At 40.9% G+C, this 518,499-nt stretch overlaps 9 protein-coding genes and 1 pseudogene across 23 annotated transcripts in view; 7 read left to right on the top strand and 3 right to left on the bottom strand.

Annotated features, from left to right (window-relative positions):
• Positions 1-16,989: 16,989 nt before the first annotated feature.
• PPP2CB (protein phosphatase 2 catalytic subunit beta) lies at positions 16,990-51,929 on the top strand. The gene is made up of 7 exons (XM_030312303.1): positions 16,990-17,168; positions 40,563-40,772; positions 42,636-42,809; positions 44,836-44,925; positions 45,036-45,197; positions 47,113-47,231; positions 51,146-51,929. Exons 1-7 carry the CDS (start codon positions 17,067-17,069, stop codon positions 51,216-51,218), a joined length of 930 nt encoding a protein of 309 aa, XP_030168163.1. The 5' UTR covers positions 16,990-17,066; the 3' UTR covers positions 51,219-51,929.
• Positions 51,930-74,235: 22,306 nt separating this feature from the next.
• On the bottom strand, positions 74,236-102,663 carry UBXN8 (UBX domain protein 8). 4 transcript variants are annotated; one of them, XM_030312298.2, is made up of 8 exons: positions 102,459-102,658; positions 94,443-94,565; positions 91,335-91,405; positions 86,216-86,338; positions 83,489-83,629; positions 81,651-81,692; positions 77,491-77,565; positions 74,236-74,911 (listed from the first exon to the last, which is right to left on the bottom strand). In XM_030312298.2, exons 1-8 carry the CDS (start codon positions 102,544-102,546, stop codon positions 74,744-74,746), a joined length of 831 nt encoding a protein of 276 aa, XP_030168158.1. In that variant the 5' UTR covers positions 102,547-102,658; the 3' UTR covers positions 74,236-74,743. The 4 variants fall into 4 exon arrangements, with proteins under 4 accessions (XP_030168158.1, XP_030168162.1, XP_030168160.1 ...); XM_030312302.2 differs by lacking the exon at positions 83,489-83,629 and having other exon boundaries at positions 102,459-102,663; XM_030312300.1 differs by lacking the exon at positions 86,216-86,338 and having other exon boundaries at positions 74,299-74,911; positions 102,459-102,663.
• An 11,008-nt stretch (positions 102,664-113,671) lies between these two features.
• On the top strand, positions 113,672-159,492 carry GSR (glutathione-disulfide reductase). 3 transcript variants are annotated; one of them, XM_030312295.2, is made up of 13 exons: positions 113,672-114,000; positions 128,696-128,722; positions 131,446-131,534; positions 132,696-132,765; positions 136,568-136,715; positions 139,816-139,870; positions 143,599-143,698; positions 147,233-147,319; positions 148,602-148,760; positions 152,490-152,601; positions 155,091-155,222; positions 156,901-157,034; positions 159,109-159,492. In XM_030312295.2, the coding sequence occupies exons 1-13, from the start codon at positions 113,701-113,703 to the stop codon at positions 159,256-159,258; spliced, it is 1,563 nt and encodes a 520-aa protein (XP_030168155.1). In that variant the 5' UTR covers positions 113,672-113,700; the 3' UTR covers positions 159,259-159,492. The 3 variants fall into 3 exon arrangements, with proteins under 3 accessions (XP_030168155.1, XP_030168156.1, XP_030168157.1); XM_030312296.2 differs by lacking the exon at positions 128,696-128,722; XM_030312297.1 differs by lacking the exons at positions 113,672-114,000; positions 128,696-128,722 and adding an exon at positions 129,735-129,854.
• An 11,579-nt stretch (positions 159,493-171,071) lies between these two features.
• GTF2E2 (general transcription factor IIE subunit 2) lies at positions 171,072-250,076 on the top strand. 3 transcript variants are annotated; one of them, XM_030312290.1, is made up of 8 exons: positions 171,072-171,280; positions 179,926-180,095; positions 201,923-202,014; positions 215,528-215,635; positions 217,219-217,401; positions 225,459-225,552; positions 231,253-231,334; positions 247,987-248,066. In XM_030312290.1, exons 2-7 carry the CDS (start codon positions 179,930-179,932, stop codon positions 231,318-231,320), a joined length of 711 nt encoding a protein of 236 aa, XP_030168150.1. In that variant the 5' UTR covers positions 171,072-171,280; positions 179,926-179,929; the 3' UTR covers positions 231,321-231,334; positions 247,987-248,066. The 3 variants fall into 3 exon arrangements, with proteins under 3 accessions (XP_030168150.1, XP_030168148.1, XP_030168149.1); XM_030312288.1 differs by lacking the exon at positions 231,253-231,334 and adding an exon at positions 249,360-250,076 and having other exon boundaries at positions 171,076-171,280; positions 247,987-248,102; XM_030312289.1 differs by lacking the exons at positions 171,072-171,280; positions 231,253-231,334 and adding exons at positions 171,705-171,784; positions 249,360-250,076 and having other exon boundaries at positions 247,987-248,102.
• SMIM18 (small integral membrane protein 18) lies at positions 188,799-197,044 on the bottom strand. Its single transcript, XM_030312292.1, has 2 exons — positions 196,914-197,044; positions 188,799-189,282 (listed from the first exon to the last, which is right to left on the bottom strand). The coding sequence occupies exon 2, from the start codon at positions 189,242-189,244 to the stop codon at positions 188,948-188,950; it is 297 nt and encodes a 98-aa protein (XP_030168152.1). The 5' UTR covers positions 189,245-189,282; positions 196,914-197,044; the 3' UTR covers positions 188,799-188,947.
• On the top strand, positions 239,136-240,962 carry LOC115511859 (annotated as a pseudogene).
• A 14,521-nt stretch (positions 250,077-264,597) lies between the features above and the next one.
• Positions 264,598-442,770, bottom strand: RBPMS (RNA binding protein, mRNA processing factor). 7 transcript variants are annotated; one of them, XM_030312286.1, is made up of 10 exons: positions 442,707-442,770; positions 441,232-441,568; positions 363,331-363,408; positions 360,314-360,352; positions 359,002-359,064; positions 331,794-331,944; positions 291,332-291,462; positions 280,364-280,497; positions 278,461-278,530; positions 270,979-271,066 (listed from the first exon to the last, which is right to left on the bottom strand). In XM_030312286.1, the coding sequence occupies exons 2-10, from the start codon at positions 441,295-441,297 to the stop codon at positions 271,052-271,054; spliced, it is 747 nt and encodes a 248-aa protein (XP_030168146.1). In that variant the 5' UTR covers positions 441,298-441,568; positions 442,707-442,770; the 3' UTR covers positions 270,979-271,051. The 7 variants fall into 7 exon arrangements, with proteins under 7 accessions (XP_030168144.1, XP_030168139.1, XP_030168142.1 ...); XM_030312285.1 differs by lacking the exon at positions 442,707-442,770 and adding an exon at positions 382,789-382,942 and having other exon boundaries at positions 441,232-441,306; XM_030312279.2 differs by lacking the exons at positions 270,979-271,066; positions 442,707-442,770 and adding an exon at positions 264,766-264,843 and having other exon boundaries at positions 441,232-441,899.
• Positions 265,513-274,274, top strand: LOC115511855. Of its 2 annotated transcripts, none has more exons than XR_003968210.1 (2): positions 265,513-267,392; positions 270,068-270,881. XR_003968210.1 is itself a non-coding variant. In XM_030312287.1 (2 exons), the coding sequence occupies exon 2, from the start codon at positions 270,751-270,753 to the stop codon at positions 271,612-271,614; it is 864 nt and encodes a 287-aa protein (XP_030168147.1). In that variant the 5' UTR covers positions 265,513-267,127; positions 270,068-270,750; the 3' UTR covers positions 271,615-274,274. The 2 variants fall into 2 exon arrangements, 1 of the variants encoding a protein (XP_030168147.1); XM_030312287.1 differs by having other exon boundaries at positions 265,513-267,127; positions 270,068-274,274.
• On the top strand, positions 385,212-386,232 carry LOC115511856 (hypoxanthine-guanine phosphoribosyltransferase-like). The gene is given in 3 exon segments (XM_032592828.1): positions 385,212-385,692; positions 385,694-385,768; positions 385,771-386,232. Coding segments are annotated over 3 exon segments (657 nt in total). The 5' UTR covers positions 385,212-385,254; the 3' UTR covers positions 385,915-386,232.
• A 75,570-nt stretch (positions 442,771-518,340) lies between the features above and the next one.
• Positions 518,341-518,499, top strand: part of LOC115511457 (60S ribosomal protein L31-like) — a 306-nt gene continuing 147 nt past the window's right edge. Inside the window, exon 1 of the mRNA XM_030311851.1 lies at positions 518,341-518,499. This exon is cut by the window's right edge and continues 147 nt beyond it. Coding sequence (XP_030167711.1) covers positions 518,341-518,499 — 159 coding nt within the window.

Here is a 518,499-nt window from a genome sequence, read left to right as displayed (position 1 = left end):
AAAAGATGCATGATACACATTTGCTATTTGTAACTTGGAGTATATTTATACTGAGTGGAATGGATTTTCATTTTGTCTTTAGGAAAGCAAGAAAATTTTTGTCATTCCCACCCTCAAATCTTGGGGTTGGTTTGGTTTTTTTTACTACGACTGACATCTAAAGGGAGCACCCATGGGGTGCCTGGCTGGCTCAATCAGTAGTGCATGAAACTCTTGATCTTGGGGTTATGGGTTCAAGCCCCACACTGGGAGTAGAGACTACTTAAAAAAAAAAATAAGGGCACCTGGCTGGGTTAGTCGATAGAGCATGCAACTCTTGATCCTCGGGGTTGTGAGTCCAAGCCCCACATTGGGTGTGGAGATTACTTAAAAAATAAAATCTTTTTTTTTATAGTTTAAAAATTTTTTTTCCATTTATTTTTGAGAGACAGAGAGAGCACAAGTGGGGAGGGGCTGAGAAAGAAGGAGACAGAATCCGAAGCAGGCTCCAGGCTCTGAGCTGTCAGCACAGAGCGTGTGACGTGGGGCTCGAACTCACAAACTGTGAGATCATGACCTGAGCTGAAGTCAGATGATTAACCGACTGAGCCACCCAGGTGCCCCAAGAAATAAAATCTTTAAAAAAATCTTTTAAAAAAAAAGTAACACCCAGGATATTCACTAACAGATTGTTTTTACTTTGCCATTTGATGAGTACTCACAGAAGGTTGTAGGAGAAAGATCAGGAACCCAAAAAGCAGGGTGCCAATGTTTTGCCCTGAAAAATTGGTGGAAGACCACACAAGTAACACAGCGGGCTCAGCAGGCTATATGTGTGCATTTGCAATAGATGACATACTTGAAACATTACTTTGATTGATTTTGTATAGTTGACCTGTGAGAAAGGTTTGAGGATGGGTATAGGTCCAGAAAACTATCACAGAAGTAAATAGTCTTGGGATAGCTTTGAAAAGGTGAGAGGGAAGGAAGGTAGAGAGCCAGCCTCCCATAGGGGGTATGGACCAGAAAAGGCTTCAGGACAGCATCTGAAGAGAAAAAGTGGGGACAAAGTCAGTTTTGAAGAAAGTGCCACCCATCTCCAGAACTTTCACATTTTGCAAACAAACCTTAAACCCATTCAACAACTCCCCCTTTCCCCTGTCTCTTCCAGTTCCTGGCAACCACCATTCTACTTTGTCTCTGTGATTTTGACTCCTCTAGATACCTCAGAAATGGGAGTCTTACAATGTTTGTCCTTTTTTTTTTTTTTTTTAATGTTTATTTATTTTTGAGACAGAGAGAGACAGAGCATGAACGGGGGAGGGGCAGAGAGAGAGGGAGACACAGAATCGGAAGCAGGCTCCAGGCTCTGAGCCATCAGCCCAGAGCCCGACGCGGGGCTCGAACTCGCGGACCGCGAGATCGTGACCTGAGCTGAAGTCGGACGCTTAACCGACTGAGCCACCCAGGCGCCCCCGTTTGTCCTTTTTTTGACTGACTTATTTCACTTAGCATAATGGCCTCAAAGTCCATCCATGTTGTAGCATGTGTCACAATTTATTTCCTTCTTAAGGCTGAACATACCATTGTATGTAATACATTTTCTTTGTCCATTCATCCCTTGAACATTTGGGTTGCCTCCATTTTTTGGCTATGATGAATAATGCTGCTATGGATATTAGTGCACAAATATCTCAAAACTGCTTTTAATTGTTTTGGATGTAGGGGCACCTGGGTGGCTCAGTTGGTTGAGAGTCCGACTTCAGCTCAGGTCATGATCTTGGGGTTCATAAGTTCGAGCCCTGGGGCTCTGTGCTGACGGCTCAGAGCCTGGAGCCAGCTTCAGATTCTGTGTCTCCCTCTCCCTCTCTGCCCCTCCCCTGCTCATGCTCAGTCTCTCTCTCTCTCTCTCTCTCTCTCTCTCTCTCTCTCAAGAATAAACATTAAAAAAACTTTTTTAATAGTTTTGGATGTATACCCAGAAGTGATACTGATGAATCACATTGTAATTCTATTTTTAATTTTCCAAGGACCTACCATAATGTTTTCTATAGTGGCTCCACTATTTTATACTCCCACTAGCAGTGCAAGAGGATTTCAATTTCTCCATATCCTCACCAACACTTGTTATTGCTGGATTGTTTGTTTATAGTAGCCATCCTAATGGATATATGATATATCATTGTGGTTTTGATTTCCATTTCCCCAGTACCGCTGCTGTGCTTTTAATGCCCCAAATTCACTATATACATATATATCTTGATATATTTTCAGCCAGTGGAATATTGGGAAAAAATATGTCCCCCACACTTGATTTATAAAAAATCTTATGACATTCCAAATGCATAGACAGAACATTATGGTGTCAAAAATAGGATAGGTGTGTTGATATCACAGCTAATACTCAATGTGAACCTTTTTCTCCACTATTGCATGTTTGTCCTAAAGGTTTTTTTTCCACATTCATCTTTCATGTGTAGCCCTTGGTTTTCCTGGAATGTCATGAGTGCCATGCCAGATGAGAGCATATTGAAGAAAATTGTAGATAGACAAGATAACTACTGTTGTAGACTCTAAGTCTAAAGTTCTCTTTTGGCCAGCAAAAGAGCAGACTCAGGATTAAAACGAGAGATGGCTAATGTCTAGGAAAAGACAAGAGCCTTGAATAAGGGTCCTTGCCCCATATTTATTCAGATCAGAAGGCTTGCAAATGTGATGGGCATATACAAAGGGCAAAGAAACTAGGAACATTAACTTGGGGATGTGAGGGGGGAAAGGGGATTTTGAAGATATACTGTGTTTGGGGTTTGGGTCAATATAAAACAAAATCCAGGCGCCGGGCAGATGGGTAGATGGTTGTTAACAGCAGACAGGAGGCGCCATGCCTGTTTATCTTTGCCAGCCTTGGGGATGAGACAGCTAGGGGGAATAACCTCAGGGTTAATAAGGCACCTTTTATTTTGTTAATCATCTCTGCTCCGGGATGCTTTGTCTGCAGCACAGTGGTCCATGGTCCACCAATTTACCTAACCTGGCCATATTCTATGAAAGTAGCTTTTCTCCTATAGTAGTAAATTTGGGGTGCTTTCACCCTGAATATCTAATCTTGTTATTCCTATATATTGGGCACCTTTGTGACATTTCTATTTCAGGCCTTTGCCTCTCGCTCTCTATTTTTGGGGGTCAACACCCACTCCTTATTTTGGGGTGCCCTTGCACCTCCCTATTCCTGGCACCTTTGTGCCTCCCTATTCTTGGGGTGTCTTTGCACCCCCCTATTCTTGGAGTGTCAATCTGGTTTACCCAAACTCAGGTGTGAGCATTTTATGGCTTTGTATTTCTTTCTTTTTTTAAAAAAAATTTTTTTAACGTTTATTCATTTTTTGATAGAGACAGAGCATGAGTGGGGGAGGGGCAGAGAGAGAGGGAGACACAGAATCCGAAGCAGGCTCCAAGCTCTGAACTGAGAGCACAGAGCCCGACATGGGGCTCTAACTCAAACCGCGAGATCATGACCTGAGCTGAAGTTGGACGCTTAAACGCACCCCATGGCTTTGTATTTCTTTATGCCTTGTTAACCCATTGGTGTAAGCCCGGGGGATTCCTAAGCTTATCCCCCACAAACTACTATGTACAAAACTACTGTTTATTGAAACCATTTTGTTTGGTGATCAGAAAGCCATGTTTTAAGCATTTTACATTCAAACATGATAGCTTCTTGTTTGTACATGGGTAATTAATCATATTTTGTTACATTTCTAGGAAATTGGAGATTTGGGGTTGGGATGTGCATTATAATTTTTCCTATTTAAAGAATTGGAAAATGGGCTCCTATGGTTGCAGAATGACCTTGTTTTCAGGTAAAGGTTACTGATTTTACCTCTATTTGGATCTGAAGAACAACAAAAAAAATTTTTGAAACAGTCACAAACTTATAGAAAAGTTGAAAAAACTTTTACTTTTGGGCTGTTTAAGGGTAAGTTACTGACTTGACGCCTCACCACTCCTTGAATACTTCAGTGTGTGTTTCCTATAAAGAAGGAAATTCTCCTACATAACAGTATGATCATTAAAATCAGGAAATTAACACCAATACCTTACTACCGTCGAATCCTTAGACCCCATGTAATTCTCACCATTTGTCCCAGTAGTGGGTCTTACAGCAAAAGGATCTAGGCTAGAACCACATATTGTATTTCATGGCCAGTTCTCTTTAGTCTGGAATGTTTCGTCGGGGTTTCCTTGATATTTATACCTTGACACATTGGAAATTTATAAATTAATTTATACATTGTCCCTCAGTTTGAATTTGTGTGGTGTTTCCCCATGATTACATCTTTGGCTAGACCCCAGTGTTTCACGTTGAACAAACATATACTAAGAACTAATAAGCTAAAATGTAGACATAGGAATAAGAAATGATTTAAGTCCCAAAAATCACAAAAAGGAAAACAAAATGGATTTGACAACAGTTTCTATTCAAAGAACTTCACAGAGAGATGACAGAATGAGGGAAATTACTTGACACAAATAAAACTAGGGATTAACATATACAACATACTCCCGGAAATAAAACAAAACAAGAATATTGAGCCTGCTGCGATTTGAACAGGCAAATCACAGAAGAGGAAGCCCAAATGGCCAACAAATGTATAATGAGATATTCAAACTAACTACTAGAGACAAAATGCAAATTATAATGAAATACCACTTCATTCTCATCAGAATTGCAAAAAAAAAACAAAACCCAAAAATCAGAAAGGGAGATAAGATCATTAGAGAGATAGGTCAACTATGGTGCATTCATACAGTGGAATACTATATATTAAAATTTAGGGGCACCTGGGTGGCTCAGTCAGTTGAGTGTCCAACTTTGGCTCAGGTCGTGATCTCATGGTTTGTGAGTTTGAGCCCCATATCGGACTCTGTGCTGACAGCTCGGAGCCTGGAGCCTGCTTCAGATTCTGTGTCTCTCTCTCTGCCCCTCCCCCACTCATGCTCTGTCTCTCTCTCAAAAATCAGTAAACATTTAAAAAATATTTTATAAAAAAAAAGTTAGAAGCGGGGCGTCCTGGTGGCTCAGTTGGTTAAGTGACCAACTCTTGATTTCGGCTCAGATCATGATCTTACGGTTGAGAGAGCCCCATGTCAGGCTTTGCACTGACAACACAGAGCCTACCTCAGATTCTCTCACTCCCTCTCTCTCTGCCCCTCCCCCACTCACGCTCTCTCTGGTCTCTCTTAAACTTTTAAAAATGTTGAAAAGAAAACTTAGAAGCTAAATACAGTAATGGTCATCATTTAGTGAAGTTGGAAATAAATGCATAGCACAATTCAAATATGCACGTAAGACATAATACTGTATCTTTTACATGGATAATTTAAGGATATATGTCAAATACATTAAAGAATATTGTTCAAAGGAGAGAAACGAGATCCTGTATCCAGGATGAAAGGGGAAAACAAGGATTTTGCACAGACATGTTGACAATGTACTGTAAAATAAAAGGATTAAGTATACCTATGCATCTGAGAATCAAAAGAAAGTGGGCAGCTAATTTCCACAGCAAACTATGAAAAGATATAAATTACATCCATGAATTTAAAAAATTATGTAACTATAGCAACTTTAACTACTTTTTAAAGTGTTAAGATGACAATAAGTTAAATATAGTTGTAACCAAGACAGTAAATGTCATAAGTTCACCTGTCAAAAGATGTATTAAGATAAAAACTTACTGTGTTGCACGGTTCCATAACTAATTCCATGACAGTAAATAGGTATATTGCAATTCATTTCAATTCTGACACTTAGCACAACCCCTACAAGTGAAGTGCAAAATCCTTCACAAGACTGTCCCCACTTCAGGCTGCAGCCACAAATTTCAAGTGTATCCCAAGCAGGCTACAAATTCAGGGGTTCCCAATGACCCTTTCAGTTTCAATAATTTGCTTGAACAACTCACAAAATTCACTGAAACATGACGGTTACAATTATAGTTTGATGATAAAGGATACAGATGAGGAACAACCAAACTAAGAAATGTGCAGAGAAGTTCCTTGCCCATGGATGGGTATCCAGAGCTTCTCTGCCCTCTCTCCATGTGGCACCCAGGCACCTCACCTCCCTGCACACTGATGTACTCACCAACTCGGAATGTCTACAGAGTTTCAATATCCAGAGTTTTTATTGGGGTTTTATTACATAGACATTTTAATCAAATAATTGATCACATGGTTGAGCTCAATCTGAAGCTCCAACCTCCTCTGAGGTCAGGCTGGCCCAAAGTTGGCTAACCTGTCATATGACATGTGTTTTGGGTGGCCAATTCCCATCCTGTAGCTATTTTGGGGCCAACCATGAGTCACCTCATTAGTATAACAAATATACTCCTATCATGCTCCTATGGGTCTGTTCAAATTTTCTGTTTCTTCTTGTTTCAATTTTGGTAGTTTATATGTTTCTAGTAATTTGTCCATTTCTTCCAGATTGACCATTTTATTGGCATATAATTGCTTGTAATGTTCTCTTATTATTTTTTGTATTTCTGCTGTGTTGTTTGTGATCTCTCCTCTTTCATTCTTGATTTTATTTGGGTTCTTTCCTTTTTCTTTTTGATCAAACCAGCTAGGGGTTTATCAATTTTGCTAATTCTTTCGAAGAACTATCTTCTGGTTTCATTGGTCTGTTCTACTGTTTTCTTGGTTTTGATAGCATTAATTTCTGCTCTAATCTTTATTGTTTCCTGTCTTCTGCTGGTTTTGGGTCTTATTTGCTGTTCTTTTTCCAGCTCTTTAAGGTATAAGTTTAGGTTGTGTATCTGAGACTTTTCTTCCTTTTCTAGGAGGGCCTGGATTGTTATATACTTCCCTCTTATGACCACCTTTGCTGCGTCCCAGAGGTTTTGGGCTTTGGTGTTACCATTTTCATTGGCTTCTATGTACTTTTTAATTTCCTCCTTAACTTCTTGGTTAGTCCATTCATATTATGCCACTGTTGCATAAAAAAGATGTTATAGGGGCGCCTGGGTGGCGCAGTCGGTTAAGCGTCCGACTTCAGCCAGGTCACGATCTCGCGGTCCGTGAGTTCGAGCCCCGCGTCGGGCTCTGGGCTGATGGCTCAGAGCCTGGAGCCTGTTTCCCATGCTGTGTCTCCCTCTCTCTCTGCCCCTCCCCCGTTCATGCTCTGTCTCTCTCTGTCCCAAAAATAAATAAACGTTGAAAAAAAAAAAAATTAAAAAAAAAAAAAAAAAAAAAAATGTTATAAGTGGAAAGATAAACTTCACAGTTTAATATTGGACAAAGATTTACCAATTGTCCTGTAGAAAAGAAAACTGGTGATAATATTAACAATCAAAATTACATTAAGATAAAATTTGAGAGTAATAAGTTATTATAAAGTTAATATTATGAAGTCATAACATATTAATGTACTATATACAACATTAATGTGTACTTTTTTCTTTTTTTTTTTTTGTTATGTTTTCTTTATTTTTGAGAGAGGGACAGAGTGCAAGCAGGGCAGTGGGGCAGAGCCAGAGGGAGAGAGAGAGGGAGACACAGAATCCAAAGCAGGCTCCAGGCTCTGAGCTGTCAGCACAGAGCCTGATGCAGGGCTCAAACTCACAAAACGCGAGATCATGACCTGGGCCGAAGTCAGACACTTAACGAACTAAGCCATCCAGGAGTCCCATTAATGTATACTTTAAATTAGAAAACCTTTTAGGAAAAGAATTTTAAAAACCCAGAAATAGACAAAAAAGGATTATTATGAGAGATTTTTCACTTTATTGGCCTGTGATAGATTTAGTAGATTTAAATAAGGCCATAGAAGAAATGAAAAGATGACAGATAGATAGATAGATAGATGATAGATAGTATTACCCAGAGTAACTTTTGCTTGTCTGGCTTTCTGTGTTATCAATGGCTTTTTGTGTAGAAACATGGAACATTTTCATATGATTTAATCCCTAAGTATTCATTGACTCATAGATTGTTCCTGAATACTCTCAAATGTTCTCCCATGTTTTTATTTTACATTTATCTCCAAAGGCAGCTCTCAAAATCAGCATCTCAAGCACTTTCAAGTGAAATCTTTTGCTTCTGTCAATATTTCATATATTTATTTATTGTATTTAATTCTTATCCACAGTATCTTGTTTTTCTATGCTCACTGTTGTAAGACATAATCCCCGCATTAATGTCTTCCCCTTCGATTACTACTTTGTTGTCATTTGTATCCATTACTTCCATTTTTGATTACTTGGGGCCACTCCAGTTTCCAGTTTCCAATCATTCATAGCATTTGAATATATTTAATGTTTATTTATTTATTTATTTATTTTATTTTTGAGAGAGAGAGAAAGACAGAGTACAAGCAGGGGAGGAGTAGACAGATAGGGAGACATAGAATCTGAAGCAGGCTCCAGGCTCTGAGCTGTCAGCACAGAGCCAGACACAGGGCTCGAACCCACAAACCACGAGATCATGACCTGAGCCCAAGTCAGACACTTAACTGACTGAGCTACCTAGGTTCCCCGAATCGCTCACAGTTTTTAGATCATGACTCAGAGTTTATCTCAACACCGCTTTTTAAATAATTTTATTATTTTTTAATTTATCCATTCTGAGAGAAACAGTGTGCACAAGCAGGTGAGGGCAGAGAGAGGGGGAGAGAGAGAGAATCCCAAGCAGGCTCTGCGCTATCAGCACAGAGCCCAATGTAGGGTTTGAACCCAAGAACCCTAAGATCATGATCTGAGCCAAAACCAAGAGTCAGGTGCTTAACTGACTGAACTACCCAAGGACCCCAATAATTTTATTATTTTTATTTGTTTTTTTAATTTTTTTTTTTTTTAGCGTTTATTTATTTTTGAGACAGAGAGAGACAGAGCATGAACGGGGGAGGGTCACAGAGAGAGGCAGACACAGAATCTGAAACAGGCTCCAGGCTCTGAGCTGTCAGCACAGAGCCCGACGCGGGGCTCGAACCCACCGACCGCGAGATCGTGACCTGAGCCGAAGTCGGATGCTTAACCGACCGAGCCACCCAGGCGCCCCAATTTTATTATTTTTAAAATGAAAAATAATCTATACAAATTTTGACATTTACTCCCTATCTTGCCAGTCAGCATCAGCATTAATAAATGTACCAGTGTGTTTCTTACTCACCGTATTTTTACATCTAAATTTGTTTCAAGGATCATGTGAGAGAACATGCATAAGTGAACTTAGGGTAGATCTACCCTCTGTGTTTCTGAACACACTCTGCTTTGCCTACTCAACAGTCATTATCTCTAGTTAGAAATGCATTTCTTTGATGTTGACCAAACTCCAATTTTGTTCAGATAACTGTATGGAGAGCCCTTGAAATAGGGGGAAAATACATCCCTATTACAGACCTAGGGAATTATTCATAATTAAGCCAGTCATAGTAACCTAGTTTGGGAGAAAAATGAAAAAAGCACAAATGTAAATTAAAAACTCATCGAGATACCATTTCTCACCTATCATAGTGGCACAATTTTAAAAGCTTGACCAGGTACTCTGTTGGAGAAGCTGCAGGGAACGAGCACTCTCATACACTGTGGGAATGTTATGTGGTACAATCTCTGTACAGCAGAAGTTGTCGTTATGTGAGGAAACTACATATGCCTTTGTAACCAGTAACCTTACTTTCAGGAATTTATCCGGATGATAAATCTCCAATAATATAAAAATGCAAATGTATTGTTTGTCATTGCAAAATTTGGGAAATTACCTAAATTCCCATTTAGGCATAGCTGAATAAACTATGTCGCATACACCAGTGGAGGAATATACAGTTGTAAACAATGAACACAATCTTTATGAACCAATGAAGAGTGTTTTCTGTGAAATATTAAATTGAAAAAAGCAGAGTACAAAAGAATACCTAACATATTACCTTTTGGATAAGAAAGAAGGGGATAAGAAAGAAAGAAAGAAAGAAAGAAAGAAAGAAAGAAATACACGCATATTTTTGTATAAAAGAACACTGGAAAAAGCAGAAAACAATGAACCTGGTTACTATAGAGAGAACAGGGTGAAAGGGGGAAGGGAAAGAAGGACATTTTCCCAAATTCACCTTTCTGGATAAATTTTACTTTTGGAAGCTTGTGTAACATTCTACATATCAAAAAGAAAATTAAATCAAGAAGCATGGGAGTAAAACTATAGGCAAGCAGATACAAAATTAATTGTTAAATGAATAATATACCCATACTGAAATAAAGAGTGGAGAGAGACCAAACTAAAGTAACTTGAACACAGCACTTTGGCTGTAAACAATTCTAAAAGGGATTTTATTGAAATCTAAGATGTCACTGACTGTAAGATGGGATTTGATTTCAAATGTGTTACAGTATGAAAAAAAAACAGTATCTTAGAATCAATGGATATGATATAATCTGGGAAAATGCATATTAGATGAATAATCCAGATAACTCAAGAGTATTAGAATAAGCACCAAAAACTTCCTTGGGCGTCAGGGTGAGGGCTCTTCTGAGGTTTATGATAAATAAAAGTAGAGTATATGTATATTAGGGGGATGACGATTATTGTTTGATTGGTACAGAGTTTCTTTTTAGGGGTGATGAAAAAGCTCCGGAGGTGAGAGTGGTGAGAGTTGCCTAATATTGTGAATGTACTTAATGCCATGGAATTGTATGCTTAAAGATGGTTAAAATGGGGGCACCTGACTGGCTCAGTCCATAGAGTATGCAGCTCTTGATCTCAAGGCCTTGAGTTCAAGACCCACAATGGGCAAAGAGCTTAATTTACTTTTTAATTTTTTTTAATAATTTATTGTCAAGTTAGCTAACATACAGTGTATACGATGTGCTCAAAGAGCTTATTTAAAAAAAAACAAAAAACAAAATCAGGGGCACCTGGGTGGCTCAGTCAGTTAAACATTGGACTCTTGATTTTGGCTCAGGTCATGATTTCACAGTTCATGGAATTGAGCCCTGCATTGGGCTCCCCGGGGATAGTGCAGAGCCTGCTGGGAATTCTCTCTCCCTCTTTCTCTGCTCCTCCCCCCACTCACGCACCTGCATACTCTCTTTCTCTCAAAAATAAACATTTTGAAAAACAAACAAACAAGAAACACTCTAAAAATGGTTTAAGTGGTAAATCGTATATTTTACCACAATAGCAAAAATCACAAAAAAAATTATATTGCAAGGAGATCTATAGAAATTATTTGGGTATATGAAATAAACAATAAAGTATTCTTGAAATCTTGGGGCAGACGAGACTCTTTCAACAGATTTAAGCAAATTACTGACAGGATAATGACAGAGTATGACACAGATATTGGAGGCGGTAGGCTCCGGCTACCTAGCTTCATTTCCCGGCTCCAACTGAGTGACCTGGGGCCAGTAACTGATTTTCTCTCCCTCAGGATCCTCATTTGGTTAATTAGAACAGTAATCATAGCACTTACTTCATAGGGTTGTAATGAAGGGAACAAATGAGGTAGTAATTTAAGTACTTAGAGTACTGCCTGAAATAAATACTCTTACCACAACCAAAAAAATGTTTAAATTTTTGTATCCAAGTAACACACTTTGTAAAATATTTGAAATATGTATATCAGACAGTCTATAAATCGGTAATAAGGAAATGAAAAACCCAATAAAATAACGAACACTCAAGGGGCACCTGGGTGGCTCGGTCAGTTAAACTTCTGGCTTTGGCTCTGGTCATGAACTCACAGTCCTTGCAGTTGAGCCTCTCAACGGTTCTGTGCTAACAGCTCACAGCCTGGAGCCTGATTCTGATTCTGCGTCTCCCTCTCTCTGACCCTCCCCTGCTCGTGCTCTGTCCTTCTCTCTCCAAAATAAACATTAAAAAAAAAAATAACAATGAACACCCAATTCACATACACAATCTAAATGTCAAAAAATATGAAAAATTGCTCAACTTCACTAATTGTCAGAAAAAATCAGATTATTTTCCACCTATCATTTAGTCAAAGCATAAAATGAGTAGTATCTGGATGTATCTGCCAGGTTTGTGTTTAGATGTAACAAAACCTCCAAGTGAAGCTTAAACAAATATGAAGCTTGTTTTTAGTTTTTTGTTTTCTCACTCATAATACGTTTGGAAATAGACAGTCCAGAGCTGCTCTTCTGGTTTCTCATTGTCATTAGGAACCCAAGTTCTTTTTATCTTTCTTCTTAGCTACCCCTAACATGTGGTCTTTCATCTCTTGCTTTTTTTCTACTGGCTTCAAAATGGCTGTTCCATCTCCTAAAATGAGTTCCAGGCAAGAGCACTTTGAGTTTACTCCCTTACAAGCTTTCCTGTGCAGCCCCTCTCAGCTACTTCTACTTATATCTCTTGCCAAAATTACACCACATACCCACTCCTAGGTATTTTTTTAAGCAGGGCATTTTTTTTACTCCAAACAGAATTGTACAGTGGATATTAGCTAGACTACAGCAATCTCTGCTATACCAGTGTTAGCTAGTATGAAAACTATGGTATCCAAATCATAATGACAAGAACTGTGATATTTTTATTAATAGTTTATTAATAGCAATGTGTAGTTTTTAAATTTAAATAAGGCATTTCCAATTTGACTTTATGTTTGTAATTTCATCATAATTGATGGAGATTCTGACACAGAATTCCCTGTGTCAATTTCAACAATATCATCTTCACATTCTGATCATCAGGTTTTTTTTAACTAGAAGTAAAGATACTTATTTAATCTTTTGAGAGAATTATGGTGGTTTATAAGAATATTTTTTAGAACAATACAGTGTATAATTTTAAATGTAGCATAAAACTTCCTACAATATTACAAAATATAAATATAAATGATTCATATTAAAACCATTTAAATCAAGAAAATTATCAATATTTATATATTTTAAAAGAACCTAGAGGTGCCTGGGTGGTTAAGCGTCCGACTTCAGCTCAGGCCATGATCTCGTGGTCCGTGAGTTCGAGCTCCGCGGCGGGGTCTGTGCTGACATCTCAGAGCCTGGAGCCTGTTTCAGATTCTGTGTCTCCCTCTCTCTCTGACCCTCCCCCACTCATGCTCTGTGTCTCTCTGTCTCAGAAATAATTAAACATTAAAAAAAAAATTTAAAAAAAAATTAAAAAAAATAAAAGAACCTAGTCAGTTGTGTAAGAACAAATATTACATGTAATATTATTTTTTCAAGTTTGTTTATTTTGAGAGAGAGAGAGGAAGAGACTGAGAATCCCAGGCAGCCTCCATGTTTGGCACAAAGTCAGACACAAGGCTCCGAACCCATGAACCACGAGATCATGACCTGAGCCAAATGCAAGAGTCAGACGCCCAACTGACTGAGCCACCCAGGTGCCCTATATCTAACATGTAATTTTTTTTAACGTTTATTTATTTTTGAGACAGAGTGTGAGAGGAGAAGGGGCAAAGAGAGAGGGAGACACAGAATCTGAAACAGGCTCCAGGCTCTGTGCTGAAGCCCAACTCAGGCCTTAACTCCAGAACTATGAGATCATGACCTAGGCCAAAGTCAGATGTTTAACGGACTGAGCCACCCAGGCACCCTAACATGTAATTTTAAGGCAAAGGATCTGCTGAAGTCAATGATTTTAAAATTCTTTGATCAAAAGGAAAAAGGTAGGAACGCCTGGGTGGCTTAGTTGGTTAACTGAATAACTCCAGCTCAGGTCATCTTCTTGGGGTTCATGAGCTGGAGCCCCACATCGGGCTCTGGGCTGACAGCTCAGAACCTGGAGCCTGCTTCAGATTCTGTGTCTTCCTCTCTCTCTGTTTCTCTCCCCCCTCCCCCAGCCCTCTCTCTCAAAAATGAATAAACATTAAAAAAACTTTTAGGGGCACCTGGGTGGCTCAGTCAGTTGAGCGTCTGACTTGAGCTCAGGTCACAATCTTACAGTTTGTGGATTTCAGCCCTGCATCAGGCTCTGGGCTAAAGGCTCAGAGCCTGGAGCCTGCTTTGGACTCTGTGTCTCCCTCTCTCTCTGTCCCTTGCCCACTCACACTTTGTCTCTCTCTGTCTCAAAAATAAACATTAAAAAATTTTAATAAAAATGAAAATATTAATTAATTAATTTAGGGGCACCTGCGTGGCTCAGTCAGTTAAGCCTCGGACTCCTGATTTCAGCTCGGGTCATGATCTCACAGTTGCTGAGTTTGAACCCTGCATTGCGCTCTGCCCTGTGAGTGCAGAGCCTGCTTGGGATTCTTTCTCTCTCCTCCTCTCTCTGCCCCTCCCCTGCTCTCTCTTTCAAAATAAATAAACTTAAAAATTTTTTTTTAATTTTTCTAAAGGAAAGAGGTTGGCAAATAAAAACAAGAACATTTCTGGTAAACAAATTTAGAACTGGCTTGCAAACTTAAGATTAAATGCAGTTTTACATGGCGAGTAATTAGCAAGGATTAAGCGGTTGATGGTTATTTTCTGCAGGATGAAACACACAACATATACATACATATATACATACATACATATGTGAAGAAGAAAAGTGCAAAGAAAGAAAGATGTTTAAGGATTATGGCTTTTATTTTTAATTAAGATGCCTTTACAACCAAAATACCAAAAACTGATATTGCACTCACCAAGTCTCCTGACTGGTCTGCCAATGTCCAGCCTTCCCAACTCCTGTCAGACTGCTGAGGTCATAGAACAGAAAGTACAGGAATGGCAGCAAGACAGACTTGGGTATTCATTCCTACTCCACCAGTTATTATCTCTGTGACTTGGACGTGTTTTTAAACCCCTACGTGTCTGTTTCTTTATGTGTAAAATGGAGGATAATAGGATTATTGGAGGATTAAATGAGAAGATACAAGTGAAATGCATGGTCTCTAGGAAGGACTCAAAAAAGCATTCGTTTTTCCTTGACAGCATAACTTGACTGAACTTTTCGGAAGCACTCTTTTCACAAACTCTCTTCCCTACCCCCAACTCTAAGAACATTCTCTCACATTAACTCCAAACACTTTTGCTTGCACTTCAAGTACTTGCCTCCCCAAACACTATCCATGGTTCCCATTTCTCCTCTGGGTATGTTTTTCTATGCTCAATCCATTTTCTCTAGGAACTTTGAAAATAACCACTCACATTTGCAATCTGAGCTTTCCAGGTTTGGCTGAAACTCAGCCTCCTTTAAGCCTTTATACATAATAGACTAACGTCCTCAGATACTGCAACATCTACTGCAATCATACACGTGTCCCTTCTCTTCAGTATTGTTTCATCACCTTTTCTTCTTTAATGGGTCTAGTACTATTTACAAGTCACTTGAGATCAAGATTTCCTCCAGCCTGATTTCCCATCATATGACCTATTTCTGTTGAAAGAAGTAGCTTTCCAGACCACATTTCACACATGTGTTCTCTACCAAAAATAATAATAACAATTATATATGTATGTATATATATGTATGTACATATATATGTATATATATGTATGTATATGTATATACATATGTGTGCATAATTATGTATGTGTATATATATATATATATATATATATATATATATATCTGTAATTTTTTTCCTCTTCTCCAGGCAACTTCAAGGTTTTGCTTGGGGAGAAGTTTCAAACTTCAGTTCATATACCACCTTCCCTTATTAAAAAAATTTTTTTTAAGTTTATTTATTTATTCTGAAGGAGAGAGAGAGCATGAGTAGGGGAGGGACAGGTAGGGAGAGAGAGAATCCTGAGCAGGCCCCATGCTGTCAGCGCAGAGCCCAACATAGGGCTCGAATTCACCAATCTGTGAGATCATGACCTGAGCCGAGATCACGAGTCAGACGTTTAACCGACTGAACCACCCAGGTGCCCCCAAATGCCACCTTCCAAAAGCTTTCTGTAACTGTTGCCCAGGAGGGAAAAGACAACTAACATGTTAACCCCTTACTGTACTATTGGATAGGCACTTGTAAATGTTTCTTCACAACCTGAAAAGGTAGACCTTACTGAGCCCTTTTAACAAATGAGGAATCTGAGGCTGGGGGAAACTGGATGCAAGAACACACCTATGAAGTTGGCAAAGCCAAGATAGGAAACTTGCCTTCTTCTTTTACTTGGGTTGAGTTGGCAGTAGTATGTGCCTTCTATATAGTCAGTATGGCTGTTTAGCACCTGCTGTACGAGGGATCTAGCAGTTAACAGTTGTTCAAAAAATATATGTTGAATGTACAAATCACTAGAACTCAGGAAACACTGCAGTAAATGCAGTAAAGAATGCTGGAGCTGGAAGGGACACAGATTGTTGTCATACAGAAAATTCATGAAAGGGAGGCTTCAAGATATTAGGGTCCACAGCTACTTAGTTGCAGAGATAAGACTAGAAAGAATTCATTTATACACCCAATAAATATTGAATGCTTGCTATGGGAGAGTGCTAGACTCTGGGGAGACTGCAGCTGAGGAAAGGCACAGGTTTCCCAATTCCTCTCCAGAGCGCTGAAACAGCCCTGCCGGAGACTAAGGTGGGTCTAAATTCCCAGAGAAAAGGATGTGAAGGGAGAACCGGAAGAGATTGGTCCGGACCCCAAGTGAGTAAGGAGAAGGGTAAAAGAGGAGCCACCCTTGACCCCCACGGGCCGTTTGTCCTCCAAGCCACAAGGGGGCGCTGCAACCCTCCGCGTCCCTAGCCCCACCGGCGCCGCCAGCTCGCCTGTTCCCGGCGGAAATGCCCAGGCGATGACGGAAACCCAGAGGGAGGGGAGAGAAAGAGCGAGAGAGGGGGCGAAAGAGCCGGGAGAAGCGGGCGGGCGGGTGAGGCGGCGGGTGGTTAGCCTCTGTAGGGTGTTGCGCCGAAGACCCGCGCCTCACTCCCCCCTAAACTTCCCTCGCCCTCCACCGACTCGCGGGGCGCGCAGCCGGGCGGGCGAGGGTCTCGAGGCCCTGCTCCCGGAGCCGCCCGCTGGCCTTGGGCGGGGCGAGGGGCCCGCAGCCACCCTCCCCGGCTCCCTCCTCTCCCGCTGGGAGCTGGCGGCGGCGTCGGCAGCGAGAGAGGGGAGCGGCGCCCGGGGTAGGGGTGGGTAGGGGCGGGGAGGGGGGAGGGAGGCGGCAGGGAAGGGGGATCGGGCCGCCATGGACGACAAGGCGTTCACCAAGGAGCTCGACCAGTGGGTCGAGCAGCTGAACGAATGTAAACAGCTTAACGAGAACCAAGTGCGGACGCTGTGCGAAAAGGTAAGAGAAAAAAGAAGAAATGTGGGAGCGTTTGTCTGGGTGGGGGCGGCCCCTCCCCTCCCGGGCCTGTCCGCCCTGTGCCCCGCGTAGCCGGTCCGGGTCCCCGTCGGGCTGCGTCTCCCGGCTGGGACGTCCACCCGGGCGGCGGGACGGGCCATTCCATGACCTAGCTTCAGGGGGCCTCCCCGGGCTCCACCTCTCCTCTGGGCCCACCCTAGGGCCCCATCCGGAAGCTCACTTCGCTGGCCTAAGGAGTCCGGTGGAGATGGGCGGGGAAACGTGGCATCAGGAATCCACGCCCTAGATTTTATTGGGGTCACCGCCGCTCTTCTGGGGATTACTGACCCTAACGTTTCACGTGGGGACTGGCGATCTCGGCGCTTTAGAATGCAGGCAAATTAATGCAATCTCATTTGAAAATGCACGGAAAGTTAACCTGGATGTTATTACTATTAATGAACTTTTTAGTAGACGTAGGAATTTTCTCAGGTGAATCAGGGCCTTCAAAAAAATCACTAACCTGGGATGTGTCACGCGTTTGTTTGTGGAGGGATGGCTGTAATGGCGGGCTGATGTTTTAAATAGAGGTTGACTGTGGTTGAAACAGATGGTGACTGGTCTTCGAACTGAGTGGCCTTGGAAGCAAAATGTTTATTGTCAAAAACAAGACAGCATGTCTTAAGTTTGGCAACGGTGATTACTTGAAATGATAAATGGGAACGTGTTTTGGTGCACAATAACCCTTTTCAAAAAGTTATTTCCGTTTCTATTCTATCTAAAGTATTTGGGTTTGTTTTTTGTTTTGTTTTCCCCCTATCCCAAAGAATAATAAAATATGCAGGTGGTTAACTGCTGACAGTTGTTCTTGATTGAGTGATCTTGGGCAACTTTCAGAATTCTGTATCCATTGTTTTCTTAACCACTGGGATCATTTCGCACTCTCCATTTTAAAGTCTGGGATTTTTCTTACTCAGTTTTTATAGTCGAGACTAAATTTTCACACGTTTTTATGTAGAAAAAGTCCTATAGGAAAGAGTAACAAAGTTATTTATTCTTAACTGCTGTGGGGTTTGTATTTTTAAGGCATAATCTGTAAGAGTTGTTTGATCATTTTGTTTGGAAATCAGGACGCCTCAGAAATGCATTGAAGAAGAAAATAATAGGGCACTCTTAAAATTATGCAACTTACGGATGGAGGAGTAATAGCTAATAATCTAGAACAGTGTTTTTAACAAGTAAGGTTGCCAAGGACTGTTATGTATTAAATAATTATAACTCTTAACACGGGAGAATTTCTGTAAATAGAACTGCCAACCCAGTGGTGTTTTTTTTTTTCTTTCTGAAACAAACATTACTTATAGCTTCAAGTCGACATTGTTTTCTTATTTGATAATCTATAATTTCATGAGTCTTAAAATTTCCATTTTAAATTGCTCTCTCAAGGCCTAGTGTCAACCTTCAATTTTGAAATACCTAGTTTTGAAATTAGTTGAGTCGGTTAACCCTGCTGTGAGTATTAGATTCAGACTTGAAGTTGTGAACAGAGTTGGTGTTGAATCAGTTTTTCCCTTTGACTAAAATAATTTTAAGATACGTTTATAGAGAAGAGTATTGTACCACTTCCCAAGCACACTTAAGTCACTTTATTTTATTTTATCATTTAAGTAATTTCTACATGCAACGTGGGGCTCCAACTCACCACCCCGAGATCAAGAGCCACAGGCTCCCCCTGAGCCAGCCAGGCACCCCTCAATCACGCTTCAGTCTTAATCATCTGAGGAAGTTTTCTGTATTTGTTAAGAGAGATTATTTGTACTTCAGCACTTAAATAAATTGGACTACAGATCTCTAGGACCTTATAGGTATATTTAAGCTTATAAATTCCTCACTCTTTTTAATTTTTTTTTATTTTGAGAGATAGCACATGGGCAAGAGGGGGAGGGCTGGGAGAGAGGGAGACAGAGAAACCCAAGCAGGCTCCATGCTGTCGTCACGAGCCCAGTGTGGGGCTCAATCCCATGAACCATGAGATCGTGATCTGACCCGAAATTAAAAGTCAGATGCTTAACTGACTGAGCCACCTAGCTACCCCACTACTTAAAAAAAAAAAAAAAAAAAAAAAAAAAAAAAAAGCTCATATCCACTAAACGTGAATTTTTAAGTGAAAATAACCCAGCCTTTTATCTGTGGCCTCTACCCCTTAGGTGGAATTGCCAATGGACTGGAGAAGTGTAATATAGTATTTCTTTCTCACCACCCTTTTGAGCAATGCTTAGTTTTACAACCCTCTCATGGCCACTGTGGTATTTCTTGGTGGCATATGTATTCTGTCTTCTAACCTTAGTCTTTGGTTTCCACTTTATATCTCTACCCCTAACATTCTTTTTCCTGACAGGTGTGCTATTTACTTACAATGAACTCTGGTAGTCAGCATATCTGAGTTTAAACCCAGTCTCATTGCACCTCTAATTCCTTTTTTGTAAGACAAGAGTAACATTAAAATACTACCCGGATAGGGGCGCCTTGGGTGGCTCAGTTGGTTGAGCGTCCGACTTCAGCTCAGGTCATGATCTCACGGTTTGTGGGTTTTAGCCCCGCGTTGGGCTCTGTGCTGACAGCTCAGAGCCTGGAGCCTGCTTCAGATTCATTCTCTCTCTCTCTCTCTTTGACCCTCCCCTGCTTGCGTGTGCTCTCTCTCTCTCTCTCTCTCTCTCTCTCTCAAAAATAAATAATAAACATTAAAAAAATTTTTCTAAAGATACCACAGATAAAGTACTGACAAGCAAGAAGCCCTCAGTGAGTGAATCTTAGAAAAAGCCAAGTAAAAATAGCCATTTTATCTTGTTTTATTTTTTATTTATTTTTTTAATGTTTATTTTTGAGAGAGCACACAGAGAGGGAGACAGAGAATCCGAAGCAGGCTCCCAACCAGGGCTTGAACTCACTAACTGTGAGATAGATGGTGACCTAAGTCGAAGTCAGAAGCTTAACTGACTGAGCCACCCAGGTGCCCCCGTTTTACCGCGTTTTAAATCTGTCATCTCATTTTCTTTTGGGAAAAGATGCAAATTAAATAGCTGTGTTGATGTGACTGTGTTGATGTGAGGTTTTATGTGTAGTGGTTGTATAACCCTGAAAAATATAGTTTCTGTATTTCATGTAGTCTCTGTTATCTGAAGCACAAAGTACTAGAATTAGTAACAATTTTGTGAAGTGACTTTAAACTCCTTGCCTGGTCTACTTAGTACTTCCTCTACCTGTCCAGGTCAAGAATGGCAGGCATAAAGAAGGAATATAAAAGAAAAATAAAATGTTAAACCTAGTTATACAGACCATCTTTTGGTTCAATTCTTTGTGACTACATGGTTTTTTGTTTTTTGTTTTTTAATAGGAATCTTTTGGAGTCTAATGAAAATACTCTATAGGACATTGCTTTATATAGTGGTGATTTTTTTCCCTCAAAATTAAATTCCTGTTCTAATGCAGGTTGCCTAAACACTGAAGGAGTCAGCTGAAATTGAAACCAAAGTGGGACTGGTAAAAGCCCTATTTTGAGAGAATGGCAAAAGTAAGATCCATCTATCCAAAAGTAAGGCCATCCAGTGCCAAATGGGGAAGAACTACAAAAAATGTGGTCTGGCCTTCCAGGTTCATTTTTGTATAGAAAGAAAATTATTTGCATAAAATAGTAAGGTACATCTTCTGAGAGGACTAGCTCTTAAATTAACAGTCCATCTTTTGAAGCTAATTGCAAATTTGACTAATGTGCATAGAGAATCAGTTTCTGTGATTCATTTCTGCAACAGCAGTGTGTACAGTAATTTTAAAAGATAGTATGCCTGGAGAGCCAGTCTGGCGCTGTTCAGGACATTGTGTGACTAGAACTATATTTAATTCTTGGTAGCATCTCAGGAAGAGAAACTTTTTAGGCTCTTTCACCCAGTAAGCTTTATTTTATACTGAAGAACCCGGGCAATGATACTGTAAGTAGGTAAGGAGATTTAGCTGTGTGCTAGCAGATCTTTATTCTGATGATTACAAAGTGCCTACTTAGAAAAATTTTGAGGCTTGGGGCACCTGGGTGGCTCAGTAGGTTAAATTTCGGACTCTTGGTTTTGGCTCAGGTCATGATCTCACCATTTGTGAAATCGAGCCCCACAGAGAACAGGCTCTGTACTGAGAGCAGGGAGCCTCCTTGAAATTCTCTCTCTCCCTCTCTGCCCCTCCCTCTCTCAAAATAAATAAGCTTTTTTTTTTTTTTTTGAGGTTTGTGTAGGAGTGTAAATATGTAAATCTTATGTTAAACTAATGGATATGTTTCTGGGTTGTGGCCTCAGCCTTGAAATAAACAGAAATATCATTAGGATATTACTTACCTCATTAATGTGAAATAGTGTGCTTAAATTCCTGAATGCTTAAAACCATCTTAATGAAGATTAGAGTCTCATAAAAATGAATGATTTTTGTGAGCAAGAAAAATTTCTTGGATTACTTTTTTCTTTGATAGGTTGTAGCTAAAAAATAGTGGTCTTAGTGGTCTTAATCAGAAAGCCTAACTGGTGCTTCATTTTAACTTCTCTTAAGCTCTGGTGGTCCATTTGATAGAGTCTAAAATACAGTGATGTAGAAAGTAGCTCCTTCCCTTCTAACTGTAACACAGAATGACCTCATTACAGTGGACTATGAGGTTAAAACCCAATTTTGCTGACCGAACCAGTCATTTTCCATGCTTATCTAAGCCAGCCTCTCATAGCAGGCAGGTAAAGAAACTAAACCAAACTAGACTAGCACGAAATGCTAATGATTAGAAAGCAGACTTTTTAAAATCAGTTCATTTCTCAACTCTATATGATGTGTAAAATCATCTCTGTAGGTAGATAAAATGAAGATGTCTACATTACATATTTTTTTCGCATGGAATAGTTTTCTTTGTAGTAGGTGCCTTTTATTCTAATGTGAAGAGCCTGTATGAATTTTTTCTTCACAGTCTTTTCTTCAGGATAAATACTATGAGGGACTTGCTGAATGAAGTCCTTCTTTGGTAAAAGGAAACCAAATACCAGAAGTTGAAGATAAAATTAATGCCAAAACAATTGCTGTGTTTTAAAGTGTATCTGTTTTCTGAACTTAGTTGTTCTAAGAATGGCATTAAAATCATAGATGTAATCTATTGCGTGTAAGAATTTGAGTCTACTTTAAATAGGAATTTTGTTTTGAAGTGATTCCTTTATACTGATTCTTCTTGATGTAAACATAGTTAAATGTGATGCTAATCTTGCTTCTTTAAAATAACTTATATAAAGAAATATTTTCTTCCAGACTATTCCTTTACTAATGATTAAATCTTGTCTATGCTTCTTGTATCTTTTCAAGTCTAAATTTCTTTAATGACCATATTAATCTAGGGAATGAGGTCAGTTTGTTACAGATTTGGTTTCTTTTCTAGGGAATGGTGGGGAGCTCAAGCCTAGACTTGGTTTGCTGTCTCTTATAGTCTGGGACAGTTGATTATGCCTTGCAAACTGCCCTTTTTTGAGCAAGAGTTAAATGATAATCTTGAGGTACAGTCTAAGATAAGTGACTTGCACTACAATGGCATTGTGATATAGCACAATGAAAGCATGCAAAGTTCCATTGAAGATCTGTTAAATAATATTTTATACAAAGGCGGTCATTTTATTTTGGGAATAGGATGGGAAGGTGAGATCGTACCCTCACCTCTTCCATCTTATATGAAATATTTTTTGAAGTGACTTTTTAGCATGTAATTTTTTTAATGTGCCAAAGTAATATGTAGCCTATTCTTTAATTTTTCTCTTTTCATTTCTAGAGAGGAAAATACTTACAAAGTGTCTTCTACTTTTGAAAGATTTCCCACACGACCCAGATAAGGAGCAGAGTTGGCTCTGCAGTCTTGCCTTTGCTTTAGTAGCAATAGAGACACTTCTTCGAGAAATGAGAAAGAAAAGAAAAGAATGGTCGAATAAATGCTGGCATTGTATTTTTTATACCATAGATTCAGCAAATTTTAGTTGCACTCCTGTGTGCCAGACGCTGTTCAAAGTGCTGGAGATTCAGCTGTGAACAGAAGAGGAGACTGATGATAAACAGATTTAATAGAATGCCAGACGGTGATTCTTGGTAGGAAGAAAAGCAGAGGATAGAAGAGAGTGATGGACTTGAGCTTAGGAGGCTCTTTGAACAGACTAGTCAGAGAAAGCCTAGCAAATTATTCATTAGATGATTTACTTTTGTGATCTGAAAGTGTGTTGCAGGAGTTAGAGGGCACATTCCCAAGACTACCCTCGTTTTTGACACCAGTTACACGTCCTGTGGGTTCCACAGCCACTCTCTCGGGTTCAGTAATTCACAGGAAGGCCTCGCAGAATGTACTCGTGATTGCAGGGAAAGAGTACAGATTAAAATCAGCCAAGGGAAGAGACACACAGGGCAGAGTTCAGGAGGGCCTGATGTCTTGTCTCCAGAGGCAGAACTGGCACCAGGTCACCCAAAGCCCTCATTGTGAATCACCTTGTTAGACCGTCCAGTGGTCACAGCCCCCAGGCAAAGACACTCTCATGAAGCAGGACATTCTGGGGCTTAACAGTCACTTCTCAGTAGTCAAGAGCAGATGCCAGGCCTCTCTTTGGGGAAGGTTCTTAACATATACAGATTTTTACTTCGTAACAAATTTTAGGTGACAAGAACTTGTAATAAATAATTAGGGGGAAAATAATGCCAAAATACATGAAGAAAACATGGGTAGATTTATCAGAATCTTAGAGTGTGTAGGATATGAGGTATTTTCCTACAAATTGAGTTGGTATGTTCTTTGTTGTAATTTCATAACATTTTCTTTTCTGGATTCTGTAAACTGAAAATGCAGAATGTTGACCATTTAATGTTTAAAATATTCTTTCCCTATTCTTGTAATTTTTACTGGACATTTTAGCGTTTTTGTGTAGTCAGATGGTTCAGCTTTTCCTTAAACTTTGTACATAAGAAACACTCGGAAAAGAAAAAAATTCAGATTCCTTAATTCCATCCCAGAAACTGATTATGTTTTGGCATGTCCAAAAATCTGCATTTAAAAAAAATATGTATTTTTTTAAATTTATTTATTTTGGGAGAAGGGGGTGAGGCTCAGAGGATCCAAAGCAGGCTCCAGACAGCAGACAGCCCCATGTGGGGCTCAAACCCACAAACCATGAGATCATGACCTGAGCCAAAGTGGGATGTTTAACTGACTGAACCACCCAGGTGTCCCTGCATTTTTTAAAAATGTTTATTTTTGAGAGATCGAGTGAGTGGGGGAAGGGCAGAGAGAGGGGGAGAGAGAATCCAAAGCAGCCTCCACACTGTCAGCACAGAGCCTGACGTGGGGCTCAGACTCACAGACTGAGATCATGACATGAGCTCAAATCAAGAGTCAGATGCTTAACCAGTTGAGCCACCCAAGCGCCTCTACCTTAAGTTTGGATCAGCTACCAACATTTTTTCCTTTGTGTTTTCCATGTTGCAAGATGTCTCTGAGAGCTTCTTTACTGAGATTTTTGCCAGCATCACTTCCTCTGGGATATATTCATTCTCATCACAACCACTTTCTTCATATATGTCAATAAGTTTCCTTATTTATTTATGTCACTATTTATTTTCTAGCTGCGTATTTAGAGCCTCTCCAGCAGCAGCAGTATCCATATCTCATAGACAGCCATTTCTTTGATATATTTTTTATTTGAATTTCATTTTGAGTTTTACCACTTTTCATTTCTTTGCTGCAGTTTCATCATTGTTGACCAAATCCCTCTTTTTGAGTATCCATTTTTGTAAAATGTCACATGAGTTTATTGCTAGACGATAAGGAGGCAACATAGCTGTACATTTTGCTCTCTGGGTGTAAACCTAATAACAAATGTGCTATGACCCATCCCTAAAAGTTTTGAAAGAAGTGATGTGATTGTTATTGATCGTGATGCTGCACCTCTTGCTTATATAGTAACTTGTATACCAGCAGCAAAAAATAATAAAGTTTATTTATTTTGAGAGAGAGGGAGAGAGCACATGAGCAGGGGAGGGTCAGAGAGAGAGAAAGTCCCAAGTCCCACACTGTCAGCAAAGAGCCCAAAACAGAGCTTGAACCCACATACCATGACATCATGACCGAAATCAACTTGGACGCTTAACTGACTGAGCCACCCAGGCACCCTGCAAAAAAAAATTTTTTTTTTTTAAGTAGGCTTCACACCCAGTGCAGAGCCCAGCATGAGGCTTGAACTCACGACCCTGAAATCAAGAGTTGGCTGCTTAACCGACTAAGCCACCCAGGTGCCCTAGCAGCAGAATTTTTAATTACAGTAAATATACTGTGGTAACTTAAATTTGAACCTTGTTATTGGGGGCCTAATTTAACTAAACCATGCTGACTGAAATTCATGCATATAGGAACTAATACAAAGTGAGAATTGCCTGTATTAAAGAGAAATTATTGGGGTAGGATTCATATCCACTAAATAATTTTTTTCTAACCCCATTGGGCTACAGCAGTATTTGATACATTTTCGTCACCCCAAAAAAGAAACTCTGTGCCCATTAGCAGTTACTCCCCATTTCACCCTTCCCCCATCCCTTGGCAGCCACTAATTTACTTTCTCTATAGGTTGTCTCTATAAAATGTCTCTATTCTAGATATTTTATATAAATGAAATCATGCAATATGTAGTCTTTTGTGTCTGGCTTTTTTCAGTTAGCATAAAATTTTCAAGATTCTTCCATGTTGTAGCACATATCAGTACTTCATTCCTTTTATTGGCTGAATAAATTTGTATCATATGGATATAGCTCCCTGGTTGTTTTTATAATTAAGTTCGTGCCATCTGGATTTTTTTTTTGAAGTTTAAAATTTTATTTTTCAGATTTAAAAAGGACTTTTTAAAAATTTTAACACAGAAATGTAGGGAAAAGAACACAAATGCTCTTCACTGTTGCACCCACCTTCCCCAACCACTGCCTTCCTACCTCAAAGACAAACATAGTTTTCCAGACCTTGTTCTTGAGAGGCAAAAAACATCTGTTGGGGAGGGGAGTGTTTTTGGTATAATGTTATTATTAAAATGGGATCATAGATATAACATCGTAAAACTTTTTTTACTGAACAATATATCATGACCTATACGCATATACATAACTCATTCTTTTTATTTCAACAGAGTATATGACTTATTTTTATATGTGTTTCCAGGCTTGAAATTGCTTGGCAAACAGACAGATTGACTGTTGCTGAGCTGAAAGGAAAAGTTCATTTCCTTGTATTTAAAAAAAAGTCAGCTGTCATTTATCATTTATGGAAGAAGCTTGTAACTATATGGCTAAAGTCAAAAACACAAGAAATAGCAAGTGTTGGTGAGGATGTGGAGAAAAAGGAACCCTTGTGCACTCTTGGTGAGAAGGTAAATTGATGCAACCACTGTGGAAAACAGTATGAAGTTTCCTCAAAAAATTAAAAATAGAATGATCATATGATCCAGTAATTCCACTATTGAATATTTATCCAACGAAAACAGAAACACTAATTCAAAAAGATATATGCACCCCTATATTTATTGCAGCATCATTTATAATAGCCAAAACATGGAAGCAGCTGAAGTATCCCATCAATAGATGAATGGATAAAGAAGATGTATGGTATATATGCAATGCAATATTACCCAGCCATAAAAAAGAATGAAATCTTGCCATTTGCAACAATATGAATGGACCTAGAGGGTATAATGCTAAGTGAAATAAGAGAAAAACAAATACCATATGATTTCACTCGTATGTGGAATTTAAGAAACAACAACCAAAAGAGACAAAAACAGACTCTTAAATACAGATAACAGATGGGTGCCTGGGTGACTCAGTTAAGTGTCCGACCGGCTTAAGGTCACGATCTCACAGTTTGTGGGTTTGAGCCCCACATCGGGCTCTGTGCTGACAGCTCAGAGCCTGGAGCCCGGTTCAGATTCTGTGTCCTCCTTTCTGTCTGCTCTTCCCCCACTTGTGCTCTGTCTCTCAAAAATAAACCATAAAAAAAGATTTTTTTTTTTTTTTTTAAAAAGTGATAATTACCAGAGGGATGGATGGGGTAAGGGCATGGGTGAAATAGATAAAGGGGACTAAGAGTACCTTGAACATTGAGAGATGTGTAGAATTGTTGAATCATTCTATTGTACCCCTGAAACTAATATAGTACTGTATGTACTAATATAGTACTATATGTTTGAATAAAAAATAGGTCAGATGTCATTTATGGAAGAATCTTGGAACTATAGGAGGACAGGCACCCTGCTTATATTAACTTAGGTCTGTAGGATTTTTAACTTCATTTAATCTCATCTCTTTCATAGATCAGTCTGTTCTGTAGCCTTAAGATGAATTTACCTATGTTTTAGAGCAAATTATTTATGTGTAAATAGAGGGGAAAGAAAATTTGCATACTGACTCTGCCAAAACCAAATACAGTAGCTTTTCATTAATATGGGTCTGGTGATGGGCACCAGCACAAAAACAGAAATAGAATTTCACCTGTTGGGCAGGGGAGATTTTAGTACATTTACATACTATGCATTCCTAAAACATGGGTAGGAGGGAAAATATTTTTTTCCTCCTATTTTATATAAACATCATTCCCAAATTTTTGTTTTCTCAGTTCTCTTCCTAAGATAGATTTGGTTCATAGCAGCAAGAAAGAACATGTCTTAAATGGGTGAGAAAGGAAACCAGTTTAAATGGATGGGTATACAGCATTCCATGCAGCAGTAACAGCTTCCTGCCAAGTGGCATTTACCATCCCCACAGTCCTTCACTTTACAGGTTTAAACTTGGTCTTATCTGTGTCCTAGAGATATTAAAGTTTGGGTGTTAAATCATATTAAAAATCACTCGTGGGGGGGGGGGGGTTGGCGCCTGGGTGGCTCATTTGGTTAAGCATCTTTATTAAGACTCTTTATTTTGGCTCAGGTCATGGTCTCACAGGTTCGTGGCTTCAAGCCCTGCATTGGGTTCTGCGCTCAGGCAGTGTGGAGCCTGCTGGAGATTCTGTCTGTCTGCCTGTCTCTCTCTGCCCCTCCCCTGCTTGCGCGTGCTCTTTCTTTCAAAATAAATAAACTTAAAAAAAAATCATGAGAATTACATATGCAATCACAGGTGTATAAAAAGAGTCGACATAGCAGTCCTGAGACCACTATCTGTAGAAAGGCCTCATTTCAGGGTTGCCCTTGTATGGAGTCTGGGAACTTGAATTTAGGAAGGGTTGCCACCATCCCATTACGAATGGCTCACCTGTGCCTAAACTTTGTATGCAAACAGTATGATTTATGCTGAGCACGTGCTTTCCTCACTTTGGTATATGCTTGGCAAGAGGGTGCCTGTGTGACCAACTCCCAATTACGGATCTTGAGCACGGAGTCTAATGAGCTTCTCTGGTAGACAGCATTTCACACTTCTTGTCACAGCTCATTGCTGCAGGCATTCAGTGTACTCTGAGACTCCCCTGGGAGAGGACTCTTGGAAGCTTGTGCCTGATTTACTCAGGACTTTGCCCCCATGTGCCTTTTCCCTTCCCTGAGTTCACTTCGTATCCTTATGTTGTAATAAAATCTAGCCATAAGTGTGACTATATAATTGAGTTCTGTTGGTCTTCTTTGTGAACCTGTGAACCACCAGGAAACCTGGGGATGGTTTGGGGGGGCCCTGACACACAAAGGTTTTTACATGGAGAATTTTAAATATCAGGTGAACTGTATACTTCTGCCAGTCCAGCACATGATTTCCCTGTAGGCAAGTCAAAGTGATCTTACAATAATATCACTTGGTGAGCCAGGAATCCTGAAAGAAAGGGTGTGAGTTAAAAATCAAGAGTGTTTAAAACATCAGGGGATCTATACAATGGAGATTAAAACTGAGAGGTGGGATGGATATCACACTGTCCTGAGAAGTACTTTCTTCACTACTATGTAGTGTAGACAGAGTATTGCTGTATTATTGTGAAACATAGATACATTCTATATCATATCTTAACTCACCAGGTAGTTTTGTGAAACCTGTGCTGGGTTAAGATAACCGTATATCCTTAAAAGAACAATTGACTTAGATAATACTTGTATTTTGGTGCTTTTTATTTCTATATTTAAAGTAAGACAGTAAGTGATAAGGGTTGCATATCAAGCAGAATTTTTCAGAGTTGGAACCATCAGTTGAGTGTTGTTTTTTTATTTTTTAAATAATAGTAATAAATAGAAGACATCAGCTCCGAATGAACCTTCTAATGATTTGTGCTGTTCAGTTTGATTTTTCTTTTCCTGAACATAATTGGGAAGCTGTCTTGTGGAGTAAAGTTGGTTAAAGTTTCTTTCATTTGTGATTTTAGACATTTTTGAGCTGTTTGTCAGACCCATGTAGGAGATGATTGATAATTTAAAATTTCCTTCAGTTGTAATTGGAATTACACCTTTTAGTGACTCTACCCTCATTCTGTTTGCATGCCAGTGATGGATTGGGGCTGCAGGGAACGTGTGTCTCAGCCAGTGAGCTGTAGCAGAGTGGCTGAGTGGGACTTCTGAGAAAGTTTTCTAAGATAGATAGACTAGGCCAGCATGTACTCTTTAGTCTTTTGTCCCTTTGCCTTCTTGCTGAAATAGGGCACCAGATACAGTGACTAGAGTTGCACCACCAGTTTGTGACCATGAGTTGACAGTTGTGTTCACTGCAGATCACAAGGTAGGTGGAAAGAGTCTGCTGTCCTGGTGACCCTTGAGAAGCTGCACCAGTCCAGGATGCCTACCTCCAGGCTTCTTCTTAATGTGACAAAAATAAACCCAGTTTGTATTCTCCCCCCCGCCCCCACTGCCAAAAGGGATAATTTCAGTATTATAATGATTATAAAATAATGTACTTACCACACAGCTAAAAATCAACCCCTAAAGAATATCAGTTTGCAAAAGGATAGCTATTTCCACATTATACATGTGGAAGGAAGACTGCATATTTTTTAAGTTAATCCCTGCACCCACCATGGGGATCGAACTCACAACCCCAAGATCACGAAAAGTATATAAGGTTACACAGATTTGAACCAGAAGGGGAGTCCCTATTTCCTGAAAGATTTCTATACATATAATCTCTAACTAACTATAGGCAAAGAGAAGAAAAAACATGGGCTACATTGTTCATAACTCTTGGGAAGGCCTACCAGGCTAATGTAAGCAGAAACAATATTTGGTAGCCTAGAATCAAAAGGAAACCTGGAGAGGGGCGCCTGAGTGTCTCAGTCGGTTAAGCATTTGATTCTTGATTTCAGCTCAGGTCATGTTCTCATGGTTCATGGGATCAGGCCCTGTGTCAGGCTCTGAGATGACAGTGAGGAGCCTTACTTGGGATTCTCTCTGTCTCTGTCTCTCTCTATCAAAAGTAAATAAACTTTAAAAAAAAAAAGGAAAGCTGGAGAACTTAGCTTGGAAATTTTGTAGAAATTAACAAAGAATGGCTCTTTTGGAATAGAACTTGCTATTGTCCCTACTGCTTAGAGTCACTTCAAATTAAAAGTCTGGGCTAAGTGCATCCAATTGGCATAGATGAATCTGGAGATAGACTTTGTGATTCCTACAATGTGTATGCAAACTTGCATTGCAATTTGTTTTACATATTCTAACATCAGTCCTTATGATTAGTTAATAGGACACTAATAGTCACTGAAAACAAGTTGAAGTGAATGGGAAACATGTCTTTGTAGAAATGTGAACCTGCTTACCCTTACATGATCTCTGTCTTTCATCTTACATGTGGGTCAACAACAGAAGCATTAACATAGAGATTTTGTTAAACTTTTTAGTTTCCTGACCCCTTTATACTCTTAAAATTTAAGTTCCAAAAAGAGCTTTTCTTTATGTGGGTTGTATGATTGATACTTTATTAGCAATTAACGCTGAAATATTAAAAGATAAAGTTTCTTCAACATAGTCGCAATATTAGTTTCTTCAACATAGTTTCAATATTACACGTCTTGGAACATTTTTTTTTGTTTTTGTTTAATTTGAGCGTGTGCGAGAAGGGGAGAGGGGTAGAGGGGGAAGAGAGAAAATCTTAAGCAGGCATTCAGGAAGGAGCCCAATACAGGGCTCGATACCATGACCCTGAGATCATGACCTGAGCTTGAAATCAAGAGTCGGACACTCATCCGACTGAGCCACCCAGACACCACACAAGTCTTAAAAGTATGAAAGCCATCAATATTCCCAAAATCTCTTTACCTAGACTTAAATAACTTTTTGATAAAATACAGAAAAGTATAAATTACATTTAAGTCCATTACTATAAAAATAGTTACAAGCCCTCTTCCATTTAACAGTTCAAACAAAGATGGCTAATTCAGAGACTTATATTCCCAGACACTGTTGTATAGTTTCTTAGGGTGTCTCAAAACTATGACCTCTTAATGTTGACTACCAGTTAGTGATTTTTTAAGACATAGTTTGTTCTCCAGATATCTTTAGATGATAGATGTCAGTATGTTTCTGTTATCTTGTGTGCTATAAATATTTTCCCAGGCTTCTCCTTTTATCTTTTTGTATGAGAAATTTTTATTTTGTTTGGTGCAGCCCATCTAAACCAGCCTGTTGATGCCAGAGGGTTTACCTGTTCCTCTTTTTATCTCTGGTGCCTGGCCTACAACACACACTTCACAAATGTGTGTTACATGTATACATGAACATTACTCTTCAGGAGTATTTTGATGTGTCAGGTGATTGCTGTGTATGGTATACATCAAAGTGAATGGATTATCATCTTAACAACTGTTGTCCTATGCAGTTACAAATGTTAAATAACTTTTCCTGTTTTTGGTAATGTTTCCTTTAGTAGATTTGTACTTGTGATTAGCTTGTTAAATTACTAATGTTATATGACTTGAGGATTTTCTTTAACTCTGCAAAATCTTGGTTACTTGCTCCTGTTTACTTGAAAAGCAAGTTTTTGCTTGCTGAGTAAATGACAATGATTTTCTCATTTTAAGCCTGTTGCCATTGACCTTTTTTTTTTTTTTTTCCAGTTGATAGTTACATTGCAGGAGGTTATGTTGCTTTTGAAGGTCTTCTGATTGTTTTCTCAATCTTCAGCTGTTTTATGGGATCCTGTTGACTTTGGGATTTGGCTTTTGTAAACTCAGTTCTTCTATTGAGGAATTTCCTTCTCTACACCCCTGCTTCCCTGATGCGTTAGTGGTTTGACAGGACTTGGCTGACTTTGCTATAAGTATTTTGCCCTTGTGATCTAAACCAGCTATTTGGAGAACCTAACACTTAAAAATTGGCCAAACAGCTTCTTGGAGTGGAGTTCCTAGACCGTTTTCCTTATTTTAATAGGTGATCATGAAGTAGGTTTAGGACTTATCTTTTTCGTTTATATATCAAATGCCCTTTATATCAATATTAGCATTAGGTTTCATATGTGTAACAAAAAACCCAAAAAAAGCGTTTAACCAAAGTAGCAGTTTATATTTTTCTTATATATAGGCATATCTGGAGGTGATACGGTAGCCCTACAAAGTTACTAGGAAACCATAGACACTTGCCGTATTATTTTTCTGTGGCTGCTGTAACAAAATATTACAAACTGGGTGGCTTAAAACAGCAGAAATATATTATCTCACAGCTCTGGAAGCCAGAGGTTCAAAATCAAGGTGTCAGCAGGGCCACACACCCTCTGGAAGCTCTGAGAGAATCTGTCCCTTGCCTCTTAACAGCTTCTGGTGGCTGGTGACATTCCTTGGCTGCATCACTTCATTCTGCCTCTATCTTCACATGAGGGTGTGTGTGCGTGCGCTTGTCTGTCCGTCCAAAACTCCCTCTGCCTCATTATGCCTGTTGTGATAATCTAGGATAAGCTCCTCCTGTCAGAATCCACAATCACATCTTTTTCATGCGAGGATAATATTCACAGGTTTTGGTGATTAGGAAGTGACTATATCTTTGTGGGTGTTTTTTCAGCTTTGCCACATCTTCCAGCACTCTCTTCTCCTGTTACCAGGGAGCAGCTCTTGTCCTTGTGGTCTGAGGTGGTTTTTGAAGTTCCAGCCATCCCATAAAGCATTCCAGGAAACAGGATGGAGAGTGATGAAGGACATGCCTTCATTTCCTTAAGGAAATTTTCTGGTTCCCACATAACACTTCTTACATCTCACTGACCAGAACTTAGTCTCGTTGCTATCTGTAGCTACATAGAGGCTGGTGCTATGGACTATTTGTGTCCCCCCCAAAATTTATAGATGAAGCCTAATTACCAATGTGATGGTTTTTGGAGAGGGGGCCTTTGAGAGGTAGTTAGGTCATGAAGGTAAAGCTCCCATGAATGGGATTAGAGCCCTTATTTAGAAGAGACTCTGGAGAGATGACTTCCCTCCTTCTCTCCCTCCCTCCCTCTCTCTCCCTCTCACTCTCTCACCACCATGTGAGAATACAGCAAGAAGGCATGCCTCTGCAAAACAGGATGAAGGTCCTCACCAGGAATTGAATCTGCTGGCACCTTGGTGTTGGGCTTTCCAACCTTCAGAATTGTGAGGAAGCAGTTTGTGTTGTTGAAGCCATCTAGTCTGTGGTATTTGCTGTAGGAGCCTGAACTAAGGCAGCTGAGAAGTAGAGTCTTTGAGCTGGGAGCATGGCTACCTTGACTATAATTAGTTTAATTATGGAGAAGGAAGGGGAGACTAGTTATTGAGGTTAAGCAGTCTTTGCCTTAGATCACATTACATTTTGTTAGCTACTGTCCATTGTTTTCCAAAGAAGATGTATAAATGTTCATTCCTACCAGTAGGGTATGAGAATAGGCTTGCTAACAGTAAGTGAATGTCTTTTTTGCCAATCTTACGGATGGAAAAGAAGCATTTTTAAAAAAATTTTTTATGTTTATTTATTTTTGAGAGAGGGGAGGGGGGAAGGGGCACAGAGAGGGAGACAGAATCTGAATCAGGCTCCAGGCTCTAAGCTGTCAGCACAGAGCCCGACACGGGGCTCGAACCCACAAACCGTGAGATCATGACCTGAGCCAAAGTTGGATGCTTAACCAATTGAGCCACCCAGGAGCCCCAAAGAAGCATATTTTTTTCAATGTTTTATTTATTTTTGAGACACACACACACACACACACACACACACACAGCATGAGCAGGGGAGGGGCAGAGAGAGAGGGAGACAGAATCCAAAGCAGCTCCAGGCCCTGAGCTGTCAGCACAGAGCCTGACCCCAGGCTCGAGCTCATGAAGCATGAGATCATGACCTGAGCCAAAGTTAAAGGACAGGAAATAATCAGTAACTAAAAAAAGAGGCACAGCCCAGGGCTATGATCACCAAGTGGCACAATGAAGTACCACTCCTTACTGTACCCTGCCACTCCAAGCCATATGAATAAACTAGCAAAACCCAGAGGGTTTTCATTGACATCCCTCGTCTCTGAAAAGAGACAGCTAAGTGGGATCTTGATCTGGTCCTCTCTTGTCTGAGAAATAGTGGAAATGGCTATTGGAAAGAAATGGGAAGCGAGTGGTGGGCCTGACAGCGACAGAACTGAATGTGTCATGGCTGCCCAAACTAAGACAAGACACTGGGAAGTATGTCCAAAGTCTGAGAGTGTACCCCTATGGGAGTGGAGTGAGCCCTAAAAAACCTCAGAAGCAAATGCAGTTTGTAGGCATTCTAGACCCCACACACCCTCTTGTGAGCCCTCTTACCTTCTCTCTTGGCTACATAAAGAAGAATTGAAATTAACTACCTCAACATTAAACCTGTGGTTCAGGGGCACCTGGCTGGCTCAGCTGGAAGAGCGTGCAACTCGATCTCACAGTCATGAGTTCGAGCCCCACGTTGGGTGTCAAGATTATTTAAATAATTTTTTTTAAAAAACTTTAAACCCTTGTTTCATTGGGGAAAACAAACCAGTCTCATGTGGTAGAGTGGGAGTTAATAAATCACCTACAATATATTGGCATAAATAGAAGGTTTAGACAACCACAAAGTGAGAACAGCATGGCAAGCAAATTACAGCAAAGCAAGAATGGAACATAGCTTGGGAAATACTGTACAAAAGACCCAAAGTAAAAATAAAAGCAAACCTTATCCCGAGGAACAGGAAGAAATTACCCAAATGTGCTCAAATTATAAAACAACTGACAGTGATGTGGATTAAATAAAAGAAGCTTGAAAAACGATAGCATAGGAGGAGATGAATAGAGATTTAGGAAGCATTGAGGTCAAAATCAGTAGTAATACAAAAGAAGCAGAATAGATGTAGCAGGAAAAAATCTACCTCCAGAAAGTTAAGGTAATCACAAGGAATGCAAGTGACAACAACAAAAAAACAAACATAATTAAAAATAATTCAGGTAATTAAAATTTTTTTTAATTTTAAATTCCAGTCTACAAGGAATGCAAGTGACAACAACAAAAAAACAAACATAATTAAAAATAATTCAGGTAATTAAAATTTTTTTTAATTTTAAATTCCAGTCTAACACAGTGTTATATTAATTTCAGGTGTACAATATAATGATTCACCAGTTCCATACATCACCTCGTGCTTCTCACAAGTGTACTCCTTAATCTCCCATTGCCTTATAACTTCTGAAATAGGAAATTCAAATAGAGCAGATTCCATGTCATGACAAGAGAATGTCCCCTAACTTAAGAAATGATGATATTTATAAGTCAAAGGAGTGTGATCTTACTAAGTTTTAGGAAATCTTACTCTTAGGCTTCCAGAACTGTGAGAAGTAAAATTCTGTTGTTTCTAAGCTACTCAGTCTATGGCATTTTTATTGTAGAATGCCAAACAGACTAAGACATTAGTAATTACAAGATTTATAAGGGGAAAAAAAATTGTCATTCTGGAGTGTATATGAAAAATCCAAGAGAATCTGTAAAATTTTAAGTGGCACAGTCGGGCAACTGACTTAAGCTCAGGTCATGACCTCAAATTGTTGAGTTTGAGCCCCACATTAGGCTCTGCTGTCAGTGCAGGGCCCTCTTCAGATCCTTTGTCTCCCTCTCCCTGCCCTTTTCCACTTGTGTTCTCCCTCTCTCTCAAAACTAAATTTTAAAAAAAATTTTTAAATAAAGTTTTAAGTATTCTAAGTTATGAGTATTATGTAAAAATCTGGCATAAGAGATATTTTTAAAATCCCAGTACAGTATCAAATATAGATTATCTTGGATTATGTATGACAGCTGCAATAACAAGTAGACATTATTAGACAATTAAAAGACACTTGACCAGGGGTGCCTGGGTGGTTCAGTTAGTTAAGCGTCCGACTTGCACTCAGGTCATGATCTCAACAGCTTGTGAGTTCAAGCCCCGCGTCAGGCTCTGTGCCCTCAGCTCAGAGCCTGGAGCCTGCTTCTGATTCTGTGTTTTGCTCTCGCTCTCTGCCCCTCCCTCGCTCACACTCTGTCTCTCTCTCAAAAATAAAAATAAAAAAATAAAAAACTTGACTGAAGAATAAAGGAGATCTGAAATAATTGTCAGTACTATATTTATCAGTGTAAAAACTTCATATTCTAAAGATGCCTACTCCAAATATATAAATTCAGAGCAATTTGAGTCAAAATCTCAACAAAATTTTAATAGGCCTTGACAAATTAGTTTTAAAATTCATATGGCAGGTTTAATGAAAGGACCAAAACCAAATAATTTTGAATAAAAGGAGTAAGTTCTCTGTTACCATCTCAGTTCTGTTACCATCATTTCTCATAGAATTAAATTAGTCTGTTACTGATGCAGGGGTAGTAGACCAGTGAGAAGGGAATCTGAGGCAAGGTTAAGATGCTGACACTTTATTCAGGGACTGTACAAGCCCAGGTAGCCCAAAAATCAGGTGAGAAAGCTGTGAAGCAATGTGATATATGATGCATTGCCTTGGGAGGTGAAGCTTCTGCCAAGTCCAGATAAATCATACCTCAGAGAAGCCCATGAAAGGAAAAACCAGGCTGGCAATTTATTTCCCTCTTCCCTTCTTTACTCTCTCTTCCCACTGGTCAAGGTGCACTCCAGATGACCCCCACCTGTTTCCGGATTGTGCATCCTGCCTTCAGCACTTGCTCAATAGACCAGATCCCACATCCCCACCATGTGTCATTCCATGCCTGGAAATAGAGGAGCAACTTGGCATAGTTAGGGCTCAGCATGAGGACCAACCAGGTCCACAACTTCACCTTAAATTCTAACCAGCTCAGGGTACCATCAGTGATGACAGCAGTACAGTTCAGAAGACAGGCAGCTCCTTTTTTTTTTTCTCTTTTTTTAAAATATTTTTTAATGTTTTATTTTATTTTTGAGAGAGAGAGCATGAGCAGGGGAGGGACAGAAAGAGAGGGAGACAGAATCTGAAGCAGGCTCCAGGCTCCAAGCTGTCAGCCCAGAGCCTGATGCGGGGCTCGAACTCATGGGCCATGACGAGATCATGACCTGAGCTGAAGTTGGATGCTCAACCGACTGAGCCACCCAGTCCCCCCGACAGGCAGCTTCCTAAGAAAAAGAATTATAAAGGAATCTGAGAAAGTGTACAGGGCAGTTTCCAGTACAAATAAGAAATCAGGAAACAGAATGTTGGTCTTTACAAAAGGCTGGCACTATATAAATAGTGCTGGACTAGCTGAGTAACCACTAAGAAAAATAAAAAGTTCCCAAAGGCGCCTAGCTGGTTCAGTCGGTAGAGCATGTGACTTTTGATCTTGGGGTTGTGTATTTGAACCCCACTTTGGGTGTAGAAATTACTTAAAAAGAAAATCTTTTTTAAAAAATGAATCCCTACGTTATAACAAATTCCAGCTGAGTTCAAGATCTGTTAAATGTGAAAAGGCAAACTGGGATAAAAACACAGGAGTGCTGTAGGACCTGGGTGGTTCAGACTCCATCTCAGCTCAGGTCTTGATCTCGTGAGTTCAAGCCCAGCGTTGGGCTCCGTGCTAGGTGGGGAGCCTACTTAAAAAAAAAATACAGGAGTGCCTTTTTGGACCTAGATGTGGAGAACAATTTCTAAAACAAGACCCAAGCACCAGAAACTGTAAAGGAGGAAAAGAAATAGATTTGGCTGTCTTCGAAACAATAAAAGAAACTTAACTAGTGACACTAGAAGCGAAATAAAAACACCAGCCCCAGATTGAGAGAAGATATTTAAAATGCATAAAACCAATAAAAGGTGAATATTCATAATTAAAAAAAAATTGGTACAACTCTATAGGGACAATATAAACAACCAAATAGAAAATTAAGCTAATTTTGTGAGTAGTATTTCACCAAAAAAAAAAAAAAAAAAAAAAAATTCAATGACCAGTAAACATAAAAAGCTACTTTAAAAAAAGTGTACCTGTTAGAGTTGCAAATTAAAAGATACTATTTCTGACCCATTGGCAAGAATGTTAAAGCGTTGACAGAGATGCAGAGCAGCAGAAACTTCTGTATAGACATTGAAAATTCATGTTTTTAAATGCTCTTCAGATGATCACATCTGCCAAGGCAGAGAAATGTCTGTCCCTAAAATTCTACTCTCCTACAGTCTTAAGCTCTCCTCTACCAGGTCCTACTGTAAGCTTCATCCTTAGTGTTTGACTTTTGTTGCCATGTCATTTTCTCTACCTTCGCCTTACTTTGTATGTCTTCGTTGGTCCAGTTCTTCCCTCTTATTCTTCATGGTTTTCTGTTCCTCATCTACCATAGATCTGGAAACTCTATAAATAGCTTATTAAAATTTTGCACATAATTAAGTAACTGGGCCCAAAAGAAGGCCTAAGAGACTCTTCTGGCAGGTTGGTAGGGAGGTACATAAACTTTTATCATATCTGTTTTATTACTTTAAGAGGCCTTTTTAATTTTCTCTGTTTCTGGGCTCTTTTTCTATTAGGCAGAGTTGCTGGCTAGATGAGACTTAATGAACTTTAATTTAGCCTGTTTATTTACGTATTTTGCCATGGTTTACATATAAATCCTGTCCTTCAAGGCCTTCTAATGCTGTGTTTTTGTTTTTTTTAATCTTTATTTATTTTTGAGAGAGAGAGACAGGAGTGCGAGAAGGGGAGAGGAACAGAAGGAGACACAGAATCCGAAGCAGTCTCCAGGCTCCGAGCTGTCAGTGTAGTGCCTGACACGGGGCTTGAACTCCTGAACCGTGAAATCATGACCTGAGCTGAAGGCAACCACTTAACCGACTGAGCCATCCAGGAGCCCTGACTAATGCTATGTTTTAATTTGACTCAAATGTAAAATAGTTGCAATAAGGAAGTTGAATGTTAGCCTATGAATTGGTGTAAGAAGTACAAAACATTTGAATGATTGGTAACTTTTCTGTATTGACCTTTTATTAAATTTTTTTTTTTCAACGTTTATTTATTTTTGGGACAGAGAGAGACAGAGCATGAACGGGGGAGGGGAAGAGAGAGAGGGAGACACAGAATCGGAAACAGGCTCCAGGCTCCGAGCCATCAGCCCAGAGCCTGACGCGGGGCTCGAACTCATGGACCGCGAGATCGTGACCTGGCTGAAGTCGGACGCTTAACCGACTGCGCCACCCAGGCGCCCCTGTATTGACCTTTTAAAAAATGCAAATAAGATTATTTTTTTAAATGAAAGATTTCTTGAGATGGAATTCCTATTGATATATTTCTAATAAATACAGTGCATTCAGAATTCAGTCAGCTCACTGACTTTTAGTGTATTGCAGATATACTAAATATTACCACAATATTAGAACAACATTAGTACATTTTCATTGCCCACAAAAGGAACACTGTACCTCTTAGCTTTTATCCCCTAATCCTTCAGCCTTAGGCAACCATTAATCTTTCTGTCTCTGTATATTTGCCTGTTCTGAATATTTCATGTAAATAGAGTCATACAACATATGCCCATTTGTGACTGACTTCTTGGACTTAACATGTTCAGAGTTACAGCCTGTATCAATACTTTTTATTGCTGAATGATACTCCATCAAATGAGCAATACCATATTTTATTTATCTCCTAATCATTTACTGGACATTTGGGTAGTTTCCACTTTTTGGCTATTATGAATAAAGCTGCTATGAACATGTGTAAACTTAAGTTTTCGTTTCTCTCAAGTATATGTCTAGGAACAGAATTGCTGGATCACATGGTAATTCTATGTTTAACATTTTGAGGAACTGCCAGACTTTTCCACGGCAGCTGTGCCATTTTACATTCCCACCAACAGTGTGCGAGAGTTCCAATTTCTCTGCATCCTCAGAGACAGTTGTTACCTTTGAAATTTAGCTATCCTAGTATATGTAGTGTGGTGTCTCATTGTGGTTTTAGTTTTATGATTTTCTAAGGTATCTTTTTTCTCCATATTTTCTTTTAACAGGCTAAGGAAATTTTAACAAAAGAATCAAATGTGCAAGAGGTTCGTTGTCCTGTTACCGTGTGTGGAGATGTGCATGGTCAATTCCATGATCTTATGGAACTCTTTAGAATTGGTGGAAAATCACCAGATACAAACTATCTATTCATGGGCGACTATGTAGACAGGGGCTATTACTCAGTGGAGACTGTGACTCTTCTTGTGGCATTAAAGGTATGATTAATGAAATTCAATTTTGTTTTCAAGCCTCAAACCAGCAAAAGACGAGCATGACAGTATTGCATATCATCTGTTCTATTTTACGATCCATTCAATTTATAGCCCCTTAAAATATAACCATTGGTTTTACATCTTGTAAAAAAGAGAAAAATGAAAATGTTAACATTTAACTTGTCCTGCCTACTCCTGGTAAATCATTTCCCTTTGGTAATTCGCAGCTGAAGTCTTAGGATCATTTTTTATTTAGTCAGGTATCCCTCATAGTCAGGTAGTATAAGTTTGTTTTAATTCTTGCCTTGAGAAGTCTGTTATTCCTGTGTCTGTTTTTTTCTGTCACACAATACGTATCTTCATCACTTCATAGCTTCAGCTAGTGTAAGTGTGGTATCTAATGTTTCTGACCTCTCCAAATGTGCCTTGCTTGCATATGCTTTGAGATTAAATGTTATTTAACACTTCGTCTTGTTACTTTTTTGTCCCCAAACTCTTCAGAGATTCCATGTTGCCTACAGAATCAAACCCTTTGGCTGGCCTTCTGTAGTCTAGCTTGAATTTGCTTGCTAGTAGTTGGTAGCATAAACTCCGTATTTCTTTTTTTTTTTTTTTTTTTTTTTTTTTAATTTTTTTAATGTTTATTTATTTTTGAGACAGAGAGAGACAGAGCATGAATGGGGGAGGGTCAGAGAGAGAGGGAGACACAGAATCCAAAGCAGGCTCCAGGCTCTGAGCCGTCAGCACAGAGCCCAACGCGGGGCTCGAACTCACGGACCGTGAGATCATGACCTGAGCTGAAGTCAGATGCTTAACCGACTGAGCCACCCAGGCGCCCCTAAACTCCGTATTTCAAATCAGAGAGTTTCAAAACACTCTGCCCGTCTTCATTATTTCCTTATTGGATTTTCCCACAAGATGACTCTGATTTCTTACCCCCTTCTGCCAAGAGTCAGCTTAAGTCCTACATTTTTCTTGAAGTCTCCAGCCATTTTTTTTAGCCTTGTTCCTTCTACTCTTAAGTACTAGGAAAATTACTCTTCCACTCCTAATTTATATTACCATAGTGGTTTATTGCCTTGTAGTATTTACGTCTCATAGCTCCTTAGTAAGATTAGTCCCTAAACAGTGTAAGTCACGTATTGCATTTATGTGGACCTGGCACCTACTTTTAAACACTGAGCTTAATGTTGGACACATAATGGTTAGTTAATAAATACGTATAAATTGAAGTATGCGTATGCAGCTTTTTGGTTAATTTGCTTTACAGAATCTGATGCTTTTTCATACTTCTTATCAGACACACTCCTAACTAAATAGTACGCTTATAAGGTATGTCTCTGTGTATTTTTATGAAGAGGAGACTAAATACATTTGAAATCTTGCCCAGATTTGGGAAGGGCCTATTTTTGTGTTTTTGTTAGCAATACAGTCTTTCCGTGGGAAATAAAAATTGAAAGGAGAGAGACAAGTTACTGTATAGAGTAGTTTGTCTTGGGTTCAAATCTTTGACCTTTGGTATCCATTTAGCAGTAAGATATCGTAGTGTATGGAAAGACCTAGAAGACTAGTAATTATTTGAGGATGAAGAAGACATTAAATACCAAGCATCATATATAATTTTATTAACAGTAATATCAGTTAATAAGATTCCAATGAAGGTGGTATAAATAGTAATGAAGAAGGACCATAAATATTTCAAAGGTCAGTCAAAGAATGAGAAGGTGTTTAACTCTGAAAAAGAATTAGCATTTAATGTAATAGCAAACAAAAGAGCCATTTAAAGAAATAGGTCAGAAATTTGCTTAAGATTAACACTAGTAACAATATGCTTTATTCCATGAATTTTTTTTGCTTTTCCTCCAGGTGCGTTATCCAGAGCGCATTACAATATTGAGAGGAAACCATGAAAGCCGACAAATTACCCAAGTATATGGCTTTTATGATGAATGTCTACGAAAGTATGGAAATGCCAATGTTTGGAAATATTTTACAGATCTATTTGATTATCTTCCACTTACAGCTTTAGTAGATGGACAGGTGTGTATGTGCTTATATGGTGGGGGGGGGGGGGAATAAAAGAAAAGCTGTGTTTTTGGTTTTTTGTTTTGTTTTTTTAAGATTTTCTAATAGTAATTTAGGGTTTAGATTTACATGACATGCTACCCACCTCTCCTTAGCTTTTTCTGCTTTTCCTTATAATTAAAATTTCAGAATATGGAATTGGGGGTAAGTTTTATGCACATTGTAACCAGAAGATTTCCCTGTTGTTCTCAGATGTATAAATATTTTGGCCAAAGTATTTGCCAGTATGCTTTTTTTGTTATAGATAAATACCATAAATAAATGCTTAAGACCCTGATGTGCAATACTAGTAAAGCAAAGCTGTTTTTTAAAACTAGCTCCACACATACACAGTTTGCTGACTACCATTAACTTTTTATTCCTGTTTTCATGGTAATTGCAAGAAGTAATATTGTGTATTAGACCTTCTCACTAAGAAGGGCATGCTTTCAGGCACTCGAGTAGCTCAGCTGGTTGAGCATCTGACTCTTAATTTAGGATCAGGCTCAGGTCATGATCCCAGGGTCGTGGGATTAAGCCTTTACTTGGGCTCCATGCTGACTGTGGAGTCTCCTTAAAATTCCCTCTCTCCCCCTCTGCCCCCTCCCCAGCTCATACATGCATTCTTGATTTTGGCTCAGGTCATATCTTATGGTTCGTGGGATCAATCCCCAAGTCAGTCTCTGTGCTGACAGCACGGAGCCTGCTTAGGATTCTCTCCCTCTCTCTCAAAATAAATAAACATTTAAGAAATAAAGATAAAAGCAGAAATGGGTACCAAAAAACCACTAGGAATGAGAAGGCATTACTATCAATGTGAATGTGCTTACTTACAATCACAATAACATAGGGTACAGATTTATTTTATTGAACTTGAAAAAATAGATGAAATTTATTTTGGCAAATTAGTTTTTAAGGAAATTAGGCCAGTGTAAATAGACTACCAAACTTAGAAGGAATTGGAAAAGTAACCAGGTCTAGATAGTTTTATAGGCAAATTCTGCCAAAGGTACATCTGTGTTCCAGAGGTTAGGCAAAGATGGAGAGCTTCAAAATTCATTCTTTGAGGCTAGTAGTATAACCTCAATACCAAGCCAGACATGGCAAGGACCAAAAAATAAAACTCAGTTAAGTAGTAAAATAAAATAATACTAATTGAATAAAGAAACTTACATTGACTATACTTAATCAGCAAAACATCAGAAATCTCATCAAAATCAGGAGAAAAATGCCCTCTTAAAGCTTCCCTAGAGGATGGGTCTGGGAATAGATATTTTACCCACCCACCCCCCAAATTTGTATTTCTCAGTTTTGTTTCGGAAGTTCTAACCAGTGCACTGATCAATAAAAAGAATTAAAAGGAATAAACACTGAGAAGAAATTAACAAATATTTTTGCTAACACGATTATGTACTCCAAGAACTCTTAAGAAAGCTGAAAAATGGAGCAGGAATTGATAGTCTTTGGTATATGAGAAAAAATTTTATATGTCAGAAAATGTAATGGTGAATCACAAGAATGGAACTCACATCCACTAGAGAAGGGAAAAAAAACCCTATACAAAATATTTAGGAATATAAGGGGAAAAATTTTTTTTTAAGTTTATTTGAGAGAGGTGGCGTGCACGTGAGTTGGGAGGAGCAGAGAGAGAGGAAGAGAAATAATCCTAAATAGGCTCTGTGCTGTCAGAATGTAGGCTGACTCAGGCTCAATTTCAAGAACCGTGAGATCATGACCTGAGCTGAAACCAGGTCAGATGCTTAACCAGCTGAGCCACCCAGGCGCCCCAAGAAGAAATATTTCAAAGTATCAACTGTCTCTGATGATGTGATTTTTTGTTTCCTTTTCCACTGTATTTTATAAACTTTCCAAGTATTATTAAACTTTTGAAAAGAAGAGCTCTTAGGATTGACATTTATAGTAACCATTATTGTCTCTCTGTTAACTTTCAGCATTTAACAAAACACTCTTTTTTCTTTTTTTTTTTTTAATTCATAAACAGATATTCTGCCTTCATGGTGGCCTCTCTCCATCCATAGATACACTGGATCATATAAGAGCCTTGGATCGTTTACAAGAAGTTCCACATGAGGTAATTTTAGTTTTAATTTTAAAAATAAATACAACCATACTGTAGTAAAGCTAAAGGAGTTAAACTTAACTGTCAATAATTTATGACATGTACTTAATTTTCTTGGCCAGGGCCCAATGTGTGATCTGTTGTGGTCAGATCCAGATGATCGTGGTGGGTGGGGTATTTCACCACGTGGTGCTGGCTACACATTTGGACAAGACATTTCTGAAACATTTAACCATGCCAACGGTCTCACACTGGTTTCTCGAGCTCACCAACTTGTAATGGAGGTATGTCCTTTTCTTGCACGATGATCTTTATTTCAAATAAATCTATATCTCTATAATAAGGCTTCATGAAATAGTCCTTCCTATTACCTAAATTAATGAAGAAAATATTTGGCTGGTTTTAGCAGGTAGTACTAGTTGGCCAGAGAAAAGTTGCAAAAATATTACCAAAAAATTTCCTTGTATCCTACACTCAGATTCTGCAAATACAAAAATTTTCACATATTTTCATCTTTGCTTTATCATTCCATCTCTACCCTCCAACTTCCCTTCCTCCATGCACACATTACTTTCTTTTAAACTTATTTGAATGCCAATTGAAGATATGGTACTCCTTTATCTCCAAATTTCCATGTAAATTTTGCAAAAATAAAGGTTTTTCTCTTATGACAGTATAGTTCTTGCGTCCAGAAATTTGCATTGATATATTACTATGATCTAATCTAAACACTTCATTTGAGTTTTTCAGTATACCACTAATGTTCTTGATAGGAAAATTTAATTATGTATGAGCATGTATAATCCAGGATCATGCTGTTTGGACTCCTTTAATGTAGAAATAATTCCTCAGATTCTCTGTTTTGCATAATCTTTACATTTTTGAAGACTACAAGCAATTTTATTTTGTAGACTGATGTTTCCTTATGATTCAGGATATGCATTTTTGGCAGGCATATTGCAGAATAATGTGATATGCTTCTCAGTGCATCATATTCAAGTCATGGAATCTATTTACCCTATAGTTTGTTGGTGTTATCTGCTTAAATCAGTTAAGGTAGTGGCCACCAGATTTTTCTACCATGATGTTACTGTTTTATAAATACTAAAGGAATAGAAATAGAGTTTTATCTTTTCAAACCAGTAGGGAGTAGCTTCAAGATGTTAGAGAAAGGGGCCTCTGGGTGGCTCAGTCGGTTGGGTGGCCGACTGTAGCTCAGGTCATGATCTCACAGTTTGTGGGTTCAAGCCCCGCATTGGGCTCTGTGCTGACAGCTCAGAACCTGGAGCCTGCTTCTGATTCTGTGTCTCCCTCTCTCTCTGCCCCTTCCCTGCTTGCTCTCTTTCTGTCTCAAAAATAATAAACATTACAAAAAATAATAAAAAAAAAAAAATAAAGATGTTAGAGAAAACTTCAACCCAGTTGAGGCAGGAGGAGTGAGAATATGGTTAATAAGGACTATAAATTCATACAGTAAAAGATAAACCTAATTCTATCAGTAATCATAAGAGAGAGATGTGAATGGATGAAAATTTTTATTTCCCTAAAATACTGAAAGTCTGAAGTAGATAATCAAAATTCAGCTGTTAACTGGGATGAATCTAAAACATAATGAAAAAATAAAGAGTAAAACTTAGAAGTAAAACATGACAGTGCAGCCTAGAAAGAGGGAAAATAGTATGTTGGCATATCAATTAGATAGTTATCCGAAGTCAACTAATAATGTGAATCAAATAGGCTCTAAGATAAAAGGTATATTTTGAAATAAAAAGAGGTCATTCCTGATAAAAACTGGCCTAGTGATCTAGGGAAGAAATAATTCTAGGTTTTTGTTTACCTAGTAATAAACAGATTCTAAACATAAAGCAAAAGTTGATACAATTTATAAGGAAAAGTTATGTGAAGTCTTCCATCATTGTGGGAGAAATTTTAATACACATCATAGCCAAGAGCTGAAGTATAGATCTAAGTAGAACAGCACCATTACTGAGCCTCCGTGTCACAGAACCCTGTGCCCAACAGTTGAGTATTCAGTGCAGGTGCACAGTGTTAAGGATGGATACCATATAAGGTAGCATAGAAGACTACGTTTCCACCAAGAATATTTTATAAGTTTTGAATTTAGTTTTCTAAACTTACCTGTGTCAATATTATAATTTTATAATGAAATATTTTGTGTTGTTTTTTTTAATGCTGCAGGGATACAATTGGTGTCATGATCGGAATGTGGTTACCATTTTCAGCGCACCCAATTACTGCTATCGTTGTGGGAACCAGGCTGCTATCATGGAATTAGATGACACTTTAAAATACTCCTTGTAAGTAACTTGATGTTAAATACAATTTTTAAATTGTATATAATTGCTTTTAGAAGGAAAACTTTAAATGTAGATAGATTTCTGGTGCTCCTGGGTGTCTCCCAGTCAAGCTTATAACTCTTGATTTGGCTTAGGTCATGATCTCACAGTTCTTTGGATTGAGCCTCGCGTCAGGCTCTGCACTGCCAGCTTGGGATTCTGTCTCTCTCCCTGCCACTCCTCTGCTTGCACATGCTTGCTTGCTCGCTCTCTCAAATAAACTCTTAAAAAAAAAAAAAAAAAGATTTCTGCTTCTCAAATAGTGGAGTAAGGAACTTGGCAAACCCTCTTCCCAGCAGAGACAATCATTTAACTAGAAAAAGTGATTTTAAACAATTATTACATGCTTTTGAATATTGTCCTAAATGCATGCAGCCCATAGAGAAACATTCTAAAAAATCTAAATCTCAGTAATAACAGCCACAATCTGTGGGATTTGAGCCATAGTGTGTTCCCTCCCTCTTTCCAGATCCCTTGTACAGAAACTACTCCACAGTCACTCCGCTCTGGACCCTGCTCATATTTTTTTCTGGTTTTAATCTTTTAGCCTCTGTTAAACTACACAACAAAGTTATTTCGAAGTCCCCTCTCTGTAGGCATGGGCTACTTATTGGTCAGAGGTTGTGCTGAAGCCTCCTTGGTCAGTGAAATGTTAGGGCCCACCCTAAACTAGTAAGATGGATGGAAATGTATGTGGCTTAGAAGTTGCTGTCACAGTCGAAAGAATTTACATTTTGGCTCACAGTTCAACAAAGCACCAGTATGTTGGGTGTGTGTGTGTGATTAGTCCTGAGAGGGCACAAGCTTAAGGATGACACAAAGTGTAGTTTTCCAGACTGTCAGAGATGTATGTGTTTGGGATTTTAAGCCTGGCTTCCTAGGAATTGCTTCTGGGTCAGAGGAACTTGTTTATTGGCCAGTAATTGATTAGAGATTGTGTTTAAGCCCCTAGTACCATTGAGGGTTATACCCATTTGTTGATTAGTTTCCTAGGGCTCCTGTAACAAATTACCACCAAGTGGGTTCCTGAACGGAATTTATTCTCACATATGTGGAGGCTAAAAGTTTGCAATCAGGGGGTTGGCATGGTGATGTTCCCTGTAAAGAATCCTTTCTTGCCTCTCCCTAGCTTCTCCTGGCTCCTGCAATCCTTGGTTTATAGATGCATCTCTCCAGTCTTTGTCTCTGTCTTCACGTGGCACTCTCCTCTGTGTGTTCCTTCTGAGGATACCATCAGATTGAATTTAGGGCTCAACCTAATCAAGTATAACCTCACCTTATCTGATAATATCTGCAAAGACCTTATTTCCAAATGGTGTCACGTTGTGAGGTTCTAAATGAGTATGAATTTTGGGGATAAACTGTTTGACCCAACACAGTCTGTGTGTGGCTTGAGAATGTTTTCAAGAATGCCCCAAGGGCAGCTAAGTGGTTCAGTTGGTTGATTGTCCAACTCTTGATTTCAGCTCAAGTCATGGTCTCATGTTTGTGGGATTGAGCCCTGCATCGGGCCCTGCGCCGACAGCACAGAGCCTACTTGGGATTTTCTCTCTCCTCTTTCTGCCCCCCCTTCCCAGCTCACACACATATGTGCTCGCTCTCAAATGTTTACTTTCTGCCCCCCCTTCCCAGCTCACACACATATGTGCTCGCTCTCAAATGTTTAAAAAAAAAAAAAAAAAAAGAATGCCCCCAAATGCTACACTAATTATTCCTGTTGTAGGTATAGTTAATATATATGCATAGTCTTCTTGTCTCCCAGTGTTGACTGTGATCCAAGGAAGCCAGGAAAGGCTCTTCTTTGCCCTTTGGTGTTTTACATTTCTTAAAAGTTCAACTGTACTACAAATACATCTGTATTTTTTGCACCCACATGCAGCTGGTTTTTAAATCAGTTATGAAGATGAAATTATACTGTCATTTGCAATTACTGTCATGTATGTTTCTTAATTGATGATAAGTTCAGTCTAAAGGAAGAGTATGAATAAAAAATGAGAAGGTTGGCTCCTGGGTGGCTCAGTCGGTTAAGCGTCTAACTTTGGTTCAGGTCATGATCTTGTGGTTCCTAAGTTCAAGCCCCACATCAGGTTCTGTGCTGTCAATGCAGAGCCTGCTTTGGATCCTCTCTACCCCTCTCTCTCTGCCACTCCCCACTCACACTCTCTTAAAAAATAAACTTTGGGAGCACTTGGGTGGCTCAGTCTCTGTTAAGCATCCAACTTCGGCTCAGGTCATGATCTCGCAGTTTCTGAGTTTGAGCCCCACATCGAACTCTGTGCTGACAGCTCGGAGCCTGCTTCAGATTTTCTGTCTCTCTCTGCTCTTCCCCTGCTCACACTCTGTGTCTCTCTCTCAAAAATAAATTAATATTTTAAAAAATGAGAAGGTTAACAATCTACACACTCTCCTCAGCTTCTTTAAGGGCATGAGATTATATGAAATAGTAATTATGATAATGCATTTTGGAGATTGTAACATAACATCAGTAGCAAAAAAAGGAAATGGAAAGGAGCTTACTATATAGTAGAAATGTCTCTTAAATCACTAGAATTTATGAATCTTAAGTAGAATTCCATAAGTTAAGTGATGTATGGTTAAGATCTAGAGCAACCAATAACAAAATAATTTAGGAAAAATAGCTAAAGTTATTAAGGGAATTTAAATGGCACACTAGAAAATATGCTTTTATTATTTTAATGTTCATTTATTTAGATAGCGCAGGGGAGGGGCACAGAGAGGGAGAACCCCAAGGAGCCTCTCCGCTGTCAGCCCAGAGCCTGACATGGGCCTTGTTCTCAGCAACCTTGAGATCATGACCCAAGCTGAAATCAAGAGTCCAGTGCTTAACTAACTGAACCACCCAAGCACCCCAAAATATGCTTTTAATAAAAAAGCAGTTAAAGTAGGAACCAAGAAACAAGACAAAAAGTGGCAGATACAAATCCAGTCATATCAGTATTAAATGTGAATGAGTGGTTTGAGTAATGCACTCAAAAGACAAAAATTATCAAGATTGTTTTTTTAAAGATCCAGCTTTATGATGTCTACAGGAAACATAGATTAAAAACAAATAGGTTGAAAATAGGTAAAAAAAGATATACCATTGCTAACAGCAACCACATGACTGCTGACCTGGTTATACTAGTATCAGACAAAAATAGATTTCAAAATAAAAATTGTTACACGAAGACATTTCACAATGATGAGAGTCAAACCATTAGGAACATATACCAGTTATAAACGTATGCATTTATTATGGAGCAAAACGAACAGAATTGAAAGAGGTAGTTCAACAGTAGTTGGAGACTTTAACATGTATGGAACATTTTACCCAAATGTGCCAAAACTCATGGGATTTGATGAAAGCAGTATTTGCAGGGAAATAAATAACTGTAAATGCCTATATTAAAAATCAGATTTTTAGAAAGATCTCAAGTCAGTAACCTAACTGTACTTTACAGACCCTAGAAAAAGAAGAGCAAACTAAATCCAGTGCAAGCATTTGGAAGGAAGTAAAATGAAATAGTAGACAAATAGAAAAAAGTCAAAACCAGAAGTTCTTTCCAACAAAATTAAAAAGCCTTGACAGGCCAACCAAAAATGAGTAAAGATTCACATTACCAAAAATCACTGCAAGACCCTACTGAAATAAAAAGAATTAGAATACAGTGAGTAACGGTATGGCAACAAATTAGGTAACTTGGGTGAAATGGACAAATTCCTAGAAAGACAAACTGCCAAAATTGACTCAGTTAGAAAATCGGAATAGTTGTAAACAACATAGTAAAAATGGGAAACAGCACTGCTCTACCGCAGTGTCTTCTTTATTAACTTCAAATCCTTTAACTATTTGCTTTCTTTTTTGCCACATCTAGCCTTCAGTTTGACCCAGCACCTCGTCGTGGAGAGCCTCATGTTACCCGGCGCACCCCAGACTACTTCCTGTAAATTCCTCCTGGGAAAAACCTGCCTTTGTATGTGGAAGTATACCTGGCTTTTTAAAATATATATATTTAAAAACAAAACAAAAAAAGCAACAGTAATCTATGTGTTTCTGTAACAAATTGGGATCTGTCTTGGCATTAAAACCATATTATGGACCAAAATGTGCCATACTAATGATGAGCATTTAGCACAATTTGAGACTGAAACTTAGTACAACACTATGTTCTAGATCGGTCAGTCTTAACAGTTTGCCTGCTGTATTTGTAGTAACCATTTTCCTCTGGACTGTTGAAGCAAAAAAGGTAACTAACTCCTTCATCTCCTTTTGCACTTACTTGGAAATTTTAGTTCTAGTGTTTAACTGGCATGGATTGATAGAGTTGGGTTTTATTTTTAAGAAAAATTCGCAAGCTAACTTCCACTTAATCCATTACCCTTTATTTTATTGAAATGTATAGTTAAATTAACTGAAGAAAAGATTCTTGGGAGTATGTTGTCATAACATTTAAAAAGGTTTCCCTTCATTTAAACTAAATTACTGTTTTATGTTGATCTGCATATTTCTGTATATTTGTCATGACAGTGCTTGCATCCTATTTGGTGTACTGAGCAAATAAACTTTCCATTTTAAACAGAAACAAATTGGTTTACTGTGGTACACTTTAAATGAAAGTTCTGCTTTTTTGACAATAAAACCTATTGACCTGTGATAAACAGTTGTGTTGGGGTAATTTAAGTATAATGTTCTTTGTATAAGGCTTATTTTCGGAAGAAAAATTGAACTAGTAGGCTGTATCTTTTAGACCATAGAAAAGCCATTTTTTCTTTCTAAACATGATTTCAGTAGGTAGTTCGTGTTAATGTATTGAAGTATGGATTGTATGCTAAAACTGTAGAATATTCTAGGGGCACCTGGGTGGCTCAGTTGACTTAAGTGTCCGACTTCAGCTCGGGTCATGATCTCGCGTTCCATGGGTATGAGCCCCACGTCAGCCTCTGTGCTGACAGCTCAGAGCCTGGAGCCTGCTTTGGGTTCTGAGTCTCCCTCTCTCTCTGCCCCTCCCCCAGTCTCTATCAAAATTGAATAAATGTTTAAAAAAATGTTTTAACTGTAGAATATTCTGTAGCTAAGAAGAATCTTTTAAAAACCAAAATACAGAGGCACCTGGGTGGTTCAGTCTGTTAAGCGTCCAGCTTTGGCTCAGGTCGTGATCTCACGGTTCATGGGTTCAAACCCCACATCAGGCTCTGTGCTGACACCTCAGAGGAGCCTGGAGTCTGCTTCAGATTCTGTGTCTCCCTCTCTGCCCCTGCCCAGCTCACACTCTGTCAAGAATAAACATTTTAAAAAGTAATAATTAAAAAAAAATATATAGGGGCACCTAGATGGCTCAAATCTGTTAAGCGTCTTGACTCTTGATTTTGGCTCAGGTCATGATCTCATAGTTCAGGAGTTCGAGCCCTGCGTTGGGCTCTGCACTGACAGCACGGAGCTTCTTGGGATTCTCTCTCTCTCCATCTCTCTGTCCCTCCCCCGCTCATGGTTGCTTTCTCTCGCTCTCTGTTTCTCAAGAATAAACAAACATTAAAATATATATGTTATCTTTATCCATTTCTCTAAATGAAAATAATCTCCAAAAGAGTTTAGTAGGGTATAGTGATAGCACTATTAATGTAGAATATAAACTCCAAGTAGAGGGGGGAAATATGGAGTCAGTGTTGAGAATGAGTGTGGGAGAATGGAAGACCCAGAAAACTAAATTTTTTGAGTTCTCTAGTTAAAAGAAAAAGGGTCAAACTTGATTTTTTGGAACCCAACTATATCCTGATTACAAGGCACATACCAAAAGCAAAGTCAGACAATGTTGGGGGGAAAAAAAGATGAAATAGATCAGGAAGATCCTAAACAAAGGAAATCTGGAATAGCTATATCAATATTAAAATAGACAAAATTTAAGAACAGATCAAATAATGTTAAGCCACAATTCTAAACCTGTATGTATATACCAAAATAGCCTCAAAATATAAAAGCAAAAATCCTTAGAAATCAAATTGACACACTTTCATTAAAACAGATTTCAACTCAAGTCAAAGATGTAGAGTATTGAATAACACCTTAATAAGATTGATACAATAAACATCTAGGTCTCTGCACCCTAACAATACACCTTTTTGTCAAGTTAATATGGAAAATTCATAAAAATTGGCAATAATTAGGCTCTAATATTTGCAAATGGCATATCGGACAAAGGGCTAGTATCCAAAATCTATAAAGAGCTCACCAAACTCCACACCCGAAAAACAACCCAGTGAAGAAATGGGCAGAAAACATGAATAGACACTTCTCTAAAGAAGACATCCAGGTGGCCAACAGGCACATGAAAAGATGCTCAACGTCGCTCCTCATCAGGGAAATACAAATCAAAACCACACTCAGAGATCACCTCACGCCAGAGTGGCCAAAATGAACAAATCAGGAGATTATAGATGCTGGAGAGGATGTGGAGAAACGGGAACCCTCTTGCACTGTTGGTGGGAATGCAAATTGGTGCAGCCACTCTGGAAAACAGTGTGGAGGTTCCTCAGAAAATTAAAAATAGACCTACCCTATGACCCAGCAATAGCACTGCTAGGAATTTACCCAAGGGATACAGGAGTACTGATGCATAGGGGCACTTGTACCCCAATGTTTATAGCAGCACTCTCAACAATAGCCAAATTATGGAAAGAGCCTAAATGTCCATCAACTGATGAATGGATAAAGAAATTGTGGTTTATATACACAATGGAGTACTACGTGGCAATGAGAAAGAATGAAATATGGCCCTTTGTAGCAACGTGGCTGGAACTGGAGAGTGTTATGCTAAGTGAATTAAGCCATACAGAGAAAGACAGATACCATATGTTTTCATTCTTATGTGGATCCTGAGAAACTTAACAGAAACCCATGGGGGAGGGGAAGGAAAAAAAAAAAAGAGTTTAGAGTGGGAGAGAGCCAAAGCATAAGAGACTCTTAAAAACTGAGAACTGAGGGTTGATGGGGGGTGGGAGGGATGGGAGGGTGGGTGATGGGTATTGAGGAGGGCACCTTTTGGGATGAGCACTGGGTGTTGTATGGAAACCAATTTGACAATAAATTTCATATATTGAAAAAATAATAATAAGGCTCTAAAGCAAGTGTTAAAATTTTTCAAAAAATTGATACAACACCAAATTCTGACTACAATGTAATTTAGAAAATAGCAAAATTAAGACATGATACTTATGTAGAAAACCTGAAAGACTCCACCAAAAATTTGCTAGAACTGATGCATGAATTCAGTAACATTGCAGGATACAAAATCAACGTACAAAAATCTGTTGCATTTCTATACACCAATAATGAAGCAGCAAAAAGAAATCAAGGAATCGATTCCATTTACAATTGCACCAAAAGAAGTCAAAGATCCGTACTCTAAAACCTATAGAACACTTATGAAAGAAAGATGGCATGAAGAAATAGAAAAACATTCCATATTCATGGATTGGAAGAAAAATAATAAAGTGTTTATACCACCCAAAGCAATCTACATATTTAATGCAATCCCTATCAAAATACCACCAACATTTTTCACAGAACTAGAACAAACAATCCTAGCATTTGTATGGAACCACAAAAGACCCCAGATAGTCAAAGCAATCTTGAAAAAGAAAAGAAAAGCTGATATCACGATTCTGGACTTCAAGTTCTATTACAAAACTGTGCTGATCAAGTCAATATGGTACTGGCACAAAAACAGACACAGATCAATGGTACAGAATAGGAAACCCAGAAATGGACCCACAACTATATGGCCAACTAATCTTAGACAAAGCGGGAAAGAATATCCAATGGAAAAAAGTCTCTTCAACGAATAGTGTTGGGAAACTGGACAGCAACATGCTGAAGAATGAAATCGGAATACTTTCTTACACCATACGCAGAAATAAATTCAAAATGGATGAAAGAACTAAATGTGAGACAGGAAACCGTCAAAATCCTAGAGGAGAACACAGACAACAACCTCTTTGACATTGACCATAGCCACTTCTTACTAGATAATGTCTCCGAAGGCAAGGGAAACAAAAGCAAAAATGAATTACTGGGACTTCATCAAGATGAAAGGCTTCTGAGCAACGGAGTAAACAACAAAACCAAAAGGCAACCTTCAGAATTGGAAAAAATATATGCAAATGACACTTCCCATAAAGGGTTAGTATCCAAAATGTATAAAGACCTTATACAACTAACACCCAAAATACAAATAATCCAGTTAAGAAATGGGCAGAAGACATCAATAGCCATTTTTCCAAAGACATGCAGATAGCTAAATAGACACACGAAAAGATGCTCAACATCACTCATCATCAGGGAAATACAAACCAAAACTACAATGAGGCCATCTCACACCTGTCAGAATGGGTAAGATCAACAACACAGGAAACAACAAATGTTGGTGAGGATGTGGAGAAAGGGGAACCCTCCCTTATACTATTGGTAGGAATGCCAACTGGTACAGGCACTCTGGAAAAAAGCATGGAGATTAGTTAAAAATAGAACTACCCAACAATCCAGTAATTGCACTACTAGGTATTTACCCAAAGGATACAAAAATACTGATTTGAACGGATACATACACCCCAATGTTTATAGAAGCATTTTCAACAATAGCCAAATTATGGAAGGAGCCCAAGTGTCCATCAACTCATGAATGAAGAAGAGGTATTATGTATGTGTATACACACACGTGCGCGCACACACACACACACACACACACACAATGGAATATTACTCAACCATAAAAAACAATGAAATCTTGCCATGTACAATGATCTGGATGGAGCTAGAGTGTATTATGCTAAGCAAAATAAGTCAGAGAAAGATATCATATTGATTTCACTCATATGTAGTATCTAAGAAATCAAACAGATGAACATAAGCAGGTGGGGGAGAAAGAGAAAGGCAAAGTGGGCAAGTTAAACTGGTGAGGAGTATTAAGGAGAACACTTGTGATGAGCACTGGTTGTTGTGTGTAAGTGATGAATCACTAAATTCTACTGAAACTAGCATTATGCTATATGTTAACTAAATGGAATTTAAACAGAAACTTGGGGTGCCTGAGTGGCTCAGTTGGTTCAGTGTCCACCTCTTGAATTTGTCTCAGGTCAGGTCATAATCTCAGGGTCATGGGATTGAGCTGTCCTTTGGGCTCCATGCTGAGTGTGGAGCCTGCTTAAGATTCTCTCTTCCTCTGCCCCATTCCCCCCCCCCCCACTGCTCTCTTTTAAAAAATTAAATAAATATGAAACTATTTTTTTTAAAAAAGCAAAAATATAATTTTTGGATGTATCCTTTTTACTTGAAATTTTAAAAATTAGGGTCAAAGATGAAATAAAGGAAATTTTTAACTCTATAAAATAGAATTTAGAAAAGTTAGTTATGGAAACACATTTTTAAGGGCACCTGGGTGACTCAGTAGGTTGATCATCTGATACTTGGTTTCAGCTCGGATCATGATATTGCAGTTTGCGGGATCAAGTACTGCGTTGGGCTCTGCACTGACCACCTGGAGCCTGCTTGGGAGTCTTTCTCTCCCTCTGTGCCCCTCCCCAGCTTGGATGTTCTCGCTCTCTCGCTCTCTCTCTCTCTCTCGTAAACGTTTTGAAAAATAAGTCAAGGGATTCAAAAACAAAAGGGTGGGGGTGCCTGGGTGGCTCAGTTGGTTGGGTATCAGACTTTGGCTCAGGTCATGATCTTGCAGTGTGTGGGTTTGATCCTGCATTGGGATCCACACTGATGACGTAGAGCCTGCTTGAGATTCTCTTTATCTCCCTCTCTCTGCCCGTTCCATGCTCTCTTTCTCAAATAAAATTTTTAGAAACTTAAAAAAAAAATAAAAGGGTAAAAATTATGACATATACATAAAACTTTGAGGGAGGATAAATATTAAGTCCACTTAAAATGGAGTCAGCAATCCCTATCAAAATAACACCAGCATTCCTTCACAGAGCTATAACAAACAATCCTAAAATTTGTATGGAACCAGAAAAGACCCCAAATAGCCCAAGTAATCTTGAAAAAGAAAACCAAAGCTGGAGGCATCACACTCCCGGACTTTAAGCTGTATTACAAAGCTGTAATCATCAAGACAGTATGGTACTGGCACAAAAACAGACACATGGATGAATGGAACAGAATAGAGAACCCAGAAATGGACCCACAAAAAATGGCCAACTAATCTTTGATAAAGCAGGAAAGAATATCCAATGGAATAAAGACAGTCTCTTCAGCAAATGGTGCTGGGAAAACTGGACAGTGACATGCAGAAGAATGAATCTGGGCCACTTTCTTACACCATACACAAAAGTCAACTCAAAACGGATGAAAGGGGGCGCCTGGGTGGCTCAGTCGGTTGAGCTTCCGACTTCGGCTCAGGTCACAATCTCGCGGTTCGTGAGTTTGAGCCCCGCGTCAGGCTCTGGGCTGATGGCTCAGAGCCTGGAGCCTGCTTCCGATTCTGTGTCTCCCTCTCTCTCTGCCCCTCCCCCGTTCATGCTCTGTCTCTCTCTGTCTCAAAAATAAATAAACGTTAAAAAAAAAAAAAAAAAAACGGATGAAAGACCTCAATGTGAGACAGGAAGCCATCAAAATCCTTGAGGAGAAAGCAGGCAAAAACCTCTGACCTCAGCTGCAGCAACTTCTTAACACATCTCCAGAGGCAAGGGAAACAAAAGCAAAAATGAACTATTGGGACCTCATCAAAATAAAAATCTTCTGCACAGCAAAGGAAACAATCAGCAAAACTAAAAGTCAACCGACAGAATGGGAGAAGATATTTGCAAATGAAGTATCAGATAAAGGGGTAGAATCCAAAATCTTTAAAGAAGTTATCAAACTCCACACCCAAAAAACAAATAATCCATTGAAGAAGTGGGCAAAAGACAGGAATAGACACTTCTCCAAAGAAGACATCCAGATGGCTAACGGACACATGAAAAAATGCTCAACATCCCTCATCATCAGGGAAATACAAATCAAAACCATAATGAGATACCACCTCACACCTGTCAGAATGGCTAAAATTAACAACTCAGGCAAGGACAGATGTTGGCGAGGATGCAGAGAAAGAGGGTATCTTTTCACTGCTGGTGGGAATGCAAACTGGTGCAGCCACTCTGGAAAACAGTATGGAGGTTCTCAAAAAATTAAAAATAGAACTACCCTACGACCCAGCAATTGCACTACTAGGCATTTATCCAAGGGATACAGGTGTGCTGTTTCAAAGGGACACATGCACCCCCAATGTTTATAGCAGCACTATCGACAAAAGCCAAAGTATGGAAAGAGCCCAAATGTATATCTACGGATGAATGGATAAAGAAGACACACACATACACACACACACTGGAGTATTACTTGGCAATCAAAAAGAATGAAATCTTGCTATTTGCAACTACGTGGATGGAACTGGAGGGTATTATGCTAAGCAAAATCAGTCAGAGAAAGACAAATATATGACTTCTCTCATGAGGAATTTAAGATACAAAAACAGATGAACATAAGGGAAGGGAAGCAAAAAGAATATAAAAACAGGGAGGGGGACAAAACATAAGAGACTCTTAAATATAGAGAATAAACAGAGTTGCTGGAAGGGTTGTGGGAGGGGGGATGGGCTAAGTGGATAAGGGGCATTAAGGAATCTACTCCTGAAATCATTGTTGCACCATATGCTAACTAACTTGGATGTAAATTTAAAAATAAAGTAATTAATTAAAAAAAATGGATTCAAACCGAAGTGACCATCAAGTTCACATAGACTGCTATATACATCGGATGTTAACATTTATTTATTTTTGAGAGACAGAGCGAGACAGAGCACAAGTGGGGGAGGAGCAGAGAGAGGGAGACACAGAATCCGAAACAGGCTCCAGGCTCTGAGCTGCCAGCACAGAGTCCGACGTGGGGCTCGAACTCACAGACTACGAGATCATGACCTGAGTAGAAGTCGGCTCCTTAACCAACTGAGCCACCCAGGTACCCCTGCATAGGATGTTATATATAAACCTATTAGGAACCACAAATAAAAAATCTGTAATAGATATGCAAAAAAAATAAAGAGGAATCCAAGAATATCATTAGTGAAAACCATCAATTCACAAGGCAAGAGAGCAAGAGAAGAAAGGAACAGAAAAGAATTACAAAAGAAGACCTTAAAATGAGAAACAAAATATCAATAAGCATGTATCTATCAATAGTTATTTTGAATGTAAATGTAAAAAGACATAGGGTGACTGAATGGATAAAAAAAACCCACCTCTATGCTGCCTACAAGAGACTCATTTCAGACTTAAAGACACCTGCAGATTGAAAGTGAAATGATGGAAAAATATGCAAGTGTAATCAAAAAGAAAGCAGGGATAGCAATATTTATATTGGACAAAACAGACTTTAAAACAAATACTGTGACAAGAGACAAAGAAGGACACCATATAATAATAAAGGGAGGGGCACCTGGCTGGCTCTGCTGGTGGAGCATGCAACTCGTGATCTCAGGGTTATGAGTTTGAGCCCATGATGGGGATAGAGATTACTTACAATCCTTAAAACAAACAAACAAACAAACAAACAAACAAAAACCTAGTAACAATTAAGGGAACAGTAAGAAGATATAACAACTGTAAATATTTATGTACCCGATGTGGTAGCACCCAAATACATAAAGCATCTGTTAACAGACACAAAGGAAGAAATCGATAGTAATACGATAATAGTAGCAGATTAAAAAAAATTTTTTTTAATGTTTTATTTTTAAGACAGAGCATGAGTGGGATAGGGGCAGAGAGAGAGAGAGAGGGAAACACAGAATCCGAGGCAGGCTCCAGGCTCTGAGCTGTCAGCACAGAGCCCGACATGGAGCCCAAACTCATGAACTGTGAGATCATGACCTGGCCAGAAGTTGGACACTTAACCGACTGAGTCACCCAGGCGCCCCAATAGTAGCAGACTTTAACACTGCCTAACATCGATGGATAGATCATCCAGAAGAAAATTAACAAGGAAACAGTGACTTTAAATGATACATTGGACTAGATGGATCTAACAGATATAGTCAGAGCATTCCATCCAAAACAGAATATACATTCTTTTCAAATGCACATGGAACATTCTCCAGAATAGATCATATTAGGCCACAAAACAGATTCAAAATTCTCAACGAATTAAAAAAATTAAAGTCCTATCATGCATCTTTTCTGACCACGATGGTATGGAACTGGAAATCAATCACAAGAAAAAGTCTTGGAGGGGCACCTGGGTGGCTCAGTCGATTAAGCAGTTAAGTATTTGACTTTTGGTTTTGGCTCAGGTCATGATCTTGCAGTTCCCGGATCAAGCCCAGCTTTGGGCTCTGTGCTAAGAGTAGAACATGATTGGGATTCTCTCTCTCCTCTCTCTTTGCCCCTTACCAGCTCACACACCCATGCATTCTTTCTCTCTCAAAATAAATAAATAAACATTAAAAACAAATCTGGAAAGAACACAAATACATGAGGGCTAAATAGTGTGCTACCAAATGGGTCAACCAAGAAATCAGAGAAGAAATTTAAAAATATTTGGAGACAAATGAAAATGAAAACACAATGGTCCAAATCTTTACAATGCAGCAAAAGCAATTTTTTTTAATGTTTTTATTTATTTTTGAGACAGAGAGAAAACACTAGCTGGGGAGGGGCAGAGAGAGAGGAGAGAGAGAACCCCAAGCAGGCTCTACTGTCAGCACAGAGCCTGACGTGGGACTTGATCTCAGAAACCGTGAGATCATGACCTGAGCCAAAATAGAGTCAGACCTTTAAGCAACTGACCCACCCAGGTGCCCCAAGCAAAAGCAATTCTAAGAGGGAACCTGATAGCACTATGGGCCTATCTCCTCAAAAAGCGAGAAACATCTGGGATGCCTGGGTGGCTCAGTTGGTTAAGCGTCCAACTTCAGCTCAGATCATGATCTTGCAGTTAGTGGGTTCGAGCCTGTGTCAGGCTCTGTGCTGACAGCTCAGATCCTGGAGCCTGCTTCAGATTTTATGTCTGGCTCGCTCTCTCTCTCTGCCCCTCCTCTGCTCGTGTTCTATCTCAAAAATAAACATTAAAAAAAAAAAAAGGCAAGAAACAACCTAACCTTACACCTAAAGCAACGAGAAAAAGAACAAAGCCCAAGACAGTAAAAGGAAAGAAAAAATAAAGATTAGAGCAGAAATAAATGAAATAGAGACTAAAAACACAATGAAACTGGGAGCTAGTTCTTTGAAAAGGTCAACAAAATTGATGAACCTTTAGTAAGACTCATTCAAAAAAAGAGAGAACTCAAATAAATAAAATCAGAATTGAAACAGGAAAAGTAACAATCGACACCACAGAAATATAAAGGATTGTAAGAGTAGTGTTACTAAAAATAATATGCCAACAAATTGGACAATCTAGAGAACATGGATAAATTCCTAGAAACATAAAATCTTCCAAAATTGAATCAGGAAGAAACGGAAAATTTGAACAGACTGATTGCTAGCAAAGAAATTGACTCAGTAATCAAAAATCTCCCAGCAAAAGTCCAGGACCAGATGGCTTCACAGGTGAATTCTACCAAACATTTAAAGAAGAGTTAATACCAGGGCACCTGGGTGGCTCAGTCTGTTGGGCGTTTGACCTCAGCTCAGGTTCCATCCCCATGTTGGGCTCTGCATGGACAGCTCAGAGCCCTCCCCTGCTCATTCTGTCTCTCAAAAAAAAAAAAAAAAAAAAAAAAAATAAAAAAAATACTCTCTCAAAAAAAAAAAAAATTTAAAAATAATGAATGAATGAATGAATGAATGAATAAAAATAAAGAAGAGTCGGTACCTACTGTCTCAAACTATTCCAAAAAATACAAGTGGAAGGAAAGCTTCCAAATTCTGAAGCCAGCATTATCCAAATACCAAAACCAGATAAAGACCTCACAAAAAAAGAAAACTAGAGGCCGATATCTCTGGTGAACATAGATGTAAAACTCCTCAACAGAATGTTAGCAAACTGAATCCAACAATACATTAAAAAGTCATTTACCACAATCAAGTGGGATTTATTCCGGGGATGCAAGGGTGGTTCAATGTTTACAAATTAATCAATGTGATACATTCTATCAACAAGAAGAAGAATAAAAACCATATGATCATTTCAATAAATGCAGAAAAACCACTCAATAAAGTACAGCATCCACATCCATTTATGATAAAAACTTTCAACAGAATAGATTTAAAGGAAATATGCCTCAAAATAATAAAGGCCATATGTGAAAATCTCACAGCTAACATACTCATTGGCGAAAAACAGATTTTCCTCTAAGATCAGGAAAAAGACAAGAATGTCCGTTCTCACCACTTTTATTCAACATTGTACTGAAAGTCCTAGCCGCAGCAATCAGACAAAAAATAAAAGGCATCCAAATTGGTAAAGAAGAAGTAAAACTTTCACTATATGCAGATGATAGGATACTACATAGAGAAAACCGTAAAGACTCCATCAAAAAACTACTAGAACTGATAAATGAATTCAGTAAGGTCACAGGATACAGTGTTAAATACGGAAATCCACTGCATTTCTATACACTAATAATGACGTAGCAGAAAGAGAAATTAAGAAGACACTCCCATTTAAAATTAAAAAATTTAAACTCCCATTTAAAATTTAAAAAAAGAGTAAAATACTTAAGAATAAACTTAACAAAAGATGTATTCCAAAACCTGTTAAAAACTGATGAAGAAATTGAAGATGACACAAACAAATGGAAAAATATCTATGCTCATGGATTGGGAGAACCAATACTGTTAAAATGTCCCACACTGCTCAAAACAATCTACAAATATAATGCAATCCCTATCAAACTACCAACGGCATTTCTCATAGAACTTGAACAAATAACCCTAAAATTTGTATGGAACCACAAAAAACCCCACATAGGCAAATCAGTCTTGAAAAAGCAGCACAAAACTGGAAGTATCATAATCCCAGATTTAAAAGCTATAGTAATCAGTAAGTTTATCATATAGTAAACAGTATGGTACTGGCACAAAAATAGACATATAGATCGACAGAATAGAGAACCCAGAAATAAATCCACAGTTTTATGGTCAATTAACTTACAATGGGAGAGGCAAGAATATACAATAGAAAAAAGGCAAACTCTTCACTAAATGGTACTGGGAAAACTGGACAGTACATGCAAAAGAAACTGGATCCTTTTTGTATACCATACATGCAAAGAAAATTCAAAATGGATTAAAGACCTAAATGTGATACCTGAAACCATAAAATCCCTAGAAGAAAACATAGGCAGCAATCACTTTGATATCAGCCATAGAAACACTTTTCTGGATAGGTCCCCTTTGGCAATGGAAACAAAACCAAAAATAAACTATGGGGACTACACCAAAATAAAAATCTTTTGTACAGTGAAGGAAACCATCAAAAAGACAAAAAGACAACCTACTGAATGGCAGAAGATATTTGCAAATGATATATCTGAAAAGGGGTTAATATCCAGAATATATAAAAAACTTATACAACTCAATACCAAAAAAACAAATAATCAAATTAAAAATGAGCAGAGGATATGAATAGACATTTTTCCATGGAAGATGTACGGATGGCCAATAGTATTAAAAGGTGTTCATCACCACTTACCATCAGAGAAATGCAAATCAAAACTACAATGAGATATCACCTCAGTCCTGTCAGAATGACTAATAAAAAACACAAATAACAAGTGTTCACAAGGATGTGAAGAAAAAGGAACTGATGGAAATGTAAGCCGGTACTACCAGCCATTATGGAAAACAGTATGGCAGTTCCTCAAAAAATTAAGAACAAAATTATCATATGATCCAATAATTCCACTACTGGGTATTTACCCAAAGAAAATAAAAACACGAATTTAAGGGGCGCCTGGGTGGCTCAGTCGGTTAAGCGTCCGACTTCAGCTCAGGTCACGATCTCGCGGTCCGTGAGTTTGAGCCCCGTGTCGGGCTCTGGGCTGATGGCTCAGAGCCTGGAGCCTGCTTCCGATTCTGTGTCTCCCTCTCTCTCTGCCCCTCCCCCGCTCATGCTCTGTCTCTCTCTGTCTCAAAAATAAATAAACGTTTAAAAAAATTTTAAAAAACACGAATTTAAGAAGATATGTGCACCCCTATGTTTATTGCAGCATTATTTAAAATAGCCAGGGTATGGTAGCAACCCAAGTGCCCATGGATGCACTTAGATGAATAGATGAAGATGTGGTGTATAATACAATGGAATATTACTTGGCCATAAAAAATAATGAAATCTTGCCATTTGAAACAATATGGATGGATCAGAGGGTATAATGCTAAGTGAAATAAGTGGGTCAGAGAAAGGAAATACCATATGATTTCACTCATATGTGAAATTTAAGAAATAAATGAATGAAAAAAGAAACAAAAAAACAGACTCTTAAATACAGTGAACAAACTAGTGGTTGCTAGAGGGGAGGCGGTGGGTGAAATAGGTGAAGGGGATTAAGAGTACACTTATCTTGATGAGCACCGAGTAGTATACGGAACTGTTGAATCACTATATCATACACCTGGAACTAATATAACACATCAATAACTGATGTTGGTGAGAACATAGAGAAATTGGAGCGCTCTTACACTGCTATCAAAAAATGTAAGACGGTATAGCCCCTTTGGGAAACTTGGCAGTTTCTTAAGCATAAAATTACCTTGTGCCTAGCAATTTTACTCGTACATATCTACCCAAGAGAAACTACAATACATGTTGACACAAAGATAAGTATGCAAATATTTATAGCAACATCAACTATAATAGCCAAAAACTGGAAACAATCTAAATGTCCATCAACTGCTGAATGGATAGACAGAAATGTTATATTCATACAACAGTAAAGTACTATTAATAAAAAGGAAAAAAAGGGGGGGCAACTGGGTGGCTCAGTCAATTAAGCCTTCGACTTCGGCTCAGGTCACGATCTTGTGGTTCCTGGGTTCGAGCCCCGCTTCAGATTCTGTGCTGACAGCTCGGAGCCTGGAGCTTGCTTGCGATTCTGTTTCCCTCTCTCTCTCTCTCTCTGCCCGTCCTCCCCCTCTCATACTCTGTCTCTGTCTCTCAAAAATAAATAAACATTGAAAAATAATGGGGCGCCTGGGTGGCTCAGTCGGGTGAGCGTCCGACTTCGGCTCAGGCCATGATATCGAGGTTTGTAAGTTTGAGCCCCACATGGGGCTCTGTGCTAACAGTTCAGAGCCTGGAGCCTGCTTCAGATTCTGTGTCTCCCTCTCTCTCTGACCCTCCCCTGTTCAAGCTCTGTCTCTGTCTCAAAAATAAAATAAAAACATTAAAAAAATTTTTTGTTTAAAAAATTAAATGCATAAAATAAATAAATAAAAAGGAATAAACTGAAATGCATTACAACATGAATTTCACAATGTGCTAGTGAAAGAATGAAACATGAGAAACTACATATATTCCACTTACATGAAAATTGCAGAAAAAGATACATTTATAGGGACAGAAGTAGATTAGTGTTTGCCTTGGGGTGGCCAGTAGAAATGGGAAGTAACTGTAAATAGGCATGAGGGATCTTACTGGAACAACGAAAATGTTCTAAGACTGATTTATTGTCATAACTGTTTCATTTTTTTTTTTTTAATTTTTTTTTTCAACGTTTATTTTTATTTTTGGGACAGAGAGAGACAGAGCATGAACGGGGGAGGGGCAGAGAGAGAGGGAGACACAGAATCGGAAACAGGCTCCAGGCTCTGAGCCGTCAGCACAGAGCCCGACGCGGGGCTCGAACTCACGGACCGCGAGATCGTGACCTGGCTGAAGTCGGACGCTTAACCGACTGCGCCACCCAGGCGCCCCATAACTGTTTCATTTGATAAATTTTCCCAAAAATCTCTTTTTAACGTTTATTTATTTTTGAGACAGAGAGAGACAGAGCATGAATGGGGGAGGGTCAGAGAGAGAAGGAGACACAGAATTTGAAACAGGCTCCAGGCTCTGAGCTGTCAGCACAGAGCCCGACGTGGAGCTCGAACTCACGGACCGCGAGATCATAACCTGAGCCAAAGTCGGATGCTCAACCGACTGAGCAGCCCAGGTGCCCCATCTTTTTTTTTTTTTTTTAACTTAAAAAAAATTTTTTTTAACGTTTATTCATTTTTGAGAGACAGAGAGAGACAGAGTATGAGCGGGGAAGGGGCAGAGAGAGAGGAAGACACAGAATCTGAAACAGGCTCCAGGCTTGGAGCTGTCAGCACAGAGCCCGACACAGGGCTCAAACTCATGAACTGTGAGATCATGACCTGAGCCGAAGTCGGACGCTCAACCAATGAGCCACCCAGGCACCCCATCTTTTTTTTTAAATATATTAATTTCCACACCCAACCTGTAGCTCGAACCTGCACCCCCAAAATCCAGAGTTGTATGCTCTACTGACTGAGCCAACCAGGCACTCCCAAAAGTCTTTTATTTGTACCCTTGAAATGGGAAAATGTTATATATAAACTATACCTTAGTGAAGCTGTTTACAGAACAAAATAAAACCTGTGCAATGTAGGGGCAGCTGGGTGGCTCTGTCAGTTGAGTGTTGGACTCTTGATTTCAGGTCATGGTCTCACGGTTCATGGTATGGAGCCCCACGTTGGACTCTGTGCTGACAACTTGGAGCCTGCATGGGTTCTCTCCCTTTTTCTCTCTCTGCTCCTCCCCAACTCATGCTTGCTCATTCTCATTCTCTCTCTCTCTCTCTCTCAAAATAAATAAGTATACATTTAAAAAAACAACAGGGGCACCTGGGTGGCTCAGTCAGTTAAGAGTCGACTTTGGCTCAGTTCATGATCTTGCAGTTCATGAGTTTGAGCCCCTCACTGGGTTCTGTGCTGATGGCTCAGAGCCTGGAGCCTGCTTCAGATTCTGTGTCTCCTCTCTCTGCCCCTCCCCCGCTCACACAATCACTCTCTCTCTCTCTCTCTCTCTCAAAAATAAACATTAAAAAAAAACAACACAACAAACTTGTGCAATGTAACCAAACCAGTCTTTAAAGGGAAATTTATAACTAAGTGCTTGTATTATAATAAAGGAAGAGTTTAATATTAATGAACTAAGTGTTTACTACTCCATAAAAGTTAAAAGATTACAGCAAATATTAAAAGAAATAAAATATTCCAAAGAAAAGATCAACAAAACCAAAGCTGATACTTGAAGACTAATAAAATATGAAGGAAAGGAAGACACAAATAAAAGCCTGAGTTTTGCAAAATAAAAGATTCAAAAGGGAAAAAAAAAATTAAAAGGGTACTATGAATACTATTTGCCAATAAATTGAAAACAAACAATGAGCAAATTACTGGAGTATCTTGACCTTATCAAAACTGACTAAAAAATAAATGGAGTCTAAATACTCATCTTACCAAGGGTGCCTGGCTGGCTCAATCAGTAGAGCATGCAACTCTTGATCTTGGGGTTTTGAGTATGAGCCCCACGTTGCGTGTAGAGATTAAAAATAAAATCTGGGGGCACCTGGGTGGCTCAGTTGGTTAAGGGTTCGACTCTTGATTTCAGCTCATTTCAGCTCAGAACATTTCATGAGCTCACGGTTCATGTGTTTGAGCCCTGAGTTGCATTGGGCTCTGTGCTGACAGCATGATGGAACTTGTTTGGGATTCTCTCTCTCTCCTTCTCTCTCTGCCCCTCCCTCACTCTCAAAGTAAATAACTTAAAAAAAATAAATTTATAGTCTACCTTCAAGTGATATCCCACCACTTCACGTACAGAACCTTTCACTAGTATACTTCCATTGATCCCCTCACACTTTCTGCTACCGTTGTCTTACATCTTTCTTTTACAAGTATTAAAAATCCCATAGAACATTATCACTTTGTTTAAACAGTAGACTATCATGTAAAGTGATTTATATAATAAGGAAAACCTTTTATGTATGTACTCAGGTCAATCTATACCATTTCCAATGCACTTAATTCCTTTATGTAAATTCATATTTCCATCTCGTATAATGTTTTTTTTCTTCTGAAAGGCTTACTTGAATATTTCTTGTAAGGCAAGTCTGCTGGTAATGCATTCCTTCAGCTTTTGTATATCTTAAAAAGTATTTGGGGGCGCCTGGGTGGCTCAGTTGGTTGAGCATCCGACTTCGTCTCAGGTCATGATCTCACAGTTCATGGGTTTGAGCCCTGAGTCGGGCTCTGTGCTGAATGCTTGCTTGGAGCCTGAAGCCTGCTTGGGATTCTGTGTCTCCTTCTCTCTCTGCCCCTCCCCCGCTCATGCTCTGTCTCTCAAAAATAAATAAATGTAAAAAAAATTTTTTTTTAAGTATTTGTTTCAGCGCACCTGGGTGGCTCAGTTGGTTAAGCAAATGACTTCGGTTCACATCATGATCTTGGGGTTCGTGAGTTCAAGCCCCTCATTGGGCTTGCTGCTGTCAGCATGGAGCCCGTTTTGGAGCCTCTGTCCCGTCCCACTCTCTGCCCCTACCCCACTCATGCTCTCTCTCACAAAAATAAATAAAACATTAAAAAATTTTTAATAAAATTTAAAAAATAAAATAAAATAAAGTATTTGTTTCATGTTCTATTTTGAAACATATTTTCTCCATTGTCCCTGCGTACCTGTATCGGAGAGAGGGTTTTCCTCCGTGCTCGGTCTGTGTGTTGTGGTTGCAGCCTGTTGGTGCCTGGGACCGGGTGCCAAGTTCATGGCAGGAGCAGGAGAGATGCCCTATTGTCCTAACTCTGCCTCCATCTCAGGCAGGCCCTTTGTGCTTTGACTTCCCAGGTGAGGTTTTCTCAGGGTTCCTGCTCTTCCTACCTGTGGCAACCAAACTCCGCCTTGTATCTGTGGTTGGTCTAGGGTGGCTGTTTGCTGCGCCGCCCCCAGCAATAGCCAGCATCTGTTTCGTATCTGTATCCAGCCCTCCCCCAGGAATGAGAATGTTTGCTTCTACTCTTCCCCTGGGAGCAATAAATCTTTACCTATGTCTTCGGAGAGGCAGATGGATCTTCCTTTTACTGCTTCTCCAGCCAACAGTAGATCTATGCCAGCGTCCTGAGGTCTTCGTACTTGGTGAACCGCCTATGGTTCCGCCTATGGTCCTCTACAAAGAGGCTTTGTAGAGGAGAAGGCTCCTAGAAAGCTAGTGGAGCTTTAAACTCATTCCTCCACAGCCAGCAATCACCTCCTCATTTGCAACCAGGTTGGCCTTTCCTGGTCTCCTGCACCTTTCTCCCCTCCACAAACACCTGGCGAATGAAGGCTGATAGTGAAGTGCTTTTAGGTGAGTGGAAACTCCCTTTCTGTCTCAGACCACCGGCCAGGACTGGCTTTGAGGCGGATGCCTTGTGCGGCCACATACAGCCCACACCTAGAAGGTCCTCACGCTTGATTTAATGCTCGCTGTCACCATCTGGAATTCTTCACTTTCCAGCGAGGTTTCCCACATTTTCATTTTGCACTAAGACTCACAAATTAAATAGCCAGTCCCATTCCAAAGTGATACAGCGGCCCACGCTTGGCCTTTAAAAATGTTAAAATCTTAGCTGGATTTGTCTTATGTTTGTATAGCACCGACAATTCTACCGAACCTCTTCCTGTCTCTCCTTGTAGTGGATTATCCCCCTTTGGAATTCTGGTTCCATGAATCCTTTGCAGCCTCAGCAATCTGAGGCTCAAAAATGTTATGGTTTTGTGCATCATCCAGCTGCTTCTTGTTAGAGAAAAACATTCTTTACAGCTTTATCCTAAGTAGAAGGATACGTACGGTTTAGAAGGATATGTATTGTTATTTTTAGGATCTGTTTCAGCTAGTAGAACAATTAACTGATTAAGACTCGTTCCCCCCCCCCCCCATCTCCTGCCACCTTTATTTATTTTTAATTTTTAAAAATATTTTAATGTTTATTTTTTTTGAGAGACAGAGCATCAGTGGGGGAGGGGCAGAGAGAGAGAGGAGAGAGAGAGAGAGAGAGAGAGAGAGAGAGAGAGAGACATAGAATCTGAAGCAGACTCCAGGCTCTGAGCTGTCAGCACAGAGCCCGACGATGTGGGACTCAAACTCACAAACCATGAGATCATGACCTGAGCTGAAGTCGGTCGCTCAACCGACTGTGCCCCTGCCCTTTTTTTTTTTTTTTAATCTTAAGCCTGTTGATATCATTAAACAGTTTATCATGGAAATTATACAGAATTAGAAAGAAGAGTATAAGGTACCCTAATGTACCTCTTATTAGGCTTTAATATTTATTCAGCTATATGCCCACCTACTGTCCTCTCCCCATTATTTTGAAGCAGATTTTTACCATAATTCCTATGATATTGCAACATATATCTTTAGAGATAAAGATTCTTTTCTTTCTCACCTAACCACAATGCCATCATCATACCTAAAAATAATTCCTTAATTATGTTTCTAATTTTTCCAACTCATTTCAAAGGGACTATAGTATAAAAAATAGTATTATTAACCAAGAATCTAAAGATTTAAGGTTTGTGTCCTTTCTCTCCATCCAGGGGAAGAAATTAGTTTTGTAACCAAGGAAACAACCATCTATCATTAGCGCTTTAGCGGTACAACTAATAGTGTTTTTTCTTTGCTTAAAGAAAAATATATTGCTATGCAAATAGCCCCAATGATGTTTGTGTTAGAAATTGGGGACACAGGAGGAAACTTTATGCCGCAAATTTTAAAGGCCATTTGCTAATTACTAAAATTTGGCTTTTTAAAAGAGAACAAAGATTGTTTTTTTTTTAATATGAAATTTATTGTCAAATTGGTTTCCATACAACACCCAGTGCTCATCCCGACACAAAGATTGTTTTTTAACGATAATATTTTCTGTAGTCTGTATCCTTGGAAATGGATGATGATGGACAACTGAAAATAGAGTCTATGAAAGTCTGTGATCAGAACAGGTAAATACGGAAGTGTTTGTTCATTTTCTATTGTATTTCTATCTGCACTTGAGTCTATTTCAAAGAATAGTGGAAGCTTACTGACTGTTTGAAAGGAGCCCTAAGACATATTGCCAGCTACAGAAGCCAAAGAATCTACCCAGAACAGCAAAAGGCATTCACCCTAAGGCCATTTCAACCTGTTAGGGAAAATATCCTGAATGTTTCTTGTACTAGTTCTCCCTTGCCACATAAAAATTTCCCCACCGCGGAGCTGGCTACCACAGTTCCTAAGTAGCACAGTTTCTTGTTAGCTTTCACAATATCAGTTTTTCAAGGGGTCTAAAAATGTGGGGTCCTTTTTTGCTTTTTTAATCAATTGTACATAAGCATAGAAAGTCCAACAGGACATACTTTTAGTATACAATTTTAGTCACACTTATTTCTGGGTATTGAGATTATGGGTTATTTTGTTTTCATAACTTTGTAAAGTTTTGAAACCCTTTGAGGACATCCGACTTCGGCTCAGGCCATGATCTCACGGTTCGTGGGTTGGTTGGAGCTCCGCATTGGGCTCTGGAGCCTGCTTTGGATCTGTCTCCTTCTCTCTCTGCCCCTCCCCGTTCATACTCTGTCTCTCTCAAAAAAAATGGGGGGGGGGGTCCCTGGGTGGCTCAGTCAGTTAAGCATCCATCTTAGATTCAGGTTATAATCTTGTGGTTCATAGGTTCAAGCCCCGTGTCGGGTTCTGTGCTGACAGCTCACAGCCTGGAGCCTGCTTTGGACTCTGTGTCTCCCTCTCTCTGCCACACCTCCCCTGTTTGTTGTCTCTCTCTCTCAAAAATAAACATTTTTTTTAAAAATTAAAAAAAAAATTGAAACCCTTTCACAACCAATTTGAGTCTTTTTTTTCATTAAAAAATTTTTTTTAATGTTTATTGTTTTTGAGAGAGAGAGAACAAGCAAGGGAACAGCAGAGAGAGAGGGAGGCACAGAATCTGAAGCAAGCTTCAGGCTCTGAGCTGTCAGCACAGAGCCCCACACAGGGCTCAAAGTAACAAGCTGTGAGATCATGACTTGAGCTGAAGTCGGATGCTCAACTGGCTGAGCCACCCAAGCGCACCCCCTTTTTTCATTTTGTTTTCAATATGGGATATTCCAGAGACCAAAAAAAAAAAAAAAAAATGTTAAAGGTGAGACGACTTATTTTTTTCAAACATATATTAAGCATATACTGTATACTAAGTACTTCTGGAGGGAGAAAAAGATACAATTCTTGCTTTTAAGGAACTGTTTGGGAAAACAAAAACATACCTATAGTACAGTGTAATAAATTCTACAGAAAAGGTAAAAGGAGCACTAAAGAGGGGCCAAAACACAAGAGGAGTCAATTAACTTTCTTAAAATGTTCATTTATTTGTTTTGAGAGAGAGAGTGGGGCTAAGGCAGAGAGAGAGGGAGAGAATCCCAAGCAGACTCTGCACCACCAGGGCAGAGCCCAACGCGGGCATCTGTGAGATCATGACCTGAGCTGAAATAAAGTTCCCCAGAACAAGGAGCTTCTTATACCACACTTGAGAGTGGAACTTGGTATTATCATACATGAATACACCATTGCAGGAAAATGACCAGATATGAAAACAAACAAACAAAAAAAACCCACCCAGGGGCGCCTGGGTGTCTCAGTTGGTTAAGTGTCTGACTCTTGGTCTTGGCAGGTCATGATCTTACAATTCATGGGTTTGAGTCCATCAGGCTCTACACTGGCCATGCAGAGCCTGCTTGGGATCTCTCTTCCTCTCTCACTGCTCCTCCCCTGCTCACTGTGTCTCTCAAAAGAAGTAAACTTAAAAAAAAAAGCTCACCTGTATTTTCATTGTTTTACTATTATTTTATTTTTAGAGAGAGAACATGAGTTGGGGAGAAGGACAGAGGGAGAGAAAGAATCATAAGCAAGCATGGAGTCTGACACAGGGCTCGATCCCACAACTCTGGGATCAAGACCTGAGCTGAAATCAGGAGTTGGACGCTCAACTGAGTCACCCAGGCACCTTCCCATTGTTTTATTTATAAAAATATTGATCCACCTGGAACTTCCAAATGTTCCAATTTAATGTAAGGTGAAATGAAATAAACCTTGACACTGATTAAGTAAACAAAACATACCTATCAAAAAGAACTTTATTTTTTTAAGCCTTTTTTTCACCTTTTTGTTTTTATTTTAATCACCCAGTGTTCATCACAAGTGCACTCCTTAATCCCTATCACCTATTTCACCCATCCTCCCACTCACCTCCCCTCTGGCAACTGTCAGTTTGTCCTCTATAGTTAAGAATCTGTTTCTTGGTTTGTCTTTTTCCCTTTGCTTATTTGTTTCATAAATTCTACATGAGTGAAATAATATGGTATCTTTCTCTGACTTACTTTGCTTAGCATTATACTCTCTAGCTCCATCCGTGTTGTTGCAAATGGCAAGATTTCATTCCTTTTTATGGCTGAATAATATTCCATCGTGTATGTATACCACATCTTCTTTATCCATTCATCAACTGATGGACACTTGGGCTGCTTCTGTATCTTCGCTATCGTCAATAATGCTGCTATAAACATACAGGGGCATGTATTGCTTTGAATTAGTACTCTTGTGTTCTTCGCCTACTTAGTAGTGTGATTACTGGATCATAAGAGTTCAATTTTTAACGTTATGAAGAACCTCCACACTGTTTTCCACAGTGGCTGCACCAGTTTGCATTCCCACCAACAGTGCAAGAGGGTTCCCCTCTCTTCACATCCTCACCAAAACCTGTTTCCTGTATTATTGATTTTAGCCATTCTGACAGGAGCGAGGTGATACCTCATTATAGTTTCGATTTGCATTTTCCCTGAGATGATGAGTAATGTTGAGCATCTTTTCATGTGTCTGTTGGCCGTCTGTATGTCTTCTTTGGAGAAATGTCTGTTCATATCTTCTGCCCATTTTTAATTGGATAATTTGTTTTTTGGGTGTTGAGTTTAAAAGTTCTTTATATATTTTGGGTACTAACCCTTTATTGGATATCAAAAAGAACTGTAAAGCATTAGAGACCTTTGAAATGTCTTTAAAGTTTCATTTCTAGAAATAAAGCAGAACAAACATTTCTATCTAATAGATTTTAAAGAGTTTGACTGAATTGTGAAATGTTCAGTATGGCAAGGTGGACTGAAGAGGCAGGAAACAAAGTCATATGATTTTGTTTTTCAACACAGTGATAAATGATGTCAGCTAGGAAAAATACAAATCATGGAGTGCCTTACTGTACACATTTTTATCTAGTTTTCAGATGGTACATTATGACGGCACATTCCAAAAACTATTATATGCAGAGAGCAATCCTTTTCTAATCCTTCGTGTCCATACATTCCCGAGGATATCAACATTAAAGTGTTTATTGCCTTGAGCTCAATCAAGGTATGGCATGATTTTAACGTGAAACCTTTATGTCCTGTAAGATCATGGCATAACTGATTTTATGTAAAACAGGTCATTCTCATTTCTTAATTAGTTGCTCTGGTCTTTTTCTTCCACATTGAGTACAGTATCCATAGTTATTCCAATGTCCTGCAGGGACCAGCCTTCCTCTACTTCCAGAGGCCTTCTGGGAAAGGAAGTAGAAAGGCTGTATAGAGATATGTGGTACCCGATTTTCATCATCCAGTGAAATAAGACCTAAAAGACAAAAAGTTTAGTTATCAAATACTGTGCACAGTTGTATCCCTCTAGATTACCATGATATTTTACAATTCCTTCATTGTTAAATCATGCCCTGAGGAGTAATAAAACAAAACCTTCTAGAATTTAAAGGAAAATAGCATACCATGAATTGTGAGATGCAAATAACCCTTAGTACCTTTTGGAAGTTTCAGAGAAGGCCTAGGGACTATAGGCATCTATAGAGAGCAGAGGCATTTAACAACTAGGAAAGTCCCAACCACAAGGAATGGGGTGGTTATTCAACATAGAAAAGTTGAGAACAGGGGCGCCTGGGTGGCGCAGTCGGTTAAGCGTCCGACTTCAGCCAGGTCACGATCTCGCGGTCTGGGAGTTCGAGCCCCGCGTCAGGCTCTGGGCTGATGGCTCAGAGCCTGGAGCCTGTTTCCGATTCTGTGTCTCCCTCTCTCTCTGCCCCTCCCCCGTTCATGCTCTGTCTCTCTCTGTCCCAAAAATAAATAAACGTTGAAAAAAAAAAAATTAAAAAAAAAAAAAGAAAAGTTGAGAACAAAAGTTTAGCACTTGGGAAAAAAATTATTTAGATCAAAACCTAAGCCAATAGTCCACATCAAAATCACTCAGGAACTTTGTCACCATAGACCTATCCAAGCCCTAGGGACTCTGCCTTAGGATAGTCCAATTGTCAATGGGCCACCCCTATAAATTGAAAACATTTCCTGTTATGAGGATTTCCATAGTAACCATCAAAATGTCCACTTACTATTGCCTAAAAATGTCTGCCAAAGGACAGTTTGCTGCTTTAGGAAGAAACCTAGATACTACAATGTTCTCGAAGGAAGCTGGACTATCAACTACAGATAATCTCTGACTTCTCCTGCTAACCACCATCCAAGAACCTACTGATATGCCATGTAACAAATGTACATCTAAGTCATAAAGCTTCCTAATTTTCCAATATTTGGATAGACCTTAATTCAACCAATTCCCACATTATACCTTTGATCATTTATCTTATTTCTATAGAATAAATTCTCATAAATGAAATTAATGAAACAAAAGATCTATTTTAAAGGTTACACGGGTAAATTATCTCATAGGAACAGTGTCCCAATTTATAAATTTATAGTCATAGGAACAGTTAATGAGAATCACCATTTTCTCCACACACTAGCCACAACTGGCTTACTCTTTTTCTTTTTTTAACATTTATTTACTTTTTGGGAAAGTGCAAGTGGGAGAGAGGCAGAGAGAAGGAGACAGGATCCAAAGCAGGCTCCATGCTGTCAGCACAGAGACTGATGTGGGGCTCAAACTCAAGAGGCGTGAGATCAAGAGTTGCCCCCTTAACCAACTGAGACACCCAGGTGCCTACGTTACTCTTCTTTTTAATCTTTGACAATCTGATAGGCAGAAAATTATGTCCCATTTACACTTCTTTGATTCTAAGTAAGGCCAAATATTTTTTCCCTATTTTTATTTGTCACTTTTATTTTTCTTTAGGAAATCCTAAGTGTTTTTTTTTTTTTCAACTGCCATCCTACTGAGGTGTTTACCTTTTACTTGATTTGTATATTAGCTCTTGATAAAGAAATTACTCTAGGGGTACCTGGGTGGCTTAGTCAGTTGAGCGTCCAACTTTGGCTCGGGTCATGATCTCATGGTTCATGGATTCGAGCCCCACGTCAGGCCCTGTCCTGACAGCGTGGAGCCTGGAACCTGCTTCAGATTCTGTGTCTCCGTCTCTCTCTGCCCCTCCCCTACATACACACACACACACTCTCTCTCTCTCTCTCTCTCAAAAATGAATGTTAAAAAATTTTTAAAAACAAGAAAGAAATGACTCTATCATACATAGATGTAAAATATTTTCTCCAAATATTTCTTTAACTTTACAATTTTTTCTTTATAGAATGTTACATTTCTATGCAGTTGAATCCATCAGTATTTTCCATTATGGTTCATAGCATGCTCATCGCAGAAGGTTAAATGCAATCAGGATAGAAAACTAGATATATTTCAATACAGTGCATAATTATATGTTTAAATGCACTTAAAAGTAGAAATACACCAAAATATTAGCAACTGACCTTGGCATTAGACTATAGATCAAGCCTTTTTTCCTCTCTACTCTTCTATGTTTTCCAAATTATTGCTAATGAACACAGCATTGTTTTTAAGAGAAAAAAAAAATCCATTGGAACAAAAGGAAATAAGCCCTAAAGAATGATCTGAAAATTACATCTAAGCAATAGGGCTTAAGTTAATAATCTATCAGGGATAATGGGAACAAAGTTAATACTGTCTGCTTCTGAAGGATATGAAAGCACATTATCTACCAAGCTGTGAAAATGTAATTAATTAAAAAACAACAAATAAAAAATAGGAAAAGAACTGGGAAAAAAAAAAAAACTGAAAAAAGATCCAGCATGCTTAATTATCCAAATTTCCACAACACAGAGTATGTGTAAATGCCCTTTACCCTTACCTGAAGGGAGACCAGACAAGGGAGTGGTTGCATGGGAGAAAACTATTGTCAAATTCAACAAAAACATTTCTCGAAATATGAATTTCCTCACCTGTGAACTGCAAGACTTAAAAAACCTTCTTTTCAGGACCCTCCCACTTGGACATCGGAGAGCAACAGCAACTACCTGAGGAATAAAAATGTTCAAATAAGAATTCCAATCCAGCGTGCTCTGCAATTCCAAAATACTACTCCTACGAAACATCCGTAATTCTAAAAAACTGTATGGGGTTTTATAGGCATTTAGCTCTGAGAGCAGATTAACGTGAAGGTCCAGATAAAATTCAACTGAAACATAAAAATGTCTTCTGAAATGGAAGAGAACATCTTCCTCTTGATTGAGATCAATGACACAGCCTTCTGGCAAGGACACCAGAGACTAGATGCATCTGTCTGTCCAGATAATATCAAGGTTGCACAGGGGCTTCAAAATTCATCTACCAAACCAAGAAGATCCAGTCCACCTTAGAGTCTACAGACAAGAAAAACACCGGGTTGCAAGGAAACAAGTGTCCCAAGTTACTCTATCATCATAAGCTGTGCGCCATGCCTGTGTCCTCCAAGCAAGTGACAGACAGGCGTGGAGTTGGTCCTGGATGCTGGAAACTCTAAGAGACCTCCTCTCCTGGAGGAGCTCCTGCTCCATCTGCTTTACGTATTGTTTCCCCGTCAGTTCCCCTTTGATAAAACAGTAAAATAGCTAAAAGGCCTTGCAAACTACCAGTTAATATTATAAGACATTAAAAAAAAAAGGATGAAGAATTAATAATTTATTCTGATGGGCATTATTTATCAGTCAGGAAACCCTTCCTTTTTTAAAATTTATTATTATTATTATTATTATTATTATTACTATGTTAATGTTTATTTTGGGAGAGATGTGGGGGAAGGTGCAGAGAGAGGAGGACAGATGATCTGAAACTGGCTCCAAGCTGACAACAGAGAGCCTGATGCAGGGCCCAAACTCACGAACTGCGAGATCATAACCCAAGCCAAAGTCGGATGCTTAACCGACTGAGCCACCCCAGGTGCTCCAGGAAACCCTTTCTTATGGCTAACATTATCATAACTGTCCTGGGAGTTATGTAGGCATCATAAGATATAGAAATGGCGGTTTTACAGCAGCACCTACCCCCTTCAGGAAAGCCATGTTAGAAAATATTTCCATTCAAGTAGATAAGGTATTTGATTCATATCCAAATCAGTGCAATGCTGAGCTCTGTTGTACTTCTACTAATGAATAGTTTTATAATAACACAGAAAAAAATCACAAAACAGCTGAATCACAGATTTAAAGTCAATTTTGCTTATTTTTAGAAATGACAAAATTTAACTTTTGCAGTGAGGTTTTGTTCAAAGGCTAATGATCTGAAAGCAGAATTAAAGCCAAATTCTTTATGAGAAACTAGGGTTTCAAATATACTGAATTAAAGGGGCACCTGGCTGGTTCAGTAGGTTAAGCATCTAACTTTTTTTTTTTGTTTCTTTTTAAGCATCTAACTTTTTTAGTTCAGGTCAGGGTCTCACAGCCACAAAGCAGGCTCCAGTTTGACAGTGCTTGCTTGGGATTCTCTTTTTCCTCTCTGTCCCTCTCTCTCAAAATAAAAATTATATATATATAATATATATGTTAATATTTTCCATTATGTTTAGATACTCAAGAGAAATTAACTATCATTGTTTGAAAATCTAGCAACTGTTTCGTTATTACAATTACTATGAAAATTGGTTGTGCTGTTTCTCCTAGGATTGACATATGAATGGGTAAAAGACATGGGACACAATCCAAATTGGAAAGTAAATCACAATGCCAAACACAGATTGTTAAATGAAAGCTAAATTAAAAGTGGCAGCAGGGGCACCTGGCTGGCTCAGTCAGTGGAGTGTGTGAATCTTAATCTCCGAGTGGTGAGTTCAAGCCCCAAGTTGGGTGTAGAGATTACTTTAAAAAAAAAAAAAATCTTAAAAAGAAAAAGTAGCAGCAATAAACAAAATTTAATTCCCAGGGACTCCTTAAAATGAAAGGTAGTTTACAATAATGAAAATAGCTGCAGACAGAAAGAAGATGGGAGTTTGTTTGGAAAGTTGACACTTTTTTTTTTTTTAACATTGGTTTATTTTTGAGAGGCAGAGCATGAGTGGGGGAGGGGCAGAGAGCAAGAGACACAGAATCCAAAACAGGCTCCAGGCTCTGAGCTGTCAGCACAGAGCCCAACGTGGGGCTCGTTCAACTCACGAACTGTAAGATCATGACCTGAGCCGAAGTCAGACATTCAACTGACTGAGCCACCCAGACACCCCTAGTGTCATGTGTTTTAAAACCAGAGTAAAAGGGGCGCCTGGGTGGCGCAGTCGGTTAAGCGTCCGACTTCAGCCAGGTCACGATCTCGCGGTCCGTGAGTTCGAGCCCCGCGTCAGGCTCTGGGCTGATGGCTCAGAGCCTGGAGCCTGTCTCAGATTCTGTGTCTCCCTCTCTCTCTGCCCCTCCCCCGTTCATGCTCTGTCTCTCTCTGTCCCAAAAATAAATAAACGTTGAAAAAAAAAATTAAAAAAAAAAAAAAAAATAAAATAAAACCAGAGTAAAAAAGGTGCTCCCAGTCAAACCTGAGCTATATCTAATTACGTTTGTATTATAAATGGGTGTGAGAATGTAGAAGGGTGTGTGTCAGGACAGACATATCACAGACATGAATTTTTTGGGTATAACAGAAAGAAATGAGAAGTTTTTTTTCTCTCTCTCTCTCTTTTTTTTTTTTTTTTAATTGTGTTTCTCCTCCAGGATCAGTATCTGGATTGCATGTTTCATTTTCTCTATTTTTGCATGACTTCTGGATTTTCCTCAGACAGCCAAAGTATTCCATTGAAATGTTGCAAGCGTGTTGATAAAATTAAGACCCTCCCAGTGGCAGACTCACGACTGGTTTTCAAGGAGTATAATAGTTGCCAAGCTCTAAGAAATAGAAAACCATCAGGGCTTTCCTTTGCCTAAAGGACTTCATGGCTTTAAAGACACATGCTCCCAGTACATTAGAGACCTGTCTGAAATTCTGCTGGGCAACCACAGGAAGGCAACACAGAATGCGGCACAGCAGCTGGGCAGATGGAAGCTCAGTGCAGTGTGGAGGTTCAATTGAACCCTGCCCCCCAAAACAGCAAACCATCCTTCAATTCAAACATCTACACAGCAGCTGCATGCTTCATTTTCTCTTTGTTAAGGGGAAAACTACAACTTGAAGTCATCTGCCTATCTTTGAGAGAGAGTGTGCTCGCGCAGAAGCAGGGGAGAGGTAGAGGGAGAAAGAGAATCTCAAGCAGGCTCCAGGCTCATCAGGGAACCTGCAAGGGGCTCAGTCCCACAATCCAACCCTGGGATTGTGACTAGAGTCAAAATCAAGAGTTGGTCCCTAAACTGACTGAGCCACCCAGGCGTCCCTGATTTTTTAGTAAAAAGTAACCCCTGGGCTCCTGGGTGGCTCAGTCAGTTAAGTGTCTGCATTTGGCTCAGGTCATGATCTCACAGTTCGTGGGTTTGAGCCCCACGTCAGGCTCGGTGTGGTCAGTACAGAGTCCTCTTCAGAACCTCTGACTCCATCTCTCTCTGTCCCTCTCCTGCTTGCTCTCCGTCTCTCTCAAAATAAATAAACAAACAAAAAATCTAGAAAAAAACAAGTAACTCCTTTGCTGACCTAAAGTTTTGGAAAAGCCCATGTATCATATCTCTGCCTGATGGGGTGGGGGGCCTCTAAAGACCCACTCGGTGGATGGCAGCCTCCAAAACTGGACACAGGCTGAGAGGTTTGCTATTACACCACGTTCAAAACAGACCTAATTACAGGGCTATCACATAAACATGCGTACTCTCTTCTTTTTCTTTTTTTTTTATTTTTTTATTTAAAAAAAATTTTTTTTTTCAACGTTTATTTATTTTTGGGACAGAGAGAGACAGAGCATGAATGGGGGAGGGGCAGAGAGAGAGGGACACACAGAATCGGAAGCAGGCTCCAGGCTCTGAGCCATCAGCCCAGAGCCCGACGCGGGGCTCGAACTCACGGACCGCGAGATCGTGACCTGGCTGAAGTCGGACGCTTAACCGACTGCGCCACCCAGGCGCCCCTCTCTTCTTTTTCTAAACCCAAACTGAGATAAGACATACTCACTTGATGTTAAAGAAAACAAAATATATTTAATTTCCAAAGAAAAAAATGAGCTTACTTCGTCAGCTGTTTCAGGAGGTTCTTCAGGTAGATCAAGAACCTAAAGAAAATTAAGTATTACTAAGAAGAGTGTAAACATTTTGAAGAAAAAAAAAAAATCTCAGTGAGAAGAGTTCCTTTTAATATAGAGTTTAGACACATCTAAGCCTAATGGAATCTTTTATTTATTTTTAAAATTTTCTTTAATTATTTATTTATTTTGAGAGAGACGGAGAGTGAGCGAGCACACACACAGGCGGGGCAAGAGCAGAGGAAGAGAGACAGAATCCCAAGCAGGCTCTACACCATAAGCACAGAGCCCTATGTGGGGATTGAACTCAAACTGTGAGATCATGACCTGAGCTGAGACAAGAGTCTGACGCTTAACAGACTCTGCCACCCAGGCACCCCAATGAAATCTTTTAATATACATTTATAAAAATGTACCATATGAAAGGGCTCAATTAAACATTTTTGGTAAGCCATTCTGTGCTAAATACATGATAATAACAGGATGTGGGATGATAGCTACCAATCTATGCATATTTAAGAATCTCATTTTTATGATATTCCAAGCCACTACATAAAAATACACTATTTAAAGACACAGAGGATAAATATTAAGTTCAACAGACCCCAAAGTTATTTAGGTTCATACGTATACACATTTTAAACGTGTATCTTTCTTCACTGGCACTTCTAGGGGACTGGATAAGAAACATTCACTTTGGTTGTCTTCATGATTTACTGATGTTTCCTTATTTCTGTTTATTACAAAACCAGGTGTTCAGACCATTTTCTCTCGTTCAACAGGGTTACCAACAATTTCACCTTCAGGGACGCTTTTTGTTTTTTAATACCACAGACTCAGTTTTCTAGCATTGTATCTAGCCAACATTAACTGCATTTTATCAAATAAACCATTTACTTTCCTTTGGTATCAAAAGCCTGACAGTCAACCAAAATTAACCAACAACATGAGACGATTCATGTTATTAACAAAAAGCTAAGACTCCTGAAGTTTTAATTAGTCCATAAGATCTTTTTGAAATGCTAGAAATAGTTCAATGACTTGACTGCCACCCTCAGGCCCCATTATGGGGTTAAGAAACCTCAGACCAAGAGGCAACATATTAGAAACTATGTTCAGGGAACATATGGCCTCCCAGCATCCCTTAAGAGTCAGGGCAAAGAGATTTATTTCCAACCTTTGCCAGATCCAAATGAGGGTCAACTTAAGGATTAAAAATTTGAAAGAACAGAAGTAATAATGAACCTCAGCACTGTTCCAAAATGAATGGTTGCTAACCCATTCCCTGGAAGGGCTACTGAGAAAAATATTACCCACGTTAATAATATTAGCCACTCGGGGGCTTGGGTGGCTCAATTGGTAGAGCATGCAACTCTTGATCTAGGGGTTATGGGTTCAAGCCCCATGCTGGGTGCAGAGATTGCTTAAAAATAAAATATTAAAAAAAATTTTTTTAATAAAAAAATAATAATATTAGCCTCTCACTAAATATGGGTTAATCATGTCTTAGTTACCTGTAGGAATATTTCCCTTAGTAAACATTTTTCATTTCTACATAATAAAATTACTTCCTCAAAAGAACGGAGTATTTTGTAAATCTGTCATTTATCTTCATAGCTTCCTTCTAAGTGTGGTTCAGAACATTAATATTAGTATCAAATAGCAAAGTGGTTTTTAATGAAGCTGATCCCTTTATAAGGTAGTGGGAAGACACCATCTGGATTAAAAGCCAGTCCTAATCTTCACTCAGTATACCACCTCGCCCAGAGAACCATATTCCTACTGCACACTGATACAATTACATGAGTAGGCATTCAGTAATGAACCTCCTTCTGCGTGGGCTGTTCAGCAGATGGTGAAATTTTGGTTAGAGGCTTAGGCAAGTTCCGTCTCTTTGCTGCTTCTCTGCTGTTTGATGTTTCAAAAGATGTCTGACTCCCATTTTCAAGCACCAACTCTTCATCACCCTGGTCAAAAACAACAGACAATTTCTAAATAGTCTCTAGTATAAACTTCATTCAATTCACAGTGGCTCTTTCTTTTACCCTGACGGCATTTCAGTAAAAAATGACATTTCAGTTAAAAAAAACAAAACAAAACAAAACTCAACTCAGGGGTGCCTGGGTGGCTCAGTCGGTTGGGTGTCCCTTCGGCTCAGGTCACAATCTCGCAGTCTGTGAGTTCGAGCCCCATGTCAGGCTCTGCGCTGACAGCTCAGAGCCTGGAGCCTGTTTTGGATTCTGTGTCTCCCTCTCTCTGCCCCTCCCCAACTCACACTCTGTCACTCTCTCTCAAAAATAAAATAAAAACATAAAAATAATTTTTTTTAATTAAAAAAAATTTAGTAAAAAATACTGGCTGGTTCTATTGGCAGAGCATGCAACTCTTAATCTCAGAGTCGTGAGTTCAAGCCTCTCGTTGGGTGTGGAGTCTACTTAAAAAAAAAAAAAAAAAAAAAAAGAACTTAGTCAATATTAGGTCCAGAAATTTAAAGCATTATTTCCTTGGAGAAGAAAACATAGAGCTTAACATCCTGTAGAAACTACTCTTACCCAGCCCTAGGGCTCTCTCTGATAGACACAAGGCTGAGAGGCATCTTTCCATTTTAATTGATCCCCACAGTTTTTAGTAGGGTGGAAGAAATAAGAAAACCTGAATGATATCCTTTTCTCCTTTCATTAAAGGATGCAAGACAGTGCAAGGGATTATGCTTTAAAAAGCTGTGAAAAGAGAATAGGTATGTAAAAACATGTCTGTGTATGTAACCATGAAATACTTCCATAGTTGAACATGGCCGAAGTATCCTGTTACATATATTTTAGTTCTCAGATTCAAACTCTGATCTTCCTTTTGAATTAATCACTTTAGAAAGCAAAGGAATTTATTCCAGAAACCATATTACTTTTTATTAATATTATCCATTAAAACTTTTTCCTCAGCAAGATAATTAACTTAAATGTCAAATTCTCAGATACATACTTACTAGTTCAAAAATACCCTTTTCTACATCCACTGACTTGTAAAAGTTCTCTTTATCAGACTAAAATGGCCACCATTTTGGTGGGCTGTTTTATTCCTTTATCCTAAGAAAACCTGGTGGAAGGGGAGGGGCAATGGGAGCCAAGAGATCTAGATGCTCAATAGTTAACTGGCCAAACAGGCTGACTGCAAAGTACCAGGCTCCATCAGCTGCCGCCTACGCTTTCTCTCAGCAATTAACATTCTGATTCTCACATTTTTTTTTTAAGTTTATTTATTATTGAGAGAGAGAGAGAGAAAACCAGTGGGGAAGGGGCAGAGAGAGGGGAACAAAGGCCCAGAGAGCCAGATGCGGGGCTCAAACTCACAAACTGTGAGATCATGACTTGAGCCGAAGTCGGCTTAACTGACTGAACCACCCAGGTGCCCCCTGATTCTCACATTCTTGATAGTCCTAAGAGCCTTAAGTCATAACAATGCCAGTGGTCTGCTTGGTCCCTGACTTCTTGTTGTCCCCACTAATTAGGTTAAAATATATGCTACTAGTGTCATGAAGACATAGCCTGAAAGCAAGGGGCAGAATGACTAATTCACTTTGTGACCATTTGAGAAAAAGGTGTGGCCAGCTAAAGTCAGGCTTCTGAACAGAAGACAAACTCATCTCCGAAGTGACATCACTCCACAGAGCAGGCACATTTCATGCTGCACATCTTTCGCATTAATTTCATTACCCACCCTTGATGCATATTTACCATTATGAAATGGATAACAACGGAGTCTAGCTTCACAGTAAGAATCCTGTTAACCTTTACTGGATCATTTTATTTATAGGATAGTAAAAGATGCAATATAAATAGAAAGCAAAAAAACCCAAAAAGTCTTTGGGACAGAAATGATCTTACACATAAAATCTCTGACTAGTTACTCTCAAACTTAATTTTTTTTTTTTTTTAGGTAGGCTCCAGGTCCAACATGGGGGAGCTTGAACTTGTGGCCCTGAGATTAAGAGTTGCATGGTCTACCAACTGAGCCAGGCAGCCACCCCTAAAACTTAATTCCTTTATGAATATCGTTTTCCCTCTGTAAAAAAACTTTGAGCTGAAAACTACCATTAGCAAATGACAAAAGTTCATACTCAATGCCAAAGGAAAAAAGAGTCAAAGGTTAATTTGGCTTTATAGAAACAGAGCGAAACATAATGAGTATAATGTGAGCTTGTCATACCTTGGAGATCTTAAGGAAAGATCTGAATTTCCTCATATAAAATATGGTGATTGGTCAACAGTTTTCTCAAAGACAACTTTATGTTAGAGCTTCTCAAACATCTAGGTTATATGCTCTTTGGGCACCAAAAGCACTTAAGCCTTCAACACACAAATATGCTCTATGTACAATCATTAGCAATAAAGATTCCTAAAAACCAGACCAGTTTAACATCATTCGAAATTTTAAAAACCCAAATATGTAATATGCTTGTACATTATATGTACTTATACATTATATGTCATATACATATATTGCATGTATGTATGTAGTAGCAGAATTCAAAATATAAAGTGAGACTATTTTCTAACCCCAAGTTTATGACCATTGCTTAATTTCCAAGTTTCACCCGTCATCTGATAAAAGCGCTCTTCCAGTTTTCTCAATTTCATCTCCTGGTGAGGTTTTAGAACATTCTCTATGTATCTGCTGACCTATTAAAAAAAATAATAAATGAGGTGTTATTACCATAACATTCCAAAGATCTTCCATGGTCTATAGAGTTGGAAATAAGAAACAGGTTAACAAATTGTGTTTTCTGTCACACTAAATTTTGTCAAAAAAGCAGCATCCTCCTTTTACATCACTCTCTAAAAATCTGCATATATACCTAAAGCAGATAAAAACAAATGTTCTATGCTTATGCTTATTTGGCAGTTGGCCTCTAGATATTCTAATGTGTTCTCAATCCAACAAAAACTTACTACGAGCTAGGGATACAAAGATGCATAGGATGTGATGCTTGGCTTCTAGGAGCTTAAAGTCAAAGCCATTTGTTCAAGGCACAATGCCCAAAGCAAGAAGTCACTTGGAAAAGTGTTAATGAACAGCTTAATCATAGTAAAGTAGAAAATATTTTTGGGCTTAAAAGAAATGGAGATTCTGGTGGGGTTTTTTTGTTTTTATTTTTATAAGTTTATTTATTTACTTTTTGGGAGGGAGGGGCAGATAGAGAGGGAGACAGAATCCCAAGCAGGCTTGCACTGTCAGCGCAGAGACCAACGTGGGGCTTGAACTCACAAACTTCAAAATCATGACCTGAGCTGAAGTCAAGAGTTGGACGCTCAACCAAGTGAGCCACCCAGGCACGCCAGAAAAAGAATATTGTGAACAACTGTAAACCAACAATTCAGAAAACCAAGATGAAGTTGACAAACTCCTAGAAACATACAAATTGCCTAAACTGACTCAAGAATTAGGAAATCTCAACATACCTAACAAGATATTGAATCAGTAATTAAAAGCCTCCCAGTAAAGTAAAGTAGATTCACAGGTGAATTCTATCAAATCTTTAAACATTTTTTAATGTTTATCTATTTTTGAGAGAGAGAGAACGTGCGCATGTGTGTGTACACAAGTGGAGGAGGGGCAGAGAGAGGGAGAGACACAGAATCTGAAGCAGGTGCCAGGCTCTGAGCTGTCAGCTCACTCAAGGCCCGAACCCACGAACTTCAAGATCATAGCCTGAGCAGAAGTGGGATGCTCAACCAACCGGGCTACCCAGGTGCTCTTCTATCAAACCTTTAAAGAAGAGTTAACACTGTCTTGTTGACACTCCAAAAAATAAAAGTAAGAACAGTTCCTAATTAATTACATGAGGTCAACATCATCCTGATACCAAAGCCAGGCAAAGACACTACAAGACTAGTACAAACCAGTATCTCTTATGTAGATGCAAAAATCCTCAACGAAATTCTAGCAAACTGAATCCAAAAACATACTGAAAGGATTATATACCGGCTATGTGTGATTCATCCCAAGAATGCAAGACGTTTCAACATAAGAAAATCAATCAGTGTAATACATATCAATAAACAAAGGGGAAAAAAATACATGATCATCTCAATTGATAAGGAAAAAACATTTGACAAAACTCAACACTCTTTATGATAAAAATACTCAGAAACTAGGAATAGGAAGGAACTTGCTCAACATAACGAGTAGCTAGAAAAAACCCGTAGCTAACATCACATTCAGTGGTGAAAGACTAAAAGCTTTCTAAGACCAGGAACAACACAAGGATACTGGCTTTCACCACTACTATTCAACACCATTCAGAAGTTTTAGCTAGAGCAATAGGCAAGAAAAATAAACAAACACCATTTTGGAAAGGAGGAAGTAAAACTATCCCTATTGTCAGATGACATGATCTTATATAGGCATATATTAGAGATATTGAAGGTCAGTTTGCAATAAAGTAAATATCACAATAAAGCAAGTCAAATTAATTTTCTGGTTTCCCAGTGCATATAAAAGTTATGTTTAGGGATGCCTGGGTGGCTCAGTCAGTTAAGTGTCCAACTCTTGGTTTCGGCTCAGGTCATGATCTCATGGTTTGTGGGTTCGAGCCCCAAATCAGGCTCTGTGCTGACAGTGTAGAGCCTGCTTGGGATTCTCTCTCTTCCCCTCTCTCTCTGCCCCTCCCCTGCTGTTTCTCTCTCTTTCCTTGTCTCTGCTCCTCCCCCACTTGTGCTTTCTCTCTCAAAATAAATAAACTTAAAAAAAGTTATGTTTGTACTATACTGTAGTCTACTAAGTGTGCAATAGCATTAGGTCTACAAAAAAGTACACGACTTAATTAAAAAATACTTTCTTGTTAAAAAATGCTAACCATTATCTGAACTTTCATTGAGTTGCAATCACTGATCACAGATTACCATAAAAAATATAATAATAAAACATTTGAAATATTGCGACAATTACCAAAATATAACACAGAGACACGAAGTGAGCAAATGCTGTTAGAAAAAAATGGCACCAATAGACTTGCTCAATGTAGGGTTGCCATAGACATTCAATATGTAAAAAAACAAACAAACAAACAAAAAAAAACCTGTATCTGCAAAGCACAATAAAATGAAGTACAATAAAATAAGGTTTGCCTTAATAGAAAATCCAAAGAATCCATGCACAGCAATCACTAGAGCTAATAAATAATAAACAAAGTGCAGGGTACAAGATCAACACAGAAAAACCATTTGTATTTCTATAATTTGTATAATTTGTATAATTTCTATACACTAGCAATGAAAAGTCAAAAAAGGAAATTAAAACCACAATTACATTTAAAACAGCATCCAAAATAAAATACGTAGAAATAAATTTAGCCAAAAGGGTAACTATGTACACTGAAACCTATAAAATATTGTTGGAAGAAATTAAAGATATAAATAAGTGGAAAGACATTACAGGCTTATGGTTGAAAGTTTTAATATCATTAAGATGTCAACACGAAGCAAAGCAAGGAAGACTTAATATAAAATGTCAAAACTCCCCAAAGCAATCTATGGATTTTGATGTAATCCTTCTCAAAAATCACAAAGGCCTTTTTTACAGAAATGGAAAAGCCAACTCAAATTTATTTGAAAGTGTAAAGAGCCCCAAATAGCCAAAACAATATTAAAAAAGAAACTGAATCCCCACCTCACACTATATACAAAAATATATACACACTATATACTCAAAGTGGATTAGTAACCTAAATATAAAAGCTACAACTATACAACTCTTTTTTTTTTCTTTTTACAACTATATAACTCTTGAAAGAAAATATATAGTGGTAAATCATCATGGCTTTCAATTTGGCAATGGATTCTTAGAGGGACAATGGATTTGGCAATGGACACCAAAAGCATGAGCAACAAAAGAAATAACTGGATTTCATCAAAACTTTTGTGCATCAATGGACAATATCAAAATAATGAAGAGAACCCACACAATTGGAGAAAATACTTGGAAATTATGTATCTGATAAGAGTCTAGTATCCAGAATACATAAAGAACTCTCATTAAAAAAAAAAAAAAAAAGACAACACAACCCAAAAATGGGCAAAGAACTTGAACAGACATTTCTGCAGAGAAGACATAAGAATAGACATTCTCCAGCAAGCATATGAAAAGACATTCAACATTATTAGTCATTAGGGAAATGCAAATCAAAACCACAATGTGATACCACTTCATGCTCATCACAATGAGAATTTATTGTTTTGAGAGAGAGAGTACATGGGAGGGGCAGAGAAAGAGGCAGAGAGAGAAAATCCCAGGCAGGGACACAGGGCTTGAACTCACGAACCTCAAGATCTGAGCCAAAATCAAGAGTCAGACACCTAACCAACTGAGCCACCCAGGCGCCACTACAATGAATATTTAAAAGGAGGTGGGGGTGGGAAAATATATGTCCGTGAGGAAATGGAGAAATTGGGACCCTCAGAAATTGGTGAGAATATAAAATGGAATAGCTGGTGTAGAGAACAGTTTGGTGGTTCCTCAAAAAGGTAAACACAGAATTACCAGATGACCCAGCAATTCCACTCCTATATATATATATGCCCAAAAGAACTGAAAACAGGTACTCAAAGAATTGTGTCCAAATATTCATAGCAGCACTATTCACAACAGCCCAAAGGTGGAGACAACCTAAATGTGCATCAGCAAATGAACTGATAAACAAGTTTTTTTCTTTTAATTTTTTTTTTAACATTTATTTATTTTTGAGACAGAGAGAGACAGAGCATGAACGGGGGAGGGTCAGAGAGAGGGAGACACAGAATCGGAAACAGGCTCCAGGCTCTGAGCTGTCAGCACAGAGCCCAACGCGGGGCTCGAACTCAAGGACCGCGAGATCACGACCTGAGCCGAAGTCGGCCGCTTAACCGACTGAGCCACCCAGGCGCCCCTGATAAACAAGTTTTGATACATCCATACAATGAAATATTATTTACCTGCAAAAAAGGAATGAGGTACTGATACATGTATATGGATGAACCCCAGAAAACATTATTCTAAGTGAAAGAAGGCAAACACAAAAGGTCACATATTATGTGATTCCACTCAAATGAAATATCCAGAATACATAAATCCATATGAACAGAAAGCAGACCTAGTTGCCAAAGGACAGGAGTGGGAATGGAGAAGTGACTATTTAATAGGTACGGGGTCTTGTTTTGGGGTAAAGAAAATGTTTTGGAACTAGAGAGAGGTAGTGATTGCATAACACTGCAAATGTTCTAAATGCCACTGAATTGTACATTTTAAATTGGTTAATTTTTTTTAATTGGTTAATTTTAAGTCATGTGAATTTGACCTCAATAATTAAAAAATCTGAGCACATGGGGCACCTGGGTGGCTTAGTCAGTTAAGCATCTGATTCTTGATTTCAGCTGAAGTCATGATCTTACAGTTCGTGAGTTTGACCCCCAGTCAGGCTCTGCACTGAGAACACAGAGCCTGTTTGGGATTACCTCTCTCCTCTCTCTCTGCACCCTGCCCCCCACTCTCACATGTGAGCATGTTCTCTCTCTCTTTCAAAATAAATAAACTTAAAAAAAAAGTCCAAGCACAAATGCAGAAAGCAACAGACCTCGATTTTAAATGCCCCAAGATGTTCTGTATTCTCTTTATATATACTCTCTAAAAATTATGCTTTACCTTTTCACCCTGTGCCTCTTGTTGTTTTTTCCTGACAAGTTTTTGCCTTTTTTCATTCTTCTCTTCTTCTTCTAAGACATCAAAACATAAAAATGCTTTTTAATTCCCAAATATTGTAAGTTGAATGCTGTTTTCTCTGAAAGTAGTCTGTAGATAACATTTTGGGAGAGACAAGCCTTCAAAAAACAGACTGTGTTTTTCAAACGATGAAAATGAGGTACATGCAGACAGTTCAAACAAAGAAATCCACAAGTAAAATCTGTAAGAAACGGTCTGTTCTGAAACAAAAATTCTCTAACATTCAATAATATCATATGTCATAGTTTTGGTGAGGAGGCTTCAAGAATGATTATATTGGATTTTTCATGCTAGGGCTTCAGCAGCTCCAAGACATGGCATGAAAGCCCATTTCTGCACATGAAGTGGAGAATGCTGCCCTGTAGGCATGTGTGCCATTTGGTCACCCTTGACATGACAGTAAAAGCATCATACCTGGGCGCCTGGTTAACTCAGTCAGTGGAGTGTGCAACTCTTTTTTTTTTTTTTTTAATGTTTAGTTATTTTTGAATGAAAGAGAGACAAGAGTGTGAGCAGGGGAGGGGCAGAGAGAGAGGGGGACACAGAATCTGAAGCAGGCTCCAGGCTCTGAGCTCTCAGCAGAGCCCGATGTGGGGCTCGAACTCACAAACTGCGAGATCATGACCTGAGCTGAAGTTGGATGCTAAACCAACTGAGCCACCCAGGCGCCCCATGTGTGACTCTTGATCTCGGGGTTGTGAGTTTGAACCCCACATTAGGTATACAGATTACTTAAAAATAAAGTCTTTTAAAAATAAATAAAGGGGCACCTGGCTGGCTCAGTGGGTAGAGCATCTGACTTCATCCCAGGGTCATGAGTTCAAGCCCCATATTGGGCATGGAGCCTACTTTAAAAAAAAAAAAAAAACACACGGGGCACTTGGGTGGCTCAGTGGGTTGAGCCTCTGACTCTTGGTTTCGGCTCAGGTGATCCCACAGTTCGTGGATTTGAGCCCCAAGTCAGGCTTTGCACTGATGGTGTGGAGCCTACTTGTGATTCCTTCTCTCCCTCTCTCTCTACGTCTCCCCCACTCTCTCTCTCTCAAAAAAAAAAAAAAAAAAGCTTTAAAAAAAATTCATACACACATAAGCAACATGCCTTGCTTCCTTGCTTGGAAACTCCCATGACTGAACCAATATTAGGTTATTAGCCACTGAATGGCAAGAGAAAGAATATTTGCTGTTGTATAACCTTTTTTATTCTAGGTACACTAAGTTTCATTTGAATTAATTTCATTTAACTGTATTCCCTTGAGGAATTAGACATCTTTTTGGAAAATACATCCTTTAACCTGCCTGGCTCCTTAAATAGGAGTGTTCCTTTCTGTCAACAACTTTCTCTCCTGGCAATAAATATATCCTCAAGTTTATTAAGGAAAGATTAGGGCAGCAAAGCACATAGGAAAGCAGAAGGTCTAGTCTGGCCACTAACTTGCTATGTGATGAGTTAGACTTAGTGATCTTAAGACTCCCCTTCTGACTCTGAATCAAAGAATATAGTTTCTAAATAAGTCAATAGCAGGTGATTAAGGGGCTTTAATCCCTTTTTTCTTTTTAAGTAGGCTCCACACCCAGCATGGGACTTGAACTCATGACCCTGAGATCAAGAGTCACATGCTCTACTGACTGAGCCAAATAGGTTCCCCAAAGGTCTTTAATCCTTAAAGCCACTGAGAACTGACTGCTTCTGAACTTGTGATACACTTCATCATGCAAATCTTTACAAAACATGGAGGATTAAAGTTTTGGATGAATCTGAAGTCTGGTATCTCAATATCTGATGACACTAGGGAAGATACAAAGCGTATAAATATGCGGATTTTTTACTCATTTAAAGGAAATCTGACAATAATTAAGCACTTTACATAGTCTTAATTACTTCTTAAATAGTTTTAGCCTTCAGTGATGACTATGTCTCAAAATCATTAATCCGTAAATGTACCAGAATGATGTACACTCCAACGATAAAAAGGTACAATTTAAACTACAAAAACTATGTCAAATACACGTTTCCCTTATTTATAAAATATAGAATATTTGACCATTTAATGCCTGCAGCAAATATCCTCCTGATGTTAAATGCACTTAACACGAAATTTCCAAGAGAAGTTACAATGCTCTTATTTAATTTTCCAATGGATAATTTGAAGTATAAGACATCAAATAATTACCAAAAGAAGAAAAGAATTTCAAAAATCTATGATTGAGAGACCCTAAAACATCTAGATTGCCTTTTATGTTTGGGTTGAACAGTATAACCTTTTAGGATTATGGTTATATTCATGGTTAATTTGGAAAGGCTATAAATTAAGCACTGCTTATTTTCCTGTCATTTATTTACATTTAAATAAGTAGCAAAATGAAACACAATGTACCAAAATCACTATTGGCAAGCTTCTTTGTAAAAGGATGTAAAAATTTAGGCTTTAGTTTTAGGATTCATCTTTTCTGAAGTGAACTACAATATTGTTTTAAAAGGCTTCTAACACTTTTAACATTGTCAAAGGCTTTGACAAATTTTTACTTACCAAAATTACAGTAAAATTTTTTGCTTATCAAACATAAAATAAGAACAAGCATGGTTTCCTAAAATTAAGAGTAAGCACTTAACTCTATAGGTAAGTATGTAAACAAAAACTGCCAAAGTGAAAGGAAAAATAAATTAGGTTGAAAAGCCTCTACAGATTAACGGTAGAAAACATGACCATTTGTTGAATAGTTTATAAACTGAAAACATAAACCTCAAAGAACAATGAAACTGCACAACTTAAAATCAGAGAATTTGCAATGTATCAATATAGAAATGCTATCATTTCAAATGTGTATACAAGGATAATGTACAATTTCCCATAAAAATGTTGGGATTTATAGTCCATTAAAAATCAAGACTAAAGTAATGATCAGCTGAAATTATATGTCACAAATTAACAGTAAATGGTTCTAATTATGCAAAATCCTAGAATAAATAAATAAATAAAATACTCTAAAGAGTAGAAAATTATAAAAGGGTAGCATAAACAATAAACTTACCTTTCAGATACACTTGGGAAGATTTAAATGAATTAAGCCATGAGGTAGTCACAGAAATAATTAAAGTAAGAAGAGCAAGTAGTAAGAAAATCCGGCCACACAGCAAAATTAGATCTTTAACTCCTTAAAAAAGTAAGAAAAAAAAAGAATAATAATTAAAGTTCAAAATATTTTCCTTTTTAAAAATTTTAATTTATATTTATATTAAAATTAAAATTTTAAATTGAATTTATATTATTTTTTAAAATTTATATCCAAGTTAGTTAGCATACAGTGCAATTGTGATTTCAGGAGTAGAATCCCAGTGATTCATCCCCTACATATAACACCCAGTGCTCATCCCAACAAGTGTCCTCCTTAATGACCCTTGCCCATTTAGCCCATCACCCCACCCAAAACCCCTCCAGCAACCCTCAGTTTGTTCTCTGTATTTAAGAGTCTCTTATGTTTTGGGGCACCTGGGTGGCTCAGTCAGTTAAGTGTCCAACTATTGGTTTCAGCTCAGGTCATGATCTCACGGTTCATGAGTTTAAGACCTGCATTGGGCTCTGTGCCCTCCTTTGGATTCTCTCCCTCTCGCTCTCTCTCTCCTCCTCCCGTTTGCATTCTCTCTCTCTCAAAATAAATAAACTTAAAAAAAAAAGTCTGTTTTGTCCCTCTCCCTGTTTTCATATTATTTTTGCTTCCCTTATGTTCATCTATTTTGTATCTTAAATCCCATGAGTGAAGTCATATGATATTTGTCTTTCTCTAATTTCACTTAGCATAATATACTCTAGTTCCATCCACATTGTTGCAAAAGCAAGACTTCATTATTTTTGACTGCCGAGTAATATTTCATTGTATACCACATCCTCTTTATCCATTCATCAGTCAATGAACTTTGGCTACTCTCAATAACACTGCTATAAACTTTGGGGTGCATGTGCCCCTTTGAAACAGGACATCTGTATCCTTTAGATAAATACCTAGCAGTGCAATTGCTGGGTCATAGGGTAGTTCTAGTTTTGATTTTTTGAGGAACCTCCATACAGTTTTCCAGAGTGGCTGCACCAGTTTGTATTCCCACCAGCAACGCAAAAGGGTTCCTCTTTCTCCGCATCCTTGTCAACATCTGTCATTGCCTGAGTTGTTAACGTTAGCCATTCTTAAAGGTGTGAGTTGGTATCTCATTGTGGTTTTCATTTGTGTTTCCCTGATGATGAGTGATGCTGAGCATTTTTTCATGTGTCTGTTAGCCATCTGGATATCTTCTTTGCAAAAGTGTCTATTCATGCAAAAGTGTCTTTTGACCATTTCTTCACTGGATCATGTTTTTTGGGTGTTGAGTTTGATAAGTTCTTCGTAGATTTTTAGATACTAACCCTTTATCTGATATGTCATTTGCAAATACCTTCTCCCATTCTGTCAGTTGCCTTTTAGTTTTGCTGACTGTTTCCTTCACTGCGCAGAAAGTTTTTATTTTGATGAGGTCCCAATAGTTCATTTTTGCTTTTGTTTCCCTTGCCTCCGGAGACATGTTAAGTAAGAAATTGCTGTGGCCAAGATAAAAGAGGTTTTTGCCTGCTTTCTCCTCTAAGACTTTGATGACTTCCTGTCTTACATTTAGGTCTTTCATCCATTTTGAGTTTATTTTAGTGTATGGTATAAGAATGTGGTCCAGGTTCATTCATTTACATGTTGCTGTCCAGTTTTTCCAACACCATTTGCTAAAAAGACTATCTTTATTCCATTGGATATTCTTTCCTGCTTTGTCAAACATCAGTTGGCCATATGTTTGTGGGTCCATTTCTGGATTCTCTATTCTGTTCCATTGATCCATGTGTCTGTTTTGTGCCAGTACCATACTGTCTTGATAATTACAACTTTGTAATACATCTTGAAGTCTGGAATTGTGATGCCTCCAGCCTTGGTTTTCTTTTTTAGGATTGCTTTGGCTATTTGGGGTCTTTTCTACTTCCATACAAATGTTAGGATTGTTTGTACTACCTCTGTGAAGAATGTTGGTGTTATTTTGATAGGGATTGCATTGAATATGTAGATTGCTTTGGGTAGTATCGACATTTTAACAATATTCTTCCAAGCCATGAGCATGGAATGTTTTTCCATTTTTTTTGTGTCTTCTTCAATTTCTTTCATAAGCTTTCTAATAGTTTTCAGTGTACAGATTTTTCACTTCTTTGGTTAGGTTTATTCCTAGGTATTTCATGATTTTTGATGTAACTGAAAATGGGATCAATACCTTGATTTCTCTTTCTGCTGCTTCATTATTGGTGTAGAGAAATGCAACTGATTTCTGTGTATTGATTTTATATCCTGAGACTTTGCTGAATTCATGGATCAGTTTTAGCAGTTTTTTAGTGGAATCTTTTGGGTTTTCCACATAGAATATCGTCATCTGTGAAGAGTGAAAGTTTGACTTCCTTCTTGTCTATTTGGATGCCTTTTATTTCTTTGTGTTGTCTGATTGCTGACGCTAGGACTTTCAACACTATTTTGAATAACAGTGGTGAGAATGGACATTCTTGTGTTCCTGACTTTAGGGGGAAAGATCTGTTTTTTCCCCATTGAGGATGATGTTAGCGGTGGGTCTTTCATATATGGCTTTATGATCTTGAGGTATGATCCTTTTATCCCTACTTTCTTGAGGGTTTTTATCAAGAAAGGATGCTGTATTTTGTCAAATACTTTCCCTGCATCTATTGAGAGGATCATGTGGTTCTTACTCTTTCTTTTATTAATGTGATGTATCAGGATGCTTGGGTGGCTCAGTCAGTAAGCGTCCGGCTTCAGCTCAGGTCATGATCTCATGGTTTGTGAGTTCGAACCCCGCATTGGGCTCTGTGCTGACAGGTCAGAGCCTGGAGCCTGCTTCAGATTCTGTGTCTCCCTCTCTCTCTGCTCCTCCCCCACTCACACTCTGTCTCTCTCCCAAAAATAAATAAACATTAAAAAAAATTATTAATGTGATGTATCACATTGATTTGTGAATATTGAACCAGCCCTGCATCCCAGGTATAAATCCCACTTGATCGTGGTGAATAATTCTTTCAATATATTGTTGGATCTGGTCGGCTAGTATCTTGTTGAGAATTTTTGCATCCATGTTCATCAAGGAAATTGGTCTATAGTTCTCCTTTTTAGTGAGGTCTTTGTCTGGTTTTGGAATCAAGCTAGTGTTGGCCTCATAGAATGAGTTTGGAAGCTTTCCTTCCATTTCTGCTTTTTGGAACAGCTTCAAAAGAATAGGTGTTAACTCTTCTTTAAATGTTTGACAGAATCCCCCTTACTTTCCTTGATACTAATAACAAATAGTAAGGCATTAAGAAGATTATTTGTAGTAATAAAGAATAGTAAAAGTTAAGCAACTGTCTTATGATTTTTTTCACATACTCTCCTTTGTGAGATAAAATTCATCATGGTTGATTATTACCAGAATAAGTTTTCAAAAAAACAATTTTAGAACATCTTCGGTCTTATGAATATAGGTAGAATTCATATGACTGACTACACTTATAAACATTATGATTATCAATAATGCATAAATTCTGGTTTCCCTCTGTCCAGAGAGGTAGGTAAAATTATCCCATTGGGAATTAAATTGTGACATTAGCATCTTGTCAAATTCTAGTTTGTTCATTCATTCACTTAAAGATTTATTTTTATTTTTTTAAGTAGTTTCTATACCCAACATGGGACTTGAACTCACAATCCTGAGATCAAGAGTCACACGATCTACCAACTGAGCCAGCCAGGCACCTCTCAAATTGTAGTTCTGTTTAAAAACAGTCATTCAAAAACACCAAATTCATATTTCTCACAGTTCAATTATGCAACTGTGTACCTCTCTATTCCTCAATATTTACTCGGTTATTTGAAAATAAAATCATTCTATAAACACCTAGAAAAAAGTCAAACTTTAGTATTTGGTCTTCTTTTAAAAACAAAGATGAAAATTAAATGAGAAAAAATGTAATCAGTACTTACTTATGGTAAATACTTATGGTGTAATACACCATTGCTAAATGGTTAAGGAGCAGGTATAAAGTTGGGTTAGAAATGGTTTCTACCCTCCAGGAGTTTTTAGTTTTGTAGTTCTCAAAAGTCACCAGGCAGAGGTACAGAAGAACCATCTTGCCTATGTGATCAGGGCTGGTAGTCAATTAAAGATTAAAAAATGATTTATATATACACACTTAAATATTTATTTTTATTCAAGTATAGTTTTCTACACTTGTGATAAATATTTTCTTTTAACTGAAAACCAATATATAGAGGTGACTGGGTGGCTCAGTCAGTTAAGTGTCTAACTCTTGGTTTCAGCTCAGGTCATGATCTCATGGTTCGTGAGCCTGCATCAGGCTCTAAACAACAGTGGGGAGCCTTCTTGAGATCCTCGTTCCTTCTGTCTCTGCCCCTACCCGCTGGTGTGCCCTCTCTCTCAAAATAAAAAAATAACCTTAAAAAAAAAAACCTCAATATATATTTTATCCTTTAAAAATAAAGCAACTTAAAGCTGTTTAAATACTTCTTTTGTTTTGCCTCACAGTCCTCCAACTTTTTGCCAGCATTAGCTGTTGATTCAAGAGTTGTTCAAGACAACATCTAATTAAATCTAGGGTATTTCTGGCTATTACAAAAGTAATGTAATACCTAGAGTATTGGTATTTAGAGAAACCACTGAGTTACGGGATTTATGTTCCATGATACTGCTTTTTGTTCTAACAAGCAAGCAATTTGCAAACATCATATGGGAATATAAAAGAACTAGACTTATGTTTGTTTACGTCTTTCAAGTAAAACTTTTTTTTTTTTTAACGTTTATTTATTTTTGAGACAGAGAGAGACAGCATGAACGGGAGAGGGTCAGAGAGAGGGAGACACAGAATCTGAAACAGGCTCCAGGCTCTGAGCTGTCAGCACAGAGCCCGACGCGGGGCTCGAACTCACGGACTGCAAGATCATGACCTGAGCCGAAGTCGGCCGCTTAACCAACTGAGCCACCCAGGCGCCCCTCAAGTAAAACTTTTTTTATTAAATTGGCTTTTTGGGGTTTTTTTTGGTCCATATTCTCAAGAGCCCATGTGCAAGACACTTCAAAGAATAACAAATGTGAGGAAGCAGCATTAAAATACTTAGCTTGATGTGCCTGGCTGGCTCAGTTGGTTAAGCAGCCGACTTCAGCTCCAGTCAGGATCTCGTGGTCTGGGAGTTAGAGCCCCGAGACGGGCTCTGTGCTGATAGCTCAGAGCCTGGAGCTTGCTTTGGATTCTGTATCTCCCTCTCTCTCTGCCCCTCCCCTGCTCCTATTCTGTCTGTCTCTCTCTCTGTTTCTCAAAAATAAATAAACATTAAAAAAATTTTTTTAGGGGCACCTGGGTGGCGCAGTCGGTTAAGTGTCCGACTTCAGCCAGGTCACGATCTCGCAGTCCGTTAGTTCGAGCCCCGTGTCGGGCTCTGGGCTGATGGCTCAGAGCCTGGAGCCTGTTTCCGATTCTGTGTCTCCCTCTCTCTCTGCCCCTCCCCTGTTCATGCTCTGTCTCTCTCTGTCCCAAAAATAAATAAACATTGAAAAAAAAATTTTTAAAAAAATTTTTATTAAAATATTTAGCTTTAAGTACAAGTAAAAATGTACTGACAATGAAGGCTTTTACACAGTAGAAAAAAGATAGGAACCATTTTTCAATGTTTGTCCAAAAATACAGCCCAGTTGAATGAATGGGTCTAGGAATTCTAGTTTTCCAATTAGCAGCCCCAGCTAAAAGTATCTATAAGTATATACTGTTACTGGATATCTGGAAAACAAATATCAAGAAAGCAAAGCAGGGGTACCTGGCTGGTTCAGCTGATAGAGCATGAGACTCTTAATCTCAGGGTTCTAAGTTTGAGCCCCACATTGGGTGTAGAGATTTCTTAAAAAATAATAGTAATAGTGGTGCCTAGGTGGTTGAGTCAGTGGTCCAACTCAATCTGGGCACAGGTCATGATCTCTTGGTTCGTGGGATCAGGCCCTTTGTCAGGCCCTGCGTTGACAGCACAGAGCCTGTTTGGGATTCCCTCTCTCCCGTTCTCTCTGCCCCTCATCCACTCACACTCTCTCCCTCCCTCCCAAAATATATAAAATGAACTTAAAAAAAGATAATAATAATAAAATCTTAAAAAAAAAAAAGAAAGAAACCAAAGTAAACAACCATCAGTTCACAACTGAGAGGTTTCTAGGAGAAAGGAATTAAGTAAAAAAAAAATCAGGAACTAGATGGAGATGCTACCAGGAATCCAGTTGCATTTTCTAGAATTTTAGGCCTGCTTTATTAAATTAGACATTGTCGGGGCACCTGGCTGGCTCAATCGGTAGAGCATGTGACTCTTGATCTTGGGATCATGACTTTAAGCCCCCAATTGGGCATGGAGCCTATTTTAAAAAAGAAAAAAATTAAAAAATAAATAGGCATTGTGATATTTGATGGGAACACAAAAACAGATTAGATGTGGGCTCTGCCTTCAAAAAGCATATTCTCCTGTTGTCAGAGCTGATTATGTGAGATTTCCTTCTGCAACCTTCCGTAACTATCTTCTCATTGATCAGTGACTTAAACGTTAGTGCAAAGTAGAAGAGATTCTAAATTAACAGAACAGAGGTGGATGCTGAAAAGACAAGGGGGGGAGCATGTAAATTCTGGACTAGATAAGCGTGAATTTAACATTTCTGTATATCATTTGGATAAAGGTCTTGTTAGATTCCTATATAGACTGAGTGAGTAGGAGGTTTCTAAAAGGACTTTGAAGATTTTTTAAAAAAGCATTTTAAGTTATTTCAAGCAACATTTCCAAGTACCTGAGTAGGGAGAGAGGAAATATACAAAGCTAAGTTTCATCAGGATCTCAAACTTTAGAAATGAGTATAAGGGAGACATGCATGTAAACCCATGACTAATATATCCAAAAAAGGACTGATTCTCCACAGGCCCACCATTTTCCTCAGTTTCCCTTTTATCCCGGGCACTACCAAGTACTTAGGGTTGTTCAAATTCACTTGAAGGAGTTATCCTTGAATCCCTCCTTTCCCTCACCCAAACATTAATCCATCCACAAATCCTGTGGATTCTACTTTGTAAATATCCCAAATCTGTGCACACTCCATCGCTGTTATCATCCTAGTCCAGGCCATCATCACTACTTGTCTACTTCTAGAGCCTCACTTGCTCCACTGCTTCCACTACAGCCTCCCTCCAAAACATCCTCCACAGAATCCAGCGACTATCTATCTATATCTGCATCCATCATCCATCCATCTATCCAGTAATCCCTAGGGCCAAAGTGGGGCTTGAACTCACCATCCCAAGATCATGAGTCACATGCTCTACTGACTGAGCCAGCCAGGCACCCCTCCAATAACCCTCCCTAAATCTCAGTTTCCTCAAGTGTAAAATGGGGATTATACCCCACCCACACCATGGTTATAATACAGACTGGAAGAAATAATGAATAAACAGCACTTAGAGTTAGGTTTATAAGAGGTGGTCAGTGAATGTTATTAACTCGATCCACTCTCCCCTTTAGTCTTCTTGATCCATTCACAGTGGTCTTCATCCTTTTTCTCCAATTTGTCAATTCCTTTGGTCTAGAATGTTTTTGGCCCAGGCTTCGTATAATTTAAATCTCTGCTTAAATTCCTCAGAAGGCCTACATCACATCACCTGTTCCCTTGTGAGCATTCAAAACAATATGAAAGTAGTGTCTACATATGTTCCTGTGCTTTCTGCCAGCTTCTGTCTCCTTGCACACAAAACTGGAAAGACACTTTCTCCGCGAAGAGAAGTCAGCCTCCTCAAAGCCCTGAGAGTCTTGCTCCCTGGAGTGGGGCCCCGGCGCCGGAAGAGAGGAAGGCGCTATGCAGCCTGGGAGTCGTAGTCTAAGCCGCCCGGAGGCGACGTGGCCATGAGACTGGAACCTTACGCAACACTCATGGGATAGTTACGCGGATGCGAGCGTCAGAAGGAAAAAGTCAACAGTTACCTAGATCCGGGATCCCACGCCGGAGCTCTAGACACAAGAGGGGGAGAGCAGAGAAGAGGAAAATGCCAACGACCCCACGAGAAGCCATGATAGCGGGAGCCCCGCGTCCGGGCGGGAGGCCCTCCCCTTCCGGTTGCGCCTTCTGTTGGAAGGTGATGTGGAGCCCTTGCTATGGGAGGGGTTTTCGGGGAGAGCTAGACCCTGAAGCCCGGCGTTTGGTTCGACTGAGATAAGCCCCTGTTTTGAACTCCTAGTCTGTAGCCTTATGTTATTAGAAATGCAAGTCATTCCCCCCACGTCACATGGTGTCCCGGAGAGATAGGCAGTCTGGCAGCCCGCCTAGCCCAATCTTGTGAAAGCAAAGCTTGGGCGCTAGCGCGGCAGCTCCCCAGAGTCAAGGCCCGCAGCGCTCGCCCTTTTGGACTCTGTGGAAGCTGTGAAAAAGAACTCTCAAGAGTAAAATGTACCGGAAGAGGAAAGTGTACGGGCTGTTGACGCTGTGAGAAGGCAGCCCCCGTGCCTCGGCCTTGTGTCCTAGGAGGCGACTGCGGGCTTTTGGGTCGGAGCTACTAAGCACTCCTCTGCTGAAGCACCTTCCTTATCATCCTAACGGTTCCCGGCCTCATCTGCGGCCTCTTATTACTGTGGGAAGATGCTTGTAAAGTGGGGCCTGGCACCTAATTCAAGATCCTGGAGACCCTTGGAGTCCCGCTACCCCTTGCTCTGCGTCTCAGTTTTGCCAATAGGTGTTAATGACTAAATTTGGCCTCACAGTTCTATGACCTCATTGCCATCCCATGACTTACCTCCGTGGCGCTTCTGCCAAACTACAACTCAGTTAAGCTGTGGTGGTCCTCACAATTTACACAATTTAATGCTTGAAATTTCGTTTTCTGACCCATCCGTCAATCCTGCTACCTCACCCTTCCACTGAGTCCAACTGACGTTTATTGAATCCCACGGTTCCCCTGGTGCTGTAGAACTCTGGGAGATTCAAATATATGTAAATTACCGAATTTGTCCTCAAGAAACTCAGTTAACTAGGGGCGCCTGGGTGGCTCAGTCGGTTGAGCGTCCGACTTTGGCTCAGGTCATGATCTCGCGGTTGGCAAGTTCGAGCCTCGTGTCGGGCTCTGTGCTGTTGGCTCCGAGCCCGGAGCCTGCTTCGGATTCTGTGTCTCCCTCTCTCGCTCATGCTCTGTCTCTCTCTGTCTCAAAAATAAAAAAACAAAACAAAACTCAGTTAACTAGTCTTGTAAACAGATAAATGCAATACAGCACCTGAGCCCTATGATAGGGATACACACACACACACACACACACACACACACACACACGCTCCTGCGAACACACACACACACACACACACACACACACACACACACACACACTCCTGCGAACCCTACCCCGAGGGCCTGGAGGGAAGGGCTTTAAACTTGAGAGGGGAATGAGGACCACAGGGAGAGTGGGATTTCAAGTTTAGGAAACTGAATGTAGGGAACTACAGTTTGAATATTTAATAGTTTAAATATGAAGAAGTATTTAGGAGTTTACAATATTGCAGTTTAAAGCTCGAATAAAGGTGTGTAGGTATGTTGGAGCTAGGCCCACAGGGGACTTTGCTTTGTGTATAGGCTAAGAATTTTGTCCTGAAAGTGAAGGTGAAAACTAGGAGGGCACAATCTCAAAATCAATCGGGGTGAAGTAATATAAATCATAACACGTAATACCAATTAAATAATTAAATGTATCAACTCATTCAGAAATTCTCATTTGTTGTCTGCGGGAAGACAGGAAAAAAAGTTGTACAGCTCTTACCATCTTCATTTTGGTATGATTTCCTCCTTTATTATTTTTTTTCATTCTCTGGCTTTCTATATTCTTAATTTCATCTATTGATGGCTCCAGACATCTGTCAAGACAATAAAGTGGAGGCTTGCAAGTACTCCAGATTTGCTTGGGGTCATACACATTTCCCAAACCTTGTTGATTATGAACAAGGTTCACTGTGATTGTCTACTGCTAGCTACCTCCTCGAAAAAGGCGACCAGTATAACCTGTTTGAGTAAAACCAAATTTCTTACTGCATTAAGTGAGAATACTATTTTGACAAAATCTTAGTAGTGTCTCAGAGAGGAGGTCAAGAGTGAATTTTATGAGGTTTTGGAGTTTTGGTTGGAGTGGTTTAAGGTGGGCCTGTTTGACTCATCTGTTTTGATTCACTTGGGATTGGATATAGTGCATGGTATAATAGTTTAGGACTGGTGGACTGAGCAAGATGAGGGACTTGATAGATTAGGTCCCTTTTTTAATAAGGAAGGGGATTTGCCAATTGAGTGATCAGTTCAACTTGTCAGTGCCTTTAAAGGAAGCTTTTTGCCCAGATGAGCAACCTATTGTTCAGGTAAATGGATTTTCAGGAAAATGTAAAGCTAACAATTAAGTTATATACTGATTGACAGCCTACTTGTGGGCAAGAATTTCCTGGAATAGTAAAGTCAGTATGTTGATTTATGTAGTTCTAAGTGATGAAAATTACTGTAGATGTTTCATTTCCCACCAAAAAATCTTAAGAACATCATTGAGTATAAGAGGAAATGATTTTAAAATCTAAATAGTTTGTATTAAACGATTATTAACATTCTTAAGACACAAATTTCACATTTTTCATAACAAGCGATACAACTCATTTATGTATTTAAAAAAAGTAGAATTGTTATTTAACACGTTTAAAAATGATAATATAATCATATTTGGTTAGGGAGACAAATGTGTATTATAATGTAGCCTGAATTATATATATTAAGTATCCAGACTGCTTTTGTGACCTAAATTGGAATTTTTGCATTAAAAAAAAAAACAACTAGTGGGGTACGCGGGTGGCTCAGTTAGTTAAGCATCGAGCTCACTCGATTTCAGCTCAGGTCATGATCTCATGGTTTGTGGGGTCGAGCCCTGCGTTGTGCTCTACAGAGCATGCTTCAGATTCTTTCTCTCCTCTCTATGTCTCCCAAAATAAATAAATAAGCTTTAAAAAAATCAACTAGTTAATTTTTTCAGTATTTTTATTAAGAATTTTTTCAGCCCGGGGCACCTGGCTGGCTCAGTTGGAAGAGTATGTGACTTTTTTTTTCTTTTTATATAAATATATATATTTAATTTATGAAAGCACATGAGAGAAAGCAAGCAGGGGAGGGGCAGAGAAAGAGGGAGAGAGAGAATCCTAAGCAGGCTCTGTCCTCTCAATGCAGAGCCCAATGCAGGGCTCAAACTCATGAACTGTGAGATCATGACTTGAGCCAAAATTAAGAGTTGTAGGCTTAACTGACTGAGCCACCCACGCACCCCATGGAAGAGTATGTTACTGGCTCTTGATCTCAGGTCATAAGTTCAAGTCCCACCTGGGGTGGAGAGATTACTCAATAAAACTTAAAAAAATGTTTTCAGACAAAAATGTTGAAAAGAATTTATAGTGAGTATCCATATACCCACTCTACCACATAATAAAATAAATAATAATAATAAAACTGATTTTATCAAATATCTATCAACTTTCTTTCTTTCTTTCTTTTTCTTTCTTTCAGCACAAGCTGTGGAGAAGGGATAGCGGGGGAGAGAGAGAGGGAGGGGGAGAGAGAGAGAGAGAGAGAGAGAGAGAGAGAGAGAATCCCAAACAGGCTCCATGCTCAACACAAAGCCCCATGTGGGGCTTGATCCCATGAACCTGGGATCATGACCTGAGCCAAAATCAAGAGTTGGGCGCTCAACTGACCAAGCCACCCAGGCACCCCACAACCTGTCTCTTTTGATGCATTACAAAGATATGCATGATGCAGACATTAGTACACTTCCCCAAAAATACTTCAGTGTGCATATTATTAACTATAATACATGAATATGTATACGCAACTTCAGCATGCTGTTCATTAACTACAAAGACATAAACAACTGTACCATTCCTTGAGTTCCAATATAAACATTGTTAAAAGATAAACTGTGGCATATAAAATATTTTAAGTGTTTATTTGAGCAAAAATCTATTTGAATTGGGCAGCATCCAATCCAGTAGATACAAAGGAGCTCTGAGTTGCTATACGAAAATGAAAGACTTTTATAGCCAGAGGGAGAGTGAACAAGGAAGTTATTTTAGGCAAAAAAAAAAAAGGGGGGGGGGAGTTGGTTATTGCAAGCTTACTTTCCTTTAGGGGTGTTTCAGGCAGATTACTGAAGTAGTGCTGAACAGGCAATTCCATTTCTGGGAGAGCCAAAACTGTAATTAAGCCTCAGTTTGGTGATGTGGGGCTTAGCACAAGATTTGACAAATCTTGTCAAATATGGGGCTTGTTGTCTTCTTTTTAATAGCATACACCCATATCCCTCTCAAGACAAAACTTTGCCCAGAAAATAACCATTGCTCTGTCATTTTTTTTTTTTCTATCATGGATTAGTTTTGCCTCTTCTAGGACTTCTATAAATGGAATTGGTGTTTGGATTAGGCTTTGTTTATACAGCAAAATTGTTTTTAACTTTTTATTTTAAAATAATTATAGGTTCACATAGAGTTATGGGAAATAGATCACATACATTTCTCTTTACCCAGTTTCTCCCAATGATAAATTCATGCATAAACCATAGCACAGTATCATAAACAGGAAATCACTATTGGCACAATCTACCAATCTTATTCAGAGTTTACAAGTTTTACATACAATCATGTGTGTGTATATGCATGTGTATTCGGTTCTATGCAATATTATCACTTGTATTGATTCATGTGACCACCACCAGTCAAGATACAGAACAGTTCCATCACAGGAATCTCTTGTGCTACCCTTTTATAGTCATAATCACCTCACTCTCTATCCCTTAACACCACCAAATCCTAGGTAATCATTAAATGTATCTCTAGCTTTTTAATGTTGTCATTTCAAGAGTATTATGGGGATGCCTGGGTGGTCCAGTTGGTTGAGCATCTGACTCTTGATTTCCCCTCAGGTCATGATTCCAGGGTTGTGGGATCAAGCCCTGTGTCGGGCTCTGCACTGAGCATGGAGCCTGCTTAAGATTCTCTCTTCTTCTGCCCCTCTCTCCCACTTGCAGTCCCCGACTTTTAACAACAACAACAACAACAAAAAAGAGCATTACGTAAGTGGAATCCTACAGTGTATAACATTTAGAGATTGGCTGTTTTCACTCAGTATAATCTTGAGATCCATACAAATTGTTATGTGTATAGATACTCATTCCTTTTTTAAAAAAATGTTTATTTATTTAGGGGCGCCTGGGTGGCTCAGGCGGCTGAATGTCCAACTTTGGCTCAGGTCATGATCTCCCGGTTCATGGGTTCGGCCCACATAGGGCTCTGTGGTGGCAGCTAGGAGCCTGGAGCCTGCTTCAGGTTCTGTCTCTCTCTGCCTGTCCCTCCCTCCTTCTCTTTCTCTCTCTCTCCCTCTCTCTCAAATAATGTGTATTTACTTTTGAGAGAGCACAAGCAGGGAAGGGACAGAGAGAGAGAGAGAGAGAGAGAGAGAGAGAGAGAGAGAGAGAGGAAGCACCAGGCTCTGAGCTGTCACACAGAGCCTGACATGAGGCTTGAACTCACAAACTGTAAGATCATGATCTGAGCCTAAGTTGATGCTTAACCAACGGAGCCACCCAGGTGCCCCTCATTCCTTTATTATTATTATTAAATACTTTTTAAAACTTATTTTGAGAGAGCGAGTGAGCATGTGAGCAGGGGAGGGGCAGAAAGAGAGGGAGAGAGAAAGAATCCTAAGCAGGTGCTGTCAGCACAGAGCATGACTCTGGGGCTCAATTCCATGAACCACAGTCTCATGACCTGAGCCAAAATCAAGAGTTGGGTGCTTAACCCAACTGAACCACTCAGGTGCCCCAATATTCATTTCTTTTTATTGCTGGATACTATTCCTTTTTTTTTTTCCTCTTTAAGTAAACTCTGCACCAAACGTGGGGCTTGAACTCATGATCAAGAGTCACAGAAGGGAGAGGGGGAGAATGATGTGACTAGAATAGTTATATAGAGCTATTACTATGGTAGTACTTCATTTGTTTAGCTGAGAGGTGTGGATGTTCGCTGCATTATTCTTTATATTTTGTTTACCTTTAATATTGCAAATACATTTTGAAAGTAATGTTATAGAAATAATTACATATTTAGATTCATAATAGGAACATTAGTGTTATTTCTAAAGATTTTTATGCTATCCCCCATTTTCTTTCAAAATACATTGGTAACACAAATGGAGATCAAAAGGTGAAAGAACTATTGAGTGCATGTGTGATTTTCCCCTAGATGTGTCTTCTCAGGTAGTGTCCAATTTCCCAATAGCAAGCAGACTTGTTATTTTTGGAAAGATTCCTTCTACTTATCGTAAAATTTTCTTTTTGTTAATCTCACATTCAGTTACACCTATTGTTCTCTGTCTCTTCAGTGTTTATCCTTTGCCTCAATATTAAACACTACTGAGTAATGTTTGTTGTGTTCATTTCCTCATATTTTTATCCTCATAAAAGACTGCAATTATCTTTATACATGCATCATGAGAAATACATTTCATTGAGCAACTTGTATGTGCAAGCTTCCTTCTATACCACTATTTCCTGTACAGACTTCTCAGATTGTTTATAGAAATACTATTACCACCTTCCTTCTAGTATAATACATCTTGATCTGTAATCTCAACACAAAAGCTGTGATGTAAATTAGTCACTGATGAGTCATGAATACATTTCCTACAAATTACACCATAGAAAGAATGCAGAGGGAGAAAGAGGCTACGTTTATTTTTTTAATTTATTTTATTTTTTATAGAGAGTGCAAGTCGGGGAGTGGGACAGATGGAGAGAGATAGAAAAAGAATCCCAAGCAGAATCCATGCTCAGCACAGAGCCTGATGCAGATCCCAAGACCCTGGAATCATGACCTGAGCCAAAATCAAGAGTTGGACACTCAACTGACTGAGCCACCCAGGTGCCCTAAGAGACTACATTTAAAAAGGAGAGTATAGTGCTAAGTGAAATAAATCAGAGAAAGACAAATACCATATGATTTCAGTCATATGTGGAGTTTAAGAAGCAAAACAAAGGAAAAAAGAGACAAAAAAACAGACTCTTAACTATAGAGAAGAAACTTATGGTTACCAGAGGGGAGGTGGGCAGGGGAATGGGTGAAATAGGTGATGAGTTTTAAAAGTACACTGATCATGGGGCACCTGGGTGGTTCAGTTGGTTGAGCATCCAACTCTTGATTTTGGCTCAGTTCATTATTTCAGGGTAGTGGGATCAAATCACTTGCTGGGCTCAGCACTGATAGCGGGGAGCCTGCTTGGGATTCTCTCTCCCTCTCTCTCTGAGCCGCCCAAAATAAATAAATAAACTAAAAAAAAAAAAAAAAAAGAGTACCTTTATCATGACGAACACTGAGTAATGTATAGAATTATTTTTTTGGTGTTTTTTTTTTTTTTTTAGAGGCTCCACACCCAACATGGGGCTCACACGATCCTGAGATCAAGACTCAGATGCTCTACCAACTGAGCCAACTACATGCCCCAATGTATAGAATTGTTGAATTACTATATTGTACACCCGAAACTAATATAACACTGTGTTAATCATACCGGAGTTAACATTTTAAAAATTCAATTATACACTTACAGTAGGTAAATTTTATGTATGTAATACTCAATAGTTTAAAAAATGAATGAAGAAGGGATAAAAAATGATATTTGACATTTTCTCCTACACAAAATGTCATTTAAAAACATCTTGGATCTTGTATTTTTACCACAGGACACTATCTATAATGGTTTCTTTCCAGTAATGGTTAAGACCACAGACTTCAAAGTTAGGACTTTAGGATTTGAATTCCTGCTCTGCCATTCACCAGCTGATCTTGTACAAGTTATTTATCCTCTTGGAACCTCAGTCTTTTCATCTATAAAATGGAGATAATAATAGTATTTATTTCTTGGGATGAGGAGGGGACAACATAGAGTTCTTAGCACTGTGCTTATTAAAGCTGTTAAGTACAGTGCTTAGCTTAGTACATATTAATTATTGGTTTATTATTTTGACAAATATTTCACAGTGTCTTTGTAGAAATCACCTGTGTCTAGTGTTCAAAAAAAATTCAATGATGCAATTATTATTATTATTATTATTTTTAATGTTTCTATTTATTTTTGAGACAGAGAGAGACAGAGCAAGAGCATGAGCAGGGGAGGGGCAGAGAGAGAGGGAGACACAGAATCTGAAGCAGACTCCAGGCTCTGAGCTGTCAGCACAGAGCCTGATGCGGGGCTCAAACTCACGGGCTGTGAGATCATGACCTGAGCTGAAGTCGGACGCTTAACCAACTGAGCCACCCAGGTGCCCCCAATGATGCAATTATTAACAGATGAAATAATTGCTTGGGGCTCTGCTATTTCTCACCAATCATGCTAGTTTATAATGATGTCATAAGATTGTCACACTTGAATAACTTAGTTGATTTTCATTCTCAGCATTTTTTAAAAAGTTGTTTTGTTTGTTTAATCTTTACACCAAACATGGGACTCGAACTTATGACCTCAAGATCAAAAGTTACATGCTCTTCTGACTGAGCCAGCCAGGCACGCCGATTTTCAGCATTTATTATCATCCTGAAACTACCTTTTATTAACTACATTAACTAAATTTTTACTTTAGTTGAGATATATATATATTTATATATATATTTATATAAATATATATACATATATTTGTTTGAAGAGAAAACTTAGAAACAGTCTAAAGTCTTCAAGTGCTCGGGATATGGCTACCTGTTCCCCTTCCCAAGGACGTCAGAAGCAAAAGGTAAAAACACTTAAATGAAAATATTTTAGTCCCAAACAATACCTTATAAATCTTTAGTTTCAACATACTGCATGGAATTATGTAATTAGGTGGCCAAAAATTCTTTCCTCCTTTAAAACTAGCAGGGACATAAAACTGTACCTCCTTTCATCATCTTTATGTTGTTTTATGGCATCCTTTTCCTCCCATATTTCCTGGTTCAAGACTTGTCATCATTGAGTATTGTACTCTCCCCCCCAATCTGTCAACTTCACTTCCTTATGCCTGTCCAGTCTGTTCTTCCTATCTGTTCTCAATACTGCCACCTTTGCCTCCTGATACAATTTCACCATCTCCAATTCATTTCATATATTTCCAGGGAAAGATGCTTCTGAGAAATCTTCAGCGACTCCTTATCGCCTCTGGCGTGAAGTCTATACACCAAGCAAGGCTTTCCAGGACTCCACCCATCTTCCATTACCCACTTCAAAATGCTTATAGTCCGGCCAACCTGTGCTCCTCTACTTCTGTATCTACAATTCTTACCAACTCATTTCCTCCACTTTTTATTTGACATGCCTATCTCCTTTTTGTCAGCTTTCCCATTTCACAGATGAAGAAACTGACATCTAGAGAGGTGAAGGGACTATGACAATGTCTGTGGTGGAAAATGAATCCAAGTTTCTCAGATTCAGATTCTTTACTCCTATCGTTTTTTGGCCTTTTGGCTAAGATCAAGGGCGGACCCTTTATTCCTAAACACTTCAGTGTGTATCTCTTAAGAACAAGGATATTCTCTTATATGAGCACAGTACAACGATTAAACTCAGGAAATTTTGCATTGATGTAGTGCCATCATATATTATACAGGCCACAGTTCAAATTTTACCAACTATCCTTCATAGTGAATTTTCCCCAGTCCAGAATCCCATCCCGAATCAAACCTTGTCTTCGTTTCTCATATTTCTTCAATATTCCTTAACCTGGAATAGTTCCTTTGCCTTGCTTTATTTTCAAGACATTGATAGTTTTTAAAGAGTACAGGCTAGTTGTTGTAAAATTCCCCTCAGTGTGGGTTATTCTGAGTGTTACCTCATGATTAGATTCAGATTATGGATTTCCAGCAGGGATACTACATAAATGAAGTTGTGTACTTCTTACTGCATCACATCACAGGGCACACCACAACTGTCTCATTACTGGCAATATTCAACTTTGATCACTTGGGTATGGTGGTGTCTGGGTCCCTGTAACGTTACTTTTTTTCCCCTTTGTGATCAATAGGAATCTGTGGGGACATATTCTAAGACTGTGTAAATAAGCTCCTCCCTGTCCCCCCAATCAAGTTTTCACCCAGGTGGTTTTAACATTCACTTATGTTTAATCACACAATTATCATTATGAATAGTTGCAAAATGTTGATTTTTCTAACTCTGTTGCTCCTTCTACATTACGTGGCATTGTACTGAAGAATTTTCCTTTCTTCCCCTATATTTTTAATCAGGGGGAAAAAAGCTTAAAAAAAAAAAGAACTGGATACCATTTTAACTGGAATGTAGTTAGCTCCCATTCGCCTTCGGTGTGCTGGGCTCACTTCTCTGTGACATGGACCTTCACTCCTGGACCTACAGCGAGCTCTCTCAGCCTTGTGGGTGGTGGTCTGGGCCACAGCCTTGCAGACGGTGGACTACCACCACACAAATTTAAAGCCCACTTACTCCTCTGTGGTGTTGCTGGTGGTTCAAGCTATTCTAAAATGACACTCCAGTCTCTATTGCTAGGGAGTGAAGTGCTACCTTTATGCTTAACCTGTGACTCACAAAAATATTTATTCCAATGTTTCCCAAACTAAATGTGCTTTAGAATCACCTGAAAGCTTAAAGTGTAGATTGCTGGGGTCTGGCCCCCAGAGACTCGGATTTAGTAGATCTGGATTAAGGCCCGGGAATCAACACTCGAACTTTGAGAACACAATCTCCAAAATAATGAAGGGCAAACCTCCCTTCCTTGAAAAGTTGCCGCCACTGGCAACTTCTAAGGTGCCCTCTCAGGAAAAGCCGAGTGAAACAAGGCGTTCATCCTTCCTCGCCCCACCGGCCTTCAGAAACCTACATTCGGTTGATGCCCTTCGGGTGCGGGGATCCCAGGTGCTGCGGTGAAGGCGGAGATCTCCCTAACCCGCTCTCTGTGGGCAGGGCCTGCCGGCTGGCGCGCAAGAGGGCGGGAGGGGGCGGGTCCCCCTCTGTGCCCGCCGGGCCGGGGCCAGGGAGCCCCACCCCTCCCCTTAACCCCCGCCCCCCAGCGCTCGGACCGGGTGCTTAGTCACCGTGAGGCTGCGCTTGCCCGGGGCGCGGCAACCCCCTAACCCGGGACCGCCCGCGGGGCACCCCCGTCGTGCACTTCCGCGTGCATGGCCCTGCTGCCCCGGTCCCTGAGCGCGAGCGCGGGGCCGAGCTGGCGGCGGGCGGCGCGCGCCTTTCTCCCCCGCTTTCCGCTGCCTCAGCCGCGGCCCGCCCGCGCCCTCTCCCGCGCCATGGCGTGCAGGCAGGAGCCGCAGCCGCAGCGCCCGCCGCCCGCCGCAGACGTCGTGGCCTCGTACGACTACCTGGTGATCGGGGGCGGCTCGGGCGGGCTGGCCAGCGCGCGCAGGGCGGCCGAGCTGGGCGCCAGGGCCGCCGTGGTGGAGAGCCACAAGCTGGGCGGCACTTGCGTGAGTACGGGGTCCCTACCCGCGCGTCTCCTGGCGCCTCTGCGTCCGCAGCGCCGCGTCCCGCAGCCCGGCTTTCTCGTCGCTGTGCTGGGGCAGCCTGTCCTCTTTCCTGGTGCTGTCCGTCCGTCCGGAGATGGGTCCCCAGCGCCGCGCTCCCCGCTTTCCCACCCGCATCTGAGGTCAGGGTCCCAGCAGGTTTAAAGGAGAAAAGTGTAATAGGGCTCCCTTGCACCTCCCACAGCTGAGCCTAGGTCTGTTCCTGCCCAGGTGCAGTGTTAACCGTAGGTGGTTACCCCTCAAGGTGGAAGAGTATTGTATTCTTGCAGCTGGCTGGGGACTGGGACTGGGGATATACCCTTGAGGAATGCAGATCCTGATCCTCTCCTTTCAGCTTCAGGGGCAAAATGATTTACCGCACTTTCGAATCACCTAAGGAGTTGGAAGAATTCTGCCTAGGTTCCACGCCCATGGCTTCTCATTTCACTGGTCTGAAGTGCAGCCTGGGCTTTGGGATTTTTAGAAGTTCCACAGGTGATTCTGGTTGCAGCCAAGGTTGACAACCACTGCCTACAGGTTACCTTAATGTAGGATTTACAAAAATTCTCAGAATTTTGTCTTGTTGGGTCAGGGAGGGATTTTAAAACTGCTCCCCAAAAAGAAGGTTGTAAATCTTGTGATTGAGAAGCTTTATCATTAAAAACAGTTGTTGTTTTTTCCCCCCATGCTATTGGTGTGGCTTTTTCTATTACAAAACTTGGGGGAGGAACTTGCTGTTAATATTTAAAATTCTGCATCCAAGAGTAACCTGGGGTTGGGGATGGGTTCTCCACATTCTTTTGGAGACTGATGTTTAAATTATACCAAACTGGGAACTCCTTAAGGGCAGGGATGGGTTCACGTGTTTGTGTACCTCATATCACCTTAACGAAATATCTTGCTCAATAATCATATGTGTAATAAATGAAACTAAAATTGACAGTTTGTGAAAGGGCTGACTCCATTGTCCTGTAAGCAGTTTTCAAGTTCAAGGGGCGCATGGGTGGCTCAGTAGGTTAAGCATCCGACTCTAGATTTTGGCTCAGGTCATGATGTCATGGTTGTGAGATGGAGCCCAGCATCCAGCTCTCCCCTGAGCATGGAGCCAGCTTAAGATTCTCTCTCTCTTGGGGCACCAGGGTGTCTTAGTCCGTTAAGCTTCCGACTTTGGCTCAGGTCCTGATCTTGCGGTTTGTGAGTTGGAGCCCTGGGTCTGTGCTGACAGCTCAGAGCCTTGGAACCTGCTTCAAATTCTGTGTCTCCCTCTTTCTCTGCCCCTCCTCTGCTCACACTGTCTCTCTCTGTCTCTCAAAAATAAATAAATGTTAAAAAAAAAAAAAAGAGATTCTCTCACTGTTTCCCCCTCCCTCACTTGTGTGCACATATGTGTGCTCCCTCTCTCATTCTCTCCCAAACTAAAAAAATAAACATTCATGTTCAAAATGCAAGTGGGAATGGAGGAAAGGATTGTCAACTTGGACCTTGACATCTTAGTCCAGACTCCCTTAGAAGTCTGTCTCTGCAGAAAGATTGAGGGGTGCCACTGTGAGACCCCCTGGACAGGTGGTGCGAGCACTTGACAACTTCTCATCTTCGTACCTCTTTACTTTTCTAAGTTTTCCTTCTGTATTATGTCATGATCAGCTTGTGGCATCCATCATCATTGCCTGGTTCCAGTGGTATTAGTCAAAAAGGGGCTCGCCCCATTTCTAGGTTCTGGTTAGGAATATGAATACAGTAAAAGGTGAACTACTTCCAAGAGCAAGGCGAAGGACAGCTCTGGACAATGGGCCATTTACTTCTTCCTTATAGTGTGTCTGGCCTTGCTTCTGTCATTCAGCTGCAGCAAGTTTTATTTTCCTGTAAGCATTGGTATCTTGGGGGCAATCTCATTTCACATTTTCATGACATTCCATTTGGGTTCTTCTCAAACTGGCTTTCGGTTTTGAATTACAAGGAAGGGTGTAGGTATGTGATGAATATCAGAGAAGATATAACGACAAGACGTGAGTTTAGATTTAAGAATTCCAGTTATCTGGGCTATCCATAGTTGCAATAATAAACTTCTGATGTCCAGTGATTTCCAAGTGGGCGTAGGGGAAATGGAGGCCCTCTGAAGCACATCATTTCATTTGTTCATGTCTTCATTTCCTGTATTCTGAGTTCTAAGTACTTGGATTGAGGCTGGCAAGAGAATAGGGTAGATACAAACATTTGTTTGTTTTAATGTTTATTTATTTTTGAAAGAGAGAGCGTGAGCAGGGGAGGAGCAGGGAGAGACGGAGACTCAGAATCCGAAGCAGGCTCCAGGCTCTGAGCTGTCAGCACAGAGCCCGATGTGGGGCTCGAGCTCATGAGCTATGAGATCATGACCTGAGCCAAAGTTGGACACTTAACCGACTGAGCCACCCAGGCACCCCTAGATACAAACATTTGTATGATAAAGGTCCCCTCCCACAGGAAATTTGCAAAATGGTGGGGGAGCAAAATGTAGACAGTCAACTCCAAAGTGAGGTAGTCTGTGTTAATTGCTCCTGATGGTAAAAAGTTACAGTAGTTGAGAGAAGAATTGGAATCATCACTTCGGCCTGGGCACCATGGGATGAGTGATTTTGTGAAGGAGAGAGTGTCTTTCTGAACTTGAACGGATAAATACCATTGTTTGACAGGGTAGGGTCAGAGGCAAAGGCAGAGAGGCAGGATATATTGTGTAATTGAATTTGATTGGCACACAGGGTATCTAATAGAAGTAAGACATAGGAAGCTGATGAGTACATTGTAGTGAAAAAAGAAGTTTCTGGGATGGCTTGGCTGGCTCAGTTGGTAGAACATGTGACTTTTTTTTTTTTTTTTTTTTTACACGTTTATTTTTGAGAGAGAGGGAGAAGGAGAGGATCTGAAGTGGGCTCTGCACTGTCAGCACAGAGCCCGGTTTGGGGCTCAGACTCACAAACTATGAGATCATGACCCGAGCTGAAGTTGGACACAACTGACTGAGCCACCTGGGTGCCTCTAGAGCATGTAACTTTTGATCTTGGGGTGGTGAGTTCAATCCCCACGTTGGGTATAGAGCTTACTTCTAAAAAATGAAGTTTCTGGAAGCACAGTGAACTGTGTGGAGGGGTTTTTGAGCATGAGAGTGACTCAATAAAAGTGGGTTTATGGTAGTGGTACTGTTGAGAGATGTCCCTTGGAGAAGTCAAGTAGAAGTGTCTTTAATACTGACTCCTTAACCATTTTTTTTCCTAAATAAAATATTTTGATTCTGGAGCTTGGTGAATTTTTTAAGTTGCGGTTGATGAGTTCACACTGAAGTTTCAAATTAGTCTTCCTGTAGATAGTGGGATTGTGTTTTGTTTTTAATTGTTTTATTTTTGTTTGTTCATTTATTAATTCATATTCCAGGTATACAGGTACCTTTTTAAATGCTGGGGTCACAGCAGCAAACAAAGCAGTTAAAAATCCCTGTCCTCATGGAGCTTACATTGTAGTTCCATGCAATATTTTTGTAATAATTTTTAAAAAAAACAAGTTTTTGTTTTTAGGGCTTTTTTGTTGTTTTGTTTTGTTTTGGTCTGTTTGAAACCTTCCTGCACTGAAGTTTAGACTTGGTGTGATAAAGCTAGAAGTGATTTTGGAGATCCACTAATCCAGTCAGACTGTAGTTTAGTTTAGTTTTTTAAATGTATGTTTGTTTTTGAGAAAGAGCACGAGCCAGGGGGGAGGGGCAGAGAGAGGATGAGAGGGAGGATCCAAAGCAGGCTCTGCACTGTCAGTGGAGAGCCTGATGTCGATGTTGAGGCTCAAACTCACAAACTGTGAGGTCGTGACCTGAGCTGAAGTCAGGACACTTAACCGACTGAGCCACCCAGGCTCCCCAGACTATCGTTGTTTTAAAAAAAATAGCACTAACATAAGCTTGCTGACTTAATTTTTTTAGGGTAATGGCCTTTAAAAAAATTCTATCACTATCTTTTTTTTTTTTTTTTTTTTAATCAGGAATGATGTTTTCAAAACAAGTAGGAAGCTTATAATTTCAAGTAAAGGACAGTGCTTTAAATTGAATACTTTTAGCTTTATGAAACCCTACATGGACCCTATTATTTTCATTTTTTTTAAGGATTAGACTCATACGGGTACCTGGTGGCTGAGCTGGGTAAGCATCCAACTTTGACTCAGGTCATGATATCATGGTTTGTGAGTTCAAGCCCCACGTCGGGCTCCACACTGAGTGTGGCGCCTGCTTGGGATTCTTTCTCTCTCCCTCTCTGCCCCTTCCCAACTTGCACACACACACTCTCTCTCTCTCTCAAAATAAAAAATAAACTAAAAAGAAAAAAAAAAGGATTAGACTTACACAGATCCTTGTAGGAATTTGGGAAGCATTGTTCTGGTTCAGCAACCTCACTTAGAAGCTGAGTGCCAGCTAAAATGTGGTTGAAAACAAACCAAGCATAGTATAACCTCTGGAATTGGTGGCCTAGCCATCAGAAACTATAGCTTTGGTGTATTTATGTGGAGTAAACTGTGACTTGTTGAACCTGTTTAGGCATTGTTCTTTACTACAGGGGAGGAAACTTATGATCCTTCCTGCTTAGGAACCAAACATCATTTACTCCAAAAACACTTAGTTAAATAGAGTCTACCACATAGGTCTTCACTTCATAGCTCCTGATTTAGTAGATGTAGGGTGAAGCCTCAAAGATGTATTTTTAAAGAACTCTAGGGGCGCCTGGGTGGCTCAGTCGGTTGGGCGTCCAACTTCAGCTCAGGTCACGATCTCGCGATCTCGTGGTCCGTGAGTTTGAGCCCCGAGTCGGGCTCTGGGCTGATGGCTCAGAGCCTGGAGCCTGCTTCCGATTCTGTGTCTCCCTCTCTCTGCTCCTCCCCCGTTCATGCTCTGTCTCTCTCTCTCTGTCTCAAAAATAAATAAACGTTAAAAAAAAAAAAATTAAAAAAAAAACTCTATTTTTTGTTTGTTTGAGAGAGAGAGAGAGAGAACACAAGCAGGGAGAGGGGCAGAGGGAGAGAGAGACTCTCAAGCAGGCTCCATGCTCAGAGTGGAGCCCAATGCAGGCTGGATCCCATGACCCTGGGATCATGACCTGAGCTAAAATCAAGAGTGAGACACTAACCAACTGAGCCACCCAGGCGCCCCTAAAGAGCTACATTCTGATTTTGTGATTTTGGTGTAACATGAGCCAGACACAATGGTAAGGCCTTCATACAAAGAAGGGACTGTATGAAGCATTAGTATGAATCTGGTGAATCCTGTTAATTGTGTGGGTTAGATGACAATTAATTTGGTCCTGGAGTCATTTCCTGGTTTCATAATTTTATGCCTCCAAGGTTGTCTATACAGTATGACTATTTATCTTGATTTTCTGACTCTTCTTCAGTCTTCCTTTTCTATTATAAATCTTTTCTATGTTTATTTTAGAGAGAGAGAGAGAGCATGGGAGGGCAGAGAGAGGGAGAGAGAGAGAATCTCAAGCAGGCTCCCTGCTGTCAGAGCAGATTCCGACATGGGGCTCGATCCCACGAACCGTGAGATCATGACCTGAGCCGAAGTCAGACAGCCAACCGACTGAGCCACCCAGGTGCCCAGTCTTTCTTTCTTTTCTAGGAGGCTTTTTTTCCCCCTTTTTAATTCTGTGATCTGATAGAGTAGGCCCCTTCCAAGGAGACTTCTGTTTTCAAGATGAGTGATGTGTGTTCATGTACTTAAGAATTCATCTTTTCTTTGACAGAATTTTTTAAGCTGTTAAGTTCAGGTATGAGATGACTTTGTCCCATATTGTGTTGTCTAGGGGAGGAAAAACTTTTCTTCTATCCTCTGAGGTTCAATAGCTGGAATCTGCAAATCAGACCAACAAGAAGCAGATTAATAGGGGTTTATTTCTCATGCACGTGGGACTGTCACAGAGAAGTAGTGGGGGAAAAGGAGCACTTAGGCCTGGGAGCTTGATATCAATATAAGAAAGCGTGATAAATTGTGGAGAAGTGACTAGACAAAGGAAAGGGGGTTTGGGCTTCTAGGAACAGTAAACTGTGGGAAGGTAAATATGTGAGGGAAACTAATAGAAGATAAAGGTTACTTTAATAAGGTTTTTTTGGTGCAGATTCTGCTTTGCTGCCTTTCCATTTTTAGTGATAAGGGTTCTCCTCCTGGTACAGGAGAGGGGTCGGGGACACCTTCACAAAGGGAGATTTCTGCCTTGCTTTTAAGCAGAAAGGGAGGTGGCAGAGAGGTCCTCCTTTGCTCTTTCTTAATTATCTTCAGCTCAAAATCTGTATGCCAAAATAGCATATTTTGGGGTGGCATGTTCTGATCTCCTTTAGTTCAAAGTGAAAGAAGCAAGAGGGACCAGGGTTGCTGCTAAACTTCTAATGGCTAAACCAGGTCAAGAGGCATGCGTAGCTCTAATAATATGATTCCATCTTTAAATTCATCTTTATTTTTCTCCATCAGACAAAAAAAAAAAAAACAAAAAACAAAACTGTAGTACTAAGGTATTAGATGCTAAAAGTGGGAAACTGAAAGAAATCCTCTATTTTTTTCCTAGAATTCAATTAAAGATAGTAATCTCTTGTTGCCTACTGCAATTAAGTCATTTCTCAGGGCAGAAAAGTAGATGGTCTTTGAATTCAGTTTTTGGCATCTCCGGAAAGTTAAAATGTAGTACTTCTCTCATGATCAAATGTAGACCAAGGAGAAATGCAAAGATTGACGAAAGCCAAGGTGATAGAGAACCTTCTGGGAGCTTTGTATCTGCGGTTCAGTTCTCTGCCTACGCAGACGTGGGAAGAGTTCACTTGAGGAAAAATTCTTTCTAGCTTACTATTCCCTTTGCCCCAGGGCCTGTGGGAGCACATGTTCCAGTGTTCTTGCTGAGTGTATGGATTCTGTGATAAAGTAACTGGGTTCTTGTGGTATAGGCATGTGGTTCTCACCAATCAGAGTTGGGTAGGTAGTAAGGGTTGATTACCAGGACAAACCCCTTCTTTTCTTTTTTATTTAAATTGAGGTATAGTTGACATAGAACATTGCATTAGTTTAGGTGTACAGCATAATGATTCCGTATTTGTGTAACTGAAATGATCACCACCAGAAGCCTAGTTAACCTTGTCACCATACATAGTAGCAAATCTTTTTTTTCTTGTGATAAGAACTTTTTAAAAAATGTTTATTTTGAGAGAGAGAGAGAGAGCACGTGCACATGAGCGGTAGAGGGGCAAAGAGAGGGGGAGAGAGAGAATCCCAAGCAGGCTCTGTGCTGTCTGTGAAGAGCCCGATGTGGGGCTTGAAGTCATGAACTGTGAGATCATGACCTGAGCTGAAATCAAGAGTCAGACACTTAACCAACTGAGAGCCACCTAGGTGCCCCAGTGATAAGAACTTCTAAGATCAACTCTCTTAGCAACTTCCAAAAATGCAATATAGTAATATCAACTATAGGTAACATGCTATATATTACATCTCCATGACTTATTATTTTATTACTGGAAGATTGTACCTAGTAAAGTTCTTGATTATTAATGTCACTGTGAACTGTGCTGTATGGTGCCAATTGGAGATACCAGCAGAAGTGGAGGTTTTAAGATGCCTGAGAAACAGGCTGCTCAGAAGACTATCTAGGCTGAAAACCATTACTTAGCAACATGTAAGTCAACCTAACTTGAAGGTGATAGTGTGCACTTTGATATTATGATGTCTGTATCTCCATGAGGCTAAAACATGCTTTTTAAAAGCTTTCACTTAACTCGAAATCTCTCCTAACAGGTTTTTAAGCATACAGTACGGTATTATTGACTATAGGTACAATGTGGTACATCGGGATCTCTAGAACTTACTCATCCTGCTTGACTGAAAATTTGTGCCTGTTGATTAGTAACTTCCCATTCCCCTCCCACCCCTGCCTAGATCCTAGCAACCACCATTCCATTCTTTGGTTCTATGAATGTGACTATTTTAGATATCTCAGGGGCACCTGGCTACCTTAGTTGGTGGAGCATGTGACTCTTGATCTTGGGGTTGTAAGTTCAAGCCTCATGTTGGATTAGACATTACTTAAAATAGATATCATATAAGTGGAATCATGCAGTATTTGGCTTATTTCCCTTATTTTAGTATAATGTCCCAAGGTTGAGCATGCATTTTTATTTTTCTTAGTGTTTATTTATTTTGAGAGAAAAAGCATGAGCAGGGGAGGGGCAGAGAGAGAGAGAGAGAGAGAGAGAGAGAGAGAGAGAGAATCCCAAGCAAGCTGTGTGCTGTTAGCACAGAGCCCGATGCAGGGTTCATTCTCATAAACCACGAGCCAAAATCAAGAGTTGGATGCTTAACTAACTGAGCCACTCAGGGGCCCCTGAGCATGCATTTTTAAATGGATATTTACAAAAAGGAGATCATACCTTCAGTACTGACAGTCCTCAAAAACAGAAAATTACCCTAGTTTGTTTTGTGGGTTTAGAGTTTCATGAAGTGTGGCACACCTATGTTCATAAGTGCTAAATAAAGGAGTGATCAGAAAGGGTGGGGTTAGTTGAAGTAGGCAAATCCTAATGTTGAAATTGGTCTTTTGATTTACCCTGTCGATTGTTTAATTTTTTTGTACAAGGTTTAGTATAATACTATTTAGCTGTCTGCCTAAATCTGCCTGAATCTGCCAGTCCAGAAAAGAAAGCCTGGCTCTGAATCCCTCATAGGGTTTCACCCTTCATAAAAGGTACTTTGAACAAGTTATAACAGAGAGTGTTTCTTGTAGAGTGGGATTAAAGGAATTTTATATAAAGACCTTGGGCATTTGTAAGTGGATTCCATTCAGTCATAATTGATAACCATTTATTATTCACTGGGTGTTGCAACATTTGATATTAAATTAGGCTGTAGGATCATAGATCAATTTCTTTTGGTGGGGGGGCAGGAGATAATGGTGTTAATGAGGTGACTTTTGGAAAGAACTAAGGATGAGGGCTGGTTGTCTGGAGAACCAACCTTGTGATTTGAGGCTTCGGATTTCATGCCCATCCCCCTGGCCCCTTGGGAGGGGAGAAGGAAGAGGACCTGGAGGTTGAATCAATCACTAGTGGTCAATGACTTAATCAATCATTCCTGTGTAAGAGAAGCTTCCTCAGGGGTGGCTCATTCAGTTGAGCATCTGACTCTCGGTTTTGGCTCAGGCCATGATCTCCCGGTTCATGAGTTCCAGCCTCACCTCGGGCTCTGTGGGGAGCCTGGTTAGGATTCTCTCTCTCCCTCACTCTGCCCCTCCTCTGCTCATGTGTGCTCTCTCTCTCTCTCTAAACATTAAAAAAAAAAAAAAAAGGAGCTTCAGTAAAAACCGAAAGGATGGGGTTCAGAAAGCTTCTGGGTTGGCAAACACATGGAGACTAGGGGAGGTGGTATATCCGTGGGAGCTCCACGCCTTCCCACATACCTTGCCCTATGCATCTCTTCCACCTGCCTGTTCCAAGGTTATATCCTTTTATAATAAGCTGGTAATCTAGTAAATAAAATGTTCCTCTGATTTCCATGAGCCACTCTTGCAATTAATCCAGCCCAAGAAGAGGGTTGTCAGAACCTCCAAGAGCTTGTCGAAAGCACAGGTGACTGCTGGACTTGAGATTGGCCTCTGAAGTAGGGGCAGGAGGCAGGAAGACTGAGCCCTCAACCTGTGGGAGCTGATGCTGTCTCCAGGTAGATAGTGTCAGAATTGAGTTAATTGCCTGATGGTGTGGAAAAGCACACACTTCAGAATTGGTGTCAGAGTTGTATAGGCACAGGGCCAAGTGGTCTTATTTAGTCACTGCAGGTGTAAAGCTGATGAAACTCAACAAAGACAGAGATCTTTGTTCTGGTCGCCTACATATTCCAACCCCTAGAACAGTCAGTCATGCACTAAGTAGGTATTCAGTATGGAGTTGCTGAAAGAATGAGTTGATGAAGTGGTAGGGTTTTGCTTAGTGGATGATGATTTGTCCGTCATATTCTACATGCTCCTTCCTCAGACCAGTCTTGAACTAGACTGTGGGATGCAAAAAAGGAAAACAGGAAACTTTAGGCAACTCTGGGGTAAAAGACAGAAGCGGGGAACCAGAAGAAGGAAATTTACTATCGAGTGCAGGTGACATTTTTTGACAGGTGCAACTGTTAATGGATTGAATCCATCGACATGGGCAATGTGATTTTTTTACCTATCTAAGCAGAATTGAAGGTGAGAGGGGCTGGCCTAGAAAAATAGTTGAAGCTCCTGAGTTTTTCCACTTGTATCATCAGATTCTTCACATGTTCTGTCCCTGTCAGGAGATGCCCCTGTCTTCACTGTGAGCCAGTGCTGGCCGACCAACTGAATGGGCTTCTGAACACGAGGTGGGGATAGGGAGTTCTTAGAGATGGATTGTAAGACTGCGAAGGAGGCAAGGCTACTGGAGTGTCTCTGGCGTTGAGTGTAGTCAGGAGTGCACGAGATTTCTCTGAGGCTTATCATTGGTTAATGCCCCCCTGGGGAATGAGGGCTCTGCAGGGGAATTTGCCAGGTGAAAAGTATTGTATGTTTCAGGTCTTATCAGCTGTGGGTACCCCTGGGCAGTCAAAGCCCTGAGAACCCATCACCCTGGTGTCTCAGTCTGGGAGGCAAGCTTTCTGCCACCAGTTTATTCCTGAAAGGGAGCAAGCCACCTGGGGAATTTATCTCCTCTCTTTCCAGTAAGCCTTTTGTGAAATTGGGGATCCAGCAGTCTGCAGAAATAATTCAGAAGCATCAGTGTCATCATCAGATCTATCATAAATTAGAAAAGAGGTGCTTTTTTTTAATGCATTATCTCTCGAATCTTCTCAAAACCTCTATCATGTATTACCATTCCCATTTTATTGAATAAGAAACTGAGCTCAAGAGATTTAGAAACCTACCCACCAACAGCAGTAAGTGGGAGGGAAGGTTGGGATTCAAACTCATGTCTGTCTGCCTCTAGACTTGTGTTCTTTCTGCCAACCGAATGTACTCATGTACTCATCAGCTAGAGAATAAGAAGCATGACTATATATAGCTCTCCACCCCTGGCTTCCACAGCTCTGTTGGTAACTAATTGCTGTTTTCTTCTAAGTCAAAGAGGCATCTAGTTGTTGTAGTGTTGTGCTGAAGTGTAACTAGGTTTCCAAAACCATTGGAAAGTCCTGGAGGCATATTACTAGGAGCTGCCAAAATAGGGCAAGTGGTATTTCAAGGGCACGGGCTCTTCAGTCATAGCCCTGGGCTGCCTGGGTGGTTCAGTAGGTTAAGCATCGACCCTTGATTTCAGCTCGGGTCATGATCTCACAGTTAGGTTCATGAGATCCAGCCCCACCTCAGGCTCAGGCTGACAGTGTGGAACCTGCTTGGGTTTCTCTCTCTCCCTCTTTCTTTCTTTACTTCTCTCCTGGTTGCATGTGTGAGGGCTCTCTCTCTAAAAAAAAAAAAAAATCATAGCCCCAACCACAGATCCAAAGTGTACTGTGCTAGAATATAAACTCTTTGACCCAAAAAGGTCACCATTTTCCACCTTTTTCTTCCTCTGATTTCTAGCCCAAGGCTTTGAAAATTTTAGGGAATGTTGTGATTCTGCTGCTGCCCCTTGAGCCAGCAGCTCTGATAGGCTGAGAGACTGTGGTTGGAGTAGTAGGCTCCATGAGAGCAGGGACTAACTATATCCATTTAGTGCTTTCTTTTTTGCATAATGCCTGGCACGAGTGAATGCTTAATCAATACTTCAAATGAATGAATAGTTGCAAGTTAAAACATTTTAGAAGTCAAAAAGGCAGAAACTTCTAAAAGTAAATCAAATTCATAACACTTGAAACCAGTGAGTCGGGCCATCTTGGGCCTTAGAAGAAACATGTTCCAAACTTTTTAAATAGTGTCAAATGTACATGAGTAAATTGATGATGTGTGAGAGTGGTTCAGAACATTTAATGCTTTATGACGATTTAAATTGCTTTTAAAGGTTCCTGGGAAGTTGGAGAGAGTTGACTATAGGACAAATGGAGTGTATTTATTTAGTATATTGAGATCATCTCTACTTTTAGAGACATTGATTTTGTAGTCTGTCCTTGTTGAAGCCTCTTAGTGAACTGCAGGGTACAGAGTTGTGGATAAAGGGACTGGGAGGGGGTGCCTGGGTGGCTCAGTTGGTTAACTGACTCTTGATTTCGGCTCAGGTCATGATCTTACAGTTCGTGGGATCAAGTCCCCACATCAGGATCTGTTTAGTACAGAGCCTGCTTGGGATTCTCTCTTTCTCCCCCTCTCTCTCTGCCCCTCCCCTGCTCGTGAGCTTTGTCTCTCCCATAAATAAATAAACATTAAAAAAATAAATAGGTTAAGCACTCAACTCTTGATTTCAGCTCAGGGCATGATCTCACAGTTAGTGAATTTGAGCCCCGAGTCAGGCTTTACTCTCCCTTTCTCTCTGCCCCTCCCCTACTCTCTGTCTCAAAAATAAATACACTTCAATTAAAAATAAAAAAAATACATAAACAGGCCTTAAAAAAAAAAAAAAGACTGGGAAGCACCTCGCCTGCCAAATGAGCTGGAAAAGGCAGGTCTGATGCTAAAATCATTGCCACCATGGAGCTGGGATTCAGCTATCTTGCTTTCCTCTACCACATAGGAAACAGTGAGGGAGAAAGTCATACATTATTCTGATTGCTAGTAGAAAGTGCTTCCTGAATATTCTGCTTGTAATGCTGCTGTAGGTGTGAGTCCTTCGTTTTGCTGGGCTTGAATTCTGCACCCTTCTCTCAATCCTGTGAGTTCCTACTTCTGTTGCCTTCTGACTCCTTATTGTAGCATAATCTCATAAAAAAATCCAAGTCCACCACTAGATAGTATATGACTTGTCTCTTTCTAGGAAAAAACCCTCCAAATGACTGATAACTTGAAACTGCATAGAAACAAAACATAACTCACTCTTTTATAATTCCTGAGTGCAGAATAATAGGAAATAAGAGTGTTAAAATGAAAATGCAGGAGGTATGCTGCTAGCAAGTAGCACAGCTAGAGGAATAGAAGGTGACTGTTCTTAAGACCTTCTTTTTCAAGTATTCCACGTCTCAGTGAGATTTGGACGGGCTTCTTTTACTCTAGCATTTCAAATAAAGTCCCTTGGCAAGTGCATATGTAGTTCAGATTTCACCCCAGGGTGCCCAGAAAATGTTCTGTAAGATGTAGGCTTATATTCTTTGGGCTTACAGGGAACGAGTCTAGTTCCTTATGGTCATGATCAGTAGAGCTGTAAGCACCTGATGTAAATTATGTCTGGAAGGCACCAGTATTTAAATATTCAGTCTTTACTCTGTCAATAGACATGAGTGAACATGCTGATTTTTTTTTTAAAGGATCTGCAGTTGAGACCTCACTTAAATCTCTTAACTTTGTTGTAGTGGCCAACACGTCACCAACACTTCCCAGTCAGTATTTATAAGGTTAAAGGGTATCTAGAATATACATTACATGGCAGATTTCCAGAGCTGAGGGGTCTCTAATTACGGTCTCTATTCTAATTAGTCTGACTCTTAACCTAGCTTTTCCCCCCATATTATAAATTTTAGCATGTGATCAAAGGAAATAAACAGATCTAAACAAAAATTTATGTGTAAACATATATCACAGCTTGTTTACATGGACTGCTGGGAAGAATTTCTCTATAAAGGGTACGAATAGTTGTTTTCTGAAAACAGCTGCTTAGTTTTTATGTGAAATCTTAGAACTATTTGTGTTTTCCTTTGTGTTTTGGCTGTTAGAAGACTAAGAATCAAATGTGTGGGGGTGCCTGGATGGCTCAGTTGGTTAAGCATCCTACTCTTGATTTCGGCGCAGGTCATAATCTCTCAGTTCATGAGATTTGAGCCCTGTGTCTGGCTCCACGCTATGATCGCAGAGCCTGCTTAGGACTCTCTCTCTCCCTTTCTTTCTGCCCCTTCCCTGTTCTCTCTCTCAAAAATAAATAAATGTTAAAAAAATAATTTCTTTAAAAAAAAAAAGAATCAAATTTGTGGTCTGTCTCTGCAAGCATATAAACATGGACACACACACACACACACACACACACACACACATACATACAATAGCATGGATGAACCTTATTGTTTGATTCTTCATTATCCTTTGGTCCTGAAAAGTTATGTAGATTTCAGCTAGAGATTTTTTTCAGAGGGGCATTCTGAATGTTTTACCCAGCATATGCCATGATAAGTCTCCCAGAAATCCCCTAGAATAGCTGCTCAGATGTTTCAGTTGCCCTTATTCAGCTGGTGGGTTTTCTTACCTCCTCTGCTGTTTCTCTTCTGCTTTCTCCTTCTGGGTTCTGTGCAAGCTTAGGCTTTGGCCGCCTCCCTACTGATACGGTCCCTGCACTGCATAGCCCCTGGACATGGAATTATTTCCCCCTCTTTTTCAGTGACTGCTTTTCTTGAAAAAATGTTAATGACTAAAATTCTCTGCCTTATCAAGATATGAAAAAGAATATTCATATCTTTTCTAACTCCATAGTAAAGGAAGTACTGTAAATTTGACTTAGAACTTAAGGAAGCCTCCTGGGTTGATGCTTGGGGTTCATTTCTTTCAGGTTTGTTTGATGGTTTGAGTTTAATATTCTTAAAATTTGTCCTTTTTTTTTTTAGGTGAATGTTGGATGTGTACCCAAAAAGGTAGAATTTTTATTTCTTCTTCCACACTCCTTTCACATATTTGATAAAGCAATGCATTGATTTATTTCTTTTGAGTGAGTGAATGAGATTATATCTAGGTCTAGTAGTTAGGACTGGTCATCTGCACAGAATTGTTTTTTCTCAATCTAAATTACTGAATGGAATCTTCTAAAGTATTCTTATTCAATTCTGTAGCCTCATGGATTCGCTTAACTGTGGTGATATTTGCTCCTAGTATCTGTGGTACAGATTACATTGAATGAACTTGTCCTTTACCTGTGACGAAGAGGAAGAAATGGCAATTCTTATTTCCAAAGCTGCATCTTGCTTATACTTGCAAATAATTTTACTCCATATTTGAATGTACTTTCAAAACATGTTATAATCCCAGATGACAACCTTTTGTTACTGAGATTACATTCTAAATTGGTGTTTTTTTGGTAACAGGTAAGCAAATATTCCTAATCTCATCAGTGACACATAACAGAGAGTAATTCCAGGAGGGTTTTTTGTAATCTGTTCCCTAGTGTGGGTAGGTGTTTTTTAATCATAGGAAAGTTTCCTTTTTGCTGTGGGACAGTTCCTCAGTTATTTTTTTTTTCTTAGTCTTAGATTTTGGAATCTGTTCTAATTGAAGTCATGCAGTTATGAGATATGAATTATGTATATCAGTTATAAGGTGGTTTTATGTAGTTTAAACCAGTTATGGTAGTTAATCCATTAATAGGCACTACCTCATTATTTTAAAATATTACCTGGGCATAGTGGCCTGAATTTGTAATATTTTGTTCCCATATATTAAAAACATTTATTTAAGTATTTATTTATTTTTGAGAGAAAGAGAGAGAGAGACAGGGGAGAAGCAGAGAGGGAGACACAGAATCCGAAGCAGGCTCCAGGCTCCGAGCTGTCAGCACAGAGCCCAATGCAGGGATTGAACTCACAAACCATGAGGTCATGACATGAGCTGAAGTTGGACGCATAACTGACGGAGTCACCCAGGCGCCCCTGTTGCCATATATTATGTTTCATTTATTCCTTCTATTATGATCACATGTGCAGGACATTTACCTTATATTTTCATAGGGCTCTACTGACTTCAGAGTGCTTTTGCATTCTTAAAGATCAGTTGGTAATTGCCTCTTGTTTTCTAGAACAGGTTGAAGCCTAGAGTAACTTCCCTCCAGGAGGGTAGAGTGGGGTAGCAGCACAGAAGGAATCAGATGGGTAGGCCTGCTACTACCCTCATTAGGATGAGCCTAGAAGCCCAATGTGGTTCATATACAGCACCTTCTCCAGAGAGTGTTTGAGGCTATAGCATCATACATAATACAAGTTGGAAGTAAATAAATATTGCCCCTCATGAGGAGATGAGGTATAGTGATGTTTCTTTTCTTTTAAAAATTTTTTGTTTAATGTTTGTTTGTTTATTTATTTATTTATTTAGAGAGAGCGAGAGCAGGGAAGGGGCAGAGAATGAAGGAGACAAAGGATCCAAAGCAGGCTCCGAGCTTACAGCAGAGAGCCTGATGCAGAGCTTGAACTCACGAACTGTGAGATCATGACATGAGCTGAAGTTGTATGCCCAACTGACTGAGCCACCCAGGCGCCCCTATAGTAATGTTTCTTAAAATAACCTATTTTATTTTGTAGTACTAAGAAACCTTTCATGTGCATTAAGATAGACCATCTAGCAGATAAAATGGTTAATGCTATATTAAATGAGTTTCACCTCAATTAAAAAATAAACAGGGTGCCTGGGTGGTTTGGTGGGTTAAGCATCTAATTCTTTCTTCGGCTCAGTCCATGATCTCACAGTTCGTGAGTTTGAGCTCTGCATTGGGCTCTGGGCTGACAGCCGGAGTCTGCTTGGGATTTTGTCTCCATCTCTCTCTGCCACTCCCCCATTTGCTCTTTATCTCTCTCTCTCAGGATAAATAAAAATAAACTTAAAAAAAAAAAAAAACAACAGAATCCAGCAGGGCCATCAGTTCTTCATTTTTAGGCATAAAGAGAGAACGGTACAAAGAAGGAATCAAAGACTTGTCAAAAATGGAGTCTCAGGCTTGTCTGACAAAGAAAACTGATAGTTTGTCATATAGAGTTCTGGATGCTATCTTGTATTCTGTTACCTTGATGATGAGTCGGCATAAAAGGCCTTTACAGATTTCAGGCTGCATTCCACAGAAATGTGCAACAAATCTTTGAGTTCCAGATGTCTAATTACACACATCGTTACAAGGACATGTTCATAGGTACTGAGTATGTGATAGGGATTTATTCTCTTAAGGTTTTCAGTCCTCATCTTTATCTCAGAGCGTCTTCTAAATTACTTTAAAGCTACAGATGCAATTCAGTTTCCTAGCACCAATCACAAAAGACAGGGCTTCAGGAAGTCTGAAAGTTAAAAAGAGGGTGTAAGCAGTAATAAATTTTACTGGAAGGACTATGAGTCTTAAAACATCCTGCTTTTATAGAGTTTATAAAATAGGGAGTTAATAGAAGTAATATCCCCCAACATTTCAGTAGCCTCCCTATAAAACCTGTCTGGTCATATTTGTGAACTTTCTCTTTTACTTTTGTTTTTATTTTAAAATTCAGTATTTTTATCTGCTTTTATGTGGTTACCTTTTGTGCATGATTTCTTTTTTTCCTCAGGATTCATGCACTACTGTTGTTGCGGGATTTTTTTTTTTTTTTTTTTTTTTTTTTTTTTTTTACAGGTAATGTGGAACACGGCTGTCCATTCTGAATTCATGCACGATCATGTTGATTATGGCTTTCAAAGTTGTGAGAGTAAATTCAATTGGCGGTAAGTGTTAATGCTTAGAGGTTCTGTTTACCAATATTAATATTTTTCTTTCATAATTAAATGAGCCATAAACTTTTTTGGGAGGATGTTCCTGTGGTAAAGTATATATAACATAAGCTTTTGGAGGTGATGGCTATATTTGTGGCCTTAATTGTGATGATGGTTTTAGAGATATATACTTATCTCTAAACTCACCAAGTTATATACAGGAAATATGTACTGTTTTTTGTATGTCAGTCGTACCTCAATAAAATGGTTTTCAAATACACAAAGTCCATTTTAGCTATTTTTAAGTTGTCAGTACAGGGCCATTAAGTTATATTCATAGTGTTGTACAGCTATCACCACCATCCATTTTGAGAACTTTTCCACCATCCAGAACAGAAACAATGTGTTCATTGAACAATACCTCCTCAGCTCCTCCCCCCAGCCCCTGGGATCACTTGTGTACTTTCTGTCTCTATGAATTTGCCTGTTTTAGGTACTTTGTATGATATTTGTTCTTTTACCCCCGGCTTATTTCACTTAGCATAATGTTTTCAGAATTCATGCATGTTGTGACATGTTTCAGAGTTTCATTCCTTTTTAAGGCTGCATACTAGTCCCTTGTGTGCATACCACATTTTGTCTATTCATTCATCCTTCAGGGGACTTCTAGGTTGTTTTCACCTTTTATCTACTGTGAATAATGCTTGACCTACAAATCCCTGGTTTCATTTCTTTTAGGTCTGTACCTAGAAATGAAATTGCTGGGTCAAATGGCAATTCTGTGTTTAACTTTTTAAGGAATTGCCATAAACATGTAGAAGCCATCCAATTTTCAGAATTTTAGCAAAATCATTCATTCAACAAATATTTATTGAGTGGCCACCAAGTACTTAGGCACTGTGCCAAAGCAGCTGTCCTTATCTTCTTTGCAGAAAAACATTTACATATTGTGGGTGCCTACCGAACATTCTCCTTGGAGTAGAATGAGGGTTCTCTGCGTTTGGCAGGGGAAAGGGGTGACTGCCTTCAGAGATACTCACTCATGGGGTGCTTATTGACTCTTCTGTGTGTGTGTCATTCTCTGCTGATAGGGGCGTTCAGGGACAGGTGCCCTACTCACTAACTGAAAGAAGAGAATTTTGTTTCTCAGTACTGACTTAAGTTTCATTACAGTGTTATAAAGGAAAAGCGTGATGCCTATGTGAGCCGCCTGAATACCATCTATCAAAATAACCTAACCAAGGTGAGTGTGCTGGGAACTCTGAAGAAGGAGCTATTCTTTGTTGGAGTATGCTACTAATCTGACCAGACAAAAACACAACCTTCGCACATATCTCTTGTTTCTTTTATTTCTTTTGCAATTAATGATTTTAGGTTGACCTGCCAGAACAGAAGTGTATGTCTCAGTAAGCCAGTCTTTTTTCTTTTTTCTTTTTTTTTAAAATTTATTTATTTTGAGAGAGACTGAGTGCAAGTGGGGAAGGAGCAGAGAAAGAGACAGAGACAGAGAATCCTAGGCAGGCTCCGTGTAGTCAACATGTCAAGCAATGCGGGGCTTGAACCCACAAAACTGTGAAATCATGACCTGAACTGAAATCAAGAGTTGGACACTTAACCGACTGAGCCACCCAGGCACCCCTGGCCAGTCTTTTTTCTACAGAGCGGGCAGTGCATGCTATGATTGGTGGACCAGGTGTCACAGCATGGCTGTACCTTGAGTAGGTCTGGCCCTCCAGTTAGTTCCAGAAACCAAAAACACAAGAGACTGATGTACACAACAATATGCTAGTTAATTCATTAAAATCAGAAGTACCGTCTGGCTGGAAAGCTGTCGTTCATTTGTTCACAGCAACCTCGTCCTTGGTGGCTAGATCTGCTCAAGAGACCAAATTATGGTTCAGACAGTTGCTTCTGTGAATGAAGTCTGATTACTTTGCCTAAGAACACCGGGCAAGGGTGTGTTTGCCTTTAGCAAATCTATATGGTCCTTTGTTAGTCTGAGGCTTTTTCTGCTTTAGTGCTTAGGTGTCGTACTTCTTCAACTCGGGACTGCTGGTGGCATTGATAAATGGTGCACCTTCCAGCTGTGCTTTTTCTTTTTTTTTTTTTTTTAGCTAGTTAGTGTTTTTATTTTTTTTATTTATTTATTTTTTTTATATATATACACGAAATTTATTGACAAATTGGTTTCCATACAACACCCAGTGCTCATCCCAAAAGGTGCCCTCCTCAATACCCATCACCCACCCTCCCCTCCCTCCCACCCCCCATCAACCCTCAGTTTGTTCTCAGTTTTTAACAGTCTCTTATGCTTTGGCTCTCTCCCACTCTAACCTCTTTTTTTTTTTTTTCCTTCCCCTCCCCCATGGGTTCCTGTTAAGTTTCTCAGGATCCACATAAGAGTGAAACCATATGGTATCTGTCTTTCTCTGTATGGCTTATTTCACTTAGCATAACACTCTCCAGTTCCATCCACGTTGCTACAAAAGGCCATATTTCATTTTTTCTCATTGCCACGTAGTATTCCATTGTGTATATAAACCACAATTTCTTTATCCATTCATCAGTTGATGGACATTTAGGCTCTTTCCATAATTTGGCTATTGTTGAGAGTGCTGCTATGAACATTAGGGTACAAGTGCCCCTATGCATCAGTACTCCTGTATCCCTTGGATAAATTCCTAGCAGTGCTATTGCTGGGTCATAGGGTAGGTCTATTTTTAATTTTCTGAGGAACCTCCACACTGCTTTCCAGAGCGGCTGCACCAATTTGCATTCCCACCAACAGTGCAAGAGGGTTCCCGTTTCTCCACATCCTCGCCAGCATGTATAGTCTCCTGATTTGTTCATTTTGGCCACTCTGACTGGCGTGAGGTGATACCTGAGTGTGGTTTTGATTTGTATTTCCCTGATAAGGAGCGACGCTGAACATCTTTTCATGTGCCTGTTGGCCATCTGGATGTCTTCTTTAGAGAAGTGTCTATTCATGTTTTCTGCCCATTTCTTCACTGGGTTATTTGTTTTTCGGGTGTGGAGTTTGGTGAGCTCTTTATAGATTTTGGATACTAGCCCTTTGTCCGATATGTCATTTGCAAATATCTTTTCCCATTCCGTTGGTTGCCTTTTAGTTTTGTTGGTTGTTTCCTTTGCTGTGCAGAAGCTTTTTATCTTCATAAGGTCCCAGTAATTCACTTTTGCTTTTAATTCCCTTGCCTTTGGGGATGTGTCGAGTAAGAGATTGCTACGGCTGAGGTCAGAGAGGTCTTTTCCTGCTTTCTCCTCTAAGGTTTTGATGGTTTCCTGTCTCACATTTAGGTCCTTTATCCATTTTGAGTTTATTTTTGTAAATGGTGTGAGAAAGTGGTCTAGTTTCAACCTTCTGCATGTTGCTGTCCAGTTCTCCCAGCACCATTTGTTAAAGAGGCTGTCTTTTTTCCATTGGATGTTCTTTCCTGCTTTGTCAAAGATGAGTTGGCCATACGTTTGTGGGTCTAGTTCTGGGGTTTCTATTCTATTCCATTGGTCTGTGTGTCTGTTTTTGTGCCACCAGCTGTGCTTTTTCTTGACCGCATATTTCCCACCACCCTTCATTTGCCTTTGCAGTTTCACTTTGCAGTTTCTAAGATTTCTACACAGCTTGGATTATATTTAAATCTGTAGATTCTTAGTGATACTTGGGCCACCATAGTCCCATGGCAGCATGTTTATAAATCAATTTTTAGGATGAGTTACTTCTATAGATAGCTAAACTCCGTATATTTTTATGTCAATTCTTATTTGGTTTATTTTTTGGAGGGTGATATTTTCTGACCTTACTCCCCAATTCAAGGGAGAAATATTTGGGGCCTTCAGTGCCCTCTACACTGGTGACAAGAGATTTTAAGGCTGTTAGACATGAGCGTAGAGGTACCACTCACTATACTAAAACATCCACATCAATTTTTTTTTTTTTTAAATGGAGCAAGCGAAAATACTTTTGCAGATGAGACAGGAAAATCACTCAGAAAACAGCAAAAAACAAAACAAAACAAATCTTGGTGTTGTAGAACTTAACTATGTGTGACCTTATGGGAAAGGAATTACTTACAGTTGATGCAGAAATTCTGAAGAGGAAAGGAAACCTTCTGTCAAATATCTTAGGAAATGAAAATAAACATTGTATCAGTTCCTCCCCCAGATGATTGTTATTGCGGGTTGACCCATACCCTTTTTGTCTTCTGAAGGAAGGTTTCTCTTGTGGCTTCTGGCATTGATCTCAAGTCAGCTTGGCTAAAGCAGGGCATCTATAAAACAGGCCTGAAGCGCTGTTTGGAAAGGAGGAAATAACTTAATTCAGAACCAAGCATGTTCCAAAATGTTAAAACATGCTATTTTGTGATCAGGCTTCCACGATTCCATTATCCTGGTAAGTTGCCCACATTTGCTTGCCAGTGCACGTATCATGGCTTCAGAAGCTTGCCAGCAGTCCCTAGATGGAGGCCCTGGCTCAGAGGATGCCAGAGTCTGCATTCTCAACATCTCTAGCGTCAAACTTCATTGTCATGTTTCTGGTATTCTTCCATTTTGTTTAGGAAAACAGAAGCACTGCATTTTCCTCCCTTGGCCAAAATACCCCTCTTTTGCCTCTACTCCCTTCACCTTTATCCTTTGTCTTTCTCGGCCTTCTGTCCCTCCTCCAGACACGCCATTCTTCAGTGTGATTTCATTGCAAGTGAGGAAGACCTTCTCCCTCAATTCCCGGGGACAAGGATGTAGCGTTTTTCCTTGTGGAGGTGATTTGCACATGTTTTTATTTTTCAGTCTCTGGATTTTGGCCCAAGATAGCATCTTCTTAAGGTACACTTCCAGCAATCAACTGGCAACCCCCTTACCTAAGTATCAATTAACAGAAGTTCTGCAGAAACTTAAAACATTAGAGAGCTGTCTTGGTATTGGTAAATGTAAAATCCAAATCCTCTGTAGAGAAATGGAAAGAGCTGATAAGTTGCCACAGGTCTTTTTATGTTGAGAACAGGCTAATGTCGATGTCACGGTTCCTTTTCCAGTCCCATATAGAAATCATCCATGGCCATGCAGCATTCACAAGTGATCCCAAGCCCACAGTAGAAGTCAGTGGGAACAAATACACTGCTCCTCACATCCTGATTGCCACTGGTGGCGTGCCCTCTCGTCCTCAGGAGAGCGAGATCCCTGGTGAGTCTTCTGAAGGCAAATGCTTGTTGGTAAGAGTCAAGAGGAGTTTACTGTTGTCTTCAACCTTACAAGCCATGCCAGGGGATCTGCCTATACCAGTTCTTTCTCTTGGACAAGGCCACACAGCCATGAGAGAAAGTCTCTGCAGAACCTAGATGTAATTGGGGTAAGTGGTAGCTCGTGATGGGGTGAAGAAAGATATTTCTTCCAGCTCCAAACGCATACATACTGCAAGTAACACAGGAAGAAAAATCAGCAAAGAGTCTCTTCCTTTCCTTCTCAGCATGGCAGAGATTGTCATCTGCCTGAATTTGTCACGTGGATTGTTATTTACAAGACAGGTCTTGAGTTACTCTCTTGTTCAAGGGAGTGAAATCTTGTAGGGATGAAACTTAATTACCTATTAAGCCTCTGTGTGCAGTTTTCTTACATAGAGAATTCTAGAATTAAAGTAGTATTTTCAGGTAGTCATATTTGCTCTTGCATTTTGTGCACACAGGGATGAGCCATGAACATACTGCCTTATTCTGACATAAGAAACATTGTTCATGTCTTTCTCCCCAACTAGATTATAAGGTCTTTCTGGGTGGTGATCATAGCTTATACATATTCTGTATTCTCCCTAGATTGGCTTCAGAAGACTCGTGACCAATCTGAATTTATATGGGAAATTTTGAGCGTATGTGCATTTATGTGTTTTATTCTCTCTGGGGAGAGGATCCAAAACTTGCCACCGGTTTTTAAAGGGGGTTCATGACTCCCAAAAGGTCAAGAACAACTACCATAAAAGATAGTAAGATGATGTTCTCAAGTACCTTAAAATTTAGTTGGGAAGATTGGACATAAGCATCCTAATATGAAACAGTCTCCAGGATTGATAAGTCAAAAAAGCAAGGTGTGGAACAGCATGTGTAGTATGCTCCAATTTGTGTCTTTCTGAAATTTCTGAAAAGGCAGGGAGACTATACACACACTGGAATATCTGTGGAAGGATACTCTAAGCCCTGTCATGCTGACTCTCTGAGGGTCCTAGAGGTTGAGGGTGGGAAGGACTTCTGCTTTTCACTAGATGCTCTGTTGTGCTTTTTGGATTTTTAAGATACATACATTTATTAATTTAAAGCCTGTAATAAAAACAAATGCAAAGAAATAAAAGGTAAATGTTCCAAGTTTTGTTCTCTTTCTTTTCTTTTCTTTCTTTCTTTCTAAGTTTTATTTTTGAGAGAGAGAGAGCAGGGGAGGGGCCGAAAGAGAGGGAGACACAGAATCTGAAGCAAGGTCCACATTCCAAGCTGTTAGCACAGAGCCTGATGCAGGGGCTCGAACTCATGAACCATGAGATCATGACCTGGCTCAAGTTGGACACTTAACTGACTGAGCCCCCCAGATGCTCCCCTAGATGGTGTTTTCTAGACAGTGAGCCTTGGGTTGTTCACAGGTGGGACAGATTACTAAGGGATGGCATAAAGCAAAACAACTTACCAGGAAAGGGGCTCACACACTGAGCGGTATATGCTGAGGAAGAGGAAGACGGAAAGAACCAGTGGGTAATAAAGATGTCTTCGAAGGAACCAGTTTTTCCAGCACTGAAGTTCTGGGGGCAAATTCATTGAGCTGAGACTAGAAGAGGGTCAGGGCCAAATTGTGGAGACTTACAGAGTTAAGTGAAGGAATCTATAATTCATGACAACTGGGTCAAATAATGGTTAGCTTATAAATAGGGTAGTGACAAGATCTAAGTGATAATTTTAGAAAACTAATCTGACAGTGACTTACAGCAGAGGGAGATCAGTTTAGGAAGCTGTCACAGTAGAATGTACAGGGGGTGAAGACATGGTTACGAAGCCCAGCATTAACATCTGACCTATATGGGAAAAGCTCAGTTCTGCAGACAGTTAACTGAGCCACTGTTCCATGCCAGCATCAGAGAAGAGAACGGGCATAACAGACTCTGAGAAGGGAGAGTCAGGTACTGTATTTCAGGACACATTACAAAAAGCATATTCATCACACCTGAAATCAGGATGTGTCCTTTCATCATGGTGCCTTGAATTTAGCAAAGTGCAATTTTTTTTTTTAATTTTTTTTTTTAATTTTTTTCAATGTTTATTTATTTTTGGGACAGAGAGAGACAGAGCATGAACGGGGGAGGGGCAGAGAGAGAGGGAGACACAGAATCGGAAACAGGCTCCAGGCTCCGAGCCATCAGCCCGGAGCCTGACGCGGGGCTCGAACTCACAGACCGCGAGATCATGACCTGGCTGAAGTCGGACGCTTAACCGACTGCGCCACCCAGGCGCCCCTTAAATATTTATTTTTGAGAGAGAGAAAGCTCAGGGGAGGGGCAGAGAGACAGAGAGAGACAGAGGATCTGAAGCAGGCTCTTGTGCTGACAGCAGCAAGCCTGACGTGGGGCTCAAACCCACGAACCGTGAGATCGTGACCTGAGCCAAAATTGGACACTTAACCAACTGAGCTACCCAGGCTGATTAGATATTGTGGCGGACCCTTGAGAGAAGGAATCACAGATTGACAACTTAGGACTTCATCTGGATTATTGGTGGAAGGTGGTCCATTTAACTGAACTGGTGAACTTGAGAGAGGGATACGGTTGGAACATAAGATTTAGTTCTAAACGTACTGAGTTTGAGGCAAAGTAGAATTATATGGCAGGGCAGTTAGAAATATGGGACTGGAACTTAGGGAGAAGGTCACAACTAGGATATTTGGAAGTCATCTGCGGTGAGGGAAGAGTTGGTTGAAACTTTTGAAGAAAAATGGAGAAGAGGGTTGAGGCTGAGCCAAGGGGCAGGAGAGCGAAGCAGAGCTGACAGAGTCTATTCATGACAGCCAAGAAGATCCTAGTTCCTCAGAGAAATGTTAAAGGTGGTTGTTACTGCTCTTTTTTTATTCCTAGACAGAACAAAAATGTGCACTCAGGGAAGACTGGGTTGGGAGGTTCCCAAGTGGAAACTTGGATAAAACTTGTTGAAACAGAATGTGATGGCTGAGAAAATGTCCGGGTCCTGTACAAAACGTTGATGTCGTTTTACAAGAGGAAGCTCAGTCTATGTGATCTGTATTGCATTTTCCTATATAGGTGCCAGCCTAGGAATTACCAGTGATGGATTTTTCCAACTGGAAGAATTGCCTGGGTAAGTTGGTTTCCTTCCCAACCTCAGTGTTCCTTCTTCCTCAGTCTCTCTAGCTAACATTTCTTCTTCCTCCCCTTCCCAACCATTAAATGCAGGCATTCCTTGAATTGTTTTCTCCTACTTCTCTTTTTACAACTTTGGGTATCTCATCCACTAATACCCCAGTGAACGACTTGGATCTTTCATTGCACTTTTTTGGACCAGAATCAAATATAGGGTGGTTTTGGAGAATAAATAGTAAAGTCCTAAAACGATCTTCTTTCTTCACCTGGATACAGCATCAACTGATAATGTGTCTCAAGTAACTGATTCTGGTTTCCAAAGCAGCTAGTGCAAAGGGAATCTCCATGAATGAAGGCTTTGTCACTGTCACAAAAAAATAGGTTTTCTGAATTTGTCCTCTATGTGTGTTTGTCCAAAACCTTAGTATACATTTGTCATGGATTTAGATACATAGAGAAAAAAATATACTGAGGACGATTGTTTCTCTAATTTGAAGAAGCTGCCAGTTGCAGGTTTTCTAGATGGAGGGAGCTTCCTTTCACTCCTGATAAGCAAGGACACGTAGGGGCTGGAGGAGGGACCCTTTTGGCCCAGGGACTGGCCTTTGTCCCCTTCTGAGTAGCACTCACGCTGGAATCAGTATTGCTCAATTCTGCTGCTCCCTCAGTGGTGCTGCCAGTCCAGTTGAGGTCTTAATCCTGTGTTTTTCTAAAGGCCTTCGTGGAGGGTGACTAATGATCCATGTCTATGCCTTTACCTTTAATGATCTGGAGCCACAGTTAATAAGGGGCAGGAGGGCTTCTCTGCAGTTCCATAGCTGCAGTGAAAACCTCCCATTGAGATATTTGGATCAGGCCATCTTCTGGCTTTGAGAAAAGCACAGTCTTTTTAGATTTGCTGTCTGCAGGGCATACAACTATGTTAGAGAACAGCTTTTCTTCCCTCACGATCCACCCTGTACTGTTTGGTTTTAGGATTGAATGATGACACATGTGAGAATGTTCCCATAAATGTGGTCATGACTTGTCATGTTTGGATGATGTAAGTCAATCTAGACTCACCCTCAGAGAAGCTTCTTTATAGATACGTGTCCATTAAAAATTTTTAAATAAAGGATTTAGGGGTGCCTGGGTGGCTCAGTTGGTTAAGCGTTGGACTCTTGATTTCAGCTCAGGTCATAATCTCATGGTACACGAGATCGAGTCCCATGCTGGGTGCTGCCCTGACAGTGTGGAGCCTGCTTGGGATTCTTTCTCTGTCCCTCCTCTGCTCATGTTCTCCCTCTCAAAAATAAATAAACATTTAAAAAAATGCTAGCGGGGTGCCTGGGTGGTTCAGTCAGTTGAGCGTACGACTTTGGCTCAGGTCACGATCTTGTGGTTCATGAGTTCAAGCCCTGTGTTGGGCTTTGCACTGACAGCTCAGGCCTGGAGGCTGTTTCAAATTCTGTGTCTCCCTCTCTCTCTGCCCCTCCCCTCCTCATACTCTGTCTCTCTCTCAAAAATAAACATTAAAAAAAATTTTTTAATGCTACAATACAAATTTAAAAAATGAATTTATGCATTTTAGAAACAAAAGACTCGGGGAACATAGGAACTGAATGAACAATTTTTTTTTCTTCTTTTTGTAAGAGTCCTTTATCATTGTTAATTTGGTAAGTAAGTAATTGAAGAAAGAACAGATTCTGTAGGTAAGGTACCCTGTGTTATGGGCTGTATGATTCAGTTTTTGCCCTCATTGGGCTTTTTTTTTTAAGTTTATTTATTCTGACAGAGGGAGAGAAGGAGAATCTCAAGCAGGCTCTGCGCTGTCAGCACAGAACCCGACACGTGGCTTGAACCCATGAACTGTGAGATCATAATCTGAGCTGAAATCAAGAGCCAGATGCTTAACCAACTGAACCACCCAGGCACTCCCTCATTGCACTTATGGTTGGATGGAGGCCGGGGCATCGACCTGTGGAATGTTGTGGTCCAAGTCATTCCAAGGGCCATAAATGATGAGACATGCTCTGGGAACTTGGAGGATATAAGATCATTTCTGGGGGATACTAAAGTGGTAAGAGGTAGAAGAGAGGTGCCTCTGGGAGCTGAGAGCAAAACACTGAGGTCACAGTTCTCTGAAGAAGCCAGCTTGTTTATACCTGTTTCTTATATGTCCCCTCTGCTTAGAAATATCCTCACTCCTGTAGGAGCTGCTCATCTTTCAGGAATCCAGAGTGTTTTGTGAGTCCTCGACCCTGCACACACTAACTGGTGACTCTGTGCTTTGGCACATGCCGGCACGTGTCTCCCCTCAGGAATTCCTCCAGGGTGGGAGCTGCTACCCACCCCGCCTAGTGCAGTGCTTAACCAAAGTAGTAATAATAAGTGTTTGGGGAAGAAAAATGGGTAAGGGAAAGAACAAGGGGAGGGAAGACCCAAAGAAAGGAGAAGAGATCAAGTAGAGTAGAAAAGAGGGAGGTAGCACTGAAGAAGAACTGTTCATTGGTTTCCAGGCTATGTAAACATTTCTCTTGTCAAATCCTGGGTTGTGAGATAAGCTGACTTGCAACCATTTGGGTTCACACTTCATCCTCTATCTAGATCAGAGCCTTCTGATGGCACAGACTCACCACATGGATACCTTACCATTAGAAGGTGGTAAAGAAGAGTTTCCTTTGTTCTTCCCAGATGGCCTATGTCTTTAAAATTTTTTTTTAATGTTTATTTTTTAGAGAGAGAGAGAGAGAGAGTGGGTGGGTGTGTGTGTGTGTGAGCAGGAAAGGGGCAGAGAGAGAAGGAGACACAGAATCCAAGGCAGGCTCCAGGCTCTGAGCTGTCAGCCCAGAGCCCAACACTGGGCTTGAACTCACCAACCATGAGATCATGACTTGAGCCAAAGTCGGACGCTTAACCGACTGAGCCACCCAGGTACCCCCAGATGGTTTACTTCTTATCCAAGCGTTATAATGATGTTCGAGGACTGTGCTTAAAGTGTTCAAGAACTCCAGCCTTGAATGGGATGACTCCGCACTTACCTTGTAGGCTGCAGCTTGGAAGTACCCTTCGTTGCTCTAGGCCCAGGATCACCTTCTCCACCACTGATTCTGACCTCTGTCAGCATTTATCTAGTGTTTAAGATGCCTTCTTAGACCAAAATTTATGCAGGGAGTCTAGTTTTAATTCAGACCTGACAACTTAAATGGCTTGTTTTAACTGGCCTTTAACCTATTGCAAAGATTGGTGGAATTGAATAATGATCAAGGAGAAGTTCTGAGCAGGGAAGAATTGTGGTGAGCATGTTGCCAGTTTTAGTTTTAGGTGCAAAGGTCCCTCATAAGGTATCATCTCTAGTGTCAAAGGTTTTTTTTTGTTTTCTCTCTGAAGAAATGAGGCTAAAGAACTTTTAACAACTAATAATCTATTTCCCTTCTACAAAGGGATATTTTCCATGTAAAATTGCCATGTAGTATCCAGGATTGAATCTTGGAGCAGCAAAAGGAAATGAATGGAAACACTGGTGAAGTCTGAATAAAGCCTGGAGTTTAGTCAATAGCAGTGTACCAATGCCAATTTCTTAGTTTGGGTGATTGATACATGGTTATGCAAGATGTTAACTTGTAGAAAAACTGGGCGGAGTGTATACAGGACATCTCTGTGCTATCTTTTCAAGTTTTCTGTAAATCTAAAACTATTCCAAAATAAGTTTATTTACAAAAATATTAACCCTCTATCTCATTTTAGTCGCAGTGTCATTGTCGGTGCGGGTTACATTGCTGTAGAGATAGCTGGGATTCTTTCTGCTCTGGGTTCAAAGACATCGCTGATGATACGCCATGATAAGGTAAATTCTGTCCTTTTCCCTTCCCTTTGCTTGATGTTAATCTTTTAAAAGTCCACACTTAAAATATTCTCTTATGTTGTCATTAAATATTAGGGTCCAAAGCATGTGGAGGTTGGTTGGTTTGTTCTGTGTGAAACCACAAAGGAGCTGTTGAACTGGGCCTCATGTCCTTACCGGCTGCCAGTAGATGATAATGATTTTCATTTCATCAAACTGGTTGTTATTTTTTTCATGAAGTGCTAGATAATATCAGGTGCCTTAGTAAGGAAACATGCAGGCTTAAATATAAATATTAGTTAAATTGAACAGACTGTCGGGTTAATTTCTTATCCTGGAAATCAGTTTCACATGGTCAGGAGGTAGTGTTAGATTATTAACACTCAGTCAAAAAAATTTGCTAACTTCTTTGTATTAAAAGAAAACCTACCAAACCTACATGCACAATTGTGTTCATGGCAGCATTATTCACAATAGCCCAGAGGTAGAAGCAACCCAAGTGTCCATTGACAGACAGATATACCCAAAATGTGTATATCTGTGCAATGAAATATTTTTCAGCCTTAAAAGGACATTCTGACACATGCTATAGCATGGATGAACTTTGAGGACATCATGCCAAGTAAAATAAACCAGTCACAAAAAGATGTATCTGATGTGATTTCCACTTACATGAGGTATCTAGAGTAGTCAAGCTCAGAAAAACAAAAAGTAGAATGGTGGTTGCCAGGGGTTAGGTGCAGAAAGAAATGGGGAATTGTCTAAGGACAGGAGAAAAGTTTGGGAGACGGGTGGTACAACAAAGTGAAAATACATAACACTACGGAACTGTATCTGTAGAAATGGTTGAGTTGGTAAATTTAATGTCATGTATTTTTTACCACAATATAAAGACAATAATGATAGAGGCAGCTTATAGATCATCTAATTGAAATGTCATTGATAGATGAAATTAAGACCAAGCAAGGTTTTGTGACTATTAATTAGCATAACTGAGAGTCAGCTAAGATCTTAGAAAGCCCAGGCCAGTACAGTTGACCCTTGGACAACTTGGGGGTTAGGGGTGCAGACACTTTGTGCAGTGGAAAATCTGAGTGTAACTTTTGACTCCCTAAAAACTAATAGCTTCCTGTTAACCTTGACATGAAGCCTTACCAATAACATAAATAGTCAATTACCATATTTCATAAATGTGTTATGTATATGTTTTTTTAATGTTTTATTTTTGAGAGACAGTGCAAGCAGGGGAGGGACAGAGAGGGGGGGGTGAACAGAGGATCCAAAGCAGGCTCTGTGCTGACAGCAGCAAGCCCAATGTGGGACTTGAACTCACGGACAGTGAGATCATGACCTGAGCCAAAGTCAGATGCTCAACTGACTGAATCACCTGGGCGCTTCTTGTATGTGTATTATATATCAAATCCTTAGAATAAAGTATGCTGGAGAAAAGAAAGTGTTACTAACAAAATCCTAAGAGAAGGTCACCTGGCTGGCTCAGTGGGTAGAGTACATGTGACTCATGATCTTGTGGTTATGAGTTCAAGCCCCACATTGGGCATAGAGCTTACTTGAAAAGAAAAAGAAAATCCTAAGAGAAAATACATTTACAGTAATTGTACTGTAAAAAATCTGCATATAAGTGAACCTATGTAGTCCAAACATGTGCTCAAGGGTCAACAGTTTTTTTCTGCTAAAATGCAGCCTCTGTGTCTTACCTGGTGAAGTGTTACTTTATATTTTTAAATTAATCATGGAAACTGGATTTTGGTACAGTACTAGAGCTTTCAGAGACCTGGTTTGAGGCAATAGCAAGAGTGTTGGCCTAAGAATCTAGCTGACCTTAACAAGCGTGTGACTTGGGTAAGTCATTTAATGCTTCGAGGACAGGATTTATCAGATCCCTAACCACTCAGATGCTATGGTTCTAATTCTTGATTATTTGAGCAAATAGAAGGAGACAAGGGAAACTGATAACCCAGGTCAACATATACTCGAAGGAACTTTCTCTTTGGCTTTGAGACTTGTCATATAATTAACCCCCAGGAGAATAAGGAAACAAGCTGCAGCAGTTTGCCAATAGAGTGCATAATTCCTGCACTTGGAAAATAGGCTCATTTGCATCTGTACTTGGCCTTCCTGCCCTCCCTAAACCTCAATGCATCAGGCTCATTCTCCCTCTTTTCCCTGTCCTGGCATAACTCCGTTTTAGAACTATCCTATGAATAACTCAAGACCTCCCACTTTTTTTTTTAAGTTTATTTATTTTGAGAGAGACAGACAGTGCATGTGCATGTGCACGAGTGAGAGGAAGATAGAGAGAGAGAGAGAGAGAGAGAGAGAGAATCTTAAGCAGGCTCTGCACTGTCAGCACAGAGCCCAACACGGGGCTCGAACTCAAGAGCCGTGAGATCAGGACCTGAGCCAAAGTCAGATGCTTAATCGACTGAGCCACCCAGGTGCCCCAAAACCTCCCATTTTTACCCTGCCTGGGGTTTGTTGCATGTTGATTATCACAAAGAAATCTCCAAGGCCATGTTCTTGACTCTTTTGCTTAGATAGGAGATTTTGCTAGAGAGATCCTCCCTTAAATCATATCAGAGTGGAAGCTGCCCTGGAATACTGAAACAGGAAGGAGAATTTTTGGTCCCGAGATATAATTATGGAAAAGAGGAGCAAGTTTGTGAGGAGAAGGACATGGCAAAGATAGTAGAAGCCTGAAGGTTGCCTGTTTAACTGTAAAACTGGAGTTGGTGAAGTCAGACATAATACAGGCATTGGTGGTGACGTAGGAAAATAGATTAAAACTCTACTTACAATACGGCTGTGAATGAAGAAAGAGATAGGGAGGATACTGATACTTGGCTCCCAAGTTTGTAACATATCTTTTTTTTTAAATTTAAAGCCAAGTTAGTTAATATACAGTGTAATAATGATTTCAGGAATAGAATTTAGTGATTCATCACTTATATATAAGACCCTAGTGCTCATCCCAACAAGTGTCCTCCTTAATGCCCATCACTCCTTTAGCCCATCCTCCCACCCACCTCCACTCCAGCAACCCTCAGTTTGTTCTCTGTATTTAAGAGTCTCTTAATGGTTTGTCTCCTTCTCTGTTTTTGTGTTATTTTTGCTTCCCTTCCCTTATGTTCATCTGTTTTTTTTTCTTAAATTCCACATAGGAGTGAGATCATATGATATTTGTCTTTCTTTGCCTGACTTATTTTGCTTAGCATAATATATTCTGCTTCCATCCATGTTGCTGCAAATGGCAAGATTGCATTCTTTTTGATCGCCAAGCACTACTCCATTGCGCGTGTGTGTGTGTGTGTGTGTGTGTGTGTGTGTATACACACCACATCTTCTTTATCCATTCATCTGTTGATGGACATTTGGGCTCTTTCCATACTTTGGCTATTATCTATAGTGCTGCTATAAACATTGGAGTGCAGGTGCCCCTTTGAATCATGTAACGTATCTTTAATCAAATTTTATTCCTTTCCCACCACCCATCCCTCTGGTGGCTCTGTTTGTATACAGGTACTTAGAAATTTTGATTCAATTATCAGTTCAAACTGCACTGAAGAGCTGGAGAATTCTGGCATAGAGGTCCTGAAGTACTCACAGGTATGCCCAAGCCCAGGTCACGCTGATAGCCCTTGGTCATCTGTATGTTGTGAATCACACGTTCTGCTTTCGGCTTCACCTGAGTGTTTTATAAACACAAACTCTGTGTCTACCCCCATCAGTGGTTCCCTTTCTAGAGTACTACCAATTCTTTTCTTTATCTTACACAGCTGTATTTCTCAATATATTAGTGAAGCCAAGGTATAAAAGATTAAAAATCTGATAGTTGAATTTAGTTAGAACTAAAACTTCATTTTTTTGTGTGCTCAAATGCCTTATTGAACATCCTTAATTTCCGAGTTTATATTTTGAGGAAATAATATTATGGAATCTATTTTTAAAGCATACCCTTTTGAATTTTGCAGATGGATCAAATTATAAAGTACTTTACTTCTTAGGGAATCACTAAATTTCAGAATTTTCCTGGAGCATTAGGCTTATAAAAGCATTTTTTCCCATGGCTGCCCCCTCTCGGCGATGGTCCTATCAAGTAAAATAATAAATGTGACTTGCTTTATGAATTTGTAAAAGTAGTAAACTGGTAGTGGGGTCAGCACCCTTTAGGATCTTTACTAAACCACATGCACCAGCTTCTCTGACTCAACTATCACCTTCTCCTCATTCTGATTAAGAACATCTAGGAGAATATCACTTGTGGGGTGTGAGGAAGTGTCTTAGTGATGCTACTACAGCCCATTTCCTCTCCACGCTGTAGTTGCGAATCACTGTGCTTATATTTGTGTCTTAAATTTTTATCACCATTTTTAAGAGGCACAGTTTAAAATACCTTGTTTTTAAATTTTTTTAAGGATTTATTTTTGAGAGAGAGAGAGAGAGTGAGCACGTGAACAGGGGAGGGGCAGAGAGCACAGGGGACAGAGGATTCCAAGCAAGCTCTGTACTGACAGTAAGAGCTGGATGTGGGGTTTGAACTCATGACCTATGAGATCATGACCTGGGCTGATGTTGGATACTTAACCGACTCAGCCACCTAGGCACTCCTAAAATACCTTGTTTTTAGGCTGAAGCATTAGGGTGTTGACACGAGCTTCCAGCTGACATTTCTGGCCGTTGGCTGGGTGATTTGGGCCAACTTAGGAAATCGTCTTGGCTCCTGGGAGTTGCCATGTTGGTGGCCTTTGGGCAAAAGTGAATGTGTCAGCATGGAGGATCCACATGTAGGATTCAGTGGGGATCTTTTAAATGTTAAGGATTCTAGTTTCCTCTTTGCTTTCCTTCTTCTCTCCCTATCCTCAGTTAACACAATTTTATTTGCCAATAGGTCAAGGAAGTTAAAAAGACTTCCTCAGGCTTGGAACTCTGCATGGTTACTTCAATTCCTGGTAGGAATCCCACCTTGACCACGATTCCAGATGTTGACTGCCTGCTTTGGGCCATTGGGCGGGACCCAAATTCCAGTGGCCTGAATTTGAACAAAGTGGTAAGTTGACTTAGTCTAGCCAAAGCATTCTTTTTTTTTTTTTTTAATGTTTATTTTTGAGAGAGAGAGAATGGGAGCAGGAGAGGAGCAGAGGAGAGAGGGAGACACAGAATCTGAAGCAGGCCCCAGGTTCTGAGCTATCAGCACAGAGCCCAATGTGGGGTTTGAACCCACGAACCATCTGAGCCAAAACCGGACGCTTAACTGACTGAGCCACCCAGGCATCTCTAACCAAAGCATTCTTGAATCTGTTGGCAGTTCTGTGTTCTCCAAAACATGGCTGCCTAAACTTTTGTGGGTTCTATTAGGTTTGTTTCTCTTTATTTCATGCATCCAGTTTGTCATCAAATCCCATTGCTTCGCATAATTGAAAAAAAAATTTTTTCCCTTTTTAGTATTGTCACCCTACATCAGGTCTCTGCCACCTCAAATTTAGATTGTCCAGCAGTGCCCTGACTAGCCTCTTCCTTACAGATTTCCTTTTTACTATGATACTTGTCTCTTTAAAGCCCTGTAATTATTCCTTATTATCTGCGGCTCTAATCTCAATGCTGAGTATGTCAGTCATCCTGGACATTGTAGGTGTTTGGGGACGGATGTGGATGTGAAGCCGATCTAACAGGGTTATACTTAACATTCTTACTTTTTTTTTTTTTTTAAGCTTATTTATTTGTTTGAGAGAGACAGACACAGTGTGAATGGGGGAGGGGGTGGAGAGAGAGAATACCAAGCAGACTCTGCACTGCCAGCTTAGAGCTTGACTCGGGGTTCAGATCGCAAACCGTGAGATCATAACCTGACCTGAAACCAAGAGTTGGTCACTTAACCAACTCAGCCACCCAGGTGCCCCTTTCTTAGTTGTTGTTTTAAATTTTTTTTTAATGTTTGCTTGTTTGTTTTGAGAAAGAAAGAGCCAGGGAGGCGCAGAGAGAGGGAGAGAGAGAGAGAGAATATACCAAGCAGGCACAGCACTGTCAGCACAGAACCTAATGTGGGGCTTGATCCCACAAACTGGGAGACCATGACCTGAGCCGAAATCAAGAGTCAGACGCTTAACTAACTGAGCCACCCAGGCGTCCCTGTTCTTTTAAATTCTCAAGGGAAGCTTACTGTAGTTGCTTGGGGTCTAGGTCCCAGAGTTCGACCCAATTTTGAATCTTAGTTCTTTTTTTTCTTTTTTTAAATTTTTTTTTTTTTTATAATTTTTTTTTTTCAACGTTTATTTATTTTTGGGACAGAGAGAGACAGAGCATGAACGGGGGAGGGGCAGAGAGAGAGGGAGACACAGAATCGGAAACAGGCTCCAGGCTCTGAGCCATCAGCCCAGAGCCTGACGCGGGGCTCGAACTCCCGGACCGCGAGATCGTGACCTGGCTGAAGTCGGACGCTTAACCGACTGCGCCACCCAGGCGCCCCTAAATTTTTTTTTTTTTAACGTTTATTTATTTTTGAGACTGAGAGAGACAGAGCATGAACGGGGGAGGGTCAGAGAGAGGGAGACACAGAATCTGAAACAGGCTCCAGGCTCTGAGCTGTCAGCACAGAGCCCGACGCGGGGCTCGAACTCATGGACCGCGAGATCATGACCTGAGCCGAAGTCGGCCGCTTAACCGACTGAGCCACCCAGGCGCCCCATTGAATCTTAGTTCTGCTACTCACCAGTTACATGTTCTTAAGCAAGCAGCTTAATTGCTCTTAAGTTTCAATTGCTTCATATAAGAATAGGAATAAAAATAGTACTTGTCTTACTGGTTTATAGAGAAGGGTAGATGATGAGAAAGTGCATGCAGAGTAAATAGTTTAGATGCTGGTATACAGTATGAACTCAGTCCATGTTAATCAGCTGCTTTTGTTATTGATGACGATTCTCCAGATACGCTGTGCCACTCTACAAGTAATAATAGGATTGCTTTATGTTTGAGGTTTATGTATTTGATGGAACCTCTTGAATGGTGTGTAACATTTTGATTTGTGTTCTAATATTAATATCCTGTATTGCGTAGATCCCTTTTTCATTTCCTATAAGGTGCTTTTTAGCATTTTCTTTTTTTTTTTAATGTTTATTATTTTTGGGAAAGAAAGAGAGGGGGAGAGAGACAGAGAGCAAGCAGGGAAGGGGAAGACAGAGAGGGAGACACAGAATCAGAAGCAGGCTCCAGGCTCTGAGCTGTTAGCACAGAGCCAGACGTGGGACTCAAACTCACAGACTTCGAGATCATGACCTGAGCTGAAGTCGGCCACCCAACCGACTGAGCCACCCAGGCACCCCTTAGCATTTTCAAAAGTAAACTATCCAGAAAGATGTTTTCCTTCTTTTTAATCTTACTATTTGATGAAATTTAGTAAAACTGGTTTTATTAATACGAAAACAGACAACTAGTCTTCCAGGTTTTTACCTTTCAAGAGATATTTTGTCATTGTACAGATACAGGCAGTGGTAGGTACAGTTTTCAACTATTTGCTGAATCTTTAAAAAATGAGATAAAAGTTTTCAGCCTCACTCAATGTTAAGATATAGTTGTATAATGCAAATGGAATTATTACTATGTGTAGGTCTTTTCAACTTGTTACTAACCTACTTTAATCTTGCCAACTCTTTGAGAGGTAAGGACGAGGCAACCAGGAATAACACAGAGATAATAATCAGTCCACCAGGCTGTAAACTCCACGGGGCAGAGAGCATATCTGTACTACTTATTACTATTCACAGTGACTAGGTTAATGCCTTATTTGTACCAGAAACTCAAGTATTTGTTGCTAAATAGGTGGTTATACAAGGTCCCATAGCTAGTAAGTGGCAGAACTGGGATTTGAATCCAGGTCTCTCTCCTTCTAATGTTTATACTCTTAATTACTGTGCTACCTACGTCCACTGTCTCTTTTCCCACCTGGGAGTTTATACACCTGGGATCTGCAAAGCCATCTTCTTGGAGCAAAAGTTTAACTCAAGATGCAGGGGAAAAAAATTTGGTAAAGAAAATGTCAGTATGTTTTAGAGAGAATGCCAAACTTACTCGGATTTTTAAAATTAAAATGGTAAGCCACAGGGTGCCTGGGGTAAGCATCTGACTCTTAATTTCAGCTCAGGTCATGATCTCATGGTTTAGGAGTTGGAGCCATGCTGACAGAGCCTGCTCTCTGTTTCTGTCTCTGTCTCTCTCTTTCTCTGCCCCTCCCCCGCTCATGCTGTGTGTGTCTGTCTGTCTGTGTGTGTGTCTCTCTCTCTCTCTCAAAACGAATAAGCTTAAAAAGGAATTTGTTTAAAAAATAAGTTAATTAAATTAAGTTAAAATGGTAAGCCTCCAGGAAACCTGCTTTTGATGACTGCTTCAGTCTGTCCCCTCTAAGTTATGAGTTAGTATGCTTCAAGAGGAGCACTTCAGTGGAAAGAGTTTTAAAAGCAGTCTTCGATGGACTTAGCAGCTATAGGAGGTAGCGCATCTGTTAGCTGAGTGTTTCCTTTTCACGCTTACCTGGCTAGTTGAATTGTATTGCAAAGGCAGGTTCTGTTAAACACCCCCAAATTGGATAAAGTATTTACATTTTTAAATTAAGCAAAAGATCTGACCTTGCCTACTTGTTGAGATGTTTTTCATCTTGTGGTCGAGTGTTGTGGGTTTTAGAGATTCGGGCTGAAGAGGTGTTTGAGATGAAGTAGATCCAGAGGTTTGATCTTCCATTTTTTGTGGAGAGGCCAAATATTTACATGATATCCTTTCAATGTTTTAGGGGATTCAAACTGATGATAAAGGTCACATCATAGTAGATGAATTCCAGAATACCAGCGTAAAAGGTGTCTATGCAGTTGGAGATGTGTGTGGAAAAGCTCTTCTCACTCCAGGTATTGTTTCCTCTTTTCTTGGGTAAGAGAGTCTCTGTGTGTCAATATAAAACTGTTTATATAACAGTCAAATCAGCTTAAGCAAAGTGTCTTTTTAAAAAAAAAATTTTTTTTTAACGTTTTATTTATTTTTGAGAGAGACAGAGACAGAGTGCAAGCAGGGGAGGAGCAGAGAGAGAGGGAGACACAGAATCCAAAGCAGGCTGCAGGCTCCAAGCTGTGAGCACAGAGCCCAATGCAGGACTCGCACTCACGAACAGTGAGATCATGACCTGAACCAAAGTCGGATGCTCAACCAACTGAGCCACCTAGGCGCCCCAAAGTGTCTTTTTTTTAAGTTTGTTTTTTATTTTTGAGAGAGAGTGAGTGAACAGGGGAAGGGCAGAAAGAGAAGCCCAAGCAGGCTCCACACTCTCAGCACAAGCCCGACATGGGGCTCAAACTCACAAACTGTGAGATCGTGACCTGAGCTGAAAGCCAGAGTCAGATGATTCACCGACTGAGCCACCCAGGCACCCCAGGATGGTGAGTGTCTTAATGTTGTCAAAATAATAAGAATGTACTGAAATAGTTTGGTACCTTATGTTTTCTGAATAATATTCATTTTTCCTTAAAAGACTTTAAAAGTGCTTAGTGAAGACTGAAATTGTTACAGAGATGATGTGACCACCCTCTGAAGAGTGCTTAAGTTAGGATCTGAGTTACATGTGGCGACAGTGGAAGGAAGTGGCTTTGGGAATAAGTAATTTAGAGTGACATTCTTATATGATTACTTAGTCTTTCTTTTTAAAGGTTTTTATTTATTTTTTAAGTAGCTTCCATGCCCAACATGGGGCTTGAATTCTTGACCCTGAGATTGAGTGAGAGTCATGTGCTCTACTGACTGAGCCAGCCAGGCACCCGAATTGTTTAGTCTTGAAGTGACCAAGATTGACTCACCTCCCCCAATCCCATACCTCAGTTTACTTTCTGAGTTAACTGGCACCATTTCAAGCTCTTGGTCCCACCTTTATGAGCACCTGCTTTCACTCTGTACCCCTTGTGCCCCTGTGGTACCTTACCAGCCTTTCCAAAATGGCCTGGGCTCTTTCCTCAGAATAGAGATTTATCCCAATCTAATACCCAAAGCCTTTTAGCCCTTTTAGGAAGTTCTCTTAACAAAAGCAAAATAACAAGCAAAGTTTCAAAAACTTGATAACATAATCTAATAGTCAAAAATTATATCAAAGTGAAGAGAATTTCATATGTATCCTACTGATATCTTATTTTGGAAAAAAAACTGTCAATTTGAAATCAGCAATATTAATAACTGATGCTTTTACTGAATGCAGGCATTTTTTTTTCTAAATATAGAGATAAAAACAGGCTAAGGGGAATAAACTTAAGTCAGAGGCAAAAATAATTTTTAAAAAATTTTTTTAGAGAGAGAGCATGAGAGGGGTAGAGGGAAAAAGAGAGAGACTATTAAGCAGGTTCCATGCTCAGTGTGGGGCTTGATCCCATGACCCTGGGATCATGATCTGAGCCAAAACAGAGAGTTGGGACGCTCAACTGACCAAGCCACCCAGGCACCCTAGAAGTAAAAATAATTTTTAAAATAAACTTAAGGGGTACCTGGGTGGCTCAGTCGGTTGAGCGTCTGACTTCGACTCAGATCATGATCTAACGGTTTGTGAGGTCGAGCCCCACGTTGGGCTCTGTGCTGACAGCTCGGAGCCTGGAACCTGCTTCAGATTCTGTCTTCCTCTCTCTCTGCCCCTCGCCTGCTCACACTCTGTCTCCTCTCTCAAAATTAAATAAACATTAACAAAAATTTTTTTAATTAAAAAACATGTTACTGTGTCAAGTCGGTAATAGTACGACTGAGCATGTAACGGGTGATTGTCTGAGACCATGAACATCAGATTCACATGGGCCTAGGACTCCCCTTGGACAGCAAGGGAGAGTGGGAAAGAGGGGGGGTCGTTCACCATCCAGAAATGTGGTCTTTATCCTTGCAAACCAGAGCTCACCCCTAATGCATCAGGACCAGCCAGGGATGAGGAGCCACAGTGTTCCTGATAGAGAGGCTGAGGTTGCGGGGCCTTCTAGAGAATTAAAAAAACGAAAACAAAAACACCTTACTGTGAAATGAATATGATTATAAAGTAAAACTGCAGTTGCTCAAAACTGATGTAGTTTGCTTCATATTGTATTAAAAAGCTAATATACTAATAAAGTAGGTGACTGCCAGATTGGGAACTAGTGTGTCCCCCCCCCTTTTTTTTTTTTGCCTTAGTAGAGTGTACAGAATTCATATAAGCTGGTAGTTTTAAATTGTTAACTAAGGCATTGATAGGCCTTCATATTGAGCTAGATATTATCATGAACACTGGCAGAAAACTTTGTCAGAAGTAGTATGTTAAGCCAGATGAATAAATGGTTAGAACAATTCTGCTGTTTAAAAATGAACAATAAACTGAAACACGGTTTTAAAAATATCTTTACAGTTGCCATAGCTGCTGGCCGAAAACTTGCCCATAGACTTTTTGAATGCAAAAAAGATTCCAAACTAGACTATGACAACATCCCCACCGTTGTCTTCAGCCACCCCCCTATTGGAACAGTGGGACTCACGGAAGGTAGGTATTTAAAAATGAAGGTGATTTATAGTTTCTTTCCTTCCCCCCAACTTCAGGGGGAAGTTTCTGGCTAAATCTGTCTTCACCCCCTAAGTTACATTCCTTTTTGGTTGCCTCTTACCACAATTCCAATATCCTCCTTAACTACTAACACTTGGAAAATATAATTCCTTTTCTACAACTCACCCTGTGGATCTCTTTGCCTTTTTTTTACCTTTTTTGTTTCAAACTACCTTCAGATTTAAAGAAAAGTTGCAAAAATATCGTAGTTCCCCTTATCCGTGGCTTCAGTTTCTGTGGTTTCAGTTACCCATGCCAACTACAGTCTGGAAGGAGATGATCCTCCTGACTTCTTGTCAGGTCAGTAGTCGTCTAACTCTAGGTCTCAACGCCTACATCATTCACTTCACTCATCTCCTTACGGAGGCGTTTTATCATCTCACATCTTCACAGGAGGGGTGAGTGCAGTGTGATAAGGTATTTTGAGAGAGAGCGCATTCATATAACTTTTATTACAGTGTGATGTAGTTCTATTTTTATTATCAGTTATTAGTCTGTGCATAATGTATAAGTTAAACTTTATCATAGGTATGTACGAATAGGAAAAAATTCTGTACATAGGCTTTAGTATTATCCACGGTTTCAGGCATCCACTGGGGATCTTGGAACATTTTCTCTGTAATAGGACACACTGTAGTACAAAGGACTCCTGTATACCCATAACATTTTTGCTTTACCATATTTTCTCTCTCTACACATACACACAGACACACATGGTCTGTCTCACACACACACACACACACACACACACACACACACACACACACACACGCTTCAGTATCTATTTCCTAAGAACAAGGTCTTTCCTTTACATAAGCACAGTACAGTTTTCAAATAATAACATTTAAATTGAGACAATATTGGGTAGAGGGATAGGCAAAATAGGTAAAGAGGATTAAGAGGTACAGACCTCCAGTTATAAAATAAATAAGTCATGGAAATGAAAAGCACAGCATAGGGAATATAGTTATTAATATTATAATAACCTCGTATGGTGACAGATGGTGACTACACTTAATCACGGTGAGCATTTCCTAATGTTTGTAATTGTTGAATTAGTATGTCTCACACCTGAAACTAACATAATGTTATATACCTCAACTATACTTAAGTTTACAAAAAAGGTATTAAAAAAGAAATAAATTGATGCAATATTAGATCTTACATTTTGCCAGTTATCTCAAATAATGTCATTTTTTTTTCTTTTTTAGATTTTTTTTTTTTAAAGTAATCTCTACACCTACGGTGGGGCTCAAACACACAACCCTGAGGTCAAAAGTCCCATACTTCACCAACTGAGCCAGCCAGGTGCCCCTCAAATAATGTCATTTTTAACGTTTTTTTCCCCCCAAGGCCAGGATTCAGACCAGGATGATGCATTGCATTCAGTTTTCATACCTCTTTGGCCTCCTTTAATCAAGAGACAAAATTCCTTTGCCTTTCTTTTGTCTTTCATGACATCAACATTTATATTGTAGAGTATCCCTTGATGTAGTTTTGTTCAGTATCTCCTCGTAATTTGATTCAGGTTATATATTTCTGGCCATCTCTCTCTTCAGTAACTCGGTGGAATTGCTTAAGTTTTTGACAGATGCTTTTTTCCCCCTGTGCATTATAGATGAGGCCATTCATAAATACGGAAAAGAAAATGTGAAGACCTATTCAACCACCTTTACCCCAATGTATCATGCAGTTACCAAAAGGAAAACAAAATGTGTGATGAAAATGGTTTGTGCCACCAAAGAGGAGAAGGTATGGGAAAAATGCAGTAAGTTTAAGAATGTCTTCAGGCCTGGCAGGGATGGGGGTATTCTGCTGTGGTGGGAAGTGGGGAGACCAAGTAAGGAGTTAAGCCTTCTCTGATTCAACTGGTCAGTCCCACTTTTATCTGAGAGAGAGAGAGTGGGGGCTGGGGAGGGGAGAGAGAAGGAGGGAGACAGAGAATGCAAAGCAGGCTCTATGCTATCAGCGCAAAGCCCGACATGGGGCTTAAACCCATGAACTGCAAGATCATGACCTGAGCTGAAGTCAGGCACTCAACTGACTGAGCCACCCAGGTGCCCCAGGATCCACTGCTTTTAAAACATAAGAGGGAAAGGTTGAACACCACAGATAGCCCACTGTCATTGACCCATAGGCTAGAATAGATAGGTACCTCAGAAATACTGGTAAGTGTAAGATAAATTTATTTTTTCACAGTTTATTTTTATTTATTTTGAGAAAGATACAGAGAGCAAGCCAGGGGAGGGGCAGAGAGAGAAGGACACAGAATTCCAAGCAGGCTCCAGCTGTCAGCACAGAGCCAGATATTGGGCTCAAACCCACAAACCATGAGATCATGACCTGAGCCGAAATCAAGTGTCGGACACTGAACTGACTGAGCCTCCCAGGTGCCCCTATTCTTGATTTACTTTTTTTTTTTAATTTTTTTTTCAACGTTTATTTATTTTTGGGACAGAGAGAGACAGAGCATGAACGGGGGAGGGGCAGAGAGAGAGGGAGACACAGAATCGGAAACAGGCTCCAGGCTCTGAGCCATCAGCCCAGAGCCTGACGCGGGGCTCGAACTCACGAACCGCGAGATCATGACCTGGCTGAAGTCGGACGCTTAACCGACTGTGCCACCCAGGTGCCCCGATTTACTTTTAAACAAAATATTTTTGTGCCTAAATTTTATACATTCTAACTTTGCTAAGAATATTTGCTGGAGGTGAACATTAACCTAGGTTTAAAATTATTGAGAAACCAAACTGGGAAATGTGATGTGAAACAAATGTCTCTTAATGGTCCTTCATGCAGTCATCCAGTAGGTATGGATTGAGTGCCTCCTGGGGGCCATCTTCGTGCTTGTTCATATAGAAAGAGTGGGAAGCAAATGTAGGCAGGTCCCCTCTGTCTAGAGATTAAAATCTGCAGGGAAGATGGACTGTAATTTTTCTAGTCCCCAAATACATAGAGCATTGTAGTTGTGATAGAGTCATGATGGACATATATGGAGAGATCACGTGAAAGTAATTTTACTTGGTTGGGGAGGCAAGTGTAGGTATCTGAAGAATGAATGGGCTTTCACTCTTAAAGAAGGGGAGGAAAAATCGTCCAGACAGAAGGAACAACTTGTGCAATGGAGAGGGCATGGTGAATACTCAGAACAGAAGGAAAGTTGGTGGGGCCAGAGCGCGGACAGTTTGAGGGAGGGCTGTGTGGGGTGGATAAGGGAGGGATGTTGAGGCAGGACTGCATAGCACCAGGCAGGCTTTCTTATGCCATACCCAGATAGGAGATACAAGTTTTTTAGAGGTTTTAAAATGTCACTTATCTCTCATGACTAGTAAAAAATTGATTGGTATACCTAATAAAAACTTACGTTAAGAATTTTTCTTTTTTGGGGGCGCCTGGGCAGCTCAGTTGGTTAAGTGTCTGTCTTTGGTTCAGGTCATGATCCCATGGTTTGTGGGTTCAAGCCCCATGTCAGGTTTCTGTGCTGACAGTGCAGAGCCTGGAGCCTGCTTCAGATTCTGTGTCTCCTCTCTCTGGCCACCTGCCCCCCAAAGATAAATAAACATTAAAAAAGTAAAAAAAAAATTTTTTTAACATTTATTTTTTCAAGAGACAGAGGGCACAAGTGGGGGAGGGTCAGGGAGAGAAGGAGACACAGAAACCAAAGCAGGCTCCAGGCTCTGAGCTGTCAGCACAGAGCCCAATGTGGGGCTTAAACCCATGAACCGTGAGATCATGATCTGAGCCAAAGTTGGATGCTTAACCAACTGAGCCACCCAGGCGCCCCTCCCTCCATTTTTTTTTTTTAAAGAAAATTTTTTTTCCCCAGGTGGTTGGGATCCATATGCAAGGAATCGGGTGTGATGAAATGCTGCAGGGTTTTGCTGTTGCAGTGAAAATGGGAGCAACAAAAGCTGACTTTGACAACACGGTTGCCATTCACCCTACCTCGTCAGAAGAACTGGTGACACTTCGTTGAGAACCCAGGGACTCCAATGGCTGGCAGCTGGACCAGCAGACCTTCTGAAATGAACCAAATAATCATGTTTACTCACTGTTCCCCTTTTATGTGTTTCTTTATTGTTATCAGAATATTCCAATAGTGGAAATTTGCAGTGAATAGTAAGAACTTATTTATGTAATTAGAAATTTGTTTTGTTATCCTGGCTTTCCATTTGATTTGCATCTCACAATAATCAATTATTTTAAAGTTGTTTTTTTTTTTTTTTTAACAGCTCTGGCTAGCTGGGTTTTTTGTTTTGTTTTGTTTTTGTCTCAGCCTCATCCCAGGTATAAAATTATATGAAGTACAGTTAATTAAGGTACTTGAATGAACATAGCTTGCTAATTTTTATAGATGAAGCTGACAGCAGCTCTTCACATTTAGATAATGCAAGTGCACAGGTCATTTTAACTTCTTTTTTTTTGTAAGTAGGCTTCACGCCCAGCATGGAGCCCAAAGTGGGGCTTGAACTCATGACCCTGAGATCAAGATCTGAGCTGAGATCAGCGGACCCTTAACTGACTGAAGCAGCCAGGTGCCCCTTGAACTTTTTTTTTTTTTTTGAAGCCACTACTGTGCTCTGCATATCGCAAAGCTGCTTCAAAATTGTGACCTTTCTGTCAAAGCATGTAACACGAGAGACCTGCCTCCTCTGTTTTGTTTCTTTTGTTTTAAAAGATTAAAAATTGTGTTCCTTTTATGAGGTGAAGTACATCAAACTTGGGAAAGATTTATATAAGGGACGGACATTTTAGAAGTAATTTCTTCTTTCAGAAGGAGAGGAATTCAGATACTTCAGAGTCCCTTCTTCTGCTAAGAGTTCATAGTTAATGAATGACTTCAAGTTTTTTATGTGTCCTTGTAATTTGTTTTCTCAAAACCATTTCCAAAAATCTGAAAATAAAACCACAGCCTTTTCTTCTTATGAAATCTGTTACTATAGAGTTTATAGGTAACCATTCATTTTCTGAGAATATTTCACATTGGAGAATTACATGCTAACAGTGAGTTACCTTAAGTAGGTTTAAGGCCTTATGGGGGAAAAAGATTTTTATAGATTAAGAGCAGAGGTATAAAAGAAACATTTAGCAAAGGTAATAGTTGAGTTGGAAGAACAGTCTAGAAATCAGTTAGGTTTTTAGCATTTTATTTCCATTAGCTTTTACCAGCTAGGTAAGTTAGTTAAATTTTTCCATGGCTTTCATTAGTGACATAGTGCTAGTGACTTCTTTCATTAAGCTTTTACTGAATGTCTTTCCGGTTAGCCATGGCCAGGTTGCTGCCTTGAATTAGTAAGTAGGTCTAATGTCAATAGAAGAAAAATACTACATTAGTAACTAGGTTATGTAACTGTTGAGGTAAGAAAATGAGGTCTAAAGACCTGGACATGGACTGACATAACCACTCCCCATCTCTTTTCCAACAGAGAAAAAACCTTGGGTAGTGGGCCAAGGTTCTGGGCTCTCCTGACCTGGTTTGTTTCTTATTCTGCATAGGGCCCAGACTTTGGGGGTTTCTTTGTAAGAAACAGGAGAGACCCTAGTAGTTACATCCACTCTGACACCATGTATTTTTTTTTTTTTTTTTTAATTTTAGAAAGAGAGAGAGAGAATCTTAAGCTCCATGCTAAGCATGGAGACTGATGTGGGACTTGATCCCTTGACCCTGGGATCATGACCTAAGCCTGAGCCGAAATCAAGAGTCAGACACTGAATCGACTGAGCCACCCAGGTGCCCCTAAATACATGTATTTTTAAAATTGTTTTCTTTTTTTTAAATAAATATTTATTTCAAAGAGAGAACACGTGCACATAAGCTAGAGACGGGCAGAGAGAGAGGGAGAAAGAGGATCCCAAGCAGGCTCCATGCTGTCAACACGGAGCTCTATGCAGGGCTTGAACTCATGAACCATGAGATCGTGATCTGAGCTGAAACCACGAGTCAGATACTTAACCAACTGAGCCATCCAGGCATCCCAATCCTATCATGTATTTTTTATCTTAGGGGTTCTTCACACTGTTTTTTCCCCCCTGGGTCTATAGCAGGTTTGGAGGTAACCTTTTCCAAGTTGCAGTCTTCATTCTCATCAGTTCCCAAGTGGGTCCAGCCTGTGAGTGATCTGGCACAACAGTGTCCATTACACACAGCACAGGGGAATGTGGAAGATACACAAGAGCACGTTGTATAGTATCTGGCACGTTGTAGGCAGTCAGTAGATACTTACAATGACAGGGTACAATTGACCCTTGGAACAACACAGGTTTGAATTGTGTGGGTCCACTTATATGTGGGTTTTTTACAGTTACAGTACTGTAAATGCATTTTCCTTTAGATTTTCTTAGTAACCTTTTCTCTAGCTTATTTTTTTAGTGAGCTCTATGCCCAGTGTGGGGCTTGAACTCACGACCCCAAGATCAAGAGTTGCAGAGTCACACGCTCTACCGACGGAGCCAGTCAGGTGCCCCTCTAGCTTATTTTTTTATAATGCATATAACATACAGAATATTGTGTTAGTTGAATATTTATGTTATCAGTAAGGCTTCTGGCCAACCACAGGCTATTAGTGACATTTTGGGGGAGTCAAAAAGTTATACAGGTTTATTTTTTTTACTGCATGGGGCGTTGGTGCCCCTAACTCCACATTGTTCAAGCATCAACTCTACTTGCTTTCAAGTAATCATGTAGTTTGGAATAAGAGATAAAAGTCTATAAAATAATTCAAAGCAGTGTGTTAACCACAGGGTAACCATATAACCTATTGACTAGAATGGGGCACTTTTGTGAGTGAAAGGGGGCACAGTTAATTGGGACAATTGGCACTAAGTAAGCATTTTTGGAGAGGTGGCAGTATACAAGTTCATAAGAGACAGAAAGTGCCCTTTTTCTGGGAAAACTGAAGTCTATAAAAAAGCAGTTATTTGGGTTTGGAATTTGGGATTGTGGAGGAGATCAGAACATGTGGAAGGTAACAGCGAGGCAGACGGGCAAAGTACATATGAGAAATGATAGAGTTCAATTTGGAGCATAAGAGTGGATGTTGGTTTTGTGTAGAATAATTTTTGTAGAATATTCTTACCGACTTATATCTTACATACCTGAAGACCTGGTTCTGTATTGTTGCATGACAAACTTCCTGAAAGCTTAGTGGGTTAAAATAGCAACTTTCTTTTTTTTTTTTTTTTCTAATGTATCACAATTTTGTGGGTCCAGAATTGGAGCAAGACTGAGCTCGCAAGGATGGCTGTTGGTGTTGACAAAGATCATTTGTTGGTACTCAAGTGGTAGATGCGCTGGTCTAGAGAGTCTAAACCCATCATTCATTCATGTCTGGCACTTAGACAAGGATGACCAATTGGAATGCTGGCCTTAGCTGGGACTGTAAACCTGAGTGCCGACATGTAGTCTTTCCAGCTTAGCAGTCTAAGCGTTAATGGACTTGCATGGACGCTCAGGACTCTCAGAGATTGTTCCAAGATTCCCAGGCAGATGCTGCAAGCCTTATGATCTAATCATTGGGGTTCTAGAACACCACCTGCCATGTGCTGTTTGTTAAGCAAATCATTAAGGCCAGCCCAGATTTATGAGGAAGCGAATTGGACTTCACCTCTCAGTGGGAGGAGTGGTAAAGAATTTGTCAACCTACTCAGTTTACGAGGCTTGACTTAAACCACCTTTGTGAAGACTTCTTTAATAGTTTTGTATTACATGTTCCCATAACACCTTGTCTCATAATAGGTTTATAGTCACATAGTAGGTTTCTACTACATATTCACCTGGTATGTGTCATTTTACACTTAACATCAAGCAGTTTTATATTCTCAGTGTCGAGTTTCACAGCACCATTCCTGATCTATCATGTAGCTACTTTGGTTGCAAGAAGGCAAAGGTGTCTTACTGTGTGATTTTTGACACTAAAGTAGTAGAAAACACCAACATTTTAATCCTTTATTTTTTTGAAAATTAGTAGGCAGTTCAGGTGTTCAAGAAACTTTTCCCTTTCCATGAATCTGACCTGGATATAGATGAAGAGCTATTAGAGGTGCATATGGAAGATGGTTTCCATTGTGCCTGACTCCGAAATACTCTTATTGCCATTACCTTTGGTACAATATTTTAGCATGTTGATTCTTAAATGAAGATCAGAGTCCATGTTTTTTAAAGGTAAGAATGACTGGGGCACTTGGGTGGCTCAGTCGGTTGGGTGTCCTACTCCTGATTTAATCTCAGGTCATGATCCCACAGTCATGGGATCAAGCCCTATGTTGGGCTCTGAGCTGAGCATGGAGCCTGCTTGGGATTCTCTTTCCCTCTGCTCCTTTCCCTCCTTATGTGCTGTATTCTCTAAAAGTAAAAAATAAGGAGCGCCTGGGTGACTCAGTTAAGCATCCGACTCTTGATTTCCGCTCAAGTCGTGATCTCATGGTTGGTGAATTCAAGCCCTTCATCGGGCTCCATGCTAACAGTGCAGAGCCTGCTGGGGATTCTCTCTCTCCCCCTCTCTTAACCCTCCCTGCTCCTTCTCCCTTCTTCCTTCCCTTTCTCTCTCTCTCTCCCAAACTTAAAAAATAAAAATTTAAAAAATTTTAAAAAGTAAGAATGATTATATACAGTCATTTCTGTATTCTGTGTAATATATTTTACATGCTATTTAATTTGTTGGGGCAGTGTCAAAAGGTAATGTGTTGGGTGCTAGGGCTGGCCTGTTCCTAGACTTTAAAGGTTTTTGTTTGTTTTGTAATATTTATTTTGAGAGAGAGTGTGTGCATGCAGGTGGGAGAGAGACAGAGAGAGGGAATCCCAAGCTGACTCCGTGCTGTTAGTACAAAGCCCAACCTGGGGCTCAAACTTACAAACCATGAGATCATGACCTGAGCTGAAGTCCAATGCTTAACGGATGGAGCCACCCAGGTGCCTCTAGACTTTGTAAAGTTTTACAGAAACAATTACCCTTTTAAATTCTTCATCTGTAAGTTGTAGTAGCAGACATTTGTCCCTTTTGGCTGTTCAGCATCTAGATTCCTTAAGTTTGGGGAATCCCAACTTTAATGAGCCTTGGAGACAAAGCCCATTTCCCCCATATAAACCTGAAAATGCCAGATGCATGTTTTCCCAGGCTCCCTTGCAGCTGGGGAGACGGCACATGATATAGGCTTGACCAATCAGATGCACCTACCCCTGACTACTCAAATCAGTGATGCAAAGAAATAGGGATAGGAGAATCCATTCCAGTAGTAGGTGATGGCAGCTGTGGCAACAATATCAAGGGGCAGCCTGGCAGCAGTACCAGTCCTTCCCATGTCAGTTTCTAGCTATGGTGGCTAGAACCCCATGGCAGCAATGGTGGACTCACTGGACCATTTCTGAATCATTCTGGCCACCATGGTTGTAGCTGCTTAGCCTCAGCCTGGATCATCAGCCCTTCTGTGAGCCACCCTATATAGGATACATTTCGTTCTACTTAAATTACCCTATGTGAATTTCCAATGTTTAAGAACTGTGACTAGTAACTTTATTTCCTAAAACAATCTTTTTTTTTATTTTAAAATTTTTTTTTTTCAACGTTTATTTATTTTTGGGACAGAGAGAGACAGAGCATGAACGGGGGAGGGGCAGAGAGAGAGGGAGACACAGAATCGGAAACAGGCTCCAGGCTCCGAGCCATCAGCCCAGAGCCCGACGCGGGGCTCGAACTCACGGACCGCGAGATCGTGACCTGGCTGAAGTCGGACGCTTAACCGACTGCGCCACCCAGGCGCCCCCATAATTTATATATTTATATATACAAATACACATTTTATATGTCTACATATAGATACAGGTATATAGATATATTTGTGAGTGTGTATGTATGTCCATCTTCCCCACTAAAATAGCTCCACTAGGGTAGGAACTTTGTTTTGTTCATCTGTGTGTCCAAATAGCACTAGGGTAGAACCTAGACCATGGCATTTGTTGAGTGGGGAGAATATGGCATGAGGTGATGGGCATGATGATTGGAGCACTACATCAAAGGGACTGGAGATGATATTGGAAAGCAGTTGAGGTTGGGATGTAGGTCCTTCAGAGATGATAGGACTTTATAATAGAGATATATGTCTGGGCAAAGTATTATTTTTAAGAAAGTTACCTAGAGAGAGTGGTGGTTCAACACCCAGCTTTGTGGATGTGTTTAAAGGAGACTAGCCTGAATCTCAGATGAAGAGGAAGGGACTGGATGGAAAGGGGGCTATAGATTTCTGTGGATGGGATGGGACTTTTGGGTAGAGTTGAGCACCCTGGTAGGTAAGAAGCTCCTTCCAAAGGCAGAGGTGAAAGGGGTTAGTCAGGACTCAGAGATCAGGTTAAAGTACTCAAAAGGGATTAGATCCAACAAATTGCTCCTAACGAAGGAGTGAATTCAAAGGATGAGAATGAGTCCAGGAGTCCACCTTGTCAAAAGCATAAGGTAAAGGGTGGCATTAGATAGATCTGATGGATATACTATCTGTATATCTCCTTATCAGGAAGACAGTGAGGACACTGCCAGGCAAGGGGTTATTGGGATAGCTAACTACGTCAGAAAAGGATGGTGTTGAAAGTAGAGACTAACTATAGATGTGGTGTCAGAATACCAGTTGACCACTTACGAAGAGTCTTGAAGTCAATAGGACACAGGGTGGTACTCAGCTTCATAGCTTTATAGGAGCAAAAGCTAAAAAGTGTCAGTGAACTCACACTGTATCAGGTTGGGGAGGAATTCAGTGGCTTTCAACCATCAAGTTTATTCCTCACTCATGCTACGTGTTTATTACGGATGGGCCACACTTATGCTTCATATCATCTTCATTCCAGGATCAGGTTGACAAAGTGCCCCAATCTGGAATATGGTAGTGTCTTGTGGCAAAGGGAAAGCAAGACAGTGTTTTTTTAAAGCTAGCTCTTAATTAAATCTCCTTGGATGTCACATATGTCATTCTGTTTGTTGCTTCCACACGACTCCTGAAACAGAATGCTACGGGCACCAGTGACAGTCACAACAAAGTTTATTGCAATAAGATGCAAGGCCAACCGATCAGGACAGACACTCTTGACCAGAGTGCGGTCTCGAACAGCTGGGGTACAGAGTTTTTATAGCTGACCACATCGTCTTATCATCACCTGGGAACAGAACAAAGAAATAGTTCCCAGATGGGGGTGGAAACAGTTCAGACATGCCCTTGCCCCAATCCAAACACTAATCCAGTTGATTTTCCTTGAACTTTTGTTCCCTTGATTGATAGGACAAGGCTATTATCTCTTAATCTACAGTGTTAAAACAAAGCTGTTATTTCTTAAGGCTACAGGTTAGCCCTACAATACAATTTAACCCTTACGCTGTTCACATTCCATTAGCCAAAGCAAGTCACATGCCACTCTTGTGTTCAGGAAGAGGAGGTGAATAATTATGAACAATTACACAATCTACCACAGATGCCATTGGGTTTGGCAATTGGGAACGCCAGATCGGTGACCTTTGAAAAGAGTTTAATTGGAGAATTGGGTTCTAATAAGTAATAATAATAATAATAGCTATAATTTACTGATTACTTGCTATAGTTCACATACTGTGGCGAGGTCTTTATATTTATTATCTCATTTTAACTCTCCTTATGGGCTCCTCCTCAATTTGTATGTTGAAACCTAACCCCCAATGGGCTGGTATTAGGAGGTGGGGCCTTTGGGAGATAATTAGGTTGAGAGGGTGGAGCGCTCATGATAGGATTAGTGCTTTATAACAAGAGACAGGAGAGAGCTTGTTTGTGTCCTTCCTTTCTTTCTCTCTCTCACACATCCACCCTCCACCCCCAACCTTGTGAGGACACAGCAAAAAGGCAGCCATCAGCAAACCAGGAAGCAGGTTCTCACCAGATACCACACCTGCTGGTAACTTGAGCTTGCACTTTCCTCCAGAACTTGGAGAAATAAATGTTTGTTGTTTAAGCCAGTCACCCAGTCTGTGGTAATTTGTTATAGCCACCCAAACTGACTAAGACAATCCTTCCATCACAAATGAGGATTCGAGAGATCAAGTGCTGGCTCAAGGTCATAGGACTAGTAAATGATGGAGCAGAGATTCAGGCCAGTTCTATCTGGCTCCAAGGCCAGTATTTTAACCCCTGCAGAGTAAAAGTTACTAGATGGAGGCAATAGCATATGTTTTCTTTTTGGAGAAATTTTGTGAGCATGAGGAATGTAGGGTAGCAGAATATACTCCACAAAATATGCCCCTTAGACATAAAGATTATTTTGAACTTAAGATAATTGAGAAGCAGATATTAGAAAGCTTTATACCCTCCCTATTAGCCTAAAAGTAGAAAATAAATTATAAAGGTGTTCTCCAAAAAAAAAAAAAAAATATTCTCCCTACTCTCTCTACCAAGAAGGACAAATTTAGTCACTGGAGACAACTTTATTTTTTTAAGGACTTTATTTCTTAAATATCTCTTTATTTTTGAGAGAGATGGGGGGGGTGGGGGGAGGGCAGGGGGCGGGGACAGAGAATCCGAAATGGGCTCTATGCTGCCAGCAGAGCCTGATGTGGGGCTTGAACTCACGAACTGTGAGACTGCAACCTGAGCTGAAGTTGGAACACTTAACCGAGCCACCCAGGTGCCCCAAGGATTTCATTTTTAAGTAATCTCTATACCCAATATGGGGCCTGAAGCTACAACCCTGAGATCAAGAGATACATGCTCTACTGACTGAGCTAGTCAGTTCTTTTGTTATTGTTCTTTTGTTAAAATGCTAAATAAGCTCAAGTTCTATCCACCCCTTTGAGTTACTCATCTCCAGGTACTCCCATGTGTATGTGTGATGCTCATTAATAAACTTGTTTGTCTTTCTTTTGTTAATTTATCTTTTATTAGTCTAATTACAGGGCCCCTGCTGGAAAACTTACAATGAGGTAGGGGAAAAAAGACTATTCCTCCTTTATGGGATGAATGTTTGAGAAGGAAGCAGGGACCTGGGAAGATACTTACAGGGTTGGGTAGGCTAAGAAGGCTGGGGGAAAAGACTCTAATGGAGCAGAAACAGTTAATGGTAGGGAAATCCAGGACAGGTGATAAGCAAAACACTTACTTTAGCTTTTGATTGTGTGGATGTGAATTAATTTGCTTTTCTAAGCTAAATTTGCTAATTTGGCTATTTGAGAATTTAGGTATCTATTTCATGTGTTGAGATAGAGTAACAGGTGAGGGGAGTTGAAAGGCAATTATTATTTGATGGTAGAATGAAGGAAACTTATTTGTCTTCAGTTTTCCTCTCCCAAGCAATTACATAATGTGAAAAATTAAGTTGTAAAATTAAACTGCTACATAAAAAAGAATAAAGTTCTGATACATGCTACAACATGGATGTTCCTTGAAAACATTATATTAAGTGAAATAAGCCAGACAGTAAGAGACAAATATTGTATTATTCTACTTGTATAAAATATGTAGAATTAGGGCAAATTCATAGAGATGGAATGTAGATTAGGAATTACTGGGAGCTGGAGGGAGGAAGGAATGGCAGGTTATTGCTTCATGAGTACAAAGTTTCTGTTTGGGGTGATGAAAAATTTTTGAAACCGTAATGATGGTTGTACTAGATTACGAATGTAGTTAATGCCACCAAATTATATACTTTAAAATGGTTGAGGAGCGCCTGGGTGGTTCAGTCAGTTGAGTGCTCAACTCTTGATTTCAGCTCAGGTCATGATCCCAGGGTCATGGGATTGAGCCCTGCATTGGGCTCCACACTCAGTTTAAGATTCTCTCTTTCTCTCCCTCTGCCCCCTCCCCCAATTGCACACTCTCTAAAAGAAAATAATAATTAAAAGCAAATAAAATGGTTGAAATGGCAAATTTTGTTATATATCACAATTTAAATAAAATAGTAAAAACATTAATTCACTATATTAGAATCCTGTGATTATACTGAGTTGGGGTAGTAGGTTAGGACAGAACAGTGTTTCATAAAATATGCAAATTACATTTCTCTGATGGGGTGCCTGGATGGCTCTGTTGTTTGAGTGTCTGACTTTGGCTCAGGTCATGACCTCAGGGTTCGTGAGTTCAGGCCCCATTTTGGGCTTTGCGCTGACAGCACAGAGTCTGCTTGTGATTCTCTCTCTACCTCTTCTCTGCCCCTACCCCACTTGCACTCTCTCCCTCAAAAGTAAACATTTGAAAAATTAAAAAAAAACAAAACAAAAAGAAGTCACCATACTTCCCACCAAAGAGTATGCAGGGTATTATATTCATTCATGAGGTAAGACATGAATTGCTATTATATTAGTAGCTTGGATTATTCTTCATAAAATTTGACACTAACCTGGAAGTACTGAGGCTGCCAATATGTAGGTGGTCTGAATTATTATAAATATTTATTTAAACACCAGTGGTGGTGGGGCACCTGGATGGCTCAGTTGGTTGAGCGTCCCACTTTGGCTGAGGTCATGGGTTTGTGGGTTTGAGCCCCCTGTTGGGCTCTGTGCTGATAGCTCAGAGCCTGGAGCCTGCTTCGGATTCTGTATCTCCCTCTCTCTCTGCCCCTCCCCCACTTGTGTTCTGTCCCTCTCTCTCTCAAAAATAAACAAACATTAAAAAAAAAGTTTAAACATCAATGGTGGAGGCTTCAAGTATATTACAAATAGCCATGTCTCTATTTTTCACTTGGTGCCTGCTCCTTCTCCCTATTACTCATTAGTTGTTGTCGTGTGTTTTTTTTTAAACCTATCTCTGACTTTACTGGGTTGTACTATTCCAGCAAAGTTACATTTCCTGAGGGCCTCAGATGAACATCAAGTGGGTTTATTAGAAAATCCTCTAGGATGAAACTAATTTCAAAAAGCCACAAACAAATCACCTTTTGGCTTTATTTCCAAATTTTGAATAAAAATTTATGTATTATCTCATTTAATCTTCACAACAGTCCAATGCAAGTACCCCATTATGGTAGTACAATTATTATTCCCATTTCTCAGGTGAGAAAACTGAGGCACAGGTGAAGTATTTGACTAACCAGTACTAAGTAATTAAACACTAGATACAGAATAGTTGAGCACTGGCTTTGATGCCGCTTTAGGTTATAAGAGTGGAATGACAGCCACAGGAACTTCGACACACTCTAATACATAATAAGAGTGAAAGGCCACAGAAATTTGACACACTCTAATACAATTATGGCTGTGGGTAACGTCAATTATCTTTTTCGTGGCTTTATTCCTACCTCTTTAAGTTGCTTCCGAATTCGAAATCCTTTTCTAGGGGTTTTCATAGGCGTGAATTTTAGAAGCCAGGCTCCACGTTCGTATTTGCCTTTGCTAGCTGTGCTGTGTTGAGCAAGTCATTTAGCTTCACTGGGCCTGTAGTTTCCTCACTTGTAAGACAGCTGGAACTGGTGACTTAGGTGCTGGTGACTAGCATTCGATAAAAAGTACAAAACACCTGGTAGATACTCAATAACTTGAAAGATCGCATTGCCACTTGGGTTAAACAGATTCCAGAGCACGCTGGAGGAGGATCTGGTAGCTTTAAACTTCTGCAAAGGAAAGATTCTTCTTTTAGCAATGGCTACTCTCAAGCCACTTGTCTCATTCTCCGCCCCGCCCCCCTAACCCCTAGTTGTTTTAGAAATCCAGGACGCCCCAGACGGCTGATTGCCTGCCCGCGGTACCCCGGTCGGCGCACGTGATGACGCATGCGCGTTCTCGGCGGCGGGGGCGCCGCGGTGCCTGCCGGGACTGAGCTCCTAGTAGCCTGATCAGGAAGTGGCGGGCGGAGTCCGGGGCCGAGTCGCGCTGCCTTAGCTGCAGCTGCCGCTGCCGCCAGTGCCGAGACCCCGGCCTGGCGGGGCTGCGCTGGGAGTGCGTACGGGCAGGCGGGGGCGCTGACGAGAAGCAGGAAGCGGTGGCCACGCGGGCGTGGGCGGCTGGTCGAGGTGGAGGCGCTGGGAGGCGGCGGCCGGTCGCGTGGGGGTGGCCCTCCTCGCTCAGGTAGGGGCTGCAGCCGCCGGGTGAGGGGAGCGGAGCCCCGGCCTGTTGTTCCTCAGGACCGCCTCCTCCCGAGCGGCGAGCTAGTCTTCCATCTCTCCGGAGGCTGGGGGCCGCGGTTCTCTGCGCGAAACACTAAACACAGTAACAACTTCTTGGGGGCATTGTCTTTTAGGCCGGAGGTCCATTGAGCAAACTTTTGGGTTGTAAAGAGAGGATACTGGCAGTCGAAGAGCTGATTGTGTCTCTTCTTAGCCTCCGACTTTACATTAACAGTAGCCGAGCGAAACGTGTGTGGAGTTTGGGGAACCACGGTGTCCAGCTAAAGGCTGTGATTTAGATGCATCTTCACGATTTTTTTTTTTAAGCTGCCTGTTGGAGACTTGGTTTGTAATGATTCCTAAACTTCAGTTATTACAGTTGTTGTCTGCAAAGTCTAAAGACCTGTTCCAAATCAAAACGCTACGGTACCTTTTCGTCCGACCCTACATTCCTGTCATTTAAGAGGTAGGCAGTCTCATTTCATACCTTGCTGACTGTTCTTAGCAGTATTCTTAGGTGCCAGGGGCCGCTCTGGGGCTTACACAGGGAAAGAAGGAAAAGTAGAAAGGTTGAAGAAAAATCGAACGATACCGTGGAAAGAACGTGTGATTTCGAGCCAGAAGGTTCTGATTTAAGTTTTGGCTTCTCAGTGACCATCCATGGAGGAACACTTGATCCCCGAGTTGTGCTGATGATTTTTGTTGTTGTTGTTACGGAAAATGGGCATGGTGATGTATCCTGTCTACTACCCGAGTCAGTGTATGTAAAACAGGACAAATTGTTTGAGTAGTCTGAAAAAAAGGAGGAAAAGTTAGGTGGAGCATGCGATGGTGAGAAAGAGGACATTAAGTCTTTTGCTCTAGGTGCCATTGAATGGTCCCCGTGTCACACAGGTCGCCTTTGTTTTAGAGGCCTTTACCAGCATTTCAGGTCTGGAGTAGGACGCATTTGATTTAGTAGGCAGGGTATTCATGTCCTGGCCTAGGTACTTACAGCTGTGTGACCTTAACTGTACCTCTTCACTTCAGATTTCACAGATTAAAATAAGGAGTAAAACTAACAGGTTTCGTCTGAAAGAGTTGTGAGGCTCAAATGCTGTAAAGATTTAGGGTTTTTGTGAACTGTAAGGCTCTTATTTAAGTGTGTTGAAATCATGATTAAAAGCTTGGTTTAATTACCTGTCTTTACAAGGTGAAATAAACATCTACACATATTTTCTGTTTTAGGCTTGTTGCCCCCACTTTATCACTTGCGATTTCTCCTTTTTTCTCTCACACTTTCCCTCCCCTCCTCAGGACTGTCGCCCACCTTCCTCACCCTGGTATAATCATTTTTTTTCAGATCCAACCCAGAATAGTAACACTGAAATAACACATACTTGTATTGCTTTATTAAAAAAAAAATGCTTTGGGGCGCCTGGGTGGCGCAGTCGGTTAAGCGTCCGACTTCAGCCAGGTCACGATCTCGCGGTCCGTGAGTTCGAGCCCCGCGTCGGGCTCTGGGCTGATGGCTCAGAGCCTGGAGCCTGTTTCTGATTCTGTGTCTCCCTCTCTCTCTGCCCCTCCCCCGTTCATGCTCTGTCTCTCTCTGTCCCAAAAATAAATGTTGAAAAAAAAAAAAATTTAAAAAAAAAATGCTTTTCATGTCTCATTTTAAAGTTGGGCTAGATGTAGACAGTATTGGTAAGTGTCTTCATTTTGCCTATGATAAAATTGGATTTAGGTCTAGTGGATTGCCTAGGGTCATGTTGCAGTTTAGAGAGGAGTACTGAGAGAAGTCAGGTCCTTGGATTCCAGTGCCTGTGACTCTCACTCAAATAAAGTTTACTCTGATTGTTTCTTATCAGTGCTTATTACATTTTTAACTTTTACCACTCTGAGTCACATTTTATCCATTGTTTTTTAAGTGAGGTGCTCAATCCTTTCATGTTCTTCAGCTTAAGCTGCGTGAAGGCAAGGGTTTATCTTCCAGAACCCTTCAAAGCTTGGGAGTTATGCAAACACAAGACAAGTACACAAAGATTGAGGCCACAAACACAAGACATTTAATAAAGGCCTGTGAAACCTGTAACGAGGCTAGAGCAATTTAAAGGTGTTTTTGTGTTCGTTATTCATTTAACAAATATTTATTGAGCTACTCTGTGCATGAAGGCTTTCAAAATTAAGATACAATCTTTTTCCTCCCAGACCTTCCTTCCCTACTTGTGAAGAATGCAGAAATCATTTACGTGGTCAGTTTGTGTGCTTCCTAGACTCCATGGTGTTCTAGGAGAGTTCAAACAAGAGAGGAACTTTTTTTCTTTATAGAGGTATAATTGACACACAATGTTACATTAGCTTCGAATATACAGCATAGTGATGAATAGTGATTTGTACAACTCTGTGCCTTATGCTGTGCTCGCCAGAAGTGTAGCTACCATCTGTCACCATACAGTGCTGTTATAGTACCATTGACTCTATTCCCTGTGCTAAACTTTTCATCCTGGTGATTTATTCTTTCCTTAACTGGAGGCCTCGATAGCCTACTCCCTATCACCCATTTTGCCCATTTTCATATCCCCCATCAATCCCTCCTTTGGCAACCATCAGTTTATCCTGTGCTTATGGGTCTGAAGAGAGGAACTTTTTAAAATTTCAATTCCAGTGTAGTTAACGTACAATGTTACATTAGTTTCAGGTGTACAATATAATGATTCACCAGTTCCATATATTACTCCATGCTCATCAACATAAGTGTACCTTTGGGGCACCTGGGTGGCTCAGGTGGTTGAGCATACGGCTCTTGATTTTGGCTCAGGTCATGATCTCACGGTTTGGGGGTTTTGAGCCTCTCATGGAGCTCCGTGCTGACAGCACGCAAAGCCTGCTTGGGATTCTCTCCCTCTCTGCCCCTCCCCTGCTCTCGCTTGCACGGTCTCTCAAAATAAAGAAACAAACAAACAAACAAAAAGATAAGTATACTGTTAATTCCCTTCTCTATTTTCCCCATCCCCTGCCCACCTCCCCTCTGGTAACCATCAATTTGTTCTCTATAGTTAAGACTCTTTTTTGGGTTGTCTTTTTTTTTTTTTTTTCCCTTTGTTTTGTTTCTTAAATTCCACACATGAGTGAAATCATATGGTATTTGTCTTTCTTTGGCTGGCTTGTTTTACTTAGCGTTACACTCTCTAGATCCATCTGTGTTGTTGCAAATGGCAAGATTTCATTATTTTTTATGGCTGAATAATACTCCATTGTGTACATACGTGTGTGTATATGTATGTATATATATATTATGTGTACCTCATCTTCTTTATCCATTCATCTACTAATGGACACTTGGGCTGGTTCCATAATTTGACTATTGTAAATAATGCTGCAATAAACATAGGGATGATATATCTTTTCAAATTAGAGTTTTCCTATTCTTTGGGTAAGTACCGAGTAGTGCAGTTACTGGATTGTAAAATAAGAGAAGAACATTTTATTTTTTATTTATTTAGAAAAAATTTTTTTGACAGATTGAGATTTTTATTTTTTAATTCCTTTTTTTATTATTTTTTTAATATTTATTTTTGAGAGAGGGCGAGCACGAGCTGGGGAGGGGCAGAGAGAGTGGGTGACAGAGGATCTGAAGAGGGCTTTGCAGTGATAGCAGAGAGCCCCATGCTGGGCTCGAACTTAGGAGCCATGAGATCATGATCTGAGCCAGAGTTGGCCACTTAGCCGACTGAGCCACCCAGGTGCCCCTAAAAATTTTTTTTTTTAAGTTTATTTATTTATTTTGAGAGACAGACCAAGAGTAGGGGAAGGGCAGGGAGAGAGGGACTCCCAAACAGGCTCCACAGAGCCCGACTTGAGGCTCAAACCCATGAATGGTGAGATCGTGACCTGAGCTGAAACCCAAGAGTGGGCTGCTTAGCTGACTGAGCCACCCAGGTGCCTGAAGAGAGGAACATTTTAAAATACTTGTGGGGCACCTGGGTGGTTCAGTTAGTTAAGCGGCCCACTCTTGGTTTCAGCTCAGTCATGATCTCAAGGTTTGTGGGTTTGAGTCCTGTGTCGGGCTCTGTGCTGACAGCTGGAGCCTGCTTCCAGTTCTGTGTCTCCCTCTCTCTCCCCTGCTCATGCTGTCTCTTAAAAATAAACATTAAAAAAAACCAAAAAAACCCAAAACTTGTTGAATGATCTGTGGCTTCCCTGGCTGTACTAAAGTTGCTTAGGACTCTGAAGTTTTAGAACTGGGGAAAAAAACAAAAGAAGAGATCTAGTGCCACCTCCCTCTAAATCAGGAATTTTCTGTAGATATTTCTAACAAATTGTAATCAAGCCTTCTTATCACGCAATGACATAGAGTTCACCAGGTCTTTTTTAATTTAATTTTTTAAATTTATTTTTTATTAGTATTATTTTTTTAATGTTTATATGAGAGCTAGTGTGGGGTGTGGAAAAGAGAGAGGGAGACAGAGAATCCCAAGCAGGCTCTGTGCTATCACCACAGAGCCTGATGTGGGGATTGAACTCATGAACTGTGAGATCATGATTTTAGCTGAAATCAAGTCAGATGCTTAATCGACTGAGCCACTCAGTGCCCCTTTTTTTAATTAAAAAAACAAATTTTTGGTTTGTTTTGTTTTTTGAGAGAGTGAGAGGGAGCAGAGGAGTGGGGCAGAGGGGGCGGGGAGGGGGAGAGAGAAAGAGAGAGAGAAAGAATTTTAAGCAGGTTCCACGGTCAGCACGGGGCCTGACTCAGGTTGATCCCACAACTCTGGGATCATGACCTAAGCTGAAATCAGGAGTCCGATGTTCAACCCATTGAGCCACCCAGGCGCCCCAAGAATTCACCAGTTTTAAAAGACATCTTTTCATTTATAAGTAATTCTGATGATTTTTCCCCCAGTGAACCTATATCTGCTTCCTAACTTCTGCCGAGTAGTCTGATGTTTCTAGAGCAGTGTTGTCCAATAGAAATACAATGAGAGCTGCAAACATGAGCCACACATGTAGTTTAAAAATTTGTTTTTAAAACATGTTTATTTCGTTAGAGAGGGAGAGAGTGTGCCTATGTGTGCAGGGGAGGGGCAGAGAGAGAGGGAGAGAATCCCAAGCAGACTCCACGTGGTCAGTGCAAAGCTGGATGCAAGCTTGAACTCACCAACATCACAACTTGAGCCGAAACCAAGTGTTGGACACTTAACCAACTGAGCCACCCAGGTGGCCTGTAAAATGTTTTAATTAAAAAAAAAATCAGTTTTAATTTGTCTTTATTGAAGTATAATTGACATACAATGTTATATTAGTTTTAGGTATACAGGATTTTTTTTTAAGTTTTTATTTTGTTTTATTATTTGAGAGAGAACACAAGTGGGAAAGGGGAAGACAGAGATTCTCTGTCCCAAGCAGGCTCCGTGTTGCCAGCACAGAGCCTGATGTGGGGGGCTCAAACCCGTGAAAACCGTGAGATCATGACCTGAGGCGAAATCAAGAGTCGGACGATTGACTGAACCACCTGGGCACCCCTAGGTGTACAACATGTTGATTCAACAGTTACATACATTACTAAATGCTCTCTGTGATAGGTACAGCCACCGTTTGTCACCATGCAACATTATTGCATTATTATTGAGTATATTCCCTAATGCTGTACTTTTCATCTCCGCAACATATTTATTTTATAACTGGAAGTTTGAAAAAAAAAAACAACGAAGTTTATACTTTTTATTTATTTTTAAGTTTATACTTTTTAATACCCTTTACCTATTTTGCCCATCCCCCCACCAACCTCTCCTCTGGCAACCACCAGCTTGTTCTCAGTATTTAAGAGTCTGTCTGTTCATTTGTTTTTTAGATGACATGTGTAAATGAAATCATATAGTATTTACCTCTCTGCTTATTTTGCTTAGTATAATACCCTCTAGGTCCACCCTTGTCTCAGAGGGCAAGATCTCATTCTTTTTGTGGCTCCTAGTCCATTGTGTATGTGTGTGCACACACACATATGTGTATGTATACATATATGTATACATATATGTGTATACATACATACACACGTATGTATACATATATATGTGTCTACACATTACACATGCCACATTTATTTTCTTTGTCCATTTATCTGTTAATACAGTTGGGTTGCTTCCATATCTTGGCGATTGTAAAGAATGCTGCCATAAACAGGGCTGCATTTATCTCTTTGATAGTGCTTTTGTTTTCTTTGGGTAAATACCAGGGAAATTATTGGATCATATAGTATATCTATTTTTAATTTTTTGGAACCTCTATACTGTTTTCCACTGTGGCTGTACCAGTTTGCATTCCCATTGGTAGTGCATGAGGGTTGCTTTTTCTCCACATCCTTGTCTGCACATGTTATTTCTTTTTTATAACAGCCATTCTGACTGGTGTGAGGAGATATCTTATTGTGGTTTTGATTTGCATTTCCTTGATGATTAGTAATATTAAGTATCTCTTCATGTGTCTGTTGGCCATTTGTATGTCATCTTTGAAAAATGTCTATTCAGGTCCTCTACGCATTTTTAATTGAATTGTTTGTGGGGTTTTTTTTTGGTGTGTGTGTGTGTGTGTGTGTGTGTGTGTGTGTGTGTGTGTGATATAACTTCTTTATTTTGGATATTAACCCCTTATCAGATAAATCATTTGCAATTATCTTCTCCCATTCAGCAGGTTATCTTTTTGTTTTGTTGATGGTTTCCTTTGCTGTGCACAAGCTTTTTGTTTTGATGAAGTCCCAATAGTTTATTTTGGCTTTTGTTTCCCTTGCCTGAGGCGACACATCTAGAAAAGTGTTGCTAAGGCCAGTGTCCAGCAGATTACTGTCTGTATTTTTCTTTTAGGAGTTTTAAGGTTTCAGGTCTCACATTTGGTCTTTAATCCATTTTAGTTTATTTTTGTGTATGGTGTAAGAAAGTGGTTCAGTTTCTTTTTTGCCTGTAGGTGTCTAGTTTTCCCAGCACCATTTGTTGAAGATTCTTTTTCCCATTGTATGTTCTTGCTTCCTTTGTCATGAATTCATTGACCAGTAAGGGTCGGTTTATTTTTGGCCTCTCTCTTCTGTTCTGTTGATCTATGTATCTCTTTTTGGGTCAGCACCATACTGTTTGATTACTGTAGCTTTGTAGTATATCCTGATACCTGGGATCATGATACCTCCAGTTTTTTGTGCTTCTTTTTCAAGATTCTTTTGGCTATTCAGGGTTTTTTGTGGTTTCATACAAATTTTAGGATTATCTTATTCTAGTTTTGTGAAAAATGCTATTGGTATTTTGATTGGGATTGCATTGAATCTGAAAATTGCTTTGGGTAGTAAGGACATTTTAATGATGTTCTTCTAATCCATGAGCATGGAATATCTATTTGTTTCACCTTTAGTTTCTTTCATCAGTGTCCTTTAGTTTTCAGAGTGTATGTAGGTCTTTGATCTCCTTGGTTAAATTTATTCCTGAGTATTTAATTCTTTTTGGTGCAATTGTAAATGGGATTGTTTTCTTAATTTCTCTTTCTCCTACTTTGTTATTAGTGTATAGGAACAGAACAGAACAGATTTCCGTACATTAATTTTGTATCCTACAACTATACTGAATTCACTTACTAATTTTTTGGTGGAGTCTTTAGGGTTTTCTGTATATAGTATCATGTCTTCTGGAAATAATGACAGTTTCACATTTTCATTACAAGTTTGGATGCTTTTTATTTTTCTTGTCTGTTTGCTGTATCTAGAACTTCCACTGCTATATTGAATAAAACTGGTGAGAGTGGACATCCTTGTCTTATTCCTGATCTTGGAGAAAAAGCTCTCACTTTTTTTACCATGGAGTATGATGTGAGCTTTGAGTTTTTCATTTTAATCTTTATTATGTTATGTTGAGATATGTTCCCTCTAAACCCACTTTGTTGAGAGTTTTTATCCTGAACAGATTTTGTATTTTGTCAAATGCTTTTTCTGCATTTATTGAGATGATCATATAGTTGGGGGAAATTAGTTTTAATATTTTTTTTAACCTAGGATATCCAAAATATTATCACATCAACATGTGATAAAATATCTCCTCATGAGGTGTCTCGGCTTAGTAGGCTAAGTGTCCAACTCTTGATATCAGCTCAGGTCCTGATCTCACGGTTCATGAGATGGAGCCCTGTGTCAGGCTCTGTGCTGTCAGCGCAGATTCTCTCTCTCCCTATCTCTATGCCCTTCCCCTGCGTGCTCTCTCTCTCTCTCTCTCTCTCTCAAAAAAATGAACTTAAAAAATCTCATCAGTAGTTTTAAAAGTTCTTTTGTGCTAAATCTTTTAGATCTAGTGTGTACGTTTCAACTCTAGCCCCATTTCATGTGTTCCATAGGCACATGTGACTAGTGGGTATCATATGGGACAGTGCAGTTCCTAGAGCTTTAGAGACTAATTCTATTTCTCTTTATTAGTGCCTAGCACAGTGCCTGGCACTAACTGAAGATTGTTAAGTGAATCACTAAGTGAATTAAAACAAGTACTGGAGAACTTATAATAAAAGATAATTTTGTTTGGAAGTAATTCTTCTTGGGACCTATGGATTTGGCCTATAGGTTTGAGTGATTAGAATCTGTATTGAAGATATTTACTTTTATCTTTGCAGAAATATGGATCCAAGCCTGTTGAGAGAACGAGAGCTGTTCAAAAAACGAGCTCTTTCCACTCCTGTAGTAGAAAAACGTTCAGTATCTTCTGAGTCATCATCATCATCATCAAAGAAGAAGAAAGCAAAGCTAGAACATGGAGGATCATCAGGCTCTAAACAAAATTCTGGTCAGTAAAAAATTGACTGTTTAGGACTGTTTTTATTTTTCAGGAAACCATTTATTTAATCATGGCAAGTTCATTTTTTATAAAGTTTTTGTTTTGTTTTGTTTTTGAGGGAGTGTGTGCATGCACTTGCTTGCTGGGAACAATGGGGGGGGGGGAGAGAGAGAGAGAGAGAGAGAGAGAGAGAGAGAGAGAGAAAGAAAGAATGAGAATGAGAATGAGAATGAGAGAGAATCCCAAGCATGAACCATGAGATCATGACCTGGGTCGAAATCAAGAGTTGGACACTTAACTGACTGAGCCACTCAGGCACCCCAACAAGTTCATTTTTTAGTTCAACATTATACAGTGATAAGAGAGTATATTGCTTTTAAGATATTAATCATCTTGTGTTGTAGTTAGAATTTAGGTTATTATCTTTTCAGAGAATAACTTTGTTGAAGTTTATATATCATATAGTTCACTCATTTTAAATGTACAATTCAAATATTTTTAGTGAATTTAGAGAATTGTGCAACTATTGATATAATTCAATTTTAGAACATTTCCATCACCCCGAAAAGATGCTTTGTGCCCATTCTCTTCTTGTTCCCACCCTAGCCCCAGATAACCAATAGCTTTCTTTCTCTATATATTTGCTTTTTCTGGATGTTTCACATAAATGGAATTGTACAATAAGTGGCCTGTAGTGGGTGGCTTCTTCTACTTAGCATTTATTGAGATGATCATGTTCTTTTTGTTTATGCTATTAACATGGCATATTATATTTATTGATTTTTCAGATAAAATCAGCCTTGCATTCTTGGAATAAATCCTTCTTGGTTGGTGTATAATCTTTTTTATTTGTTGTGGCATTCAATTTGCTGATATTTTGTCCAGGATTCATCTATCTGTAGCATGTATCAGTACTTCATTCTGTTTTATTGCTGAAGAGTAATCCACTGTATGGGTATACTACAGTTTGTTTATCCATTCATGAATTAATGGACATTTGGATTATTTCCATTTATTGGCTATTATGAATAGTTCTGCTATGAACGTTGATGTACAAGCTTTTGTGTGGACTTGTTTTTGGTTTCGTTTTTTTCTCTTGGATAGAGGACCTAAGAACAGAATTTCTGAGTCATGTGGTAATTTTATGCTTTAACTTTTTAAGAAGGTACTAAAATGGCTGTACCATTTTCCATTCTTAACCATCAATGCATGAGGGTTCTATTTTTTTTATTCTTGTTAAGACTTATTTCTTGTCTTTTTTATTATAGCCATTCTAGTGGTTGTAAAATGGTATAATTGTGGTTTTAATATGCAGTTCCCTAATGACTAATGATGTTGAGCGTCATTTCATTTGCTTTTTGGCCTCTTCATGGGTCATACTTGGGACAAATGTCTATTCATATTTTTTTGCCCATTTTTCATTGTTTTCTTCCTATTGATTTGTAAGAGTTCCTTATAGATTCTGAGTACAGTTTCTTGATCCAGTATCACTTGTTCTTGGTGTCATATGTAGGAAATCTTTGCCTAACTCAAGGTCGTGAAAATTTACTCTTATGTTTTCTTGTAAGAGTTTTATAGTTTTAGCCCTTATATTTAGGTCTGTGATATGTTTGAGTTGATTTTTTTGTGTATGGTTTAACATAAGGGTCTAACTTCATCTTTTTGTGTGTGGTTATTCAGTTGTCCCCACGCCATTTCTTGAAAAGACTGTTTTTTCCCACTGATTTGCATTGGCCTGCTTGTTGATTATCAGTTGACTATGAATGAATTTATTTCTAGAATCTCAGTTTGGTTCCATTGATTCTATGTCTATCCTTAATTCCATACTCTCTTGATTGCTGTAGCATCAGAATAGGGAAAGTGGAAGTCTTCACTTTTGTTCTTCTTTTTCCAAGATTGTTTTGTTTTTTTCCTGGATTCTTTGCATTCAAATAAAATTTAAGAACACCTTGTCCATTCCTATGTGTAAAAGAGCCAGTTGTGATTTTTATAGGGATTGTATTGAATCTGTAAGTCAATTTGGGGAGAATTGGTATCTTAACAATATTGTCTTCCAGTCAATGAACATGGATATCTTTTCATCAATATAGGTTTTTTATGTCTTCTGGCTATGTTTTGTAGGTTTTTTTTTTTTTTTTCATGTTTATTTTTGAGAGAGAGACAGAGTGCAAGTGGGGGAGGGGCAGAGAGAGAGAGAGAGAGAGAGAGTGGGGGAGACACAGAATCCTAAGCAGGCTCCAGCCTCTGGACTGTCAGCACAGATCCTAATGCGGGCCTCAAACTCACGAACCGTGAGATCATGACCTAAGCCGAAGTCAGATACTTAACCGACTGAGCCACCCAGGCGCCCTTGTAGCTTTTAATGTATAAGTCTTACATGTATTTTGTTAAATTTATTCCTAAGTATTTTATTCTTTTTGATATTACTGTGAGTGAAATTGTTAATTTGATTTTTTAGATTGTTCATTCCTAGTAAATAGAAGTACAGTAGATTTTTGCACTTTGATCTTCTGCAACCTTGCTGAACTTGTTCATTATTTATAGTTTTTTTGTGTGAATTCCATAGGTTTTTTTACTTGAAAGATTATGTCATCTGTAAATAAGGACAGATTTATTTGTCCTTTCCAATGTGAATGCCTTTTCTTCCTTCTTTCCTCTTTTTCTCTTTCCGCCCCTCCGTCGTTTCTCTCCCCCTCCCTCCTTTCCTCTCACCCCCTCTGAGCTGGCTAATAGGATGTTGAATACAGGTAGTGAGAGTGAACAGCTTTGCCTTGTTCCTGATCTTAGGGGAAATGCATTCAATCTTCCATCATTATGTATGATCTTAGCTGCCTGGATTTTGTAGATGCCCATTATCAGGTTGAAGTTTCCCTCTACTTCTAGCTTGTTGAGTTTTTTTTTTAATTTTATTATTATTATTTTTTAAGTTTGTTTATTTGAGAGACAGAGATAGCATGAATGGGGGAGGGGCAGAGAGAGAATCCCAGACAGACTGCACACTGTCAGCCCAGAGCCTGATGCAGGGCTCGATCTCATGAACCGTGAGATCATGACCTGATCTGAAACCAAGAGTTGGACGCTCAACTGACTGAGCCACCCAGGTGCCCCAGTTTGTTGAGAGTTTTTGATCTTAAATGAGTTTTGGATGTTATCAAGTGCTTTTTCTACATCTGCTAAGAAGATCATGCTTTTCTTTATTAATATTACATTAATTGATTTTCAGATGTTAAACCAACCTGGCATTCTTAGAAAAAATCCTACTGTTGGTAGGAATGCAAACTGGTACAGCCACTCTGGAAAGCAGTGTGGGGGTTCCTCAAAAAATTAAAAATAGAGTTACCCTACAACCCAGCAATAGTACTACTAGGAATTGTCCAGAGGATACAGGAGTGCTGATTCATAGGGACTCGTGTACCCCAATATTATAGCAGTGCTGCCAACAATAGCCAAATTATGGAAAGAGCACAAATGTCTGTCAACTGATGAACGGATAAAGAAGATGTGGCATATATACACAACAGAATACTGCTTGGCAAAGAAAAAGAATAAAATCTTGCCATTTGCAACAATGTGGATAGAACTGGAGGGTATTATGCTAAGTGAAGTAAGTCAGTCAGAGAAGACAGATAATCATGTTTTCACTCATGTGGAATTTGAGAAACTTAAAACCATGGGGGAAGGGAAGGGGGAAAATAGTTACAAACAGAAGGAGGCAAACCATAAGAGTCTTTTAAATACAGAGAACAAGTTGAAGGCTGATGGGGGACGGGGGAGGGGAAAATGGGTGGAGGGCATTGAGGAGGGCACTTGTTGGGATGAGCACTGGGTATTGTATGTAAGCAGTGAGTCATGGGAATCTACTCCCAAAGCCAAGAGTACCCTGTATACACTGTATGTTAGTTAACTTGACTATATATATGTATATATGTATATATATGTATATATATAAATCCTATTGGTCATGATGTATATAATCTTTTTTATTTGTTGTGGAATTCAGATAGCTAATATTTTGTACTGGAGTTTTATGTTTATATTCATGAGGGTATAGTCTGTAGTTTTCTTGGATGCCTGTGAGGGTATTTGTGGCCTCATAAAATGATTGGTGAAGTGTTCTCTTTTCCACTGTTTCTGGAAGAGTTTGTGAAGGTTTGATATAATTTTCCCTTTAAATGTTGGATAGAATTCACTAGCAAAGGCATTTGGGCCTGAGCTTTCCTTTGTGAGAAGCTCTCATAGAAATTCTTCTTACAGATCTATTCAGATTATCTGTTACCTTCTTGAGTTAATTTTGGTGCCTTGCATCTTTTTAGGAGTTTGTCCATTTCATTATCTACATTGTCTAAAATTTTTCAAAAGTATTTCCTTGCAAGCCTTTGACTTTTGTAAGGTCATTAGTGATATCCCTCCTCTCTTTCATTGTTTTTTTTTTTTTTATTTTTCTTAGAGTGTGAGAGTGGGGTAGGGAGGATGGGGGGGGCGGGGGGGGTGGGGAGCGGGGGGAGAGAGGGAGAGAGTGAGAGTCAGTCCCCAGCAGCTCCACACTGAGCGAGGAGCCCAAAGCAGGGCTTGATCCCAGGACCCTGGGATCATGACCCCAGCTGGAATCAAGAGTTAGCTGCTCAACCAACCGAGCTACCCAGGCAGCCTTTCCCTCTTTCATTTCTGATTTTAGGAATTTATGTTTTATTTTGTTGATCTTTTCAAAAAAAATCAACTTTTGATTTAATTGATTTTTCTCTTGTGTTTTTCTGTTTTTTATTTTATTTCTATTTCACCATTTTTTTTTTCTGCTTATTTTGGGTTTAGTTTAGTCTTAGACTGTTACCTTTTAAACAAGGTCAGTCCAGGGGCGCCTGGGTGGCGCAGTCGGTTGAGCGTCTGACTTCAGCCAGGTCACGATCTCGCGGTCCGTGAGTTCGAGCCCCGCGTCGGGCTCTGGGCTGATGGCTCAGAGCCTGGAGCCTGTTTCCAATTCTGTGTCTCCCTCTCTGTCTGCCCCTCCCCCGTTCATGCTCTGTCTCTCTCTGTCCCCAAAATAAATAAACGTTAAAAAAAAAAAAAATTATAAACAAGGTCAGTCCAGCTTAATTCACAGCTAATTATTTACCTACTTATAAAATGTAGTAAGTAATCTTTATGGATGTCATTTTGTTAGATGTTTTTCAAGCTGTTTTACTAATTGATGTTAAAGCAGAGGTAATCTTTTTATCGAGCAGGGCTGTTATTAGAACATACATGAAGTTTATGTCTCATTCCAATGAAATGTACATTGAATTAATTCACAGTACACTGTTTTATTAAACATTAGCATGGGCGCCTGGGTACCTCAGTCGACACTCTTGATTTTGGCGCAGGTCATGATTTCACGGTTCATGGAATTGAGCGCTGAACCTACTTGGAATTCTCTCCCTCCCCCTCCCCCTCCCCCCGCCTCTCTGCCTCTCTCCTTCTCTGCCCCTCCCCTGATTGCATTCATGTGCTCTCTGTCAAATAAACTTAAAAATAAACATTAGCACAGACCCACTCATAGACCTAGTCTCTTTGATCTGCTTAAGAATGACTTTGCTCTTGCTAAATAACAAAAATTAATGTAAATTTGAAGATCTAATTGGCTTTATTACATGATTTATGATTCAGGTAGCATCCTGTTGAGCAAGGCATTCCGAGGAGTTGTAGCAAATGGACAGTCCTTATAGAAGGAAGGTGGAGGCAAGAAAGTTATTAGCAAAAGAAAAGGATTGTTTTAGGCCAGGCTGCTTTCTAGGGAGGAAAAGCTAGGAGTCTTATGCAGATAACCTCATATTCCTTTGGTGGAGAGGGTCCATGTTGGCATACTTGTTGGTGTTAATGAAAAAATTCCTGACTGATGATTTAAGACTACATTTCTGAGGGAGTTTGAAACTGCAGTTAGATTATGTATTAAGCACAAGGTTTGGAACTTGGTCACAGTGACATAATTTTGGGCTTTTGGGTTTTTGTTGTTGTTTTCTTTTTCTTTCTTTTTTTTTTTTTTTTTTTTTTTTTTATCCAAAATCTCAGTGGCTTAAAAACAACAAAGGTTTGTTTCTCTTTCATACCACGTGTTTAACATGTGTTGGCAGGGGTCTTACCTCCTTACAGTCACTCAAGAACCCAGGCTGGTAGAGTAGCTGATATTTCCAGTGTTACTGATTTCAGTGCCAGAGGGAGAAAGAACTCTGGAAGGTCTTGCTTGGCAGTTAAAATCCTCTGGCCTGGAGGTGAGACATCACTTTCTCTCACAGCTCATTGTCTAGAGCTAGTCACAGGGCTGTACCAGCCATAGGGTGTTCCAAGTGCTCAGAGGAGAGCAGGAAGTACTGAGTGTACACAGTGAAGACTGTCATACCACCCTAGTTGGGGTCACTATGAGTGGATTGCTTGATTAGGTGCTTACAAGGTTTCCTGGCTTAACTTCTTTATTGTCCACTCTCTGTACAGAAGTCAGTGATTTTTCTAATCGTCTGATAACATCAGTCTCTGTTTAAGGCTGATCATCATTGCTTTTCAGGTGAAGGTTATCTTTTCCTGCCATCTTCATGCCTTACCTGATCTAGTCTCCCGTTACCTTTCATACCCATAATCATTGTTTTCCTTGTACTCTCTCTTAGTGATATTGGCCTGTATGTAGCTCTTTTAACATGCTTTACTCTCTTGCCTCTTGACCTTTACCCATATTGTATCCTCTTTGTGGAATATTCTTTCTTAGCTCCTTCCCTCTTCTGAGTAAATCCTATTCCTCTTTTAGGTTGCAGGTTAAAAGTCCTATTATCTCTACTTTCCTATTTGAATTTGGTGCTTAGCCTTTGATTCCCATAGCACTCACTATTTCTGACAAAGCTATTGTGTGTCATTGCAATTACATGATTGTTTGCCATTGTAACCTAATCTTTCACACAGAGAAACACTCAATACATGTTTGTCAAATACATGTTTGTTGAATGGCTAAATAAATTACAGCATATGGTAGGGAAAAGTTAAGTGTCTGTTATCAAGAAATTTAGTAATTAAAGGATTTTTATGCTTTCCATCCATGTTAAGGACTCCAGAGTTTACTATTTATGAAAATGTGATTTTAACAGTGCTCAGAATAGCTCCTACTTACCTAAGTATTGAGTGTACCAGGTTTCACAAGTCCTTTGAAAGTTGGTTACATTATTTGTGTGTATTTCTAATGTTAGAAAAAAAAATTTTGTATAAAAGGGATTTCAAACCAAGAGGGCTCTCTAAATGAGAAGATATATATTTTTTCACTTCATATATCAGACATTTTCTATTTTGCCTTAATTTTCAGTAGCTTTTTAATCTAGGTTGATGTGTCATATGTAAAGGCTATTATTTCCATTTTGTTGGTGGTGGTGTTACGTTGAGTAATGCTATTACAAATATCTTTGTATCTTGAGCTTGTTTCTTTTGAACTAATTTCTCAGGGTAGATTTCTAGGAGTGATATTTCTGGTTAAGGGCAGTTGTAGTGGTTAAGAGCATGCTTAGGTTTGCTCATGGGTGGTAGCAAAGGATTAGGGTTATAAAATATAATATCTTTACAGCCCTTGTAATTCCAAGAAATAAAACTGAAGTATTTCCTTTTTTTTTTTTTTTTTTTTAATATTTATTGAGAGAGTGTGAGCGAGGGAGAGGCAGAGAGAGAGGGAGACACAGAATCTGAAGCAGGCTCCAGGCTCTGAGCTGTCAGCACAGAGCCTGACGTTGGGGCTCGAACTCACGAACCGTGAGATCATGACCTGAGCTGAAGTCGGACACTTAACCGAGTGAGGCACCCAGACACCCAGAAACTGAAGTATTTCTTAATAGGTGTTACATGGTCCTACCTTTTGTCTTTTTTTTTTTTTTTTTGGCAGTCTTTTCCTACATCAGGTATCTTTAGACCTTGAGAATAATAAATATGAGCAACAAAAGAAAAAGCTCAAGAAATACAATTTAAGGGTGTACTAGAAAGTTTTAGTTTGAAAACAGCCTGATCCTTCTTATACCATGTATTTATTATTAAACAGTAAGTCAGTTTTATGAAAATTTTATGCATGTATACTTGTGACCTTTCTATTTTCAGACTTTTTTCCTCTCTAATCTTTACATAAAACTGGTCTTTAAAAAGTGTATTAGTTGTCTTCTGTAAACTAGCAAATACTGCTTTTTAATAAGTAGAGACTTTATGTGTAAGTGGAATCATTTTACTTTGGATTTAGGTAAGCATTTTAAAATAGCATTTTTATTACCAAAACACACAGAGGGTAGTTATTGTTTTGGTCTACATGGTTTGTGTAGGTCAAAGTTATTTGATCTTTCTCGTGTTTTCTAGCTTACATTTTGCTGCTTAATATTGAAATCTAGGAATCTTTTATCCAGTTTTTGAAGTGTCATTTTAAGTACATTGGTAACTTATTCACATTCGTGAAGATTTTGTGTATATTTAATGAAAGGGATACACAAACAAAAAGTGCGTATTTAACTTGTTTTTCCCTTCAATTAGAAATCTTTTAATTATTCAGAATCGGAGTCAGTTAAAAAAATTTTTTTTAATGTTTATTTATTTTTGTGAGAGAGAGAAAGAGTGTGAGCGGGGGGGGGGGGGGGGGGGGGACAGAGAGAAGAGGAGACACAGAATCCGAAGCTGTGCTGTCAGCACAAAGCCCAACGCAGGGCTCAAACTCACGAATCATGAGATCATGACCTGAGCTGAAGTCAGACCCTTAGCTGACTGAGCCATCAGGTGCCCCTCAAGAGTCAGTTTTATAATAACAGTTGGCCTCAGAAAATTTTCCTTTTTTCTTCAGTAGTTGAAGGCTATTTGCAGAGATTTTGTTCATCTTAGGTAGAGTGCTAGACGACTTCAATTTCACGTTTTCTGATGTTGTCCATCATACTTCTAAGAGGGTTTGGTTCACTTTTCAAGTCTTTCACAGTCTTGTTTTTTACACAGCAGCAACAGTCAAGCACTTCATAAAGAAAAGCCAACACCACTAAAGATACCACTGTAAATATGAATAAAAGCAGAATGACAAAGCAGGCAGTGTTCCAGTTATCATGAAAAGGGTAAATTTTTTGAACTTGAAAACCAAGATACTGATAAACAGATGTAGTGGTTTCATTCCAGAGGCTGGAGCTCAGAGAGGCCATTCTTAGGGATTATACTTCTTGTATTGGTTCTTTTGAATCTGTAAAAAGGTAGAAAATGAATACATGTAATCAAATTCTATGGATCTGTCAATTGAAGTCTCAGTACTAAGACTTGTTAGTAAATCTATGTAGGTAACGTGAGTTCTTTTATTTTCTGCCAGAATTAATGCCCAAATGGTATTTTTGAATTTTTTCTTTATCCTATGGCAGTGTACTCTGTAAACCGTACTATATATGTATGTATATTTTTTAAATGCTTATTTATTTATTTTTTAAAGGGGTGGGGAGGGGCAAAGAGAGAGGGAGACACAGAATCTGAAGCAGGCTCCGTGCTGTCAGTGCAGAGCCTGATGCGGGGCTCGAACTCAGGAACTGTGAAATCATGAGCTGAGGCAAAATCAAGAGTTGGATACTTAACTGAGCCACCCAGGTGCCCCCATACCATGTATTTTTTTCATGTGTGTCATTTGCTAGACAAATACATATGCTTAAGGTTTATATACAGAAACTAACTGCTAATAGAAGGGGGAAAAAGCTGAATTGTTTTAAAATTTAACTAAAGCAGTGGTCAATGATCTGTTAAATACAAAAAAAATCTTAGTGTTTTAAGGTGGTGTTCTTCATACTGCCCCCAGAAAAGCTTTTCTCATTAACTTTGAGGATCCTTCTTACCTTGTGGGCTCAGTGTATTTCTGTCTCCTATTTCCTCTCCTTTAAACTTTGAAGACAGGTGACCTGAATCAAGATATAGTGGCTGAGTGAAAATACTAGAGAAAGGAAAGCTAAAGAATGACGGTTTTCAGAATAAGGATGATAAAATTTTAGGTTCATGTTGCCTATGAAGAGACCTTAATCTTAGGATTTTTTTTTTGTTGTTGTTGTTAAGTATATGATAGTATTAACTGTTCATATACCTGAATGATCTATGGATATGAATATTTTACTTTTATTTTTATTTTGAGAGAGTGAGCATGCATGTGCATGGGGGAGGGGCAGAGGGGAGGGAGGGAGAGAGAGCGAGAGCGAGAGCGCACGACAAGCAGGCTCTGCACTGTCAGTATGGAGCCCAGCAAGGGGCTCTGATGTACAAACTGTGAGATCATGACCTGAACCGAAACCAAGAACCAGATGCTTAGCCGACTGTGTCACCAGGCACCTCTTCTTGAAACTTAATTTTAAAAAATTATAAAATGCTTATATACTGAGAAAATTTTGGAAATAAGGGGAAAAAATAGTTCCACTTTATTAATTCAATGACTGCTGTCAGTTTGAAAGCTTTATTTTATTAAAGAAATGACTTATTTTGTGTGATTTTTCTTTCCTACATAGTTGTAAATAGACTTTCATTCATTGTTATAAACAGATATTTACCTACTGTGTCCCAGATAGTATTCTGAATGCTGAAGATACTTGTGTGTGAGAGTATATTTCAATTAGACAAAACTTTAAGATAGTTGAAGAGTAAGAGTATAATGAACCCCTGTATTCTCATAATGCAGCTTCAGTTACCAATTTGTCTTTACCCATTTGTTTCTACCTCATAGATTATATTTTTCAAGTTTGTTTAAGTAATCTCTATACCCAGTGTGGGGCTTGAACTCACAACCCTGAGATCAAGAGTTGCATGCTCTTCTGACTATGCCACCTAGGCGCCCCATGCCCTTAGATTATTTTGAAGCAAATCCCAGACATCATCACTTCTCCTAGACATCTTCAGTATATATCTCTTAAAAGGTGAGGGTTCTGTTTGTAAGCATAGGCACCATAGCATTGTCACACCAACAAAGATGAAAAAGTGACTTAAAGCCCAAATCCGTAACAGTATAATTCCTTAAATTTTTGTTTTCTTTATACATGTAATCTTAAAACTTTAATAAAGTAATACTTTCCAAGGTTTTTGTTTTCTTTTTATAATTTATCACTTTTAAGTAAACTCTGTGCCCAACATGGGGCTTGAACTTACAACCCGAGGTCATGAGTCACATGCTCTACTGACTGAGCCAGCCAGGCACACGAAAGGTTTTTTCTTTTAAATCATATTTGCTTGGCAAGTAACTGCATCTCTCTGGATGGACTTGGTTCTTCCTTTGTGTATTTTGAAGGTGAAATTGATGATCTGAGGGGTACCTTGGTGGTTCAGTTGGTTAAGTGGCCGACTCTTGATTTCATCTCAGGTCATGATCTCACCAGTCCTTGGATGAAGCCCTGACTCTGGCTCTTTGCTGGGTGTGGACCCTGTTTAAGATTCTCTGCATTCCTGGGGCACCTGGGTGGCTCAGTCAGTTAAGCGTCTGACTTCAACTTAGGTCATGATCTCACGGTCTGTGAGTTCGAGTCCTACATCAGGCTGTGCTGACAGCTCAGAGCCTGGAGCCTGCTTCAGATTCTGTGTCTCCCTCTTTCTCTGCCCCTCTCCCACTCGCACTCTGTCTCTCCCTCTCAAAAATAAAATAAAAACATAGAAAAAGTTTTTTTTAAAGATTCTCTCCATTCCTCTCCCTCTGTTCTATCCCACTTGCTCATGCATACGCTCTTGTTCTCTCTCTGTGCTCTCTCTTTCAAAAAACAAAACAAAACAAAAAAACCCTGAGGCCAGAAGTCAAGGCTTAAATTCATTTTTTTTTTTTTTTTGGATTTAAGAATCCTTCAGTTTCATGGTTTGTGGTGATCCTTCATCTTGAAACAAGGGACAGCAGACTAATGGACAGTAACTGAATCAGTTGCTTTTATTAGTTCTGGGACATACAAAAATACATTGTCTGGAACACAGGTATGTGATGAACTTCCCAGTACATTACAATATTTTCAAACTTTGGAGACCCAGCCTTTTAGAGTTACCCTCTTTTATCCCTTAAATTTTTCTCTTCTTAGCATATTCCTTTTTTTTTTGTCTTTTTTTTTTTTTTTTATGTTTATTTATTTTGAGACAGAGAATGTGAGCAGGGTCAGGGCAGAGAGAGAAGGAGGGAGAGAATCCCAAGATTCTGTCTGTGCTGTCAGCATGGAGCCTGACTCAAGGCTCAATGTCATGAACCGTGAGAACATGACCTGAGCCGAAACCAAGAGTTGGATGCTTAATTGACTAAGCTACTCAGATGCTCCACTTCTTAGCACATTCTTACAGAAACTGGGGCTGCTACATTGCAGACCTCCAGGGGGCACCATTCATATTGTGTTGTGAGTGCCATTCATGTAGAATACATGGTAAGTGGTGCCCCTGGGAATCTAATGTGGATGTCCTGATAGGCCAGTCCTCCATCTTCTGCATTGGTGCTGCCTCTGATTCTAATCACCATGCACCCAAGTAAAGTAACGCATAGAAACGGACTCAACTGGAGACAAATAATAGTCCTTTTTGACCCAGCCTTCCTAACAGAGTAGTGACATGTGTGTGCAGACACACAAATGCCTAGAAGATGTTCAGCTTTGGAAGTCCTTTAAAATTTTTAGTACTACTAAAATGCAGATCCTTTTGGGAGGGATAGTACACATTGTTATATTTACTTCACTGTGAATGAGTTTCGGATCCTTTTTGAAAAGTAGAGCAAATATAAGAGAAGGAGAAGAAGAATAGGACCTTGAGGAAATAGAGAACAGGGCCATTTATTATATGGATAGATAAAAAGCAGGAAGAAACACAGGAGGGTCTGTCTAATAATTTTACCTGGGTAAACCTAGGACCTCTCCTGCATTGATGAGAATATTCCTTAGATTTTCTGTCAAGGCCTTTTAGGTTGATTCCTTTTTTATTTTTATTTCTTAAGATTTACATTTTTAAGTAAGCTCTAAATCCATTGTGGGACTCAAACAATCCCAAGATCAAGAGCTGCATGCTCTACCAACTGAGCCAGCCAGGTACCCCAGATTGATATCTTTTTAAAATCTGGGAATTTTTTCCCACATTATGTCCCTTAAATTTGTCTAATGTACCTTATTAACTTAAATACTATTTAATTATTGATTTCAGAAGTGTTATAGTAATTTTTTTAATTTTTACATTATACTAATTTAAAAAAAAATTAAAAACTTCGCTAATAATCCTGTCTTGCTAACATATCAAACTTTTAATTTGTTCCTTCTAGAAATTGGCAATATAAATCTATAACTCCTACCTGGTTGAAATTGTACTGAAATTATTACTTTGTATTTTAACTTTTTATGAATAGGGGTTTCTCATTTGTATTGACTTTAAAACTGAGGAGAAGTTGTAAAGACTAGTGTATGTTTCTATTTCAAAATGAAATAGAAATTTTAGAATTATTGGAGGGTTGCTCAATCGGTTAAGCGGCTGCCATCAGCTCAGGTCTTGATCTTGTAGATCATGAGTTCGAGCCCCATGTTGGGCTCTTTGCTGACAGCGGGGAGTCTGCTTGGGATTCTCTCTCTCCTCTCTTTCTCCTCTCTCTGCCCCTACCCTGCTTGTGCTCGCTCTCTCTCAAATAAACTTAAAAAAAAAAAGTTAGAATTCTGGGGTGCCTGGGTGGTTCAGTCGGTTAAGCATCCAACTTCGGCTCAGGTCATGATCTCACGGTTTGTGAATTCAAGCCCCGCGTCAGGCTCTGTGCTGACAGCTCAGAGCCTGGAACCTGCTTCAGATTCTGTGTCTCCTTCTCTCTCTGCCCCTCCCCAACTTGTGCTCTATCTCTCTATGTCTCTCAAAAAATAAATAAATGTAAAAAAAAAATAAGAATGATTTGAAAGTTGGTTTAAGGAACTTTATATTCTATTTTGTTTTTGAGGTACAAGTGAACAGTTTAAAATTTTTCAAGCCCTCTTGACCCCTCCCCCCCAAAAAAAACGGAGGGAGGGAAGAGAATGGAGAAGGCAGGGGCAGGCAGGCAGACACAAACTAAATTCAATTATTTGAAGTTAGCTTGTACCCATCAATGAACTATTCTGGTTAAAATTAATATATCCATACAATTCAATATTATGTGTGAATGAGGTAACTGTAGTGATAAGGAAAGATTTTTAAGTGAAATCACTGTTAAGTGAAAAGAGCAAGATGCAGGACAGTATGCGGTAGGAAAGGGGGAAATAGTATATATTTTTATTTGCTTGAATCTCTGCAAACATTTGGAAAGATATAGACCAGAAATAACAGTGATTACTTGGTGGGTTTGTTGGAGGGTAGAGCTGAGAAACAGGGATGTGTGTGAGATTTCTCAAGGTATATCTTGTTATATTTTGGTTTTTGAACCATTTGAATATAGTACTTATCCAAACCCAAACTAATATATTTTAAAAGTATTCCTTTCCTTTGGTTTTAAAAGTCTGTTGTGTTATCTATCTGCTTAATATATTTATTGAGTTTTCTGGATTACTTCTAAAAAATTAAAACTAGAATCAGTAAACAGTATTTTGATTAGAAGTGTCTAAGCAGTTTAAGGAAGAGTATACACATGTTGTAAATGATGACAGTTTATGTTGTAATGGATGACAGTTTGCCTCTCCTGTGAGTGTATTGATAACTGATGAGCAACTCAAAACATTCACTCTTTAGTTAGCTTTTGGGCATATCTGAAAAGTACACTGTGAAATATGGGGTCATTTTCTACCTTAAATTTAATGTCGTTTATTTTTATGTACAGTAGAGCTCTAGCAATATTTTGTGCTAAATTTAGGGTAAAATCTGAAACTACTTTGATGGAGGAGACATAATTAGACATGCAGAAAAGTATTATTATTAGGATTTTCTTGTACTCTGAGACTGTACTTTTGAAATTAAAATGTAAGTTTATATCAAGTACCTGCTATAAACATGCTGTATGAAAAAGAAGAGTAAATGGTAAAAAAAAAAAATTGTGTACTTTTTTGAATCTTCCTCCCCTTTAAAATTTCATTACAGGAATGGGGAGTATTAAGTAGTGTTTTGTTGTTTTTGTTTTAGTTAATTTTTGATCTATTCTCTTCACCTTTCTTTCCCTCCCATTTCAGAAGGCCCTAGTGAAATATTTATGGGGCTAAGACTTGGAAGTGTTCTGGAACCTTGAATTGTCAGATAAGAATAAAATTATGCTTTTGCTCTAATTATGTTAAAACCCTTGAGTTGAATTCTCTAGTGCCTTTAAGCATATCACTTTGAGATATGATCAATTAATCATATTGGCCTTTAGATATAGAGCAGTGCACCCAGCTCTGGACCTGTCTGAGGCAGGCCACACGTCTGGTCAGTTTGGTGAAAGAGCAGTGAACCTACATCTGTGCTAACTATAGTTAGATCACCAGGAAGATGTAGGCTGATTATAGTGCTAATAATAGGGGAGAGTATTTGTAACTGAAATTCCATGTAAATTGTAAACTGTTTTATTTGACAAGGTTTTTTATTTGAGACTTTTTTTGGGTCCCATACTTTGTACAGCCAGCAGGAATATTTTCTAGGTAATTAACCCCATTGTGCTGAACCTAGGGAGATATAATATCTTCTTACAGCAACCTTTGGGCTTTGTAAGGGATGCTTTGCTCATGCTTCTGAATGCTGAGTAAGAAATGGAATGAATAAAAATTAGGAAAATAGTCTTAAAATTGAAATAAATTTATCAGCAAAGGGCAGAAGTTGAATCTCTAGATCAGTATGTGTAGGTAATATCCTGGAACTCCAGCCCTACTGAGTAACAATATTTTCATGCTTGACTATTATAAAATTAGAAATTTAGCTAGTAGTTGATACTGATTTTTTAGTAGACATGAATAGTTACTCTCAGCCATGAAAATAATGTTAATACCTACCTCGAAAGGTACCATATATTCCTCCCTTAACCAGTTCTTCTTAAAACATCTTTTTATTTTAAAATGTAGTTTATTAAAAAGACTTGCTATGTGTTTGAGGATCAGTTTAAGAATAATGTTAACATTATATTGAAATATGGTTATAAATAGATATTTTTGTGCCATATAAAAAATGAAAGGCTATTTAAGAAGGTTGTTTAATAATAGAATGACTTTATTACAGTAATACAGATTTTAAAATTTAACTGGAAGGAATAATTTTAATTAAAATGTTAGGAAAGTCTGAAGCTCCACAAATTGATCTTTTTGGTTACAGTATAATGCAGCCTATGTGATGATAACCTTTATGGTCCTTTTATTTTTATGTAAAAATCACAATCATGACAATTTCTCAGCATTTTCGGCATCTGCACTCAAAGTCAAATAAACAGTTTTGAACTATTTTCTCATATTTGTTAAAATATAACAAATATAACAAACTTTCTTGTAAGTGACTGCTTTTTACCAGCAATATAATTTGTACATATAATCAGAAAGCTTTAGTCCAGGATTTGCTTTTAGTCTAGATTTTTCTTTAAGAAAAATCCTTTGTTAAGGCAGACCAAATTGCTAAAATGAAATAGCTCAGAGAAAATAAATTAGCAAGTAACCACTTAACATTAAATGCTTACGGTTTACTCTAAGGTCTGGATATAGATCAGGTTCATAGAAAATCTCATGAATTTTCCATAAGGCACAGATGGTGAGGGTGCTTATCAAATAGCACAAGGCAGTCTTCACATTTTCATAATAAAATCCTACCAAGCAGCGAAATGAATACAGTGCCTTTTTTGGTCTTTAGTCGGAACAAAGCTTTCTGCTTGGTTTTTATGGTAAAAGATTTTTTAAATTACATCATAAGGACATGTATTACTAAATGCAAAAGATCGCATAAACCTACCTCTTGTCTGAAGGCTGCTGTTGAAGCGATGGTATCGTCTGTTTGTAATGCAGTCCAGTGCACATCCAAGATGGAGCTGTGCTTCTATTGGTTGAACCACAATGCAGCTGACAGTTTCCTCCTCGTTCATTTGCATTAAGTCCTGCCACCCTTAAGTGTAAATCATTCATAAACTTGAATAGAGCTGTCTGGGATATCAACTGTCCCCTCTTTTTCTTGCCTCATTTTTTGTCCTTAAGGTAAATTTCTGCAAAGGAATTTGAGTTAGTAATAAACTGGTGATTCCTTAGTGTTTAACCATAAAATTTCGGATCCTTCAGTGAGTATTTCACGGCTAGGGCTAGAAGGTACTATTGAGAGAGGTAGTAACCTAGGAAACAAACAGTCCAGGTTTACCAGCTTAATATTTCCTCCCGGAAGTGGGCATAAAAGTCTCATAAATGATATTTTCTTTCACTACTTGTGTTCTCTATAAATCTTGCCCTCTGGAAATGATTATTTCCATGTGGTGGTTTGATTTCGGAGAAATTCTAAGGGAAAAGAAATAAGGTTTTCAGCTCTGCTCGTTGGGATAGGGTTAGTTTTGGTAGGTACACCACCTACATTAAAAAGCAGTCTGTGAGGGGCGCCTGGGTGGCGCAGTCGGTTAAGCGTCCGACTTCAGCCAGGTCACGATCTCACGGTCCGGGAGTTCGAGCCCCGCGTCGGGCTCTGGGCTGATGGCTCAGAGCCTGGAGCCTGTTTCCGATTCTGTGTCTCCCTCTCTCTCTGCCCCTCCCCCGTTCATGCTCTGTCTCTCTCTGTCCCAAAAATAAATAAACGTTGAAAAAAAAATTAAAAAAAAAAAAAAAAAAAGCAGTCTGTGAAATGGGGCGCCTGGGTGGCCAAGTCAGTTAAGCATCTGACTCTTGATTTTGGCCCAGGTCAGGTAATGATCTCACGGTTCACGAGTTCGAGCCCTGCATTGGGCTCTGCACTGACAACATAGAGCCTGCTTGGGATTCCCTCTCCTTTCTGCCTTCCCCTGCTCACGTGCTCGCTCGCTCTCTCTCTCTCTCTCTCTCTCTCTTTCAGAATAAAGACATAAAACATTAAAAAGAATCAGTCTGTGAAATTTAAATGGTAAGAAAGGAATAAAAGGTACAGCATATAGTGAGTGATACTATAATAGTGTTATGTGCTGATAGATGGTAGCTATACTTGTGAGCATAGTATGACCTGTAGAGAAGTTGAATCACTGTGTTGTACATCTGAAACTGACATTGTGTGTCAACTATACTCAAAACTTTTTTAAAAACTGGCAAAACAATCCACAACTTCAGTGCTTTGAAGCTAGAATATTTGTATTTATGACCTATTATTTAGAGTTGTGTGGGGTCCAAACATAACAGTATCAAGGTTATACATTATGGAGAGGCTATTATAGCAATAGCAGACAAATGCTTGCTATGCAGGCTTTATTTTATAGGTCACATTATTTTTTAAAAATAAGAGATAGGAGCACCTGGGTGGCTCAGTTGGTTAAGTGTCCGACTTTGGCTCAGGTCATAATCTCACGGTTCATGAGTTCTAGCCCTGCATTGGGCTCATTGCTGTCAGCACAGAGCCTGCTTCAGATCCTGTCTCCCTCTCTCTCTGCCCCTCCTTCCACCATCTCAAAAACAAACATTTAAAAATAAATAAAATAATAGATAAATTAGTGAATTATTTTCTTGGACTATAAAGGAGTACATAGAAATACTCTTACTACCTTCATTCATTCAGCTAATATTTACTGAGTGTTTACTCTGCCTGGCACTTAGCTAAATGTTTAAGACTCCATGATAAACAAAACTGCATGTAGTTCATGATTGAACATTTGTGTAATGCATATCCTTAACATAGTGTCATCTGCTTTTCATAGCTTTCCCACTTAGTTGTTTACAGAGGAGTATAGGATAAACTTTTCTTTTTCTTTTTTAAATTTAAGTCCAAGTTAATATATACTGTAATAATGATTTCAGGAGTAGAATGTAATGATTCATCACTAGGATAAACTTAATATTTTACTAAAGGTAAAACGTTAAATCTGCACTTATGAATTTTTATACTCTGAATAATAGCCCATCTCGGATGAAATAGTCTGTGTTAAGGGCTAGTTAATGATCCCTTTTCTAAATTTAAGCTTACTTATTTATTTTGAGAGAGACAGAGACCATGTGAGCAGGGGAGGGGCATTGAGGCAAGGAGTAGGATAGAGAATCCCAAGCAGGCTCTGCACTCTGCACTATCCATGCAAAGTCCAACACGGGGCTCAAACTCATGAAACTGTGAGATCATGACCCGAGTCAAAACCTGAGTCAGATGCTTAGCCAACTGAGCCACCCAGGTGCCCCATTAATGATTCTTATACAAGGCAGTATCACAGTGTTTACAACTGCATTTGAATCTGTATTCTTCTACTTCTCTGTTTTCTTATGTTTAAAGGGAGACAGGTTATTTGGGAGGGATTAAATGAGAAAATAAATATTTAGCATGCATTTGGCAAATAGTAGTGTTCAGTAAATGTTATTGCTGTTGTTGTTAAAGTGTCCCGAACACCTTGGTGAAATGAACCACGTAGGTAGTATTTCGTAATTGAAATAATGTGAAAGCATGCCTGTAAGGCATTCATAATATTATTTTTGGAAACATAGTAGACTTTAATGTGCCAGTTAAGTTGTTAAAATTATAACAGTGATTTTTAAAGGAAAACTGTATATCGTCTTGTTTTAGTCTCAAAAAAAGCATGTTCAGTAAAGTAGTCTTGTGAACTAATCTCAAAGAAGTATTATGTTGCCATCTAAAAACTATTCTCTGGAAAAAAAAAAGCTATTCTTTTTGGATCTTTGACACTCGTTACATTTGACTTGCACTGTTCTAATGCATTCATTTGTTTAAATTGTTACAAAACTGGTGCCAGAGATTACACCCCCCACCTCTGCTTTTTATTTAACCTCTTCCTTTGTGGATCAGCCACATGAGAACTTTATATCTGAGTTTATGGTTTGCTAATAGAATGTGTACTTCTGAAATGTTTTTCTGGTGTTGTTGTTGTTGTTGTTTTGCTTTTTTTGTTTTCCTTCCTTCCTTCCTTCCTTCCTTCCCTTTTCTTTTCCTTTTCTTTCTTTCTTTCTTTCTTTTCTTTCTTTTCTTTCTTTTCTTTCTTTTCTTTCTTTTCTTTCTTTTCTTTCTTTTCTTTCTTTCTTTTCTTTCTTTCAAGTGCCAGCCCGGGAGAGGGAGCAGAGGAAGGGGGAGAGAGAGAGGGAGTGAGTCTCAAGTAGGCTCCATGCTCAGTGTGCAGCCTGTTGTGGGGCTTGAACCCACAACCCTGGCATCATGATCTGAGCAAGAGTTGGATGCTCAACCGACTGGTGTCCCTGAAATGTTTTTCTAGTATTTATGATGAGTTTACTTTTTGAACTATTCCTCCTTATGACTAATGGAATGCATTTGTGATTCATGGTAGGATTAGGTTTTCTGCCTATAAAATGTAACAAAATGATAAGTTCTGAAACAAATTATCTTCTATAGGATTTGCTCCTTGTTTCCTGCTGTCATCCCCCCCCCCCTTTTTTTAATGTTTATTTTTGAGAGAGAGAGCGCATGAGGAGGGAAGGGGCAGATAGCTGAAATCTGGTGCTTCACCAACTGAGCCACCCAGGTGCCCCTCATGCTGCCATCCCTTTTTAAGCATCCATGTTTTTGCAGTGGCAGTGCCTATAATTTATTTTTCCTTAGTTTATCTCTCAAGTTTAGTTATTGTATCATTTCTTTTATTCCCATTTGCTTTACATTGATAGAAATTGATGTAATAGGTGATAAATGGAACTTTTTATACCTCAGAATAATTTACTCATTTCTCATGGTTTTAAGTTTATTAGAAAAGCTCTGTGTGTCAGATTGAGATTTGTATTATCCTCTTGTTTAAAAAGCTATGCCTCTAGGGGTGCTGAAGCGTCCAGCTTTGGCTCAGGTCATCATCTCACAGTTGGTGGGTTCAAGCCCCATTTTGGGCTCTGCACTGACAGTGTGGAGCCTGCTTGGGATTCTCTCTCCCTCTCTCTCTGACCCTCTCCCACTTGCACCTTCTCTCTCTGTCAAAATAAATAAATAGGGTTGCCTGGGTGGCTTAGTTGGCTAAACGTCTGACTTCGGCTCAGGTCATGATCTCACAGTTTGCGAGTTTGAGCCCCACATTGGGCCCTATGCTGATAGCTCGGGGCCTGGAGCCTGCTTCGGATTCTGTGTCTCCCTCTCTTTTCCCCTCCCCCGCTTGTGCACATGCACGTGTGCGCGCGCTCTCTCTCAAAAGTAAATATTAAAAAAATTTAAAACTAAATACACTTAAAAAAAAAAAAAAGCCATGCCTCTAGAGTGCCTGGGTGGTACTCTCTCTCTCTCTTTCAAAAAAAACAAGGGGCGCCTGGGTGGCGCAGTCGGTTAAGCGTCCGACTTCAGCCAGGTCACGATCTCGCGGTCCGTGAGTTCGAGCCCCGCGTCAGGCTCTGGGCTGATGGCTCAGAGCCTGGAGCCTGTTTCCGATTCTGTGTCTCCCTCTCTCTCTGCCCCTCCCCTGTTCATGCTCTGTTTCTCTCTGTCCCAGAAATAAATAAACGTTGAAAAAAAAAATTAAAAAAAAAAAAAAAGAAACAAAAATAAAAACAAACAAAAACACCATGCCTCTAATCTTGGGAGAAAATCTAATCAGAATTAAGGAAAGAGTGAGGCAGAGGTACTTACAGAAGAAACGTATTTTAATGCTTTTGAATTATTTATACTTTGTTCCTATTCTTAGTGCGAAAATTGATAAATTTATTATACAGTCGAGGATTTGAATTGTTTGCCAAAATTTTACAGGGTAGAATACACTGGGTGGAAAAACTTGAAACAAGAAATGTTTTACTAGAGTTAAAAATCTTAGCTGCTTAAATGTCATAATCAAATCTAATAGGAACATGTTATAATTGTTTTTTGAACTTCATTTCCAGATCATAGCAATGGATCATTTAACTTGAAAGCTCTGTCAGGAAGCTCTGGGTATAAGTTTGGCGTTCTTGCTAAGATTGTGAATTACATGAAGGTAAGTACTTTTCTCAAATGACACAAATCCTATTTAACTTTTTGGCAGGGGAAGAGGATTGGGATTTTCAGAAGTAAATTTGTATATACATGTCAAAATTTATCAAATTGCATGTTTCAATATGTGCAGTCTTTTGTATCCTTACTACACCTCAGTAAAACTAAAAAATATTTAATATTTTAAGCCTTTTCAATCAAAAAGAATGAAATCTTGCCATTTGCAACTACGTGGATGGAACTGGAGGGTATTATGCTAAGTGAAATTAGAGAAAGACAGAAATCATGACTTCACTCATATGAGGACTTTAAGAGACAAAACATGAACAGAAGGGAAGGGAAACAAAAATAATATAAAAACAGGGAGGGGGACAAAACATAAGAGACTCATAAATATGGAGAACAAATGGAGGGTTACTGGAGGGGTTGTGGGAGGGGGATGGGCTAAATGGATAAGAGACACTAAGGAATCTACTCCTGAAATCTCGTTGCACTCTATGATGACTAATTTGGATGTAAATTAAAAAAATAAAATAAGGGGCGCCTGGGTGGCGCAGTCGGTTAAGCGTCCGGCATCAGCCAGGTCACGATCTCGCAGTCCGTGAGTTCGAGCCCCGCGTCAGGCTCTGGGCTGATGGCTCGGAGCCTGGAGCCTGTTTCCGATTCTGTGTCTCCCTCTCTCTCTGCCCCTCCCCCGTTCATGCTCTGTCTCTCTCTGTCCCAAAAATAAATTAAAAAAAAAAAAGTTGAATAAAATAAAATGAAGTCCAATTAAAAAATATTTTAAGCCTTTTACATTATATCAGATTAGTACTGCTACAAGTTACTTAAGTATATTTAAAAAAATTTTTTTAAACGTTTATTTTTGAGAGACAGCATGAGCAGGGTAGGGGCAGAGAGAGAGGGAAACACAGAGTCAGAAGCAGGCTCCAGGCTCTGAGCTGTCAGCACAGAGCCTGATGCTGGGCTACAACTCATGAAACTATGAGATCATGACCTGAGCTGAAGTCGGATTCTTAACCAACTGGGCCACCCAGGCGCCCCATATTTAATTTACGTTAATTCAACTATAAAATTTAAGCCCACCATTTCACTTATAAATTAGCCCAGGCAGTAGATACAGTCACCTTCCAATTACTCAATACTTGCTGGCAAAACCAGTGGAAAGATGTGAATGATTTGCATACTCTTATTTCCACCGATGTGAAAAGTAAAAACTACGTAGTTCAGGCATATGGTGATGATGGCATTTCTGCATCTTTGGAGGAGGAAACTAGAAAATTACTGAAGGTCTTAGAAAAACATTGTCTCACAAAAGACTTAGAATTTAAGATTTGATGGAGGATATACTGTTTTTTGTTTTTTTTTTGTTTTTTTTTTTGAGGTAAGTTTTGAACTTCTGATGATACAACATTTTGGCTTTACCAAAGACTTTGAGTCCTAACTTCACTTATTAAAATGAAATTTCATTTATGGCTAAATGATTTCAAATTTGCCCCCTTCTGCCAAACTCATTCCTTTTTAGTTACTATTTGTATCTCTTCAAAAAAGTCAAAATGCTGTTTTTGTTATTTCAAATTTCAGCTATGTATTGCTTAAAATAGAAATCAAAATTTTTTTTTGTTAGGCCTTTTCTTGTGTAATTTAAGAGACTTAATGTCAGTGTCTGACTCTGACTGAAATTTGTAGTTTATATTTGACTTGTAGTAGAAATCAGTTAGTTTGTAATTTCCCATTATCAAATAATACACTTTGATACATATTCACTATTCATTCATTCCATCCACTTATTCCCCTATGTGGTAAACAAGTTATTAAAACCTGTATGCTATTTATAGCATTAATGGTGGGACTACCTAGAAAAATATGCCCTCATGGCTGTTAGTTTATTGAGGGAGATTGACATTCAAATGTCATATTTTTGTTACTCTGTTGATAACAGTCTTCACTTAATCTGTATGACCCTTACTTCTCACTTTCTTTAGGACTGTTATCTTCAAATTTGTGCTCAATTATTTCCTGAAACAGTTTCCAGAGATTGTGTGTCCCTTTGCACATATTGAAATTGACAATAACAGTTTTTCAGCAAAAGGATGGAATTTCTGACATATTGTCTCATTTCAACAAAATACCTCTAAGGGGTTCTAAGTCCCATTATTTATTAAAAATATAAACACAAACATATGTTTGGAAATTTTAATTATTTTCCTTTTGAACTTGTATGTTCTGTTACTTCCAGTACATTTTATCCTAATGTTCTCTATTTTTATTCTTGAAAATATTTTAATCATCATCTGTCAAACTTATTTGCTACAATACTATATATAAATTGGAATTGGAAATGTTTTTCTTGAGGTGCCTGGGTGGCTCGGTCAGTTAAGCATCCAACTTCAGCTCAGGTCATGATCTCATGGTTCATGAGCTTGGGCCCCACATCAGGCTCTCTGCTGTCAGCACAGAGCCCACTCCGGACCCTCTGTCTCCTTCTTTCTTTGCCCCTTCCCGGCTTGTGCACACACTCTCTCTCAAAAATAAACATTAAAAAAACAAAACAAAACAACAACAACAAAAAACTTGTAACCATAAGGTTCTAACTACTGTCAAAATTATTAGCACACAGTTGATTAGAATAACTTACATATATTAAAATTTTGATAAAATTTGCTTTGTGTGTAATAGTTATTCAGCAGGGGTTCATTTTCTCAAAAAATTTTTCTTAATGTTCATTTACTTTCGAGAGAGAGAGAGAGAGAGAGAGAGAGAGGCAGGCAGGCATGAGTAGGGTAGGGGCAGAGAGAGAGAGACACACACACACACACACAGAATCTGAAGCAGGCTCCAGGCTCTGAGCTGTCAGCCCAGAGCCTGACGTGGGGCTCGAACTCATGACTTGAGCTGAAGTTGAACACTTACCCAGCTGAGTCACCCAGGCTCACTTGGCATTATTTATTTATTTTTAACGTTTTTATTTATTTTTGAGAGAGAGACATCAACTGTGAGATCATTGACTTGAGCCAAAGTCGGACACCCAACTGACTGAGCCACCCAGGCAGCCCTCGGGGTTCATTTTTTAATGAAGTGAATGGAATTGTCTCCTCTCTTCTTCCAGAAGTTTTTGTATCTGGAGATATGTAATATGTATTGATAGAATGAAATCAGATTTGGCACCAATTTCTGTTCTTTTTAGATTTTGTAGGTTGTTTATTTATTAAAAAATAAGTGTTCATTTAAATAAGCTCATTCTGCTGGAAGTTTTGTGATAGTAAAACCTTCCAAGTTATATCAGAAATTACTTAAAGATTTATCATCAAGCATCCATTAGTTGAATGTTTTATTAGGTTCTCCTCCTTCAGTTTTGTTGAAAGCAAAAGAATGAGAATCACCTAATTTGTCAAAGGATTTATTACCTGGTCCTAATTTTTTATGAAGTATATCATAAAGACTTCACCAAGACTTAGCAAATGTCTAATTATATCAGTTCCTCCTTCTTCCCCTTGTAGGCATTTTCTTTAATCTGATATAATCATAAGTCATTGAGAAAATAAAAATATTATTTTTTTAAGTTTATTTATTTTGAGAGCTGGAGAGACAGCATAAGTTGAGGAGGGGTGGAGAGGGAGACAGAGAATCCCAAGCAGGCTCCGTACCATAAGTACGGAGCCCAATGCAGGGCTTGAACTCCCGAAACCACAAGATCGTGACCCAAGCTGAAACTGAGAGTTGGACCTTCATTCGACTGAGCCACCCAAACACCCCTCCCAAAAACATTATTAATTTCAATGCATCTTTGCCAATGGAGTTTTTTCATAAGATGCTTTTATCTTATTATGCATATAAATATATTTTAGTCAAAACCTGTAGGTTGAAAGTTTAGCTTGTTATATTTATAGAAAGTATCTTCCAGTTAACAAAGCTCGTCTCCATTGTCAGACCAACCGGATATATCAAACTTGTTTTTAATCATAAAATATCTTTTCCTTTTAAGTTAAAATAAATAGGTTAAGCATATTTTAAGTAATATAAAAACCACTGAGAAGTTATAGAATTGCATACTGAAAGATACTATTAAGGTAGTTGAGGTTAAAATTATATGATGAGTCTAATAGAATTAATTTATCCTTTTTATAATTTTAAAAACAAATAGGCTGTTTACCTATTTGTATCATTATAAATTAATAATATGAAGAAGGGATATGAAAAGTGTGTTACTGCTTTTCTAAATGTGTGGACTTACATCTTCTGATCTCTGGCATTCAGCTTTTAGATATAAATAAAAGGGAATGATTCAGAAATAATGCCATAAATTTTATTTTGGGGTAATTAATGATAAAGTAGAAGAATACCTATTGCTAAAAATGATTCATTCTTACAGTGAGCTATGACTGATTTTTTTTTACTAGAGGTAGAATATTAAAGTGTTCAAAAGATATGAGAATTTACTTAGAATAAAAGTTTCATGATATGATTTACAAAATAGGTTTTAACTACTATGTCGAATAATGCACACTTAATCTAAAATAGTTTGTATATAGTTTTGTGGGTTTTATGGAGCATAATTTGAATAATTTGGTGTTCCTGGAAAGTACTTGTTATACAGTCAGCCTCTTAATTGATATTGCTTAATTGATATTTAAAGCTTTTTAAATGTGCTTTTCATTTAAGCTAATAGATATTCATGGAATGAGGTTTGAGAATTGCTGAAGAGAATTACTTATATTTAAGTACTCAAAAAATTTAGTTTTCTTGTTAGATATTTCTTACCAATATTCCCTTTATTTACTTTGCTGTTATTAGCCTCTCCCAAAAGAGCAATGCATTTTTGGACAGTGCAGCATGGAAGTGTGGGGTATGTGGGGTTGGAAGAGATAAAGTTGTTTAAAGGAAACTGCTCTGAATTGCTCACAGACAATATCACATCAGAATATCCTAGCAGGAGCTAAAATATCCTATTTTTAACTCTTAGAAAAATATATAAGACTAGAAAAGATAAGAAGCCCTATAGTGGATAGTTTATGACACTTCATTGTTTATAAGTTGTTCTTCCAAACAATATTTTTTGACTTGTCCTTTTTTGGTGGTCCCCAGAGTTTATTACATCTCCAGGCAATGTATCATAAATTCTAGGTGGAAGTGAGAGTGTTACCTTTTTTGTTGCTGTAAACAGGAGAGGGCCTATTTATGAAAAGGGAAAAGAATACGTATGGGAGGTGATCTGTAGATTGATTCTTGGAAGGTTTTCAGCTGTCCCATTTTTGAAGATCTGATAAAACCAAGAGCTTAGGAAGCAAAAAAGTTAATAACAGAAAGCTCCTTACAACTTATTCATTTATTTAAAGAGGAACTTTTTAATTGCTTAGTGAAAATTACGTAGAAATTATATGGAGAAAGTTCAAGGGGCACCGTAAGAGAACTGTTTAAGATAGGCACAGTGGGATTTGCTAATTGGGTTTAGGGGTACTAAACAGGAAAAAAAATTGAAGGCAGATACAAGAACTTCAAAATCATAATACTGAGAACATTTGGCACACGGACAAACTGCCCAACACATCTCACTAGCTCCTGAGATGTTTAAATGTTTAGTGAACTTGTTTGAAAAGATAGAAGAATTTCATGGTCCATTTTAGAAGGACTTAATTAATTAATTGCTTTAGAGAGATGGCGCCAGGGTTGGGGGGGGAGGCGGGCAGGGGAGAGAGAGAAAGAGAAAGAAAGAGAAAGGAAGAATCTCAATAGAGCTCCATGCTCAGTGCAGAGCTCGACATGGCTTGATCCCACGACGCTGGGATCATGACCTGAGCTGAATTGAAGAGTTAGATGCCCAACTGAGTCACCCTGGTGCCCCAGAAGGGTTTTAATAGAAAAAGTTAATGTAAAACAAATATCATTGCTTCAAAGTGTTGTCTAAAAAAAGCAAATTATCTTGAAAATTCCCTTATGAAGGATGCCACTTTCTCCTAATGTGACACTAGTCCTGAGACAACATATCCCTGTAGTGCACTTTGTTTTTATTAGAATGATTTTCTCTCAGTTCTCACCATTACCCTTTATTGTGGTTTTATGTGGCTATATCTTGGTTATTTAAAACATCATGTTGAGGGGTGCCTGAGTGGCTCATTCGGTTAAGTGTTTGACTCTTGGTTTTGGCTCAGGTCTTGGCTCAGGTCATGATCTCATGGTTCTGTGAGATCGAGCTCCGTGTTGGGCTCTGTGCTGGCAGTGTGGAGCCTCCTTGGGATTCTTTCTCCCTGTCTCCTTGCCCCTTCCCAGCTCTTGCTCTCTCTCTTTCAAAGTAAATAAACATGAAAAGAAACCCATCATGTTGAAAAATTTGATTATTTTGGTTTACAAGCCCAGTGGTTCTCAAAGTGTCATTCTCCAACCAATGGCATCATCATCATCACCTAGGTAGTTTTTTTGTTTTTTTTTTTTAACTTGGGAATTTACCAGGAGTGAAAATTTGGGGGCCACTTCCTAAATCTGTTTAGTCTGAAACTCTGGGAAAGCAGTTCAACAGTCTGTGGTTTAATAAGCCCTTCAGGTGATTGATACAGGCTGAAGTTTGAGAAACACTGGCTCAGCTCCTGTCTGAATTCTAACAATTATATTTGAATTTAAAAACTCTGAAGTCCAGGGAAATTAAATGGCTAGCTTATTATAGGGACAGTTCTGGTTGATAGCAGGGTTGGGTCAAGAACGCAAATTTATTTACAGTTTTAAATAAAGTATTTAAATTATACACCATTATCTCATAAATACAGATGTAAAAATCCTTCAAAAGATACAAATGGAATCTACTCATATATATAAGAAGGATAATATGTTATGATGAAGTTTATTTTAGGAATATGGTAGTTAATATTTAAAAAACAGTTGAAGTCATATTAACAGGTCATCTCATACAAAACAAAGCCTCTGACAAAATTTAACACTGATTCATGATGAAAACTTATAACAAATTAGTAGTAGAAGCAAACTGCCTTAAACCAGTAGAAGAGCATTTTGTCAGTCATTGTACCCTGAAAGAACCCTTGAAATATTTTATCATTTTTAGGTCTTAGAGAATCTTGTAAAAATTGTTATATCTATAGTTCATGTTTATTATTTAATCAGTAAATTGTGGATATGATAAGTCAATAATAATTGTCAGTTTTCTGTTGAGTAGAGAATGTCAGTTTTCTGTCTTTGTATTTTGTCCTATTTTTTTAGCCTACTCTTTTCCTTTGTGTGGTTCCTCCTTCCCAGATAGGGTATCAGCTTTAATGTGAGTCAGTAGTATAGGTAAAATTCAGTTTTTTCTGTGATATTTTTTAAAGATTTTATTTTATTTTATTTTTAGAGAGAGTGAGCAAGCAGGGAGAGAGGGTGAGGCACAGAGTGGGGGAGAGAGAATCTTAAGCAGGCTCCAGTCCTGACGTAGGGCTCAGTCCCATGACCCTGGGATCATGACCTGAGCTGAAATGAAGAGTCAGACACTCAACCAACTGAACCACCCATGTTCCCCTAAAGATTTTAGTTTTAAGTAATCTTTGCACCCAATGAGGGGCTTGAAGTCACAACCCTGAGATCAAGATTTGCATGCTCCACAGATTGAGCCAGCCAGGGGCCCCATCTACGATTTTTTTTTTTTTTAAACCTTATCTAAGTAGGCAACTTACTTGTTCTCAGATGAACAGAAGAGTCAGAGAAAGGGTCCTTCTTCCAGGTGTAGATTTGTGTTGAAAGATAGGAAAAACATTGTTTAATTTTGTTTTCTTCTTCTGGGTGTTTTTCAGTAATGCTTGAGACTTGCTAATATCCTTCCTCACTCTCCAGACCAAACAGCATTACAGAATTTTCTTTTGTCACATGACTTTTCCAGAGATTCTGTTTTCCTTTGAAGTCTTATCACTTAAAGCATTGTTTTTGAGGCTTGCAGAAACTTGTTCAGCTATTTCATAGGTTTAAAAAAATGTCTGCTATGAAAACTAGCTTCTGCAGTCATTCTTCATTTTCAAAGCATTCAGTAAAGTACGACCTTTCAGCTGAAATTCACCTTTCAGCTTAAATATTCTTTCAAGGACTCCTCTGCTAAGCCACTGAATTTCTGTACATAGATTTATGTCTTGAAGTGCACTAGTCTCTGCTTAATAAAGCAGATCATTTTTAAAGCATCATTTGGGACATTTTTCATTTCAAGGGTTTTTGATTCCAGTACCTCTCTGAAGAAATAGTGTCTTGTGATGACATCAGAATATTTGTTTTTTCACGAGAGTTAAAACCTTGTATTGAGCCAACCATTGATGGGGCACATCAGTGAAGATAACAGAGCAGTTACTCTAAGAGAGACCTTTGTTTCCAGATGTGAAGGCACTACGTCAAGTATATCCTGCTCTTTGCTTTGTCGTGGCAATTCTTTGTGGCAGAGGAGTTTTTCTTGAAATTTGTCATTTAAAGATTCTGCACAAACTACATTTATTAGTGAATAATGATGAATAGTGAATAGTGAATAAATTACTACATTTATTAGTGAAACCTGTTGATTTGTCAACTTGGATAGACAAGCTGTTGTTAGTTTTAAATTTGTGCAGCATTATGTGATGTGTCCTCAGTTTGTCGACTTACCTTATACTTTTTGGTACTTTTCAATTTCTCATGCTGTGCATTTTACTATCATTTGACATGTTGTCATTATTAGGTTCCTACCAACTGTGATTTCCTTCCTCTAAGTCCCCTCTGTTCTGGGCAGTAAGTTCTATTACCAATAACTTGTTTCCTGAGCTTTTTCACTGAATGTGACTTATTTATTTATTTATTTTTTAACAACAGCTTAACTCTGTTTCGTTTTGAGATTCCAGTAGCCATTTAAAATATTAAGTACATCGACTGTGTCCAGTGTCTGTGACTTATAGTTAAGAATCTTTTCAGTTTTGCCGGAGCCATTACATATTGTTTGCTACAGACAGTGTACAATGAAATAAGACACCTTGGGTTACCAGCCCATCTAAAATTGGCGAGTAGCTTTTCAGTAGAATGGTAGGCCTCTTTTTTTTTTTTTTTTTTTTAGATTTTATTTTTAAGCACTCTGTACCTAATATGGGGTCCTAACAACCCCGAGATCCAGTCGCATGCTGACTGAGTCAGCTGGGTGACCCTAGTTATTTTTAAGTTTTTATTTTAATCCTAGTGTAGTTAACATACAATGTTATATTTGTTTCAGGTGTACAATAAAGTGATTCAACAGGGGATTATAGTTTTTGATTACTAACCTTATTAGAATTGTTTGTGGGCCTGGGCTTTGAATCCTCTCTGTCACTTAATCTCATCTTAAAAAATCATTGCACTGGACTGTCAGACATGTTTATAAAACAAATGCTAACAAATTATCAAACCACAGGGATTTATTAAATGAGAATATTTCAAAAAACAAACACTTCACAATGTATTTTACTTCTTTTTACTATGTGATCTGTGTTTTACAACATTTACAACAGCAAAGCAGCCTGGGGCAGGTGAGTCCTGGTATGTACAAATTCCTTGTTCAGAATGAATATTTCCCTCAGATTTCCTTTTTGCCAGCAGAGCTTGTGAACTCCCGTGAGTGAGTTGACGCTGTATAGTGGGAGGTTAGGGGAGGTAATTTGGAAGGGAATTGCTGACATTGTCAGCCTACTGTGCTCCTGTTTGTGCAATATAGAGCTTACCAATTATCAGTGGCTTCTCTCTATTTCATTGGAAACTGGTAACGGGCTTGTTCAAGTGAACATAGCCCTACTTGCCACATGGTGCTAAAAGACCTGATGAAAACGTTGGCATGGCTGCTCAGTAGTTTGCCTGTTGCTGTGAGCCCTCAGGTTGCATGGTATGTGTGGTTGCAGAATTGATGTTTATTTTTTAGAATCACAGTTTCTCATGCTCCCCCTAGTGACATCTTATGGAACCCTAGGATTCTGTGGAATACTGGTCAAGCACCCTGTGATGAGATGGTATCTGTGAAAACCCAAATACTTAGGGTAAAACAGTGAATGGTTTTCTCCTGAGGTCAGAAAAAGATAAAAGGTACTGATTGTCACAACATCTGTTGGGTATTACACTGGAAGTCCCCCCTAGTGCAGTGAAGCAGGAAAAAAGAAGTAACAGATGTAAAAACTGTAAAGGAAGAAGTAGAACTGTAGATGACATGATTAAATACATAGGAAAGCCAAGAGAATATGCAAGCTATTAGAATTAAGGTTGATAAAAATAAGGCCACTATAAAAAAAGCCAATTTCTACGAAGTTGCGAGAAAAAAAAAATAGCGAAATAAAATACAAAATGCAATACACCAAAAATCATCTAGTGATCAGGAAGGAATTTAACAAAGGTGTGTAATTGTTCTTCACTGAAAACTAGCTTTAGAGTGTTACGTAGTCTATGCATCCTTCATTTTTTTTTTCATTTTTCTTAACTCCTGATCGAAGAGCAAGAAATAAGGAAGTAATCTTGAGTTTCTCAGGTTTATCTCTCTTGCTCTTTTTTTTTCCCCCCTCATTTTGTTATAACAGGTTTTCACTTGATAATTTGACAGCTGTGTTTGGCTTCTCTGTTTACATAGTTCAGTGAAAATGGTTAGGCTTTAATACAATGAATATTACTTTCGTTTTTGAGCTTGTTCTGATTGTAAAAATCCCATATTTAAATTTAAATATAATAATAAAGATAGGGCTAGTGCTTTTTTATTTTTCTTGAGATGTATTCATTCTTTTCTGCTTAGATTTTAAGATTAACTTGGCCTTTGATAATTTTATATTTAACTTAATGGGGGGAAGTTTTTAATGTGAAGAAAACTAAGGCAAATATGTTAGATTTAATCAGTGTTAATGGAGGATACAGAATAACTATTTTATTTATTTTTTACTTTTCCCCCCTAAAGTTTATTTATATATATATATATACACGTGTGTGTGTGTATATATAGAGAGAGAGAGCATCTTCTCTCACACGCGCGAGCATCTTCTTGTGTGAGCAGGGAGGGGCAGAGAAAGAGGGAGAGAGAGATTCCCAAGCAGCCTTTGTGCTGTCAGCACAGAGCCTGATGGCTGGACTCAATCCTGCAAACTGTGACATCATGACCTGAGCTGAAATTAAGAGCAGGATGCTCAACCGACTGAGCCATCCAGGCGCCCCTGGATTCTTGGTTTTAATTGATGTATAGCTATAAATACTTCAAGATTTATAGATTTAAAGGGAAGAAAGTACAGGTATTAGTTTTCTATTGCTGCTGTAACAAATTACCACAAACTTGGTGGCTTAAAAAAGCACAAATTTATTATTTTACAGTTTTAGAAGTCAGAAGTCCAAAATCCATCTCACTGGGCTGAAGTCTGGGTGTAGGCAGGGCTGGTTCTTTCAGGGGGCTCTCTGAGGGAACTTCCTGTTTTTTCTTTAAAAAAAAAATTTTTTTTTAACATGTATTTATTTTTTGAGAGGGTGTGAGCAGGGCAGGGACAGAGAGAGAGGGAGACACACAGAATATGAAGCAGGCTCCAGGCTCTGGGCTCAGACTCGTGAACTGTGAGATCATGACCTGAGCCGAAGTCGGATGCTCAACCCACTGAGCCATCCAAGTACCCCTGTTTTCTTTTTTGGCTTCTAGAGCCTGTCTGCATTTTGTCTGCATTTCATGATACCTGTCCTTTCTTGCATCACTCCGACCTCTTCCACTGTCCCATCACTGACTCTGAGGTCTCCCTTTTCCTCTTAGAAACACTTGTGATTATATTGGGCCCACCTGAAAAATTCACAATAATCTCTCCATTTCAGGATCCTTAATTTAGTCACACCAGTGAAGTCCCTTGGGCCACATAAGGTAACATAGTCACAGGTTTTAGGGTTTGGGCATGGAAGTCTTTGGAGAGGTTGTAGTATTTGGGAGAGGGGTTGCAAAATGTACTGACAACAGTACATAATTACAAAATTATGGTTTTAATTTTTTTAATCCATCACACCAGTTGTGAGTTTGGTTAGTAAATTTCCATCTGTCCTTATGCCAGTCAGTTCATGCAAACATCAACAGGGTTTTTAATTTTTGCAATGAATTGATTTTTTGGGTGGGGGGAGAGAGAGTGTGTGAGCAGGGGAGAGGGGCTGAGGGGGGAGAGAAAGAGAATCTTAAGCAGGCTCTACACTTAGCACAGAGCTTGATAATGGAGCTGGATGTCACAACTGCGAAGATCATGACCTGAGCCACAATCAAGAGTCAGATGCTTAACTGAGACTCTCAGGCGCCCCTGTAATGAACTGATTTTAAACTCACAGGAGGGTTTTGTTTGGAGGACTTTAAAAAAGTTTTTTTTATTTTTTAATGTTGATACATTTTTTTGAGCATGCGCGAGCAGAGGAGGGGCAGAGAGGGAGACACAGAATCTGAAGCAGGTTCCAGGCTGTGAGCTGTCAGCACAAACTGACACAGGGCTCAAACTCATGAACTGTGAGATAATGGCCTGAGCCGAAGTTGGACGCTTAATTGACTGAGCCACCCAGGTGACCCTGCATGTTTTTATTCAATAATTTGTTCTGGACGGCTTTCCAAATTAGCACATAGAGAACATCTGCATTTTCTTTTTAAACATCTGTATAGTAGCATAGATGTTCTATAGTTTAATCAGTCTGGGTGATTTAATCAATTGCTGGCCACATATTGTTTATAATATTTTCCTTTTGCAACCAGAGCTGCAGTGACTGTGTCACTTATTTTAAGTTGTGCTGTAAGGTAAATTCCTAGAAATGGATTGCTGTGTCAAAGCGTTTAAATGCATTTATATTGCCAAATTGTGTTCCCTAGGAGTTGTATCAGTGTGCATTTTTACCAGCAGTGTGTGGGAAGGCCTGTTTCTTTACACCCTCATTGATAAAGTCATCAAATACGGATTTTTGATGAGGCACCTGGGTGACTCAGTTGGTTAAGCATCCGACTTCGGCTCAGGTCATGATGTCGTGGTTTGTGAGTTCGAGCCTCACATCAGGCTCTGTGCTGACAGCTCAGAGCCTGGACCCTGTTTCAGATTCTCTGTCTCCCTCTCTTTCTGCCCCTCCCCTGCTCACGCTCTGTCTCTCTTTCAAAAATAAATAAACATTAAAAAAAAAACATAAAAAATATGGATTTTTGCCAGTGTAATGGTTATGAAATATTTTGGTGTAAGTTGAGTATCTTTTCATATATTTAAGGTTTTTTACATTTCCTTTTCTGTGATTTATATGCTCCTGACTTTGGGTCATTTTCCCATTAGGTTTTTGGAGCTGTTAAAATATTAGGAAGATTAGCTCTTTGTGATAATGAGCTGAAAATATTTTTTCTCAGTTTATCATTTGATTTTTTAAAGCTGCAAATTTGAACTCAGTTCTGTCTGATTTTTATAGTCCATTCTGTTCATCACTATAATTGTGTTGCCTCAAATGATACATGTTCTACATTCCTGAAAGATTCCCTTACTTGTATCTATTACTTAATACATGTAGCATTTTAAAACTGTCTCCTAATAACAATTTTTTTCCCTCAATAGACACGGCATCAGCGAGGAGATACACATCCTCTCACTTTAGAAGAAATTTTGGATGAAACACAACATTTAGATATAGGACTCAAGCAGAAACAATGGCTAATGACTGAGGTAAGACTAGGCTTAAAATAGCATTAAGAAAGTTGGTTACCATGAAATATTTGCTGTAACTAAGATTTTTAATATACTGAAATCTGATAATAATTTTTACTTAAAAGAATTGGCATAGGGTCTTTGTTTTTGTTTTTTAAACATACACATTTTAAGGTGGTTTGATTTATTGGTTTTCTTAAGATCTTATGTATCTATTTCAAAATGTCAAAGACTTTAGCATAAAAATTATAAAGAAGTCTGTCATTGTACCACTTCATTTAAGTTTTTCCAGAATAATTGCTTTTTTTTAATTGCTAAATTTAGAATGTATTTTGTCAAATTGTATTGTTTTTATGTATGTTTTAGACATTTATACCATGAGGTAGTATAGGGATAATGAGATATTTGTTATGCTGTTACTACTTTATGACGTGATGGTGATATTATTGCCTCTAACAGATTACTTCGAAAACTAATCCTTAACATTGTGTATGTACACACATCATTGGAAGAAAAGAAACCCCACAATAATCAGTGACCATGCTAATTTAGAAATTAATAGCTTTTTAAAAATTCACACATTTCCCTCATTTCTACTTAAGTATGAAATGACAATTAGGAAGAATACTTTGTGTGACCAGTGCTGTATTCTAAAAATCAAATGTAAAGTTCCTAAAATATAACTTAATAATTTATTTTACTAAGCAAGATACTGTACTTGATTTTTATAAAATGAAGTTAATCAGTAACATTATAGCTCATTGTATCAGTGATGCACAAATGGTTGTAATCCACATTTAAATTCTGTTGCTTTACCCAATCTTGAAATTTCATGGACTACCAACATTAGTTTAAAATTATTACTACTTTTCTGTTCCCCCTCCTTTCTTCTTTGTTTCTTCTCTTTCTCCTTTCCAGGGTCAGGCTGGCAGCTGCAGAAGAAAATAAATAGGATAGCTCTTCTTTGAGGAGCTTTCCTTCTGATAGTAGCTATATAGCAGAACTGACTAGGAATATAATTCATATTCAGTAATTCCTGCATTCCTACTCAGTTTCATTCTCAAGCTGCCATTATCGGTATATTTCTTATATGCACAAGTCTGGTACTTTTCAGTTCCTTCCACACCTTTAAGTACCATTTGATACCAGGTGGGGCAGACTATTGATAAAGTCCTCCCAGTGTTATGTTTCTTACATAGTGCCAGTATGCGATAAACTGTACTTTGAGGGTGGGATGGGCAATACCCAGTTCACTTTGTCTATTAATGTTAACTGGTGTTTATTCTTTTTTTTTTTTTTATCTTCCAAGAGAATCTGGGTATAGTTTCTTCAAATCTGTTGTGATAAAATGGTTTTTCTCATTTAGATAATTGATGTAGATAATAAGTTTCTTTTATAAAAAGTGAGCAACATGCTGATCTCTACCTGTTGTTTTTGGATCCTGGATGTCCAGTATTTTAGATATGCTAGTTGATATTCACAAGATACTTTTAACATACAACTATATTGGGTTTGATGTTTTTAAAATAATTAATAGAATTTAAGAATGTATATATGAGGTTTCCTTTTGTTAATATATCCAAATTCTGTCATCGTTACAGGCATTAGTCAATAATCCGAAAATTGAAGTGATAGATGGGAAGTATGCCTTCAAGCCCAAATACAACTTGAAAGATAAGAAAGCCCTACTTAGGCTGTTAGATAAGCATGACCAGCGAGGCTTAGGAGGAATTCTTTTAGAAGACATAGAGGAAGGACTACCCAATTCCCAGAAAGCTATCAAGGTAACATTTCTTTTTGTGCCTTAGTATAATTTGAATTAATAATATCTTGTTTTAAAAAACAGCAACTGTTTTAAAATTTTTATTTTTAAATGTTTATTTTTGAGAGAGGGTGAGAGAGTGCACGTGTGTGCATGAGCCGGGGAGGGGCAGAGAGAGAGGAAGAGGGAGAGAGAATCCCAAGCAGGGTCTGCACTGTCAGTGTAGAGTCCGATGCAGGGCTTGAACTCACGAACCATGAGATCATGACTTGAGCCAAGGTTAAGAGTCAGATGTTTAATGGACTGAGCCACCCAGGTGCCCTGGTGATGAGAACTTGTAAGATTTACTCTCTTAGTAGCTTTTAAATAAACAATACGGTTTTATTAACTGTACTTAGTGTGCTATATATTACATCCCCATGACTTATTTACTTATTTATTTTATAACTGATAGTGTATACTTTTTGACTCCTTCATGCATTTTTCCCCATCTCCCATCTGCTGTGCCTGACAATCACTAATCTGTTTTCTATTGATGAGCCTTTTTTTTTTTTTTTTTTTAGATTCCACATAAAGGTGAGATCATACATTTGTCTTTTTCTGACTTATTTCACTTAGCATAATGGCCTCAAGGTCCATCTATTTTATTGCATATGGCAAGATTTCACTCTTTTATGGCTAGATAATATTTCAGGTGTGTGTGTGTGTATGTGTGTGTGTGTGTGTGTGTGTGTGTATCAGATTTTCTTTATCCACGTGTCCATCAATGGATACTTAGGTTGTTTCTGTATCTTGGCTATTGTGAACAATGGTGCTGTGTGCAAGGGAGTGCATATATCCTTTTCAGTTAGCGTTTTTGGTTTCATTGGATAAGTACCAGAACTGGATTACTGAAGTATAGGGTTGTTCTATTTTCAATTGCACCAATTTACATTCACACCAACAGTGCATGAGAGTTCCCTTTTCTCCACATCTTCTCCAACAGTGATACCTTGTCTTTTTAATAATGGCTATTATTAACAGGTGTGAGATGATACCTCATTGTGGTTTAGCATTTCCCTGATGATGATGTTGATTGTGTTGGTGGTCATTTGTAGATCTTCTTTGGAAACATGTATTTGTGATCCTCTTCCAATTTTTAAATTAGACTGTTTTTTTGGTGTCAGGTTCCATGAGTTCTTTACATATTTGTGATTTTTTTTTTTAATGTTTATTTCTGAGACAGAGCATGAGTGGGGAGGGACAGAGAGAGAGGGAGACACAGAATCCGAAGCAGGCTCCAGGCTCTAGGCTCTCAGCTGTCATCACAGAGCCCAACACGGGGCTCGAACTCACAGACCATGAGATCATGACCTGAACAGAAGTCAGTCGCTCGACCGACTGAGCCACCCAGGTGCCCCTACATATTTTTGTGATCTTAACCCCTAATCAGATACATGATTTGCAAATATTTTCTCCCATTCAGTAAGTTGCCTTTCCATTTTATTGGTTTCATTTGCTGTGCAGAGCTTTTTAGTTTGATGCAGTGCCACTTTTTTGCTTTTGTTGTCTTTGCTTTTGATGTCAAGTCTGACAAATCAGATTTGATTGATGTCAAGTCTGACAAATCATCTCCAAAGCTGATATCAGGAAACTTATCCACCTGTGTTTTCTTCTTGGTCTTTTATGGTTTCAGGTCTTATATTCAGGTTGTTAATTCATTTTAAGTTAATTTTTGTTAATGGTGTAAGATAGTGGTCCAATTTCATTCTTTTGCTTGTAGCTGCCCAGTTTTTCCAGCACCACTTATTAAAGAGACTGCCCTTTGTGCATTGTTATTCTTGGCTCATTTGTCATAAATTTGTCATATATGCATATATGAGCTCTCTATTCTGTTTCATTGATCTGTGTAACACTTTTTTTTGTCAGTACTGTACTCTTTTGATTACTGTCGCTTTGTAATATAGTGTGAAATCAAGAAGTGTGATACCTCTAGCTTTGTTCTTTCTCAAGATTACTTTGGCTATTCAGGATCTTTTGTGGTTCCATGTAAGTTTTAGGATTAGTTTGTTCTTTTTGTGTGAAAAATGCCATTGGAATTTTGACAGGGATTGCATTGAATCCATAGTTTGCTTTGGATAGTATGGCCATTTTAACAATGGTCCTCTTCCAATCCATGAGCATGGTGTATCTTTCCATTTATTTGTGTTGTCTTCAGTTTCTCTCATGAATGTCTCACACTTCGCAGTGTAGAGGTTTCTTACGTCCTTGGTTAACTTTATTCCTAGATATTTTATTCTTTTTGATGCACTTGCAAATGGGGTCATTTTCTTAATTTCAGATAGTTTGTTATTAGTGTAGAGAAATGTAACTTATTTCTGTATATAGGTTTTGTATCCTGCAACTGTACTGTATTTGTTTATTCTAAAAGTTTGGTGGAGTCTTTAGGGTTTTCTATATAGGTCGTATTATCTGAAATTACTGACACTTTTTGTTCTTCTTTCCAATTTGGATGCCCTTAATTTCTTTTTCTTATTTAATTGCTCTGGCTAGCACCTCCAGTAATGTGTTGAATAAAAGTGACAGGAACAGGCATTCTTGTCTTGTTTCTGATTTTAGAGGAAAAGTTTTTGGTTTTTCACCAGTGAGTGTGATATTAACTGTGGAATTGTCATAAGTGGACTTTATTATGGTAAGGTGTATTCCCTGTATACCCAGTTTGTTGATGGTGGTTTTTTTTTTTTTTTTTTTTTTTTTTGTGAGTGGATGTTGAATTTTGTCAAATGCTTTTTCTGCGTTTATTGAGAGGTCATATGATTTTTCCAAGTTTCATGTTGTTAATGTGGTATATCACATTGTTTGATTTGTGCATTTGAACCTTGCGTCCCTGGAATAAATCCCATTTGATCATGGTATATAATCCTTTTAGTGTATTGTTGAATTCTGTGTGCTAATACTGTGTTAGGATTTTTGTATCTGTATTCATCAGAGATGTTGGCCTATCAATTTTTTTCTTGTGGCATCTGTGTCTGGTTTTGATATCAGGTTAATGCTAGCCTCATAAAACGTGTTTGGAAGTATTCCCTTCCCCTATTTTGGAAGAGTTTAAGAGGGATCGATATTAATTCTTTTTTGAATGTTTGGTAGAATTCATCAGTTAAGTTGCCTGGTCTTGGACTTTTTTTGTTGGGAGATTTTTTTTTTTTTTTTTTTGGATTACTGATTTTTTTTTCAATGTTTATTTTGAGAGAGAGAGAGAGAGAGAGTGTGTGAGCAGGAGAAGGAGACACAGAATCCAAAGCAGGCTCCAGGCTCCGAGCTGTCAGCACAGAGCCCAATGCAGGGCTCGAATTCACAAACCGCGAGATCACGGCCTGAGCTGAAGTCGGGTGCTCAGCCCACTGAGCCACCCAGGGGGCCCCGAGATTTTTCTTATTTTTGGTGTAGGCATTTATAGCTTTGAATTTCCATCTTAGAACTGCTTTTGCTTTATCTCATAAGTTTTGGTGTGCTGTTATTTCTATTTTCTTTTGTCTCAAGGTATTTTTAATTTCTCCTTTCGTTTCTTTGTTGACCCATTAGTTGTATAGTAGTATATTGTTTAGCCTCCACATGTTTAATGTGTTTTTGCATTTTTCTTCTTATAACTGATTTCTGTTTCTATACTATTGTGGTCAGAAAAGATACTTGAGGGGCACCTGGGTGGTTCAGTAGGTTAAGTGTCCAGCTTCAGCTCAGGTCATAATCTCGTGGTTTGTGAGTTTGAGCCCCATGTTGGGCTCTGTACTGACAGCACAGAGCCTGGAGCCTGCTTCGGATTCTGTGTCTTCCTCTCTCTCTGCCCCTCCCCTGCTCGCACTCTGTTTCTGTCTTTCTCAAAAGTAAACATTAAAAAAAAAGATGATATGCTTTAGGTATTCTTAAATTTATTGAGATTTGTTTTCTGTCTAACGTGCTATCTATTCTGGAGAATGTTCCATGTGCACTTGAAAAGAATGTGTATTTTGGGGGTGCCTGGGTGGCTCAGTCGGTTAAGTGTCCGACTTTGGCCCAGGTCATGATCTCGCGGTTTGTGAGTTCGAGCCCCGCGTCGGGCTCTGTGAGCCTGGAGCCTGCTTCAGATTCTGTGTCTCCTCCCCCTCTCTCTGCCCCTCCCATGCTCATACTCTGTCTCTCTCTGTCTCTCAATAATAAATGTTAAAAAAATTTTTTTTAAAAATAAAATAATGTGTATTTTGCTGTGTTTGGATGATATGTTTGGTATGTATCTGTTAATTCTGCTGTCCTGATGTATTAAGGCCAGTATTTCCTTACTGATTTTCTGTCTGGATGATCTATTCATTGATATAACTGGGGTATAAACTCTACTGTTACTTTATCACTGTCAACTTATTACTTTGTTAATATTTGTTTTATGTATTTTGGTGGCCCTGTGTTGGGTACAAAGATATCCTGTTTTTGGATTGATCCCTTTATCATGATGTAATGCTGTCTTTGACTCTGTTACAGACTTTTGTAGTCTGTTTTGTCTGATATAAGTATTGCCAAGTCAGCTTCCTTTTGGTTTTCATTTGCAGAGAATGTCTTTTTCATCTCACTTTGAGTCTCTGTGTGTCTTTAGATCTTAAGTGAGTCTCTTGTAGACAGCATATACCTGGGTCTTGTTTTCATCTTGTTTTGTTTTATCCTTTCAGCCACCCTATGTCTTTTGATTGGAGCATTCAGTCCATTTATATTTGAAGTAGTAATTGGTAGGTATGTACTCATTGCCATTTAATTTGTTGTTTTCTTTTTTGTTTTTGTTCTGTTTTTTTCTTCTTTTTTGGCTTTGTTCCCTTGCGATCATGCTTTTCCTTAGTGTTTTGTTTTCCTTTCTCTTTAGTTTTTAGTGTATCTCTTACAGGTATTTGGCTTGTGTTTATCATGAGGTTCATACATAGCATCCTATGTATATAGTGATCTGTCGATGTTGATGGTCGTGTAAATTCAGATATGTTCTAAAAGCCCTACATTTTTACTGCCCCACCCCCGTTTTGTTTTTCATGTCATATTTTATATCTTATTTTTTTTGTGTTCTTCGACCAATTATTGTAGGTGTAGATGATTTTATTACTTTTGTCTTTTAACCATCACACTATATAGGTGGTTGATCTACTACCTTCACTATATATTTACCTTTACCACTAAAATGCCTTCTTTCATAATTTTCTTCTAGTTACGTCTTTTCATTTATAGAAGTCCCTTTAACATTTCTTATAAGGTTGGTTGGTTGTTGAACTCCTTTAACTTTTGCTTGTACGGGAAACTCTTCTCTTTCCTTCACGTCTGAGTGATAATCTTGCTGGGTAGAGTAAGTTCTTGGTTTTAGGTTTTTTACTGTCATTGCTTTGAATATGTCGTACCATTCTCTTCTGGCCTTTGAATTTTTGTCTGAAAAATCAACTTCTAGTCTTAGAGGGGTTCTGTAGGTTGTAAATAGTTGTTTTTGATTTTAAGAATCACTCTTCCTCTTGGGGTGCCTGGGTGGCTTAGTTGGTTAAGCATCTGACTCTTGATTTCAGCTCAGGTCATGATCTCATGGTTTGTGAGATCGAGCCCCGCTTTGGGTTTTATGCTGACAGTGCAGAGCCTGCTTGGGATTCTCTCTCTCTGCCCCTCCCCTGCTTATGCTCTCTCTCTCTCTCTCTCTCAAAATAAATAAACCTAAAAAAAAAAAAATCAACTTTTTAAATTGTTGATAATTGTATTCTAGTGTATCTTGGCATAGATCTTTTTTGGTATAGGTCTCTTTTGTTCATCTTACTGGGGACTTTCTGTATTTCCTGGACTTGGATGTCTGTTTCCTTTGCCAAGTCAGAGGAGTTTCCAGCCATTATTTTTTTAAGTAGGTTTCTTTCCTTTTTCTCTTCTCCTTCTGGGATCCCTATAATTTGAATATTAGTATGCTTGATGTTGTCCCAGAGGTCCCTTAAACTATCCTCATTTTTAAAAACTGTCTTGGGGCGCCTGGGTGGCGCAGTCGGTTAAGCGTCCGACTTCAGCCAGGTCACGATCTCGCGGTCCGTGAGTTCGAGCCCCGCGTCAGGCTCTGGGCTGATGGCTCGGAGCCTGGAGCCTGTTTCCGATTCTGTGTCTCCCTCTCACTCTGCCCCTCCCCCGTTCATGCTCTGTCTCTCTCTGTCCCAAAAATAAATAAACATTGAAAAAAAAATTAAAAAAAAAAAACAAAAAACTGTCTTTTTTCTTTTTGCTGTTCTGATTGGGTGATTTCCACTATCCTGTCTTACAAATCACTGATCCATTTTTTCCGTGTCATTTGATCTGCAGTTGATTCCCTGTACTGTATTTTTCATTTCAGTTATTGTATTCTTCAGCTCTGATTTTTCAGCTCTCTTTTTAAATTTTCTCTTTGTTGAAGTTCTCACCGTGTTCACCTGTTTTTCTCCTGAGTTTGGTGAGCATTTTTATGACCATTACTTTGAACATTTTATCTGAACTATTTTTCAAAGTATTTTATGTCATGAATAATTTATATAAATAAGAATGAAGGGATGGTAAAAAACAACTTTATTGGAAATTTTTATAAGATTTTAACATAGCAAACTTCTGTATCAAGTGTATTTTGGCAAACACATCAGAAAGGTGAAAGAATACTATTATACATCTTTTTAGCAAAGTGAAATGGCAAAGGTTCCTATCACATAGTATTGTACAGTGAATTCCTTCTTGTTGAAAAACTAACTGAAGGAAAATATCTTATATATTTAAGTCCTTAGCAATGTCATTCAATCATTGATTCTTAAGCTTGAGGTGATTCATCTGTGGTATTGTCATCCAAAGACTCACAGGTTTAGATTTTAGTTCTATAATGAATTTCACCATCATCAGAGTCTAGAGTGAGTGCTACTATCAGGCTTTCTGTATTCTTGTTCTCATTCATTAATAATGGTGAAGTATCTTCCGTCAGTTTTCTTGTCATTGCTCTAAGGAGCAGAAAATTAAAAATTCTGAACTGTCAAATATTTAATGAAAGCTAAAAGACAACAAAGACCACTCTGTAGTCTTTTATATCTTCTGAAAGATAATGCAATAGTTTGGGCAGTACAATAACACAAATTGAATCACACTTCTAAGTGATAGAATTTCACTGTTTCACTATTATATCACACTTGTAGGTGATATAACCTTTCTTTCCTTTTTTTAAAAAAAAACTTAACTATTTATTTATAATGTTTATTTATTTATTTATTGAGAGGGGGGCGAGAAAGCTGGGGAGGGCGGGGGGGGGGGGGGGGGGGAAGAGAGAAACCCAAGCAGGTTCCATGCTGTCAGCAAAGAGCCCAATGTGGGGCTCAAAACCATGAACCATGAGATGATGAGCTGAAATCAAGAGTCAGACACTTAAACTGACTGAGCCAGCCAGGTGCCCCACTATTTTAGCTTTTTAAAGCATAATTGGAAATAATTGCTAATGGTAAATAAGTGGCAAAATATTTTAAAGTAGAGGGAAAGTAAGAACACTAAGATCACACAATTTTTCTTTGATTAATAAAAGGCTCCAATGGACCTATATTAAATTGCAACATAGGTTGGATTTTTTCAAAAATAAGTAAGGTTTCTTTTTGTACTTTGGAAATCTCTAAGAATAAAACTCTTGGAATATCAATACATAAAAGTAGTGAGAATTGCTCATTGAAAGAAATTTGAGAATTAAAATTGGGTGTAGTAGACCTTAATGGTATACTGAAGGTTAAAAGAAATAGGAGTCCTGGGGCACCTGGGTGGCTCAGTTAAGTGTCCAACTCTTGGTTTTGGCTCAGGTCATGATCTCACGGTCATGGTTTCAAGCATTGCATTGGGGTGCATGCTGACAGCGCTGAGCCTGCTTAGGGTTCTCTCTCCTCTCTCTTTGCCCCTCCCTGGTGCACACGCGCTCGTGTTCTCTTTCTCTCTCTCTCTCTCTCTCTCTCTCTCTCTCTCTCTCTCTGTCAAATAGACTTAAAAGGACTACTACTTTTTTTTTTTATTAAAAAAAATATTTTGTTGGGGGGAGGTAATTTGGAAGTTAACTGAAAAAAATTTGTTTTTTTGTCTTTTAAGGCTTTGGGGGACCAGATACTATTTGTAAATCGTCCTGATAAAAAGAAAATTCTTTTCTTCAATGATAAGAGCTGTCAGTTTTCTGTGGATGAAGGTGAGCCTTTCTGTTTAGTTTTCAAATATTACAAATATAGGGTGACAAATTTATATTTATAATCCTATTATAGGTGTGCCTGGGTGGCTCAGTCAGTTAAGCGTCCTACTTCTGCTCAGGTCATGATCTCATTGTTCATGAGTTCGAGCCCCATGTCCGTCTCTGTGGTGAGAGCTCAGAGCCTGGAGCCTGTGATTCTGTGTCTCCTTCTCTCTCTGCCCTTCCCCCGCTCCTTGCTCTGTCTCTTTCTCAAAAGTAACATTATAATTCTATGTTAACAAATTTTGTAGTAGTGCTTTTTTAGCCTTATCTTTTAGAACACAACTAATCTTCTAACATATTGTTTCTGAGAATGCAATTTGAAATATGGAATTTGAAAGATTTTAGGTTATTTGTACTTGTAATCATATAGTAGGTTAGATATTTTATGCTTATATGTCAGCGGTACCAGTTTATTTCTTTATTTCTATTATTTTACAAATACTACATATCTTGATATGAAAGCTTGATGCAGGATGGGAAAAAGAACAAAATTCTGTTGGTGACTAATATTAAGTAATTTATAAGTTGATTATCAGATTGGATAGGGAAGATGATTTTTTTTCTCTGACTCTTGTAGAGTCAGATGCTAATAAGCTTATGGTGAATCTTATACTAAATGTGTGATGCCTGTGTTTGGATTTTAATTAAAAATACTTCATTAATACTTGTCAGGTAAAATAGTTAAACAAGGGTTTAGTCATGGGAAATCTATACCTATACAAGTAGAAATTCTCACTTAGGGACACTGGGTGTCTCAGTTAAGCGACTGACTTCAGCTCAGGTCATAATCTCGCAGTTTGTGATTTGGAGCCCCACGTTGGGCTCTGTGCTGACAGCTCAGAACCCGGAGCCTGCTTTGGATTCTGTGTCTCCTGTCTCTCTTTGACCCTCCCCTGCTTGTGCTCTGTTCTCTCTCAAAAATAAATAAATAAATAAAAATTCTCATTTAAACAAGTGTGAGACTGTACTGTAAATTTGTATTAATTTTGAACTAAAAAGGCAAGAAAAGAATTAAACACCATTTTAATTATAAAATTTGAAAAGTAATACAAACTTACACCAGAATATCTTAACATTATAGAATTACATAAAATAAAAAAGTAATATTAAATTCCAAATAGTGAAACTATTGTTATGCATGCCTGGTAGTCCTAGTGACTTTTGTTTATTGTATTAAATAAAAGAGTTTCTATTGAAGGAATAATTTTGTATAAAAATGCACATGTAATTCTTGTCCCTTTAGTAGCCCATACATGTCTTATGATTTTGCAATTTTTGCAATAGCTCTTAAGTTTTTCTTTTATTTGTTATCTGGCTGCAGATATTAGGCTTGTGGTGCTTGTAGATAGGAGTTTAGTCAACCTGAAGTTACGCAGATGACCATGATTTGTTTTAGGAAATAGAATGTTGTGTTTTGTTGGAAAATCATGATTGAGAGTACCTTGTATATAGTTGGTTCTCAATAAATGTTTTTTACTGTAAATAAAAAATTTCAAAGCATTCCAGTTATTCTGTATTGCACTTTCTAATAAAGTAAGCTTTCTGTATGTCAATAAGGTAGTAGTGACCTTCTATACACTGTAGTGATACTCATTTAAGAAAGTTTGGCTTAGCAGTTTTCGTATTGCTTGAGTTGCTTTTTGAAAACTTTTATACTTGTCATACTGATTTGACACTTTGAAAAAACATAGCGGTGGACTTGATCCTTAAGATATTTACAAGTTTAAAAAAAATAGCTGATTCCTTTATTCTTTGGCATAGCTAATCCATTTGAAAACAATTTGCAGTATTAAAAAAAAATCACAAGTATCACGTGTTCCAATAGGAAGATCTTACAATGAAAAGCAGATACATTTTTCCTTTCACTAATTGGAGGCCCTTTCATTTGTGGCCATACTTAACTGGATTTACTTAAAATTTTTTTGTTTTTAGTGTTTGTTTATTTTTGAGAGAGAGACAGAGTGTGAGTCGGGGAGGAGCAGAGAGAGAGAGAGGGAGATACAGAATCTGAAGCAGGCTTCAGGCTCTGAGCTATCAGCACAGAGCCCAGTGAGGGGCTCGAACTCACAAACCGTGAGATTGTGACCTGAGCTGAAGTCGGACGCTTACCAACTGAGCCACCCAGGCGCCCCTAACTGGATTTATTTTAATTCTTTGAGTGGTTTTCCCCTTATAATATGCTTATATTTTTATTTCTTGATTTTTCAGCTTGAAGTATTATAATGACTTTTTCTTACCATGTTGCTGATTCCACCTGCTGTCTCTCTTCTTCACTTTCTAATATAGTATAGCACTAGTTTTAGTTCCCCCTACCATTTTTCTTGATACCTTTATCAATCAAAATAATTGAACATTCTCTGGGAATTTTTAGTATTAAGTCTGCTCTGCAGATGGCAGCATGGTGTAGCATATCTGTTGTGTTATGTAGATGTGTAATTTGAGGCAAATGTTGAGGTTGCAGTAGCTCGCTAAGAATAGCATGGACCTCTAGGTTTTCTTGGTAAAATTTCATTGGAGAAATTTTAGGAGTATACTTAATTTCCACTGTAATCCTCACACTAAACATTATACCAAGCCATTATTTTCTGTCCCCTGTTGCGATTTTTCTGTGGATATCACTGTTTTAACTTTGCTCAGCCTTTTCCTGTTTGCGTTATCTTTTTCTAAAGTTCTGTTCTTTAATATTATCCCTATTTTCATTTGCTGTTTTATATGGCCTTTGTTGGCTTAAACTCTTCCCATCTCCTTATTACTTGGTTTATAAGGACAAGATGAGGATTTTCACTTTTTTTACCCAGATTATAAAAGTAACCATATATGCTTGTTCGTAAAATCCTACACATTTAGAAGTAAGTTGTGTAAATTGTTTGATGTTTATTTTTCTAATTTTCTAATTTGCTTTTTCTCTGTTGGAGATATTCTATAATGCCATATGGCTATTTAGTGTTCCATTATATAAGTGTACCTGATAAATGGATTTTTAAGTATTTAATAATGCTGCAGCAAATATTCTTACACACCTTACATGCTGGATATGTGTATGTATTTTTTATGTTTTGAAATAGCTGTATATATCTGGAGATATTGGGAAGGTAAATTGACAGATTATGCATCTATTAAGATCTTTGTTGTTTCTGACTTAATATATGTTGAAATATATTACTAGATTTCCTAATAGTGAACTGTCCTTACACTCCTAAAATAACCCTTTTTTTATGTTCTATATTTCTGGATTCTTTTCCTGTATATTAAGGATTTTTGCTTCAGTATTCAGTGTTCTCTTTTTTGTTTACTTTCTCAGGATTTGTTTTGGGTGTGATGCTGGATACATCCAAACAGAAGTACTGTTTTTCCTTCCTTCCATCATTCCTGTCCTTTTCCTTCCCTTTCCCATTCTTTCCTTGTGAGAATATTCAATTCCTTGAGGATTTGAACATGAAAACTCATGGATGCATGTGTCTGGCTGTGGCTGCTTTGACAGCATTCTTCATATCTTCTTTGGTTATGTCCTTCATAAAGTTTCCTACCTTGTGAATTTTTGGCAATCTGTTCTTTCCTAAAATCACTTTTAATTTTCAAATTTAATAGCATATGCTTTTGCATAGTGTGGCCCTAGAACGTGTTTAATTTTTTTGTGTAATTTTCCCTTTTTATTGTTAACTTTTTGTATTTGGGCATTCTCCCTTATTTCTGTATTATGCTGTTGGTTTATCTATTTTACTTTTGTTGTTGTGTTTTTGTTTTAAGGGAAAATACAATCAGATCACCTTTTACATACTAAATTTTGATTGACTACTTCATATGAGCAGTGACTGAGCAACCATTAAAATCTGCCATTGCCTTTTGGTTGTTAATTTTGCCAGTACTTCCTGTATGTTTTCCTGCAGAGTTTTTAGCTTATAAACATTCTTGACAATCCTAGTTTAAGGACTGTATCCATAAACATTATAAAGCATCCCCTCTTGGTTGTAGTTCATATTTTTTTTACTTTAAAGTCTGACTTTATCTCATTATTCTTTTAATCCCTTGCCCTTTTTTTTTGACTGATATATTTTTGCCCATTTTTTTGTACCCTGTCTTTTGTGTATATATTTCCTTTGTAGTTGACATACAGTCGGTTTTAACCTTCTGAAATGTCATTTTATATTTATTATCTTTAATACGTGATATATTTGCCCCATTATTTGTTTGGAAATTATATAATTTGGGGGGGGGCTCTTTTGTGTACATAAAGTGATTCTCTTTATATCTCTAAGTAATTTGCTTAAACTTATTGGTATCATTTTATCAACTTCGTTCTTTTGTTTTTATTTTCTAATTGACACTTTTTGAAATTTTGGCAATGGTCTATTATAGTGTATTCATGAATTCATTTATTCAACAAATATTTACTGATGTACTATTATATGCCCCAGTCATTTTGTTAAATATAGGGATACAGTAGTGAACAAGGTAGACCATTCTCTGCCTTTGTGGAGTTTATATTCTAAAGGATAAAGTAGACAATACAAAAAATAAAAATGATTACAGATTGTATCAAATTCTAGGAGAGAGACAAATGTAGTATGTGCAAGCCAGTAAAGGCATGGGGGATAGAGCTCAGAGAAGACCGCCATGGATGGAGGAGCCATGGAATGAGGTGGAGCCAGCCTTGCAAAGTACTGGAATGGTGCCCATGTGTGTGCTGTTGTGGGGGAAGTGGGGTTCAAGCAGAGAATAGTGAAGGCAAAGGTTGTAGTAAAGACTTTGGTTTTTTTCACAGACTAGTGGTTTTTAATCCTTTATGCATCAGATTCAGTAGGCCTTGAGTAACAAATACTTTGTAACATCTTCTTTGCTCTTATAAAATGAAATTTCAAGATGATACAACCTACTTTTAGACATAATTTCTTAGAAGTCAGTATAATACTGGGACGCCTGGCTGGCTCAGTCGGTAGAGCATGTGACTCTTAACCTCAGGGTTGTGAGCCCCACATTGGGCATAGAGCTTCTTTAAAACAAAACAAAACAAAACAAAAAACTATAATACCCTAACTGTAACAGAAAGGAGAAATAAAAGGAATTGATTTATATTTTATAAAAAATTTATTTCAATATTTTTAATATTTAATCTGTTCAAGCACATATTGGAATATAAAAAGAATATAAATAATATAGTTGTTGACCTTTATGTGTAGAGTCACTATGGGATGCGATGGCTACAGATGGACCAGTACTAATGTCATGATGCAGTAGCAACCTATATACCATGATCAGTGTTTTCCTTAAGCGGTAAAGAACTCTTGGCAAAGGTCTGCAAAATACAAAGTGAAGTTTTTCTGTGACTTGCAAAGGTTAATCATCCTATATTCTCTGTATAATATATCTTGTATGTTGCTAGGAAATCATGTGTATATTAAACCACTATAAAAAGTACTTTATATATGTATATAGAATTTGGTTGTAGGCTCAGTTATCATAAACTGATGTTTTTCATTAATCTTTATACTTTCAAAGAAGGATGGCTGGAGGAAGAAAGGTTTTTCATCAAGGGCGGTATTGATATTTGGAGCTGGGTGATCTTTTTTTTTTTTTGGTGTTAGAATTGTTATTCTGTATTGTAGATGTTTTGTAGAATCCCTGCTGCTTTAGATGTCACTGCCATACCTTTCCTTACAGCGCGACGACTAAAAATGTACCCAGATATTACCAAATGTTCCCCCAGGAGGCAAAACTACTTGTGTTGAGAATTCTGTTGAAGGTACGATTTATGTTTATAAAATAGACAACAGTTAATTAAGATACGTTGTCTTCAAGCTTCTTTTCATGAATTTTTTGATTCAGCACATTCACTGATACAACGGATGTCCAAGTGAATAAGGTTTCTGTTCGTGAGCTCACCTAAGACAGAGGGAAGATTGACATAGGAACTCATATAGTAGCTCTTGCATACTGTCATTGTGATGTTCATACAGTGGTGTAGAGACCCTGGGGGAATGTCATCCACAGGAACTTCAGAGGTGGGACAGTGTTCTTTTAGTTGAAATTGTCAGTATGGCATAAATCACTAATTAAAAAAAAAACTGAGTCTTTGTTAATGGTATAAACAGAGAATGCCCCCTGAAAGTTGATGCATATCGTAATATTTATCTTCCTTACTCTTTTTTCATATTTTACTCAAAATGGTTTGTCCTGATTGTATTGATGAAGATTTTTGTTTTAGCCCAGTAGGTGGCAGTCATGGGTAGAGATGAAATCTTGAATGATGACGCTTTCAGTCATGCTTAAGATTACCCTTCATTTTATCTGTAAATAGAAGCAAATGTCCTAAAATGAGATGTAGCAAACAAGTAAGGAGAGAGTTTATTTGTAGTAATTTAAAAAAATCAAATAGGTAAGTGAACACAGCGTAGCTGAACTTAGGTATATGTCTTATTTCACAAAAGTGTTTCCTTATATCAGGATCGTATTCATTTAGAGGCAGTATAAATGCAGTGGTTAAGAGGATGGTTTGAGTAGTTAACTGTTGGTTTATATCTTAGCTTTGCTCCTTGTTTGCTTAGACAAGATACTTCTGAGATTCCTTATCTATAAAGTAGGAGTAATGGTATCTGTCTTGTCCTTATGAGAATTAAATGAGTTAATATGAAAGTTCTTAGAGCTTGGAACAGAGCCTGGCGCCTAGTAAGAATAGTAGTAACAGTAATATTAGCTATTATTAGTAGAATTAGAAATACCAAATAGTACCAAAATATTAGGTGTTTAAATCTTACCTGATTATTTATTCACATTTCCTTAGCTCTCTGGCTGATTGACTAAGTGGATCTGTAGTTTTGTGTTTTGTTACATAGCAGAGAGCCAGAGCCGGTTTAGCAGTCTGAAGCCACATTTGAGCTGATCTTTTGCGGAAACATAACGTTAATTGGTGTTCCTGGTGACAAGTCCAGTGACAACGCTCATTTTTCTTTCATTGCTGCTATTTTCTTTTCTGCCTGGAAGCTTAAACAATTTAAACTTTATCCTTCCAATATAGGACTTCTCTCAGAAACTCTTCCTAGAGCTCTGGTGCTGTTTTATTTAGTTCATTATTTTTTTAATGGCTAGATGATATTCCATTTTATGGATGTGCTTTAAAACAGTTTTTCCGATGCTCCACAGATGGAAATTTAATTTTTGTTTTCCTATATGCTATTATAAATAATGCTTAATACTTACACATAAATATATGTGCACTTGCCTCATTATTTCCATATTGTAGTTTTCTTGAAACAGAATTGTGAGATCAGAAGGTAAGAGATATTTAAAAAATTTTCTTTTCCTTAAAAAAATTTTTTTTAATGTTATTTATTTTTGAGAGAGAGAGAGAGAGAGAGAGAGAGAGAGAGAGGGAGAGGGAGAGGGAGAGGGAGAGACATGCAGAATCCAAAGCAGGCGCTAGGCTCCAGGCTGACAGCACAGAGCCTGATGCAGAACTCTAACCCACCAACTGTGAGATCATGACCTGAGCCAAAGTCAGACACTCAACTGACTGAGCCACCCAGGCACCCCTAAAAAATTTTCAATACTTTGCCTAATGCCTTTTGTAAAGTTCGCACCAATATTTTGGGACCAAATTACCCCTTCACAGCAGTATATGGAAAAGTATCCATTTCTTTACCCTCACCAGTACCAGATGTTTTTAGTTGTCTTTGCCAGGCTCATAGAAAATAAAGATGATCTTGAATGTATTTTTCTTGCAATGACTTTATAAAATTAAGAAAAACAAGATTATTTCTCTTTGTACCTCTGTCAACTATACATTTTCTGTCCCCCCCATACATTAAAATGTAATTAAATTTCGGATCCTGTGGAATCCTGCCTCTAAAATTTGGCCCTGCTTTCCAGTGTTCATCTTAAGTATTTGTGCAGCTGTGATACATTTATATAGTATATGTAATACTTAAATACTGCAACAGCAGTAAGTTAAGGAAAGGCAGGGATTAATGTAGAAATGTTTTATTGAAAAATAACAAAGATATTGAAGAGTTTTTTTATTCAGGGATTTTCCTCTGAAAATAGCTCAAGCATCACTTTTCTAGCAAAAGAAAGTAGTTAAATTTTGTTTTAATGTACTTTGAATTCCATTGTGCCATTAAAATTTATATTGTATATTCTTTTTGGTGGTACATTAATGTATATATTAGTTTTCTAGACCATTGCTGTTCCTTGTAATAGGTATTATTACCTGTGTAATTGTGTCTGAAGAGGCCTGAAGTATATGAGCTCTGTACAAATCAAGGTAGAACATCACAGTAGTTTGTCTTTCAAAGAACTGAACCTTTACAATGCTGGTAACATAGATGCTTGGTAAAAAGTGAATTGACTGAAATTTACCATTGAGTAAAAGAGGTTTTTCTCATCTACACTTTTATTCTCTTTATCCTTTTTCTTCTACAAGAGAAAAGTATACAGTTTAATTGTTATGCATTTATATTCTGTAATACTTACTCTAAATAAATGAATACAATTTTTACACATTGGTAGCTAGAATTTAACAAGTTATGGGTTAAAACGCCTGAACTACTTTGTGGGTGGCATACTTCCTTCAGCAGTTGTGGTAAATTAGACATATAAAATTCTGGCTTGGTATAGATTTTAAAACAGTATTGTGTGCTTTCTTGGAATTAAAGTGATGTTTTTATTGCTGACTTGGAAGTCTGACCTGAAGCTGTTTTCTTTCACATAATCCTGTAGCGAGCACAGCTAGTTGCATTAATCACATTGTTCATTGCAGAAAAAGTGGATAGTTGGGGACTTCTGGCTTCCACTTAAAATGGAGAAAGCTGGTCAAAGCACTGTTCCACCCCTATAGCAATAATAATAAGCCCTAGACAACTGCAGATTTATACCTGAATCCATCAGAGAGCTTAGGTTCCAGGGCAACCACTTAACCTGAAATCTAAGGAAAGATGGGCACCTCCAAGAAAAGAAGGGATGCAAACACTTGTTTACCTGAGACAGATACAGAATGAACACCAATCAGAAGAATTCAGTTAAACATTTTAATGAATTGCTGCTGGCTTAAATTGGACTGGTGGGAAGATGTAGAATCCTTGGGGGCCGTGAACGCATGGGAATTCACAGCTACTTGCAGGCTCTTTTCCACAGACTTCACTGGATGCTAACAGAAATGATCGAGCCTGGGCGGGGAGGGGACCGTAGATGCTTCAGGAAAGACATGAAGCCCTGTCTTAGTCCTTCCTGCCTCTCTACTGTGTGACCAAAGCCTTAAACTGTGGTTTGAATAGAGCAGAAAGAAAACCTTCCACCCCTAAGGAAGGGGCAGGAATATGTCCTGGGCCCAGAACTTTAGCAGAGAGGGATGGGCAGGAACATTGAGAAAGGCCACAGGCCAGCTACCTAGAACATAGTACTTGGCTACGACCAAGGCTTAATCAGAATTTCAGAGAGCTACCACCCCGTACCAGGCTAAGAGATGTAGAGTAATGGATAACAGTGGAATTCTGTGAGAGTTGCAAGACCTTGGAGGCAGACAGACCATAATGAGATACAGCCTAAACAGAAGACCTAGAACTGCAGATTGAGTAGACGCTGAGAAAAACTTTGGCAAACAAGCTTCTACCCTAAACACAAGGTGTGACTAGAGCAATTTGAAGCCTGTGGTGCGTTATGGGTATCCAGTACACAAGTACTGGAAATTGTTAGACATGGAATTTAAGATAACTATGATTTATATGTTAAGGCTTCTGGTTTTGAAAAGGCAGGCAATGTGTACGGTCAGGTAGGATATTGGGGTGCCTGGGTCGGTTATGTGTCCGACTTTGGCTCAGGTCATGATCTTGCAGTCCATGGGTTTGAGCCCCGTGTCAGGCTCTGTGCTGACAGCTGAGAGCCTGGAGCCTGCTTCGGATTCTGTGTCTCCCCCTTTCTGTGCCCCTTCCCCACTCATGCTGTCTCTCTCCATCTCTCAAAAATGAATAAACGTTAAAAAAAAAAAAAAAGATGAAGTAGGATATTTCAAAGAGGCATGATAAGAAAATCAAATGAAAAGTTTAGAAGTGAAAAACACAGTAACAGACAAAAGAACTCATCAGTAAATTTGGCATAACCAAAGGAAGAATCTGTAAACTTGAACATAGACCCATATGAATTATCTAAACTAAAATACAAACAGAAAACTGAAAAAATAGAACACCCATTAGCTATGAGATAATATCAAGTGGTCTGAATATGTAATTTAAATCTCAGAAGGAAAATAGGACAAAAGAAATAATGGCCAAGGATTTTGAAAAACTAATGATAGACACCAAAGATTGAAGAAGCTCAGAGAATTTAAGGCAAGATAATCCCCCAAAACACATGACAGAAAAACAGCCAGACATTTATATTCAAACTGCTAAAAGTTGAAGATGATGACAAAATACTGATGGGAGTTAGAGGAGGAAGCTCTTTACAGAGGAAAGAATTGTCATTTGAATCTATGGAAACCCGAAGACAATGCAATCACATCTCTAAAGAATCAAAAGGGAAAAAAATTTCAACCTAGAATTCTGTACCCAGCAGGAAGTCTGTCCATGTATTTATTTGTTTGTTTGTTTAAAAGTGTTTTATTTTTGAGAGAGAATGTGTCAAGAGTGCGAGCAGGAGTGGGGGAGGGGGGAGCAGAGAGAGAAGGAGACACAGAGTCTGAAGCTAGCTCCAGGCTCTCAGCTGTCAGCACAGAGCCTGACACAGGGCTTGAACTCACAAGCTGTGATATCATGACCTGACCCAAAGTCTGACGCTTAACCGACTGAGCCCCCCAGGCGCCCCAAAAATGGTCTTTGAAAAATGAAGGAGAACTGGTCTTTCAGAGTAATATTCTGTCAGTATCACAGAAACTGAGATAAGTCATTGTCATTAGACCTGCATTAACATATAATGATTTCTGGTAAGGAAATTACTTTTAAATTACTTTTAAAAATGTCTAATAAAAATTCATTCTTGGGGTGCCTGGGTGGCTCAGTCAGTTAAGCATTCAACTGCACCTCAGGTCACAATCTCACAGTTCATGAGTTCAAGCCCTGTGTTAGGCTCTGTGTGGACAGCTCAGAGCCTGGAGCCTACTCTGGATTCTGTGTCTCCCTCTCTCTCTGCCCCTCCCCTGCTTGTGCTCTGTCTCTTTCTCTCAAAAATAAACAAAAAAAAATTAAAAACATTTTAGTAATTGCTTTGAAAGATAGCTGACTATAAAGCAAAAGTAATAGAAATCCATTTTATGTTTACAGCAAATATAAAAGTAAAGGTTATGACAGCTCAAAGGTCAGAGGGAAGACTATTATAACATCTTTACATTACATGTGAACTGGTATAATTTACTTGCAGCTACACTGGGATTAATTAGACATGTATTATAAATCTTAGGACAACCACTAAAACCATTGTTTTCAAAAAATAAGTAACCACAGTTAAAAATTCTGTATTGTACATTTGAAAGTTAAGAGAGTAGATCTTAAAAGTTGTCATCACAAGGGAAAAAATTGTGTGGTGATGGGTGTTTAATTACTGTGGCAGTCATTTTGCACATATCAAATCATTGTGTTCTATACCTAAACTTAATACAGTTTTAAGTGTCAGTTAAGTACTCAATAAAAAAATGCATAAATAAGGTGCTAATAGCAGATATAAAATGTAATCAGAAAAAATACATTCAGTTTATCTACATGAACACAGAAACAGAAGGAAAAAACAAGGAGTACACGGACAAATAGAAACAGTAAGGTGATAGATTTTATTCCAACCATATTAATAATTATGTTAAATGTAAATCATGTAAATACACGAATTAAGACAGATTTTCATCTGTTTAAATGTCCAAAATCATCTAACATACTTTTCACTGTTAAACTGTTCAAACATAATAATTAAGGCAGATGTAAATTGTCTACAGATGATAATTAAGACAGATTTTGAGATTAGATACAAAAGCAAGACCCTGGTATATGCTGTCTATAAGAAACTCACTTTAAATATGAAGACATGGGTTAAAAGTAAAAAGATGTACTGGTGCAGCCACTGTGGAAAACAGTATGGATGTTCCTCAGAAAGTTAAAAATAGAAATCAGAAAAGACCCCAAATAGCCAAAGCAATCTTGAAAAAGAAAACCAAAGCAGGAGGCATCACAATCCCAGACTTCGAGCTATACTACAAAGCTGTAATCATCAAGACAGTGGTACTAGCACAAGAACAGACACTCAGATCAATGGAATAGAATAGAGAACCCAGAAATGGACCCACAAATATATGGCCAACTCATCTTTGACAAAGCAGGAAAGAGTATCCAATGGAATAAAGACAGTCTCTTCAGTAAGTGGTGCTGGGAAAACTGGACAGCGACATGCAGAAGAATGAACCTGGGCCACTTTCTTACACCATACACAAAAATAAACTCAAAACAGATGAAAGACCTAAATGTGAGACAGGAAGCCATCAAAATCCTTGAGGAGAAAGCAGGCAAAAACCTCTTTGATCTTGGCCGCAGCAACTTCCTACTCAACACGTCTCCTGAGGCAAGGGAAGCAAAAGCAAAAATAAACTACTGGGACCTCATCAAAATAAAAAGCTTCTGCACAGTGAAGGAAACAATCATCAAAACTAAAAGGCAACCAACAGAATGGGAGAAGATTTGCAAATGACATATCAGATAAAGGATCAGATAAATCTATAAAGAACTTATCAAACTCAACACCCAAATAACAAATAACCCAGTGAAGAAGTGGGCAAAAGACACGAATAGATACTTCTCCAAAGAAGACATCCAGATGGCAAACAGACACATGAAAAAATGCTCAACATCACTCATCATCAGGGAAATACAAATCAGAACCACAATGAGATACCACCTCACACCTGTCAGAATGGCTAAAATTAACAACTCAGGCAAGGACACATGTTGGCGAGGATGCAGAGAAAGAGGGTATCTTTTCACTGCTGGTGGGAATGCAAGCTGGTGCAGCCACTCTGGAAAACAATATGGAGGTTCCTCAAAAAGCTAAAAATAGAACTACCCTACGACCCAGCAATTGCACGACTAGGTATTTATCCAAGGGATACAGGTGTGCTCTTTCAAAGGGACACCAGCACCCCCATGTTTACAGCAGCACTACCAACAATAGCCAAAGTATGGAAAGAGCCCAAATGTCCATCGGTGGATGAATGGACAAAGAAGAAGTGGTGTATATATACAATGGAGTGTTACTTGGCAATCAAACAGAGTGAAATCTTGCCATTTGCAACTATGTGGATGGAACTGGAGGGTATTCTGCTCAGTGAAATTAGAGAAAGAAATCATATGACTTCACTCATATGAGGACTTTAAGAGACAAAACAGATGAACAGAAGGGAAGGGAAACAAAAATAATATAAAAAACAGGGAGGGGGACAAAACAGAAGAGATGCATAAATATGGAGAACAAACTGAGGGTTACTGAAGGGGTTGTGGGAGGGGGAATGAGCTAAATGGGTAAGGGGCACTAAGGAATCTACTCCTGAAATCATTGTTGCACTATATGCTAATTTGGATGTAAATTTTAAAAAATAAAAGTAAAAGAAAGAAAGTTAGAACTGTCCTACCATTCAGTTGCACTAGTGGGTGTTTACCCAAAGAGTACAAGAACAGTAACTCAAAGGGAAACCTGCACCCCTATGTTTATAGTAGCATTATTTACAACAGCCAAGATATGGAAGCATCCCAAGTGTCTGTTGATTGATGAATGGATAAAGAAGATGTGGTATAACCCAGGCTGCTCTAGCCCAGGGTGGCCTGTGGACGGCTAGCCTGGCCACAGCTCCAGTTTCTGGGCCAGCTGACCATGCTGGGCAAGCACCAGCACTTCCAGGAACCCAAAGTTGATTACTGCAGAAAATATTTCCTATTTGGCTTCAACATTGTCTTTTGGGCGCTGGGATCTCTGTTCCTGGCCATTGGCTTATGGGCCTGGGTGAGAAGGGAGTTCTTTCCACGGTCTCCATGCTGACAGACCTGGGAGTCCTCCACCCCATGTGGCTGTTTGTAGTGGTTGGAGGTGTCGTGTTGGCACTGGACTTTGCTGGCTGCATTGGGGCTCTCTGGGAGAACACTTAACCCCTCAAGGTTTTCTCCTTGTTTCTCAGCCTTGTCTTCTTCCTGGAGCTGCAAAAAGGATCCGAGCCTTCATACTCAATGACTGGATTTAAGACCAGTTCAATTTCTTCCATCAGCAATACTGTCAAGGATTGTCAGGATGACATTGACCTCCAGAACCTCATTGACTTTGTTCAGGAATATTGGTTTTGCTGCAAAGCCTGAGGGCCTAATGGTTGGAACCTCAGTATCTATTTCAACTGCCCCAACTTGAACCTGTGCCGGGAGCACTGTGGGGTACCCTTCTGCTTTGTCAGGGACCCAGTAGATGTCCTCAACACCCAGTGTGACTATGATTGCTGGCTCAAACTAGGGCTGGAGCAGCAGGACTCCATCCACACCAAAGGCTGCATGGGCCAGTTTGAGAAGTGGCTGCAGGACAACCTGATCATTGTTGCTAGGGTCTTTGTGGGCATTGCCCTCCTCCAGATCTCTGGTATCTTCCTGGCCCAGAACCTTGTGAATGACATCAAGGAGTCAAAGGCCAACTGGTGAGGCTGTGACACTGGGTATGGCCACCCTACTTGCCTACCCAGGGATCACCCCCTGCCACTGTGCCTGTGATGGGCAAGGCTGCAGGTGCTTCTGCTTGGACCTGAGCTTCATATGGAGCTTGAGTGTGGGTGTATTGTGTGCCCATGAGGGAAGCTGTGTGCCTCTGCCTGGGCTGCCTGTCCTGGAGCTGTACGCATGGAGGGTAGGTGTGTTTGTGTGAATGTGTACAGGGAGCCACCATCTCGACTGCTGTTGGGTGGTGGGCTCTCAAGGAACTGGGAAAGGCATAGCTTAAGAGGGTGCAGGCCAGGTGGGGTGGGAGGGGTCTGCCGTGTCCCCACCCAGGCCGGTATACATTTCTGTGCATATGACTCTCTAGGGCAGGCTTTTGGCTTGCTGTTGCCTGGGACACAGCCTCACACAGCTTCAGAGCTGTCTTCTCTACTGGCTGTGACCATGACCCTGCCAGGAGCCCACTTTGGCCTTAGTGTCTCAGACTCCAAAATGTGTCCAAAAATTTTCTCTCCCTGCTTTCAGGATCAAACATGATGATGGCTACGATGGCTACAGACTACTCAAATAAACAAAACCTTGAACTGTCCCCCTCCCCCCCCCCCCCCGCCCAAAGATGTAATATACTTATGTGTGTGTCACACACGCAATATGCAATATTATTCAACCATAAAAAAGAATGAAATCTTTTTAACAACATGGATGGAGCTGGAGAGTATAATGCTAAGCTAAATAAGTAAAAGGAAGACAAGTACCGTATGATTTCACTTGTGGAATTTAAGAAACAAGACAAATGAGCAAAGGGCGGTGGGGTGGGGGAGACAAATTAAGAAACACAGCTATTTACAACAAACTGATGTTTACCAGAGGGGAGGTAGGGTGGTGGGATGGCTTAAATAGGTGATGAGGCTTAAGGGGTGCACTTGTCATGATGACTACCAGGTGATGTATGGAATTGTTGAATCACTGTATTGTACACCTGAAACTAATATACCACTGCATGTTAAGAAAAATAAACTTGTGGAGCACCTGAGTGGCTCACTTGTTAAGTATCTCTTGATTTTGGCGCAGGTCATAATCTTGCAGTTGTGAGATTGAGCCTTCCATTGGGCTCCATGCTGTGTGGAGCCTGCTTGGGATTCTCTCTCTGCCTCTCCCCCAATTGCACATGTGCGCACTCTCAAAAATAAACTAAAAAAACTCAAAAAATTTGTACACATAAAATTCTCTCTCCCTTGAAAAAAGTAAAAGGGTATAAAATGATAGGCCATACAAATACTAATCAAAGGAAAGCTAGAATCAAAGTAGACTTGAGAGCAAATTACCAAGGATAAAGAGGAATATTATGTAACGATTAAGGATTTAATTCTCCAAGAATAAGTCCTAAATATATACCTAACAACAGAGCTTCCAAAGTTACAAATAGATAAAACTGAAAGGAGAAAGACAAATTCACAGTTAAGATTGAAGTCCACAACACTTCTCAGTAATTAAACAAGCAAATGGCAAATTAGTATGGATATGAAAGTCTTAACACTATCAACCAACTTGACCTAATTGACATTTATGAACAGACTATCCAATAAACAGTAGAATACATACACTTTCCAGTGCACTTGAGATAGTCACCAAAACAGATGGTATTCTGAGCCACAAAACCTTAATGAACTTAAAAGAACTGAAAGCATACAGAGGAGGTGCTTGGACCATTATGGAATTATACTGGAAATTAGGGATATATTTGGAAATTCTCCAAACTATTTGGACATTAACACGTTGAAATAATTCATGGTTCAAGGAGGAAATCACAAGGAAAGTGGAAAAAAATGTTGAAATAAATGAAAGAATATAAAAATTCTGGGCTGCAGCTACCGCAGTGGTTAAAGGGAAATATAAAGCATTAAATGCTTATGCTAAAAAAGAATATTACTTTGGGGCACCTGGATAGCTCAGCCGGTCGAGCATCCAACTCTTGGTTTTGGCTCAAGTCATGATCTTGTGTTTCATGGGTTTGAGCCCCATGTCTGTCTTCACAGCTGGCAGTGCAGAGGCTGCTTGGGATTCTCTCCTCCCCCTCCCCCACTTGCGCTCTGTCTCTTTAAAAGTAAACTAAAAAAAAAAAAAAAATTACTTTGTATGGATATACCACATTCATTTATCCTTTCCTCTGCTGATGGACAGTTGAATTGTTTCTACTTTTTGGCTTTTATGAATAATGCTACTATGAACATTTGTGTCCAAGTTTTTGTGTGGACTTGTTTTCATTTCTCTTAAATCTATACCTAGGAGTGGGATGTGGTAATTCTTTAACTTTTTGAAGAATTGCCAGGCTGCTTTTGCAGAGTTGGCCACATCACTTTATATTCACACCACCAATGTTTGGGGGTTCCAGCTTCCCCACATCCATGCCAACACTTTGATTTTAGCTATCTTTCTGGTGTGAAATGAGTGGTATCTTATTGTGGTTTTGATTTACGTTTCCCTAGTGACTAATGGTGTTGAGCATCTTTTCATGTGCTTAGTGGTCATTTATCTATTTCCTTTTGAGAAATGTTTATTCAAATTCTTTGTCCATTTTAAAGGTTAGGTGGTTTTTAAAAATTTTTTTCTTTATAGAGCTCTTTATTCTGGATACAAGTCTCATAAGATACATGCTTTCTGAATATTTTCTTCCATTCTGTGGGTTGTCTTTTCACTTCCTTGATAGTGTCCTTTGAGGTATAAAAGTTTTTAATTTGGATGAAGTATAGTTTATCTGTTTGTCTTTTGTTGCTTGTGCTTTTGGCGTCCTAAGAATACACTGCCTAATCACAAAGATGTATGCTCCTGTTTTTATTTCTAAGGGTTACAGCTTTAACTCTTACATTTAGGTCTTGGATGATTTGAATTAATTTTTGCATAATGTGTAGTGTGGTTCCAAAGATATTCTTTGGAAAGTTAAATGTTTATTACTACATTGTAATATATATTATGGTGGGACTCAGCCATCCTACTCTTAGATTTTTACCCACATTCACTCAAAATCCATATGCATTTATAAATATCAACTCTATTCTTAAGTGCCCAAACCTGGAAATAACTCAGATGGCCTTCAACTGTCCCTTAATTGCCTCCAAGTGTGGTACATGCTTGCAGTGGAATATAGCTCAGCAACAAAAAGGAACAAAGGTATTGACATGCCCAGTAGTGTGGATAAATCTCAGTGTCATGCTTAGGGAAGGAAGTCAGAATTCAAAAGGCTACATATTGTCTTATTGTAGTTATATGACACGTTTATGATATTCTTGGGAAATAAAACTATAGGAACAGATAATCGTGGTTGCCAGGAGCTTAGGGTGGGTAGAGGGGTTGACTTTGGAGCACAGGGATGTTTTTTGCACTCATGGAATTAATTGTTCTATATTGTTTCTGTGATGGTGTTCACATGACTTGTATGTTTGCTAAAACTTCAGGAACTGTACACCAAAACGTGTAAATTTGGTTCTATATAAATTATACCTTAATAAAAGGAAGATTAAAAAGTAGTTACTCAAAAGTATGTTTCCCTTTGAGGGTGGTGTTTCTCCCATTGCAAAGCAGTTTTCAGAGTTACCTCAAGGCTTCTTTTCTTTGCTGTTTGCGCTGGTGTCACTTTACCCTGAGTAAAAAGTGCCGTTGTTCAGGGTTGTATTTGTGTAGGATCACTAAGAACATGAAATACTGCCAAGTTTTTTTCATCCTTCCCAACCACAGTCTGCCTTTTCTGCCCGGTCGCACTGCCACACAAACCGTGTGTATTCTTTACAGATGTCCAGCATGTAACACCATGTTAGTGACAGTTCTCAACAAGTATTTGTTGGAGTGCTGAGAAGGAAATATTAATTGTTTGTATAACCTCATCTGCTTAAATTATACTTTAAAAAATGCTTATTTTGAGAGAGATAGCGTGCACGCATGCACACGTGTGAGAGCAGGAGGAAGGGCAGAGAGAAAGAAAGAGGGTCCCAAGCAGGCTGTGCGCTGTCAGTGCAGCATCCAATTCGGGTCTCCATCTCACGAACCCTGAAATCATGACCAGAGCCGAGATCAAGAGTTGGACTCTTTGACTGACTGAGCCACCCATGCGCCCTTTAAATCATACTTTTTAAAGAAGAAGAATCTAAAGCCATGTATATTAGTTTTCTATTGCTGCTGTGACAAATTACCATGAATTTGGTGGCTTAAAACAACACAAAGTTATTCATTTACTTTCTGTTCTGGAAGTTTGATGTCTAAACTGGGTCAGCAAAGGCTGTCTTCCTTCTGGAGATTCTCAGGGAGAATTTGTTTCATCCCCTTTTCCAACTTGTAGAGGAGCCTGGATTTCTTGGCTCACGGCCCTTAGTCCTTCTGGTGTCTCCTACTGTCACATCTCCACTGACTCTCCTACTTCTCTCTTTCCCTGATACGGATCCTTTGATTACATTGGGCCCACCAAGATAATACCGGGTAATCTCCCCATGTCCAGATTTTTAATCCTATCTTCAAAGTCCCTTTTGCTATATAAGGTAATACATTCACAGGTTCTGGGGTTTGAGATGTAGACATTTTGAGGGGAAGCATTTTTCTGTCACACACAAGAGAAATCATTTAATAATGTCAAAAATTTAGGATTAGTACTTTAGAGGGTGAGGTGAATTGAGAAATGTCCTTGTATTTAGAGGTGCAAAATGGATAATAATACTTGTGAGGAAAAAGGAAGCACCTTAATATACAAGGAAAATGCAGGAAGATGTAGTATATTGCTATATGAGAATCTGTTCCTTTTAAAATTTTTTTTAATTTTTATTTTTTTTAATGTGTATTTATTTTTGAGAGAGAGAGAGGGAGACAGAATGCGAGCAGGGGAGGGGCAGAGAGAGAGAGGAGGAGACACAGAATCTGAAGCAGGATCCAGGCTCTAGGCTGTCAGCACAGAGCCTGATGTGGGGCTTGAACTCACAGACCACGAGATCATGACCTGAGCCGAAGTCGGACACTCAACCAACTGAGTTACTCAGGTACCCCTCTGCTCCATTTTTTAATGGCAACGGTACACCTTAACTCAAGTACTCTTAGAGCCCGAGGTCTAATCTGGATGTAAGAAAAAGCAATGTGTTTTAATTATAGTAAGCATAATCCTCCTTATTCTTAGGTTGTGATGTATTTAAGAAAATTTACTAGTAATATGTAAGTACCTCAGCATATTAAAATTTTTTTTCAACAATAGTATAGCACAAAAGTGGAAATCCACCAAGCAAACTATTTGTTCCTGCCTGGGGATATCCATTGGTGTGTGTTTTTCCAGACCTTTATGATTCATTTCATATGTGTGTACTTTCTGTCTTTAAATAAATTTTTAGAATTTTAGTTTTTTCTATTTTATGTAAATGAGATCATCCCATATCTGTTATCCCGTCCTTTTCTTAGGTATTTTATACCACTTTCATTTAGTGGTGTTAGCACCTAGAAATAAGAGATGATAGATGTTGGATGATGATAACTGTAACAGGTATAGATAGTGCTTTTTTCTTTGCAGGCAATACATACATTAGCTCATTTAATATGCACAACTCTGTGAGACAGGTATTATTATCATCCCTGTTTGCAGATCAGGAAACTGAGGCAGAGAGGTTAAGTGACTTGCCCCGTGTTACGTAGTAAATGGAATGACTGGATTCACATTCAGGCTGTCTGGCTCCCAGGCTGTGTGCTGTACAGTTCTGCTGAGTTTGCATTTCACCGGGAAGGTCTGGGTATAGCCCAAATGTGAATGCATTATTTGGTAAAACCTCTTTAATGAGTTTGCTTATTTCCTTTCCTTCCCTGGCGTACTTTCTGTTACACAGTTTTCATTCTTAGTTCGAATGGGACAGGGATTTCTTCAGTTCAGAAGCTCCAATCTGAGTTTATAAATTCTAGCCTGTTTTTTTCCTTGTTACAAGATTTCTAAATCTGTTCCTGTTTTATTTACCTTTATAGTAGAGCATGCCTGACTTTCATGACACTTGGAGGTCCTCTGCTGAAACCCATCATCTGCCTTTAAATTCAGAATCCCCTAATCATTTGCTATTATTGAGGGAAAAAAGAGAAGAAAATCCTGACCGAAAAAGAAAACAGTGCCCAGATTTTGGTTTCTTTTTTTTTTTTTTTTTTATTAAGGATTTAAAAAAAAATGTTTATTTTGAGAGAGAGTGCATATGTGCACGTGAGTGGGGGAGTGGCAGAGAGAGAGAGGAAGAGAGAGAATCCCAAGCAGGCTCTGCACTTTGAGTACAGAGCGTGATATGGGGCTTGATCCCATGGACCGTGAGAGCATGACCTGAACCAAAATCAAGAGTCAGATACCTAACCAACTGAGCCACCTAGGCCCGCCTCCAGATTTTGGTTTCTAAACAGCATTTTCCAATAAAGGCAGTCAGGACTCCTTGATGAATTTTTTGATTTCAAGTTTGGGGAAATACAAGATGAGCTTGGAACATCTTTTGGTACCTGAAAATAAGTGCTCAACAAAACAAACAAAAATACCAAAGAATAAAAAGTGAAGTAAAAAAGATACAGGAACAATTTGAAGGGGATCTCAATGACCAAAGCCAGCATGTTTGAACAACAAAATAATGATAGTAATCAATTGTAATCCATGAAATAAGTATCCATGAGTCCATACTACATCAAATAAACAACTGGACAAATGGAGGAAAAATAGTCCTTCCTTATAGTAGAATCCTAATTTACACATCTGGAAGGAATGATGGAAATAATTTGCCATTAGGCAAACCCACAAGTAATAATTGTAGGCAGGAGCTGTCCGTGGATGCTAAAGTTAGCAAAAACTATGATGAGAAACAGAGTATTTACTTAGTCTCAGTAGATTTCCCCATAAGGTCCTTATTAATTACAAAAGGAAAAATAATAGCTTCATGGTGGAGAACTCTGACAATACCAGCTTAACCAGCGATCAGTTTCAGCCTCAGTAATAGACACTGACATCATGGACGCTTTGCACTGAGAAGGGCACAGCATCATTTCTGTGATATTCTTGCCAAAAATGCACTACCTCAATTTAATCGTGAAGAAAGATCAGACAATCCCCAATTGAGGGCCATTCTATAAAATAACTGCCCCAAACTCTGTTAAGTCTTTATGACCTCTTAGTCACCCATCTCTAGGTATTTAGTTTCAAAAATTTCTTCTGTTAATAAACTTTTATAACTCCTTATTCCCATATAAAACTTTGGTTCCCTATCTCCCTTCTTGTTTGTTTTTACTGAGAGGGAAAGGAAATGGAGTATACGGAGCTCAGAGAATGATCAGGAATTTTGAATTATTTCACTGGAGAGAACTGATTTTTGGACTAAGTGTCAACTGCTCTTCCTCAGGAAAGCAGGGAATTCTCAATGACATGGCCCTTCATTTACTAGACTAAGAATAGAACACTACTATTCTGGCCAGTCTGTGTTCCCAGTCTGCTACTCACTGTCCAGCACTTGAGTGTTTTTGTCTTACTTCCTTTGTTGTTGTTTTAAGTAGGCTCCACACCCCGACTTGGGGGCTCAAACTCAGGACCCTGAGATTAAGTCCTTAACCGGACTGAGCCACCCAGGCCCCCTCACTTCCTTTGTTTTTATAATGAAATCTTAGATGTGCTAATTTAGACCAGAGGAGATCCTATCTAGGCCTGGCTTTCTATCACAGATGCTATAGCTTGTAAATATCTGCTGTAAAATAACTACTATCTTGTTGGCAGAGTTTCAGAAACTTTGGAGGAGTGTCACCGTAGATTCAATGGATGAGGAGAAAATTGAAGAATATCTGAAGCGACAGGGTATTTCTTCCATGCAGGAATCTGGACCAAAGAAAGTGGTAAGTAGTCTCCTGGGAAAAAAAAAAAACAAAAACCCGAAAACATAATCCTCTGTTCTTTGAACTGTGAGCCTGCTTTCTGTTCTCTCCGAAGAACTCCGAGAATCAGTTCTCCCTTCCAGTTTTTTCTCAGCGTCCTAATCAGTGATCTTAGATGCAAGCCCGATTATGTCTGGTGTATTGAGGGCCACAGGTGCTCTCTGCCCTCTGGTGCCCCCACATCTGCCCCCTGGTGCTGCTACCCAGCCATGTGAGAGCTTTCCTCATTACACCTCCAGCCCTTGTGCTAGCAGTGACTGCTCGTGAGTCAAGTCATACTGAATGTTTTCTAGTGCCCACGTGTTGCCCTCTCAGTTTCTAAAAGGAGCTTGCTTCATCATCTTGGCCTTTAAGACCTTAATTGTGCTCCCCTCCCCTTGCTCCATGAGCCCTGTGGTCTTGGCACCTGGCTCTGCCTTAGCCCTGATCACATTGAATTGTCCTTGCTGACTTTCAGATTCCTTAGGAACCAGATACTATCTCTTAGTCTCAAAGCTTGATCAGAGGAGGGATTTGTAATTGAAAGATGACTTGTGATCTAATTGCCTTGTACCAGCTAACCAGTTGTCTGTAGTCCAAGGACAAACCCAGTCGGGGGAATAATTCACCAACACCCTAGACTGTAGCTGCTCTGCTCCTCCTCTTTCCCAGGTGTACCGTCAGTCTTTGTAGCTCGCCTTCTTTGTGATTGTGTGTGTGTATGTTTTATGCAGTGAGTTTTTAAGACTCCTTAAAAGGCAGGATTTACTGCCCAGTGATCTCCGTGAATTAGTGTGGTTGCAGCACTTTATGAGGTATTTTTTCCTATCATTGCTTTGTGGGGTTTTTTTAATCGTGTGATTTTAAATTTCAAATGTACAGAAAAGAATGGAGAATAATATTTAACAATTCTTTGTGTGCCCGTCCACTCCCCAATTTTGCCATATTTCAGATCCTTTTTTTATTGGATATACTTAAACCTAATGATAGAGATGAAAAACAAAGAGCTTTACTGTCTCTTTTTTAATCCACTTAGTGTGGAGAATAGTTGTGGTAAGGTAGTCTCAATGGGGGTGTGCACGGCACCATAACACGTGCTCTGTTGTGCTGGGGATTGGTATGGGATGCTGGGCCACTGAGCAGGAAAAAGGTTTCTTTGCTGCTGGTTTGAGTGTCGTTAGTAAATCCTCACCATTCTGCCGCTCTGAATATCTGTATCTGTTTTTACTTTTCTTGTAGGCCCCTATTCAGAGAAGGAAAAAACCTGCTTCACAGAAAAAGCGACGGTTTAAGACCCACAATGAACATCTGGCTGGAGTGCTGAAGGACTACTCGGACATTGCTCCTAGCAAATAGCCAACAGTTTTATTTGTGAGCAAAGAGTTCAGTACCATGTCAAGGTCTTTCTTGTTGATGCTGGGCTCTGAAGACTGTCTTCCCATTCTATTTCTTAGGACTGAGGAGAGGAGCAGTTCAGTTTACAGAACAAGAGCAAATTACCAAACTCCAAGCGTATTTTAATTGAATGGGCTAATGTGATATTCCCTGTTAACCTTCTGTTACTTCCGGGGAAAGGCGCTTAGCATGGCATGCAAGTGTCTTTGCTACTTATCTCTCTTTCTAAGTGGTTCCTGGTTCCATTTTTCTTCCTTTCTTCCTTTAGAACAAGTTTGCAGATAGTCTTGAATGCAATTTTGTTTGTTCCGAAAGGACATATTTATAATAAAATCACTGTAGAAGGAACTCGAAGATGTTCGTGCATTCAGTTTGTATTCTTTCTGTTCTTGGCAGTGGCAGACGGCAGCTCCGGCCTTTCACTCCCACAGGATGCCTGTTTGGGACCTTGTCGGACGCTGTCATCTGTGCTGTGGTGCTGAACACACGGATTTCACAATTGGAACACACCGTGTCCCCTTTGTTAGCAAATGTGACAATAAAGATACACACTGCATGTGATTTTTAATGTTTTATGAGCATAAGTCAATATTATTTGCTTTTTTTAAAGTTTATTTTGAGAGAGAACACTCATGCGTGTGTAAGAGTGGGGGAGGGGCAGAGGGAGAAGGACAGAGAATCGCAAGCAGGCCCTGCACTGTCATTGCGGAGCCGGCATAAGTCAGTATTTAGCTTCTTGGATTTTGCAAGTCATGGGCTGATGCCATCTCCATCGAAGGTGGATCGAGTCTTCTGGTCAACCTAAACATCACCTTTACCCTGTCCCGCTCCTCCTCATCGGATCTGACCGTGATGTTTTTCGGGGGGAGGCTCCCTCTATCTCCTCTCCCTGTCACTGGCCGAGCTCATGAGAGCCGTTATCTAATCCGTGGGTTCGTAACAGTTATGGTAATTTATAGGAAGTCTGCGTGGTTGTTCCAGCCTTCAGTGGCGGACTACCTGTTTCCTTCCCTCTGCTTGTTATATGGTGTGGGAGTCCTTAGGGTTGATCCATACAGTCCGCATATCATAAATTGAAATTGCAGTAGATTATAAAAATCAGGTTCAGTGCTCTCAAAAAAGGTGTGATGGCAAACCCAGAGTGGCAAGTACTCTGTGCAGATGATGAGGGGTTTTTTTCTGTTTTAGTTTTTATCCTTTCTATTTATTTCTCATCCATTTACATAGTCCTCTTACTGCTTACGTCTTTCTTACGTGCCAGCCCCAAAACATGGCCCCAGAAGATGTAAAACTAAGGCTCCCCATGGTAATTTACTTGTTTATTTAAAAGCTTATTTTTTTATTTTTGAGAGAGAAAGAGCACGCAGGAGAAGGTGGGTGAGAGAGAGAGAGAGAGAGAGAGAGAGAACCCCAAGCAGGCTTTGCACTGTCAATGCAGAGCCTGACACTGAGATCATGACCTGAGCTGAAATCAAGAGTTGGACGCTTACCCAACTGAACCACCCAGGTGCCCCTCCCCACGGTAATTTAGAACATGGGAAACTCAACATGCCTTTGTTTCAGTTCTTTTTTTGGGGGGCGGGGGGGGGGGGGCATGGGTGGTTTTGCCAGTAAGGAGAAACTTTTCAAACATTAAATGTCTTATGACACAAAACTAGTTTTCTTGTGAAAATTCTGGTGCAAGCTTATCTCCAAGTATACCTACTTTTTTGTGGTCTATATGCATCAGCCGGTTTTATTTTCCAGTCTTATTGAGATGTAACTGACATAAAGCATGAGTTTAAGGTGTACAGTATAATGATTTGACTTACATATATTATAAAATAACCACAAGAGATAATATCCACCATCTCATATAGATACAAAAAAATAGAAACAAATTATTTTTCCTTGTGGTGAGAACTCTTAGATTTAATATATATCAGATACCTTTCATATATACCATACAGCAGTGTTAACTGTAGTATATTACATCCCAATACTTACTTATCTTGAAACTGGAAGTTTGTACCTTTTCACCACCTCCATCCAATTTCCTCTGCCTGACTCCTGCCTGTGATAACCACAAGACTGATCTCTTTGCCTTTGAGATTTTATTCGTTTGGTTTCACATATAAGTGAGATCACATAGAATTTGCCTTTGTTTATCTGTCATACTTCACTTAGCATAATGCTGTCAAGGTTCATCGATGTTTCAAATGACAGATTTCATCCTTATTACGGCTGAATAGTATTCCGTTAATATTATTTCATTCCATCCACAATTTTTATTCACTTCTCTGTTGATAGAAACTTAGGTTGTTTCCATGGAGATGCAGACAGCTCTTCCATATAGTTTTTTGTTTGTTTTACTTTGGATGTACTCCCAGAAGTGGGATTGCTAGATTACATGGTAATTCTATTTTTTACTTTTTTTGAGGAACCTCAATATTTTCTCTAGTGGCTGTATCAGTTTATAGTCTCACCAGTAGTGCACAAGGGTTCCTTGTTCTCTACATGTCAGCATTTGTTATTTCTTGTCTTTTTGATGGTAGCCATTTTAATAGTATTAAAATGCCTCACTGTGGTTTTAATTTCCATTCCCCTAATTATTAGTGATGTTGAACACCTGTTCATGTGCCTGTTGGTCATTTGTATATTTTCTTTAAAAGAAAGTCTATGTGGTCTGTTGCCCACTTTTTAGTTGGATTTTCTTTTTCTTGTATGAGTTTTTTTGTATTTTTGAATATTAACCTCTTATCAGATACATGGTTTACAAATATTTTTTTCCCAATTTGTAGGTTTTTTTTCAATTTGTAGATTGTTTCTTTGCTGTGTAAAAGCTTTTTGGTTTTATATATATATATATTTTAAAATATATATATATATATAGTCCCATTTGTTTATTTCTAATTTTGTTGCTTGTGTGTAGTATTCAAAAGATCTTCATCTACCCATGTCAAGGAGCTTTTTTCCTATCTTTTCTTCTAGGAGTTTTATGATTTCCACTTTTTTAAAAAAATTTTTTTTTTCAACGTTTATTTATTTTTGGGACAGAGAGAGACAGAGCATGAACGGGGGAGGGGCAGAGAGAGAGGGAGACACAGAATCGGAAACAGGCTCCAGGCTCTGAGCCATCAGCCCAGAGCCTGACGCGGGGCTCAAACTCACGGACCGCGAGATCGTAACCTGGCTGAAGTCGGACGCTTAACCGACTGTGCCACCCGGGCGCCCCTATGGTTTCCACTCTTATATATAAGTCTTTAATCCATTTTGAGTTAATTTCTGGGAGTGGTATAATATTGAGGTCTAGTTTCATTCTTATATGTATGAATGTCCAATTTTTCCAGCACCATTTTCTGAAGAGACTCTTCTTTATTGACTGTTCTTGGCTCCCTTGTCAAATACTAGTTGATACTATTTGATACTGTTTTAATTACTATAGCATTATAGTGTAGCTTGAAATCAGGAAGTGTGATGCTTCTGACTTTGTTGTTTTTTCTCAGGATTGTTCTAGCTATTTGGGGTCTTTTGTGGCTCCATATAAATTTTAGGAGTGTTTTTTCTGCCTTAGTAGAAAATGCCATTGGAATCTTGATAAGGATTGCATCGAATCTGTTAGTGTATAGGAAAGCTGCTGATTTTCGCATGTTAATTTTGTATCCTGCAACTTTACTGAATTTGTTGATTAGATCCAGCAATTTTTTGGTGGAGTCTTTAGGATTTTCTCTATTTAAAATCATGTCATCTGCAAATAGAGACAGTTTTATTTCCTTTCCAGTTCTGATGCCTTTTATTTTTCTTGCCTGATTGCTCTGGCTAGCACTGCCAGTACTATGTTGAGTAGGAGTGGTGAGATTGGGCACCCTTGTCTTGTTCCTGGTCTTCAAGGAAAAGCTTTTAACCTTTCACTATTAAATATGATGTTAGCTGTAGGCTTGTCGTATATGGCCTTTATCATGTTGGTATGTTCCTTCTGTATCTGATTTGTTGAGTTTTTATCATAAATGGATGTTGAATTTTGTTAAATGCTTTTTCTGTATCGATATTTTTTATATCATTCTGTTGATATGGTATATCACATTGATTGATTTGCATACGTTAAAGTGTTGTGGCATCCTAAGGATAAATCCCACTTGATCGTTATGAAAGGTCTATTTAATGTGTTGTCAAATTTGGTTTGCCAGTATTTTATTGAGATTTTTTTGCATCTGTGTTCATCAGGGATATTGGCCTGCAGTTATTTCTAGTAGTGTTCTTTTTGGCTTTGGTACCATTGAAATGCTAGCCTTGTAAAATGATTTGGGGATGTTCTCTTTGAGTTTTTGGAAGTTTGAGAAGCATTGGCATTAATTCTTTAAATGTTTGGTGAAATTCAACTTGAAGCCATCCTGGGTCCTGGGTTTTCTTTGTTGGGGGATTTTTGATTGCTTATTCAGTTTCCTACTAGTAATTGGTCTGTTTAGATTTTCTGCTTATTCCAGATTTAGACTTGGTAGGTTGTATTCTGTTGGTAGGTTGTATTCCTGGGGCACCTGGGTGGCTCAGTCTATTGAGCGTCCGACTTTGGCTCAGGTCATGATCTCACAGTTCATGAGTTCAAGCCCTGCGTTGGGCTCTGTACTGACAGCTCTGAGCCTGGAGCCTGCTTCTGATTTTGTGTCTCCCTCTCTTTCTGCCCCTCTCCCACTTGTGCTCACTCTCAAAAATAAATAATAAAAACATTTTAATAAAAAAATTTTTTTTTAAGTTTTCCATTTTGGGGTACCTGGCTGGCTCAGTGGAACATGTGACTCTTGATCTTGAGGTAGTGAGTTCAAGCCCCATGTTGAGCATAGAGCTTACTTAAACAAAAACTTATTTTCCATTTCTTCTAGGTTGTCTAGTTTGTTGGTATACAGTTCATAAGAGCCTCTTATCCTCTGTATTTCTGTGGTATTTGTTGTAATGTTTCCTTTCTCATTTATAATTGTGTTGATTTGGATCCTCTCTTTTTCTTGGTTAGTCTAGCAAAATGTCAATTTTATCTTTTCAAAGAACCATCTCTTTGACTCCTCTTTTCTATTGTTTATCTGTTCTGTATCATATTTCTTTTTGCTCTAATCTTTATTATATCTTTCCTCCTGTTCACTTTTGGCTGAGTTCTTCTAGTTCCTTAATGCTTGGAGTTATTTGCAGTCTTACGTTTTGTCTAAAGGTGTTTATTGCTGTGAACTTCGTTTAAGAACTGCTTTTGCTGCATCTCAAGTTTTGGTAGATTGTGTTTGCATTTTTGTCTCAAGATACTTTTTAATTTCCTGTTTAATTTCTTCTTTGATCCATTGGTGGTTCAGGAGAGTGTTTAATTTCTATATATTTGTGAATTTTCCAGTTTTCCTTCTTTTATTAATTTCTGGTTTCATACCATTGTGGTCAGAGAACATACTTGGCATGATTTTAACCTTGTTAAATGAAATGTCCTGAGACTTAATTTTTGGCTTACCATATGGGTTATCCTAGAAAATGTTCATACGTGCCTGAGAATGTTCTGTATGTGTTTGTTAGGCCAATTTGGTCTGTAAGTATTGTTCAGATCTGCTGTTTCCTGCTGGTTCTTTGGATGATCCATCCATGTTGAGTGGGGTATTAAAGCCCCCAGCTACTAATGTTTCACTGTTTATTTTTCCTTTTAGCTCTGTTAGTTTTTGCTCTATATATTTAGATATTCTGATATTGGTGCATAAGTATTTATAACTGTCAGATCTTCTTGAAGAATTGACCCTCTTATCAATATACGATGATCTTTGTATCTTTTTATCATTTAAGAAAATTTTATTTATTTGAGAGAGAGAGAATCTCAATCAGACTCCACACTGTCAGTGCAGAGCCTGACCCGGGGCTTGAACTTACAAACCATGAGATCATGACCTGAGCCAAAATCAAGAGTTGGACACTTAACCAACTGAGCCACCCAGACACTCCTTTACCAATTTTATAAGCCTATTTTGTCTGATAAATGTGCAGCTACTCTTGCTTTTTCGTTTTTTTTTTCATATCATTTCCTTGAAATATCTTTCACCATCCCTTCATTTTTAGTATATGTGATCTCTTTTTTTTTTTTTTTCTTCTTTTTTAAAGTAGGCTTCATGCTCAGCCTGGAGCCCAGTGTGGGGCTTGAACTCACAACCCTGAGATAAGACCTGGATGCTTAGCTGACTGAGCGACTGAGGAGCTCCATTCTGTGTGTGCCTTAAGGCTAAAGTCAATGTCTCGTAGACAGCACTTCATTGGATCTTGTTTTTTTAATAGGTGTTTTGTGTGTATCAGTTGCAGAATTCACTTAGGCTTAAAGGAATTATTGACGGGCAGACTTATAGTTGCTATTTTGTTAAGTTTTTTAGACTCATTTTTGTAATTTTATAGATCCATTATTCCTTGTGTCAAATTTTATTTTTGTGTCTTTTTTAAAGACACAAAATTTTTATTTTGTTAAATTTTTATTTATCTTGAGAGAGAGCATGGGAAGGGGACAGAGGGAGAGAGAGAATCCCAAGCATGCTCTGCACTAATAGCCACAACCAGCACGATGGGGCTTGATCTCACAGACTGGGAGATCATGACCTGAGCCAAAGTCAAGACTTGGCCACTTAACTGACTCAGGTGCTCCTGTTTGTGTTTTTTTTTTTTTTTTTTTTTTGATGTCTTTTGTATCAATATGCTTTGACTTGTTTATCATGCTCCTTTGTGTAATTACTATAGGTTTTTCCCTGTGGTTGCCATAAAGTTTATATAAAATATCTTAAAATTGTAACACCTTATTTTTTTTTTTAAATGTTTTTTGATGTTTATTTACCTTTGAGAGAGACAGAATGTGAGTGGGTTGGGGCAGAGAGACGGGGAGGCACAGAATCTGAAGCAGGCTGCAGGCTCCGAGCTGTCAGCACAGCCCGATGCGGGGCTCGAACTCACGAGCTGTGAGATCATGACCTGAGCTGAAGTCGGACGCTCAACCGACTGAGCCACCCAGGCGCCCCTGTAACACCTTATTTTAACCTGATAACTTCAATAGGATTTCTCAACCTCACCTTTTACTTTTCCTCCTGCTCACACTTTGTTACTGATATTAAAGTTTATGTATTTTTAATACTGTGTAACTAATAACAGATTATTGTTGTTCTTTTTCCTGTTTATTTTTTAACTTTTAAACTAGAGTTCTAAGTGAACTGTGCACTGTTATTATCATGTTACAGAATCTGACCTTGACTATATTACCATTACCGGTGAGTTTTACTTTCTGTGGTTTTTCAATGTTAATTAGTGTCTTTTTACTTCCAAGAACTCCCTTTAGCATTTCTTGTAAGGCAGGTCTAGTGGTGTTGACTTCCCTCAGCTTTTGTTTTTTGGGGAAAGTCTTTATTTCACCATTTCTAAAGGCCAGCTTTTCCAAGTATAGAATTCTTGGTTGACAGGTTTATTTTTCTTTTGACATTTTGAATAGGTCATCCTATTCTCCCCTGGCTTGAAATGTTTCTGCTTAGAAATCCTCCGGTGGTCTTATGTGGGTTCTTTGTAAATCATTTCCTTTTCTCTTGCTTTCAAAATTCTGTCTTTGACTTTTGACAATTTTTTTAACGTGTCTTGGTGTATCCCTATTCAGGTTCAACCTATTTGGGGTCCTCTGGGCCTTGGGATCTGGATGTATCTCTCTCCTAGGTTTGGGAAGTCTTTTGCCATTATTGCTTTACATACACTCTCTCTTCTCCTTCTGGAATTCCCATAATGTGAATATTGTTTCTTTTGATTGTGTCCAGTAAATCCTGTAGGTTTTCTAACTCCTTTTCATTCTTTTTTCTTTTTGCTCCTCGGACTGGATAATTTCTAGTGTCCTTTCCCCCAGTTTGCTGATTCTTCTACATGGGAGAGTCTGCTTTTCAAACTTAAGTTCTTCAGTGGGGTCACTTTATTTTCAGTTCTAGGATTTTTTTAACGCTTTCTATTTCACTATTGAACTTACAGTTTTGTTCTTTGATTGTTTTTTGACGTTGTCTGTGTGTTCTTGTAATCACTACATCTCAAAAGGAATATCTGGAATTCTTTGGCAGTTCACAGATCTCCATTTGTCTCAAGACTGTACATGTTTACTTTGGCACAGACAGTTTGGTTTTCTGGACGTGTCTGCTGGTAATGTCATTGGGCAGGTAGGGCTTGCTGTCAGGTCTATTTCTTGATGAAGTCACTGCCCGGGCTCTGAGCTCAGGGGTGCTGGGGGTGTTACTGGCTGAGATCAGTCGGGTAGGACTGCTGGCTTGGTTCCCTGGCAAAGTGGGTCTATAGGATGGGCTCCACGGTTGCCTGGGTTCTGTGGTCAGGCTTTCTAGATGGTCAGGACTGGGTACTGTACTCAGTAGGTGGGGCTATGAATTAGCTTCTCTGCACTGGGAGGGCAGCAGGACAGGCCCCAGGGCCTGCCTGCACGGCCCAGTTTGCGTCCCCAAATCAGGCATGGCTGAACATTGAATTCCCTGGCTAGTTGGGGCCCATGGTTCTGCTCTGCAGATGGGGATCACGCTCTGTGCTCTCTGTTCAAGTGCTACTGTAAGCACACTGTGTGCTCTGGTGAGGTTCCCTGGCTGGCTGGGCTAAATGCTGTATTCAGCAATGGCTGAGGCCATGACTTAGTTTCCCTGCGCAGGCTTAGCAGGAGAACTAGCTTAAAGGCTGGTAAGACTTTTTTTTAAGTGTATTTATTTACTTAGAGTGCATGTGAGTGGGGGAGAAAGAAGCAGGGAGAGAATCCCAAGCAGGCTCCGTGCTGTCAGCCCAGAGCCCAGCATGGGCCTTGAAGTCCTGAACAGTAAGATCATGACCTGAGCTGAAATAAAGAATTAGCCGCTTAACCCAGGTACCCCAAGACTTTGTTGTTTTGACTCAAGCCAACCCACATGCCATGTTCTCTGGCTGAACAGGGCTACTGGCTTTGCTCTGCAGACTGCTGAGGTCTGCCTGCCAGACTGAGCGCTGTGGGCTACGTGGCTTTCTAGCTATTCTGGCCAGGCTCTCTGGTCTGGCAGGGCCGAGAGCTACACTCACCATTGGCTAGGCTTATGACTCCACTCCCTCTAGGGCTGTAAAGTCTCTTCGTTTGAGGACCCAAATCAGGCAGATCTGCACCCCACTGACTTCCCTGGTCATACTGTGTCACTGACTTGCTTTTGCAGATGAACAACAAAGCCACCGCTAGAACTGCTCCTTGGGCGCTGCAAGTGGGAATGTGGGCTGCTGAGATCCAAGTGCTGGTTGTTGCAAGCCTTTCCTCCCTGCTCTGTCATCATCAGATTCTCCTGGTCAAGCTCCATAGATTCCCCTGAAATCTCTGTGTAGCCAGACCGGCGTCGGGGCTCCTAAGAAGTGACCCATGACTGGGGAGCTTGATGGCCACCCTGGGCTGTTTTTCCCCTGGAGGAACCACAGGTCTAGGGGAGGGCAGTGCAGTCTGTGGGTAGTCGCGCTTTTATTCTTCTGATATGGTCTGTCTTGGTCTCCGGGGTACAGGAGGGTGCTTCAGCCTTGCCTTTGTTGTGTTCCAGAATTCTCTGTGGTATTTTGTCCTTGTATAGTTGTTCTTGTGAGGGGAAGCAAAGTCAGGAACGACCTATGTCGCCATCTTGGTGATATGGCCTGGAAATGCATTTTGGACATCTCAAGCACTTCAGCTTGTTTGGCAAGGAGACAGACACGAAGGCCCTCATCCCGGATTCTCAAGGTAAGATATTTTATTGCCAGGTATGTATTGCTAGTACTTTCTAGCCAAGCCTGTGCTCACCAGTATTGTAAACCAGGTTGATAACTGATTTCTGTTCTCTTGTCTAAATTCATTTCAGAACTGAGGAAATTGAGGTCTAGAGAAATGCAGTGTTTTGCTAAATTGTCACACGTGCAAATTCAGTAGCTTTACCTCATTCACTTGCATTTTGTGTGTGTGAAGACTTGATTCGCTTTGCCTGCTGTGCAGCAGAGAATTTTCTCCATATACCACTTCTTGTGGTACGGGGATCGGGTCACAGCCTTTGTGGGAAATTGTGACAGGGTCCCAGTTGTGTCTCACTAAGAAGAAATATTTTACATGCGCTTCTGGGTGTCTAAAACCATATCCACCAGAAATTCAAGTTAGAGTTGAAGTCCCGTTCTTGCCTCTGCCCATTTCTGCGGCAGCTGCTGGGCGTTTAGAAGCAACTGGGAAGAGGAAAAAAAAAAAAAAGCAACTGGTAAGGAAAAAAAAAGCAACTGGGAAGGGGTGTGGCTGGGTGAGTGAAATGGTGAAGACCATATTGATCTCCAACAGATGACAGTCACCGGAGCTCTTAGGGGATAGCTGAGACAGATGCAGCCATGCCTGGACAAGACGTAAACCTTGAACCTGTGGCTGCCGCCATCACAGCCTGGAAGCATGGCCAGATGCTGGTGGGAGCTGGGACCCCTGGAGCAGGGTATCGACAAGAAGGTAGTGTGGGGCCTCCCACTGTTTCCAGTCAGTGTTCGTAGGGAGGGCGCAGCGAATGTGCAGTCCTTGACCCGTTTTGTGAGCCGTTTGAAATCACAAGCAGAGAAGACATGTTCTGGACATGGGATTATGGCATTTAGATTTATAAACTCCCCCTTTCCTACCAGCTAATGACTTTCCGAGGCAAAAGGGGTGAGGCTCCACCTCCCCTCTTCCCTGTAGCCACTGTTTTTATAGGTTTCATTTGTCAGGAAGATTTTGGGTTTCCTAAGGCTTCTTTGGATTGTTCTTAGCAAGCCGACCAGCACTGTCCCCGTGCGGCAAGGCTGGTGTATGGACAGCGGCAATGGCTGGTCATCAATGCATTGCTGTCCTTGGGTGGGACGTTCCGTTCTTTCCCAGTGTGTGTTTTGGGAGCTTGTCCTGAGCTTGTTCTGCTAGGTGTTCTGTGGGCAGAGGGGGGACAGGTTCAAGGGCCTCTAAGTCACTTCTTACACTAATGGGATCCCTGCCCTGTTGCGGTGGTGTCGTGGTGGGGGAGTGCACCCTACGTGGGGCTCAAACTCGTGACCCCGAGATCAAGAGTCACCTGCTCCACCGACTCAGCCAGCCAGGTGCCCTGAGTGAGTGCACTTTGGAAACACAGAGCCAGAATAGGCCTTGGCATTGCCTGTTGACCTTCCTTCTGACTATAGTGAAGAAGAAGAAAGAAGAGCATTTCACAGAAGGACTTCAATTAGAAATAAATGTGGCTGGCGCCTGACAAGAGTGAGCGGGCTGCTGCCACAGGCTCCGCGGGGAGGGGGCTGGGCCTGCGTGCTCCCTGGGACTCAGACCATGTGGTTTCAAGCAAGACCTTGTGAGAACCCAGTGACTTTCAACCACCTGGAACTGTGCAGTACTCATACTTCAAAAGATATCCAATGCAAAGACTTAAGTAGTTTTTAAAAGTAAAAATACAGGATGCCAAGGATAGCCTGAATTTGGCAAGACCAGCTCTGGAAACACCAACAGCAGGTTTACCTTGCACTTGACTTTTGTCAGGTTTGGCTTTCTTGCTGAGCCCCTCCCTCCCAAGGCCTGTGTTCTAGTTTTAGGGGAAAGTGGTCCTTGTTCAGGTAATTGTAATGTGAGCATTTCTCCAAGTTTGGATTGAGTTTAAGCACCTGCCCTGGTGCCGAGTCTGCTGGGGATTCCATCTCCTCTCCCTGCCACTCCCCTCCCCTCTCAGAAATAAACATTAAAAAAAAAAAATCTGCCCTAATTTTCTAATTTAGTGCTACTTAGCCTGGTCAGAGCTTCAGGTGGATTTTAAGCAAGAGAGATGTGTGAGCAATGGAGGATGGAAAGCTCACTGTCATGTTTATGGGCAAAGTAAATTCTCATTTGCGGGGACGGGGCCACTTTCCTTCCTTACAGAGCGAGAGGCAGTGTGGTTTTGACTCTGGAAGTAGCGGGAAAATAGCACCTGTGCGTGGTGCTGTGGAAAAGGACAAAGGAAGAGGAGGAATTCTTGTGGCATTGCCGGTATCTTTGGGGACTTGGGGCAGTTACAGATCCTGGCCAGTTTAGGGAGGCATGACTGCCACTTCAGTACTTCTAGAAGGTTCCACAGCAGAGCTTAATTGTGGCAGTGTTCAATTTTTCCTAATTTGGGGCCTTAAGCAGTTAGCTACCTGCATATGGTTTTTCAACATCACAGCATTTTAGTGTAGGTGTCTTGACTACAGTTTCAGGTAACACTTCACCAGTGGCCAGTATTCTTGTGCCTTCTAAGAATGTTGGAGTGTGTGATGTCAAGAGAAGGTGTGGGACTTAGAGTTGAAGGTTAAGAGGAAACTGGGTAGGAAAGCTCCTTTTACCCAAAATCTGCATGTCCCTGGTGGTGTGGAACACAGGGAATCCGAACGTGTTCCTCCCGCTACAGGCACCCAGCCCAGAACCCTCAGAGATAGCTAGTGGATTCCTGTTGCCCTGATACTGGCTGTGAAGAGAGACAGAATTCAAAGATGTCAGACATGCCTGCCTCATTCTCCAGAAGGTTCCATATGCCACACGACTCAGGACCCAAAGATGCCCAGATTTGTGGGGAACTCACAGATGACCGTGGTGATTGCCAGCTGGTCCAACATCTATGCGAGCACTGGGTCCGGTGACTATGAAGCCCAGAGATGATTACCTGGAAAATATGACTGTCATTTTGTAAGTTTTAAGGTTCTTGTCCAAATTTCTTTGAATTTGCAGTTTTACCACAGAGGCAGAGGCCTAGTATTTAATTTCAGGTGTCAGTTTGATAGCTAGTCTTGTGCTCACAAGTGGTACAAGTGAACACTGGGAGCACTTGTTTGTTTGGGGAACAAAACAGATGGCTGGCCGAGTTCTAGGAGCCTGCAGCCTGGGACGCTATGCACACGCACCAGAGGGAACAGACGTTTTTCTTCTCCCAAGTTCCCAACTCCAAAAGAATGATGGGATTCCTGCTCACTAGGTGACAGAAAAGGCAGTTTTTCAGACTGTCATGAAGCTGGTGTTTAACTGGTCAGTGGGTATGTATCTGGCGCTCACGTTAGATCGGGAAATACCCTCCATTCTTGTTGCTTGCACGTCACCTGCGGCCATCAGCACGGTGCTGACTGGGGCGCTGGTCCACCCATCCTAAGGCCCCTTGTGAAAAAGCGGCGGACGTGGTGGTGACGTCCAGGGCAGGGTGGCCCGAGGCAGGCTGCAGAGGGACTCTCCTTCGGGGCGAGCCGCCCTCTGTTCCTACGCTGCCTGGCTGGTGTGGTGGTCGAGGGGGGCTCAGGGGGGCTGTGTATTGGTTTCCTATGGTCCTGCCGGGGCTCTGGGACATTGGGGGGGCGTGCCTGGCCCCTGCTTCTGGTGGACAGTCCCTCTGCAAAAGGGAGGCAGTCAGCGCCCACCGAGACTACCGAATAGTTATTGCTCGCTGTCGCCGTTACTCAGAATTGAGCACTGCGGATTTTCCCCTCCCTTTGGGGGGGGGGGGGTGGTGACGCAAATCACTTCATTGTCATCGCTGTCGATTCCTGGCTCATCACTTAGTATATTTAAGTTGGCAGAAAACCAACCAGACCCTTCCTTCATCGGCTTCAGATCCTCTTGAGCTAAAGCTTTGCAGGCTGAGGTGGATGCGGAGGCTGCTGGGTGCAGCAACAGGCACGGGAAGGGTGGGATCTACTGGGAGCCTTCCTGCCGGCTCGGGAGGGCAGCCGCAAGGGGCAGGGGTCTCGGGCGTCAGCGTGTCACCGCGTGCCCCCAGTCGTCGTCTCCGGCTGTCCCATCCCTAGACTCTTCCTCAGTCTGTTCTCAGCTTTGTCGGCGCCGAAAACGAGAAAGGAATCCGCTGGGCCGCAGCGGGGCGACGACGCGCTTGACAAGCTTGCAGAAAGGAATTTGCCAAGCAACGGTGCGACAGCTGGGAGAAGCACTTCATTTTTAAAAATGACAATGGTGAAGTACCTTTAAACAGCGTATGAAAGTATAGTGGACTGTGTTGAATTTGTCTTCCTTAGAAACAAGCGTATGTCCATCTCCCCCAAGGGCCAGGCGGTGCTGAAGGCCTAGCAGGGCTTGAACCACCTCAACCGTGGCTCTTCTTGTCCACTGGTTTTGTAATGACCTTTAAAAGCTTCTTGGTATCTTTATTTCTAATGGAAAAGAAACGACCCCACACATCCCAGAACCAACCACATAATCATTAAAACATTTAAGGCTTCACGTTGTGAGCGAGCAGGCTTGTGTGATGTTTAGCTGTATTAGCAGCAGAGGATTTATTTTTACACACGGCTCTTCGGCCACAAGGGGGAGAGACCGAGTGGTCACAGGCTGGTTTTGAGGCTGCGAAGCTAGCTCCACGGTGTTCACTGCAGACGCCCACCGGCCGCGCCCTCTCTCTGTGGGCACAGGGGCGGCTGGCGTCACAGTGAGCACACAGGCTTTGGGAGAACGTTCTAAGTGCTTCATCTGGCACGGTGCTGCCCAGACTCAGGAACGCCAGCTCAGTTCAACCAACGTTTTGCAAAATACTTGGGAGATCAGAGCCACCGCTGGTAGCCAGGCAAGGTTGGGCAAGGCCACCTCCCTTCCCCCATGCCCGCTGGGGGAGGCGCGTGCACCAGTGGGGGGTCACACCCGGGGGGAGCAGGATCAATGTAAGGAAACAGCAGAACCCAAATCTGGGCCCCCTGTTTGCGTGGGCTCCTCCGGAGCTGCTGGGGCTGATGGCCCGCTCTGATCAGGAGTGCGGACCAAAGCCAGGCCTCTTTGTCCAGCTGTCAGCATGCCATCATGTAGAAGCTCCTGGACGCTTCTGACCGTCCTGGGGAAGGGTCCTACTAGAACGGGGGAGATGCGCCTAGGGCTACAGGATGCAGCTCTGTCCCTCACACCACGGTCCTAACGTCCCCTGGACTCGAGCCAGGCAAGCAGATGGCTATACATTCACAATACGATTCCGGAAATTTTGTAACGTTTAAAAACATGCCTCAAACATGCGGCTTGGAAGAAAAAAATAGATATTTTTAATAACAAGCATTCAAAAGTCAAGCACAAAAAACTGATCCAACCCAGTGTAAGATCACCCGTCCTCTCATACTTAAAATGTTTAGTATAAAAATACTCACTCTCTTGGTTTTATTGACATCTTTTATGTTTCGTTTGAAAATATCTCCAAACTGTACAGAAAGGTCAGACCATGCGTTCACAAATAACACACCATTTCTTAAAATTATACAGTGTAAAAGAGTAAAACATTTTTATTATATTTTTTTTCTTCGAGAAAAACAGATGTGTGATAGAGGCTGTGGCAAAGTCTTGAAGGGATCAAAACTGGGCAAGGTTTGTTCAAGCCTGAAACAGAAAGAACACGTGTGAGGGGAGACCTCACCCTCCTCCAAGCTTGTGGGACCGCGCAGGGGAGAGTACTCAGGGCGGAGACCCCCGGGACATTCGTGGGGGCGTCTCTGCAGCAGCCTGTGTGCACAGAACAGATTTCCTGACCCTCCAAAGATCCCTCACGAGAGCAGCAACGTTCTCACCTTAGATACATGGGCAACGTATTTATCTCTTACCAGAAACCTTTCAAGACCTTCTTCCCCTGCACTTGCAAGGAAATGCTCACATGTGGTGGTGGGGAAGGGGCAGTCTCGGATCATCACTGAGACTTTGCTGAGTCCCATTGCGGTCCTGTGTTTGCTTCACCTAGGTGAAGACTGCAGAACCTCTAACTCTGTCCAGCTCCATTTTCTCGCCATTCTACCAACACATCAGACTCCTAAATTTATGGTTGTGGAAAAGGTACGTAAAGGGGCACCTGGGTGGTTCAGTCAGTTAAGCATCCAGCTTCAGCTCAGGTCATGATCTCAGTTTGTGAGTTCGAGCCCTGTGTCAGGCTCCATGCTGACACTGAGGAGCCTGCGTGGAATTTTCTCTCAAAAATAAATAAAAAGGCACACAAAGGTCTATGCAGAAGTAGCTCTGCATACACTAGAATTTTGAACAGGGAAATGCTTCTGTGTGTGGGGGGGAGGAAGCTATAAAGAAAATGGCATTATTAGTAACCACCCATCTAACTATCTGAAGTTAAACTGATTTAAGAGGATGTGTATTTAGCAGTAAATCCTGAAGTGAGAAGCATTCTGTGAACAAATATCACTAACCGGACGAGCTAATACTCCTATGCAGACCAGACCCGCCCAGTGCTGGCTGCACGTGCACTGCGACCCGGCAAACCCTGGCACGGCCTGGTTCGTAGATGATGGCAGAAGCAATGGGCCACAAGTCAGAAGATCCAGCATAATTACCACAGACCTATGGATCACGGTAAAATCCCCCCAGAGAGAAATCGGGGTGCAGCTTTCGAGGGCAGGGATCTGGACACTCGGAGCCTCAACTGTAATATGCGGGTGACACTCACCAGTCTCTCGAGCCCGCTGCCACTATTCAGTTGGTGCCAGTACATCAGTTAACTGTGCTTTTCACAGGCCCAGCCAGACAGCCCTGGGGTTGGAGATGCTCCCAGGTCAAGCTCTGCAAGGCTTGACCTCCATGACCCTCCACCCTTGCCTCATCTTCTCAGCAGAGCTCTCTGAAATGGCAGGAGCGCAGGAGATAGACTCCTTCTGGAAATCTCACTTTGACCGCTCTGCCTCCCCTGGGGGCCCAGCACAGGCGGCGGGATCACCGGTCACTCGGCAGATGGTTGGTGACGGAGAAAGCAGAGTGGGCCGGGACTATGCACACCCCATCTTAGGTACACGACACAAGACCTGTGACACTTAGCAGGGGCCGCTCTTGAGAGCTACATCCCATTGCCGCACCCTGACTTGAACCCGGCTGGGGCACCAGGGTCCCACACTCCAGGCATGTGCGGCACGGAGCAGCCCCGGGCGGGTGGCAGGGGCCATGGTGCCAAGCATGATCTCTGGGGCTGGAGCAGCTGACCTTCCCAATGACCCCGTGACCTCACAGTCCCTCAAATGCCTGACCTGCTGCCCTTGAACTACACTGAAGGAGCCTCCCCACCAGACTGGGAGGAGGCAGTGCCCCCTTGCGTCCCCGGGTCTGGGCGGCCACAGAAACAGAAACCTGCTTCGAGGAAGTGGACATGAGATGCTCTCTCCCCTGCCCTCCCGCGGCTTGTCAGGTCTGGGATGACAAGTTCCACGTCATCCCAAACTTGATCATGGGCCAGCAGTCCGAGCTGTGTGTTGATTCCAGGAAGCCGTTTCTTAGGAACAGCCGTCACCCTATGGCTGTTCCTACTTTGGAACAATTCACAGGGGACGGCGCTCGGCAGCCCCTGGATGCTGGGAACCTGCGGGGCCTGCATGTGGGGCTCGCAGAGCGCCATCTTGGGAAGGCAGCCCAGACCCCACGTGGGGACGCGGCAAAAAAAAACGGGGGGGGGGGGCAGTCTTGAATCATTACCGAGACTTTGCTGAAACCCAAGCTGCCACACTGCCTTCAGGGACAGAGAGGAAGGACTGAACGGACAGGCGGAGGAGCACAGGCCATGTTCCATGTGTGTGCACACCTGCCCGCGGGCTTAGGCTGGACCAGGTGCCCACGGTGTCCTCCAGCCCTGGGGAGGGGCCCGGCGGGTCTGCCTTCTCTGCTCAACAACCATCCTTGGGTAAGTGCACGTTGCTACTGCTGGCCTTTCTGGTTCCACAGCCAGTTCCCAGACAATTGTCCCCATCGCTGTCAGCTGTGCCCTGGACATTGGTGCCGTGACCTCAAAAGCACCACCTCTGAACCCAGACTCACCGCCTCACCATAACACGGCTCCAGCTCCCACCCCCGCCACTTGTGTCACTGTCCCTCCACCCGGCCCCTGGTGACACGGACGACTGCTAATTCCCGACACCACCATCACCGTCTTGGGTTTGCCTCTCCCGGTATGTGTTTCTAACTTGACTCTTCATTTTGCTGCGGGCAACGTGACAAAGCTTCTGAAAACCCCTCGCCTGCCTCCCCAAGACCCGAATCCCTACCACTTCCCTCGAGGCCCTCAAAGCTTGGTCAGAACCCACTTTTGACAAGAACCTGTGGGGCATATGCTTACATCCCCCTTCTTCTGTCCTCACAAACTCCTCTCAGAACTCGGAGGGAGTGCCACCTCTCCGGCCTTCCCTGGGCACTTCAGCCTTCAGGCCTTTCTCCTCGGCGTCCTCACGAGGAGTCCTCCCTGTCCAGGCCATTGGTTTGGCCTCCTGAAGGATAATTTTCCTCCCTAAGACTATGTCCTCGTTTCTCCACCCCAGACATCATTACCTGCGTGTAGCAAAACTTCTGACACTTGCACTCTGGGGCAGCAAAGGAGACAAGAACGATGGGTAATAAATGGCATGTGACCCTAAGACTTGATCACACCCCCCTCTGAGAAGCCCGTGGCTGGGGTGCCTGAGAAGCACCCTCAGCACCTGCATGGGGCAGCTCTGGCCCTGACAGGGGGCTGCCCCAGGAAGCAGTTTGGGAGGGGGTGGGAGGGTGCTTCTGGCTTCCCGGGACAATAAGCAGCCCACCCTGACCTCCCATCACTCTGTCCCCTTCCTCCTGAGCAGGAAGCAAGGTGTGTGGGGCTGGGTAATCTTGGCTGATTAGACAGGCTTTGAGGTGAAAACCCATGGAAGGGAGGAGGGAAGAGAGAAGAGAGGGGAGGAGAGCTGATAGTTTCCCGAGCTTTTCCATAACTGTGCCGTGTAGATGTAATTCTCACATGGGAAAAGAATGCGTCCACATTGCCATAGATGTTCCCAGACTGAACAGAAGGTCAGAATGTGGCTATTTCAGTCCCTGTAAACAAGGAAGGGGTTTAGCTAAGAACGGAGTTCAAACCTTGGAATGTATTAACAAGGACATTTTAAACAGAACACAGAGACATCCGGGAACACAGCGCACCACGGAGGGGTGGGGGCCAGGCTCCGTTTGCAGGGCGGCCTCTCCCCACAGAGCCTTTCCTGAAGGGGTGGGGGCTGAACCACACCGTGCACGTGACAGGACACACAGGGAGGAAAATGCACGTAGACAATCTAGTCTGGGGTCAGGCACAACAGTCTCCATTGAAGAGCACGGAGAATGCTGCTCTCTGAAAGAATATTCTACAATTCGGAAACCTTTCGTGTCAGTTGTCCTCAATCAAAAAGGTCGGCCTGTGGCCCTCGGTGCAGGGGTTGCTGCTGGGTTTGGGGCCAAGGCACTTGCCTGCGGCTCAGGAGCGACGCCAACCGTGGCCGTGGCTGCTCCTCCCGGACTCAATTGGAGCTCTTTCTCCCGACAGTGAGACTGTTTCCCCCATCCTTCTACATGCACTTGACCTATTTACTGGTGATTCTTCCCCAAGAGTCTCTCCAACATGTATTCATTTCTTCCCAAAGTCAGGTAAGGAATATCCCCCCCAACCCAACTCCCAATAAACATGGGACACGGTTTTCATTTTATACCTGTTGGCCTAAAAAAATCAAATACCAATATTAATTTGTAATAAAAAGCCTAGCTACTAGCATTTAAAAAGGCTCATAGTCTCGAGTCTCCAGAACAGTCTTCTGGAGTTGGAAACTCCTCCTCCACATTCTACACACACACCCCTGGCCACCTCTCCCCATGTGCGCCTGTCAGCCCCAGAAACCAGCACAAAGCATGGGCCAGTAAGCTGCTTCCCCGTGTGGGTTCCAGCTCCACACTTGGCCAGAGAAGGCTCAGCCTCCTCACGGTCCAGGCCCTCCGAGGGCTCATGAGGGCAGGCCGGAAGCAGTGCTAATGTCAGGCCTCCTCCAAACTCGATCTTCCACGGACGGCCCCAGAACTGGCAAGCCCCAAGGTGAACATGGCTAGTGCCGACGACACCTTGCACCCTGTCTAGCCCATGCTGGCCAGCGGCCCGCAACCCAACTCGGCTCCTCCCTGAGTCCCGGATCCACCCCCACCTCTTGTCTGCTCCAGGTCACCAGGCCCTTCCGCTGTCTAAATGAAGTCACCCTGTGCTCCAGCTGCCGCTTCCTGACGGGGCTGATCTGCATTTGCCCTGAATTGCTGATGTTTGGGTCAATTTATTGCATTAAAAAAAAAAATCATTCTAACTTGCTTCCAAAAAATTGTATGGGTCCTTAAAGTTTGCCAGAGCAGAGGGAGAAAAGACCCCAACAAAACTTGACTTTTAAGAAAGTTTTACCAGGTGATAATATCGGTAAGAACAGCATGGGCATTGCTATTAAAAGAACCATGGCAAAAGGAGAATCTGATGTGTTAGAAAGCTCTGGAATTAGTGGGATAAATATTAGCCACCCTACATGATGTGGAAAACGTTTACCTGTTGTAAGTTTGGTCAGTGGGAGAAACCCATCAGTGGGGGAAAAAGACCCCAAGTGCAGGTGGCTGGGTTCCTGTCCAGGCAGGAGGAGGTAGGATCCGAAACCTGGCACCCGAGGTGTGTCTGCCAATGGACGGGCGCTATTCTGAGCAAGAAATTACCTAAGTCCCAAAAATGTGCTAACGACCTCCTTGGCTAGATCTGCTTGGTTCTCTGTCCTTAGCAGGAATCTTGCCCTCTTTCTGACTCATCTTTTCTTGACAGGCCCCTTTTAGGGATGAAATTTGCTGCCTTATTTGGGCCGAGACGTACCGCCGTTGGCCTGCCCTTGGCATGGCTGTTGTTCAAGGCCAAGTTTTCCAGAGAGACTAGAAGCCCCTCGTGTCGCACCCGGCAGGCCGGTCACCTCTGGGAACGCTACGTTATTGTTTTAAGACAACACATGCTGCTAGAAGCTGATGAATTAAGGAGGAACAGCTGATAATCAACTGAAGAGATGAACAGATCACCAAATCACCAAAATCACCTTCATCACCCAGAAGGAAAGTCCAGAGTCGGGAGGAATTCAGTAAGAATCCTACCTCAGTTGTGCCCAAGGGCAACCACTTCTTTCCAAAGAGGGTCACAAGAATGTCTGAGTCATCGGGAAAGGGTTGCACTATGTTCAGTATAATTGGATTCATAAGTCAGAAGGAATATATACATACTACATCTAAAAAAGAGTCTCACCAAAATGGTTAATTTCCAAAAACGGTTTAAGGGCGCGAAGGGCAAAGTGTCGTTGATCTGTAAACCCCCTCAGGTGGAACAGCTCCTTCCACAAGCTGTGGGCCAAGGCGGTGTGGACAGCCTTGCCAGCCATCGGCCCCACCAGGGAAGGGTGAGGTGCTGCGAGAGCCTGCTCTCCTGGGGTCCCTTCCCTCCGCAGGCTGGGGCTGGAGGAGCTAATGGAGAGCAAAGCCCTGACCCCAGCGTTCCCCACAGCATGTCTCCGCCCAGAACACCCATCAGAACCATCTGGGGGTGGGAACACCCAGACCGCTGGGCCTCGTCACCCAGGGCCTGGGACTACCTCCCACCCTGGTCTGACACCACCGTGCCCTGCCCGGGACATGCCACTTCCCCGAGGGCCTGCTCGGCCTCTGACCGTGGAACTCACCGGCACGCTCCAGTTTCGTGGAACAGCTCGAGTTCGGTCGCCACCGCCGAAGATGGCATTAACACCCACAAGACAGATCGCAGCCACCATCACACACCTGGAACCTGCGATGGGGGAAGAGATCAGCCATTCACAGGGTGCAGTGACCTCCAGCCCGGGGCCGGCCCACTCTTCGGGTTCCCTGAGGCCTGACGCCAGCCTGTTCTGTAGGGCAAAGAGCAGAGAGCCAATGCCAAAGGGACCAAAGGCCTCCGATGCGGAGCTGGGGGACAGGTACCACGTGAGAACGGCCTTACGCCAGCGGCACGGAAGCTCTCGGCTCGAAGTCTCAGGACGTGGTCAGAGGGGAAGGACTCTGGCAGTTGAGTGTGGCGCCCAGGGGGAAGGGCACCTGGAGAGAAGCGTGCCATGGGAGATGCGGTCTTCACACGCTCACTCAAGGGCACGAGCGTATCCACCATGTGGCGGGGCAGAGCAAAGCTGCACACACAGTCCTGAGACCCGGGTCCCCGGGACCGCTCAGAAGCCCCATCGGGGAGAGGGCTCAGGACCTGAAGGCCCTCCCCCAGCCCCCAAAGAAAGGAAGCGCCCCAAACCCAAACAACTCCAGGAGCTGCCTCAGACCACAACTTTGATCAGCCCAAGGCCATAAAAGCAATTCTCCAGGAGGATCCTGTGCGGTCACATGCACCAATGAGCTCGATTTTGCTCTAAGCACCTTCTGGAAAACAGAAACTAAAACGAAACATTTGTGACTATATCCCATTCCCTAGGGTTTGAGAATTTTGAAATATGAAGGTGCTGAGATCCAGCAAATCATAAATTCTTAATATTCTTCTGCAGGCATGACTGCCTCTGAGCCAGCTGGTTTTCACGAGAATTCCAGGGCCGATGCAGGAAGCTGACTCCCGGCACGAGGACGCCAGAGGCCGTGTTCCCCGCAACAGGCCTGAATGTCCGGCCCCGGGCGGTGCTACTCTCCTTCCTGCAGAGGGGCCGATTCAGACACGCAGTGCTTCGTGAACGGGGGCGCACAGGGTGCTGCTGCAAACCTCAGGTTCCCCTTATGGTCTCGCTGGTTTGCCGGCACGGGATGCAGCTCCCCCACACCCCACCGGGGTTCGGATGGAGACTGGACCGGGGCTGAACTGTCCTCTGGGATCACAAGTGAGGCTGATGGAAAGCCTGCTTTCCCAGGACAGCTCTCTTCACAGAACTAAGGAAAAAAGAAACTTTTCCCCAGAATTTCACTTTAAAAACATTAAAAGAGAAGTAGATGAAATTCCAGTTTCCTAGGAAAGGCTGGGTCACTTGAGGACAGGAAAATAAATACGCGTCTTTGCAAACAAAACCCATCAGCGCCCTGCACGTCCTCCATCTGATCCGCACGTGCCAAGAACTTTCGAGGGAGGGCGCCTCGGGTGCCTCCCAGGAAGGCCAGACCAACACTGCACTTTCAGGACGTCCCACCGCCAGCCACATCCCCCCAGGGTCTGGTAGCACAGGGCAGCACCACAGCAGCACCTGTTGGCGCGCCAGCTCCCCCATCCGCCATGGGCAGGGACGGTGCACGCGCCTGTCTGTTCTACAGGGACCCCGTGAGAGGGCACCCCAAAGCATAAAACACCAGAGGCAAGTCCAAATTGTATTCATTTTCAACTTTACAGTGAACACGCAGGCCTTCTGAACTTCCCCTTCCAGCCGAGAAGGAGGGAAGGTTGGGTGGGGGGTGGGGCAAGGCCCTCGTAGGTGGGTGGCCCTGACCTTTTCTGTGAAGGCACCGGGACCCTATATCCTGGTCTTCAGACGCAGCTGCCCTCTTTTGACTTCTCCCAGGGACCGTCAGGCAATTCTCCCGAAGCACGTGCTCAGGGGTGTTGAAGCTCTCCCCGCCAAACTCACAGAAAACAGGTAACAGGCAAAAGCAGGGAGATCACAGCTTTGGCCACACTTCCTGACAGTGGTGGTTCGTAGATGAGATCAGTGGGTGCTTCTGTGGCTAGCAGATGTCTGTGGTGCCGTAGCTTAGGGCACTTGCGAATGCATGGCAGTGGCTGGAAGGAGTGCGCCGCACACAGTCCCGGCCCTGCCTTTACAACTCACCAGGAACCTACCAGACCCCGGGCTCAGGGAGTCAGAACCAGGGCACGTGGCTCCTCACTGGGAAAACGGAGACCCCGCTCAGAGAAAGCAAATCGGCACCCAGGGCTAAACTGCAAGCTGCCTGGGCACATTCTCTGCTCCAGTGTAAGCCAGCTGCAGCACAGGCCTGGGTGGCTTGGCAAAGGGGAAGGCAACAAGACTGGAGAAGTTAAATTCTTCTCTAAACTTGAGTTAAGTGAGTCTGTTCTGAAAAGGGCACCCACATAGCTCTGGGGAAGCTCTGGGTCTCCGCTTGAATGCTAAGTGCCAGGCTGACCCTGGCCCCTCTGCTCTCCTGTGACATACGGCGCCTGCCGGCCCATAACATTTACCTTCCTCCCTCGCTTGGCTTGTTTTCCCCTTAGCACTTCTTACCGCCTGACTACTTATGTTTAATTGTAGTGTATCAGCCATCTTGGCCCCGTTACAGAAAGCGAGCTCCACGCAGGCAAGGATTTTGTCTGCTTTCGTTGCTCCTGTAACCTCAGCAGCCAGAATACTACCTTGCTTGCTGCAGATGTTCACTGGATAAGTTACTGCATTAATGAATTTAAGTGAGACAGGAGACGCAGTTAACAGGAGGAAGGGGAGAGGCAACTCAGGCACAAGCACCGCCCTGGTTCCTGGGCACGTGTGCTGCGGCAGAAAGCATGGCGCCTGGGACTCTTCTAGGGAGAAGGCAGGGGGTCCCTGCAGGAGCCACAGTGCTGAGTTCCAAGCTCTGTCCTGACCTCCAGTGCCTGGGGCTCCCTGGACAATGGCAGCATCCCCAAGACCCTTGTGCTCATGGCCAGAGACAAACTAGCCCGTTCCTCCCAAAACAAAACATAAGGAATACATACACACAGCTTTACATTCCAGTCTTATCTCTTGCCATGTCCTTCGCTCCTTTGTTGGTGCTGTAACTACATGTGCTTATAATTTCTGTGCTATGGTCTTGGTCCATGACCAGGGAAATTATAGGAGTTCTTAAAGAACACCCTCCCATATCCACCCCAGCTCCTAATTTATTATTATTATTATTATTATTATTATTATTACTTAACTATATTTGGATACCCAACAAGAAAAGCTGTGTAATTTGCATTCTCTGTAAAAAGTTACTAAAAACTGCTCATGCTGGGGGTGCCTGGCTGGCTCAGTCAGAAGAGCATGCGACTCTTGATCTCAGGGTTGTGAGCTCGAGCCCCACGTTTTGTGTAGAGATTACTAAAAAAAAAAAAACAAAAACAAAAAAACAAAAAAAAAAAACAACCCCAATTTTAAAATAAACAGGGGCGCCTGGGTGGCTCAGTTGGTTGGGCGTCCGACTTCAGCTCAGGTCATGATCTCACTGTTCGTGGGTTCAAGCCCCGCATCGGGCTCTGTGCCCACAGCTCAGAGCCTAGAGCCTGCCTCGGATTCTGTGTCTCCCTTTCTCTCTGTCCCTCCCCCACTCTTTCTCTCTCAAAAATAAAAAAAATTTGCCCATGCTTTCCTGTTCTCAACATATCTGGAAAATGGATCATTTTCAATGATTAGCACATAATCTGGGGTTGTCCACCTCATGGCTGGACCATTAGCAGAACTCTAGTGCTGTGCAGACATAGCTTGTAGCCAGACTAAACACCATCAAGCAAGATGATGGACAAACCAAAACACCAATTACACTTACACCTCTGATGGCCTTATTTATGCCACCAATGACAGTAAACACACGCACACCCACACGTGCCTCTGGGACCTTCCTAACAGGTTCATCCTGGAGCAGCCTGAGTGCTAACTCTCTTTAAAACGTGTATCCATGACGCCCAGCCGTGAGAACTGGAGTTCCTTAGGGGCACAGGCCTTGTTTACGTTTTTATATTTAGTACATAGCAGACACATAATATATGTTTGTTTACAGAATAAAGAGCTTGCTTACTTTTCTCGTCTAGTCACTGATTTCCCTTTAGAAATAGGTCAAAGTGAGTAAATGAAAACTCCCTGGGGGGCCCCTACGAAACAGGCCCTGACTGTTGAGGATCTGGAAGTGCGGCATCCCAGTGCTCCACACATTGGACGTGACGGCCATCTGAGTCTGCTTACTGGTCGTCCTATCTGACACCAGACGTCACTCCTGCTCTAGTTTTCTATCCGGGTGCCATCTCTCCACAGAGGAAGGAAGTCTCCTCTGATGAACAGAGGAAGGCCACGTGGCCTAGTGGTGCCTCTGGTGGCGCCTATCCCACATTTGGCCTTTTTGAAAGATTCATTTTATACTAAAACGTTTATTATTTCATCAGAACCATGGTTTTCAATTCTAATTTACATTTCCCTAAAATTACATGGCCTGGATTATTAGCTGTCTTGGAAAGGACTTGATCCAAGAGACTAGAAGGAACCTGAGTGATGGATCCACCCTGAACTGGTCTAACTTCAGGCAGGATGGGAGATTGGAGTCCTGGTGGTAATGAGTACAATTATCCATCCTCTTTGCTACTACCTCTCCTCTGCTCCCTCTAGACCCCGAGGAAGGAGTCAGGCCTGTGGCCCAAGTTTAGCTCAGAACAAACGATGCATCCACAGGAGACGTCCCATCTGCACACAGACCTGACAGTTTCACCAGCCACACACCTGAAGGGGGAAACTGCTAGCTCGCCCTTCTTCAGCAGCCACTGCTGCCTCTAGATCTCTGGTAAGATAGGTCCGTGGGGAAGGATGATCTGGAACTTGGCGGGTGGGTATAAACAAAGTGCAGATCTTATTGGCTGGAACCACGCAACTGCTTAATGATCGTTCTTCCCTTGGCCTATATAAATGCTTAAAAAAATCCTTCCTCAGGCCAAATGCCACCACTATACTTTGCCAACTGAAACCGCCAAATTCAAGGGTATTCTCCTCTCTTACTCAACTTTCCTACACCATTCGATACTGCTCACCGAGCAGCTCCCCGCTGCCAAACTTCCGGGCTCCAGCCTTCCTCTGCAACTCTGGTCACTTCATTCTCGATGAGCTGCTCATCCTCTGCTGCCCTTCTACATCTTGGTGAGCCTCGAGGTTCCGTCCTGCCCACCTCTCTTCCAGTTTCCACAACTTCTTCAACCAGCCACTTACACTGAATGCCAGACCTATGTCAACCCATCAACTCTTTTGTGAGCTTCACAATCTCCAGTTACACCTAACCCACGCCGCCTCCAGGTGGACACCTACCAGCCTCTGAAAGCTGAGAGGAGCACAGTCGTGGGACACAGAGGTGCACACAAGCAGTGCCTTCTGGAGCCACATGACAGCGCTGTACCAGCATCATCCTGGGAATGGAGGGAAGGTCCCTCATGATGAAATGACTGAGGCTTTTCTAAGTGAAGAAGCAAGTGCTGGGGACACGCCATTTAAAAAATTAATTATGGGTATACAGATGTGGAACATGGAATCGGGAAGTCCTGGATGTAATGGACCCACCCTAGAATACACCTCAAAGCTTAAAAATGGTTTTTTCAGGAAGAAAAAGTCTTCCCTAAACGCTAAGTTTTTAGATTTCAAAAAACAGTAACACTTTTAAATTCTTTTTTAAATTTTTAAATGGACTGCTGACTTTTTTGTAAGAAACTACATTTAAAATAGAATTGCCATTCACTAACATTACCATTTCATATAAAACAGATAACGGACCATAATTTCAGAATAAGGGACAAATACAAGTAGTTTTAGAAAAGGAATCTAGGGGGGCGCCTGGGTGGCGCAGTCGGTTAAGCGTCCGACTTCAGCCAGGTCACGATCTCGCGGTCCGTGAGTTCGAGCCCCGCGTCGGGCTCTGGGCTGATGGCTCGGAGCCTGGAGCCTGTTTCCGATTCTGTGTCTCCCTCTCTCTCTCTGCCCCTCCCCCGTTCATGCTCTGTCTCTCTCTGTCCCAAAAATAAATAAAAAACATTGAAAAAAAAAAAATTAAAAAAAAAAAAAAAAAAAGGAATCTAGGGGTGGCTGGGTGGCTCAGTTAAGCATCTGACTCTTGATTTTGGCTCAGGTCATAATCTGACAGTTTCTTTTTTTTTTTTTTTTTTTAAGTTTATTTTGAGACACAGAATGTGAGTGGGGGAGGGGCAAAGAGAGAGGAAGACAGAATCCCAAGCAGGCTCCATACTGTCAGAGCAGAGCCCGATGCAGGGCTCAAACCCATAAAACTGTGAGATCATGACCTGAGCTGAAACCAAGAGTTGGATACTTAATCGACTGAGGCAGCCAGGCACCCTTCATCGTCTATTTCTTAGAGTTCAAGCCCCAGGTCGTGCTCTGTGCTGACCCTGCATTAGGTAGAGGTATGTACATAATTTTACAAGAACTCTTAAGCATTTCTAAATGGCTGAAGGTCTAGTTCATGAAAAGTTTCATGAAAGTTTTTCTTCTGTTTTGTGAAGATATGATATAAACTAAGAGAACTGTAGACCATAGAACTGTAACATTACATAGACTTTCCTCCATTTAAGGCAGACTCCCCAAATGTACACACCATATTAGAGCTCAGAATAATGGTGCTTTGTATTTAACCGAAATTCAGTCAAGATACTGAATTAAAGAAGGCATCTGGAATTTTATACAAATGATATGTTTACAGGAAAAGAATTTATCTGGGGGCGCCTGGCTGCCTCAGTCAGTGGAGCATGCAACTCTTGACCTAGGGGTTGTGAGCTTGAGCCCTACGTTGTGCATACGGTTTACTTAAAATCTTAAAAAAAAAAAAAAAAAAAAAAAAAAAAAAAAAAAAAAAAAACCCCTCATTTGGTGGTTCTCGGAAAAGGCCTAAAATAAAATGGCACGAAGATGCCATTTTAGCATAGTGCTTCCTTCAGGATAAGAAACTTTAAGGAAAGCCTACTGGAAACAGCACACTGTTGGCCTTCAGTCAAAAGATTAGGTATTACAGAAAGATTAGAACTTACTCAAAGTTCTACTGTGCATGCATGCAGGGAAAGGTAATTCTGATAAATCGCTAAGACTCCCACGACACAGTACTACGTGCACGGGGGGATGAGGCGCGCCTGTAACCGGACGAAGGTGGCTGTTCAATGCCAGCAGCAGGTGAACCGCTGTTTCCTAGCCAGACGTGCGGACACCTGACGGGAACACTAGCACTGGCTGCTGATTTATGAAGTGGAAGGCCAGGTCTCGGTGTCTTAAGCTAGAGTCCCATCTGTCCCTCTCCCTCGATCCCAGGAGAAATCTCCCAGAGAGACGCGGCACCACAGAGGAGCTCTGCCGCGAGTTTACGGATGGCGGGCGGATGGCGGGCAGACGGCGGGCGAGTGCAGGTAGCGAGGTGGCTGTGGGCACAGGGCAGCGTCTGCTTTGGACGGGGTGCATTTAGGCGCCTGACGGGCTGTTACTCAAGCCAAGTACTTACATAGTATTCAGCAGAACTGACGGGACTTCCAGCCCTGAGAAGTAGCCTCGGAGGGAGGGAGCCAGCGCATCTGGAAAGACACGTGGGGAGAAGGCAGTGAACCGGGGCTCCCAGTGGACATTCTCGTTCCTCACAGGGCATCCTGTCGGACGGCCACCCCTTCACTGTTCAAAGATGGTGCCCTTTTACATTTACCAGTGGGCAGGACCCCCCCGCCCCCCCCAGGGGCTGAAAAGTATCAGAACAGGGCCCTGAGAAACCTTCCACATCCCCTGATGAACACAGGGGCCGAGCTCTCAGCGAGGATCCAGCTCTGGAGCACGCCGGGTCCAGCAGCTCCCATGCTCCCACTGCTGGGCTAAAGTCTGGCCAGTGAGTCTGTTTCTGCACTCACTCAGCAAGGCCTGGGCTAGGAGGCAGGCTGCCTAATGGTTTTCTAGGCAGGGTGTGGAAACATCTACCTGCTTTGACAAGGAAGGGGTGGTTCACGACCCATCCATGCCAGTTGTCTGGCCAAGACATTTTCGAGATTCTGCTCCTGGTTCTTTTAGAAAAGGGGTTCTGGCCTCTCGGTACTGTGGGGTACCTGGTACCCCATGCCCTCTGCTCACTCTGCTGAGAAGGACCTGTAGCCCCTTCTCTTCCATTAGGTTTCTAAAATGGAAGGCCAGCAACAAATGGATCAAGTGATGCTCTGTCCACTTAGCAGAATGTTCCCGGTCTTATGCTGAGGAAAACGTGAAGAAACAAACAGAAGGGCAAGTGCACTTTGGCTTTAACAGATATCCATCTGTTGGCAACGTCCGTTTTGCACCTGAGCCTTTGGACAGAGGCAAAAAAAGCCCATTCACCACGGCTCCTCTGTCCTGGAGGAGAGAGAACAAATCACACCAAAGAGATACTCAGGAGGGCTGGGTGGCTCCCTCCCAGGGTGACAGGAGGCGAAAGATGGATCTATGACCTGGGTCTGGCCCATGTTTCTAGAGTAGAATGCAATGCTGGAAGGAACTTTGCCCTGACAAATCTACTTCAATGGTTTAATGAAACAGACTTTGCTGGAGAACCCTCTTTTCACATGGCATCTTACATCTCCAAAGCATAAACAATAAAGCAGCATTCTGGGGGAGGTGGAGAAATCAACTGATATCTGGGTATTCTGAAGGACATCCCCATGTGCACAGAACCCAGTGGGGTCAGGATCCGGGCTCAGGCTCCACTAGCTCTCATAACTTGATTCTAAAGGCTGGGCTGTGCAGGAGTGGGCCCCAGACAAAGCTGACACAGGATCCCTGGCCTTCTGTCCTGGCACACATGTGCAAGTCCTTAGCGTTTCCTTCTACCCCAGGACCTCTTCACAGGGTGGCTCTCTCCTGTCTGGTTCCCAGTCAGGGCGAGGGGCCATAGGGAGACTCCATCCCAACCTGGGCCAGCAGCATCTGGCCTCACTTATTCAGGAAATGGGAACCTAAAAGGACCACAGATGCATTTTGAGCTTCTGCCCACACCAGGAATCATTCTGGGGATCTCCTGAGGGACTGTATCAGACATTCCCAGAAATCAGGTTACCAGCTCCAGAGGGCCGCCCCCGCCCTCACTGTGAGGGGGCAAAGCTGTGTTCCTTGGGAGGCACCAGCAGGCACTAACGCTCATTAAGGCAGGGCCAGGGTCGTCCGACACTCAGTAACAATTAAGAGAAGGGACCAGAAACTCTTTGCACGCAGGTACGCTAAAAAAGAGGTCACTTTAGGAATTTAGGAGCACATGGAGGATAAAGGAGAGAGAAATAAAGGAGGGAAGTGCGGAAGGACGGGAAGGAAGGGGGAGGGAGGAGTATAGGGGTGCAGGGGAAAAGGCAGAAGGGAGGAAAGGAAGACAGAGGGATGAAGACAAATTTCATACCTACCCATGGCTTATGGCTTTGTGCATCTGAATCCACTTGCTCACTAAGCAAAGGGCAGAGTTGGAGCTGCCTTCCTGAGACAGGTGGTAAAGGACAGGACTGGGACACAGCCCCGGGGCAGGTGGGGGGCTGGGAACCTAAACACACAGCGGGAGGGGATGGGTCTGTGCACGCTGGAGCCGGAGGGAGCACAGTGGTGGCGACTGGTGCTGCCTGGGTGTGGGGCTGGGGCGCGGAGCCCCATGAGGCCAAGACATATTGGTGTTTCAGAGACACAGGAAGAGGGAGGTCTGACCAGGGGGTGGGGGCGCAGTGGATGGCATGACTGTTGGTGACAGTGACTGCAAGAAGGAAGCCCTTCATCTCCCACACACCCACCCAGCTTCAGCTAACCTGTCACGCATGCTGGGCCTTCTCCACCCACACAAGCCTCGCACGTGAGCACCGTAGTCAGCCTGGCCTAGAACCCCCAAGTACTCCAGGGTGATAAGCAGGCGGACTCTGGGCTGTGGGGTCCAGGATAGACGGTACTCAGCTCAGTCCATTGGCTGATTCTCAGGGAGGATGTGGTGGTGATGGAGTCAACAGAGGCCCTGAAATTCATGACTCTCGTGCACCATGGCTTGGACACCACTGCCCTTGCCAAAAGGGGGGCCCTTCTCACTGCACTACTTACTCCACAGACATCCAAGCCTGCCCCTCTTTCAGGTCCGAGGTGCAGTGGCACCCATTTGCCCGCAGAGGGCAGTGTCCCCCCACACCCCCACCCCCAACCCGGCAAGGATGAGTTTCTCCCCAACATTCCTGGGCAGCAGGGCAGGTAGGGAAGTTCAGGAGCAAACTGAGCAAATGGAGTTCCCAGCAGGCAGCTGGTCCAGGTGAATAAGCTGTTTTGTGCTAACCACTGCTGTCCTCCAGGGGGTGGGGAGGACACCCGCTCGAGCTCCTTGTTCTGCTGTGGCTTTTGGCCCCAGATCACTAGTAGCCACTCCTGCCCATCGCCTAGCGGCTGCTTTCGTACATCATAAACGCTGGGGAAACTCGTGGTTCCCTGGACTCCCTCTCCATGGGCAATTCAGCAGGAAGGAGTCTATGCAGTTGACCTTCCACGTAAGACAACGATCCTGTCGTGTGCGCACATGCGCGTACACACACGCACACACAGCCCACTCACAATCCTGCCTACAATCCCAGCAGCTTCTCAAGTCCCTGTAAGAACCTTTAATGATATATATGATCCAAACTAACACTGACTCTGTGCCAGAAACTGCTAAACACGCCATCAGATTATGACCTGCAAGTCAAGAAGCAACAAGACCCTGGGACGCTTCTCCACGAGAATTTAGCGATTACCACGAGTTCATTACCCAGTAAAGTTAAGGGATTACCACTAGAATTTACTATTGGGGGGGGGGCACTGTTTGGGGTTCTACCATCACTCTTCTTTAGGCAGGCTTTTCTGAAACACGGTGCCCCCGTAGGATAACACTGAAGTCTCTGACACCTCAGCACGGCACCAGCTCCTGTGACTACTGAGAGGTTGGACAGGGGAGGAGAGCACCAGAAACAGAAATAACTCAGAGCAAAAATAAAATGGAATGCTAGAAAAAGTAGTGAGTATCCATAAAAGTAATTTCTATCCTCTTCCATTTACAGATGAGGAAACTAAGGCCCAGACAATTAAAACAGATACAGAATTCCCATTTCCAATCATGTTGCCAAGGACAGGAGGACCTGGACTGGTCTCTACAGACCAGTCTTTCTGCAGTGATTTGCAAACAGCACAGTGTAATTATTTGCACTGTACTACCTCCTTCTGGTGACTGACTGCCATCCTCACACTTGCCTTTAGAAACAGTTGTGAGCAGTGCTTACCAAGGTGCCTGGCTCAATTAAGGGTAGTGACCATTAGTAAATACTCCTTGGTTTAGCTGTTTCCTTCTCCATGAAAGAAAGGGGTAAGTCTACGACCAGTGTTTCTGAGTGTGGTCCCTGGCCCACCAGCATCACCTGGGAACTTGTCAGAAATGCAGAAACCCTAGGAGAGAAACCAAAGCACCTGCATGTACCAAGCCCTCCAGGAGATGATGACGCGCACACCCAAGTTGAGACTCACACTGTTTCTGAGTGAGGTTTCCAAAGTGTGGCTGGAAGCAGGCCGCCTAGAGATGCTCTGTGGTCAAGTAAGTTTGAGAGAAATGCAGTCTCTGCCCCTTCGGCAGATTCGAGATACACATTAGGCACATTACAGACTCTGAGAAGTTCCACAATGAAGAAACTTATTAAACTTGATTTAACCCTGGGTTTCCCAAATTTATCTGACCACAGAATCTTTTTATTACGTAGCACCCGCGAGTGCTGAGAAGGCCCCTTCCAGTGGTGACTTTTGGTGGATCAAGGAGCTGAGGCATGCCAATATGGCATCCAAGTTTCTAGCTCTTAACACAGCTAATTACAGCGGGAAGACCACCAGCCCAGCTGGTGTTCTGGATGTCTAACCTAATCTGTAAGACACAGTGAAGACTTTCTCACCTTTCCTGATGGAGATGCTGTATGTGAATACAGGTTTCCCTAGCACCGTATATTCAGAGCCAGGCTCTCCTTCTGAAGGCACGGAAATTCACGTTTCTACGCTGTCTGCAAGATGGACCCTGTCTACCCTGCTGGGGTTTTCCCCACACTGAACCAACTGCAGCCAGACACTCACACATTCTTTAGTTCTAACCAACCCTGGCCCGCTCGCTCTAGGCCTAAGGATCCACTCTGAGCAGCATGACCAAATAAAGCAGGTCAGGTCCTATAGCACACTGTGCTGAAGGCTTCCAGGCTAAGGAGAGGCAGCCAAGCCAGAAGCACGCGTGGTCCAAGAAACTACAAATCCATCGAAGAGACTGGATTGATCTGCTATACAAAAAAACGATCATTTTTATGGAATTATAGGGTTCTTTAAAACTGTACTCCTGCCCCCTGCCATAAAGTGTCCACCAAAATTGGAAAAACACTTTTCAGGAATTTCTGCTTCATGAAATGAGGCCCACCCACTGAGGATCACTCTGAAGGAACATCCTTCCCCCATTCCACCCCCCCCCACCCCCCCACACACCAAACTGCCAGCCCATCCTCTTTCTCAGCAGACATAGAGGGCAAAAAACGCACTCACCATTCTTTACTACTTGTCTGGCATCTAATATTCCTTGCCTAGGGCCACTGAACAAGTTGCCATTATCTAGGCAAAATGTCAAGATCTACGGTGAATCGGTCCAGAGGTGAAGTCTGCCGTCTGACCTACCCTGACCTCCGGAAAGGAAGTGAGCAAATAAGCTCTGGCTGGAGAAGGTCACGATGCTCCAGCCCAGCCCAGAGCCCTGCAAGATCTCCCCATCTGAACTGGGGGGACATTGCTGGGGCTTGGACCCAGGCAGCGACAAGGTCTAGACCTCCTGCTAAGACCAGTCAAGGCTGGGCTTAATTAAACGTAAGGCTTCAGAGATAATTTTCCCTCCTGAGCTTTTAGACCCTTTCCCCGTCTGTCCTAAGCACAAGCCAGGTTCTTGCTTCCAAAGAGGCACGTGAAATGTGCTCAGACATCCCAGAAGTTCACTCAAGACGCCACTCGGGTCGAGGGCACCCAAGCATGTAACATCCTGTGTCAGATTAAGTCCACAGCGGCTGCTTGTCATCCATATTTAATTCTGTCAGTCTGTTAATTTTTAACTATGTTTGCTATCGAGGGCCATTAGAGGTCCCAGGAGCCGAGCCCGGTGAAGCGAGAAGTACTTCATGGCAGAGTGGATGAGGCTTGAAGTTGGGGTGTCCCACTTTCCCATCCTGTCACGGAGTTCTGGCCTTCCCCCACTGGCAGCACAAATCCTGAATAAAACATGATCCCATTTGGAGTAGATTTTCTTTTTTCCCCCCTGTCAGAATTGGTTTTCTTCAAGGAAAAGTTCACTTTCTTTTTACGAAGGCTACATTTTATATTTCCAAAGTTTCTTCGTAGCCCTGGTTTTGTTTCCAAAGCAGTTAGAATTCCCGTACTTCTGGATGGTACATGGGTGCCCGTTCCTAGGAAAGGAGGCCAAAAATCAGCGCCTGCCTCCCTCCGTGCCACAGCCACAGGCTGCCATTCTTGCTCTGGTAGCGAATAAAGCCCGGGCCCTTAGGGTTCTCTTGCTAGGGTGCTCGTCTTGAGTCCCGATATCCTAACTGCCTCTAATGCTACAAAGGGAGGGCTCAGGAGCCTCTGGGCCATGGCAGATCAAGTTCTGACAAAAAGAAGGAAATAGAAGAGCTATCTTAATAATTACAACTCCATGCCAAGCATTTTCCTCTTTCCCTCAAAATGACCCCATGAAGTAGGTACTTACTCATTCTTCCCACTTAAAGATGAGGAAGCTGAGGTTCAGTGAGGTTAAAATGAGCTCGCTTAAAATCCCAAAGTTAGCAGAGTGGGTGGAAATTATCATTAAAATCAGCCTGTCTGTCGGAGCCTCTGCACCATGGTACTGCGGTGGTCAGACCACATTATTTGTGAAGGGGCTCTCACTGCTGATGAGGTTGGGGAAGAAGACGCAGGCTCTAGAAAGTTGAGCCTTAACAAAGGACACAATGAAACATGCTTTGTAAGAAACCCGTAAAAAGGTGCACCAAATGAAGGTAACCCTGCTGCCCCCTAGACAAGAAGAGGCCCACTTTGAGCCACGCTCTCAACCATGGCCATGGTGAATTCGAGGACTCTTGTTGGGATCCACAACCATGGCCAGGGCCATAGAGCACTAGGGGACTGATTCAGGTTGGTGAGGTTTGGGTCTCAGTAGCAACAGCTCTGGCTAACGGAACATCTACCCCATTAACTCTGGTGAACTGACTTTGGCCTGCTTCTGAAGACGCTGGTGAGGACAGGCCAGATGTTTATGTCCCTCACTGCCTTAGTGAGGTGAGGGCTCCCGAGTTCTCCAGACACCAGACAGCAGAGGGGATGAGATGGACAGAAAAGGTAAGGAAGGAGAGGGAACCTGCGTGGTCAGGGTGGGATCCCCTGGGGGTTCAGCAACAGGCCATGGTTCAGCCAAGGCACGAGAGGTAACTAACTCTGCCACCGGGATATGAGGCTGGGTAGAATCCTACCGGATGGACTGTGGGAAGAATGAGCCAGAGAATCCGGGGAGGAATGGGCAGGATGAGCTGTGGGTCTTTCTCTTCTCCAGTTTCTCTGATAGGAAAGCAAGATAAGACAACAGCTGGAAAGTTCAGGGACAACGGGTCTGAGTAAAGCAACATACAGGAACCATTTGGTCTCTCTGGGAGTTCAGCTGTTTCCCACTCTTGATCTATTTCCTGTCAGGGAGAGGTTTTCTCCCAGCAGGCGTGTCCGGACCCAGCTTCGGGGGGAGACTTCCTATGGGGACAAGTCCTCCCGGTGCTGACACAAGCTCCAGGACTCCACTGCTGGATGGAGGGCAGGTGTGGTCACTCTGGTGGCTGTCCCTCGAGGTCTCGTTTATTCTTTCCGACCTCTGGCCTTCCGTTTGGCTGAAGCCATGAGGACTCTGCAGCATCAAGTGTGGTCAAGACGCGCTAGATGCCCTTCGTGCTTGAACTATCACAGCTTCACGAGTAGCCAGTCCTGGGATTCATTCTCCTTGTTGAAATTTCCTTGAAAGACTAACCTTTATGAAGCCCTTCCCATGTGCCAGGCACTCTTGTTCTACATGAGGGATTACTAGTCCTACTTTACTGAAGCCCAGAGAGGTTAAGGAACTTGTTCAGTCAAAGTCACGCAGCTCGTAAATGGCAGAGCCAGTGTCTGACCATGAAGCTCCATAGCCTTCACTTCCAACCCTTCCAAGGCCAGGCCCAGAAACAGTCCAGAAGCAGTGCTGGCCAAAGAAAGGGGGCTCTGTGCTCCTAAGTGGGAGACGCGTTCCCGGAGCTCACAGCGGGCCAGCCTGCCTGCCCTAGCCCGGCCTCCGGGGGGAGTTAAGCCAGGTGCTCCTAGACCAGAAAGCTAACCAAATCAAGAAGCAGACAAGGCTAGCACACTCAGGAGACAGAGCACCCGGGAGCAGTTTCTCCTCACAGTGTGGCCTTCGTGGAGCTGTAGGTTGAAAGGGAAATGTCAGAGGATTAATAGTTTCATCGATGTCTACAAACAATTTAAAGCCTTGGGCTGATGAGCCCCCAAAAGCAATCTCTGCAGTCCTTCAAAGCTGTGGTCTCCCAGACACACTCACAAGCCCTGGACTGCAGGGAGACAGGAGCCGTTGGAGAAAGCCAGGCCTCGAGGGACCAGGGTCTCAGGTGAGAAGTGCTGATGCCATCCGGGAGGCACAGAAGCAAATGCCCCGAATCTCCCGACTCTTCCCTTACCTTTGGGAGGTTGGCCAGCCGGGTACGGTGCTGCAGCCCCTCCCATGGGTTTTGCTCACCAGTCCCACTACAGGACCAACCACCGTTCCGGCACTGGCTACTGCCTTCTGAGCAGGAGGGCAGAGGCTGAAAAATAAAGTGCCCTTCCTGTGGGAGTCCCGCCACGTGCCGCCATGCTCTGGGGCCGTGTGCTCACCGGAGTGCACACTCACACCTGCCCCGCTTCCTAGCTCCCTCAAGATGCTCCCTCTCTCACGGGCCACGCATTTTAAATCATACCCCATGCCACAGCAGATGCCCTGGTGTCATCTCCACAGGGCACAGTGACAGAGGAGGTGCCTAACAAAATTTGTCTTCATTAAAAAAGTTTCAAGATTCAGTTCTCAGAAGCTGCCTGTTGCTGCGGAGTCAATGCCTGGATACGGCGGTGGGTGAGCAGCTCTGGAGTTAGTGCCCGCACACCATCCTTGGCTCCCGTCTCCGCCCGTGATCTTTCTTCCGTTTGCCTGGGTCACTTTCCCACGGTCCATTTTTACACTGATTTTGGGTCTAACCTTTAAAGTATTTCCAATGTGTCACAAGGCACCTCCCTAGGGGCGTGTCTTACCCTGGGAGGTCTGTGTTGGGAGGTTAAAACCTTTTGTTTACGTGCAGGTGATGGGTTCCAGTCGTAAGCCCTGTAAGATCTGCCGTTGGGGCGAATGAGGCCTCTGAAGGAGAAACAGGTAACCGGGACCTGCTCTCTCAGCCCTACTTACCTGTAGAAGTTTCTGGCCCAACAACGTGGCTCTGGTCAAGGGTAAATGGTATTGTTTCTAGAATGTAATGAGAACAGTGCACTTTATTGGCTTCCTCTCTGCCCTGTCAGCAACAAGACCCAATGATTGCTAACAAGCAAAACCGAACCCAGACTGATAAAGCGGAGATGTGTGAGTATGATGTGACAGGAACCACTCTGTTCTTTTGAGAGTCTAACTTTCCTAAAAGCCATGGATGAAACCTCCCCTCCTGTTCACAGTGACTTACATAATATATTTAATACATTTTAAATACCAAGGACAGGGTGATCATGTCTAAAAATGTTAATGATCTTAGAAATCACTTGTTGGCTGCATCACCTCTACAACTAATAAGGCAGTACTGCAGCTTACAGTCCCATTGCCTTATGCAATAATGCTTCAAAATTGGGATTTGGTGTCAAATAAGCATCTTCAATTTAGACCCGGAGGCACCAGACCACAGATGGAAGCTGGAGTAGAACTAGAAGACGCAACTCGTTTTCAATGACACTTTCTGTCCCCTGGGTCCTCCTTCCTCTGGATCAGGGCGGACAGACTGGAAAGCACATCTATTTGCTTCAAACAGGCTTCCGATAGCCAACACACCATCCCCGTTGAAGCAAGATCTCCAGGTAGAGGCGACCCACAGATGCTAGAAAGAGAATCTTCCAATGCGCAGCTCTTGATGGTTCGGGAACCCAAGAAGAGACTGGCTGCGGCAGCAAGCCCTCGACTCTGGGCCAAGTCTCCCTGGGTGCTCTGAGGCCCTCTCCCACGAAGTGTGTGATCAGTGCCACGGCGGCCCAATTCTCCCACCATCTCAGAGATAACATCTTAGCTCCAAACTCGCATCATCATGAAAACAAAACGCTGCAGTCTACGTGAGATAATTTTTGCTCGGATTAAAATTTTTATTGAAATCTCTCAAATGTTACCAAGAAATAGTTTTTGCAAAACGGGGAAAAGTAGCTAACAAGCAAATTCAACATGGGAGCTCCCTCTGCTGGTCTGCAGTAGGTTGGTATGTTACAAACACATTCCCAGAGACAAATCTAATTTGCTGGAGAAGTGGACAAAAGACAGGTGTGTTGGGCTTTGCCTCAGGAGAGAAACACTAGAAGAAAAAAAAAATCCAAGTCTCAAAACAGAGCACAACATTGCTAAGAAAAACAAAATAATATAAAAGCTTCTCCAAAGACATACAAGTAAGATCTCCAAACAAAACCAGAATCATCCACTAAGGGCATTGCTCCATTTGGTCTTCCCCACTGCTCTACCTCCAGTTAATAAAAATTCTCTCAGACCCTTTGGGTGAAGGTTAAGTTCTGATTCCCTTGTCTTTGCCTCCAAGTCTCTTCTTACAGGCTTCTCATCTACTGAGAGAAGAAAGATCCAAGGAGTCACTGGAGTGAGGCCTTTCCAAAATTGCATCAAAGAGTTAAGCTTTTGGTGAGCCAGCACTGAGGCGTGGAAAGAGCAAGGCCTGGGAGTCAGGTGACCTGGCTCCAGTCATGGCAGAGCCATTCGCAACTCTGGAGAACTCTCTCCATCTTCTCCAGTCTGTTTCCTCAACAGTAAAAGGGGCCAGACCCGCTCATCGGTAAAGCCCCTACCAGTTCATTCCATGATTCTCATATTGGACAAAGAAATTTAAATAACCACATCTGTTCACGAGCCTTTAGGATACAGAACCCAAGCGTCACTGGGAATGACTCCAAACAAGTTGTGGGGTTGAGCGCAAGGATCTCACTGGTATCAGATGAGAGTTCCACCAACTCTAGGACCGATGTGGCAGAGCCAAGTGGATTCCAGGTTGGGAAAATCTTGAGATCGAGGAAGAACTCACAGGGGAGGGTGCCACCATGGGCAACACATCCCGTTTAGTCAAATGGTCGAGTCACTGAATCTTAGCACTGTCTCTCCCTAACCTTTGTCACAACGGCATGGGCTTTCTAATCTCTTAAGACTCTTTAGTTCCTTCTCCCACAACCCCAGATATACTTTGGATTTCATCCGTTACATAAAGGGCAAGTTACCCAGATGTTAGGGCCCCAAAACTACCATTCCCAGTCCTTTCTGGCCAATGTCAATTCTTGCCTTTCCCAGATAACGGTGAAAGGCTTTGTTGCTGATTAACCAAAGCCATCAATATTCAGATGACTCCACAAACTTGGCACCATTTCATAGTATTAACATTTGCCTCAACTGTCCATCTGTATTTAAGCACTCTAGCAAGAGGAACGAAGACTTATCCGTGGATGATGGGGGCGGGCCCACAAACAGAGGGGCCTCTTTGAGTTGCTCCCAGTCATCGACAAAGTTATTCCTGAGGCCACTACGAACATTTCGAGGACTCAGCAGAAGATATGTCCACTGGCTTAAGTTTTATCCGTTCTCGCTCCCCTGCTACCTGCCAGGAGACCAAGCACTGACACAGACAAAGGTGGAAGCAATGGCAGGAAGGGAAGAGAAGGGAAGGGGAAGAAGCAGAGAGCACAGCTGATCTGGATGGAACCTGGGTCATCAGTCTTAGGACTGCTGCTACCAGAAGTGACGCTCTGTGCCCGGTGCTCTCACCACCACCATCTACTTTTCCCTCACTACTGGTACTGCTTTCTACCTCCCCTTCCCACACCGAGGGTCACCACACCGGGTGGTGCCTGGGTCCTCTCTCCGCCGTCTGCTTGTACGGGCCTGGGCAGCTGGGTCGTCAGCATGTGCACAAAGCACTGGTAACCCTGCTGGAAGAGAATGGGAGCATAGGCAGCCACCAACACTCCTGACCCCGTGGCCTGTGAGGATGTCAGCTGGGGGACCGCCCGTGCGTGTTTTATACAACACGGTGAATTCTGCACAACATGAAAGAGCTGTAAGTCAGAAGGAAGAGTATTCTGGGAAGCTGTGTATTTCATCCAGCCTTGTAAATAAACACAAAACAAAAAAACCCCACCTGTCTGTCTAGGCCAAAGCTTTTCAGAAACGAGGCTTTCCTGCTTTTAGAAAGAGTTCCACGTGCGCTAAGACAAATGAAATCTATATTCTCTCTTGCTGTTGATCGTCACTCTGAACCCGAACATTCATTACTATTACTTGCACTAGAAGCAAAACTAAGAGCAAGATTTTTTTTCCAGGGGAAGAGGAAGGTTGGTATGTAGATAGTAATCTTTGTGAAGAAACAAGCGAGTTTATAAAACTCAGGCTACTCTTCACTGAGAAGGAGTGGGTCAGATCAGAGACCTTCACCTTGACTTGTAATTACATTCTCAAAACTACACTGGTACCTCCTTTTATGCAGGGTTTCCTAAAAGTGGAAAGAGGAACCCTTAATCTTTCCTGTAAACGTGTAAACATGTAAGCACGCGGTCTTCCTGGAAGCTCCCAACTTTCCCCTTTGGTCACTAGACCTGAGGGAACACGACAGCAGAGATCTCTCAATACACAGGTTCACACACAGACACGTACGTCCTGCGACAAGTGGACACCTCCCTCTGCAGCCCTTCCGCACAACCAGGCACACACGACTACGGTCTGGTGACGCCCTCTAGCTGGCTGGGCCCAGTCTCTCGTGTGTGATAGGAGGGTGAGATCATTAAGGAAGAGAGAGGTGTCATTTGGGGCAAACATCAGGCAGTGGGTGATATCATTGCTGTCAGACGATCCCCAAGTCCTGGAGTGTCAGCTTGATTGAGAGGGAATCATTAATCTCCTGCAGGTGGGTCTGTTAGCTTGGATAGGTGTTAGTGGTACGGTGTGCTCTGGGGAACCGGGTTTGAAAGGACCAGTGGTGGAGTGAGTGAAGTCGTGGCCGATGGGTATAAATTACCTGGGCATGCAGTGAAGCGGGATAGGTGAAAGCAGGAGGAGGTAGAGCAGGCGCTAACTCCGCTGGGTACAGAGGGTACGGGGCCCACACTTCAGGGCTACTGGGGTAAAGTGCAGGCACTGTGAGCTCATCTGCAAGAAAAGAATAAGGGAAGAGTTAGTGGTTACCAAACAGCTGCTTTCAAATCAGAAACAAAACACCAAATAACCCCGAGCCCCAATCGATGTCAGGAGTCAAATTACTCTCATTCCTTTAATAACCTGCTGGTTTTGGTCCCCAAACTCTAAGCAAGGGAATGGTAAATACAAAGTGAAAAAAGGCAACAGGCATCTGCTGCCTGTCTGGCCTGCTGAGATGTCGGGCCTGGGCTCTGCCCCGGACACTCTGATGTCTTTCCAACTGGAGCTGGGGGAACACAAGAACAGTGGGGATTTCCTGCACAAAACCGCACACGTGGCCCTCCGAGGAAAAGAGGAAGAAAGACAACTGGTAGGAGATATCCCATGAAAACCCACTGCAGAGTCTCTGAGAGAATAATGGCTTACTGGCAGGACCCAAACAGACCTGAACTGTAGGACTTCTCTGCTTAGAAGTGTAATTACTACTAACTGGTAAGTCATGATCACCAAGCATTACCCATTTAACACTCAGAAGCACAGAGCCAGACGCTGTGCCTACAAGACATTTAAAATGTTAAAAATTCAGAGAATAGAAGTGAAAAAGGCTGGAGTATCCTGATTAAAGTTAAGCTCCACAAAGATGCAAATCAGAACATTCACAGTCACTGCTTACACAAACTATATTTTCTAGGAAAAAAAAGTGAGTCATGTTGCCAACTGACTGGTCTCAATCTGATTCCATTCAGGTCAAGCCGCAGTTTGCCAGATTGAAGGGCAAGTGCCCGGGGCTCAGAATGTATCAGGAAGCAATCCATTAAAGTAACAGCAAACACATGAGGGAGCGTCTCAGCAAAGGCAAAAATAACATCAGTCAATAGTTATGAATCTGGACTCTGTAAAGCAGCTATCTCAGTATGTGCTTTTATCACCTGTCAAAATCTGAAATCAAGTAGGCCAAGGATGCTACCCAGGACTGCTGAAGGAGTCAGGAAAAGGTGACTTATAAAGCCATTAGAGACTGCCATTCAGGACTTTCCAGAAGTCTAGAGTGCACGTGACCCAAGGTCAATCAAGTCATTTCACTCCTTCCCACATGGAAGAAGTCACCCTAGGCCTGCTTATTCCAGGTCTCACTCATTCTCACCATCTGCCAAAACTCTGGCTCTGGGCAGGGTTTTTAGTGTGGGAAGGGGGCTGGAAACAGAACTTCCCTGAATGTGATGTGGGAACTGCTGTACGGAGCAACCGGAAAGCAGCAGAGCCTGTAGGTGCATGTGAACCTGGGGAGTTTTTCCACAGCTGGCCAGCATGGCAAGAACTTCTGAAAAGATGGAGATTCCAGAGCTTACTAGGGACTATCCATTCAGAAGGCAGCCTGTGGATCTCGACAATGTGGAGTGCTGTAACCATGGCTGGCCGGACTCCCCGAATCCCTTTCTCAACAAGGCAGTTTAAAAAAGTCCTCCTCAGGACTTAGTGATGGGAATAGAGACTGTTTGAATATCCAGGCTGGAAAGCCTAGCTCAAAGAGTAGACTGATATTATTTGAAGGGGATAACAGTAGCATCATAAGCCTCTTTAAAATGATCAGGTCTACACCACCTATTTCCAATTCTAGGGTATGTAGGTGTCTGAAGCTTCTGTAAGAAAATTCCTAACAGAGGGATTGGGAGAATGCTTAACAGACCTCTGTGTTTCCGGTCATGATGAGACCATATGATTTCCATTAGAGCAACTCTTGTGGGAGCCCCGCTTGTGGAAACTGTTGCCAGAACCCATGCCTCGGATTTCAAACAAACAACCATTCTCAGGAATGGCAAGCTATTATTGTTGTTGTTGTTACTGTTATTTCAGCTACCATGCTATTTTAAGACATTCTGAGCCTTTAAAAAAAGAAAAAAAAAAAAAAAGTCAAGAAAGTCTCAGGACCCAGCACACTAATGTCTTAGCCCATGCTTGCTCAGTCCTACTGTGACAGCAGGAGACTCTAAATGCCAGCAGAGAGGACTACGCAGGGCCTGCAGCCTGATGGCAGCCCTTCCTCATCCTGTTGCCTAATAGGAACTGGCCAAGTTGGGGGTGAAAGTTTTAAAAATGAAATGTCTTTTATGATATCTGATCCTAGAAATGGGGCATAAATTCAAGCACTCCCACGAAATTAAATAAAACTTTTTTGGCAAAAGCTATCTGATCCTAGAGAGAGAGATAGTGGAGATAGGGGGAGTCAGGGTTTCAATCTCAGCCTTGACAGATGGGATTTATGATTTCCAGACATTTCTACATTTTTATCCTACAGCATTACTTCCCACTGGGTCTAGACTGATGCTCACCGACTATTCACTGACCTGCATCTGCACTAAACCTAGCCCAGAATGGGACATTTGGAAACAAAGTCCCCAACCCAAAGCTGCTGACAGTACAAGTCAGGTAGTGGAGTGAAGGCCTAAGAGAGACTGGAGAGAACTCACATTGGATAAATCCCGTCACACATCTCACCACCCTTCCCTTCTCCCCTTGCGACGCAATCTGGAGTTACCATAAATGTCAAGAGATGTGCAGCAGAGTGGGCTGGTCGGGAGGAAGATGAGCTCAAAATGTGCCAGTGGAAACGCTCTGAGCTGGAGGGCACTGGGGAGAGGAGGAGTCCTCAAAACCAAGTGCCCACCGGTTGGCCAGTGAGAGCTCAGGAAGGCAGGATCCGGCCTGCACCCCTGGCGCCAGCTCTGAGACTAGCACTTAGTGTGTAATAATGCTTGGTAGACTTAATGGGGCCTGGTGGAAAACTTTAAAAGCTGCTTAAAGATACACCACTGTTTTCTTTATTAAAGGAAAACTTAGGAAATATCCATAGGAACTAGATCTAAAATTTCCCAATCCTTCCAGTATTTGCCACACTAAAACAAAAACCATGAGCAAAAAGGAGGCTTGAACTGGAACACATGTTACAGAACAGTAATTTTCAAAGTTCAAAATAAAAGCAGTTGGAACCCTTTCTTCAAACTAACTTTCCCCAGAATCCCTTTTTAAATAAAGTGTAGTGAATTTTGGCTGCCTTGGTGGTGGGGTAGCTGGAGGACTTCAAACCCCCATGTCTGTCTCCCAGGTACACCAGGGTTCCAGAGAACACTGAAAACTGCTGTTATAGCTGTGCTCACCCATGGAACGGTTTTTAATATAAGTTCCTCTTGGGGCACCTGGGTCGCTTAGTCAGTTAATCATCCAACTTCGGCTCAGGGCATGATCTCTCGATTCGTGAGTTCGAGCCCCACATTGGGCTCTGTGTTGACAGCTCGGAGCCTGGAGCCTGGAGCCTGCTTTGGATTCTGTGTCTCCCTCTCTCTCTCTCTGCCCCCTTCCCTGCTCACACTCTGTCTCTTGCATCCTCTCAAAAATAAACATTTAAAAAAAAAGAAAAAGTAAGCTCCTCTTCCAAGTCTGAAGACTGAACTCATTCCTGCAGCTCCTGAAAAAAACCCACCGGAGGGAGGGAGGGCCATGAGCAGCCGGAGCAGGGGAAGAAACAAAGAACACTGGGATGACTTTGGGAATGACTGGGACAGAACCAAACAGGCTCTCCTAACACAGACTTCAGTGCCTGAAGTACTTTGGAATGCTGAGGGAGTCCTCAAGTGAGCGTTTAGGGCCTCACAAAGCGCAGAAAAATCTGACCCAGGAAGTACAGGTGAAATGAAAGGAAGAAAGGTGAATAAGCCAAGTCAAACTATTTACTCCTTCCTCCGCGCTCCCAAACTTTATCTTCATAGCTGCACTATGGCACCCACAGTGCACCCAGTCCTGTGAGTCAGTACTTCTCAAAGTATGGTGGGTGGCCACACCAGCGGCATCACCTGGGAGCTTGGCAGAAATGCAAATTCTTAGCTCCAGTACAGACCTACTGAATCAGAATTCTGCCCCCACAGGTGAATCTGATGGATGCCTAAATTTGAGAACCACTGATACAAGTTGCCTTCTTGCCTTTCTTAATGGATCAAGATGCTTGAGCCAAGTGTTATGCATGTTGCTCTCAAAGAGCTTAGCACAGTACCTGCTACACAGCAATTTGTTTAATGAATGGATGAAATACTTCGAGAGAGAAAATGCAAATGAGAGCAATGATTGCGGACTTGTTCTGTGAGAGAAACTGGAGGGTCAAAGCAGATCCAGCCTGACAGCACGTGCTTGGCTCAGAGCCACTAGTGACAGAGCAATATAGGCACGGTGGGGACAGCTGGACCAGGCTACGGTCATACCTGTGGCAAAGCAAGCCCTCACAGACACATACATTTCAACTAGGATGCTGAGGAATCTCTGAAAACCCGCATACTCTCTCTTGGCAGAAGAGGGTAGTAAGCTGAATTTGTATATTCTTTTTGGTTGCTAATGTGTGGTCTTGAGAAAATGAAAACAACTGAACAGACAGGTTTTCCATAGCACAAGCCCCTCACACACACAGATGAGCCAACAAAGGTGCGGGCAGCAGCAGGGGAGCAGATGGGCTGGCTCCAGTGGGTTTCACCTTCCTGAGTCACTGCTGATCCTGCTCAACTTAACAGGATGGGAAGGCTGAAAAAAAGAGAAAGTTTGCTGCCCTGAGCCCATTAGGATGACCACAGTTTGGCAGGGGTGGGGGGGGTGGGTAGAGAGACTCCCCTTGACTACACAGGCTCTTGACCCCCCAGTGAGGGGAGGGATCAGGCGGCCAGGGCTTTGTGTCTGGGCCTAATCCGACCCTCTGCTGAGAGGGTGATGGGTCAGTCCTCTCCCATTACTCCAGATCCAGCAACATCCTTTCCTCCTTTCGCACCTCTGAAGGATACAGTTGTTGAGGGCTCACAATATACATCTGAATAAGCCTTTTTTTTAGCATAAGAATATACAACCGGAAAAGCTCAAATTGTATTCTGGCAAACAAGGACTAGAAACTTCCCCAACTCCATCTTCCAATCCCTTTGAAAAGAAAAAAAGAGCAGTGTCTGACAGAGGTTTAAACAAAAACAGCTAATGAAGATCATCTTGTCTGCCTTTTCATTTTGGATGCGGAAACAAACATGCAGAAGGGCGAAGCTTCCGGTGTGAAGTCACACTGAAACAGATAAAGATGAACTGACTCTCAAAAACAACAGAGAGCAAGAGGGACGCGGATAATCTTTGATGGACTTAACCTGAATGCGGTTGAGAACACAAGGTCCAGGAACTTTAGGTCAGTATCTACTCTGCCTCTTGGATATTCTTACTTGGAAATATTCCACGGCAATCTCATACTCAACATGTCTGAAACTAAACACAGTCCCTCCCTCCCACTGCCTGTCCTCTTCGGTTCCAGATTTCAGTGAAAGATGCCAGGCCGATGCCCAAGCCATGGTGACCTGGTAGTCTTTCACCAAGGCCCCTCTGAACCCGTCCCATCAGCCACTCTCTTAACTACCACCACCGGGTTACCGAAAAGGCCTCCTCACAGTCCTCCTGGCAGTCACGCTGCAGCCAGGACAACTTTGAAAACACAATTCTGCAATGTCACTCTCCTGATTAAAACCTTTCTGTGATTTCTCCTTGCTCCCAGGACAGTGTCTGATCTCCAGATACCACGGCCTAGAAGACTGCATATGATCTTGCCCTCATCTGCCTTAGCAGACCCGGCTCTCACCTGCCTCCCCATCACGGTCCAGGATCATTCTCATTGCTGGGCCGTGCCCGCTCCTCCCCCACCTCCAGGCCTCGTACACACTAGCTCCCTCTGCCAGGGGCATTCTCTCCTTTCAACTGCCTTAACCTGTATTCTTTCTTCAAAGGACTCTACTAAGATGTCACTTCCTTGGGTGGCAGGGAAGGAGCACCTTTTCTGTGTTCTGCTGCATCCTCTGTCTCCCAGGCACAGCACTTACCTCCAGGACTGCATGTTCTCACTCTCTGCTCACCCAGAGCCTAGCACAGTGGATCACAAAGTATCAAGAAGTCAACCACTTGCTCTATACTCGATAAAAACAACAGAGAAAAGAGGATGCAACTTCTACCTTGCCCTTCAGAAGAGGAAACGATCAAACTGTAGGTTAATTCAATTCTATGTGGGAGACAAATATACACAGAAGAGAGACACGAGAGGATATAAATGTGACTTCTTAAGTAAGATTACATTTCAACCCTGTTTTAATAACATGTTGTATTTGCATACATTTTCATACACAGCTAAGAGGGTGTATATCCATTATCATTCTGGATACTCATCCAAAGCTCTGGAGAAAAGGGCAGGAACTCTATTCAAGGTCTCACAGCTAACTCATAGTGTCTGAACTGGGACCAGAATCCCAGTCTCTTTGTCTTATGGTTCAGGCTCCCTTCCATACAGCATCCTGCCCACGCCCCCCCACATACCACCAGTGGTGGTGGTGACAGGCCTTAGAGCAGGCGTGGTCCTCATCTCTAGTTTTTGGCATACTCTGTTTACTAGAATAAACCTAAGCAGAGTCCTTAAGGAGAGCTTGCCTGATAAATGAAGCCTTGACCAGAAAAAACCAAAGGCTAAATATAATGACAAATTCCATTTTTGATGAAAAAAAAAAAATCAAATTTGAAAGAAAAAATAAATCAAGGACTCCCATTCACACGTATCTCACAAGTAGTTGGTCCATGTCTGTTAGGTAAACCCCTCAAAAATCAGTCTTCCAAGGCTCTTTTGTAGACTATCCTAGCAGGACACACTCTTCCCGTGTCAGGGTTAAGAATGCAGCACATGCCAGCTTCGGTGGCCCGGCACACTAACTAGCTCTGGCAGTGGGTTGAACAGTGTCCTCCCAAAATTAACATTTACCTGGAAACTTTTTTGAAAACACGAATTTTGCAGGTGTAATTATTCAAGGACCTTGAGATGAAATCATACTGGATTTGGGGAGGGTGCTAAATCCAACGACTGATGTTCCTATTAGAGGAGAGGACACAGAGAAGATGGCAATGTGAAGCCGGAGACAGAGACTGGAATGATGTGTCTACAAGGCAAGGAATGCCGAGGACTGCCAGCAGCCACCACAGTTAGGAGAGGCATGAGAGGGTCTGAAGCTTAGAGCCCTCCAGGAGGAATCAGCACTGCTGACACCTTGATTTCAGACTTCTGTCCTCCTAAACTGCAAGAGAATTAATTTGTTTTCAGCCACCCACTGGCGGTAACTTACTGTGGTAGCCCTAGGAAACAGTTCCCAGAAAAGGTCACATACTTTCACTGGCTCCCTAAGAATTACAGAAGTGTAAAGGAGGAATCAAAAGATTTGGTGAGAAGCTGAAAGGATGTCTTCAGCACCACCCAGCACAAACCACAACTGTAATTTTTCTGTTCTGCACACGGAGCTAATTGTACTAAATGCTCGAGACGCCAAGAGTAATCAAGTGTGTGCTCAGGTCTCTTCTACTTCTATCTACTCTCTATCATGGCCCTTGGCAACTTCCATTGTTTCAATTGTGAGTTCTGTTTAGGATAACCCATTAATCGACAGCTTTGATGCCCACTCCAATGTAAACATTCCAAACTCATCCAGCTCAACTCATCCAAAAGTGAACTGTCACTCACAACCAATTTCTCTTCTCACCTCCCCACATTTTCCTTTATCCCACTTATTCAGCTTCAAGGTCTCCTTCATTTCCATGTCCAGACAACTGCTGAGTCCTAATAACAGTAAAGATGACAAAGATACTAACAACAGCGACAACAGTAGTAACAGAGCAGTAGCTAATGCTCACCAAGCACGTTTCGTGCCACACACCGTGCTCCTTGTGAAGGTAGGAATATTCGCCCGTTTTACATGGCAAGGAAGCAGAGGTACACAGAGGTTAAAGAACGGCCACGTGACTCATAGCAGGTGACAGACCCAGGATGTGAATCGTGAATCAGTCATCTTTGTCCAGAATCCAACCCTTCACTTCCCGCCTCTCTATGTTGATTGCATTTCCACTACGCCTTACTCTTTTTTTTTTTTTAAGTTTATTTTGAGAGAGCAAGCGAGCGTGAGCACGCGCAGAGAAGGGGCAGACAGAAAGGGAGAGAGAATCTCAAGTAGGCTCCAATTCTGAGGCTGAGCTCTGATGCGGGGCTAGATCTCAGGAACCATGAGATCATGACTTGAGCACAGATCAAGAGTCAGCCGCTTAACTGACCGAGACACCCTGGGGCCACTACCATCTCATCTCTTCCCTTCCACCCCTGCTTCTACGACCGAACTGCAGGTTCTCACCTAGACTGATTTAGTAGCCTTTTGACTTTTAAACTGGCTTCCTGCTAACTTCCAGTCTCCCCACTCCACTTTTTTCTCTCATAACACATACTCCTGCAGCAACTCTTCAAACCTGCAGGAAGGCCAACCTAGACCCACAAAATAAGGATGCCAAGGAAATTCCAAAATCAAGTTGGTCTTGATTCAGCTGGCCCAGCGGCCCTTCTCCTCTGCTTAATGATTTTCTGTCATACCTCTGAGCGGTCACTGCTCTCAACAGTCCTGTTCTTTTGTTACTGCCCAGCTGTTCTACGCCAAAAAACTATCCAATATAATCCGTGGTTTTAAAAAGATCTGATGCCTGATCTGAGAGGTGGAGGGAACCCAGAGCAGAAGCAGGAAGCAAACTTCCTCTGGGGACTTGCTTTAAGTCACTATCGTTATCTACTCCCGCTCACCACGGCTGGATACTTTCATTCGTCTTCCTTCTTGAGCGGTGCAACTGCAGGGATGAGGGTGCCCCAGCTCTTCCCCAGGCAATTCCCTTCCCAGACACGGGCAACTGAACTTGGAGGGTATTTTGCCAGCCTCTCTGAGACCATGGATTTCTTAACAACTGCAATCAAATCTAGAGTGTAACAGGAGCTGCACTTCCAGAAAGTGTTGGTTTTATATTAACAATACAAAAACATTTGCCCAGCTCCACTCTGCTAGAGACTTCGCTAAGCTCCACGAGGCTGGACCACTGCAGCTGTACTCGCTAGTGTACCCTTTCAGCGTCTGACACAAAGTAGCCATTCAATGAACACTTGCTGAATGAATATACTCTCCCTTTTGCATAACATACCCACTCCCCCTCTTTCTGTACTGTCAGTTGAAGTGAGTCTTCTCCCTCTTTTGTTGCTGAAACAAGAGCCTCTTCCATCTATGGCAGATAATTTAGATTATAAAGGGATTTCAGTATCGTACACATGAGTGGTAGTGTGGCTAGTCAATGGGGTTGTTTGCATATCAAACAGGAATAAGGATATTTATACAGCACGTACTTTGTGCAAAATAGTTCACAGACTTGAACCTACTTCTCCACAACATCCTTCTGAGGTAGGTACTGCTATTATTATCTCCATGTCACAAACGGAGGATGCTAAGTGAGTAAGTGACAGGCCCAAAGCCACGCAGCTGGGAGTGAAGCCATAATCTGAATACAGACCATGTGGCTCCAGAGCTCCTGCTCTTAACCACTGTGCTAAAATGGTATGGGGCCCCTGGGTGGCTCAGTCAGTTGAGCGCCAGACTTCGGCTCAGGTCACGATCTCACCTCACGGTTTGTGGGTTCGAGTCCCGCATCGGGCTCTGTGCTGACGGCTCGGAGCCTGGAGCCTGCTTCGGATTCTGTGTCTCCCTCTCTCTCTGCCTCTTCTCGGCTCACTCTCTTTCTCTCTCTCTCAAAAATAAGTAAATGTTAAAAAAGAAAAAAGAAAAAAAGAAAAAAAAAAGGATGGTGGTTTTGCCTAGCCAAACACCTTCCCCCAAAACCATAAAGCTTAAACTCTTAACCAAGTTAGAAAAGACAGGTCACTACCCTGAAAAACAAAAGAGAAAATATTACTTCAGGGTGGATGAATATATTAAGAGGTTAATTTTGAAAACATGGTAATTCTGATCTGCTTTTCTGGGCCATGACAATTATGTAATGAATACTTAAATTTATAAGAAAAGCATACCCTTGTGGTGATTTTCACTTGTTTTTACAAAAACTAGTTTAGAGACATGTGTATATGTCTATGTGTACATGAGTGCCGAGTAAAGGAGAAAGAAGCCAGGAGAAACTGCAGGTCTGGATCACAGAGAGGGTGTATGAGAACCATCGACAACCTGTGCTGTACGGAGGATCCTGGAGGGCATAGGAAGGAAGAAAAAGAAACTTCTTCCTTCATCTAAACAACAGCTAGCCTTTTACTAAAACTTCCAGTTGCTACTCACCATTTTTGGTAAGGGAAGAAAGTTGAAAAGGGAAAAGTATTTTCAAGAACACGGGGAGGGACAGGTGTCTTTTTAATGAAACAGCTACTTGGACAGAGGTCCACTTAGTCTGTGAAAACAGACCACCTACAAAACTATCTTACTAAACCATAAGCTCCTTGAGTGCAGGGCCTGGGTCTGTGATGCTCACCACTGTATCCCCAGTGCCTAGCACAGTACATGTTCTAGAGCAGACGCTCAGTTTTTAATTAGTGCTGTGAGGCGTAAATCTTTGAGATAAATTCTTAGAAAAACTAGGTCTAGGGGCACCTGGGTGGCTACGTGTCTGTGTGTCCATGTCTGCTCTCAGCACAGAGCCTGCTTCAGGTCCTCTGTCTCCCTTTCTCTCTGCCCCCCCTCCAGCTTACGCTTGCTCTCTCTAAAGAAAGAAAAAAAAAGCAAAAAACAACAAAAAAAGAACCTATGTCTAAGGTGATAAGCATTTTTAAGAACCTTGATAAATCTTACTGTGCTGGACTGTTTCAATATTACCTTCCCAATAAAAACAGATACATTTATACCAACTTTTAAATATGACAACATTGGGAACTATCATTAAATACAAAACTAAACAAAACCCAACAATTTTATAAGCAAAACATCTCTCCATTATTTTGATGTGTATTTCTTTGACAGTTAACAAAGCCGAACTGATTCTCAGCTGAAACAGGTACCGCCTAGAGAAGTCTTCATTAAGGCATGTTGCACTCTTGAAAACCCAGGATGGACCACATATCCTTCCGATAGCTCCCTTAATAGTACGTGTGTACCTTGATCACTGCCCTCTATCACTCACACTGAAAATGAACTTTCTGTACCTTTCTTATTCCCCAAATTGTAATCTCCTACCCCCAGCACCTAGGTTTAGCACACAAAAGATATTCAATGATGTTTCTTAAATTTAACTGATATTACCAAGTGGCTGCAACTTCTTACACTATTCAGGAGCATGTAAAATTGAGAAACGTATAATCAACCCAATGATTTCTAGTTTAGCGGCACTGACTTTTAAGAAAACGTCGGTTTATATCTGTACAGGTTCCAGTCTAGATAAAAAGGCAGAAACTTGAATAACTTGTCACAGCTATCGGGTCTTAAAGAGACTGAAATTGACTTAGGGAATGGAGTCAGAACTTCAAAACCTACCTTGGGGTACAAATAACACAAATCCAGACACACAGAAGCATTGTGGCCTATGGGCCGTGTGAGGGATTTCTCAATGGAATGTGTGTCTGAACTGAGCTCCTGCTCTATGAGCCAAGCAACTCTTTTGGTTCCCGCCATCTGTGTTCGCTGGCTGGCCTCAGCTATTTACCCTTGATTTATGCACGGCGAATGTCGACAATATTCACAAACCATTGGTAGAGCATGATGTACTGGGCTGCAGAGACTGCATAGAGATGGGTGGGCCACACTAGCAAACCTGTCATCCCTGCTTCCACCTTCTTGGTTTCCTCTCATGTCAGAGCAATCCTGCTCTACAGTCTGTTCTGAAAAGAACTGTGAGTTAAATAGTGGTGGCTATGTCAAAAAATTCCAAGCATAAATTTTACAACACATGAAAATGTACCCATCTTCATGGGAACAACAACAAGAAATAGGCACTAGCTTATGCTAACATTCTGTATTCCCAAGAGGCCTTTCCAATCACCAAAAAGAGCGAGCCCATAGACTAAAAGGTGTCAGTCCTACGTGGATGATAAAGACCCACTGAGGTAAAATGCCATCATCTCTAGATATGGATAGCTGAAAAGTTCTACTGCTCCTCCTAGCTTCTCATGTGGTACTAAAATTTTGACTCCTAGAAATTCAAACTGAAATTACAAGTATAAGATCAAACAAATCAATTAACATAGAGAAGTTATGTACATCATTTATCATCTTCCTGACTGTGGTGGTAACAGCACTCTACTATAATCACCACCAGCACGGCCACCCTACCCATCCCACTGTCCTGGCTGTCAGTGCACTGAGAATTACGCAGCCAGAGAATCCGACATGGCCACAAGCCAGGGCCATCGAAGCCAAGAGGAGTATCATAGCCAAACTGCATGTGTACTAAATGTAAAAAGTCCAAGGCATAAACATGTTTTCCCAAACTATTCCTGCCCCAGCCTCTAAATGGTATTTGGAGGAGGGGCGCCTGGGTGGCGCAGTCGGTTAAGCGTCCGACTTCAGCCAGGTCACGATCTCGCGGTCCGTGAGTTCGAGCCCCGCGTCGGGCTCTGGGCTGATGGCTCGGAGCCTGGAGCCTGTTTCCGATTCTGTGTCTCCCTCTCTCTCTGCCCCTCCCCTGTTCATGCTCTGTCTCTCTCTGTCCCAAAAATAAATAAACGTTGAAAAAAAAAATTTTTTTTTAAATGGTATTTGGAGGATATAAGGAAGACACAAAATAATGAGGACACCTATTGCTCATGGCATCATAGTGATTGCTATTTGAAATATTTTAAAAGTGACCTGAATGCCCAATCATCACCACCATTCTAAAGTAAGTCTTCCTTACTCAGTATCAGATGCCCAAGCACCACAATGCTGATGGCTATGGCGGAGGCTGCTAAGTGTTGCTGTGTGCCATGGTGTTTTAAACATCTCTTTCAGGGAGGCTAAAAATCCATCACTTAAATCTAGAAAGTCACATATTGCCAATTACTGTGAACTATGAAAAGCGTATAGGAACAAAGCCATCAGTAGACCCAGAACTTCCTGCCTACAGGTAACAACACTGCTAGCACACAGAAAACTCAGAAACGTGTCCTTTTCCATCTTCTCCAAAATCCTCCCTTCCTTTATTCTTGGTTTTATAATCTGGTGCGTCAGATCAAATCCTGAGTACAAAGCAAAACTTCACTTGTAGAAACATCTGTTGCTGTCTAAGAACTGCTTCTCTTCATCCCCTAGGCTTTCCGAGGTGACACGGGTTCCAGGGAGGACAATTCAACCTGACACTCTGTGACAGAAATGAACGATGTTTCCTGACAGTACTGAACCATGAGCCCATGGATGGATGAAGAAACTGGACAGTCATTACTTAAAAAATAACAAAGAGAGACTAAGCAGGGCGCCTGGGTAGCTCAGTGGGTTGAGCATTGGACTTTGGCTCAGGTCATGATCTCACAGTTGATGAGTTCGAGACCTGTGTTGGGCTCTGTGCTAACAGCTCAGAGCCTGGAGCCTGCTTTGGATTCTGTGTATGTCTCTCTCTCTGCACCCCCACCCCCGCTCATGCTCTGTCTCAAAAATATATAAACATTAAAAACAAAGACAGACTAAACTAGTTCTTAAACGCAGTTCAGGGCCAGCACGGATGAATAAAGTCCACTCTATCCAAAAATTTAGTCAGGGCTACTTTCTCTCAGATTATACCACCTCTTTGCAAAGAGTATTTTACTAATAAGTACCTACTGTGGGTCAGATGCTGGATGAATACCATCATCTTTTATTTCTCCAGCCCAAATTCGAGGCATTGATGCTGAGCCACAGAAGGACCTTATTCTCTACAAACCTGAAACGTAATTCTTACTTAATTGCATATATCCAGTGATCGCAGGGTAGGGTGGGGTGGGGAGCAGAAGTTATACTTGAGGAAAACTATGTAGAGATGGAACTCCTTATTAATTTCATAGTGCAGGCTATTAGGAAGATGTGATTTGTCATGCAGAAAGTGCTGGAAGAGCTGTAAACTTCAGGGAGTCAGCAGATGGTCACTGAAAAGAAAATTTGACAAGAGAAGAACAAATGACCTTTTTGTGTCAGAATGTGTCACATGAGGTAATTCCGGAAACGTGGTGAGTAGTGACTCAGTAAAGTCTCACCTGAAAGTCAAACCAGTGTTTCTCCTCTTTAAGGAAGTCTTTTAGTTGTAAATGTTGCTGGCTGCACAACTTTGAGCAATTTACCTAATTTCTCTGATAAAAATACAGACCATCACAAAGGTTCATCATAAAAAGTCACTGAGAACCTGAGAGGCACAGAGTAAGTGCACAGTATCATACAGTGTTTGTTAGCAAATAGCAGTGGCAGTAATCAACACGAACATAGGAAAGGAGGGGAGGACACATTCTGGGGGTGTAAATAATGTTATCTATGCAATAGGCAATCTATCCTTATTACAAGAAAATTCCTTGGTTCATCAAATTGTCTGGGGCCGTACCTGCGGGAGGAGGCAGCAGGGAGTGGTGCTTTGGAATGTGTGCCCTCAGCCACTTCTGTTTAACTCTGTTTTCTTCCTCATTCTTTTGTGCCTCGTATTTACTGTTCAGCTCATTTTACTAGGAATGAGTTGATGACCACTGGAACCTAAAGGTTTAGCTATAAGGCATTTCCTTTTTAATTTTTTAAATAACAAGTGCTCTTTTTTCAAGAGCAGAAGGTTTCTTTTAAAAAGGAGTCTCATTGTCCTTCAGCTTCTCTAAAGAAATCTCATCTGTTCAAAAGACCCACTTAACCTGGTAAGTAAAAGCAAAAGCAGCCAGGCCAAGTACCTTTGCAGACCGATCTAGACTTCCCTGACCACTCAATGCCACTGGCTGCCAGACTTCCAAGTTCCAACAGCAGCTCCAGGTGTTGATCCATCTGAGCCCTGACTGGCCAGATTTTCCCTTTTTCTCCCCATCTCTCTCTGCCTCATAAAAATCAGATTTAGCGACAATGTTTAAGAACAACATAACAAAAAGCCTACATCTTAATTGTGCAGGAGGTTAATAGTCACACTGTTGACTTTCCAGTAAGATAAACAGTGCAAACTTGGCCAGCACTAATGTATACAACCCACCCTCTCATTCCTGAAGACCGTACTCATTCTTGGGATGTGAATGACAGCAAGAGTTCACTGGGGAGAACGGAGCATCCTAACCTGTCAGAAGCACTGAAATACCAAAAGAAAACTGGAGGAGTTTAGGCTGAGCTTCTTTATTTCGGGGAGTAAGTAATTCTATGTCATGAGGATCTTGAGTCTGTGATAAACAAATTACCCTCAAACTCTAAAAGGCTGCCTGTCAGTGTTTTAAGTCTTTTTCCAGTTCTACTCTGCCATGAAACTCAGGGAGATCTGGTGTGAGGCTCAGTAGGAAGGCTGGCTGGCTCTGGCCTGACTTCTGAGCCTTGGTGGATGATCTGCATAGGAGCTAAGGGGTTCATGGGGGTGCTTCACCTCCCCAGAGCCAGAAACCAGAACATCTTAGAGTGGAAAAGACATGCCCAAGCCATCCTGGTGCCTGCAAGATCTCTGGCAAATCTAGAACTGGCAGCTGGCCAAGCATTAAGAGGATGGTCATACAAGGTTTTTAAAGAATCAAGGAGGAGAATCTTACAGTTCAAATCTAGAGGCTGGTTAAATAACTACAAAATGGCATGTATTACAGCCACCAAAAGGGATGATGTGAGAGACCTGTATTTACAAATATGGACACGTTAACAAAATACTCAGTGACAAAGTAAATAGGTTACTGAACATTATGTATAATACAATCCCATTAATAGGAAGACACACATAGAAAGAGAAAGGAAGAAAGAGAGGGAGAAAGAAAGAGACACACACACACACAGACACATAAATGCTTTGCATGAGGGATGGGCATAATGCTTTGGTATGTGGCCCTAGGTTTAAGCCAGTTATCAGCTTTGTGACCTGGGGTAAGTTAGCAACTTAAGGCCAAGTTTCTTCATCTGGGAACTATTAAAGAGGAAGAAGGGGAAGGGAGGGGGAGGAGGGAAGTACCTGTTCTCATAGGCTGTCATGAAAATTAAATGATATGTAAAAGATTTCAACAGCTCTTTGTGATAGAATACATTTAATAGTATCACTATGATTTATCTCTGGATGGTAGATTCTGTGGATAAATAGATGCTTGAGTTCTGTTTTGCTCATTATGCTTCCTGAGTTTCTACCATGACCACGTATTTTTACCACATAGTGTTTTGTTCTTGTTTCTTAAAGGCTTTGTAAAAATACAAAGAGACACAAGGACCATTTAGGGCGTGAAAAAAAGAGAACACTTATGGTTCCAATGTTACAAGAACACACTGGAAACGAAGTATGAAAACTGATTTCCTTCATGTGATAGTTGTTAAATGTCAGTAAAAGCACACAGAAGAAAAAATGTATAAACCCAGCACGAGCCATTAAAAAATCCTAACACGTTATACAACATGGGTCGATTCTGAAAATATAAAGAGAAAAAACCTAGACATTAAAGGACACATATATGGTTCTACTTAAATGAAATATCTAGAAGACACAAATTCACAGAGACAAAACCAATTAAAGACTATGGGGGAGCACAGCAGAGAGGGAACAGGGAGCCTAATGGTTAGTGTCTTCGAAGCAATGAAAAAGTTTTGGGAACAGATAGATAGTGGTAATGGCTGCAAAACATCATAGATATAATTAGTGCCACTGAACTGCACAACTCAAAATGGTTAAAATGTCAAGATTTATGTCACATACATTTTACAACAGACAAATAAGAGAGACTGATAATGTAATATAGCAAACCACACTGAACTGTGCACTTTAAATTGGTGAATTGTGGGGCGCCTGGGTGGCGCAGTTGGTTGAGCATCCGACTTGGGCTCAGGTCATGATCTCGCAGTTTGTGAGTTCGAGCCCTGCATCGGGCTCTGTGCTGACAGCTCAGAGCCTGGAGCCTGCTTTGGTTTCTATGTCTCCCCCTCTCTGTACCCCTCCCCCTGCTCACGCTCTGTGTCTGTCTCTCAACAATAAATAAATGTTAAAAAAAAATTAAATTGGTGAATTGTAAAAAATGTAAATTATTTTTTAAAATTATACTTTAATAAAGTTGTTAAAAACCCAAAACGACCTTAGGCTCTGGGACCAGAGAGACCGACCTGGCTTTTGAACCCCAGATAGGCAACTTACCAACTGTGACCCTGAACATATTTTTAAAACTCTCTGAGCCTGACCCCTCATTTGTAAAATGAGGATAATAACTGTACCTTCACAACAGACTGTTTTGAGGAGTAAGGAGATAATATAAAGAGTTTAGTCAAGTGCCCTGGGAGCACCTGGGTGGCTTATAAGTGTCTGACTTTGGCTCAGGTTTTGATCTCCTGATTTGTGAGTTCAAGTCCCGCATCAGGCTCTGCACTGACTGTGCAGATCTTCTGTCCTCCCCCCCTCTCTGCCCCTCCCGTGCTCACGTGCCTATTCTCTCTCTCAAAAATAAATACATATCAAAAAAACAGCCCTGAATGAATAGCTGCTAATTATCATAATTATTTTTTTTTATTTTTTTTTATTTTTTTGTTTTTTTCCAACGTTTTTATTTATTTTTGGGACAGAGAGAGACAGAGCATGAACGGGGGAGGGGCAGAGAGAGAGGGAGACACAGAATCGGAAACAGGCTCCAGGCTCCGAGCCGTCAGCCCAGAGCCCGACGCGGGGCTCGAACTCATGGACCGCGAGATCGTGACCTGGCTGAAGTCGGACGCTTAACCGACTGCGCCACCCAGGCGCCCCTATCATAATTATTTTTAAACTTCTCATACCCGAAGATTCCCAAGGGTCAAAGCTCTACTTATTGACTCCAGGTTTTACCAGCTCTCAGAACTACCACCATGGTAACAAGAAAGAATCCATACATACATCCTGGTTCCCCAATCGGGGACCATTAGGCAAACATACTTGCAGAAGCTCCACCATCCTCATCATACATGTCCCCATGCAATACCAGCTACCCCTCTTCACAATCAAAATCTCACAGCAAATCAGAGGAGGGTCAGAAAACACACAGAGCAATACCTTACTCCAGGGCCTGAGCACCTCAGACAACCTGTCCTAAGCACTGGAACATCTTGCACAAGGACAGTCCATCACTAGACAAGGATTAAAAAAATTACAAGTATCTTTAGGGGTGCCTGGGTGGCTCAGTCAGTTGAGCATCCGACTTTGGTTCAGGTCAGGATTTCATGGCTCATGAGTTCGAGCCCTGCCTTGGGCTCTGTGCTGACAGCTTGGAGCCTGGAGCCTACTTTGGATTCTGTGTCTCCCTCTCTCTCTCTGCCCTTAACCCCACTCATGCTGTCTGTCTGTCTCTCTCTCTCTCTCTCTCTCTCTCAAAAATAAACATTAAAAAAAATTTTTTTTTCAACATATCTTATTATCTCTCACTGTTCCCTCTCTTCCCAGAGCTAAACCTACCCTGTTCCTTTATCCTTTTCTCATAGCAACGCCTCTTTCTGATCTTTCAATCATTTGCCTCATGCTGGATCCCATCCAAGTTTTTCTTTTCTCACACAGTGCTGAGGCCCAGCATGGGACGCAGGGCTGGGAACAGTCTGGTAAGCGGGTCATAGAGCCCACAGTACATCCCGTGTGGGGCTTGGATGGTAAATTCTGAAAAGATCAGGCTGTGTGTGTAACCAGTGGCTGTAGACCAGTTGGTGGGTAATGTGACAGTAGTTTACAAACATCCCAGAGGGAAGAGAAACTGTTTGAAGAGCTGTCTCTGGGCCTTTCCTGAGAACTGATGAAAAAGACAAGCACGGAAGTTTGTTCGGAGACCTGGAGAGCTGGTGGTTGGGGTAAAGAAGAACAAATCTCATCCAGAAAGAGGCAGGAAGCCCCCCAAAAGGTGTCTCAGGCCAGCTGTGAGATCACGGCTGGGGCCAGGCTTCCGCGGTGTGGCGACTCCACACTGGCTCCCAGGGCTGTTCCTTATGTTAATTCCTCTGTCCCGGCTACAAGAACAGAATGAGAAGCCTGCCTGAGGGGCTTAAAGAAACTTATCTCAAGGTTTGTTGGAGAAGTTACTTTTCCCACACTCACTCACTCTTGAGAGGAGAATCAGGTTCAAAGGGGCAAATGGAGCTGGAAATAAATAAGAGAATAGAGGTGGGGGTAGTACTGGGCAAGTTTTTTGGGAGAATGTGTCAGAAAGACAGGCTAATGTGTCCTTTTTAGGGTGGAGCTGCACAGCACTATCTGAATCATCACCCTGGCACTTTGGGTGATGCATCTGTAATCAGTCATTTAATTTTTACAGGATGAGAAAATACCTAAAAGCCACATCTCCTTTAAAACCCACTGCTAAGTTCTTTCTGATAATTCCTCTTCTTATAAATCTCTAATAGTTCCCAATTCGTTCTGAATCAAGGACAGCATAACTGATGAGGGTTTCCATTTATACCTTCCTTCCTTCTTCTCATACCTACCACACACCATCATTTCTCTGCCACTTATCATTTCATGAACGAAGTTAATTCTTGCCACTAAATTTTAAGACTCATTCCTCCACTAGCCTGGAATGCAATTCGCCTAAATCGAGGGACAGCCATACAGCTCAGAACAGTTTCCCCAAGGCTGTGTGTGCTTAAGAGCCAACTTCGCAGTTTCCCCGCCTTCAAAGTCATTAACATAAAATCAAGCCCAAAACTCTGATCTCTGCAGAATGTCTTCACTTTAAGGACATCTTACACTCACCGACGCACCTGGGAAGCTCAGCTGGTTGAGTGTCCAACTCTGTATTTTGGCTCAGGTCATGATTCCAGGGTTGTGGGATCAAGCCTCATGTTGTGCTCATGTATAAGAACTCACTCATTCTGGAACAGTCTCATTCTTTCTGAGAACTATCCCCCAGAAATCTAGATTCTGAAGGGCTATCATATAAAAATGGGATTAGACTTGTTCCATGAGGTCCAGGGAGTAAAAATAGGTGAGTGGAAGTTTCAGGGTATACAGATTTGGGCCAGTTAGTAGCAGAACTGGAGCAGGAATTTAGCAAGTATTTATCAAACACTATGTACCTAACATTATGCAAAGCTCAGTCTTATTATTCAAGAAGCTGAGAGACTACAGAGGGAGACGGAGAGGTAACCGGAAATTTCTATACGGTGTGGCAAGGAAAAAAACACAGTTTTCTACAGCAGCTACCAGCCCAGAAGGGCAATTAATCCACCTCTGGAGAGTCAGACAAGCTTTCTAAAGGATGAGACAGCTAAGGTGACTTCTGAAGGACAAGCAGCTAATTTGCACAAAGACTGAATTTACAGCCAGGGAATGGGCACTAGGAGTGGGAAGGTCAGAGGCAGAGAGGACACAAGTGGCAGCATAGACTCCCGGCGGCGGAGTACTGCCAGAGCACAGCTGTGAGGGGACCAGTGTCTGGAGAAGAGGCTCGCGAAGGGCCTGTACAACATGCTAGGGAAAGGAGACTCTATCCAGAGGGCAGTGGAGCTCTTCTCATCACTACAGCCATCTGTGTCAATTAAAGACATCCTTTTGTCAAAAGGTCTGTTATCATAACTGATACTAATCTGGGATTTAAACCCATCAAATATTTTAGAATATCAGTACATTTTGCACAAGTGGTAAGGAACTCTTTCACAGAAGTGTATGATGGTATTCGGGAGAGGACTCAAGAGCCAGAGGCTGGGAAGCCCTAGGCAGGGTTGTGAGGACCAGCTGGAGGGGCTGTCCCCAGTGGCAGAGGTGGGAGCTCTCCGTGGGTTGGTCCTGAACTAGCAACCAAGCTGGCCTTAGGGTCTGTGCCCCATCAAACACCTTTTTCTCTATATGCCAGGATTTACCTCCACACAGTCCCCTCAAGGAGTTTCCATTCTCCTAAACTAAAATCTTGTTAACAGATCCACTTAAGGGAGTAACACAATTCTTTCTAGAAACTGGGGAAAAAAATGCTCTTCTGGTTCCACTTAATCATTTTAAGTCACTTAATGTTTCTCAAGTAGAAAGTCTCACACTTTATCTGATGGTTTGTATTATGGCTCCAGAATTTTAGATGACTTCAGAGAGGAAGCCAGTGAACTTTGAAAGGACATCATTTACATTTGTTTGCCATATCAGGTAGCACTTAAAATATATAAATGGGAAGATGTGGGCAAGAAAAACAAAAAGATTTCTAAAGTTTCCACAGGATTACTGTAGATCTTTTTATTTGTGGGGGGTGGGGGTGGGGTGGGTGGGAGGGCTAAATGGAAAAATGATTATAGGACTTACAACGTTTTAAAAAGAGTCACAGAGTTTCCTGTTTGCACATCTCTTTTGGCATTTGTTAATATCAGAGTCTAGGTCTTGGGAGAGGCCAATATATTTTAGACTTTTAAAAGTTCACTTGGACTTAAACTAGAAGTGGGAGAGGGCTAATAGCTAAATTTAGCTTCTATGCAAAGTTACTACATTCAAAACTTAGCTCAACCTTTGAGGGTAACTATTTGCCAGAAGTCAAATTAAACTGCTATTTTAGGAAAAGAACTTAAATGAAACAGGCTTGAGAAACATTTACTATACAATAAAATGGCTTTTGAAATACCTTTTAATGACAAGATTTATCAAACACATCTAGATTGAATTTCTTCATAAATATAGCTACTGATAAATGAAGAGAGAAGTGTTAGGAAAAAAAATGTTTAGGTGAATGATGGACTAAACTTGGAATGTTCCCACAGGATCCCAGCTTTGGTACTTTTTATAGTGTTAAATAAAAGGTCTTTAAAGGGCATGGATGAAGGTGCTACGAAAAAGTCTTTGTGGCAAAGTCTGAAATTAGGATTCTAAGGCCATTGATGTTTTTGGTCAGTGTATTTTGAAAAACACGTAAGATCGTGCAATGTCCTAAGTAATGATAATCAATGGTGGATCATTACAATGATCTCAGGGAATCAAAATGAGAGGAGAAACTGGGAAATATCCTGGAAGTCATTTTTGCATCTTTAAGTCTCTTAACTGAACTGTTCACTTTCTTTCTTTAATCTCTCACCTTGTCTTTATTTCTTCCCTTCTACCATTTATAAGTGGAGATGAGAAACTACCTAGGGCTGCGAAAGAGAAGGAAGCTGGTGTCCTGTACAAGATTGAGAAATGACTCCTATACTCAACTCTAACTACTCTATATGACCTTAGGGGAAACTAGGACTCTCAAGTCCCAGACACCATGTGTATAAAGTAAGAGAATTATTGTACTCCAGTACACGGCTGTTGGCTACATAAGTTGGTATAATCTTTACACGAGCTCTTTGGCAAATGTATGGGGGGTTTTTTTGTTTTTGTTTTTTTTTTAAATTTCATGAAGGGGCGCCTGAGTGGCTCAGTCAGTTAAGCGTCTGACTCTTGATTTCGGTTCAAGTCATGATCTCACGGTTCCTGAGTTGGGAGCCCTGCGTTGAGCCCTGCATCGAGGCCCCTCACTCTTGGCTTGGAGCCTGCTTGGGATTCTCTCTCTCCCTCACTTGTGGGCTCTCTCTCAAATAAATTAAAAAATAAATAAATTTCATGAAATACAATTAAAGGGAGTAAATAACTACACACAAAAAGGACTGGCAATTAACCAGCAGATGTAGGTAGAGATCTTCGACGGCTGTTACCATTACATAGGGGGAGACAACTAATCACTGTGTGCCTTCTGATGGAAGTGCATATTGCCCTCGACCCCCAATCCTAACCTGAATCTGATCAAGCCTCTGTAACTACTAACTTAAAGAAAATGCAGAAAATAGGACCATGCTAAACACCACAGAGATGCAGTGAGCATCATTCACACTGTAAGAAATTAAAGGATAAACAGTCTGGGTTCCTCAGCAAACATACTGTAAGGGGAAAAAAAAAAAAAAAGATTTTTTTTCTTTTATATGTCAATGTCAAAATGGTATAGATTTGGACCTTGATTCAATAAACTGTTAAAAACAACAAAACATCAGGCTAAGAATCTACTTTTGTATGTTTGAAATTTTCTGTAAAATTTAAAAATAAAAAATTAGGAGATTATTAAAAATGGTTAACACTGAAAGCAAGATAACAATCAACTTGTAAATGTGAACTCTCTCTTGTCTATCCTCTTGGTTATTGGTTATTCCTCCACTCACCAGAACGTAACGGACCAAGACACGGTTATGATACCACAATTTGTGTCTCTATTAAGTGTTAACACAATTTCTGGACTTTATAAGAGCCCAGGAACCAAGAAAAGAAAAAGGTATTTCTGGAGGAACCATATTCCAAATGACAATCCAAATGATGCTATGCGTAAGCCTTGAGCTTCATGCCCTCCTGGTATAGCAATGTGCCATTATGAAGCACTTAATATATTTCAAAGCACATTATCTCATTTTATTCCCACTATAGCTCAGTGAGGTCAAGCAGAACACAAATTCATCATTATTTTAAAGAGAAACCACCAGCTGTGAGGGATGCTCACGTTATTAATTTTGAGGGGGAGGGGAAAAGAGAAAACACAGAGCTACCTACCATCTTCTCCTTCAACCAAATGACAAAGAAAAAATTATCCACTGAAAATTAACTACAGTAGCCAAGGAAGGACTGCTCTTCTTACATAGACAACCAATAAAGAAAATTAGAAATAGACAAATGAGGGGCACCTAGCTGGCTCAATCGGTAGAGCATGAGACTCTTGATCTCAGGGTTGTAAGTTCGGTCCCCACTGTGGGTACAGAGGACACTTAAAAATAAAATCTTAGGGGCGCCTGGGTGGCGCAGTCGGTTAAGCATCCAACTTTAGCCAGGTCACAATCTCGCGGTCCGTGAGTTCGAGCCCCGCATCGGGCTCTGGGCTGATGGCTCAGAGCCTGGAGCCTGTTTCCGATTCTGTGTCTCCCTCTCTCTCTGCCCCTCCCCCGTTCATGCTCTGTCTCTCTCTGCCCCAAAAATAAATAAATGTTGAAAAAAAAATTAAAAAAAAAATAATAAAAAAATAAAATCTTAAAAAAAAAAAAGAGGAATAGACAAATGGAAAAATACCTCTCTCAAATTAAATGACCATTCAGTATCTGACAAGAAACTAATTTTATTAATAAACCATTAAAACGCCATGCCATTTTGCCTATCAGACAGAATGAACCCATTTATATATGATAATATCCCCAGCTGAGGGGGAGACAGGAAAATAGGCATTGTCATATAAAGTGCCTACTAAGTTTCCATCTCTGTGCTAGGCACCACACTTACTGATGCAAGCAGTCCACTCTTCACAAACATAAGATGAAAAACTCAAGTAAGTTCAGCCTCAGACTCAAGTGTGTAGCCCTTGTGGGGAAAAAGTCAGTGAAGCCAAATAGATCATAATGGAATCATAGATCCATACTGCCTTGATTCTAGAAAGGCACCCCATTTTCAGTGGTATTAAAGAGACTGCAAAGAAACAACTAAAGAGCTTATACAAAAAAAGAAAAAAATGTCAAACCCTCCCATATCACTGAGTATCTTCCCATCTATACATTTCATCCCAGGGACCAAGGTCAGGTGTTAAAACAAGCATAGGAGACATGTTCCAGGACTATTCCCATCAATGACACACAGCTACAAAACTAACATTTCACACTAATCTAAATATTTAACTTTCTGTCCCCTGAGCTTATTTTTAAGGCGTCTAGTCAAAAACACTGGTCAGTCTGTTTTATGTTTATATGCATAATTCAAAAACACTTCTTATGAAATAAATTTCTTTTTGATGAACATTCTATTATATGTCCCACCTTTCCATTTTTAGTTTAATTTAATGGGGGGAAATTATTGGGCATGTAGAACTTTTTTTCATTACTCTTCTGTTCACATATTTTTTAAAATTAAGAAGGAAATTCCCAATCCTACCTAACTACTAATAATCTCAGTGTTCTACTGCAGTTCTTAATTAAGGAATCTGAATTTAAAACAAAACAAAACAACATCAATCCATTTTCTAAAAATCTTAACCTCAACAAAGTTGTAATAGTGGCCATTCTGTAGATAGAAAAGTTGCTTTGATCCAATAGCCAAAGAAACTCATTATAATCCAAGAATGATAGGTCCTACTCAAGCATTTGGAAAACACACAAAGGTGCAATGCACCAGTCCTGAATCACCAGCCAGAAAGACTTTATCATTCGTAACGATGATGGAGATTATAAAGCCCCGCCTGAGGCGGAATTTCCTTCCTTCAAAAAGATGCTGTGATTCCCTGCCCCCATGCAGAAGTAATGAATGCAATCCACTGAAACACCCTGAAAATACAGAAACCCAGGTTCGTTAAGATACTCAAAAACAGGGAAAGTGAAAGAAAAAGAAAAGTCATACACCCCCCCCTCCCAAAACAGATAAATGGGCACCAATCCCTCATGTTCAAAACTGGCAATAAAAGGAAAGAATTAAGCATTTATTTTGCTCCTCAACTTTTTTTCTGATGAACAAACTAACTTTATTTCAGGGAAAATGAACATAATTAGGAAAATCACTCTTTTCAACCCCTAATCAAGTAACACAGTAAAGATCAACGGATAAAGCCATGAAAATGAAGTTGACAGTGACTTTTACAATGAAGGCATCATCCAATTACTACTTGAACACAGGCCCATTTTGACATCACCACAGAATGACCCAAACACTGGTTACTTCATAATGTAGTATCACATGAATGAAAGCACACAGCACCACCTAGGACTCCTTAACCAAACCTTTCAAATCTAATCAAGACTTTCAATTTGCAGTAAATAAAGGGGACACAGACACCTAAAGGAAGCAAACAGAAAAACCCAGGACTTTTTTTCTCAATATGGCTGATACTTTTTTCAACAAAACAATGGCATAAGAAAGGGGGAGGTAGGGGAACTACTCTAGATGAAAAGACCTTTAAGAGACATAACTAAATGCAACATATGGATATACTTTGAACAATTCAACTAGAAAGACTGAGGAGGAGGAGAAAGAGAGAAGGGATATAAAAAGCAAGTTGTGGTGTAATCTTGATAAAGCTTAAATATGAATGTAGATGGGTTTCTGGGGTTGATTCTCTCTACATTTGGGTATGTTGAAAACAAGAGAAATAAACAGAAATAAAACAAATCTACAAGACCCCAATCTCCTCTGTATTGTGGCCCAAAAAACAAGTTTCTTCTGTAAAGTAGCCAAGGAGACACGAGAAGGGTCCTAAGAGAAGGGTCCTAAGCTGTAGGTGATTCAAGTCACCAGGGAATGTTTTCATCAGTTCTGTTATGCAAACACGCACACCCCTGTACTTAAGTCACAGGGTAATGAGACTTTTTAATAAAGGTTTTCCTTTCCAAGTAAATTCAGCCTCCTAGGTGAGGAACAATAGGCATGCAGAACCATCACAGAATCTTTCTCTGCCCATGAGGAAAGGAAAAAAACAAACCAAAACAGCATTCCACTTACTCTCTGCAGGCTTTTCTCCATCTGTCAAATAGAGACAATACTGCCTTACAGTTTTTATGAAGGATTAGCACTAATATGTGTATGTGCCTGTAATTGGCCCCTGGCAGTGGCTCAAGTAAACGACAGCTTATAAAAAATCACTTGTAGTCAGTTACCTACAACCTCAAGATCCTGAAATCTGCAACCATGTGGGCACAGAAGATGAAACTGCCCAGCCCAACACATTTATTTCAGCTTTGTGAGACTATGACCAGAGGACCCATCCAGTAAACCTGTGCCTGGAATTCTAACCTACAGAATCGGTGAGACAACAGATGTCATTTTAACCCTCACCCCCAATCCAGCCTCCTTTATCAGCTTGCTTAGTCCATAAATGCTTATCAGAGATGACTAAAGCACTGTGCTGGTGTGATGTGTTCTGTGAAGGAATAAAACGCCTGAAAGGGTCCCGTGCTGTTCTTCTGGTATCTACGGACGCCCTGGATTCGGCACCACCTTCCAATCCGGCGTGGTCACCCTCTATTTCCTTCTGCGCATCTCTCCAGCCTCACTAGACCACAAGCTCTTCTTTGATCCTTTCCTTCCTACACTTTCCCACAAGCCGCCCCCTCAAGTCTGTAGATCACTTCTGCATATTCTCTGCTTACTGAAATGTTTCTCACCTTCAGATACTAGGTCTAGAAACCTCCAGGAGATCTTTTCCCATTCTCCCTAATTACCAGCATTATCATCTGCACACAGCATTATCTACGATTTCACTTTAGCACCTGCTCTGCCTTCTACCGCAGTCATCTACAGGCTGGTTTCCCCTGCGAAAGTGTAAAACGCCTCAAGAACAGAGCTGTACCTCACTCAGCTTTTTATCTCTCACCTCCCCTCAAATGTTTGCTAAACTCAAGTGAGAAAACTTAACCGGGAACTCAGCATACTTTCCTGCACAGAGCTGTTAATGTTTGACCAGGTTGATCTCCTCGACCTCGAGACAGATATTTAATTAATTAACGTTCCTTCACCCTCAGCCACTAATTAGATTATTCCGTTCAAACCAAGATGGTGCTTCTGGCTCCAACTCCACCGTTTCTCTGGACAGCTAAAACCCTAGCAGCTAATGAAGAGGAGGATGATGAAGAACCCGTATTTGCACCAGCTACACGCATTACACCAGGAGCTTGAGATTTTCAGTTCACTTAACTCTCCAAGCAACCAGCACTTTTGCTAGGCTTTTCCCCAAGGAAAAGAGCCTTGATTACCTGATATTCTATTGTTACAAATCAGCTATATATTTACTGATATGTAAAATGAGGCCTAGAGCAGAGAATGAAAACAGGCATCAGAGCAGCATGTAATAATATATAATCCTACTCAAATATAAAGATGTGTATCTTTGTATGGTTATTCATCACAAACATTAAAACGGTTATCTCTGGATGGGGGTGGGGATAATTTTCTGCATTCAGTTATAAAATACAGATATTACATGACAAAGATGTTATACTATTAGAAAACCAGTGACTTTCAAGATGCCTCAAACCTCTGTATTTAAAAGTATAGCTCATTTGTAAAATTGTATGTTAAAAAATACAAAGTAAATACAACAGAATTTAATAGCATGTGTCTTTAGGTTTAGGAACTTAAAAACATTAATCCCCCCCCCCCCTTTAATCTTTTCCAAGGTTCTTCGGTGAACCTGTATTACATCAGGTAATGGGGGTGTGGTGGGGGTGATTAAATAGTTTGGAAAGGTACTCAGTCCAGATCCATTCCCCCAAGGAAGTTCTCCCAGAATGAATGGGAAACATATTATCCAGCTCTTAAAACCACCACATATGCAGCTATTCTTGGGAGGGTCTCTAGAGAGTAAGTGGCATAAATAGAAGCCCCTAGTCAAATGGGAGGCTGGCATGTGAGCCTGCAGACCTCCAGGCACTGGAGGGGCACTGTTTTCCTCCAGTCTAGCTCTGCAGGGCTTATGCTGCTGCAAACTTTTTTTTTTTTTTTTTTAATCAATCAACATTTAGCACTTGCTGTGGTTTTTTTTTTTTTTCCTTTAAAGTTTACTTATTTTGAGAGAGAGAAGGGGAGGGTAAGAGAGGGAGAAAGAGAGGGGTTGAACAGGGGAGGGAGAGAGAGGGAGAGAGAGTCACAGAGAGAATGAATTCTAAGCAGCCTCCACACACTGTCAGTGCAGAGCCTGATGTGGGGCTCAGTCTCATGAACCTCGAGACGTGAGATCATGACCTGTGTTGAAATCGAGGGTTGGAAACTTAACCAACTGAGTCACCCGGGTCCCCAGCTGCTGCAAACTTAATCACCTGCCCCGAATCTGTAATAGCTATCTGGTAAATGCAGGTTTCCATGCCCCCAAACTATGGTTCTATCATATTAAAAATTAAAACTTAAATTTTAAAAACATTTATCGACTCATTTAAAAAACCAAGCCCATTACATACTAAGATAATATGTTTTACTAAAAACAACTACATATACCAAAACAAGTAAGGATAAAACTTCAACATCTGGTGCGACAGAAGACAACTTATCATCTGCTTACTATTCTTATTATCTGCTTTTAATTCAATCTATTGCAATCTATTGCAATGTACTGATTGTAGTATATGAAAAAGAAAACATAGCCTCACCAGTGAAATCAGTGATTATTAATGAAATTCTTTTAATAAAACGAGTTGACATTTGGAAGATCAGTATAATTCAGTGACCCAGTATTTTCCAAAAGATCAATGTGTCATCATAAAATCATGCATGAAATGGAATTTAACAACATAAAAAGCTCATGGATAAAGTTTGATTCCACAATGCAACAAATCTTTTGGTGTAATATAAACAAGGAATATCCACAATTACCTGTAAAAGATATTGAAATACTTCTTCCTTCACAAGCTACCTATCTCTGGGAGGCCATATTTTTAAATGAATTAAAATTTTTTTTAATCTCAAATTTCTTTAAAAAATAATTTTAATGTTTTATTTATTTTTGAGAGAGACAGAGACAGAGTATGAGAGGGGGAGGGGCAGAGAGAAAGGGAGACAGAATCCAGAGCAGGCTCCAGGCTCTGAGCAAGCTGTCAGCACAGAGCATGATGCAGGGCTTGAACTCAGAAAACTCAAGATCATGACCTGAGCCAAAGTCAGGCGCTTAACTGACTAAGCCACTCAGGAGCCCCTAAAAAAATTTTTTTTGAGAGAGTAACCAGGCAGCAAGCAAGCACAAGTAGGGGAGAGGGTCAAAGGGAGGGAGTGGAGGGTAGGGGTGGGGGAGGGGGAGGGGGGAATCCCAAGCAGGCTCCACACTCAGTGCAGAACCAGACGAAGAGCCTGGAATCATGACCTGAGCTGAAATCAAGAGTCAGATGCTCAACCCACTGAGCCAGGCACCCATTTTAATTTTTAATATGTACCTCCCCATTTTGTCAAAAATACTGTCAAGAGACGTGTAATCAAGAATGGAGATGGAATAAAAATATTTTTTACTTCTTCATCAAGGACATTCTTAGATTAAACTGGTTTCTTTTTTTAAATAAAGCATGGGACAGTACAGAATACAATGATGACTAGTGCAGTTTGGTGCCACTGTCTTGACATGTACTAAGGTGCCAGTAATTACGCCCACTGCTACAACAGGGAGAAAAACAAACCACTCTCGTGAAAATAGTTTAGACTTCGGGGACTCCTTGAAAGGGTCTTGGAGACCAACCTGGGGTTGGCAGAAAAATACTTTGAGAACTGCTATACAAGAAAAGGCACCTCTTTCTTTAAGGATTTACAAGTGTGTGAAAAGGCAGAAGGGAAGAAAGAAACAGGGAGACTGAATCAAACTTTAACTGAGAAATGCTCTCTTTTTAATGAGTGAGGAGAGTACACGGCCTTAAAAGAATTAAGTCTATGTTAGCTGTTCCTTCTGGAATGTCCCACTAAATTAACTCCTTTATTCTTTCATTTCTCTGCAGATATAATGAATAATTTGAGTTTACAAAACATGAAAGTTGGGGCAGTTATTTGCATTATAAAAGAATCCTGTGATTTCCAAGGAGATTTGACTTCCTGAGTTCTTAAGGCCTTTGTTTATAGCTAATCAATGATTAAACAAGAAACAAAGCATAATGTTAACAGCCATTGCTAATCAAAGATAGGCTACTCATTAAATTGTATCATAAATAAATTGGATCAGATTTGCTGATCTACACAGTGCTGCAATAACTCACCTCCCACATAAAACAAGATATATATGGAAACCATTCTTATCACATCCATTATCTAATATTACTTTAATATTGTTAAACTTAGTTATTAAAATTTACACACATTAAGCAAAAACTAGGAATGTGTGCAGGTTTGAGATGACAGAGGCAGAGACGGGCTGTAAACACTGGTGTGGTGTTGTGAATTTGGTTTTTTTAACGCAAACAGTATTTTTGTTTTGTCAGAGTGGGACATAAGTGGAAATAAGCATTAATTAGGATATCTTGGTTTCTAAGAGTATTTTGCTGTCCTCACTGACTGCAGTTTTGTTTCATGTTTTTATTTTTCAGAATGTCCAGGGGCCTAAGCACCTGGTGCCCTCACACATATCCTGAGTGCCAAATCCATGTCCTGCCTGATTCTTGACAATGGGCCTTTCTCTGTGATGTGAGAATCGGGCCCACAAATACCTGGCGTTACTGGGGGTGAGAGGCTCAGCGGGTCAATCATTATAAAGTCTCAATACCCAGAATGGAAATCATTGGCATGTTTCTGTGAACATCACTTCTGGTAGCTTCAAACTGTTCAAGCTGTCAAACAACAAGGACAGAATCCCTAGACACTCCCACTGTGGAGTTGCTTTGTAGGGAACGGGGGGGGGGGGGGGGGGGCGGGGGGGGCACATGATCCAAGTAAGCACAATCCTGCAAGCTCACCTTCCATACTTTGATGTCCTGGTCTCCTTTCCACCGGGAAGCCAGCTGCCTCCTGTCTCCTCCTGGTGTCCATCTCCTTGCCCCTCTCCTATATCGCTTCCCAATGGCTCTGACTGCCCAAAGACTCCCCATTACTGCTCTTGTCCACAACTTCCGCATCACATCCGGGCTCCCCCTCCCATCAAAACCCTTATCAGCAAGGACAGAGGTAAGAAAAATGGGTGAAAGAATAATCTGTGGTCTCACCACCACCAATTTCTTTTCCCAAAACTTAGTGAAAGTGGGGTGGAGGTCTGGGGAGGAGGGAAGCTTCCTTCCTAGCAGCACCACCTCCCCAGCAGGGTATTTCCTAGTGGCATTTCAAGGCATATTAAGAAAGAATTCAGGCAAGGGCCCTCCTCACCACCACTGAATTTCTTCCTCTATGTTAAGACATTTTATGGTGTCCTTCCATTCCTGTCTCCCCAGTGCAGCTTCCAACAGCTTAAGGAAGGAAAGTGTCTTCCTTAAAACATGAGGCTGCCATGCTCAACAATCTCCATTCTCTCCCCACCAATTATTTAGAAAAAATTTCTCGCCAGGGGGCGCCTGGGTGGCTCAGTTGGTTAAACCGGTGACTTCAGCTCAGGTCATAATCTTGCAGTCTGTGGGTTCGAGCCCCGCATTGGGCTCTTTGCTAGCAGCTCAGAGCCTGGAGCCTGCTTCTGATTCTATGTCTCCCTCTCTCCCTGCCCCTCCCCTGCTTGCTCTCTGTCCCTCTCTCTCTCAAATGATAAACATTTTTTAAATGAAAGAAAAAATTTCTCGCCAGGCACTGAAGACCTTCACCACCACCTCCACACCTTCAACATGAAAAGCCCTTAAAAATAATGCTTTTGGTACACAGTCCTGGATGGAAAACTGGTCACAAGTAAGTAAGAAATGAGGACACTGGGATTATATGCTGTAACCAAACAAAACCAGAAAACCTGACACACCATTTTTTATACATATATGCATAAAATGTATGTAGAAACGTATACAACATAACGTTAACAGTGGTTATTCCTGGATGGTAGGGAAACATGTATTTTTAACCTTTTACATTTCATTTATGGTTTCCTTCTCTAACAATAAAATGAATCAGGCATGGTCATTTTACAAAATGAAACTTAACTATTATTTTATAAAGAGAAGAATTAAGAAAAAAAATATATTGGGGCTTATTTCTCAAATGCAGAAGAGCCCAGACTGTGATCATGTGGTTAACATACCTGTCCCCAACTCAAATCTTTTATCTCCCTAAATAACAGACCCAATATCCAGTTAAACAACTCCTCCTGTTTCTGTGTTATTTTTATTTTCAAACAATTGCAGGACTAGGTCTCTCAAACCCTTCCTTTATGTCAGGAGCAGGCAAGATTTTCAATCTCCTTGAAAAGTAATATTGAAGGGGTGCCTGGGTGGCTCAATTGGTCAAGCGTCTGATTCTCAATTCTGACCCAGGTTATGATTTCACAGTTCGTGAGTCTGAGCCCCACATCAGGCTCCATGCCGATGGTGCAGAGCCTGCTTACGATTTTCTCTGCCCCTTCAGCACTCACTGTCTCTCAAAATAAACTCAAAAAAGAAAAAGTAATAGTGAAAAATTTTCTGCAGATTGCTCATCAATCAGCCTTTTGGGACTTTACAAACAGGGATAACGTAGAGATCATGGAGTCTGCTTAACTAAATTGGTGAGTATTTATGCTGTTTTCATACTATCATGATTCCAAGAGCAGTGTACAGATGAAGTCTAAGGATCTGAAACTATCAATGTAAAACAGAGCTGTAGTATTGCCTCTTGCCATTCATGCTCATTTCCATTTCCATCTGAATGATGGGAAACACTTAAGTAAACTGCCTGCATATCCTCCAGTATAAATCAAAGAAGTCAAATACCCTCCTCTTTGCTGGTGATGCCATTATTCATTGAATTGAAATACTTAAACTGTTGAAAGGAGTCACTCTTATTCTGAAATAACTCAGAATGAAGTACACCAAAACTAAATAAAAACCCTACGGTTCAATTTGGTCAACTACGTCAGAAAACATTTTACAGTTAATGCATCCTGATCATCAAAATCTGATGCTTTATAGAATTATACAGAAGCCTGACTTTCACTGAGCAGTGACCTGCCCTGAAATTGAAATCTCCTTAGATGCAGGCATCTGGGGTCTCTAATAAGATCATATTTAGGAGCACCTGGGTGGCTTCGTTAGTTGAGCATCTGACTCTTGATTTTGGCTCAGGTCATGATCCCAGGGTCTTGGGATCAGACCCTGTGTTGGACACTGAGCTGAGTGTGGAGCCTGCTTAAGATTCATATTCTTTCTCTCTCCCCGCCCCCCACCTCCCTCACTCTAAATTTAAGAGATTAAAAAAAAAAAAAAATCATCTTTAAAGGCTTAAATGAGTTTAAAGCACCCCTAAGGAATACCTTAAAAACAACTCAAGCCAAAGCTCCTGGTGGGCTATAAGTTAGGAGTGTGACACAGTGAGGCCTAAAATGAGCTGTGAGACTCCGGGCCAGTTACTCGACTTCCTTAGGTGGAAAAGAGGTATTTTGGCCACACTGTTCTGAAGGATTAGAATAGTAGGTCAGTAAATGGCTGCTTGCTTTCTTCCCTATCCATTTAATAAGAGGCTGCAGATCATTCCGTCAACAACCTGAATTCCAGCAGCAGGCTGCGCTCACCTGGGACACCAGGCCTTCCGCCAAGGTCTCCCACCACTCCTCCTGCTCTAATTCTAGCGAGGGATCTGTGTCACTATGAACTAGTACCCTACAGCAACGGCAACACAGAGGCTGTGGCAAAGGATTGTGAGAGCCCAGATATTATTTTTGGCCCTACAGGCCATTTAATCTCCCTGGGCATCAGAATTTTACCTTAAAGGTAAAAGGGGAAGTTGAAGGATTCTGAAATTCAAAAACTGGATAGAGATACTATACACCAAAATGTTAATGGTAGTTATCTCCAGTGGACCTGGATGACTTTTATTTTCTTCTTTATATTTTCCTGGACTGCTGGAATTTCTTTTCCTCTGAGAAGCAGAGGAAACCAAAACTTTCCTCTTATCAGAGTAAACTGGAACTATTTGTTTGTTTTTATGAAATATAAAACACAAAAATCTAAGGAAGTTTTTTTTTTTTAATTAATTTATTTTGAGAGATGCAGAGACAGAGTAGGGGAGGGGCACAGACAGGGAGAGAATCTCAAGCAGGCTCCTCGGTGTCAGGGTGGAGTCCAATGCAGTGATTGAACCCATAAAACCGTGAGATCACGATCTGACCCCGAAACCAAGAGTCAGACGCTTAACAGACTGAGACACCCAATGCCCCTACGGAAGTTGCTTTTCATAGCAAAACAGTCTTGCCCTTATCCCCACAGAACACCTGCAACTTTGTCTTTGCCTTCCCTCTCTCTGAACGGCTTGATTAGGTCTTCCTCAGGCCTAGTCACTGGCTTTCTAAATGACCCCACTTGTGGAGAGCAGTGTGGGATACATAGCACCTTGTACTTGGAGGCACCTGCATATTTTCAGAGCAGAGCTGGGAACTGGACAGCACTTCTTTTTTTTAAAAACAATTTTATTTTTTAACGTTTTATTTATTTTTGAGACAGAGAGACAGAGCATGAACGCGGCAGGGGCAGAGAGAGAGGGAGACACAGAATCGGAAGCAGGCTCCAGGCTCTGTGAGCCATCAGCCCAGAGCCCGACGCGGGGCTCGAACTCACGGACCGCGAGATCGTGACCTGAGCCGAAGTCGGACGCCCAACCGACTGAGCCACCCAGCGCCCCTGTACAGCACTTTCAAACAGCACATGCTGTGTATGCTGCCTTGGAAAATGCAGGTACCCTGGCTCAGTTCCATGGGCACATGGAGCTTCAGATCAAGCCCCGGATGGCCCCATCCCACAGAGGCGAAAATTAACAGATTTTAGGCTTGTGGAGTGTTGTCCCCAGAAGCAGAAGGGCACTTGCTAGGCATTTTAGAAGTTTTCTGAACTTTCCTAGGATCTTTTCAGACATGAAACAGAAAATTCACTTCCACACAGCCAGGGTCAGTATTGGATAAGTGGGAAATTCCAGTGGTATGGCAGAAATCAAGGAAGTGGTCTGATTATTCACCAAGGGATTATGTGCTTACCAGGTATTTAACAAGAGTATCAGTTCAATAGAGCATTTTTCTTTTTTTTTGGTGGGGAGGGGGGGTGTGGAGGAGAGGGAAACAGAGGAGTGAGCGGTAGAATTTAACTTTACAATTCCTTGCTCTGCTGGGGATTCTCAAATCTGTGCATCAGAATCACCCAAAGAGTTTTTAAAAATGCAGAGCATAAGTCCTAGACCAGACCCAGAATCAGAATCAGAATCCCTGGGGCTGGACTATGGGAATCTGAATTATTGCAAAGTTCTAGAGCCTTTTGAAACTTACTCCCTAAAATTAAAGTTGAATGGGTAAAATCTGAGCAAATGCTCTGTACGTATTGGCTGCCTCCACCTTTAAAGCCACTATGATAATACGGTATGCCACAAGCAGTGCAAACAGACCAAGAGCATGGAGTCAACTATATTCCTATGTATTGTGACAAAACTTATCAAAATAGAATTTAAATATGTGCATTTTATTGTTTCCCTGTCATGCCTCAATAACACATTAATTTTTTAAAGTTCCAAATGAAAAAGCACAAAATAAAAAATCTGTAGCATCTTGATTTTACATGTATTCCTAGGTGCTAGATGCAGAGTATACAAATGCAGAAAAACTACAGTCTCAACTATGAGGAACAGAAGGCACAACATAGATGTTCTTACACGCACATATTAAACAGTCACGGAGTAGTCACTCTTGTGAATGGGGCCCTCTCATGTTAATTAATCCTCACAACCCTATGGGTAGGTATAACTATTACTGCCATTTTAGAGATGACACAACAGAGAGAGGTTAAGTAACTAGACCAAAGGTACAAAACTAAAAAGTAACAGGTCAGAATTTAAATCCAGGCTCTATCACTTGATGTGCTAGCCTGTTCGAGCTGCCATAACACAATACCACAGACTGGGTGGTATGGCTTTTCTCACAGTTCTAGAGACTACGAATTCTAAGACTAAGGTGGGGACACGTTTGGCTTCTCCTGAGGCCTCTGTAACTTGGCTTGCAGATGGCCTCTTACTATGCCCTCACCGGCCTTTCCTCTGTGTGGACACATCCCCAGCGTCTCTTTTTCTTCAAGGAACCCAGTCATATCGAATTAGGGCCCACCCTAATGGCCGCATTTAATCATGTCTTTAAAGACTTTATCTCCAAATACACTTGCATCTAGAGCCACTGAGGGTTGGAGTTTCAACATAGGAATTTTGGCAGAACGCAATTCAACCCATAATGCCTGATGACGGTGTAACCTCAAGATTACTGGATCTCCCTAAGGCCTGTTTCTTCAAGTGTCCAATAGTGCTAATGAGAATCCAAGGAGATAATTCATGTGAAATGCTTAGCAGTGTCTGGCACATCATTTTACAGATGAGAACAAAACTCAAGAGACGGTGATTTGCCCTGTTTTCGGCTCTAAAGTGGAGTTCTTACCCTATAGAACCCTACTTTCCTGTACAAGCAAATGCATAATCCAGCAGAATTTTATATAATTTATAAAATTTTTGTATCTCTTACTTCTTGCTTTCTCATGGTACTTTTCTTACTTTATTATAAACAAGGGAATAAGTTAAAACTTCATTAGGGAATTATTTCGTTAGTAAAGTATACTACACTTTCCTGGAACCGTATAGGACTTTCATTCATTGTCTCTCCTAATTTACAAAGACAGTTAGCTATAGTCACAGTGATGATACCTCAGAAGATCAATATTTACTTTTAACTATTAAGAAAGAAAAGCAACTCAATGCTTTTCTTAAAAAAATTAAGATTGTACTTTATGTTTGCCTGGTACTCTACATATTATATCCATTTAATCCTCAACACAATCTTAGGATCTTGTTTTATTGAGCTCTCCTAACAAGCACGTGAGGAAGGTATTATTCCCATTTTATAGCTGAGGGAACAGGAGGAGGTTTTTCTTTAAGGTCACAGAGCTTCACAATGACAGGCAGAACCAGAACTCTTACTGACATCTTTGAGTCTAAGACCAAGGTTCTCTATTTCAGGCCACTATCTGCCTTGGCAAGTGCAGTAGCTAGTTTTCTCATTTCCCATGCTCTACACAAACAGAGCAGGTGCTCAGCAAATAAGGCAGTCTGATTTGGGGCAATCTAGACTAAGCTGTAAAAAATCTTTGACGTCCTTTATATGGGCCAAGTTTCCTGACAACTTTGACCACCACCAATCCCTTGGACTAATAGCTCTTTTAAGGAACCAACCAGTCTCCTTCTTCCCCAATATTTAGCACACTGAGTGCTCATTAAAGTTCAACAGGTATCTGAGAGATGAGAGTTCAAGCAAACTGTTGTGTAATTGAATCTTGCACATTCTTCCTTTAGTGATGACAAAGGGCACTTTTCAGCCACAACTACATAAAAACATCAACAAAAAGAAACATTAAAAACCTCTCTGTTGGGGCACCTGGATGACTCGGTTAAGCGTCTGACTCTTGATTTCAGCTCAGGTCATGATCTCATGCTTCATGAGCTTGAGCCCCAGGTCGAGCTCCACGCTGACAGTGCAAAACCTTCTTGGGATTCTCTCTTGCGCCCGCCTGCCCACCCTCCCTCCCTCCCTCCCTCCCTCTCCCTCTCCCTCTCTCTCTCAAAATAAATAAACAAACAAACAAAAAAACCTCTCTCACAGTCTATAACAGAGAAGCCTCCAGGGTTTTTCCAGGCCCGCAATTCAAAGATTCCACTGCAGTCTACTCCTAACAGTGGTTGAACTGACCACCACACCGTGAACACCAATTACAGGCACAGTGCAATTGGAATCACCAGTGAAGAACCACACCATGGTGTTTTTAGTCTACAGCATGCTCTCAGGGAAAACAATTTGGCATATGTGACAGGGAAGTTCACGATTCCCAGAGGGAATTGCAATGGATGATAAGGTCAATCTGAGTCAGAGTGGAATTGCTGTTCATCAAGGCCCCTATGCTGTAAAAGGGAGCTATATTAAGAGGTATCATGACAACTTTTTTTTTCTCAAGAATATACTGGTGTGTGGATTTTTTTTTTTTTTTTTAGCTTCAAGTTTGTTTTGCCATGGCAGCCCAGGCAAGTTTTGCCTGTGCCATGGAAACTATCTGACCACTTCTGAGCTGTTCTGGATACAGGGAAGGGAGGTGGGCAGAGCTGGCCAGAGTGGTGTCCTAAACTCTGCTTCAAACTCTCTTTCAACTTCAGAGACTTGTGGATGTCCACTTTTTCACCTCTGTTGCTTCTGTGTACCCTGTCGTGAACTATCACTTCCCTGGCTACCAATTTCACAGAGCTTTTATAAGCAGATTAAAAAAAACCCTGAGGTCCCAGAACAAAAGCATTCAATGAAGGATTGAAAGGATAAGTATTGCCAGCATTACATTTGCTGTCTGAATTCATCTTTTCAAAGCACTCTTAGATCTGAGGCAGCAAATTTACTAGAAAACTAAAGAGATATTCCAGGTTTCCTCTTCTAAATCAAGGTATCTCACAAATACTTTTTCCTGACATCTAAAGAGAGAAGAAATCTCAGAGGGAAATGAAGAGGCATACAAATAGAAAACTCTATAAATGGCCAAACTAAAATACTAATCTATCCACTTATAACTGCAATTAACATTTATTAAATACATGCAATATACAAAAGGTACTGAACTAAATGCTGTAAGGACACAGAATCATTTAAGAAATGTCTGCTCATCTTCCTGTAGTGCATCTGTACCATAAGATGAAACTTGTTTAGAAAAGGTTTCAGGTTTCCCTAGGACATGGAAGAACAAAACTTTTTCTCTATTATGACTTCTGGCCTCACAGAAAAATTTTAGAACACACTAGGGGGAGAAAACTCTTACCTGTTAGTTTCCACTGACAAGCGGCAGCATTCTCAAGAGTTACATGGCTACAGAATGACTATAACTTCCATAATAACCTAATTAAATCTGACACACACATGACATGGGGGGGAGAAGGAAACTCACGTGCCCTTCAATTTCAGTAAGAAAATTTGAAAGGTACCGACAAGGAAAGCAGGAGGAAGATCAAGATCATGTGGTTTGGAAAGAAGATCAAGAACGATAGGGCAAAAATATTCCAAATAACAGCAAGTCACTTGGGATTGCTTGAATGCCCTGCCATATTAAATCACATACGGCTACAAAATGAAAGGAAAAGTTAAGGCCTATCTCACGCCTCACTTATGCTACTGATTGAGTTTGAGAAAGAAAATTAAGACAATCTTTTCAAGTTACTCAATCAAAGGCAAAACTGTAGGCTGGCCATTTAAGGGAATAAGCTCATTAGGTGGGGTAAAACACTTGTTTAGCAATTAGTGTCTTTACCCAATTAATTTACAACAGGAAGCCCTAAATTTCCTTAAATTTATCAGTATTGGTTTGCTAGAACTGATTGTTCCAATATATAAATTCTTTGTGTTTACTTTTCCCTCTGGATTTATGGGCTCAACTGTTCTCAAAACAGAACTTTTTAATATCTGCTTCTTTCACTTTTAATATTCTACTTTCCCAAGCCACAGAACTGATGTTCTTCAACAAATGAAGTAAAATGCCGAGAACCAACTCTCATATCCAGGGATGGGGGAATAAAGAAGGGTTTATACCCTCAGGCAAACAGAAACACCCTTACAATAAGGTCGAGATGACATTAAGGAAATATACAGCACATCAAATGAAATTTTGTAGTAGTTACAGTTCTAATCCAGCTGAACCACCTTTTAGGGCAGCCAATCATGAACAAGATTGCTGTATTTGGAATTAAGACAGCAAGAATAGACAGCCTCTCCACAGAATTAGAAAATGACACTCAGCCAGCTCTATGTCCTGTGGTGTAATTTCACATGCAGCACACCAACAATTCTTGGTTATTCTTTTTTTTTTTTTTTAATGAAAAGTAGATTGACTTACATGGCTCTCTGGCAATGAACTGAGGTACAGTGTTGGGCAGAGGAGTACTGGGGTTTGGAGTCCCTACTAGTTTGTTCTTGGCCATCTTCGTGTTTGCCTTAGCAAACTCTAGTCGTAGTGTTTGCGGAATTTCAGGATCGAAGCGGATGCCCTTTGGAAATAAAGAACAAATGGAAGATGTTTTCATTTCCTTAGAGTCAAACCGGAATGGTGACAAAATAAACACACCAGTAAACCCTGGCCTATCAGGGAAAAAAGGTCAGCAAGAACTCTCATTCTCACTACTTACACATAATATGTGAAAATCTGTAATACAACATGTCTAGAAAGTCAGGGGAGATTTTGTTTACTTAATTCAAAAATTTAGTTACATGTTTTTTCAACTATTTCTTCTTGAACAAAAACCTTCAGGATCAAGTTTTTGGTTTTTTTTTTCTTCTTCTTAAAGTTTGTTTATTTTTGAGAGAGAGAGAGAGAGAGAGAGAGAGAGAGAGAGAGAGAGAGAACGAACACAAGCGGGGGAGAACCAGAGAGAGGGAGACAGAGGATCCAAAGCAGGGTCTGCACTGCCAGCACAGCGCTCAACGCGAGGCTCGAACTCACGAACCATGAGATCATGACCTGAGCTGAAGTCAGATGCTTAACTGAGCCACCCAGGCGCCCCAGGTTCGAGTTCTAAATATGGACCAGCAAATTCCTAGTAGAGTTAAAAACCTCAGTTAATGGCTACCAATAAGAATAATTAACATAAAGCTCTGTACAATACTGGAAATCATGGAGACCCAGGCCTGGACAAGTGTTCTGATACTGATGTAAAACAGTATTATCCTTCAATGCCTTAGTTTAATCACCTATAAAGAAAATTCCCCTCCCTTTCTATCTAGAGGGCTTTCATAATGGTGATACATGTAGTACTGAATTATTAAAACAGAAACTGAGATTAAAGATTTCAATGTAACTAGTATCATTTAATTCCAGTTAGCTAATAAATTTATATAAAGCCTTACTGTCTTGAGGTCGTAACGTCCCAGTTTTGATTATAGCTGGCTTACTAGCTACATGGCTAGAGACAACAGATTATATGGGCCAAAGAGAGGGTAGTAATTTCAATTACCCTTGACCCTATTATTACAGTTAACCTAAAACAAAACATTCAATAAATCACAAACATTATAAAACACAAGATTTAGGGCAAGATAAATCTCTTTTGAAACCCTCCTACCATTCAAGAATGCCTCTGTTACTAATCATAACAAATATTCTCCTATCTATTTTCCAGTGCTATGCATTCTGGATCCCAACAACAGTAACAAAAAGATATCCCAGTATAGTATATAAATGTGCATCCAAAACAGGCTCAGGTCCCACATCTGTCTGCATGGTATGCCCTGGAAAGGGGGTGGATTTCTGAAAATGAGTATCCTAAGAACACAGGTTTTCCATTTAGTGTACATGTGAGCTTGTGGGTCCCAAAGGCCCCTTTTTACATAATTAGCTTGAAAAAAGAGCAACTTCCACAAGAAATTAGTAAGAATCTTTGACTGTAGACCAGGATGAACAACTCTGAGCTTTACAGGTTCAGCTCCAGAGATGAGACAAAGAGCCTGTGACTGGACAGTTAACTGCAGTAAGAGAAATAAGGGGGGAGGAAGAAAGAGAGCTCCTCAGGGAGATACAACAAAAGCCACAGAGCCCTGACCTACAGACATCCTGGAGTGGGTGGAATTTCTTTGTGAGCCTGATTTGTCCATTCTCTGAGAAGAAACCAACTGAAGGTACCAACAGGGGTGGGCGGGAAGAGAAGGAATCCACTCTGTACAGCCCTAACCAACAACAAAAAGCAAAAAGGGGGGTGCCAGTTGTAAGAAAGGTAAAAAGAAATTCTTTCCCTGTTCTGTTTTTATTTCATTTTAACTTAGGAAACCTCAATATTATCTTGCCAAACACATAAATGAGGAAAAAGAGTAAGGCCACATTCTGAAGCAGAGTTTGCTTTCATCCGCTTCCACGTAAGAGCATTTCACTCTATCAAAGCTAGTATCACAACAGAATAAATATTTCCAAATATGGACCCAAAGAGCCGTGGTCTTTGCTGAGAGACAAGTGCAGTCCCTGGCTAACGGTATGCTGTGCCTATTTACACAACACCCCATCAGCTACACATAGTAGCAATCTGCCAATCTGCCATCAATTTCAGGGTGTCCTCCCTGGCACTCCACTCCACCAACCTTCCCGTGAAGAAGGATTTTTTTTTTTAAGCCAATTTTTATTGTACTTGCCGCTTCCCAAAGAAGGAACTTTCCTAAACCTGAGCACTGTGGTCCAGGCCATTGTAGCACGAGAAGAGCATCCTGGGACCTCTCAGCGGTCCTCTGGAACTTCTAGCCTCAGATAATGAGGCTGCACATCTGAATTCCATGCCTCAGCTCTTCCACTGGTGCTCCAGAGTCAACAGAGGCTCTGCACAACATGCTTGCCTTTTACACCGCTTGGACTCATGGCTCGTGTCCTAAAACATGCTGAATTAAGCCTCCCCAACTCCCTCTTCATACCCCTCCTCTCTGTGAGCTAAAATAACACCACCATCATGTTCCAAATCAAAGTTCCAGCTCCTTATTTAAAAAAAAAAAAAAAAAAAAAAAAAAAGGCAAGCTCAGAAGTTAAAATGACCTAATTTGTTTGGCAGCTTATTCAGAGGCCGGAGGCTTAGAATACAAGCCACATTCCTCTAACATCTTTAGCAGCAATACCATATTTGGTAATCAATATCCTGCTCGGCTCAGTTTCTATCCAGAGGGATCAGCCAAGCCAAAAACATTTTAAATGTTAAAGGATGATGGGGAGTTGTGGGGGTGGGCAGGGGTAGGGAGAGCATGGAAATGGAAGGAAACAGGGGAGGAAGATAAAAAAAGAAGAAAGATAAGGAGACCTGAAAAAATAAAAACACCTTGTGCTTTTAATTAAAGCCTAATAAGATTATTCTCTGGCCAGAGTGATTTCACATTAAATGCTGTAGGTGAAGATTACTGCCAAGTCAAGAGGGACTCTGTGCCTTTCAAAATCAACTTTTTCCTTTCTTGCCTATAATCTGCCAAAACTCTTCTCATAACGAAATCTTCTTCTTACACCTGTAAATGGTATCTTATTTACATGGTCACCAGAAGGGAGAGTTTCTGGGTATCAATATGATATCAATTTGAGAATAAAGCTACTCAGAAGCCACCCAATCTGATGGACTACAGGGACAGCCAACAATCCCTTCAAGGACGGTGACCAAACCAACCCAGGTTCACCATGAACTACAAAGGTTGAAATCCCTACCTAGGAGGTACAAAGACAGTGCTGACAAATAACGTATCCTTAATAGTCTCGTATTCTTAAGAGTCTACCAGGGCAGTTTCAAATCCTATACTGTGGTGTCCCGGACTGAATGCTGAGGTCCTGCCAGGATTCATATATTGAGGCCCTAACCCCCAATGTGATGGTATTGGGAAGTAGGGTCTTGGGAGGTAATTAAGTTTAGAGAAGATCTTAAGAGTGGGCCCCTAAGATGGGGTCAGTAGTATACCCTTAGAAGAGGAGGAAGATACACCAGAGATCTGTCTCCAAAAGCACACACCAAATAAAGGCCACACAAGTACACAGTGAGGACTACAACCAAGGAAGAGGATTCTCACCAGATACAGAATCTGCTGGTTAACATGATCTTGGATGTTCTAGCCTCCAGAACTGAGAGAATTAAATGTTGTTTAAACCATCCCAGTGTATGGTATTTTGTTATGGCAGCCCCAGCTAGTCTTGCTAACATGCTAACAGTTTTCTTTCCTGTGCCATAGTTTCTAAAATATTTCACAGTATTCTTTCTGAACATTCTGTGGCCTCATATAGATAAATTTCCCCTTTCCCATCAGCCAATCTCCAATTCCACCTTTTCCATCACCACAGGTCACTCAACCCACAGGAACAGTCTTCTTCAACTGGTGTATGGCCTGGTATTTGATCACTAGAAGTCCTAAGAATTCAATCTCAAAAGCTACAGAGAGCAATTAGTAACTCCTAAAGAAAATTCAGATTCTGCATTTATACACTGTAATGCTTTAAATTCAAACTCAGTTATTGCATTCAGGAATTGAAGGAATTATTTTAAAATACCCTTTTTCTCTTTCTCTTAAATGTAAATAAAACTTAACTATTTGTAAACAAAAGTTAAAAGATTTTTCTGAATTGTGGGCTGAAACCTCCCAATGCAAATTTGTTTCCTATTTAAATTGGATTAAGATTATAAGCAAATCAGAGAGCTTAAAAATGCCATTTATTGCTCAAAAACTCTATCAAAGCTCATAATCCTAAAAGGATAAGGAAAAGGCTAGTATATAATACACAGAAGGAAATGGGCAAGGTGAAGTTACCAAATCCTGAAGACTCAAGCTTCTAGCGATAAAGAGAGTCACTGTTAAATGAATTTCTAGGTCTTCCAGTGACTTGAAGACAAAATGGAGAAAATACTAATTGAATATGCACAAAGCCCACATCCTAAGTAGCTCCCCTATTTCTCTAGCTATTGTGATACTAGCTTCTTGTGTATACTGCCTGGTACTGGAATGATTTACTGGCTGCAAATCATGGATTTGGGACCATATAGGTACAACATCTTCCAACTCCTTAGTACTGTCATTGGTCTTGGACTAACGTTATCCCACATGAGTGAGGATAAAGGTTAGGAGTTTAGGGGCGTGTGGGTGGCTCAGTCAGTTAAGTGTCTTACTCTTGGTTTCAGCTCAGGTCATGATCTCACAGTTCGTGAGTTCAAGCACTGCAGCGGGCTCTGTGCTAACAGTGCAGACAGAGCCTGCTTGGGATTCTCTCTCTCCTCTCTCAGCCCTCCACCTCTCAAACTAATAAACGTTAATTTAAAAAAGAAAAGGTTAGGATGTATTCACTGAATAATGGGAAGAAAGAGGAAAAGAGCTATTCTAGAATGATTAGGATATCCTTAGAGACCTTCCTTCATATGCAATGTGTGGTCCTTGATAGAACAAAACAGATGTAAAAGACCTTTTGTGGAAAAATGGAGAAAACCAAATACAGAATGGGCATAGGTGGTATTTAGGAATTGTCAATATGTGATATTATAGTAACTTAGGAAAATGTCTCTAGCTTTTAGTACTAAAATACAAAGACTATAATGACAAAATGTAATGATCCAACATGCATTTACTTAGAAACACTTAGGAAAAAAAGATGAAGCAAATGTGGCAAAATGGTAAGTTGGTAAATTCTGGTGATGGGTTGAGATGTTCATTACTGTATTCTTTACCTTTTGGTATGCTTAAAGTTTCATGATAAAGAGTAAAAAACAAAACAAAACAGAATTTGACCAAGCACATAAACCTTGTTATGTGTGAGACAAAAGAATAAATGAAATTAAGTTTCTACCTTGAGGGAGTTCAGAGGTCACACTCTGGTGGTGGAGCTGTATAGGTAAACTAATGGTTAAACAGATAAACACAATGTCTATGGCCTTGTGAGAAACACAGCCAAGGCAGAAAGTGACTGGGAAACAGGGGAGGCAAAGGCATCATAGAGGAAGTGATGGAAGAGCAGAAATTTACCAGGTGGCAGTCCAGGAAAGGGCTCAGCAAAGTTGTGTGTGACAGGATGTAGAGAAGGGTTGAGTATGTGCATGTACATGCATGCGGCCCGGGAGATAAATGACTGTACAAGCAGGCTAGGGTGAGACCACAGGACCTTTCGTGCCATGAGGAAGAACTCTGGAATAGGAGCATAGCTGAGATGCTGAAATTTTTTAAACTAACTAATACGATCAGATTTAGTAGATCCATGATTCTCAAACGTTAGCATGAATCAGAATCATCTAGTTGACTTCCTAACAACAGAGTCCCACATCTCCAGAGTTTGATTCAATAGGTTTAGGATGGAACCTGAGAATCTGCATTTCTAACAAGTTCCCAAGCTGATGCTAATGCTGCTTGTATAGGACTATTTGAGAATCACTGTAGTGGAGGGTAACTCCAGTAGTGAAAGGGCAGCTGAACTGAAAGCAGACACTGGAAGAGACCAGACATGAAGCAGTTAGAACAGACCTGGAAAGAGAGGGTCTCTGGGATGGCTGCTTGGCTTGCTGGTCCTTCTCTGGGAGGGCACCCAGAGGCCAATGTCTGCTGAGCCCTTACATCCTTAGCAACAGCTCTGACTATTCAAGGGACAGATGCTGTCCAAAGTGACCATATGTGTTTTTTTCTTCTGAGGATTTCAACCTTACATATTAGAAACATAGAAAATGGAGGTGGGCTGGCGTTAAGTCACCATAACAGTCTCTTCCTCCAGAAAAAGTCTCCAAATTCCCGTCACTGAGTGAGGTCTTCAGAGCCCTCCTGATGCCTGATGGAGTCTTATTTGGTACATCCTTCAAATCTGTAAGCTACCAACTATCCCAGTATCTTTACAAATAGTACTATTAAAGTAAGTCAGTTTGTCAGTTCTTGACGAAGAGTTTAAGGGACAATGAAAACACTCATTTAGAAAAAATACTGGTAAATAATGAGGCAAAGCTGTATGTACGTGTATACACACACACACACACACACACACACACACACACACACACACACAGATGTCCATAGCAAAAGAAGGTTAAAAAAAAAAAAAGATTGTCAACAATGTTTAATGGATCTGGGGGTGGGGAGAGGAGATTATATATTTGTATGTGAACACTTTACCTGTGTAAGCCCATGAATGTTCATGGTGAAAGCAACTAACCTGTTAATAGTGGTAACTCTGGTGGTGATAGTGGGAAGAAAACATCTGTTTTGTACTGTTTAAGTTTCTTACAAATACGTTTAAAGTTATACATCTGATAGATTAAAAAGAAGAAAGGGAGAGAGCTCACAGAAGTGATTTTCCAGGGAGTGCTACAAGAGGCAGAGCAGAACCAATACAAGACATCCTAGCACACAGCACTCAACCAGCTATATTAGTGTCTTATTTTTTTTAAATATTTTCAAATAACTTCAGATTTATAGAAAAGTTGCAGATGTAGTACAAAGAATTCCCATATGCCCTTTGCCTAGATTTCCTCCACATAATTTTGTTTCCTCCCTGAACTGTAGAAGAGTAAATTGAAGCACGATGCCCCTTTACCCTTTACAGTTAGATTTCCCAAAAGCAAAGATTATCTGTTTTCCTGATCCAGGATCTAGTCCAGAATCATACACAGCATTTAGCGGTCATCTCTTTAACTCTCCTGGAATATCTTCCTCTGTCCTTGTCTTCTGAGACCTTGACATTTTTTTTTTTTTTTTTTTTTTTTTTTTTTTTTTAGGAGTACAGGCTATTTTGTTGAATGTCCCTCAATTTGGGCTTATCTGATTTGTTTCTTGATTAGATTCAGGTTATGCATTTTTGGCAGGAATATCACAGAAGAGATGTGTCATTCTCAGTGCACCATATCAGGAGGTACATGATGTCATTTTTGTCCCATTACTAGTGATAACTCTGATCACTTGCCAAGTTTCTCCACTAGTAAGGTTACTTTTTTTTTTTTTTTAATAAAGATCTCATAGGGAGATACTTGAGACTATATAAATATCAGGTTTCTATTAAACTTTCACCTACTAGTTTTAACATCTATTGAAAACTCTTACCTGGGGCAATCATTATTACTATTGCAGTTGCCAAATGGTGATTTGCTAATTTCATCATTCCTTCAATATTTATTTTCTACTCTAAGGAAAAGCTCTTATGCTCCATTTATTATTCATTCATTTATTTGTTCACTCATATCAGTACTGATTCATAGCTTATTTGATTTTATAATTTATAATTACTATTTGTTTTGGTACTCAGATTGTCCCAGATTTGTATGTACGTACACACACTCACACACACAATTTTCACATCTGTATCTATTTCTCTACATCTATTCAGATATATTAAAAAGACAAGTTTGTACTGATAGCTCCAATCCCAACCTAACACCACTGGGTTAATTCTAGTCTTCCCTTTCCATATTTCTAACTCCTTCACTGCATCCTAGAGAGATTATCCACTATACATTTACTTATTTGCCCAATACAGGAAGGCACACTAAGTATTGTCAGAATTGCTATAATAGTATTAACATAAAAATAAACCTGTTATAACTAAAGTTCAATATTTACAGTTCTTTTTGACCTTTAGTCTACAAGTATATAGCCAGTATGTATATTCAAGAATTATTTGGGTAAGTTCTCTCCATTCCCTCCCACCTTCAGTGTGATTATATTACTCATCTGAAATACAGTCAGATTCACTTATTTTGGTATTTTATTTTATCTATGTATTCATAGCAGGTTAACTGTTTTTACCACTTAAGTTAAAGTTGATTCAACAACCCATTCATCAATTTTATATATGCAGGCCAAAAAGCAGAGGACCTAGCATTTTAACATCCCCCTGCCACCTGTTATGACTTCCTGATATACTGAACCTTTAAAAGAAAGCATTTAAATAACCAAACATTTCTAATCAAATTTATTGTAGTTAATTTTTAGTTTTCAACTTCTAACTGAAACATGTTGAATGTTTTTAAAAGGGGGCAAGAGAAAGGAAGGGTAAAGATAACTGGGGCTAAAATTGCTGTAATCAACACCGCTGCTTTTATAAAAGGTCGGTGAAGTTCATGGCCTGAAGCCGGCGGAGGGAACATTCTCAAGGCTGAACTGTGTTCAATGCCTGGTTTCTCCTGGTGAGTCGCAGCCTGAAAGCCTTTACAAAGTCCCAGTACAGACAAATTCAAATGTTTTAAGATTATTCCATTCAGTGAATGATCTGAAAACTACTGGCAAGTAACAGGCCCCCTCTACCACTCATTCCATGGTCAGTGGATGCTGCTCTCCTCTGGAGGACAGTCACAAGTAACCCAGTTATTTAAAAAAAAAAAAAAAAAAAAAAGGTCATTTCCTATCAGAATCTCCTAGGCATTTCACATATACCCCTTTCTGACCAAGTAATCCAGGGGATCGGATCGGATCTGTATTGGATGTATTAGATCAGATAAAACGTCTGCGTTTTTGGTTTTTTTTTGGTCAAAGACAAGTAATAAAGTAGCAGCAATTTAGTAAGATTCAACTTCATATGCTCAAAAGAGATTCCTGGTTGATTCTAGTAAGTTTTTTACTGCTCCTTTCTCCACACCCAACTCCAAATGAAGACCCACTTCTGCTCTAAAGGAATGTGGGGCATCAAGAAAACCCTGCCCAGCCAGGCATCTGTGCGGAAAAGGAGAAACAAATGCCTGTTAAGTTACAGGTTTTAACCAATTCATTCAGACTTGCTAATACAGAAGGAGAATAATCTGTCACCAGAAACTATACATACAATAAAACCTCAGTGCCTAAAAATCCATTTTCTTTTGTAACAATCTGCTCAGTTCTTCCTTAGCCTTGAGAAACTTCTGACCTTCACAAATGAAGTCAGTGAAACCCCCACCTTGTGTCCAGGAAATAAGAAACCAGAGGAAAGGAGCTCAAATTAAGGTCAAACTTAGTAGTTACCGCTCTCTGACCTCATAATCTAATCTCGGTACCTGGATCTTGTCGTCTTCTCCCCACTCCACACCTCCCTCCTTATCTTGGTTTCTGGTACCAAACCACAGATCTGAGAGCTGGAGTTCTGATGTTCCTCTTCAGGTTTACCCAAGCAGTGACCCCAATAAATCTTCAGAGCTACGTCATAACCTGCTGTAATAAACTCTGAGACTCAGAGCTCCACCAGGTGGTAGCTGCTCTACCTGGTGTCCACTGCTGGCCATCCTCACTGAGCCTCAGTTATACGTCTTTATGCTTTCATTTCTCTTCTTGAAGGTAGTGATTATTATAGCACAAGCCAGAGGAAATCAGTATGGTGGGACCAGGGCATGGGGTGGTGGGGATGGCGGGGGGCATGGGGAGGGGGAGGATTGAGTTCCTTCGAAATTTTCAAGATCAAACAGAGAAGCTGAAGATTGCTCATGTCTGTAAACAGCAGTACATTAAACAGTATCTATGGAGAAGAAGAACCAATTTAATTCTCAGGAGTAACTAGAGACTGGCATACACCATAATAGAGATGAGGTATAAGCTTTGTAAAGCATTCATATTCTAATTTATTGAGATCACAGATTTGGTAGAGTATTAGAATAACTATCCATTTTCTCAGCAATGTTTTGGCTTCTTCCAAAATTTAGTGCTCCAAAACCAGTTTCCACTGCTACAAGAACAAGCTGATAAAGAAGCTAATAATATTAAGTAGGACAAGCTGATAAATAAATGAGAGAATGATTCTTATTACCTAAACGTTGTACTCCAAAGATTTCCAGTCATCATGGTATGTGGGGAAAGATAGGGCCAAGAGATGGACAAGCTGGAAGTGGCTTAATTATACTACACTACATTAGAACGATTTTTCATCCCACCACAAAATGTATTCGAGTCCTTTCTTTCTAAATAACCCAACATTGGAATCTATTTTATTTATGACTTCGGTTTCTATTTAATGTTAATTTAACTAAAAATTAAATGCTATTCTGAAACTTATTAGAATATCATATGCTATTCTTAATAGCTTTATGAAATATAATTTACAACCCTAAATTCACCCTCTTGGGTACAATTCAATGGGTTTTCATATAGTCACAGACTTGGACAACCATCATCACTACAGAGCTTAGTACATTTTCATAGCCCCCAAAAGAAACTCTGTATCCATCATCAGTCACTCATTCCTCTCTCCCCTCAACCCTCCAACCAGGAATCTACTTTCCGTATCTGAATGTGCCTACATTCGGAGTTTTTCATATAAATGGAACCACACAATACATGGTCCTTTGGGACTGGCTTCTTTCACACAGAATAACGTTTTCCAAAGTTCATCCATATTATACCACATGAGGTATATTATACCACATGAAGGAGAACTTCATTTTTACTGTTTCATAATAATCTATTGTACGAATAAACTATTTTGTTTATCCTTTTATTGGTTGATGCATGCTGGGTTGTTTCCACTTTTTTGGCTGCTATAAACACTTGTGTATAAGTTTTTGTGTGGATACAATTCTTTAAGAGTAGAATTGCTGAATCATGTGGTAACTCTATGTTAACGTTTTTGAAGAACTGTGGACCTGTTTTTCGAAGTGGCTATACCATTTCAACCTCATGACCAATGATGGAGTGTCCCAACTTTCTCACACCTTCCTCTACACTGGTTATTGCCTTTTTATTTTAGGCATCCTAATAGATGTGAAGTGGTATCTCACTGCATTTATCCATGCTGTTACATTTTAAAACATTTTATAAAGAGGGCTAAGAATAAAAGCCTCCTATTTTCAAAGAGCATTTGGCTACAGGAAATAATCTGAGAACCACAAATCTTTCAACATAAAAAAAAAATGAAGTTGAAAGAATTAACTTTTACCTTTTAGAAGTTAAAAACAAAAGTTAGAAATACAAACTGTTTTCTAAAAATTGACAGGTCATTCCTGCCAAATAGGAGGAGGTAAATACATACTTTAAAGATATTCTGAAGTCTGAGGGGACCAAAATATATTTACAGTTTTCTGAGTATTGTCAGTTTTCTCTTCTACAAGCAGCATAAAATACTCAGATTAGAAACAGACTCGAGGCAAGGGACATGCAAAAGTTTCCCTAGGAGTCTGAAAACAATACATTCAGCTGGAGCCTTAAAATGACTTTAAGATAAGCCAAAAAGAAACATTCATCTATCTAGGTAATCTGTTCTGGGGACGAAGCTCAGAAAAAAAGTGTGGAGGGAAGTTCAAGAGTTGCATGTAATAAATATAAATAGAAAAGATGACTGGAAAAAAGGAAATAGGAGTGTGGGGGAAAAATGAATGTCACAATTTCAAAAATTTCTTCCAACGTATCATTTCTGAAAACTACGAATTTTTTTTTTTTTTTTTTTTTTTTTTTTTTTTTTTTTACCATTTATAAAATGTAATTACCATTTATAAAATGTAAAAAGACCACAACTGTCTGAGTAAAGATCACAGAAGCAGGTTGCTAGAAGAGGTCTGGGTCAGGTTCTCTGATGCTTAGTGGAGAGCTATCTACATAAAGCATGAAATTCATAGAATTTTATGACTAAATTTTTGGGACCACCTAATCTAGTAGTTTTCAATCATGGGTAATGCTCCTCACTGCCCCTGTCCCCCACCCACTCCCCAACTCTTTAGGGAGACTTGGTAACGTGTGAGAGTGTTTTGGGGCTGTTACGAGACTTAAGACCATACTGGAATTCAGTGGGAAGGAGGCAAGGATGTTAGAATTCTACAACAAGGGCAGTCTGATACAATATAAATACAGTGTCACCCAAAATGCCAGTATCTTCCCCAACACAGATGAAGAAATTAAGATCCAGAAAGGCCATGTAATCCACCTAAATTCATAGCTGACTGGGAGAATCCAGAATTCAATTTTCTGATTCCCATGATTGTGTACATGTGTACATTACAGTTCTGTGAAGTTCTTTATCTTACAAAGACTGCATTATTTTCTGAAAATAATGGAGGTTGTTGTTCAGTTTCCACTGTGTTGAAATTTAGGTAGATGTGGGATCCCACAAGGAATGAACAAGTGAGGAGAAGAATCTATCACATGTGAACCATATTTCATACTTTCCCTAAATAGGGCATTGCTTGCAGAAACATCAGGACTGTTAACACAACAGCCCATGCTGCTGGGTCACTGCCTATTGAGAAACAGAGCAATTATGCCTTGTTCTTTTTCTTAATCCAACTACCTCAAAATCCTTGCTGTGGATTTACCTTAGAATACACTGACTTATTACTCACTGTCCTCCTTGCCTAAACACTCATTTGAAAAGAGGGGGTCCCTCTCCATTGGCAATATATCTGGATCATACCTGAAGAAAGCGACCCCTCTCCCAGGGCTCTCTGTAGGTATATGTGGCCCTTGGGTTGAAGCTGAGCTATGCATCCAGGTACAGACAATTCCTTGCTCCATGCCTACTAGAACAGTCTTCCAAGTGAATATGAGGTTTTTAGAGGCCATTTATCCTTGTTTTTAATGGCGGGAAAAAAAAATTTTTTTTGTATAATTTTGTTTCTAAACCAGATGTTCCATAAAACACAATGACAGTAACCTGTTTTGAAAGTCTTAGTGACAAAGGAATACGTGTCCACACCCAGTCTGGAATGTCTCTAGAGGTTTATCCTTGATTTTTAGCCTATGTAATTTCTCCCCAGATAACATGTGACAAGCTCAGTTCTCGGTGTTCTAACAGAATCAGTCAGCCTGGCCACAGGAGAGAAACCCAGTATCATTCTTCAGTAGCCATCCTGGGTCTGGAATAAAAGGATTTTAATAGTATTTCCTAGTTGACTAGGCCACTTCTAGAATACAGGTTTTATTGTTGGCATCATTTTTATTCATTTCAATAAAGTGCAGCATGCAAACTCACACTCTCTCACTAAGCCAGACTCCTATGGCAAAATGCACAAAGTAAAGGATGGACATGCCCCAACAACAAAAGGAGGAAAACCTTGCTTCTATTCCCTCAAATCCAGGACTAGATAGGAACTAGGAGAAGATGGTCCTGGTGGGCCCCCTTCCCTTTACTGGTGAAGGAAGGCAAGAAAAAAAAAAAAAGGTTCCCAGAAATATCAGCTATAGTTATAGTGACAAATACAAAAGAGCACCCCAAATGAAGGTCATAACCAATTTTGGGTGGAATCTCCTCCCAAGTAAGAGGCTTAAATTGCTACAATTAGGAGTGTGCTTTGGAGTCGGCCTGCATTCAAATCTACCTCCATTGCTGATCTTGGTTATGTTGCTGAACCTTTCTGTACCTCAGTTTCCTCAGCTATCACAACTGGAAATGAAAACTGTCCTCATCTCATAGAGTTGCTTTTAAGAAAATAGTTGTGTTGGCGTGCCTGGGTGGGTCTGTCAGTTAAGCATCTGACTTTGGTTCAGGTCATGATCTCAGGTTTGTGAATTCAAGCCCTGCATTGGGCTCTGTGTTGACAGCCTGGAGCCTGCTTCAGATTCTGTCTCTGCTCGCTCGCTCTCAAAAATAAACATTTAAAAGAGAAAAAAAGAAAAAAGTTGTGTCAATGGTTAAGGTTTAGCATATGATAAACACTCCTGTGGCCCAGTGCTCACCAGCTAAGGAGCTACCACTATGGACTGATAAGGATTTCTTCTCCTTTGTTATTTCTGGAAAGGTACTTCCCCCACTCTTAAAAGAGGAGATTCATACGCAACTGTGGGATTCTCACAACTGGACAAAACGGGATTATCTGAGCTCTTGTCCAAGCTAGTACTATGTAATTTTGTATTATTCTTTTATTCCACCTGGTTTCATTTCCCCCAACCACCCTTCCCACCCCCCCCACCCCCCCACCCACCCCCCCCTGCCGGGAGCTGATGCCTGTCCTCTTCCTCTTGCCCATTTCTGTTAGTCCACATAATGTGAGTACCTTTTGGGGGACTGACTGCTAACTGCAGAGACTGGATCTACTTTCTGGGAGAAGCAGGTACAAGTACTTCAGAGGTATCTGGGACTCCATTCGGACCATCCACCCCAGCTAAATTTATTTTTCACTAATGCACACTTTTTGTTAGCCAGCCACCCCCTGTGTACATAACCATGCCCTAGGAGAATCTGCTTTGTATAGGATGACTGTAAAGTCATGACAGGGTCTTTGAAGAAGCTATAAACTCCATCTTAAATATGTCAACAGAATCAGAGTCAAACAGAGTTTATTTTCCAAAGGGTTGAGAGGGCATGATTGTTTGAACTTTTGCCACTATGTTCTCAAACTGTCCTAAAAAGGATGATCGAAAGACCTGGGCCCTGACAATGTTAGGAAGGGGAGGTCTCCACTTCAAGCACAGTTACCCACTAAAGCAGTATTTTACAGTGACGCTTTGAAATAGATAATGTTATGTGGAAAGAAACATAGGCCAGAGTGCAGAAGGTATCCTTTCCTCCAGGAATCCTGACATTAATATTTTCACTCTGAGGACTTTGAAGGTAAACAGAGGTCAACTGCTCTGGTAGAGAAAAAGGCACTTTTTAGAACCCTTCACACACAAACACCAGATGCGGCTGGTGCTGCTAGCCGTCCCCGTCACCGTATAGTCCCAATACCACCACCCCAAGTTCTCATCATCGGGATGACTACACCGGTAAACCATCCCCTCTCCTCCCTTTGCAGGGGGAAAGGCAGCAGCTACAGGACCACCTTTTACTCCCACTACCTGTGGAAAGAAGCCACTCAACAAATGACACTACCAGTGAAAGCTTGAAAGGAAGCAGATCCTAGGTAGTATCTTCATCTAGTTAAGGGTTTGACCCTGACAGTATCTTGAAAGAATATCAAAACAAACTTGTGATGGTCCACATCTGCTTCACGTTGGCCTGTTACAATCCAGTCTGATATTTGTTGCTCCACTCCTCAGATTTTTAATGGTTAACTTCACTCATTTGGGAAATAAAGACATTCTGCCTCAACCAAGTCCGTCCCACAAGCACTTCCCACAAGTACTTGTCCAGAGCCTTATGGCTATCATAACAAAAACTTCTGAGTCATAAAACATAATGTGCGTCAGTGTACAGGATTTCTAGGTAATATGGTTTCTGTAAAGTCCAGATCATAGGCTTCAATCAGTGAGTTTGGCATGGAGGAAAAAACCTAAACAATAAAGCCAATAAAAGAAATCATAACCCTATTCTTAGCCATAGTTTGTATTCCTAAACCAGGTCAGTTTAGGAAAAGGCAATCATACTAATTACAAACTAATCTTCTAATCATTGAAAAGAAGGAGACCACCCTGCTTCTCTAACACATATTAGGCACATGCCAGGCAAAATGAGACAATAGATGTGTGTGGGTTTGTATCAAAATACCTTATGAACTCTTAGATGATTAACCCTGTGCAATATAATGAATCTTAGAGTTCTAAAAACCAAGTATTCTTCGCCTATATACAAAAGCATATGAAGAATAAGTCCTACTTGTAAGGTAGGCAGACTAAGAAAATACATTTAACACACTCTTCTTTTAGGTTGACCTGAAGTGCTTGTTGGATCATTTGAAGAGCCAGCTTAACATTCTGTATCTTCTTTAAGGATCATTCTGCAAAGTTTACTTTGAACCTTTATTAGTGGCTGATGCAGAAGAAACAAAAGAGATGGAGGGAGGAGAGGAGAAACAAGTGCTGATATATAAACAAACTCTACAACTGAAAAGACCATTGCCTCAACTTTCCAAAACCATTTTGGAAAGACTTCCATTTAAAGATCAGACACAACAGCCCACAACAGGCCTCCAAGTATATTTTTATAGCCTTGTTCCTACTTTCCAGTTTTTCATCAATGAACACTCCTCCCGTCAACAAGATCCAGGGGCATCTCCTACATGATGTATGCATAACCTATGCACAACCAAGTTTAGGTCATCTTAAAACTAAATACCAATAGGAAGTAGAAAACGTGTACATAGGTGTTACTGATTTTTAAAGCTGCATAACAGGATAACGGCAATTCTTTAGGAAGGCTGTATTACATTTAAAAATAAGTATTTTTGGAAATCAACTTTACTGGGGGCAAAAATGAGTGCCATCTATACTAATAAATTATTTGGTTCTCAAAGTCACATATTAATACCACTACAGAGGCACCTGGGTGGCTCAGTTGGGGAAGCGTCCAACTTCGGCTCAGGTCATGATCTCACAGTCCGTGAGTTCGAGTCCCATGTCGGGCCTGGAGCCTGCTTCAGATTCGGTGTCTCCCTCTCTCTCTGCCCCTCCCCACTCTGTCTCTCTCAAAAATAAACATTAAAAAAAAGTTAAAAAAAAAAAAAAACCACTACAGATAAATCAATTCATGGGTGGGGAAAAAAATCTGTTCTCTGATGAATACAGTAAAAATATAGAAATAAGAAAAGAGAGGAGCATTTGCTCCTTAAACTGGTTTTTGAAAAAACTATCTAGCACAGACCTTGCAAGCTCTCTTTCCAACCAAGAGTTTGGGGCTTAGGCACAAGTTAGTAAGAAAGAATGTAAACAAGTCCAAACTTCAGAAGTTCATTGCAAAGTACTTCCTGCGCTGCACTGAGAACAGAACTAAAATAGGTCAAAACTGATCTCACCTCTGAGCAACTTAAATCAGTGCTCTGCCACTGTTCTAATGCACTACCTCAGGCCATTTACTGGTGATCTAACAAGGCTGAGGCTAAACCTCTCTGCAAAAGGCTTGTCTGACAATTAACCAAGGAATCTCACTGGCTGCTAAATAAAGAATTTATATGGAATGGATGTGGGGTCTTTGGTTTTAAACAGATTCAACTGGAACCTGAAATGGACAAAAGGAGGGGGGGCGTTTGTTGGGCTTGCAATATTTTGAAGGCTTGAGAATATTAAGGACCATATTGCAACTCTGTTTCCCAAAAAAGCTCCAAGAAAGGACTGATAATCAATTTACTGTTAATTATAATACAAATAAGTCTTCAGAACTACTCTGAACCTAGTGGAATTTGGGATTCTACAGACATTATTTTAAAATCAGACTGTAGCAAAGGGGGCTTAAGGAATAAAAACCAGTCCTTTGTGAAGATCATCATCCCCATTAATTACCAGAATTCTTACTATTATTGAGTGCGAGTGGCTTTAAAATTATCTATCGCATTTACTTTGATCCCTATGCCCTTTGAGATAAGTACTATCAACAGAATATTAATGGGAGGAAAACTGCGGTCTAGAGGAGGGTCTTGAATCAGTAAGTGGCAGAATCTGGATTTGAACCAGGTCAGCTTGACTGACACTTTTATTACACTGCCTTTGACTAGAAAGTCTCTCAGACATGATAACTGGTTACCAAGAAGCAACTTTCTGTTCTCCTCTCTCAGTCTCAATTTAGAGATTTAGGCACCTTTTCACAGGTACCAACACAGTAACACTTAATGTTCTGCAGAAATACACAGAACTACCCTACCAAATACACAGCAGGTTTTTAGTATTTTGGTGAACACCCCTACAGATAAACCAAGATGACATGGTGAAGTGCTGGAAAAGTCAACATCTTCCTACTAGTTAGGTAGGACCTTTCTAAACCTAAAAAGGTTTCCTCCATTAGTGTTTTCATTTATTTAGCATTCTAAGATGTGTAAACAGCCTGATTCTTTCATAACCTTGTTGTTTGCTTTTTTTCATTGAGGTGTAGCCAGGACCTGTAACCCTCAACAGTTTCTTCTGCCTTCTGTTCAATGTTCATTTGCACAATTACACTGGCCTTCTATATGAATATTAAAATTCTATGAAAAATTATACTGTAGTATTGTGTGAATTGATTTTTATTCATACTTTTGAAAGTACAGTAACACTTTATATTATACTCTGCCTGTTTTTGCTCCTTTATTATAAACTACCCTGCTTGAGAACATGAATTCCTTTCCATTTAAACTTATTTTCATTTCCCATAATATGTTTCCAAATTTATTCTTTAAGTCCTGTGTATTTATTCATCCATTTACTTTTGAGTGATGGTTTACGTAAGGCAAATAAAGGACAAAATGGATTAAAAATGATTCAAAATACAAGAGAACCAATGGTTACTAGTTTACACTAGAAATTTTCTACACAACTGCATTCTCTAGGGGAATTATTTAGATCTTTTAATTTTAAATTTTAAAACATTAATCTTTAAAATTAACTTGCCCCACAACGGCTAGAAAACAAAAACTTAGATCCTTCTATTCAATGTCCAGGTAACTCTAGGTACCACTTAATTTTTCAATAATTCTCTATTGAAATTTACTACATTTTTAGAAATTTTAGTCCTAAAAGTATCTTTCATGGTTTATTTTTGTATAAATATTAGCATTTTGAGACCGTATTATTAAGATTGTAGATTAGTCCGTATAATCATGTTCATTAGAACTATTTCTTATTGCTTCTAATCCCATATTTACAATGCAGGTTATATTAGCTATCTATCTTCATATTCTAGAAGCATTTACTCTATTTCTCCTCCCCTTTATTTTTATGTACATAAAAGTCCTTGACTATTATGGTTCTGTAATTTTAAAGTTTTTAATGTTCCTATGTAATAATTATTAAATACCCATTAAAATGGCATGAAAAGGTTACACTAATTATAAAGAAAGAAAATAACTCATAATGTATGTACTTGTGAGGAAATAAGAATATAGCCATTGACAAATGTCTTGTCAAAACACTCTATTCCACTTTAAGGTGGGGGGGGGGGTCAAGTCCCATCCCTACTCCCCAAGTCTTTAAAAAGTTCTGAAGCATTCCAGTTATACAGTAAGACAAAAACTTTGTGGGCCAAAAGTTAAAATCTGTGCAGAATTTCAGAAACATTAAGCCAGTGTGGAAGCTCTGTAACCCCTAGTCATTAGGATGGTATGATCATTCACTAAAAAATAAAAAGTGATTTTACAATAAAGAGTGATTTCAGGGGCCGAAATGTGCTGCACTGCAGAAAAATCAGCAATGTGAATGGCCTAGAGAGCTTTCACTCTAAAACTGGCCCAGCTTCTTAGCAAGAGTCCTAGCAAATAACTCATTCTTTGCACTTCGTGTTCCATAAACACTAACTTTATTTTCTACTTACATTTACAAAAGAGGCAAATAGATTCTCAACATTTCTGAATCACCTGAAGAACCATGGAGATAGGTCAATACGAAATAGCTATTTAAAAGGGAGTTTAAGTTTAAACAAGTTAGGTCCTCAAAAAAAGGCTGCAATGCAAAGTCTGAGGGCTGTTTCACATAGCCATGTGATAGCTGATGAACTTGAGATTTCCACACATACTTATCATTGGAATATAAATCAGTTTATGTGTGAGAATCAGTGGCTCTTCCTGCTTGTTTCCTTTGGGGATGATGTTAGCATTTCTTAAAAAACATTTTTTAGGGGCGCCTGGGTGGCGCAGTCGGTTAAGCGTCCGACTTCAGCCAGGTCACGATCTCGCGGTCCGGGAGTTCGAGCCCCGCGTCGGGCTCTGGGCTGATGACTCAGAGCCTGGAGCCTGTTTCCGACTCTGTGTCTCCCTCTCTCTCTGCCCCTCCCCCGTTCATGCTCTGTCTCTCTCTGTCTCAAAAATAAATAAACGTTGAAAAAAAAAATTAAAAAAAAAACAAAAAAAACAAAACAAAACATTTTTTAAAGAGCAGGGGAGGGGGCAGAGAGAAAGGGAGACACAGAATCTGAAGCAGGCTCCATGCTCCGAGCTGTGAGCCCGGAGCCCGGAGGTGGGGCTTGAACCCACGAACGTGAGATCATGACCTGAGCCAAAGTCGACTGCTTAACTGACTGAGCCACCCAGGTGGCCCTACATTTCTTAGGATTTCTTTTAGTAGCACTGTATTGTCCAGTTTCTTATGTGAATGCTTAATAGATTTAAATAACCTACTTTTCTTCAGGCAAAGACTCTAATTAGAAATTTAACAAATTCCTTGCATTCATCTTCATTAGTTGTTTTTCAGAACAATTTTTAAATTATGTGCTGTACCATCCTAAGGTTTTATAACAACCCAAAAATGCAGGACCACCGTTGAGAAAAGCACAGAAAAATAATCTGACAGATTCTATAACTTATTAAACAATCATTTACTATTTTTACTTTTTTACATTGTATTTGGGTTATGAGTCACTTTTGGTGATGTAACTTTTGTGGAGAACCTATCTCAAATTTTTTTGATGGGGCTAGCTGGATTGAGTGTTTGTCAAGTCCCAAAGTGCACGGGGTTGAGAAAAAAGACAAGAGTCCAATAACCCTGCATCAGAGCAACTCTATACTGACCGGCACAGACATAGTCCCGAACCCAGTGACGTCAAATGGCTGCCTTAGAACTTTGCAAGTCAAGAGTAAGCAGTTATAAACAGATTTAACAGATAAACATTAGATCGGACTCATGATCTCATCTGGCAGCCTTGCATATTTCCCATCCAAAAGTCCCAGCTGGGATCACACTAATTGGGCCTCTTCAACCATATTGAGCAATAGGCAAAGAGAAATTTAGGGAGAAAATTTTAAAACTGATAAGAAACATATTGACATAGTGCTTGGTGAGGGGGAGCTGAAATACACCATCTGGATGCTTGTGTTTGTGAAAACTTTTGTTTAGTGGAAATAATTCACCTAACTCACAAGCTGTACAAATATTAAGATCAAAAGTCCTAACTTGCACAACCTATCAGGAAAACCTGTGATACCAGAAACAGAGACTGTTGTCCAGACTTCTGTCAAACCAGAGCCAAAATATCTTTGTGTGACCAGTGCCTATCTTGACTGCCCTGGTGTCCCTCAGTACTCAGAGTCTGTACCAGCACTTTATGGCCACATCTTTTCACTAAGAAAGTATACTCCTAGTAGAGGTTCACATTTAGAACATCTGCAAGTGTTTTGGCTCGATTTCCTTTTAACACTTTTGGAAGTGAATAATATCCCTGTGTATGAGGAGGAGTCTGGTATAGAACTAATGGATTCATTAATGCCATACTGTTTGGTAATTCGATAGTTGGAGAGCTAAAGCTATTCAACAAAATTAAATTGTGTACAAGGCTGGAATCACTGTGATATAAATAACCATAGTGTTTACTTCAATGCCGGGAATTTATGTGGATGGAAAAGCAGAAGTTTCCCTGGATTAGATGGGCTGTTTTCTCAACATGTGACAGTATCAAGTACCTTTTCAACATGCTTTCTTAGAAATTAAAGATTTTCCTAAAAATTCTTTTTACCATACCTGCTCCTGAACTGATAAATTTCCTCAATCATTAAGAATTTAATACTACATACCCTCAATTTCTCTTCATTTTCTCTTTATTAAGGCTTCTTTGCACTGTAAGTCTGCATGACTGCACTTTTCCTCTTCAAAACCAAACTGCTTTTTAATTTCTATTCCAAACTCTTTTTAGACCTTGAGAAAATATCATTCCTTTTTGTCTTGCATACTGTACATAAAAGAGCACAAATCCTAAGTCTTAACTTATTAAGGTTGAATCATGTAAAGGTTGGGTTTTTTTCCTACCCTTCTTTTATTAACAGGTAAAAAGGTTGGGTTTTTTCCCTACCCTTCTTTTATTAACAGGTAAACTAAGCTATTTAATGGTAACACAGTTCTATTGATTAGAATTGACGTCACAGAAATGTTACTAATCCCTGTTAAAAGAAACATTTTCTGTCAGGTAGGATTCCAAAAGAACCCAAATCTATTGAAATCAGTCAAAAAGTATTTATCAATAACCCAATCACCACTTCATACCTACTAGGATGATCCTAATTTAAAAAACAAGTATTGGGGAAGATATGGAGAAATTGGAATCCCATATACGTTACTGGGGGGAATTTCAAATGGTGCAGCTACTATGGAAAGGTTTGGAAGTTCCTCAAAAAGTGGAAGATAAAATTACCATATGAGTCAGCAATTTTACTCCTAGGTATATAGCTAATATAACTGAAAAGAGAGACTCAAACAGATACTTGTACACCAATGTTCACTGAAGCGTTCATTATTCACAAGAGCAAAAGGGTGGAAATAACCTAAGCATACATCGACAGATGAATGGATAAATAAAAGATGGTAGACCCATATAACAATATATCAGCCAAAAAAGGAACGATGCTCTGACATAGGCTACAACATGGATGAATTTTGAAAACATTACACTAAGTGAAAGAAGCCAAACACAAAAAGGACAAATATCCAGAAAAGGCTAGAGACCGAAAATAAACTAGAGGTTAACCAGTGGCTAGAAGGAAAAATTGGGAAGTGCTGATTAACAGTTACACAGTTTGGGATGATGAAAAAGTTTTGCAAAGAGACATCGGTGATAGCTGCACAACACGGTGAATGTAATTATACGCCACTGAATTGTGCACTTAAAAAAATCACTAAGATGGCAAAATTTTAAGTATAATTTTAAGAATGACATCAAAACTCATTGACTTGCACAATTTTTAAGCGTGTTTTTAATAGTTAATTATTTTTGAGGAAGAGCGCAAACAGGGGAAGGGCAGAGAGACAGAGGATCCGAAACAGGCTCTGAGCTGACAGCAGAGAGCCCAATGCAGGGCTTCAACTCAGGAACTGCGAAATGATGGCCTGAGCCTAAATCAGATGCTTGACCCACTGAGCCACCCAGGTGCCTCGCTGAACTGCACACTTTAAATGGATTGTATGTTATGTGAGTTATATCTCAATAAACTTAAGAATCCAATAGACTTGGGGGGTACAATGATAATTAGAGATATTTTACATCAACTAGTATAATTGAGAGAATGCCAATTATCGTGTTTATCTAGGCAATGTTTAGTTGTGAAGGCAAATTGTAGTGATGTACAGTTTGACTGCATCAGACTTCTCTAATTCTGATATAATAATTTACAATAGAGTCTATAATAAAACCTAGCCCAGTAACAACTATATAAAATTAGGGGAAGAGGTATTTCAAACAAAATGGCACATATACTCCAGAGGTTCACACACAACCTGTCAAGGTACGGCTGACCCTTGAACAACATGGGTTTGAACTCTGTGGGCCTACTTACATGGAAAAAAAAATCTTTTTTTAATAAATACAGTACTGTAAATGTATTTTCCTAACATTTCTTTTCTCTAGTTTATTGTAAAAATACAATATACAATACATATAACATACAATATGTGTTAACTGACTATATTATCAATAAAGCTTCTGATCAACAGTAGAATATTAAGTTTTGAGGGAGTCAAAAGTTATTTATGTGTTTTTGTTTTTTACTGAAGGGGTGGTCAGCCCCTGATCCCTGTGATGTTCAAGGGTCAACTGTACTTTAGATGAGTGATTCCCAAACACCAGAGTAAGACAATGCCTGTTATGGAAACTTACACAAGCAAGGACCACAACAAGCCTGTCGATCTGAAGTGTTAACTACAAATCACTCTTATTTATTAAAACAAGATTTCAGCGAGGCAACAGTGGCAATATTGGAGTCTTCACAGTTGGTAGGAAGCCAGGATGGCTTATTCTCACCTGTGTTCAGGGTCCTTACCCTTATACCTGCTCTATTTCCTAGTTTCTTTTTAAAACTTGCACAAATTTTTACTAAACCAGGGTAACTCTCAACATTACTCACCATATTTGATTTACATTTCAAAATTATAAACAAATCCTAAAGATTACTAGACACTTTGGTTTATCAGCAACCCCTTCCATCAGCATGAAAAACAGTAAACTGCCAGTATGGAAATTACAAACGTGTATAAAGGGTGAAGGATAGGTCAGATATTTTGCTGTCAGGTTAAAGAATGGATGGGGTTTCTAATCATGTGGATTAATGGAACCATAGATAACCTGAAGGGAAGTCTGGGTTTGGGTTATTTTTAGCTTAAGTTGGGAGTTTTTGCTATAAAAACAAAATACACTGTATTTACTTTAGAAGATTTGAATAACCTCCTGATAAAAGTTCAATGTTACCACTTAATTCAATGTGAACATGTTTTTCCGTAAAATTATCAAAATGACTTAATCCAAAAATGGAAGAAAGCACATTTAAAAATCAGTCATTTGGGAAAAGACTGATTATTAATACTAATAACCAGACAGTAACCATGACTGAGAAAGACAACAAGAGAAGTGTGGAGAAGTGGTCCATAACACTGTGAACTATTCTATATGGAGAGACTTATTACTGGACTGAGGCTTTAGTTTTTCAATTGTAGAATAAGACAAAACATTACAACGTGGAACTTTTCCCCAAAGGAATGTGAGGAAAAGCTTGTGAGAGAAGCCTGGACAAATGACATGAGAGGAGAAAATTTTCTAATAGCTAGGAGTACCGTATGTTTTAAATTCACCTATTAGAAAAGATGACCCTGAAAACAGAATATGTGGGATCATAGACAGAATGTGTCAGCTTCAATGATTAAGTACATTGTCCTGAACGGGCCCATTTCCTCTGTAAAGAAATCCTGCTCCATTGTCACATAACACCAAACTTTATCATGACCATTTGTCCCAGACAATATGCATTAAATAGTCTGTCACCGCCACCAGGAAAAACACAGCAACATTCCATGGACGAAGCAAGCATCAAGATGTTGTACAAAGGAGACAGGATTAAGATGCAAAAGGCTTACTTCTAGTTGTAGTTTTAATATGCTTCCTGACTGAGCCATCCATCCTTTCCAGGTCTCCATTCCCAGAACTGTAACAACAGGATGGTTTCTAAGGTACAAAGACCTCTCATGCTTTATATATAAAAATTAAAATGTCAAGAAAGAAATCAACCAAGAGCTCAATAAATGCCCTGCACTCCTAAGTCAGCCTCTGAGCAGAAGCAAGCTCAGGTTCAATAATCCACAGGTAAATATTAAGAGTTACCCTTAGGTCCATAGAATAGAATAGAAGTTGAACTGTTTCACTTGGAGTGTTTCCCAAGTTACCGTGAGATAACTTTGTCAGATGAGAGAAGTCCACTTTATATAAAAGCCTAGTGTTCTTCAGACAGTAAAGCCATGGAAAACCCATTCTGTAAACAAGCTTCAACTGCTGTTAACTTCCTTTATAGGAACAACAACAAAGAACATGGTGGCAAGAATGAAAGAACACCACCATCTAAACAGAATCAGTTTTGATATGCTTAAAATTTGTTAATATTGAGAAAATTCTGGCTATATCTATGTAATGGTAAAATCAAAACAATTTTTACATTTTAGTGTGTACCACTGGTATGCAATAAATAACTGGTTTACATTTTGTTCTGTGGAAGACAAACAGGGTGTGGAACCAGTTTTTCTCACCAGAAGGTTACTTTATCCAAATCCAGGAAAATCCTGAGCTCCTGAGAGCTCCTGGATTCCAAAGATGTTCCAGAACAACAAGCAAACCATTTCATCTGAGAGTGTGTACATTTTTTCCAAAGGTTAAAAACCTTTCAAGATCATGTCACAATGACACCATTATGATGACTAAACAGACCCCCTGGAGGCCCTCTGCGTCTCCAGGACACCAGGTCTCCCCTCCAGCCTTCCTCGGTATGGTCCGCCTTAGCACCCAAGTGCTCAAAGGAGCAGCTGGGAGGGGCACCTGCAGGTTCCATAGCAACACAAAGGTCTATACCATCACACTCAGACTGCAACAGTCTAGGGGCCACTTGCCTTTTAAGAAGTACCCTAAATCCTTTTGGCCACTTTCATCAATCTTATTCACAGCCAGTTAGGCCAACTGCCTGAAGCAGAATGGATCCAGAATTCTCACTACAACTCTTAACCTCAGGATCAGCCCTCAGCATCTGGAACTCAAATGCTGCTTCCTTTCACCTTCTCTCAGCTTGGTTCCTCTTAAGTCGTTTTGTTTCCTGGCATACTAAAGGGGGAAAATATTTGCTAAAATAAAGCTGGCAAGTCTCAAAACATATGTAGACAAGAAGCCTACAAACCAAACACAGGTATCTCTACTCAGTTACAGCTGACAGCCATTTATTATAGCACAATGTCTTTGGGGAAAACCAGGATAATAAAGACTATAACCTTAAAATGAAAAGAAAAAAAAAAAAAAGCCACATACCTAAAATGTAAGTCTCATGAGATGAGGAAAGCCAAGATTTTGATCTACTCTTGGGTTAGCCTTAGCCTTTGAGAATATAACAATGGCCAAACTAAACTGCACATGACCATGGGGACTGATTGGGCCGAATTAAAATAAGGCATTGTCAGGTATTTTGAACATTACAGTAAAAGCTGGAGAAGAGCAGGGCATTGTTTAATAGTTTGCACATGTGACCACAATTCAAGGAAAAATCTTTTTTTTTTTTTTTAATTTTTTGATGTTTACTTTTGAGAGAGGAGAGAGAGACAGAGCGTGAGCAAGGGAGGGGCAGAGAAGGAGACACAGAATCCAAAGCAGTCTCCAGGCTCCGATCTGTCAGCACAGAGCCTGACGTGGGGCTCAAACCCATGAACTGTGAGATCATGACCTGAGCTGAAGTCCAATGCTCAACCGACTAAGCCACCCAGGCACCCCAGGAAAAATCTCTTTAGACAGCTAATTGATGAATCCCTCCCTATCAGATTGAGCAGTCATATTCCATCCATGTGATTTCCTGTCCAAAGAGGTTGTATTACCTCCCCCCACCTCACAAGGAAACACCAATGATTACATCATCACTACTTACATTCAAAGCATTCTTTGCAGCTTCTGCTTCTGAGCGACTGTCAAAACTGACAAAACCTACGGGCTGAGGAAAGAAAAAAATATGAAGAAAAAACAAATCAGGTGATATATATTTTTCTGGGTCAAAGGTGATGTCAAACTGAAGAGCTAAGATAAAGAAATGACCACAGGCAATGGGTAGAAGAAATAAGAAAGCCAGTTCAAAAGAATCATGACGCAGTGGCTTAGCCAAATTTCTAACATGAATCAAAAGGGATTGTGAGAGTGGTTCTTCAAGGGCACAGCTGGGGATTTAGAGAATCATAAAAAAAAAAAAAAAAAAATCTAGAAGGGGTTGGAAGGTGAGCAGCAGTGAACAAGAGAATAGAGGAAAACTTGGGTCAAGAGGCTCTACTTTCCTAAATCAAATTCACTGTACCTCAGTTTCTTCATCTTTTAAAATGGAAAGAGAACCGAATCACCTTTTGGTACACTGTAAGTGCAAGGAATACAATGACACAATGATAAAAGCCCTGTACTCTCACTGCATGATCAAATTTACAAAATGCATTTCCACGGCAAATCCCAAGGGATACCTTAAAAAAGTTTAACTAGCTGGGTAAACCAAATTGTTCCAACTGAATAGAGAGGAGTGATAATCCCTTTGGACTTCTAGTCCAGAAAGATGCTTGCAACACAGCTTACTTACAATGAATCAGAGAATATCTTATTGAGAGATGAAAAGTGACTCTGAGAGGTGAGCATGCTAAGGTATTCAGCATTTTGGGGGCGGGGGAAGCATATAGTTAAAAATCTTCAAGAAGCTTCTAGAAGCTATCAGGGTCATGGATTGCCACCCTCCATTCTGCACCTTTTGTGCTCCACTCTAGACTTGGGGACTATGCCTGATTTTAGCAGTTTGAAACACAAGAAAGACAGCATGAGTCCTCATCAACAGATATTTATACACTGCGAAATTTTGTCTGTTATATGTTTTTTTTTTTTTTTTAAAAGGAAGAATTGGGAATAAAAGTGGGTTTGGATAATTTGTTTTGAATATACAGACCAATCCCAATATAACCATGCTGGAGGCATTACGTTTGCTTTCCTCAGGGACAGCCTCAGACATCCTAGCTGGAGACAATGGAATTATGAATCATTTTCCTGTGCTAATTCCTAACCAATCTCACCCTTAATTTTAAGTCAACAACAAAACTCAAATCCTAATGAGAATTAAAAAAAGAGAATGCTCAGCCCCAGTAACATTCCTGAAGAAAGTCAATTCAAATTTATTATAGAATTGGATCATTTATATGCAAGTTTGAAATTCTTACCTGCTTAGATGTGAGCTTTATAAGAGAACCCTCGTAGCCCTGAAAATTAAGAAGAACCAAATTTAGACCAAAAAAGATAAGAAAAAAAAAACAATTTAAAAAAAAAAAAAAGTTTTTTTGAGTGAGCGAGCAAGGGAGGGGCAGTCAGAGGAGGAGAAAGAATCCTTCAAAGTAGGCTCCATGCTGTTGGCACAGAGCCCAAAGCAGGGCCCAAACTCCCAAACCATGAATGAGATCATGACCTGAGCAGAAATCAAGAGTTGGAGGCTTAACTGACTGACCCACACAGGCACCCCCCAAAAAACAATTTTAATAGCATCTTGCTCAAGTAAAAATGAGTCCTTTGACTCCTGACCATCTAACTCTTCTTACAAACGCCTCTCTGAGAAAGCAAATTTTACACACGCATGCACACACACATCTACCTATGCTTCCACATTTAAGGCCTAAAACAAATCAGATCCTGAAATTTATGCACGTATCTATGTTTCCTATCCTTTTTTTTTCAATGAAATTATATAATAGTAGGAAGATGGGTTCCTGTCAACAGGTCTTTTTCATTTTACAGAACTAAGAGAGTGAAGGGAGTAAATTCAGTAAGATAGGAAGTATGTGATGACTTGGTCATGTGTTTGCTATAAAATAACATGAAAACATTACGAATGTACTAGGTAGAACTACTTATGCAAAATTTCAAAACTGCCAGGAAAAGTTTAGCAGGTAGTGATGCTAAATTCTGTTGAGTTATTTTGCTTACTTATTGAAGCAGCCAGTTTTCATGCTGGTATTCCGACTGGAACATGCAAAAACTCCCTGTTGGCTTTTTACTGCAGCTCATCCTCAAGGAGGATAGAAACCCTCCCTTTTCACTCCCTCGCTTCGCCCCTCCTGGCTCCTCAGGATAAGGATAACAAAGTGTGTTTATTTCTGAAAATAATCAATGGCTGGTGGCTTGTACTGATGGATGACACAAGGGGGAAAAAAACACCACTTGACATGATTGACCACCACACATATCAGTGCCAAGACAGATTTGCAGACTAGGGTCAGCCTCCAGGGACTTTAATTAAAAGAGGGTTGTTGGGAATGTACCAGGGTCCTGACTCTAGCGTTGGGGTTTCTGGGCAGGATGTTGGGATTGATTCTTCCTCGTATCTTCCCAACAGAGAACTATGTTACCAATTAGCTACTGTAAACATTTTACCTCAAAGGCCTTGAGCTCTTCTGGCCAGAGAGGTCATGATTCACAGTCCTGCCTCTTCCTTTTTCAAGGTGCACTGTCTCTGAAAAACTTGGAGGCTTAAACACTCTGGAGGCCTCAGAGGCAAAGGACAAATGGATATTTCACTCAAGTACAACACCACGGGTAGCGATATATTGTGCTCCCAAGTCACAAACAGAAAAGCAGTATCACAGACTAGTTCAGAACATGGATGGCAGAGGCAAATTGCTTGCGTTTGAATCTTAGCCCTGCCATTTGTTATGTGTGAACTGGAGTAAAATTTATTCAGTTATACAAGTTTCACTTTCCTCATTTGAAAAACTGAGGCCAACCCACCTGAATTGAGTGTGGTGAGATTTCAATGGGGGTAATTCATGTAAGAAGCTTGCTGGCTAAATCTCTCTATACACACAAAAACCTAACAGTATTCTGTCCTTTTAGATGATCAAATCAATTAAAAAGTCCTCCTCCTACAAAAGGGACAGACAGTAGAAATGGCAACCCTGCAAAAGATGTTCAGGAAATCCTATGAAGTTGACACTCTCCTCACACCATCATCTTTTCTCCCCCACTTCCTCTCAGCTAAGCATGATTAACCCTTCTGTTTCCCTCTGTACTGTCATCATTGTTACAGTAAGGGGATGGCTATCAGAATTGAGGCAGGTCTATTAATACATGGTGCCTTCCTAGCACATAAGCTAGATTCTTACCTTTGTTGGTTTTTAGCTGGCTGCCCCTTCAACCTTCTTTCTTCCTTTCCTACCCAGATGTTTTCAGCCGTTACATCCTACTCTCTCCTCCCTGAGAAGCTGAATTCTGTCCCTTAATCTGTCTTGCCTCTGTGGCTGGGGTCATGCTTCAACAGGATGGATGTTTCATCATTAATCAAGATGGCCCACCACCTAATCCTAAATGTGCTCCTGGACAGGCACTGCTGCTAACATGTCCTCACTGACCAGCTCAGACACAACCCCTGAATTTATCACGACTTCTATCTACATGCTCTCCTTGAGGGCCTAGGCCTCCAGCCCACAACGTACCCGGCCCCATCTTTCTCTTATCCTCCACACAGGTTAGCCTTCAAGGTTTCTCCTTGGTGGTCCAATTACCTGTTACGTTCTCAATTCTATCAACGTTAAATAACTATCTCTAAAGTGATTTTATTGTGATAGTCCCAATGGACAGGCAACTGTGTTAAGCATTTCGTGATGTCCCAGCACACCAAGTAATTCTTTAAAATTCTGTTTTACTTTGTATGAGATTTAGGACATTCTTCTCACAGAAAAAGTAATGGTGGTTATGTTCTTTGTCTAAAAATACTTAGTTTAAAAGTACACTTAACTTACGTATCTAAAGAACAATATTAACAACAGTATTCCAACTAATAAACCTTGTAGGAATAGGGCTTGACTTATATTACTGCACTGGCAATATAAATAACAGTAATTGATGGTATTTTCAGTAGTCTGCACTCACAAGAATACTCCCAATTGGCAGACGATAAACAGGGAGGACACGAAGCCTGCTCTACATGCCAAAGAGTCAGATGCATGTCCACATTAGTAAAAGAGACTTTTCTAGATTAGCTGTTGGGGAGGACAAAAGGCAATTTCAGCCGTTCCTAAGACCATACACTGGAACTGAGTGATTAAATCTTCTTTACTGACCAACCCTGTAAGAAGGTCACTTTACAAGATGCTTTCTCAAACGTATCATTTCTTCCTGCAGAAACCCCCATGAAGCTTATACACATACTTTTTGTCGCTTTTTATAATTTCTCAAAGAGAAAAGGTACCTTAAATGGTCTGAAAAGCAGATAGAGCTCCCGAGGTTTGATATCCAGAGGGAGACCACTGACAAATAGGGTCCGGACCTGGAAAATAAACAGAAGTGATCAAGACAGTGAACAATCCAGAGAACAGCTATCACTTGTAATCTCAAAAATACATTCCTTCATATACTTCACGAGTCCTACCCAGTTCATATTTTTTCCATAACCCAACTAACATTCTAACATTAAGATGCCAATAAGCAACTCCTGAATATTTCTATGGAATTACTCAGAGTGAATTACCTCTGGCTGATTTAAGTTTACAAACTTATTTCTCCTTTCCCAATTAGCCACTACCTGGTTCTAACACTGTGAAGGGAAGAGAAGGTCTACAGAGTTAAAATATGAGCTTAAGAAAAACAGAAGTCATGAGAACAGCAAATCTACCACTTGTCTGCTCTATATCAAATGACTGCAAAACATGGTTCCAAAATAAAAATCGGAACAATTTTTGGTTTTTCCTGTTTGTCCTTGCCTCTCCCTCGTCGGCATTAACAATTAATTTTAATAAATGTAAAAAGTTTGTTGACTATTTAACACATCTAAATAGTAGCCAAAATGCATAACTCTCCATCTGCTCAGTTCCAAAACAGCAGGGAAGACTTCACTGACCTATACCCCATGAGGCCTAAGGCACAAATTATGTGATTAATTTCTACTACAATACAGAACACTGACGACACACTTTCATTTGGGAGGATCAGAAAAAACATGTTAGCATTTGACTGGGAACTTAATGAATAGGTAGAATATTATCACACAGGTACAAAGTGTAAGAGGAAACGGGCAAGACTCAGAGGCAGAGAAAATACTAATAACCAAGGCAATGAAGAGGGTGATGGCACAGTATATTCTGGGAGAAGGGTGAGCCAAAACTGAACAGGTATCTGAAGAGCAAACCACAGGGGGCATCAAAAGTCAATGCCTCAGGAATCTGGTGTTCACTGAATAAGCAAGGAGAAATCACTGAATTATCATCGCCATGTTTTCTTTCTACTTATTTTAGTGTTTTGTGTGCCTTCAGTCAAGTTTTCTACACCTTCCCACACACAATGAGATATAATGAACATGTAACATTGCAGAAGTTTAAGACGTACAACGTAATGGTTCAATATACTTATATACTGGTAATCACCACCACAGCGTTAACTACTGCGTCACATAAGCAACCATTTCTTTTTTTTGTGATGAAAACATTTAAGATCTATTCTGACTTTCCAGTATAAGGAATACAGTATTGTTAGCTATAATCACAGTGCTGAGCATTAGATACCCATAACTTCTACAACTTCTAGCTGGAAATTTGTAATCTCTGGCCAACATCTTGTCTCCCCCATCTTGATCCCCTGGTAACCACCATTCTACTCTATTTCTAGAAAATCTGACTCCACCCCCACATATTCTATTCTTCTCTACTCAGGCTGATACGATTTGATGAAGTTCGGCATTAGAAATCATGTTGCTACCTTAAGAAAAATTCAATGCCGTATTGTTAACCATCTATAAATCTAGATTTTTCCTCAGTGCAAAACTGGGAGATTTCCTAGAACCCTAACACTTTCTATTGATTCTGGTTGTGAAGAAGCACAAAGCAGGCAAGACCCTTTATTGACCCAGCAGACAGTAAAATGTCATGCCATTTGCAGGCAGGTGTGTAATCAACACTATGATGATGTAAACAGCCTCGGAATCATGAGGGCCTTATTTTTATTCATTCATATTTTAGATAACTTTATTGTGCTATAATGGATATACAGTTGGCCCACGAACACAGGTTTGAACTAACTGGTCTACTTACAGGCACATTTTTCCCCCCAATACAGTTTAGTACCGTAAATGTATTTTCTCTTCCCTATGATTTTCTTAATAACTTTTCTCAGCTTATTTTATTGTAAGAATACAGCATACAAAATACATAACATACAAACTATGTGTTTATGTTACTGGTAAAACTCCTAGTCAATAGTAGACTATTAGGAGAGTTAAGTAATAAGGGAGACAGAGGTTACATGTGGATTTTGACTGTGCAGACGATCGGTGCTCCTAATCCCCACAGGGATCAAGGGCCAACTACATAATAAACTGTACATTTTATTTACAATTTGATAAACATTAAAAAAAAAAAAAACTTAACTGAGAGAGCGTGCGTGCACATTCATGACCAGGGGAGGGGCAGAGGGGGAGAGAGAATCCCAAGCAGGCTCCATGCTGTCAGTGCAAAGCCCAAAGCAGGGCTCAGTCCCACCAGCCGTGAGATCATGACCTGAGCCAAGATCAAGAGTCAGATACTTGACCAACTGAGCCACCCAGGCACCCCTACAATTTGGTAAGTTTCCACATATTATAACCTATTAAACCAGCACAACAATCAAGATAATTAACATATCCATCACCTAAGTTTCCTGCTACCCTGTCCTACCATCCACATCCCCAGGCAATCACTGATCTGTGCCTTCTGTCACTAGGATTATGGATGGTGCAATGGTTTCTACAAATGGAGCCATAAAGTATGTATTCTTTTTGGCTGGATTTTTAACTTCAGCATAACTATTCTGAGATTCATCCACTGTTGATTAATAGTCTATTCCTTTTCATTATTGAGTAGTATTCGGTTGTATGGATACACCACAGTTCATTTATCCATTCAACTGATGGGACATTTGGGTTATTTCTAGTTTTTGCTTTTACAAATAAAATGGCTTTGGAGATGAACATGCATTGATTTGTACAAGTCTTTGTATGGATATATGTTTTCTTTCTTCTTGGTTAATTACCTAGGAGTGGAAGAGCTGAATGATATGGTAGGTATAAGGCTTAATTTTTAAAAAACTGCCCTTCAATTCCTTCTTTTATGGACCATAACATGATAAATGCTGTGTACTTAAAAACAAATGTGTATTCCATTGCTCTTGGATAGTACTGTTTTACAAATGCTGATCAGATTCAATTTACCTTTTGCCTTCTCCCGTCTCCCTCAACTTTGCCAGAGATAGACTCCTTTTTCCAGGAACTTTGTTTTACCAAAGCTAAGGCCAAATTACTGACAACTGCCAAAGACACAGATGATGAGGGAATCCTGTATCCAGTATGCCCTCCCTGCCATCAACAATGTTCTTCTCACAGTCCAAGTAAGTAAACACCATCTGTCCCTGGCTGCTCTAGCCAGGACACTCTGGAAGAGAGGGAATCCCAGCTCCCATTCACTCAAATTTTGCTCAGTACCCATTATGTCTGACATTATGCCAGGTACTGACTGGATTACAGATTTCCAAGGAAATAATGTAATAAGCAGATTCTATGGTTTAAACACTGGAGTGCCATTTGTCCATTTAGCTATGTGACAGATATTAATTAAAATTTAGGGAGTTAACTTAGAAAATAAACTACCATTTATAGTATTGTTCTAAAGAAAAATACTTTACAAACTTACAAGTCAAACAATTTACCAGCAAAATAGAAATCTGGGGGTTATCAAAATATTACTTGATATAAATCAAGGTTCAGGGGCACGTAGGTGGCCCAGTCGGGTATGTGTCTGACTTTGGCTCAGGTCATGATCTCACCGATTCCTGAGTTCGAGCCCTGTGACAGGCTCTGTGCTGACAGCTTGGAGCCTGGAGCCTGCTTCAGATTCTGTGTCTCCCTCTCTCTCTCTCTCTCTCTCTGCAACTCCCCGGCTCACACCCTGTCTCTCAAAAAATGAATAAAAACGTTAAAAAAAATTTTTTAAAATAAAGGTTCATTTACATCAAAATGCAATATTATGCAATAAAAATTATGTCCAAGAAAAAGAATGTTCAAGGGAAAAGTACAAATAGTTTGATTTTATTCTGTAAAACAGCCTACACACATGTATTGAGAGGTATAACATGCGTTTGTAGGACATATACACAAAAATGGGTATATTTATATGGTTTAGCCCTGAGTGGTGGAAGAAGTGATTTGAATGTTTATTAGCTTATTTATACTTTTTTTTTTATGATATGCATGTACTAGATAACTTTATTTTGTGAAGAATTGCCTAGATTTTTTTTTATTGTTTTCTTTAGGAAACTATAAACAATGTCAGTATTTACATCAATAAAAATTTTTAAGTTTACAGAGGAAGCTTTTAATGTAAACATTTCAGAATTAGAAGTGACGCTGATTTTAGTATCTCAAAGTGTTATACATGAAAAAAAATTGAACTCCCATTAGCCCTAAGCTTGCCACGCACTCACAGATGACAAGAGGCTCAAAGCAGTAATTCTGTTCAAACCGGAGGCAACTAAAATGTCTAGTATTTTACTTACACATGGACACAAGTTACATTTCCTATAATCTAGTGAATCTGTTTCAAGAAGCTGCCAAGATATCTCTTCTCTCACTGAAGAGAGATTCTCCCCTCTGACAAAACACATTGGCTAGGAGAAATAATTTTCAAATAGTTACATTATGTATTTATGAGTACAACTAAAGCTCACAAATAAAGTGCTTGGAATCTACATGCTTTGAATCCTTTTTAGATCTCCTCAGACTAGGAAATTTAAGTTAAAAAAAAAAAAAATCATGGATAATGAATGGAAAAAACTCTTCCTGAATATCTAACTCATGCTTTTTCCTTGTGACTGGGCTCTAGATCGTGGGGATAAACAAAAGGGGGGCGGGGGGTGCCTGGGTGGCTCAGTTGGTTAAGCATCCGACTTCGGCTCAGGTACGATCTCGCAGTTTGTGAGCTCAAGCCCCGCGTCGGACTCTGTGCTGACAGCTCAGAGCCTGGAGCCTGCTTTGGATTCTGTGTCTCCCTCTTTCTCTGCCCCTCCTACACTCGCGCTCTGTCTCTCCCCCCCTCGGAAAGAAAGTAAACATTAAAAAAAAGTTTTTTTAAAGAAAAGTTTAGTTCCCCCCCATTCTTCTCACCCCCATGCTTTTTTTTTTTTTTTAATCTTAACCATTATATAGCAAAACATTTGTCTTTACCATGTCTGTGGAAATCACAAAGGTAAAAAGCATGCTTCTTGCTTGCAGGGAGCTTAGGACCAGTGAAGGAGACAGAACATGCAAATAAATATGATAACAGAAAGCTTAATTCATTCACAAAGTAACCAAAAGTGAAAGAAAAGTTTGAGACACATAAATGATCAAACAGTCAGGAAAAAAAGGTCCCCCAAATAACAAATGAATGATACCAAATGAACTTTGTGGCAGGTCTATCACTGTCCAAGGCAGCCCTTAACATACCAGAAGTGCCTGTGGACACAGATGTGCCTGGCACTATGCCTCTAGCATCACAGATGTTTACTTTATCAGACACATGGGGAAACACATTTCTTAGTCAAGGACACAACATGCCTCATAGAAGTGCAAGACATGAAGCTGCTGACAGCTCTATCCCAAAGGGACTCTAATGGATTCTGTGGATGTACCTCCGATTTCATCTTTACCACAAAAGAACTGAAAGAAATGCCAGGGGAAATCTCCTGTACTGGACAGTAAGAGCAAGGAGACTTCTTTGCTCACTTATCTGGCATTCCCTCTAGAGGCCCTAGTTACATTTTGGATAAAACTAACCATGTGTTCTTCAGTGGCAGTGCCAGTTCCCACCAGAAAGACAAGCCACGTTTCAGTGACGGACTTCAATAAACTCTAATTCAGTAAGTAAAGTCATTGTGTCAGGTTTGTGTTTTCCTGGACAGAATGGTCAAAGTAGGCCTTGAAATGGGAAGATCCTATGTTTAACAAAGAACACAGATTATCCTGCAGGTAATCTAGACATTAAAATATAAACCAACAAATGCTTCATTTCAGTACACAGCAGGAATCACACTTTACAGCCAGCAGCCCTATCTGGTAAACACCATAGCGGCCAAAGACTCTAGGCCTACGGGCATTTTCTGTGCATGTTTTTTAGTTGTTTATAAGAAGATGTTAGGGATCACTTCTAGCTGCTCTGAGCTGACCTCTTGAGGTACATCTCAAATTCACAGGATTGGGAAAAGCTAGTTCTCATTTTCTAAATGATTCATGATTAACTACGGAAGTCACTAATTTGCATCATTCTAATGAGTGAAGCCCATAGGGTACTTCTATCTATGATAATCTATCCCCTGCAAGCTCTCTATCCACCTACCCAAATTCTTAAACCTATAAATGCAAACTCCAAAAGAGGCTTTTTTTTTTTTTTAATTTTTTTTTCAACGTTTATTTATTTTTGGGACAGAGAGAGACAGAGCATGAACGGGGGAGGGGCAGAGAGAGAGGGAGACACAGAATCGGAAACAGGCTCCAGGCTCTGAGCCATCAGCCCAGAGCCTGACGCGGGGCTCGAACTCACGGACCGCGAGATCGTGACCTGGCTGAAGTCGGACGCTTAACCGACTGCGCCACCCAGGCGCCCCGCAAAAGAGGCTTTCAAAGGTGCTATAGGTTTAAGTCTTTCTTTTGGGGTACCCATTCTTATCTGTAAATATACTTGTGTGTTTCAAAGGTCTTTCAAATTGTTTTAGAGTTTGCAGTCTCTTATTTGGTAGTAAGCATAATCCTAGGCACAGAGTGTATAGTCTATAAATCTCTCTTGGATTACTTTAGAAATCTACAAAAGAATACTGTATATTCACAGGAGACAATAAATGCTTGCATGTCGACACCTCTGGCTGACAACATGGTAAACAAGAGGAGGTAACCAAATTTCCCAGGCACAACCTAGATCAGTATGGTTACAACATCAAATGACAAATACTCATATGACAAAAAGGCAGAAAAGGTTAACATTATTAGAGACAAGTTTAAAAGAAAAGGAAAGGAGATAAAAAGAATCACAAGCAAGGGAGAAAAACGAAAAAGACTGAAAACGTAGACCAAAAGACAAACAGATCACAAAAATTCAGGACTGTACACACAATAACATAGAGAGATCAATATATGGTTACTAGTAAAATCACTCCCATTTCAACTTAATAATGATTTAAACATACTTATGTATAAATAAATCCCAAACCCACTATGAATGAACCATCCACAAGGTTTTTTGAAAAAATACTCAAAATTACTAGCTTGCACATTTAAAATGATGAGTAGATAACCATGTCTACTGACAAAGGCTCCTATTAAGTGAAAAGGCAAACACCAGAATTTGTCTATAACCCCAGTTTAATTCTTTCAAGTGTTGTTATTAGTAGATGCTTAAGGAAAAAAAAAAAGGTACTGAAATAATGTTTTCTAAATTACTGTTCTGTCAATAGCAGGGAAGGTGGAATTATTACAGAGAACTTTAATTTTACATATTTATACACGTAGGCATTTAAATATTCAGAAGCATAAACCATTTCTTAAAAAGAGAATACACACAGCCCACAGAGATCTCCTTCATTTGGAAATAGGAACCTTGGGTCCAACCTATCCTTCTGTCCTTAGCTGGTCTCACTTTTCTGCCTGTGGCTCCATAGGGACAAATTTGATCCAGCAGAAGTATATATATTCATTTAATTTGCTTCACATTCCAATTCTGACAAAAGTCAGTGTTTCTTTGTACCTTCACCAAAAATAAAATCTAACTAAAAACAGGCATCAATGACTCTAAATTAAGGCCCTAGGAGCAGGACCATCCTCGCTTCAGTCAAAAGGGTCTCTTGGTTTGTCAACACCCTACTTCCCACTAAAACAACAACACAGGGATCATGCACTCTCCAACTCCCAAGGAAGTGCCAGCTTTCTTCTGGGAGATCATGTAATATAAACTTGGTTTCAGGGACAGAAAAGTTAAAGAGCTCCACATATCTGTGCAGCATAAACCCCACAGCACTGGGTTGTTTTAACACACAAGGCAGGGAAGAGGTTCAGAGCCTGGTTTTTAAATTTTACATACAGATTATTTTACTCTCTTTAAATGAAGTATTGATGGATTTAGTTATTTGCTTCTTCTGTAAGCATCACCTGAAACAAGAAACTCCCAACAGTGAATCCTGCTGAGGATGGCTTTGTCATCTCATCTCCAAAGGCCGCTTTGTTGGCCTGCTATGATTTCGCATTCATGTATTGCCACTATGAAAATGGATTACCACAATCATTAAAATGGTCTGCCAGGAATTTTATTCTGGTTGCAGCTCAAGAGAAACTGACCGGCCTTTGGTCAAGCTCCAGTTTCTTATTGGCACGGATTTCAAGATGGGATAAGTGGTCAAGTTCCACTCTCCTGGCCCCCTACTGGACTTAAAGACACATTCCATTACCAGCCCTGGGAAGGTTATGCTTTGGTTCAGGAGGCCAGGTTGCTACAGACACCAAGGACCGATTAACCATGGGATAGAAGGGTTATTACCATGTTGTTGTTATAAACTCCCAGGTTTTAGTTTTAGATTAATCATCTAAAACGTAATTATCCATATTGCAAGTCTTCCTAGCTCTGAGGGATTCACTAGTGTTTGCCCTGAGTGATATTCAGTTGTAGAAGATCAGTATCCACAGAATAACCAAATTTATAGTCCTACTTTGGGCCCCTGGACACCAGGGTGCCTTTGCCAAAGTGATCAGAAAGTTTCCAGTAAGATCAGGGAAAGAAGGAAGAAGACTCATGGGAGCACATACAGAAGTGGAACCACCATGGTTCCATAAACTCATATGTGCAGGGCTCAGAATATGCAAAGGAAACAGAGACAGCAAGTTAGCATTGGGTACACCACACCACTGGGTTCACTGAGGAGATATCCTGGCCCAACCCAATGTCAATTTATAGTCAATCAGATGGTCTCATCATCTCCCAGGGTTATACAACTGCTTAAGACCAAAGTCCAACCTAGGCCATACCTCATGTCTGCTATATATCTAAAAGGATAAGAGATAAATCAAGAATTTCTAGGGTTTGAAACTACCCAAGAATAGGCAGATGTGTCTGTACATGTGGGCCCTTAACCTCATTATTAAGAAACTTCCTTAGGCCTGTCAGATACAAAGGGAGGGGAGTACCAGAAACAAGTCAGGAATTTAGAGTTTCCCAGGAAACTACATACATAAATGTGCGCATATAAGAACTTAACTTCATTAGGAAGTTCATGGAGTGCTGTCCAACATAGTATATGGTTGTCAGGTTCCTAGAGTTCAATAAGAAGTTCCTTATAAAATCAGGATGCTTTACCCCCTTACCTCTAGTCCTCTCCTTATCGATGCTGGCTTCCCTTAGTCCCTTTTAAGTCAACTTTCTGATGGCTAACTCTGTTTCAACCTTGGATAGCCCACATAATCCTACTCTTCATTCAATTATACTGCCTGCATTGCTAAAACATGAAGATTTTCAAACATATTCATTAATGCTGTGTATTGTAAACTGAAGTTTGCATTTTAATCCCCTAATGTGCACTTGCCCTTAGGATTTTAATCCTATAGAGTACGATGAAGTTGAATGTCCGAAAGATTATCTGGGCTATCCGCATACAGCCTTTTCCATGCACTGACAAAATGAAGTACAAGCAGAAGAAGAGATTACCCAAATCTCAAGCCCTTTCTTTCTCCTTCTGCATAGTTCAGGTGACTGAACAGATCTGCTTCACAAAATAAGAAAAAAGTCATTCCACCTCTCCCAACTATACAGAAAAAGCTATCCCAAGCAGTTTTTTGTAGTCACATAAAGTACCTGAAAAAAAATTCAGAATCAGGGGCTATGGTCCCAACACCGCCCAGGGCTGTAAAAGATTTGTTTTTTACCTTAAGTGGATAAAGTTCATTTGAGGAACTTGATCCCACTGTGAACTTCAGTTTGCAGCGCACTCTTAATAACCATCCATAATGCACCACAGTTCTAACGAACTAGAAAGCTGTGGGAAAAAGTTGGTTTCCCCATGTGTAGTTGTGAGAAATGACTCCATATATACTTCAAATTCTTCGATGCCAGGTCAGTTCACCTTCAAACTGAATGTTCTTCCCCATATGATAGTGGTGAGCATCCTAGTACTTAACAGTAGGTGCCAAGTATTTGTATAAGGAACTAAATGAGTAAATGTCAAACTGAGTCACAGTACTAGGAATGAGGCATAAGAGAGAGCCACATAATTTATGAACATCCAGATATGGAGGAATATGAGGAAATAAAGTTGTGATTTTTATACACATTCAACAGGATAAGTACTCAAGACAGTAAAGAGGATATGTACTAAAACAATAAATAATAAGCACTTATGTGGAACCACACTCCTGGGATTCAAATCCCAGTTCTGCAACTCACTAGCTATGAACCTTCATCTGTCCATTCAGAAGTTTCCTCATCTGGGAACGAGAGACAACAATGGTACCTACTTGTGGCAGTTTTTAAATATGTCCACAGCATTTTTTGTACTCTTCCATTCAAGAGGTGAAGCTGGATTCTCCTCCCCTTCAGTGTGGGCTTCACTGAGTGACTCACCTCTAATGAACAGAATACAGCAGAAGTGGTAGCATGTAGTTAGCATGTAGCATGTAGTCTGTTAACTTCAAACACTGGGTCAAACAAGGCATTGTGGCTTCTTCAACAGAAGCAGGCCCTCTTGGATCATTTGCTCTGGGGGAAGCCAGCTGCCATGTCATACTGATACTCAAGAGACAACATGGAGAAAAATTTAGAGTCTGAATTCGCCTAGACAGGAAACTAGATACATAAATGTGTGCATGTGATAGGAACTGAGAGGCCTCTGGTCAAAAGCCATGTGATGTGGCCATGTTGGAAGACTTTCCAGCCCCAGTCAATGCTTCTTATGACTGCAGTCCCCAGCTAACAATGTCCTGACTGTATCCTCAAGAGAACATGAGCTAGATCCACCTACCATAGCTTCTCCTAAATTCCTGACCCTTAGAAACTGTGAAATAACAAATGTTTAAACCATTAAATTCTGGGGTAATTTCTTAACAAACTTGCTGGAAGGATTAAATAAATTAATAGGAAGTGAAATGCCTCAAGTTCAGGTTCTCAGTAAGGACTCAGAAAATTTTATCTGTATTAAAGTAGCTTACACCACTCAAAAGAAGATGCATTTTTATGCTCCAAAGGCAAATCAATCCTAAGAGAGGCTGCAACTGATAATATTATCATGCAGCTGTTACACACAGGCTTAAAATGGGCGAAAGGTAAAAAGTTTGCACAGTAAAAGGAAGTAACATGCTTAAGTATTTTCCACAATATGAACCTCAAAAGTGTGACTTAGAGTCCCTTTTATTACTATCTCTCTACCTCTTTAGAAGGCCAGGAGCAAATTCCACTCTGGCCAGCACCCTACCCCCCCCCCCCCCCGGGCTGGTCATGCATCCTCAACTCCTACTTCCTCATGTGACAAGCGTTAAAGAAGGAAGGAGAAATCTCTTTTCGTTCTATTAAAGATTTTAAAAAGTATCAAGGTTAATGGTTTAAGTATTCCTATCAAGGAGAAAACAAATTTTGAAGTGATATTAGGCAAATTATCAATCTCTAAAATCTTTAATTTGGACATAACAACATCTACCTCTTCCTACCTACTTTTACGGGAAACTGAAAGTATGAATTAAGTAGCATCACTCAAGGTACATGAAAAGTATAGTTTACTCAATTTGAGAACATTTCTGATTTGTTTAATCACTACTTTTTATTGTATACAATATTTTAGCTACATTATACATTCGATTAGTATCCAAAATTCATTAAATCATCCACTTGCTTAACATTCATCCTGGATTGAATCCTCTCATCGGATACAAAAATAAAGAGAATACCAACGTTGGAAAGGATGTGAAGAAACCCTACGTCTTAGATACACTGCTGGCAGGAATATAAAAAGGTACAATCACAGTCTAGAAAACAGTTTGGCAGTTTCTTATCAAAAAATGCAATTATCGGTGTGTGCCTGGGTGGCCCAGTCAGTTAGCGTCTCTTATTTCAGCTAGGTCATGATCTCAGTTTTTGAGTTCAAGCCCCATGCTGGGCTCTATGCTGCTATGCTGTCAGCAGAGAGCCTCCTTGGGATTCTTTCTCTCTCTCTCTCTCTCTCTCTCTCTCTCTGCTCCTCCCCTGCAAGTGCACTTGCACACTCTCTCTCAGAAATAAACTTACAAAAAAAAAAAAGCAATAACTATACAACCTAGCAATTGCACTCTTGAGTCTTTTTATCCGAGAGAAATAAAGATTTATGTTCACACAAAAACCCGTACACAAATATTCGGAAACTTTTGATTCATAATTACCAAACAAGCCAGATCTCCTTTAAAGGGTGAATGGTTAAACAAACGGGTATACCTCTGCCATGGAATATCACTCAGCAATAAAAAGCAATCAACTATTAATACAAAAAAACATAGATAAATCTCAAGGGAATTATGCTGAGTAAAAAGTAAAACAATTCCTAAAGGTTACATACTGCCTGATTCTTTTTATAGGACATTCTTGAAATGATGAAATTACAGAGATGAAAAGCAAATGAGTTTGCAAGAGTTAAGGACAAAGGAGGATTAAGAGGTGGAGGGGGATACACAGTTTTATCAAGGCAATGACAAGGATTCCCTGTGGTAATGGGGCTAATCTATATAATCTTAAATACGGTGGTGGTGGATACACACACCTGCACATGTGATAAAATTACATAGGACACCACACACACAAAACTGGGGAAATCTTAAGAAAATGAGTGGATTCTATCAATGTGAATTTCCTGATTGTGATATTGTGCTACAAGATGTTTTACAAGATGTTATCATTAGGGAAAAGGCACACAGGATCTCTCTGTATTACTTCTTATAGTATATGAACTTTCAATCATCTAAAAGTTTACACTATACACTTAAAAAAACTAACACAGGGGCGCCTGGGTGGCGCAGTCGGTTAAGCGTCCGACTTCAGCCAGGTCACGATCTCGCGGTCCGGGAGTTCGAGCCCCGCGTCAGGCTCTGGGCGGATGGCTCGGAGCCTGGAGCCTGCTTCGGATTCTGTGTCTCCCTCTCTCTCTGCCCCTCCCTCGTTCATGCTCTGTCTCTCTCTGTCCCAAAAATAAATAAAAACGTTGAAAAAAAAAATAAAAATAAAAAAATAAAATAAAAAAAAAACAAAAAACTAACACAAACGGGGCACCTGGGTGGCTTAGTCTGTTGAGTGTCCGACTTTGGTTCAGGTCATGATCTCATAGTTCAGGAGTTTGAGCCCCATATCTGGCTCACTGTTCTCAGTGCTGAGCCTGCTTCGGATCCTCTGTCCCTCTCTCTCTGCCCCGTCCCCGTTTGCACTCGCTCTCAAAAATAAACATTAAAAAAAAAAAAAAAAGCCTGACAAACCTGACAAATAATTACATAAACATTAATCAAGACATTTATATCAGCTGGTAAAACTAGGATGTGAAACTATATAGTTATAAATTCCTTTGCATTTCCAAGCTCTATCAGAAGACTGGTCTTTTCTTCATTGATTTTTTAAGTGGCAAGATTTTATATATATTATATATATATATATATATATAATATATATAAAAAAATGCAACTCTTGAAGTGTGTTGTACTCAAATTACAATTTTCTTGATGTATTCAATCACTACCTTTTATTGTAGTACATGATATCTTAGCTATGTTCTACTTTGATTATATCTCATTCAAGATAGATCTCACATGATACAGGAAATTAAACTATTTTGAATTGATATATTTGCTATTTTAACTATCATCAGGGAAAAGATTAAGAGGGTCAAGCCCAGAAAGTTCAGAGAACACAGACATATATGCAGGCTACATTCCGTATGAACAGGGCTTTGGTAAGCTCTCTTAATAACCACCTACTTTTCTAAACCTGTTTCTGTGTGAAAATTTATTCAGCCAATACTTGTTTGCATTTAAAACACCACACGAATATTTGGAATACAACCTACTTTAAGTTGGCTACTTCCTGTAATTCATAAGCTAGTTACTTTCTTCAAACACTGCAAAGCACAGTGCTTATAATGTGTTCTTCCAGTAAGAGTAAGCTTCCACTTTTAGATTATCATAGCTTTTCCAATCACAGGAATTTCCAAATCCAGAATACCTTCAATGTATTTAGGCCACAACTAATAATTCCACAGCCTACTATAGGAACTACCTTTCCAGTGAGACGCTATTTGTTCAATTTGATAACCGCCTCTGTCTGTAAACCATTTATGTGGTCATTTGAATCAAGTCAGTATTAAGTTAATATATTACTTATGCGTATGTATAATTATGTATATAGACGCAGGCGTCTGAAAACTCGGCAGGATTTTTAAGTAGAACTGTATGTGTTGGTCAGGCACAACGAAAGACCTAACAAATGTCAGAAACAAAGAAATGATGAGTGAGGTTTGAGGAGCTGAGAAATAACCTATATTAACAAAAGTAATACATGCTTTACAGATGGATGTAAACTATTTAAAAATGTTAGATATGTAATCTGAACTCCCACAGCACAAACTTTTCAATTACTGTAATGGAAGGAAAATACCACTAAATTGAACTTGGTGGTTTAATTCCCATCTCTGCTTCAAAACTAGCTGTTGAGGGCTTGGACACTGACCTCTCTGAGCCTCCCTTTCCTTATTGAGAAAGTGAAGGTGTAGAACAGTCCGTCTCCAGGTTCCATTCTGACTCCATAGGTCCAGTGAAAGGATGGGTTTTTGGTAAAGGCATTACCAGAATCAAAGGACATCAGTCAAGAAGACCTAGTTCTTGCCACTGAGAACTTTTCAATCAAGCCATTGAAATGTACACATTTCACTAGATATTTATGTATATTTAAATTGTATTTTTTATTTATGATTCATGTAATAAAACATAGTGACATCGTAAACCACACGTTTCAAGAATTCAGCAGAGCTGTCAGCACAAAGCAAGATAAATGGGCTAAAGAGCTACTGATGTGCAGTCAGTTATCACAAACACTGACCTAATGGTCATGATTAAATCTATGTGCGCTAACAGAGCACAGTATTTTAAGCACACAAACTCCAGAGCCAGATTGCCTGGATTTGAATCCCAGCTCCAATGTCTATTATCTGAATAATCTTAGACAACTTACAAACTAAACAGAGCCTCAGTTTCCTCATCTATAAAATGGGAGATATAATAAAACTTACCTCATAAGGTTGCTAAGAGGTTTAAATAAGTGACTATTTATTTGTAAAGCATTTAGAAAAGTACCTGACAATTATACAAGTCTTTGTTAAATAAGTAAACAGAGTCCTTCCACTGCTATCTAGTTAACACTTCTTGCTGATGGGGTAGAATAAACACTAAAGAATGAAATTATTCAAATCCAAAAACTTAGAGGACTTCATTTAGCCAGCTGAAGAGACTCTGAAAAGTTACCCATAATAAACAGTATTCTAAAAGTAGCTATTAAATAAAAACCATGGGGCAGCTGGGTGGCTCAGTCGGTTAAGAATCCAACTTCAGTTCAGGTCATGATCTATCTCATAGCTCATGAGTTCGAGCCCCCCATCAGGCTCTGTGCTGACAGCTTGGAGTCTGGAGCCTGTTTCAGATTTTCTCTCTCTCTCTCTCTCTCTCCCTCCCTCCCTCCCTCCCTCCCTCCCTCTCTCTCTCTCCCTCTGCCCCTCCCCTGGTTGCATTCTATCTCTCTCAAAAATAAACATTAAATAAATAAGTAAATAAATAAATAACACGACCACTGCGCAAACTGCGTATCATCAAAGACAAATATTTCATTATTAATAGTGGATTTCCAGAGTGAAATTCTGTTATTCACACTACCTCTACCACTTTCACTCCCTTTCAGGAACCTGGAATTCCTTTCCAAGTTTAACATGGTATGCACCTGTGACATAAAGTACTTGTAAAGAGCACAAACCAGTGCATTTTACAGAAACCAGCTCATTATTTTCCATTTTGTGAATTTCAAACAGCTAAGGCAGTTTCCAAAACTGTTCCTTTCCAACTGAGGAAAAATTCTCAAGATTGTCAGAGAACCTGGGGCATGTGAAGGATTGTTCAGAGTGGACATGACTCAACCTGTCGGTGATCTCCCTCGAACCTGGTTGTGCCAGCCCAGCTCTAGCCAGAATACAGACTCAGATATGCACATCTAAAACAGTTATCACAGTTCCAGAGAGTCTGTGCTCTAATATGACCAAATAAAGATACAACCAACATCCCAGATATGCTGCTGTTTTGCCAAAACTTCTCAATTGTTCTTCCAAATGGCTATTCTCCTAAGCTATTTATCAAAGTGTAATTTATTTGGCGCCTCATGGAAGAATTTCCCTATGTTCTGAATACAACAGAATATAAAACCTCACCAGAAATCTAAGACAATGTATATATATACCAAACTACAATATACCCATGACTTAAAAAAAAAATCTTTTTAGTATGGTTAATGCCACATATGATACTTTTTTTTTTTTTTTTTTTTTTTTTTTGCTACCTGAAATTGTATCACAGGTACTATGAGCCCAGGCAAGAGGACTATGGAACCCTAACCTCATACCCTCCTCCCTCTGACACCATCCAGCTGTAAGCAGTGCTTAGACAACTGGCCCACAACCTTTAGATGACCCTCTAAGGCTAGCACAAGCATCATTTATTTTCTTCCACATGTCTTAATCTGCGGTGGAAAGTATACCGTTCATCAAAAATTTTAGGTTTTATCTGCAGTCACCTTATGGCTCAAAAATCTCTAAAAAACAGAATAAATGTATATACATACACACACACAAGATTTTAGAAAAGACTATAACAGAACTATTGTTTTTGACTTCACAATCAGCACTACTAACAAAATAGGTTTCCTCTCACCACATAAATATTCCATAAATATGATTCCCTTCTCTTCTGCCACTTTTCTTCCCTGGGCTCTAATGGGTCAATCTTAACACCACACCTTGCTTAATTCTAGGCTAAGAGCCTTTTCTTTCATACTTATTCTTCACTTGTGTAGAAAGCTTACTTCTGGACTTAGAAGCCCAAATCAAGTCTTCTTTTTTGCCAAGGAAGGAGGTTTCTTGCAAGTGCTCCAATTCTCTCCTTCCTTCTTTGAACTCCTGTTGCACTGCTGTACCACAGTCATGTGTCTCATTCTGTTCCCAAACTGCTTCACGGGCTTTAGTTAAGTCCTTCCCAATTAAACCATAAATTCCTTGAGAGCAGATACCATATCTTTTTTTTTAAATTTTTTTTTTTCAACGTTTATTTATTTTTGCGACAGAGAGAGAGACAGAGCATGAACGGGGGAGGGGCAGAGAGAGAGGGAGACACAGAATCAGAAACAGGCTCCAGGCTCTGAGCCATCAGCCCAGAGCCCGACGCGGGGCTCGAACTCACGGACCGCGAGATCGTGACCTGGCTGAAGTCGGACGCTTAACCGACTGCGCCACCCAGGCGCCCCCATATCTTATTCACCTATCACTATAATCTTGAATTAGGGATCTAAATCTCCTTAGATTAGGGATCTAAGTTTCCTCCTGCATCTGACATTTAAGAATGATACACTCATCCTGGAGAAAGTCATAATTGGGTAGTATTTAAATTATTGCATAGAAAGGTCAGGTTTTAATTCTAAGAGGAAAAGGCTCCCTTTTTATCTATCTATTAAAAACAATTAAGGGGTGCCTGGGTGGCTCAGTTGGTTAAGCGTGGGACTTTGGCTCAGGTAATGATCTGGGGTAGTGAGTTCGAGCCCCGCGTCAGGCTCTGTGCTGACAGCTCAGAGCCTGGAGCCTGTTTCAGATTCTGTGTCTCCCTCTCTCTCTCTGACCCTCCCCCATTCATGCTCTGTCTCTCTCTGTCTCAAAAATAAATAAACGTAAAAAAAAAAAAAAAAAAAAACAATTAAGAACTTAAAACCAGGGGCACCTGGGTGGCTCAGTTGGTTAAGCATCCAACTTCAGCTCAGGTCACGATCTCACAGTCTGTGAGTTGGAGCCCCGCGTCGGGCTCTGTGCTGACAGCTCAGAGTCTGGAGCCTGCTTCAGATTCTGTCTCCCTCTCTCTCTGTCCCTCCCCTGGCTCATGCTCTGTCTTTTTTTAATAAAAACATTTTATTTTTTTAATAAAAACATTAAAAAAAAAAAAAAAAGAGGGGCGCCTGGGTGGCTCAGTCAGTTGAGCGTCCAAATTAAGCTCAGGTCATTATCTTGCGGTCTGTGAGTTTGAGCCCCGCATCAGGCTCTGTGCTGAGAGCTCAGAGCCTAGAACCTGCTTTGGATTCTGTGTCTCCCTCTCTCTCTCTCTGCTCCTCCCCTGCTCATGCTCTTTCTGTCAAAAATAAATAAACATTAAAAAAATTAAAATACAAATTTTAAACCATAAAATGATTTATAAAATATAAGAATTTGAGATCCCAAACTAGGTAACATTACTTAATTTAATCATAGTTTTACACAAATAACAGATTCAGTGGTTTCTAAGACTGTTTCTTAAGTATTACCTTTCTGTCTTAATGTTCAAGATAAAAGGACTCTAATCCTAAATTAGAGGTCAATTTTGTTTCTTTCTAAAAACTAGGTTTCTGGGGCCCCTGGGTGGATCAGTCAGTTAAGCATCTGATTCTTGGTTTCAGCTCAGGTCATGATCTCACAGTTTCGTGAGTTCGATCCCTGCATCGAGCTCCATGCTGCTTGGGATTCTCGATCTCTCCCTTTCTCTCTGCCCCTCCCCCTACTCACGCTGTCTCTGTCACTCTCAAAACAAACAAACAAAAAAATTAAAAACCAGGTTTCTTCTGCGAAGTTCAGAAAAGATGGCCCATGAAGTGTTTAACTACAAGGAAAAGGGAGCACCATTTCTCTAAATAGTAAGTATTTAGAAGTTTCACCTGTGAGGTTAAAGCACATTCAAGTTTTAAACGTGAGGTTCTTCGATAAGAGATGGCAAATGCCAAGTTTAACCCCACCCCTTTCCCTCCACAGATGCTTGCCAAGCACACACTCCTCAAACACTCCTAGATGCTTGTTACTTCACACCTTAGTTAGATCTATCTCTCCTCTCTCCACAGGTAGAATGGACATACTACTGACCATCTTTAAGGCATTTTCAAAGGAATATAGAAAGCATGAAAGAACTAATCAAGTACTATTAAATCCCTGACAGACACTATTATACAGTACTTAGTTATCTCCATTTCCGATTTTCAGTAATATTAAACTCACAATCCTGAACTGCTTCTCTCATGCTCTCAGGGCACTATATGTTCAAGAAAACCAAAAGGGAGGCTATTAAGAGCTCCAAAAAATATAATCAGAAAGCTAATCTTGCGGAGAATAGGTCACATAATTCAGTGTTTCTTACATATGCCTGATCGCAAGAAAGCCCAGACTGTTGGTCAGAAAATAGATCTTACCTCCTGAAATTCTGATTCAGGCTTAGGAGCCTGAATTTTTAACAAGCAACAGATGATTTTCCTGATCGGACATATTTGGGAAACATAATATAACACATCACCAAATCCACAGGAAGGTTTTCTAGTTTTAAAAGAACATACAAACGACATTCAATTATACTTACTCCCAACTGAGATGAGGTTGTGGCCCCTGAAAGCTTCTCACTGCCAAATGCCATAGGGCCTGTTGCGAAGGCATTGCTTGATCTTGGAGCAGAGGTCTTTGAGCCAGACCCAGAGTGAATTTCACACAGGCAGAGAAGAATCAGACCCTTTTGTCTGAGAAACAGATTTGCAATTATATTTTATGAGGTACTCCTGCATTTATTTAGGAGGAAATCACTCAAGCTGTGCTTAAACTAGTGACACAATGAAGTTTTACTATGATCCTTTATTGAAAATATTGAGAGTAATTCTCCTGAGACACTCCCTAAATTTGAGATGTTAAAAGTTTGTGGGTGTTTTAAGTACCTATCTGAGAAGCAGATCAACGAGCCAATAGGCAAGGAGTGATTAATGAGAATTTACTACTTGTAAGAAGTGGTAAATCAGTATTCAAATTTGTCACACAGAAATTTGTTAAAATGTAGACTGATTCAGCAGATCTAGAGTGGGGCCTGAGATTCTACATTTCTAGCTAGCTGCCAGGTCCACAGACCACGCTAGAAAATTTCTACGGGAAGGATCACCCAAACTTAAATGTGCCTAAGGATGACAGGGACAACACGATTACTTAAAATGAAGATCCTTGGTCTTCATTCCTGGATATTCTGATTAAGAAAGAACAAGACCTTGGAGGCTGCAATCTTAGCAAGGGCTTTAGAGTATACTGCTATAGGCAGTGCATAGAACCCACACTGAGAAATACTACTAGAAAAGTCACAAAGATTAGAAGACAGTATCAGATACTTGTTAAGAACAGTACTCATAATTTTCCCTAAAAGTTGTAAGACACTGACATTTTGGAGAGGAAGAGATTTTAAAGTTTTAATTAACGAACAATAACTATTAAGTATGAAAAGGACAATTTCTATATAAAAAGCTAAGTATCCCTCATATGATACAAACAAATGCCAGGAGCCAACGTCATGCAGTCTGATATAACAAATGACTGTTTGATGCTAAAAGCTATTTGTCCTGGTGTATGTCCCACAGTAAATACTATAAACATCCTGTTGACTGGCAGAAATAGGAGGCACAAAAACCATTTGGCATCTTTACCCAGCATCATCACAGAAGTCAAAGATGACAGAATTACAGGAACTATACAGAAGGAAATGAAAAAACGTATCATTTCTATGCACTAACAGAAAATTCTTGTGAGTAGAGGTGGGGAGAGCTAATAAATTTAGATGCCAACAGTCCTGTTCATCTAGTATCTGGACAAAATGCCAGTGATGAATATGTACTCTAACCTAGCAACTCCCTATCTCTTCTCTGCATGATAGCGAGTATTTTGTTTACTATGGTTTGGATGCCTGTCAATGGTAACGCCCAGTTACAATCATGTCCGCACATCAAACATGAATTAGTCATTCTGTCCTGCTTTCCCATTGGCTGGACTTGACGGACCTTAGTTTCTTGGCCACCTCTGAATAGAGGTAACAGGCCTCTGTGGGACACTCATACTTTTCATAGCTAAGCACTGACGACTGTACAATACATTCTAATCATCACCTTCCTCTTAAGTTCAACCTATAGTGAGTTAGCAGAAATGTAACCTTGTTGAGGCAACTCACAAAAGGGGAAGGTAGAGCACTACAACGTACACCTAAAATTAATGTAACACTTTGGGGCACCTGGGTGGCTCAGTCGGTTGTGTCTGACCTCGGCTCAGATCTCACGGTTTTTGAGTTCAAGCCCCACATCAGGCTCTGTGCTGACAACTCGGAGCCTGAAGCCTGCTTCAGATTCTGTGTCTCCTCTCTCTACCCCTCCCATGCTCATGCTCTGCTCTCTCAATAATGAATAAACATTAAAATAAATAAGTAAATAAATAAAATTAATGTAACACTGTATGTTAACTATACTCGAATTAAAATTAAAAATAAAAGAGTAAGGTAGAGTGATATGAAGGAAAAAGCACTGAGAAGGAATTATAAGTTCTATATGCTAGTACTAATAACCTTTGACCACTGCTTCATTCCTGAAAGTTGCTGAGCAGAGATGTAACATCTGAGAAAGTTAGAAATACTATAACTAAAACAATGATGAAAAAGAAACACGGAACAACTCTATAGTGGTTCCAGATTAATGACCATTCCCAAATCAACACTGCACCCAGCAAACCATTCTGCAGTCCCCAGAAGACAGGAGAGATTTGTAGTATTAACTAATAATTTGACTTTTAAAAACAAAAGGGTGTGGGGCACCTGGGTGGCTTAGCTGGTTAACTGTCCAACTCTTGGTTTAGGCTCAGGTCATGGTCTCAGGTTTCACGAGTTTGAGCCCCGCATCAGTCTCCTTGCTGATAGTGTAAAGCCTGCAGAGCTCTCTCTTTGCCCCTCCCCCATGCACGAGTTCTCTCTCAAAAGATGAACTTTTTGCTCCTCCTCTGGCTGCCCTCAGCACGTGTGCCCATCGGCTCTGTTATGGCGACCCACAGCCCCAGCGTCGTGATTAGTGATGATGAACCAGGTTATGACCTAGATTTATTTTGTATACCTCATCATTACGCTGAGGGTTTGGGAAAGGTGTTTATTTCTCATGGACTAGTTATGGACAGGACTGAGCGTCTTGCCCGAGACATGGTGAAGGAGATGGGTGGCCATCACATCGTAGCCCTCTGTGTGCTCAAGGGGGGCTATAAATTCTTTGCTGACCTGCTGGATTATATCAAAGCACGGAACAGAAATAATGATGGATCCATTCCTATGACTGTAGATTTCATCAGACTGAAGAGCTACTATAATGACCGGTCAACAGGGGACATAAAAGTAATTGGTGGAGATGATCTCTCAATGTTAACTGGAAAGAATGTCTTGATTGTTGAGGATATAATTGATACTGGCAAAACAATGCAAACCTTCCTTGCTCTCCATGGTCAAGCAGCATAATCCAAAGATGGTCAAGGCTGCAAGCTTGCTGGTGAAGAGGACACCTCGAAAAGTGTTGGCTATAAACCAGACCTTGGATTTGAAATCCCAGACAAGTTTGTCGTAGGATATGCCCTTGACTACAATGAATACTTCAGTGACTCGAATCACATTTGTGTCATTAGTGAAACTGGAAAAGCAAAATACAAAGCCTAAGATGAGATTTCAAGTTGAGTTTGGAAGCACCTGGAGTCCCCTTGGAATCACCAGTCCCATGTTCTAGTTCTGTGGCCAGCTGCCCAGTAGAGCTTTTTGCATGTATCTCCTAAGGATTTTATCTGTTTTGTATTTTAGAAATGTCAGTTGCTGCATTCTGAAGTCTTTATTTGCACTATGAGCATATAGACTATCAGTTCCCTTTGAGTGGACTGTTTGACTTGTGAATGAAAAATCTCTTAAACCACACCACTATTGAATGAAAATAATGAAATTGTATCTGTAAGAAACATTTAAAGAGAAGATATATTAGTTTTTTAATTTTTATACATTCAGGAAAGAACAGAAGTGACTGAATATTGGTAATTATACTACTGTGTATTTAGAAGAGGAAGAAACAGTTTTCCTATCAGTGACAGCATCTAAGGTATTGTTGTGTTGGATAAGCCATACGTCCTGGAATTATTTTACTGTTTCAATAGTATCAACTGTATTTTCTCACTTGTTCAGATGATTTCTGGTGAATCTTTGTCAACAGTTCTTTTAAATACAAATCAGCAAATTCCAGAAAACTTTACCACATTTTGAATTGTTCAGTGTAAAACTCCTTACAATAAAGGCTGTCTCTTTTAAAAATAAATAAATAAATGAACTTTTAAAAATTAAAATAATAGGGGCACCTGGGTGGCTCAGTTGGTTAACTGACTCTTGATTTCAACTCAGGTCATGATTGAGCCCTGGGTCAGGCTCTATGCTGATGGCGCAGAGCTTGCTTGGGATTCATATTCATTCATTCATTCTCTCTCTCTCTCTCTCTCTCTCTCTCTCTCTCTCTCTCTCTCTCTCTCTCCCCCCCCCCCCTCAAAATAAAAATAAATATTAAACAATGTAAAAACAAGTGGGTTAAATATCTCCAGAAATAAAATTAGACCCCAAAAGCCACAGAAATCCCCAGTCTCTCACTTGTTCTTCATTCTCATCATATACATCCATCACCAACAGACTGTTTCTTGTTGGGACACTTTTGTAAAGTGGCAGTTTTCCCTGAGAAAAGACACTAGCCTCATTCACACCTCTAGAGAGCCTGAAATAATGGGAACTATTTCCAAAGAGAAAACTGTTTGGGGGAGGGGGAGATAATAATCTACATCTATCAGAATCTTAACTTAGTTCCTGCACAAGGCATTCTTGCTTTGCTTGACAGACAACCTTCACACAACCTATACCAAAAACACCCACTAAATAATGAAAGACATTTCCGTCTTGCCTAATCAATAAAACCCCAGGAGTACAGACCCTGTGTCAGTGGCAGAATACCTGATCTACATCATTTTATAAGTGAAGTTTATCAGACAGAAGGTTAGGAAAGTATGAAAAAGAAATCTCCTGAGGCTTAAGGCACTGGGACGGCAGGTGTAAATCTAAAGACTTCAGGAGCCCAAGCCAGTGAAACGTGTTGTGGCCTGCCTACTTCTGTTACAGAACAGGTTATGAAAAAAACCTGCTATGTTATAGGCACCCAGGGCCTGTTCAAGACCCCAACATTTCTTTTGGCATGCAAGTGATTATTCTACCTCCAGGGCTTTTAAAACACTCTACTTTTAAACAAATATTAAAATGCTGGCTAGTTACCATACTTATTGACGTTTTCTACTCATTTTAATATATGCAGTAGGGTTTTTGCTAAAGAAATACACCTGCCTTTCATCAGGGAGTATCATAAAAGGCTAAGGAAAAATAACTTCACTCCAAAGTTTTTCTATTTTTAAATGAAATGTTTTCCCTCAGTTTAAGAAAACATTTTTACTGCTTTCAGGCAATGAGAAACCAAATCAAACCATAAGTGACAGACCAATTAATAGCTACACTTACCCATGTTGTTACGGAAGGCCATGCCAGCCAGCATTTATAATTCCTGTTATTTTTTCATAGTACTGCAGTTCTGGAAATATTATGCAGAATTTTATGCGATGGCTTCTATAATCCAAGTACCACAAATCCCAAGGCAGGAACTGGGACTGAAGATCTCAGCTGGGTGGAAAGAAACTACCAAAAGCTACCATTCACTGGCCACCTGGGACTTCCCAGCCAACATCACAGGTATGGGCATGGGGTTCTGCTCACTCTCTGGCCCCTACCTGCAGTGGCCACCCAGTGTCTGTCCTACCTTCCTCCTCAAAGTCTAGTTCTGGGTGTTAGGGAATAAAAGCAAAAAGAGTTTGTAACCATCCAGAGTTGTAACCATCCAGAGTTGCCACCAGACTAAGACTAAGGATACCTGGAAGAGAATATTAATCCCAAAGTTGTCCATCTATAAATTCATTTCATGCTGAACTGTTTAATTATTATTTCTTAGGAACTACCATACAAGGGATTGAATATTCTACCTCCAGGGCTTTTAAAGCAGTGTATTTTTAAACAAATATTAAAACACTGACTAGTCCTCATACTTCCTGATTGTAAAGTGACTAGATAGAACAATCTAAATTTTGTAATTTTAACCCATTCTCCTACCCGTTGTTTTAAGAGGAAAGTTATTTGGGAGAAGGAAACCATGCCTTAATTTATTTTGATGTGGCAACCTGCTTTCCATCTGCGTCTCTTGTAATACCTCCATTTGTTTAAAAGCAAGATAAACTGTTCTTTAACAAGGTTTGGAGCCCTGCTTCTAAACAGGACATCCTAGTTGACTTAGAGTGTAACTAAATGTAAATTGTAATTTTTCATGATTTTCTGTTGAAACCAAATTCTGCCCATAAAACCGTATACTCTGGTCCTGAAGGAGTTCTTTCTAAAACAATGGAAAAGTACTAAAGAGACTATCAGAGAAGCATAAACTCCCTAGAATCTGGCCTCCTCGTCACATCTGAATAATTCTGCTCCTCCCTGAGGCCCAGTTTCTCCCTATGTGGGGTGGAGGCAACAATGCTCGCTTCTGTCTCCTGAGAGGAAGTGGTGTGTGAAGAGGACAGACTTGATGGCCTACTAAGAGCCACAGGGAGAAAGGGGACATTATTCAAGTTGCTTCAAGATATCAGAACATATTCTTAGCCCCACAGGAAGGACCAAGTCAGAAAATATCACATTAGAGGTTTCCTATTTTAACTAAAAACTCAAGTTTAAAAATGCAACAAAGTTTGTCTTTCGCATTTTCCTTTCTCTTTATTTCTTTTCTTTGATTCTTGATCAGGCTCAAAAAATTTAAGGAATAGATGCCAGAATGGTAAACTATTCAAAAGCCTAATAATGTGGAATTAGCACTGCTCTAGAAACCATTTTTCCCTGGCAAAAGTCACTTGTCATTCTTCTCCAGCATTACTAGCTGAATGAATATAAATACAATGTGCCATATCCCCAATTTCTGAGATTTTTAAAAAATGTTTGTGTGTGTGTACGTGCGTGTGTGTGCAAGAGAGAGAGAGAAACATGCACGCACAAGTGGAGGAGGGGCAGAGAGAGAGGGAGACAGAGGGTCCAAAGCAGGCGCCCCCTCTGTCACTGGAGAGCCGGATGCAAAGCTCCACCAATGAGAATGAAACTCACCAATGCTTAACTAAGCCACCAGGTGCCCCCCCACACCCCCCAGTTTCTAAGCCTAACTTCAACTCCAGAGAACACGCAGGAGGGATGATAGACAAGATAAACAATGGATAGAAAACCTATTCCTATGAGTATGGTCTCACAAAATTTTGATTAGACATGGAGAAGAAATGAAGAGTATATAGAGTTGTATACGATAGTTGCCAAACATTACAAGCATTTTATTACATGCATTTAATCTGAACTTCAACCAGATAAACTAGGTCTTCTCTCTGTCCCAGTTTTATACGTGAGGAAACTGAGGCTCAGAAAGCTTAAGTAACTTGTAACAAACTATAAAGTGACAGAGCCAAGACTCGAACCTTAAACTTTCAAAATCTGACTCCTGAAGTCAAGAATTACACCTATTTCTACCCACTGTTCTCTATACTTTTCCAAATTCTTACCAATTTCTACCAGCCACGCCCTCTTCTTCAGCACTGCTGCTTCCATTTCAAATTCTATACTTGATAAGGTGCCTTGATGCCTTGACTTGAACTTGAGAGGCAACGTAGTAAAGAGGTGGAAGGAATAGAAAGGGAGCTGATTTTAAGACTAGTACTGAAAAGAGTAAGAGAGTTGATCCTCATGGCAACGGTAGGAAGAGCACAGGGGCCAAACCCTGGAAAGACGTCACTTTGCAACCATCTTGTGGTGTTCCACCAAGAACGTTAGGCTGTACGTTATGCCGTGCAAAGCAGGACCTTCATACATGCTTAATACTACGGCATTAACACAGTATGCAAAAAACAGGTACAGGTTAACTAACTTCTGTTTCACTGACCTACACCACATTAGTTAAATCCTAGTGTTCTAATTAACAGAAAAGAATTACGCGAAAGTTATCTATAGCCAGAAGATAGATCCTTTTTTTAAAATGTTTCATTCTGAATTCAGCAGTGGGCACTGTCATCGTAAACCATTTCAGTTGTTTCCTTATCTTGGCAGAACCGACTTACTTCTAACAGCATGTGTATGTGTTCTCACACAAAATCTAGGAACACCAGAAGACTATGGCTTTCGGGCAAAAGGACAAAATGAACTAAGAGGCTTTTGAAATCTCCTGTTTATATCAGGGAGCGGTCTATAATTCATCATTTGGCAAAAAAATGTAATCACAAATGAAGTATGTGACACTTATATTAACAGCAATGTTTAAAATTTCCCTCAAATAAATGCTATATAACATTCTTTTTTAAATGAAATAGACCTATATTGCAGATACAGAGTTGTCCACGATACACTGCTAAGTTAAAAACACCATACAGGTAAAATTTTGTATACTGACTCAATGAAGTTCTAAAAGTATCTCAATGAAAGTCAGATGCAGGACTTTTATTTTTTAACCTTTAGGTTTTTTTTTTTGTTTTTTTCCACCATGTATTTCTTAAGAATTAGGAAATCTCTCCATGTGTGACCAATTGGAAGGAAATTCTTCTGGGCTATCCAAGAGTTGCACTTTATGGATCCCAATGGTTGTAGAGCGGGTGAATCTTTTCTTATTTTGGTAAATATTGGTAACGATGACTATCCACAGTTAACTAAACACTGCATATAATATACACTTTAGTAAGAACTGCCTGTTTTCTCCAATATCTATTCTTCCTATTTCAGATTTTAGCTGGGCACACAATTTCTCCAACTCCCTTACTAGGATTATATTGCCAAGGTCTGACCAGTGATGTGATGTGCTGCCTGCAAGTTCTAAGTTGTGCCTACATAATGGGAGCATTTCTTCCCTCTTTGCTGTTGTCGAGACAATATGATGGTGGGAACTGGAGCAGCTATCTTAGACCATATGATGAAAGCTACCTGTTAACGATGGCAGAACAACAATATAGAGTCCCTGTTGAATACAGACCCACATACCTACCATGAACCGCTCTTCTAGACTTTCAGGTGAGAGAAAAAGGTCTATTATGTTTAAGCCACATTTTGTTTTTTGTTGCTGCAGTCAATATCCTACTGCATGCATGTGTATATACATACCCCAGGAAGTTATTCTCAGGCGACAACTAAATATCATCCCTTTTTTAAACATAAGTTTATTAAGCTGAGGACTGAAAAATTAACCTAACTCTGCTAAATCTTTAAATAAAAAACAGAAAAAGCTGGGAAAACTGGGGAGCCTGGGTGGCTCAGTCAGTTGAGCATCTGACTTCGGCTCGGGTCATGATCTAGCAGTCCATGAGTTCAAGCCCTGAGTCGCATCGGGCTGTGCTGACAGCTCAGAGCCTGGCATGCTTCATTCACATTCTGTGTCTCCCTCTCTCTCTGACTCTCCCCTGCTTACATGTTCTCTATCTCTCAAAAATAAACATAAGAAAAAAAAGAAAACAGAAGAATCTAAAATATCTTATTTTTTTAGTTAACCTCCTTGGTTTCTGAGTAGCTAGTTTGAAACAAAAATGCCTCCCCCTTATCAATTGCTGGCCTTGTTTCTTACTTGTGAAAGGAGTAAAAGATTGAAAATATTGGGAGACTGCTAAAAATAAAATGTACTAACTGACCTAATCTACCTCATGAATTAACCACAATGAAAGTTAAAGTAAACTAGAAGTTACTAAACACAACATAAAATCACCTTAAAAATTAATATACCACATTACTGTAATATGAAACAGTAACACATTAGTTTATATTAAAAAAAACAACAACAAGGTTTACTTCAGGCAGGTGGTCTTTGGCAACTGTGAACTATCCAAATTATGTTTAGTGTGTCATATTGGTATGTTTCAACTGATTTCACTGCCTCTTTAACAAAATCCTCACACAAATACATTTATAGAGAAACTGAAGAGGCATGGGCAGCTCAGTCAGTTAAGCAGCCAACTTCGGCACAGGTCATGATCTCACAGTTTGTGGGTTCAAGCCCCACATCAGGCTCTGTGCTCACAGCTTAGAGCCTGGATACTGCTTCAGACTCTATCTCCCTCTCTCTGCCCCTCCCTGGCTCATGATCTGTTTTCTGTCTCTCATAAGTAAATAAAAATGTTGGGAGGGAGGGAGGGAGGGAGGAAGGAAGGAAGGAAGGAAGGAAGAGGAGGGACTGGGTGGCTCAGTCAGTTAAGCATCCAACTTCGGCCTCATGAGTTTGAGCCCCACGTCAGGCTCTGTGCAGACAGCTCAGAGCCTGGAGCCTGCTTTGGATTCTGTGTCTCCCTCTCTTTCTGCCCCTTCCCTGCTTGCTTGCGTGCTCTCTCTCAAAAATAAACATTAAAAAATTAAAAAAAAAAAAAATAAATCATAAATGTTAGGGAGAAAGAAAAACCTAAAAACCTCAATTATCTGCTTTCCTAGAGAAAATAATTCTTTTTAGGAACATATGGATTACTGATTTACAGGTAAAAACAGAATTTATAGTTCAGACAATAGGTCAACAAACTAATCTAGAAGAAGTTATTCTCTTGAAATATCTAAATACCTATGTCTTTACTTTTGTCAAGGTCTATTCCTTTCAGACATAAATATAACATTTCCGTTGAAATGTTAAATTTGTCCTTTTATAGAGTATACAGTTTCTGCTTCCAGTATCTGGTTATCTTGTTATTCTTTCAAACATTTCCACATTCTCCTTCTGGTCAAGCTTCAACCAGATAACACATGTATTAGGTAGACAAAGAAGAGGAAAATCTAAAGGTCAAATTATTTCCTACTATAAGAGCTTTAATAGATTCTCAAAAGGTTTTAATAGGATAAGATGTACCAGATTTTCAGGCCAATCATAACACAGCCATGAGTTCACACAAAATATCTAACCCCACAGACATAAACTCAGGAGCCTCCTCCCTTTGGACAAGAAAGCTAAAATCTTAGCAGTGCTTAAGTTCCTTTAAACTTAAGGTTTTCTACACCACTAGATGTCCCAGAAATGATCCATCAGCAGCAAAGCAGATCAAAAGATTAAGATCCACAGGGTGGCTTTCTCTGTGTGCGTAATTTAATGTGAAACTAAGAGAGGCAAGTCAAGGCAAAAGCCACAAGTGACAACAACAACAACAAAACATTTCAGAAGTTATTTAAAATCTTTGAAGATGTACTTAAAGATCTTCTATGAGGAAGTAGGAAAGGCAAAGTGGAGTTAAGAGGAACAGAGAACTTTTAGGTTCCACCTCATCCTCTTTCTTGTTCTTCTACAACTGGAAGATAAGAGTAGACTTGAAACCCAAATGCTATAGTAATATGTGAAAAATACGTATGGTTAAACGTGGCTTCCTACCTTGTCCACTTTAAACTACAAAGATTTAACGTCTATTTAACATTCTTATAAATAATGGCAAACCAAAAGTCATAAAGTATAGGAAGAAATCAGTTTTGCACCTAACATTCACATGGTGTTTACAAATGCTTTGTACATGTGAATCCACAAACCCTAATCCACAATTCCAAAATCTAAAAGCTCTCAAAGTCTAACTCGAGTTGAAAAGAGAGAGGTTGTATGTGCAAACTCAATGGGTGGCAAAGCAGAATCTGAAGTGTTTACTTATGGTCTTAATTTATCCCACTCAGTGTAACTATTTGCTTTACTACAGACATAATGTGCTTAATTATTAAAGTGCTACCTTAACCTCACTGTGCTTATTATCTTTGGGTTACGTACTGTGTCATCTTTCAAAATCTGAAAGATTCTGAGGCACCTGGGTGGCTCAGTTGGTTAAATGCCCAACTTCAGCTCAGGGCATGATCTCACAGTTCATGAGTTCAAGCCTCACGTCAGGCTCTGTGCTGACAGCTCAGAGCCTGGAGCCTGCTTCCAATTCTGTGTCTCCCCTTTTCTCTGCTCCTCCCCTGCTCACTCTGTCTCTCTCTCAAAAATAAATAAACATTAAAAAATTTTTTTTAATTTGAAAGATTCTGAAGCACATCTGGTCCTGAGGATTTCAGGTAAGGAAGTGTAGACCTGTACGAATTCAATTACCCCTACCACAAACCTGTGAGATAGAAGCTATTTTTCAAATGAGGAAACAGAGGGTTAAAGAACCCACCCAAGGTAAAAAAGATGATTAAGTATTACAGCAACTCCACCAGTTCAAAGCCTGCATTCTTAACCATTACCTATGCAGACTTTTCCTTCTACATTACATAGATGAGATTTTTGGTTTTCCAGCCATAATTAACAAAATTAATGCAGAAATCCTTTTTTTTTTTCAATCTTTTAAAAAACCATCGTTATGCTTCAGAAAAAAAGTAATATATTTTAAGGTAAAAAAAACAACTTTGGACACACTATAATATTTTTAAAACCACCAACATCCTCCAGCACATTCCTCCAGATGCAGGTCGTGAGTCAACAGAACATTAAGTGTCACAACTGTCCTCCCTACTGAGGAGTTGCTACTAGCATTATGAACAAAGGTGTCCAAAGACAATACCATGGTTAAAAAAAAAAAAAAAGGGTTATAGTGTACAAAAAATTAATGATTAAGAGTCATCTCACCAGCAAGGTGGGCTAATCGCCAAATCGTTCTATAGCCTTTCCCAAAAGTCCCGGTTCAGTCACCCATATCACTCAAAATGCCATCCTCTCACCTTTCCCTCCTCTGGTTTCACGAATCTTAAATACAACCCTTGCAAGTATTTGGGTTCTCTGCGCCCCACAACCTTCCCCCAACATGGCGCAGGCAGAGGCGAAGCTACCGGAAGTGGGGCTGCGCACCAGATCCAGATCGGGCTTCCACCTCTGCGGTTGGCTCCTCCCAGAAGGCAGTGTCGGTGGGAGGAAGACAAAAGCCGACAAAGAGATGAAGACCTGAGACCCGGCCTCACTGTTAACAAGACAGGAAGTGTTCGAGGAAGACGCAGGGTTGAGGGGGGAGGATGTGGGAAATGCAATTAAAACGGACAAGGATGTGGGGTGCCTGGGTGGCTCAGTGTGTTAAGCTTCCCAATCTTGGTTTTGGCTCAGGTCATGATCTCACGACTGAGGAGATGGAGTTCCCAGTTAGGCTCTGCGTTGACAGAATGGGATTCTCTCTCCCCTCTTTCTCTGCCCCGCCCATTCTCTTTCTTAAAATAAACAAAGTTAAAAACAAAACAAAACAAAACAAAAAAAGCACCAGGCTGTGACTCGCCAAGAAGGTTTACAGAAACAAGATAAAGCGCCACCAAATTGGCATTCTGCAGCTGCCAGTCAGAGGAGAGGGGGTGAGGGAGGAAAACCTTCCAGTGACATGGTGGTGTTACAAAATGAAGGGCAATGGTGAAAAGCCACTAAAGATCTGGCGAGGCAGAGAATAAGAAAAATGTAGTGTAAAGAATCTAAAATGTTTTGTATATTTTGGCTTATTTATGCCTATATCACCAGCGGGAACATTTGGCATATTAAAGGTCCAAGAAAGTATCCTCTAAAATTGTTAGTCCCTGCATGTTCTTTGGTCAGAACTTACCAGCGATCTTCTATACAAGTTTACTTGATTCTCTAATGATCTGTAGTCAGCATGAGGCAGATTATAAAGTTCTTTCTCATACAATATTAAGACAATACAGAAAATAAAAAAATAACACTGATGACAGATCAAACATAAAACACTGGATTTTTTTTTTCTCTTTTTGAAGGGTTCATCTCTCAGATTTAACAGCAAGGAAACACTTTGCTACTAAAGACTTTGAAACAAAGAAAGGATGGAAATTAGGCATTATGATGGAAGAAGTGAAATACTAGAGAGCTGAGTAGATCCACCACCTTATCCATCTTCCTGGACTGTACAGTATCTGGAACATTTCCATAAATGGGCAAGAAACACCCTGGTGCATCGACTATATAGGTATACCTGTTGTTTGTAAACTTGTAGGACATGAATGCATTCCCCACAATCCGTTCTACTGAACATTATTTTTTTTGTATCAGCATAATAGTTGTGCCAAGTTTGAGATGTGCAACTTTAGCTACCATAATGTTGCACTGCTTTCTTCTACATGGGTTAAAAAGTCCCATACTGGCTGTAATGAACATCAAGAAACAAACCTATTAAAAGTAAAAGAAAACAGGGACGTCTGGTGGCTCAGTCGGTTGAGTGGCCAGAGTCTTGATTTCCACTCAGGTCATGATCTTACATTTCGTGGGTTCAAGTCCCATGTTGGGCTCCGTGCTGTTAGTTAACAGTGCAGAGGTACTTGGGATTCTCTCTCTCCCTTTCTCTGCCCTTCCCCTGCTCATGCTCGCCTTCTCTCTCAAAATAAATAAATAAAACTTAGAAAAATGTTTTTTTTTTTAATTTTTTTTTTCAACGTTTATTTATTTTTGGGACAGAGAGAGACAGAGCATGAACGGAGGAGGGGCAGAGAGAGAGGGAGATACAGAATCGGAAACAGGCTCCAGGCTCTGAGCCATCAGCCCAGAGCCTGACGCGGGGCTCGAACTCACGGACCGCGAGATCGTGACCTGGCTGAAGTCGGACGCTTAACCGACTGCGCCACCCAGGTGCCCCTAGAAAAATGTTTTTTAAGTGAAAGCAAACAAATTTAAAACTCTAGTTTTGTTTTTTTTTTTTTTTTTTTTTTTAAGGGGCACCTGGGTGGCTCAGTCAGTTGAGCGTCCAACTTTGGCTCAGGTCATGATCTCGTGATCATGAGTTCGAGCCCCACATTGGGCTCTGTGCTGACAGCTCAGAGCCTGGAGCCTGCTTCAAATTCTGTGTCTCCCTCTCTCTCTGCCCCTCCCCCTGCTCATGCTCTCTCTCAAAAATAAACATTAAAAAAAAAAAACACTCTAGCTTTTTAGACAGCACACAAATCTCATACTTGTACACCCCGGGACACTAAAAACTTTGATGGTTATGGTTAGTGTTAAACACTGACAATTACTATATAATAATAATAAAACCATAAAACAAGTGTTGCTGAAGATGTAGAGAAACTGAACCCCTTCTGCACTGTTGTAGGAATGTAAAATGGTGCCCCCTCTATGGAAAACAGTACAGCAATTCTTCAAAAAATTGAACATAGAATTACCCCATGATCCAGAAATCTCACTTCTGGGTATACATCCAAAAGAACTGAAAGCAGGATCTCAAAGAGATGTTTCATGTTTACAGCAGCATAATTCACAATAGCCAGGGATGGAAGCGACCCAAAAATGCCCATCAACAAATGAATGGACAAAGAAAATGCGGTATATACATACAATGAAGTATTATTCAGCCTTAAAAAGGAAGGAAATTCTAACATATGCTACAACATGGATGAACCTGAGGACAGTATGTTAAGTTAGATAAAGCCAGTCACAAAAAGACCTACTGTATGACCCCACTTATGTAAGATATCTAAAGTAGACAAATTGATAGAAACAGAAAGTAGAGTGGTGGTTGCCGGGGGGGATGGGGAAATGGGGAGTTGTTTAATAGGTAAACAGTTTCGGTTTTGCAAGAAAAAGTTCTGGAGATGTTGTACAACATGAATACTCTGACTCTAACTGAACTGTACATTTAGAAAATTGTTAAGACGGCAAATTGTATCTTTTTTAAACCACAATTAAAATTTTTGTTATTTTTTAAAAAAAGAATCTGGCAATTAGCAAGACAGAAGTGAATGGGAGATTAACTGTAAGGAAGAACTTTTTACTTCTTTTAGAAAAACAGATCTTCAGTGGCACCTGAGAGACTCGGTAGGCTGATTGCCCAAATTTGGCTTAGGTCATGATCTTGCATCATGGGTTCGAGCCCCGCATTGGGCTCTGTGCTGACAGCTCAGAGCCTGGAGCCTGCTCAGGATTCTGTGTGTGTGTGTGTGTGTGTGTGTGTGTGTGTGTGTGTGTGTGTGTGTCTCTCTCTCTCTCTCTCTCACTCTCTGCCCCTCCCCCGCTCATGTTCCTGCTCTCTTGCTCTCTCTCTCTCTCAAAACATAAAAACTGTTAAAAGAAAAAAAAAATTAAAAACAGATCTTCAGAATGTCAAAAGATTTTCCCACCACATTCCTTTTTTTTTTTTTTTTTTTTTTTTTTGGAGACAATCACTAGAAGGTCAACCTACTTAAGGCTCTCTTTGTAAATAAAATCAGTGCCTCCACATCATTATACTACCCTGAGAAAGGACTCTCAAAGGAAAAGATTTTGCTTTATGATCAAAATTACTTCATTTCTTGGAATTTGCCAATTCACGATTCCTCCAACTCGGCTTTAAGATCCAACAGGAAACATGGAAAAAAAAGAACACATCCTTTCCTTTTGGCTTTGTGATTAAAGAGATTTGCTTTTAGATGATGCACACAAAATTTATCCTCCAAACATTATTTCCTTGAAGATGGTGACTGATTACAGTTCACGTTAGCTTCATCTAAAATAAGGAAGGCCAAAATAACCACAAGTACTATAGCATCAGACTATTTTTGATATTTCTAAGTAAATTCAGATATTTCTCCACAGGAAAAAAATTTTTTTTTAATAAGACCACATCTTCCTATCTCTAGCTCTGGATATAACACAACTTACCCTAAATTGTAGCATATCCACGCTAATACCACCACTAATGCAAAGGGAAACAGAAACATTAAAAGATAAAACAATATAGTATCTGTACTTGAAATGCCTCTCCCTTTACCCCCCCACCCCACGTGTTAGGATAAAGAACTAAGTAATACCAGTTGCAGAGGTAAATGGGAATTCTCCCTTTCCTCTGTAAAAAAAAAAAAAAAAAAGTGAAATCAAGTTATACTTTTGCTTCACCCCGTATTTACTCAACCCAAGTCACTTACTTAAAAGTTTCAGGTAAAATGGTGTTCATGTTTCAAAAATGGCATTTACCCGAAGGTCATTCACGTAAAATGGCAGCTCTTGTTTTTCTTAACCCTTGAAATAATGACTATCATCAACTTCTGATTCTATGGACTATCAGTCTACTCCACAACACAGGGAGGACAGAAGGGACAAATCTACTTATATTTTGCACCTAATGAAGGTTATAATAACCATCCTAAAACTTGGAAAGAAAAGTTGTAAGACAAGCAGTTGGCTTAGAGATTTTACAGACTAGGGCGCCTGGGTGGCTCAGTCAGTTAAGCATCCGACTTCGGCTCAGGTCATGATCTCACAGTTTGTGAGTTCAAGTTCCATGTCGGGCTCTGTGCCGACAGCTCCAAGCCTGAAGCCTGCTTTGGATTCTGTGTCTCCCTCTCTCTCTCTGCCCCTCCCCCCCCTCTCAAAAATAAGCATTAAAAAATTAAAAAAGAAAATTTACAGACTAGAGAACCCTGTTAATTAACTATTATTTTACCAAAATCCATCGGGCTATTTATCAACAAGGGAAGAGGAAGATGAGAATGAAAAATATCCAAATTGTGCTCTAAGACAAACTTGAGCGGATAAGTCATTTCCTAAGTGAAAACAACGTAATTTCTGTTTGTTTTAAAGAGCATTCAAGGGGTGCCTGGGTGGCACAGTCAGTTAAGCGTCCAACTTCAGCCAGGTCACGATCTCGCGGTCCGGGAGTTCGAGCCCCGCGTCAGGCTCTGGGCTGACGGCTCAGAGCCTGGAGCCTGTTTCCGATTCTGTGTCTCCCTCTCTCTCTGCCCCTCCCCCGTTCATGCTCTGTCTCTCTCTGTCCCAAAAATAAATAAACGTTGGAAAAAAAAAAAAAAAGAGCATTCAAAGTTTAATGAAAAATTCTTCTGAAGTAAACTTGTTTATCTAACTGGAGAAGATCAATTTTAATGTTTGACCTATAATCCTGGCAACTCTAGGTCAAACTGCTATACATATAACAAAGATTGTGAACATTCAAAGGTTCATTACTTATTCAATTACGTTCAGGAAACATTTATTAAGTGCCCAAGAGCAAGGATCTCTGGTAGTATAAAATCCAATCCTATCAATTCAACACAATGAATCCATCGCTTTCTTTTTCAGAACAAAAACACAAGCAAACCATAACTGCATGAAAGGAATGCAAGGGCACTCTAGGCAAAGCTGTGGCAAACCACACACACACCAGCCTTGGAGAAGCAAGGAGACAGGTAACTTGCTTAACAACAAGAACAACAATAAAAAAAACTAAAGTCTTAAGTAACAGTTATGTTAAAGAAACAGGATACTTGCCAACCTGTTCTGCAGCTCTTATCAAGCTGTGCTCAAGACCACAAAATCCTATCTGAAGACTGGCAGGGACAAACAAGCTGGAGACCCAGACATGAGCAATCAGGCCTGTTAAGAAACTGGAAACTACAGCATATATAAATGGTTGAAGAAAGTAAAGATGTGTAGCTTGAAGGGGAAAAAGGCTCAGAAAAATCTGACAGCACATTTAAAATATTTTTAGAGCTGCCCTGTATAAGGAGTAGGTTTATTATGTAGTTGGCCAACTGGGCAGAACTAGTACCAAGCATGGAAGTCATGAGAAGGTCTTAGGAGAGTAGAACCATTAGAACCGTCCATAGCAAAACAGGCTACCTTGGAGCACAGAAAAGCTCCTGGCACCAGCCAATGTGTGGAGGTACAGAAAAGTGAAAAGTCCTGACTTGAGAGACTGAAGTAATTACCTTTTCGAACCTCAACATTTGCTGGTGCCAGGACAATTGCTTTCTTTAAAAGAAAAATGGGGGGGGCGCCTGGGTGGCGCAGTCGGTTGGGCGTCCGACTTCTGCCAGGTCATGATCTCGCGGTCCGTGAGTTCGAGCCCCGCGTCAGGCTCTGGGCTGATGGCTCAGAGCCTGGAGCCTGTTTCCGATTCTGTGTCTCCCTCTCTCTCTGCCCCTCCGCCGTTCATGCTCTGTCTCTCTGTGTCCCAAAAAAATAAACGTTGAAAAAAAAAAAATAAAAAATAAAAAAAAAAGAAAAATGGGGATAATTACTAGAACTAAATTCCAAATAAAAATTCAAGGAAATGTCAGAAAAATTGTTGTTCCCTCCCTGTATTTACCCATATTCCAAAAACATTTTTGTGCCTTGTATCAATATATTGTTGATTCAAATAAGCTTGCCAAAGGTTCTTTTTCTCTCAATGACTTATCTATGAAACCTCAAGATCATTCTTGATGTAGTCTTCCCTAACTCATCATCACCCTACCCCCCACGTACATACAACCCTGTACATACATCCCCATTTGGCTGCTGTCTCCCCTAGCAACCAGTTATCTATGCAGATCACCGACACAGTACTCTTGCGTCATAAGGATTATTTTTTAAATGTTTGTTTATTTTGAGAGAGAGAGAGTGTGAGCGAGGGAGAGGCAGAGAGGGAGACAGAGAATCCAAAGCAGGCTCCGCACTATTGGCACAGAGCGCGATGTGGGGCTCAAACCCACAAACCATGAGATCAAGACAGAGCTGAAATCAAGAACATCTAACCAACTGAACCACCCAGGCACCCCAAGGATTATTGATTATGAACGGGATTCTAAATTATAGCAAAGGCATAGACCTTATAAAATCATGTATCATAAAATACTAGTAGTACTGGATTATAAAGGTCTATGATATTTATCAAAGAGAATTAACCAAATCAGAGAGCAACACACCTTAAAAGGCCTCCAGAGAGCATGTATTCTGAATTAGCACCTTCACAAGGAGTTAGCAACCACCTGGACCACATGGACATGTGTCTTTGGAAATATGGCCCTTAGAAACATGTTTTAGGACATTTTTCATTTTGTATCATTCAGCCTTGCTTACACTATAAATTCCTTGAGGATGGAGAGGTCTTCCTTTCCCAGTCCCATGAGAGCTCTTAGTTGCTGGTTAAATGGAATTTCATAAACAGCTTGCCAATGCAAAAAAAAACAAAAAAACAAAAAAACAAACCTATACTTGGAAAACGAAATTGTGTTTGTGAGGAAGGAGTTATTTTTGCAAATATGGTAGAATCAAACACCAACTTCTTTTTCTGTTTTTAGTGGGCACAAAAGACCACTCATGGTTACCCCCACTCTCATAATAATCCTTGATACAACTAACTTCCTAAGGGTTGTAAAAATTAAAATATCCCAGTTCTATTACTAGGCCTAATACCAATCACAGAATTTCAGAGTTACTTTAACTTGGAGACCGTCTAATGTAGCTCCCTGATTTTACTGCTTAGAAAGGTAAAGGGACTTATTGATTTAGGTCTCTAAAAAGGTAAAAAAAAAAAAAAAAAAAAAAATTGCTTAAACTACAAACAAATAAGCTCGATCACCTCATAGAAGTCCCTGCATTGGTCCAGGACCACCTGAGATGCCTGAATGCTCGTTTTATTCTTGAAGTCACTCATACTTGGAAGGTATCATTTAGAGAATATATAAATAGGACAAGAGTCATGTATATAATGACAAAAATCAGAACATGGGAGTTTAGGCCAACTCAATACTTACAATGAGCCAATTATAAAAACAACTACCGGGGCACCTGGCTGGCTCAAGCCAGTAGAGCGTCTGACTCTTGATCTCAGGGTCATGAGCTCAAGCTCCATGTTGGGCATGGAGCCTACTTAAAAACAACAACAAAACAAAAAACTACCATTTCATGAATTCCTGAGTACTAGACGGTTGATCTCATCCTATGCATATACTAGCTCACGTAATCATCCCCATGATTCTGCCACTGCAAATATAATTATCCCTGGTTTACAGATGAGACAAATGAGGCTCCTTTTACCCAAAGAAAAAGCCTCAAAACAGAGTGTGGGTTTAAACCCAGGCCTGTCTGACTTAAAGCCTGTGCAACACCATGTTGCACTACCTTAAGTACTATCTTGTGGTTCCTTAAAACTGTTTGTTCCCTAGGATCACATCTCCAAATGTTTGGAAAGGCATACACAAGATGGAAGGTGGTATTGTTCAGTGCAACAGGCGAGGGTCTAGAAGCCTGGCCCACCAGAGTCCTGACCCATCATTCAGTGGTTCTGAATAACCAGGACACGCAGAATAGACAGGTTTTAAGAAAAGCTTAACAGGGGCGCCTGGGTGGCTCAGTCGGTTAAGCGGCCGACTTCGGCTCGGGTCATGATCTCGCAGTCCGTGAGTTCGAGCCCCGCGTCGGGCTCTGTGCTGACAGCTCAGAGCCTGGAGCCTGTTTCGGATTCTGTGTCTCCCTCTCTCTGACCCTCCCCCGTTCATGCTCTGTCTCTCCCTGTCTCAAAAATAAATAAAACGTTAAAAAAAAAAAAAAAAAAAAGCTTAACAGGGTAAACTTTAAGAAATGAAATTATCAGTTATTCCTAAGTCATTGCCCTTAAAATTCATAGAACCTGATAAACTATTCCCAACTACATAGGACAACCCTAGAAAGAAAAAACCTCACCCTCCCCCCCCCCAAATATTTTAAAATCCAAACACAGAGAACTCTAGATTTTGCCTCCCTTGTAGGTGTTTATTTTGTTTCACAATTAAGTGGCCATTGGAAGAATAAGTTTTTTCAAAGTTCTGGAAAGTCATCTTAAATTAGGCCCCGGAAAGAAATGGAATCTCTTTTAGTCATGACTCTTGTTTTCTTTAAAAGTTCATGTTTGGGTCAGCCAAGTTTTAAACGGTAAAATTATATTGCTGTGTTGTTAGTCAAGTTTGGGAGTGGGGCTGGGGTGAAGCCGCTAGCTATTTGGATCACTGTAGGGCAGCTTATCTGGTTTCTATACTGAAAGAAGGGTCTGTCTATTCTTAGGCAAAAGACATCATCATTTTAGAGGAGCAGAAGCTTGCACTGGATTTCTATCGAATGATCCACATGAGAAGACTCCAGAGAAGTCTAGCTCTCTAAATAAAAGCTGTTTTCGGAGTGTGTGTGATTTTTCTTGGGTCAATGGAATGTCTAAGCTAAAGGGTTTTTCTTTTGTTGTTTTCCTGTGTTGCAATTTAGCCAAATAGAAAACAATTGTGTAATGATTTTTTCCATTTATTTATTCCTTGCCTTATCCTAACAACAATAAAGCGGTGAATAACAAATAATGAATTTAAACTATTGCTAAGTTACAAATGAGCCAGAAGCTGTACTTGCTTTTATTACAATAGATATTACCCTGATTTTAAGCTAGTCATACAAACCTGCACACCACACTCACACACTATTAATGAAACCCATCCGACTTTAACATTACCATCTTCTTTAACTACCTTCATGGACATAGTTGTCGCAGTCACAGGAAATAAGGAAGTTCCTCAGACTTCACAGTCTGGGCAGGAATTAAGTAGGCCTTGATATCAACATTTCCAGTGGACATTGAAAGAAGTTGTGAGCACCACTCTGGTCAGTACCAGATCGGAAGAGATCCAGGTAAGGCTCTCTTGCTTGAGTAAAACAAAACAAAACAAAACAAAACACAACACAACACACACAGTAAGGAGATGCAGGCTACTTTGCTGTTTTCCATCTAACCAAAGACTCTGAGCAGTTAACTCAGAGTTACTTCTAGTTGGAGTGTCAGTTTAAAGAACTATAGGATGTTCTGTCAAATTCCATTAACAAATCAGATTGGTACCCCCCTCCCCACCCCCCGACACATGTGCACACACACAAAAAAGTAGTCTTTGGGAAGTTAAACCAAAAAATGTTTAAGCTCTCACTTGATACAATAGAACTGTATGATCAGTAATAACTATACTGATAAACACCATTACTAAAAGAAGAGCTACAAGTTAATGGAAGCAGACCTTGGTTCCTTTTAAAACCACTTTTATGTATTTATAGACTACAGGTAAATCATACCCACAAATAATCACTTGCCCATGCACTGCAATTATCTGCTTCACTTTTCATTGCTCTCATTTAAGAAAAAAGCCTTGTTTTACTTGTCTTTAAATTCCAGCCATTTACACAACGCTAAGCACATGGCAAGTGCTTAATTTATCTTTTTGGACTAAAAGAACACATAGGAATTTTTAAAATTCATAGCACTTTTGGGGCACCTGGGTGGCTCAGTCGGTTAAGGGTCGACTCTTGATTTTGGCTCCGGTCATGATCTCACGGTTTGTGCGATCAAGCCCCACATCAGGCTCTGTGCTGATGGCATGAAGCTACTTGAGATTCTCTCTCTCCACGTCTCTGCCCCTACCCCACTCCCGTGCGCTCTCAAAATAAACTTTTATTTATTTTTTTAATGTTTATTTATTTTTGAGACAGAGACAGAGCATGAACAGGGGAGGGCCAGAGAGAGGGAGACACAGAATCCAAGGCAGACTGCAGGCTCTGAGCTGTCAGCGGAGCCTGATGCGGGGCTTGAACTCACGGATGCTGAGATCATGACCTGAGCTGAAGCCAGACGCCCAACCGACTGAGCCACCCAGACGCCCCATCAAAATAAACTTTTAAAATTCAGGGGGCGCCTGGGTGGCTCAGTCGGTTGAGCGTCGGACTTCAGCTCAGGTCACGATCTCACAGTCCGTGGGTTCGAGCTCTGCGTCGGGCTCTGGGCTGATGGCTCAGAGCCTGGAGCCTGCTTCCGATTCTGTGTCTCCCTCTCTCTCTGCCCCTCCCCCGTTCACACTCTGTCTCTCTCTGTCTCAAAAATAAAAAAATAAAAACGTTAAAATTCATAGCACTTTCATCCATATCTAAGTCAAGACAATAAAGATGAGACGAAGGCTACAAATTTGGCTTATTCAATATGATGTTAATCCACATATTGTTAAACACATGTAAAAGAATCCCTGCCACGATTACCCCACTCTATCCAGTTAGTAACGGAGCTACTCCAACTCAAACAGGAGTCTCTCCACACGGCCTTTTTAAAATGCTGTCACTATTGCATTTCTGTGGACCTATTTTGTGATGTACTTTAGGGGAATGGATCAAAAATTATTAAATAACTCATTAAAAGATTGGCTTTCTTTATAAGATCTGAAAAATGTGCCCCAAAAGTACATCCCAGGGATACACATAACGAAGCCTCTTCTTTGCTTTCACCTCTCAAGCACAGTACGCTGTTTCCACGTGACAGCAGAGAATCATGACATCGACTTGTTTCTTCCCTTCATAGATACTACAGGCACAGAGCAAGAAGTAGGATTCTGTCCTATGCTGCCAACAGTGGCAAAGGGACATATGTGATTTCACATTTTTTAAAATTCGCCAAGTTTATGCATAGATTCTATAACCATACAGTTAAACCTAAACTGCAGTTTTAGAAATCAAAGTTATTAGGGCTAGGGCACTTATTATAAATTACTATTAGTTTCTTCTAAAGCACTCTCCCTCTTTTGCTTTAAAAATATTTTAAAAAGCACAAATTGACCTACATCTTGAAGGAGACCACAGCAAATGTATATACCATTTCTTAAAACTATAGAAACCTGGAGAGAATAGTACAATTTATTGGTCTGCTGAGCTTAGAAACTATGTAGACACCAAGAAGCCAAAACATGAAAGGAAACGGCTGCAAGAAGTTGATAAAAGGGATCTTGCTGGGTGACTTGAGGACACAATTGCTTAAGAATGTATTGAGACTGGGGCGCCTGGGTGGCTCAGTCGACTTCAGCTCAGGTCACGATCTCCCGGTTTGTGAGTTCAAGCCCCGCGTCAGGCTCTGTACTGACAGCTCAGAGCCTGGAGCCTGCTTCAGATTCTGTGTCTCCCTCTGTCTCTGCCCCTCCCCCACTTGTGCTCTGTCTCTATCAAAAAATAAATAAAATTTTAAAAAAATGTATTGAGACCTACTATAACTGGTTAAACTTTGATTATAAAATAAGATTACAGACTGTTCTTCTATTTCACTACAAAAATTGGGGAACATGTATATCAATCATTGGATGGTATGGTTAAGGTTTCCAACGCTGTCATTAACTTAATGGTTTTGCTTTTTTTTTTTTTTTTTTAAAGAGGAAAACAACCTTTTCAGGAGGCCTGGATTTCACGGCTTTTAATTTAGGCAAAATTCAGTTTTGAAAGTACAAAGGAGATGCTGCCTAGGGAATCCAAGAAGGCTCTCTAGAAGCAAGCTTGTGCTTGAAGACAACCAGGCACTCCTGCACAGAAAGTGGCCGCCTAGGCACTCCAACGTGCTCCCCGCCCCCAGCCACACATGTGAATCCACGTGAGGACCAATGGCATAGTTCCACATCCATGACATAATGTCATATGGCAAATCACTCCATCTTTTGGGACCTCAGTTCCCTCATTTGTAACAGAAGAGGTTGGACTAGTCCCAGTTATAAAGTAGGACTATTACAGTCATGAATTTAGGAGGACGCCTCTATCCTGCCTACAAATCAAACACCCTAAGGAAAGAACTCCTTCAGTGATGTTTTTCTCACCACCTATGACTTGTCTTAAAAGCAAAAGCAAATGTATGCACTCTATTTCCAGTAAAACAAAACAAAAAACAAAAAAATAAGTTATATTCCCCTAGTACCTACTTCTAAGAGGCTGAAAGCCCTCAGATAAAGGGCAGTTAACACTGATACAAAGCAAAGAATCACAGACTGTAGGGAAGTGCACAACAGCACGCCTCTTTGGGGTGCCTTACAAATGTTAGATTCATTTATCTCATCTACGCTGGGATTTAAACCTGGAGAACACAGAATCTACTAAGCTTCTAGATCTCTAGTGTGATCTCCAATTATGTGGGTTTTTAAGAGCTTTCCCATACGCTCAATACTACTTAACACGAAGATTAAACGTCACAGTGATTAGCACTTGAATATTTTGCCATGCGTCAGGCACTACCTACATTGACTCCACCCTCCTCTACCCTTCCCTGTCTCACAAGCCTACAGCTAAGGAAACAAGAGGCACAAAAAAGACTAACTTCATCCCAAGGTCCCAAAGCCAGAGTCTGAATCCTGGCATTCTATCCCCATGACCCACCTGTTTAAATGCTGGATGGCAAACATATCTAGCACCTGACAATGCTGGATGATCAAAGATGATTAAGACAAGCACTCGGTTTACAGATGGCAGAGGCTGCCAAACATATAAAAAATAATTACAACATGATATGTGTGCTGTAACCCAGGCCTTTAAAAACTGCTGTGGCAACAGTGGAGAGAGAGACTGCCAGGGGAGTTCAGAAAGGCTTTCATTGAGCTCGGTATTGAAAGATGAGCAGACATTCCTGGGGTACAGGAAGAATGGAAAGGCATTCTGGGTACAGAACAGCATGTGCCAAGGTACATAAAGGTGAGAGAGCTCCAGTGTGCCAGGAGGGGAGGGAAGGCAGGGCAGGAATGGGGAGCTTTTACAGACTAGCGAACTAGACCCCTTTCAGCATTTGTTCCTATCTGGCTATGGCAGCTAGAAAGCAGGGTCCCCTTAACAGCTCTCTCCTACAGTGAAAATACCTGGTAGGGTCTGAGGGAATGTTTTTCTTCTCTTCCAAGACTCACTTCCCCCAGAGTCAATAAGACTCTAAAGTACAAATAGTCCTGGGATGCAAACAATAATATAATAAACCAACCAGTTAGCCGAATTTTAGAGCCAGGCTATCTAGGCAGTAGAGGGCACACAGAAGAAAGGGCAGTAAATCGGCCCCCATGATGAATTGCCATAAACTCTACAGCCTAGGTCCTTAAGGGGTCAGGAACAGCAGTGTGTGTGTGTTTTCTGAGGAGAATACCAGTACGTTTCACCAGATTTTCAAAGTGACCCATGGCCCGAAAAAACAATCAGCGCTCTCCATACAACTTCCAACACCTCTGGCAACCCCCTAAGACACGACACACCGCAAAGCCCTCCCTCCTTCTTGGGCCTTACTTAAAACTCTGACAAACAGTGTAACTTCAGACTCTGTTCAAAAGGCCTTTAAGATCTGAGGTTGTTATTGCTTGCCTAACGTGATTCAGGTCATAGCCTACCACCTGTTCAGAGCCCCAAATGTTCATGATTTACCGATAAGACATAAACCCTCCAATTTCTAATTTTCCTAAGGAAAACCTTCTCTCTAAAACGGTGAAAACAGTGACGAAATTCAAAAAGCTGGATCCCCAGGCCAGGTACTTAATTAACTTCTCAACTAATATTTAAAAGAAAACTTAAAAATAAACCACACTTCAGTGAAACACACTTTAATTTTCTACCACAAGATTAAAAGGATGACTGGCCCCTGAGGAATAATCATCACCCTGGAGTCTGAACACATGAAACCTTGTTCACAGGTTGGCGATTTGGGCCCTGGTGGAACATAAACAGTCAACCCAGCATCTGTCATCATCATCACATGACGACACACATCCCCAACCTTTCCACATACACATCTTCTGTTGTTAGACTTCACTCGATTGCTGTTCAGCCCATGCTGCCATCTCTAAAGCAGTGCACAGGTCAAGGCAATATAGGCAACAGGTCATGAAAAGGCAACAGGTCATGAAAGAGACAGAAGCCTTCAGGTACCTAGCATGCTAGGTGGCAAGGAGCAGATGGTGGGTAAGAATACCAGTGCTGGGAGTGGGGGAGGTGGTGCTGAGCGCCTCAGGCAGTTAAGCATCTGACTCTTGATTTCAGCTCAGGTCGTGATCTCATGGGTTCGAGCGCAGCGTAGGGTTCCCAGCTCACAGTGTGGAGTCTGCTTGGAATTCTCTCTCTCTCAAAATAAATAAATAAACTTAAAAAAAAAAAAAAATACCAGTGCTGAGGGGCACCTGGGTGCTTCAGTCAGTTCAGCGACTGACCTTGGTTTCCGCTCAGGTCATGATCTCATGGTTCATGAGTGCAAGCCCCACATAGGGGCTCTATGGTAACACCGAGGAGTCTGCTTGGGATTCTGTCTTGGCATTCTCTCTCTCTCTCCCCCTTCTCTGCCTCTCCCCTGCTTGCTCGCTTTCAAAATAAATATATAAAACTTAAAAAAAAAAAAAAAAAGTCAGTGCTGGAGTCAACAGTAGCCCAGGTTCAAATGCCAGCCTTATGATGAAGCTGTGTGACTTCAGGCAAGTTACTTACCCTCTCTTCTATTTCTTCAAGTATAAAATGAAGATCATAGCTGTGCCTCATTATAGGATTGTTATGAGAACTTAGACGTTAATGTTTAGAACAGTGTCTGGAACCTAGCTAGTATTTGAGAAGTATGCTAAATCATACCGTAATTCCTTGGTTAAGGAAACTAGCTATTCCAACAAAACTGAGAAAGAAGGCAAGTCCACTAACAGGCAAATATCCAGAGTTAATTTAACGTTCAACGTGAAATAAAATACCGAAAATAATCACCACACTGCAAATACTTTAACCGTCAATGGAATGAAAAATATTTTAAAAATCGGGAAAGCAAAATTAAACTCAAAAGACATTCAGTGATGTCCTACCACACGTTAATCACCATGCTGGATATTAGGGATAAACAAGTTAAAGTCATTGTACATACACATCCTAATTACACAGGAACAGAGAATACTGACAGAGTAAGACTCATGCTTACGTGCACTGAAATATTTTTTTAAATTTATTTAATTTTATTTTAATGTTTATTTTTGAGGGGGAAAGACAGCAAACGGGGGAGGAGCAGAGAGAGAGAGAGAGAGAGAGAGAGAATGAATCCGAAGCAGGCTCCAGGCTCTGAGCTGCCAGCACAGAGTCCAATGCAGGGCTCGAACCCACGAACCGTGAGATCGTACCTGAGCCGAAGTCGGATGCTCAACCGACTGAGCCACCCAGGCACCCCTACACTGAAATATTATTGAGGAATGCAGACTGAACTTTTGAAGGAGGATAGAAATTTCTAAAGTAATAATGGAGTAAAGCATTACTATTTAATAATGGGCTGATGCTTACTGTTGTGTTTTCTCTGGGAAAATAATGCAGGAGGCACAGAAATTTTGGAAGCTGAACAGTGCCAAGGAGAGCCAATGATGTAATTGTTATTACAGCATAAATTGCTCTTAAAGTTTAGTATGAAGTAAAAATAAGAGCTTCCTTTCTAGATCAGATTCACTGTGCCATGTGTTTTGTATACATTACCTTGTGATTCCATGAAGCTTTATCATCCTCATTCTCTTACAAAGAGATGAAGAAACGAAGGTTTAGAGAGGTTAAAAGTCACTAGCAAGCATAACAGACTATGAACCTAGTTACGAGTCCAACATAACCATGCACCTTCAGTAACTGGTTTATAATTAGGTGTCCAATGTCACAAAATCTCAGCTTACTGATTTTTAATAACCTGTCCTCATCCACTTTTCAAGGAGAACCCCTTTCCAGATAGCTCTGCATGTGCTGAACACATTAAATTCTAGTGAGACACACTTTCTCCCTAATTTTTGCTACCATCTGTATCCAACCCTACTTGTAGATCTCGTTATTCCCAATTTACACAGGAAGAACTAACCTCAGAGACATTCAGTAGCTTGCCCAAGATAATGAAGGACAGCCAGGAAACTCGCATGCAAAACCTACAATGGTGCACTCCCAAGCTCAAAGCAATGGAAAGCTCCTCTCAATTTTCTGAATGCAGATTCAATGGAAGCTCTTCACCATCATGCTGTTCTTCTCAACTGACCCGTGCGACTCTGTCCCTGAAAATCTAAACTAAGATATTCTCTTTCCAGGATGTCCCCTCCACCCAACCCTTGGCCAATTTACTCCACAGATTCTGTGGTCCTGACAGGCACCAGTGGGCCAGAGCTAGAAGCAGAAGAGGAAAGAAATGAGGAAAGGCTGTAGGGAAGAAATGGAAGAAGTGTCCATTCATCCCACAGTGGGTTTCCCCTCAGTTCCTGGAAGCCTCACCCATGCCAAAAACTCCCAGGTTTCCCCTTGCAGACCCGTGCTCACCAAGTTCCCTCACAGGTAGCTAGGCAACCAAAGGCAACATACACAAAGCACAGAGCTGCCAAGTGCTGCCCCGCAGGGTCTCAGACAAAAGCAGAACCGGGGGCCTATAAATATCCGCAAGGTGACAGAACACACAAACAGATAAGGGACAAATACTACAGATGTTTTAGAGTCTGGATCTCCAGCCACAGTAAGAATAAAGACAGGCCTGGTAAGGCACTGGTGGACAAACAACTGGATGGCTGGGAAACCAGATAGCAAAGCCCAGGGCGACTCAGTACCGGGGATAGAGAGACCGCAAGTGAGGCTGAACAACTCTTATTACCACCACACGGAGGGTCCAAGGCATGCACTTTGTAACATACATTGCAACTGATCACAGGCCTTTGAGGCAGGTCCTGGTTCTCAAGGCCACTTTGGATACATGAAATGAACAGATAAATTATCTCTACAAAATGAACTGTGAATTCCACAGGGGCTCACATAGGAGTCCCTGCTGTAAAGAGTTTCCTCTGGCACAAACAATAGACATAAACAAATATTCGTTGAAGATGCAACTTTGTTTCAGCCAAACACATCTATTCAATACCATGAAGAACTTGTGATCTTTCCATTTCTTTTTAAAGAAGGAGCTGTTTTCATTTTTCCTATGGCTGCTTGGGTGTGAGTTTAGTTTACAACTGAGAAGTGAAGACAATGAGCCCAAGTGGAAGGATTTCCAAAATCTACTCTCAGATAGGTCTAAATGTTCAGAAACCTACACTGGTGTTTCTCTTGCACGGCAAGTTCCCCCCAGAAGGAGGTGCCATGGGGTCCCATGCTTCAACAAAGCCTAGATTTGTGTATAAAACAACAGATTAAATCCTACACAACGCAGCCCAAACACTACTGCTTCTAAGAATTTTCCTTCAATTTCCAACCCAGGAATAACTCGTATTTTTATCTGGTATAGCAACTAGCCTTTTCTAACTCCATGTTTATTAATACCTTCCACTTCGCCCATGCGCTGTTTAGAGGGTACTGCACGTAGTAGGTACCCAGAAAATTTCTCAGAAGTCATCTATGTGATGTGCTTTCACATTTAAGAATACTAAATACTGTATTTGGATAGGACATCCGTACTTCAAGGAATCTTTAATGGTTAACACATATGCACACACAAAAACACTTTGGAGGATTCATGAAAACGTCACTTGGAAGAGAAAGCCAAATAATGCCTCCATTTTCTTTAAGAAACTTACTTTAAAAATGATTGCTGCGGAGGGGCCTGTCCAGAACTAAAGTTAAATTAGCCTGGTAGCTGCTGTCTGGTGATAACTTTCTTCATGCCAGGAAGTTGGTGAGTATGTGATTAAACATGTTTCCGCCCCTAGCTCCACCCTAGATGCTATCAGTTTGCTAACAGAAGGTTCTGCAGCTGACCAGCTCCTCAAACCACTCCAAAAAAAAAAAAAAAAAAACAAGAAAAACAAAACTGTGCCAATTTTTTTTACACAAGTTAATTATAAACTCTAAATCCCCTCCCATGTGTGTACTTTCTACTCCTCTTCACAACACGCACCAATGTAAAGGATGGGGAAAAATGGTCATTTTCATGACTCCAAACAAATATTTTAAACTTATAAGATCGCTAAAAATACTAACTACCCTGTCAATTGATGCCAAGTTTTTTTGTTGTTTTTTTTTTTTTTTTAGACAGCATGCATGCAAGCAGGAGAGAGAATCTTAAACACACTCCACGCTCAGTGTGGAACCTGATGTGGGGGGCTCAATCCCATGACCCTGGGATCAGGACCTGAGCCCAAATCAAGAGGTGGATGCTCAACCAACCGAGCCACCCAGGCGCGCCTGACTGAATATAAAACTCGCAAAGACTTGGCAGACTTGCATGAGCATTTTCCTTTTCTAAACCTCTATTCAAGCTTTGTTAAAGTCCTTAAGTTGATTCCTTGAGTGCTCAATTTTCCCAAAGTACAATTTTTTATTCATGTTTTTTTTTTTTAACGTTTGTTGACAGAGAGAGAGAGAAAGAGAGACAGACAGAGAGACTGTGAGCTGGGGAGGGGCAGAGAGAGAAGGAGACACAGAATCTGAAGCAGGCTGGAGGCTCTGAGCTGTCAGCACAGGGCCCGACGCAGGGCTTGAACTCATGGACTGCGACATCATGACCTGAGCCGAAGTCAGACACTTAATGGACTGAGCCACCCAGGCACCACCTCCCCCCCAAAGTACACTAACTTTTTCGTTGACATAACAAAAAAAATCCCCCAATGGAGTTTTGCTAAAAGTTGGACCCATGATCAGTTCAAAAACTGAGAAATACTTCTATACTTCATGAAAAAGTTCCCTATCTAGCTCTATGACCTTAAATCTGCCATTACATACCTTTCTGGTCTTCGATTTCAATTAGTGATTGATCTCTTTCAACTATGATACCATACTTCTTTAGTATTGTATGATTTTAGAACATTTTTAACACTTTGAATTGGGCTTTGCTATTTGGTGAGGAAGTCCCCCTTCACTGTACTTTTTCAAGACTTTCTTGGCTTTACACACATTTAGAAGTCCAGTAGAACTTTAGAAATAGTTTGTCAATTTCTTTTTTTTTGTCAATTTCTTTTTAAAATACTTTGAAAGTTTTATTGGAACTGTATTTAATTTGTAAACTTGGAAGAAATGGACAACTTTAGAATACCATCCAGGAATAGAGTCTTTATTTTCATTTATTCAAGTCTTTTATGTCCTTCAGAGTACAGTATTCTTCAGGTAGGTCCTGCAAATTTGTTTTTACTGCCCCTCCCCCCAAAACTGCCTTTTTCATTGTTTTCTAACTGATTATGCTGGTACACACTGCTTTCCTGGGATTTTGTGTTTATCTTGTCCAGCCACCTTACTAAAGTTTGTTATTAGTTCTATTTTTTCTTTTCGTCCGATTGATAAGCTTGGATTTTTAAGGACATAGTCACGCTGACAGTAACATTGACAGCTAGAGCCTATCTTTGAAAGACCTGAAAAAAAAAAACTAGGAAAAATATTTCCAAAATACCTGTATTAGACAATGTTTACAATAAAGACTGCCTAGAAATCAATGAAGACAACCCTAATAGAAAAATATCGATAACTAAATTGTTTAAAAAACTGAAAACTGGTAAATGTATTAAAATGGTAACTTCATTAATAAAAATACAAATTAAAATAAAATTTTTTTCAGCCAATGATTGAAAAAAAAGATAACATCTATGTTGGAAAGCATATGGAAAAATGAATGCTCCACATTATAAATTGGTAAGTCTTTAAGGCAATTCAGCATTATTAAAAAATTAAGGGCGGGGCACCTGGGTGGCTCTCAGTTGGCTGAGCGTACAACTTCGGCTCAGGTCATGATCTCATGGTTTATGGGTTCAAGCCCCGCATCGGGCTCTATGCTGACAGCTCGGAGCCTGGAGCCTGCTTTGGATTCTGTGTCTCCTTCTCTCTTTGCCCCTACCCTGCATGTGCTCTGTCTCTGTCTCTCAAAAATAAATAAATGTAAAAAAAAAATTAAAAAAAAATTAAGTGCACATAACTCATCCAGAAATTTCATTTCTAGGAATCTTTACATTATACTCAAGTTCTAGAGTTAAAGAGTAAATTATACAATGCCTTATAGTAAAAAAAAAAAAAAAAAAAAAAAAAAAAAAACTTAAGAATCCCATAAACTGTCCAAGTATATATAGTTCATTTATTGAAATATGCATAATATACACAAATATAAATTATATTTACTGATGTAGCATATGTCCTAAAGAACACATGGACAAAATTTCATTTTTGTTTAGGTTTATTTACTGAAAGAGAATGAGTGGCGGCGGGGGGGGGGGGGGGGGGGGGGGAGGATTCCAAGCAGGCTCTGCCCTAGCAGTGCAGAGCCCAATATAGGGCTCAATCTCATGAACCACAAGATCATGACCTGAGCCAAAAACAAGAGTTGGACGCTTAAGCAACTGAGCCACCCAGGCTCCCCAAATTTTCCTTTTTTAATTGTAAGAATATGTATGGTTAAATTCTAACAATGCATAAAATACAATTCTACTTTATTAGAAATACCTCACACCTGTATCTGTATATGAAGATGCTTCCTGCAAATATCATTAGTAACAACAAAAACACTAGAAAAGGCTCAATGTCAGTCAGCAGGAAATATATTATGGTACATCCAGTGAAATACCATACAGCTATTAAAAAGAACGAGCTACTGCTATACACTGATATGGAAGACCTAAGATTTACTGTCAAGTTAAAATAGAGGGAGCAAATCATGTATTGCATGTTAGAAAACATTTTTATCTGCAGCATCTAAATGAAGAGAAAGATGCATATTAAAATATGAACTCTGATTACACTTGTGCAACAGAATGAGGATGGGAGACTGAGAACATTAAGTTATTTTCTGCACGTACTTCTGTAGTTTTGTATCTTAAATAACAAGTACTTACTACTTTGTAATTTTTTTCACAGAAAAATGAGGAGCCATGGTATTTATGGTTCTTTGCAACTTTCTAAGTTTATGAGAAACAGGTGTTCTGAGGAGTCTCCATGTTGATTTCAGCTACTGATAATCAGTTATCTGGTACTGAGTAGTGAAGATTCTCACGGACAGTGAGAAAAAGAACAGAGATGGCATCCAACAATCCCAAACATTCTGGTAAAAGCTTAAATACCCAGTCAACGTGATCATTTTCGTTCTGTGTCTCTATGAAAGTAAAATACCTCAACATTTTAACAGACTTCTCAGTGATCACGAACGCAAGATTTTATTGTATTCTTAGATAAGGTCAAAAGATCTATGTGTTCCTATGAAGCACAAGCTTCCCCCACCAAAAGAAAAACAATAAATGGAAAACATCAAGAGGGCAGAAGGAGAGTAAAAGAGTGGATCTCTAAGACTGGAGAGCAAAGAACGTTCTATTTCCTAGGGATTAACATTTACACAAACACTGACTACACTAATGGAGGGCCTTATCCACACTTTATCATTTTGTTTAGTTTATCTGGACGATGATGCGAAACAAACCCAAAATGAAGGAAGGACAGGGCTACTATCTACGCAACTCTTCCAACTCATAAGTCACCGGTATATCCAGACACCAGACTAAGTCCTGGTTCACAGGGATTTCCCAACTCTGAAAATCCCACGTTGCGATAGAACAGGCCTTGAAATCTTACAAAAGGGCTTCATTGTGTTGAATTAAAACGTACCCCTACACACACAGTAATTTTAAGCAGAAAACGAACACAAAACCAAACTGACAAACCCCAGAAGCACTTATTTTAGATGAAGAAATCAGATGTTCTCCCCTCTGTACGATGTGCTTCACGCACAGTTCCAGCAAGGAGCCATCCCTCAAAGTCTGGCGGAAAAGCAACCTGAAACACGAAATACCGCAGGCCGTCCACATGCCGAACACCCAGCAAGCCACAGCGTGTACACGCACTGCCATCTAACACATCAAGCAGTTGACCTCATGGTCCTAGCCCGGGTTTTCTCAAAGACAAAGCCATCGCAGCCTCCCAACCAAGCCCACTCCGAGACTTGTCTTGATCCCTCCCCATCCCCCTAAAGCCCGTTCCCAGAACCTAGTGTCTGACCTGGTAAGTGATAAAAATGCTTACCGAATAAGTGAAAAAGATGGCATGTTATTAGGGCAGTGAATGAAATTCAGCGTGACAAAAACCCAGTCTGCAGGACAAAGTATTGCAGAGGAGACTACCTGGCAAGGGGGAGCCAAAGGTTTTAAGCAGAATGACAGGGCACATTTCCATTGTTTTGAAAGGTTACCCTGACTGTCCCGAAGAGCTAGGACCATAGGGAGGCACAGCTGGTAGGTATAGCAGTGCAGAAAGCCTTGCTGGTAGTCTGAATGGAATGGTAAGGGAGAAAGGCGGAGAGAAGTCAACAGATTTGAGACTGGGGGAGGCACAATTGTCATGTTTGGTGATAGACTGGTTAGGAAGGGAAACGGAAGAGGTGGGAAACTGGCTCAAGAGTGGCAGATGTGGAACACAGGAGGTTTGAAGAGGAGGACAACGACATCGCAGGTCCTGGACATGCTGAGTTTATCAAAATGCACAGGAGACAGCCAACTGGAGGTGGTACAGACACCTGGCTATTTGACTCTGAAGCTCAGGACAGAACCCTGGAACAAAGGACATCCTCCAAGGGCATGCAGGGTAATAAGAAATAAGACACAGGAGAGAGGTTCTGAGGAATGCTATCATTTATGGACCAAATCAATGAAAAAAGATGAAAAGGAGAAAGTAGAAGCAGGGGCACAGAGGCAGAGAAAGTCCATAGAATCATGGAAACCAAGGAAAGAATGTTAAGAACAGAAAAAAAAAAATCCAAAAGTCAAACCTGTCAGTAGTGGGATAACAAGCAATTTGTTTCTTATATTTTACTCTATTTTCCTAGGATGCTTAATAATATTTATTACGAGAGAGAGCATGAATGGGGGAGGGGCAGAGAGAGAGAGGGAGACACAGGATCCGAAGCAGACTCCAGGCTCTGAGCTGTCAGCACAGAGCCCGACACAGGGCTCAAACTCACAAATCATGAGATCATGACCTGAGCTGAAGTCGGCACTCAACCAACTGAGCCACCCACGCACTCCTGAAAGAAAAAAAAATTTTAAAGAAAAACTGCAAAATGTCTGCTATAATATCTCCATAAATTAAAAAGCTAGAGGCGCCTGGGTGGCTCAGTTGATTAAGCCTCTGACTATATAGCTCAGGTCATGATATCACGGTTTGTGAGTTCGAGCCCTATGTCGGGCTCTGTGCTGACAGCTCAGAGCCTGGAGCCTGCTTCAGATTCTGTGTCTCCCTCTCTCTGCCCCTCCCCTGCTCGTGCTCTGTCTCTCACTCAAAAAATAAACATTAAAAATAAATTAATTAATTAAAAAGCTATAGTTGGGGCCCCTGGGTGGCTCAGCTGGTTAAGCATCTGACTCTTGATTTAGGCTCAGGTCACAAGCTCACTGTTCCTGTGATCGAGCCCCACCCTGGCCTCTAGGTTGGCAGTGCGAGCCTGCTTAGGAGTCTACCTCTCTCTCCCTGCTCACACACTCTCTGTCCCTCTCTCTCTCTCTCTCTCTCTCTCAAAATAAATAAACTTAAAAAAAAAAAAAAAAGAGCTATAGTTTACAATCCACAGGACATGTGTTTTGAGTTCCTTTTCTGGGTCTGGTGATCTATCTGCTCCGGCTTCATGACCAGTGACACACATTGCCCAGCCTCCTGGCCAAGGTCTGGAATCCCAGCAGAGCAGAGCTGGCTGGCCTACACACCCATGGTCCAGTGACCTTGGGTTCATTAGCATATTGTTCTGATCAAATGAGCTAACCAGTCACAGACCCTGCCTACTTTGTCCCACTTCCCACAACTACTAATGCCGAACCAAAATTCCCCAACTCTGCACCATTTCCTATAAACAAGAGATTGCCTATAAACATTCACTCAGATACAGGAGGTCCAAGGCTCACAAAAAATGTTTGTTTATTGCCTCTAAAAAGGACTTACGTTTACTTACACGGTACCTGCCCCAGCAAGCAGAAGTGTATCATTAATGAGAACGAGGGTAGTCCACTGAGCCATCATAGATAGTAACCAATGACCTGTTGTTCTGACGACACTAAAAAAAAAGGGGTATGACCAAGATATTTCTAAAAGCTCACCAAGGATATAAGAAATAATAGTCTAACCTTCTACCCATCTTTCTTGACCAACAACACCATTTTGGCATATTTTACATTTTTTTAAGATTTTATTTTTGGGAGAGTGCGAGCATGTGAGTGGAAGAGAAGGGTGGGGGAGAGAGGGAGAGGGAAAGAGAGAGAGAGAGAGAGAGAGAGAGAATATGAATGAATCCCAAAGCAGACTCCACAGTGTGGAGCTGATGTGGGACTCGATCCAACGACCCCGGGATCATGACCTGAGATGAAACCAAGAGCTGGACATTCAACTAACTGAGCCAACTGGACGCATTTTTTTTTTTTTTTTTAATGAAGTAAACTCTACCCTCAACGCAGGACTCAGACTCCCCACCCAGAGATCAAGAGTCATGTGTGTACTCTGCTGACAGACACCCCTGTCATTTCTTTTTTAAGAGGGTAAAAAGAATGAATTTACTTCAAAATAATTCTTGGGATAAGTAGCTTACCTTTCCAGAAAACTTAGGAACTTTGGATTATTTTGTTCAAGTGGATTTTACTATACTTGGTTTTCAGAAAGAAAGAATCAGAGATGGGGTGCTAAAAATAGATGTAACAAAGTGGAAGGAAAGTACTTGTGAGAGCCTGACTAGCAATTAGCAAAAAGTGGTATCGCCAGTATTAAAATAGGAAATCTGAACCCATTCCGGGAACAAGGTCCTGGACTGCCACAGTCATGTAGCCTCACAGGCTGGCCCAACTCCCCAACAGAAGTCCCTGGGCCCAGTGGACAGCCTTATAAGGCAACCATGCTCAGGGAGAAGATAAGAACAACACTGAGCACTTAACATTTCCACAGGCCTCCACAAATATTAACTCGTTAGTTCTCACAGTATCCTGGGACAGCCCAGTTACTATCATTTCCAAGAGACAGGAGAAGATAGATACCTGACTGACTACAGTTAATTATGCCCAAATGGGTAAAGGAGCCAGCAGCTCTCCTTAGGTGCTGCGTTCAGGGCCAGGCACGCCTCAAGTTTTGTCAGGAACGGAGTAAACGCTTTCCTAGTAATGAACAGGAAGGAAGAGGAAGATTTTTCAACTTTGACAGTGAGGAACAGTCTCCACCCTCTCTCCTCTACCTCCCACAGGGTCTCCATAAGATTCCAATCCATAGAATAATTAAGACTCCTGGGACTCCTGGGGCACTTGGGTGGCTCAGTCTGTTAAGCATCTGATTGCTGGTTTCAGCTCAGGTCATGATCTCAAGGTTCTGGAGTTTGAGCCCTACATGGGACTATGAGCTGACAGTGCAGAGCCTGCTTGGGCTTTTCTGCCCCCCCCACCCCAAATAAATGAATAAATTTTTTAAAATACAGTAATTAAGACTCCTACTTGAACAGCCTAGGAGAAGATACAAGCAAGGAGTAAAGACATGGCATGTCAAGAGGATAGGAGACTTGCTTTCCCCAAGCTGGTTTCCATCCTCCAAAGGGGACACTTGACATCCATCTCTTTACTTTCATGAATAAATTTGGCAACTGTGATTATAGTGCCTGTAAGAAATAAGACCACTATCTATACAGGTTGGAGGGGATTAAGTGGCCTTCATAATTCTATTAAGAAAATTGCGATGTAATTGTTATCAAATAAGGTTTCCTGACAATCTACACCATATAACATCTTGTGATCAGGTGCTGGAAGTATACAAGAGTAGAATTTTATATATGTGTGTGTATACATTTTTAAAATCACCTACAATGTAATCTCTGCTAGAATCTCAAGTCTCCACAATAGCAAGACCCTTAGTTTTGTCCATTGATTATCCCCCACTGCCTACTGTGTGTCCAGCACAAAGCCGGTGCTCAATATGTATTTGCTGAATAGTCTTAAAAAAAAAAAAAAAAAAAAAAAAAGCTCAACATCCAAACACACATAGATACGCAGGAAAGGACATAAGTACATATACTAGGTAGCACATTCAGTAGCTAAGTCAGAGACTGACATAATCGTCCTATGGAAGGGAAAACCACAGGGTAAGCCTGGAAGGAAAAAAAAGTAAGTGCACGGAGAGGACAGAAGAGTGCATTCTAGCCACCAGAGGATCAGGGACTTGGAGGTAGAACACCTTTGTCAGAACACAGCACCCAAAAGGTGGCAACAACTTAAAAGTTCATCAACTGAATGAATGAATGAACAAAATGTGGTATAGATCCATGCAAAGGAAATGCTATTCAGCCATAAAAAGGAACAAAGTACTCGAGGCACCTGGCTTGCTCAGCCAGTAGAGCAGGTAACTCCTGATCTCTGGGACATGAGTTTAAGCCCATAGGGCACAGAGAGGTCTTTAAAAAAAAAAAAAAAAAAAAAAAAAAGGAACAAAGTGCCAATTCATGCTACAACATGGACGAACCCTAAAATATCATGCTAAATGAAATAAGTGAGACACAAAAGGCCACCCACTGTATTATTCTATCTGTATAAAATGTCCATAAATAGGCAAATCCATGGAGACAAAAAGCAGATTTGCAGCTGCCAGGGGCTGGGAGGCAGGGTTAATGAACACAGGTTTGGGTGTTTGGGTTTTTTTTTTTTTCCCTTGAGTGAGGGGAACAAAAATGTCCTAAGATTAGAGTCATGATGGTTATACAACTCTGAACACACCAAAAATTACTGAATTAAGGGTGCATTTTAAGCTGTGAATTGTACCTCAACAAAGTTATTAAAAGAAAAAACACTAGACTAGCTGCTGGGCTAGAGGCTGAGGAGACTGTGCACACGGACAGAGAGCAGACAAGTTTGGAAATGCAGAGAAGGGCCTGAGCATGGGGAGCTTTGAATATCAGCGAAAGAAATCTGGATCTTATCCGCTAAGGACAACAACAACAAAAAATAGTGGGGCCAGTGCTCTCCAGTCTTCAGAGCACTTTCATATACATTAGACCCTTTTGATCAAGGAATCTGCAAATGTTTTCAGATGCTGGCTGATTTACGGGAGTAACATTTGGAAGAATCATCTGCCATGAGTGTTGAATGGACTAGGGATGTGAGAAAGGCAACGGAGGCTAGGGGTGTAATTCGGAGTCCAGACCAGGGGATGGAAAAGATGGAAAAGAGCAGACTATGGCGTGAAGTCCACGGCAACCCAGATTTTCGGGAACTAGAGATGCTATGTATAACTTGGTGACTCACCTCCTGGAAAAGAAGTTGCCACATTACTGATCACTGAGGATTTGGGCAAGTCCTGTATCTCAAATTCCTCTGTGAAAGCAGAATCCTAAGAGGCACTAGGTTCAAGAGACCCCTTGATCTCTTTGGAATATACTTCTCTGAAGAATATTCCTTCCAGACTGGCAATGAAGTTCAGCATAAGAGGACAGATTTCTGAACTGCTATCAGTTCAAATTCAGGCTTTGGTATTTATTAGTGACCTAGACCAAGTTATTCACCTCTCTCTGAGCCTCAGGTCCTCACCTGTACATCAGAAATAATGGTGGTTGGTATCCACATGATAGAGTTAAGAACTAAATACAAGAAGCAATGTAAGCAAGGTCTAGAACAAAGAAACAAGATCTTGTCTAGAAACAAGATCCCCTGGTTACCCAATTTTCTCACATCGGCTATATTTTTTAATTTTTTTTTTTAACATTTATTTATTTTTGAGAGATAGAGACAGAGCATGAGCGGGGAAGGGGTGGAAAGAGAGGGAGACACAGAATCGGAAGCAGGCTCCAGGATCTGAGCTGTCAGCACAGAGCCCGATGTGGGGCTCAAACCCATGAACTGTGAGACCATGACCTGAGCTGAAGTCAGACACTTAACCGAGCCACCCAGGAGCCCGGAGCTATGCTTTACAGCACTTATCAATTTGTGAATCTATACTGACTTGTGCTTTTATTTGCACAATACACACTTCCCCACTACACAGAAAAGTTCCAGGAAGGTCAAGGACAAGGTCTGTCTGCTGCCCACTGTATCACCAGGGTTCAATACTGCAGGAGGTCAGTATCTTTGGAATGACTCACCTAGGAATTCTACATTTGGTTTCTAAAGCCAAGAGACACTGTGACGGATAAACAGCCATGCTATCCTATCCAGAACAGCAGCAGGAAGACACAAACAAGTATGGTCACGGAGTAAATAGCTGCATCAAGGAAGAGAAAGGGAGAATAGTCAAAGAGGAAAATGCTTTATTTTTCCAGATGCTAATCTGAACAGTCTATTGTAAGCCTAGTGGGGGGAAAAAAAAAAAAAGACTTACGATATTGGCATTGGGTTCTGCAGGTTGTAGATCTATCATCTATGGAACAGGCCCGGTTGGGGAAGCCAAGGACAACTGACAAATACAAGTTCTTTATAATATCCTGATCTTTATCATTTTCTTATTTATTCATCAAAAATTAACAGCCAATAAGGTTTCTCCTTGCCATATAAATACACCCACGTTCGTTCCCACCTCCATATACATATATGATAGTAATTCCTACCCCAGTGCCCATTTCTACCCATTTCAATCCTGCCAGGTCAACAAGGCTCAGCTCCTTCTTCCACAAAGCTTGTTTTACTCTAATCCACACTGATCTCTTTGAATTTCTAAGCCCGGTCTGTATTACGCAACTTGTCAATTTATATAGGAACTCGTATTATTTTCCCATTGTTTTCTGTGTTGACTAGGTCTTTCCAAGTAGGAAAGGAAGTCGGCAGGAAAACTGCTTTTCGGTAACCACCTCTACATCCCCACTGAACGGCCAACACAACGCTGGGTTCAAGGCCTGTCTTCAGCCAGGACTAATGACTGTACCCCAGGGGAGATGAACCTCTTCACTGAACAATGTTCCCTTCACCGACTCCTTCGCCAGCTGTCAACTGAAATCAAGGCCGCCAGGAAAAGAAGGCACGTTTTTATTTGCAAAAGACTTTCCAGCTCCTTTGAGAAAGGCATTGCATGCATATAAATTCAGTGTTTCATGACCTCCATGGGAATTTACCCTGAAAGACTGTTAGATTCAACGCTAAATGAGATGCAAATTCCATTCATATGTAAGAGTCAGGATGAGTCAAGATTGAGGTTTCCATTACATCTGCTCGTTTCCTAGAGTCACACTCTAAGAACATGTGTGTAGGCTTTGTGGAGGGTGTGTGCTCTGCAGGAATGTTCTGTTAACAATTAAAGAGGCCTTGTGGGCTGACGTTGCCCTGCCTGTACAGGGAGACCTTAGCTTCACTCTTCAGATAGTGTGGGGTTCTGGCTACACTGTGGGCACCCAAAGTGAAAACCACCCCCGTGGGGAACATGAGGTGCCCTGGTGGCCACTTGGACCGAGGAATACTTGGAGTAACTTCGACTGGAGCTTCAGACTCTCAAGTTAGAGAGGAGGAAAACATTCAAGCTAGTAGGTGCACTGCACATTCCATCCACACCTAATAAAAGGCACGGTTTTAACTTTATAAAAAAGCTCCTTCCACGGATGTCCTCAGTTAGCTGTCCTCCAAAACTTCTGTCAAACTGACCGGTGTGTCCAAGAGTATCTCTATCCTCAAGAGCACCCCTACAATGTGACCAGAAAAGCAGAGATAGGTCAAATCTACCAGTTCTGAGGCACAGGCTTTCCACGGCATAACATCTCTGAAAACGAGATGCATTTTACAATTCAGTTTTTAACTGGCAGTGTTAGTGGTTCACCTGAAAAACGTTGGGAGTGATTCAGTGAAATTCTATGTACATGCACACAGAACAACACCTGTAGTACTGGTCTCATCTCTAGCCATGAAGTTTATAGCCAGCAATACAGATCAACGACCTAATACACAAAGATCACAAAGTCAACACTTTTCAATGTGTTCAACTGAACTCAAGGACAGCTCCAGAAATGAAGCCTTTTAGTGCATACCGCTGTATGAGAAACAATTGGGAGAGGTCTCAAAATGGGGTGGGGTTTTTTGTTGCTGTTAAAATCAATATGTAATATCTAAGTACAGATCAGACTGGAATATTAATTACGAATCACACAACACAAACATGGAAAAACTCCACTGTAGAGAAGCAACCTTTGAAACATTTAAAAACTTCAGGGGCAGGGGATGCAGGAAAAAGGGGCCTGCTGATAGTCTTGGTGGGAGTATAAATTAGTACAAGCTTTCTGAGATTTGGCAATAAACATCAAGTGTCTTAAAAAGAATGCATGCCCTTTGACCCAGAAATTCCAGTTCTAAGAGTTTAAGCTTAGGAAATCACGAAGGGTGCACCCACAGACTTAGCTAGGAGGCTGTACAGCACTGTTTATATCACAAAGCTGGAAACAAGCTCCAGGCTCAATAAGGAGTAGGTAAAATATATTAAGGCACATCCTTATGGCATAGTACGAAAAATTAAAAATGAGGCAGCAGGAAAAAAAAAAAAAAAACGAGGCATAAGAAATGTACCCACTGGCACGCAAAGATGTTCATGACATAATGCAAAGTTTCAAAAAAAATTGAATGTAAACACTTTCATAGTATGATCTCATCTTTGTGAAAATAGAGGGGAGTGTGCTTGTACAGTGAAAAAAGGACATAAGAAAGATACATACTAAAATATTAACACTAGTTGTGGAGAAAGGAATTAGTTTGTTGTTGTTGTTTCTTTACCTGCGTTTGCTGAGGGTGGGGGAAGGAGAGGAGGGGATAATGTGGGTGAGATTTATTCTCTGGTAAGAAAAAAATGAAAAGAAACTTGGGACACAATGTGATCCGATTAGGTGAACAAATTGGCTTAGGAATCTTAGAAAGAAGCTCAATCCTAAAAACCAAATAAATTAAAAATCCAATGGATTCATTACCATTATTTTATTTTAATCTCTAAAATAGAAGCAATACATTACTACCCTTCCTTTGAGGAATGTTGGGGGAACCGACCGGGCGAATTAAGTGCGTAACAGGATTTAAAATATGCAAAAATATCCCAGGAGGAAATCTCTGTCGTACACTGAAGCTATGCTGTGGCCCAGTGCTGCAGAAGTGAGTACTACAAATCTCCAACACAGCGACAAAAAATTACATTAATATCCTAGTGCTCCCAACAAAGACAAACCACCTCAGGACTTTACAAGGAACAATATACTTACTCTTTATCCCATCCCTATAGGAAACATTTCCTCTGAAAATTAATCCATTAGCAATGGGTAGGAAGGGGACGTATTTATGGCAGTCTTTCCAAGGGAACAGGATTGCAATTTCAGTTTGGAAAATCTAATGCATATTAGTTTTATGGAGAGATTTCAGAGAGCACTGGAATGAGTGGAAGGTCACATTAATGGATTTTTTTCTTTAAGTTTATTTGTTTATTTGAGAGAGAGAAAGAGAGGAAAGAGCAAGCAGGACAGAGAGAGAATCCCAAGCAGGCTCTACATGGTCAGCACAGGGCCCAACATGGGGCTCGAACCCAAAAACTATGAGATTAGGACCTGAGCCGAAGTCAGTAACTCAACAGATTGAGCCACTCAGGCACCCCCACACTAATGGATTTCTATGCCTGGGTCTCCTGTACAGAGGACTATCCAAGCTTTGCCTGGGCTACCTTTATTAAGGAATAAGGAAAACAACACTTTTATTGTTGACTTCGGGATAAGCTCACACCAATAGATTTCTCTGCATAACCATGACCCATGATATACCACAAAAGATATAAAAAAGCAATTTTCATGTTGATTAAAGGCCTGTAGAGCTTTTGGAATGGAGAGGAAAGGGACAGTTGCTAGTTAAAACTTCCCAAATATGTATTTGCCCAAATCGGAAACTCACAATATTCCAAAGCCCATAAGCATTTCTGAGGCTGCTCCCTCCCCACTGACTTTTGTTTTTGTTTTTAAGATACAGAGTCAGCAGGCTGGGTGCACTATGACCAAATGGCAACAGATGCTGGTCTTGCAGAGGGCAAGACACTTCCCTTTGATCATCCAAGAACACGGAGAGAATGCACAAACATCCCTGGATCAGGCCATTTTCACTTTGCTTCAAGGTTTACCAAGTAGTTGCAGGAATGAGAAGAGTTACAGAAAAAGCTGTTCCTTCACCCAGTAAAATCAGATACACTCCACTCCTGAGGAATCCATCTAAACTAAGAACTAACCTATGTAAAGTATGCCAGCTTGGGAATGTTTAGTATCAGTCACCATGCTTGGAAGGCTGATGCAGAAACAGTTCTCAAGGCAAAGAATTCCAGTGCCCTGTGTTGCATAGTTATAAGCAGCTTAAAGGGAGAGGGGTAGATGATCACTGGTAGTTTTATCTTTTCTTTGTAGAAATACAAGTGATGGTACCATAGATAACTGGAAAATAGCAGATACTTTAAAAATGAAAAACATATGCCAAATGTATATTGTACTTAAGCCTCCAAAAGAATCTAAGTCAGTGCAGATCTCCACATCTGTAAATGAGTAACACTACAACAGTAACTTTTCTCAAAAGTTTACGTATTAAGAAAATGAGAAAACCTACCAACACCTCAGCCTGGAATTCTCCATGAGAATAATTCTTCCCTGTAAGCCCTGGAATTTACAACAATCAGGTCTGTTTTAAACGATACTACACCCCTTAATTCATAATTAAGATACAGTGTTCCAACACATTTACTACATGAACAAAGCCCTTTCACACAGGGATCAGAGGAGCAGCTTGAACCTTCTCTCTGCTGTTCCACTAAGTTATCTGGTGCTGTGAACCATCTCTCTACCCTTAGCACACCAGTACCCACCAAATACATCAGCAGGCCTTTCTAAAAATATAGTTAAAAATATAAAGCCCCAAAATAGTGATGTAACAAACAATGTTCTTTGAAAAGATGTGTCTGTCATTTTCAAGTGTTCTGAAAACTAAACCACAAAACCATTTTCAACAAAGTGTGTGTTTCTAATTATTAGTGGGAAGATTTATATTCCTGGAAAAAAAACAATGGTACGCCTGGAAAAGAAGTTCACTGCAACAAGTCAGCAAGAATTTGTAAAAGCAAAATAATTTTGATAAGACATAACTACTTCGTTAGCAATAAAAATCCAGGATCCTGCTGTACAAATCGTGATCTAATGAGCGGTCACTTTAAAGCTAGGTGAGGGAGCATTCCAAAACAGGGGCAAGGCCCCACATTTCTTCACATGGGCCCCGCTATCTAATGCGGCAATGATTACAAATCCCCTATTAGTCAAGAGGCAGAAGTCACTAGCTATTACTGGGTCATCCCTTCAGACTTAGAAAAATGCGAACAGCTAACACAGTAATTCAAATCTTTATTTATAAACCCGCTTTTACTTACGGAGACATAGATCATACAAAAATTGTTTCTCCCCCTTTCTTATTCTTTTTCTGCATTTTGCTGGTGGTGGTTTTTCAAGAGTCCAGATTAAAGGTGAATGTCACACTGCGTGTAATTCTGCCTAACCTGATCCCTTCTTGCCTCTTGGAGGTACGAAGCCACACTATCCCAAAGAGCCACACCAGGCCCTACTCTTAAACCGCTCTGGCACTCAGAGCAGGTACCGCCTGGCACCTGGGACACTTGGGAGGGCAAGCAGGCAAGGGATCTTCTCCTTCCGCCCCTCCCCCATGAGGATGGCTAAAGCAGAGATTCATTTCCTAGCTCAGGTTTTCTGCATAACCCCTCCTCAAAACACAAAGACTCAGGATGGGCCTTAAAAAGTCCTTTTGTTTAGAGAGGGTCATTTCCTGCCGTTAGCTCACACCCAGAAACTCCCACCCATTTCTCAAGGGGAAGCACTGACTTTCTTAGTAAAAAACAACAACAAAGCAAAACAAAATTTCAGGCTTAAAACCACCTCCCCCCCTCCCCAACCCCGATGGAACTGGGCTAGCAAGCCCCCAACAACAGCATTCTATACCAGGATTCAGAAACGGAAGGGGAACGAAGCAGAAACACTGGAGTTACGATTCTTCTCAGGCACGGCAGGCGTTATCTGTCCTATCCCCACAATTTAGCTGAGGAAAGGAGTTTAAATGTCTACGCAAGCAGCTTAAAGACTTGTCCTAGGTCCCTCAGCAAATAAAAAAATTTTTTTAATTAAAAAAAAAGTATCGATTTGGTCAAGAACTAATAAGAGTATTTATATACCATTGTCTCTAAGACCAATAGACCATAGATGATGGTTAAATTTAAGAAAGTTTTTCAAGGTCAAGCATTAGGACACAAATGCCATAAATGGGGATAAATCCAACGGCCTGCATTTTCATCAGTGCATCAGTATGCTCAATTAACAGGCGGTCTGATGACCAAAGTAATGATGGCTTACATTTTTTTCTTCCTGAAATGTCATCTGTTCTGCTTTACGGTGAATAAAGAACAGTTTTGAATCCGTAAGGCTGCCAAGTAGGTAGAAATTGTGTTTCCAAATTGCCTCCTCCATACAGGTTCACAAAGCCCAGATTAGGCTGTCCCTCATGGCAACCCATACAGGTGCTTAAAGGCTGGATTCGTCCAGCTAAAGCCTGTGTTATCCTGAGCTATGCCCTTTGTAGGCAAAAGGAGGAAAGCATATTGAGCTTGGGGCTAGACTAAATCAAAGGACCGAGTGCTAAGTCTATCTCCAGATCAATTCCACCTGGGTTATTAACAGTAACCCTTAACAACCCCACAGACAACTGCGGAACGGGAATCCAATTCATCCTGCCCTACTTTTACTTATCACCCCATGTGAGGCCCACATCTCACTCCTGGGTCTATGGAATTAGGTGCTAGGTTTCCATTCTAACTGGACAAAGGCAAGGATTCCTTTATGTGTGCAAAACTGCTACGTAGTACCCCCCACCAAGGACCTAATCACTTACCATCTAAAATTTCTGCCTTAGAAACTAATATAAGACTGTTAACTAGCTGGAATTAAAATAAAAACTTTATAAATTTCTGGCTTAAAAGCAGGTGTTGACTTTCTGATATAATTAAGTGGGGATAGGCATCGAGAAATGATCCTGAAGGTAGTAATAATTAAAATGTAATTCAAAACCGCTGGAAAACATTTAGGACTACGTGATACATTGCACAGGCCTCAAGTTTGACTGGTTCATTCGTATTCCAGTCATTTAACAAATTTATTGGGCAGTTCCAGGCATTGTCATAGACATTGAGAGTTACAGCCTTAACAAGACAGAGCTCCCTGCTGCCTAGGAGTAACATTCCAGGGGTAGAAGACAAGTACATAAGGTAGTAACAGTGAATAAAAACTAGCTGGAAAATAAAAGAGGGATAGGATAGTGATTGGGAATGTGGGTACTTTAAACTTAGAGATCAAAAGACTTCTCTGGGTAACATCTGAACTGAGATCTCCATGAATGACAAGGATGCTGCTGCCTCATAAATATCTGAGTGTAGGGGTTTTTCAGGCAGACAGGATAGCACGCACAAAGGCCCTGAGGCAGGAACAAGTTTGACAAGTAGGAGATACCTAAATAAGGCCCAAGCAGCTGAAGCATAATGAATGAGTCTGTGATTCCTGGTAGATGAGGTCAGAAACCAGCAGGGCCCAGATCACATGAACCTCGTGCACCACTGGAAAAATTTTAAGCTCTTACCCACTGGCAGTAAAACTTCAGACAAATTACTTAATCTCTCAAGAGCCTCAGTTTCTTATTCCTAAACCATGGGATGATAACACCTCATTTGGTTTGTTCAAGTACAGCATTTAAAAACAGTAGACACGACTCCATAAATGCTTAATGTGCAAAAAATCCATTCAGGCTTTTACAAGTTTGATTATCTTTGGATATGCACCTGATCAACTCCCCAATTTTCTTACACCTATTAAGACGGAAAAGGAAATTTTTGCAACAAAAATGATCTCCATGTTCGTTAGCTCTAACAGTTCCTTTGCTCATCACTGGGAAAGGGCTAGGAGGCTCTGGAAGAGAAAGAATGGGGCTTAGAGTGGAGGGGGGAAAGGCGGAATCAGACCAGTGACTTGGCCTGGTAAGCGGCCTACCGGACTCCAGTACTTCAGGTATTCCCTTCTGTTGATAAGCAAGGCCCTGAGGAGAAGTAATCACCAACGTTTTCAGTCTCCAGTCACCCAGCATCCCTGAGCAGGCACAGGACGGAAGTGTGCACGCGTGCGCGTCAAAGTGTGAGAGAGACAGAGACCCCTTATCCAGCCCCCAAACACATCCTGTTGGCTTAGAGGGATACAGTATTTAAAAACAGATGCCTCTTTGGAAACTCACACATTTTTAAGTCCTGTAAATCACACATGCTGGGTAAAGTAATTACACTTCTGTAGCACTTCCCCTCTGCGCACAATGGAAATTCTGGTACTTCTGTAATAAGGTAGCACTTTCTGTGCTGTGCCTTCTCCCAGGAGGCCTCCACTGCCCATCCTATAGGTGGGCAGGAGAGAAATTCTCACAAAACAGAATCCTGTGGATTCAAGCAAAGCCATTTTTTTTTTTTTTTTTTTAAATCTCTAGGCTTTCTCTTAGGATAATGTTGGCCACCTACCTGCAGACCTAAGGAGTCAGGAAGAGCAGGGGAACATCATTTAAAAATCGACTCAGGGGGCGCCTGGGTGGCGCAGTCGGTTAAGCGTCCGACTTCAGCCAGGTCACGATCTCGCGGTCCGTGAGTTCGAGCCCCGCGTCGGGCTCTGGGCTGATGGCTCAGAGCCTGGAGCCTGTTTCCGATTCTGTGTCTCCCTCTCTCTCTGCCCCTCCCCCGTTCATGCTCTGTCTCTCTCTGTCCCAAAAATAAATAAAATTTGAAAAAAAAAAAATTTAAAAAAAAATAAATAAATAAAAATCGACTCAGGAGAAACAAAGGAGTTGAGGGTACAAACTGGTCTCTTACTTGCATGGATGGGTGGGATGTACCTCAATTTTCAGACTCCCAGATTTCTCATACCTTTGCAAAATCGCAGGGGCCCACAGGACTGAGGTAGGCTGCTTCAGCATTCCTTCTGCATTTTAAATTTGTGTAACAATACTGTATTACACCCTGGAATTTGGAACTATCTTCCTGGTGTGACTGGCATTTATTACGGCTATTTCCTTGTTTCCTCCAGCATTCTACATTAACGTGCATCATAATGGGTGCAGCAGGGTTAAAACCTATGGGCAATACAAACGCAGGTGGTTGTTTTTCTTAAAATTCCTAGACCACCTTTCTTTCTTCAAGGGTGGACACTTTCTCCAAGTGAGCAGCAAGGGCAGCAGACTTTTAGGAAAGCACTAAATGAATCAGTAGAAAATATGACCCAGAGAAGAGGGGAGTTCAAGGATCTGCCAAAAGGCTCATCTTACTCCCTACCCAAATAAATTCCCCCACTCCGCCAAAAAAAAAAAACTTGAGGAAATTTTTTCTTACAAAAACACAAGCATCTTTATCAGTCCCAAACCCATCTACTAATCTTAGGGTAGCTTGATTTTCCCCTCTAGTCGAGGCACAGGGTTGGAAAAAGAAAAGTTGGAGGAGTCAAAGTCCCGGAATTAATGCAAACTGTAGAGGAAAACGATTTCCAGAGACAATTGATGAAAGCCAAAACAACAACAAAAAAGTGTATGGGAAATACTATATATGCCTAGGTTTTTCTAAGCTCCCTTCCCACACTCAGGTTTTCGAATGGATAAGCACACTGAACACTATTATGTTATAACCCAGGCAGATACAGAATGCACTTTTATGTCCCTAAAAGTGCTTTAAAATATTTTGCTTCAATTTTTCCTGCAAATTTCCAGCTCCCCTCCCTCCAATTTTTTTTGTTTTGTTTTTATATACCTTTGAGTGTTAAGTCAACTTTCTCTGTTGTTGCCCACCCTTACGAGGTTCCCCAGGAACCAGAGTCCCCCACTTCTCCAATTTTCCAGGCGCTCATTCTCATCACCCACCTTTTCAATTACCGGCCATGTACTCGAACTGTTCTGAAAATTGTCGAGAACAGACCTCTCCTCTGCATCTCAAACCCATGTTCACCTCCTCATGGCCTTTTCTTCCTTCTCCCCACCTGTCAACCCCTCAATCTGCTGTTTCAACAAATACAACCACCATTTGGCTGGGGGTCCAAGGTGGTCCAAAAGAGAAACTCAAGAGGCTTCCCGAATGAAACTCCCAGTCTTCCCTCTGCTGACAGTTAACTGAGGCCTGTGAACACCTCGGGCTGAAGCACCACTGTCAGCCACCAACTCGAGACTAGGACTCTTGCAGTACCAGCCTCTTCCCAAACCTGTTGCAGCTGCTTTGCCACTGTGAAGTCCCAGAATGCCAGGTCCCTGCTACGCCGCAGGGCAACTCCAATCACAGAGTGGATTCGATGTCCTGGCCTGGAAGGCCAGCTCCTCCACCTTCTCTCCCACCAAAGCCTCCCCTGCCTCCAGCTTCATCCTGCCATGCCTTGTTTGCTCCCCCCAAAAGTTCTTTTAAGCCTCTGTGTCTTCACACAGGCCAATCTCCCCCCCACAGTCTCAACCCCTTCCTCATGTGGCAAATTCTTGAGAATCTGAGCTCAAATGTCACCTCTCTGACACAACCCCTCCACCCTCTTTTCCTTGCAGTGTTCACTGTGTTCCCAACTCTCACTCCATGTGAACCCCATGCTTCGTTCTACCTGTTTACACAGGGTCACCATTTCCACCACACCCTGGACCAGCCGAGCAGCAGAAACCAGCTCTCCTAGCCCCTGGCACCCTCAGAACCTGCACTTAGAGTCCCCTCCCCATAAAAAGACCTTCACCACCATCATACCACCTCCCCCAGCTCACCAGGAGGGTAAAATAATGTAGTGTGTGTATAAAGTGGCCAGTACCTGGTAAATAATGCAGAAGTCAGCAATTATGATTTCCTGCGTGAATACATTAAAAAGATTTCTGAGAATTTCAAAAAATCAAATATTCCAGTATTTTTGTATCAGCAAAAAAAAAAAAAAAAAAAAAACAAAAAGGACAAACCAGGCAACTTCACTGTGATTAGCTCAAACCTGCAACCCTCCGCCAGGATGCAGTCTTGCCCTATCCCAATGCACTGATGGGATTTCAAGTTTTCTCCCAGTACTCTCTGAAGACAGGGATGTAAGTGCAAGGAGTCGGTATCCAAGTTATCCCCACATATCTGATCAACTCATCCCCATCAAGGGATGACATCCTCCTCTCAACAGCATCAATTTAAATACCTGCTCCTAGCTGGCCTCAAGCCCACTGAGCCATGCAGCCACTTTTGCTCTAGCTATTATTAAGGTTCATTCCCCTCATTCTTTCTTAAGTTTTTTCTTTGACCAAAGCAAGCACTGTTCAAGAGGAACATTTGCATTCCCTTTCCCCTTCCCCCAGGCAGACACTAAGGTGCCAAATGAAACTGAACACAAACATTCCAAAGTGGCTGTCACACAGAGCAGGCTTGTTTGGGAACACAGGGAGCTCCGTGCTCTTGCACCTAACCAAAGCTTCCAGAAGTCTGCGTCCAAAAGGTCAACTTGAGTTTCACCGCACAAACCAAATGCTAATGGTGAAAACCCAAACGCACCCCAGAATGAGCAGGCCCGCGGAGGCTGTCACATGTACCAGGCACGCTCACCTGTGCACTCCAGTGGAGGCTGTGGACGGCAGGTGGAGACAGGTAATTTGCCAGCTGCTCCATCCACAACTTCCCTAAATCCCCAGTAGGCAACGGACCTCAGTATTAAACGTGTGGCTGCTTATTAACAGCTCACCTATACACAGTTATCATCACCAACCCTACCAATGAGGATATTTCACGTTTGTAAACTATGTGTTTATAAAGAATCATATATGCATATACGTGTAAGTATTGTGTGTGGTATCTACTGGTACTGGGGTACGATCTTTTGGTAGGTGCTGAGTGCTGGGAATACTGTGATAAGATGGCATCGATCTTTTTAAAAAAATACATGAAAACAGGTAATGATCCAGGAGTTAAATGAAGAGAACAAAGTAACTCCTACTGGAATTCTGAGAAAACCATTTCTTTGGAATGGAACATTCAGGTGATGGTAGCCTGCACAATGTAGGCTGAAACTTGGCTCCTGCCTTGAAAGCAGCTCAGGCTAGATCAAGAGGGAAAAGATGGCTGAAGCAAATAGTTTATGGAGCACAGGGGTACATTAGGGCAATCCTGAATGTCAAGTTTGGACTCTGCTATATAGAGAACAGATCAGTGCCGAAGGACCCATCAGAGGACCGAGCAGTACAGAAGGACAGATTAAGACAGCATGTTAGAACAAGGAGAGCAGCTAAACATCACTAAAATGAGCCAGGATAAAAGGAATGAGGGAGATAAATACTACAAAGAAAGGCTACAAGGAAAAGAAGAGCCTGGGTTCCTGCAGCAAGACTTGTGAGCAAAACAAAACGGTTTTGTGACACCTACAGATATGGCAAAAAAAATTTAACAAAATAGTCAACAAAAAAGACATTTGTTTTTTGTTGTTTTGTTGCAATTTCATTCACATGTTCATTTTAGAAAGTCTAGAAAGCACAGAAAAGCACTGGCAAGTAAATAAAAATTATCTGCGATCCACCAGATAATTTTTATTGTATTCTGTTTTTTACCTATTCAGGGTTTTGGGGGGGTTTTATTTAAGAATTGGCATCACATAGGGTGCCCTGGGTAGCTCAGTTGGTTAAGCATCGGGATCTCAGGATTTCGAGTTCAAGCCTAGCATTGGGCTCCGCGTTGGGCATGAAGCCTACTTAAAACAAAAAAAAAAAATTAAAATGTAGTCAGAAGCTGGAAGAAAAAGACAGTTTCTCCCATACTGGCTTCAGAGGGAGTGTGGCAATGCGGACAAACTAATTCCACATTTCTGGCCACTAGAACTGTAAGAATGCACTTGTTGCTTTGAGCCACCAAATAAATAAATAAATAAATAAATAAATAAATCTGCATATACATATATATTCTTTAAAAACATTGCTTTTCATGGCTACCTAATATTCTCTTTCAGAAATTATACCGTGACTTACTTAGCAATCTCCTTGGATAAGACATAGAAGAATCTTTAAGAATGTTCCCTACCGTAAGTAACAAATTGATGAACATATTTTGACATGGAACACCAAAGTCCTCCAGAAAGCTGCATGGGTTTGTATCACTGCTGCAAATCCGCACGTGCCCACTTACTGCACCATCACCAACACTGAACACTGTCCTCGAAGCACAAATTACCCTGAGCCTATGAAAATCATCTCTCTACCCTATCAAATCTCTACCCTATCAAATCTCTACCCTATCAAATGATCCATCCAACAAACAAATGCCATGGAAACAAAGACTGCACAAGAGCACAAGGGTGTAGGAGGGAAATTTTAAGACCACTTCTGGAAAAATAGTAATTCAGAAGTGCATGCCATATTTGCGATGTTCACGGAACACTTTACTAGGAAATCTTCACGTTTTCATTTAAAACTCTATCACCAAACCCTATTCCAGGGCTGCATTAGATCTGATTTGAAGTAACAGACTCCAAATGTGGATAAACTGTATAAAACCATTCTGCACTTTGTCCAAGTCATAACGTAGACTAATCTTAACACCCGATTGAAAACCTGAGGTTGCCACACACTGATATGATACCCTTTCTGTGTGCCAATTAGAGGAACAAGTTTTCCTTCATGACCCCAATATTTGGGCAAGATTACTAAGCACTTTTTTTTTTTTTTTCAACGTTTATTTATTTTTGGGACAGAGAGAGACAGAGCATGAACGGGGGAGGGGCAGAGAGAGAGAGAGGGAGACACAGAATCGGAAACAGGCTCCAGGCTCTGAGCCATCAGCCCAGAGCCCGACGCGGGGCTCGAACTCCCGGACCGCGAGATCGTGACCTGGCTGAAGTCGGACGCTTAACCGACTGCGCCACCCAGGCGCCCCTAAGCACTTTCTTTTTAAGGTGTTTTTTTAAGTAATTTCTATACTCAACGTGGGGCTTGAACTCACGACCCCGTGATCAAGGGTTCCAAGCTCTTCTGACTGAGCCAGTCAGGCGCTCCACTAAGCACTTTAAAAGGAAAGAGGTAAAGATTTGTATTCGCTTGTAAAGAACCAACTTTACAGGATTCCTGCCCAACATCTGCCAAACATCTTTTCAGTCATTTATCCAACAACGCCAAGTTTTTTGCTTTTCTAGTTTTAAGTACAAGTTCAGATCAATTTAAGGAAAAATTGCTCTTTGACACTAGGGCCTCAACATAATAAAACACCTTTTAGAAAGGATTTGTGGTCAGTCTGAAAAATACTACATGACCTGGATAAAAGTAAAAATAAAACCAAATTACAGATTTATCTGATTTCAAAAACAAAAACAAAACCTATTTTGAAAGTTAAGTGATCAAAAATTTCTATTTACTACCAGATAAAGTCTTGATATATAAAAACTCAAGACAAATAATTGAGTCTATTATATATACATTAACTTTAATAAAGTCTAGTCCAGTATAAACTGCCAAAGGTGTTTAAAGACAATATTACCTAGTCCAAAATTACATGCAAATTCTAGAAATTATTTTACTAACTGAAAAATGATATAAGAAATTACCTAACGCCCTATACATAAGCCTTACAAATCTCAGATCCCAGTAAGATTTTGACAACTGGCTTTTCTTTAATGGGACATCTTGCAGAGAAATACACATGTATAGCACACTATAATCCAGAAAGCCAGATGTATTATCTCTGTCACAGCTAGCCAAAGCTGAAAAAGAATTTTTCCTCAAAGCTTTAAATACTATCCAAAGCAGAAGTCTATGTCCTGTCCAAGTTCTCAAACTTCCAACCCCAAAAAGCTGCAAAAATTCTCCTAAATCCTGGACCGTTCAGTCTACACAGTCGGAACCAAATAAGTGTTTCGGCGTCACTTATTTTAGAGTAAGCTTTAAAAGCTCTCAAACAGGGCTAACGTGTACTGGAAGAGAAGAGGAACGCATTTAAAAAAATAGAAAAAAAAACCCTTGGATTCTCTAAAGTGGTAGAGAAAGCCTAAATTACCCTTATGTTCTAGGAAATAAACTATTTTCTCTTAATGATGATTGGACTTGGCTTTTCCAAGCCATCTCAATGGCCACCAGAAACAACAAAACACATTTTTCCCCTCTCTTGTCATTATGTGTATATACATTTTATATGTGTGTGTTCTGTTTATGAGAGTCTTCAGCCAAGGCTTTTAAATGTGTTGGAGAACAAATTGCTGATCGCTGGGTGGGCAGGGAAAGGGTCCAGTGCGGTGGTTTTGTATAATGCTGAGCACATTAATGGGACTCACCAAATACCATATTTATTTTACTTGTGGTTTTCAGGGTTAGAAAGAAAGAAAGAAAAAAAAAAAAGGTTAGAGTTTATCAAAAACAAAACAAACTCAAAACAGGGAATTAGGGCAAAATTACCTGGATCATTCAAGGCCTATTTACTTTCTTTTCCTGAATTTTTAACATTATAAACCTTCTCTCTTCATGGCGTATCTGTCTACACTCCACCTCTTCTACGAGTTGGGTTCTGAAATCTTCCTAACTGTCCACTTAGTTTTAAAACAACTGTCCTGCCAAAACTTACACGTCATCAAGCCACATGCCATTCCCACCTGAAAAGGGACATTGTCAGGGCAACAGAACAGGTAAGAGGCAGTAACTGCACTAAGTTCACCTGTGGTTCTGTGCTTGCACACCTCACACATTAAGGCGCCCCAGGAACAGGGCCGACACCTCAGTCCTGGTGGCAGTGAGGCCGAGATGGGTTAAGTAAAAGAAATTTGACATTTCTCTTAATTTTATCAAGTATGTTATGGTTTTGGAACATATAAACCTTTTTTTTTGCTACCCACCAGAAGCCAAAAAGCCTTTGGTTTGCCTGGTTAACCTTTCCATTTGGCAAGTGTTCTCAATGGGGTGAACAGAGAAAGATGGTTCCACACAATACATCCGTACCCTTAGAAATAAACAGATTGCCCATCTAAGTGAAATAGAGAAAGGTTTCTGAAGTAATTGGTGTGTTAGGTGAATTAGATACAGCAACTCCTTAGAAGCACACTGGTCATTTTTTAAATTTTATTTCAGTGGTAGGGAAAATAAATGGCAAAGGAGCCCGAAAGATTCAAGAAAAAACTGGAACTCAATTCAAGTCTCCATCTCTTTGAAAAGGAAGAAGGTCAGTAGTTGTAAAGAACTAGCATGTAAATAACACTTGCCAAAATAATAGGTTAAAATAAAATGCAATTATCCTCAGGTGTGAAGGCAATTTTCAGCTTACTGCAATTCAGGTGGGTTGCCCCCGTACAACTGTGCTAAGAGTAAAATCTTGTGTTTTGCATTGATTTGCATGGTCTTCATTTTAAATGTTCCCTTTTCACAAGTGGACAATGAAGGCTTACCCTTACTAAATTAAATCCTCCCCAACATTCGGTTTCACTATCAGAATCTTAGTTGGCACGCAACACATTATCTCCATAATAATCTCAATCTCCTAATCAGTTTACCATTCTGTAGACTTCATATACTGGGACACAACACTTGTAAGAATGCTTTACAGTTCATGTCTACATACATACTTTCTTGCATCTACACACACACACAAGTTCTTTTTAGAACGTTTAAGAACTCAGCTATGTGGGATCTTCAAAAGTAGGCGAAAAAAATAGTTTCTTGGACTCCAGATAAATGGCTTTGTTCCTGCAGGTACGTTAATCGGATACCACAGATACCTAACTACAAAATTCTGAAACCCACAGTTACCGAATTTTGTTTCTACCAAAGGAACGCTCCGCAGCCGCAAGTTTTAATGTTGTTACGGACGCATCACATAAAATTTACGCTCAGAAGTCAAAGTGCTATTAAAACAGCCTCGATGATCGTTTGGTGAATTGTAAAGTTTTAAACTCTTTTATTCTGCTCCCCGCAGCCGCATCGCCCCTAAATTTACAAAACCTAATCATCCAGATTCGGGGTCTTTGACTCACCAGAGAAGAATGCAGCTGATGAGTTATCTATTAATTCGAAATGCCTCGGCTGGAAAGATATTTCACCGAGAACTTTTAACACTGAAGGGGGGGGGGGGGGGGCGGAGAAGGTAGGGAACAGAAGGTGTCTCTTGACGAGAACTCGCCCCGAGTTCCTTCCTTACACCACACAAACACACCCCACAACTTCCAGCCCGGGTCGCAGAATTAAGAACTGACCCTCCGGGTCCCAGTAAACGGAGGTTACCCAGGAGCCAGCTCTCGATTCCGCTTTTAAAATCCTACGCAAACAAAGCTGAGCATTATACTTACTAAAGTCTCCGAAAAGTCCTTAAAGTTACGCAATTTTTGGAACCCACAAAAACTCGCTCTCCGAAGAGAGCCCCTCTCGGGGCCACAATTTGGGGCTGTGCCTCGGGACAAGGGCAATTCCCAAACCCTCGGCTGCGGCGCCCCGGGGCCGGCCGGCCGCACTCTGGAGAAAGCCCGCGCGTCTGGCGCCCCAGGTCGTACCCCCCGCCGCACCGAGCCCCCTCAGTACCTCTTCCTCCTGAAGGTTGGCCTCGTTCGGGGTGTTCTCCTTCTCGGCTTTGCCGCCGTTGTTCATCTTCCCGGTCCTTCCTCGCCGGGCAGGGCTGGGGCGCGGGGCTGGGCGAGGGCGCGCTCGCCCACTTTTCCCTTCCCCGGGCGCCGGGGCTCCCTCGGGCGGGCGCCGCGGGCTGCGGGGGCTGGAGCCGGGGCACCGGCGGCTCGGACTCCCGCGGCGAGGCGAGACTGCGGCGGCGGGCGACCCAGGAAGTGCGAGGGAGAGACGGGGCAGGGCGAGGCGCGGGCCGACTGGGAAGGGGACGGAGACAATCGGGACCCGGGAGGGAGACCTGGAGAGGGAGGGCGGGCGCAAGGGAAGGAAGGAAGGAAGAAAGGATGGGGCGAGGGCGCGCGTCCCAGGAGGGAGCCCAGAGAGTCGGGGAGGTGGCCGAGTAGGGGCTGAGGGCGGCCGCTGCCCGAGCCTAGCGGGGGCCGGAGGGAGGGGGCGAGGGGTGCCCAGACCGAAGGAGGAGGAGGAGGTGCGGGGCGCGGGCCACGGCTGGGACGCTGGGACCCGGAGAGCCGCTGAGTGCGCGCTCCAGGCAGGCTCTGGGAAGTACGGGATCCAAGCAGCTCCCTTTCTCTCTCTTTCCTCCCTCCCCTCTCTCCTCCCTCTCCTCCTCCTCCTCCTCCCCCCTCCTCCCTCCCTAGACGAGGGCCGCCGGGTTTAGCCCAGAGGGACGGGACGCGGGACTGAGAAGCCCCCAGCGGGAGGAGGGGCTGCGCCGGGGGCGGCTGCCCCGCGGCCGGATGGCGCGCGCCGGGGAGGGGCCGCGGGCGGCAGGCGGAAGCGGCCGACCCCAGCCCCCAACTCCGCGGTAGGTCGGAGGGCGAGGGCCGAGGCGGGGGAGGGAAGGAGGCCGGGTCCTCCAGCTCCCTCGCTCCCCCGTGGGCCCCGGTGGCCGGGCCGGGCCGGAGTTGGCGAACTCGCGTGGCGGTGCGCGCCAGCTTGGAGAGGGGCTTCGGGGAGCCAGGCCGGGCCAGCGCGACGCCCGGGAAGTGTGATGGGCTACTGCCGTGGGCTTGCTTCCCGCGGGGATTCGCACCCCTATCCCTAAGCCTGCCCCTCCTTTTCAGTACCGGCTTACACCCATTTCCTGCCTTCCTAGTTGGCAGCTTGAGATGACAGGATGCGAGGGAACGAGCGACGTCCTGGGGCCCCCCGCTCCGGGCCAGCGTTTTCAGGACACAGCTTCAAACCCCCGCCAACGCCGGGTCCTCCCAAATCTTCCAGCCTCCCCGCACCGGCCGTCGCTCTCCGCGAGGCTTTACGGGCCCCTGCTCAGGCTCCTCTCACCGCCTTTATCTGGCCGTTCTGGAATTATTTGTTTACCTGGCTGCCTCCCTTACTCTTCTGGAGAGCCTCCCTGCTAGACTACACCGTGCCCTGTTTATCTTTATAATCCCACGGCCATTTAAGTACGCTACCTGGTATATAGGAAGCAATCAGTAAATATTTGTTGGCTAAGTGAATGTTCCTCAAGCCCGCCGAACTGGAGGCCAACACAGATGATCTTCAGAGAGGGTCAAAGCAGCTTGAAGAAGGAAGAGGGCTCAGCATTCCGGGAGGTCAGCACAGCACAGCCTGTTTATGCACCAACCTCGGAAGGACTGTGGGTTTCTGTTTCCTCACCTGTGAAATGGGAATAGTTCCAGTTACCTCCCAGGGGGTTGCAATCAGAGGACATTACAGGTTGGTACAGTACAGCACCCAGCATCCATTCCTGCCCAGTTTAAGTCGGCAGTACATGGAACCTAACATTATTAAGGAAATTTCCACTTTTCCGGGGTCATAGAGAGCTTCTCCATTCCTGTATCATAAACACAAATTTTGAACTGCTTATATCAGTAGGTTCTCCCTCACTTCCCATGCCCGGGAATTCTCTCACACAGCATGCTGTTCCTTTCCAGCACAGCACCAATCACAATTTCTAATTATTGGCTTGCTTCACTGTTTATCTCTCTCTGCCCCTCACCCCCCCAACATTCTTCACCCTATACTGGTTTAAGTGCTGCTGGGAGTGGGGTGGGGCTGGGGGTGAAGATAAGACTCCTGCTTTTAGGGAGTTTAAACTGGTGTCCTAGAGACAAGATACCCAAAACAACTCCAGGGATTCTGGTTGAAATTGTAGAAAGCAAAGAAAAGACTTGTGTTCAGAGCATGGTGACAAAAAAAAAAAAAAAAAGAGAGTGGTAATAATTCGATTTACCTATTGGATTTTCCTTGGGTTGGGTAGGGGGAGTCAGAAGATTTTGGTAGATTTAATTGCTGTCCTGATGTCATGTCTCTCTATGGGAGAAAATGTGTATGTTGGATGAAAATAAACCAAGAATCTCGAAATTGCAATGGGAGTTCGGAAGAGGCAAGGGCCACAATTAATCTGGAAACTTGGACAGCCCAGTCCATTCCCAATCCCTCCCTCAGTTACATAAGGAACCACGAGGGGGCAATGTCTTCCTGATCAATGGCTGAGTGGTGGTCTTGGCCCCTGTGCCTCCGATACTGCCGGCACTTTGCCCTCCTTGGCCAGTGCCTGTTACTGAATACACTCCACAGAAAGATATTGTCTTTCTGGAGCCTGGCAAAGGCCCAAGAAAAATGACAATTGATCTAGTCATTGATGGTTCCAGTCAGACTCCACTTACGAGTAGGTGGAAGATGTTGTAGGATTCCAGGATGCTGGGAGAACCTCCCCTACCCCCACCCAGGGAAATGTGGCTTAATTCCAAATGTAGAACCTGATTCCTTTGTCTTTAAGCCAAGCCAGCACTTTGTCCATTGTTAACAGTTAAAAACCTCTGGGATAAAAAATGAAAATACGGGCAATGAGAGAATCTTGATTTGTTCATTGTTGTGTTCCCAACATCTAGATAGTGCCTCATGCATAGTAGGCATTCAGTAATTATTTTTGAATGAATGAACACATTAAATCTTATCAGATCTTGATTCTCAGGCATGAATGACATCAACAGATCCTTCCAAGACCCTGCAGAATGGTCTGAATTAGTGGAGGCGTCTCAGCATGGAGAGCCCCCACGAGGGCACTAGCAGAGTCATGGTAGTGATCTTTAGTTGTTATTTTGCAGGGGGAGACCCTAGGTAGAGAACATTTGTGGAGACAACTGATGAGATCTCAAAAATAAAAAATCCCACCACTCAGCCGGTCCACCTAACACATCAGGCAATTAACAATACAGAAGGGAGGCCTAGAACATATCCCAATGGTAAGCATGACATTCAAGGTGTTTTCAGAGAAGTATATGGGGATGGGGGTTATATGCCATGAAAAGAAGGACTCCTGTTTTCTGTCCTTCCCATGAAGAATGGCGTAGACTTACCTGGAAAACCAGTAGGGTCATACAGTACCAACAAAACCCAATGAAAATCTGTAAATAGACTTTGGCTGTTTATAAAACTTAGGGGAAAGGGATCATTCAGGATATAAGTGATCTTTCTGACCTGTTTACTACCTCAAAGAAAGAAAGTTTCAAAACTGAGATCTCAGCAGCACTAGTTTCCAGTCGCCCTACCAGCTACCCATGAGACAACAGAGGGATTTTGTATCCTAGGAAAGTAGGGCTAATGACCACGAAACATCTGCTTTCTCTCCTGCCCACTACTTTACCGCTTTGCTTCTAGCCTGCAAGGTTACAGACTAGATTGAAAGGGAAATATTGTACGCACCTGTAGTTTTATTACTTATCTCTGTTTCTCTGGCAGTGTTCATTTTGAGGCTTGCTTTAAGAAATCCAAACCTATAATTACATCTTAAATGTCTCTGGGAATTGCAGACATTGAAGATCTATTTTGAGGTAGTTTGCATGGCATGGGTTTTGTGCCTGTGTTGGCAGCAGAAAGCTACAGTATCTACCACGTGAATTGTGATTATCTGTTAACACTTCTGCCTCCTCTGCTAGACCCAAAAAGTTCTCGAGGCCAGAGGCTATGTTTTAGAGTTTTGTCATCCTTGACATCTCTCGCCCTACCCCCCCCCTCCCAACACCTCCAGGCCATCATCATCTTCCCCGATTTTATTTATTAGTTTATAATTGTAGCTTTAAAAAACACACAACCGTATTTGCCATTCTTCAGCGCACAGTTCAGTAGTGTGGAGTATATATATTCATATTGTTGGGCAACATCCTCTGATTTTTACCTCCTAAATAGTTGTGAGATTCAATCACTTCCCTCCGATCTTTTGTGGCCGCCCTTGCAGCCACGTGGAGAGGCTCGCGTGGAAGAGAAGTAGGTCCCGGACTCACAGCTCCAGCTGAACTCTCTCAGCGGACAGCTGGTACCAATTGCCAGCCTTTTGAGTGAGTTCTCTTAGAAGTGGATACTCCAGCCCTGGTTGAGCTGCCCCAGCTGATGCCACACGGAAGAGAGATGAGCTGTCTCCGGAGTCGTGCCCAAACTGCAAAACTGTTAGCCAAAAAGTAAATGCCGTTGTTTTAAAACACTGAGTTTGAAGGTGGCTTGTTACACAGCAATAGATAACTGAGACATAAGTGCATATCTAGAGGTAACATCCTGGTGTGTAGAAACTTAGAACATGTGGCAGTGGCTTGAGGAATCTACTAGTGAAGAGCATTACTATGGGGCAGTGAGTATTGTCATAACAGGCTAGAGAGAGGGGGACCCGATTTATCCATTGGAAAAACAATTAGCTGATCAAGATTGCTGGTACATGTAAGATAGAAAAGATACCTAATGAACAAGTGGATCTGGTTAAGGAGATATTTGTATAGATGTTGTAAAGGTTGAAGAATTTTGGGGGCACCTGGGTGTCTCAGTTGGTTAAGTGTCCGACTTTGGCCCAGGTCATGATCTCAGGTTTGTTGAGTTTGGGCCCCATGTCGGGTTCTGTGCTGACAGCTCAGAGCCTGGAACCTGCTTCAGATTCTGTCTCCCTCTCTCTCTGCCCCTCCCCCACTTGTTCTCTGTCTCTCTTTCTCTCAAAAATAAATATTAAAAAACTAGAAAAAAAAAAGTTTGAAGAATTTCTTTCAGATACTTATAGTACAAGTGAGATGAGCCAAAAAAAAAAAAGAAAAAAAGAAAAGAAACTGTTCAATTTTTATCCCAATTTAGAGGAAACATAAAGAAGCCAGGACTTCCTGGGTTTGAAATAAAACTGTCGTTCCTAGTTTCTCCAGAGGACAAAACTCTCAAAATAAGAAATGGCCTCGGAGCAAAGGTCAAATCCAGGGTGCGATCATGAAAATACGACCTTTGTGCACCTGGGCGGCTCAGATCATGGTCTCTTGGTTCTTGAGTACAAGCCCCATGTCGGGCTGTGTGCTGACAGCTCGGAGCCTGGAGCCTGCTTCAGATTCTGGGTCTCCCTCTCTCCCTGTCCCTCCCCTGCTCACACTCTGTCTCACTCTCTCAAAAATAAATAAACATTTAAAAAAAAGCGGGGGGGGGGGGGAATATGGCCTTAGGTGAAGTTCAAGACAAGGATACAGCTCAAAGATCCTGTGGTAGGCAGCCTCCACCATGGCCCCCAATGTTCCCTACCTCCTGGTCTTCAAGCCCTTGTGCAATCCCCTCCCCTTGAGTGTGAGCTTGCTTTTAATGAACAGAGCCTGGTACAAGTGATGGATATCACTTCTAAGATCAGATTACAGAGAGACCATGGCTCCCTTTTTACACACCCTCTTTGCTCTCTCACTTGCTACCTTTGATGGAAGCCAGCTACTGTGATGCCAGTGGCCCTAGAGAGAGGCCCATGTGACAAGGAGCAGTGGAGGCTTCCATCCAAGCACCAGTAAGGAAATGGCACTTTCAATCCAACAATGCACAAGGAACTGAATCCTGCCGCCAACAATCATGTGACAAGCTTGGAAGTGGATCTTCCCTAAGTGCAGCCTTAAATGACACCTGTTATGGACTGAATGTTTGTACCCCCCCCCCCCAAATTCATATAATGAAGCTCTAACCCCCAATGTGATGGTATTAGAGCCTTTGGGACGTAATTAAGTTTAGATGAGGTCATGAGAATGGAGCCCCCGTGATGGGATTAGTGCCCTTATGAAACATCAGAGCTTCTGTTGTCTGCTCTGTGAGGATACAGCGAGAAGGTGGCCATCCCCAAACCGGGAAGAAGCCTTTCACCAGGAACTAGACTGGCTGGCACCGTGATCTTGGACTTGTGAACTTCCAGAACTATGATATTTTGTTATGGTACCCTGAGTTGACTGAAACAAGACCACAGCCCCAGCTGACACCTTGGTTGCAGCTTTTGAGAGACCTTGAGGCAAAAGGCCCCAGCTTAAGCAGAGCCTTGGTGTTCTAATCAACAGAAACTGTGAGATAATAGATTTCTGTTTTAAGCCATTAAGTTTGGGTACCTTGTTATGCAGCAATAGATAAGTTGATAATTCAAAGATTTAAGGTGGTACCAATAGATCCTTTCAACTAGATAGCAGGGCTTCTAAAAATCTGGATGGTGTTGCCCACACCAATCTCACACTGGCCCAGTGCAGAGAAGGGCCTCTGTTGGAAAGAAATAGGAGTATGGCTTTTGCCTAAGGGACATGATTATAACTTGAAGTATACGAAACCTATGGCTTTTAAAGGATCTCTACTAGCTTGCACTGAAAAAGAGACTGTTCATAATGAAAAGAGGCCTCTGGGGCTACAACTTTACAGGCAGGAAGCAGGCTGAGGACGCTACTCATCTGCCACGATGGATTGTTTTCAAGAGGGAGGATGACTCAAGATGGAGCATAAAGCCCCTGAGAATCATTTCCAGAGAGCAGGAGTGAGCCGAGTGAAGGAACTGGTGTCATTTGACCAGATGAATTTCAGAATTGCTATGGGTCACTTTCCATGTCCCTCTCCTTTTCTTCCCTTTTTGTATTTATTTATTTGGGGGAGAGTGCAAGTGGGGGAGGGGCAGAGAGAGGGAGACAGAGGCTCTGAAGCAAAGTGGGCTCTTCGCTGACAGGCTGACAGCAGCAAGCCCAATGTGAGGTTCGAACTCTTGAACCGTGAGATCATGACCTGAGCCCAAGTTGGACGCTCAACTGACTGAGCCACCCAGGTGCCCCTCTCCCCCCGCCCTTTTTTGTTGTTGTTTTAATTTTTTTTAATGTTTATTTATTTTTGAGAGAGAGTGAGTGAGCAGGGGAAGGGCAGAGAGAGAGAGAGACATAGAGTCCAAAGCAGACTCCAGGCTCCAAGCTGTTAGCACAGAGCCTGATGCGGGGCTCCAACTCATGAACTGTGAGATCATGACCAATCCAAATGGGATGCTTAGCCAACTGAGCCTCCCAGGCTCCCTGCCTCTCCCCTTTTTGAATGAGAGTGTCTATTACAGGTTTTCTGTCCCTATCTTACCATTAGATGTTGAGTATGTGAGAGACAGATACTTTGTTTAGTTCACTGGTCTTCAGATCAAGAGAATTCATGTCTGAGGAGCCATAGTCAAGGAAGGAGCCACACCTACATTTAGACCCCATTTAAAAGGGGATATCCTAGACCAGCGGTTGGCAAACTTTTTCTGTACAGGACCAGAGAGTAAATATTTGAGGCTTTGCAGGTCAAATTTGTGTGATGGTTCCTATTCTTGGTTTTGTTTTTTATACCCCTTTAAAAGTATAAAAACCATTCTTATCACAGGGCTATACAAAAATAGTCCACAGGTCAGGTTTGGCCCTTATTCTGTGGTTTGTTCACCCCCATCCGAGACTATGAACAAATGTATAATGGGATGGATATTTTCATGTTTTAGAGGGAAAGATAAGTGTATTTTTTATTTGAGAGGGACATGTATTGTTGTGGCCATATGGTGAGTGAGTGGTGGTAACTAGTCTTCAAACGTGGCCCCCCAAAATGTCACCGTTTTGTACATGCATTGCCACTCTTGCCATCAAGAGTTGTAGCTTCTGTGCCCTCCCCTTGAATCTGAGCTGGGCCTGTTGCTGCTTTGACGAAGAGAGTTTGGAGGAGAAACATTCTGGGAATTCTGAGCCCAGACAGAATTCTGTCTGGCAGCTCCTGCTTCCTCCGTCTTGGAACCCAGCTTTCATGTAATGAGAAATCCCAAGCAGCCACCTGAAGAGGCCCACATGGAAGAAATTCAAGCCCTAGCCGTCTCCCCAAACCCTACTACCCACAGCTTCATCGGAGCTCCCTGTGACAGCCCATGCCAGCCACCAGCCTTGTGAGTGAGCCATCTTGGAGGTAGATTGTCCACACTGAGCCACTCCAGCCGACATCACATGAAACAGAGACAAGCTGTTGTGTCAGAATCCTGACCAGACTGTAAACACATTTGTGAGCAAATTAATGATTATCACTTTAAACCACTAGGTTTGGGGGGGCGGTTACTTAGGGAGCAACATATAATGAAACCACTAGGGGAGGGAACAATGAAGGCAAGGCTCTGGAAACCAGAACGCAGGGGGCATTCTCAAGGATCAGCAAGGAGAGTAACCCTTGACACGAGTTCTGTCTATAAAACAAGAATCACAAAGGCCATTTCTAGCATATACTTGTGCTTCTGGAAGACAGTAAAGTGGGAAAATATAGATGGTCCCTTCAGAACTTTAACAAAAATTGCTGACTACAATGATGATAAGTAGAAAACAACAAAACCAGATTGAGGTGTGGTTGTGGGTCAGTTGGCAAGGCCAACTTATAATTAAGTGACTTTTCCTATTTCCAACGTTATAGCACATGGAACTTGAATTGTGCTTCAGGAAAATAATAAATTAGCAATGTCTCTGGCCTTTTGGAGAATCACTTATAAACAATCAAAGGTCAAATGCTAAATTAACAATTGCTACAATTAACAATTGTCTACAATACTCTAACTTGTCTGGAATGTGGAGAGACTACGAGTGTTAGGAGGAAAGACTGAGGATTTAGTTCATTTAGTCATTATTAAGAATTGCCCTTTAGAAAGAAATCTTTAATGGCTAGTAAGGTAGATTTTTTCCCCCCACCGGACAAGCAGTGAAAAAAAAAAAAAGATGGAAATGAAAGCCATTTCCAAAAGGGAAGGTACATAATTTGACAAATGATTGAGTGTAGAGGTTAAGGGAAAATAAGACATTTGAACTAACAGGCAGGTTTCAAGGCTTCAAGGATTTGGTGATGCCAATTCCTAAATGGAGAAAGAAAGAAAGAAAGAAAGAAAGAAAGAAAGAAAGAAAGAAAGAAAGAAAGAAAGAAGGAAGGAAGGAAGGAAGGAAGGAAGGAAGGAAGGAAGGAAGGAAAGAAAGGGAGAGAGAGATGTTCAGGGATCCCTGGTTTTATGGATAAGGAGCTCAGCATCAGGCATATGGGGCTTGCTAGTGTCAGAATTGCACTGATTATTGGAAAATGAGTCTGTAGCCCGGAAGAAATAGGAGATAATGTATATAATTGGGTGCCATCTGAATTGAAATCATAGGTGAGCTTCAACAATAAGAGGTCAGAGAGTAGAATCTTAGGAAATATCTAAGCTTAGACAGGACAAGGAGAAAGACAAGCCAAGAAAGAGGCCAAGCAGTCAGATGTAAGAGAACAAGACCACTAATAAAAATAATAGCAGCCGACAGCATCAACCAGGGGACTGTGCTCCAAACTTTACAGGGATTGTCACATTTTATGGTTTCAAGATGGCAGGCTAAACATACACATTTCTATCCACTCTGTTCCAAATCCTCTGATAAAAACATGAAAAGGATGTGTTGTTATCATCATTATTTTAAGGCATAAACAAACAAGGATAAAGAGAATGAAAGAAAACACCAGCAATACAGTTTGGGCAACTGCAAAGCATGTAGACAAATACGGAGAAACCCAATCCTAAATCTGATGGGAGAGCCCTGAGAAGCCACCTTACACTGAGGAATCCCCCAAAGACCCAGGGCTTGACACCAGCTGGCACCTCGCAAGTGAGAGTGAAAATGGGGTTCTCACCTGGAGGCTTGATCGAAGAAAGTAGTTTGCACCCAGATTCTTCTTTTTTCCCACATTTTGTTATTCAGTTAACATCTTAAACTTCTCCCCTCTTTTTAGGCTGTCCAACAGGAAAAAGAAAAACAAGCATTTCTTCATTTTTATTAGAAGCTTATTTCTCTTCATATGAGAAGAGTCTTATCAAATCAGCTTTAGTGTAAAATAAATATATACATTTTTTAAGAGGCAAAAAATAGGACTAGTTAGGGAAGATAAGCATCACTGGGTGAAAATTTGCAAAACTAGATCTTTGTGTGTGTGTGTGTGTGTGTGTGTGTGTGTGTGTAAATTTAGGGTCCCGGTAATCCTAAACATTGCTATAATTTTCACTCTAAGTGACCCACTTTATAATGTGTGCCTTTTTGGAGTATGATTAACTGTTGTGAATGTAAAGTGAACATTTGCTGACTGAAAAGTTCCAAAACTAGTGGCTGGATATGTTCATCTTGGTCCAAGATGTTCTCTGAACAGTGTGTTTCAACTGATTAATCGGTTTAATTGTTTTAAATTTGGTATTTAATTTTTAACATGTATTTTAAGTGGCATCATTATTTACTAATACTTGATACTTGCTTTTTTCAGTTATACACGTATTATGAACATTTATCCAAATCAAGACATCTAGGTTTTTCCTATCTCATCTTTTTTAAAGCTTTATAGAATTCTACTGTGTGTGCACAAGTTCTGTATGGATGTACATTTAAGTTGCTTACAGTTTTTTAATGTTAAACAATACTATGGTGAACATCCATATACAAACATCTTTGTACATTGATTATTTTCTTGGAATGCATTCTAAATAAATTACTAGGTTAGATGGTAGGCAAGTTTAAGTATTGATATTTTATGGTTAGAAAATTTATGCAATTTACACTTTCTCTTACAGTATCTCAGAGTACCCATTTCACTGCAACATTCCCAACATGGGAAAAACCTTTGTTCATTTTGTCAATCTGTTGGTGAAAAATATTACTCTGTTTTTATACCTTTATGTAGGTATGTATGTATGTGTGTTTTTTAAATTTTTTTGAATATTTATTTATTTGAGAGGGGCAGAGAAAGAAGGAGACACAGAATCCAAAGTGGGCTCCAGGCTGTGAGCTGTGAGCACCAGGGACCAATGAGGGGCTTGAACCCACGGACCACAAGATCATTACCTGAACTGAAGTAGGACATCTAACCAACTGAGCCATGCAGGCACCCCACGTATGTATGTATTTTTAAGTAAGTTCTATGCCCAACATAGGGCTTGAACTCACAACCCCAAGGTCAAGAATCGCATATTCTACCAACTGAGCCAGCGAGGTGCCCTGAAAAATATTATTCTTTTAATTTGTATTTCTCGATTGTTATAGGGGCTGGCCATCTTTTCATCTGTTTATAACCATTTGGAAATTGCCTATCATGTCTTTGTGTATTTTTCTAGTGAGATGTTTGCCTTTTTCTAATTGATCTTTGAAATTATTTTGCTTATTCACATGTTCCACAGATATGACTGCTAGGTACCATATAGATTCTTAGGATACAGTAATGAACAAGAGAGCCACAAACCCAACCTTCATGGTCTAGACGATTTGTTAAGCAGTTACAGTAAAATGGAATGTGTGCTATAACTGTGGAAGTTCAGATATCTAGGGACTTCGTAAATGTGGCAGATACATACTCTGGGTGGTCAGTAGAAGCTTCTAGGAGGATGTGACATTTCATCAAGTTCTTTTGTTTTCTAATGTTTATTTAGAGAGAGAGAGAGAGAGAGAGAGAGAGAGTGCAAGCAGGGAAGGGGCAGAAAGAGAAGGAGACGCAGAATCCGAAGCAAGCTCCAGGCTCTGAGCTGTCAGCACAGAGCCCCATGCAGGGCTCGAACACAGGAACCCTGAGATCATGACCTGAGCCAAAGTCGGACGCTTAACCTACTGAGCCAACCCAGGTGCCCCTCACCAAGTTCTAATGGATGAGCAGTAAGGACCAGTTAAAGTAGGAATGGTTGGAGTGGCTCCAGCTAGCCTGAAAAGGAAAGAGAGGGTCTTCGGCTAGAGAATTGAAAAAGAAATAAAGAATGCAAAAATGAGAGATGAGCCTAGAAAGGCAGAGGGGGCCAGATTATTCGAGTTTGAAATCTTTATTAGTTACAGGAAGTGATTTCACCTTTATCCTAAGGCAGTAATGAAGTGTGTTCATTAGGATGTTTTCAGCTGCAGGTAGCAACAGCAAAAAACTCAACTAAAAGTGACTTAAACAAGGAAAACTTTTTTTAACATTTCACGTAATGAGAAGTGTGGTCCCTGGGTGGGTTCTTCTTTCTGTCTGCCATTCTCTGTGTGGCACCTCTTCTTATTGTCCCATGATATCTCCTCTTATAGTGCCCAAATCGGTGCAGCAATTGCAAGGATCAGATCTTTACAAACTTATGTTCAATGGCCTGGAAAAGGTAGGCTGAGTCTGTGCAAACAGGGAAGAAAGTCTTTTCCAGAAGCTTCTAGCAGAATTCTCCATTCTCATTGGCCAGAACCCAGTCACATGTGAACTCCTAGCTGCGCTGAATTCTGGGAAAGTGCATATGTGGCATTTTCACCCTTTGAGATGGGAAATGGCTTCTATCTGCAGAGAAGGAAAGGAAAGGAAGAGTCAGAGCTATTGGGTAGGAAACGATCAGTGGTGTTCTCAGCATTTGAAGGTTTTGAGCAAACAAGTGATGGGATTACGTTTACATTCAGCTTTCTATTACTCTAGGTCCCCTTGTTTCTTTCCCTTCACTGTCCACCACCTGCATCCCCTACTCTCAACCACCCCTTTTCCATCTCATCCCCCTGGTTGTTTTAGGCATAGTAAGCTCACTCTCTACATTATCTCTAAACATTCACGACACTGATTTAACTCTGACAGAATTTCCTAACACAATGATATCTATAGTATCTGGCATGAATACTTGAGAAAGTGCATTTGTTGATCTAAAAAATGTGCTAAGACAGGGGCACCTGGGTGGCTCAGTCAGTTAAGTGTCCGACTTCCACTCAAGTCATGATCTCACAGTTTGTGAGTTTGAGCCCTGCTCGGGGCTCTGTGCTGGCAGCTCGGAGCCTGGAGCCTGCTTCGGATTCTGTGTCTCCCTCTCTCTCTGCTCCTCCCCCGCTCATGCTCTGTCTCTCTCACCTTCAAAAATAAATAAACATTAAAAGAAAGTTTTTTTAATGTTCTAAAACAACTAATATTTGGGGTTTCAGGTATGCTCAGGTATGCCTGGTATTGCCACTTGTATCTTAACCGAAACTTACTTAATTTCCATTATTAACATAAAATAATACATTCACTTAGATTGTGTGACTGGCACACAGTGGACTAATATTTGTAGAATGAATAGTTTTTAAATAAATAATGGTCTCTAATTCCCCTCTTTACTTCACCACCTTAAAAAAAAAATAAGAGCAAGCATATGAGTTTGCTAGAATGTTTATTGATTTTTAAAGACTAAATAGCGTAATAGCCTCATCTGACACTTCTGTTATAGCTGCTTATGCCTATTTAAAGCATGTGGAAATCATTATAGGCAGACTTGGCTAGATCATTTCTTTTTCTTTTTTTCTTTTTTTTATTTTAGAGAGAGGGCAAGCACATGCAAGTGGAGGAGGGCAGAGAGAGAGGCAGAGAATCCTGAGCAGACTCCACACTGTTAGAGCAGAGCCTGATACGAGGCTCGATCTCACCAACTGTGAGACCATGACTGGAGCCGAAATCAAGAGCTGTGCACTTAACCAACTGAGCCACCCAAGTGCCCCAATTCTGTTTTTTTTTTAGCCATGATGCAAGTCCGCTGGATGGTCTTTCAAGTTAGAAGCCACCTCAGTTGAGCATTCTAGAAAATGTTTTTTTGAAAAGCCTTATTTTCTCAGAAACTGTCTGGAACTTATGGGGGCTGATCTTGATTTCTGGCTGACTGGAGACCATCACACTTGCTGTCAGAGATTCTGAGCTACAACCAATAACCTGGTCTGATTCAACAAATTTTGTTTGCATCTTGAATGTCAGTCTGAACTGAACAGTAGTCAGTGAAGAAATACGGAGGAGTGTGTATGTGGAGATTATGGAAGTAGTTTTATCCCTTGGCTTCTGTCACAGAGTCACTAACAAACACTTTAAGCACTTGTTGATACTTTCAATAACAGAGGTTTAGAAATGAATTACAAATGAGTTCTTCATACTGGCTACTATTGAATAAATGAGCTTTTTGAGCTATATATGATAAAATATGAACAGTGGTTTGAGATCATGGACTTACTGCTTAGTGTTGATTTGTGTTTCTTTTGAGTGGAACCGGTGTCACAGAAAATGCAGCAAATTTCAAGACAGGGCATCTATGTTGAGCCCAAGCTCTGCCCCTTGTTAAGTATCAACTTTGGGAAAGGTGTTTCATTTTGCTTAGATGTGGTTTCCTTATTTGTAAAACTGGGCTAGTGATAATGGCGTGCCTCCTGCTCAGAGCTGCTGTCAAGACCACAGGAGAGAGTGCACATATTTATTTCAACAGAAGCACAACCACAAGTTAGGACATAAGTTTTCAGTCTGTAAGCTCCTTGACTGATACACTTGCATGTGACCACATAAAATAAAAGTTGACGAAAGCCATGTTTCTACAATATGCTGTGTAATGCGAAAATAGACACTGCTGCAGGGCGCCTGGGTGACTCAGTCAGTTAAGCGTCCGACCTCAGCTCAAGTCATGATGTTGCCATCCAGGAGTTCGAGCCCCGCGTCAGGCTCTGTGCGGACAGCTCAGAGCCTGGAGCCTGCTTGGGGTTCTGTGTCTCCCTCCCTCACTCTGCCCGCCCCCCCCACTCATGCTTGCCCACTCTCTGTCTCTCAAAAATAAATAAATGTTTAAAAAATGTTTTAAAAAAGAAAATAGAGATTGCTTCTCTGGAAAATAACTCAGCTAAGGGCATGGTGAGCTTCTTCCATCTTTATGTTAAAATATAGACTTCCGATTAAAAGGTATATCCGTGATTTGAAAAGGTTGAGTGGGATGACCCTCAAAAAAAGTTCCAGATGGTTAACTCTCATGTGTGCCTGACTAGGAGCCACAGTCCACTGCCACTACCTAGCATCACGGGAGAGGAGCATACCACATACTGCTAGCCTGGGAAAAGATCAAGAGGCAAAATGCAAAATATAGCTTCTACTGAATACATATAACTTTTACACCTTCACAGAGTCAAAAAATCATTGAGTCAAACCACTGTAAGTGGGGCACCATCTGTATGATCTCACAGTCATGGGATCAAGCCCCCCATAGGGCTCTGCCCTGACCATGGAGTCTGCTTGGGATTCTTTCTCTCCCTCTCTCTGCTGCTCCCCTGCTCACACTCTCTCTTTCTCTCTCTCAAAATAAATAAACTTAAAAAAATGGGTTAAAGATTTGAACAGATACACAAAGAAGATACATGAACAGTGATTAAGCACATGAAAAAATGCTTAACATAATTAGTCAATGGGGAAATGAAAATTAAAATCACAGTGAGATCACATTATACACCTATCAGAATGGCTAAAATTTTAAAAACTGAGAATCACCAAGTACTGATGTGGATGTGGAGCAACTATAACTCCTGCATTGCTGGTTGGAAAACAATTCAACAGCTTCTTATAAACATACCATATGACTCTGCAATCCCACTCTTAAAATTTATATTCAGTCAAAAACCTAATAGCATTGTCTATAACCTTCAAAGACTGGAAACAACCCAAATGTTCTCCAATTGGTGGATGGATAAACACAGTATGATATATTCATGTATTAAATACTACTCAGCAATAATAAAAAAAAATACCAATCTTCTCAACAACTTGAAAGAATCTCAAATGCATTTTACTAAGTGAAAGGAGCTAGACTCAAAAAAGCTATATAATGAATGATTCCATTTATATGACTTTCTGGAAGAAAGACATAAAACTGATCAGTGGCGATCAGGGGTTGGGGGTGAGAGAGGGTTGAGCACAAAGGGATGGCAGGGAATTTCAGGAAAGGGGGAGAATGATAGACATGTGAAATGTGGTGGTATTTACACAGGGTAAATACCTTTTTTTGTTTGTTTGGTTGGTTTTTTGTTTGTTTGTTTTAAATAGGCTTCATGAGCAGTGTGGAGTTCAATGTGGTGCTTGAACTCAACGACAGTGAGACCAAGACCTGAGCTGAGATCAAGAATCAGATGCTTAACTGACTGAGCCACCCAGGAGCCCCTCCCCCCACCCCCGACTGAGGTTTCTTTAAGACAACAGAATGCACCTCAGAATTGTCCGATCAAGGAGTGAGAATATTGGAGTATTTATCCAAGAACTCTCATCCCTCTTGGATTAAAATTACTCTTGGGGGCTTTCCCTCCCTGGTACTTCCAGCTTGTCTGGCACGTGAGCTGAGGAAGCACACAAGAAAAGAGACTCAGATACCGTCAGTGATCTCAGGGATGGATTGAGGAGATATTTGGTGGGCATCCATAGCATCTGCTGCAATATTTCAGTTAACACATTTTAAAGAAAATGCTCTCTTTCCTGCTGAAGCATGACTTGAGAACTCTATAACCCTTGGTGTCTAAAGATAGTCTCATTAAGTCCATTAACACCATATAACCAGCCTGTGGTTCAGTTTCCTCCTGCATGGCTAAGTTTGTACCTTCGGGGTGCCTACTCCTTTCATTTTCCAGCCCATTCTCCATGGTTCTGTGCAGCCATACTACATGTAGCTCTTTTTGACAGAAAGGTAGAAGGCATCTGACAAGATTATACTTGGCTATGGATCAGAGCATCCTGTACCCTTAAGGAACATTACCAGGTGGAGGCAAACTCAGAGGCAACCATTTCTCCAAACTCCTATTATATTAGTTTGGTGATACTTCTACAGGGGAAAGAGTAGATAGATGTCAGTTGGACCCACTAGGTTGCAGATGATAGACACTGGTGACAGTCTAAGGTACCTGACTTAGATGGGATTTATTGCCTCTTGCAATCCAAGAAAGTTTTGATACATGAAGGTAAGGAAGCATTAAGAAACATGGAGGTCTCAGGAACAACTGGAAGCAGGGTCTTAAATGTCTCTGCTTCCCTTTGTCAACTTAGTCCTCTTGCAGATTTGCTTTCTCCACATATCAGAACATGGCTGCTGGCAGCCCCCAGTTTTATAGCCTAGAGCTCCAGTATATAAAACTTTATATCTAGTCACTAGAAAAGTCTGAGCTGACTCTTTTGGTTCCAAGTCAAAAATAATGAGGAGGAGATCATGGCTTAGCTTGCATCAGGTGCCCTGGGTGGGTCAATGAGGAGCTACAAGAACCAGCCACTGCCACAGAGATCATCCCTCTGCAATAGGGGATATTGTTCAGAGTGAGAAGTGGTGGTGCTTGGCAGGCAAAAATAATGAGTAACCACAAGAAAAATAATGTTAGAGTCAAGAAGCAGGATACTTTTATATTGTCCAAATCAAATGAGGTCTGCGTTAAAAAGGATAGGCTGGTCAATGTTACAGATCAACCCTCAAAGTTCTGTGATTTATTTCTCCTTCACATAAAGTCTGTGTGGGTAGGATGGTCCCCTCCCGTATTGCATCAACCCCATCTAGGACACATGGTTGCCACAGAAGCGGAATCAAGGGTAGAGGAAAATGCATGAATTCCTAATTGCTGTGGGCCCATTGACACGTGTCACTTTTTCATAGTCCTCTGGCCAGAACTAGTCTCGTAGCCCCACCACACTGCAAAGGGGGCTGGGAAATGTGGAGAGCACATGGGTGTTTGGTGAGCACTAACTGTCAAAAGTCATCATTCCTACTCAATAATGAAATTGTTCACAAAAGACAAGAGTGGTCAGGGGACACTTGCCAGAGAAGGGAGAATTTGTTTTGTATCTTAGAGGACACTTATGACTTGGCTAATTGGAGGGAAGAGAGAAGGCAGTAGAATTCCTTGGTGCTCTTAAAGGACAATAACGAGTCCAATTTAGTAGGGTGGAAATTTGCATAAAGGCAATGTTGGAGAACTGACTGGGGCACAATTGCAGAAGGCCTTGAATGTCCAGCTAAAACACATGGCCATTAATATGTAGGAATTGGGGTACTACTGAAAGCTTTTGAGCCAGAAGCTAACATGAACAACATGAAATTTTCAGGAAGTTTAATCTGGCAGCAACATGTAGTGTGGCTTATATTATTCTATGCGCAGTCTAAATGCGAGCATTCTGTTGACCTCAAAAACATTCTTTGGAGGACTTCCATATCTGGTAAAATGGCAGGCACGACAACCTGAAAAAACATCCATTACAAAACACCTCAGATATAAGGAGAGACAAATCCAGATGGCACTGGAGCCTCGTTTCCTCTCCCATTTCTGTAGCTTAGCAAGTAGCTGCCTCAGCAGGTCTATGTTAGTTCAGCAGAAGATAGCCTTGCCAATGGCTGAGGTCCAGAGCTTCCTCCTTTAGAAAGAGCTAATTTCCTTGAAGCTCCTATTATCATATTCTAATTTCCCTATAAATTAATTGTGCCTTAGGGCACCTAGGTGGCTCACTCCGTTGAGTGTCTGACTCTTGATTTTGGCTCAGGTCACGATCCCATGGTTTGTGAGATGGAGCCCCATGTCGGGCTCTGGGCTGACAGCGCAGAGCCTGCTTGGGATTCTCTCTCTCCCTCTATTTCTCTGCCCCCCCCCCAATAAATAAATAAAATAAATTTTAAAAATTAAATTTTTTTTCAACTTTTTTTTATTTATTTTTGGGACAGAGAGAGACAGAGCATGAACGGGGGAGGGGCAGAGAGAGAGAGGGAGACACAGAATCAGAAACAGGCTCCAGGCTCCGAGCCATCAGCCCAGAGCCTGACGCGGGGCTCGAACTCATGGACCGAGAGATCGTGACCTGGCTGAAGTTGGACGCTTAACCGACTGCGCCACCCAGGCGCCCCAAAATTTTAAAAATTAAAAAAAAAAAATTGTGCCTTGTCTAAGCACACCTACACTTGTGATAGTGGAGGGTGGGGGGATCCATGCACTCTGCAGATTCTTTGCCTGTAAGTTCCCCAGCAAACCTCACATTACAATTACAGCACATGTTGCTAGTGGTATATATCTGTGCCCTTTACATGGCCAAATGAACATTTTTAAAAATGCATATTCAAGCCGGTAACAAAGGACATTCTCAGAAGCCAAAATTAAATGCCACAAACTGGGAAGAGATATTTGCAACCAACAAAGAATCAGTATCCAAAATATGTGAACAACTCTTAAAAATCAATAAGAAAAAGACACACAATTCAGTGGGGGAAATGTACAAAAGATGAGAACAGGTAAGGAAGAGAATGAGACATACGAAAATGTTATTAGTAATCAGGGAAATAGAAAATTCAAACCACAACATCATTTTATATTTTATGTTGCTAGAAAATTTTAAATGTAACAATTTCCCATATAACCTGCATTTCATGGTAACCGAATAAATAATGAGGGAAAAGCTCCCTTTAGAAAAGTGTTCTAGCTAATATATGAGAAAGGAACAATAGCATCTCACAATTTTACAACCCTAATGAATTAATGAACAGTGACTGCTGCCTTTCCACACAAAACAGACACAACCGAACATTGTGTGCCTTCTCATGGAAGAACGCACCACGACTTACAAAATGCTCTTGTCAGAAGCTAGATCCTGAATCTAATTCAAGCCTCTGGATTTAACAAATACATTACTGGAAATAGGGAACAGAGGAACATGTGAAATGGCACCAGGAAAATGCATTCAACTAAACCCAGACTGTGGGAAGCTGGTTTGTCCATCAAACAAACTGCAAGGAAGGAAAAAGGATGGCTTCTATTTGGACCCTGATTTGAGTGGGCAATAAAACAAACAAAATAAAGATGAAAACAAAAGCATGTTACAATTGAAGAAATGTAAACATCGACAGCTATTTCATGATAAGGAGTTATTGTTAAAGTTGGGTGTGATAGTGCTATTGTTCTTATGTTTTTATAAGGTCATACAAAGGAAACTTTTTGGGGCGGGGGACTGTAAATACTCTATATCTGGATCAGGGTGGTGGTTTCACAGCTGGAGGCATGTGTAAAATTTCACCATACACTAAACCGTCCTCTTAAGATTTGTGGACCTGACTATGTAAGTTTTACCGCAAGTTTTAAAAGGTAGAGTCTGTTTTTTTTTTAAGGATATATTCTGCAGTTTTAAAATATGAAGTGATTTTAGCTTTAAAATACTCCAAGATGGCCCATGGAAATTGGCCATGACTTGCTAAGTGTGGAAGCTGAAGGATGGGTCATAAGACAATTTTTGCACGTTTGAAACTTTCCATAATATAACTTAAAAAAATTTTTTTTAAGTTTTTATTTATTTTGAGACAGAGAGAGAGCAGAGGCAGAGGAGGGGCAGAGAGAAAGGGAGAGAGAGAGAGAATCACAAGCAGGTTCCACACTGTCAGCATGGAGCCCAATGTGGGGCTCAATCTCATGAACCAAGAGATCATGACCTGAGCCAAAACCAAGAGTTGGTTGCTTAACCAACTGAGCCACCCAGGTGCCCCAGCTTTTTTTTTTTTTTTTTTTTTTTTTTAATGTCTGGTGAGATAATGTTGCCAAGGATGTGGAAAAACAGAAACCCTCATACTCCTCTGGTATGAATGTAAGTTGTAAATTGAACAGCTATTTCATATTATTCAGTAAAACTGAAGATGTGTATATCTTAATACCCAGTGATTTGTCTCTGAGGTTATAAACCTAGAGAAACACTAATGCCACAATCAGATATGTGTGTACATGTGAGACAATTTCACACAACATTGCTTATTATAAACCAAAATAAAAAGGGAAGAAGACAACTCAAATATCAGTTGGCAGGAGAATGAATACATAAATGATGATATATCCACACAATGGAATTCTATATAATGAGGAATGGATGAATCTTACAAATTAATTAGCAAATCCTTTATAAGTTGCAGAAGGAAACTACAGGAATACCATTAATTAAATGTTCAAGATATATGCACAATAGAATGATGTATTTTAGGGGTAGTTATATATGTGGTAAAATTATAAAGAAAAGCAGGTGATGGAGCACCAGGGTGGTTCAGGTGGTTGAGCAACTGACTCTTGGTTTTGGCTGAGGCCATGATTCCAGGGTTGTGAGACTGAACCCCTCATGGGGCTCGTGCTGAGCATGGAGCCTGCTTAGCATTTTCTCTCTCTCCCTGTGCCCCTCTTCCCTGCTCCTGCTCTCTCTCTCTCAAATAAAATTTTAAAAAATTAAAAAAAAAAAAAAAGGAAAGCAGGTGAATGATAACCACAGGGTACAGGCCTATAGTGGCTTCATTGGCTCTGATAAGATTCTTTTCAGGCTGGGTGATGGGTGTTTGTTTCAACACTGTTATTTACTCCACATATATATGATAAAAAAAACTTGTGTAGAAATATCTTATAATCAAATTATTTTGGAAAGCCTTTTCTGTTGGTTCAGCAGTCTTTTTTTTTCAAGTTTTATGTATTTATTTTGAGAGAGAGGGAGAGAACATGAGCAGGGGAGGGGCAGAGAGAGAGAGGGAGAGAGAAAGAGAGAATCCCAAGCAGGCTCCACTCTGTCAGTGTGTAGCCTGATGTGGGGCTCGAACTCACAAACCATGAGATCATGGCCTGAAGCCAAGATCAAGAGTAGGACATTTAACTGACTGAGCCACCCAGGCACCTGGGGTTTGTCTGTCTTAAGACCAGGCTTATTGGCGGTGGTGTATGCGATGCAAAAAACACTGGAACATCAGGAATTTGGGAAACTTGGTATTTTGACACAGCTGTGCCACTAAATAGTCCTGTAACCTTGCACAGTTCACTTAACTTCTCTTAACTCAAGTTCCCTCATCTAGAAATTGGCTGATCAGCATTTCTCAACTGTGTTCTTCAGAACACTGCTTCTAAGATATGTTAACAGGTATTCTGTGGTAACAACAACAAGGTTTTGTAGTCAAATTAGTGTGGGGAACTCTCGGTTAAACAATAGTAAGAGGGTTTCCCTATAGCAAGATTTCACAGAGCCTTGAATATACATTGTGAGTTGTAAATCTGCAAGAGAGCGATAGAGAATTTCCCAGAGTAGTTAACCACAGAATTATGTGTATCTGGGTATGTATAACAGCTCTTCAAGGGAACATAGTTTGGGAAATCCTGGAATAGTTTCCCTCTAAGATCTCCTTCAAATCTGCAATCTCAGATGACCTTTACTGCGGGATGTATGGCGAATTGTTGAAAAGACATGGGAGCTGGGATATCCACGAGGAGATTTCTGCAATGGTCTAGGCGTCAGAGCTTAATGACCTTAATAACATGGTAACACGGATGCAGAGGGAGGGGCATAGTCAGGAAACGTCGCTAAGGAACCATGAGGCAAGGCTGAGCACAAGGCCACCCCTTGCCTGGTTAAACTCTATACAGCATTGCTGGTCAAGCAAAACCACAGTGGTTGATTGTTGCTGCAGCGACCAGTTAAACCACCCTGAACCTAGCGACGACTTTGCAACACGTGGAATATTTTTATTTATTATTTATCTATTATTTATTTATGTATGCATTTATGTCATGTTGACTTACTTATTTTGAGAGAGAAAAAGAGTATGAGCAGTGGGGGAGGGGCAGAGAGAGAGGTAGAGAGAGCGAATCCCCGATGCAGGGAGATCATGACCCATGCTGAAATCAAGAGTCAGACACTTAAATGACTGAGGCACCCAGGCGCCCCTGTGTTCCAGAGTTTAAAGTGACTTCCCCTAGGTTACATAACTCAGTAGAGTAAAGAGCAGAATGGCTCAGGCCTTCTGATTCCTGGTCTAGCCTCTGCACATGACACCCTGAGATCCGAATATGTGCAGGGAGCATGAGTGCCTCACCAAGGACTCAACCCAGTTTTTACTCACATCAACTTCAAAAACCATCTTGTGCCATACAGCATATATAAAGTGAGGTGGGTGTTATGAAATCAAGAGTCTTGGAACCAAGCTAGGATAATAGGTGCTTTCACCCTAGATAACCACCTCATATCTGCCATTAGTAACATTTGGGGATGTGGATGCATTAAGGAAAATCCGCCACTGCCACTGCTCCTACTGAAGAATAACACTGATGTCATACCTATATATCCTATTTTGTGTTTTCCGAAATGCTTTCACATATTTTATTTCATTTTATTCTCGCAGTCCTGGGAGGAAATTATTATTTTCATTTTAAATAAGAAATGTATTTCTCCAAGGGTGAATGATAAATTAGTGACAGAGAGAAAACCTGAATCCAGATTTCTTTATTTTTATTCCAAGACTCTTTCCATTAAATTACACTTGAATTCCAATGTATTGATTAGTCTACCATATTGAATCAAAATAATGATTAAACAAAAATTTCCAAAGGGCATATGTTCTGTGAAAAGTTTCAGCCGGCTGAGATCCATAGGTTTTAGAAACCCTGATTATCATCAATGTCAGCCAGATAAAACCATGTGGTTTGGAAATACAGAGACATTCAAGAAGGTACCGTGTAGGATACTTATCATCTAGCTGCATTTTGGGCAATCCTTGAGTTCCATTTCAGTTAGCTAGATTACCTGGAATGCTTAGTGAATTTTATCAGGCTGAAAGTCGTGCAATCCTCCTATCCCAGCCCTTTCATCAATACCAGTACCAAGATAACACCAATTTTCAGAAGGAGGCGTAAAGCTTTCTTTCTGGACCAGGTAGTGAATATTCATTTTTCCCTGTTCTTCCCCATGAAGCACAATTTTAAACCCTGGAAATAACAAAAGAGATCCCTAAAAGGTAGTAAGGAGAAAGCGAGTAAGTTTGGGACTCTGGAACTGGAAGAACATATCTTATATATGCCCACCCTACAGAAGAAGGCAAGCCAGACCTGGCATTCTCTGATCTCTAGGCTGGTAACAGAGGGAATCCCAGGCAGGCTCATTCCTCCCCCACAATCGACTGAAATTCTGATATAAGGTGATCCTGACACAACTAGCAATGGGGCTCAATTTGGAGTTTTACCAAAAATAAGTGGCCAGGGAAAACATTCTTATTCCCCAATGGGTCTGAGACTTCCCTTTCTGCCAAGAGATACCAAGGCAGATAGAACCAGCCAAAGAGGTCCAGCTACAGCAGGCAGATTTGTCCCTATGGGCCCCTTTGTCCCCATGGGCCCCAAATCCTTCTCTCCCACCCAGAGTCACCAGGTGTTATGAGGTCAATGTTTCTGTCCCCCACCTCCCACATTCACATATTGAAGCCCTAACCCCCAGTGCGGCAGTATTTGGAAATGGGACCTCTAAGGAAGTAATTAAGGGTAAGTGAAGTCATAAGGGTGGGGACCATATCCAATATGATTAGTATCCCTACATGAAGAGACAGAGACCCCAGGGAGCACCACCCCCTTCTCTGTGCACTCAGAAGAAAGGCCATGTGAGGACATAGGGAGAAGGGAACTGCCTACAAGCCAGGAAGAGAGGTTTCACCAGATACGGAATTTGCCAGCCCCCTGATCATGGACTTCTAGCATCCTGTCTTGGCCTGTTCAGGCTATGATAACAAAATGCCACAGACTGGGTGGCTTATAAACAACAGACATTTATTTCTCACCGCTCTGGAGGCTATGAGGTCTATGATTAAGTTGTCGGCATGGCCACCTTCTGGTGAGGACCGTCTTTCTGGTTCATAGCTGGTGCCTTCTACCTGTGTTCTCACATGGTGGAAGAGGCAGGGGAACTCCTCGGGACTTCTTTTATAAGAATAAGAACTCTAATCCCATTCATGACGGCTCCACCCTCATGACCTAAGCACTTCCTAAAGGCTCTCCCTCCTAATACCATCATCGTTGGGAGTCCAAATTTCAACATATGAATTTGGGGGTCACAAACATTCAGACCATAGCACCTCCAGACAGAGAAAATAAATGTCTGTTGTTTAGGCCACCCAATTTGTGGCATTTTGTTATGGCAGCCCAAACTGACTAATATATGGAGTCAGGACAGAATGGGCAAGAAGAATCCAGCAACAGCAAGTGGTCTGGTCTAAGAAGCCTCCTTTCCCCTTATAGGCCAAGACTCTCTTTCTCTATCCAGAGAGTCTGGAGCAGCTGGGGGGAAAGTGTTAGGAGGATCCTACCACACTTCTCCCTCAATGAGATGTACCCACAGGGGAAAATAATTTGCCCTTTCAGGAGTTATCAGCAGGGACCAGTGGGAGTCCCAGTGACACTAAATAAACCACTGAATAATAGTGCAAAGTCTCTGGAAATTAAACTGCTTTTGGAACCCCAGTCCAGAAAGGTAGGCCAGGACCTACGTGCTAAACCTAAACAGGGTGACTGTTTGTTAAAATCAATTATTTAAATAGGATCTGAATCCCTTACATAATACACAAAATGTCCAGAATACAATCGGAAATCACCCAACCTTGGGGTGCCTGGGTGGCTCAGTTGGTTGAGCACCTGACTTCGACTCAGGTAATGATCTCACGGTCCATGAGTTCAAGCCCCACATCAGGCTCTGTGCTGACAGCTCAGAGCCTGGAGCCTGCTTCAGATTTTGTGTCTCCCTCTTTCTCTGCCCCTCCCCTGATCACACTCTGTCTCACTCTCTCTCTCAAAAATAAATAAGCATTGGGGCGCCTGGGTGGCTCAGTCGGTTGAGTGTCCAACTTCAGCTCAGGTCATGATCTCACGGTTGATGAGTTCCAGCCCTGCGTTGGGCTCTGTGCTGACAGCTCAGAGCCTGGATCCTGCTTTAGATTCTCTGTCTCCCTCTCTCTGCCCCTCCCCTGCTCATGCTCTGTCTCTCTCTGTCTCAAAAATAAATATAACCATTAAAAAATTTTTTTAAAATAATAAATAAAAATTTTAAAAAATTAAAAAAAAAAAAAAGAAAGAAAGAAAATCACCCATCCTTTGTGCTGACAGCATGGAGCCTGCTTGGGATTCCCTCTCTCCCTCTTTCTGCCCCGCCCACACAGCCCCCACTTGCTCACTTGCACATGTGCACACACATCCTCCCTCTCTCTCTCAAATAAACATTTTTTAAAGAAAAAAAAAATCACCCATCATACTAAGAATCAAAAAATCAAAAACAAAAACAAGTCACAAGTTGAATGAGAAAAGACAATCAACTAATGCCAATAGCAAGTTTAATAAAATGTTGAAAACATCTGACAAAGATTTTAAAGCAGCCATCATAAACATGCTTCAAAAATCAATTATACGGTCACCTGGGTCGCTCAGTGGTTTGAGCATCCAACTCTTGATCTTGGCTTAGGTCATGATCTCACAGTTCATGAGTTCAAGCCCTGCATTAGGCTCTGAGCTGACATTGTGGAACCTGCTTAGAGTTCTCTCTCCCTCTTTCTCTGCCCCTACCCCATTTGTGCATTCTCTCTCTCTCTCTCTCTCTCTCTCTCTCTCTCTCAAAATAAAGAAGCTTTGAAAGTTTTTTTAATCAATTATAAATTTTCTTGAAATAAATGTAAAATTTTTTTTTCAGGAAAGAAATACAAGTTATAAATAAAAAGAACCAAATGTAAATTATAGAACTGAAAAATATAATAACAGGGGGGAAAACCTTATTGTATGGGCTTAACAGTAGAGTGGAGATGACAGAATCAGTGAACTTCAGAACAGAACAATAGAATGCATCCAATCTAAGCAACAGAAATAAAATAGCCTGAAAAAAAAAAATGAACAGAGCCTCAGGGACCTGTGGGACAATAACAAAAGATCCAACATTCATATAGTTGGAGTCCTAGAATGCAAGGGAAAAGCAGGCTAAAAGAGAATTCGAAGAAAGAATGGCTGAAACTTCCCAAATTTGACCAAAGTCACAGCCTACAGATTTAAGAAGCTAAGCAAAACCCAAACAGGATAAATCCAAAGAAATCCATGCCAAGACTTGGATTTGAAAACCAAAAACAAAGAAAAAAATCTTGAAAGCAGGCAGAGAAAAACAATGCATTATCTATAGGGGAACACTGACTCAAATGGCAGCAATTTCTTATCTGAAATCATGGAGACCAGAAGGAAATGGGACAATAATTTTCAAGTGTTGAAAGAAAAGATCTGTCAACAGAATTCTATATCTGGTGAAACTCTCTTTTAGAAATAAAAGGAAATAGAAGCATTCTAAGACAGGGGAACACTAAGAGAATTTGTCGTGGTCGAAACTATCCATAAAAATTGGCTAAAGGAAGTTCTTCAAACAGAAAGGAAATAATGAAAGAAGGGATTTGGGGGCATCAGGAAGAAAGAAGGAACAAAGAAAAGAACAGAAATCTGAGTACATACAACAGACAATTCTTTCACTCATGAGTTTTAGAAATCATATTTGATAATTAGAACAAAAATTATAACACCATCCGATACTCAAGGCAATAGTATTTAAAAGAGGGGAAAGTTGGGGTGCCTGGGTGGCTCAGTTGGTTAAGTGTCTCTTGGTTTTGGCTCAAGTCATGATCTCACAGTTTGTGAGTTCAAGCCCTGCATTCCACTCTACGATGATGGTGCAGAGCCTGTGTGGGATTCTCTATCCCCCTCTCTCACTGCCCCTCCCCCTCAAAATAAATAAATAAACTTAAAAAATATTATAAAGACATCAAGAGGAAATCCTAAAAAATATTCAAGTAACTTGAAGGAAGATGAGAAAAGAGAAGCAGAGTAAGAGAACCAGAGGAAACAAACAGAAAACAAACAACAAAATAGCAAACTTAAGTAGTAACATCAACGAGTACCTGAAATGCAGTGGTCTAACTACACCATTCAAAGACAGATTGTCAGAATGGATAAATCGACTCCAAATTCAAAACACAGATAGATTGGGGTACCTGGGTGGCTGATTCGGTTAGGCCTCCAACTGTTGATTTCTGCTCAGATCATGATCTCACGGCAGCTCGTAAGTTTGAGCCCTGCCTCAGACTCCATGTTGATGGTGCAGAGCCTGCTTGGGATTCTGTCTCCCTCTCTCTCTCTCTCTCTGTCCCTCTCCTGCTCCCTCTCTCTCTCTCTCCCAAAATAAATAAATAAATAAATATTTTAGGAAAATTAAAAAAAAAAAACCTCACACACAGATAGGTTGGGCGCCTGGGTGGCTCAGTTGATAAGCATCCAACTCTTGATTTCGTGATTCATGAGATAGAACCTCGAGTTGGGCTCTGTGCTGAGCATGAAGCCTGCTTGGAGTTCTCTCTCTCTCTCTCCCTCTGTCTCTACCCCTCTCCCACTGGTGCTCTCTCTTTCCCAAAATAAATTTAAAAACAGCAACAAACAAAGCACAGGAAGGTTGAAAGTGAAAGGATGGAAAAAGATGTATCATGCAAACATTAATTTAAAAAAGCAGAAGTGACTCTGTTATCTGATAAAAGAAGCTTCAGACATTTGAGGCAAAAGAAAATTACCAGAGCCAGAGGGGGACCTTACATAATGATAAAATTCTTCCAAGAAAACACACAATTATCCTAAATGTGTATGGACCAAACAACAGTGCCTTAAAATACACAAAACAAAAACTGATAGAGCTGGAAAGGGAAATAGACAAATTGACAATTATAGTTGGGGGATTCAACCTTCCCCTCTCAGGGGATACAACTATTGGCCTGATATGAAATCAGCTAGGGTACAGATCTGAACAACACAATCATCCAGCAAGATTTAGCTAACATCTGTAGAAGACTCCTCCAACAATAGAATATACATTTAAAAAATATTTTTCAAAACATTTACTGAGATAGATTAGATTGTACCCTGGTCAAAAAAACAAACTTCAATGAAGTTAAAAGAATTAAAATCATACTGAGTGTATTCTTTGGCCATAATGGAATTGAAGTATAAGTTGATAACAGAAAGACAGCAGGAAAATCTCTAAACACAAGAAAATTAGACAACACATTCCTGAATATTGTATGAGTTAAAGAGGAAGACTCAAAAGAACTAATAAAAACTACACAGAGGGGTGCCTGGCTAGCTCAGTTGGTGGACTGTGGAACTCTTGATCTCAGGGTTGTGAGTTCGAGCCCCACACTGGGTATGGAGATTACTTAAAAATAAAATCTTAAAAAATAAATATTCAGAACTGAATGAAAGTGGATACATAACATATCAAAACATGTATGATGTAGCTGATTACTGATACAGTGCTGAGAGGGAAGTTTATAGCACTAAATGCTTATATTAGCAATGAGGAAACATCTTAAATCAACAACCTAAGTTCTTCCCTTGAGAAACTAGATAAGGAAGAGCAAAAATAAACCCAAAGCAAGCAGAAAGAAGGAAATAATAAAGAAATGAGCAGAAATTAATAACATTGAAAATAGAGAAAAATCAATGAAACAAAAAGCTTGTGCCCTGAAATGAATGATAACTTTCTAGCAAGACTGAAAGAACACAAATAAAAAAGACACAAATCACCAATATCAGAAATGAAGTGGGAAATTAAAAAGTTAATAAGGAAATAAATACTTTACTCTCATAAACTTCGAAACTTCGAAGATATGGACTAATTCTTTGAAAACCACGAACTACCAAAACCTAACCACAACAAAATAGACAATCTGAATAACCATATAACCACGAAATAAATTGAATGTATAACTACAAGGCTCCCCCACACCACCTTCCAAAAACCAAAAACTCCACATTATGGGAGTGTGTCAAAGGGACAAAAGAGCCAGCTGGAAGGGCCCCCGATAGCAATAAAATTAAGTAGTATTACTTTATAACCCAAAGTGCATTTCTAAGAGTTCATATAAATGATTGAATAAACACATAAAAGAGGGAGAAGACACCAATCTCTCATGCAGAGTAATTTCAAATACTGTATATAGATATTCTGCCCTCAAGGAGGGGGAACATAACTCCCTACTATTTAACTATGAGCTGCACATAGTGACTTCTTTCTAAACAGTACAGTATGGAAAGGGGGGGGAGTACAAGTACATTTATTGTGGAGAAACCTAACAAACAATACCTCACCCAGGAGATCAAGGTCAATATCAACAATGATAATTCATGTTCATAGTATATCTCTGATACGATGTGATGAAAATGGCACTTTACCCCTGTGGTCTTCTTCCCCCAAACCCATAGCCTCAGTCTAGTGCTGAGAAAAACATCAGACACATTCCGGTGGAGAAAAATCCTACAAAACACCTGATCAGTATTCCTCAAAGCTGTTAATGTCATCAAGAATAAAGGAAGTCTGAGAAACTCATAGTCCAGAGGAGCCTAAGGAAATATGACAACTGAATGTAATGTGTTCTGGATGATGGAATCCTGGAACAGAAAAGGGCTAATAGATAAAATTAAGGTAATTTGAGCAAAATGTAGAGCTTAGTTAATAATAATGTAGCAATATTTTTCAGTAGTTATAATGAATGTACCATACTAATTTAAGATGGGTATAGGATATATGGAAACTTTCTGTACCATCTTCTCAATTTATCTGTAAATCAGAACTGTTTTTAAAAGTTAAGTCTATTTTTTAAAAACTCCCCCACCTCCAAAAAAAAAATCTTCAGCCTCAGATAATTTCACTAGAGAATTCTACCAAATGCCTAAAGAATTAATACTTATTTTACACAATCTCTTCCAGAAAATAGAAGAGGACACTTGCCAATTAATTTTATAAAGCTAGTAGTACCCTGATAACAAAATCAAAGATAGTACAAGAAAAGAATACAATAGGCCAAAATCTCTCATAAAAGGAATTATGAATCATGACCAAGTAGGATTTACTCTAGGTAATTGAAGCTGGTTCAATATTCAAACATCAGTCAATGTAATCCACCATATCAACAAGCTGAAGAACAATCATATTACCATATCAATTTGTTATAGAAATCCAGCAATGATACATGGTTAGACTCTCAGCAAGTTAGAAATAGAGGGGAAAAAGGAACGCCTGGGTGGCTCAGTCAGTTGAGCGTCCGACTTCGGCTCAGGTCATGATCTTGCGGTCTGTGAGTTTGAGCCCCGTGTCGGGCTCTGTGCCAACAGCTCAGGGCCTGGAGCCTGCTTTGGATTCTGTATCTCCCTCTCTCTCTGCCCCTCCCCCGCTCATGCTCTGTCTCTCTCTCTCTCTCTGTCAAAAATAAATAAACATTAATTAAAAAAAAAAGAAATAGAGGGGAAATACCCAAATTTGATAATAGCATCTACAAAAATGTTTAGAGCTAACATCATACTTAATGATGAAAGAATGAAAGTTTTCACCCTTAGACTGGGAACAAGGCAAGGAAATCTGCTCTCACTAATTCTTATCCAACATAGTACTGGAAGTTCTAGTCACTGCAATAGGCAGGAAAAAGAATTAAATGTAGATGGATTCGAAAGAGGAAATAAAACTACCTCTACTTGCAAACAACATGATTCTCTATGTGGAAAATCCCAAGAAGTCTACAAAAAAATCTCCTAGGAGGCTCCTGGGTGGCTTAGTTGGTTAAGGGTCCAACTCTTGATCTCAGCTCAGGTTACGACCTCAAAGTCTGTGAGTTCATGCCCCACATCAGGCTCTGTGCTGACAGTGTGGAGCCTGCTTGGGATTCTCTCCCTCTCTCTCTGCCCCTCCCCTGCTCGTGCTCTCTCTCTCTCTCAAAATAAATAAATAAACATGAAAAAAATTTAAAAAGTCTCAATACTAAATGCACATGAGCATATAGAGAAACTGGGTCACCCATATGCTGCTGGTGACAATGTAAAATAGTACAGCTACAATGGGAAAGAGTTTTGCAGTCTCTTCCTTCCTTCCTTCCTTCCTTCCTTCCTTCCTTCCTTCCTTCCTTCCTTCCTTCCTTCCTCCTTCCCTCCCTTTCTTTCTCTTTCTTTCTTTCTTTCTTTCTTTCTTTCTTTCTTTCTTTCTTTCTTTCTTTCTTCTTTCTTTCTTCTTTCTTTCTTTCTTTCTTTCTAAGTAATTGCTACACTCAACATGGGGCCTGAACGCATGACCCCCAAATCAGGAGTCCTATGCTTCACCAACTGAGCCAGCCAGGCACATTTGGTAGTTCCTTATAGAACTAAATATGTATTTACCATATGATCCAGCAATTATACCCTTGGGCATTTGTCACAGAGAAATGGAAACTTATATTCACACTAAAACTTTTACATGAGGGGCCCCTGGGTGGCTCAGTCAGTTAAGCAGCAGAATCTTGGTTTTGGCTCAGATCATGATCTCACAGCTCATGAATCCCAGCCCCCCATCGGGTCCATGCTGACAGTGTAGAGTCCGTCTGGAATTCTCTCCCTCCCTCTCTCTGCCCCTCCCCCACTCACTCTCTCTGTCTCTTTCAAAATAAATAAATACACTTAAAAAATCATTAAAATATAAAATAAATGGTGCCTGAGTCGCTCAGTCGGTTAAGCCTCCGACTTCTGCTCAGGTCATGATCTCGTGGTTTGTGAGTTTGAGCCCTGCGTCAGGCTCTGTGCTGACAGCTCAGAGCCTGGAACCTGCTTTGGATTCTGTGTCTTCCTCTCTCTCTGCTTCTCCCTAGTTTGTGCTCTGTCTCTCTCTCTCTCTCTCAAAAATAAATAAACATTAAAAAAATTAATAAAATAAAATAAAACTTTTACATGAATGTTCATAGAAGTTTTATTTGTAATAGACAAAAACTACAATCAGCCTAGATGTCCTCCTATAGGTTAATGGTCAGTAAACTGTGGACTAACCATATTACGGAGTACTATTCAGCAATGAAAAGGGAATGAACTATCAATACCCATGACAACTTGGGTCAATTTTCAGGGAATTACACTAAGTGTAAAATGCATACTATATGATTCTATTTATGTAAAACATTTTTAAAGTTTATTTATTTATTTTTGAGAGAGAGAGAGAGAGGGGGAGAGAGAGAGAGAGAGAGGAAAAACACAAGTGGAGGAGGGGCAGATAGAGGGAGACACAGAATCTGAGCAGGCTCTAGGTTCTGAGCTGTCAGCATAGAGTCCCATGTGCGGCTTGAACTCATGAACTGTGAGATCATGACCTGAGCCGAAGTCAGACGCTTAACTAACTGAGCCACTCAGGAGCTCCTATTTATGTAAAATTTTTTAAGTGACAAAGTTTTAAAAATGGAGGAAAGATGGATTCCAGAGTAAGGGGACTTGGGGCGTCGGGTGGGGCAGGAAGGAAGTAGAGATCATTTAAAGGGGCAATATGAAGATGATTCTCGTGGGGTTGGATGATAAAATTGTATAGAATTTAATAAATACACATGCACACACTTGAGTATCAGTAAGACTAGGGAAATCTGCATAAAATCAGTGGATTTTAGCCATGTCAATTAACCTGGTTGTAATATTATACTATAGTTTTGCAAAATATTATTATTAGGGGAAATTAAATAAAGTATAAGGAGTCTCTTGGTATCATTTCTTACAAATGCACATAAACATACAATTGTCTCAACAAAAATTTTAATTAAAAATGTATATAGACCTAGATGCCATGGTCATTAGCAACAGGGATGATTTTGCAATTGCTTAGAAGGGTAAATAACAGGAGCTCCTGGGTGGCTCAGTCGGTTAAGCATACGACTTTGGCTCTGGTCATAATCTCACAGTTCACAAGTTCGAGCCTCACTTTGGGCTCTGTGCTGACAGCTCAGAGCCCGGAGCCTGCTTCACATTCTGTGTCTCCCTCTTTCTGTGCCCCTCCCCTGCTCACACTCTGTCTCGCTCTGTCTCAAAAAAAAAAAAAAAAAAAAAAAAAAAAAAAAAAAAAGAAGGGTAAATAACAGTATACAAAAGGAAGAGAAAGGAATTTGGAGAAGACAGTCAAGAAAAACAAGTAAGAGAGAAGCTGTAAGAAATGCCTGCTTGTACCTCTGAATTTTGGAAGTATGGAGAACATGTTTAGTTGCTAAAAGTACTGACATTCCCTCATCATGTATTGTCTACATTTGATTTCTGATTCTTAAAGCAGCTGGTCTACTTGTATTACAGGTATAGAGCTCTGGATGCATCTGGATCTAATTTGATGGAATTCTCTCCATTTTAAGATGGGGTATATCTTATTCCCCTGACTCTCAGTGTATAACTCAAGCAGTTTTAAACATTTCTGGCAATGATTAATTTACTTTTGATTTGTCATGTGCAGCGCTGTAATTATAGGTTTCCCTTCCAATCTTTTGACTGTGCCTCTTGACATAAATGGTTTACCTTGAAAATGATCCAGTGTTTCATAAATGTATCCACATAAGGAATGATCAAAAGGCAATTCCTCCTAGTTTTCATCTTCCTTGTCAGTGATCAGTCATTTGCCAAAAGTTATTCTTTCATGTCCTTGAATCTCCTGTTTCTACCTCTGAGATCATATTAAAGACCAATGGTTGAAAGCTGATTAGAAATAGCTTTGTGGTGAGGTACCTGGGTGGCTCAGTCGGTTAAGTGACCGACTTCTGCTCAGGTCATGATCTCAGGGTTCATGAGTTTGAGCCCTGCATTGGGGTCTCTGTTGTTAGCACAGAGCCTGCTTTGGATCCTCAGTCTTCTCTCTCTTTCCCCCTCTTGTGCTCCCACACGTGCTCTCTCTCTCTCTCTCTCTCTCTCTCTCTCTCAAAAATAAATAAACATTTAAAATAAGATAGTAATAAAATAAAATAAATAGCTTTGTGGCAAAGTGTTTCACCGCTCAGCTGTATCTCATGATCTACGGTCTTTTTAATTTTTTTAATGATTTTTAAAATGTTTATTTATTTTAGAGAGAGAAAGAGAGTGAGCAGAGGAGGGGCAGAGAGAGAGGGAGACACAGAATCCCAAGCAGGCTCCAGGCTCAGAGCCTGATGCGGCGTTTGAACCCACAAACTACAAAATCGTGACCTGAGCTGAAGTCAGACACTTAACCGACTGAGCCACCCAGGTGCCCCATCTACAGCCTCTTTTAAAACATCAGATGCTAGAACCTTCCCCATGCTTAATAGTAATAATATTTAATTTAATTCCATTAACAACTCTATGAAGTAAAACTTCACTGATATTATCCTAATTTTACAGATGAAGAGACGGCGCAAAAGATAAATGACTTGCCTAAGGACACAGATAGTAAGCCAGCACGCTGGAATTTGAACCCAGGCAATCTGACTCCAGAATCTATACTCTTGACCTCCACGCCTCTTGTAGTTCCTGAATCAGAGTCTCTGAGGGGTTGGTGTCTGAGTACCTCTTAGCTTATATAAAACAAACAAATCTCCACAGCGTGAGGTTTGGGACCTCTAGGTTAAACACTATTTTGCTGGAAATGCTCATGAGCTGAGGGAGGGGCGTGTGCTCAGTTGGGAGTTAACAGCTTCTTGCTGACCTACCTGGTTCTCCCGAAATAGGTACCATCTGTTATGGTGAAGTATTTTACATATATCTTCCCCTTACAACTGCCCTTCCAGGTAAATATTATTATCCTTATTTTATAGATGAAGAAACTGAGCCTTGAAGTTCATAATGTGACCCAGGTTGCTCTCAGCAAGTAAGAGGCAACATTTAAACCCTGAAGCCCTGGGGGCGCCTGGGTGGCTCGGATGGTCAAACGTCCAACCTTGGCTCAGGTCATGATCTCAAAGTTCGAGTTCAAGCCCTGAAGCAGGCTCTGCGCTGACAGAGCGGAGCCTGCTTCAGATTCTCTTTCTCCCTCTCTCTCTCTGCCCCCTCCTCCACGAACCCCCTCTTTCTCAAAATAAATACATAAACTTAAAAAAAATTAAAAAACAAACTCTGAAGCCCAAGCTCTTAACATTACTGCTTCTTCCGTGAAAGGTCTACCGGTCAATCTGGATCAGCTGGTTACAGCACCCGCTCTGAGGTATTAGCAAAGTGTTCCCAGAGGTGCTTTGCGGTTTTTCAAAGCAGGACCATAAATGTGATTAGCCTTCAAGACTCCAGGGGAAAATTGCAATGGTGGAGCCTCAGGCACTGTGATAAATCTATAGGAAAGATTCATGGGGGCCAGGAGGTCTGCTCAGCACCTTCCAGATGACAGCACCTCAGTGGATGTGCAGCTGGTGGGTACCCACCCACTCATCCATCCGCAAAGCTTCCCTCTAGTGAGACAATGAGTTGGACCTACCTTGGTCAATCCTCACTCTTCCTTTTCCTTCTCCAGATCTACCACGAAACTCTGCCGTGTGCCATAGAGCGTGGAGAAGCTTTGAAAAAAAAATGTTCTGGGCATGATTGTTAACGTTTGCCCGATTTAAATAAAACACTGTTCATCCTACTGTATATAATGATGAAACTCATTAGCTGCATAATAGCTTCATGCTCCCTGGTCTAAAATACAGAATAAGTTCAATGTTAAAAATTAAAGTCAATCCATCAAAATCTAATGGCTAAGTAGGGATATTAAAAAGTAAGAGGCATTATTTGGATCCATGCAAAACTGTCATGGGATTCATGAAAATAATTGGCAAATTCTGACACAGGACAGAGCCTGAGGTAAAAATAAAGCCTCATGCAGACCAAATCACAGATTTGTGGTGTCCATTTAGTATAAGGGCTCACCTAATTATACCTGAGTCTCAGCTTGATTGAGTCATTAGCCCCTCCCCACCTCTCGGCCAGCTCTCTCTCAAGATCACCTGACGCACTTGGACTAATTTGAATCTGGAGTGATCCAGACTGTTAGTTACATCATCCAGGGGCTCCCTCTGTTGACTTTGTCTTCAGCTCATTGTAAGATTTTAATCATTCTCAAGTCTTCCTGGTTGGGTTTCTGCCTACCTTAGCGAAGAAGCCTCTGTTGCTATTTGTTATTAAAACTCGTTTCCGTTTCACAGCATTGGTATGTCTTCACATAACTAAACAGTAAATGAAGTACTGAATATTCAGTCTTGGTAGATTTACATGACTAATTGTTTATATTAGCTTAATACTACCCTCAAGGGGTAGTTTAAGGTTTTCTCCTTATTCTTTAGGGAATTATATTTGATGACTCATGAATTCTTGGTCATTTATCAGTTCCTTTAATCACACTAGTGTTCTCTCCGGGCGTCTGCATGGCTCAGTCAGTTAGGCGTCCAGCTCTTGATATCAGCTCAGGTCTTTATCTCAGGGTCTTGAGTTCAAGCCCAGAACTGGGCTCGACACTGGGTGTGGAGTCTACTTAAAAAGAAAAAAAAAAAAAAATCACAGAAAGGCATAAGAAAAAGAACATACCACATTTAAAGGTGGAAAAAGAAAATCTTTTATTTTACTCCCTGGTTTATATTTTTTAAATTAAAAAACAATTTTTTTTTAATGTTTGTTTTTGAGACAGAGACAGAGTGTGAGCCTGGGGAGGGGCAGAGAGAGGGGGAGACACAGAATCTGAAGCAGGCTCCAGGCTCTGAGCTGTCAACACAGAGCCTGATACAGGGCTCAAACTCACAAACCATGAGATCATGACCTGAGTCAAAGTCAGACGTTTAACGGACTGATCCACCCAGGCGCCCCTTTTTAATTTTTTTTAATGTTTATTTATTTTTGGGAGAGAGAGAGAGCCAGAGTGCGAGCCAGGGAGGGCCAGAGAGAGGGGGAGACACAGAATCCGAAACAGGCTCCAGGCTCTGAGCTGTCAGCACAGAGCCCGACGCAGGGCTTGAACTCACAGACTGCGAGATCATGACCTGAGCAGAGGTCGGTTGCCTAACCGACTGAGCCACCCAGGCTCCCCTAGTACCTAGTTTAAGAGAGGAATATGGATTTGGTCCTTTTAAACCATACTTTTCCTTTAAAAAGTTTATATTCTATTTTATAATTGTAAAGTAATATAAGCTCATGTTAGAGTATTTGAAAATAGGTAAAAGAGAAAAGAACTACCACATAGAATTCTACTGCTCAATGATAATCTCATTTGAAAATTTTGGTTTATTTATTCAAAGTGATTTTTTTCCTTCTGCACACTATTTTTAATGAACTATAATCATAATGGACATCCAGGTTTGTATCCAGCTTTAAAAAAAAATTTTTTTTTAAGATTTTATTTTTAGGTAATCTCTACACCCAACATGAGGCTCAAACTCACAACCTCGAGATCAAGAGTTGCATGCTCTACCGACTGAGGCAGCCAGGTGCCCCTGTATCCAGCTTTTTTTTTTTTTTTTAATGTTTTATTTACTTTTGAGAGAGAGAGAGAGAGAGAGACAGAGTGCAAGCAGTGGAAGGGCAGAGAGAGAGGGAGACACAGAATCTGAACAGGCTCCAGGCTCCGAGCTGACAGCACAGAGCCCGACACAGGGCTTGAACCCACAAACCGTGAGATCATGCCCTGAGCCGAAGTCGATGCTTAACCGATGGAGCCACCCAGGCGCCCCTGAATTGAGCTTTTTTAAAAATATATATTTATCGGGGCGCCTGGGTGGCGCAGTCGGTTAAGCGTCCGACTTCAGCCAGGTCGCGATCTCGCGGTCCGTGAGTTCGAGCCCCGCGTCGGGCTCTGGGCTGATGGCCCGGAGCCTGGAGCCTGTTTCCGATTCTGTGTCTCCCTCTCTCTCTGCCCCTCCCCCGTTCATGCTCTGTCTCTCTCTGTCCCCAAAATAAATAAACGTTGAAAAAAAATATATATATATTTATTTATTTATTTTTGAGAGAGGGAGCATGTGTGTGAGTGGGGGACGAGCAGAGAGAGGGAGACAGGATCCAAAGCAGACTCTGTGCTGACAGCAGAGAGCCCAGTGCAGGTCTCGAACTCACGAACTGTAAGATTCTGACCTGAGCCAAAGTTGGACGCTTAACCCAGAGTCACCCAGGTGCCCCGCCTTGTATGCAACTTGTTAAACTCCACATTATAAAAAGTATTTCTCCGTATTCTTTAAGAAATATTTTAGGGGCGCCTGGGTGGCGCAGTCGGTTGAGCGTCCGACTTCAGACAGGTCACGATCTCGCAGTCCGTGAGTTCGAGCCCCGCGTCAGGCTCTGGGCTGATGGCTCGGAGGCTGGAGCCTGTTTCCGATTCTGTGTCTCCCTCTCTCTCTGCCCCTCCCCCGTTCATGCTCTGTCGCTCTCTGTCTCAAAAAAAAAAAAAAAATAAATAAATAAACGTTGAAAAAAAAATTAAAAAAAAAAAGAAATATTTTAAGGAACTAAGATATCCTGTTGAACAAATAGGTAATAGTTTGCACAAACATTCAAAAGTTGTCAGTTTAGAAGGCAAACTGTGGAGCCATCTTGAGTTCTTCTTTCATGCCACCCATCTCATCTATCTTCCAAAGAAGGCCTGCTAATCCTTTCATTTGTCTGTATTTACTCCTTCTCTATCATTCTCACAGTAGTGCAGGACCTTGTCATAACCTCCTAACTGATTTCGACGCTCCAATTTACCTTACATACCTCCCGTTGTTTGGCTCATGCCGCCGGCTTGAACACCTTACAGTGATTTGTTTTTATTTTGCTTATAGGATAAAATCCAAAATTTTTAGCAGGCCCTCTGGACCTTCCAAATCTTAACCCAGCCTATCTTTCCCTCGGGATTATAGTGACTTCCCCACATAGATTTTCAGCTCTATTCGGACTAGTTCATTCAGTTTTCCACACTCACACCTTAAATGTTTCCCTCATTTTGTTCCTTTCCCTGTGCCTTTCCCACACCTATAATGCTTTTCCGTCCATTTTTATCAAAATCTTATTCATCCACCAAGGAATCCCCATATCTAGTCTGTTGGGAGCCTGAAAGGATTCCCTAATAAATAGCATCTCTTTGCCCACATTAAGAAATTTGAGAAATAAAACAGAGAAGATATGGAGGCCAGGATATTGAAAACCTTATAGTGGCTTTATTGATAACGAAGGGTTGGGACACCTGGATGGCTCAATCAGTTAAGCATCTGACTTCAGCTCAGGTCATGATCTCATGGTTCGTGGGTTCAAGCCCGGCGTTGGGTTCTGTGCTGACAGCCCAGAGCCTGGAGCCTGCTTTGGATTCTGTGTTTCATTCTCTCTCTGCCCCTCCCCTGGTTACCCTCTGTCCCTTTCTCTCAAAAATAAGTGTTAAAAAAATTAAAAAGAAGAAGAAGAGGTGAGGGCCAGATGGAAAGAAGAAAGCAGACCCACTCACTTGGTCTTGAGCAGTGCTTAGAGCTTAGTTATTGCCGGCGGGGAGGGGGGGCAGGGGGGACTGAAGAGAATATTTGCTCTCTGTAGCATCCCCCTCCCAAGAAGGAGGGCAGGGGGGACTGAAGAGAATATTTGCTCTCTGTAGCAGCCCCCTCCCAAGAAGGAGGGCTGAGATCAACGCTTTTCATAGGTAGAAAATATCAGGATTGAGGAAAAGGCTTCCACAATCTAAGGATCTATTGCTACGAACTGGTACCAGCTTTTTACCACCAAGTATCTCCCAAATGCAACCACTTCCGTCCTCCAGTGCCACCATCATCCATGGCTTGGACTAGGGCGATTGGCTATGGTTGGTCTTCCACACCCTGGCTCTACTAACAGTCATTCCCCACATTGAGGCCAGAATAGCATTTTTAAGATGAATTTGATGGTAAGCCTTCTTCCTAAATCCCTTCAGAGATTATCACTGCTCTTGGGATCAAGACCAAAGTCCTTGTTCACTAGACCCTAAAGGTCTGGCTCCAGTCTTTTCTTGTTCTTCCTTTTTGCCTATCACTTTGGCTCTACCTCCAGGGGCATTAAAAATTTTTTTTTAAGTTGTCATGTTTACTCCTATTTCAAGAGCTTTTCTTGTGCTGTTCCTTTTAGCAGAAATACTCACTTCTCTTTTTCTTTTTTACTTTTCTTTTTTCTCCTAGTTGACTCCTACTCATTTATAAATCCAAGCAACCACATCCCTTCCACAGAGGTCTTCCCTGCCTGCTCCTTTATGCCCTCATAGTTCCCTCTGCTTCCTTGATACAACTTACCATGAGTAATTATTAAATAATTGTGTGATCACTTGATTAATGTCTATTTCCCTCCTAGGCTCCCAGAGGACCCATGGACCATGTCTGTAATGCCCACTCTTGTGTTTCCCCAGCAATTAGCACAGTACCCAGACCTCAGAGACACCCAATAAATATTTATTGAATAAACAAAAGCCCAGCTCAACTTGAACTTCCTCTGTTAAGCCAGAAATTTTCTCTCCCTCCTCTGAAATCCTACGGCTCTTGAGCTCCCTACCATTCACTCCCATGGCATTTATGGCGCACTGCCCAGGAGAGTGTCTAATTGTACATGTCTTATCTTCCCAGCTAGATGGTGAGTGCCTGTGGGCCAGGGATCGCAGCTTCCCTGCAACTGTAACTCTCCTAGTGGCCAACCCAATTTCCAGCCTCTGACATGTGCATTGTAACAATTTATTCAAAGAATTAATAAAGATGTTGGCTTTTCCTTTTCTGTCTGTAGCAGAGTTGGTAGCGATGGGAGGAAGTTATAATTCCCTGATGTTTGGCAATGCAACAGAGACTGCATTTTATAGGTTGGAGCTAGGAAAAGATATTAGGATATTGTCTTTTTATTGCAAGAACATCTTCTCTGCCAATTTGCTTGGCAGAGCAAAGGATTTTCTGTAAACACAGCAACTGGTTCTAATTTTATGCAAAAAAGGAAAATATGACCCCAAAGCTGCAGATTCACATGAAGCTGAGCTGTTTTAATTTATTCATTTGAGTTATATGGTGTTAAATTTGTTTGCTCATGATCGTACGCGTTCTCATTACAACTGTAACTCTTTCAACCTTCAACTCTTCACGCATCATCATAGTGGACGATATGGGGGCAAGACCGTCAGCAACATGGATCAACCAGCCCGAGCCAAGGGTGCGGGTGAACCCTGCAATGACCAGATGCACCAGGCAGGGCCTGCTTGCAGAGAAGTACTGAGATTCCTGAACCTTGTCAAGCATTTCCCCCGAGGCATGGTTTTCTGAGAAAGTGCTGAGTCAAGGAAGAAAGATGCAGACAGACCCGAAAAGAGACCAAGGCAGAAGGCAGTGTGCCCAATAAGTATAGATGACCTGTGAGATGGTTGCCTGGTGGGATGAAGACAGTGGTGTGAGAAACATGGTACAGTGGGGGTGAGGCCCTTGGTATAGGAAACCAAGTCCATGAATCTGGGGATCCAGGGGACACCCCATGGACAGGTTGTAGGAGGGCTGGGACAGTTCCTGAAGGGTCCCAGGAGAGACCACTGACGCATCCCTGCCTCTGAGATGCTTTTACCGTTTGGTTCTTTGCAGGTGGCCAAACACACAATGGACTTGAAGGACTTTAAATTACACATGGGAAAGTATAGATCTGGATGATATCTAAAGCCTTGCAATACTGGGTAAAATATGAAGACAGTATGTCCAAGCTTCCACCAGAACGGGAATGCGTAAGTGGAGGGGGAGGTTAGGAAAAACCATCATGCAATATGCATTTCCTCCCTACTCGGAAACCTTCTGCCCTCCCTTACTACCTGGCTCTGTATGCCCTCTGGTGGTCTTCTACCTGGATTACACTTCCTCAGCACCTTCACGATGGGGCTGGCTTTTAAGTGGTTTTTTTTTTGTTTGTTGTTTTTTGCTCTGTTTGTTTTTTATTTTTCTCTAACCCCTCTCTACTCACCCTTAGCTCCGTGCTCTGTATCCTGGAGCCTGACGCCCCTCTCCCAAGCCCATGCCAAACCAACTCACATCTGGATAAGGAGTGTGCAAGTTAAGAGCCTACTCGCCAATGACGCTGAACTGCACACTGTTCAGAGTGAGGAAAACACATTCTTGCTCTTTGGGAGTATATAAGCTAAAATAAGACAGGCATAGAAGAGACATAACAACTGACTACATATGGGAGGAAAAGGCACTGAGAAGATAATATAGTGTCAGAGGCACCTGGCTGGCTCTGTTGGAGGAGCGTGAGGCTCTAGATCTCAGGGTTGTGAGTTTGAGTCCTACATTGGGTATAGAGATTGCTAAAAAAAAAAAAAAACAAAACCCAAAAAACACAAAAACTTAAAAAAATGAAAAGATACATACTGTGGAAATCAAAGTGTTATCATCACTGATGACACTTCCTGTACACATTCTTCCTAATCCACTTGGGACCTCAAGCATCGCCCTATGAGGAAGACTCCTGATATTCTGTTCCAAACTCACTACCTCACTCAACTTGACATTAGAAACCATGATCGTGTCCAGTCTCTGCTTGACCATCTCACTCTTCGAGATGGGAACTTTCCAAACTGAATTCCTCACTCTTTCCCCAGCCTTTCCCTTCTCGGCTGGTTATTCTGTACCTCTCCCAACCATGGACTTTATTTTAGCATTTTACAGATCGTCAAACCTGTCCTCACACTTGAGCTCATTAATTTTCCCGGTGGCCCAAGCTTGGAGCCTTGTAGCATCAACCTCAACTCCCGTTTCTTTACCATCCCTTTTCTTAAATTTTCCACCCGTGTCCTTGGTTTGATCTACAAATAGTGTGATTGTCATTATTCTTTTTTTGTCCCCCTTGAGAAAAAAGAATGATCTCATTTATGTACATGGAGAGAGCCAAAGGGTTTTTGGAAACTGAGATATCTGCCATTGAGCTTAGGCAGTGCTGCAAATTCAAAACAGAGCCCCAGTGAAATGCAAGACTTACTAATATAATGGAACATAAATGGGTTGATTCTTGTTTATTTTTTTAAAAAATAAGCTTACTTATTTATTTTGAGAGAGACAGTGCAAGTGGGGCAGGGGCAGACAGAGAGAGAGGGAGAGAGAGAGAGACTCCAAAGCAGGCTCCACACTGTCAGTGCAGAGACAGTGACTGAGTGAGCCACCCAGGCGCCCCAAGGCGGTTCTCATTTATTGATTTGATGCACGTATAACATCCACGTAATAAAATCCCATTTGATTTTCAAAATCAAAAGTAATAGTTCAGTGGGCCCTTTTAGAAGTTAAATTTCACCGCTCATATTTACCCTCATGGCAGTAGGTATATAGCACACTAGACTAATTCCCTGCTCTATTCGGTTGGGGGATATTTTGCTGCTAGAAACCCTTCCAAACAGCACTGAGAAGTCACGTTACATTCAATATCTACATTTTATTATTTATTTATTTTAATTTTTAAAATATTTATTTATTCTTGAGAGAGACAGAGTGCAAGTGGGGGAGGGGCAGAGAGAGAGAGAGGGAGACACAGAATGTGAAGCAGGCTCCAGCTTCCAAGCTGTCAGCACAGAGCCCGAGGTAGGGCTTGAACTCATGAGTCACGAGATCATGACCTGAGCCGAAGTCAGGCGCTCAACCAACTGAGCCACCCAGGCACCCCAATATCTGCATTTTAAATCAGAGAGCTAACCAGTAGAAGAGAAAGACTAAAGGCAACAGATTTCTGGGCAGAGGAAGGAAGAACTCCAGGCAAACAGAATTTTGAGAGAAAGGCAAGCCAGTGCCTAGAAGATGGATTAGTTCATAGACAACATCCATGGAAGGAGACGACTTGAATTGAAAAATACCAGTGAAATGTAGAGAAGACAACTGCCAATGGAAACATGAGTGTGGGCAGCACTAAGCAGGTTTAATTCATTCAAGGAGTCTCACATAAAAGGCAGCTAAAGAAAGTGTCTCAAATATTTTCTTAACTGTTTCAAAAGTGTTTCAAATATTTTCTCAACTGTTTTGAATATTTTCTTAACTTGGAAGCCCTGCTTAGTGTAAAACATGACAAGAGAAGGGCTGAGAGACAAAATTACTGATAACAACTTCTAACAATAGAAAATTGCAATACACTTGGTTTACAAATGTTGCACTCTTAGTATGTCTTAACACCAGATTCGCATGAGTATCACATTTATAGCAATATAAACTGTATAACAGACCATATGTGTATCCAAATATTTCAGTAGCAATTCTGAGCTCATGAGACCTGCTGTACATTGACTTTTGCTAACCTAATCTTTGATGTTTTTGGATACAATTCATTCAGGTACCCAGAATGTTTCTTATTCCACGGCAGCTCACTTCCCCCTTTCTTTTGCTCTTGGAAAACTCCCTAAAAATCCATTTGGCTGGTTCTGATCACTTTAAAATGATTAAAATGTTTTCTTTTTTTGTTGAGAGGGGGAAGCTGATGCATTTTTACACTTATAACTGAACAATGACTTTGTTTTTAATGACTTTGGCATGTACTAAATTTGGTTGTAGATGAAGAATAAGGTCTTATATGAAGAAAGCAGATTTTGAGTATCTATATTTGTGAATGTTTTTAAAATGTCTTTCTGCACATACCTGATGCAGTCTGCTACTTTTACTTAAATATGTTACTGTCCTGGGTGCCTGGGTGGCTTGGCTCAGCGGCACCACAGTTCATGAGTTCGAGCCGTGCATTGGACTCTGCACTGTGGAGAGCCTGGTTGGAATTCCCTCTCTCTGCCCTTCCCTGCTGTGTGTGCGCTCTCAAAATAAATAAATAAACCTTAAAAATAAATAAATAAATAAATAAATAAATAAATAAATAAATAAATACTGTCCTTTTGTCTATGGTCATTGTATACATGATGCACCGATAACTTGATTCTATAAACAATAAAATTTGAAAACAGTGAGGGCGCCTGGCAGGCTCAGTTGGTAGAGCATAGGACACTTGATCCCTGGGTCTGGAGTTCAAGCCCCACGTTGGGTGTGGAGATGGGTGTGGAGATTACTTAACAAAAAGAAAAGAAAAGGTACACTATGTTATCTAAGTCATTATGATGTTTTAAAAACAATTAGGTTCAAGGGGTGGCTCAGTCAGTTGAGTGACTGACTCTTGATTTTGGCTCAGGTCATGATTCCAGGTGAGGGTATGGAGTCCTGCTCACCACGAGCCTGCTTGGCATTCTCTCTCTCGCCTCCCCTGCTCCCTCTCTCTCTCAAAACAAAAAACAGTAATAATAATAATAATAATAATAATAATAATAAGGCTCCAGGAAGAACTCAATCGTACTTCCTGATATGAATTTATGAGGCTAGGTTACAGATCTTCAAGATACTTTCAGCTAACGGAGAAGAAAGGAAAAGGCCACTTAAATCGTAACATCTGAATTACAGAATACTTCATTATCAAGAAATAATCGGTTTTATCACTTAGCAAACATACAGTAGCTTGAACTGATGACTTATCAGTGCTGTCAAATACAAGACTTCGGTGTGATAAGAACCGATCACATAATTATGTATTTGATACTCTCTCAACATGGCTTAAATGTGAGTGGAGGTTGAGGCATGCATACCTTTCTAAAACTGGGAGGGACTCTGAGTCTGTTTACTTTAATTACTGCCCTGACCTTGGTGAGAAACAGAATCATACAGCTACCTGGTAATGATGCCAGGTCAGGTTTCCAAATATGGGACGAGCTTCCCTCTGCAGGAGCCCAGAACTCAGGCCCAGTCCAGGAATCCTTCCCTCCTGGAAGACCAGAGCCCAGAGAGAGGCCCCCCACACACACAAGTATTGAGAGAGACCTTGAGAGACCTCGAGCACAAGAATACTCCCCCGAGGAGCCTGATGGAGGTGCCACTATCCCTGTGAATGAAAACAATTTCATTCACAGCTTTTACTTCTAGAAAATGTGTCATTTTATTGAGCAAATTCTGTCTTGTTGCCACATCCAGCCATTAGCCCTTTTCCACACCACACCACTAAAACCGTATCTTCAGACTGTGCATGTGTTTTTATAATTTTTTTTTTTTTTTTTTTTTTTTTTTTTTTAGAGAGAGAAAGAGAGGGAGAGAGCAGAAAAGAGGAGCAGAGAGAGAGAGAATCCCAAGCAGGCTGCACACTCAGCGCTGAGCCCGAGGCAGGCTTCAATCCCACAATCCTGGGATCATGACCTGAGTCGAAATCAAGAGTCAGATGCTTAACTGACTGAGCCATCCAGGTGTCTCTGTGCATATCTTTTAAAAATACAACCTCTTTACTCTGAACTTGTAGCTTATTACACAATTCCAAGAACTTAAAAACAATTGTTTAATCCAAGTTGATATTAGATTAATTCTCCCATAGCCTACCTTTGTATACTTAAAGAAGATAAAGTGGTTTTTTGCCCTATTATATTCTGTTTTGAATTAAAAAAAAATTTTTTTTTTAATCTTTATTTATCTTTGAGAGAGAGAGACAGCATGTGAGCAGGAGAGGAACAGAGAGTGAGGGAGATACAGAATCTGAAGCAGGCTCCAGGCTCTGAGCTGTCAGCACAGAGCCCAATGCAGGGCTCGAACTCACGAACTGTGAGATCATGACCTGAGCTCAAGTCAGACACTCAACCGACTGAGCCACCCAGGGGCCCCTGTTTTGGATTTTTAATCAACCCATCTCAGCTGTTGAGACAATACTGAATCCTGGCACCTTCTAAGACCAGGAGGAAACCCTCATGTACACCAGCTCTCTCCTAGGTATTTTGCTTCTGTTGAGTAGTTTCCTTCTCATGAAGTTTTTCTCCTTTTCCTGAAAGTCAAAGAAGGAAATCGAAGCTCACAGAAGGTGCTGCAGCTGGTGAGCAGGTGATGGGATGCATGGGTGGCATTTTCCAATATGGCAGCAGTCTCTCATAACCTGGGGTCAATCAATAGTAAACCTGATAAACTGGTATTTCATGTTTCCATTTGGAGGCTGACAACACTACTGGAAGTGGACCAAGGACAAACACCTCGTAGGTCCCTGGGATCGCTCTGTTTTCGGCTCATGCAGGGTGAACAACTGGACTCACGGAGTCCACGACCTCCCGTGGAGCCTGCATATCTCCTCTGAGCAAGAGGATACCGCGAGAGATTTTGTTCGATGTCTATCGCAAATCATGGTACATCGTACACGGCCTTTTCACGTTTTTTTACACTTATCTTTTAAAATCTTAAAAAAAACTGAAGTAGGGGGTCTGGGTGGCTCAGTCGGTTAAGCATCTGACTTCGGCTTAGGTCATGATCTCATGGTTTGTGGGTTGGAGCCCCTCATTGGGTTCTGTGCTGACAGCTCAGAGCCTGGAACCTGCTTCAGATTCTGTGTCTCCCTCTCTCTCTGCCCCTCCCCTGCTCATGCTCTGTCTCTCTCTCTCTCTCTCAAAAATAAATAAACATTAGGGGCGCCTGGGTGGCGCAGTCGGTTAAGCGTCCGACTTCAGCCAGGTCACGATCTCGCGGTCCGTGAGTTCGAGCCCCGCGTCGGGCTCTGGGCTGATGGCTCAGAGCCTGGAGCCTGTTTCCGATTCTGTGTCTCCCTCTCTCTCTGCCCCTCCCCCGTTCATGCTCTGTCTCTCTCTGTCCCAAAAATAAATAAACGTTGAAAAAAAAATAAATAAACATTTAAAAAATTAAAAGAAATAACTGAAATTAGTTTGGTTATACCTTTTATTTGTTCCTTTTCTTGGTGCTAGCTTACCATCTGTTTTTTATAACTTTTTTTGGGTTTTGCTGGGAATTAAAATCAAACACATTCCAGTCTACCCTTTCTGGAAAATGTTCTTCTCTTGTTGAATTTTGGCACATTTGGCCGCTACCTGTTTTAAGTTTGTGAATCATTCTTGAGAAAGGCTCAAATTACTTTCTTATAGTACCATGGGATGCATTTCATGTTGCTTTGAAGTTAAAGCAACAAGGTTTTCATGTTAGAAGTGTCTTTGCTATTCCTGGTTCTGTTAGAAAGACATCTTTCTCTTGTAATACTTTTTTTTTTCAACGTTTATTTATTTTTGAGACAGAGAGACACAGAGCATGAACGGGGGAGGGGCAGAGAGAGAGGGAGACACAGAATCGGAAACAGGCTCCAGGCTCTGAGCCATCAGCCCAGAGCCTGACGCGGGGCTCGAACTCACGCACCGCGAGATCGTGACCTGGCTGAAGTCGGACGCTTAACCGACTGCGCCACCCAGGCGCCCATGTAATACTTTTTAATGCCCAACTTTACTAGCCCTGGGATTATCTCTCTATAAACAGAGTCAAGGGACTTTCCTCCTCACTCTTTTTTTATCAAAGATATTCAGAACTGAAATGAGCGTTAACTTTACCTCTGAGAACTGCAGTGGTTTTGCTGTCTTCCACAAGACCCTAGAATGTGAGACAAGTTTGAGTTCAAGGGCAGATTTGCAGTTCTTATTTTCAGTCTAAAGTGTGTACTGGGTAGGGTGCCTGGGTGGCTCAGTCAGTTAAGCGTCCGACTTCGGCTCAGGTCATGATCTCACGGTCCGTGAGTTTGAGCCCCTCGTCGGGCTCTGTGCTGAGGGCTCAGAGCCTGGAGCCTGTTTCGGATTCTGTGTCTCCCTCTCTCTGCCCCTCCCCCACTCACACTCTGTCTCTGTCTCAAAATATGAATAAACATTAAAAAAAAATAAAGTGTGTACTGGGTGATTTCTCCCGAAGCTTACTTGTCATATGAGTGAACATAAAATGCAAGTGAAACTTAACAGCAAAGTGTTTTGAACTCCAAACTTCTGAAGATCGAGTCCGCCGGCTGCTCAGCCATGTCGGCCCGTGTAGAGCCACCACCAAGGGGCCTGCTGGTCCAGATGGATTCACTTAAGGCACCAGAACCACTTATTTGCTCCCTCTCTTCCTCACGCTCTGCCCTGCATTCCTGACAGCACTTAGCTCGACCTAATGGACAGAATGTGATTCCCAGATGATACCACATCATAAATCCAACCTCCCTAATCTATATTAACATCTTCGGTGTGCATGGAACCTACAACGAGCTCATTCTGTTTCATTCTGAAACAGAGCAGGTGTTCTTGCTGGGCGTTTGAACAAGTTTAGAGCAAATCCACAGTTTTCTTTACCTCCAGGTATGGGATATGGTAACCCTGCTCAGCTAAGAGTGCTCATCATTGGCAGGACGAGTGGGTGGTTTGTCTATAGCTGTCAATCGTCTGGACTTTGAGTCATCTGTAACGGTTGCCAAGAAGCCTCGATCAAGGAAAGCAGAGTGTATGTGAGGCACTGATGGGGATCTCAATTGTCCAATAATAGGAAAGCTCTTCTTAGGGCCAGATGTCCATTCACTGAGTGTATTGAGTACCTGACACGAGCATAGCTCTGGTCCAAGCTCTGCAGAGGGCGTTTTACACATGCATGATGGGCTCCAAGGGTGTCTGAAAGATGGTTTAAGTTTGTCCTTGGGTGTAGGGGGCTTGGGGTGTCATGTTTTGTGTCTGACAATATGCTTTCCCCTCTTCTGTGCAGCCATCTCTTCTCAGTCTTCAGCTCTTGGGATAGATCTGGTTTCTCTGAGATGCCTGGTGGGCTCCTGATCTAAACCAGTCATCTACCTCCTACCAACAGCTCCCTCACACCACCTTGCTTATTTTTCTGATGACATGAGCCACAATTTGTAATTAGATATTTGTTTGCTAGTGTGTGTATTTTCTGCCTCATACTTGTTTATTATCTCACAAGCTCAGAGACTCTCTGTCTGCTCCTTATTTTCTTTCTACTGTGTCCCCAGTGCCTAACACACAGTGCCTAAGTGGTACATAGCAGATTCTTAATAAATATTGAATCAGGGGCGCCTGGGTGGCGCAGTCGGTTAAGCGTCCGACTTCAGCCAGGTCACGATCTCACGGTCCGGGAGTTCGAGCCCCGTGTCGGGCTCTGGGCTGATGGCTCAGAGCCTGGAGCCTGTTTCCGATTCTGTGTCTCCCTCTCTCTCTGCTCCTCCCCCGTTCATGCTCTGTCTCTCTCTGTCCCAAAAAATAAATAAACGTTGAAAAAAAAATTAAAAAAAAAATAAATATTGAATCAGGGGCATCGAGGTGGTTCAGTTGGTTGAACATCTGACTTCGGCTCAGGTCATGATCTCACAGTTTCTGAATTCAAGCCCCACATCAGGCTCACTGCTGTCAGCGCTGAGCCTGCTTTAGATCCTCTGTCCCCTTCTCTTTCTGTGCCTCCTCCACTCACACATGCTCTCGCTCTCTCTCTCAAAAATAAACAGTAAAAAAATATTGAATTAATGAATCAATCATTAAGTGCTAGCTAGACTGAAATCCAATGATGAGAGTCCTTATTTCTTTTTAAGTTTATTTATTTGTTTTTGAGATACAGACAGTATGAGTGGTGAGGAGCAGACAGAGAGGGAGACAGAGAATCCCAAGCAGGTTCCATGCTGTCAGCACAGAGCCTGATGCGGGCCTTGAACTCATAAACCATGAGATCATGACATGAGCCACAACCAAGAGTCGGATGTGTAACTGACTGAGCCACCCTGGTGCCCCAGAGCCCTTATTTTCTTTAAAGCTTCCTTTTATAAAGTTTGTTATAAAGTTACCTGTATTTAAAAATTTTATTAGTCAACTCTTTTAATCTGGTTTGGGAAAAGTTGCTCAAACCTCAACTCCAATATCCACCAATAGACCTAAAAATGTTTCAGAGATGGTGGTATTTATCAGATATCCCATTCCCTTAAATCCTGAAGGGCTGGTTTCCATTGCAGCTTGCCCGCTATTATCAGACTTACTTCTCAGTTGTAAGAACTATGGTCTCCAGAGTGAGTGTTCACTTTGAGGGCAGTGGGCGGTGAGGGAGCAAAATAATGTAAGGAGTTTGGGAAGAAAATATTGGAACTTCTGTTTACATACTTTTTTTGAAGTTTATTTATTTTGAGAGAAAGAGAGAGTGCCACTGTGTGCGGGGAAGGGGCGGAGAGAGAGGGAGAGAGAGAATCCCAAGCAGGCTCCTCAATGTTAGCGTGGAGCGCTGTGTGGGGTTCGAACTCACGAACCGCGAGATCATGACCTGAGCTGAAGTTGGAAGCTTAACCAGTTGAGCCACCCAGGCGCCCCTGTTTATATACTTTTATCAACAGATAAGAAAAAATTAAACTTTATGAATATTTAATGTATGCTTTGACAGTAGCTCATGTATAAATTTGTACATTGGGAGCCTGAGTGGCTCAGTTGGTTAAGCGACTCACTCTTGATTTTGGCTCAGGTCATGATCTCACAGTTTGTGCGATTGAGTCCCCAGTTAGGCTTTGCTCTGACAGCGTGGAGCCTGCTTGGGATTCTCTCTGTCCCACTCTCTGCCCCTCCCCCACTCACTCACCCTCACGCACACACGTGCATGCATGCTCTCTCTTTCAAAATAAATAAACTCAAAAAAAAAATTTGTACATTAACGTACATACAAAGGGGGTACATATTTACATGTTCACTTTTTTTTTTTTTTTTTTTACTGATAGGAGTTTTAATCTAAAAAGTATGGAAGCCACTAGACAAGAACATCATGTTTATGTGAGTTCCTTGAAGGCAGGGATCATGGCTAATACTTCTTTGCATTCTTCAGATGGCCGAGCATAGTGATTGGAAGACACCAAAAAGTGATGGATAGTTGTTTGCTGGATTTTTTTTTTCCCTGTTTGCTTGATTAATGAGGTCAAAGGTCACAGATGCTGCTCATTTCAGAACAATTAACTTTTCACTGGAAAAAATAAAATCAGCAGGTGGTAGCTCTGGCCTGTCTGTGGTTCCCCATAGCACTTTAAACACTTAGGATCAGTCCTAGGAAAACAACTGAAAACAGACGTCCCGTTGACATGGGTCAATAGAATTATCTCAGTATATAAAGGGCAGAATATTCCATATTCACTATATGCTTTCCCCTCTGGGCTTCATGAATCAGAGAAGCTGTACCTGCCCCCTGATTGAAGCATAAAGCCACTTAAGTTGGCAAATGTGAAGCCGGAGGGTCATGGGGGCACAGGCTGTTAGTTGTTACATGTTGGAAACTTCTATGCTTTGCTTTCACACTTCTGCTGGTGTGCCACTCACAGCCTCTTTTGAACAACTCTACTTATATTGACTTGAACTCTGCTCCTCCATAACTTCTGTTCATGAGTCTCAGAGCTTCCCAGCTCCAAACAAACCTCTTCCACATAAATGCTTCCCAAGGGCTTTAAGAGCACTTCTTGTTTCCCCAATAGGTTTTTCTGTTGCAGGCCAGAAGTCCTTAGGCTTCTCAAGCTTCTTCCGTAGCCAGGGTCTGTAGTGAGTCCACATTCTAGTTATCCTCCTTAAACTGAGGTTCAGTTTGTCAGTCTCCCCTGGGGTGTGGTGCCTAGAACTATATGTAATTATCAAGACATAGACTGGGGAGTATAGGCCAGGCATCCCCACCCCCCCAAACTGAACTCTGCATTTCTATTAAGTAGATGAGTATGGAGTTGGGGCTTCTTGTAGACAAATCACATGGGAGACACACATTAAACCTTCAGATCAGGAAATCCCCTCTCTTCACCATGACCAAGATATTTGCACCCCTATGTTTATTGGAGCATTATTTACAATAGGCAAGATACGGAAGCAGCCCAAGTGTCCACTGACAGGTGAATGGATAAAGAAGATGTGGTGTGTGTGTGTGGAATATTACTTGGCTATGAAAAAGAATGAAATCTTGCCATTCATGACAACCTGTATGAAACTAGAGGGTATTATGTTAAGTGAAATAAGTCAGACAGAGAAAGAAAAGTACCATATGATTTCACTTATACGTGACCTAAAAAACCAAAACAAACAAAACCAGACTCATAAATGCAGAGAACAAACTGGTGGGTGCCGGAGGGGAGGGTGGCAAAGTAAATAAAGGGTATTAAGAGGTACAAACTTCCAGTCATAAAATATATAAGTCACAGGGATGAAAAGTACAGCATAGGGACTATAGTCATAGTATTGCAATAACATTGTATGGTGACAGATGGTGACCACACTTACTCTGGTGAGCACTTCATAATGTGTAGAATTGTCGAATCACTATGTTGTACAGGTGAAACTAACATAACATGGTTTGTCAACTAAAAAAGAAAAGAAAAATGGAATGATGAATCTTTTTTGCCCTTTCTTTCCCCAAACCAAAATTCAGAATTTTCACGGTACTGTGGACTTTAGAGGGAAAAGTGCTGTAATTTGGAGCACCAGCTATTTGCAGCTCACAGTTCACTTTGGATCCTTATCAATGAGGACACAGGTTGATTTATATTTTGTAGACAGAATGTACACTCTCTTTTGCATTCTTCTCTTTTCTCTTTATATGATGTTAAACATGCATTTTGGTGTCTCAACAGAATCTGCAACCTTAATTCCTTTTATTCGCGACATAACGTTCCATTGTCTTAATGTACCATGGTTTTCCATAACCTTTTCCCAATTTTGGGCATTGGGCTGCGTCCCATTTTTCCAGTTATGAATGGTGTTACCACAAACATCTTTGTGCTATTTGCTTTCCTTTCTCTTTTGCATATTTCCTTGGGGTGTATTCCAAAAATGGGACAATTGGGTCAAAGTGTATGAACAGTTTTATAGCTCTTTTTATATATATGGCCAGACTGAGCTCTAGAGGGGGTAGATACTTTTCAAAAGTCCTAAATAAGACAGTGGGGCCTGGAGGAACTGTAGCTTGACTTGAAAAGTAGTTCTGCCTGTGATATCAGAACTCCTTCCTCGTCCTCCACCCTTAGCTCCACGGGTCTACACGTGAGACAGAGGGTGTCAAAGACAAGCACCCTCAGTAGGCCTCTCTGTTTTACCCAGAAGTGCATCTTGCTTTTCTACGAGAGAATTTTTAACTCTTGAGAGATTGCACAACCTGGCCCAGATTCTAATCCAAGTTTTGCCAGCACCTTGCTGTGTGCTCTTAGATAAGTCACTTCATCTCTCTGAGCCTGATTCCTTCCTCATTTGTACATGAGGTTACATGATAGTCCCTACTCAGGGTTTTGAGAAGATATTTATACAGTGTTGGGCTACTGCTGTTGCCCAAGAGCCACTTGGTGTGAGGGGACCATGTGTTTCTCCTTTCTTCTTTGTACTGCCGGGTCCAGCTCTGCGCTTGCCCCTTGGTTGATAAATAGACGTCTATTGTGGAATGCACAGACTGTCTTCACCCAAGATCTTGATTGATAGTGTTTGGGAACTGGAAGAACATAATAGAAAAGCTTGTGAAATAATATATCTTTAAAGTGTGTTGGGGAGCCTGGGTGGCGCAGTCGGTTAAGCGTCCGACTTCAGCCAGGTCACGATCTCGCGGTCCGTGAGTTCGAGCCCCGCGTCGGGCTCTGGGCTGATGGCTCAGAGCCTGGAGCCTGCTTCCGGTTCTGTGTCTCCCTCTCTCTCTGCCCCTCCCCCATTCATGCTCTGTCTCTGTCTCAAAAATAAATAAATGTTAAAAAAAAAAATTTAAAGTGTGAAGAAAGGCCTGCACTTGAATGTTTGTAGGACGTGCCAGTTTGGGGCCTGTACTTTGATTCATTCACTGAGTCTAATGTGTTCCTGTAGGATGAGCATCTCCAGTTTCTTTTTTTATATTTTTTAAAAAGTTTATTTATTTATTTTGAGAGAGAGAGAGAGAGAGAGAGTAAGGGAAGGGCAGAGAGAGAGAGAGAGAGAGAGAGAGAGAGAGAGAGAATCCCAAGAATCCCAAGCAGGCTCTGCACTGTCAGCACAATGCTGGGTTTGAACTCACCAATGCAAGATCATGACCTGAGCCAAAGTTGGACACTTAACTGACTGAGCCACCTAGGTGGCCCTCCAGTCTTTCGAGACCTCCAATGGTGTAAGAATTTGTAGACAAGATGGGCTGGAAGCTCAGTGAGAGAGGTCAAAGTAAGCTGTTTGTTTCAGAGAAAGCTGCTTCCAGGTAAGGTCCTGGGTCTCCAAGTCTCCAGGGTGTTTAGAGCATCCCGTGGTCTCTGAGAGGGATTGGGATGACGGGTTCCAAACCTGCCTTGCATCTCTACACTATCCTTCCTGTTACTGAAGAAGGACCCAGAAAAGTGAAATGATGCTTGTGTAGGTGTCTGCTTCCACTGGGTAGAAATTTCTTCCATTCCTCAATGTTCTAGGCTGATAATGGCCACTTCCTACTTCTCCCATTGAGAGGTAAAGTCTAGTGTCCCTCTACTTGGAGCTGAGCTGTCCTTTGTGACTTGCTTGGTTAGGAAAAATGCTACACAAGTGACATTCTGAAAAACTGCAGCTTCTACCTAAGTCTCTTGGAACACTTTCCCTCGGAGCCCTGAGCCGCCACGTAAGTCCTTGAGTACCTGGAGACTCCATGCTGTAGCGGCCAAATGAACACGCTCTGGTAAGCCGTTTAGTGAAGTCTACCAGGGCTCTAGACATGTGAGCGGAGCCATATTGGACCTTCCAGGTGAGGCCATCGCCATCCAATCACACTGACTGACTTCAGTTGATGTCGTGTGGAACAGAAAAGGTGTCCAACTGAACTCTCCCAGATTCTTGACCTACAGAACCATGAGATAGAATGTTGTTTTAACCTGCTAAGTCCCGGAGTGGTTTATTATGCAGAAATAGGTAAGTGAACATCAGGGTTACCTGGGTTGTGCTGAGCCTTGGCTCTGCTGCATGTCTTTTACTTAGCTCCGCTCAGCAGAACTTGCACTTGGATTTGTGATCCCCCTTCTCACTGTTTGGACTAAATATCAGAGGCCATGCAGAAGTCATTGACGTCAGTCGTTCCATTTGACAGGATTCCCTAAAGGTATTTTTGGACTACAGTCTATTATCTATGATCTCTTGTTGAATTTTACAGTCAAATAGGGCAGGAGTGGGCAATATTCCAGAATCCCAGCTAAATGGACTTTTCCGTTACGTTTAAAGAGGAAATGACAAAGCAAAAATCCCTAGAGCTGTCCCTGTTAACCTAGTCCCCCAGCCAGTTACATGTGGGGTGACTCTATTGTATGGCAGCCCCATTCTGAGAGTCTCGAATCCTAAATGAGGATCTGTTTAGAGCACCCAGATATTCAGGACAGTCAGTACATCTTCTTGAGTGCTTTCAGCTTTCTTCAGGTAACCCAGGAGATTTTATTTAAATTTATTTTATCTGAATTTATTTAAAAACTTGAGAAGACTAAAAATGTGAATTCCCTTGCTGATGTTTCCATGTACCACATGACTCTTAGCAGGGCCCAGACACATAGGAAGAATCCAAAATGATGAAATTATTGACTTTCCAGTTTTCAGGCTTCTTTGCCATGGCATGACAATTATTAACTAAGAAATTAATCATTAAGGGTATTAGTGGAATTGGTCCAATTGGCCACATTGCTCCTTACACAATGGAACTGATTAACTTCTGGCCTTGCCCAATAACCCTGATGAACATAGATGCAAAAAATTCTCAAAAAAAAAAAAAAAAATACCAGCAGACCGAATTCAACAATACCCTAAAAAAAAAGCATTCACCATGATCAAGCAAGATTAACCCCTGGGTTTCCAGGGTTGTTCAGCATTCACAAATCAATCAGTGTGATACAGCACACCAATAAGAGAAAGAATAAGAACCATATGATCACTTCACTAGATGCAGAAAAGCATTTGACAAAGTACAACATCCATTCATGAAAAAAACCCTCAAGTAATTACTTTTAATTTATTTTTTATTTTTAAATTTACATCCAATTTAGTTAGCATATAGTGCAATAATGATTTCAGGATTAGATTTCAGTGATTCATTCCCTATGTATAACACCCAGTGCTCATCTCAACAAGTGTCTTCCTTAATGCCACTTACTCATTTAGCCCATCCCTCCACCCACAACCCCTCAAATTAGTTTTTTTTTTAATTTTTAATGTTTATTTATTTTTGAGAGAGAGAGAGAGAGAGAGAGACAGAGACAGAGTACGAGCTGGGGAGGGACAGAGAGGGAGACACAGAATCTGAAGCAGGCTCCAGGCTCTGAGCTGTTGGCACAGAGCCCGATGTGGGGCTTGAACTCACAAACTGTGAGATCATGACCTGTGCTGAAGTCAGATGCTTAATCGACTGAGCCACCCAGGCACTCAACAAATTAGGTTTAGAGGTAACACACCTCAACATAAAAAAGTCTATCTATGAAAAACCACAATTAATATCAGCCTTAATGGGGAAAAGAATGAGAGCTTTTCCCCTAAGGTAGAGAACAAGACAAGGATGTCCATTCTCATCACTTTTATTCAACATAGTGCTGGAAGTCCTAGTTACAGCAATCAGACAACAACAACAACAACAAAATAAATAAAAGGAATCTAATCAGTAAGGAAGAAGTAAAATTTTCACTGTTTGCAGATGACATGATACTATATATAGAAAATCTGAAAGACTCCACCAAAAAACTGCTAGAATTGGTAAACAAATTCAGTAAAGTTGCAGAATACAAAATCAATGTACAGAGGAGTGCCTGGCTGGCTCAGCCAGTGGAGCATGTGTCTCTTGATCTTGGGGTAGTAAGTTCAAGCCCCATGTTAGGGATAGAGTTTACCTAATAAAAAAAAATTCTAAGAAAAAAATCAATGTACAGAGATCTGTTACATTTCTATACACCAATAATGAGGCAGCAGAAATAGATATTAAGAAAACAATCCAATTTATAATTGCGCCAAAAATAATAAAATACCTAGGAATAAACCTAACCAGATAAATGAAAGACCTGTACTTTGAAAGCTACAAAACACTGATTAAAGAAATTAAAGATGACACAAAGAAATGGAAAGACATCCCTTGCTCATGGATTGAAAGAACAAATATTGTTGTCTATACTACCCAAAGCAATCCACATATTTAATGCAATCCCTATCAAAATACCAACAACATTTTTTTACAGAACTAGAACAAACAATCCTAAAATTTGTATAGAATCACAAAAGACCCCAAATAGCTAAAGTAATCTTGAAAAAGAAAAGCAAAGTTGGAGGCATCACAATTCCCGACTTTAAGTTATATTACAAAGCTGTAGTCCTCAAAACAGTTTGGTACTGGCACAAAAAGAGGCACACAGATCAATGGAACAGAATAGAAAACCCAGAAATAAACCCACAACTATATGGTCAATTAATTGTCAACAAAGCAGGAAATAATATCTAATGGGAAAAAGACAATCTCTTCAACAAATGGTGATGAGAAAACTGGACAGCAACATGAAGAAGAATGAAACCGAACCACTTTCTTACACCATACACAAAAATAAATTCAAAATGGAATAAAGACCTAAATATGAGACCTGAAATCATAAAAATCCTAGAAGAGAACACAGGCAGTAGCTTCTTTGACAGAAGCCGTAGCAACTTCTTCCTAGATATCTCTCCTGGGGCAAGGGAAACAACAAAAATAAGCTGTTGGGACTACATGAAAATAAAAAGCTTCTGCACAGCAAAGGAAATAATCAACAAAACTGAAAGACAACCCGTGGAATGGGAAAGGATATTTACAAATAACATATCTAGTAAAGAGTTAGTATCCAAAATATATAAAGAACTTATATCACTCAACACCAAAAACATGGGCAAAAGACATGAAGAGACATTTCTCTAAAGAAGACATCCAGAAGGCCAACAGACACATGAAAAGATGCTCCACATCACTCATCATCAGGGAAATGCAAATCCAAACCACAATGAGATACCACCTCACACCTGTCAGAAATTTAAGAAATAAAACAAATAAGCAAAGGGAAAAAATGAGAGAGAGAGAGAGAGAGAGAGAGAGAGAAATCAAGAAACACTCTTGAGTTACAAAGAACAAACTGATGGTTACCAGAGGGGAGGGAGGTGGGGGATGGGTTAAGAGACGATGGGGATTAAGGAGTGCATTTCTAGTGATGATCACTGGGTGATGAATGGAAGTTCTGAATCACTGTATTGTACCTGAAGCTAATATAACGTTTTATGTTGACTAACTGGAATTAAAATAAAAATTAAAAAAAACCAAGGGGTACCTGGGTGGTTCAGTTGGTTGCATGTCCAACTCTTTTCATTTTTTTTTAAACTTTATTTTTGAGAGACAGAGAGAGACAGAGCAGGAGCAGGGGAGGGGCAGAGAGCCAGTGAACACAGGATCTGAAGCAGGCTCCAGGCTCTGAGCCGTCAGCACAGAGCCCTACACGGGGCTCAAACCCACAAACCATGAGATCATGACCTGAGCCAAAGTCAGACACTTAACCAACTGAGCCACCCAGGCGCCCTTAAGTGTCCAACTCTTGATTTCCACTCAGGTAATGATCTCACGGTTCGTGAGTTCCAGCCCCGAGTTGCACTGACGGTGCAGAACCTGCTTGGGATTCTCTCTCTCCTCTGTCCCTCCCCTTCCTCCTTGCCTCTTTCTCTCTCCCTCTCTCTCTCTCAAAATAAATAGATAAACTAAAAACAAAAAACAAAAAAACCTTACCCTTCATCTTGACCTTCATTCAACTCTTCCAAGCAGATTCTCAAAGGTTAGTATTTCTATAGTGATTCATTTCTTCTTCATTCATTTACTTTTTCCACCCATGCATTTATCTGCTTATTCAACAAGCATTCATTGAATGCTTAAAATTTGCTCGATACTGTGCTAAGCCTCTGAGATGGAAGGTGAAGGGCACATGGCTCTGCTCTACAGGAGCTCACTGTACTTAGTAGATCCTCAATAAACAGTTGCTGAATAAGTGACCTTTCTCTGAGAGGCCACGTTGGGAAAATAAAGCTCAGAGAAAATAGCGAGCACCAAGCTAGACAATCACAAAACAAGAGACAACCCAGGGGAGTCTGACTCTGCACCCTGACCATATCACTGTACTTCTTTTTGCTTCTGCTCTGTTCTTACTGCCCTTCCTCTGTGTGAATCAGACATTGATCTAAAGTTTGAGGCTTCACATGTTCATGCTGAAAAAGTCCTCCTCTGAATTCTACCACACGATGTCTCCTTGCTTCAAGGTGTTGCTTACTGGAGGATCCTATTGCCAATTATAGAGTGTTCTCTATTATTCTGTTATGGAAAAGCAACAGCTGTATTCCAACAAAAACAAAACACAGCTCAGGAGGAATTTTAATCCATAAAAGATGCCAAAGTCTCTCTCAGAGAGCAAGATAAGGCCGGTCTTATCTTTGTAGCTAAGTGAGTTGGTTGGCACTGAAAGCGTGCTGAGGGGCCCTGTCATTTAAGGAGCCTGGAAGTCCTGAAGCCCGGGGTGTAACTGCACTGTGGGCACACCTTGGAGGCCTCGGAACCAGAACCCAAGAATAGCCTGAAACCCAGCTGATTGAGTAGCAACAGGGCATTGCCACTGACTCCACCCCTCACCCAACCTCCTCTTTTAACAATGACCAGTCCTGCCTTTAGAGCCCTTCCCCCTTTTCCATTCTGAGCATAGACATGCCAATCAAAGCCAGGGTTCCAGAAGATAAGGAAATGTTTGGCCTATACCCACACCAATAGAATGGGACAGTGATTGAAGCGATTCCCAAAGGCAATTACTAAACAGTCCAACATTTATCGCAGCTCACTTTTTTTATAAAAAAATTTTTTTAAATGTGTATTTATGTTTGAGAGTCAGTGAGAGAGACAGAGCACAAGTGGGGGCGGGGCAGAGAGAGGGAGACAGAATCCGAAGCAGGCTCCGGGCCCTGAGCTGTCAGCACAGAGCCCAAGGCAAGGCTCAAACCCACGAACCGTGAGATCATGACCCGAGCCAAAGTCGGATGCTTGACCCACTGAGCCCCGCAGGCACTCCTACCATAGCTCCCTTTTAAACTAGTTCAGCTGCCCAGGAAGTCTGACATGACTGATGGGAAAGTTTCCCGAGTTTCAGAATAGAGACTGGTAGGCCCCATCCAGCAGATGTCCTGGACACTCAGCCAGGGTGAGTAGGGTTGACCTTGGTTTCCAGTTTAAGGGACTCTGACTCTTGGCCTTCTTTTCGCCCATGCCCTTGACTTCTCTCTCAAGAAGCACTCGAACTTCCTTTCACCTCGGACTCCCGGTCTTCACTCTGTACTAGGAGTCAGGTGGTGTTAGGATGGAAGTAGCACGGTTGGCTCCTTCTATGCTGCTGCTGACCTGCTCCCTCACCCAGTGACTAGCTTCCACCTGTCCTTCGGCCATCTCTCTTGCTAATGTCTGCGAGGGCTCTCTCTCCGCCTGCTCTCCTTCTGACGTCCTGTACCCTTCCCATCGCGCTCCGGAGCACCTGAACGGAATCTTGCTGCGGCAGGACTGGGAGTCACCACAAATTGTTCTGAATTAAGTTCATTACAAAAATATTAGACTTCTAGGGGCCCCTGGGTGGCTCAGTCGGTTAAGCGTCGGACTCTTGATTTCGCCTCAGGTCGTGATCTCACAGTTTGGGAGGTGGTGCCCCGCCAAGGGTTCCGCACTGAGAGCGCTGAACCTGTTTGGGATTCTGTCTCAGCCCCGCCCCTGCTCTCGCAGGTGCATGCGCACACGTGCACTTCGCTCCCTCTCTGGCAAAATAAATACATAAACTTAGAAAAATATTAGACTTATGGAATAAAAAGAGCTTTGCTTAGGAAAAAACATGTTTTTAGTGAGAGAAAAAGCAGGACATAAAATTGTACAACATAGCATAAACCTGGGCTTAAGTTACTTAGAAGAAATAACAATCCTTAATGTGTATGTGCTTAACAACAGAGCAGCAAAATATGTGAAGCAAAACTGATAAAACTGCACAGAGAAACTGCAAGCAGATGAATGCACTGTTATAGTTGGAGACTTCAACACCCCCTCTATCAGTAAGATCCAGCAGACGGAATATCAGAAAGAACATAGTTGAACTCGACAGCACCATCAATCAGCCGGATATAATTGACGTCCATAGATTACTCCATCTAACAATGGTGGGATACACGTTCTTCTGAAGCTCACATGGAATATTTACCAACATAGATCACATTCTGGACCATAAAACCCACCTTAACACGTGTAAAAGAAGAGAAATCATACAATGTGTACTCTCAGACCACAGTGGAATTAAATTAGAAGTCAAGAACGTAAAGGTACCTTAAAGGTCCCGGAATATTTGAATGTTAAGCAGTACACATCTAAATAACACATGGTTGGAGGCGTCTGGGTGGCTCAGTTGGTTAAAGTGTCCGACTCTTGATTTTGGCTCAGGTCATGATCCCCTGGTTCATGGGACCAAGGCCCTCATGGGGCTCTGTGGTGACCGCGGGGAGCCTACTTGGGATTCGCTCTCTCTGCCCCTCCCATGCTCGCTTTCTCACGCCGCGCCCCGCCTCCCCCTCCGCCCCACCACTCTTGCCCATGCGCGCGCAATTGCAAGATTGCAAAATAAATAAATAAATATTTAAAAATAAATAAATAACACATGGTTCAAAGTATAAATGTCAAGAGAACTTCTAAAATTTTGAACTAAATGAAAATAAAAATGTAATTTTTCAAAATTTATCAAAACATGGAGGAACATATGTGTGTGGGGGGGGGGGGTGCACCTGGGTGGCTTGGTCCGTTGAGCATCGGACTCTTGATTTCTGCTCAGGTCATGATCCCAGGGTTGTGAGGTCAAGCCTCATTTTGGGTTCCATGCTGAGCCTGCTTGAGATTCTCTCTCTTTCTGCCCCTCCCACCTCTCTCTTTCTGTAACACACACACACACACACACACACACACACACACACACACTCCAAAACATCAAAAGAAGCAGGGCATAAAATAGTATAGCATAACGTAAAATTAGACCAGAACAAAGAAAAGAAATAGGCCCATATAAATATCACCAAATGATCTTTGACAAAGGAACAAAAGCAATACAATGGAGAAGATGGTCCTTTCAATAAATGGTGTTGTAACAACTGGACATTCACATAGAAAGAAAAAAACCTAGACATAGACCTTATATCCTTCACAACAAAATAACTCAAAGTGGAGCAAACCTAAATTTAAAGGCAAAACTATGAAACTCCTAGAAGATAATAGGAGAGAATACAGTTGATCTTGGTTATGACAATGACTTTTGAAATATAACACCAAAGACATGATCCATGAAAGAAATAATTTAAATCTGGACTTCCCTGATATTAAAAACTTCTGCTCTGGGGCGCCTGGGTGGCGCAGTCGGTTAAGCGCCCGACTTCAGCCAGGTCACGATCTCGCGGTCCGTGAGTTCGAGCCCCGCGTCAGGCTCTGGGCTGATGGCTCAGAGCCTGGAGCCTGTTTCCGATTCTGTGTCTCCCTCTCTCTCTGCCCCTCCCCAATTCATGCTCTGTCTCTCTCTGTCCCAAAAATAAATAAAAACGTTGAAAAAAAATTTAAAAATAAAAAAAAACTTCTGCTCTGCAAAAGACTCTGTCAAGAGAATGAGAAAATAAGCCACAGAATGGTATAAAATATTTACGTAAGACATCTGATAAAATAATTATTAACCAGAATATGTAAAGAACTCTTAAAAGTCAACAATAAGATGAACAGCCCAATTAAAAAGGGACAAAATATCTGAACAGACACATCCTTAGGGAATTGCAAAGTTAAAGGATGAGATATGACCGCACACCTATTAGAATGGTAAAAATCCAAAACGCTAACAACACCAAATGCTGGTGAGGCTGTGGGACAACAGGAATTCTCATTGGTTGCTGGTAGGGATGCGATATGGTACAGCCACTTGGGAAGACAGTTTGGCAGCTCCTTACAAAACTAAATATACACTCACCTATGATCCAGCGATTATGTTTCTTGGTTTTACCCAAATGAGTTGAAAACTTATGTCCGGGCAAAAACCTGCACACTGATGTTCATAGGAGCTTTATTCATAATGGCCAACACTGGAAGCAACCAAGATGTCCTTCAGTGGGTGAGTGGAAAAATAAACTGTGGTACATCCAGACAGTGGAATATTATCTAGGGCTAAAAAGGAAATGAGCTACCAAGCCATGAAAAAACATGGAGGAAACTTAAATGCATATTACTTTGTGAAAGGAAGCCAATCTGATTGGCTGAAAGGAAGCCATACTGTCTGATGCCGACCATATGACATTCTGAAAAAGGCAAAACTATGGAGACAGTAAGAAGTTCAGAGGCTGGGGGAGGGAGGGGTGAATAGGTGGAGCACAGGAATTTTAGGGCAGTGGAGCTGTTGTGTATGATACTATAATAATGGATACATGTTGTTACATATTTGTCAAAACTCACAGAATGTCCACCTCATTCACAAGAATGAACTGTAAACTGTGGACTTTAGATGATAATTACGCATCAATATTGGCTCATCAATTGCGTTAAATACACCACTGTGGTGCAACTATTTCAATAGCATAAATGAGGGTATGGGAAATATGGGAACCCTCTGTACCTTTCTCTCCATTTTGTTGTGAACCTAAAACTTCTCTAAAAAAAAAAAAAGTCTATTTAAAAATAAACACAGGGGCACATGGGTGGTTCAGTCAGTTGAGCATCTGACTCTTGATTTTGGCTCAGGTCATGATCCCAGGGTCACAGGATTGAGCCCTACATCGGGCTCTGTGCTGAGCAGGGAGCCTGCTTGGGATTCTCTCTCTCTCTCTCTCTCTCTCTCTCTCGCTCTCTCTCTCTCCCTCTCCCTCTGCCCCTCTCCCTCATTCTCTCTCCCCTGCCCCCAATAAATAAATAAATAAATACACACAAACAAAAACCAAAACATCAAAAGAAGCAGCACAGAGCTAAAAGGCAACTGATAGAATGGGAAAACACATTGGCAAATGACATAGTGGATACAGGGTTAGTATCAAAAATATAAAGAATTTCTCAAACGCAACACCCAGAAAACAAATAATCCAGTGAAGAAATGGGCAGAGGACATGAATACACAGTTTTCTAAAGAAGACATCCAGATGGCTAACAGATGCATGACAAGATGCTCAGCATCACTCATCATCAGGGAAATACAATCAAAACCACCACGGGATCCCACCTCACACCCGTCAGAATGGCTAACGTGAACAACTCAGGAAACAGTAGATGGTGAGGATGTGGAGAAAGAGGAACTCTTGCACTGTTGCAAACTGGTGCAGCCACTCTGGAAAGCAGTATGGAGGTTCCTCAAAAAATTAAAAATAGAACTACCCTAGGACCCAGCAATTGCACTACTAGGTATTTATCCAAAGGATATAAAAGTGCTGATTTGAAGGGGCCCACGCACCCCAATGTTTATAGCAGCACTATCAATAATAGCCAAATTATGGAAAGGGCCCAAATGTCCATCAACTGATGAATGGACAAAGAGGGTGTGGTATATATGTACAATGGAATATTACTCGGCAATCAAAAAGAATGAAATCTTCCCATTTGCAACAATGTGGATGGAACTAGAGTGTATTATGCTGAGTGAAATAAGTCAGAGAAAGACAGATATCATATGATTTCATTCATATGTGGAATTTAAGAAACAAAACAGATGAACATAGGGGAAGGGAAGGAAAAACAAGATAAAAAGAGAGAGGGAGGCAAACCATAAGAGAGTCTTAAATGCAGAGAACAAACTGAGGGTTGCTGGTGGGGTGTTGGGTGGAGGGATGGGTTAAATGGGTGATGGGCATTAAGGAGGGTACTTGTGGGGACGAGCACTGGGTGTCTTACGTAAGAGGTGAATCACTGGGTTCTGCTCCTGAAATCAATACTACACTGTATATCAACTAGCTTGAATTTAAATAAAAAATTTTTTTTAAAGGACACAGTGACTATCTCTGGATGGTAGAATTACCGCTTACTTTTATATTTCGTTTTGTCTTCCCAAATCTTCTATAAAGAATATGTATTACTTAGAACAAACTGATGGTTGCCAGAGGAAAGGGGGTGTAAGATAAACAGAATGGGTGAAGAGGAGTGGGAGATACAGGCTTCCAGTTCCAATATGAATAAGTCACGAGAATAAAAGGCACAGACTTTGGACTCAGAACTAAATTCAGTCAAGTTCCACCCCTTAGGTAGCTAATGTGACACAGCAAGGCACTTAGCACGGCCAGCTTCAGTTTCTGTATCTGTAAATGAGGATAATAAAACCTGCCCCATGATAGTTGTGTGTGTGTGTGTGTGTGTGTGTGTGTGTGCATGTGTGTGTGAAGATGAAACTACACAAGGAGTATGAATGTGCAAGGCGCCTGGAGGATGTTCAATACAGATTAATTTCTGAGCCCTTTAAAGATATTTGGGTATTTATGGGTTCCAAGGAGATTCTGTTGGGCATACACAAGGCCTTTTGTTCATTCTTCACCCTTTCCCGTCCCAGCATTCCTGCTGAAACAGACACAAGAGGCGTAGAGTGGCCCACCCCCTTTTCCACGAAGCCCCTCGATTTCGGAGGAGAGAAGGGAGCCCTAGAAAGGGAGCCGTGTAAACATTTCTACTTTGAAAACCCTACAAAGCGCAAGGCTCTGGACCAAGCTGATATTTGTTCTTTTTCTCCCTCTGCTACCCTTTAAACATGTTTCTGTTTTCCTGTCCCAGCCTGAGGGAAAGGCCAAGGGTACATGGCACCCGAAAATAGCTGCAGGGCCAGAGTCTTACATGAGGATTTGGATACACAACGGGCCTTGGACAGACAAGGAGGAGACTGTTGCCGGCATGGGGCAGCAAGGAAGCGTGCCCAGAGCCACAAGGAGGAAGGGAACAAAGAACTGAGTCTCCTAACAAGCCTGGACCAAATGAGGTGGGATTGGGGCAGTCATGAGCAGAAACCACCAGTCCCCTCCGGCTAAGGGTGAGGTGTGACGGTGAAAGGAAGGTAACAACAGAGGGGACTTAGGCTCTTATTCACATTCAGTTTTGCTCTGAAGCATTCCAAACATGGTGGGAACAAAACCTGTCTGGAAAGGATTGTTATCTGAGGCCACAGCAGGACAGAAGGGACAGGGGGAGGCCCTCTGGGTGGTGGCGGGCTGGGGGTGATGGCTGATGGCTGAAGAGACCATTCCAGCTTGGAGATAAGTGAAGGCAGGAGGTCAGGGATGATTCAATGGAAGTCTACAGAACTGCTTGTTCCGCCTCTGATGTACTTCAGAGAGAACTTTGGTGCTGCCTTGGCCGTTTCCTAAAGCTGAAATAGATCAGTTGCTGTCAGATTTCCACTAAAGACGGGTCCCCTTGCTCTAAATTTTAATTTCAGAAAACTTGCCCATTCTTTCTTACTTCTCTAATTTTCACCGGCAGGATAGGATTTTAAAAGATAAGAAAATGTGAGTTAAAAAACCAATGACAGTCACATACTGAAGCTGATTGTGTAAGCAGTGTAGCAAGAGATGACGACAAAATTCTATAGGCACCTTTTAATGAGAAACCTCTCTTACCTTTGTCACCTTGAGTGCCTCCAGCCAAATTCCCTTTTGTCCACATGGCCTCTTCCTGTGCATTCGGGTGTAAGCCAGTTCCTGGAGTGCAGGCAAAGGACGGTGTGGCAAATGCACCCTCAGCATCACCCATATTCGCTGAGCATCACGAGGATATGAAGAGGTAGGGGACTCACTCCCTGCTTTCAGTGACCTTATATTATACTCTTGGGAAGCGGAAGAGTCTTTGACATTTTGAATAAATGGACTATGAGGTTACGGAGGACACCACTGAGAGGTAGATGGGTCATCTCTGAGCTTGGTGCTTTAGACTTTCTCTCCTTGACCTTCCAGACTCTATAGCAACTCACCAAAATGTTCTGAAGGAGCAAGCAGCATCTTTCTTTGCATTTGCTGTTCCCTCTGCTGTTAATGCCCTTCCCTCAGATCACAATGTGACTCACTTCCACCCCCCACCTTCAAGCTTTTGTTCCAATGTCATTTGCACAGTAAAACCGTGTTAGGGTTTGAATTGTGGCCCCACAAAAGATGTTGAAGTCCTGACTCCCAGGACCTGTGAATATGACCTTCTTTGGGAAGAAGGTGCTTCCAGATGATCAAGGTATAGTGAAGTCATTCATTACAGTGGACCCCTAATCCAATATGATTGGTGTTCTTTTTTTTGTTTAAACATTTTCTTTTTTTCTAAGTTTATTTATTTTGAGAGGGAACGGGAAGGGCAGAGAGAGACAGAGAGAGAGAGAATGAGAATCCCAAGCAGGCTCCGTGCTGCCAGCGCAGAGCCTGGCACGGGGCCCCATCTCACAAGCCCGGGATCATGATCTGAGCTGAAATCAAGAGTCAGACGCTTAACCAATTGAGCCGCCCGGGCTCCCCTGACTGGTGTTCTTATGTAAAGGGGAAATTCAGACACAGAGACAGACACATACAAAAGGAAGATGGTGTGAAGTCACAAGGAGTAGATAGCCATCTACCAGCCAAGGAATGTCTGAGGTGACCAGGAGCGAGGAGACGGATAGGAACCAGGCCTCAGAAGGAACAAACCCTGGTGAGACTCTGACTGCACACTTCTGTGAGACAACACAGTTCTGTTATTTGAGCCACTCAGTTTGTGGTACTTGATTAGAGCAGCCCCAGACAGCAAATACACCTTCCTTGACCCACACCGTTTAAAATTGCACTCCCTATACCCTTTTCTCCAGAGTACTCATTACTGTCCAACACGCGGTCTTTTTAGCTATTTGCTTATTTATTCGTGTATTTGTTTATAGTCTGTCTCCCTCAGCTAGAATGTAAGCACCATGAAGGTGGAGATTTTTGTACACAATCTTCACATATTCTCAGCATCTAGATTTAGTCTTGCGCCCACAACGTCGAGGTGCACGAGGCTCCCTCTGGTCCTCCCCCAGGTCCTCCCCTCCAGGTGAGGAGTCAGTGTGGCCGAGTGGATGTACTTTCTTGATGCAGGTGGTCCAACTTGGTTAATACCTACCGAATACTCACTTTTCGTAATAAAAATGGTTTACTTTTTGGGTAGAGTTCTCACTAGACTCATTGAATGTTATAAGCTGAAAGGTATCTTTGGTGATCATAACATCCAAACTCCAATTGTATTCGTTAGGAATATTTTATTGTGTTTCGTTTCATTTCATTTCATTTCATTTCATTTCATTTCATTTCATTTCATTTCATTTCATTTCATAGGTTCCACATACAATGTGAAGTAATGTCAACAATGGTCCAGTTTATTTTCCCATCTTTCTCTGCCTTCTACACTGCCTGTTATAGATCAAGGCCAGGTTCTGTGTTGTCATAAGATGATTACCAGCAAATTTCATGGACTTTTTCATTCATGTCCAGGTACATAAGAGCATCCGTGTACATCACTTCCATGGAAGGATGAAAAAGTTTCTTTCCTTGTAATCTCTAGCAAATGTCCCCTTGTCTTGCACTTCATTGGCCTAGAGTTGGGTATTTGCCCCTCTTTGATCAATCACTGCAGCCCACAGGGTGACATGATGTGGTGACTGGCTTAAGCCAAACTGGATTTGTCCTTTGTGATGGTTAACTTGATTGGGATGTGGGGCTCCCAGATATTTGGTTAAACATTATTCTGGATGAGATTAACATGTGAATCAGTAGACTGAATAAAGCGGATTGACCCCCTCCCCCCCAATGTAGGTGGGCCTCATCCAATCTGTTGGAGGCCTGACTAGAACAAAAGGTGAGGTAAGGAAGAATTTCTTCTCTACCTGTTCCTGAGCTGGGACATCAGTTTCTTCCTTTACTCGTAATGGAATTCACACCATCAGCTCTCCTGGTTCTGCAGTTTGTAGACAAGAGACTGTGGGATTTCTCAGCCTCCATAATCACATGAGCCAGTTCTTTATACCTCTCCCTATCTCTCTCTCTCTCTCTCTTTCTCTCAGTTCTGTTTCTCTGGAGAACCCTGACTAATTCACTCCTGGAGCCAATAGTAGGGTCAGATTTTCCCAAAGGCATTGACTGCTTCAGCAAGGAACATATGACTGACAAGAACTGGGATTCTTGGTTAAAAGGAAGGATGAGGGGCGCCTGGGTGGCGCAGTCGGTTAAGCGTCCGACTTCGGCTCAGGTCACGATCTCGCGGTCCGTGAGTTCGAGCCCCGCGTCGGGCTCTGGGCTGATGGCTCAGAGCCTGGAGCCTGTTTCCGATTCTGTGTCTCCCTCTCTCTGCCCCTCCCCTGTTCATGCTCTGTCTCTCTCTGTCCCAAAAATAAATAAACGTTGAAAAAAAAAATAAAATAAAAGGAAGGATGAACAAAAACTAGTAGAGAAAAAGAACAAGCATCCACTTCACTTGAGCTTATCCTGTCTTGAGTGGCAGAGCCAGGTCCGGCACTTACATCTCTACATTCCATACTGCCTTTGATTATTTATTGCTTATCACGGGCAACTCACTGAGCTAGGTGCTGTGAGAAAATAACTCCCCAGAAGAAAGCAGAGATTTAGCATGACGCGGAAAGCGCACGTGAATCGTTACAGAGGAACATAGTGTAGAACGTACGCCATCAAAAAGAAAGAAGTAGGGCGTTGTTCCCGATGGAAAAGCTTCCCCATATAGACGCCTAGTGCCTCCTTCCTTAGTAGACCGGCACACCATGTGTTCCACTGTGTGCTGAGAATCCTTAACCCACGAACTATGGGTTTCACAGACCCCATGCATTGCACAATCTTTCCTTAAAGTTAACACGTAAGATGAACTAATACGGAGAAAATGTAAATCTCTTATGTCCGGGACTCTTACCACATTCTTTAGAAAAACTAAAGGCTTAACTGAGTAGTGTATTATTCAAACTTAAGTTTTAAAATGTGCCCTTGAGCCTCCAGGAAATATTCCTGAAATATTTTCCCCTACATGGGATAACGTCTAGTGAGAATTTTCTTCCTTCCTTAATCCTAAAATAGTTTACTTTTTTCACATCTCTCTGCTCAACACCAAAGAAGGGGCATGATTCTTTTTTTCTGAATTTAATGGACTGTGGTTTTAAAAATACCTAGCCTGGGGGCGCCTGGGTGGCTCAGTTGCTTAAGCGTCTGACTCTTGATTATGGATCAGGTCATGATCTCACAGATCATGGGATCGAGCCCTGAGTTGGGCTTTGTGCTAACAGCATAGCACCTGCTTGGGATTCTCTCTCTCCCCCTCTCTCTCTGCCTCTCTCCTGCTCACACACACACACTCTCCCTCTTTCAAAATAAATAAACATTAAAAAAAAAATACCAACCTGGGGCATAGGGCATAATAGGTCCTGTATAAATGCATGTTAAACCTGGTTCTATAGCTATAAGTGATGATCATGTCTGTCTTCTCTTTAAGCAACATCTGTTTTCAAAATCTCCCTAGCTAAAGGTATCATTCCTCTGTGCTGTTTAAATGGAAGTTACTAATCTCTTCACTGGGCTCCTTCTCTTGGGCACCTAATATTAATGACTTCATCAAACATTGCAAACTCAAATTGCAACAGGGGCCAAGCAGGCAAACAAAGTAGTAAAGCAGTTATGATCAGCTTTCCAGGTAGGCTAATACCAATCTCGACATGGCATTGATTTTTTAGCATCCCCCCCAAACTGAGATAATTCAACACAGTAATGAGAAATTAATAACCTATTGAAAATGTTGGAGATATAGGAATGAGCATTTGAATACTAGGAGCAAAACAGTATTCCAAATTCTCCATTTCCCCCAGAAGATCTTCTTCCCTACCATCTGCCTTGCTTCTCGGCCTTCTCAATCCCACATAGGCTCCATATGGATATCGCAGGTTCCAAAATCAAACAAGGACAGAACTCGACTGTGGGGTGCACGTGCCCATCTTTCTTCAGGTAGATTCCATGCAGGAGGAATAAAGTGTGGTGAACACTCAGCATATTCACCATGCTGAAAGCCAGAGACCACAGGGAAAGGACTACAGCAGGCAGCCTATCCATCAGATGTTTTCTCTTCCCAAGAGTGCACTTTAGATGTGGAGGGAGCGCTTTGATTACAGGATGGAGGAAGTATTAAGAGATTCCAGAGTGGAAATTCTGACTATCTCCAATCCCTTTAGGATTATTTGCCTCAAGACAGTTGTAAAACTCTAGTTTTCCAAAGATCGTTAAACATTTGACTGACACAGAGTGGATGCCCTTGCCTCACCGTAGAGAATGAGGTGTTAACTTCCAAGAAAGGAGCTAAATCAACTGAAGGCCTGAGGCGCATTCACTCTCTGTGGCCAGATACTGTCTTTTATGGTAAGTCAGGTTATTAGGAGATACCTTTTGGCGAAGAGCATCTAAAAATAATGAATAAAAAAGTTTTAAGATCTTCATAAAAGGACCACATTACTGATGAGATGGAAAAGAAATATCAGGCCCAAAGCAAAAAGAAAGCGAAAATCCAGCGGTAAACAGAGCTCTCTGAACTACTTTTGTCCTGATGGTATTTGAGAATTTGGCCTGAGACAGAGCAGTGGTTTTCACAGACTCATGGTGTGAGAGGCACAGATGCTAGGTCCAGGGTCTTCTAAACATAAAGATTTAGTGGAAGCCTTCACATTAAGGGGGACTCTCAATAGTGAAACCACCTTCCTGCTTTCACCCCTGGGGAGGGTGAGGAGATTTAACTGGGCCAGAAGGAGCAAGGGAGAAAACCAAAATCCACAAAAAAAGTTATAACTACAGGTAGTTACTCCTGTGGATTCAAAAGACTTGAGTGGTCTAAGAAACTTTAAACCCTAAATGAAGTATAAAGTGGTAGCGGACAGAAAGGTACAGAAAGGTATATAATTACATAAATTATATAAATATATATAACATATATATTTATTATATATTTAAATATATATTTATTTATTTTTAGAGAGAGAGCACATGCACAAGCAGGGGAGGGGCAGAAAGAGAGGGAGAAAGAGAATCCCAAGCAGGCTCCACACTGTCAGTACAGAGCCTGACATGGGGCTTGATCTCATGAACTGAGAGATCATGACCTGAGCCTAAATCAAGAGTTGGATGCTTAACTGACTGAGCCATCCAGGTGCCCCCACAAATAATTTTCTAAGGGCAGTGAGCAGCATATAATTAAAAACATTCAAGCATACAAGAAAACCAACGGAAGTAACAAAGAGCCACAAAAAGACCCATATAGATGTAGATTAATGAATTAGCAGTTATAAGTTACTATAAAAAGTGTCAGTGCATTTAAAAAATAACTAAGTTTAAGTTTATCAAAATTAAAAACTCAGGGGGTAGATTAAGCACAATTAGAGAAACAGTGAAACAGAAAAACAATTTTTTCTAAATGCAACACAGAATCAAAAGATGAAAAATGGGAAAGAGGGTTTGAGAGACACGCAAGATAATGTTAAATAGGAGTTCTAGAAAAAGGGAGAGAAAGAACTAGGCAATATTTAAATTCATAATAACTGAACATTTTCAGAACTGCCAGACACGTATCCAGAGATTTGGTAAACCCGTTAAATCCCAAGCAGGGTAAGTAAAACATACTTAGGCACATCATGCTGAAGTTGCAGGAAACTAAAGATAAAGAGAAAAATCTTAAAAGCACCCAGAAAAAAAGAGAGAAAAGATTGACTTTAAAGGAGTAGCAGCTCAGCTGACAGCAGATTTTCAACAGCAAACAATGGAAGTGAGAAAAACAGTGATATGCCTCTAGTGCACGGAGAGAACTAATGTGCCAGCCTAGAATTTTTCTATCTAGCAGGGGTAAAAAAAGTCTTTCAAGAATAAGGACAAAATAAATACTGCAGAGAAATAAAAATTGCTAGTTCATCACTAACAAAAGCTCTTAAAGGAAATGCTAAAGAAAATACTTGAGGCAGGAAGAAAAAAAAAAGGTCCCATATGGAATGTTTGAGACACACAATGAGTGAAGAGCAAAGCAAACGGCAGACGCAAATGAACACTGACAATAAAATGTTGGAATAATTCTTGGTTGTGTGTTAAAAGTTGACTTCATGGGACGTGTGGGTGGCTCAGTCGGTTGACCTCTTGATTTTGGCTCAAGTCGTGATCTCACGGTTTTTGAGTTCAAGTTCTTCATCGGGCTCTGTGCTGACAGTGCAGTGCTCACCTAAGATTCTCTCTCTCCCTCTCTCTGTCCCCCTCCCCCGCTCTCTCACAAGCACATGTTCTCGCTCTCTCTCAAAATAAATAAACGTTAAAAAAAAAAGTTGACTTAAACTATATGAAAAAGTCAATTTATAAGTAGGTAAGGAGGAATGGAATTTTTTTTTTTTTAATTTTTTTTTTCAACGTTTATTTATTTTTGGGACAGAGAGAGACAGAGCATGAACAGGGGAGGGGCAGAGAGAGAGGGAGACACAGAATCGGAAACAGGCTCCAGGCTCTGAGCCATCAGCCCAGAGCCTGACACGGGGCTCGAACTCACGGACCGCGAGATCGTGACCTGGCTGAAGTCGGACGCTTAACCGACTGCGCCACCCAGGCGCCCCTGGAATTTAAGTATTCTAAAGTTTTTGGATTGCCTGAGAGGAGAGGAAAGACGTTAACTTAGACTTTGGTGGGTTACGGGTGCAGGTTGGAATTTCTAGGGTAACCACCAAAAGAATAGAAGCAGAGTGTATATAACTTCCAAATTAATGTGTGTTAGAGAGATGGAATAATTCAAGACTCTCAGTTAAACCAAAAGAAGGACACACAGTATAAACATCCAAGATTACACCATTTCTATCTAGTTTTGAGACATGTTGGAGACATGGAAAGAGAAGACTGTCTAACTCAAATGATTTTGCCACACAGAGAATTGAGACCCTTGACTCCAGCTGTATTAATTAGATTCTCTCACGGGAACTTAATAACATGAACAGAGATGACAATAGGGGTAAAACACATGGTAGCAGCCGCTCCAGAAAATCTCCACGGCCCCTGAGGTCGCTGAAGGAAGCCCCTGGTCCCTGTTCCCTGGTCTCCCTGACCCCCAAGGTCAAGCTGGTCAGCTCTTCCTAGGTGTGAGCTCTCCCTCGTTCTTTTTTTTTTTTTAAGTTTATTTGTATATTTTGAGAGAAACAGAGACAGCATGAGAGGGGCAGAGGCAGAGAGAGAGGGAGAAAGAACACCAAGCAGGCTCTGTGCTGTCAGCCCAGAGCCCCATGTAGGACTCGAACTCACGAAACCATGAGATCATGCCGAAACCAAAACTGAGAGTTGGACGATTAACCGACTGAGCCACCCAGGCAGCCCATCCCCTTGTGCTTCTAATACATTCTACCACCAATCCCTTCCCCCACATCCTCTTCTTTTTTTCTTGCTTAATTGGCCTTGATTCCGTTGAAACAAAAGAAACTTAACTGATGCCAAGAACCATTGTGGCTCATGCCAGAAGTATCTTCACTCTGTTACACAAAATTCCAAATGTTTGGCATGGATGGTGAGTTGTCTTCTTAGCAGCGACAATCTAAAATGCAGCTGGAATCTTTAACTTATATCAAATATGCAAGATGAGGATCCCCAAGATGTAACCCAGATGGGCTGGGCCTCCCATGGGGAGCCTTGGCTCTCACTTTACATTCACTCTGAGGCCCTACTCACCACTATGTCATATCCTCCAAAACATAGCTAATACTACAACACATTAATAAGAAAATTGGTGTTCTAGTGAAGAATTCTTTGGAGTCTAGGAAAGAGCGGTCACATCCCATACATATCACCAAGCAGACATTTAATCCATTACCCTATCAGACATTTTCCCTCTTCCTACCAAAGAGCCCGCCTCTGCCAGTTGCCTCTTTCTCTTTTTTCTTTTCTCCCACCCAACTTTTTTTTAATGTTTATTTATTTTTATCTTTGAGAAACAGACAGAGACAGAGACAGAGCATGAGCGGGGGAAGGCCAGAGAGAGAGGGAGACACAGAATCTGAAGCAGGCTCCTGGCTCTGAGCTGCCAGCACAGAGCCCAATGCAGGCACAAGATCATGACCTGAGCCGAAGTCAGATGCTTGACTGAGCCACGCAGGCACCCCATCTCCCACCCAACATTAAAAGTACTCTTTGTTCTCTTAAGAAAGTCAGCGTTTAGTGGCACCTGGGTGGCTCAGTTGGTTAGGGTCTGACTCTTGATTTCGCCTCAGCGCCTGCTTGGGATTCTCTGTCTCCCTCTCTCTCTGCTCCCCCTCTCAAAAATAAATAAATAAATAAACATTTAAAAGAAAAAAAAAAGTCAGTCTTTAACCAGTTTGTATACACCATTCAGCAAAAGAAAAACCCTGGTAGTTAGCAGAACAGCATATCCCTTGGGAGTGGGGATCTTGGTTCTTTTTACCACCTTATCCAATGAGTTCTTTCTCAATGAACAGAGTCCCTCAAGTATGGGAACTCTATAGCACTCCTAGCACCTTGAATAATGGCCTGGCAAAATAGATTTTTCATAAAGAGTTTGTTGAATTAATTTCATGTATCTTTGTGTACCTTTGTAGAGCCTAAAAAAGATCAACACATGAAATGTGTACTTGATAAGTGGTCCTTGCATAGATGAGTGCCTCACTTCTATTTAGTTCTTACTCAATATTCTGATGCTGGACTAAGCTCTACAATGTATTCAAAATTAGAGGTGATCAGCTTTTCCAACCAGGGCCAGGCAGAATGGCTCCCCCAGAGAAGGGTAGCAAGAAGAAGGGCCATTCTGCCATCATCAAGGTAGTGACCAGAGAATACACTATCAGCATTCACAAGCGCATCCATGGAGCGGGGTTCAAGAAGCGTGCCTCTCAAGCATTCAAAGAGATCTGGAAATTTGTCGTG

This window comes from Lynx canadensis, chromosome B1, assembly GCF_007474595.2.
Source record: "Lynx canadensis isolate LIC74 chromosome B1, mLynCan4.pri.v2, whole genome shotgun sequence".
In the NCBI taxonomy this organism is placed as follows: Eukaryota; Metazoa; Chordata; class Mammalia; order Carnivora; family Felidae; genus Lynx; species Lynx canadensis.
This window is presented reverse-complemented; position numbering and strand designations above follow the sequence as displayed.

What these genes read in the sequence shown, in the direction of transcription:
- PPP2CB (XM_030312303.1), top strand. Translation starts at nt 17,067, where the DNA reads ATGGACGACAAGGCGTTCACCAAGGAGCTCGACCAGTGGGTCGAGCAG. An exon ending in TGCGGACGCTGTGCGAAAAG is followed by an intron (nt 17,169 to 40,562) that starts GTAAGAGAAAAA and finishes TTCTTTTAACAG; the next exon opens with GCTAAGGAAATTTTAACAAA. An exon ending in CAGCTTTAGTAGATGGACAG is followed by an intron (nt 42,810 to 44,835) that starts GTGTGTATGTGC and finishes ATTCATAAACAG; the next exon opens with ATATTCTGCCTTCATGGTGG.
- UBXN8 (XM_030312298.2), bottom strand. Translation starts at nt 102,546, where the DNA reads ATGGCTTCTCGTGGGGTCGTTGGCATTTTCCTCTTCTCTGCTCTCCCC. An exon ending in GCGTGGGATCCCGGATCTAG is followed by an intron (nt 94,566 to 102,458) that starts GTAACTGTTGAC and finishes TACTTTTTTAAG; the next exon opens with GAGTTAAAGATCTAATTTTG. An exon ending in AACAGCCCACGCAGAAGGAG is followed by an intron (nt 81,693 to 83,488) that starts GTTCATTACTGA and finishes AATTTTCTTTAG; the next exon opens with GTTCTTGATCTACCTGAAGA.
- GSR (XM_030312295.2), top strand. Translation starts at nt 113,701, where the DNA reads ATGGCCCTGCTGCCCCGGTCCCTGAGCGCGAGCGCGGGGCCGAGCTGG. An exon ending in AACAGTGGGACTCACGGAAG is followed by an intron (nt 155,223 to 156,900) that starts GTAGGTATTTAA and finishes TGTGCATTATAG; the next exon opens with ATGAGGCCATTCATAAATAC. An exon ending in GTGCCACCAAAGAGGAGAAG is followed by an intron (nt 157,035 to 159,108) that starts GTATGGGAAAAA and finishes TTTTTTCCCCAG; the next exon opens with GTGGTTGGGATCCATATGCA.
- GTF2E2 (XM_030312288.1), top strand. Translation starts at nt 179,930, where the DNA reads ATGGATCCAAGCCTGTTGAGAGAACGAGAGCTGTTCAAAAAACGAGCT. An exon ending in AGATTGTGAATTACATGAAG is followed by an intron (nt 202,015 to 215,527) that starts GTAAGTACTTTT and finishes TTCCCTCAATAG; the next exon opens with ACACGGCATCAGCGAGGAGA. An exon ending in AATCTGGACCAAAGAAAGTG is followed by an intron (nt 248,103 to 249,359) that starts GTAAGTAGTCTC and finishes CTTTTCTTGTAG; the next exon opens with GCCCCTATTCAGAGAAGGAA.
- SMIM18 (XM_030312292.1), bottom strand. Translation starts at nt 189,244, where the DNA reads ATGGCCTCTCTGAGCTCCAGCCTCTGGAATGAAACCACTACATCTGTT.
- LOC115511855 (XM_030312287.1), top strand. Translation starts at nt 270,751, where the DNA reads ATGGAGAGCAAAGCCCTGACCCCAGCGTTCCCCACAGCATGTCTCCGC.
- RBPMS (XM_030312286.1), bottom strand. Translation starts at nt 441,297, where the DNA reads ATGAACAACGGCGGCAAAGCCGAGAAGGAGAACACCCCGAACGAGGCC. An exon ending in TGCTTTTCAGACCATTTAAG is followed by an intron (nt 360,353 to 363,330) that starts GTACCTTTTCTC and finishes CTTAATTTTCAG; the next exon opens with GGCTACGAGGGTTCTCTTAT. An exon ending in CCGCTTCACTGCATGCCCAG is followed by an intron (nt 280,498 to 291,331) that starts GTAATTTATACC and finishes CTGTGTGTTTAG; the next exon opens with GTTCCCAGCCCCCCACCTGC.